The sequence below is a fragment of the Macaca mulatta genome, chromosome 14, assembly GCF_049350105.2.
Source record: "Macaca mulatta isolate MMU2019108-1 chromosome 14, T2T-MMU8v2.0, whole genome shotgun sequence".
Lineage (NCBI taxonomy): Eukaryota > Metazoa > Chordata > Mammalia > Primates > Cercopithecidae > Macaca > Macaca mulatta.
In genome coordinates this window covers 78,414,464-78,863,874 of record NC_133419.1, presented here as the reverse complement: position 1 = coordinate 78,863,874, position 449,411 = coordinate 78,414,464, and the positions used below count along the sequence as shown (strand labels likewise).

The following is a 449,411-nucleotide window of genomic DNA, read 5'->3' as shown; positions in this document are numbered from 1 at the left end:
AGGCTGAGGCAGGAGAATCACTTGAACCTGGGAGCCGATGTTACGGTGAGCAAACAACGTGCCACTGCCCTCCAGCCTGGGCGACAGAGGGAGACTCCATCTAAAAAAAGAAAAAAAAAGTAGTGCGGTCTATGAGAGTGAAAAGAGCACTGATTGGGGAGTTTGGAACCTGACAATTCTAGCACTTTGGACAAGCTGCTTACTGTATAGGAACTCAACATCATTTTCTTCAGAGTTGATATAATACGTGTGTGTGTGTGTGTGCATGCGCACACACACACACATGCATATGTTTAAAATTGAAATGCTACATAAACTTTTTAAAAACTTGTTTTAGTCTTTGTCTTCATTGAGTTACATGTATAAGGACCTATAGCAAATTGTATTCTCAGTGGAATACGCATGTATCAAGTAATTGTAAATGGGCATGCATGCCTGAATAATCAGTTTTCTAAGTCTCATTAGATGGGTTCTCCTAGATTATTTCCTAATGAAGTTTGTATGTATACTTTAACCTAATTTAAAATCAAACAGCTGAAAAGAAACAAATTCCAGAGCCTTAAGAGTTGGAAGACACCTGAGAGTTTGCAAAGTTGACCTTCTGCCTAATGCAGAGAGGTTCCGTTTACCTGGGCGCTTGGTTTTCCAGTCTCTTTTTGACAAAGAAATCAGTGTCCAACAAAACTGCTCATTCCATTTCTGAATCTAATTGCTAGCTTTTACTGAGCTAAAAATCTCAGGAAAATCTACTTCCCTGGAACTTTAATCCCTTGGGCTTAGATATCAAGTTTAGGACAGACTAAAAGGGATAATTAGGGCTTCCATAAGGCTTGCCTCAACCATAATTAGAGAGAGAAATTCATTTGTTTATTCAACAAATATTTGAGCTTCTTTTATATGCTGAGACTATGTGGTAGGTGCTATATAAACAGTTGTGAACCAAACAGAAATGACCCTGCCTTCATGGAATTAAATAATATATTTGAGAAGATATATAATAATTAAATAACTGATTTCAAAATACAGTATGTGCTGTAAAGTTACATGAAGAACAGGAAAGCATAGATATGCGTGCTAGAAAAGGCATGTCTGAAAAAGTGACATTTAACCCTAGACCTAGAAGATAAAATGCAGAAAACATTTTTAAAATATTTGCAGCATCAGCCTGTATTGATTTGGCATTCAGGTATTAGTAGATACCATATTAATTTAGTGGAACAAGGGACATTTACAGACCCAGAACCTGGAGGCACTGTAATTTCCAGGCTGTCAGGAATTATACCTCCCATGATTTTTGAGGGACCTGATAGAATTGTAATGTTAACATGACAGAGCTTAACAAAATAATAGTGATGGAAAGACTGCTGAGTTAGAGAAACCCCAGGTTGTGGACCCAGCATTACCATAAATTCAGTTGTAGAGCATTAGGCAAGTAAAATAATCTATGTGGCCTCCAGTTTTTGCATCTACAGTACTATCACATTTTGAAGTAGGTAAGCTCTGTGGATCCTTTTATCTCTTAATCTTCTGTGAACCTGTGCTGGACTTGGTCACTAATAATTGATTTAGAGTCTAACCTTTAGGCAATATGTGGTCCCCTGTTTTAGTACATATTAGGTCTCCAAAATGTGTAACTAAGTCACATCGCTGAAAGTTGAACAATAGACTTAAATGTGTTCCTATACTGCATATGTGGAAGGAGGAAAGGTCCTTCTCAAGGCATCTTGCCTTTTTGATAGCGTTTTCACCAGTGTATTTCCGAAACTTTATACATTATTTTCCTTGATAGTTTATCACACAATGAATATCTGGTTGAAGCCAAATACTTTGCCACCTATAGCAAGCCTAATAATTTGTCTTTGGCGCAATAGTTCTATTTTGCCAATAATTGAACAGAAACAAAAATTCATGTCAGACAAAGATGATGAAAATGCCAAAACTGAACTGTTGCTTGCAGGCAGCATCAGCAGGAAAATACTCAAAATGTTTACTCATCAGCTGAGAGATGAATATCTAAATTATACGTTGCAAGCAGTGTTGTATAAGTCAATGTATAATGACTAAAAATATGGATTCAATAGTTGAGTACTGTCTAAACTGTAATATCTTTTAGTGCTCAGTTTCTGAGTTAAAAGGTGATAAAAGGGTTAGTTTTTCACTTGAGTAACCAGTTTCCAATGAGGAAAAAAGTCAGATTATGTTTTCCCATGATTTACAAATGTCACCCGAAAATAACAACCCCAGCAGCCCAAGTAGAAGTATGTTCTGAAACTTAGAAATGTTTTTTCCATTATTTATTCTCATTTCAAATTTTGAGATAGGTTGAGAAAAATAGTTGCTTTCCATCTGGCTGTCCTTTTGCCTGGGGAAAGTTGTGCTGTCATGTTTTTAGGTCTGACAAGAACTTAATTGTGTGAGTGATCCATTCCAGATCTAAACATAACTCTCCAACCCTTTAACCCAACCCAGAGACTCTTTAACTGTCACAGAGTAGCAAAAGAACTGTTTGACCTTTTGTTCTTGTCAGACTGGATCTGCCAGAAGCCTCCCTCTACAATGTTATATATTCATATTCTCTATAAATTGAATGTAGACATTGAAGCATGACTGAACAGGCATTGAAGATGCACTTGGTGAGGTGGATTAACTCTACCCATCTTTAAATCCCTTGCTTCAGATAATTATAGATGAGAGATGCTTATTTGGATTGTATTGCTATTTATTCTTACGTTTATTTTAGTAGTGGTGAGGCAAGAACATAAAAATGTACAGTTGAAAGACAGATTGGCCTGGGTTGATTGATAAGTAATGTGTGGGATGTTTTGGCTTCTGATTAATATTTGTATTCAGTCTGCAATCTAAAGTATGTATAATTAAAAGAAACAGGTGAGAGTAATGTCTGATTATAATTTCTTCCCAGTTAATCTTCAGAATTAAAAAATAGTAAAAGCATTAAGAAAAGGGCAGAAAGCGGGCCAGGTACAGTTGCTCACGCCTGTAATCTCAGCACTTTGGGAGGCCAAGACAGGCAGATCACCTGAGGTCAGGAGTTCGAGACCAGCCTGACTGACACGGTGAAACCCCGTCTCTACTAAAAATAGAAAAATTAGCCAGGTGTGGCAGGCTCCTGTAATCCCAGCTCCTTGGGAGGTTGAGGCAGGAGAATCGCTGGAACCTGGGCGGAGGTTTCAGTGAGCCGAGATCGTGCCATTGCACTCCAGCCAGGGCAGCAGAGCGAGACTCCATCTCAAAAAAAAAAAAAAAAGGGCAGAAAGGAACCTTAATCACTGTATTGAAGTGATTTAGTAGGACTTTCGTAAGAAAGCATCATTTTAGGTCATGGTCAGCATCCCTCCCTGAACTTGGACATTCTGCTGTTGCCAGGATCCCTACATTGGCCTGTGATCAACTAAGGCTCCAGTTAGCTATTGTGCAGTTTGGACCCGGCATTACCGTAAATGGAGTCCAGTGAATTTCTAGCCATTATCAGCACACTGGATAGTTTCCAGGCGACCTTTATAAAGAAGCCACTGGGGGCCGGGCGCGGTGGCTCACGCCTGTAATCCCAGCACTTTGGGAGGCCGAGGCGGGCGGATCACAAGGTCAGGAGATCGAGACCACGGTGAAACCCCGTCTCTACTAAAAATACAAAAAATTAGCCGGGCGCGGTTGTGGGCGCCTGTAGTCCCAGCTACTCGGGAGGCTGAGGCAGGAGAATGGCGTGAACCCGGGAGGCGGAGCTTGCAGTGAGCCGAGATCGCGCCACTGCACTCCAGCCTGGGCAACAGAGCGAGACTCCGTCTCAAAAAAAAAAAAAAAAAAAGAAGCCACTGGGAGTTTAGGTGGTTTTTAAACTGTCATTCAGGCAACTGGTCATTGAATTAACATAACTCATGACTTCAGAAATTTTCTGCTATACCTTTACTGTTCATAATTGTTACTAATAACATGACTATTATTTGGGCATTGCTTTACAGTTCATAAACATGTTTCATGTATCTTCTTAGTTATCAAGACAATACATTGTGGACCTTGTTCCTTTGTATCTTACTGGGCATGAAATTTATTTGGTTTGTTATAAAAATGCAAAGTTCCTTTTGGGAGGCTGAGGCGGGCGGATCAGGAGATCAAGACCATCCTGGCTAACACGGTGAAACCCCGTTTCTACAAAAAATACAAAAAAAAAATTAGCCAGGCGTGGTGGTGGGCGCCTGGAGTCCCAGCTACTCAGGAGGCTGAGGCAGGAGAATGACATGAACCCAGGAGGCGGAGCTTGGGGTGAGCCGAGATCGCACCACTGCACTCCAGCCTGGGTGACAGAGCAAGACTCTATCTCAAAAACAAACAAAAAAAGTTCCTAATACTGAGAGAAAGACTACAAATAAAATTCACTGCCCTCAGCTTCTAGAGAAACCAAAAAACAAAACCTTCTAATAACCAAAGAATCTTGCGTCTTAAGCCCCAGAGTTTACTGAATTTGTCGCAAAATACACACCTTGACCTTGTTCCATCCAGGGAGAAGGAACAGGAGAATGAAGGAAGATGATACTTGATCTCAAATACATTCGAGTAAAGAGAAACACTGAAAAGGGATAAAGGATCCTAGACCCAGCAATGTACTTAAGCTTATTGTGCCTCAAATTTTTAATCAGTTTATACTCACATTTGCCACCTTCCTTTCAGGATCATCCTAGAATTGTGGATAGAAAGATAGATGAAAGAAACTTTGATAGGAATTATTAATATCTTCCTCGAAGGCACAGACCTTTGATTTTTCAAGGTAATAATCTGAAAATAGAAACTTGATGGGCTCGTGTAACAAAGGTTTTTTTTCTGCAACTAGTGCCCACGTACACAGGTGCAACTGTATGTTGCCGAACCTGAGCCATCTACAACTGTGATTCTTTGACTCATAACTTTCTCTACACACTAGCTCAACAAGAATTGCTGGTTTGCCATTTTCCTAGGAACCTAGTTTTGAAAATCTCTCCTTAAAGAAGATAATCCTTCCCCTGTCTATGATATATGAACTATTCCCCTCTGTATTTCTCCTGATTCCTAGTAATTTACCTACTGTAGCTTCACTGAGTAGGAACTCAATAGAGATATTTTATTTGGTTTTTTGTTTTTTTAATTTTTTTTGAGACAGGGTCTCAGTCTCTTGCCCAGGCTAGAGTGCAATGGCGTGATCACAGCTCACCGCAGCCTCAGCCTCCCAGGCTCAAGTGATCCTCCTGCCTCAGCCTCCCATGTAGCTGGGACCACAGGCACAAGCCACCACACCCAGCTAATTTTTGTACTTTTTGTAGAGACAGGGTTTTGCCATGTTGCCCAGACTGGTCTTGAACTGGGCTCAAGCAATCCTCCCACTTTGGCCTCTGAAAGGGCAGGGATTACAGGCATGAGCCACTATGCCTAGCCTTATTTTTTGGAGACAGGGTCTTGCTTTGTCCCTCAGGCTTAAGTGCAGTGATGGCTCAATGCACCCTCGACCTCCTGGGCTCAAGCAGTCCTCAGCCTCCCAGGTAGCTGGGATCACAGGTATGCACCACCGCACCTGCTAACTTTTTATAGAGACAGGGTCTCACTTTGTTGCCCAGGCTGGTCTTAAACTCATGGGCTCAAGTAGTCCGCTTGCCTTGGCCTCCCAAAGTGCTGGGATTACAGGTTTGAGCCACTACACCCAGCCAAAAAGTTTTTCTCTCCTCAGAGAGCTCTGCTTGTTAGAAACTTCTACCTGAGAATAAGGAAACCTGTCTCTCTGTATCATGCAAATGGAATAAAATAGAAACACAACTCTTGTTTTCCAGTACAGAAACTCTAGCTGCTCGGGTGGACTGTCTATCCTTCCCTGAAGTGCTGCACCCCTCTGTGTTGTTCATCAGGCCATGTGTCCTTATAATGGGCCTTTCTATTGGTAGATAAAAACTTCCCTCCCCTGTTCACGCAGCTGCTACCCAAGTATCCTGTGTGTGACACCAATCTTAATAGTAGAAGAACTTTCAAGTCTCCACTGCCTCCTTCCTATCTGCCTTACAGCCTGTGGTAGTTGCTGAAGAACTTTAATTACAGTGTCAGTGTTCAGGGACAGTCCCAACTCTCTTCATGTGAGGATTGCAGAAATGGGCTTGGATCATATACAGACAGCGTCATGAGGCATTACTGAAGAACAGTAAGTTCTGTCACAGAAGATGTCAACTAATATAGGCATTTTCTTTGCCATACCCCAAGAGCAGGAGCTGATTCCTGTACAGGTAGGATATAGCTGGCCAGTAATCTCTTTAAATGTAATTTCTGTCTGCCACATTTTAAATTACAGGTTTTTGCATCAGGAAACTGTTGGGTCAGATTATTTGGTGCCTTGGAAAGGGCATTAGATGCATAGTGAAAAGACCTTGGTTTAATCTGACATTCCACCCGCTAGCTGTAGAAGCTTGAGCAAGTTAATTAATCTCTGAGTCTGTATACCCATCTGCAAAATGAGGATAATGCTTATCTTATAGAGTGTTGTGAAAGCGATGAAGATTGTGTGAAAGGGTTTCATAAACTGACAAGCACTGCACAAATGTAAGGTCTCCTAAGGAAAACCTCTTCAAAATTCAAAATCTATATGAACAAAGATACTTACTCATGTTAGGTGGAATGTTTTACAGCTATTAAAAATCAAAAGAAAATGTATTGAAAAAATACAATTTAACATGGTGAATTTGCAATTACAACAGTGTAAAAGCTGTGTACATAGACTAGAATATGGAAAAAAATGAATTACAGGGCAGTGGAATTGAGTGACTTTTTCTTTAAAGCCTCTTAGGTATATTAGGTGTACTCAGTTTAGTTCAATAAACTTTTATTGAGCTCTCACTCTCCCAAGCCCCGTGCTAGATTCTATGGGTGCTGAGACAAATAGGACATACTCCCTCATCTCAGGGGCTCCCATTCTGTACAGTCTTGTCAAAGTTTACTGTGTAAATGAATCACTGGGGAGCATATTAAAAATTCACATTATCCTACTCCCACCAGAAACTACCACACCTCTCAACTTTTATCTCTTTTCCTCACTCCATTTCTCCCCAGCACTTCTCCTATGTTTGCTTCTTTCTATGCAAGTGTTAATCTCCCACTCTGGTTCTTTCTATGCCTAGTACTGTATCAACATCCAGGTGCTTCCCCTTCCTTTCTCCACCCCATCCCCCAGCCAGATATGTCAATTGTATTGAAAACAACAACTTACATCTAGTTTACTAAGTACAAACTTGTGCTGGTTAATGTTTCTCAAAAAGTAGGAGTGGGCTGTTTGTTGATCAACAATCTTTTTTTTTAATCCGATATGGAAATTTTGGTGTCAAGTTTCACTATCACTTAGTTCCTGATTGATTTTCTTCTGATGGGTTAGTAGCCCTCGACAGAAAAGTTTAAAAGTCCTCTGCTCAGGTATCTGTCTTGCTGATAGAGCTGGGGTTACCCTGCACCCTGACTCAACATTGCTTGTCTCCACATGCCTGTAAATGGACTTGGGTGGCTTTCTCAGGCTATACACCTGTCACTTCTTAGTCACCCAGAATCAAAACATTAACAGCTCTGATCACATTGTCTGAACCTATGAGGCTTTATTTCAAGAGTGGTGACACTCCAAAATGCAGCTAGAATTTCCGCATTTTCACGTGTTAGTGTTGAAATTATTTTTCAGGAAACCAAGGGTTGGACAATGGCTTCCAGACTTTCTCCTTTCGTTATGCTCCTTCAGCACTTTATGCAAATACTGGTTGTCTTATGCTGCCATTCGTCTCTGCCAGAATGTGAGCTCCACGACAGCAGGGATAAGAATGCATTCATTTTTGTATCTGCAGTGCCTTGGAGAGTGTCTGACACATACTGGGCACTCATTGAAAAACTGCCAAATGAATCATAAAGGTGACCAAAAACAGGGCGGGGGGGTATTTATGTGTCTGAAATAGCTTATGAATTTTTAAACTATCCCTTTCAGTACAAATCTGCCTGGAGCTGTTTCCTGAACACAGGACCAAAAGGCAGGAATCAAAAGTAATAATGAGTTTAGTTATCTGTCTGTTACTGAAGGTGACTTCTAGGGCATCCTCCTGGCATTGCTTCTGGAATACAGTGACTTAGACTTCTGAAGAACATCTCTATGCTGTTCATCATATCGCCAGCACCTAGCCCTGTGCCTGTGCATAGCAAATGCTCAGTAAGTATTGTTGAATGAATGTATTAAATTGAGAAGAAATTCAGAAACTAGTCCCAAACGAACTTAGTTGCTCAGATTTTCAGTTAGTGGTTTTCCCCACCTTGCTCTCTTAATCTAGACAATTTTACTGCCTCCAAATTGAAGGTAGCTATTATTTGTCATCTAATTTAACAAATGTTAACGTCTGTTCTGTGCCTATCTATGGGGTACCCAAAATTAAACCTAATCTCATACAGTTTCAGTCCCCATACAGTTGGTTCATAATTCTCAGTGCTCCCACGGTCCTTTGAACATACCTCTTACAACATTGCCCAAATACTACTGGAGATATCTGCCTATTTCTCTCCCCAGAAAGACCCTGAAATTCTGAAGAACCTAGTCTTATCTTGGTATTCCTATGCTGAACTTGAAGCAGTAGGTTCTCAAGAAAATCCCTACTGATATTTGACTAACATATACACAAATAACCATTCCCTAGTAACATGTATTTGAATAGAAATATATTTTGTATTTGAATAGAAAGAAACATATGCTTTTCTAAGTATATTCCTAATTTAAAGGGATACTAAGAAACAAGATTGGTTTTTGTGTCTATTAAACATCTTCCAAGGTGTCTACTTAGTTATTAAACCTGTCCTTTTTCTGACAATTCCCCTACCCCTGTCCTGGCCAGTGGGTCCCTAGCAGACATCCTGGGGGCCAGAGCTTCCTTTGCTGATTGGTCTAGGAGTGGACACCTGTTCGCAAATAGACCAGTTTCATTTTCTCTTGAGAAATTGGGGTTGAGGACACTAGAGAGTCTGGACTGGTTGCTTGAGCCAGGAACATATAAACTTAGGAGCCGGTGGGTAACCATGTACCCAGAGAGACAGAGAAAGCAGTCTTCAAAGAGAAAGAAATGAAGGCACAATGTTCAGAGATGAGGGAGACATACAAAATGGATGCCTGGTTTTTGCCATGTTTATTCCCTGGCTGCTACTCTTTCTGAGGCCAGATTATTCAACTTTTCCATGGGTTCCATGGGAGATAACTCACTTTCTTATCATCTCTATTTGATCTTGAGTGAGTTTGAAATGGGTATCTGCTTTGACAACTAAAAGAAGTCAAATTAATATACTGTGTGACTTACAGAAGGAATTCTCATTACTTTTGAAGTCTCATTACCTTATAATCACATCTACATATCCCAGAATATATGTCAATCAGGAATTACTTAGATGGGGAATTCCTGATAAAGTAAGATGCAGTAGGAGGGTAAGTGGCTTCTTTGCTTTTCAAATTTCTTAATAGTCTAAGTCACAAAAACAGAAAGCAAATAAATGGAGGCTTATTTACAGAGGGGATTGGACATGTCAGACCTTTTTTGGAACTACACAGTTGGATTTAAAAGATTTTGAAGAACCAACACATTTGGCAGTTTCCCAAACCATCTATTTTTGAAGATTCTGCTTTCCAGAACTGTATTAAGAATGGCCCTTGTCATGGGCTTTAGCTGTGTTTCCGACTAGCCAAAACTAAAAACTGAAAGAGACTAAATAAGTATGTGTGCATGTAGAGCAGCCCAGGCCCTGCAAGTGGACTGACCATAAACAATGATGGTCAAATCTATGAAAATAAGATAAAGATCTCGCTCTTCAGAAATAGTGCTAGATGTGTTCAGTGCTTTGTATACCACACTCTTTCAGCCCTGGTATGCCATACCGTGAATTTAGTGTTCACTTAAAATAATCATTTTGAAAACATGCGTGGAAAATACAGAGGAACTGTGAACTGCTAAAATCATTATCTGGTTCAGGAAAGTTTCAGAGGAAAATCTTGGGGCTTTTTCCTAGAATGTTATGAAAATACTAAGTTATACTGATTGCTGCCAACATATTTTCTAACTGTTCTAGGAAAAGAAAAAACAACAGTTTCCAGCTCTTACTCTTGGTTGACACTGGACCTTGGAGATGCTTGCAGGTAATTGGACTGCATCTACTTTCCTTTTTTGGTTTCCAGCTCTTACTCTTGGTTGACACTGGACCTTGGAGATGCTTGCAGGTAATTTGACTGCATCTACTTTCCTTTTTTGGTTAATTGTGTTAAATGTGCCTCATAACTTCTATTCCCAGTGAGGCTGTCATTTAGAAGGGGTGGGTGGGGGCTGAGGGGAAGCTGTTTTAATTCTGGCTTTTGTTTCAGTCACTAAATGTAATGCCACATGATTGTTGACCCAACAATAATCCAGTTAAAAAACAGTCTTCAGAGTTACTACATCATCAGAATTAACCCTGATTACATCAAATTATGTTGAAACAGACCACAGCTGTTTGCCCTGTTGAAGCAACTGCTTGAGAGCTCCTCCGGAAGATACATCTGGGTGTCACTAAGATACATTTTGGGTTTAATTTTGTTTCTCAACACAAATGTAGGAGGGAAACAAACCCTGTTCTGCTGGGGTGCTTGGTGGGAGCTGAAAATCTTGTGATTCTCCCGCAGTCAAAAGTCATCTCAATTACCAAAGAGAAGGGAACCTGAGATCTTTTGTTTCAGTTTTCTATAGGAAGGATGTAAGAGGGAGGAAATTCAAATCTGTTGAGTATTGCTCTTGCCAGCAAAAAGAAGTGGAACTGACTAGTGAGAAGGTGGTGGGATTTTCTTTGGTGGCTGTATGCAGTGGTGTCAACCCAGGAGAGTAGACTGTTCAATTGTGAAGAATTTTGCAAGACGGTTCTTAAAATATAATATCGTTAAAATTAAGTTGTAATAAAAAAATGGGAAATAAGCATTGGAAAAGATGTGGACAGATTGGAACCCACATACATTGCTGATGGGAATGTAAAATGGTGTAGCCACTGTGGAAAAAATTCAGCAGTTCCTTAAAAAGTTAAACAGTGTCACCATATGACTCAGCATTTTCACTCCTAGATAGATACCTAGATTGAAAACATATGTCCACATAAAAACTTGTACAGGAATGATCGCAACAGCATTATTCATAATAGCCAAAAAGCGGAAACAACGATAATGTTCATCAGTTGATGAATGGATAAAATGCGGCGTATAAAGAACTGTTAAGTGCTTCAACATGGATGAACCTTGAAAACATTATACAAAGCCAAAGAAGTTAGACACACGAGGTCACATATTGTATGAATATGGTTATTTGAAATGTCTAGAATTGGCAAATCCGTAGAGATGAAAAGTAGGTTAGCGGTTGCCAGAGGATGGGATTAGAGGAATGGGGAGTTAATGCTAACGGATATGGTGTTTCTTTTGGGGTAATGAAAATGTTCTGGAATTAGATAGCTGTGATGGTTGTCAAAGTTGATGAATATATTAGAAACCATGAATTATAAACTTTAACATGGTGATTTTTGTGATATGTGAATATCTTAATTAAAAAATTAAGTTATATAAACTTACAATTAAATAAGTTATATTTAAAAGAAAGGTAGTAACTACCCCAAACCCATCACTTGGCTAATTACTTTACATTTTACTATCATGTTCTTGGTATTATTTATGTCTATTGTGTCTTTATGTTGGAAATACTAAATAATGGTGTATTACTGTGTATCTCTTAACTCTGTATGCGAGGACATTCACTTGATAGCTTAAAACTGGCCATGGCTGGCAGAGTATTTATGCCACAACAGTTGGTATATACTGTAAATCAAGGCACCCACCAACACCACCAGGGAGCCAATTTAAAAATATTTGCCAGCACATCACTGGCTGTATTGTCGGACAGTCATCTTGAGTAATTCTGGTGGAATTACATAGTTAGATGAGATGAAATCCTGAGGCCTCTAGGTCTCCAACAAAACAAAGACTAGCAAGCCTGCACAGTTACTATGCAATTCATCAGGTGCAGAAGGAAATGACATTTCTGGTCATCTGTTGAATAAAGTCACTTTGAATTCAGGGGACATGGTTTTCTCCAGTTTCACTAGTGTTGCATCTGGTACAAGGGGTTGAGTGCTAAGCCCCTGCAGGATTGTCACAGTGAAGCCAGATAACAGAGTAACCACAAAGAGATTTAATTCTGTAATCCCACAAAGGAGGACGTCTAAAGAGTGTACAACAGTGTCAGAGTTTGGAAACCAAGGGTTGACAAAGTTGGCTCTCTGGAATCTGGGGGTAGCAGTTAAAAGGTTAAAGGAGTCATTGTTTTTTGAAACTATCCAAGAGTTACAGCCATCTTTTTTTTTTTTTTTTTTTTTTTTTTTTTTTTTTTTAAGAATTCGGGGAATCTTATTTTCTTACATGTTTCTGGAATTTTTCATTTTTAAAAAAATGTATTTTTAAGTTCCAGGGTACATGTGCAGGATGTGCAGGTTTGTTATATACGTAAATGTGTGCTATAGTGGTGTGCTGTACCTATCAACCCATGATCGAGGTATGAAGCTCAGCAAGCATTAGCTATTTTTCCTAATGCTCTCCCTCCCTCTCCCAACCCCCCCCCCCAACCACCCCACACAGGTCCCAGTGTGTGTTTCTGTCCCTGTGTCCTTGTGTTCTCATTGTTCAGCTCCCACTTACAAGTGAGAACATGCAGTGTTTGGTTTTCTGTTCCTGTGTTAGTTTGATGAGGATAATGCCTTCCAGCTCCATCCATGTCCCTGCAAAGGACATGATCTCGTTCCTTTTTATGGCAAGTTACAACCATTTTTAAAAGTGGAACTGCACAGGATTACCTCAACCTACTATGTTCTTCCAGCTAGGCCGTCCCTGTGGGTTTAAACACAATGTAAAGAAAGTGGATGTTAAGTGTTCTTACCACAAAAATGATAACTATATTAGGTAATACATTTGTTAGTTAGCTAGATTTAACTATCACACCGAGTATTTTATGTATTTGTATTTATATTTCAAAACATCATGTTGTACACAATAAATACATACGATGTTACCTGACAATTTTTATTAAAAAAAACTACTCCAGCTGCTTACAGGTACCTTCACAAATACTATTCTCTGGATCAGAGAGCTCTAGATATTCCAATGGTCTACAGCCCCCACCTGTCATCCTTTAAGGGTTGTTTCCTTCGTTCTCACAATGAACATTTAATGAGTATCTATTCTATGCTGGTACCATGCTGGGAAGCTCTGGGAATACAAAAATGAGGAAGGGCCAGATGTGGTAGCTCATGCCTGTAATCCCAGCACTTTGGGACACCAAGGCAGGAAGATCACTTGAGCCCAGGAGTTCGAGACCACCCTGGGCAACATAGCAAGACATTTTCTCTAAAATAATAATAATAAAAAATAAGTGAGAAAAACACATTCATGTCTTCAAGGAACTCACAGTTCCTTGACAAGGAAATACTTGCAGTACAGTGTGATAATCCAGTTTATATAGGTGCAGTGTGGATATCAAGAAAAGAGTGAACAACTTTGCTGGGGAATGGGTACAGTCAGTTTTAGGGAAAGAGGTCTTGATGTATGTTCAAGATCGAATTCAAGGTAGGAGTTCTCTCTGCAGAGCAAATAAAAGGAGCCAGCACGCAGAGTGTGGTTTGGAAGACTACAGCACTTTCTCAAGGATCTTGACAGTCTTTGTTCTTAGTAGATTATGACGACTGATTTACCAGTGTCAGCAGCAAAGTCCTGGGAGCCGAACTGCCACAGAGCCATTACCACTGATTCTGGTTATTTTCAAAGGAGAAATTGGGAAAATGGGATTGCTTAAACTTTTCTCTAAGAAAGTTTTTTTTTTCTTTTCTTTTCTTTTTTTTTTTTTTTGAGATGGAGTCTCACTCTTGTCACCCAGGCTGGGGTGCAATGGTGCAATCTCAGCTCATTGCAACCTCCATCTCCCAGGTTCCAGCAATTCTGCCTCAGCCTTCCAAGCAGCTGGGATTACAGGTGTGTGCCACCACACTCCGCTAATTTTTGTATTTTTAATAGAGCTGGGGTTTCACTATGTTGGCCAGGGTGGTCTCAAACTCCTGACCTCAAGTGATTCACTGGCCTCAGTGTCCCAAAGTGTTGGGATTGCAGGCGTGAGCCACTACACCTGGCCAAAAGTTTATTTTCAAAATGTCTCCCACTGGGTATAGTGTCAAGTAACTCTCAGACTATTAGCCACAGACAGGGAGGAAACCCAATTAGGTCTTTAACCCCACCCCAATCCCACTTCTAGATCTCATCCTCAACCAGATGCCCAGAGTTGACTTGAGTAAGTTAGAGTAATTTGACACAGGGAACCATGTGGGCCTCAAGTAACTAGGGGTTAAAGAAGCACACACCTTAATATGCCTGAGAGATGAGTGTCCTGAAAGACACCAGCTGAGGTGGCTCAGCTGGTCACACTGACCTTGGTAAGCAGCACTCAGTTCTGAAATTAACCTGTCAACTAAATTGAAGGGGAGAAAAAGCAGAAGGGCTAGCACACAAACATCCATCCCCACCCCCAGTCCAATCACTGACGTCAGGCCTGGCGTGGGTGGTATTAATCACACCAGCTTGGTGTGCAGTTGAGGACAGCTCTCCTTCCAGCCCTTCAACCCGTTTCTGGGAGCATTCCACCAGCCACGCACCTGCCACTGGCCACAAACCCTCAACTCCCAGACACGCACAGATGCAGTGATGGACGTTGCTGACAACACTCAAAGCCACAGTGCACCCTTTAGAACCCCAGGCTTTGTGGGGAGTGAGAGTAGCTAGGAGCGGGGACCAAAGTGGTACCCATGCTCTCCCAGTGTGCATTTCTCTAATCTCTGCAGTGCTCCCTCCTCATAAGATAGTCATTTCCTGAGAATTTAATGAGAATATAAGATTAATGACCCAAAGCACTCTTGGAGCCGGCCATTAACTCCCCCAGGAAATACCAGTGGTCTTTAAACAAAATTGCCTAAATTATGGGCTAGTGATGCATGTCCGCTCAGGGCTTGGGGGTGGGGGGATTGTCACCCCAACTGGTTCCGATAGATGGCGCCTATCTTCATGTAAATCATTCAAATGATTTGTTTTCCATTTTTTTCCCAGCAAAAACCAGGGAGCATTTAAGCAGACACACACAGCAGGGAGTGGAGAGGACTTAGTAAAGGCCCACACAGGAACCTTCTGTCCAAGGGCTGTTTCCAGGCCTGGCACGCCTCTCAGGCTCAAAAGACTGAGCCACTCCAGGGTGCAGCCAGGGACTTCAGCAGCAGTCTTGCTTCCTATGCAGTCCAAGATAGGCACTGGCAGCAAGAGGAACGCAGGATGGGAGTCCAGCTGAAGAGCACAGAGAAAAAGCCCCTTTCGGCCGGGCGCGGTGGCTCACGCCTGTAATCCCAGAACTTTCGGAGGCTGAGGCGGGCGGATCACGAAGTCAGGAGATCGAGACCATCCTGGCTAACATGGTGAAACCCCATCTCTACTAAAAAAAAAAAAAAAAAAATACAAAACATTAGCTGGGCGTGGTGGCGGGCGCCTATAGTCCTAGGGAGGTTGAGGCAGGAGAATGGCTTGAACCCGAGAAGCAGAGCTGGCAGTGAGCCAAGATCACGCCACTGCACTCTAGCCCGCCTTTAACCTTTGGGGAAAGATGTTCAGAGAACCCTTCCCAAAGCTGATACGTGGTGACTATTGTATTCACATTTCAAGGTCCCTCCTGCCATTGGCCAAACAAGAAACATCAAACTTTTCCATTTCTACATGAAATTGTAAATAACACCATCTTTTCCTAAACAAACAAAATAAGACCTTAAAGAATTTCTGGCAGAATATTACCTAACCCCAACTAACTCTTGCTAAACAGCCTTCCAGTCTGTGTATTGAATCATATAACTATCAAAGGATATGTAAAAGACTACTCTTCTGGGGGAAGATAGGGCATACGTCTGCCTGACTTGCATCACAAACCTCAGCTGCAGCCAAACCATGCAGATTTCTTCGACTCTGCAATCCCTGGGACTTGGCACCATGACTCAGATGTGAATGAAGTCAGGATGGGTTTATTTTGGTGGGGAGTCACCGCCTCCTGATTGATTTGGCAGACGTTAAGTATTGTATGTCTTACAGGGATTTAAGGTACTTAAAGCCAGAAGTTAAAATGGCCATCATTCTGGTGGTGGCCCTTCATATGTGACTTAAGGATCCCCAAATTGGAAGGTTAAGGGAGCTGTGGTCCCAGCCTAACAGTTCTGGCTTTACTTCCCATCCAGCAGCACAGTGGATATTGAAGAAAGTCAGTGAAATGTTAGATCCAGGAGACTGACTGCTAAAACTCCTAGGGTATCTAGAAGAGCTAAGTACGTGATAGCGGATTCGCTTTTCCAAACTGAGGAGGGTGAACTTCCCCCAACCCAATCAAGATCTGTTGGACCAAATGATGTCCAACTGCTTGAAACATCTCAGCTGCACAGAGACAGAAATGAACAAAACAGCTTTAGTCTAAGGTTGTGTGGGGCAGTGCAAGATGCTGCTTCTCCAATTCATCTGTCCACACAGCACGGTTCCCCATTGAATAAACAGGATACTATCCACTTATCAGAGAAGTTAGGGAGGACCTGCCTTTTAGTGCTGCTTGGAGAGACACTGTCAATGAGCGGGGACGTTGGGGAATTTGGACCCCAATTTCTTGTTCTTCTACACTTGACCTTGCCTTCCAATTCACTATGAAATATATTTACTAGGTTTGCTTCTTCCATTCTACAAATCATGCGAGTTTTCTATACTAAACTGTTTTCCTAGAGGCAATGTAGGAGGGACTCAGCTGGACTTTGTTTCCAGGCAATGAGAGGCTCCCAGGTTGATCCCATTAAGGCAATGCCCTCATTTTGAATAGGGGATGACTGGGACCCCTCCTCCCCCACACACCTGAATTGGAAACTTGGCTAGGCTTTGTACAAGCCCTTGCCCTTAGGCAGTCCATAAAATGGGAACAATACTGAAGACAATCCTGTAAGCCAAGAGTGCAAAGGCTCCGGCGCGTAGTAGGTCCGTCTCCTCCTCCCGCCGAGGGGCGCCAGAGTTAAGGAACTTCTTACTGGGAAGGGGTCCCTCCTTTCAGCAGGAACCTGACCCGCAGAATGGATCGGAAACGCGAGCAACCCTCGGATCCCTTCCCCGTCGACGCTCGGTGAAAAATCGATCGACGACGGAGGGCGCGCAGTCCCTTCTCCGCACGCCCGCCAGCGCCAGGGGCGCGGCCGCCTCCCCGGCCTCCGCGCCCGCAGCTTGAGGCCTCAGGAGAAAGCGAGATTCCGGGGCTCGCCGGCGGCGGTGGCTTTCTGTGTCCTGGCGGATCCCCAGCCCCGCGTCCGCGTGCGCGGCGGCCTCGGGGGCGCGGCGGGAGCGGGCGTGGCGAGCGCGCCGGCCTTCCCGCTGCAACTGCCCCCGCGGCGGCCCGGCGGAGAGTGCGGATTGCGCGCGCTCGGGGCGGGGGAGCGGGCGCGCGCGAGGCCGCCGGGCGCGCGCCGCGCCGCCTAGTCCCCGCCGGGCCGCCCGCCCCGCCCCTGGCCTCCCGCGAGCTGCGCACCGCCGGCCGCTGCCCCAGCTGCCCGAGCCCGCGCCCTAGTCCGCGCGACCCAGCGGCGGGCTCCAGGCCGGCAGCATGAGCGGCGGCGGCGGCGACGTGGTGTGCACCGGCTGGCTGAGGAAATCGCCTCCCGAGAAGAAGTTGAGGCGCTATGTGAGTGCGGGCGCGGCCGCCGAGGGGCGGGCGGGCGGGGGGCGCTCCGGGGCCTGCGGAGGGGCGGGGGGCTCCCGGAGGGGCGGCAGGCTGGGGAGCTCGGGCCCGGAGCCGCGGGGGCCGGGGGCGAGGAGCGGCCAGGGTCGTGTGGGGTACCTGCACACCTGTCACAGGTGCGCCGCCGAGGGGCGGGGCGGGGCGGGCGGCAGGTTGAGGCTGCGGCTCCTGCTCCGCCAGGCGGGCGCGGCGTCGGCGCCTCCCCAGGCGGTCTGCCCGTAAACTAAATATAGTGTCGAAGTTTGTATTGATGGCTTCTGGAGACCGAGAGAGTTGACTCTCGGGGCTGGGGCTCCGCGGCGGCCCCTAGCAGCTTCAGCTCACAGGTCCGGGAGAGGGCGGGAAAGGGGGGCGTAGGCTGTGGGCCCGCGCGGACGGCCCCACAAAGGGCGAGCGCCTCACGCCCTCTCCTTCCCTTTCTCCGCCCGCCCCTCCCGGCCGCCGGCCTCACTCCGTCCGCGGCTGCATCACCGGCAGCGTCAGCGGCATGTGCAGCCCTTGTATTAAGTGACTCATTTGTTTGTCCCCCTTCTCTCCCTTTATTCCGTTCGTCTCTCACAGGCGCCTCCCCCGACCCCGGTGTGACACTGCAGTTTGGTCCCCGTGGCTGGCCCGGGTTTGGGACCTGGCAGCTCCCGGTTGTCTGGGGTCGGGAGAGATCGAGGCTCTCGGCGCCCAGGTGTTGCCAACCCACAGTGTTTACTGACATCGCTGGAACAGCCTCTTCCCTCTAGGTGGGGAACTGGCAGTTTGGGGGAGGTGGAACGGCGTGGCGCTGAGCCGTGGAGTTCTGGCTTTTTTTTTTTTTTTTTTTTTTTAACCCCTCTCCCCAGAGGATGCCTTGCCTGGTGAGGTCAAAGTACAAGATGGTGCCAGTTACTGAGATTTTGCCGAAATGGTCCTAGGGTAGTCGCGGGAGTTTGGAAGTGGGGGTAAGGTGGCTGGAAGGTTTCAAGGTCTCTCATCTGCTCCCTCTCCTTTTCCCATGAAATGCCCTTGTTTAACGGGCTGTGGTGCCGGACTCCGGGATCACTCCCACAGCCTGGAAGGGAGCCGTTGCCTCCAGCTGCAGTGCATCAAGGGAGCTCGGAATAGACCCTGCCCTCTGTCAGCTGCACCAGTGGCTGTCCATGGGGGGAGAAGCAGAAGCCTACCAGAATTTCCTGTCTTGGCTCCCCAGATCAGAATCAAGGGACTTCTGGCCTCTGGACTGAGGAAGTGACATTCTGTTTTTCAAAGGAAGTGTTGTTGTTGCGGAGTGCAAGTGTGTGTGTCAATGAAATCAGGCTCTTACGTAGATGTTTGCTAGGAAAAAAAAAATTCTGATTTAGCACATGACTTTTGAAAGTGGACGTGGATTTATAGGAGGGATGAAGCAGTGAATTGTTCATCTCAGTTTGAAAGCTCATTTTTAGGAGTGTCTATGTAGCCAAAGTATAATTATTAAGAAATACACTTTTTTCCTCTTCAGGCTTGTATCAGTTCGTTAGGAAGGTTGAATACTTTAATTAGGATTAAGGAGCAGTGATTTACTATTAACAATTTAATAAATATTTTTAAAACTTTGTCCCAAAGAGCTTCCAAAAATTATCTTTACAAATAGATTTCCATACAAGCTAGTGGAATAGAGTGTCCACAGTAAAAAAAAAAAGAAAAAGTGACCCTTAGTTTTCAAATTTGAACACTACACTAAACCTTGAAACTTGTTTTTGAAACAATTTGCAAACAGTATGACATTGTATCTCCATTTGACTTACCGCTCCTTGAACGCTCACCCAGACTCTCTTTATGACCCATTTCTTGGGTGTTTTTGTTCCCAAACAACTTTAGTTCAAAAAAACCAGGTTTGGAGGCATTTGGGTCAAGCACCTTTTTCACTCATTTGAACGAATCTAGAATCGTGTGATGGCCTTAGCCTCTCTTTCCCATCTTCGATGCACCTTCAGCCCATCAGGTGTCAGACCTTAACAGCTTTCAGTAACAGCTTTTCTTAGGCCAGGATGTGATGTGTTCACTTACATGACTGGAAGCCTCTGCCCTTTCGAAAGTTCAGTTTCCCCCCAGTTGAAACTGCTGATCTGTGTAACCTTAAGCTTCCGGGGAACAGTATTCTTTTACGTCTACTGTTTTTGGGGGTATTAAGAATTTTTGCATCCTGTTGTAAGTTAAAACTCTGCTAGTTTGCTTATTTCAGTAGAGGCCCGAGTTCATCAGAACCAAACTTGGAAAGTATTTCCCAGCCTAATGGCTGTATATTTACCCCAAAGTAGCTGCTGCTTCTGGTATACATCATAGTCATGTTATATTGTACTGAGAAATCCTCTTTATAAGAATGCCACAAGCATATGAGATAAGGGGAAAAAGTAGTTGATGAACTAGGTTATAACTATTTAAAACGATTTTTTAAAAAACTGATTTAATTCGAAGGCTGGGCGCAGTGGTTTATGCCTGTAATCCCAGCACTTTGGGAGGCTGAGGCCGGCAGATCACTGGAGGTCAGAAATTCGAGACCAGCCTGGCCAAAACCCCGTCTCTACCATAAATACAAAAATTAGCTGGGCGTTGTGGAGGGCACCTGTAGTCCCAGTTACTCAGGAGGCTGAGACATGAGAATTGGGTGAGCCTGGGAGGCTGAGGTTGCAGCAAGCCGAGATTGCACCACTGCACTCCAGCCTGGGTGAGAGAATGAGACTCCATTTCAAAGAAAAACAAAAAACTTATTTAATTCAGAAAGACAAGGAGGTGCAGAGGGGGGAAACATCTTAGAAGAAGCAAAGGCAAATGTTTGAGCAATTAGTTTTCAGGGATTTTTTCATCAGCCTTTTCTAGTTAATTATAAGTATAAAAGATCTATCTGCTATTTGCTGAGTGCCCTGGAGAAATTACAAAAAATGACTTTGGAAAATGCTGACTATTGCCCCTGGGGCATCGTGATACGGTTGCAGTGGGAGGTTGGCAGGAGTAACAACCCTCCCATCGTGCCTCAGTGTATTTGTGTGTGTATGCGTGTGCATGCAAATGCATATACACGTACATGTATATAAATCTTAAACAGAATTTTCTTGAGGAAAAACATTTTATTAATATGACCTACACTGCATTGTAGTTTTCAATTTCACTGGGTTAAAAGATTTAGGGAATAAAATTGGCAGACTGCCCCCTAGTGGCTAACTTGAAAGTTGTGCACAAATTTTAATGAACAACTGCATTAAGGTAACAGTAATTGTTTATTTCCATTGTATTTATTAAATATACTTATTAAATCTATGTCCTAGGTACTTCAGGTGCTTGGAATAAAAATTCAGTAAATAAAAAGAAAGAACATTAATCCAGCCTTTCAGTCTTAGCAATGGCTTTGCCTTCTCCTTCACAAAGAAAATTGAAATGATGAGGGAGTAGTTATCTGTACGTACCATGAATGGCCACACTTTCAAATTTACCTATATCTGCCTAGTTCCTTTCCTTCTTGTTTCTTTCTTTTTTTTTTTTTGACAGAGGTTCGCTCTTGTTGCCTAGGCTGGAGTGCAACGGCACAGTCTGGGCTCACTGCAACCTCTGCCTCCTGGGTTTAAGCGGTTCTCCTGCCTCAGCCTCCCAAGTAGCTGGGATTATAGGCATGCGCCACCACGCCTGGCTAATTTTGTATTTTTAGTAGAGATGAGGCTTGACCACGTTGGTCAGGCTAGTCTTGAACTCCTGACCTCCGGTGATCCGCCCACCTCAGCCTCCTGAAGTGCTGGGATTAGACATGAGCCACCACGCCCAGCCTGCGTAGTTCCTTTGTGGTTTCCTTAGAGTGGATGAAGTGCGTCTTCTATCTGAGCTAATCTTGCTACTTATACTTTGAATCATATCTTCTCCTCCCTACTCAAATAATTCTTATCCTGTAACACATCTTCAATTTCTTTCCCTCTCTGTACTCTCTCCTTTTCTTCAGGGTAAACTTGTTGGTGGTTTATGCAGTCTTCCTTTCTCCCACCTTCTTCTCAGTCTGCTGCAGTGGAAACCTACTTTGTTATTTACCAGAGCTATTCTCACAAAGGCAGCAGCGATACCCAGGTCACTAAATTCAGAGGATGATTTTTTACTCCTCATTTTAATTAATCTCTTCACTGCTTGGTCATAGTTGACCACTCTTTTTTAAAACACCTTCCTCTTGTCTTGGCTGACACTATAAATGCCTGTTTTTTCTCCTTTTCTGGCTACTCTGTATCTCCTTTGCTAGACTGACCCCTTTATCCAGTCCTTAAAGGTTGAAGCTCCTGGCCAGGTGTGCTGAGAGGCTGAGGCGGGCAGATCACGAGGTTAGGAGATCGAGACCATCCTGGCTAACACGGTGAAACCCCGTCTCTACTAAAAAAAAAAAAAAAATACAAAAAATTAGCCGGTCATGGTATCAGGTACCTGTAGTCCCAGCTACTTGGGAGGCCGAGGCAGGTGAATGGCATGAACCTGGGAGGCGGAGCTTGCGGTGAACAGAGATTGCGCCACTGCACTCCAGCCTGGGTGACAGAGCTAGACTCCGTCTCAAAAACAAAAAAACAAAACAAAACAAAAAAACGGTTGAAGCTCCTTTATAGTTATAATGGCTTTGTGATTTCTGCCCTTTGGCAACCTTGTCCATTCTACTGGCTTCAGTTATCATTTGCATGGTGGTCATCAAGTTAAATTTCCATCTCAGAGTTGTGTTCTGAACTTCAGACTTACATATCCAAGTGTTAACTGGGCATCTCTATTTGAATGTTTCCCAGTCAACACAAACCACTTCCAAAACTAAACTCTTCTTTGTTCATCTCTTGACTCCACATCTGCTCAGTAAACAGTGCCACTAAGCACCCACTTGTTCAAATGAGAAACTTGGGAATCATCTTTGACTCCCTGTCACCCACTATCCCACATCTAATCTGTCACCAAAACCTGTTAGTGGTATCATCTAAATATCTTTTGTTTATACGCTTCTTCATCCCCACTGCCATGACTTTTAGGATTAATTATTTTAGTAGCCATCTGTTGAGCACTTACTTTGTACCAGGCACTATACTTAGACCATTGATCTTTTAATGTAGTAATTTAGTGTATAATAATGGAAGCGACTTGCCCAAAGTCATCTAGCTTTGTCCTGAAGCCTGGGCTTTTAAAAAAAATTAAACATTTCATTTTGAGGTAATTCTATATGCACATCTAGTTGTAAGAAATAGTAAAGATTTATGCAACCATTATCCAGTTTTCCTTAATGGCAACATCTTTCAAAACTATACTCCAATATCACAATCAGTATATTGACAATGATACAGTCAAGATACAGTACACTTCCGTTACGATAGTAGTTTGTATGTTGCCCTTCTATAATCATATTCACTACCATCCCACCTCTACCACATCCTTAATCTATGACAACCACTAATCTGTTCTCCGATGTTTCGTATGTGTTATTTAAATGGATTCATGCAGTACTTAAGATTTTGAACTTTTTTTTATTCAGCATAATTCTCTGGAGATTCATCCTCATTTCATGTATCAACAGTTACTGTTTTTTATTGCTAGGTAGTGTTTCATGGTATGGATGTACCACAGTCTGTTTATTTAACCATTCACCCATTAGTTCTCATTTACATTTCCCTTGTGGTTAATGATGCTGAACATCTTTTCATATGATTATTTGCCATCTGTATATCCTCTTTGGTCAAATGTCTTCAAGTATTTTCAGTATTTTCTATATAGGTTTTTTTTTTTTTTTTTTTTTGAGACAGAGTTTTGCTCTTGTTGCCCAGGCTGGAGTGCAATGGCATGATCTTGGCTCCCCAGGTTCAAGTGATTCTCTTTTTTGTTGTTATTTCTTTTTTGAGTTGGATTCTCGCTTTATCGCCAGGCTGGAGTGCAGTGGCACAATGTTGGCTCACTGCAACCTCCGCTTCCCAGGTTCAAGTGATTCTCCTGCCTCAGCCTCCTGAGTAGCTGGGATTACAGGCGTGCACCACCATGACCAGCTCATTTTTGTATTTTTAGTAGAGACAGGGTTTCAGGATGTTGACCAGGATGGTCTCAATCTCTTGACCTCGTGATCCGCCTGCCTTGGCCTCCCAAAGTGCTGGCGTAACAGGCGTGAGCCACTGTGCCTGACTTTCCTGGTTTTCTTTTTTCCTTTTTTTTTTTTTTTTTTTTTTTTTTGAGACGGAGTCTCACGCTGTTGCCCAGGCTGGAGTGCAGTGGTGCGATCTCGGCTCACTGCAAGCTCCGCCTCCCGGGTTCCCGCCATTCTCCTGCCTCAGCCTCCTGAGTAGCTGGGACTACAGGCGCCCGCCACCGCGCCCGGCTAATTTTTTGTATTTTTAGTAGAGACGGGGTTTCACTGTGGTCTCGATCTCCTGACCTTGTGATCCGCCCGCCTCGGCCTCCCAAAGTGCTGGGATTACAGGCTTGAGCCACCGCGCCCGGCCTTGGTTTTCTTTTTTCCTACACATTTTAAAGGTTTTGTTTTTCCTTTAAGTCCATGATCCCACTGTGAGTTAATTTTCATGTAAGATGTGAGACTTAGATTGAGGTTCTTTTATTGTTGTCATTGTTGTTGACAAAGCCATTCTTCTTCCCTTTTTCGTCTTTTCAGTTGTACATATTTGTGTGGGTCTGTTTCTGGTCTCTCTTGGTCCATTTTTCCATGTGTCTATCCCTCTGCAAGTACCACATAATCTTGCCAACTATAGCTATATTGTAAGTCTTGAAATCTGGTAGCCTGATTCCTCTACTTTATTCTTATTTTTCAAAGTGTTTTAGCTATTCTATTTTCTTTACCTTTCAATACAAATTTTAGAATAATCTTGTTTATGCAAAAAAAAAAGTCTTACTGAGGTTTTGATAGGAAGTGCATTAAGCCTGTGTACCAATTTAGAAAGAAATTACAGCTTTACTATATTAAATCTTCTAGTCCATGAATTTATTTTACATTTATTTACATTGTCTTCCTTGATTTCTTTTTTTCTTTTCTTCTCCCCGCCCGCCCCCAACCCCCCACTCCCCACCCTGACAGAGTCTTGCTGTGTCACCTGGGCTGGCGACAGTAGCACAGTCATGGCTCACTGCAGCCTCAAATTCCTGGGCTCAGGGGATCCTACTGTCTCAGCCTCCCAAGTAATTGGGACGACAGCTGCCTACCACCGTACCTGGCTAATTTTTTTTATTATTTGTAGAGACAGGGTCTTCCTATGTTGCCCAGGCTGGTCTCAAACTCCTGAGCTTAAGCAGTCCTCCCGCCTTGGCTTCCCAAAGTGCTGGGATTATAGGTGTGAACCACCATGTCTAGCCTTCTGGAAGAGATGGTGTAGAACTGGTATAATTCTTTAAACCTTTGGTAGAATTCTCCAGATTAAACCATCTGGATCTGGAAATGTCTTTGTTAGGAATTTTTTACATTTTTAATGTAATTTCCTTAATAGATACAGGGTTATTCAAATTATCTACTTCATATTGAGTGAATTATAGAAGTTTATGTTTTTCAAGAAATTGGTCCGTTTTGTCTAATTTGTCATATACATGTGAGTGGAGTTATAGTATCCTGTATTATGCTTTCAGTGTCTGCAGGGTCTGTAGTGGGTCTACTGCTTTATTTATTTTTTTAACTCTCATTCCTGCATACCAACATTGCTTCATTATTATTTTTTGTTTGTTTTTTGAGTCAGGATGTCACTCTGTCACCCGGGCTGGAGTGCAATGGCACGATCTCAGCTCACTGCAACCTCCACCTCCCAGGTTCAAGCAATTATCCTGCCTCAGCCTCCCGAGCAGCCGGGATTGCAGGCATGTGCCACAATGCCCAGCTGATTTTTATATTTTTAGTAGAGACAGGGTTTCACCATATTGGCCAGGCTGGTCTCAAACCCCTGACCTTAAGTGATCTGCCCACTTTGGCCTCCCAAAGTGCTGCAATTACGGGCATGAGCCACTGTACCCGGCCTCTGATGTTTTTTATATAGGAGTTTAAATTATTCATTTGAGACTTTTCCTCTTAATGTATTCATTTAGTGCTATAAATTTCCCCCTCAGCACTGCTTTAGCTGTGTCCCACGAATATTGTTAAGTTGCATTTTCAATTTTTATTTGCTCAGTGTTTTTTTTTTTTGTTTTTTTTTTTACTTGAGACTTTCCTCTTTGACCGTGAATTATTTACAAGTACATTGTTTGGTTTCCAAATGTTTGGAGATTTTCCCATTATTTTTCTGTTTCTGACTTTTAGTTGGAGTTCATTGTGGAAGTAGAGTAAGTTCTGTTTGATTTCAATTATTTTTAACTTGTTAAGGTTTGTTTATGGCTGAAAATGTGGTCTATCTTGCTTTAGGTTCCATGGGTACTTTGAAAAGAATGTTTATTCTGCGATTATTGGGTAAAGTATTTTATAAATGTCAATTAGATATTTGATAGTAATACATTTAATTCTATATCCTTGCTGATTTTTCTATCCAGTTCTTCTGTCGATTGTTGAGAGATAGGGGTTGAAGTTTCCAACTATAATTGTGAATATTTCCATTTCCCATTTCAGTTCTGTCAGTTTTTATTTCACATATTTTATTTTTTTATTTTTTATTTTTTGGAGATGGAGTTCTGCTGTTGTTGCCCACGCTGGAGTGCAATAGCACGATCTTGGCTCTCCGCAACCTCTGCCTCCTGGGTGCAAGCAATTCTCCTGCTTCAGCCTCCCAAGTAGTTGGGATTACAGGCATGTGCCACCACACCCGGCTAATTTTGTATTTTTAATAGAGACAGAGTTTCTACATGTTAGTCAGGCTGGTCTCGAACTCCCGACCTCAGGTGATCCGCCTGCCTCAGCCTCCCAAAGTGCTGGGATTACAGGCTTGAGCCACTGTACCCAGCAGTGTTTCACATATTTTAGAGTCTCTGGTAATTTTTTTCGCTCTGTCTACTTGTTGTCTATTATTATAGCCTATATCTGATAATACAATTATTCCTGCTTTCCTTTTATTGATATTCACATGATACATCTTTTTCCATCCATTTACTTTCAACCTACCCATATCATTGTATTTGAAGTGATTTCTTATAGGTGGCATATTGTTGGGGTGTATTAATCCGTTCCTGCACTGCTGTAAAGAACTACCTGAGACTGGGTAATTTATCAAGAAAAGAGGTTTAATTGGCTCACAGTTCCACAAGCTGTGTAGGAAGCATGGCTGGGGAGGCCTCAGGAAACTTACAATCATGGTGGGAGGTGAAGGAGAAGTAAGCACATCTTACATGGCTGGAGCAGGAGGAAGAGAGTGAGGGGAGAGGTGCTACACACTTTTAAATAACCAGATATCACAATAATTCACTATCACAAGAACAGCACCAAAGGGGAAATCCACCTCCATAATCCAATCATTTCCCATCAGGCCTCACCTCCAATATTTGGGGATTACAGTTTGACATCAGATTTGGGCAGGGACGCATACCCAAACCATATCATGGTGCATGTTTTTAATCCACTCTGCCGATTTATGTCTTAATTGGCATATTTAAATTTACATTTAATGTAATTTCTAATATGTTAGAGCTTAGTTCTGCCATTTTATTTTTTGTGTTCTGTTTTTGTTTGTATTCTTCTTGCCTTCCTGTGAGTTTGTTGAATATTTTTTAGAATTCTATTTTAATTTATATAGTGTTTTTGAGTGTCTCTCTCTATACAGCTTTTTTAGTGGTTGCTCTAGGTATTATACTGTACATACAACAATCAGTTGGTGTCTTCTTATAATCTAAATGAAGTCTGTATCATCATTTTACAAGTTTAAGTGTAGAAACCTTACCTCCCTTTATGTGCTTTTGCCGTCTTCCATGTATGATTGTCTTAAATATTTTTTCTGTATCAGACAGTGCTATAATTTTTGCTTCAATCATTAAACCTAATTTGGAAAATTCAAAAGGAGAAGGAAAGACTATTTTATTACATTTTTGTTTACTGTGTACTTTCTTTGCTGATGTTTTCAGGTTCCTCTTTTTTTCATTTCCTTTCTGTTTAGAGAACTTCCTTTAGCCATTCTTTAGGGTAGACCTGCCAGTGATAAATTATCTTTGTTTCCTTCATCTGAAAAGGTCTCATTTTCACCTTCATTCTGATGTTTTCACTGGATATTGAATTACTGAGTTGACACTTCTTTTCTTTTTTTTTTTTTTTTTTTTTTTGAGACGGAGTCTCACGCTGTTGCCCAGGCTGGAGTGCAGTGGCGCGATCTCGGCTCACTGCAAGCTCCGCCTCCCGGGTTCCCGCCATTCTCCTGCCTCAGCCTCCTGAGTAGCTGGGACTACAGGCGCCCGCCACCGCGCCCGGCTAATTTTTTGTATTTTTAGTAGAGACGGGGTTTCACTGTGGTCTCGATCTCCTGACCTTGTGATCCGCCCGCCTCGGCCTCCCAAAGTGCTGGGATTACAGGCTTGAGCCACCGCGCCCGGCCGACACTTCTTTTCTTTGAGCACCTGTAAAATATTGCATTCTTTCCTTCTGGCCTGCATAGTTTCTAATGAAAAATCCATGGTCATTCCAATTGCTTTCTGTCAGGAGGTAAAATGCCATTTCTTTCTGTCTTTTCTGTCTTTCTGTCTTCCTGTCTTCTTGTCTTTCTTTCTTTCTGTCTTTCTTTCTTTCTATCTTGCTTTCTTTCTGTCTTTCTTGACAGAGTTTCGGTCTTGTTGCCCAGGCTGGAGTGCAATGGCACGATCTGGGCTCACTGCAATGTCTGCCTCCCAGGTTCAAGCAATTCTCCTGCCTCAGCCTCCCTGGTGGCTGGGATTATAGGCGCTCGCCACCACACCCAGCTAACTTACTGTATTTTTAGTACAGACAGGGTTTCACTATGTTGGCCAGGCTGGTCTTGAACTCCTGACTTCAGGTGATGCACCCACCTCAGCCTCCCAAAGTACTAGGATTACAGGAGTGAGCCACCACGACCTGCTCCCGTCTTTTTCTCTGGATGTGTTCAATGATTTTTTTTCTCTTTAAGAATTTTGCGATGTGTCTTGGTGTGGAATTTTTTTGAGTTTATCCTGTTTGGAACTCACTAAACCTACTGAATCTGAAGGTTTATCTTCTTATTACATTTGAGAAGTTTTCACCCATTGTTTCAAGTGCTTGTTCAGTCCTACCCTCTTTCTTCTCTTTTTCCAAGAATCCAATGACACAATTGTTAGATCTTTTGTTGTGGTTCCATAGCTTCTGTAGAGTCTGGTCATTTTTTTTCAGTCTTTTTTCTCTGTGTTGTTCATATTGGGTTATTTCTACTGTCCTGTTTTCCCATTCACTGATTCTTTTTCTCTGTTCTCACTATTCTGCTGTTGAGCTCACTGATGAACTTTTTATTTTGGTTATATTTTTCAGTTCTAAAATTCCATTTGGTTTTTCTTTACATCTTCTATTTCTTTACTGAGACTTTCTGTTTCTTTTTGGAGGCTTTCCAATTTTCCATTTGTTCCAAGCATGTTTGTACCTGCATTTTTATGACAACTCCTTTAAAATACATGAAAGATAATTCTAACAGCTTTGTTACCTCAGTGTTGGCATCTGTTGATTGTCTTTTTCATTCCATTTGAGATCTTCCTCATTCTTTGTATAATGAGTGGTTTTCTGTTAAAACCTGGACAATTTGGCCAGGTGTGGTGGCTCACACCTGTAATCCTAGCACTTTGGGAGGCGAAGGCGGGCGAATCACCTGAGGTCAGGAGTTTGAGACCAGCCTGGCCAACATGGCGAAACCCCATGTCTACTGAAAATACAAAAATTAGCCGGGCATGGTGGCAGGTGCCTATAATCCCAGCTACTCGGGAGGCTGAGGCAGGAGAATTGCTTCAACCCAGGAGGCGGAGGTTGCTGTGAGCCAGGATCACGCCATTGCACTCCAGCCTGGGCAACAGAGCAAGATTCTGTCTCAAAAAAAAAAAAAAAAAGTTAAACTTGGACATTTTTGTATTATGTTGTGGTACTCTGGATCTAATGTAAACCTTGTGTTTTATCAGGATTTCTCTGACCCTGCTCCATCGTGGGAAGGGGACACTGCCTCAGTACTTCCAAGTAGAAGTTGAAGTCCAGGTTTTTCATTCCGCCTCCATTGACACTCCCGATAGGAAGGCAGTCTTCATTACTCTTGTGAATGGTTGAAGGTTCCAACTTCCCATGTGGCCAGTCTTCAGTGACTCCACAGGGATGGGTGCCTTATTACCAGTTTTGGGCTATGAATATCTCAGCTTTCTACTTGGCTATCTTTGACAGTACCCTAGCAGGTGTCACCTGGCCTCAGTGACAACCTCTGAAGGGTAGAAGTCTAGGTTCTCACTCAGTTTTTGCTGATGTGGGTGAGGGTTGGACCAGAGTTTTCTCTGCAGATGTGGCTGGAGTAGAGCAGTTATTGTTTAGCAGTTTCATCTCTTGCTAGGCTGCCCCTTTCCCAGTCCTTTGGCTAGAGAGAGCAGACTTTCGTTGGGAATTTTTTGGTCTACACGGGTTGGTGTTTCTGCCATGCTGGCTGCTTCAGCTCCAAGTCTGAGATATATGAGGCATAAAACTCATGGAATTTATCACTGTGTCATTCTTTGGGTTCCAGTGTCTCTAGCAAATCCGCCGCCGCCTTTTCACATTTTAGATTCTTCTTAAGTTTGTTTTATATATAATATCTAAGGATTTTAGTTGTACTTAGTGGTGGGAATAGGGAAAAGTATGTCTATTGCATTTACCCACTGTGTATGGTCTTGAATGTTGCTTGTACAAAAACACTTGTTACCAATAAACATCTAGTATAGTAGTGGCAATTACTAGATATTTTATTCCCATGTTACCAGAGGAGAAACTGAGCACAGAGCTTAAGTGCCACACATGGTAAGTAGCAGACCTAGGACTCCAAACCAAATCTTCTCATTAAAATCCATGTTCTTGGCTGGGCGTGGTGACTCTCGCCTGTAATCCCAGCACTTTGGGAGGCCTAGGTGGGCGGATCACGAGGTCAGGAGATCGAGACCATCCTGGCTAACACAGTGAAACCCTATCTCTACTAAAAATACAAAAAATTAGCTGGGCGTGGTGGCGGGCGCCTGTAGTTCCAGCTCCTTGGGAGGCTGAGGCAGGAGAACGGGGTGAACCCGGGAGGCAGAGCTTGCAGTGAGCCGAGATTGCGCCACTGCATTCTAGCCGGGGTGACGGAGCAAGACTGCATCTCAAAAAAAAAAAAAAAATCCGTGTTTTTTCCACATGTTTTCTGTGAAATAGGATTCTGCCTTTATTTTTTTAATTTTTACTTTTTGTGGATACATAATAGTTGTAGATATTTATGGAGGCATGAAATTTTGATACAAGCATATAATGTGTGCTTAGGAGACTCATCACCTCAAATGTTTATCATTTCTTTTTGTTAGGAACATTCCAATTCCACTCTTGTTATTTTGAAATATACAATAAATTATTGTTAGCTATACTTGCTCTATCTTGCTACCAAATACTAGATCTTAGTTCTTCTAACTGTATTTTTATACCCATTAACCATCCCTTCTTTATACTTCTCTTCCCACTGCCCTTTCCAGTATCTGATAATCATTATTGTTTCTCTATCTCCATGAGTTCAGTTTTTTAGCTTCCACGTATGATTAAGAACATGCAGTGTTTAAATTTCTGTTCCTGGCTTATTTTGCTTAACATAATGTCTCTAGTACCATCCATGTTGTCACAAATGGTAGGATTTCATTCTTTTGCATGGCCGAATAGTATTCCATTGTTATTTGTTGTTTTCAAGACAAGGTCTTGCTCTATCACCCAGAAGTGTAGTGGTACAGTCTTGGCTCACTGCAGCCTCAACCTCACAGGCTCGAGTGATCCTGTCACCTCATCCTCCTGAGTAGCTGGGACTACAGACATGCAGCACTCGGCCTGGCTAATTTTTTGTTTTATTTTTTGCAGAGGTGAGGGCTCACTATGTTGCCCAGGCTCATCTCGAACTCCTGAACTCAAGTGACCTTCCTGCCTTGGCCTCCTAAAGTGCTGGGATTAAAGGCATGAGCCACTGTGCCCAGCCCTGAATAGTATTTCATTGTGTGTATGTACCACATTTTCTTTATGCATTCATCGATTGATGGACACTTAGATTGATTCTGCATCTTGGCTACTGTAATAAGCATGGGAGTGCAGATATCTCTTCAATACATTGATTTCCTTTTTTTTGGATATATAGCCAGCAGTGGGATTGCTAGATCATAGGGTAGTTCTATTTTTAGTTTTTTGAAGAACTACCATACTGTTCTCCATGGGGGCTGTACTAATTTACATTCCCACCAACAATGTATGAGGGCTTCCCTTTCTCCACATCCTTGCCAGCATCTGTTATCACTTGTCTTTTTTTTTGTACATACTTAGCATATTTTACAAAAAAAAGAGAACTGTGAATGCCAGCATATATGACTTTGAGCTCCTTGTATATTCTAGTTATTAATCCCTTGTCAGATGAGTAGTTCGCACATATTTTCTCGCATTCTGTGAGTTGTTTCTTCACTTTGTTTATTGTTTCCTTTGCTGTGCCAAAGCTTTTAAGCTTGATGGGATCCCTTTTGTCCGTTTTTGCTTTGGTTGCTTGTGCTTTTGAGGTCTTCTTCAAGAAATCTTTGCCCAGACCAATGTCCTGGAGCATTTCCTAAATATTTTCTACTAATAGTTTTATAGTTTCAGGTCTCATATTTAAGTCCTTAATCCATTTTGATTTCATTTTTAAATAGTGAGAAAGATAGGGGTCTGGTTTCATTCTTCTGCATATGGATATCAAGTTTTCCTAGAACATTTATTGAAGAAACTGCCCTTTTTCCAGTGTGTGTTCTTGGCACTTTTGTCAAAGATGACTTCTGCCCTACTTTAGCATAGCTAGATCTAATCTTCTGTTTACTATAGTCCATTTGCAAAAAGGTAGCCATTTACAAATGTTTAAATGACGAGGTGATTTTAAACTTACATAGTACTGTCATAATTATCCTGCAGTTTAACTCTTTAAAATTCAAGCGTTTATTAATTTTCTTCTTAAGCTATAGGGTAACCCTAGCAGTTTTTAAACATTTACACTTGGTAAATACGTTTAAGTGATTCGCTATCCTTGATTAGTGTCTTAGTCCATTCAGGCTGCTATAACAAAATAGCCTTAACTGGGTGGTTTATAAGCAACAAACATTTACTTATAAAAGCTCTGGAGGCTGGCAAGTCCAAGATCAAGGCACTGACACATTCAGCTTCTGGTGATTGCCCACTTCCTCATAGCCAATGTCTTCCATTGTGTCCTCACATGGTTGAAGAGGGAAAGAAGCTCCTCTGGGGTTTCTTTTATAATGTCTCTAATCCCATTAATGAGTACTCTGCCCTCATGACCTAATAACCTCCCAAAGGACCCACCGCCTAATACTGTCACTTTAGGGATTAGGATTCCAACATATTAATTGGGGTGGTGGGGTGGGCTGGGGCATTGTGAGGCATAAGCATGCAGTTCCTTGCAATAAGATGGTTCTTTAAATTTTATACAAAGTTACTTTTAAAAGTTTACTCATGGCCAGGTGTGGTGGCTCATGCCTGTAATCCCAGCACTTGAGGAGACCGAGGTGGGCAGGTCACCTGAGGTCAGGAGTTTGAGACCAGCCTGGCCAACATGGTGAAACCCCATCTCTACCAAAAATACAAAAATTAGCTGGGCGTGGTGGCATGTGCCTGTGATCCCAGCTACTTGGGAGGCTGAGGCAGGAGAATTGCTTGAAACTGGGAGGCGGAGGTTGCAGTGAGCTTGGAGCTTGTGCCACTGCACTCCAGCCTGGGTGACAAGAGTGAAACTCCGTCTCAAAAAAAAAAAAAAAAAAATTAAACAGAAATGAAAATGTATTAAGTATAATTTAGTTCAGTAATTTATCAAACAATTAGTATGTGCCAAGTGCCCAAGTTCTGGGACTGCAAGGAAAAAAAAGCAAAGGCTTCCTTACTTCTAGGCCCTGACTAGATAGAAGTAAGCCAAGAGAAGGCTTTTCAGGTGGAGGGACCACTAAGAGTGTAGACAAGGTGGCAAGGACATACACAGTGTGTGCAAGGACACTAAAAACAGTTTGGTGTTGCTGGATTATCAGCAGGATGATTGGAATAGAGAGGGCTTTGAAGCTGGAGAGGTAAGAGAGAATACCTGGGCTGGTAAGAATGGGGGAGGGGAAGGTCTTCAGAAACTAGAGTCCATTCAAGATTTGTTTGTAGACCATCCTAGGCAGCCAGGGCAGTATTCCAACAGATTATTTGAGTATTAAAATAAATACTCTATTTGGATCAGATAACCAGATGGAAATTCCTTTTAGTAGGTTTCTGTCGTGGTCCTAATCACTGGATTATTTCTTTGATTGTGTTCACAGCATTAAGGAGACTGTTCTAACCGGTTCAAGGCTAGTCTCCTGAGCTTTTTTATCGTTCACATTGGATCAGAACTTCTCATTTGGAAGCAACTCAAGTGTCCATCAACAGATAAATGGATAAGCAAAATATGATGTGTGTGTGTTCATATATATACACACATATACATATCACATATGTGCTATCTGGTATACATATATATACACATACATATACACACACACACACTGGAATACTGTTCAACCTTAGGAAGAAAACTTTAATACATGGGCATACTTCAACATAGATGAACCTTGATGACATTATGCTAAATAAAATGAGCCAGTCACAAAAGGACAAATACTGTATGATTCTACTTATATGAGGTACTAGAGTAGTCAAATTCGTTGAGACAGAAAGTTTAATGCTAGTTGCCAGGGGCTAGAAGTAGGGGATGATGAGCGGCTATTGTTTAATGAGTACAGAGTTTCAGTTTTGCAAGATAATGGGTTCTGGACATTGGTGGTAATGGTGGCAACAGCAATGTGAATGTACTTAATGCCAACTGAGCTGTACACTTAAAAATGATTAAGATGATAAATTTTGTAATCTGTACATTTTATGACAGTTTTTTTTTAAACCTCACTTGGTAAAGGTTAGTAATTGGTCTTGCTAATATTTCTAACCCAAGAGAAAATACAGGATGGAATCTCCACAGCCATGAATAATTATGGAATATTCTCTTAGTGACATGTAAGGACCTGAGGCAATGAAGTTGCACAGAGCTGGAAAACATGCCTGCTGCTTCACTTAATGAAACAACCTTTTTTTTTTTTGAGACAGAGTCTCACTCTGTCACTCAGGCTGGAGTGCAGTGGCACAGTCTTGGCTCACTGCAGTCTCTGCCTCCTACGCTTAAGCAATTCTTGTGCCTTAGCCTCCAGAGAAGCTGGGATTACAGGCTGCACCACCATGCCTGGCTAATTTTTTTGTATTTTCAATAGAGATGGGGTTTTGCTCTGTTGACCACTCTGGTCTCGAACTCCTGGCCTCAAGTGATCTACCTGCCTCAGCCTCCCAAAGTGCTGGGATTACACACATGAGCCACTGCACCTGGCCTTAATGAAACAACTTTGATGTTGCTTTTTATCTCTAGCTAGAAAGGGACAATGGGATATGGTAATTTCAAGCTTGTAAGAAATGCTGAGAAATACAGGTTCCTGAGCAGGCTGTTGTCTACATCCAAATTAATTTTGACAGGTGTTTATAGAACATATACTGTATCCTTTCCCTTCCCAATGTAATAAATCAGTACTCAGCCCTGACTTCAAGGCATTTGCAGACTAGAAAGACTAGAAGTCTACATGTGAAACAGAATGATGCCCTTTTATGGAGTTATCCGGGCACCAAGTTGCGTGAAGGCAAGTGCTCTTGGTGTAGAAGTTGGAGGGGCTTCCTGGAATAGGAGGTGGACGTGTGAGTTGGACTCAAGAGATAAGGGCCTAGGAAGGAATATGGCGTTCAAAATGAGAAAGAGGTGGTGCACGTGGGGTGTGGGGCCAGTAAAATTCCATTCAGAGTGGAGGAATCTGTAGCAGAAAACAGGAAGCGTTTTGAACGTTGAGAACTGGGGGAAATATTTTACAATTCCCAGTAAATGCCTTAGATGGTAGGATGACATTTACTGATAAAGAGCATCACTAACTCAGTGAGTCTTTCCCTCTCAGATGGCAACTCCTTCAGTGTGAAATGTCAGTGTATTTTGACAATGTTTATGTTCAGAAGACCTCTCAGTGTTTCAAAGGCCTTAGGGTCATTAAGCAAATGACTTAAAAGAATTAATTCACTGAGGCCACTTCTTTGTCTTTAAAAGTAGACTAATGCTTCTTACTTCATTGGGTTTGCAGGTTTATGAGAATAACTTGTGAAAAAAATATTAGCACAGTGTCTAGTCCAGAGTATTAAGTGTTGGGGGAGGTAGCATAGGGATGATGTTGACTTATATTTATTAACCCATTCATAGGAACTCTGAACATGAGCGTGGGTGTCTTCACATCCGTTTCAAATTTGGACCATACCTGGAGTGTACAATGTCAGAACATAACTGAAATTCTCAAACTGGGTAGCACATCAAATTTTAGGGAGTTAATTTTTCCTGAAAGGAACATCTCAAGGGTCTGCCAGGCTCATGGAAGGGAAATTAAACCACACAGGGATTTGTCTGAAGCTATGACTTTGGCTAGTCCCTGGGAAACAGGTGTTTGCTGGGGGATGTAAAGATCAGTATGTGAGATCCTGGGGCCAATGTTTGAGAATGGTTTAAAACACAAAAACTTCTCAGTAAGTGGTAACCCTTCAAAGCTCAGCTCAGATTGCCTACCCTGCAGGATCCTCCAAAGTGAGCCGCCTTCTGGGCTTGCTTCCATGACACTTTTTTCATCTCTACTTCACCATTCTCACGTTGATCTATCAGTCTCCCTTTGCTAGATTAGGAACCCTTTACTTGAGACTGTAAGCAGCTTGGTGCAGGCTTGATGCCGCTCGTCAGGCAGCAGCTATCATTAAGGTACTTTCAAAAGTCACTGATCTTCTTTACAACTAATTACCCCTCTACCCATTTTCGTGCTGGCTGCTGCTTCTTTATTTACTTGTTCTCAGAGTAGTGAGTGAGTTCCTTAGGATCTTTCAGAGTGGTCAGTTAGTGTATTTTTTAGTATTATCATAAGCTCATATGTTTAAACATATTCCATGCATTTGAATCTAACTGTTAGAGTTGTTATCCTTATTGAAAGTCAGATTGTCCTATCAGGAGCCTCTTCAAGTTGATTTCTGGATCCCTTTGACATGACCCTACTAATCTTTGATAATTTATTTGCTCTCTGGTATGACAAGATGTTCCAAGTTTATTTTGTACATTTTCTGACCCAGACCTGGAATTAGCTAGCCATTTCCTCAGAGTCCTGGTTTCTTTTAGTGAAAGTGATGTGCCAAAATCCATGATGGGCACTAAGGGTGCTAATTGCTATTGCTGTTATTTTGGCCACACACTTATATTTTACATGGTTATAACCAACATCAGTTATCACTTTGTATTTTTTTATTGTAACTATCATTGTGAATATTTTCACTTATATCTACATAGTATTTTTTCCAATTTTTAATTATGAAAAATTTCAGTCATACACAAAAGTAAAGAAAATGGCAGAAAGAATATTGATGCACACAATTTCAAATCTTATCAAGGTTTCATCACATTTCATCTATCCATTTTTCTGTTTCTTTGCTGGAATATTTAAAACAAATACTAGACATGTACATAAGTCTTATAAATATCACGTAAGTGAATGTACCACACCTGTGTGCATTCCCCGAGTTAAACATTTGTTACTTCCAGTTATTCACTGTCATATACAGTGCAGGCCTGTCGTGTCATACAGGTGGCATGTCTGAGAGTTTCACCCATGTTCATGAGTCATAACATTTAGGTGTCATTAACTATTACCACAGTTCATTTGGAAGATTTTCTCAGGCAGACAGTGTATGTTTCCTTAATGTGCATTGGAAGAACATACCAATTGGAGTTCTGCTGGCTTGCAAGAGTAGGGGAAAGTGCTAAGTTTTACATATAGTATCATGAGGATTGTTGAAATGAGTTTGTTGCTTTGATCTTTTCATATAATCTCTTAGAGGAAAACATTGAGTATAGGCCAGGGGTGTGTTTGGGGGGGGGTGGTGTGTGTGTGTGTGTGTGTGTGTGTGTGTGTGTGTGTGTATAGCTATTCACAGGCATGACCATAGCACAGTACAGCCTCAAACTCCTGGGCTCAAGTGCTCCTCTCACTTAGCCTCCTGAATAGCTGGGACTATAGGTGCACCACTGTGCCTGGATTTACTTTTTTGGATACCAACAGAAACTACAACTTATTGAGGCTAAAACCTGTTAGAGGTCCACTTGAAGATACTGTCGTTAACAGGTAGTAAGTATCTACGGTGTACATCCTATTCCCCTCAAAGTTTATAGTCTTGTTGGGGAAGCAGCTTGAATTATAATGCCGGGCAGTACATATTACAAAAATGACAAAGACCAGTGCCATAGTAGTCCAGAAGAGATTGGTCTAGTGTGGTCAGTGAGGTAAGTGTTATAAGACCTATGTTTAGATTTTACTTGTGGATACTCTGCCATTTCACCTCTCTGCACTCATTTCCTCATACATTCTTAGGACTAATTTCACCTGCCACCTTGTGGCAGCCATTCTTGTACCATCCGCCTCATCAGAATGAATTATGAAGCTCCCTCCTGCAGCTCACCTGTGTCACTGTCAGGCCTCAGTTCCACTCAGTAACTGTTGGTTTACACTGTGCTTCCCCTAAAATGGTAGTTTTTCGAGTACACCATGCCCTTTGTTCATGTTCTTGTAACCTTGGTACCTAAAGCACAGTAAGTTATTGGTTCATTAGTGCTTTATATGCTTTTAAGTTTTGAACAAATATTACTCAGAATTGGTTATATTGCCTTGGCGAAAAAAGAGTTTGAACTGGAATTGAATTGAGAATGTGATTTAGTTTGGGTTTTTTTTTGTTTGTTTGTTTAGCAACAGGTTTTGGAAACTTTCATAGGGTATGCTATTAAAAATGGAATTTTTTTGTTAATACTTGTTTTATTCACAATAAAGTAATTATAAACACACATCACAAAAAATAAACAACAGTATTAATAAAGAGCACTTGTAATACTCCTGTCAAGCCTAAACATTAATATTTTAGAGTATTTCCTAGTCTCTTTTTCCTGTATTTATATGTGCTATGTATATTTTACGAAATGAGGGTGAGGCTGTTTCACTCTTTGTATGCTTTAAGCTAATATATTGAAAATATTTCCCTGGCCGGGCGCAGTGGCTCACGTCTGTAATCCCAGCACTTGGGGAGGCTGAAGTGGGTGGATCACCTGAGGTCAGGAGTTCAAGACCAGCCTGACCAACCCAGAGAAACCCCGTCTCTACTAAAAATACAAAATTAGCCCGGCACAGTGGCACATGCCTGTAATCCCAGCTACTCAGGAGGCTGAGGCAGAAGAATCGCTTGAACCTGGGAGGCGGAGGTTGTGGTGAGCCAGGATCGTGCCTTTACACTCCAGCCTGGGCAACAAGAGTAAAACTCTGCCTTAAAAAAAAAAAAAGAAAGAAAAAATATTACCGTGTGTCACAAAATAGGTTGAAACCTACAACATAGGTTTTAATGACCACAGAGCTTCTCAAGCATGTGTAATAAGGACACTGTAAACCAATATTTTTACTGGTTCTTGATGTTGAATTAAATTATTTTAATTGTTACTTTACCAAAATTTGTATCAACAAAAACTGAGGTGTAAACTTGTTCTTTTTTTTTTTTTTTTTTTTTTTTTTGAGACGGAGTCTTGCTCTGTCGCCCGGGCTGGAGTGCAGTGGCCGGATCTCAGCTCACTGCAAGCTCCGCCTCCCGGGTTTACGCCATTCTCCTGCCTCAGCCTCCCAAGTAACTGGGACTACAGGCGCCCGCCATCTCGCCCGGCTAGTTTTTGTATTTTTTAGTAGAGACGGGGTTTCACCGTGTTCGCCAGGATGGTCTCGATCTTCTGACCTCGTGATCCACCCGTCTCGGCCTCCCAAAGTGCTGGGATTACAGGCTTGAGCCACCGCGCCCGGCCAAACTTGTTCTTATAGCTCTCTCACAATTATAGATCAAAACAAATTTACAAATGCAAAACTTCAGAATCCATATAATTCACATTAACAACAGTAGATATTTTGCTGAAACTAAATTGGTGATTCAGATGTGAATATGGCACTTCTTTGACCCCTGTCTGTCCTGTGTCCCATACTTTTTTCCTACCACATTTCTTTGTTTGAACTACAGTGAAACTTTGTGTAGCAAGCTATTGTCTTTTAATTGGTATGACCACATTATTTATAAGCTGTCACCTCTGTCCTTTCTGATTAGCCATTAGTATATGAAAATTAACTTATTAATTGATATCTGTAAGATTTTAAATGCAAATGCTGGCAATCAAGGAATAGCATTCACCTGCAAGATGATCATTCAGATAGTCGAGAGTATGCTTATATTTTTTAAGATCATGCTTGAGATGAAAACTCAAGTTTGAAAAAAGAAGTGTGTACTGGCTTTGCAGATCCCTGAGGATATGTTGGATGCTATTTTGAAAAATCCTCATGTAATCATAAAAAGCATGAGCTCTGAGGTTAGTCCTGGATTGGGATCCAAACTAAACCTCCCATATGCTTTGTGGGTGTGGGTAAGTTTCTTAATCTTTCTGAGCTTTAATCTCCTACTCTGTAAAATAGAGATAATGACAGCCTTAGCCTGTTAATTGAATAGTTTTAGCTTAGAGGGGTGTGAACATGAACGATTTTGTTTTTCTCCAGTCAGAACTCCCAACTGCTCTGTCCAAATCTCCCTTCTCCTCTCAAGGACAGATGATACCTTAGGCAGAGTTCACAACCTCCTGGTCACACTGGGTTACTGAAAGTTGACCATTTGAAAAGTTCAGTATATCTAATTGAAAGGTTTACTTACTCCTGTTACTCTAACCAGGATTGTGGCTATTGGGATATGAAGTGGGAAAAGGTAGACTTGGTTTATTTTCGAGATGGAGTCTTGCTGTTGACCAGGCTGGAGTGCAGTGGCATGATCTCAGCTCACTGCAACCTCTGCTTCCTGGGTTCAAGTGATTCCCCTGCCTCAGCCTCCTGTGTAGCTGTGATTACAGGCATGTGCTGCCACACACAGCTAATTTTTGTACTTTCAGTAGAGACAGGGTTTCACCATGTTGGCCAGAATGGTCTCGAACTTCTGACCTCAGGTGATCCGCCCACCTCGGCCCCCCAAAGTGCTGGGATTATAGGCATGAGCCACTGCGTGAGGCCTGGTTTATTTTTTCTACTCCTGCATTCTTCACCTTGGAGAGTGTAGAGGTGGGAGGAGATACAGTCTCTCTCTGATATTTCTTCCTTGGCCCTTCTGGTCTCCATTTGTTCCAGTGCCCAGTTGCCCAGTGTATAAGATGAGCAGGAAGGCGAGGGACAAGGATACGTGTCTTTTAACTGGCTGCTCTTGGGTCCTCCTAGATGGCATTTACGGGTTGCCTATCTAGCCCTGTCTGTGGGTCCACTCCCCATTGTTGTGAGTTCTTTGGAGGGTGGGCTTCCTCACTGTGTGATCTCCAGACCTGGAGAAGAAACTGGTATTTAGTTCTTTTCATCTCTTTCAGGACATCCTCACTCTCCCCTGGTACCACCTGGCCGGGGTCCACTTGATTATTGGGCAGCCCTTTTGGGTGGGGAACTGGCAAGCGAGCTTAAGACCAGCAATTTCTATGGACTGCATGACCCAGGGAAGACATATCTGTGCCAAACAGTGGGGTAACAGCAGTGCTGCTCCTTCTTGCTCAGTTTCTTCTTCCTCTGTCCAGATTGGTGCAGGCCAAATCTGAAAGTTGACTGCCTGATCAGATATTCACAAGACATTATACTTTTTAAAAGTTTTTGTCCCAAACCTTTTCTTTTTTCTTTTTTGGTACCCCTAGTCTCTGTAACTGATAATCTTGGAGCCCACCATGGGGTAGGGAGAGGACCACCCCAAAATACAGCACGTTATACTAGGTCGAGGATTCCAAGATTTCCCCTTATCTCTGCTCTTCTTTTGTGGACTGTGGAGGGAGAGGGACAGTGCAGGAGCACAAGGTTGGGGTAGAAGATGTCATAGTATAGCTTCTTTGTTTTTTGGTGTGTTTTTTCAGATGGAGTCTTGCTCTGTCACCCAGGCTGGAGTGCAGTGGCGCGATCTCAGCTCAATGCAACATCCGCCTCCTGGGTACAAGTGTCTCCTGCCTCAGCCTCCCAGTAGCTGGGACTAGCGGTGTGTACCACCACATCCAGCTAATTTTTATACTTTTAGTAGAGATGGGGTTTCACCATGTTGGCCAGGATGGTCTCGATCTCTTGACCTCATGATCTGCCCACCTCGGCCTCCCAAAGTGCTGGGATTACAGGCGTGAGCCACCACACCCGGCCCATAGTATGGCTTGTTAATAAATCCTTTAATTAGCCTGGCACCAGTTATTGACTGCTGTCTTTACCTTGTGGGGAAGTCATCTGCTGTCTTTACCTTGTGAGGAACTCATCTCCTCTCTGTCTTTAGTTGTGAGTTCTATTTACCAATTGTGGGGCAACTGAAAAAGTCTCATTTAGCATTCTCTTACATAACTACCTTATGGATTTCTGTGATATTAAATATGATAATGCCAGGCACGTTTTAAACACTCTATAAATAAATGGTAACTGTTAAAATTATTGCACTGCCAAATTTATTTGATTCTTCTGTTCTTGGATATTTTAGTCCTTTACTATTTTCCGCTATTTTATAATAGATAGGCTGTGATGATCTTTAGAGCAAAGAGTTTTCTCCTTAGGATGAATTTATACAAAGGAGGGTCTGATTCAAGGGGTATAGTTATTTGTAAGGCTTTTGATGCATCATACCAAATTGGCTCTCAGGAAGGATAGTTTTGGCTTCTCTGATTATTCCTTGATGTTAGACATTTTAATTTTTTTAATACTTGGTAATTTGAGAGGTGAAAAAAGTTCCTTGTTTTGATCTGGATTTCTTTGATTGCTACTGAGTTTGAATATATTTTCATGTATTATTGGCTCATATTTTAAATGACTTGCTTGTTCAAATGCAAGGTGCTTTTTGATACACTTTATTTGTGTAATGGGGAAAACTGTGTGACTTCAGGCATTATAATAAGGGAACTTGTAATAACTAGAGCGGGGAATCTCCACCAGTAGGGAGGGAAAAGATTGACCTGACCTGATGTTCCTGTTAACTCAGCAGCTCCCTTTTGAGACCTTTGCAGTTGTGATTCCATAGATTTCCCCCAGGCAGCCTTTTGATCTTTATTCAGTTTCAAGGCCTGCCTCAAATGTCACATGCTTTGTGATACTTCCTGATATCCTCCTGAAGGAGATTTATCTTCCCTCAACATCCTGGCTCTGTGCAGCTCCTATGACGTTGCAGCGTGACTGTGTTTTTAGTCTCTTCTCTTAATTATGGGACTTCTCAAGGACAGTCATCTTTCTTTTCCAACCTGGTGTTGGCACATAGGTACCAAAGAAAGAGATAAGATGGTGGAAAGTGTTGCAAGAAAGTAGAATAGGGTGATTAATTCCTCTTGGAGTGGGGCAGTGTCAGAGGCTGCAGAGAAAATTATAATTGAGCTGGGGTGTGAAGAATGAACAGGAGTTCATCTACAGATGGAAAAGTAACATTTCACATAATGAGAACAGTTTAAAGACTTAAAGATATGAGCTCATGAATGTTAAGGAAAGGTGTATGGATGGAGAGGGTTGAAGAACAGGGTTCAAGTGGGTCTCTCTGTTCTCCCCAGTACTCCCATCTTCATTACCTTTGCCCACCGTGGTCTGTGCTTTGTTCAGAATATCTTCTCTCTCTCCTGCCTCCTTAGACTCTATCGGTCATTCCACGAAGTTACTGAATACCTATTATGTACCATGCATCAACAGAAAGAGGCAAAAATGGGTTCATGGACAACTCAGAATGGCATCATAGGAATGTTAGCCCCATCCTGAAAAGCCAGACAGAGTAGTGCCTTACCCATATTCCTTTTCGACTGCACTGATTGTTCCTAACAGCTGAAACATTTTCTATTATAGCATCTGTAGATAAAATAGATAACAATCAAAAGAGTTACAATTTATTTAGTCCACTGTGATTGAGATAATGGTTTCTTTCAAACTAGGCTTAGACAAAGAAAATACAGTTTTCTTGTTTTTTTTGAGATGGAGCCTCGCGCTGTTGCCCAGGCTATGGTGCAGTGGCACAATCTCGGCTCAATGCAACCTCTGTCTCCTGGGTTCAAGCAATTCTCCTACCTCAGTCTCCTGAGTAGCTAGAATTACAGGTGCATGCCTCTACGTCCAGCTAATTTTTTGTATTTTTAGTAGGGATGGGGTTTCACTGTGTTAGCCAGGCTGGTCTCACACTCCTGACTTCGTGATCTGCCTACCTCGGTGCTCCCAAAGTGCTGGAATTACAGGCATAAGCTACTGCACCCAACCAGTTTTCATATTTTCTATAGCTGTCTGCTTCTCTGTCAGTTCCCATCTTTGTTCCAGTTTCTTTTGCTTCACGATACATCTTCAGTCATGATAAAGCATGCCCAAAACTTAATGGCATAAGTTAACCATTTTATTTTACTCACTGATTCTGTGGGTCAGGAATTCAGAGAGGGCATGGCAGGAACTTGTTTCTGCTCCCCAATATCTGGGGCTCCAACTGGGAAGGATTGAATGGCTCAGAATGACTTGACTGCTAGGAACTGGAATCCTCTGAAAGCATCACTTACATACCTATCACCAGGGCTGAGATGACTCAGGCTCTGCTGAGCTGCAGTTGTTGATGAGAGCACCTACGAGTGGCCTTTACATGCAGCCCAGGCTTCCTCTCATGGCAGTCTCTAAGCAATCAGACTGCTTACATGGTGCTCAAGGGCTCCAAGAGTGAATGTCGTAGTGGCCAAGATGAAAATGTCATGGCCTTTTTTAGTGACCTAGCCTTAGAAGTCACATAGTGTTACTTTGGCCATACTTTATTGATTGAAGGGAGACACAAGTCCTCTCAGATTCATGGAAAGGGAACATAGACTCCCAACCTCTTGGTAGATAGTGTCAAAGAATTTGTGGTCATTTTAATTTTTATTTATTTTTAAATTTAGAGACAGGGTCTCACTGTCACCCAGGCTGTTGTGCAGTGGTTTGATCTTGGCTCATTGCAACTTCAACCTCCTGGGCTCAAGCGATCCTCCCACCTCAGCCTCCTGGACAGCTGGGACCACAGGTGCATGGCACCACATCCAGCTAATTTTTCGTAGAGATGGTGTTGCACCATTTTGCCCAGGCTGGCCATTTTTTAAAACTGCCACAATAATATTTATTTTTCAGGATAAAATCTCCTTTGAATCTTTTCAAAGGTCAACTTCCTAATCAGGACTCTTTGAGTAAATACTTCCTCTTTCTGAGTACTGCCCACTTCCCTATTTCTGCTGAAAATCTTACTTGGTCAAGGCAGGGATTTCATCTGCATTATTGATCTCCAGATCCTCATCAATCTAGAACAGTGTCTGGCAAACCATTGATGTTTCATACATATAACTGACTATGTAATGCTTACTATGTATTTGTGTGAGAGAGAAGAGGATATCTACATTGGTATCTGTGTGGAATTTTCTACTTCAGTGTCTAATTTCTGATGTATTCCTGAGTCACCTATTGAGACTCATTCTGTCTTTTGGAGTGATGTGCACAAACCCATTACTGGAGGAGATTGTGGTATTGGACATCTGTCTCAAAGTCTCTATACACTGAGAACTCTTCGTTCCAACCATAGGCCTCTATTGGTCCACCAGTCTCTTAGCTATATATATATATATAGAGAGAGAGAGAGAGAGCAAAAAAAAAATATATATATATATATATATTATATATTGGGATATATATATATATATATATATATATATTTTTTTTTTTTTTTTTTTTGAGACGGAATCTCGCTCTGTCACCCAGGCTCAGCGGTGCGATCTTGACTCGCTGTAACCTCCGCCTCCCTAGTTCAAGTGATTCTTGTGCATCAGCCTCCTGAGTAGCTGGGATTACAGGCACCTGCCACCACACCCAGCTAGTTTTTATTTTCTTTTTTGTAGATATGGGATCTCACTATGTTTCTCAGGCTGATCTCAAACTCCTGGCCTCAAGTGATCCTCCTCCCTCGGCTTCCCAAAGGAAAAAGTCTTTTTATGAGACTGTTTAAGGCCTCTGTGTAAGTTGGGCTTGACCTAGTGAGAAATCACTTGTTTACAGCTTGCTGTTGTGGGCTATAAAGCAATAGCCTCACCAAGCCTAGTTTTGTTTATTTCAAACCCTTTGTAAACCAAGGGAACAGATGCAAGGTATCTCATTTTCATGAACTTCCATATCAAGGTTTTCTATTAACTGAATTTGTGATTGGTAAGCTTTGAGCCAGTGACTACTATTCTCTTTTGTTACTGCGCGTGACGTGTGTGGTGTTAACATAAACTGTACCCTAAAGCTGCCTGGTCCTGAACTACTGAATTTATGTGGTGGTAGATACAAAAAGATCTATATTATGCGGAAAAGAACAAAGTATTATCTTACCCATGTACAACATTATTATGCAACAAATGCCTAAAATTCCTGCTGTGTGCAAGAACTTCAGCTAGGCATTGTGAGGGATAAAGGTATAACAAAGTGTGATACTGAACTGATGATATTGGTAACCTGTGGGGATTTGACTGGCAGGGATGGTAAAAGGGGCTTCAACTTTATGGTGTCTCAATTCTGTTTTTAAAATAACAGCTTTGTTGAGATATAATTCACATACCATAAAAGTCACCATTTAGAAGTGTACATATGCAGTGTTTTCAGTGTATTTATGCCATCACCACTATTTTCAGAACATTCTCACCTGAAAAGAAAACCACGGCCAGGCCCGGTGGCTCACGCCTGGAATCCACACTTTGGGAAGCCGAGGCGGGTGGATCACCTGAGGTCAGGAGTTCGAGACCAGTCTGACCAACATGGAGAAACCCTGTCTCTATTAAAAATACAAAAAATTAGCCGGGCATGGTGGCACATGGTTGTAATCCCAGCTACTTGGGAGGCTGAGGCCAAAGAATCACTTGAACCCCAGAGGCGGAGGTTGCAGTGAGCCGAGATTGCGCCATTGCACTCCAGCCTGGGCGACGAGAGCAAAACGCTGTCTCAAAAAAAAAAAAAAAAGAAAACCACATGCTTCTCTCTGTCATTCTCTAAAAGAAAAGGTAGAGAAGAACATGGAGTTGTTCTTCATGTCAATCTCAGATGTTTCCCCCAAAGTAAAATGTCATTTTCCCTGTTCTGATCTCAGAACATGTTGATTGAGACTCTATCTTGGCACTTAACACATTCTGCCAAGAAACTAGAAGCATGAATACCTCTCTTCTGCTAGCTTAGGAGGACCTTGGGAGCAAAGACTAGGTCTTGTGCTAATTTTACCACCTGTTGAGTAAATACTTAATATGTACTCATTAAATATCAGTTTGAATTCTGTTGACAGACTCTTTAGGTAGATTTCTAGAAGAAACATCTTTTCTGACCAACACATCCCTAGTTCATTTCTCTGTTAGGTGGAATTTCTCATTCTTCTATTTCTATCCAAAGAAGTATGATTTAAGGCAAGGTAAGAGTTAACTTTCTTTCTTGCTCTTGCTCTCAGTCTCTGTCTCTCTCCCTTTAACAAAACAAAAGTAAGCAGAACTGATGGTGGGAATAGAATCATTGCATTTGCTTATTTTGAAGTTTGTTCTCTAAGGATACCCATAGCTCTGAGGGCAGTAGTTGGCAGAGAACATTTGGATAAAGATAAGAGAAATTATGTTCTGGGAATATATTGTGTACCCCATCTATAAACAATATGATGCCAGGCACAGTGGCTCACACCTGTAATCCCAGCTTTTCGGGAGGCTGAGGCAGGAGGATCACTTGAGCCCACGAGTTTGAGATCAGCCTAAACAACAAAGCAAGACGCTATCTCTACAAAAAATTCTTAAAAATAGCTGGATGTGGTGGCACATCCCTGTAATCCCAGCTACTCAGGAGGCTGAGGTAGGAGGATTGCCCAAGCCCAGGAAGTTAAGGCTGCAGTGACCTGTGATCATGCCACTGCACTCCACCCTAGACAACAGAGCAAGACCCTGTCTCAAAAAAAAAACAATGTGGAGGCCAGGCACAGTGGCTCACGCTTGTGATCTTAGCACTTTGGGAAGCTGAGGCAACTGGATCTCTTGAAGTCAGGACTTCAGGACCAGTCTGGCCAACAAGGCAAAAAACCCCATCTCTACTAAAAAATAGAACAATTAGCTGGGTGTGGTGGTGCATGCCTGTAGTCCCAGCTACTTGAAAGACTTAGGCACCATAATCGCTTGAACCCAGGAAACAAGAGATTGGAGGGAGTCAAGATCGTGCCACTGCACTCCAGCCTGGACTCTGTCGCAAAAAAAAAAAAAAAAAATGCGGAGTCATAATTTATTATGCATATTATGTACATATTGAGCACTTACTATATATAGTGTCCTGTGCATTTCTTATGTATTAGTTAACCTTCACTTTTATTTTCTCCATTTTTGTGGATAAGAAACTAAGGAACAGGGTATTTAGGAAAATGGCAAAAGATGTTTCCATTAGAAAGTGAAAGAACCACATTTTGACCCCAAGCAATCTTCCTCTAGTGCCTGGTTGGTGTCTCTATATAAAATAAACTGAATTTGAATCCTGGCTCTACTGTTTAATAGGAATGTAGCTTTGGATAAGTCATCTAATCTCTCTGAGCCTCACTTTCTACATGGGGTAGTTGGCAGATTGTGAGTAAAGCTCCTTATTCCATTGTGATTCCCTTCTGTCATTTATTTGTGGATTTTTCTTGCTAACTCTATACAGTCTGACAGTAGCAGGATATGTGAGTGATGGCAGATTTCAACTATTTGGTTATGTAATGATTAAGCAATTCTACACATCCTTTTCTTTTTTTTTTTTAATTAATTTATTTATTATTATTATACTTTAAGTTGTAGGGTACATGTGCATAACGTGCAGGTTTGTTACATATGTATACTTGTGCCATGTTGCTGCTACACATCCTTTTCGATTGTGTTAACAACTTTGCTTTCTCAACCCACTGAGAGACCACTGTTACTGTGAACTTAATTCTGACCCAGTGGTAAAGATTTTGTTAATACAACTTGATGAGAACTTGATAACGTGATGGTCAATTTAGTTTGTTAGCAGTAAAGAGCAAGAATATTGTATCCCAGACTTTAGAAATGCATATTTCAGAAAGTGTATCTGAAAACCTAGACCAATGCTAGTACATCGAGAGAAGATGACAGCCCAAAGGATCATGTGGGAAGCATGCCAGATAAGGAGTAGTTGGAGCCTCAGAGGTCATACAGTGTGAGGAAAAGAAGAGTTTTAAAAAGAAAGAAAAGAAAAAGAAGATAGTCCATTGCAGTGGCTCGCACAGAATCTAAAGTAGGAGGACTGCTTGAGCCCAGCAGCTCTAGGCTACGGTGAGCTATGATCTAGCCACTGTACTCCAGTCTGGGCGACAAAGTGAGACCCCACCTCGTTCGTTCATTCATTCATTCATTCATTCATTCATTATTTTGGTAACAAAGTTTTGTTTAATGTCTAAATCTAACATGAAATGTGATTTTCATTTAAAAGTACAATTTTATGAAATAAATACATAGAAGGCTTGGCCAACATTTATAAACCAGGATCTGACATAGATGTAAATCCATGCCTTCCAACTTCCCTTGACATCACATTGTCTTTTCATAAGAGACAGTCACTTTGGCCAGTAGGGAAGAGAGGAAAACCAATAACATGAGTAAACAATTTCCATCTGACCTGGCCCTGACTGAGGTCATTACTCTAAGCCACACGCCTTACTTTGCTCTGACACTTCAGGATGTTCCCTCCTGGTATTAGCTGTGCACCAACACTAAGAGGTCACAGGGCTCTCCTTGCCATTCTCAATAAATCAGTTTTGCAAAACCTCCAGGCCTTCTTGCAGAGTATTCAGGCATGTAGGGTTGTAGCTGATCAGCCATAAAGACAGGCTTTCCTTTAGGCCCTGCAGCAGTGTGGCACCAGTTTGAAAGCCTCTATCCAGTGCACATAATGAAAGTCAGAAAAAGACCTTCACTACTTATGTGTACTTTCTACAAAGAAATAGATACCTGGATGAGGGCCAAGACTGCCTCCTTCATCATTTCATTTTGTGTATCTGTGTTGACAGAGTCAGCAAGAGAAGAGATATCAAGTGCTCACAAGGTCCCTAGGTCTGTCCTTTTAGCCAGACCTTCCCTTGCTACTTGTAATTCCTTGACAGAAGACATTGTGGTAGTGAGTACTTACGAAAGAAGCAACTAGAATGGGGCACTTCTCCCAGGGCAAACACTGAATCCTCTTTCTGTTATAAAGTTCCCTGAGTCCTGGACTTGGTTGTTCACATAGATAGAATGATAGCTATTGAAACTGTCCCTAACTTAGTAATTCTCTCTGAACTCCCTAGAGAGGGCGCAGGTACTCTTATTTTCCATCTCTCCTGATAAAAAATAAAGAATGAATCTAAGAGTCTTGACCATCATATATCTGTCAAGCACTGCCTGGGGATGGGGAAGCTTCAAATAACCAGATACATACATATAGATAGATAGGTAAAGATGTCTCATAGCTACACTTCCATTTTTTTTTATTAATAAAATACTAATTATGTATCAGTCTTGTGCTAGGCACTGAAGATTCAATGCTGAATAAGACAGGTTAGATAACTTTTTGTTAAGCATAACATGTACCCCTCCCAAATGTTCTATTGATGACAGATTCCTGTCATTGGGTGCCTCATAATTTTGTATTCTTTCATCATATCTAAGGTTAAACTCTACATGGTAACTTTCCTCAGTTTGGAGACATTGGACATGCTTCCCATCTTCTGTGGAGTTTCTGGTGTCTAAGAAGGCTCAACTGCCTCCCAAAGTTTCTCCTGCATATGCTACAAGTATGAGGCTGCTCACCTGTGTGAGTTCTCTGGTGTTTAATAAGCTGGGATTTGTGAATGAATCTTTTCCCACATTCATGACATTTAAAGGGCTTCTCTCATGTGTGAATTCTTTGTGTGTGTAGATTTGTGTCATAACTAAAGCTCATGGGCTATGACATCATTCTTTGTTCCACCAGGTTCTCTGCAAGCGTTCCACTAGGACCAGAACCTTTTTGACATGCTGTGGATGATGCTTCTGCACCCACTTCTGGGTCCCTTGGGCAGAATGGTCAGGAACTGCTCTAGTACCAGCATTTCCAAGATCTGCTTTTTTGGGTAGATCTCTGGCCTCAGCCACTGATGGCATAATTTCTAGCCTCAAGCAGTTCAGTTGCTTCCTGATAACAGAAGCTCCAGAAGTGCCTGCGAGCACTCTCAGGACCAAGAATCTCTATTTGTGTGCTGTATTTCTTACTCTGACTGGAGTTCTCTTTCACAGACCTATTAATCTCCCACATAACCCCCATATGGGAGTTCAAGCATGCATCTACCTTCAGCTCTCTCGTTATCATTTACTCTAGGAAGAGTTTTACTCCTGTGTGTGACGTGGACACCCACCTGGTGTCACCTTCGAGGTGCGTCAGGTTTGGTACAAAATCAATGAATAGATCTTCCCAAGAACAAACACTTCAGTCAGCTCTGCCTTCCCTGGAGGCTATGCCTCTGTTGCCACACCTCCCTGCTGCTCTGGGCAACGAAGCTGTCCGCTCCTGCATCACTGAAAAGTGATGTCAGGAGAGCCCGTGATACTAGCGAGTAAAGCTCCAAGATTTTGGGAGCCTGGGAAGGGACCTTGGAAGATCATCCCCCCCCATTCAATCCCTCCACCTCCCAGAGACCTTACCCTGACTCACTACTCCTGGGACGAGGTCTGTGGCCATTCATTCATTTAATTAATTGAGACAGGGTCTGGCACTGTTGCCCAGGCTGGAGTGCAGTGGCATGATCTCAGCTCACTGCAACCTCTGCCTCCTGGGCTGAAGCCAGCCTCCCACCTCAGCCTCCTGAGTAGCCAGCATTACAAGTGCACACCACCACACCTGGCTAATTTTTTTTTTTTTTTTTTTTTTTTTTGGAGAGACAGGGTTTTGCCACATTGCCCAGGCTGGTCTTAAACTCCTGGGCTCAAGTGATTTGCCCACCTCGTCTCCCAAAGTATTAGGATTACACACATGAGCCACCACACCCAGCTGAGACGCCACTTCTTAAAAAAAAGATAAAAGGAAAAAGGCGTTGTAGCTATGCCATTCCTTGTGTTTCAGTGTTTGAATTAATGAATTTTTTATCTTATGCCAGCTTTTCGTGGAAATGGTAGTATTCCCTACTTGCCAGTCATGACTTACAGCCTTTTCTGGAAGATTATTTCATTTTTGTTTTTTCTTTTTTGAGGTGGAGTTTTGCTCTTGTTGCCCAGGTTGGAGTGCAATGGCACAATCTCAGCTCACTGCAACCTCCACCTCCCAGGTTCAAGCAATTCTTCTGCCTCAGCCTCCAGAGTAGCTGGGATTACAGGCATGTGCCACCACGCCCAGCTAATTTTGTATTTTTGGTAGAGACAAGGTTTTGCCATGTTGGTCAGGCTCGTCTCAAACTCCTGACCTCAGGTGATCCACCCGCCTCAGCCTCCCAAAGTGCCAGGATTACAGGCGCGAGCCACTGCACCTGGCTGGAAGACTATTTCTAAAGTCAGACAAAGGATACACTCAATGTGTTTTCTGAGAAACGTTAGTCTAGGGAATCTGAGAGGCCAGAAACCTTTACCATGAGTAAAAGAATCATGGCTCATAACCTCTAGTTTTCATCTCATACTGTTGATTTTTAATAGAGTTCCTTGTTTTAGTAACAAATAAAATAAATGTTTTCTGCTCTCAAATCTACAGGGACTTTATTAAAATTGGAGGAACAATATTTGACAGTCTTTTGAACGTTTAGAAAAATAGGGTTTATTGTGGCTAAGTCTAAAGGGTCTCGTGATTACAACTGACTGAAAAGGAAGGAATCCTTTTCTTTCCATGCATGATGACTTAATTTTATGTAAAGTACTATTCAATACCAATACACTGCTGTTCTTGGAGGGTCTATTAGGCATTAAAGTGTAAGTATCCCTATTGTTATTTACACTAGGAAAAAAAGCATACCTCAGGTCTTTGAGAATCCAGGAAAGCTTTGTTTTAGAATATTGCCCCAGCAGAAGGGAGCTAAGGAAATGTAGGCTTTTACTGAGTGCCTACAGGATGTCTCTCACTGGGGATGTAAATGAGACAGTCCTTGGCCTTCAGGAGCCAGGTGTAGAAGGAAATCAATCAATGGTAACTGAGAGCCACTGAGATGCTGCAATTCCAACATAAACAAAGTGCCATGAGAGCACAGAGGAGGGTACAGCTAATTGATTGCGAACGTTCAGAGAAGGCGTCAGGGTTTCGTTCCATCAACCAGGTCTGGAGGGATCAGTAAAACTTGGACTAGAAGAAGAGAACAAAGGTCTTTTAGCCAAAGGGAACAGCTTGTGAAACTTGTTCCTGACACACTGGAATGATGAGATGGAGCTGATATGTGAGAAGTGGTGGGATTAGCACGGCCAGGTTATGAAGATTCTCATATGTTAAGAAGTTAGAGCTATTATTCTTTAAGCAGCAGGAAACTGCAAAGTTAAGTGTGTAGGTTTTAATGGCCTACCTCACACATGTGATAGAGCCACCTCTGGTTCTCTGATTAAATAATTTGAGAAACAATCCATACTATATTTCTTTTTCATGATGACTCTATAGGTACATAATACATTGGAGGCTCTGAAATGATAAACTCATTTAACTTGCTTAACACAGGGTCGAATGTGCTCAGACATGGAACCTTTTTTGTCTCTTTACCTGTTAGTTTTTAGTAACATGTTTAAGACATCTGATACAGGCAAAGGAGGAAGAGGGAGAAACAGGCTTCTAGGGAGATAAAAGAAGAACCTTTCTCATCAATCTATCAGTATTTGGCTGTAGGAGGTGGGAGGAGGAAGAGCCATTTCTTAAATCTAAAGACAGCTCTGTTCTGGGAGTGAGGAAGTCTAAGTTCTTATTCTGCCTTTGCTGTTAAAATAAGCTGTGTGCCCTTGGCCAGTTCACTACTTTTTTGAGACTCATTTCTCAAGACACAGATAATACTGCTTGAGCACAGGTTAGTTGGATTCTGTGTTAAGGGCTTTTTATGTATTAGCTCATTAAATCCTCAAATCAAACCTAAAGTTAGATTCCCATTTTAAAGATTAGAAAACTGAGGAATTGAGAGATTAAAGAAGCTATTCAAGACCACCTTCTAGTAAATGGAGCTGCTGAGATGGATGGGAGATGGGACATTTTCAGTGGAAGAAACAAAGGCACAGAAGTGAAAAGGAGCAGGTAATCTTCAAGGAACGATGTGTATAATTTGGTATCATCAACCTTAAATAGTGAGATTCAGAAAATATGATTAAGTAGAGTCTATTTGAGTGCAAAGCTTGAGTATGGCCACCTGGGAGACACTGATTCCAAATGAATGGGGTCAGAGTTTCAAACTAGAGAAGATAAGGTTTCACTTATATAGGCAGAGACACAGAAATTTTAACAGAATTACAACATTTCCCATACAAGACCAGTGCATACATTACAGTGATTTGACTGGTTACAGATTCCTACATTCCAAGGAAGATTACTCCATGAGGAGGGACAACATTCTGAGATGGTCTTATCTCTGGTGCCATTTGGTCTTAATTACGGGGTGGGGAGGTTGGGAGTGGGGAATGGGGGCAGAAGTTGCAGCTGCATGACATGTGACTCAGGCTGCATAGCCACATTCCTCCCAAGGCTCCGAATAATTTAAAGTTCCAACAGCTTTCAGTTTGAATTGTTTAACTTCACAGTATGCAGTGGACTTGGAAGTGTGATAGGAGACAAGAGTGGAAAATGTAGGTTTAGGCCATGTTATAGAGGACTTTGAATGCTGTGTTTTATCTGCATTTTATTCTGCAGCTATTAGGGAGTCTTTATCATCCAAATTTTCAAATGAGGCCTTAGAAATGTTCTCATTCCTGTAATCCCAGCACTGTGGGAGGCCGAGGCAGGCAGATCACGAGGTCAAGAGATCGAGACCATCTTGGCCAATATGGTGAAACCCCGACTCTACTGAAAATACAAAAATTAGCTGGGCATGGTCCACACACCTGTAGTCCCAGCTACTTGGGAGGCTGAGGCAGGAGAAGTTGAACCCAGGAGGCGGAGGTTGCAGTGAGCAGAGATCACGCCACTGCACTCCAGCCAGGCGACGGAGCGAGACTTTGTCTCAAAAAAAAAAAAAAAGTTCTCATTCAATGTCATTCACAATTATTTTGTATTCCACTAAGCAGAGGGATAAATGCCTTATTGAAAGAGTGCTTACAGACTTATGCGGACATATGTGCGGACATATATTTATCGTCCATCACTCTCTTGCATACACAAAAAAGAAAAGTATAAATGAAACATCGGTAAACAATTTTTAAAACTACTTAATAATCCTAGCTTTGAATCACTTTTTAATTCATTGTCCATATTTGCCTACATAATAACTGCCCTGCATGCCATTAAGAGTATTGATGGTGCAACGTTTCTTAAAAATGATTCAACATTGTCTTCAAATTTTTATTTCAAGTCACTGACACGTATTTTGCAAGTTTCAACTTTGGCACTTTCTTGGTCTTACTAGAAGATCTTAGCAAAAAGTCTCACAACTATTGAAATTCATGTTTCTCCCTAAAATGGCCCTTGATTTATTTGTTCAGGGTTGTATTTGTCCAGTCACAATGCCAGACATGACAACCAAGTACACCCTTGTGCAGGCAATGACAACTGTGTCCTGACTGCAGCTTAACTGTAAGACACTATCAACAGTAGGAAACATTCTGATTTTGATGTTAAAAAGAACTGAATTTGAATTAATGAAATACAGTAGCTTGTTGAAAATCATAGGATGGTGAAGGTATCAGGACCCATTTGCTCACTGTTGTCAGTCCAGCCAGTAGGAAATCTATCTGGTCCGTCAACTGTGTGAGAAAACCCTTTCCTAAAGAGAAGCTTTACCTTTTTTATTTCCCTGTTATTTTGAATTTACATTTACTAAGGAGGAAACCAAGGCAAGAAAGACAGCCAAGGACATTTTAATTGACTCGAGATACTCACTTTTAATCAAGTCTTTTGTGTTCTGGAAAGTGCCTTGAGATCTTTTAATAATCTTGCCAAATCAGCATTTCAATTTGGTACTCAGGATGAGTGATTAGAAGTCATCGACACACCAGCTAGCTTCTCTGTGGAGAATAGCTGAAGCCTCTGGAGAACCACAGTCTTAAATTAGTCTGAAGAAGTGTGAGATCACAACAGGAAGTAATGTGAACAGGAGGAGTTATTGATCAGATGGTTCAGAGAGCTGGATGATCTTAATAATTTGATCATTCCAATTTTCCTTGTATATAATGAACACTTATTGCTTCTCTTAAATTCATCTCTTTTCTCCTTCCTTGCAACACCTTAATTTCTGTTCAGACATCTGTGTGATTCTGGGGAGGCTGGCTCCGTCTATCCTATGCTTCAGGTTTGGCTAGTTAGCACATTCCATTCCCTCAGCCACCATGATTATTTTGGATTAGGCATGTGATCTAAGCAGGTATAGTCTGAATGTATTCTAGTTGGTATGGTAAGTGGATATAAGGCCTCTATTCTGCCATATGGTTTGGTTAAATATAAGAAGTGTCTATCGGGCACAGTGGCTCATGGTTGTAATCCCAACTACTTGGGAGATGGAGGCAGGAGGATTGCTTGAGGCCGGGAGTTCAAGACAAGCCTGAGCATCATAGTAAGACCCCTGTTTCAAAGAAACAAAACAAAAGAACAAAAAGAAAAAAGTGACTATGAATCCTGTACTCTGATCCTAGGCTTACAAAGAGGTTCACACCATCACAGATAATGCAATCAGGGTGAGGGGAGAAAGAGAACCAATGCCTTCACATCAGGATTGCTGTGAGAATTGAATGGGATCTTGACTGAAAAGCACCTTGCAGAAAAGTCTGACAGAAAATATAAATTCATGTTGTAAGGACTTTTGGAATTGCTACTGACAAAAGCCAACTCAAGTAAATTTAAGCAAGAAATAGAAATGTAATGGTATGATAATAAGGAAACTCAGAAAATTGAATGTTTTCTAGATACCAGGTGACCTTGGGTACACAATCATGTTTCAGTGGCCCAAGGGCGCTCATTGTAACTCATACTGCTTGTTTGTGTTTGACTTTCTTTTCTCCTGTAGGCAAGCTGTCTGTAGGTGATAAGAAAGGAGATCACTGGCAACCCTCAGTCCTCTCATCTCTGTAACTCAAAAGGCAAGGTCCTCACTTTTAGAACTCCAAATTTAAAATCCTGGGGAAGGATACTGACAGTTGGGGTCATAATTCTACCCTTGGACTAAGCCACTATGGCCAGGGGATTGGAAACTACAGTAGTCAGGCTAGAGCTACCTGTGCCTTACCCGACACTCACATGGTAGGTGTGGAGAGGGATGAGTGACAGCTTCACTCGGAATCATGTTTACATCTCATGAAAAGCAGTTTCCACCATGAGAAAGGGAAACAGTGCTGGATAGTAAAACAAGTATCTAGTTATTCAGTACTTTTTGTCTGAAGCAGATTCATCCTCCTTATCTCTGGCGGGGTGGAGGGAAAATAGGAAAGTAGGAGAGAGAGTGAAGTGTAAATTGTATTGTGTACTTAACTATATAGTAAGTAAACTTTACAGGTATGAGCCCATTGCATCTCATTTAATCTTTACTACAATACCATGTAATAGATAATATTCCCACGTCACCTAGAAACAAGCTCAAGCTAAGAAACTAGCCCAGAACCATAAAACCTAAATGTTTTATGAGTCAGGAGCTAAAGCTGAGTTCACTTGTCTCCAAAGCATATTAAGCTTTTCTGCTGCTACCACGTTCTTCAAAATAAAGTGAGTTAAACTTATGTGGTCAACATGCCGGTCCCCTGTACCCCCTGCTACCTACTCAATGTTTGTGTCCCCCAAAAACCATATATTGAAATTCTAATCCCCAGTGTGATAGAATTTGGAGATGGGGCATTTGGGAAAATTAAGTCATGAGAGTAGAGCCCTCATGATGGGATTAGTGTCTTTATAAGAAGTGAACACACACAAGAGAACTTGCATCCACTTGCCTTTCTGCCCTGTGAGGACACAGCAAGAAGGCAGCCGTCTGTAAACCTGGAAAAGGGCCATCACCAGACACTGGACCTGCTAGTTCCTTTATCCTGGACTTCCCAGCCTCCAGAACTGTGAGAAATATCTGTGTATTAGGCTGTTCTTACAGTGCTAGAAATAAATACCTGAGACTGGATAATTTAAAATGAAAATAGATTTAATTGGTTTACAGTTCTGCAGGCTTTACCAGAAGCATGGTGCTGGCATCTGCTCAGCTTCTGGTGAAGCCTCAGGGAGCTTTCAATCATGGCAGGAGATGAAGGGGGAACAGGCACATCACATAGTGAAAGCAGGAGCAAGCATGAGAGAGTCAGGGTGGCAGTAAGTGCCACACACTTTTAAATGACCAGCTCTCACAAGACTCACAGCACCAAGCCATGAGGGATCCACTCCCATGATCCAAACACCTCTCACCAAGCCCCACCTCCCATACTGCAGATTACAATTCAAAGTGAGATTTGGGCAGGGATAAATATCCCGATTATCAGTCTGTTGTTTAAGTCACCTAGTCTATGGTAATTTGTTATAGCAGCCCAGGCTGATTAAGACACTTCCCTAGTCAGTCTCGGTGCCCCCCTCCAACTCTCCCTCATCATGAGCCTAGATTAGAACTTGAAACCTAGGTTGTCCAGACTTACATGGTTATTCTTGCCTTATCCTACAGTAAACAAAGGATGTATTCCCCATCTTTTAATCAGAACAGAATGTGTGAAAACATTTTCAAGTTTCGCATATACTGAACCACAACCTTTTACTTAAAAGATGAAAAAGCTGTAGCAAGAGCTGGCTGGTCTGTATTTGAATCCCATTACTTACTAACTAGATGAGTATTCTGTGTCTCAATTTTTTCATCCTTAAAGTGAGGCTAATGATGGAACCTATCTCATGAGGCTTGTTGTGAAGATTGAGTGAGTTAATATATAAAGTGCTTAGAACAGTATCTGGTACACAGCAAGTACTGTCTCAGTGCTAGCTCTTTATTAGAAGTATTGTTATTTATCATTAATGGACTCTTCTTCTTAATGCCAAAACAGGCAGACTTTGCTTAAGGAATCTTCATTTTGCTGCTTGAGTTCACATCTGGGATGTAAGTACTTAGCTCTCAAAAAGAGCTGACTACAATCTAAGGCAGAAATAAACTATTTGTAGTCCAGGAAGTTCTAAGGAAGAAACAGTCTGCCTGCCTATCTGGTCCTGTTCATACACATATGATTAGCATTTCCCCCATATTTCCCCTCTAATTATACTTACGTTCTGATCTTTTGCACATGCAAGTTTAAATAAACTTCCCTCTGTTAGACTATGGGAAACAGTTAAATCTGGAATGCACAGAGCTGCTGTATCGAAAGTACTGCAGGTGATTTGGCAGAAGGGTGATATAAGGAGTAGGATGGTCTGAGCACATCTGGCAGGCACCAGAAGCCAATGGAGAGTCTGTGTATGAAGCTTCTGAATGAAATGGAATATAGTTTCCTCTGTGAGGAGCTAGAACAACATAGACCCCAAGGAAAATCTGAAGAGCACTCTGTAACTCATTAATCAGTGAGTCAAAGAGGGAAATGGAAGGCTATATCACTGACTATGTAAGCTTTACAAGTTTTGAGGTGGCCGGGCCCTTTCTCTGCCTCTCTCTAGTTCAGCTCAGATTACTACCTGATTCTAGAATGGGATCTGAAACTCAGTTGTAATGGGTAAATCTCAAGATGTATCCATTTACCTCTATATCAGTGGGCATATTGGGAATTATACCTCTAGATTGCTGATCTGTTTATGTATCTGTCTCTAATTTTACCATGTATTTGCTATACCAATAAATGCCTTTTTAATGTTAAACATTTTAAAACAATTATTTCCACCATATCTTTGCCACTGAAAAGACATTTTATATCAGAAAGAGCCTTAGATTTTTCAAACTGTGTATGGTTCAAAAACTACTTTAATTAAGCTGTGCCCAGACTTAAAAAATATATATATATATATACACAAACAAAAAAACCCCATTTCAAAATGAAAGTGAGTAGCTGTGGCCTTTGATTTTTAAAAATCTCACAAGATAGACTGAGACTATTTTGTAGTAGTAATAGTAGTAGTTTCATTCAAATACCCAGATATTAGCAGGGCATAGTGGCATGTATCTGTAGTCCCAGCTAGTTGGGAGGCTGAGGCAGAAGGATTGCTTGAGCCCAGGAGTTCTAGGCTGCAGTGAGCTATGATTGTGCAATTGCACTCCAGTGTGGGTGAAAGAGCAAGACCCTGCCTCTAAAGAAAATACAAAATAAACCAAATACGCAAAGATTGCAAAGTGTGCAGTTTGTGGTCTTCCCTTTGTTACCAGTGTACCTGTGTATGAAATAGAATTTTCATTACATGCTACAATTAAAATAATATTTCCATAGACTTGAGGCTGTTCTTGATTTGAAGATCCAATTTAGCAACTGCATTCTGGCATTTGTTCCCCTCCCTACCCATCCACCTTGTTTTATGCATAGAATAAACCCATAACATGTTCTTTCTTAGTTCTTAGTTTCCTGGTGTGTCTAACCACCCATTAGAGAGAATAATGGGTCTTTCTTTTATATTTCTGTAATACTGTGTGCCATTATATTACTTACTAAATTGTATTTTAATTTAATGTATATAATTTCTGTCCAACTCCAATAAAATATCAAACCCTTAAAGATAGGGATATTATTCATCTTTGTGTTTTTAGCATTCAGCATAATGCCCAGCATATAATAGGCATCTGCAAATTTTTGAATCATTATACGTTAAGAAATGGATGATTAGTAAGGTGTAACAACTTCACGAACTTGTCTAGTCAGTAGCAGCACTGGCACTAGGAAGAGACCCCAGGACTTCAGGTCTCCCCACAGGTGACTCCCAAGTCTTTCCATTATTGTAGGTGTTTGTTGACATGAACAATAAGGTCCTACATAGACATAGTTTTATAATGAGTTCAGAAATGGCTCAACAAAAGTGAAACCTGTGATGAATACCAGATTATTTATATTGTAGACCTTGGTCTTAGTAATTTTGTTTTTCTTCGAGGGTTGATGACAGGTCATGAGATTGGAGAGACACTCATAGTAGTCAACTGTATGGAGAATATTGAGGAAATGTGTTTTCGGATTACAAAACTAAATTGAGATCAACTTGGACTTTTTCAGTCAAGCTGTTAGAATGTGTGTCTAAAGTTGGCCTGCTTATCGTGTTATAATATTGGTTCCGTCAGACCCTCTGATTTGTCAAATCCTTGCCAAAAATGGGTCCTATAGAAGGCAACCTGGGATTAGAATGCTTTTAAATGTAAAGTCTCAGATTTCCAGGATAAACGATCTTCAGGTAGCAGAACTAATTCCTTTAACAAGCATTTGTTGATTCCAACTGTGTGTCAGATACTGTGCTAGCCTGGAGCAACAAAGAAGGATAAAAAGAACCTTGTTTTAGAGGAGCTATTAAGTCAGATTCTCTCCCCAGATTGAACAGCTACACAAAGAGGTGATTTCTGTTAGAGGGGTTGGGGTGATCACCTAACAACAAAAGAGCTGGGAACCAAGAAGGTTTGGTCAATAATAACAATGACTACATTAATCCAGTATCAAGCCAGGTTCTGTTCCAAGCAATGTACATATATTACTTAAGTATTTGTTTACATTTGCAGAAGTTTTCATTGTCCCGGGCCCATTCAGTGTGTTATTTTTATCTCTACGTTTAGAAACTTTGACCTTTTTTGTTTTGTGGCTTGTCTCTTATTTGATTTAAAAAGTCATTATGTGGCTGGGCATGATGGCTCACTCCTGTAATCACAGCACTTTGGGAGGCTAAGGTGGGCGGAGCACCTGAGGTTGGGAGTACAAGACCACCCTGACCAACATGGAGAAACCCCATCTCTGCTAAAATACAAAATTACCCAGGCGTGGTGGTGCATGCCTGTAATCCCAGCTAGTCGGGAGGCTGAGGCAGGAGAATAACTTTAACCTGGAGGCGGAGGTTGCAGTGAATTGAGATTCTGCCATTGCACTTCAGCCTGGGCAACAAAAGTGAAACTCCGTCTCAAAAAAATAAATAAAAAAAAAGTCATTATAATCACCTAGTTGCTTTATATCTGACTCTATATATAATGTATATAACAGATAAGAGTTGTTAACATGTACTATTATTTGTCAAAAGAGAAATACAAGTTACTCATATTAGTATTCACAGTCTTCCCTTTAGTTTCTGACTAACTCAGTATATCTACCGAGATTGCCTTGGTACTATCTGCCCCTCAGGTAGTCTGCTTGCCCAGTGGTAAGTCTTTCTAGGGTGGAAGGATTCTTTCTTACTGGGTCTTCTTCCAGGACTCTACTTCTTTCTAGTAGGCTGAATGGAGTGAAAATGTAAAAATAGGGAAGACACACTGAATCTTCTTAATAAAGAATTTTTAAGATAAAGGGGAAAGGGGAGAATGCAAATTTGAAACTGGTTTTGAAGGTTGGGAGTAGGGTAGGTTGGTGCGTGAGAGACCCTTGAGCAGCTATAGTATATGAGAGAACTGATTAGGAGATAAAAAGTGTGTTATGATTTTGATTTCTTTTCGTATCCATTGAGAAAAGCATGTAAAGACTGGAATTACTCTTTTTTCACTTTTGATTGTTGGACTGTCTTTCTACCCAGGACACTTGGATTTCTGGGGTTTATTCAGGTTATACACACCATGCCTCTCTACTTTAACTGGCTTTTTGTTCGTTTCCTTGCTTAGCACTTTTTCTGCAAGCAGCTGATAAATTAGGAATTCTTAAATTCTTGTAAAGGGTTTTTCCTGAAAGATAAGTTTTTTTAGAGAAGTAGAATGGGCCTAGAGAATAATACCAACCTTAGATATCCACTGTGGAACCTCCAGGGGCTGGTCAAATGTATTTGGCACACTTACTCTTTACCATGTCATCAACCAAGACTTGGATATCTTTCTTATTTACTGCCTTTGTTGTTGGAGCTACAATCCACATCTGTTCCAGAGGTCATGGAAACTCTTCATCTCTCAGCATTTCCAGTGGGTATTCTTGGCAGGTTTAAAGCAGAGTCAGGAGGGTGAGAGCTCAGAGAGAGAGGCTAAGGTGAAAGCACTTTATAAACTTATAGAGGATGATATTTTGTACAAAGCCTGGCACAGAGCAGACATTCAGTAAAAATGCATTGAATTAAAAGGAAAAAAAGCAGATACCTTTTACTCACAGTAGAAATCTCTTCTGCTTCCCCTACCTTGGTCAGGATAAGAGTGCCTTGTGACATAGATTAACACCATATGAGTAATAGTTTATATTATTTAATCTCATTTCTTAAAATAGCCCTACAAAAGATAGTATGATTTTGATTTTATGTTTATGGGAATGAAAGTTTTAGCGGGTCTGTGTCACTTGCCCAAATATTACCCTTGTAATAAGAGGTGGAACTGGGATTGGAATGCAAATCTGTCTAGCTTCAAAACCTTTGATTTTTTTTTTTTTCTACCTTTCTGGCCGGTACAGCTGTCAGACTATGTTAGAAGTCTCACGGGTCCTTCAAGTGACTTTACTAATGGTCTTATGAAAAGCTGTCTCCCCTGAGAATTGGTGTTTGAAGTTCTTGGTTCATTTGGCAAACGTGTACTTAGCCCCAGCTATAAGCATGAGCTGTACTAGACAGCAAAGGTGGACACCAAAGAAATAATCCCATCCTCATGGAGCTGCCAGTGTAGCGAGTGATCATAAATATAAATAATGTTGGGCAGAATGATGTTAGCAGTATAATGTGAGGTTGTCCTGCAGGAGCACGGAGGAGGGATTGAATGAGGGAAGGAAAAGAATCAGCCCCTCTTATGTAAGAGGCAGCACCATGTCTGCCAGAGCCTAACATCTCTTTTAGCCACCTTAGCTCATTTAATCTTCGCTATAACCATATAGTATCCTGATTATACAGATCAGCAACCTACTTGGCGTTTCACAACAAGGAACAGATGGATAGGATTTTCAATCTCAGAACTGTCTGGCTCCAAGTCCCTGCCCTTTTCATTAGACCACTGAGTATAGACTGAGTACAGGTTTTTCCTAATGTATGTTTTTTTAAATACATGATACTTAAAGTTCCATTCTGTATACAAGGGTATGTGTTGTGTGAGATTCAGTGTGTCTGTCGAGATTCCCTTCTTATATCTGTGCCTCAGTCAGTCTGCTTGCTCAGTGGTGAGTCTTCAGATGTTGCTGCTTTTGCCGTGTTTTCTAACAGTGCTGGCCGTCTCGTCTTCCCTCTGTGAGGGCGGGGATCTGGTTTGGTCTCTGTTATGTCCATTGTGGAGAGAACTACAGCAACTCCTGTGCCTAAGCCCCATTTGGCCAGACCCTGGCCTCTCCTACCACTTTCAGGTTCAAACGTGGAGTAGTTCTTCCCCAGTGACTGTCCAGAGTGGCTGGGTAAACACAGCCTGGAAGTGGGGAGTGAGGGCTGTTAACATCGCTTACCCGTGCAGTTGGAAGCTGGAGAAGGGAAGGGACCAGCAGATAAATTGCTTCCTGTCTGCCTTTCTCCTCCATTTACCGCTTAAACACACACACACACACACACACACACAATATTAGTAGTTCCGTACAACCCATCCTGTAACCTGTAACCCATCCTGTAACCTGTAACAGTTGTCTGTGTTTTCATGTTAAGCTGTAGCCAGTTTGTTGATGCATATAGCCTTGATTTCCTTTCCCTCCTATCCTTTCCTACCAATCTTTCCTCGCTCTCTGCTCTGAGATTGCAACACATGATAAACAGGTAGGCTTTGTCCCAGACTGTTTTCTAGAACCTGGGTACAGTAGTAGTCAATAAAAAACATCTTTCCCTTCCCAGACCCTTGCCCTGTTTACCCTGCTTTATACCTTGTTATTTTTCACTTAGCATAAATCAGGTAATATTTGAATACTTATGTGTCGACACTGTTCTACATCCTTATGGTTAATGTGCACCAAAGTCCTGTGAGATAAAATAAACCATGGGTGTAGTTCCATATTTGCATATATAGGTCAATTGTATTTTCTTTTTTAAAGGAAAGATTATTGCTTTTGTTAAAATAGTACATGTTCGTTATAAATCAAGAAAAGCTAAAACAAAAAACAAACAAACAAACAAAAAACCCCACGCCAGATGCCATCATCTGGTAATAACCTTTAGGTGAATAACATTCTGGGAGCTCTCATGAACCTCAACTTTTCTCAGTATCTTTATAGTAGTGTCCGAGTATACTACTGTAATTTAACCATAATCTAACCAGTTGATAAGCAGTTACAGTATTTTATTTACTTAAAAAATGTGCTGAAATGACCATCCTTATAAATGCCTTTGGGTTTTTTTAATTTGCTGGTATATAAGATATATTTCTCCCCCTGAAAATTTTTATTCAGATATTACCTTGTGACCAACGCGCATGTTTTGCCGATGAAAGACTCTGGGCCAAAGCAAAACTAATAACAAGATAATCTGCCCTTGGGCGACTCCTCTAATGAGAAAGAATGGGAACACAAAACACTACATAAGGGATCCAAGTTTCACATCCCAGATTTTGGTAACGAAAAGAAACCGTAGGCCACACAGCTGATCAGAGGTACATTTGAGCTATTCCATTACATTTTAGATTTTAATTTTGCTGCAGTAAGTCATGGCTCAAATATAGTAGAGTCGCTGATTTATCATTAAGTTTATATACACTGTAAACTAACCCCATTAAAAGGCAACAGCACCATATTTTGAAGACAAGGTGACCAAGTTTCTAATGTAATAATTGCCAGTGATTAATACAGTCAACTGGTGACCAGCAGGGATGATAAATTTTCCAGGCATTGAGAATGACTTATCTGACTTTTTTTTTTTTTCTTTTTTGAGACAAGGTCGGTCTCACTCTGTCACCCAGGCTGGAGTGCAGTGGCACAATCATTGTTCACTGCAGCCTTGACCTCCTGGGCTCAAGTGATCCTCCCACCTCAGCCTCCTGAGTAGCTGGGACTACAGGCGCGTGCTACCATGCACATAAATATAAATTTAATTAATAAATTTATTAATTTTAAACAAATTAAAAATTTTAAAATTAATTTTTAAAAAGTTTTTTAAAATTTTGTTTGTAGAGATGGGGTCTCACTGTGTTTCCCAGGCTGGTTTCAAACTCCTAGCCTCAAGCAATTCTCCCACCTTAGCCTCCCAAAGTGCTGGGATTATAGGCATAAGCCACCATGCCTGGCCTTATCTGACTTTTAAGATGCTTTTCCAAGGTCTGAAGTTGAAGACTTAAACCTATACAGTTTATTTTTGCTGTCTTGTCTTTTTTTTTCAGTTTGTTAACATGCTGTGTAGTTCTGTTATAAACGTATGTAGTGAAAGACCAACTTTTATTAGGGTTAATTGTTCCTTTCCTCATGTGGTAGGCGCTAATATTTAGTGAAATTCTTCTTAAAATATGCTTTGTTTCTATTTTTATTAAAACATTTGTATTGTGACCATGTAGTAATTTGTATATATTTATTTGTAGCTTGCTTTTCAGTCATCAGTACTGTATTTCAGTGACTTCTGGACAAATGTGATTTAACTATAGGAAATTTTTTGTCCAGGATAATTTGCATAAAGTCCCTGACTTCAGAATTTCAGGTGACAGAAGTTTACTGTATTTCTAAATAGCAAGCCTATTATAGAGTAGATCAGAATTAATCATATTCATGAACAGTATTAATCTGTTGAATAATCAAACCATCAAGGTAGCTGCATTGGTCGAGTTGCTGTTTATGGACTTTCTGGTTGAACAGAATGGTCTTGCCATTCTTAGCAAAGAAATACCTCAGCATGTGGCAACATGGATGTGGCCAGTAAGTGCTGTGAGAAGTGAGCAAAGAATAGAAAATTAAGCACTGACGTATTCTGAGATGTTTTCTGAAGGAGCTCAGGCTAAATGCCCTCACCTCCTTGATACTGGCTGAAAGGCTGGATCTTGTGCCTCCAGCCCAGTAGCACTTGGTTTATAATGCTATATGAAGTGACTGCATCTCTAAGCCAAAAATCATGATACGTGTTCTAAGACAGGTTATAGACTGGTATCTTTGGCCTGAATTCCATCTATAAAGTGTTTTGCTTGACCTGTGGTGTTTTAAACACTTTTAATTAGTCGTAGATTGTTAAAAGCTGAGATCTCTTACATAAAATCCGTAAAATGTCCAGCTTCAAGATCTGGGAACACTGGGCCCAAATTTCTGCTTTTCAGCAATTAGCTGGAACTGGGTGGTAGCTGTCCACTTAAGCCAAAGCATTTGCTTTCCAGTCTGCTGTATCACACACATGTATGCGTGCACGCACACACCAGTCACTCATGTATGTACCTACGTGACCGTTTACACTTCCAGACCATATGCCCTTCGAAGGCAGGATTTTTGTCTATTTTGTTCATTGCTTTTTTCTCATGAGCAGAATGTTGTCTGGCACAAAGTAGGTTAAAGGATATTGCTAGATGGAGGAGGAATGTATTTGTGACTCTTGGTCCAAGTTTATGGGGGAAAAGAGGACAGAATTTTTCAACTTGGAGCTTCTCCAGATATTTGAACTTTGTTCCCCTTTACCCCTGAGATACTGTATGGCTCAGGAATATACCTTAGTATCATAATTTTGTATATGATTGATCTCCCTTGCTAAATGGTAAATTCATTGGGTTCAGGGACCTGTCTTATATTGTTTTGCATCCTTAAGAATACCTTGCACATAATAAAAGCTTAAATACTCCTTGAATGGTTAGCAGATTTTTAAAATTTCTCATGTAACTTTGTGAATAAAGATGGGGAGATTCTAATGCTGGAGGATCATTTGAGAAGCAACCATTTGAGTTGCTTCTTCACTATATTTTCTCCATAGCCCTATCCCCAATTATATTCCCCATCTAGACTATGATGGGGAATAGAATTTAATTGGGGATAGGGCTATGGAGAAAATATAGTGAATATAGAAGGCTTTTTATAATCCTTAACCCCTGCTCTTTGGTAGCAGTGTTAATTAACCCCCCTTCCTCACTTTGTACATATTCTATTTTAGTACTCATCCTTTTTTTTTTTTTTTGAGATGGAGTCTTGCTCTGTCGCCCAGGCTGTAGTACAGTGGTGTGATCTCAGCTTACTGCAACCTCCACCTCCTGGGTTCAAGCAATTCTCCTGCCTCAGTCTCCCAAGTAGCTGGGACTACAAGCATGCGCCACGGTACCTGGCTAATTTTTGTATTTTTAGTAGAGACGGAAATCTAATTTTGCCATGTTGGCCACGCTGGCCTTGAACTCCTGACCTCAGGTGATCCACCTGCCTCGGCCTCCCAAAGTGCTGGGATTACAGGCATGAGCCACCGTGCCCAGCCTATTTTAGTACTCATCAACATAAATTTAGTACTGTTTATGTTAAAGAGCTTGTCTCCTACAGTGGACTGTGATTTCCACATCATTAAGAACTCTGTATGTTTTTTGTGCATCTAACAGCTAATACTTATAATGTTTGTGTGCCAACTCTGTATAAACACTATTCTAGGAACTCAGTAAATGTTTGCATTGAATTGAGTTTGTGTTAGGAGTTGTATTAAAGCTTTACACCCCCTTATAGTTTATAAAACATTTGTATATTCATTGTCTTACTTGATTTTGAAATCAACTGAGTGAGTGCTGCAAATGAGAAAAATCAAAGCCCAGAGAAAACTAACTGGTCCAGAATTACACAGCAGTTAATGGCTGAACATCCAGGCTGAACTTTGCCAGTTAGTGGCTGAATATTCACGAAATTCTGATGCCTCCATAGAGCCGGATAAAATTATGGAGGACTTGTCATTCTTGGCTGCGGAATTTGGACCTGTGTATTGAAACAAGAAGAGAAAGGGAAGTGTTTCTTAAGTTATTTTTGGATGAAGGCTTTTTGCAATGCAAGGCTTCATCCCCTCAAGTTCAACAATAGCATTCCTTGGGGGAGTGAGAAGATGATGAATGGTCATCAGTTTGCTTGCCTCACCCAGATTCCATTCCTACCTCCCAGAATTTTCCCTGTTCCCACCCAGCTCCACAGTAACAATCAATCCCAATCAGTGAGTGTACTTCATTTTTTGGATCAAGGAATACCCCTCCCTTTTCTGTCTTCCTCCTTAGGGCTTTGGATAGGAGCCCTTTAAATGATGTTGACTAAAGAACAGGAGGCCAGCCCCTGCATACCGGGAATGCCAGTGGCTTTGTTAGTTGAGGAGGGCACTGCTTAGCACTGCCCTCTAAATCGCAGAGCAGGTGGAGGAAATCTAATTAGCATTTAGTAAGCCAGTGCCCTGGGGAGTTTCTGATAAAGAAAAGGTCAGTGCAAATGGAGAAGGAACACTGATAGGGAGACTTCATTTTCCTAGTGGGAACTTTCTGAAATGGACTGGGAATCAGGTGAGCTGGATTCTAATGCCTGCCCTACCAGTGGCTTTTTAATCACGGTTAAGTCCCTCTGCTTATCTGAGGTTTCATTTTTCTTGTCTATGTCTAGTCCGTTACCAGACTCCTTTTCCTACACAAATATTTGTTTCATAAAAGTGGAAGGGACCTCAGATCATTAAGTTGCTATCACCTGGGGGTGACGGGTGCACTAAATCTCAGAAATCACCCCTGAAGATTTTATTCATGTAACCAAATAATACCTGTTCCCCAAAACCCTATTGAAATTTAAAAAAAAAATATGACTGCAGTCATTCCCACCCTTGTATTTCAAGCATAGCGTTGCCAACTACTTGCAAAATACTATATAGACATATATATATATATATATATTTTTTTTTTTTTAAAGATGCTATTACCTGGGAAGCTTTTCCCAACATTACATGTGTCCAAATCTTACTCTGTATCTACTGAATCTTCTGATATCAGTAGATATGTAGTAAATATGTATAGTTTGGGAAAAATTTCTCAGGAAATTTTGATAAAATCCCTGGTTTATGCTTTTTTGAAGAACTTAACCACACATAGCAAACTCGAGGCCTATCACAGTGTTTGCTATTGTAGTTGCTCAGTAATATGTTTGGATAGGAATTTTGCGGGGCCTATTAAGTGAGAAGCTAGAGGTGGAATAACCATTGCAAGCAGTGAGCATTTTACAAAATGGGGATTGAGATATATTAGTAGGTAATGAAATCAATGGTAACGAGTTGCTACCAGCATTTTAAAAGTAAAATAGAATACAAAAAGTAGCATGTATTGTGTCCAGTTAAGGATATTTATTGAAACTTTTAAGTTCGTTGTATTTATAGATACTGTGCTACAATTTAAAAGACATTTCTTACTGAATTTTGGTTAAAAACCTTTGACCTAGACAGGAATCTGTAGTGGAATAAAGACGGTTCTAAGGGTAAGGAGTGTAGAGTTGCAATGTGGGAGCCACATGTGGTGGTTCATGCCTATAATCTCAGCACTATGGGAGGCTAAGTCGGGAGAATAGCTTGAGGCCAGGAATTCCAGAAGCAGTGTGGAAAGGACACTAGGGAATGTAGGTTCTAGTCTTTACCCAAGCTCTTTGACTTTGAGCAAATCACAGTTTTCTCCTGGACCTTATATTCTTTTTTCTCATTGCCCTTAGTACCCTCTGCCTGACTTCAACCCCACATCTGCTTGGCAAGAATTAACTTAAATATCTCTTCTTAACACCTGTCTGATTCTGGCATACAGTAAGTGCTTATAAATATATGTTAAATGGGTGAGAACCTTTCCCTTAGGTCTGTAGGTACTTTCACTGGGCTCGTATATCTACCACTCCATTTAAAACTCATTTATAGCTTTTTAAGAAAATGTATTTCTAAGCCAGGCACAGTGCCTCATGCCTACGTTTCCAGCACTTTGGGAGGCTGAGGCAGGTGGATTGCTTGAGCTTGGGAATTTGAGACCAGTCTAGGCAACATGGCAAAACTCCATCTCTGCAAAAAATACAAAAATTAGCAAGTCATAGTGGTGCGTGCCTATAGTCCCAACTACTTGGGAGGCTGAAGTGGGAGGATCGCCTAAGCCCAGGAGGTGAGCTGACTGCAGTGAGCTGTGTGTGTCCCCCTGCACTTCAGCCTTAGCAACAAAGTGAGACCCTGTCTCAAAAAAAAAAAAAAAAAAAGAAAAGAAAATATATTTCTATTTATCTTTTACTAGGTTGTGGTCCCCTGGAAAGCAGACATTTTTATTCATCTGTGTATTCTCAGTACTTAACACAGTACCTGGTATGTAATAGGTGCTTCATAGTGTTGGAGAGAATACATATTTTTAAGAGGCGTATGTAGTAGATGACTCATAAAACATTTATTGAGCACCTACTATATACCAGGCAATGTGGTAGGTATGGGAAGAGATACAAATGTGTGTAAGAGAACAACATCTTCCCTTGAGGAATTTAGAGATTAATTGAAGCATAAGCACACCGAATTGCTGGCAAAACCATTAGGGTTAGTGTCTAGCTATGTGGTTGCTTGTGCAGCTCATGTGTAACTTCTCATTTCTGTATTTGAATACTGGTCACCAGAACCAGACAGGACGAATGTCTTTCCATTCTGATTTTCTTAGGAATTAAGTAAGAAATTGTGTATCTGATATGGTTATCTAGTTCCAAGGAAGGTTAACTTGAGTTGGCAAAAGGAGCCTCACCTTTTTTATGTTTGTTACTGGGAGGTTGTTTAAAAATCTCCCATTATGTAATGGACTTGTCACTTTCTATTTGTAGTAATGTCAATTCTTGCTTTATATATTTTGAGGCCATATTACTAGGTACACATACTTTTTAGAAGTACATGACTTCCTGGGCCTTTGAACCTCCTGTCTTTGTGAAGTGACTGACCCTCTTTGCCTTTTTACCTTAATATCTTTTTTTGCTTGATAGTCATAGAGCTACAGCAGCATTCTTTGAGTAATGTATATACTTTATGTAATTTTTTCCATCCTTTGATTTCAACCTACCTGTGCTCTTATATTTTAGGTGTATCTTTAAAAAACAGTATGTAGATAGATTATGTTTTTGTTTAGTCTGACAAATCTTTCTTTTAACTTGGGAATTTAGTTAATTCACATTTATTGTGGTTAATACAGTGAGACAGTCTTTATCTTTTAAATGGTGAATTACATTGATTTACATTTATTGTGATTATGGAAATGTTTTGATTTGTTGCAACCATGTAGTGTTGTACCTTATATTATACTGAAATTTTCTGTTCTTTTTTTTAAATCGTACCTTTTGGATGGAGCATTTTGTTTCCTTTTTCTAATTTTCTTTTTATCCCTCTGCTTATTTGGAAGTTACACTCTACTTCATTACAAGTTACTCTAGGTATTTTATTATGCATACTTATTAAAATGTTTAAATTTAATAGATAATACATGCACATGACTTAAACACTAAATATTTGAAAAGTATACTGTGAGAAGTCTCCTCTCTATCCTTCTGCCTCCATCTGCTCAGTTCTAATACCCCAGTGTATTTATCTTTATAATATATGTTGGCCTATTAACATATTAGATATATGTTAGAATATATCTAATACAAATTACAAATATGCATACACATATATATTAACTCCTCCATTTACACAAATAAAGGACAACTTTCTCTATACCTTCTTTTTTTACTTCATAGTATCTCTTGATGCTCTTTCCATGTTGATACATGAAGAGTTTTCTTCCCCATGCCTTTTTTAAAAGCAGCTGAGTGGTATTACATCAATTGGTGAAGGCATAACTAAGTCTTTATTGATGAGCATTTACATTGTTTTCAATATTATTCTTTTAAATAGTTCCCAAAATGCACATATATCATTGTGCACATGTTAGTTTATCTCTAGGATAACTTTCTGGCATTGCCTGGTTAAAGGATGTATACTCTTACACTTTTGATAGATTATATGTAATTTTGCCACATTGCCCTCCAGAGGATTTGTAACTATTTACACGCCTGCCTATTTTTCTACAGTCTTGCCGAGATGATTACCAAAGTTCTGTATGTTTGCCAATCTAATAAAAGTAACATTTCAGTGTATTTTAATTTATATTCCTTTTGTAAGTCAACATTGGTCTTTTCACATGTTTAAAAATCATTTAGAATTGTTTTTCTGTGAACAATCTGTTCATATTCTTTGCTCAGTTTTCTGCAGGGTTCATGGTCTTACTGATTTGTAGGAGTTCTCTATGTAAGACATTAGCCCTTTGTAATAGGAATTGTGAATTTTAGCGGAATATTTATGACTTCTAACCCAAGTTACCATTTTTTTCCTTGCTTTGCCCATAGGGGTGTGGCAGGGGTGTGTCTGTGTTGCCATGCAGGGTTTGAAAATAGTTTTCGTTTTTAGATTTACAGGTTTCTGTGTAGTCACTATAACAATCATTGTTATGGTTTCTGGATTTTAGGTAATAGACTTTCCCACTTACAGGTTATAAAAGAAATGTGCTATGTTTCATAATTTCATTTTATATTACATTTAAATCTCTGATCCAGTTGGAATTTTTCCTGATCTATGCTTAGAGGTACAGGTTCAACTTTGTTTCAGCTTTATTTCTAACAGTGTCATTAACTCCCATGGATTTGAGGTACTACGTCTATCATAATCTAAGCATTTTATGCATTAGTAACCATTTGTGAACTCATTAAGTATTAAATTCCATTGGTTTGTCTGTATATATACATATAAAATATATATAGCAATACGCTTTGTTTTGATTAATGAGGTGTGTTTTACCATATGGTTGTAATAGTGTCCTCTGCTGTTCTTGTTTATGAACTTTACAATTATGAACTTCACATTATATTCTCTTAAGACAAATATGGTGTTTTTTTGTTTGTTTTTTTTTTTGTTTTTCTTTGAGATGGAGTTCCACTCTGTTGCCCAGGGTAGAGTGCAGAGACGAGATCTTGGCTCACTGCAACTGCTGCCTCCTAAGTTAAAGTGATTCTCCAGCCTCAGCCTCCCGAGTAGCTGGGATTACAGGCACATGCCACCACCCCCAGCTAATTTTTGTATTTTTAGTAGAGACAGGGTTTCGCCATGTTGGCCAAGTTGGTCTCAAACTCCTGACCTCAGGCGATCCACCTGCCTCAGCCTCCCAAAGTGCTGGGATTACAGACATGAGCCACCACATCTGACCAAAAATATGGTGTTTTTACTGAGTTTATGTTAAATTAATAAATTCACTTAGGGAGAATTGAGCTCTTTCTCAGCACATATATTTTAATTTTTTAATTTGGCCTAAAGTACAGCAATATATTTACTCTCTGTATTAGTTTCTTTTTTCTTTCCTCCTCCTCCTCCTCCTCCTTCTTCTCTTTTTTTTTTTGTAGAAACAGGGCTTCGTCATGTTGCCCAGGCTGGTCTCGAACTCCTGGGTTCAAGCAGTCTGCCAGCCTCGGCCTCCCAAAATGCTAGGATCACAGGCATGAGCTATCACGCCAGGCCTGTAGTAGTTTCTTGTAGAGTTGCTGTAACAAATGACCACAAATTTGTTGGCTTAAGACAATAGAAATTTATTTTCTCACAGTTCAGGAGGCCAGAAGTCCAAACTTAGGTGTTACAGCACTGTGTTCCTTCTGAAAGCACTGGGGAAAATCTTTTGCCTCTTTTGGCTTCCAGTGGCTCCAGATGTTCCTTGGTTCATGGTTGCATCACTCCAGTCTCTGCCCATGGTCACACTGTCTCTTCCTTCTCTCTCTTCTGTCCTTCTATCTGTTCTCCCTCTATCTCTGTCTTATATGGATACATATGATTACATTTAGAGTTTCCCTGAATTCTCCAAGAGAAGTGCTGCCTATGAATATTACCTTATATGACCAAAGGGTCTGAGACCCTGAACTTAATCACATCTTATGCCATATGAGGTAATATTCACAGGTTGCAGGGATTAGGACATGGGCATATCTTTTGGGGAGCGACCATTCAATGCACTACACCCTTCTTCCAAATAATATAAGAATCTTACTTAGCATACCTAAACTTGAATCACTCCTCCTAACTTATGTTATTGTTGGCCAGTGTTTTCTATCTTGTTTATTTATACCCACATAAAGTAATATTCTTGTTTTACACTGGAAGTGTTCACATTTCCCACATATTTATCAATATCTGTGCTCATCTTTGTTTTCTTTTATGTCAGACCTTCCATCTGGGATTATTTTTCTTCCTAAAGTCTATCCTTTAGAATTGCCTTTAGTGAGAGTCTGTCTGTGGCAATCTGTTTTTTTGTCTGAAAATATCTTTATTTTGCATTCATTGAGTTTCAATGGCTATTGACTTCTGCATTGAAAGTTAGTTTTTGGCCGGGCGCGGTGGCTCAAGCCTGTAATCCCAGCACTTTGGGAGGCCGAGGCGGGTGGATCACGAGGTCAGGAGATCGAGACTATCCTGGCTAACATGGTGAAACCCCGTCTCTACTAAAAATACAGAAAACTAGCCGGGCGTGGTGGCGGGCACCTGTAGTCCCAGCTACTCGGGAGGCTGAGGCAGGAGAATGGCGTGAACCCGGGAGGCGGAGCTTGCAGTGAGCCGAGATCACGCCACTGCACTCCAGCCTGGGAGACACAGCGAGACTCTGTCTCAAAAAAAAAAAAAAAAAAAGGAAGTTAGTTTTTCTTAGCACACTGAAAAATTATTCTGTGATCTTCTAGATTTCACTGTTGCTGTCGAGGAGTTAGCTGATAGTCTAATTGCCATTCTTCTGCAGGTGATCTCTTGTTTCTCTTTTAATGTCTTCTTTTTTGTCTTTGGTGTTCTTCAGTTTCATTACAATATGTGGTTTCTGTTTATCCTGCTTGACGTTTGCTGAGCTTACTGGATATGCGGTTTGGTATTCTTTCAATGGTTCTGAAAACATATCAGCCAAAGGCATAGAATAATACTCCATCCTCTCCTATTTAATTATTGAACTTCAGTTACAAGATTAGATATGTGTTAGACCCTCTTACTCTATCATCCATGTCTCTTAAACTATCATTTTTCATATATTTAGTTCTGGGTCACATTCTATGGAATTTCTTTGGATTGCTCTACTAGTTGACTAACTCTTTAGCTCTATCTAATCTGCTGTTTAACTTGACTATTGACTTTTTCATTTCAATTATAATTTTCATTTTTGGACATTCAGTTTAGTTTGTTTTCAGAAGTATTTAGTTCTTTTTTATACTCTCATTTGCTAATTTTTTCAAGCTTCTCTTCTAAATCATAAAAATTTTATATTCTGTCTCTAATTCCAATGTGTGAAGTCTTTGAAGATATGATTCTGTCATCAGTTTTTCCTGGCTGTCATTCATTATGTTATGGCTTATTTCCATGTATGTGTTTGTTTTACTTTTAAGAGCAATATTCCGTAGGACTTTACCTTTGGAAGCTATTTGAGGCCTAGGTTAAACTTTTGTTCTACCAAAATGGATTAGAGGCTACTGCCTCCAGTAGCCTCAGGACATTATTAATCCTGGACTGCTTTTACATCTTCACTTGAAGCATCATGAATTTGGTCACAAACTTGCATTAGAGCCAGATTTTGGTTACAGACTTTTAGGAGAGACATTACTTCTTTTCTAGTGGTCAAGACAGGTCAGTTTTTTTATGGTCCCTTTTAGTGTGCAGATGTATTGCCCACACTTGAAACAGTCATCACAATTGTCACTAGTGTTTGTTACATAAATAACCTCAGGGCAAAAAATGGTTTTGGTATTCTCTTTCTTTCCAGGATTTCTGCTTTCACTTATTTTTTTTTATTGTGGTGAAACATATATAACATCAAAATTATTTTTAAGTGAACAATTCAGTGGCATTAAATACATTCACATTGTTGCACGACCATCACCACCATCCATCTCCAGAACTTCTCATCTTACAAAATAAACTGTGTACCCATTAAACAGTAACTCCCTATTACCCGCTACTCACCCACCCCCAATCCCTGGCAACCATTGTTCTACACACTTTTGTCCTTATGAATTTGACTCTAGGTATCTTATATAAGTGGGATCATCACTATTTGTCCTTTTGTGACCAGCTTATTCCACTTAGCATAAGTCTTCAAAGTTCATCCATATTGTAACATTTCAGAATGCCATTCCTTTTAAGGCTAAAATCATATTCCATTGTATGTATATACCACATTTTTTTAATCCACTCATTGTCAGTGAATATTCAGGTTGCTTCCACCTGCTTTCATTTAACTTTTGTTCTCTATAGATTCCTTACTTCTTGACAGCATGACTCATTTTCAAAATTAATATTTAAGAATATTTTATTTAGCTTTTAAATTGTTTTTTTTTGGGAGTGTCATTCATAGTATCTAGGTTAACTTAATTGCTCAAAACCAAAGTCTTATACCTACTTTAGGCGGACCAGAAGACAACTAAAAAGAACATAATTTGACTTTCTTTTGGGATGCTAAAAAGGGAAGATTCTGAGATGTGAAACACTTAGTATGTAGTTTTGCATGTTTTGATTCTTGAGGTCTGCTATAGGTAATATTTTTTTCCTTGTATGTGAGAAAACCTTTAGAATACTGTAAGAAAATATAAATATTTCTGTCTTGCAGGATTTGTCATTGTTACCATGTTATTAGTGCTAACATCTCACCCTCAAGTGCCCCAATATCCAGTAGTAGCATTTGAAACTTGTACAGAGATATCAAAATCATAAACTGCTTGAGCTGAAGGGGTCTAATTTCTAAACATCATCCCCTCCACCATTGTGTGTTTTTTTTATTTTTGAGTCGAAGTCTCGCTCTTTGACTCAGGCTGGAGTGCAGTGACATGATCTTGGCTTACTGCAACCACTGCTTCCCAGGTTCCAGTGATTCTCTTGCCTCAGCCTCCCAAGTAGCTGGGATTACAGGCACACACCACCACACCCAGCTAATTTTTGTATTTTTAGTAGGGACGGGCTTTCACCGTGTTGGCCAGGCTGGTCTTGAACTCCTGACCTCAAGTGATCCACCTGCCTCGGCCTTGCAAAGTGTTGGGATTACGAGCGTGAGCCACGAGCCAGCACACCCAGCCACTGTGTCTTAAAGATGAGTTGGCTAGGGTTAAGTGACTGACCCAGCCAGGGTCCTATAAGGAGTTTGTGACAGCAAGAACGTCAGTTGCCTCATTTTAATCTCAGTATACTTGGTACTTCTGTGTACTTTCTGTCTCTGAGAAGACCTGAGACAGGGTCTTTCTCTGTTGCCCAGGCTGAAGAGCGGTGGCGTGATCATAGCTCACTACAGCCTCGGACTCCTGGGCTCAAGTGATGTTACTGTACAGGCATGAGCCATCATGCCCAGCCTGAGCTTGGTCTTTTGAAGAGTTGGTGTGAATGTTGATGAAGATGACCTGACACTGATATATGGGTCAGAGTAGAGGCAAGAATTCTCTTCTAGTTAACTGGTGAAGATCAAATAGAGTTGGCCTTCCAAATACTACTTCACTCCTGTCTCTCCTGTTCATGGAATCTTTTTTGATAACAGAATGTTAGAGTTGGGTGGGAGAGCTCTTGTGATCATTCATGCCAATCTCAAATTGCCCACTGGGACATTTTGGGATCCCGGGCCCAGAAACTTTGCTGTTCTTTATAGATGAGGAAACTGAAATCTAAAAGATGCAAATATGGTTTCCCTCAAGTCACATAAAGTGATTTTAGCAAAGCCAGAACTGCACCCACATCTCCTAATGCCTATTCCAGTGGAGCATCTCTGTTACACTAATGCATTAACTTCACTCCTGGTCTTTGACTAAGCTGCACTCTGTGGTCTCTGTCTTAAGACTATGAAATGTCATAAAGGTGGTTTGCCTTTGAAAATAAGCCAGAACCTAGAGAGTTAATAGAAATTGAACAGTGAAAGGGGAGTCCTTTTCTTCTCTCCTCAACTGGGGAGCCGCCAGGCTGTTTCACTTGCACGGCATGTGTTCCATTATGGCATAATGATGTAATTACCAGTAATGCTGCTGCTGCTTGAGTAGTGGTGGAGAGGCAGCATTAAGGAAAAGAGTAGCCCAGTTCTCTCCTAAGAGCCATTTCAGCCCACTTCAGTCTATTAGATTGAAGATGCTGGAAGGCGAATGGCTTCAGCACAGGAAAAGGTCAGATCTAAAAGCTTTTCTGGGCTTGGTATTTATTGTTGCTTTTTTGACCTTCAGAAAAGTCCCCTGTGTGTTTGTCCTTGATTCTTGCCTTTCCCATTAATGCTGAAAGCTGTATTGCTGTCCAGACCAGGTCTTTGGCACAGATGATTTCCTATGTGGTGTTATTTGAGAAAGCCTAGCCCCCACTCCAGATGACAAGTCGTATTGTCATTCATGCCACCATTGTGGTGTCAAAAGCCTTTTTAACTCTTGAATATTTTAGTTTTCAGCAATTCTGGACATATATATTATATATATGACATATATATGTCATATATATGATACAATACATATGATATGAGACAGTACAGTACATGTGATATGATCTGTACTAATATCACATATGTATATTCTTTCACAAACTTGCCTAGACCTAAATAATTTATGAATTAATACTTTAAAACACAGAGAAGTAAGCAATAAGACTGAGTGCCTTGAGCAAACCTTTCTATGAATCTCTTTCAAAACATACAGCCTGCCACCTGATGATTATGAGGAGGTGATCATGGTCTCTGGAACACAGTAGATACTTCCAAAAGTGTTCCTTTGTTAGAGGGTAGCCATCATTCTTTCAGTAATATCAAGCACCTGCTGGGCCCATGGCACAGGTTATAGGAAGACGGCAAGTTTTCCTTATTTCAGTGGTTCTCAAAGTGCCATCCCTGGACCAACAGCACCAACACCACGTAAGATCCCGTTAGAAATGCAAATTGTCAGGCCCCCAAGCCAGAGCTGCTGAATCACAAATTCTAGGCTGGGAGCCTTCAGTCTGTGTTTCACCAAGCTTTCCAGTGATTCTGATGCACATTGAAGTTTGAGAACCACTTCTTTATTTTGTAGTTTAGTACCAGGAACTATTTGGCAATATAAGATACCTTATGTTTATCTAGAGTTGCACTGTCCAATACAGTAGTCATTAGCCATAGGCAGTTATTTAACTTTTAATAAATTAAAACCAAGTAAAATTAAAAATTCAGTTTCTGAGTTGTACTAGTCACAAGTGCTCAGTAGACATATGTTGCTAGTAGAAACCATTCTGGACAGCACAGATGTAAACATTTCTGTTATCACAGGAAGTTCTATTGAATAATGCTGGGCTCAAAGCAGTGGTCCTCAGATTTTGTCATGAATCGTATCATTAGTCTGTAAAATATACATTGTTGGGCCCCGTCCCCAGAGTTTCTTCCAGTGTTTCTTTTTTTTTCGAGACAAAGTCTCACTCTTTGACCCAGGCTGGAGTGCAAGGGTAGGATCTCGGCTCACTGCAACCTCTGCTTTCTGGGTTCAGGTGATTCTCCTGCCTCAGCCTCCCGAGTAGCTGGGATTACAGGCACACACCACCATGCCAGCTAATTTTTGTATTTTTAGTACAGATGAGGTTTCACCATGTTGGCCAGGCTGGTCTGCAACTCCTGATCTCAAGTGATCCACCCACCTCAGCCTCCCAAAGTGCTGGGGTTACAGATGCACGCCACCACTCCTGGCTCCCATTCCCAGAGTTTCTGATTCAGTAGATCTGGGGTAGGGCTGGAGAAGCTACACTTGTAACACGCTTCTAGATGATGCTCATGCTGCTGGTACGGGGACCACTTTTTGAGAACTACTGGTCTTGAATAAGGATTCTTGATCTGAAATATGTGAACCTTCAAAAATTATAGGCAAAATACTCTATGTACCCATATAATAGAGGTTGCAGGATATAGGACTCATAGTTTTAATCTGATTCTCAAGTGGGTCAGCAGGTCAGGAGAACTTTTAGCTGCAGTTAACAGAAAATCTGACTAATAGTGACTTAAATCATAAGGACTTTGATATTCATTTAGCAAAGCAATAGGCCGGAAGTTTCAGCATTCTTTCAGCGGCTCAAGTATGTCACCAGGAAAATCAGGCACTTTCCCTCCCCAGAAAACCCCTTATGTTTTTTTGGCCAGGACTAGGTCACATGCCCACCTCTAGATCATTCCCAGCAATGAGGAATGGGATTTGTATAATTGATTTTGATTCAGCCCTTGGGGTAAAGGGAGGGGATTTACCTTCCCTGATACCATCAGATCTCACCAGTTCTCTGAACAAAGTATGAATTCTGTAACAAGGGTGAAGGGAGAAATGGCTATTTGGTCTCTCAGTGAGTGACCTAAAAAGTGTTAAGAGTATCTGGTCTGCATCCTTTCAGCTTATCACATGCTTTCAACTTGCTAGGCAGTCAGGGCACAGACACGCTGAGCTGTGAAGCTCTGCTGAGCTCTGTCCTCTCGTGCCTTATGACGGGTTTTGTGAAGCCATCCTGCATGTAACGGGGATGACATGGCATGAGATTTAAGAGCCTGATCCAGGCTTCTGGGAGTCAGCATCAAGTCAGCCTTGAAACTAGTCCCTGTCTGACTTTGGCCCCCAATTGTTTTGTGTGTGTGTGTGTGTGTGTGTGTTTGCTTGTTTGTTTGAGATGGAATCTCGGTCGTGTTGCCCAGGCTGGAGTGCAATGGCGTGATCTCGGCTTACTGTAACCTCTGCCTCCCGGATTCAAGCAATTCTCCTGCCTCAGCCTCCCAAGTATCTGGGATTACAGGCACCCACCACCACGCCCAGCTAATATTTTGTATTTTTATTAGAGACAGGGTTTCACCATGTTGCCCAGGCTGGTCTTGAACTCCTGACCTCAAGTGATCCCTCCACTTCGGCCTCCCAAAGTGCTGGTATTACAGGCGTGAGCCACTGTGCCTGACCTGGCCCCCAAATTCTTTTTAGAATTGGTTCCTTTTGGTCAAGACTCCCATTATTGTTTTCTCTCACCAGTCTCCTTGGAATTAGAGTCCTGGTCCTGGATTTGGGGACCAAACACTTGGAATTCTGCTGCCAGACTTCCAGTTCCCTATCTACTTACCCAGCTCCCTGCTGGTCTCCTCCCAGCAGTATGCTTTAGATGCTTGGCTTTAAGTAGGGAGATCGTGTCTAAAAATGTACAGCGTGAGACTCTTTCACATAGAAATGGTAAACGAAGCACTGGGAGTTAATGATATTATTGAAGGAAAAGATGTGAGAACCAAAGCTCATACCACCCCTCTACTGAATCAAATGAAGGGCATGGTCATTTGTGTGTTCATCTGTACTCTCCACAGGTACCATGAATCCCAGGCTGAGAATCAACAAAGACCTTTTAGTGTTCCCTGTGGCCCTGGGAATCCAGAGAGTTGCTTGATGAAAGGGATGACAGCAGCTCAGCTGGCAGAGCTCTCTGCCTGCATCCCCTGCCCCCAGAGCAGTTCTGCTTTTACTTCTATGTTATGCTTCTATACAGAATCTTGTATATAGAAATAAATAATTCCACTTCTTAAAAAAAAAAAAGGCCACTGGGTAAAGGATGCCAAAGGCCCCTTCTAACACTAAGAATGGGCTTGAGAGCTGGAATACAGGTACTAGGCTATGACATGTGAAACAGAAGTGTAGTCCTGTCCTATTTTAGGAGAAGGAACTCTGACTCCCTTGTTCTCCACGTGGTTTTGAGCTGACAGTTGCCTCAGTCAACAGCTGGATACAGTACCCAATTGTTTGCAGCAAAAGTTCTGCGAGTCTATTTCCTCTAAAAAGCTTCTTCCACGACTTCCTTCCCCCATCCTCCCAGGACAGAAGTGGACACAAGGGGGAATGTTTCAGTTCCCCTGCCGGGTTGTGTGTCTTCCTCTCATACCACTGTTCAGAATGTCTAGGGAATTTTTATTTTCCAAAGTTGCTTACCAGAAACAACTTGGCAGAGCATAGTTTGGGGAGGAGGCTTTAGTTCAATGAGCACAAAAGCACATGTTCCTGTGGTGAATTCTTAACGTGTGTGAAGGGGAAGCAAAGGAGCTTTAGTAAAATTGCAGTTCAGGCTAAGTCAGGAATGGAAATGAGGAACAACCAGAAAACATCACAGTTTGTTTTAGAGCATTTAGTCCCTGACTCTCAATAACACACACTCAGGCTTATGGCTGAATTTTAGTTTATCCTTGTATATACTTTTTAGAAGTTTTTATTTGGTATCATAATTTATAGTGAAACAATGAAAAGTCGCTTGGCTTTATAAGATTTCAGAAAGTGAAACTTGGTTTCTGAAGAATAAACAGGCAACACAGCAGTCCTCAAAGAGGAAGTACATGAGAAACTGAGGGTTTAGGGAGATTATATTTGGTTAGAAACGCTGGGCCTTTGTTAAAAGTTGAAAAACCTGATCACTCCAGTCTTTGGAAGTTCTGAGGGAGAGCATGTCTTGCCAGAGTCTCACAGATGATTAGAGTTAATCCCGGCACCCAGGCCTCTTTACTGTCCCTCCGCAGTGTGGGTTCCCCTCCTGAGCTACCCCCTAGAGCCTAGTTTCCCAGGGTTTCTCTCTGTGGTCTGTTTTTGCAGCTCAAGCCATGTTCTCCTTGATCTGTTGGCCAGGCTTCAGGGGAGATGGACTACAGCTGGTCTGAAATAGGAAGACGGTAAATTTACTTAAACTTTCAGCATGACCCATTTGCCTAACTTTTTCCAATGTGATGAATGAAAATATAGACAACAGAATGTTTCACAAGACAGACAACTCAAAGAGAATAAGAATGAGGAAGTGTGCAATTTGTTTTTACCTTTAAAAAGAAACATATTACAGAGCTTCTGGATTTTCTTTACTTTTTTTCTTTTTTTCTTTTTTCTTTTTTTTTACCTCTGTCATCTGTGATCCATTCGCCTGTTCAGCCAAGCTATTTTGGCATTTTTACTCTGGGAAACCAGTGGGTGGGTGAATGTGGAGGAGCCAAAAGTTAACAAAATACCAGCAAATGCTGGAGCCAAGTGAGAGGATTCTCCTCGGCTCCAAAGCAGAGGTGTACCCCACCTCCCACTCTCCCAAGCTGCTTTGAAAAAGGCTGCTAAAACTCCCCTATTAAAAAAAAATTAAAAAGAAAAAAATCTCCGCTACTTGAGAGGATTTCTCAGTCCTGATGAAGGAAATCTCTAGCAACTCTTCTTGTCCCTAGGCTATCAGGGCTTTTCTTTTCTGAGGATTCCCTAAGCACTGTAGGGAATAATAGCATTGGAAGGTAAGTTTATCTGGTCCGATGCCAGCATACATTGTTGAATCCACATCTACTGTTTACTATCTGGGTGACTTTCAATGAGTTCTTTAAACTTTCTGAGCCTGTTTTCTCATCTGTAATAGAGATGATAGTGCCTACTTCATCAAAAGTGTTGGAATTAAGTAAGATGATTTGTAACTTAGTGCCAAACACCTCATTAATAATCAAGAAATGTTTTTTGCAATACCACTCATTTTCTCACCAACTTCTGTACAGCTTCCTGTTTTCCCAGTGATCGTGAGATGGGAGGTAGTCGCTTGCTAACTTGATTCCAGTGGCAGCGGGAGTGGCAAAGGAAATTACTTTTTTTCCTTATCAACTTCAAAGGATAATTAACACACAGTAAATTATATCTGTGTACATTTAATGAGTCTGATAGGTGTCTATCCGTACTCATGAAACAAGCACTACAATGAAGATGTAGAACACTGGCATAATCCCCAAAACATTCCTCTTGCACCTTTGCAGTCTGTCCCTTTCTTTGCCCCTAGCCCCAGGCAAGCACTCCTCTGTTCTTTGTCACTCTAAATTAGTTTGCATTTTATAGGAGTACAGTATGTACACTTTTTGTGTGGCTTATTTCACTCAGCATAGTGATTTCTGGATGTGTCCATGTTGTTGCATGTATCCGTATTTTTGCTGAGTAGTATTCCATTGTGTGGATATACCACCTATCGATATTGGGTTCTTTCTTGTTTCTGGCTATTTTAAATAAAGCTGATATGAACATTCACTTGCAAATCTTTCTGCGGAGCACACATTTTCATTTCTCCCAGGTATACCCAGAAGTTGAATGGCTCAGTCATATGGTAGATACGTGTTAAACTTTTTGAGAAACTTCCAAACTGTATTGTTTTACTTTCGTTATCAACAGTGTCTGTGATTTCCAGTTGCTTCACAACCTCAGAAGTACTTAGTGTGATCAGCTTTTTAAATTTTAGTTATTCTAATGGGTTTATATGTTATAGTATTAATTTTGGTTTTCATTTGTTTCTCTGATGTCTAGTGATGTTGAGCACCATGTGCTAATTGGCATTTTGTATACTATCTTCTTTTGTGTAGTATCTGTTCGAATCTTTTGCCCATTTAAAAACTTGTGTCATTTATCTTCTTACTGAGTTGTATAAGTTCCTTTTATGATCTGGCTACCAGTTCTTTGTAAGATAGAAATGTATTAAACATTTCTTTCAATCTGTGAAAACATGTGAATACAGTTGATCCTTGAACAAAATGGGCTTGAACTGCATGGGTCTGTTTATACTTGGATTCTTTTCAGTAAAAGTGACACTGAGTGGGCTTGCCTTTGCTGCCTCCCCGTCTACCTCCTCTACCTCTTCTGCTTCTGTCACTGCTGAGACAGCAAGTCTAACCCCTTCTTTTCCTCCTTCTCCTCAGCCTACTCAATGTCAAGATGAAGACAAAGACCTTTGTGACGATCCACTTCCACTTAATACTAAATACATTTAAATCTTCCTTATGATTTTCTTTTCTCTATCTTTACTGTAAAAATGCAATACATAATATGTATAACATACCAAGTATGTGTTATTCCACTGTTCATAGTAGTTAAGTTTCAGGGGAGTCAAAAGTTGTACATGGATTTTGACTGCGTTGGAGGGAGCCATGCCCCTAACCCCCATGTTGTTCACGGTTCAACTGAATGTTCTCCCAGTTTGTGGCATGCCCTTTCCTTCTCTTAATTGTATCATTTGAGGAACAAAAGCTTTGAATTTTGATGAAGCTTAGTTTTCAGTTTTTCTTTTATGATTTATGCTTTTTGTTTACTTAAAGGTCACAAAGATTTTTCTCCTATGTTTTCTTGTAGGAGTTGTTTTAATTTAGGTCTATAATCCAGTTCAAGTTAATGTTTGTATATGGTGTGAAGCAAGGGCTAATATGGGAATTATCTTTTAAGTAAGTGTCTATTATGTATCAGGAACTTTATTTCTCAAGACATGAATGTTCTAAGATAATTATCCTCATTTTAATGGTGAAGAAAACAAGTCTCAGAAGTACTAACTTGCTCAAATCTTACAACCAAGGCTCAAGTCCGTGATTGCCCAACTCCAAAGCCCATATTCTTTCTACCTTATTATGTTGGCACTGTTTTCAACATCAATTTGGATCCATATGAAAACGCCCAGCTGTACCTTATGAGGAGGATGTAAAAATATGAGATGGTACTTGACACTCTGAAGACATTCGGATCTCCAAACCCAACCTTATGACATTGGCCACAGCAAGGGTGCTGGGAACTAGAACCAGGGGTTCCATGTCAAGCCATTTGCTTAGGTCTGTATCTCAAAAGCTATAAATACAACTTTCTTGGTACCCTCTTGATAAGGAGCCTTATATTGAACTCTTTTTCTCTTTTATAGCTGGTCCATCAGAAAGATGAAGTTAAGTACTTGGCCACACAGACAGTTAATCCTTAGAGCACCCAGCTGGATGGCTCAGTCCCACTGTGTTTGGTTTGAGTTTTTATTTTTGGAAAACAAATAGTGAGTCAGTCTCCTTTCTCTCCCTTTCTCTGCCTCACCACTCCTTCTGGATTCTTTTAGATGCTGTGGTCAAACTAGGTAAACAGTATTTTTCTTAAAATTTTCCTTGAGCCGTGACAGAATCATGCGAGAGGTCCCCTGGCTCTGATACTTAATGCCCCTCTCTAAAAAGAAAGGTCTATTGGAGGCTATTCACTTTTGTCATCTTGAAAGAGTCTCTGAGTCTTAGCTAGCAGGAATATTTTGTTTCTTTTCCAAAAAAAAAAAAAAAAAAAAAAAGGGAAGGGATGCAAAGAGAGGTATGGATGTCCATACCTCTCTGTTCTTGCTTCTCGTTAATGTAGACTTGGTAAATTCTCCTCTTACCTTCTCTTCTCAGGCAGCATGATGTAGGGGGAAGAGTATGGAGCTTTAAAGTGAGAAGTACCTACATTTGAATCCCAGCTCCAGTATTTACATAGCTAGCAAATCACCCAATCTCTATGAAGTTCAATTTCCTATTCTGTAAAATGGGAATAACAAGTACTTTATGGGTTTGTTACACAGTGTCTGGCATATGTGTGTGCTTATATTATTTCCTTCTGTTCTCTTTTATTTATATCTCTTTCTGAAGAGTAAGGGTGTGAGATACTCACTCATAAAAAGTCTGAATAAGAGGGTGTTGGAGGCTTATAAAGGGTATTTTTTGAGTACGGAGCCCTATTTAAGGTGCCTTAACAGTTTTATTGCTTTCACTTTGGCTAATCCGGGCATTCTGATTTCAAAGCCCAGCCATGAAGAGTGAAGAATTATAGTCATTCTTCCTGTTATTTTTAAATGTATTTTTAAATTTTTTACGGCTGTCAATTTGATTGTCCTGAGTCTCTGTAAGCAAACTCTACTCTCTGTGATGCAATTATTTGCTAGTGAGAAATTTATCTTATGGGCAACAGTGCGATTTAGGAAAGGAGTGGAGGAGAAAAGACAGTTTATCTGTCTAATACAGAGAGGATCAAATATAAATTGGTGGGAGAGAGTGGGAAACTCTGATAACAAATTTGGGAGAGTTATACCTCTGTCTTGGGAAACAGAGCCCTGAGAAACACCAATCTGTGTGTCAGCTGGTAGGATGAGAACAGTCGGTGTCTTCCACTATCTTCTAGTTACCGGGCCTTCCAGTTGGCATCATTTTCCTCTGTTCCATGAGAAGTTCCTTTCCATTTCAGTCTGGGGTGCTGGCCTCTGCCTCCTTTTTGCCTACTAAAAATTCTGTGGACTCTCAAATTACCATTTTCAAACTTGTACATTCTTCGAGATGCAGCTCAAGGCGTAGTTCTTCCAAGAAGCCTCTCCCTTGACTATTCTGCACAGTTTAATGGTGCCGAGGCCACCCTAAATTATTCAGGTAGCCTTGAGAATCTGAACCTGTGAATATTTAATGAATTACAGAATGTGTGTGTTGAGGAATAGGAGTTAGTTACAGAGAGATAGATCAGAATTAGTACCAACAAGAAGCGCTTCTACCTGACTCTTTACTTGTACCACTTTTGTCTTCTCAACTAAATTCCTAAACCTTTGCAGGATTGCCTTTCTAAAGCCAGGTGACTATGTAACTCTAACAGATAAATACAGCTCTAGTTTCATCTGTTTGCCTAGTGTTCGTATTCTCTCTACAATTTTGGGTACAATTTTTTGTTTTTGAGACAGGATTTCACTCCCATTGCCCAGGCTGGAGTCAATGCTGTGATCTTGGCTCACTGCAACCTCCGCCTCCTGAGCTCAAGGAATCCTCCTACCTCAGCTTCCGAGTAGTTGGGACTGTAGGCGCATGCCACCATGCCTAGCTAATTTTTGTATGTTTAGTAGAGATGGGGTTTTACCATGTTTCCCAGGCTGGTCTTGAACTCCTAAGCTCAAGTGATTCACCCGCCTCCCTCCCTCCCTCCTGTGCCAGGATTACAGGCATGTGCCACAGCACCTAGCCTGGGTACAGTTTATTTCACTTAATGTTGTAAGCTTAAAAATGCTTATTATAAAGTTTATTATAAACTTTGAGGATAATTTAATGGCTGCAGTGTGATTCATTAAACCATTTTTGTGCCACCAAGACATTGGACCCTGTGTCCTAGTTTTTAAAAAAAGATATTGTTGAATCATTAAAGCCTTTAGGCAGACTTGTCTTATGCAGTTTATCAATTATACCTAAAATTCTGTTTTTCCCTCCATAACTATATACAGAATATTTTGACTGTCCAACAAGTAAGATGAAGGAATTAATTTTTTTCCTCCTTAAAGTGTTCATTGTATGAATGAATAACATTTACAATTAGATCTATGAAATGTCTTAGGTTTTGTTTGTGATTGACTCTAAGAATTAAAAAACAATAAATACTCTTTGTAACACTATAGTCATGTAAATATTCACAGCATAGCTGAGTTTCATAATTTGACCCATAGGACAGAAATAAGGTTTGATGATATTAAGCCTGCAATATTTAAAAGAGAATATTCCAAACATCAAGATCAAATAGGTTCTCTTTCTGTCACTTGCCACATTTTCTTTCCTTTGCATTTATACCTTGTCTTTGCTTTTTGTTTACTTTGGAATTTTTAATTGCTTTTTTTTATCTTAATTGGAGATGTTTTTCCTGATTGAAGAAAAAAAGCATCTGCCTTTACCTTATGACTAAGATTGCTTAGCTTCTTAATCATACTATTTGTTATAGGAAAATGACTTTCATCTTGATACATTTTTCTCTAAGTCCTCAGAGTTCCTGTTCTAATTTCAAGGCCTGCGTTGAAATCCTGAATTAAATCTTTCTCGCATGCCATGTCATCCTATTTCTTAAAACCCTTTTTAATTTTGCTGTAAATCATCCCTGGTAATTTGTTCAGAAAGAGTACACAGGAGTTAAACTTTCTAACTCCTTGCATATCTAAAATGTTTTGCTCAGCTGTTCTATAGACAGTCCTTCAACTCACACTTTGATTTCTGCTCCTTTTCCTGCTGTTACTCTCCTTATTGTCTAATTCTGTGCTCTTCAGTATGGTAGCTTCTGGCTACCCAGTCTGTTGAGTACTTGAAATCTGGCTTATCTGAAGTGAGATGTGCTGCAAGTATCAAATACACACTAGATTTTAAAGACTTCGTACAAAAGTAAGCAAAAATATACGTAGTATTTTTACATTGATTATATATTGAAATGATAATATTTTAGATATATTAGGCTAAAATACATGAAAATTAATTTCACCTGTTTCTTTTTACATTTTAAATGTGGCTACTATAAATTTTTAAATCACGTATATGCCTCACGCTACATTTGTATTTGACAGTGTTGCTGTAATTCCCAAGAAGCAGCAGTGGCTGCCGCATACAGCCTTTCCCCATGTTCCTGAACCTGGCTTCTTTGGGTGGGTTATGATACATCAGCATTGTAGTATGTCTATAATGATGTACATTTACCAATATAATCCCATCTATTTCCATCTTTTGAAAATAGTTAAGAATGTCTAGTCTGTCTTTTTGCCCTTATTCCTCTCTCCATCTCCCTCCCCTCCTTCTCTCTCCCTCTCTCTCCCTCTTCCTCCTCCTCTCTCCCTCTTCCTCCCTCTCTCTCCCTCTTCCTCCCTCTCTCTCCCTCTTCCTCCCTCCCTGTCTCTCCCTTCCTCCCTCTTTCTCCCTTCCTGCCTCCCTCCCCTCCCTCCCTCCCTCTCTCCTTACCCCCTTCCCTCTCTCCCCACCCCCTTCCCTCTCTCCCTCCCCTAATTACATTATTCCTTCTTGTGCTACATTGACACTTCTTTGGGGTTTGGGAGGAAAACGAATTTTCAGTCTATCAACAGGGAAGCAGTAGATTTTACTCATCTCATCACTGTTTTTAACAACAGTACGATGGTTATCGTCATGTGTAAGTCAGTCTACATCTCTAGATATTTTCTTATGGTGGGTTTCTAGAAATAGATAAACTGTTCAGATTATGAATTTCTTAAGATTCTTGATATATTGACAAGTTGATTCCTCAAAAAAGTAACTAATTTATATTCTCAGTGGATTATTCAATAAAAGGTGGGAGCAATTACTCAAGGGTACCTACATTCACATCTGAACCCCTTATGTGGGTCTTTTATCTTAGCTTCTGTGGAAAATTTGGCCTCTTTTCTGAATCACTAAACTTTTCTGAGCCTCTTTTATTTGTAAAACTGGTATAATCGTACCCTGAAGTAATGTATGGAAAAGCTCATTGAAAGTGGTATTTTATTATTTCATCAAGTGCTTAAGAGCCTCCTACTTGTACTAAATACATGTTCTGTACTAGGAACTATGGAGGATGTCTAAATGATGTGAACTTTGGCCTCAAAACCAATTTACAAAAAAGAAGCTACCACACAAGTCTTTTTGTGATATCTAACAAGAAGTGCAGGCTGGGCGCAGTGGCCCACGCCTGTAATCCCAGCACTTTGGGAGGCCGAGGCCGGTGGATCACGAGGTCAGGAGATCGAGACCATCCTGGCTAACACAGTAAAACCCTGTCTCTACTAAAAATACAAAAATTAGCTGGGCGTGGTGGTGGGCGCCTGTAGTCCCAACTACTCCAGAGGCTGAGGCAGGAGAATGGCATGAACCCGGGAGGTGGAGCTTGCAGTGAGCCGAGATGTGCCACTGCACTCCAGCCTGGGTGACAGAGCGAGACTCTATCTCAAAAAAAAAAAGTGCAAAGTCTTGAAGGGGTTTAGAGGAGAGAGGGTTTGTATTGTGTTTTAAAGATCAAGGACAACAGCCTAGAGGAGGTGGCATTTAAGGTAAACCTTGAAGGAGGAGTTTAATTTCAACAGAGAGTAAGGCTGGGAGTAATGAGATGTGAGAATGATCTTGAGAAGAGGCACAGAGGGTAGGTTCAGGGCAGATCCATTGATAGCATTCACTAGAGTGTAAGCAAAAGGTGAGGAAAACTGAAATTGTAGGTTGAAATTTTTATTTCTGCGAGTATACTTACTTGCATGTGCACAGAAGGTGGTGATCCCTATATTTATTTCTGCTATGCGTCAATAGTGGAGGTGGAGATAAATAATTTCATTGTTTTGGCTCTGGCCAGAATTCATCAGGCACGGTTTGTTGTCCATGGGGAGGGGAGCACAACACACACTGACCTTTGTCTCCCTTCCACACAGGCTGATGGAGATTCTGAGGCATTTTTAAACATTGCACTTAGCCATTCAGATGATAACTTGGATCAGAAATTTTGAGAAGTGATGGGATGTAGAAGATCCCTGAAGAGAGGAGTAACTGAGACAAAGGATAGGCTAGCAATAGAGAGACACATGAGAGAATTAGACCTTTGGTAACATCTTGAAAAGGTGAGTTTTGTGAAACAAAGAGTATGGCGGGCAAGTACCTAGCAGGTTCTGAATATTTGTTCTTTAGGAGTCACCATTTAAACAAGACCCCAAGAGTGACATTAGGTGTAACCAAAGTGAAATTGTTGACTATTTGATGAGATTCATGAGCATGGGCATTAAATGATATCTTTTAAGAAACCATTGGCAGTCCTGGAGCTGATGACCCTAGTGCAGGATCATTATGGTTGCTTCTTTCATCATCTCCATTTGATGACATATTTGAATGAACTTAAACTATACCTAAGCCTTAATCCCAGGGTCTGCTAGTGACTCAGCTCAGCACATCTAAAGGCAATGATTATTCAAGGGGACTACATTGGTATCTCCTGTCACACCAACATTTAGTATGCTATACTGATTCCCTAAATATATCTCCTTGTCATTCTCCAATTTTTACCATTTACCAATATTATCCCCTTTCTTATTTCTCTATTCACAGGCTCTTAAGTAATGCCTAGAGCACAGCAATTGCTCAATAAAAGTGTATTGAAGAAATGACACATAATAGGCATTTAATAAATGTTGAATGAATAAATGAATATATCCAATAAAAGCAAATGCTTCCTTTATTGGATGAGAGATGTAAAACCATAGACTCAAGAATAAAGTGATGGGGTACGGGGTAAAGTAAGATAGTAGATATAATCAGGAGCTTCTAACTGAGCTGGAGTCACCTTTAATGCCAGGTACATGAACTTGACTTCATTTTATAGGCATCAAGAAAGAGCATCTTTGAATGTTGCTGAAGATGAAAAATATCTTGGGCATGGTAGTAGGGAGATGGGAGGGAGGTTTACTGTTCCTTAAATGAGCCTTGTCCCTTCCTGCTTCCATGCGGCTGCTCACCATTGTGATGAGGAAAGAGATGATTTTGAGCCAGATCTGGGTTTGAGACCTAGATTTACCTTGGGCAAATTTCTTAAACTGGTTAAAGGCTTTGAGAGATACACCCTTTCCTAGGGTCATCTGTTGTGAGGTTGTGAGGTATAGATGAGAATTTATGTGTAAATACTTAGCATGGTATCTGTCACATGGTAAATACTTTATTTTCTTCCTTTCCTGGGGAGTTTCCTTTTCTCTCTTCCCCCAGTCTTACTAAACTCCTGCCCATCTTTTTTTTTTTTTTTTTTTTTTTTTTTTTTTTTTTGCCTCTTCTCATGACCAGTGTAGCTTTTCCAGGGTTCCCAGATGAGACAGATATAGGCTTTCCCTTTGTTCATCTTCATTTGTGGAATTTTAGACTTTTGAAGAAAGATTTCAAAGTGATAGGAGGAATGGCACAGGAAAGGGTAGAAATCTGAATAAAATAATACTATATTTGGGAGCAGCAAAATAAGGGTCCGTGAGAGGCTGTATGCACAGGGTGAATAAAGGCATCTTGTTACTTAGGGCAACATCGTTGATTCTCAGCCCATCTTTGTTCATCCCAGGAGGCCATAGAGGAAGACTGTCTTGCCAGTTCCTAGAATTAGCCACAAAAAAGCGGCTACTCACTCCTCTTTATTCAGTGAGAGCTAGCTACCAATCTCCCAGATAGCCCTGAGCTTTTAGAATCTGATGGTATGTTTTGATTAGGATTAGGGCAGTCATTCTACAGACTTTTTCTAAGGAGACCGAACTTGGTAAGCAGAATAGAAAACATCCAGAATGACATCAGTCTGGTAAGCTTTGATGGAAACAACCAAAGATGGTCAACACAACTGCTTGTTCTTTTATTTACCATTTCACACCTGGTGCAGTCAGGAAGCTACATTTAAAAAACAATTTTCTCTTTAAAAAGAAAAACAACCCATAGTCAAAAAAGCACTTATTCGCTATAAAGCTGGAAGGATTCATTCATTGGAGCTGATTGTTCACATTTGTAGAATTTAGAATTTTGTGGATGGAAGGGAGCCTTAGAGTTGAATAAGGTCTTCAAAAGAAAACAAAAGGCTCTTGCTTTCTGTATGAACAGAGTTTATTTACAAGACAGTTTTTCGTGATCTATGAGGGATGATTTCAGACAATTAGCTAATTGGTTGAGGCAGGTGACCTATCAGCTCTGCAGAGGGGATGTTTGCTCTTAGGGATCTATATAAAGAACATATCTTACACTTTCCATGACAGTCAAAAGCAGCCCCATTAATCCTCCTATGTAATGGCCAGTCATAACCACAGAACAGATGAGGAGTGCATTTCATGAGAACCTTAACAGCTGCCAACAGTTGATCACTGCCACCATCAGCTCAGTGTTGTGTGGGGCTTTGAAGTATTTCTGAATGATCTTCCAATTTGCTGTATCGTAGGGCATAAGCAGCTCTCCAGATACAGTCTGCTGTTTATTTTTTAAGTGTTATCTGATGCTTAGTCTGTTGAAATGACCCTTGTCTATTGTATAAAAAACAGGGGCAGGACTGACTTGTGACCATCTTGAAACCCCAAATGGGTGCAAAAAAAGAAAAGAGAACAGGGAAAGTTTCGCTAGGCAAATGTTACATTTTTCTGGATTTCAAATATGAAAGAAATTCACAATGAAAGAAGAGGGTCATAGATTTGTCTTGAAAGGAATCAGGGCCGGGCATGGTGGCTCATGCCTATAATCTCAGCACTTTGGGAGGCTGAGGCAGGTGGATCACTTGAGGACGGGAGTTCAAGACCAGCCTGGCCAACATGGCAAATCCCCACCTCTACTAAAAATACAAAAAAAGTAGCTGGGTTTGGTGACACGTGCCTATAATCCCAGCTACTCGGGAGGCTGATGCACAAAAATTGCTTGAATTTGGGAGGTGGAGGTTGTGTAGTGAGCTGAGATCATGCCACTGCACTCCAGCCTGGGCAACAGAGTAAGACTCTGTCTCAAAAAGTTAAGGGGGGTACAGGGAATCAGAAGAAGATGACCAATATGTGTGAATCAGTAAATTCAATCTCGTTGCCCTCAGTCTAAAACCCAGTGATATTTGGAGTCATTGTTTTTGGAACGTATTATTAAGGTGTACCCAGAATGTGAAGTTTAATGAGGAAAACGGCTATAACAATCATGGGATGACTGGTCCTTCAAACCAGAACAACCACACTACTGGTCATTAAGAGACCTGGTTTTTGTGACACTGTGTGTAGCCTTGTTAGTGTATTGGTTAAGGTCAGGGCTTTGGGTCTGTCAGAAATGGGATTAAATTCTGTTTTTGTCACCTACCTACTTTATAACCTTGGCTACGTACATGGTAAGCATTTATCTCAGGGATATTTTCAGTTTATGTAAGAGAAAGTGCATAGTGTGTTAAATAGTGCATTTTTCTCACATTACAAGAAGTTTAGAATAAGCAGTTGCTGCCTTTGATGTAGACAGTGTTGCAATCAAGGATGCTTCTTCTGTTTTCCCAGCCAGCCATATAGTGTGTTGGCTTTCAGCCTCATGGTAGCAAGAGAATCAAAAGCTTTCCCAGGAACCTCCAAAAGATTTCTACTTATGTCTTATTATTCAGAACTGTGACATGTGTATACCTCCAATTACTAGGAAAGTAAACATTCTGTTTGCCTAGACTCTCTAAGGACAAACAAGGAAAAGGGATTGTGAATAGGCATTATGTTATCCAGCCAACAGTGCAGTGTCTGGCATTGAATTGAATTGAACATTGAACATTCAGTGCTACTATGATGGTGATGGTAACAGATAACTCACTTCGTCCTGCTCTCCTGAAGAGTCAGGTAATATGATATTTAACATTTTGTAGTTTATGGAGAACTTTTATAAGATGTGTGATGGTGGTTATTGTTTTTATGTGTTTGGAAGTTCCTTGCTGACTGAGCCAAAGAAAGAAGATCAACTAGGAAGGATAGTGTAGTCCAGGCCTTCATACTGACCTGGCCTGGCCTCAGGTCTTTTGCTTATAAAGCCTTCTCAAACCACTCTGAACTACAGCAGTTGCTCATCCCTCTAAACTCCTAATATTACTTCTGACTTAATGCTGTATTTGTGCTGCTTTATATTTTAAAAATGTACATGGCTTCTTAGCTAAGTTTGGAACTCCTTAATTACAGGATCTACATAGAATGTGCCTTACGGAATATAGAGAGGAACTCATTTGTGGTTCATTTATTGACAAAACATTTTCTACTTCTCACCATTAGCTGCACTTGAGATAGGGTAGGGATGGGGAGTGATTACAATGATGCTTTCTTCTTCTATGAGGGAAGACTTTTATTTTCTTTGCCTAATACTCTACCATTCTTTCTCCCAACTTCCACCTTCTTTCTCTTTTCCCCGCCTCTAAGAGAACAATGTGGGTTGTCAGGGGATAAAATACATAATTCCATTCTTCTATTACTTTCCAGCCTCTCCTTAACTAAATCTTGTCTGTGACTTCACTGTGGGGAATTCTGCCTTACTTCCTAGTAGGGCAAAAACTTCTGACCCCTCCCTGCCATTTCTGAGACTACAGCAAAAAGGAGACCCTTGCAAAGTAGCTTCTGGTACCTTTTGCATATTGCCTTTTGCACTATCCTTATTTCTTTTTGGACATTTGATTTAAAAGGCAAATAGTACTACATGAGGAAATCAAACCCACTAACCAAAATCTACACTGAGAAGCAAATGATTATCTGATCTTTTGCTGAGACCAAATGCTAAAAATGTGTTGAGATCTTGGAACCCAAAGGTATTAGATGAACACTGAGCAAGGAGCATTTAATAACAAGGCTAGTTGCTAGTTGCCCAGTCCAAGGTTCTTTGAATGTTGTTCCCTGTTAGTGCTAGCACTACAGTCTTCAGAAGTCCACAGTGAAAGGTAGATGCCAGAGTACTCACAGCCAGATTTCTGAGCAGATGAATGCAATGGCTTTTCTTCTCTTTACTGTGATATTTTAGAAATAGAAATGACTAGATGCTAACATATTTTAGTTCAATATATATCACTTTTAAGTCATTAATCCAATTCTTTTGTTTATTTTGTTTCTAATTGCACAGATACCAAGAATTTCCTAACATTTTTCTCATACCCTTTGGCCACTTAATGTTTCCATGCTTTTTATTCCTGTTCATTTTTCACTGTTTGATGATGGTTATAGTTTAAATATAGAAAAAACAATGTCAGCTGTGGCACCTGTATTTCCAGGGTCTAAAATAAACTTAATGTGTAGACATCCATAGACAAACACAAAATTCTAACTATTACCTGTTTATCATACAAAGCACTCTACCAAGGTTTTAGAGATTTAAGGTGCCAGTTAATTATCCTTCCTCCCAGGAAGTCAAGTTATCCTTGTCTGCTAATGATATGAACTTAATATTTGGAAAAACCTGAAGACTTCACCAAAAAAAAAAACCCAACTGTTACAACTGATAAATTCAATAAAGTTGCAGGATACAAAATCAGCATACAAAAATCAGTAGCATTTCTATATGTCAGCAGTGAACAATCTGGGAAATAATTTTTTTTTTTTTTTTTTTTTTTGTGAGAGATGGAGTCTTGCTCAGTTGCTCAGGCTGCAGTACAGTGGCATGATCGTGGCTCACTGCAACCTCCACCTCCCATGTTCAAACAATTCTCCTGCCTCAGCCTACTCAGTAGCTGAGACTACAGGCGTGCATCACGATGCCCAGCTAATTTTTGTATTTTTAGTAGACACAGGATTTCACCATGTTGGCCAGGCTGGTATTGAACTCCTGGCTTCCAGTGATCCACCCACCTCCTAAAGTACTGGAATTACAGGCGTGAGCCATCACGCCCAACCCAGAAAATAAATTTTTAAAAAGTAATCCCATTTACAGTAGCCACAAATAAAATTAAATGCCTAGGAATTAATTTAACCAAAAAAGTGAAAGATCTCTATAATGAAAACTGTAAGACACTGATGAAAGAAACTAAAGAGGGCACCAGAAAATAGAAAGATATTCCATGCTCATGGATTGGAAGAATTAATATTGTTAAAATGTCCATACTACCCAAATCTACAGATTCAGTGCATTCCCTGTCACAATACCAATGACATTCTTCACAGAAATAGAACAATCCTGAAATTTATATGGAACCACAAAAGATCCAGAATAACCAAAGCTATCCTAAGCAGAAAGAACAAAACTTGAGGAATCACATTACCTGACTTCAAATTATACTACAGAGCTATAGTAACCAGAACAGCATGGCACTGGCATAAAAACAGACACGTAGACCAATGGAATAGAATAGAGAACCCAGAAACAAATTCACATACCTACAGTGAACTCATTTTCAACAAAGCTGCCAAGAACACACACTGGAGGAAAGACAGTTTCTTCAATAAATGGTGCTGGGAAAACTGGATATCTGTATGCAGAAGAATGAAACTAGATACCTATCTTACACCACATACAAAAATCAAATCAAAATGAATTAAAGACTTAGGTCTAAAACCTCTAACTATGAAACTCCTACAAGAACTGATTGGGGAAAATCTCCAGGACATTAGTCTAGAAAAAAATGTAATAACTCCACAAGCACAGACAACCAAAGCAAAAATGGACAAATGGAATCACATCAAGTTAAAAAGCTTCTGCACAGCAAAGGAGACAGTTCTTAAAATGAAGAGACAACCCACAAAATGGGAGAAAACATTTGCAGACTGCCCATCTGACAAGAGATTAATAACCAGAATATATAAGGAGTTCAAACAACTCTACAGGAAAAAAAATTTAATCTGATTTTTAAATGGCAAAAGAGTTGAATAGACGTTTCTTAAAGGAAGACATACAAATGGCAGACAGGCATATGAAAAGGTACTCAACATCATTGATCATCAGAGATAGATAATCAAAACTACAATGGGATATGTCACCCCAACTAAAATGGCTTTTATCCAAAAGACAGGCAACAGTAAATGCTGGCAAGGATGTAGAGGAAAGGAAACCCTCTTACACTATTGGTGGGAACGTAAATTAGTACAACCACTGTGGAGAACAGTTTGGAGGTTCCTCAAAAAACTAAAAATAGAGCTACCATGTGATCCAGCAATCCCGCTGCTGGGTATTTACCCCAAAGAAGGGAAATCAGTATTTTACACAGAGATATCTGCACTCCCATGTTTGTTGCAGCACTGTTCACAATAGCCAAGGCTTGGAAACAATCTAAGTGTCTATCAACAGTTGAATGGGTAAAGAAAATATGGTACTTTATACACAATGGAGTACTCTTCAGCCATAAAAAGAATGAGATCCTCTCATTTGCAACAATATGGATGGTACTGGAGATCATTATGTTAAGTGAAATAAGTCAGGCACAGACAGATAGACATTGCATGTTCTCACTTATTTGTGGGATCTGAAAGTCAAAACAATTGAACTAGTGGAGAATAGACAGTAGAAGGATGGTTACCAGAGGCTGGGAAGGGGAGTGAGGGGTGGGAAGAGAGGTGGGGATGATTAAAGGGTACCAAAAATAAAATAGAAAGAATGAATAATACCCACTATTTAACTGCACAATAGGGTGACTATAGTCAATAATAATTTATTTGTACATTTTGAAATAACTGAAAGAATATAATCGGATTATTTGTAGCACAAAGGATAAATGCTTAAGGGGATGGATACCTTATTCTCCATGATGTGATTATTACACATTGCATGCTTGTGTCAAAACATCTCATGTATACCTACTTTGTACTCACAAAAATTTAAAAAGTTACAAAATTATAACCATCAAAAAAATTATTATTATTCATCCCTTCTGTTGTAGAAAATAGAAAGGAACCGAAAGGAGGTGAACTTATCAGCTTAACTCATGACAGCTCAAGAGGTTCTCAGATACAGTCTGGAGATGCCAGTCTAGGAGTACTTTGTACAATAAGAGAAATATGAATCACCAAGCAATATATAGAATAAGACAAGAGAAAACTGAGGATGAAATCCCAGGGATCATAGACCTTAAACGGATCCTTATGAGAACTAAAAAAGAGGATAGAAATGCAGGAAATTGTGGTGTCAGGTAATCTAAAGGATTTAGGAGAGGAGCCTTCAGGTGTCTCAAATGCTGCCAAGAAATCAGTGAAGATAAGAGCAGCAACAAGTATCTATGGGATTTTATAACAAAAAGTTTTAGATCACCCGTGGTGAAAAACTTGCTGTTCTCCCTACCCAGTCTCCCTAGACTAATCACACAGGACCACCTACATTTTGTTTTTCAGTCTGCCTTCACATCTGGCTCCCACTGTGTATAAAAATATGCCACTGGACATGGGGTGGTGGCTCACACCTGTAATCCCAGCACTTTGGGAGGCCGAGGTGGAAAGATCTCTTGAGGCTAGGAGTTTGAAACCAGCCTGGGTAAAATAGTGAGACCCCCCCCACCTCTCTAAAAAAATTTTTAAAAATTAGCTGGGTGTGGTAGTGCATTCCTATAGTCCTAGCTCTCGGGATGCTAAGGCAGGAAGATTGCTTAAGCTCAGGATTCGAGCCTGGAGTGAGCCATGATCACACCACTGCACTCCAGCCTGAGTGACAGAGTGAGACTTTTTCTCTAAAAATAAAAAATAAAAAAGTCACCGAAAGATCTTTGGCCTCAAAATATTCATTATAATCCTAGAAGAAGGACTTATCAGTATGTATATGATTGGAAGATGTTTAGTGATAAGATTTTCTTTTGTAATTGGAGCCCACTATTTCCAGTGTTAAGACTGCAAATCACTAGATCGAGAGTATACTGATGGTGCCACATGTCCCAGTCAGGCTCTAAAACAAAGCCCAGCATTATCCTCCTGTCATTTGAAGAACAATCTTTCCCATTAAATTATAGGAGATTCTTGATCTGCTCTAGGGGATGCACCAATGTTGGGGCTCAATAAATATTTGGCAAAATTGGGCTCTGCAGGTATAGACAAGGCAAAGGGGAAGGTTCTTAAACAAAAACAAAAACTGTGTCTTCAAATTTCTGCTCAGACCCTAGGGCATGACTCCATGTGCCTGCTTCTGCCTCTAAGCACCTAGAAAGGTTCTTTCTCAAAGTCAATAAACAACACTTCTTAATAGTTACTTGTTGGTCTCCTAAATGTTACTTTTTAGTTTCCCTACTGTTCAAGCCAGAACTATGATTTGCCATTACTCACATGTGCCTTCAAGTGTAAATAAATTTCCTGCATCCCATTGCTACCTCTTCCTGCATCCCATTAGACTCTTACTTAAGTTGTGAGGTTTATTTTTTGATAACCAAAATTCACTTAAACATAGGATGTCATTTGTACTACTGATCCGTTTCTCTCATCATTTGAGTCAGGATATGTATGTAGGGCACTGGGGCTTTTATCTTCTTTTTGTGCTATCATAACTCGTATACATAGAAAGCCCAGACACAGTGAGGACTTGATCAATATTGAACTGAAATTTAAATCATACCAGGTACCCTATAAGCTTTTCCCCCGGGCAAATAAAGCCAGTGTTAAGTTGATCTGCCTAGGTTGGTGGGCAGGGAAAGTCCCAAGCCTGGTGGCTTCCTCAGTCACTTCTTTAAAAACCAGGGGCCTCACCACTGGCTTCCAATAGCCTGTGTATTTTTAGTTCTCCTTTTCATGTAAGTTTCCCGTTAACTGCTTGCAGGAAATCTTTTCTTGGACATAATCTGCCCATTTCCTGAAGTCTTCCTCCCGCATTGTGTCAGTTTGGGGATGAATCAAGTCAGCAGTTTTGGAGAGGGTTTGTTCTCTTCCCTGCCACAGGCTCCCCACTTTGTGAAATACCAGAAAGCTGCCTTTCTTGTCTTTTTCTAGAGGCAAAGGGAGGAGGGGCAAGCCCTTGGTGTGTGTCAGCCTCTTGGGCTGCCCAGCACAAATGTCCTTTTGTGTGTGGAGGGGGCATGTGTGTGTTTTTTCCCCTTCCCAATGGACACTTTCATTTACGAGGTCCGGATGGTGTCCTCTGGGCTATAAACAATGGCATAGGAGATAAAGAGCTGCCTTACTGACCAGGCTGTGATGGCAGCCGCTGGTTTTCCATCTCTGTCTCTGTTTTCCAATCCCCATGGTCTGTTGTGAGTTTGGTCTGATCTGAGCCAGCCTAGGACCTCTGTAATCCCTTTCTAGGCCCAGAGCAGCGTGGGCACTGTTCCTCTTATCCTGAGGACTTCAAGCTTACAGAAAGAGGTTTTCTGTAGTAAGGATAGCAATTCCTCATGTTTGTACAGTGTGTTTAAACACATTAGGTCTTTTGAAGAACTGAAATTCTGGATTTGTTATCCCTTAAGAATGGAGGATTTGGTGCTGGGCACGGTGGCTCACACCTGTAATACCAGCACTTTGGGAGGCCAAGGCAGATGGATCAGGAGGTCAGGAGATCGAGATCATCCTGGCCAACATGGTAAAACCCCGTCTCTACTAAAAATACAAAAATTAGCTGGCTGTGGTGGTGCACACCTGTAGTCCCAGCTACTGGGGAGGCTGAGGCAGGGGAATCGCTTGAACCTGGGAGGCAGAGACTGCAGTGAGCCTAGATGGCGCCACTGCACTCAGCCAGGCAACAGAGCGAGACTCAGTCCCAAAAAAAAAAAAAGAATGGAGAATTTGGATCAAAAGAGTTGGAGTGCTGGTCCTACTATTTATTTATTTATTTATTTTATTTTTATTTATTTTTTGAGACAGCGTCTCATTCTGTCACCCAGGCAGGAGTGCAGTGGCGCAATTTTGGCCCACTGCAACATCCACTTCCTGGGTTCATGCAGTCTCCTGCCTCAGCCTCCCAAGTAGTTGGGATTACAGGTGCCCACCACCATGCCCTGCTAATTTTTGTATTTTTTAGAAGAGACAGGGTTTCACCATGTTGGCCAGGCTGGTCTTGAACTCCTGACCTCAAATGATCTGCTGACCTCAGTCTCCCAAAGTACTGGGATTACAGCCATGAGCCATTGCACCCAGCCTGGTTCTACTATTAATAACTGTGAGACCTCAGGCAAATTCTAGAACTAATAACTTTATACTTCATAGGGTGTTCCACAGTTCAGTTGAGAAAATACGTTAAAGTGCCTGCCATATGGAAAGCATCCAAATGTTAACCAAAAAACGAGGGGGTGGGAAGAGGAAATGTACAATGAAATAATATAAATGAATATGCTGTGCGTAAGATGCTAAGTATATAGTCACTATTTGGTTTTAGAGGTCTAAGAGTAAGCCTTTTCTCTCCCGATAAATCTACCCCTTCACCTGGATTCTCATTCTGACCATCACTTCCTTCTCTGTCATCTATCACTATGGGCCCTTCTTTCACATGTTAACATGAGTCTCCTATCTCAAAGCAAACCACTATTTCTTGATTCCAGCCCTTAGCCCAGAGCTTGGCCCAAAGTAAGGTTCAACATTTTCTTGAATGGGTACTTGTGAGAAACTCCAAAATGCAAAGCCCTTCTTTCCTGTCCCCAAGGACCTGCTGTTTGTCACTCAAACTTCTTTATTTTTATACCCAGGGGTCACTGTGAGAAATGGAAATCACTTGAGATACTTTAAACAGGAAGGAATTTAATGCAAGGAATTAGATGCTTACCAAACGGTAGGAAGAACTAGAGCTGCATGTTCTAGTCAAGAACTACATAGATGACTTCCTAGGACACCACTGGTGATCCATTTACCCCACACCCACACCCCATAGCTGTGGTCTCGGGTATGGGAGGTCAGGCTTGAGAAGCTACTAATGCACCTGCCCCATGGCACGCAGGAGGCTGGAGAATACCTCAGCTGCATAAAACCATCAAATGTCTATATCCTTGTTTGCCAGTAGAAACAAGAAACAGCCAAAAGAGAACAGGAAAATGGTCTTTGCCTCATTTCCACCTTACCAGTCTTACATGAATGCAAGTAATTGGCAGATTACCTGCAAGCAAATTTGGTAAAGGTGATTTTTAGTTTTCCAGATTTTCTAACTAGAAGGGGAGTGGAATCGATGTTGAGTGGGCCAACCTATTGTACATATCAACCAACTTCGTCTAGAAAGTATTTCAGGAAGCAGTATGGCGAGATAAAAGCTAGATGAGAAAATCCAAACAGATCTCTCTGCTTCTAGATATTATAACACCTTCCAAGTATAAAGCTGCTTCCATAAAATCATGCCTTTCTATGGGAAATCTTCACATTTCCCTGTGGCCTCTAAAATGGTCTAGTTGCCCCAGCAGCCAGCTCACCTTGTACTTGTTGAGTACCTAGGATATTCTCAACAAATGCTAGAGTGAGTGTCTACTGTATGTGTCAGTTACTGTGAACACATCAAAAAAGAAAGACAAGGCCCTGCCTTCAAGGAGTTAATGATGGTCTAGTAGGGGGATGCAGAGATGAAAATAGTTACAAAGTGATATTATAAATGCTGAAAGAAAGATATTCACAGAAACACAGATGAGAGATACATAAATCGTACTGGGGGACAAAATGAGGATGAATATGAAAGGGCCATCTGTACTCATGTAAAAAGTTAAGTGTAAGGGATTTTTAATTACTATAAAGCACCTACAAGGCTGGCCTTAAACACTCTCTACTCTCTTTCTCCTAGCCACGCAACCCAGACACAAAACCCCAAAAATGTTCTTTAGTTTTGCTAACATTTTTAAATGAAAAATTTCAAACATACAGCAAGATTGAAAGAATTTTACAATTAACACCTATGTATCAACCATCTAGATTCTGTCATTAGTATTTTACTATGCTTGCTGTATCACATACCTATTCATCTATCCGTTCCTTTGACCACCCATTGTGTATATTATTTTTTATAGCATTTAAAGTGAATTGCAGACATTAGCACATTTCTCCCTAAATATTTTAGCATGCATTTCATTCTCTAGAGTTCCACATTTGTTGAGTATTTTTCTTTGAGGTAAAAATGTACATGAAGTGAAATGTCAATCTTAAGTGTTCTTTGAGATTTGACAAAAATGTAACTAAAGCTCCTATCAGACTATATAAAACATTACCATCGTTCCAGAAAGTTTCCTCATTCCCCTTTCCAAACAATTCTCACCCCACCGCCACCCTCCAGAAGGAACAATCATTCTGATTTTTTTCTACCATGGATTAGTTTTGCCTGTTTTAGCATCTCATAGAAACAGAATCATACAGTATGTACTCTTTTGTGTAAGGCTTCTTTCATTTGGTATAATACTTTTTGAGATCCGTCCATGTTGTTGAATGTATTTATAGACCATTCCTTTTTATTGCTGAGTAGTATTCCATTGCATGAATGTACCACTTTGTTTATGCATTCTCCTTCAGATGGATGCCTGTGCCATTTCCAGCTTTTGATTATTATGAGTAAATCTACTTTAAGCCTGTAATGTCATTTTTTATAGACTTTTTTTCAGTTTTAGAGTTACAGAAAAACTGAGAAGATGGTACAGAGTTCCTATATATCCCATACCCAGCTTTCCCTATTATTAATGTCTTACACATAATGTCTTTTTTTAAAGCCGCCTTCGGCTTAGTGTTTTTAGTAGCTGCTTAATGGACTGCTGATTGGGAAGACTACAAATGCAATGCTACCAGTAAATGCCCTGCAACAGGAAATTGTTTGTCATCCCATTGAGATTATTGACCCAGGATTTATTTTATCAAACAATGTGGACCCAAGAGTGCCTAGTGGTTGGTGGATATATCCGTTTCTCGGAATCTTGCTCAGGGAAGGGTTCAAAGTCAGGTCCTTGTGTCTGCAGGTGAGGGTGATAGGGCTTTGTCCTCATCTGCACAAGCAAATGATCAGCCCACCACGACTTTCTCACTTTTCCACTTCTAGGCCTTCCTCCCACCCTCAACAAATTCTCAACTAGTTTGTAAGATGTTTTGCTAAAGCACAGCTTATTATTTTTTTTTCTTTTTTTTTTTTTTCCGAGATGGAGTCTCGCTCTGTCGCCCAGGCTGGGGTGCAGTGGCAGGATCTCAGCTCACTGCAAGTTCCACCTCCCAGGTTTATGCCATTCTCCTGCCTCCGCCTCCCGAGTATCTGGGACTACAGACGCCTGCCACCTCGCCCGGCTAGTTTTTTTTTTTTTTTTTTTTTTTGTATTTTTTAGTAGAGAGGGGGTTTCACCGTGTTAGCCAGGATGGTCTCTATCTCCTGACCTTGTGATCCACCTGTCTCGGCCTCCCAAAGTGCTGGGATTACAGGCTTGAGCCACCGCGCCCGGCCAGCACAGCTTATTATAATATTTATGCTGTACTTGCCAGTTTATAGAGGTCTTTAACATCCACTTCTTCAATTCAATCTAGTAAGGTATTATATCCATCTTCTAGAGAAAAAACTAAAATTCAAAGAAATTTAATGATTTATCCAAAGTGACACTGCTAGTTATTAAGAGTTTAGGATATAAACCCAGCTCTGTCTTGCCCTTAAATCCTGATTTTTAAAAAATGTATTATTCTCAAAATTTGGGGGGCTCACCATTGTTTTTCAAGGCAAAGTTCAAACTATTTAGTACACCATTTAAGTCCCACTGTGATTGGGACTCAACCTACCTTTTCATTCTCATATTTTCCTGGGTCCCTGTAGGCTCTAGAAACACTCAATGGTATATTGTTTCCCAACACTTCATGAATATTGCTACCTCTATGCACTTTAATAATGGCTTCCCCATTATGTTCTGAATATTTTCTTTCTTCCATGCTTCATATCTTGGCCCCAGAATCTGTTTCTGGGAATATTGTTCCTCCTATAAGGCTCATCGTAGATATTGTTATTTTCATATGAAGCATCTCTTGATCACTTTCCTTCTCCCGCAACCATTCCCAGCTTGAGGTCCTTGGTTACCTATTCTGTTTATTGATTAGACTTTGAATGCCCAGCAGACCCCATTTCATATTAAGATGCAACGAAAATTAAAACATGATTGTTTGTCATTCTTATAGACTATTAGTGAATCAGACATGTACAGAAGTGATGATAATATGACATGAGGATTAAAATTGACTCAGATACCGATTTATTGAGTTCCCACTGTATACCCACCACAGATGCTCAGTACATATTTGTAGAATCATGTTGAATAATAGACATGATGCATTTGGGCTAAATAGGAATGATCTTGAGTACAGACAAAGAATGGTGGCTTACTTACTGTGGTTAAAGAGCATAAGCGGGATCTTTGCTCAAATAAATCTCTATCCAGTTTCTTCTTAGCCTTCATCCCATCACTCCATCACCACTTTCTGGCTTTCCTACTTCTAGGACTTCTTCTTACCTCCAGTAAATCCTCAACAAGGTTTTAAGATTTTTTTCCCAAAGCATAGCTTATGGGGAAATTTTACTGGGTCAGAACTGTGTCTGCTTTGTATATATTTGAGGGTAGCAAACTGAGTTAGTTCTGAGATGACTTAAAAATTCTCTACAATAGAATTTCATGTATTCAAGAAAAGTTAATAAGGTCCTATTCTGTGCTGAGAGCTCAAAGAGCAACAAACTGTTATCCTTGACCTCATGAAGCTCATAGCAGAATGCAGGCACCACATACAAATTCATGTAAGCAACATGACTCTTTTTTTGGAAAAAGGACAGAAATAATTTGAAGTAACAATTTCTTGTTCCTATACAAAGGCCGTTCAGAGTGCTTTCATGACCAAAGTTTCAGTTATTTTCTCTTCATTTAGAAAAAAATTGTCCAAATTTGATTCAGTAGGGTTTACTGTTATCCTATTGACCTGTGACCACTATATGTTGTTTCATTTTATAAAGAAATCCAAATAAATGCAAAAATGAAGTCCCCTTAAAAGTTTATCCATGTGACCTTAAGTAATGTTTGCATTTGAGTGGTGTTTGTATTTTATAGCCCTCCTCTGGCATCAAGTTGTGATATTTTAAATGAGACATTTATGTCAAAATAAGGGTATAAGGCTTTTTCTATCACACAAGGTTGGAAGCATCTTTCATAAAAAGTAATGAAGTTCTTTAGATATGGATATAGAATAAGCTTCAAGATATAAGTGGAATAAAGTGAAATGCATTTAATATACTATGATGCTTTACTATATGTATTAAAAAAGGGAAGACATTATACATATTCACTGTTGTAGCCATAAAATATGTGTGAAATGAAACACAAGATAAGAATGATTGTCTCTACAAAGCAGAACAGGATGGCTGGAGTTAGGGTAGGGAAAGACTTACTATTTGCTATTTTATGCCTCAATTCTTGAGCCATATTGTTAAAAAATAGAGTGTTTAAAAAGAAATGAACAAAAATGGTTTGGGGATAGCTCACTACTGAAAGTTCATAGGAATAGACTATTGTGAATTTTCTTTTTTATTCATGGCATTGCTAATGGCATATTTTCTAGAGAAACCACCTTTGAAGTATAATCTGTATATCTTGTGATTTAACTACTGACAGTGTAGTGGTTGTCAGGATGTTGCTAAGTCATGTAAGATCTTTGAAAGCCCACACTTTAGGTGGGAGTAGTTGCTGTGGTCAGGAAAAAGGCACATCAGAACACAGATAGAGTTCTTAGAAATCTAGCATCATAAACCCCCAGGGCTGAAAGAACCAGAGTTCATTCTAGTCCACCTCTCTGTGTGTTCGTATGTCCTCTCCAACATTCTTACTTAGGGATCTTCATCATTCCAGTGTTGTTCAATATTATTAATAGAGCCTCAGCAACATGGTTTCTGTGCTGTCTGGAATGATCAGTGGACTAGGACTCAAATTACTTGGTTCCTAGTCTCAGCTCTGCCACTAATTAATTCTGTGGCTTCAGGCAAATCACTTTGCCTCTCTGGGTCTGTTTTTTCATGACTAAAATTAGAGCATTGGACTGTCAGGGATGGTTAAGCACATGGCATGGCCACTGTTGCTTCCCCTCCCCACCTGTAATAGACATTACTTCTTAGTTTTGGCAGGTTCTTTATGATGGATAACTGCAAACAAAGTCTCAGAATCCTTCTCAACACAGCCTTCCAGGCAACTAAAATCAATAGATAGAACTTGGATGGGACTTGACAAACAAGATAAAAGTTATTTACTTCCATCTCTAAGGTTCTCAAGTAGCAATGTGCAGGTACATATTTAATGACAAGTTCTCAGCAAAAAAAAAATAAGATGCCCTAGTTTGCATAGTTTGCCAATTTCCATGGTGTAAATATTCACACCACGACTGATTTCAGACTACCATTGCAAAGTAAATTGGGTTGCAAAGTTCCTAAAAGTTTAACAGTCAGCTTTCATAGCTGATAGAAGTTGTCTCTGGCCCATCACTGTAAAATTAATGACTTTAGATTAACTGGCCATAACTGTAAGTGAATGTGAAAATCACCATCTTCCTTTGGGAGTTTTATCCAGAGGCATAATTCTTACCTTGTACGGTCTTTTGGATTTTGGAAATACTTGGTTGTCATCAGACCTTGGTGAAGTTGTTTACTTCCCTGAACTTCAGTTACACTATCTGGAAAATGGGAATAAGGATTCCTACTTCAGAAGATTATAGTGAATAACGAGAGACTATGTATAAAGCACTTAGCATGGCTTCTAGCATATGGATTGATATTCCCCTTCCCTTACCAGTGTGGTAGATTATGTTAGATTGTATCTTTATCTTTCCCAGACTCATGAAAGACTAGCCATTGCTTTCCCTCTAGCACCTTTGTTTTTCCATTATACTCCCTTGGCCATTCCATTTTCCTCTGCTCTAATGTACTTAATCTTCTGTCTGAGTGGAATATAAATATTTAATCTTACCTATTCTGAATGTTTTATTTATCATCTATCCAGGAACATTTGTGAGTAGAGACCAGCCCTGTGTAAGTCTCCTGAACTATCCATCATCACAGCATCATAAGTAAATAAGTGCTAATAAGTCCCCACTCTTGGGATCAAACTTAAGTCAAGGATGATGCTGAAGGGAGCTTGTCTTACATGAGAACCAGAGGAGGCTGCTAAAGATCACCCAGAATATGATATGATACTTGTAGAACTGTGTCTCCTACTGTGTACTCGTGGACAGTGACCTCACAGCAAGCAGAAAGAATTTCACATTTTAAGAAGATGCCTCTTTAAAAAAAAAAATAATAATCAGAGGGGGTCGGGCATGGTGGATCATACCTGTTATCCCAGCACTTTGGGAGGCCAAGGTGGGCAGATCACCTGAGGTCAGTAGTTTGAGACCAGCCTGGCCCACATGGCAAAACCCCATCTCTACTGAAAATACAGTAATTAGCCAGACATGGTGGCAGGCACCTGTAGTCCCAGCTACTCAGGAGGCTGAGGGAGGAGAATTGCTTGAACCCGGGAAGCGGAGGTTGCAGTGAGCCGACATGGCGCCAGTGCACTCCAGCCTGGGCGACAGAGTCAGGCTTTGTCTCAAAAAACAAAAATTCAGGGGGTATACGTGTAGGGTTGTTCCATGGATATACTGCAAGATGCTGAAGTGTAGGCTTCTATTGATCCTGTTATCCAAATAGTGAACATAGTACCCAATAGGTAATTTCTCAACCCTTACCCCCCTCCTCCCTCCCCCGACCTTTTTGGAGTCCTCAGTATCTACTGTTCCTGTCTTTATGTCTGTGTATATCCAATATTTAGTTCCCACTTGTAAGTGAGAACATGTGGTATTTGGTTTTGTTTCCTTTTTTTGTTTTGGAGTGGGGTGATGGAGCCTCGCTCTGTCGCCTAGGCTAGAATACAGTGGCATGATCTCGGCTCACTGCAGCCTCTGCCTCCTGGGTTCAAGCAACTCTCTTGCCTCAGCCTCTCAAGTAGCTGGGATTACAGGCGCACGCCACCACGCCTGGCTGATTTTTTGTATTTTAGTAGACACGGGGTTTCACCATGTTGGCCAGGCTGGTCTTGAACTCCTGACCTCAGGTGATCCACCCATCTCAGTCTCCCAGAGTGCTGAGATTACAGACATGAGCCACCGCATCAGGCCTGATTTTCTGTTTCTGCATTAATTCACTTAGAATAATGATCTCCAGCTGCATACGTGCTGCTGCAAAGGATGTGATTCCATACTTTTTATGGCTGTGTAGTATTCCAAGGTGTATATGTACCATATTTTAAATCCAGCCCACCATTGATGGGCACCTAAGTTGATTCCATGTCTTTGCTGTTGTAAATAGTGCTGCAGTAAACATGAGAGTTCATATGTCTTCCTGGTAGAACAATTTATTTTCCTTTGGATATAGACTCAGTAATGGGATTGCTGAGTTGAATGGTAGTTCTATTTTTAGTCTTTGCAAAGTCTCCAAACTGCTTTCCACAGTGGCTGAAGTAATTTACATTCCCATCAACAGTGTATAAGGATTTCCTTTGCTCCACAGCCTCCCCAGCATCTGTTTTTTTTTTGTTTGTCTGTTTTGTTTTGTTTACTTTTCAATACAGCCATTCTCAGTGGTGTGAGATGGTCTCTCATTGTGGTTTTGAGTTGCATTTCTCTGATGATTAGTGATGTTTGTGCATTTAAAAATGTTTGTTGGCCCATTGTATGTCATCTTTTGAGAAATGTCTGTTCATGTCCTTTGCCCACTTTATAATGGTATTATTTGTTTTTTAATTGAATTATTTAAGTTCTTATATAAAGATTCTTGGTATTAGTCCTTTGTCAGATGCATAGTTTACAAATATTTTCTCTCATTCTGTAGGTTGTCTGTTTACTCTCATGACAGTTTCTTTTGCTGCGTGCAAGCTCTTCAGTTTAATTAGGTCCCACTTGTCAATTTTTGCTTGTGTTGTAATTGCTTTAGAGGACTTAGTCATAAATTCCTTGACAAGGCTGATGTCTAGAAGGGTATTTTCTATTTTATTCTAGGATTTTTATAGTTTGAGATCTTACTTTTTTTTTTTTTTTATTTTTTTGAGACAGAATCTCCCTCTGTCACCCAGGCTGCAGTGCAGCGGCATGATCTTGGGTCACTGCAACCTCCGCCTCCTGGGTTCAAGTGATTCTCCTGCCTCAGCCTCCTGAGTAGCTGGGATTACAGGCGTGCGCCACCACGCCCGGCTGATTTTTGTATTTTTAGTAGAGACAGGGTTTCACCGTGTTGGTCAGGCTGGTCTGAAACTCTTGATCTCAGGTGACCCGCCCACCTCGGCCTCACAGAGTGCTGGGAATACAGGTGTGAGCCACTGTGCCCAGCTGAGATCTTGCATTTAAGTCTTTAATCTATCTTGAGTTAATAAGTGTGTATCATATGTAGGAGTCTAGTTTTATTCTTCTGCATATATTTAGCCAGTTTTCCCAGCAACATTTATTGAAGAGTCTTATCCCCATTCCTTTTTTTTTTTTTTTTAAACTTTGTCAAATATCAGTTTGTTGTAGGTGTGTGGCTTTATTTCTGGGTTCTCTATTCTGTTCCATTGGTCTGTGTGTCTGTTTTTGTAACAATACCATGGCTGTTTGGTTACTATAGCCTTGAAGTATAGTTTGAAAGTTGAGTAATGTAATGCCTCCATCTCTGAAGAACATGTCAATTTTTAAATGCAAGTGGAGTACTTTTCAAAAGTTTTCCGAAAACTGAATTTTTGTTAAATCATACATGTAGTCTTCTCCCTCCTCTAGTATAATGTTTATAAAATGAGAGATATTAGAGGAAATGCAGTGTGATCTGTGCTGCATCTCTTAATTACAGGAACCATTTATCCAGTTACTGAACACATACTGCACTCCACACTTCTGTGGGCTAGGAGTAAAAAGACATGAGCCATTTTTCCTGCTTGCAAGGAACTTAAAATCTATAGTAAAGAGGTAATTCAGCCAAAAAGTATAACATAAAGTGATAAGTTCCAGCAGTAATACAGGTAAGCAGGAGGCAGAGCAGGCCATAGATATGGGTAGTTTCTGTCAGCCAGAGATGAATGGAAGATAGTGGGAAAGCATCCTGGAAGCTTGTGGAAAACCTCTGTTCCCCCTGTTTCCTCTCTCACAGCTCATAGTACTGTGCTAAGGTTAATAAGTCCTTGGTACAGGGGTGCTCATATCCACCCTCACTGCTTCAGTTACCTTTCCTATATGCTATGACATCCAAATTTACATCTCCAATCCATGCATGAACTTTTCAGACCAAATCCTTGGCCTACAGCTCAGCTCCACAAGGATGCCTTGAAGACCCTCCAATTCTAAATGTTTAAAATTGAACTCAGTATCATATGCCCTTTAGTAGATCTCCGGGAAACCTACCTCAGTAGACATCATAGTTGGCTCAAGCTAGAGACCTGTAAGTCATTCTTCACTCTGTCTCAACCCCCACATTCCAGCAGTGACTAACAAGTTGATCTGTTAAATATCTCTTTTGCATTACCTTCTCTCTCTCTCCATTGCTCAACATAATTTAAGCCATAATTTCTTACTGGGACTATAATATCTCCCAGTTGAGACTGGGCGCAGTGGCTCATGCCTATAACCCCAGCACTTTGGGAGGCCATGGCAGGTGGATCACTTGAGCCTAGGAGTTTGAGATAGATCAGCCTGGGCAACATGACAAAACCCCATCTCTACCCAAAAAAAAAAAAAAAAAAAAAAAAAGCAAAATTAGCCAGGTGTGGTGGTGCACACCTGTAATCATAGCTACTTTGGAGGCTGCAGTGAGCTGTCATAGTACCACTGCACTTCAGCCTGGGTGACAGAGTGAGACCTTCTCTCAAAGGAAAAAAATCTCCCAGTTAATATACCTGACACGAGGCTTGCTCTTCTCAAGCTTTTCATACAGCAGCGAGAGTGATCTTTCTGGAACATAAATCCAGCCATCGCACTCCTCTTTTCTGTTGTCCTTAGGATGATGTCCAAATTCCTTATCTTCTTCCCACATTGAACAAGGATAAGACCCTCTTCCTTGCTATTAATTCTCATGGTACACCATATTTTCCTTGATCATAATATTGATCATGCTTTATCATAATTACCTGTTTCTTAGCTGGGCATGATGGCACATGCCTGTAGTCCCAGCTGCTGGGAGGCTGAAGGAAGAAGATTGCTTGAGTCAAAGAGCTCAAATCCTGCCTGAGCAACATAGTGAGACCCCTTGTCTCTAGAAAAAAAGAAAATAAGAAAATAAAATTGTTTTTCAAAATTATCTGTTTCTTCTCGGCTGGGCCCAGTGGCTCATGCCTGTAATCCCAGCACTTTGGGAGGCCAAGCGGGGGCGGATCAATTGAGGCCAGGAGTTCAAGACCAGCCTGGCCAACGTGGCGAAACCCCATCTCCACAAAAATACAAAAATTAGCCGGTGCGATGGTGTGTACCTGTAATCCCAGCTACTCAGTAGGCTGAGGCAGGAGAATTGCTTGAACCCAGGAGGTAGAGGTTGCAGTGAGCTGAGATCACACCACTGCACTCCAGCACTCCATCCTAGGTGACAGAGCAACACTCAGTCTCAAAAAAAAAAAAAAAAAAGTTTCTTTATATCTCGGCCAGATACTTGGCTCTGAGATCATGAACCATGTCTGTTTTGTTTACTGCTATACCCTCACCCAGTAGCACAGTGCCTGGTATACAGTAGAATACTAAATGTATAAGTTAATTTTTTATTTTAAGTGCACTTTAATAATATTATATCCCATAAAATGAAAAGGCCTCAAATGTGGCTCTCTGCTAAGTGTGGTTAGTCATATAGTGAGTTATTTTTATAGCAGATCTTGTTTAGATTGTGAACATGGGTGAGCGATTCCAATTTCTGTCATATTTGGTTCTATCAAGAGCTATAGAGATGAACATTACCAAAACTAAGGGTAAGTTAGAGAGGAAAACATGGGAGAAAAAAACCCTAAAGAACAGAAACTTTACCACTTTTTTCCCCAACTAGTACTGCAATATGTATCTTCATACATACATCTTTTTCTTTCCTTTGAATTGTTACCTTAAAGTCAGATGCCAGAAATGAGAATTATTGGGCACAAAGGAATGAACATTTTAAGGCATTTGAAATACTGCCAATTATTTTCCAAATATATAATACCAACAAATAGTTCAGAGCAACGTACAAGGGTGTCTGTTTTATCACACTACTGAGAAGTGTCATGAAAATCTTTTAGCTGGCTTAATGGAGGAAAAAATGGTTCTTCACCACTGCTTTTAGTTAAGGTTTGGTCTTTTTCATCTGATTATGCAGCTCCTTCTGAGGATGCATCCAAATGCTCACAGACTTGTTCAGAGGCTGAGAGGCCTCCAACCTCAGCAGCCTCTGGGGCACAGCATCTCTGTTGTGCAGCGGCAGGGAGGGGCAGCGATGGAGGGAAAACATAACACAGACCACACCATTGTTAGGGGATGAGGTCGCTGGGATAATGCTGTGAGAAGGGATGAAAAGAACGATTCTCCATTCTTGATTGTTGTGATTTCCAGGGATGAGCCAACAGCTCCAGCGCGGGAAGGGATGGGTCTTTACTGCATCCAGATGCTCCTTTTTCCAGTGCTGCCTCCCATTATTTCTGGTGAGAAGGGGTGGAGGATAGCATAGCAGCTGAAACAGATTAACTTTTATGCCAGTTTCCTCCCTTTGAGTGATTGCCCTGGACCTGGGGACATTCAGAATTCGTCAGAAACTGTTTAGAAATAAGAATGTGGTTCAAGGTCCCTGGTGTGCAACAGCCAACCTTCTGGAGTTTGCGTACCATTCCTGCCTTTATCTATGGGAGCTGCTTGAGGCAAAGGGGTCTTTCTTTCCTCTCCTTCCCTGCTGCCACTGCCGTTGTTCAGGCCCTCGTCCTGTTTTGTCTGGGCTTCCTGTTTCCCTTGATCTGTCCTCATCTATGTTGTTGCCAAAGTGATATTTCTTTCCTTTTTTTTTTTCTTCTTTTTTTTTTTTTTTTGAGACGGAGTCTCACTCTGTCGCCCAGTCTGGAGTGCAGTGGCGCGATCTCGGCTCACTGCAAGCTCCGCCCCCCGGGTTCACGCCATTCTCCTGCCTCAGCCCCCCGAGTAGCTGGGACTACAGGCGCCCGCCACCACGCCCGGCTAATTTTTTTTTTTTTTTGTATTTTTTTGTATTTTTAGTAGAGACGGGGTTTCACCGTGGTCTCGATCTCCTGACCTCGTGATCCGCCCACCTCGGCCTCCCAAAGTGCTAGGATTACAGGCGTGAGCCACCGTGCCCAGCAATATTTCTCCTATATATATATATGTGTGTGTGTGTGTGTGTGTGTGTATATATATATATATATTTTTTTGTTGTTGTTGTTGTTTTTGTTTTTTTGAGACGTAGTCTCACTCTGTCGCCCAGGCTGGAGTGCAGTGGCGTGATCTCGGCTCACTGCAACCTCCGCCTCCTGGGTTCAAGCGATTCTCCTGCCTCAGCCTCCTGAGTTGCTGGGACTACAGGCACACGCCACCACACCTGGGTAATTTTTGTAATTTTTTAGTAGAGACAAGGTTTCACCACATTGGCCAGGCTAGTCTCGATCTCCTGACCTTGTGATGCACCTGCCTCGGCTTCCCAAAATGCTGGGATTACAGGCATGAGCCACTGTGCCCGGCCTATTTATTTATTTATTTTTATTATACTTTAAGTTCTAGGGTACACGTGCACAACATGCAGGCTTGTTACATATGTATACATGTGCTATGTTGGTGTGCTGCACCCATTAACTTGTCATTTACATTAGGTATATCTCCTAATGCTATCCCTCCCCCCTCCCCCCTCCCCCCTCCCCCCACCTACGACAGGCCCCAGTGTGTCGTGTTCCCCTTCCTGTGTCCAAGTGTTCTCATTGTTCAATTCCCACCCATGAGTGAGAACATGTGGTGTTTGGTTTTCTGTCCTTGTGATAGTTTGCTGAGAATGATGGTTTCCAGCTACATCCATGTCCCTACAAAGGACATGAACTCATCATTTTTTATGGCTGCATAGTATTCCATGGTGTATATGTTCCACATTTTCTTAATCCAGTCTATCATTGGTGGAACCTTGGGTAGGGCTGGTTCCAAGTCTTTGCTATTGTGTATTGTGCCACAATAAACATACGTGTGCATGTGTCTTTATAGCAGCATGATTTATAATCCTTTGAGTATATACCCAGTAATGGGATGACTGGGCCAAATGGTGTTTCTAGTTCTAGATCCTTGAGGAATCGCCACACTGTCTTCCACAATGGTTGAACTAGTTTACAGTCCCACCAACCGTGTAAAAGTGTTCCTATTTCTCCACATCCTCTCCAGCACCTGTTTTTTCCTGACTTTTTAATGATCACCATTCTAACTGGTGTGGCTGGTATCTCATTGTGGTTTTGATTTGCATTTCTCTGATGGCCAGCGATGATGAGCATTCTTTCATGTGTCTGTTGGCTGCATAAATGTCTTCTTTTGAGAAGTGTCTGTTCGTATCCTTTGCCCACTTTTTGATGGGGTTGTTTTTGTCTTGTAAATTTGTTTGAGTTCTTTGTAGGTTCTGGGTATTAGCCCTTTGTCAGATGAGTAGATTGCAAAAATGTTCCCCCATTCTGTAGGTTGCCTGTTCACTCTGATGGTAGTTTCTTTTGTTGTGCAGAAGCTCTTTAGTTTAATGAGATCCCATTTGTCAATTTTGGCTTTTGTTGCCATTGCTTGCCAAAGTGATATTTCTACCATGCACACTGGATCCTATCCCTCGCCAGTTAAAACTATCAGTGGTCCCCCACTGCCTTCAAGATAAAGTCTAAGCTCCTTTTCACAGCTTTTTTTTTTTTTTTTTTTTTTTGGCATTTAGCAATCAGACCCCAAAATGTCTTTCCTGACTGGCTCCCACCACTTCTCTGGACTGTTCTGGGACCCTGACTAGTGCATGCACTCTGTAAGGTGCTTCTGCTGATAGCCCTTCTGCCTCTTTTCCACCACATTCACTCCTAATTCCTCACCTCCCTCCTCAAAAAGAAGTCCCCCTCAATTATCACCTCTGTGATGGATTTTCCCTGGATTTTCTCTGGTAGGTAATCCGTTCTATTCCAGTAACCCTCTAGTAGCACCTATATACAAGATTGTGATTTCTATTATTATTTTCACCTAAATCAGGAATTATCTTCCTTTTGTATATTCATATTTGTGGATCCCCAGCCCTTAGTACAATATTTGACATATAATAAATGCTCCAGAATATCTTTTTCTTCCTTCCTGCCAGCCTATTTATTTTACCTTCAATGTGTTCTTAGTTTTATAGTTAAAAGGAAATGTAATGTAGTTTAATCTTATTCTTTTTCTTCTTTCTTAATGGTTGACAAAACCAAAGCCCAGAGAAGAAAAGAATTTGCCCTGGGATGCTCAGCCAGATAAAATGGCAGGGCTGGTTAGGGCTGATCTCCTTAGGTAACTTAAAAAGAACCTTGAAACAAAGGATTGCATCAGGAGGAAAAGAAGGAGCAAAGATTCATTGCCAAATTCTTTGCTGAATGCTTAATATATGTTACCTTTTAAAAAATTATTTCTTCTTTTGATTGTGATAAAATACACATAACATAGAGTTTACCATCATAATCTTTTTTTGTTTGTTTTTTGTTTGTTTGTTTGTTTGAGACAGACTCTCGCACTGTTGCCAGGCTGGAGTGCAACCTGGCTGGAGTGGTGCGATCTCAGCTCACTGCAACCTCCGCCTCTCAGGTTCAAGTGATTCTCCTGCCTCAGCCTCCCGAGTGGCTGGGACTACAGGTGCCTGCCATCACACCCAGCTAATTTTTGTATTTTTAGTAGAGACGGGGTATCACCATGTTGGCCAGGATGGTCTCAATCTCTTGACCTCATGATCTGTCCGCCTCGGCTCCCAAAGTGCTAGGATTGCAGGCGTGAGCCACCGCGCCTGGCCCATCGTAATCACTTTTAAGTGTATACTTCAGTGGCATTAAATGCATTCATACTATTGTGCAGCCATTACCACCATCCATCTCCAAAACTCCTTTCAGCTTCCCAAACTGAAACTCTATACCCATTAGACATTGATGCCCTATTTCTCCAGTCCCCAATAACCACTGTTCTACTTTTTGTCTTTCTGAATTTGGCTACTTTAGGTTTGCCAAGTAAGTTTGTCATATAAGTAGAATCATATGGTATTTTCTAACTGCTTATTTCACTTAGCTTAATGCCCTTAAGGTTCATCCCTGCTGTAGCATGTGTCAGAATTTCCTTCCTTTTTAAAGCTGAGTAATATTCCATTGTATGCGTATACTGTGTTTTGTATCTCCATTCATCCATCAGTGACATGCGGGTAGCTTCCATCTTTTAGCTATTCTGACTAATGCTGCAATGAACATAGGTGTAAAAATAATCTGTTTGCATCCCTGCTTTCAGGTTTTTGGGGTCTATGTCAAAAGTAGAATTACTGGATCATATGGTAATTCTACTTTCAATTTTTTGAGGAATTGCCATACTCCCTTCTATAGCAGCTGCACCATTTTATATCCCCACCAACATTGCACAAGGGTTCCAGTCTCTCCACATTCTCACCAGCACTTATTTCTATTTTTTATAGTAGCCATATTAATAGGTGCAAGGTAGTATTTCATTGTCTTGATTTGCATTTCCCTAATGATTAGTTATGTGAGTATCTTTTCATGTGCTTCTTGGCCATTTTGTATCCCTTCTTTGGAGAGATGTCTATTCAAGTATTTTGTCCCTTTTTAATTAGGTTTGTTTTTGTTGTTATTGTAGTTCTTTATATATTCTAGTTATTAACCCCTTATAATCCTGTACTAGTCAGTATTCTCCAGAGGGACAGAACTAATAGAATATATGTATATATGAAAGGGAGTTTATTTGGGAGAATTGGCACACACAGTTATAATGCGAAGTCCCACAATAGGCCATCTGGAAGCTGGGAAGGAGAGAAGCCAGTAGTGGCTCGTTTGGGCTGAAAGCCTCAAAACCAGGGAAAACAACAGAGCAGACTTTAAGTCAGTCCCAAAGGCACGACACCCACTCCCCGGCCCCCCATGCAAGTCTCAGTGTGTAAAGGCCGAAGAACCTGGAGTCTGATGTCCAAGGGCAGGAGGAGTGGGAGGAAGCATCCAGTATGGCAGGGCAAGGGGGAATGGGGAGAAGGAAGCCAGAAGCTTCAGCAAGCAAGCTTGTTCCACCTTCTTCCGCCTGCTTTCTTCTGGCCATGGTGACACGCAATTGTACGGTGCCCAACCATATTGAGGGTGAATCTTCCTCTCTCAGTACACTGACTCAAATGTCAATCTCCTCTGGCAACACCTTCAAAGACACACCCAGAAACAATACTTCACCAGCCATGGAAGCATCCTTCGGTCCAATCAAGTTGACACCTAATATTAACCATCACAAATCCTTTACCAGATATATGATTTGCAAATATTTTCTTCCATTCAGTGGATTGTGTTTTCACTTGGTTGACTGTGTCCTTTGCTCACTAAAGTTTTAAATTTTGATGTGATCCAATTTATCTGTTTTTTCTTTTGCTACCTGTACCTTTGGTGTCACATCCAAGAAAACACTGTCAAATCCAGTGTCATGAAACATTTCTTCTATGTTTTCTTCCGAGAGGTTTGTCATTTTCACTCATATTTAGGTCTTTGGTCCATTTTGAGTTAATTTTTGTATATGGTATAAGGGTCTAGCTGTTTTTTTTGTTTTTTGGTTTTTTTTTTGCATGTGGATATCTAGTTTTCCCAGCACCATTTGCTGAAAAGTTCTGTTATTTTGTGTGTGTGTGTGTGTGATAATCCTAGGATGTGTTATAATTACCTTATAGATGAGAAAACAGAAAGTGAAATATTCCTGAGGATCCCCTAAAAGCAGGCTCCTTGCTATCCTTGGCAGTTCAAAAACATTAAAAAGGGGGGAAAAGCCATTTTGAAATAATGCGAGAAGAAGAGAGGAATAGACTGAGAGGAAAAGCAAAACAAAACAAGATTTGGATAGACAGCCAGCCATGAGCAGAACTTTGAAGTATGTTTATAATTCACTCAGAGACCTCCTCCCCCTGCCCTTTTACTCTCCTTTCTTCTCTTACTCTCTCAATTAGCTCCTTCAGTTTGCTGTCCCTTTTGAAACTCTTTGAAAGCTTTTCTACAGACTGTGTCCAGCCTGTTTTCTGAGCTTTATCTGCTGTCTCTCCCTCCCTGCCACTGTGAAGCTGTAATGGAGCCATGTTAGTTCTCACTGCTCCCATAGCAAGCCCTGCCTTTACAGACCACGGTCATTTTATTCACTTTACCTTTAGTGTGCTACAGTCTTTCTCCAAGGCCTCTTGACGGTGGTTGCACCTATTCACCTCTGCGTCCCAGGAGCATTGTGGCACAGAGGTGGCTGTTCTGTAAATGTGTCAAAAAGATGACTAAACAGACAGTTTTTGTTCCTTTGCATAACCATTCCACATATGCAATATAGTCTTACTTTCGGGGATATAAAGTAAGCATGTGACCTGGTCTCTGTCCACCAGTGATTGCAATCTAGCTGGGAGAAAGCAAGATACTTTTTATATACACTTGACACTTTAATATTCTGTATAACATCTTATCCTTATAACTTTCAGTGAATGACAGGGAAGACTTGTTTTATCTCCATTTTCTTATTAAGATACTAAAGCACAGCAAAGTTGGGGTTTGGCTGAAATCACGTAACTAGCAGGAGATCAAGATGGAACTTAAACCTAGGGTACTGACTTAAGGCAAGATGCTTAACCACTTTAAGCTACTCAGTTTGTTCATCTACAAAATGAGGATAATAGCATCTACTTCCTAAGTGGTTGTGAGTATTAAAAATGAGATCATGTGAGTGAAGAATTTTGACATGTCATATGGGGTGTAGTACAAGCTACTATTACTTGTCTGTCTATATGGTGTTTTTGTCACTGTTATAACACACTTTCAGTGTATTGCTTTGGAAAAGAGGCTTGCAAGTACCATCACAATGGTTTCTCCCTGGTCTTTTGGGAGTATTAATGGCCACTCCTGTTTTACATGCGAGTCCTATGTCAAGCACCTCATGTGATGCCTGCCTGACTCAGGGCTCAATGAATGGTTCCTTTACTTCCCCTCCTGGCTTTGTGCTTTTGTGGTTGAATTGCGTAGAACTTGACACTCCCACATCCAGAGGCTAACTAGCTGAATAAACCAGCTAGAACTAGAACTTCGAATTCTGCCATGTTTTTCAGACTGTGGCTTCTTTTCCATTACTCTTTCTGCAGTCTTTCATGTGCTCTCTTCACATTTTTTTGGTAGGTGGATTTAAGTTGGTAGGATCACTGAGGCATAGTAGAAGCTAATCTGTACTGATACCTTATTTTCAATTTGTAGAGGCCCCAGGGCACTTGTGTGATAAATGGTGCTATGTAAATTAAAATGCAGCTAAGGGTCTGTTCAGTGTTTCTTAAATTAAGTTTATTATGTGCGGTAATTTGCACCTAGAGGCTTTTGTTGTTATTTGTTGTAGTGACTATGGCAGTAATGAGCCCGCTCCCAGAAAAGCTTGGCACATGCCCCATAGACAGTTTATTTGCATTTGGCTGGACTCCATGGTATACCCTGAACAAATGAGTCAGCCTATTGGAGGGGTGGGGAAACTGAATCATAGGGAGGCTGTGGGTCTTGCACATGATCCCCAGTGATCCTGAGGTGGGGGAATACCAGAGTTCTGTGTCCTGTTCCTAGCTGGATTATTCCTTAGCCTCAGGATTTGGGAGCATCAAGCCCCATGCAGTTCACCCTTAAAAGCACAAAGCTAGGAGGGGAAGTAAAGGAACCATTCATTGAACCCTGAGTCAGGCATCATATGAGGTGCTTGACACAGGACTCATATGTAAAACAGGAGTGGCTATTAATATTCTCAACAGTCTAGGATTCAGATTCAGTTTTTGCTTTATTGTGGTAGGTAACGCTGTTTATCTGGCAGCTGCATTGATCCAAACCATGTGAAGAACTGAAAAAAAAGTGCTGGGAAAAAAAAGGTTTAGAGTGATCCCAAATAATACACTAAGGCTTCTACACATCAGATTCTCATGACAACCTTATGAACAGAGCAGACGACACCTTCTTCCTGAATCTTAGAGAGGCCAAGGAACTTGCCTGAGATGAGGTGATCATACAATAAACAGCAGACCAAGGACTGATAGATCACTACTCAAAGATTCTCTAAGAGTTAACATGCAACAGTATATCATATTTTATATCACACACACACATAAACACATATTTTTTAGTTCCTGTGTCTACCACCCTTGAAGGGAGTTGAGGACACCAGATCTGAGAAGTTTCAGTACTTTTCTATTTGAGACATGTGAGGCAGGTCTTGGTGAGCAAAAAGAGCCCAGAGGACAGAGTCATAAGTCCTTGCTTTGCCTATTTATGACTTTATATCTAAATTAAGTTACTTAACCACTTCACACTCCCAGTTTCTTCATCTTTAAAATAGGATAATAGGCCAGATGCAGTGACTCATGCCTGTAATCCCAGCACTTTGGGAGGCCAAGGCAGGTGGATCGCCTGAAGTCAGGAGTTCATGACCAGTCTGGTCAACATGTTGAAACCCTGTCTCTACTAAAAATACAAAAAAAAATTAGCTGGGCATTGTGACAGGCACCTGTAATCCCAGCTACTTGGGAGGCTGAGGCAGGGGAATTACTTGAACCAGGGAGGTGGAGGTTGCACTGAGCTGAGATCGCGCCACTGCCCTCCAGCCTGGGTGGCAGAGAGAGACTCTGTCTCAAAAAATAAAATAAAATAAAATAAAATAAAATAAAATAAAATAAAATAAAATGGGATAATAATAGTAACAACACACGGGATAGTTGTAAGGATGGAATGAGCTCATATATGTAAAGTGCTTAGAAGAGTGCCTGGCCCAAAGTAACTTTGTTTTTGTTGTGGTGGTGGTAAAGACCACACAGCTTGGAGAAACCCCAGAATCTCCCTCTTGCTTCCCTCCTACTTTCTTATTGAAGAACTGTAGGGAAATAAACTTTTTTTTTTTTTTTTAACGCCACAGGTCATGCTGGCTCAGAGTTTACAGTAAACACCAGGAACATTCAATTGGTTGTGCCCTCAGTTCAGGGCATCTTATGTAATGTTCTGCCCTATGGCATATACCTAGAAAAAGGGCTATTTTCAAGCCTAGACATGGGAGGAAGGTTGATATTCTTCGTAATTTGCAGCAAGGCATGAAGCTGATGTCTATCACTAGAGCCAGCCCTGGACAGCATTGTTCGTTAGGTAAAATTGTCAGTAGAACTCTGCTATGCCTCTTTCCTGTGACTCCCACCCCATCTCAGGGACTTAGGGCTCTGGCCTCTGCATGACCTGGTGGGATTGAGCTTCAGTAGGCACCTCTTCTTGCCCACAGCCTCACACCTCACACCTCACACCTCACACCTCACACCTGCCACCTGACTACCACCTCACTCCAAGTCCAGTTGTCTCAGGCTTTCTAGGTGTCTTGCTACTCTGGTAAACTAATTGTATCTTAGGTATTCATGGAAAGAATTAATGAATAAACAAATGTATTGAGGCAATTTAAAAGCAATATAATAAGAAGTACCAAACACCACTGAGGCTTTTGTTGTTATGTTGTAGTGGCTCAATGAAAACTTATTGAATAATTTATTACTTTTGGTGTAATGCATTTACTATCCTAACCGTATGTTTGAAGCCCAGTTCAAATGCCCATCCTTTGTTGAACTGTTCTTGTATCAAATACAAATTCTCCCTTTTCTGTAACAGAACTTTATAGGAAAGTTTATGTATATAATATTCTTTAGGGAAAGAAAAAAATAAACAACCTTTAACTTCTGTTACCTTACTTGATTCTTGCAACCACCTGGTCAGAATGATCATCTTCATTTTATAATTGAAACTGAGGCTTATGTATATGGAAGAGCTCATGTTTACACAGTTCTTAAGTAATGAAGCTGACCCCAAAACTTACTTTCAGGTATATAAAATGTACCTAGTAAGTGTTCAATAAATATGGGGGGAAGAAAAAACTTACTTTCATGTAGTAAATTATTTTTACCTCAGTACGTTATATAGGCAGATGTATATTTTATGAAGTTGTGCCCATATTTTAACTTCCCCACTAGAACACAAGCCCTTTTGATCTGAGGACGGCCCCATCTTGTTGCCTGTGCTTCCCAGAGCTTCACACATAAATGTTTGAAAGTAAATTGCTAATTTTAACAGGGTTCTTCAGTGGCAGAATTTCGTACAAAATCGTTGTAGAGAAAGAAAAAAGCTTTAGTAGGGAGACAAATCAAACTTTTTTCCCTGTATAAAGAGCTCCCTAATGGGCCGTCTTATTTTTTTAGAAAGAACTGTAAGACATACGCACAAGGGTACTCTTTCCGATGGGTGATACGAGGCTCAGGGTTTGTGGCACTGAACTTGGCTCTTTCCCACACCTGAAGCTGCAGCTGTAACACACAGCAGAGACTCGAGGACGGTGGCGCTGGAACACGACCAGGCCTGGGCTGCGGTTCGCCTTGGCAAACTGAGATTCATCACTATTAATATCTGAGTTTCCATTAATAACCCTTTTCACTGTGAGCTCATTTAAATTTTCTGTTCTCTAAGCTATTTTTAACCACACAATCTTGGGCCTGGGCCTGGTTCCCGCTTACAGATCATAACTTTCATTTTGGTTTTTGTACTTGCAGAAATAATAGGAATTCTGCCCACCGCCCTCTGCACCCCCCACCCCGCCTCCTGTTTCTGAGAGGATTGTATTGGAATTGTAGGTGGGGCAATTCTTTGTTATGCAAGACTTTATCCTATGCACGGTTTGAGGTTAATATACCTGTCCTCTGCTCTCTAATGCCTGTAAGGCTTTCCAATCATTGTGACAACTTACCGCACCACTGCCACCACCACCACACACATACACACACGCATACACACTTCTAACCCTCCCCAAAGTGAACAGTATTGGTACTGATTGAAAGCCACTACAACCAGACACCTATCTCTGCCACCCTTGATCTCTCTGTTGACTTGAGTCCCTATCCAAGGTACAACTAGGAAACAGGATGTTACTCTCTATGTCCTAAGAAAAGCAGCTTTTCTGTTTCCCCAGAGCTCTCCACTTTGTGAAATAGAGAAACAAATTAAGATCTTGGGGATTGGGCTGCTGAGACCAGTTGAATATCATTGTTGCTCTGTCAAGACAGGTTTTTTTAAAAAAAAATTAGCCAGGCATGGTGGCATGTACCTGTAGTCTCAGCTATTCAGGGGGCTGAGGTAGGAGGATCCCCTGAACCCTGGGGAGGTTGAGGTTGCAGTGAGCTGTGATCGTGCCACCATACTCTAGCCTGCGTGACAGACCGACACCCTGTCTCAGTTTAAAACAACAGCAACAACAACAACAAAAAAGGCAGGGGGCAGGGTTTAACCACAAGATTTTATTCTCTTAAAATTACATGAAAGCTGGGGAAGGGGACAGGGACTGGGGAAAGGCTATTAGTTAGTATGGAATGTCTTTTTGGGTGATGAAAATATTCTGGAATTAAATACTGGTGATGGTTGTACAACCTTGCAAGTATACTAAAAGCTACTGAGTTGTACACCATAAAGGGTAGATTGTATTGCATGTGAATCATATCTCAATTTTTTTTAATTGCTTGAGTCTGCTACTCTTAATATATCCTTACCTGTCATCTGATCTCCCAAGCTTGAAACTTTAAAAATCTGGCAGCTACTTTTGACTCTTCTCTTTGCCGCAGTTTTTATTTCTAGTGGGTCACTAAGACCTAACTCCTAAGTAATTCTCAAATTGCTTTTTTTTCTGTCCCCACTCCAAATGACCTTACTCAGGCTCTCCCTTGCCTGCACTATCGTGACTAGCTGTTAATTTCTCTTCCTGTCTCTAGACTTCTCCCACCCTCAGCATTTTTCCAGGATGTTTCCAACTATATCTTCAACTTTTTATTGTGAAATGGAATACACATACACAAATTATATAAAATATATACTGTACTATAAAGTACCCATATAACTACCACTCAGGTCAAAAAATTGCCAGCACCCCAGAACTCCCTGAATGTTTCCTTCTAATCATATTCTTCTTACTCCACTCCATCCCCTCTTCCAAGTATCATGACTGCTGTGGTAATCATGCCCATGCTTTTGTTTGTAGTTTTACCATAAGTTAAGTATGTGTATTCTCAAGAAATATTGTTTTGTTTATTTTTGAACTTTAGATAAATGAAATCGCATTTTTATTCTTGCTTCCTTCTCTCAACTTTATGTTTGTAAAATTCACTCATGTTGTTGTATATAGCCTGGTTGTATTTTCTTAAAACCTTGATCTGATCCTGTTTCTTCCAATCACATAGATGCTAAGTTCAAACTCCTTGATAATGGCAACATTCAAGGTCCTCAGGATCCTGTCTTGTAACCTGCCTCTCCATCTTCATTTGCAGCGAACTCTCTTCCCACATCCTTTCCCATAATCACATCAAAGATGCCCTGTCTTTCTTTGAGTAGGGGTCTTGCTCTGTCACCCAGCCTGGAGTGCAGTGTCGCAGTCACGGTTCACTGCAAGCTCAACCTCCCGTATGCCCTCTCTTTCTGTGCCTCCTGTGCTTAAAATCTAGACTGTCTTTCTACTCTTTAATCCTAGCATATTTTTGACTCCCTCCTCAAAGTAGAATAGTCTCATTTCCGTAATTATTTATACTCTGTCTCCCTGTTTAACACTTATAATACGTCTTGTATTGTAAGTGTTATAGGCCCATGCATCTGGAGTTCCAATATCTGAAGGCCCCAGAATCTGGACTTCCAGTGTCCAAGGGCAGAGAAACATGGGTGTCTCAGCTTCAGAAAAGAGAACGCTTTCCCTCTGCCTTTTTGTTCTTTCCAGGCTCTCAACAAATTGGATGGTGCTCACCCACATTGGATGAGAATGGATCTTCCTTACTCAGTCCACTGATTCAAATGTCAGTCTCTCCCAGAAACACCCTCAAAGACACACCCAGAAATAATGCTTTACCAGCTATCTGGATATCCCGTAACCCAGTCAAATTGGCACCTAAAATTAACCTTTACACTGTTATATTCTTACTTCTTTTGTATTAAAAAAATAGCTTTTATACACTTTATTCCATTGAATATCATTAACTCCTATGTTTGCAGGTTCAATTAGTTATAAACTTAAAATGTTAAAACTTGGACAGCGGGAGCCCCTTTAAATCGTATCTTTTGACTCAACATCTCTCTATTTCTCTCTAAAATTTTTTGTAGAGATGGGATCTCACCATCTTTCCCATGCTGGTCTCAAACTCCTGGACTCAAGGGATCCTCCTACATTGGCCTCCCAAAGTGCTGGGATTACAGGTGTGAGCCACCATGCCTGGCCAAGTCCTTAACATTTTTTTTTCTGTTATTTATTTTTTCCTTTATTTTCCCCATCACAAATTTCATACACAATTGTGTGATATATATATATTTTAAAGCAACCTTGCTTTTATTACTGAACAACAATAATCAGGCTTACCTTATTTTTTTTTTTTTTTTTTAACTTTACAACATGGAATCAACCCCTTTCCAAAAGTTTTGATTCCTTTGGTAGAGATAATGCAAAGGACCCACTGCTAGGACTCTGGGTGCACATGAAAGGTTGTAGTGTTCATAAGCACTGTTGCTGTCATGGGCTACTCTTACTGACTGAGTAGAAAAGTTAATTTTTTCAAGGTTATGAGTTCACGTAAGGGTGCTGTATCTAACTTTTCTTGGAGTGCATGGTTTTATTGACCATTAATACTGTCTCCTACATAAATATTGGAAAGTATTTTTAATTACTTGCTATGGTCACTTGCATTGAATTATGCCCAAATACAGGCCTGGTGAGAGATACATGTTCAAAACAATTAGAAGATAAAAGTTGATATTTATACATAACACATTTTGTAAAATGTATACACCTTACTTTATCTCTTTCTCTCTCTGACTATGTGAGATGGATGGAATTTGGTCTATTTTACAAACAAGGAAACTAAGGCACACAACAGAGGTTAAGTGACTCATTAGGGTCACACAGCTAATAAGTAAAGGCTGGAATTTTAACCTGTATTTTCAGAATCTAAATCCTGTTTATTTTCCAATGTCTGTACATCCTTTCAGTCTCTGCCTTCAAGAAGCTTACAAACACTTGTATACCTGAAATAACGTAAATAACATTCATGATGAAGCTTGTAGCTTTATAAACCAAGGATTGCTTCCAAATGAAATCTCTACTTACAATCCTTTCAGAGAAAACTTCTGATCTGAATGACGATAGCTTAAGAAAGCATATAGGGGCCGGGCGTGGTGGCTCACACCTGTAATCCCAGCACTTTGGGAGGCCAAGGCGGGCAGATTGCCTGAGCTCAGGAGTTCGTGACCAACCTAGGCAACATGGTGAAACCTTGTCTCTACTAAAAATATAAAAAATTAGCTGGGCATGGCGGCGTGCGCCTATAGTCCCAGCTATTTGGGAGGCTGAGGCAGGAGAATTGCTTGAACCTGGGAAGCGGAGGTTGCAGTGAGCCGAGATCACGCCACTGCACTCCAGCCTGGCCGGCAGAGTGAGATTCCATCTCAAAAAATAAATAAATAAATAAAAATTAAAAAGTATATAGAGCCTAGATTTGGTTGGGATGGATTTATATTAGTAAATCAGGTTATATTCTAGTTTATTGAAAGCCCATGTTCATTTAGGGTACAGTAAAGTTCTAACAAAGATAAAGTATTAAATGTCTACGTATAGGGCAGGCATAGTAAATGGGTATAGATGTTTTAATGTAGGGGTTTACATTCTAGGCAATAAACTGCTGGGCTTGATTCTGTATTTTTGACTGCTACAGTGTAAAAAATATTTTTGCTCAGAGAAGGATTAAGGACAGAAATGGTTTGTTTCAATCTTAGAATTTTATTTAGAATTTCACTAGGGTTGTGCATGGGCAATACTTGCCTTTTCCTCTAGGAAGCCATAGCTCAGTTGGAATCTGCAAATTTTTGCTCTGAGGTTTCTTGGGAGAAACTGAGACCTTGGGAATGCATCCCGGACTCCAGAGAGCCCTATGCCTCAGAGTCAGGGTGTCTCAAGATGAGAAAGTACCTAAAAACTGTGTTTGAACTCTGATATTTATTTAGCTGCATTTTCCACTCAGACACAGGTAAAGAAGAGTGCCAGAAATAAAAAGACCAGGGGTTTTTCACTTCTTAAGATGAAAAGGTTTTGGTGCTTTTTTCCCAGAAGTGCTCATCACTTACCTCCACACAAAGAGGCAACCCTGAACCTGCTAAGTGGCCACACCAGATTATAAAGTTATAAAGAAGGCTGGCTGCAAGGCACCTGGAGCCTCCCTGTGCCACCTCCCCTCTGTGGAGCTCTCTCTTGCCCTGCCTAAACATTCAGGATTCATTCCTGTCTAAAGCCCTGATCTCCATTCTGTATCAGTTTTATACCTTAAAGTAAATCTAAATTGTGTAGAACACTGCTGGGAAATTTTTGCAGTTTTAGACACAAGACTCATTTTAGAATAAAAGGCTTTGGGTCCTATCTTTAAAAAAATTAAAAAAGACTAGACTTGAGTTTTTGTCCCAACTCTGCCACAGACTTCCGTGTATGAGTTTAGTAAGATACTACCATTTTCTTAACCACTGTTCCTTGATCTGTAAAATGATTATGATAATCCCTTTCTTTCCCTATTCATAAGGCAATTTTAAAAGTATAAAAAGGGATTTATATTCTGAGGTCTCATCAGTACTGAGTCCTTAGTTGGCGTTCAGCTCAGCTCAGTTCCAGTACTATCTCTGGAAGGGAAGGAGAGGCACTGTGCCTGTCCTTCCAGAGAGGAGGCTTCTGGGCATTTGAGTGGAATCTTGAAGGATTAACAGGATTTTCACAGGGAATATCACATTAAAGCAGTTTGCTTTGCCCGGAATGTAGGATGTTTTGAGGCTGAGAATAGGCATGGAGGGAGAGAAGGTTGAAGACAATTTCAGGTAGCAGTTTGGAACCAAATGAAAGAAGGACCTTGAATGCTATCCTGAGTAGTTTAGACTGTAGAACAGTACTTTTCAACCTTTTTCATATTACATTATACAAAGAAAACAATATTTTTAATGTCAGGCTGCAGGTAGCTATTGGCAAGGGGTAACTGGCCCAGGGACTACAGCTTCTCTGAGGGCTGCAGGAATTAAAAACTTTTAATAACTTGGCACTTTATCACTGGTCAAGAAGCACTGCTAGGCAACAAGGAGCCTGGTTAAGAAAATTCAGGAAAAATATTTCTTCTTTGTCTCTCCAGGGTCCAAGATGGTAATGTGACTTCTACTCTAGATTCTTGCCTTGGGAGCCTGGCCCTTGCTGAAATCGAGTACACCAAAAATGGGTCAGCCTATCACTACAGTTCCTATACCATTAAAAGGTTAATAGGAGATTAGCAATTGCCAGGGGGTGAAAGAAGGGGAAGTTGGAGATTTACTAATGGGTATGGGATTGCTTTTTGGGGTGATGAAAATATTCTGGAATTAGATAATGGTGATGTTTGCATAACCTTGTGAATATACAAAAAAACCCTAAATTGTATACTTTAAAAGGGTGAATATTATGGAATATAAATTTTATCTCATTAAAAAATAAAAGCGTAATAGAATGTTATGAACAACTTTACCTCAATAAATTTGATAAATGAAATTCTATGAAAGACACATATCAAAACTGACACAAGAAGAAAGTAAAAATCTGAACAGCCCTATACCTGTTAAAATAATTTAATTATAATTTTAAATATATAATTTAAATGTAATTCATAGGCATCATTTATCAACCCTTCCCCCAACTTTGCCCTGGTTTTCACTAAATCTTTGCTTAATTCAGTGCTTTGGATATAACTGAGATCAGTTCTTTCAAGGACATGAGAATGAGGTCTTTCAAGAGAATACCTTTTGTTTCTCCAACATGCAGAGGATTGGCAACAGCTCATCTGTTGCTTTGCCAACGGGAGAGGTAAGAAACCTCCAGGCCTGGATGACTTCTTCAATAGATTCAGTCAAACAGTAAAGGAAACATAATCCCTAGATTGATCTGTAGATTCAGTGAAACCCCAGTCAAAATCCCACAACTTCTCCTTTTTGGGTAAAAATTGACAAACTGATTCTAAAATCTGTATGGAAATGCAAAGGACCAAGAATAACCAAAACAACTTTGAAAAAGAGCAAAGTTAGAGAACTTGCACTACCTGATTTCAAGACTTATTATAAAACTGCAGTAATTGAGACAGCATGATACTGACATAATTATATCTAAAAAAAATGAGATCATTTAAACACAGGAAGTCTAGAAATAGGCCTACATGTATTTGATCAATTGGTTTTTAACAAAAATGCAAAGGTGGCTGGGCACGGTGGCTCACACCTGTAATCCCAGCACTTTGGGAGGCCAAGGTGGGCGGATCACGAGGTCAGGAGATCAAGACCATCGTGGCTAACACGGTGAAACCCTGTCTCTACTAAAAATACAAAAAATTAGCCGGGCGTGGTGGCAGGCGCCTATAGTCCCAGCTACTCAGGAGGCTGAGGTAGGAGAATGGTGTGAACCCCGGGCGGTGGAGCTTGCAGTGAGTGGAGATCATGCTATTGCACTCCAGCCTGGGTTACAGAGCAAGACTCTGTCTCAAAAAAAACAAAGATAATTTGATAATAAAAGGATATTTCTTTTCAACAAATGCTGCTAGAACAGCTGGATATCCATGTGTAAAAAAATTGAACATGACCCTTTTCTCATACTCTATACAAACATGGATCATAGACAGATATCAAAGCTAAAATTGTAAAACATCTATAAGAAAAGCAAAAAATCTTTTTGACCTTGGAGTAGGCAAAGATTTCCTAGATAAGACACAAAAAAAGCCTGAACCATTTTTTTGAAAAAATGTTTTATTTCCACAGGCTTTTGGGAGCAGGTGGTATTTGGTTACATGAGTAAGTTATTTAGTGGTGATTTGTGAGATTTTGGTGCACCTATCACCCGAGCAGTATACATTGAACCCGATTTGTGGTCTTCTATCTATCACCCTCCTCTCACCCTTTCCCGAGCCCCAAAATTCATTGCATCATTCTTTTGCCTTTGCATCCTCATACCTTAGCTCCCATTTATGAATGAGAACATACCATGTTTGGTTTTCTATTCCTGAGTTACTTCACTTAGAATAATAATCTTCAGTCCCACCCAGATTGCTGTGAATGCCATTAATTCATTCCTTTTTATGGTTGAGTAGTATTCCATCATATATCTATCTATCTATATAGATACGTTAGATATAGATATAGCTATAGATATAGATATAGATATCTCACAGTTTCTTTATCCACTCATTGATTGATAGGTATTTGGGCTGGTTCCACATTTTTGCAATTGCAAATTGTGCTGCTATAAGCATGCGTGTGCAAGTGTCTTTTTTGTATAATGGCTTCTTTTCCTTTGGGTAGATACCCAGTAGTGGGATTTCTGGATCAAATGGTAGTTCTACTTTTAGTTCTTAAAGGAATCTTCACACTGTTTTCCATAGTGGTTGTACTAGTTTACATTCCCACCAGCTGTGTGGAAGTTTTCCAATTTCACTGCATCCATGCCAACATTTGTTTTTGTTTTTGTTTTTGTTTTTTAAATGGCCATTCTTCCAGGAGTAAGGTGGTATCACAATGTGGTTTTGATTTGCATTTGCCTGATCATTAGTGATGTTGAGCATTTTTTCATATATCTGTTAGCCATTTGCATATCTTCGTTTTGAGAATTGTCTGTTAAGTGTCCTTAGCTCACTTTTTGATGAGATTGTTTTTTGCTTGCTAATTTGCTTGAGTTCATTGTAGATTGTGGATATTAGTCCTTTGTCAGATGTATGGACTGTGAAGATTTTCTCCCACTCTGTGGCCTATTTACTCTGCTGACTGTTCCTTTTACCATGCAAAAGCTCTTTAGTTTAATTAAGTCCCAGCTATTTATCTTTGTTTTTATTACATTTGCTTTAGGGTTCTTGGTCATGAAATCTTTGCCTAAGCCAATGTCTAGAAGGGTTTTTCTTCTGTTATCTTAATAGAATTTTTATAGTTTCAGGTCTTAGATTTAAGTCCTTGATCTGTCTTGGATTGATTTTTATATAAGGTGAGAGATGAGGATCCAGTTTTATTCTCCTACATGTGGCTTGCCAGTTATCCCAGCACTGTTTGTTAAATAGGGTGTCCTTTTCCCATTTTGTTTTTGTTTGCTTTGTTGAAGATCAGTTGGCTGTAAATATTTGGGTTTATTTTTAGGTTCTCTATTGTGTTCCATTGGTCTATGTGTCTGTTTTTTACCAGTAGCATGCTGTTTAATGACTATAGCATTATAGTATAGTTTGAAATCAGGGAATGTGATGCCTCCAGATTTGTTCTTTGCTTAGTCTTGCTTTCATTATGTGGCTAAATGGATCAAAAAAGCCTGAGCCATTTTAAAAATTGATGTTGGACTCATCAAACTGAGAAAACATTTGTTCTTTAAAAGACACCACTAAAGACTGGGTATGGTGGCTCACGCCTGTAATCCCAACACTTTGGGAGGCCAAGGTGGGCAGATCACCTGAGGTAAGGAGTTCAAGACCTGCCTAGCCAACATGGTAAAACCACGTCTTAAAAAAAAAATACAAACATTAGCCGGGCATGGTGGCGGGTTCCTGTAATCTCAGCTACTTGGGAGGCTGAAGTGGGAGAATCGCTTGAACTTGGGAGGCAGAGGTTGCAGTGAGCCCAGATCATGCCATTGCACTCCAGCCTGGGCGATAGTGCAAGACTCCGTCTCAAAAACAAACAAACAACAAAAAAAAAAAACCACACAAGATACCACTAAGAAAATGAATATGTATAATTATTATTTGTCAATTAAAAGTAATAATTTAAATTCCAAAAAGGGAAAGGCAAGCCCCAGACTGGGAGAAAATGCCCTCCCTTGCTCCCATTATGTGTTTTTGTGTGTGTGTGTGTGTGTGTGTGTGTGTGTCTTTGTCTGACATCTGCATCCAGAATATGTAAAGGACTTATAACTCAATAGTACCCCCCAAATTAATTTTAAAATGGCAAAAGAATTGAACAGACCTATCACAAAAAAAGATAAATGACAACTAAACACATGGAAAGTTGCTCACTGTCATAGTCATCAGAGAAATGGAAATTAAAACCACAGCGAGGCCGGGTGCGGTGGCTCACACCTGTAATCCCAGCACTTTGGGAGGCCAAAGCAGGTGGATTACTTGAGGTCAGGAGTTGGAGACCAGCCTGGGCAACATGGTGAAACTCCATCTCTACTAAAAATACAAAAATTAGCCGGGCATGGTGGCGGGACCTATAGTCCCAGCTACTTCGGAGGTTGAGGCTAGAGAATTGCTTGAACCTGGGAGACAGGTTGCAGTGACCCGAGATCATGCCACCGCATTCCAGCCTGGGCAACAGAGTGAGACTCTGTCTCAAAAACAAAAACAAAAACAAAAAATAACCACACACACAGTGAGATATCATTACGCACCCCCTACAATCGTCATAATGACCAAGTCTTGTGAAGGAATTAGAATTCTCATACATTGTTGATAGGACTGCAAAAATAGTACAACCATTTTAGAAAACAATGTGGTAGTTTTTTTAAATAAAATTAAACATAAACTTACTGTGTGACCCATTCATTCCACTCCTAGGTATTTAACCAGGAGAAAAGAAAACCTACACTCACAAAAAAGACTTGTACAATAATGTTCATAGCTATTTTTTTCATAATTGCTCCAAGCTGGAAACAACCTTATGATCCCTCAATAGGTGAACGGATAAATAATGGTACCTCCATCATACACTACTCAGCAATTTTTTAAAACTACTGATACATACAGAAATATGAGTCAGTAATTACAACTTCATGTTGTGCATAAAAAGCCAGGCACAAAAGAATATGTACTGCATGATTCTATTTTCTGTGATGTTCTAGAAAAGATAATTTAATCTATAGTAATCGCAGATCAGTGTTTGCCTGGCACCAGGATAGGAAGTGAAGATTCACGTGGAAAGGGCACAAGGTAACTCTTTGGGGTCGTAGAAATGTTGTGTCTTGATTGAGGTGGTGGTTAGATGGTAAATATATTTATAAAATTCAGCCATCTGAACTGTTAAGATGGATGCATTTTGTGTTATCTAAATTATATCTATGTAATGATAATTTTTGTTAACAAGGAAATAGAAGAAAAAAAAGGATCAGCCCAGGGTCATTCTTCTAATTCTGTATACTGAATTCTTACAAATTAAACAAAAGCCTTTCCAATGGCTCCTAGAGAGGCTAAGGAAGTCTCTGTATGGGAATGTTTTCCAGCTATATATACAATACTCCAAGCAGCTGGACTGATGTAAGTTGGGGCTCCCAGGAGCAAGATAGGCCATTTACTTGATCCCCTGAATTAATCTTTGGAATAAGGTTCTGTTTCTTCTGTCATCCTTTAATGATTTCCCTGCGTTTTTGTAGAATACTGTGACCAGGGAGGAGAAGCCAAGTTCCTGAAGCGCCCCATTATCTGTTCATTCTGTACCTTGGAAGTAGCTTTTCATGATACTGTATTTGTTCATGACCAGCAAATTCCACTGTGTACTGGACTCCAGATGGCTAGTCCACATGGGGAAAGCTCTCCAGAAAGCACCGGATTTTGTGCCCATGTTCATGTGTATTCACAGTTTGGGCACCTTTGGAAGAGTCAGTCTAGTACAGTCCAGAAGCTCTGCCTGACATTTTCAACCCTCTGTCTTTTCCTGTGATCTTAAAATGTCAGAAATTGAAGTGATGGTGGAGAACAATAAAGTCAACACTTGCACATTATAGATGAGGAAACGACCCAGAGCAGGAAAGTGTTGATTTTCCCCTATAAGTTCACATTTCAGAGACAGAGCTGGAATCACAACCTGAATATCTAAACTCCTGATACATTTATTCCTCTAGTACAGCTCACTAAGTCAAGGCTACATCCTGCCAATCATCATTAACAATTTAGTGCATTGTTTCTCAAAATAGGGTCCTTGAACAGTCTGTAGTAGAGTCATTTGAGGTTTGTATGCCTGAACTCTACTCCAGACCTACTAATCTGAATCCCTGTTGAGACTGGGGCCTGGGATTCTCCATTGTGAATAGATGTCTTGGTGATTCTGATGCACATTACAGTTTGAATACCCCTGTTGAAGACAGTAGTGAGCTAATTTAAAGCAAAGAAGTAGAACAATCAGATGCATATTTAAGAAAATATGGAACCAGGTCTTTGGAGGGCCTGCAGTACTGAGAAGCCTTTGTCCTAGAGGAACGGAAACAGTTTATATTCCTGGGCATCATTTGTCTATTCTTCCCCCAACTTTGTGCTGGTTTTCCCTGGTAACCTTTGCTTAATTCAGTGCTTTAAATATAACTGAGATCAGACCATTCAAGGACATGAAAGTAAGGTCCCTCAGGGTAATGACCTTTCTTTCTCCAATATGCAAAGGGTTGGCAACAGCTCATTTGTTGCTTTGTCAACGGGAGAGGTAATTCCCCTAATGGATTTCGAGTCCTCTGTAGAAAGGTTGACCTGGTCTTTGGGGAATGAATCTCACAGAATTCGGTCTGTGTAATTACTGATACAGGGCTCTTTGGTTTCCCAGATGTGACCCTGTCTCTCTCATACACATCAAATTCGTCTTGTCCCTTTGTCTTTGATGTGGTAGAGGCAGAGAATGGATAGAATGCACCATAATAGGCTTGTCAGAGAGATGTGACTATAATTCTCTTCTCCATCATAATGAGTCATAATACAACCCACCCACTTGCTCAAGCTGGAAATCTTGAAGTCTTTATTCTTCCTTCTCCGGTATCTCCCATATTCTGTCCATCATCAAGGTTAGTCATTTCAGCCTCTGAAATATATCTTGGTTGCATATGCCCTCTTGAATGTATATACCTTTTGCCACTGCCCTGGTCCATATCACCATCATTTCTTGAGCAGTAGTCTATCTGGGCTCACTACTCATACTCTTGCCCTACTTCAATGCAATTATTATAGGCCAGAATGATCTTTTAGAATTTTCAATATGGGAAAATTTAAAGCCCACTGATCTCATGTTCTGTTTACTTAAAAATATAGAATTATGTGGATTAAAATGTGAAAGTTCCCTGTATCCTTTCTCTTATATACCCATTCCCCTCTACAAGGAGCCATTGGTAGCAATTTGAAATGCTTTTCTAAGCATTTGTAAAATGTGTGTATGTGCATATGCTATATATATATACTTTATGTGGTTGTATGCATGTTTGTGTACATAAATATATGATAATATAAATAATATGTCAATAATATGAATAGTATCATAATACGTCGTTCTCATGCTCATTTGCCAATATATTGATTTATTAATCATGCCCCTATTGAGGGATTTTATTTAAGATAAAATCTAAACTTCAATCTACCCCTGCCTTTTTCTTGTTCTACTTTCCCCTTTGTTTACTGTGTTCCAGCCATGACCTCCTGTCAGGTCCTCCCATAACCCAAGCTCACTTCCTCCTCAGGGCCTTTACCTATGCTGTTGCCCCTGCCTGAGCTACTCCCCTGGGTACACGACAGTAGTTTCCATATGATGGACTGCTATGTTCTGGGTCCTTCAAAACACACTCTCTCACACCCAGTATTGCTTATGAACTGAATAAGTGTTTTCCGTGAATTTGTACTTTCCCCCCCCAAAATATGGGTATTCTGATTAATGGAATAATTAATGAATTCATTGTAGCTTTTTGTTCATTAACAAATACTTAAAAATATGTTGTTTTCTGGAGGAATTCTTAGATTATTTTATAATATTTTAAAATATGTTATTATAATATTTGACTTACCTTCAATAATTTTCTCTCCACAGTTTTTCACCCTCCCCTCATAAACGTCACCAAACTCACCTTTATTATTTTAGTACACCAAACTTTTTCATATACAGTGAATCTTCATATTCACACATTCTAGATTCTGTACTGACTAAAATTTACTTATAACCCCAAAATCAATACTCACCATGTATGGTCTGAATGTTTGTGTCCCTCCAAACTGCATATGTTGAAATCTTATCCCTAATGTGTTGGTATTAGGAGGTGGGGCCTTTGGGAGGTGATTAGGTGGGCCATGAGGGCAGAGCCCTCATGAAGGGGATTTGTGCCCTTACAAAAGCAGCTTGAGGGCTTCTGTTGTCCCCTCCACCATCTCACCAGACACCAAATCTGCTGGTGCCTTGATGCTGGACTTCCCAACCTCCGGCACTGTGGACTGTAAATTTCATGTTTATAGATAACAGTCTGAGGTATTTTGTTTTGCCAGCCTGAACAGACCAAACAGCATGCTTTAGCTGTTAATCTCAGACATTCACACGGACAGGGCAGTGAAAACATCTGAGTCTCCTGACGTGCACATTCCTAGCTGAGGTGGCACAAGGCAGTGTTCTGTGTACTTATTTCACCTCTCATCCTGTAAACAAGTGTCTTTGTCATGTATCGGGTACCATGTTTTTTGCATTTTTGTGCTTTTTGTTGGTGATTTCACTGTTTAAAATGATCCCCAAGCATAGTGCTGAAGTTCTGTCTAGTGTTTCTAAACACAAGAAGGCTGTAACGTGCCTTACTGAGAAAATACATGTATTAGATAAGCTTTGTTCAGGGAGAATTGAAGTGTTGTTAGCCATGAGTTCAGTCTTACTGAATCAACAAACGTTAAATAAGGTGTCCTTAAACAGAAACAGACATAAAACGAGGTTATGTATTGACCGATTGATAAAATTGTGACCAGAGGCTAACAGGAACCTAATCTGGTATTTTTCCCCTAGAGCAGGGGTTCCCAGCCCCCTGGGCTGAGGACCCTTACCATTCTGGCCTGTTAGGAACTGGGCCTCAAAACAGGAAGTGAGCAGCTGGTGAGTGAGCATTACTGTCTAAGCTCCACCTCCCGTCAGATCAGCGGTGGCATTAGATTCTCATAGAAGAGCAAAGTCTGTTGTGGACTGCACATGCAAGGGACCTAGGTTGCACACTCCTTATGAGAATCTAATGCCTGATGATCTGAAGTAGAACAGTTTCATCCCAAAACCATCCCTACCCCTGTCCATGGAAAAATTGTCTTCCACAAAACCAGCCCCTGGTGCCAAAAAGGTTGGGGATCACTGCCCCAGAGGAATGATTCGCCATTAACTAATACAGTGTTTGTGCTGACTTTACAGACCATAACTACCAGAAGTAACAAGAGTCACCTATACTCATTCTCTTTTCCTGAAAGTTCTCCCTCCAGCAGTTTTTCTTCACCCAGCAAAACTCTTCACATCCTTCAATACCCAATCTAAGTGCCACCTGTACTGTAAAACTTCTGTGACTCCTCAAGGCAAACGGAGTAGTCCTCTCTGCCAAGCATCCACTATTCATGTGGGTGCTGAGAACACCTACATGAACTGTGCTGAGAACCTCTGTTCATACCATTGTAAGAGCACTGACCATGTACTGAGTTACCTATGGACTGTACTTGTCTGCCCTTTCCATAAGTCATGAGATCCTGAAGGACCTGGCATTACTAGATTTCATAAATATTGACTGAATGATTGGAATGAGGAAGGGAGAGTTTATGTAGGTGAGAGTAAATGCTAATGGAAAAGACATTGAAAGTGAAGGAAAAAGAAAGTAGATTGAATAATGAATATGATCAGGGCTCTTGTGAAGGACCCCTGAGTTACTCTGGGGGTGGCAAACTGGTTCTAAGTCTCAGTATGGTTACAGCCTATATTGATCAGTGACCTAAGCTTCCTTATGTGAGAAAAGAGTTTATTGACCCAGAAAGTCTAGGGGGAAAATCTGGCCTCAGCCTCAGGTTAAGACTCACATTTCATCAGTATCCATGTTTTAACCTACTTGCAGGCTCTCGCTCTCTCTTGCTCTCACACGTGCTCTTTCTCTTAGAGTCACTCTCGCTCTCTCTGGGTTGGCTGTTCTTAGGCAACAAATAGTGGTTCCTGCAACTTCAGGGACATATTGTCACAACCCTTTGTCCAGTAACAGAGCCAGTTTGAGTAACACAAAACAAAGGTCCTGGAGTTGAATCTTAATGACTCTGAGCTGGCTTGGAACATATGCTTGTTGCTAAACCGATCGCAGTGGCATGTAGGATGAAATGGTGCAAATTGACTTAATCTAGATTACCATGATCTACTCCTTGAAGCCTATAGTTGGAGTCAGCTTTATATAAAGGACTCTAGGTGATCTTTTGTGTTTATGGTGTCTATGAACCATCTTACCTGGAATAGAGATTGAGAGGTTTTTCCCCCCCAAAACAGAAGCAAATAAACATTATTTTGTTCCTTTAGTATAACTTTCATTGAAGAGTTATATAGTGCTTTGGAAGTATCAAGTCCTATGCTAAATAAATGCTGGAGATACAAAAGCCCCTGACCTCAGAATGTCATAGTCTTGGGGTAAGAAAAAATTCATTCCATGTCCTAGGAGCAAATAAGTTCCTTTGGAGTCCAAGGGAAACTATATTACTCAGATGAATGAGTCCAGAACAAATATAGTTAACTATGCTCCTCTCTCCTAGGGGATTTGCATTTGAGGAGTGGAAATGACTTTGAACTAGGAGCTGAGGCCTAGGTTCTAGTTGTGTTATTGCCATCTGCCATCACCAATTAACTATAAACTTGAATTCATAAACTCTGTGGCCAGTGTTTCTCAAAGTGTAGTGAGCAATTCATCTGCAGTAGCTTCACCTCGGGTTCTCTATGGGTCAGGACCCACAGAATAAGAAGATCTGGGGGCTGTGCTCTCTGTAAGTTGTTTAATGTCTATGAACTTCTTTTTCCTCGTATATTAAGAGGATCGTATTTACCTTGCAGCATTGGTTTAAGGATTAAATGTGATAATGAGTAGAAAGCACATGGCAGGTAGCCAGAGCTCAGCAAATGCCCTTTTAAAAATTTCCTCAGAGAGTATGAAGTCTCGATGGTCCAAAGTAGTCGAAGGATTCCTAGAAGAAGGATAGCAAAAAGGCTTTCCTCACTCAGGAAGTGTGCCTCCAAAAATGTGTGACTGTTACATGACCCCAACTATACTCTTGTAATGTTTGCTGGTAACTATTATGGGACACAAGACTGGCATAGTAGCTTCGTGTTGAAATATATTAGGATATACTTGTACATCATATGCTCACAAGTGAGATCAGATTCTCCTTTATCTTTGCGTGTGTTTGAGCTAGAACTCAACCACATCACCACCTGGGAGTTGACAGTTGAAAATATTTCTAAACCTCCAGAATCTTCTATCTTCTGCCCTGACTTTGGTATGCCAAAGATAACAGAACTCTTCTTTGATGACTAAGGACTTCTCAGGGTCTCAAATAATCTTTTCTGATACCAAATCTCACGTGCCTTGTGGCTAAAGTTGAAGAAGGGGCAAGACATTACTTGGAAGAGGCTTTTGCGAAACTCCTAGAAATAGGCGTGTCCTTTTAACTTCCCTCTTTCTGAAGAGGGTAAAACCAAAAACTGCCAATAAACCTAGAGAATCCTGTCAAGTGAGGTTTATGGTTAATCTGAATCTAACTGAGGTTACTTGGTGATATCAATAATTTAAACCTATTAGTCAGGTAGATTAAGAACATAATACTTGTATCTTCAAAAAGCTCTTTGCCTTATTTTTTTTTAATTCAGTAACATAGTCTCTCTCTCTGTCTCTCTCTCTCTCTGTCTTTCTGTCTCTCTCTCTCTCTCTCTCTCTCACACACACACACACACACACACACACACACACACACACCCCTACACATCTCTTAGTGAAGCTCCCAGGTGGTGATGTGGTTATTCAGAAGAACACATCCCTCTGTTCCAAGAATCTGCGTAATCTGATTAAATGAGGTGTTACCATATCATGTTTTCTTAGTTAAAAAATACATAAGGGGCTGGGTGCAGTGGCTCATCTGTAATTCCAGCACTTTGGGAGGCTGAGGTGGGAGGAATTACTTGAGCCTATGAATTTGACATTAGCCTAGCCAACATAGTGAGACCCCATCTCCAAAAAAAAATTCGCTGGATGTGGTGGTGCATCCTGTGATCACAGCTAAATGGGAGGCTGAGGCAGGAGGATTGCTTGAGCCCAGGAAGTCGAGGCTACAGTGAGCCGTGTTTGTGCCACTGCACTCTAGTCTGGGCAACAGAGGGAGACCCTGTTGCAAAAAAAAAAAAAGAAAAAAAAAAAGTAAGTCTGTCACGGTAGGTAAGAAGAGACCTTAGTTAGTCTCTTGTCCATCTGTTGATCTACCCCCACCCTTTTTTTTTTTTTTTGGCGGGGAACACAGTCTCGCTCTGTCGCCCAGGCCGGAGTGCAGTGGCGCGATCTACAAGCTCTGCCTCCCAGGTTCACGCCATTCTCCTGCTTCAGCCTCCCGAGTAGCTGGGACTACAGGCGCCACAATGCCTGGCTAATTTTTTTTTTTTTTTTGTATTTTTAGTAGAGACGGAGTTTCATCATGTTAGCCAGGATGGTCTCGATCTCCTGACCTCGTGATCCGCCCACCTTGGCCTCCCAAAGTGCTGGGATTACAGGTGTGAGCCACCACGCCCAGCCTTGATCTACTCTTGGAGCCCTTCTACTGTCACACTCCCAAACCCTCCCACCCTTTGTTTAGGCCAGAAGTCAACAAACAAATCCTGCCCACCACTTCTTTTTCTAAGCAGTTTTATTGGAACACAGCCATGCCTGTTTGCTTATGAATTGTGTATGGTTGCTGTCATGCCACTATAGAACTGAGTAGTTATGACAGAGAAAATATGACCTGTAAAGCCCAATATATTTACTAATGTCCTTAACAAAGTTTGCTGATCCCCCACCTTGCCTCTTTCTTCAAAATCTCCAATGTTGAGTATTCTCCAGTTTCCAAGAGACCACTTTGGACCACTCACTTAGAAAGTTCTTACTTTCTAAAAAAAAAAGCAAAATCTGGTTTTCTGTAGACTGCTCCTGCTGGTACTTGTTCAGCTTGAGTATGTTGAGTCACTAAATATAAATCAAATTGCTCTTCCACATATCGGCAGCCCTTTATATCTTAGAACACTGGGCTCATGACTCCAGGCAGAATCTTGCAGTATCCTGGTGTGATAAAATTTCACATGCCTTCATTGTCACCAGAATGGAACATAATACTCTTGCAAAGCTAAATTGTGGCCCACCTAGGTTTTCTAGGCACCATGAGCAACAAGAAGAAGTCTCAGCCTCATTCTACATGCTTGAAGACCTTGAGATCTAACCCAAAGAACAGAGACAGGTTCATGTGACATGTACTGTCTGCTCAACAGCTAGGAGTGATGCAACTTCCAGGTCACATGTACCCACACTTTGTGTCTGTGGTCTTGATGGTTGTGAAATGGTTTGTTTTCTGACAGAAGGAAAACAGTCACTTCTGTTTCATCAGAGATGGGAGTGGCATACCGTTGATACTAGACACAAATTCTTTTTTCCAACTTTCTTGACAGTAGACCCTATCCATATACTTCTTTAAGCCCATTGTTAAGCAAAGTGACTTTCATTGTCTTTTCTTTTGTCTTCATTATTACTACCCTAATTTAGATTGCCATCTTCTCTCACCATTGCAGACTATCGCAACAGCTTCTTAATCATTTTCTTGTCTCTTATTTTTTTATTTTTCTGGTTTGTCTTCTTCACTCTGCCAGATAAGAGCACAGCATTGGTTAACGTTTCTCTGCTAATCCGTACTCTTCAGTGGCTCCCTGTTACAAATAAAGGAAAGATGAAACTTATTAGGGTGGCATTCAAGGCTTTTCAGGACCTCCAAACTCTTCCTTTCCTCCCTCTTTTCAACATTGAGAAGACTGTCCCATATTCTCTGAACCTGTCTTATCTGTTCCCATGCCCAGGCCTTGGTCATACTGTGTGCTATATAAAAAAAAAGAAAAAAAAAAAAAGTCCTGTTCTCCTTCCTTTCCAAAACCATGTATCAAACTCTACCTTCCTCATTGTGTTCATTGCTCCTTCTCTTTCGTGCATGCTTGCTTTCTCTCATGTTCTCATGCTCTTGCTCTCTCTTACCCTGAAAGTTTGATTCCCAGCTTCAGTGGTCTACTAGCATATTATGTCTCTTTTTATGGTGCCTACAAAAAAATCTTCTTGTTTTAGGGATATATATTAATGTCTTCCTGAAACTTTGTAAATATTGTTTAAGTTACTTCAAAGGAGTATTTTTGGGCCTTGCCTCTTTCCTTTATCTGTCAAAGAATTCAGCACATTTTGTGTTTGTTTTTACTGAATTCTATACAAGGAGTTTGTTGATTTCTCATGAGATGTACCCTGGATCCCAAAGATTTTCACCTTTTTTTCTAAATGTTTTATAGTTTTACATTTTACATTTAAGTCCATGATTCATTCTGAGTTAGTTTTTTTATAAGATGCAAGAGTTAGATTGAGGTCTTTTCTCCCCTATGGATGCCTGATTGCTTCGGCACGATTTCTTGAAAAGGCCTTTTCTTTTCTTATGTTAATATTTTTAGTAGAGACAGGGTTTTGCTGTGTTGGCCAGGCCGATCTCGAACTCCTGGCCTCAAGTGATCCACCTGCCTTGGCCTCCCAAGGTGCTGGGATTACAGGCATGAACCACGACAACTGGCTGTTTTCTTCATTGAATTGCTTTTACACCTTTGTCAAAAATCAGTTGGGCATATTGTGAGGGTCTGTTTCTGGATTTTCTGTTCTAATCCATTGTTCTTCACTTTATCTTAGCCAAACGGCCAATAATTGATCTATTCCATTTTTCTGTGTCTGTCTCTTCACCAATGCTACACAGTCTTGATTATTGTAGCTATATAATAAATCTTAAAATCTGGCAGACTGATTCTTCTCATTTTATTATTTTTCAGAATTATTTTAGCTATTGTGCTTCCTTTGCCTTTTCATAAACATTTTAGAGCAATCTTACATACATCTACAGACATTCTTGCTGGGATTTTGATGGGAATTGTGTTAAATCTGTGTGTCAGTTTGGGGAGATATACCACGTTGAGTTGTGCAATCCATGAATATGGTATGTCTCTCCATTTATTTAAGTCTCCTTTGATTTCTTTCATTAGCTTTGTATAGCTTTCAGCATACATGCCCTGCACAGGGTTTTTTTAGATTTACACCTTTTCAATTTTTAAGAACCATTATAAATGGCGTCGTATTTTTATTTTATATGCCCACATATTCATTGCTAGTTAGAAGTAAATTGATTTTTGTATCATTATCTTGTATCCTGTGACCTTGCTGAACTCACTTATTAGTCCTGAGAGTTTTGTTGTGGGGTTTTTTTGTAGATTTTTTGCTTTTTTTCTTCTTCTTTTCTTTTTTCTTTTTCTTTTTCTTTTTCTTTCTTTCTTTCTTTTTTTTTTTTTGAGATGCAGTCTTACTCTGTCGCCCCCAGGCTGGAGTGCAGTGGCACCATCTCAGCTCACTGTCACCTCCTCCTCCTGGGCTCAAGCAGTTGTCCTGCTTCAGCCTCCCTAGTAGCTGGGATTACATAGGCGCCCGCCACCACACCCAGCTAATTTTTGTATTTTAGTAGAGATGGGATTTCACCGTGTGGGCCAGGCTGGTCTTGAACTCCTGACCTCAAGCAATCCACCCGCCTTGGCCTCCTAAATAGGATTACAGGCGTAAGCCACCACGCCCAGCCACGATTTTTCTGTATAATCATGTCCTCTGCAAACAGGGACCATTTTTTTTTCTTCCTTTCCAATTGGTATACCTTTTATATATGTTTTTTGCTTTATCACCTTGACTAGAAATTCCAGCAATATGTTGAATAAGAGTGATAACAGTGGCTGGGCACGGTGGCTCACACCTGTGATCCCAGCACTTTGGGAGGCCAAGGCGGGTGGATCACTTGAGGCCAAGAGTTCAAGACCAACCTGGCCAACATGGTGAAACCCCATCTCTAATAAAAATACAAAAATTAGCCAGGTGTGGCAGTGCACATCTGTAATCCCAGCTACTCGGGAGTCTGAGGCGCAAGAATCACTTGAACCCGGGAAGTGGAGCTTGCAGTAAGCCAAGATTGTGCCACTGCACTCAAAAAAAAAAAAAAAAAAAAGTGATAAGAGCAAACGTCCTTGATCTTAGGAAAGAGGATTCAGTCTCTCAAATCTAAGTATAGGTCAGGTGTGGTGGCTCACACTTGTAATCCCAGCACTTTGGGAGGCCAAGGCAGGAAGATTACTTGAACCTAGGAGTTTGAGAACAGCCTGGGAAAAATAGTGAGACCCCTGTCTCCATAAAAATTTAGAAATTAGCGAGGCATAGTGGCATGCACCTGTGATCTTAGCCACTCAGAAGGCTGAGGTGGGAGATGCACTTGAGCCCAGGAGGTTGAGGCTGCAGTGAGCCATGTTCATGCCACTGCATTCCAGCCTGGGTGACAGTGAGACCCTGCCTCAACAACCAACCAAAAACAACTAAGTATAACATTTGATATTGGTCTTTTGTTGATGCTCTTTATCAAGTTGAAGAAGTTCCCCTCTATTCCTATTTTTCTGAGAGTTTTTATCAAGAATGAGTTTAATTTTATCAAATATTTTTTGCATTGAATGATATGATCATGCAACTTTTCTTCTTTAGCCTATTAATATGGTAGATGACTGATTTCAAATACGGAATCAGCCTTACCTCCTTGGAATAAATTCTATTTGGTCATGCATTTTTATAGATTGCTGAATTCTGTTTGTATTTTATGTGTAAGTCCATAATCCATTTTGAGTTAATTTTTGTATGAGGTTTTATATAGACATTAGAACGGTCCCGAAAAAGCTTTCTCTTTTTTTTTTTTTGGGATGGAGTCTGGCTCTGTTGCCCAGGCTGGAGTGCAGTGGCACGATCTCGGCTCACTGCAAGCTCCGCCTCCCGGGTTTACGCCATTCTCCTGCCTCAGCCTCCCGAGTAGCTGGGACTACAAGGCGCCCGCCTCCACGCCCGGCTAATTTTTTGTATTTTTAGTAGAGACCGGGTTTCACAGTGTTAGCCAGGATGGTCTCAATCTCCTGACCTCGTGATCCGCCCACCTCGGCCTCCCAAAGTGCTGGGATTACAGGCATGAGCCACCGCGCCCGGCAAAGCTTTCTCTTTAATAGCATATTCAGGACTCATGTCTCATATTCTCCTTGCATTATGTGTCAGTAATCCAACAGCAATCTTTCATTTTTGTATCTTGGGATACTTTTCAGGTGAAGCTCCCAGACCCCTTTATAAATATTTATTACATGGGTACTGCACTTATCAGAATGAAGGGAAACAAGGTACCAAAGAACTCACACCATAGAGAATCTTTTTTTTTTTTTTTTTTTTTTTTTTGAGACGGAGTCTCGCTCTGTCACCCGGGCTGGAGTGCAGTGGCCGGATCTCGGCTCACTGCAAGCTCCGCCTCCCGGGTTCACGCCATTCTCCTGCCTCAGCCTCCCGTGTAGCTGGGACTACAGGCGCCTGCCACCACGCCCGGCTAGTTTTTTGTATTTTTTAGTAGAGAGGGGGTTTCACCGTGTTAGCCAGGATGGTCTCGATCTCCTGACCTCGTGATCCACCCGTCTCGGCCTCCCAAAGTGCTGGGATTACAGGCTTGAGCCACCGCGCCCGGCCAGAGAATCTATTACACATCTTTATCTTATTCTTTTTTCTGCAATCCTCTTGCTGTCCTTCTTTTCTACTTCCTACTGTGAAAGCTTACATATATTTTGTTTTATTAATTTGAATAAATTAACATATTCATGGCATTAAAAAAATCAGATCTTCTCTGAGCTCCCATATGTGTTAAGCACTCTGCCATGTAGTTTTTGGCCACGTTGGACCTTAACCTCAGGATGCTCAGAACTTAAAGGGGAGAAAGAAATATAAGCATTGGAAATGCCAAAGCAGGGAGTAGAAATGTCAAACCCGGGGGAAGAAATGCCAATGTGGGGTAAGCACAGGTTAGTAAGGGAACACAAGCAGAAGCCCCAGCTCTACCTGGGGGAGTCAATAAAGGCCTTCCAGGAGAAGGGACATTTGTGCTGGCACTGAGAGAACATAGAAATTCTCCAGATGGATTAGGTAAGGTGAAAGCCTTGCTAGGCAGAAGCCATAGCTTGTGCAAACACATAAAGTCATGAAATTACCTGACTTACTATTTGGAGAATAATAGGTAATTTTTAGTGCTCCTGTAAATTCTGTAAGACCAGGAATTCATGCTGTATCCTCAGCATTAGAATAATGCCTAGAGCATAGTAAGCACTGAATAAATATTTGTCGGATATAAGGAAACAAAGGAGGGAAAGAGCGATGGAGGAAGGAAACATAATTGAGGTGAGAGAGGTAAGAAAGGTTTGGCAATAAAAAATTTTGTTCATGACCTAGTTGGGAAGAGACAAGTATGAAAACACTCCTAATTGTTGTAAAAACTGACGTGCCTTGAAAAGTACATAAAAAACATTATGAAGGTTCCGAGGAAGTAGAGGTCCACTTTAGATGAATGGATCAGGGAAGTTGTACTTGGTTCTGACTTGTTTGGCTTTTTAAAAACACATGGCGGTGCCCCATGCCATGGCTCATGCCTGTAATCCCAGCACTTTGGGAGGCTGAGGTGAGCAAATCAATTAAGGTTAGGAGTTTAAGACCAGCCTGACCAACATGGTAAAACCACGTCTCTACTAAAAATACAAAATTAGCTGGGCATAGTGACACATTCCTGTAATCCCATCTACTCAAGAGAGGCGGAGGCAGGAGAATTACCTGAACCTAGGGGGCGGAGGTTACAGTGAGCTGAGATGACGACACTGCACACCAGCCTAGGCACTCTAAAAATATATATAAATAAATAAATTAAAATGTGGAATTGGAGAGAAAGTGTTGTGGTGGAAGAGGGATCTGTGAATTTGGGACTAGACTAGACAGCCTTGCTGACTGTGTCATAAATACATCAGTATTTTGTAGGCAGCCATTTATCAGCCTACACCACTTCCTTGGAAGCAAAACCTGACAGTCTCTGATGTTATCTGTAGCAAACATGGTTTTCTTATGCATGAGGGTGTCCGTGTTTGTTTGCGCTTGCACCTGCACACCAGAGATTTGGGGACAGCTCTTTCCGCAGAGACAAGACTAAAGGGGACACATCAACTGAAACACCAGCTGAACTATAAACAGATCTTTTAAAAATGCCCTTGGTGCCCATACGCTACGTGTCTATGTGTGCACCTGCAGCACACAGAAGTACACACATAATTCTGAAAGCAGTGACCTGGCCAAGATTTTAAATGACTATAAATAAATAGTACTTATTTTTATTTTTCTCCGTTCCATCCTATCTGGCTATACCTCAATTTCCATTTCAATATAAGGCTTATTGGGCACCAGTTATGTCTCCTTTGACCTGCTAGATACTATAAGGATTTCATGTCAGAAAATGATTCATTACTCTCTCTCTCTATATACACACACACACACACACACACACACACACACACACATATATATATATATAAGATTACTAGCTGTGTGCCAGACAATATTCTAAATACCAAGGATGCATCATGGAATAAAAAGAACCAATCCTTGTCCTGGTGGAGTTTACTTTCTGGGAGCTGGGTGCGGAGAAGTCATAAAAATTGGTATCTTTTAGGGTTATACATGCTTTGTGAGACCAGTAAAGCAGGGTAAGGGGGAAAGAGAGTGGGAGCACTGGGGACCAGGAATAGCCTGTCCAATAACGTGACATTTGAATAAGGACTTGAAAAAAAGAATAAGCGAAGGAAATATCTGGGGGAGGAGTGTTCCAGGGCCAGGAAACAACTAAAGACCATAAGGCAGGAGCGTGCCTGACAGTGTGTAAGGCCACATGGCCAGAGCAGAATAGGCAAGGCAGAGGGCAGCAGGAGCTGAGGCCAGGGGTGGGATGAGGCTCAGTCCCATCAGGCCTGTGGGCCATTGTGGGGACTTTGGCTTTACTCTGAGTGAGATGAACAGCCATTGCAGATTGTGAGCGGAGAAGTGGCATGTTCTGATTTACTTCCTGCTTTCTGATTTTGCGGTGGAGGATAGACTGCAGGATGAAAAGGTGGAAGCAGGAAAACTTACAAAATGGTGGACTAGACCAGGCGAGCAACAGTGGAGGTGAGGAGAAGCAAGCTCATCATTGATATATTCTGAACTCTCTGAACTGACAGGATTTGCTGATGGGTTAGATGTAGAGTATGCAAGGAGTCAACTATGATATCTAGATTTTTGGTCTGACAGCTGGAAGGCCGAAGGTGCAGGTAACTGAGATAGGAGAGAGTGCAGGAAGAGCAGATCTGGGAGATGTCAGGACGTCAGTTTTGAACACATTAATTTTGAGATGCCTACTAGTGAGGAGTTGGATATACAGCTCTAGGGCTAGAGATATAAATTTGGGAATCACAGCAGTTTGATGGTTTTTTAAAGCTGTGAAACTGAATAAAATGACCTAGAGAGTGGGTGTAGGAAAAAAAAAAAATCTCAGAACTGAGCATTGGGGCATTCTAATGTTTAGAGGTCAGGGAGATGAAGAGGAACCAGCACTGGAGACTGAAAAAGAGAGGCCCGGTAGATAGGAGAGTTGAGAGTGCGTGCTGAAGCCAGGTGAAGAAAGTGTTTCAAGGAGAATGGAATAATAAACTGTTGTCAGATGTTGGAGAGAGATCAAGAGAGATCAGGTTAAGGCCCATGAGTTGATTTATCAGCACTGAAGTCTTTGACACCTTTGATGAGCTGTTTCAATGGTGCAATTGGGGTGGTGGTGGGGTGGGGGATAGCCTGATTAGAGTGCCTTCAAATAGGATGAGAGGAAACAATGATTAGTAGTATAGAATACTCTTTGAAGTATAACTATAAAGAGAAGTAGAAAAACTGGGCCATAGTTGGTGAAGAATTGTGGGATAAAGTCAAGCTTTTAATTTTTTCTTCTGAGATAGGAAAAGTTGTCTTGATGGGAATCATGCTAGTCAGGAGGAAAAATGCAACGATTCTGAAGAAGGGGAGAATTGTTGAAGTGATGTCTTTGTGCACAAGTGGAAGATGGTTGGCCTTGATTGGAAGGACTGTTTATGTTCCCTAGTGTGTTACTAGGCTACAGGTGCAGGCAGGATGGTAAATGTAGTCATGGAACATGTGTAAATTTTCTTTTGATTGTTTATGTTTTCTCATGAAATAAGATATAAAAGAGTGGAGGCATTGGAGGTTTAAAGAGAGAAGCTAAGAGATTGTTGCCAAAGAACAGGAGAAAGTCATTGACTAGGTAAATATAGTAGGATTGTTGGGCAACATGAGGGGCCACTTGAAGTAAAGGTGAGACCAGTCAGCATGGTCATATGATTTTCTCCATCTATGTACAGCCAAGTGGAAACAGAGTTGGCAGAGCATTAGACTTAGCTGGGGTTTGCTGGGTAAATAAGAGGAATGGAGAAAGAAGCAAGGGAATGATTATGATAATTGATTGCAGAAACAGAGTTGGATAAGGAAAGAAATGAGGACAGGGATGAAAGGTGAGAGTGAAAAGATGGTAGAATTAACAGAGTGTAGATCCCATGGGGTCTAAAGAATTGTGATAATCAAATTCTTGACATTTGTAGTGCTTCAGGGTGTATACAAAGTGCTTTGGGCTCATTTGCATAATAACCCTATGAGGTAGGTAGGGCAGGTGGTGGTGGTGGTGATAGTGATTTTCATTATATAGATGAGGCAGGATTCAAAGAGGTAAATGACTTAATCAAAAATCACACAGTGCCAGCGTGCACAGTGTCTCACACCTGTAATCCCAGCACTTTGGGAGGCTGAGGCAGGTGGATCACCTGAGGTCAGGAGTTTGAGACTAGCCTGGCCAACATGGTGAAGCCCTGTCTCTACTAAAAATACAGAAATTAGCTAGGTGTGGTGTTGGGCACCTGTAATCTCAGCTACTTGGTAGACTGAGGCAGGAGAATCGCTTGAACCCGGGAGGCAGAGGTTGCAGTAAGCCAAGATCATGCCATTGCACTCCAGCCTGGGTGACAGAGTGAAACTCCATCTCAAAAAAAAAAAAAAAAAAAATTCACACAGCAAGTCAGTGGTAAAGCATAGACCGAACCCAGGTCTCTGTTATATGTAGTCTTTGTGTGATGTCTGCTTACAGATTACTCAGTCTTGCTGAAGAAATGGAATGTAGAAGACAACTTGAGAGAATATGTAATCACCTGTTCAGTTCTATGGTGTGGAATGGTATAAGGAGTTTACTCATTCAGTAATACATATTGAAAGCTTAGTAGGTACAAGTCATTATCATAAGGACTAAGGAAACACCAGTGAACAAGACAGGAAAAAAAAAGTCCTGAGGTTACATGTTTTAGAGCAGTTTGTCTGTGATTCTTCTAAGGCATCATGTTTTGGTTAAAAGCAGGTTGTACTAAAAAGTTAGACAACTTGTTTTTCTGCTACTTACTGTGTATAACATTGTTACTTCAGCTCACCCTGCCTTAGTGGGGGTTCCCATGGATAACCTGATTATGGCTTTGCAAGTTCTCCCTTACCTAAAAATGCTATGAGTTTGGATCTGTATTCTAGCCTAAAGAAATAGTTGCTCTGAAGTGTCATCATCTAACTTCCTGATCTAAACAGTGGAAATGCCACATCTTACTTTATAGTGATAAGACCCTGTTTACATAGTGAGATGCTGCACAAACATGCATTCCAAAATAATCCTCCAGTTTTGAAACCTGGGAATTCTGAAAAGGGGACAGGTCACGTGGCACCTGCAGGTCCCACAGCCCCCATCTTTAACCTACGATATCTGAGAACCTATTAAAAGCTTTAAGGTCATCCAGGTGCGGTGGCTCACGTCTGTAATCCCAGCACTTTTGGGAGGCCGAGGCAGGCAGATCACCTGAGGTCAGGAGTTGAAGACCCGCCTGATGAATGTGGAGAAACCCTGTCTCAACTAAAAACACAAAATTAGTCAGGCATGGTTGCACATACCTGCAATCCTAGCTACTCGGGAGGCTGAGGCAGGAGAATCGCTTGAACACTGGAGGTGGAGGCTGCAGTGAGCCAAGATCATGCCATTGCCCTCCAGCGTGGGCAACGAGAGTGAAACTCCGTCTCAAAAAAAAAAAAATGCTTTAAGGTCAGGCACAGTGGTTCATACTTATAATCCAAGCGCTTTAGGAGGCTGAGTTGGGAGGATCTCTTGAGACCAGGAATTTGAGACCAGCCTAGGCAACAGAGCAAGACCTTGCCTCTACAAAAAAATTTTTTAATTAGCTGGGCGTGGTGGTGTGCGTTTGTAGTCCCAGCCACCCGGGAAGCTGAGGTGGGAGGATTGCTTGAGCCCAGGAGTTCAAGATTACAATGAGCTTTGATGGTGCCACTGCACTCCAGCCTGGGCAACAGGGCAAGACCTGTCTCTGAAAGAAAAAAGCTTTGAAATAACTAATGACTTCTTTCCCCTCTTCTTACTCCTTCCTGAATTGATTTAGGCCTGGAAGAAACGCTGGTTTATCCTACGGAGTGGCCGGATGAGCGGTGACCCAGATGTTCTGGAATACTACAAGAACGATCACTCCAAGAAGCCTCTGCGGATCATCAACCTGAACTTCTGTGAGCAGGTGGATGCAGGCCTGACCTTTAACAAGAAGGAGCTGCAGGATAGTTTTGTGTTTGACGTCAAGACCAGCGAGCGCACCTTTTACCTGGTGGCTGAGACAGAAGAGGACATGAATAAGTGGGTCCAGAGCATCTGCCAGATCTGTGGCTTCAATCAGGCTGAGGAGAGCACAGGTATGAGAACACACACAGATCTTTCTCACAGGGAGTTGAGGCGAGTCCCTTGGATTCCTGGAGCATTGACAGCAGGCTCTAGCTAAGGTTTCCTGTTGGAAGAGGGTTCATAGATAAAGAGTAAAGAGTGAAGGGGTTGGCCAAATATTAGAGGGACACCTGGCCCTAATTATGCTCTAACAGGAAAGCAAAAAAAAGTGTTAGGGTTGTGATAAAGCTAAAGGTATTTGTGGTGTTTCCTCAGGTGCCTCAACACCACTGCCATTCCTCATCCCTCCCGCTTTCTCTCTTCCCTGTGCTGTCCAGCACTCTGTGTCCCATTACCTGTCACCCATCCCATAGGGAAGGTCTCAGCTTGGTCCCTCCTCTGCTTCACCTCTGTCTGTCCTAGCCCATTTCAGGCCATCCTGCACAGTCACACTTGACCCTTGTTTGTGTGGGTTCTTTGTGATGATTATTGATGATCCAGTGTTCATTTATTTTCACTTGGGAGGGACAGATAAAAGGAGGAAACAGTCATTTATGTTTGGGTTTTGATAATCTTCACAAAAGAGTAGCTCACCTTTTTGAAATTAGTGTTAAATTGTAGAAATGCTCCTTAACATTTGTTTAGGCTCATCTCAAACTCTGTGGGATGGTTAAAGAGCAGAGTTTTTTCTGGGGTGGTAGAATTGACCCAGCAATTCTACTCCTAGGCATATTGCCAAAACATGTTCACACAAAAATGTGCACAAGAATGTTCACAGCAGTATTACTCATAATAGCCAAAAAGTGAAAACAACCCAAATATCCATCAATAAATCAAATATGGTATATACATATAACTAAGCCACAAAATGGTATGAAGTACTGAAAACATGTTAAGTGAAAGAAGACAGAGCAAACCATCTTTTTTTTATTCCATTTATATGAAGGTTCAGAGTAGGCAAATCCACAGAGACAGAAAATACATTGGTGGTGACAGAGAGTGACGGTATGAGAAGCAACTGCTCATGAGTATGGGGTTTCTTTTTGGAGTGGTAAAAATGTTCTGGAATTAGATAGTGATAGTTGTACACTTTCATGAGTATACTAAAAACCACTGTATTTTACACTTTAAAATGCTGAAATTTATGGCATGTAAATTATGTCTCATTCTTTAAAAAAAGTTCCTCAGGTGATTCTGAGGACCAGCCAGGTTAGGGAGCCCCTAGACATAGGACCAGCTTCGTGGAGATATGAACTGTAGCGTCACAAAGAGCCCCATCCTTAGAAGGCCTTGCACTTGGTTTAACACTCCACTATTACTATCTTGAAGTTCTTGATAGTTTTTTTAACAGGAAGTTCTGCGTTTTCATTTTACACTGGGCTCTGCAAATTATGTAGCCAGACGTTCCTGAACGAGATGTCCTAACCTAGGAATTCTGTGATTTTTATCTTCCTTGGGGAAGGATAATCAGCCCCTATTTATTGAGTTCTTTAGTATAATCTTCTTGCTTCCTGAGTGGAATTTCCTGTTTTCCCCAAATCTTTGTCATTTTATAGGTTTCATGGAGATTTTTTTTCCCTTTATTTTATTCCTGATGAAGAGCAATGCATGTTCAGTGAAAAAAAAGTCAGGGAGGGAAAGGGGCCACAGCCGGGGCAACATAGCGAGACTAGAGTTCTGTGACACAATCATGGTTCGCTGTAACATTTTTATTTCGATAAAAAATAAAAATTACCTGGGCGCGGTAGCATGCCTGTAATCCCAGCTACTAGGGAAGCTGAGGTGGGAGGATTGGTTGATGCCAGGAATTCAAGGTTGCAGTGAGCTGTGATCACGCCACTGCACTCCAGCCTGGATGACAGTACGAGACCCTGTGTCCAAAAAAAAAAACAAAAAAAGTTGGGGGTGAGGAATAAGAAATGAATTAAAAGGCCGGGGAGCTGGGCATGGTGGTTCCCGCCTGTAATCCCAGCACTTTGGGAGGCTGAGGCAGGCGGATCACCCGAGGCCTGGAATTCAAGACCAGCCTGACCAATATGGTGAAACCCCGTCTCTACTAAAAATACAAAAATTAGGCTGTGATGGTGTGCGCCTGTATTCCCAGCTACTCAGGAGGCAGAAGCAAGAAAATTGCTTGAGCTCAGGAGGCAGAGGTTGCAGAAAGCCGAGATCATGCCACTGCACTCCAGCCTGGGTAACAGAGGGAAACCCTGTCTCAAGAAAAAAAAAAAAAAAAAAAAAAAATGAGGCTGGGCACAGTTGCTCAGGCCTGTAATCCCAACAGTTTGGGAGGCCAAGGTGGGTGGATCACTTAAGATCAGGAGTTCAAGACCAGCCTGGCCAACATGGTGAAACCCCATCTCTACTAAAAATAGAAAAATTAACCAGGCGTGGTAGTGAGTGCCTGTAATCCCAGCTACTAGGGAAGCTGAGGCAGGAGAATCGCTTAAACCCGGGAGGTGGAGGTTGCAGTGAACTGAGACCATGCCATTGCACTCCAGTCTGGGCAACATGAGCGAAACTCCATCTCAAAAAAAAAAAAAAAAAGGGCAGGGGAAAAAAACTCCACAAAACCACCAGTCTCAAAGCTTTCATAAATGTTAGCAGTGGCAAATCTATCTGGGTCTGCAGCAACCTCAGTTCTTGCCTCCTCAGAGGAAAGAATTCAGCCAAAGGGCATAAGGCAGAGTGAGAGACTGAGGCATGTTTTAGAAGAGGGGTGAAAGTTTATTAAAAAGTGTTAGAGCGGGAACAAAAGGAAGTAAATAACACTTGGAAGAGGGCCAAGCGGGCAACTTGAGAGACTTCAGTGCTCTGTTTGACCTTTGATCTGGAGTTTTAGACATTGGCATGCTTCCGGGGGGTTGTGTCTCTTCTCCCCTGATTCTTCCCTTGGAGAGGGCTATTTGCATGTGCAGTGGCCTGCCACACTTTGGAGGAGCTGCATGCACAGTGTCTTTACTAAAGCTGTACACGTGCCCACTTGAGGTGTTCTTTTACCAGTCAAGTGTTCCTAGAGGAAGTCCAAATACCAGTTAAACTCTACCATTTTGCCTTATAGTGTGCGTGCTTGAGCCCACTTGCCTATCTCCTAGATCTTATCAGAAAGCTGCTGATCACCAGTTTCAGGTGCTTTCTATCTATTGGGAGACCCCTCTTTCCCCAGCATCAGCTGCAACCAGTTGTTATTTTAGAGAGTTTAACCGCCTGACTCTCACCTGCTGGTTGTCTGACATTCCTGATGGGAAGTGGGTGGGAGCCTCTCTTGCCCTGCCCGTGTCTGCCTAGCTGCCTACTCTAACCATGTGAGAAATGAGTCCAAGAAGTACCTCAGCTTTTTAAGAAATAGGTATGATGAGGGGAAAATAATAACCAAAAAGCAAATGGCTTTTAATTGAATTATTTTCTTGTGGGATTAGAGGTGTTCTCATCAAGAAAATAATATTCTTGAGATGTGGCAAAAATTACTCGGTGCAGATATCTTTCTTAAAAATCACATATTTAAAAGATATTGTCTGAATCCTTTTACTGCATAGGACTTCAGTACAATGAAAATGTGGGAACTATATTATCTGGGCTTGCTTTCTTTGGTAGCAAGGTTCATTTGTTCATTCACACATTATTCATTCAGCAAACCTTATGGGGCATTTATTTTATGCAAGTTCCTGTCATAACCAATGAGGCTACAAAGATGAACAGTAGAGTCTCAGTGCTCAGACATCATAGCCTAGAGGAGGGGACAGGCATGCAACCAGATAGTCACAGAGTCATGCTGTAACAGGAATCACCAAGATTAGTGACACATATACAACCAGCTTAGGCCTCCCTAAGGAGAAGAGTATTAGAGGGTGACAAATAATTGAGTATTTTGTCAATAGCCTTATTAAATAATGTATTTCCTGGCCGGGTGCAGTGACTCACTTCTATAATCACAGTACTTTGGGAGGCCGAGGCGGGCAGATCACGAGGTCAGGAGATTGAGACCATCCTGGCTAACACGGTGAAACCCGTCTCTACTAAAAATACAAAAAATTAGCCAGGCGTGGTGGTGGGCACCTGCAGTCCCAGCTACTTGGGAGGCTGAGAGAGGAGAATGGCATGAACCCAGAAGGCAGAGCTTGCAGTGAGTCAAGATAGTGCTACTGCACTCTAGCCTGGGCGACAGAGCGAGACTCCATCTCCAAAAAAAAAAAAAATATATGTATATGTTTCCTAGCCTGTAATCCCAGCTACTTTGGAGGCTAAGAGGAGAAGATTACTTGAGTCCAGGAGTTCAAGACTGCACTGAGCTATATTTTTTTAAGAGGCAGGGTCTTGTGAGCCCTGTCACCCAGGCTGGGGTACAGTGGCATAATCACAGCTCACTGCAGCCTCAAACTCCTGGGCTCAAGCAATGTTCCCACATCAGCCTCCCAAGTAGCTGGGACTATAGGCATGCACTACTGCACGTGGCTAGGAAATATATTATTTTCTTCTTTTGATTTTTGGAGATGGAATCTTGCTCTGTCGCCCAGGCTGGGGTGCAGTGGCACGATCTCGGCTTACTGCAACCTGCACCTCCCAGGTTCAAGCAATTCTCCTGCCTCAGCCTCCCCAGTAGCTGGGATTACAGGCATGCACCACTACACCTGGCTAATTTTTGTATTTTTAATAGAGACAGCGTTTCACCCTGTTGTCCAGGCTGGTCTCAAGCTCCTGACCTCAAGTGATCCACCTACCTCGGCCTCCCAAAGTGCTGGGATTACAGGTGTGAGCCATCACGCCCGGCCAGAAATATATTCAGATAGATAGATATCTGTGTGTGTGTATTTTTATATATATATATACACACACACACAAATATGTATATACACATACGCATGTATATATTTTCTTAAGCCTTTTTTAAGGAATTATTAAATGTCTCGTGTTTTAATTTATCAGAGCAAGAATATCGTCTGTGATAGAGGTTATTTGTGAGATCCTTCTGTTGAAAACAATTGGCTTTTCTTCTGTCTCAGAGGAGAATCTGGTTATGTTTTAATTTTGTGGCTCTCTTAAACTGGATTATATCTGTAAAACCTTCAGGTAAAAAATTAAAACTTAATTATTCATTCAGGTTTTTTTTGGTTTTTTTTTTGCTTTTTTTTTTGACTGAGAGTTGGGATCTGAGGAGAAACAGAAAGTTAACATTTGACTACTTTCTTTTGCGTAGTAGCCTATTTCATTTAATCACTTTATCACCTTTATTTCAGTTTTTCAAATGATGAAATTGAGTACTTTTTCTTCCCTGCCCAGCACTTTTATAACTCCCCAGGGCTAAAGATCTTCTTCTTCTACCCACCCCGCATCCTTGGCTGGGTTCAGAAGGGCTACCCAACTCTTATCAGCCCCAGAAACTCTTCCTTAATGCAACACTGCTTTCCTTTTACTGGGGCCTGTTGAGAACAATCCAGTCACCTGAGTCTTCATGTCAGTACCTGCCTTAGGTGAAAAGCACCTGACCCTTGGTGATCACAAAAAGAAATTATCGCAGCTGTGTATTGACCATCTATTCTGTGAAAATTGAGACTTTACATAAATTCCCACTAAAAAGTCACAGTAAGCCTTTCAAACAGCAACGATTTGACCCAAGGTCACACAGCTAGAAGATGGGAAAGTTGGGATTCTAGTCTAACCCAGACCTGACGTTGCATTATAATATGCTGTCTTTTTGTCCCTGTTCTTCTGGAATATAAGCATCTGCCAGAAACAGGCCTGGATATTTTTGCTCCTTTGGACACTATGCATTGTACTGGAAGCACCCACCAGGGGTCCCTATGGTAGGCTGAGGTTCTCCCTCCTTACTAACCCATATTGCCAAAGTCCTTGGTCTGGAATATTCCTAATTTAGTAATTTCAAGAGCTTTAATCTAGTCATCAGGCTCTATTGGTTAGTCTGTATGCTGGGGACAAGGGTGTCTGAGTTCAAATCACTACTCTGTGATTACATGAGCAGGTCACTCAATAAAGTCTCAGCTTCCTTTTGTAAAATAGGGATAACATACTTTCTGTTCTCACCCCATGCTTCTGCTTCTCCATGGATGCATCCAGACAGACCGAGAACCCACTGGCAGAACCTCAAGTTGCACATTTCCCAAAGGACTGTTCACATTGTTTTCTGTGTAGGGGTATCCCCTGGAGTTGTTCAAGCCAGTGTTCCTGCCCCTGGTTTGCTCCTGTAGGGGCTTCATCATATGCGGAGCCTCTTTCAAGCAGATACTCCCTCTTTTCCTTTCTTTCCTTCCTTCCATCTGTTCATCTGTCCCTTCGTCTGTCTGTCTGTCTGTCTGTCTCTCTCATTTGTCTGTCTGTTTGTGCCCAGGCTGGAGTGCAGTGGCACAATCATGACCTCCCAGGCTCAAGTGATCCTCCTTCCTCAGCCTCCGAGTAACTGGGACTACAGTTGTGCACCATCACACCCAGCTAAATTTCTTAATTTTTGTAGAGACAGGGTCTCACTATATTGCCCAGTGTATTAGTCCATTTTCATACTGCTGATAAAGACATACCTGAAACTGGGCAATTTACAAAAGAAAAAAAAAAAAGAAGTTTAATGGACCTACAGTTCCACATGGCTGGGGAGGCCTCACAATCATGGCAGAAGGTAAGGAGGAGCAAGCTATGTCTTACATGGATGACAGCAGGTCAAGAGAGAGCTCATGCAGGGGAACTCCTCTTTTTAAAACCATCAGATATCATGAGAACAACCTGGGAAAGACCTGCCCCATGATTCAGTTACCTCCCACCAGGTCCTTCCAACAACATGTGAGAATTCAAGATGAGATTTGGGTGGGGACACAGCCAAACCATGTCATTCCGCCCCTGCCCCCTCTCAAATCTCATGTCCTCACATTTTAAAACCAATCATGCCTTCCAAACAGTCCCCCAAAGTCTTCACTCATCCAAGACAAGGCCTTCCACTTATGAGCCTGTAAAATCAAAAGCAAGTTAGTTATTTCCTAGGTACAATGGGGATACAAGCATTGGGTAAATACAGCCGTTCTAAATGGGAGAAATTGGCCAAAACAAAGGGGCTACAGGCCCCATGCAAGTCCAAAATCCAGTGGGGCAGTCAAATCTTAAAGCTCCAAAATGATCTCCTTTGAATCCCTGTTTCACATTCAGGTCACACTGATGCAAGAGGTGGGCTCCCACGGCCTTGGGCAGCTCCACCCCTATAGCTTTGCAGGGTATAGCCTCCCTTTGGGCTGATATCATGGGCTAGCATTGAATGTCTGCAGCTTTTCCAGGCACACAGTGTAAGCTGTCAGTGGATCTACCGTTCTGGGGTCTGGAGGATGGTGGCCCTTCTCTCACAGCTCCACTAGATGGTGCCCCAGAAGGGACTCTGTGTGGGGGCTCCAACCCCACATTTCCCTTCTGCACTGCCCTAGCAGAGGTTTTCCATGAGGACACCATGCCTGCAACAAACTTCTGCCTGGGCATCCAGACTTCCATACATCCTCTGAAATCTAGGCAGAGTTTCCTAAACCTCAATTGCTGACTTCTGTGCACCTGCAGGCTCAACATCGTGTGGAAGCTGCCAAGGCTTGGGGCTTCCACCCTCTGAAGCAACAGCCCAAGCTGTACCTTGGCCCCTTTTAGTCATGGCTAGAGCAGCTGGGACACAGGGCACCAAGTCCCTAGGCTGTGCACAGCAGAGGGACCCTGGGCCCAGCCCACAAAACCGTTTTTTCCTCCCAGGCCTCTGGGCCTGTAATGGGAAGCGCTGCCGTGAAGACCTCTGACATGGCCTGGAGACGTTTTCCCCATTGTCTTGGGGAATAACATTCATCTCCTCCTTACTTATGCAAATTTCTGCAGCCAGCTTAAGTTTCTCCTCAGAAAATGGGATTTTCTTTTCTATTACATTGTCAGACTGCAGATTTTCCAAACTTTTATGTTCTGCTTCCCTTATAAAAATGAATGCCTTTAACAGCACACAAGTCACCTCTTAAATGCTTTGCTGCTTAGAAATTTCTTCCACCAGATACCCTGAATCATCTCTCTCAGGTTCAGAGTTCCACAAATCTCTAGGGCAGGGGCAAAATGCTGTCAGCCTCTTTGCTAAAATATAACAAGAGTCACCTTTGCTCCAGTTTCCAACAAGTTCCTCATCTCCATCTCAGACCACCTCAGCCTGGACTTTATTGTCTATGTTGCAGTGATCATTTTTGTCAAAGCCATTCACAAGTCTCTAGGAAGTTCCAAACTTTCCCACATTTTCGTGTCTTCTTCTGAGCCCCCCAATCTGTTCCAACCCCTACCTATTACCCAGTTCCAGTCACTTCCATATTTTCGGGTACCTTTTCAGCAGCGTCCCACTGTACTGGTACCAATTTTCTGTAATAGTCCATTTTCACACTGCTGATTATACCCAAGACTGGGCAATTTCCAAAAAAAAAAAAAAAAAAAAAAAAAAACAGACTTAATGGACTTAGAATTCCATGTGGCTGGGGAGGCCTCACAATGATGGCAGAAGGCAAGAAGGAGCAAATCATGTCTTACATGGATGGCAGCAGGCCAAGAGAGAGAGCTTGTGCAGGGGAACTCCTCTTTTTAAAACCATCAGATATCAAGAGACTTATTCACTATCATGAGAAAAGCACAGGAAAGACCTGCCTCCATGATTCAATTACCTCCCACTGGATCCTTCCCACAACACATGGGAATTCAAGATGAGATTTGGGTGGGGACACAGCCAAACCATATCACCCAGGCTTGTCTTGAACTCCTGGGCTCAAGTGATCCACCTGCCTTGGCCTCCCAAAGTGCTGGGATTACAAGTATGAACCACTGTGCCCAACTACTTTTTTTTTTTTAAAGAGTTGTGATAGGACTCATATAAAAACTTAATGTGTTTACTTTCAGCTAGAAGAGGTTTGTGGCAGATGGAGACTGTTTTTTCATCCTTCTTGCCACCTCCAGATTCTTATTTCTACTGCCACCTTCCAGTCTTCACATATTCCAACCAAAAATGTCTAGGATAAAACCTGCAGGCTCAAGACCAGACCAGGAGTGAAAGTGAGTTTAAAAACGACATAAGGTTGGAGGAAACACTCTCTTGATAGAGAACTCGTTTCAAAAGGAAACCAGGAATGATGTGCTAGAAGGAAAAGCAGTTGCAGGAACACGTATCAAGATTCTGTATCATATATGTGGGATTTATTTTTGCTTATTTTGTGTGTGTGTGTGCACCAACGAAAAAACCTCACCTGCCTTTTGGAATCAAAATAGCTGTCAGTCCTCAGAGTAAGGAAGCAGAGAGCTGCTCTGAGCTGTGTTTACAAGCAAGCAGATCCAAGTCCTCACATTTGTGGCTCAGTCGTGGGCAGCTATCCCTGACCAGATGTACCACACACAAAAAGCCGTCTCTCAGTAGAGAGCTTCGATGAATTATTCATGTGCTCAGGAGTCATTCCCTGTTAGGAAAGCCATCACCCCTTTTGAATCCTCAAAGCTGAGGACTTCTGTTTTCCTTTTATCCCCTCCCTCCTCCATGTATTCAGTAGCTATTCTAGGGCCTGCACAGCCACTATCACAGGGATGCCAAAAGACAGCTAGTTGCACTTGAGTCTCAACCTTGCTACTTATTTACCTTATTGATGTTGAATAAATAACTTTCCCTCTTGGAGGTTTTATCATCTGTAAATTGGAGATGATGCTCCTCACAGCGTTGTTGGGAAGTTGCATAGGTAAAGCTTGGAGAACGTACAGGTACACATTGTGAACAGCAGCTGCTCACTTCATTTTTTGCTTGTAGTAGTCGTAGCAGTAGTAGTGATGATTTTTGTGTCTGTAGGACAAGATGAACAGAATATAATTTAAATATTCGGTGTTTTTACAGAACTTTATAGTTACACAACACTTATGCAGTCTCATTTAAGCATGAGGAAACAAAGTGAGATAGGTAGGGGCTGATAATATCATTCCTATCGCACGAGCAAGGAAACTAAGACTTAAAGACACTAAGTGATGATGCCAGAAAGCAGAGTGGCAGGGCCCCGAATCCAAGGCTTTTGACTCCCGTCTATGGCTGTGTCCTCTGACTCCTCACTTTTACCAACCCATTGTCACAGAGCTGTTTACCATGGCTGCTTCTAAGTCACAAAACGGCCAGCAAGAAGGAAGAGGAGCAAGAGGTTTATAAATCAGTGAGAACTGACTATTCTTTTTTTTTTTTTTTTGAGACGGAGTCTTGCTCTGTTGCCCAGACTGGAATGCAGTGGGGTGATCTCAGCTCACTGCAACCTCCACCTCCCACGTTCAAGTGATTCTCCTGCCTCAGCCTCCCAAGTAGCTGGGATTACAGGCACACGGTGCTGTGCCTGGCTAATTTTTGTATTTTTAGTAGAGACAGGGTTTCACCATGTTGGCCAGGATGATATTGATCTCCTGACCTTGTGATCCACCCGCCTAGGCCTCCCAAAGTGCTCAGTGCTGTCTGTACATTGATATTAACCTCCGATAGCTAAACTAGCAAGATAACATGATCCTTCTTAGAGGAACCTACAAACTATTGTGAGTTACAGCTCATGCAGTTTAGCTCACTAGAGCCCCATTTTGTAACTCTTGGAGATTTTGAAATAAGGCCAGAGCCTCCACTGTATCTTCTCTACTATTTTAGTTTTTTACCTTCTCAAACTCCTTGGCAGGAATTTCACAGTAGTCACATGTCTAATCTTAAGGAATAAAGAATTCCCAAAGTTCTGACCAACTCTTCTGTGTCTCTTCCCCACCTTTTCTCTACTAAAATTTTAGTGAGACTGCCCCCTTTAAATATTTTGTAAATATTTAAACTTCTAGTAATCCTTAAGTTTCCCAGGTAAGTCAACACTAGAATTATTTTAAGTCCTGGGTCCCACCTGGGGTCAAACGATACCCATGGGAATGCTTTTGGGGAAGTCTTCAGCATCCAGTGGAGGAATGTTACTGGGGTCTTCAAACAGCTCTTTCCAGAGAGAATGACTGGTGCCTTAAAAGTCAGGACCTCTTATTCCAGCTGGATTTCTTACAGCAGGGAGAAGTGTGGTAGAGCCAAGTAGTCCATTCAGATTCATTCTGATGACCTTGGTCCTTCCCCCACCATGAAAAGAGAGAGAGAGTGCCCAGGAGAAACCTTGATCAGAGACCTCCCGCTTTCCGTCTTCTCATCCCTGGGAGTGCCTTTTCCTCCCTCATTCCCTCCCCGACCTTTTGGGTTTTGTTTTATTAACTGAAATCAGACCAACTCCTCTGGGGAACCCTTGCTGGAAGCCAAAAGCAAATGTGGGCGGTAATACGCATCTTCTCCCCAGGCTGAGACTCCTCTCTTAAGGAAGAAAGAACAGAGTGGAGACTGACCCAGGCTCCAGCCCAGAGGCGGAGGCTGCTGTCTGAATCACCCACCCTTTTTTTCCACTGAGACAATGAGGAAAATAAATATCCAGACCAGTTTCCAGCCAGATCTGAAATCCTCATTCGAAAGAAAGAAAGAAAGAGAGAGAGAGAGAAAGGGAAAGAAATAAGGTTATTTTAAATAACCCTGAAATATCGGGCCTTCCTCCTCGATCTCTTGCTTGTCATTTTTTGTTTACAGCTGGTTCTAGTCATCCACAGAACAGGCCATGAGTTCAGACATGAGCTCCATAAAATCCTCACAAATATTTCTGTGTTATCCTAGAACAAACTTCAACCTTGACCAACTTCAGGGAAGTCTAAATCCTCTGGAGGAGGAAAAGGAGACAGGGAGAAACCTGACCCTGTTCTCTTCATTCTGTCTTCATCCTTATTTCTGCCTTTTTTTTTTTTTTTTAATACCAGACACACCCCCTCACCACCCCATCCAGCCAGCATAGACAGTCTAGTGTTACCTGCCAAAACCCAGAGAACATCTCTTCCCAACTCCACTGTGCCAGAAGCTTTGAATGGCTCCCAAACATCTCATAAGATCCCCTCTACTTTTTTGGTTCTTGGAGTGCTTCTGATTATCCCTAGTAAATGATTGTTGAATTGGTCCCTGACTGGATTCCAAAGCCCAGGCTAACTCTCATATTGGGCTAGAAGTAGATTAGAACTTTGTATTTAGTGGTAAGGTCACCTTGGACCTCTGAAGATCTCGATTACGATTAAACATCTATTTACGTGTAGCTCTACAAAGGATTCTGAACTCTACAAAATCAGTAGATACGGTCTTCTCTCTCTAGGATCTGTGCTGGGAATCAGAGTCCTAGTTTTAAATTTCAGCTTTGTTATGATTTATCTCAGTTTCTTCAACAGTAAACTGGAGTGATTTCCAAACCTTTTTTAAAGCATTGCTTTTTAACCAAATCTCACATGAAACAGAATAATTTATGAAACAATTGAGAGGGAGCCACTTTAAATATAGCAGAGGAGAGGGTCAAGTGATGCAAGCTGGACTCAACTGCCCACCCCTCTTTCTCTCCACCGGTTGCCTGGGAAGGCTGGTGCACAATGTGAAGATACTGGTCTGCAGCAGATTTTTCAAAATGGGGACCTACAGGGCTGAGCTGCAGAAATTTTCATTAGTCCACAAAAATATGAAAAACACGAGGAAGATATAATCAATTTTCATAAAACTAAATGTAGTCAGATTTTAAGACTTCCCTTTATTCAGAGATTCTCTTTGTGCATGTATGTTAAAGTATTCTCATGTGTATGAAGTGACAGTCATAGTAAATGATAGTTTTCCATATTTGACATTATTAAAAATTGGCAGCCCCATGTGTCCATTTCTAAAAGTGCACAAGTGCATAAAGAGGTAATGTTTTCACCTGTCCACAAAATGGAAGAGTCTGGGAAGTAGTGATCTAGAGGTGATATGTGTGTCAGGACTACCTGGTTGCCAACTTCTGCTTCTGTACTCATTGCCAGGGGCCTCTGAACTCTACCATTAAGTCCAGGCCTCCTGCATCCCAGCATAAAGCCAGTGCTGTGGAATCTTTTTTCCTCAGCCCTGCTCTTGTGTGCTAGCTAGGGTTAGCCCTGGGATCTTGGCTAATTTTCCAGTGTCCCAATCTTTGCCCTGATAACCTGCCTGTAGTCTCAGATTCCACCCAGGAGTGGACCCTGTCCTGCTTTTATGTAACCCCCTCTCATAGACCAGTCTTACCACACCTCAGTCCAGTGGCTGGAGCCTGCCTGCTGACTGGAAGGCTTCTGGGTTGCATGTGGTCTCTCTGCTTGTATTTCTGAAGAAAATCTGCTTCTCTTTTCCCAGAACATGCTTCCTCCTCCTCTTGGATTCTACTGCCCACGTTTCTAGTGATGCCTCAGTTTCTGTTTCTTCAGTGCCCTTACCACTGAGAACCTGCTTTTGCCGGTTCCTGTTCTAGGGACAAGGGTTAGAGAAGAGCATAAGATGTGGACCTGCTTTCAGTGACTCCTGAGCCTTGTTATGTTCTCCAGTTTTTGTTCTCTCGGCCAAACCAGCCTTGGAACTCTTCTTAGTGGCTCTCTCTGCCTTCTCTATGTCTGCTTCTAAGAGGTTCTGGCCTTCTCAGTTTTCAGCAAGATTTACCTGCTTTTAACTGAACCATGCCTGACTCCGTGCCAAGATATAACTACCAGATAAAAAATTTGGGGTTAATCTCAAGTGTGAAAGTACATAATTTTTTAATTCTGAATTTAGTTTCAACATCAAGCCCCCATCTGGCCAGTGATAGAAATGTAAGTTTTAATCAACTCAGGGTAATCCTGGTCAATACGAGATTTTCTCAGTAAATTCAAGTTTGTCTTCTTTTGTCCCTGGGCTGCTATTTTAAATGCCCCAAGGTCTAGAGAACTGGAGACAGTTTATTGAGGCTGGAGCACAGTTTGGGGTTGGGGGAGGAGATGCATGGGAGATAAGAGTAAGGATGCATCTTATTCCTCTTTAGATCACCGCATTAGTAGCCACAGAGTAGCTGCCCAGTAAATATCCACATGATTGTTTTTTTTTTTTTTTTTTTGAGACGGAGTCTTGCTCTGTTACCCAGGCTGGAGTGCAGTGGTGTGATCTCGGCTCACTGCAGCCTCCACCTCTCAGGTTCAAGTGATCCTCCCACCTCAGCCTCTCAATTAGCTGGGATTACAAGCATGAGCCACCACACCTGGCAAATTTTTTTATTTTTAGTAGAGATGGGGTTTCACCATGTTGGTCAAGCTGGTCTCAAACCCCTGACCTTAGGTTATCCACCTGCTGCAGCCTCCCAAAATGCTGAGATTACAGGCATGAGCCACCATGCCTGGCTGAATGTTTTAGTTAGTGTTTGGTTATAACTTTGTAAATAGTTACAAAAAATTCTTTTGAAAAATTCTGACTTATTTCCAGACATTTTTATTTTAAGAAATTCACTGTTGGGGAGAACGGAGAGCTTTAAAAACATTCTCATCTTACTCTTAGGTGAAAAAGTCTGAGATACCTGAAATTCTGTATAATTCTGAAACATATAACATGTACTTTAACATGGTATTAAAGTACAATGGAAAAACAAAAAAATGAAGAAGAGCTCAAAAGAGATGATATACTAACCAGGCTGAAAAGATAGAGCATGCTGAAGACCTGAAGTTTATTTTATACATCTACCATTTGTTTATTGTTTGCTTTTATTTGCTACCTCCTCGGCCCTTTTATGGATGAGGTCAGTGAACAAAATTCTTCATGGCTAGTGAATCATATTAGCAAGAACGCTCAGCCAAGACAGAAGGGAATAGATTTCATAGAATGAGAAACTTCTAGAATATGAGATCGCGAAGGGTCCTTAGAGGGCGGTTAGTTCCAAACTGCTCAAATGACAGAGTGTCTAGAGGTGAAGAGAGGGAAACTAATTTTTTCAAGATCATGCAGCTGACTGGCCAGGCTAGAATTAAAACTTAAGTTTCCTGACTTTTAGTATTTTAAATGATGTTGATGGTTATGGTTATGATCATATAAAAATCATTTTATGATTTATAGAGTGGTTTTATATATACATATATATATACATACACACACACACACACATATATGTGTGTATATATATGGTATAGAAGACCAGTTTAGTACATAGGGTCTTAGAATCACATGAATATGAACCCACAACATTAATGACTTTAGTCTTAACGTGGTCTTGGGTAAGTTAATTTACTTTTCTGAGCTTCAACTTCTGCTTCAGTAAAATAGAAACAAGACATTCTTCACAAGATTATTATGAAGATTAAGAATCCACTTAAAGCATATAGCATAGTGTTTGGTATACAATAAGTACATATTAAATGTCTGTTGAATCTGTGACTAATAACTTGTTGCTGCCTTCTCTATGATCTTCACAACAGCCCTTTGGAGACTTCCATCATGTTACTTTTATGTCCTTAAAACTAAAATATCCTAAATAACCCCTATCTCTGTTTTGCCCAAACTCAAAAAAACCTTTTTGCTATGTGTGATTAAAATGTTTATCAAATAATAGATCTTGCTGAATTTCCTGATTTGAAGGGCATTACACTTGTCATTGTGGTACTCAAAAACAAAGGTGTCTTGTCCGGACGCAGTGGCTCACGCCTATAATCCCACCACTTTGGAAGGCCAAGGGAGATAAACCATCTGAGGGTCAGGAGTTGGAGACCTGCCTGGCAAACATGGCGAAACCCCAACTCTACTAAAAAAAAATACAAAAATTAGGTGGGCATGGTGGCATGTGCCTATAGTCCCAGCTACTCAGGAGGCTGTGGCAGGAAAATCACTTGAACCCGGGAGGCAGAGGCTGCAGTGAGCTGCAATCGTGCCACTGCACTCCAGCCTGGGCAAAAAGAGTAAGACTCTGTCTCAAAAAAAAAAAAAAAAAAATTTAATTCCTTTCACAATGACATCAAAAAATAAAATACTTAGGAATCAATTTAACAAAAACCATCCTAGATCTCTATACATAAAACAGCAAAACATTACTGGGATAAATTAAAGAAGACCCAGAATATGGAAAGAGATCGTGTTATGGAGAAGACTCAGTATTGTTTATGTCAGTTCTCCCCAAATTAATCAATAGATTCAGTCCAATCTCTGTCATAATCCCAGCAGGCTTGTTTGTATTGACATAAAAGGAAATTAGAAAGTACTATATAATATATGAAAACAGTACTATTTATCAAAATAGCATGTCAATAATGATTCAGACCTTTTTCAGTCATAATGTTGGACTTTTTAGAGAACTTTATGGAACTATGTTAGATTGGTAAATAAAAGCTTTTCTCATTTTCCTTACAGTAGAAAAATATACCCCGAACTTATATTTATTGCTCCCCCAATGAGATGTTTTACTAAAAAAAAAAAAAAAAAACGTTGACAGGAGACTGACATCCTTTTCCAGGTGACTGGGCACTCAGTCACTGATAAGAAAATCACTTGATCTTTCTGGACTGTAGGTTTTCTGTCAGTAAAGTGTTAATATTAAGCTAAATGATCCCTTGAGTTATTTCCAGACCTGTGCTTCTGTGATATGGAAAAAGAATAAATGGTTAAGAATCAGAAAGAACAAGCTGGTGATTTAAGCTTGTTAGTACAAGTTTACCATATTAGACTCTTGATTTTTTTTTCTTTTTTTTTTCTTTTTTTTTTTTTTTGAGAAAGAGTCTTGCTCTGTCACCCAAGTGGGAGTGCAGTGGCGCGATCTCGGCTCACTGCAACTTCTGCCTCCCGGGTTCAAGCAATTCTCCTGCCTCAGCCGCCTGAGTAGCTGGGACTACAGGCATGTGCCACCACACCAGGCTAATTTTTGGTATTTTTAGTAGAGACGGGATTTCACCAGGATTGTCTTTATCTCCTGACCTCGTGATCTGCCCGCCTTGGCCTCCCAAAGTGTTGGGATTACAGGCGTGAACTACCGTGCCCGGCCAGACTCTTGAATCTTTACATTCTTTATGCTGACCAACAACTAGGACATTGTTTGTGCCTAAGGTATGCTATAATAAAAAGGAATATGATTTCTTACAATAATACTAATGGGCTCTTCAAACTAACTTATCTTGTCATTTCTTCTCTTGGTTATTTCAAAGCATACATTTGGGATTCATTGGTTTCAGTTTTAGCTTAAATCTATCTCCTTAGTGATGAACTTAAATTAGATGGTAATACTTTGAAGGAGGACATGTTTATGCAAACCAGAGTGAGAACTTTTAGTCTAGGGGCCAGCAAACTTTCTTTGTAAACAGCCAGATAGTAAATACTTCAGACTGCCATCTGTACTTTGTAGCAACTACTCAGCTTTGCTGTTGTAGTATATTTGCAGCCATAAACAATTATATAAATGAGTAGGTGTAGCTGTGTTCCAGTAAAACCACAGAAACAGACCAGATGTGATGTATGGGCTGTAGTTTGCTGACCCCTGTTCTAGTGTAATAATATGCCTTGGCAGGCCTGCTCAAATAATGTACTCAGTATGCAGGCCCACTCAGTACATATAGTCTTAGTATTTTGGCCTTCCAAATGGCGTTAAAAAGAAACTCTCCCTTTGGACCCCAATTTTTAAAACCTAGAGATGGCGAGGCAACAAGACACAAGTCCGGAAGATGAGTAGGGAAACTACAGATGTGAAACCAGGAGATTATTAGGACCCCCAGGACTGGAGGCAGGGGTTGAGAAAGAGCTGCCAGCTACAAGCTGGGTCCTGCGAGGCTCTGTACCTGAAGTCCTCTACTCACCATATGAAAGGCAGCTGACCCCATTTTTGCACCCTCTGTGACAGACCCTGCCTCTGGTCAAACCCTGAAGGTCTGGGAACACAGAGTTCAAGATCTTTTCCCTCACCAGGTTACCTCCCACAGTGCAGTGCTGAGGACCAACTACCAGTTGTGGAACATCTATGTGCAGGGACTATGACATTTCCTATTCCCTAGAACAGTTCTACAGGTAGCTGTTTCATACATTTTACAAATTAGAACTCTTGGATTCAGGTACCATCCCTAGGTTTCACAACTCGTAAGCTGAGATTCGGACTCTGACGTGCATGTTCCTTTCTCAGTAGCACACTGCCTCTCCTGAAGCTGAAGTTCCCCTTCAGAGAATTCTGTAGATCTCATAATTCCCTCGGCAAAGCTGGAGCTCTTTGAATCCCAGCCTAGCCATCCACACTAGGTCAGTTTAAGGTGCAATCTTGTGATTATTGCTGCTGATCACGATTCTTGATAAGCATCCACAACTGATATGTCTGACACTTCTGTTTTCCACCAATTGCCAGTTGTCTCAGAGTCACCGTGAAAGGAGGGGAATGCTTATCTCTTATAAAGTTGGTTAGCTTCAAAATACAGTGATGTATTTTGGATATTTCTGTGGAAAGGTTACAAGGGTCTAATGCATCAGTAACATGAACTTAAGGTACCCATTCGATGGATTGATTCCTGTGAGAAAACTAATGGGTTCCCAAAGTTCCTTGGGGGAAGGCTGAAGTGCTCCTCGGAATATAAATTTGTTCTTCCTGACTACATATAAGTTCGTAGAGCATAGGCCACCCTTTGGCACTGGCCTGCAGCTCAGTAGTGCCTCCAGTACCTGCTCCTGACCCTAAGTAAATGACAAGAGTGCTTCATTTCAAATATGAATGAATCCTTGAGGGGACCAACTAACCAACCCAAGCCCCACACGAAGGAACAGGAGAAGGGTCTGCCACAACTGAGGGGTACGATAGATGTAAACAAAGCTTGTAACCTGACCTCTTTCAAATGAACAGGACAGTGCATGGCTAAATATCGACTTGCTGTCCCCAAACAGAAATACACACAACCCAGAAAACCTCATTAAGTGATGACAATTTCTTGTACCCTAAAGAACTGTTTACATTTGGATTCTATTTGGTCATTCATTCTTCTAACCCAGGGAGGAAGGATTCCAACAGAACTTGCTGCTCTAGTGTGTTGATTGAAGACCTGCTTGTTCTGGTTCTGGTTTTGTTTTTGTTGAGACAGGGTCTCACTCTGTCGCCCAGGCTGGAGTGCAGTGGTGTGGTCACAGCTCACTATAACCTCAATCTCCTGGGCTGAAGTGATCTTCCCACCTCAGCTCCCCAACCCCCCAATCTGGGACTGCAGGCATCTGCCACAGTGCCCAGCTAATTTATATGTATGTATATACATACACACACACACACACACACACACACACATATATATATAGAGAGAGAGAGAGAAACAGGGTCTTCCCATGTTGCCCAAGCTGGTCTTGAACACCTGAGCTCAAGTGATCCTCCTGCCTTTGCCTCCCAAAAGGCTGGGACCTCCTTATTCTAATTGCAACATTTTCTAGGCATAGGACATTGTGCTAAACAGCATCAGAGAAAAAGAGATGGTCTGGATCCTGGCTTCTAACAGTTTATAGTCTCACTTTATATGACAGATTTGTGAATTCCCAATTAGAATAAATGGCAAAATTACATACTACAAAAGATTTAGAAAGCATAGACTGGGCGTGGTGGCTCATACCTGTAATCCCAGCACTTTGGGAGGCTGAGGCGGACAGTTCGCCTGAGGTCAGAAGTTCAAGACTAGCCTGGCCAACATGGTGAAACCCCGTCTCTACTAAAAATACAAAAATTAGCCGGGTGTGGTGGCAGGTGCCTGTAATCCCAGCTACTAGGGAAGCTGAGGCAGGAAATTGCTTGAACCCAGAAGGCAGAGGTTTCAGTGAGCCAAGATCATGCCATTGCAGTCCAGCCTAGGAGACAAGAGCAAGGCTCCATCCCCAAAAAAAAAAAAAAGATTTAGAAGGCATGATTAATTCTAACTAGAGGCCTTTTGGGAGGCAAGGCATTTCCATCTCTAAAATGAGATGCCCTGAGCCAAAGAAGGTTGTAAAAGGACGTGTGACCAGGGACTGTGCTGTGCCACTAAGCTACAGTCACTTGCTGTCTTTCCTCTTTGTCTTTCACAGAATCAATTTCTGCTAATATATACTGTGAGATCGTATGCATCAAGGTCAGGATGTTCTGACTTGGCTCTCCCTAGCAGAGATGGTGTTCTTTCTCAGAGTCTTCCCTTGGCAGGGGGATGGGGAATCATAGGCCCAGAAAGGTCTCATGGGATCTCATGTTACTGCCTGTCTCTATCTCTTCTTTTTTCTTCCTCCGCTTTATAGTTTTTATAAACATTAGGAAACTTATATTTCTGAATGTGGGGATCTATTTATACTAGTGTTTAGTACTTTGATCCACAAATGTTTACTTACCTTGCAAATAATGAGTGATATTATAAACTCAAAACAAATAACAGGTCTGGTCAGCCAGTGTCCTGGTGATCAGATCTCACAGCTTGATTGCTCCTGCCCCCAGGCCCACATTACAGAGAGTACATCTTCATTCATAGCGATATATCTTGTAGTTCAGGGGAAGGGCTCTTGGACTAAGATCTGAATTCTGATTCCAGAGTCGACTTCTGACCTTCTGTGTGGCCTTGGACAAGTCTTATTTCTCTGGGCCACAGTTTCTCAAACTGTAGATGAAAGATTTGAGAGGTGGGAGGAGGGTGATAAATTAGAGACTGGACTCTGGGGATCCTTCCAATTGCTATATTATGTGAGTTACTGTGTAAAGTGGAGCCATTTTATGTTTGGCCTGGAATTTTTGAATTTCCTCTGGCATAAATTATGATATATGCCAAAGGACTTTGAGACTTAATCCTTCTTAAATAATTTCAGGTTTATGATTAAAAGTGACCTGGAGCTTTGGATCTAGTCTTGCCCTCAGCAAGACTGTTTTTAGGATTCTTCATTTCTTCCTTGTTTTTCAATGAGCTTTCTACAGGGACCACACAATCCTTAGAATCCTATCAAATACTGTTTTCAAAATTCTTTGGTCATCCTCTCTGCATTAGAACTTTTAGAATTTTACCACCATTCCACTTCTAGTAATAAATAATGGGACAAGTGTCAGGCCAACAGCCATTTATTGAGTGTTTAATAATTATTTACCTATATTTCATATCATCAAATCCTCAAAAGAACCCTGTTGAGTAGGTGTTCTCTCTTGCATTTGACAGTGTGGGAAATGAGGTACAAAGAGATTAAAAGTTTTGCTCAAGACCCTGTAATAAGATAGTTTCAGACTAAATATCACATGTTCTCACTTATAAGTGGGAGCTAAATGATGAGAACACATGGACACAAGTCAGGGAACAACAGGCACAGGGGCCTACCAGAGGGTAGAGGGTAGGAGGAGGGAGAGGAGCAGAAAAAATAACTATTGGGTACTAGGCTTAGTACCTGGGTGATTAAATCTGTACATCAAACCCCCCACGACACAAGTTTACCTTCATAACAAACCTACACATGTACCTCTGAACCTAAAAGTTTAAAAAGAAAAAATGCCAATGAAAACATCATAAACTTATGAAAATCAAAAAGGGTACCCTGTATATGGAATTATAACATTGATTCATATATTGTATGTGCTATTTAAAGTTTATACATTCAGGCCAGACACGGTGGTGCACGCCTATAGTTCCAGCACTTTGGGAGGCCAAAGTGGGAGAATTACCTAAGCCCAGGAGGTCGAGGCTGCAGTGAGCCATAATTGTGCCACTCCACTACAACCTGGACAACAGAGCGAGACCTTGTCTCAAAAAAAAAAATTAAAAATTAAAAAAAATTATATATTTAACTCTAACAGGCTTTTAAAGAAAACCTTCAAGTACATGTTTCTCATTGAGGGAAAAAAAATAAAATAGTTTCAGAACCTGTGTTTGGGAAGTCCACATCAGGGTTATTTTTGTTACACCTTGTTCCTTTGGAGCCATAGATTATGTGAAGGGCCAGTGAGAACATGGATGCTTATCAATTTGCAATTTTGATGATCCAAAGAAAGGTTTTTGGAAGCATTTGCTCTTTCATTTGTCACTCAAAGCCTGCTTTGCCCTTTTTAAAGTACACCCTAACACTTCTGTCTCTGCCCCAGAATTAAGAACCAGAGATTGTTAAAACCAAACCAGTGGATCCTAATCGAAATCTCTGTAAATATGACTCGTGAGGTCAGAGGTGTGACCTGCTCTCTGCATTTACATTTCCCAGAGATAACTTTGATGTGTATCCCTGATCTAATCCAACCTCTTCCTGTTGTAAATAGAGACAGCGAGGCTTGGGAAGATGAAATGGTATGCCCAGATTCACTCAACCAGTAGGCGGGAGAGCTAGGCCTGGACCCCCATCCTCATATTTCACTTTCTTTCCCTAGTACTATTCACCTCATAGGGCTCTTGTGGGAGTTCTTCCTCTACACAGGTGAAAAGAATTGGCTTTGGAGACTGTGAGATCTGATTCAGATCTAGGCTATGCCACTTTCTGGCTGTGTGACCCCAGAGTTTGCTATTGATGTCTCTGAGCCTCTTTTTCTTCATCCAAAAAAAAAAAATAGAGGTAATAATATGTACCTCACAGGGTAGACTAGAGGCACACAGTAGGTGCTTAGTAAATGGCAGCTGTGATTACCATAGTCACTGTTGTCCTTTTGGTTCTCATTAATTCCCCATATACCATCTATATGGAGTATAATTGTGACTGAAACAGTGACACTTACCTTCCAAGCATCCATCATGGCTTGGAAAGCAGCTCGTACCTCTTTGGCCAATCTCAAGGTCTCAGCCAGCTCCATGTGTACTCCAGGAATAGGAGCAATAAGAGTGGCTAAGTACTATGCTAACTGCTTTATTTAAAATGATCTCTATTCCTCACAGCAGTCCTACAGAGTACTTACCCCTATTGAACAAGTGAGAATTAAAAAGGCTTATTAACTTATCCAAGGCTACAGAGCTAGGAGTTAGCAGAGCCAGACTTTGAATCCAGCTCCAACACGGATTTTGGTCTACCACTTTATGGGTTCTGAGATCCACTGAGGCTTGAGGGTGGGGATAAATTTTTTGAGGAGAAGGGATAAAGATGAAAAGGGCATTGAGATAAGGGAACTAGTCATTATTTGGCCAGTCATCTTTTCCAGAAACTCCCGCCAACCACCCCTTTCCTGCTCATGTTATCACTAGCCAGTCGATGGCTGGGCTGGCCTGGGCTGGGCTCCTCGGCTGAAATCTTTCAGAGCTTTCCTGTTCTAGAGTTTTGCAAGAAGGTGGGAGGAGTGTTTGTATGCTGGGCAGGCTTCCCAGGGGTGATTGTGGAAAGGAAGGGGAGTGATTCTGTAGGGCCCTAAAAAGAAGCCAGGAAGAAGGAAAAAAAAAAAAAAAACTGTTTAAAAGAAAATAGATTGACTCAGGCATTTGTGGGCATTATCTTTAGTCTAGACTTGGAGATAGAAGCTCAGGCCAGGAGTCTAGAAACCTCCATTTTCTTCTTGTGTCTTGGGTCATTAGGAAGGTCAGTTACACAGCAAGAAGTACCAGAAACACCCCAGCCACACATTGTTTAATATCTTCCTTTATTTTCACCACTCTTTTCTTCTCTCAAGGGGTACCCAGGCAATAAAAACAAATCCTATTAACACCTTATGCATGTGCATTGATTTGCTTCCAAACCCTTTTCTCATTCACCTCCTAAAACAACCCAGTGAGACAGATAGGTAGGCTAGGGATTATCCTCCAATACTTGATAGTTATGAATTAAAGTTCAGTGACCACACATGATCTCACAGCTAGTTTATGGCAGAGCTGGAACTGGATTCCTGGTCTCCTGACTTCTGTCCTGTGCATGAGGTTCACTCACTCAAGGTAAAATTTCAACCCACTTAGATCTATTCTCACTCCCCCATGCCTGCCCTCAGGTAACCACTAACCTATTTCCCATCCCTGCAGATTTGCCTCTTCTAGATATTTCACATAAATGAAATCATTTCTAGAATCACTCCCCTTCCTTTCCACAATCACCGCTAGGAAGCCTGCCCAGCATACAAACACTCCTCCCACCTTCTTACAAAACTCTAGATCTGTGGTCTTTTATGATTGGCTTCTTTCACTTAGCGTAATATTTTGAAGGTTCATCAAGATAACCTATATCAGCATTTTTTATTTCTATGGCTAAATAATATTCCATTATGTGGATATATCACATTTTGTTTATCCATTCGTCAGAACATTTTGGTTGTTTCCATTTTTTGGCTCTCATGAATAATACTGATATGGACATTCATGTACAAGTTTTTGGTGTGTGTGTTTTAATTCAATCCTTTCAACAACCCTCTATGATAAACAGCAGGGCAAGTAATCCTAGATAGTAACAGTCCCTTTTTACAGATGAAGCAACTGAGGCTAAGTGATTTGCTCCAGGTCAAATAGCAAGCAGATCTGCCTTTAGGCAGATCTAGGAACAGAGCCAAGTCTCTACACTATTAGCCTAATACATTTTTTTCTGTTACATGTAGCACACCATGTTGCTTTTGTTCTGTGAAATGTTTGAAAGTATATTTGAAAACTGTAATTATAGGAAATGACCCTGAGGGGTGATGGAGCCATGCATCATAGCAGTACCAGGCCTAGGAATCAGCCTTGTCCAGAATGGACACGTAGAATGTACTCCACTTACCAACAGCAAGCCATCTGAAGGGAGCAGCTTTCAGTGAGCGAAACAAAACAGCACTAAACCCAAGTTTGCTGAAGCTCTTGCCTCCAATTGATGAGGAAAGTGAGGTAGCACCTCCCTGGAACCTCATCTGTTGGGACATGGGCAGCTCATCAGAATTGGGGGTTGGAACCATGGAGGAAGAAGTAGCAGGGGTACTTGGCCTTCAGGGTCCAAAATGGGAAAATCTTATTCCAGAAAAGTTGTCTCTGAATTTAGCTTTGTAATTATTTTTCCTGAGATAAGCAAGAAAACCTTGTTTGAAGTTTTAGGTTTTATGGTATGTATTGGTTTCCTAGGACCGCCATGACAAATTACCACAAGCTGGGTAGACTAAAACAACAAAAATGTATTTTCGCACAGTTCTAGAGGCTAGATATCCAAAATTAAGGCATTGGTGGTATTGGTTCCTTCTGGGTGCTCTAAGAAGAGTCTGTTTCTACCTTTCCGTTAGTTCCTGGTGGCTGCCAGCAGTCCTTGGCATTCCTTGGCTTGTAGATGCATCATTTCAATCTCTACCTTGACCCATACATCACATGGTATTCTACCTGTGTGTTTCTCTGTCTCTGTGTCTCTTTTAGAAGGATACCAGTTCATTGGATGAGGGCCCACCCTAATCCAGTATGACCTCCCCTTAACTATGTCTACAGAGATGCTATTTTCAAGTAAGATCACATTCTGAAATACCAGGTAGACATGACTTTTGGAAGGACACTAGTCAACCTAGTATAAACACTAAGAAATAATCACATAAATTTAGGCAGAGATCTTTTTAAAGTTGCAAGCAGAAGTGGGATTTTGGCAAGTTTTAGTGCCAAAACAGCTTTGAAAGAATTTTTCTACAGCTACATACTTTTTTTTCTTTTGAGACAAGGTGTCACTCTGTCATCTTGGCTGAAATGCAGTGGCGCGATCATAGCCCACTGCAGCCTCAATCTCTTGGGTTCAAGCAGTCTTCCCACCTCAGCCTCCTGAGTAGCTAGGCCTACAGGCACAGACCACCATGCCCAGTTAATTTTTTAATTTTTGATAGAGACGGCTCTCACTAGGTTTCCCAAGCTGGTCTCAAACTCCTAACCTCAAGCAACCTTCCTGTCTCAGCCTCCCAAAGCGTTGGGATTATAAGCATGAGCTATTGCACCCGGCCAAGCTGTCGATCATTAGATGGAGCTGGCTGGTTTCGTTGACATGGCTTTGTGCTGGAATAGAAATCCAAGTTTCTGTTGGATGAAGGCGCAATTCATCCTAATCCCTACTTCATATTATTAACAAACCTTTAAAACCTCTCTGATTTTTACCACAAGAGACATGCATATTTGGATTTTTGTGCCAGGAAAAAGTCTTTTATTTTTTCAGTATGATCAGTCAACAAATATGTATTGAATACATACCATGGCTGGGGCTGTTCTAGGCCCTGGGGGTACATAAGTGACTAGAAGGTGTTCCAGTCAAGATTTTCTAGACCTTGTGCGTATTTCATTCTTTTCATCCTTATAGCTGCCCTGTGTTGGTTTGTAAATAAGGAGACTGAGACTCTCAGAGGTGAAGTGACTTCCCCAAGTATGCAGCTGAACAGACGGAGTCACAGATATGGCTCCACAGGCTGAGCTCAAGGCAGGGGCTGCAGAGGTGAGGATGGGTCACTCCTCTTTTATTTATACTCACAGCCAAAGCATTCAACATAGGGGGCATGAAGGATGCATTTGATGACAAGGCAGAATAAGTAGGTTGTGTCAATGGCCTTTCTTGTAATACTGAGGAAACTCAACTTTATTCTGAAGGCAGTGAGGAGTCAGTGAATGTTACTGAGGAATAAGGATTTCTTATGTTCTGTACTTTCTTTGATCAACACGTATTTATTGAATTGTATCACACACTGGGCTTAATGATGAGGATAAAACCATTTCAGAATCTCTGCCATCACTGTGTTTACAGCCTGATGTACAAAGTGATGAGAGAAAGGTTGATATTTTCCTGTAATTTTATTTGAAACACAGGGAAGCACCGGTAAGAAAGAAGGTTGAAGAAAGAAACAGGAAAGTGGCTTTAGAAAAAGAGGCTGAGTGCAGGGCTTTATACCTGTAATCCTAGTCCTCTGGAAGGCCGAGGCGGGAGGATTGGTTAAGGCCAGAAGTTCAAGACTAGTTTGGGCAACATAGTGAGACCCTGTCTCTACAAAAAAATTTTTTTAATTGGCCTGGCATGGTGGCACATGCCTGTAGTCCTGGCTATTTGGAAGGCTAAGGCGGGAAGATTGCTTGAGCCCAGGAGTTCGAGGTTATAGTGAGCTATGATTGTACCATGGCACTCCAGCCTGAGCAACAGAGTGAGACCATGTCTCTAAAAAAGAGAGAGCTTTGGCTGGGTGTGGTGGCTCACGCTTGTAATCCCAGCACTTTAGGAGGCTGAGGCAGTGGAGATCGAGACCATCCTGGCCAACATGGTGAAACCTCATCTCTACTAAAAATACAAAAATTAGCTGGGCGTCGTGGCACATGCCTGTAGTCGCAGCTACTCGGGAGGCTGAGGCCGGCGTATCACTTGAACCCAGGAAGCAGAGGTTGTGGTGAGCCAAGATCGCACCACTGCATTCCAATCTGGATGACAGAGTGAGACTCCATCTCAAAAAAAAAAAAGAAAAGAAAAAAAAGGAAAAAAAGAAAGATATTTGTAAGTCTTCTGAGGTATAACAGAAGAGTTTTTAAGTGGGACAGTGACATAATGACATGACATGCTTGCTGAGAAATGGAAGAGTCATAGATAATGCCTGGACTTCTGGCTTGGAGAACTGATTGGCTGGTGATGAGGGACCTCACTGAGACAGGGAACATGAGTGATGAAGAGGTCAATTTAAATTGTTGAGTTTGGCCCACTTGTGGGACGTCTGAATGGAGGTGCTCAGCAGGTGAAGGGATATACAGCAGGGAGTGCCGGAGAGAGAACTAAGATAGAGATGAAGATTTGGGAGTTGTCAGCACATAGGTGGTAACTGAAGCTGTGGCAGTGGACAGGATTACCCCTGGAGAGTCTCCAGCGGGAGAGAGAGAGGCTATAGGAAGCTCTACAGTGGAGCCCTAAGGAATGCCTCCACTGAAGGGGCAGGTGAAGGAAGAGGAGTCCAACGAAACAACAGAGAATACAGAATCTCACCAGAGGCTTGGTTTTTGCAGGTTCCCTGTGTTTTCTTAGGCAGTAGCTTGTATTCTTTCCATGGCCCTGTGGCTACTCTGTCCCATATTGTAAAACCTCTCTCCTCCACTATTAGAGAGTTCATCTTGCAAATATAATGGAGTAATGAGCCATCGATTCTGTTAACAAATGTCCAGTTTACTACAAGACCTGTAATGGGAGTTCATTTTGGAGGTCAGTACAGCTGTCAGTGGAACAGTTTTTCCCCAGAGGCCCATCAGCTTTTTCTGTTGTACACTGGCAGAAGGTGTCCTGCCCAGCACCAGAAATGCCTGGAGAGTAATTAATACTGTAGAGCATTAATGAGCTGGTGATCCTGCCTAGGGCCATGAGAAGGGTATAGCCTGAGGTAGGTCAGATGACAGGGAGTAGAAGGTCAACTGTGTCCCCTCTGACATGAGTTGAATAACCCTAGAAAATCACCATCACCATCACCAAAATGTTAACCCACCAACTATCATGCTGCCTAAAATTACATCTTTAAACTTTTATTTCTCTTGAACAAGAAGTTTCACTAGTGGAATTTTTTAATGCTGAATGAACGTGTTGTGTTTGTTTGGTCTGCAGACATGAACTAAGAACCTGCTATGTACCTTGCCTTTATTAGGTAAATGCTGGGACTATAATGGTAACAACATCACAGTCACTGTTCTCAAAGCCATGGGTTAGACAAGGAAGCATAGTGACCGTGGATATAATGGGAGCATGGGCCAAGTGCTGTTGGCACGCAGAAGAAGATCCAACTCCAGGAAGGTTTCGGAGAGAATATGATATCCGCGTAGGATAAAAAGTCTACATATGAATTTGCCAGTAGAGTAGAGGTGAAATCCAAGCGGAAGGAACAGCAGAGGCCAAAACAAAGAATCATAAAAGAGGCTGGTGTGTTCAGGGATTGATGATGCTTCCATATGCCTTGTTTATGGGTGGAGAAAAGCGGGAAGTAGGTCAGACTGTCAAAAGCCTTGTTATGTTATGCTAAGGAATTTGGACTAAGCATAGAGAGCCAGCCGAATGAATAATGCCCTTGGCTTGGGGTGTAGCACTATAAGTTATTATCCTTCCTTAATACTCTGTTGTGTTTCTAACACAACAGAGGAGAGTTTAAGATAAGAGGGAAAAAGACGAATAGAGAGGGAGTGGTGGGCAGTGGGGAATGTAACTGTCCTTGGAGGTCTCAGGAGGCCAGGCAGGAGCAGCTGGGGTCCAGTATTGACAGCTCCAAATGCATTTGTGCTTTTATCATTAATGCAGTAAGGCACAGTCCAGAGCCTCAATTAATGAGTCTTCAGTAAGCAAAGCCTCATTTAACAAAGCCAGCCTTAGCTTTTTTTTTTTTCTTGTTAATTAGATGTTTAAATTTCTTTTTTTTTTTTTTTAATTTCGGCTTGTTTTTCAGACGCCAGGGTACATATGCAAGTGTGTTATATGGGTATATTGTCTAATGCTGAGGTTTGGCCTTCTGTTCATCCTATCACCCAAATAGTGAGCATTGTACCCCATAGGTAGTTTTTCAATCCTTGTCCCCCTTCTCCCTCCCTGTTAACGTAATCCCCGGTGTCTAGTGTTTGCATCTTTATGTCCATGTGCACCCTGTGTTTAGCTTCAACTTACAAGCAAGAACATTAGGGTATTTGCTTTTCTGTTTCTGCATTAATTCACTTGGGATAATGATGTCCAAGTGGATAATGATGTTGCTGCAAAAGACATGATTTCATCCTTTGACGACAGCAGGAGCCACCAAAGAGTGGGAAGGTGGTAGTACACATTGCTCTAGAGGCAGACCTTGCCTGAGGGTCAGGGTCACACTCCTAGACCACAGGTAGCCGTACTTCCTGGAAGTGGGGCAGATATGGCCCAAATTGTGATAGGAAGTCACCTCCAGGCTACCCCAGAAGCAGTACAGAGGTACAGAGGATCTCTTCTTCAACCAAGATGGCCAGGAGGGCAGCAAGGGGCAGGTTTGTGAGAGGGAGAGAATGCTACTGCTGGATTATTGCCTCTGCTCTTACTCTTTTTTTCTTCCTCTGACAACTCACTTTGGGATAAGGATACATTTCCTTCTTTTTTCATTCACAGAGCTATTTCTCCTTTTTACAGACACCCTGAGAAACGTTTCCTCAGCTGGTCATGGCCCCCGCTCTTCTCCAGCTGAGCTCAGCAGCTCTAGCCAGCACCTTCTCCGAGAGCGCAAGTCCTCAGCCCCATCACACTCCAGCCAGCCAACTCTGTTCACGTTTGAACCCCCTGTGTCAAACCACATGCAGCCCGCCTTGTCCACCAGTGCACCTCAGGAGTATCTCTACTTGCACCAGTGCATAAGCCGAAGAGCAGAAAATGCAAGGTAGGAGGCTGCCACAGCCATTAGGTGGGTTAGTGACTGCTCACAGGGCCTAGTACTTTTCAGTCCCTAGTTTTTTAATTTTAAAGACAAGCAAAACATTATATCGTTTCAGGTAAACAAACACATCTATGACAAAACATAATTTTTTGCTTCTGTAGCCTTCATATTTTATTGGCATCATCTGTGTTGCTACACAGTGATTACTGGGTTCCAGAGAAACCTCCCATTATCAAAAATAATGCTATAAAAAATGTTGTTTGATTTGGAGGCAGGGGTGAAAGCATTAGGGGACAGAGTTTCCGAATTGCAAAAAAAACAGTAAATTTACTTGTTGGCCTTAAAAGTATAGCTATAAAACCATAACATTGTTGAACAAATCCATACCTTGCTTTTGCTCTAGAACTGCACTATTCTGTATGGTAGCTACTACCTGCATATGTCTACATAAATTCAAATTAATTAAAATGAAATAAAATGTAAAATTCAGTTCCTCAATTGTACTAGCCACATTTCAAGTCCTCAGTAGCCACATATGTCTAGGGGCTACTGTACCAGACAGCACAGATATAGAAAAATTTCCATCCTAACAAAGTTATAGAGCAATGGCTCCCTGCTCTAGGATAATGGTCTTTTGTTTTTCTGACATCATCAGCTCTTTCACAGGTGCAGAACCTATACATATATTTATTATGTTTTATTCCCATTGTTAGGGTAAGCAAAAGTGCAGAGCCGATAGGCTTTGCCAGACCTAATTCCCAATTGCTACCATAGCCAGCAGATTACAAATCACATTTTAATTAACTTACAAGATCTAATTCATGATTCATGTTATGACAATTAAGGCAAATGGAGAAATGGCTGTACTAATGTATTACTTGATTTTGTCCTTGAGAATATTTTCATACATATCTCATTTGAACCAATCAACACACTGAGACATAGCCAGTGTACAAAATTTATCTCCATTTTATAGATGAAGAAACCGAGACTCACAACTAATAAATAGCAGAGGTTGGGTTAGAACCCAGGTCTTCTTGTTCCTGGTCCTGTACTCTTTTCTCTACACTATGCTACCCTACTTTTGTTTTTCTGAGTCATCTGCTGTCACACAGAAGAGGCCCCAAAACTCATTCTTAAGGCTGCCTCAGATACCCATTTTCATGAAGCAACATGGTTGATTTGTTTGTGAACTTTCACTAGTTCAACTTCCATCAACTTATACATGAAGAGCTGAGTCCTAAAAAGATAGAGTGAGTTAATCAAGGTCACTGAACTCTAGTTAGTGGCATAACTGTAAATAATAGTACCTGATTCTCCTGAATCACTGACCAGAGATAGGCAGTGTGGTATAATGGAAAGCATGTTCAGGCTTTGGAGTCAGTCGGATATGGGTTCAAAATCAGGTTTTTCCACTTTCTTTGTGATCTTAGGCCAATTGTTTAACCTAATTAACCCTCAATATTGTTATCTTCACAATGGAAATAACTAATTCAAAGGCTTACTAATGAGTGTAAAATGATAAAACATACATAAAATAGTACTATAGAGTAAATACATTTTACCTGTTCTTCTTATGCCCCATCCTCTTCTACTACATATATAACTGCCTGGGAGCAGAGAATGTGAGGTCTTAAAATCATAGTTGTAGTGAAAGGCAAAGTACTTCGCTGTAGTGAAACATGCTTATGAAATACCTGAAGACTTTGTTGAAATACTCTGATTCAGTAAGCCTGGCCTATGTCCTGGGATCCTGCCTTTCTGATAAACTCCAGATGATACCAGTGCAGCTTGTCTACAGCTCACCCTTTAAGTAGAAGGATTTATATAGTATTAACAATTGCCACTACCATCACTCCAGTGATCCTGCTGACGCATCAGAGAAAAAACATAAAAACATCTCTGCTTGAATTAGCCATTAGGGCTAATCTTTGCCCCGCCACCTCCTCTGTGAAATCTCTATTAATCTTCTTACCTGGATGGAATTCACTTTTTCTGTGAATCGCCACAGCAGCTTTTTATTCTCTCTCTCACAGCATTTGGAACGTTCTGCCTTGTAGTGTGGATTTTTATATTAATACATTATTATTTGAAGATGGAGCTCACAGTAGGTGCATAATAAATATTTGAACAAATCTATGTTGTAGAGGGATAACCTAGTAGAAGAGATAGAACTTTCTGCAGCTGAGGAAGTCACAGTGTTGTAGGCCTTTGACCAAGCCATGTTCTTCTCTGTCGTGGTTTTCACTTGTGTGGATGAGGGAATGATAGGGTAATGAGCAGGATCTCAGGGAGATTTTTGGAGAAAATAACTTCGAATAATGTTTGCAGAATTCCAACTGAAGGGTAGGAAGGAAGCTTTCTTAAATCCAGAAAGACTATATATTTTCTTGTAGTAGTGGAGTAGCTTGCATCATGCTGAACCCACTGTAATAATTATAAACTCTGGACAAAATATTAAAAAATAACTTTTAAGGCCCCGAAGAGCAATTTAAAAAGGCAGAAACTGCAAGAGATCTGACTCTTGAAAGAAGTGAAATTCAGTTTACAGGGCTTTTCCTATGATGTTCCAATAACATATCATCCAGAATATTCAGTATACAATGAGAAAATGCCAGATATATGAAAAACTGTATACATTAACCCATAGTTAAGAGAACTCGATATCTAGAAAGAGATCAAAATAAACCCAGCTTTTGGACCCAGCCTACAAGACTTTAAAATAACTACGTTAATTTTTTAATCTATGGGGGTAATGAATGGATATAATAGGTGAAGAGATGGTGGATTTTAGGATGGATATAGAAACTGAAAAAGAATTGGGGAGTTCCAGTTCCACTATGGTGGCAGAAGCCACCACAGGCTTTCCTTCCCACTGATTACAACTAAAAACTCTGGACAAAATCTAAAGTACAATGCCCAAAGACTGAAAAATGAATGAAAGGAGACAGATTGTAAAGGGGAGAAAAACTTGTAGAAGTGACTACACAGAGGTAAACTTTTTGTCTTTCGTGGATTTGCCTCCAGGTTGGGCCCCATCACAAAGTAGCACAGTGGAACAAATGTCTAAAATGTCATAAAAACCCCATCTTTCTGAGTAGGGGAACCAGAAGAGGGGCCCCATTGGGGCTGGAAGGAGCAAGTATTCCAGAATGAAGAGAGCTGGAGAAGGGATCTTCTAACTCTGGGAATGAAACTACGTGAGTCTTAGGATTACCTTGGGCTACACGTGTGGGACCCAATCGAGTGCAACAAAGTCTATGTGAACTGAATGAAGATTTGAACTACCATACACAGGAGGAGAGACAGAACTTGCGGTCTGAACCTAACCAGGTTGATTTCCTATAAAAATACCACTTCTCGGCCGGGTGCAGTGGCTCACGCCTATAATTCTAGCACTTTGGGAGGCCGAGGCAGGCAGATCACCTGAGGTCAGGAGTTTGAGATCAGCATGGCCAACATGGTGAAACCCCATCTCTACCAAAAATACAGAAGTTAGCTGGGCATGGTGGTGGGCCCCTGTAATCCCAGCTACTCAGGAGGCTGAGGCAGGAGAATTGCTTGAACCCAGGAGGTGGAGGTTGCAGTGGACCGAGATCGTGCCACTGCACTCCAGCCTGGGTGACAGAGTGACACCCTGTCTCAAAACAAACAAAAAAATCACTTCTCCATGGGATTATAACAGAACCCAGCATCTACACAACATAATGTTCATAGCATTCAGGGATCTGTAATCCACAATGTCTCTGCGTATTGAAAACCAGAAAAATATAACCCATTCTCATTGGAAGTCACAGGTACGAACCTCAAAATAACCCAGATGTTGGAATTTTCAGACACAGATTTCAAAGCTCCTATTAAAACAACATTCCATGTAATAAAGGAAAACATACTTGAAACTAATGGAAAGAAAAAACCCTCTGCTGCCGGGCATGGTGGCTCACACCTGTAATCCCAGCACTTTGGGAGGCCGAGGCGGGTGAATCATCTGAGCTCAGGAGATCGAGACCATCCTGGCTAACACGGTGAAACCCCGTCTCTACTAAAAATACAAAAAAATTAGCCAGGCGTGGTGGTGGGTGCCTGTAATCCCAGTTACTCAGGAGTCTGAGGCAGGAGAATCGCTTGAACCTGAGAGGCGGAGGTTGCAGCAAGCTGAGATCGCGCCATTGCACTCCAGCCTGGGCGAGAAGAGCAAAACTCCGTCTCAAAAAAAAAAAAAGAAAAGAAAAAAAAACCCTCTGCCAACCAAGGAGTCCGTATTCCGCAAAAGTATCCTTCAGGAATGTAAACAAAATTAAGACATTCTCTCAGATAAAGGAAAAATAAGAGCATTTCCAAGAGATCTCCTTTTAAAAACTGATAAGAAATTTCCTCAGGCTGAAGCAAGATGGTACTAGATGGAAACCTGAATCTTCAGGAATGAGGGAAGAGCAATAGAAATAGTAAATACTTGCATAACTATGAAAGATTATTTTTCCCTTTTAACTTCTTTAAAATATGTATAAGTGTTAAAAGCAAAACTCAAACAATGTCTAGTGAGGTTTTCCCCTGGTTTTCTTACTCTTTAGTATGAAGAGCTCCCTTTGCCATTTCTTGCCATGTGAGTGGCCTGGTGAGAAATTTTTCCAGGTTTCATTTATCTGGAAATTTCTTAATTTCACCTTCAGTTTTGAGAGAGATTTTGCTAGGTATAGAATTCCAGAATGACAGTTCTGTTTTCTTTCAGCATTTAAAGGATACCATTCTAGTCTTCTGACCTTCATTGTTTCTGATGAGAGATCAGCAGTTATTTTAATTTTTATTCTTCTGTATTTTCCTTCCTCTGAATGATTTTTTCTTTGAAAAAAATTGTAGTAAATACATAACATAAATATATCATCTTAACCATTTTTAAATGCACAGTTCAGTAAAGTACATTCATATTGTTATATAATCAATCTCCAGAAATCTTTTTATCTTACAAAACTGAAATTCTAACCATTCAACAACTCCCCATTTCCTCTTCCCTCAGGCCCTGAAAACCACCATTCTACTTTCTGTCTCTGTGAGTCTGACTTCTCTAGATGCCTTATATACATGGAATCATACTACATTTTCTTTATCCATTTATCTGTTGATGACCACTTAGGTTGATTCCATTATCTTGGCTATTGTGACTCCTGATGCAATAAACATAGGGATGCAAATAGCTCTTCAACATACTTACTTCCTTTCCTTCAGATATATATACCCAGTAATGGGATTGCTGGATCATAAGGTAGTTCTATTGTTAGTTTTTGGAGGAACTTTCATACTGTTTTCCATAATGAGTGTACTAATTTACATTCCCACCAACAGTGTGTAAGAGTTCCCTTTTCTCCACATCCTCACCAGCATCTGTTATTTTTCTTCTTGAAAATAGCCATCCCAACTGGGGTGAGATAATATCTCATTGTGGTTTTGATTTGCATTTCCCTGGTGATTAGTGATGGCGAACTTTTTTTTTTTTTTTAATATACATGTTGGCTGGTTTTCTGTCTTAGTTTGAAAGATATCTATTTTCAGCTAATTTGCCTCAACGGGATTATTTGTTTTTTTGCCGTTGAGTTGTTTGAGTTCCTTGTATATGCTGGATATCAACCTTCCATCAGATGAATAGCTTGCAGAATGGCTTTCTCCCATTCAGTAGGTTGTCTCTTCACTCTGTCGATTGTTTCCCTTTGCTGTGCAGAAGATTTTTAGTTTAATATAGCCCCATTTGTCTTTTTTTTTTCTTTTGAGACAGAATCTCCCTCTGTCGTCCAGGCTGGAGTACAATGGCGCGATCTCGGCTTACTGCAACCTCTGCCTCCCAGGGTGAAGTGATTCTCCTGGCTCAGCCTTTCGAGCAGCTGGGACCACAGTCATGTGCCACCATGCCTGGCCAATTTTTGTATTTTTAATAGAGACAGGATTTTACAACGTTGGCCAGGCTGGTCTCGAACTCCTGATCTCAAGGAATCTGCCCATCTTGGCCTCCTAAAGTGCTGGGATTACAGATATGAGCCACCACATCCAGCCATTTGTCTATGTTTAGTTTTTGATTGTGCTTTTGAGGTCTTAGCTGGGCCCTTTTTTGTTTTTGCTTTTGACAGGAGATTGTTTTTGCAAATTCCATCTCATTACTCATAATTAGTCTGTTCAGATTTTCTATTTCTTTTTGGTTCAATCTTGGTAAGCTGTGTTTGTCCAGGAGTTTATCCATTTCTGTTAGGATTTCTAATTTGTTGGTGTATAGTTCATAATCATCTTTTTTTTTTTTTTTTTTTTTCTGAGACGGTGTCTTGCTCTGTCTCCTAGGCTGGAGTACAGTGGTGCGATCTCGGCTTACTGCAACCTCTGCCTCCCGGGTTCAAGTGATTCTCCTGCCTCAGCCTCCCGAGTAGCTGGGACTACAGGCACGTGCCACCACGCCCGGCTAAATTTTTTTGTATTTTTAGTATAGATGGGGCTTCACCATGTTAGCCAGGATGGTCTCAATCTCCTGACCTCATGATCCGCCCGCCTCGGCCTTCCAAAGTGCTGGGATTACAGGCCTGAGCCACTGTGCCTGGCCCATAATCATCTTTAATGATCCTTTGCATTTCTGTGCTATTAGTTATGATGTCTCCTTTTTCTTTTTTATTTTATTCATTTACTTCTTTATTTTGAGACGGAGTCTCGCTGTGTCACCCAGGCTGGTGTGCAACTGCATGATTTTGGCTCACTACAACCTCTGCCTCCTGGGTTCAAGTGATTCTAATACCTCAGCCTCCCAGGTGGTTGGGACTACAGGCGCCCACCACCACTCCCGGCAAATTTTTCTGTTTTTGGTGGAGACAAAGTTTTGCCATGTTGGCCAGGCTGCTCTCTAACTCCTGACCTCAAGGAATCCACTTGCCAAAGCCTCCGAAAGTGCTGAGATTACAGGCGTGAGTCACCATGCCCAGCGTTTTGGTGGTTTTTTTTTTTTTTGGGAGGGGACAGAGTCTCACTCTATCCCCCACACTGGAGAGTGCAGTGGTGCGATTTCAGCTCACTGCAACCTCCGCCTCTTAGGTTCAAGCAATTTTCATGCCTCAGCCACCTGAGTAGCTGGGATTACAGGCGTGTGCCACCACACCCACTAATATTTATATTTTTAGTAGAGACGGAGTTTCACCATGTTGGCCAGGCTGGTCTAAACTCCTGATCTCAAGTGATCTGCCCGCCTCAGCCTCCCAAAGTACTGGGATTACAGGTATGAGCCATGGCACCCAGCCTCATTTTTTATTTATTTGGATCTTTTCCCTTTTTTTCTTGGTTAGTCTAGCTACTGGTTTGATTTTGTTTATTCTTTGAAAAAATTAACTGCATTTGGTTGATCTTTTGTATTTTTTGTCTCAATTTTATTTCTACTCTGATCTTTTTTCCCCCTTTTACTAATTTTGGGTTTGGTTCTTGTTTTTCTGTTTCCTTGAAATGCATCATTAGGGTGTTTATTTGAAAATTTTCTACTTTTTTAATATTAGCATTTATTGCCATAAACTTCTCTATTAATACTGCTTTTGCTGTATTCCATAGATTTTGGTATTTATCCGTTTCTGTTGTGTTTCTATTTTCATTTGTTTCCAGGCATTTCTAAATTTCATTCTTTTTTAAAATTTTTATATTTTATTTAATTTTTTTTTTTGAGACGGAGTCTCGGTCACCCAGGCTAGAGTGCAGTGGTGCAATCTCGGCTCACTGCAAGCTCTGCCTCCTAGGTTCATGCCATTCTCCTGCCTCAGCCTCCCGAGTAGCTGGGACTACAGGCGCCTGCCACCACACCTGGCTAATTTTTTGTATATTTAGTAGAGACGGCATTTCACCATGTTAGCCAGGATGGTCTTGATCTCCTGACCTCGTGATCCCCCCACCTCAGCCTCCCAGAGTGCTGGGGTTACAGGTGTGAGCCACCGCGCCTGGCTCTAAATTTCATTCTTAATTTTTTCATTGACCCATTGTATCATTCAGGAACATGTTATTTAATTTTCCATGTATTTGTACAATTTTGAAAGTTCCTCTTGTTATTGGTTTCTAGTTTTATTCCATTGTGGTTAGAAAAGGTGCTTGATGTAATATCAATTATTTTAAAATCTCTTGGCCTAACATGAGGTCAGTCCTATAGAATGTCACATGTGCTAATGAGAAGAATTACACTTTGCAGCTGTTGGATGAAATGTTCTGTTAGGTCCATTTGGTCTAAAGTGCACTTTAAATCTAGTTGATTTTCTGTCTAGGTGATCTGTCCATGCTGAGAGCGAGGTGTTGAAGTCTCCAACTATGATTATATTAGAGTCTATCTCTCCCGGTAGATCTTAGTGGTGTTCCATAAGTCTTGCAGGTTTTCTTCACTCTTTTCATTCATATTCCCTTTTTCCCTTCTGGCTGGGTAATTTCAAACTACCTATCTTCAAGTTCAGATATTCTTTCTTCTAATTGATCAGGTTTGCTGTTGAAGCTCTCTATTGTGTTCTTTATTTCATTCATTGAATTCTTCAGCTGCAAGAGTTCTGGTTTTGTGTTTTTTTTTTTTCTTTGTTGAATTTTTTATTCATATTGTGAATTCTTTTTCCTGATTTCTTTGAATTGTGTGTATTTTCTTGTACCTCACTGAGTTGTCTTAAGGTCATTATTTTGAATTCCCTTTCTGTAATTTGTTGATCTCCTTTTCATTGGGCTCTGTTACTAGCCAGGATTACTAGCCACAGAGTTGCTTTGGTGCTTTTTTGGTGTTATAGTTCCTTCATTTTTTGTGTTTCTTGTGTCTTCATGTTAAGTGTCCATGCTTCTGGTGGAAAGATCACCTCTTCCAGACTTTCTAGAGTGGATTTCTTAAAGACTTTCACCTGCAGTTGGGTTTTAGTGTTCCAGTTGAGAAGGATGTGATGACTGTGTTTCCACATAGGTGCAATGGTATAGTCTCCATGCAGCTTCTTTGCCTATGTTCAACATCAACAATAACTGCGTGCCTCAGTGGCCTAGACTGTAGAAGTTTGTACAGCAGCAGTGGTAGCATAAGTTGCTAATGTCCTTAGCATCAAGGACTTTTCGGGTCTTTCTGTTCTCATTTTCCCCACAATGAGGAGACTTAGCCAGGGGGATCCCTTTTGGTGTCAGGTCTGGCATGGCCTACAAGTAGCTGCAGCAGTGCTGGGTTCTAGGTACTGGTGCTTAGAACTTATGTAGGGTTGGGTTTCTAAGCTCAGAGTCTCATGAACCTGTTGTGGCGGCTGGGTCTTGGGGTGCCAAGGTTGGATGTGGACTGCCCACTGGGCCAGGATCTATGACTCTGTTGAACCCTCTAGCAGCTCAGGCTCAGGGGCCAGCTGTAATTCTACCCCTGGTAGGCAGAGCACAGCACTGGCCTCACCCTGGGCAAGAAGGGATGTTCTGGAGGTTTAGTTTCAGGGAGCAGGGTACAACTAGAATTTGGGAATCTGAGTCAATAAGGCTCAGTGGCACTTGGGTCCCAGGGGATGATACACCATGTAGCAGTGACTCTGGACCCTCGTTAGGCTTAGCAAATACCCGGGAATGGCACAGTCTTTTGGGCTATAGAGGGGCAGGGAACAGCACAGCAATTACACTACTCCCCAGGGAGAGGAGTATCTCAACAGCTCAGACTCTAGGGGACTAGTATAGCTCCAGGAAAGCAAGGCACTAGAGTTGTTTGGCCTGTAGGGCAGGGTGTGTCAGCTCAGACACTGCTGTCTTTCCCTGAGACACAGGGTCCTATATCAGCTCAGCCTTGGAATGCACCACCTCTCAGCTCAGCTAGGGCACCCATTCCCCAGGGGACAACGTGCTACTTCAGCTCAGGCCCGGGAGGGTATGACTGTTCTGAGTAGACCAGGCATCCTTTCCCTGGAATGCAGGGTACCATATCGTTTTAGGTACTGGGGTACCTGACTCTAAGGAGCCAGCGCACTGTTTCATAGGATGCAGCCACTGGCTTCAGCTTAGGCACTGTGGAGGTATGACTGTTCTGAGCAGCCAAGATACTCTTTTCCTAGAAGAGCGTGTACTGCTTCAGCTCTGGCCCAAGGGAGCGGGGAGAGGGGTAGGTGGATTAGCTTTACTTCTGCTTGACCCCACTGGGAAGGGTGTAACAGCTGCTCATAGCTCAGCTTTGGAATGTTGGGCCACTGGGCTAGCAATGGCTCAGCCATAGCTTAGCCTCAGGAATGAAAGGGAGCCATGGATACTCACCCCTGAAGCAAGACACACTCCAGCCATACTTCCAATTCCAAGATGGCATAGCACAGTAGCCACACGGAACACAGCTATGTGGACCCTATGCAACTCCCTTCACTGGACTTAGTGCCTACGAGGACTTCCAGGGACTCCAGTGGTGAGGTCTGAGATGTCCAAGGTGTTGATGGCAGTTGCCATGATCCTCTTGCCTACCTTCTCACCAAAAGAAGTTTGTCCTGGTTCCAAGCTGATCTTCAATGGAGTGGTAAAGGCCTAGTGTGTTTCCTTCGGTTCTCCATGTGACCATCCCAAGTTTCTGTGCTCATCGAATTGCTGTTACTCCTCTCATGCATTCTAGGGCTCTCCGTCTGTTATTTTTACTAAAATGTAATTGTTCAGGAGGCCAGGTGTGGTGGCTCATGCCTGTAATCCCAGTACTTTGGGAGGCCGAGGCAGGTGGATCACGATGTCAGGAGTTCGAGACCAGCCTGACCAACATGGTGAAACCCTGTCTCTACTAAAAATACAAAATTTAGCAGGGCATGGTGGCATGCGCCTGTAATCCCAGCTACTCAGGAGGCTGAGGCAGGAGAATCGCTTAAACCCGGGAAGTGGAGGTTGCAGTGAACTGAGATCGCGCCATTGTACTCCAGCCTGGGCGACAGAGCAAGACTCTCTCTCAAAAAAATAATTTAATTTAATTTAATTTTAAAATGTAGTTGTTTATTCATTGATCTGTCTTTGTGAGGGGGACAAGCAGTAGGGGTTTCTTGTTGGCCATTTTGCTAGCATCACTTCCTTTTGTTTTTTTTCTTAATAGAAATGGGTGCAATGTGGTATCTCATCGTGGTTTTGATTTGCAGTTCCCTAATGATTAGTGGCGTTGAGCAACTTTTCATGTGTGTGTTGGCTATTTGTGTATCGTCTTTGAATAAATGTATATTCCAAGTCTTGTCCATTTTTTAATCAAGTTGATTGTTGTTGTTGAGTTGTTGGAGTTCTTTACCTGTTCTGGATATTAAACCCTTACCAGATATATGACTTGCAAATGTTTCTCCCATAGATGGACTTTTTACTCTGCTGATGTGTTCTTTGAAACACAGGTATTTTAATTCTCATGTTCAATTTATGCATTTTTACTTTTGTTGCCTGTGCTTTTGGTGTCATATTCAGGAAATCACTGTCAAATCCAATGTTATGAAGCTTTTCTTCTGTGTTTTCTTCTAAGAGATTTATAGTTGTAGCTCTTACATTTAGGTCTTTGATCCATTTTGAGTTAGTTTTTGTATCTGTTTTAAGGTAAAGGTCCAAACACTTTGTTCTTGTGGGTTGACTTAGTTTTCTAGTTCTATGTGTTGCTATTTTTTCAATCTAGCAAACTTTGCACCAGTATTTCTTTGACTTTTTTTTTTTTTTTTAAGAGACAGGGTCTCACTCTGGCACCTAGGCTGGAGTACATAGCTCACTGGAGCCTCAAACTCCTGGGCTTGAGATCTTCCTGCCTCAGCCTCCCAAGTAGCTGAGACTACAGGCGTATGCCACCATACTTGATTAATTTTTTGTAGAGATATGGTCTCACTATGTTGTCCAGGCTGGTCCCAAACTCCTGGCCTCAAGCAGTCCTCCCACATCAGCCTCCCAAAGTGCTGGGATGAGCCACCACACCTGGCCTCTTCAAATCTTTTTCTGCCACATTTTCTTTTTTTTTTTTCCCCCCTCAACTTTTAAGTTGCAGGGTACATGTGCAGGATGTGCAGGTTTGTTACATAGGTAAACACGTGCCATGGTAGTTTACTGCACAGATCAACCAATCACCTAGGTATTAAGCCCAGCATGTATTAGCTATTCTTCCTGATGTTCTCCCTCCCTCTGCCCACCTAACAGGCCCCAGTTTGTATTATCCACCCACCCCCAGGTGTCCATGTATTCTCATTGTTCAGCTCCCACTTATAAGTGAGAACATGCAGTGCTTGGTTTTCTGTTCCTGTGTTAGTTTGCTGAGGATAACAGCTTCCAGCTCCATCCATGTCCCTGCAAAGGACATGATCTCGTTCCTTTTTATGGCTGCGTAGTATTCCATGGTGTATATGTACCACACTTTCTTGATCCAGTCTATCACTGATGGGCATTCCTTCTGAGACTTCAGTTATTCATATGCTAGACCACTTGATACTGACCCAACAATCACTTACATTCTCTTTTTTTCCCAATCTTTTTCTGTCTCTGCTCAGGTAAGATGATTTTTAAACTGATTTTTCAATTTTACATTTCCCCACCCTTTTTTTTCCCCACAAGTTTTTAGGAAGAAATTGAAGTACAGTCGTTGGCATTTATATAAAGTTTCTTCATGCCCCTTTGTAATCCATCCTTCCCTTACCTCATTCCTAGAGAACCAGTAACAGTCTTTCCATCACTACAGATTAATTTGCATTTTCTAGAATTTTACATAGATGGAATCATATTGTATGTACTAGTTTTCCTGACTTCTTTCATTCTGCAAAATGCTTTTGGGATTCATCCATGTTTTTCCATGTGTTATTAGTTGTTCCTTTTTATTGCTCAGTAGTACAGTGTATCTTTATATCACAATTCACTTTTCCATTCACATGATGATAAGCATTTAGATTGTTTCCAGTTTTGGCTGTTACAAATTAAGACCCATTTGTTCTTAAACAGTAATGAGCAAATCTTTGGAGGAACATTTGTTTTTATTTCTCTTAAGCAAATACCTAGAAAACTATGCCCAGATGGTTTTACTGGTAAATTCTACCAAGCATTCAAAGATAACACAAATGTTACCCATAGTCATTCAGAAAACATAGAAGGAGGGGATTCTTTCACAGCTCATTTTATGAGACCAGCGTAACCCTACTATTGAAATCTGGCAAAGATGACAGGAAATAAAATTAGAGAGCAATATCTCCCATGAATAATAAATAGAAATGCTCTTTAAAAACAAAGGATTAGCAGTCAAATCCAACTAAATACGTATGTGTGTATATCTATATGTGTCTGTTAGGGACAATATATGTATATTAGGGAATATGCATGTATGTATACATTAGGGGTAAGACATCGTGACAAAGTAGTGTTTATCCCACGAGTGTAAGGTTGGTTTGACTTCAAAAAAAACCAACCAGTGTAATTCATTACATTAAGAGAATGAAGGAGAAAAATAATATAATCATAACCTCGATAGATGCAGAGGAAGCATTTGACAACTCAATACTTCATTGAAAAAAAAAAGTATTTCTTAGCAAACTATGAATCGAGGAGAACTTCTTTAAATTGATAAAGGACTTCTAAGGAACCCTATAGCTAAGATCATGCATAATGGAGAAATATTGAACATAATGCCCTAAGACTGAAAACAAGGAGAAAGTACCTGTTCTTACCACTTCTATGTAACATTGTACTGGAGATCCTAGTCAGTTCCATGGAGGAAGAAAAAGAAGTAAGAGTCCTGGTGTGGTGGCTCATGCCTGTAATCCCAACACTTTGGATGCTGAGGCAGGTGGATAACTGGAGCTCAAGAGTTCAAGACCAGCCTGAGCAACATGGCGAAAACCTGTCTCTATTTTAACAACAACAAAAAAAATTTTTAAGTGAATTTAGCAAGGTCACAAGATAAAAAGGTTTTTTTGGAAAAAATAAGTTTTACAGTATGCAGCAAACAATTGGGGAAATGAAACAATTTTAATTATTTATAGAATGGTACCAGAAAACGTGGAATACTTGGGAATAAATTTAACAACAAACATGCAAGACCTCTTCAGTGAAAACTATCAAATGTTGCTGATAGAAATTAAAGACCTAAATCTGGAGAGTGATGTACAGTAGTTATGAACTAGAAAATCCAATATTATTTAGATGACAGTTTTTCTCAGATTGTTCTGTAGGTTCAACACAATCCAAATAAAAATCCCAGTCTCGGGTATGTCTTTATCAGCAGCATGAAAACGGATTAATACAGTAAATTGGTACCAGTAGAGTGAGGCATTGTTGAAAAGGTATCGAAAATGTGGAGGCGACTTTGGAACTGGGTAACAGGCAGAGGTTGGAACAGTTAGGAGGGCTCATAAGAAGAGAGGAAAATGTGGGAAAGTCTGGAACTTCCTAGAGACTTGTTGAATGGCTTTGACCAAAAGCCTGATAGTGATATGGACAATAAGGTCCAGGCTAAGGTGGTCTCAGATGGAGATGAGGAACTTGTTGGGAATTGGAGCAAAGGTTACTCTTGTTGTTTTAGCAAAGAGACTGGCGGCATGTTGCCCCTGCCCTAGAGATTTGTGGAACTTTGAACTTGAGAGAGATGATTTAGGGTTTCTTGTGGAAGAAATTTTTAAGCAGCAAAGCATTCAAGAGGTGACTTGGATACTGTTAAAGGCATTCAATTTTATAAGGGAAGCACAGCATAAATGTTCGGAAAATTTGCCACCTGATGATGTGATAGAAAAGAAACACCCAGCTGGGCGCGGTGGCTCACGCCTGTAATCCCAGCACTTTGGGAGGCCGAGGTGGGCGGATCACAAGGTCAGGAGATCGAGACCATCCTGGCTAACACGGTGAAACCCCGTCTCTACTAAAAATACAAAAAATTAGCCGGGCGTGGTGGTGGGTGCCTGTAGTCCCAGCTACTCGGGAGGCTGAGGCAGGAGAATGGCATGAACCTGGGAGGCGGAGCTTGCAGTGAGCCGAGATCGAGCCACTGCACTCTAGTCTAGGCGACAGAGTGAGACTCCGTCTCAAAAAGAAAAGAAAAATCCATTTTCTGGGGAGAAAAGCCGGCTGCAGAAATTTGCATAAGTAGCAAGGAGCCTAATGTTAATCTCCAAGACCATGGGGAAAATGTCTGCAGGACATGTCAGAGACCTTCATGGCAGCCCCTTCCAGAGGCAGGGGAGGAAAAGTCTGTTGCTCTGTCTCCCAGGCTGGAATGCAGTGGCATGATCTCGGCTCACTGCAACCTCCGCCTTCCGAGTTCAAGCAGTTCTCCTGCCTCAGCCTCTTGAGTAGCTGGGATTAAGGCGCGTGCCACCACCACTCTCGGCTAATTTTTGCATTTTTTGTAGAGATGGGGTTTCACCATGTTGGCCAAGCAACCAAAGAAATTTTTAAAAGAACAACAGTAAAGTCAGGATTTATACTACTTGATTTCAAGACTTACTGTCAAACTGTAGTAAGAGATACAAGATAATGTTGTATTGGTGAAAGGATAAAAACCTATAGATCACTAGAAGAAATTAGCAAGTCCAGGAGAGAGATATATATAAATACATTTATGTGTATAAATATTTGAAATGCATATATAAGTATTTTAAATATATAAATATATAAAGAATTATTAAAAATATATAATATATAGGTGCCAATGGAGAAAGGAAAAACCTTTTCTGCAAATGATGCTGAAACAGCTTGACATTCATATAGGAATAATAAAAAAAGAACAGCAACCCTTACTTCATATCACACCACTCACCCAAAAATTAAAATGTGTCAGAGACATAAATGTAAAATCCAATACTACAAAACTTCTAGGCTGGGCGCAGTAGCTCACGCCTGTAATCCCAGCACTTTGGAAGACTAAGAAGGGCAGATTGCTTGAACTCAGGAGTTGAAAACCAGCCTGCCTAACATGGCAAAACCCAGTTTCTACAGAAAATACAAAAAGTAGCTGGGCGTGGTCGCGTGTGCCTGCATTCCCAGCTACTGGGCAGGCTGTGGTGGGAGGATCACTTGAGCCTGGCGGAGATCAAGACTGCAGGGAGCCAAGATCATTCCATTGCACTCCAGCCTGAGTGACAGAATAAGACCCTGTATTTAAATAAAAAGAAAAGAAAAGAAACTTCTAGAAGAAAGTATCTCCATGATCTTGAGGTAAGCAAAGATTTTTATATAGGACACAAAAAGCAAGAATCATAAAAGAAAAAAATGATAAAGTAGTCTTTATCAAAATTAAAACTTGTTCTTCAAGAGGCCTCTTTAAGAAAACAAAATGGGCTGGGCGTGGTGGCCCACACCTGTAATCCCAGCACTTTGGGAGGCCGAGGCAGGCAGATCACTTGAGGCCAGGAGTTCGAGATCAGCCTGGCCAACGTGATGAAGCACCATGCTAAACCTCTGTTAAAAATACAAAAATTAGGCATGGATGTGCTCACGTATAGTCCCAGCTACTGGAGAGGCTAAGGCACGAGAATTGCTTGAACCCAGGAGGTGGAGGTTGCAGTGAGCCAAGATCACACCACTGCACTCTAGCTTGGGCAACAGATGAGCAAGACTCCATCTCAAAAATAAAAAATAAAATAAAAAAAAGACAAGTCACAAAATGTGAGAAAATATTCAACACGCATATGTAACAAAGGATTTGTTTCTGGTCCATATAAAGAACTTTTACAACTCAATAAGAAGAGAACAATCCAATTTTTTTTTAGTGGGCAAAATATTTGAACAGATACTTCACCACAAAAAGATACAGAAATGTCCAATAACCACATGAATAAATGTTCAGTGATCTGGGAAATGCAAATTAAAATCTCCGTGAGATTCTGCTTTACCTCTGCTGGAAGGGCTAAAATAAAAATGGCTAACAGGCCAGACACAGTGGCTTATGCCTGTAATCCCAGCACTTTGGGAGGCCAAGGCAGGCAGATTGCTTCACCTCACAAGTTTGAGACTAGCCCGGGCAACATGGTGAAACCCCGTCTCTACCAAAAACAATCCAAAAAAAAATTAGCCAGGCATGGTGGTGCATGCCTGTAGCTCCAGCTACTCAGAAGCCTGAGGTGGGAGGATGGCTTGAACCCAGGATGCGCAGGTTGCAGTGAGCTGAGATCACACCACTGCACTCCGGCCTGGGCAATAGAGCCAGACCTTGTCTCAAAAAAAAAAAAAAAAGGTTAACAGTGCCTGCCAAGTATTGGTAAGTATATGAAGAGGCTTTAATCCTGGGTTTTCTCTAACATTCACATTATATACTAGGTGCTCTGGAAAAAAGAAATGATGCTTTAAAGTTTACAAAGCACTTTTACATTGCGTACCTCATATGATCTACAAAGTAATCCTATAAGGTTATTTTTGAGTAGGGAGTATAAAGTGAATTGGCCCATTCATCCCTGCATAGCATAGACTAGACATAATTATGTCTGATTGGATTACTGACGCTACTAATACCAGTCTTCTATCTCTTTTTTCATTTATGTGGGAACCTGATTCTAAAGATACAGTAAATTAAGCACCTTAGAAATAAAACTGTGAATTATGTATTTATCATCACTTTTACTGCAATAATAGCCACTAGTTTTCCTTCAAGTACTAGATAATATGTATTCCTGCTAAAATAACTTCAGTTCTCAAAATGCAGGTCTTCCACTGAGCTAAAATAAGTAACTACTCAGAATAATATCTATTGCCAATTGAAAGAGTTTTGAACTGGCAGAGTCAAGACAAATAAGAGTTCTTTTTCTCTTTGAAGACAAATTGGTTTCACTGGACTTATTTTTGTCCTCCAGCCTTTGGGGCCTCATTCCGGATTCTAGCCAGTGTCTGTCGTCTTATTTCAAGAAGGCTATTAAACCTGTAACAGATTGATGTGAGTCACATGCCCTGAAAAGCCATAATTCTGGTGAGGGTTATGGGGAGTGAAATTTCATTGATGAGATTCCAGAAGCAATGATCCTGCAGCAGTACTCTATAGAAAGATGGTGGGTAAATGGTAAAATTAGAAATGTCAATCGAGAGCTTACCCATCATTAATCTTTTCCAAGTCTTCCCTAACTCATCCACCAGAGGCTTTGATTGACCAAAGGCAAAATATACAACTTTTCATTCACATACACAGCTTTACTCTGTAACCAGAGAGCCCTGTCAAAATTGGCTCAGAACTGCAGCCAGAAGGGTTTGAGATACAAAGATCACCTCATCACAAAGATATGTGACACAGAGTTTTCTGAGTTTTCTTCTTTCACAGGAAGAATCCATTTGGAATGGGTCAAATGCAAGAGGATAGTTCAAATGACCTCTTAAACAATGGCCAGTGACAGTTACAGAACTCTAAATGGTGGTTAATCTACTTACAAGCATTTTATATTAAGTTACCCTTAAATGGGAACATACTCATTGAAAATCAAAAGTCCTTTATCATTAGGGCTATTGAAATCCAGTGGGATAGAAAAAAGTAAAATCATCATATAGTTTGGTATATAAAATTATATGAAAATGTGTGGAAAAACAAGTACAAAATGAAGTGGCTAGAAAAACTAGAAAACCATTTTTAAAAGCCAAGGGAAGGCCAGGCGCAGTGGCTCATGTCTGTAATCCCAACACTTTGGGAGGCCGAGGCGGGCGCACCACGAAGTCAGGAGTTCGAGACCAGCCTGGCCGATATGGTGAAACCCCGTCTCTACTAAAAATACAAACATTAGCCAGGTGCAGTGGCATGCTTTTGTAATCACAGCTACTCGGGAGGCTGAGGCAGGAGAATTGCTTGAACCCGGGAGGCAGAGGTGGCAGTGAGCCAAGATTGCACCACTGCACTCCAGCCTGGGAGACAGAGTGAGACTCCATCACCAAAAAAAAAAAAGCCAAGGGAGAGACTGTGTGATGCTGTGTGATGACAGTAGCCTCTCTAGCCTCCGGAGGAGCCATTGGCCAGGAATGGAAAGGAAAGGCACTTGGCACAGCTGACTCGAGGGAATATCTTCTCTCAAATTTCTTCTTGCCTCCGGGGAGCTCCCCTACATACTTGTGTTTGAGTATCTTCCTGCACCAACTCTGCCATTTACTGTTTTCCTCATCTGATAATGTGAAAAGAAAGAGGTGTGTCTCAGAACTGTTAGGATGATTTAAAATGAGATCACATGCGATATGTATGGCATAGGATCTTGCCTATTTTATAAGGCTCCTGTAAGCCCAGCCCTGGAAGGGAAGCCTCTCTCCAAATCCACCACGTCCGGGTGGATTATCCATCCCACAAAAGCAACTCAGGTCATCACAGTGACATAGGCCTCAGTTAAGGTTTACAGGAAAATACTAAAGGCCACAGGACTGCTGAGTATTTGGAATTCCCCATCTGGATTATTGCCCAAAGGGAGCACACTGTAGCATGGTTTGCGCAGCGGGGGCGCCCAGAGACCTGGGTGCTGGAACAAATTCCCTACCCTCTGAGTATGTAACTTTGGGCAAGAGTCCCTTGTTCAACTCCTCTTACTTGGTTACTGAGGTAATAATCAGTCTCCCTCAACATGTGTCACTATTATCTATCATATGCCTGGCACTATGCCAGGGTACAGGATATGGCCCTCTGCCTTCTAGGAGCATATGGTCTGGTAGAAGTGGAAAGACACAGACCTGAATAACTGACATAAGGCAGAATAAGGTGAGTGTTGTGATGGAAGCACAGAGTGCTGTGGGTAGCACAGAGGAAGGAATGATTACCGTAAAAAGGAGAATTAGGGACCCCGTAATACCTTTGTAGAGTGAAAAGGCTTCTTGTGGACTTTGTGTAAAATGTTGATGTATCAAGGAAGCATTCCACAGGGAGGTGAGTAATGTGAGAACAGGACTGAAGTTTAGACTACACAGGACATGTTTAGGGATGAGTGAGTAGTTCTGTGAGTGAGACGGGACGATGCTGGGGTAGAAGGAAGTTGGAACATAAGCTAGTGGGTTCTACAGAGGAAGGGTTTTGATCTGCTGATCAGAAGGTTTGGGCCAAGCCCAGGAAAAGGGGTGGCAGCCCCATACTTTTGTTTATTCATTTGCTTACTTACAACAGACATTTATTCATTATTTATATTGCAACAAGCATTAAGCTGGGTGCTAAGGAGAGAAAAAAGAGTAAGACACAGTTTCTTTCTTCAAGGAAATCACAGTCTGTTGGCAGAGATAAGTAGTAATGGTGCCTAATATAGGCAACACTTGCTCCCTGCTCCAAGAACAAAGTTAAGCAAGTGATTAAGTTAAGCAATGCTTAGAGGTAGAGGATGTAAGAATGGCCTTGAAAGATGTGTCCTCTGAGATGATTTTGAAGGATAAATGGAATAGGAGCTTGCCAGATTGAGGTAAGAAGTCTTCCAGACACAGCCCAACAACACAACAAAGCCCAATGCTTGACTGACTGGGGCACACAGGGGACACTGCAAAGTTAGGTTTGGATTCTAGAGTGGAAAAGGGAACTAAAGAGAAAAGATTGGTGAGATGAGTTGGGATAAACCTTGGAGTTTGGGCTTAATCCTGAAGCACTGAGGCAGTATTGAAAATGTTTACACTGGGAAGTCAGGAAAGTAAATAGTAGTAGGATGGAAGGATCAGAGAGGCCCTGGGCAGAAATCATAATGTGGGTGACTCCCAGGTTTCTGGCTTAAGTAGCTGGTGCCATTCCCAAAATAAGAGAGTCAGGAGGAGAAGTAAGAGTTCCAGAGGAAGATGATGAGTTCGTTCTTGACTATGTTGAAGGTTATTGCAGGGTACCTGTGATGCTCTTGCAACCCCATTGCCACCTTGAAATCCTTCAGAGGCTCCCTATTCCCTTCAGTCCTGGCCTGCATTGTCTTCTTTCAGCCCTGCCTTCTAATGTGCTTGCTGCAGCCTGAATAGCTTCAAGTTCCTAGAACTTGCCAGGTTGTGTTCTACATCTTTGAGCTTTCAACTAGAACACCATTTCCCTTCTCCTGCCTTCTGCCTGGCCAGTTGTGGCTCATCCTTCCAGACTCACTCAAGATAATAACATCTCTGAAGGAGGCTTCCCTGACGTTGTCTACCACCACCCCACCAAGGGCTGATACCAACTGTCAACAGCTACATACTCACCCCTACTTGACTAATGATTTGCATCCATGTCACCTCCTCCACTACTGTGACATTCCCTGACCACCCCTCACTGGGCAGGTGGCATCTCTGTATCCCTCTTGCCTGGCCCAGATGGAACTTAGGACATCAGTAAATGTAAAATGAACAAATCCAGATGGGCGCATCCAACAGAGAGTTGGAAATTCCAAAAAAAAAAAAGCAAAATGAAAGGCACCAAAAAAATGCATACAACATTAACACCTTATGTCTACCATTAGCTCCCCCCGCCACCCCGTCCTCTCCTCCGAACACTACGTTATCTGAAGGCTAGATGTTCAATCATCCGAGCCCCTGGCTGTTGGCCTGGTTATGTGTGTGGAATGGAACAGAAAGGGAGGAGGAGTGCAGAGGCCCAGGGAGGAGCATCAGTGAAGGTTTGGAGACTGACCTGGAACTCCTAGCCATCATGGGTACAGTTTACATGAGAGGAAGCTTGGCTTACACACCTGTTTCCTCTTTCTGAGCTCTGGCCTGTATTTTCTAACACCATCTGGTGGCCACATCTGTAAATAACAAACTCCTCAGGAGCTGAGAGAGCTTCTGTAAGGCGAAAGGTCCAGGGATTGGCCTCAGAGGGCTATGTATTACAGCCCCCACAAGCTTATATGCATTTGAGATTTGCCTTTTCTGATGAGACACTTCAAGAGCTTTTGACCAGAATCTTAAAAACTCTTACAGCCTCCAAAAGGCTGAGAATCACTGCTACAAAGGATTGATTCTTTTTTTCCCCAAGTGAAATCCTATGAAGAATCATCATATAAAAGCTAAAGAAGCAGACCTAAATCCCTGCTTGCTCAGAACCTCACCCTCCAATTTCCCAAAGCACCTACAGAGAACATAGAATCTAGTTTGAAAACCACTCTTGTGAAGCGAAGGGCTTTTGCAGCGCATCAGGGCCAGATGGGCCCTTAGAAATCATTGTGACGAACTAGGTCACACCTGAGAGAGGAGGCACAGCACATATCGGTAGCAGTACTGGAACCTAACACAAGTCTCCCCTCTTGTTTCTCATCTCTTTTTACTGCTTGCCTTATTGCCCAAAACCTAAATTTAAAAATGTACTAATCAAAACTTTTTCTATCCTGAATATGGTTCCCAAACAGGAAACCATTCTTCCTATAGATTTCTAGATCTCTGGAAAGAGATCTTTCCCCTCAAAATGCCTCTCAACCAACCATAAATAATTGTAGAAAATAAATCTATAGCTTACGTTTGAATAGTTTGTTGTTTGTGTTGGGGGGTGTGTTTTTTTGAGACAGGGTCTCACTCAGTTTACTAGACTGGAATGCAGTGGTGTGATCATAGCTCACTCTAACTTCGAACTGCTGGGTTCAAGCAATCCTCCTGCCTTAGCCCCCTCAGGAGCTAGGACGACAGGTGTGCAGCACCCTGCCCAGCTAGTTTGTTTTTTTGTTTGTTTGTTCGTTTGGTACCAATGGAGTCTTATTATGTTCCCATGCTGGTCTTGAACTCCTGGCCTCAAGTGAACCTCCCACCTCAGCCTCCCAAAGTGCAGGGATTACAGGCATGAGCCACTGCACCTGACCCAAATAATTCTTTGTAACTTACAACATCAATACCCATGGGCTAGTTTCACAGTGGCAGAATAGACTCGGAGAGATGAAATGACTTGTTTGCTGTTTCCTGTCATCAACTTAAAGGTTCTTTCCACTGTCTCACAACATTTGTATTTGAATGTGCATATTCTGTGGTACTTAAAACAATGAACAGATAGGCAGTCCAACTGGCTTATTGATACCTGGTCAGGGAGTGGGGGTTATAACCCCCGCTAATAACTGCCATTTGGAGATGGGGGACAGATGAAGTCTAACATTGTTTAAACATTCATGTACTAGAGTCTAATATCTAAACAACCTTCAAAATATGCTTTTAGTCACTGTTTTACAGATGCCTAAACCTATAGTCCTAGCTCCTGAGAAAGTGCTTTGCTTCAAGGTCACACAGCTAGTAATTGGCAAATTGTAGGTAAACCTCAGGTTAGCCTGACTCCTCATCCTGTGTTTTGCCCACATCAGTTAACTTCATGGGGCTTTGAATATCCCAGCCTGTCTCCTTGGGGGCAGTCCTTGGCTTGTCTCACCCTCCTGCCCCTTCCCTTCTTTCTCTTTTAGGAGTGCCAGCTTCTCTCAGGGCACCAGAGCCTCTTTTCTCATGAGAAGTGACACGGCTGTACAAAAACTTGCCCAGGGCAATGGACACTGTGTCAACGGGGTCAGTGGTCAAGTCCATGGCTTCTATAGCCTTCCCAAGCCGAGCCGGCACAATACAGAATTCAGAGACAGTACCTACGACCTCCCCCGCAGCCTGGCCTCCCATGGCCACACCAAGGGCAGCCTCACAGGCTCCGAGACAGATAATGAGGATGTGTACACCTTTAAGACACCCAGCAACACCCTGTGCCGGGAGTTTGGGGACCTCCTGGTAGACAATATGGATGTTCCGGCCACCCCACTCTCAGCCTACCAGATCCCTAGGACATTCACTCTGGACAAAAACCATAATGCCATGACAGTGGCCACTCCTGGGGACTCAGCTATAGCTCCCCCACCCCGCCCCCCCAAGCCAAGTCAGGCAGAAACACCTCGATGGGGTAGTCCTCAGCAGAGACCTCCAATCAGTGAAAATAGCAGATCTGTCGCTGCCACCATTCCCAGACGCAACACCCTCCCTGCAATGGACAACAGCCGACTTCACCGAGGTCAGTATAAGCCCTAGCTGAGACTCAGAGGGAGGAGGAGGTAACACAGGGGTTCTCAATAGTTTGGTAGTCTTTGGTCATCTGTGGCCGAGGGGAACTTATGAACCACCTAGGTCACTGATACTCACAAATGTAGGTGTCTTCTACCCAGATCACTTACCAGTTGGGTCATCCAGCACAGGAGGCTGTTAGCAGTTGTATAACAGAGCTAGTCCTGGAGAAGTTAATATTCTAATGGAGAATAGGACATTCTTGACTAACCACAGTATAACATTATGGGTTTAGAAGTCCAAATCATTATATTTTTTCATTTATAAATCAAAGATCTAAAAAATAAATTTAGAAGATCAGTCCAAACTAGAGTGAAACCTGTGTGGACTAACAGACTGTTAAAGCAAAATGAGATCTTAAGAATATTTTCTGAATCATACTTGAATCTCTTTGGTTGAAGTCAAAATTTTTTTTGAAGTACCTAAATTCTATTGTTACTTGTTTTCCACTGAGAGTATTCCAACTCTGCATATAACCTCCTCTGTATGATGAAAAAATAGAACAATATTAATTCCTTTCATTTTGCATCTTGCTTTATAGCTCGCAAAAGCCTTTTCTTGTCCATCCTGTTGTTTAAGCCAGGCAGAGAGGTTGGTGGGACAAAACCTCCTTGTCTCCATCTCACATGAGGCCAATGACAGTTAAGAGACTTAAACAGAGTTGCAGAGTCATTGTGCCAGAGATGAGACTCAGACCCTAGAGTCCCAGCTCCTGGTTTAGACTTCTTTGCCGCCTTTCAATCCATCAACAACTTGAGCAGTCGTACTGTGCTTTGGAACTGAGATGATAAAGACATACATAAAACATGTTCCTGCCCTTCAGAGCTTACATCTCATTGGGAAAATAAAACCAACACATATAAATCAGGACAAGTATTGTTACTGTGGTATTCAGAGAAGTGATGGCTGGGGTGAGTGGGACAGGTGAGTGCTATAGGAGTCAAAGGAGAGGTGCATAGATGAGGGTAGAGTAGTCAAGGATGGCTTCTCTGCAGATGCTAACATTGGAGCTACATCTAGAAGCCCAGGAGGATTTTTGAACTGAGGAGTGATGTGTTCGAAGAAATTCCTTATCATTTGGGGTTGAGAGTGGTATCTTCTGGAGTATCAGTAAGACCTTGAACCACACTGGTGAGGGTATGGGGAAGTGTCAACACATGAATCAACCATGAGTACATACGGATCCTCCTTCCTCTGTCAGCTTCTTCCTGTGAGACCTACGAGTACCCACAGCGTGGTGGAGAGAGTGCAGGCCGGTCTGCTGAATCCATGAGTGATGGAGTCGGCTCTTTACTGGTGAGTGTGGGTTAACCAGGGGTCCTCAGGCAGGCCTGGTTAGGTAAAAGGCCACACCTTATGGAACTAAAAGCACAACCCCAAAAAAGTGATGGCATCTCCATCTTAAGACCCTGCCCAAGTTCTTGTCTCAGTTCAGAACCCTGCGTTGAGTCTTTGGACAAGTAAGATACAAGTATTCTAGTCCGGAAGAAATGTATGTGCTAAGGTAGACTGGATTACAAGGTTCACCAACCTTATAGGTAAGCAGAGGGTCTAGAATGCAATAGACCCAGGCTGCACGGTGGGGGATCTTCTAAGGCAACAACCTTACCCACATGGCCTCACATATAGGAGGGAGGCTGCAGTGTGAGACTCCAGGCAAGGGTAGTACTCACAGTCATGCTAAGTGGCAGAATTATGGCTTGAGAGCAGGATCCCAGGCTGCCCTCTGGAAGATGCTAACACAGTTCTCCAACGTGTCAGGCAAGAAAACCAAGGCCTGGCTTCAGGCCCACTGGAAAGACAGTGAAATCAGGTAACCAAGGCAGAAGCAGCTTAGTTGTATGTCAGGGCACGTAGAACAAGAGTTAGAAGAAGGCTATAGCTTAGGGTGCTGTATTGCACAACTCTGTAGAAGCTCCAACTGCAGCTTGGTGGTCCCCTAGGTGCCTGGAGTGAGCCCCAGGTACTTAGGAACCTGGACTGGGGAAACACAACTGGCCCCAGACCTCACCTTTCAGAGCCAGGACTCCTAATATGCTCCTTGTTCTGATCCAGGGCCCGAGATGCTGACCTGCCAATGGTGAGTCTGGACTTGAGGTGGAGGGCAGGTCCTGAACCAAACCTACAGTCTATGGACTATGCTACCCACGGTGTTGGTCAGGCATCCAGAAAGCCAAGTGGACCCAGTCACCAAGAATATTTTATACTCTAGATTTATCAAAAATTATTGGTGGATGCCAAAGGATCATGAAGGCTTGAAGGGGCCCACAGACCTCATATATTCTTGTCTCCCACTCTGCTTCCTTTTATTTTTTATTTTTTGAAACAGAATCTCGCTCTGTCACCCAGGCTGGAGTGCAGTGGTGTGATCTTGGCTCACTACAACCTCAGCCTCCCAGCTTCAAGCGATTCTCGTGTCTCAGCCTCCTGAGTGGCTGGGATTACAAGCATATGTCACCACGCCCAGCTAATGCTTTGTATTTTTAGTAGAGAGGAAGTTTCGCCTTGTTGGCCAAGCTGGTTTCGAACTCCTCACCTCAAGTGATCCAACTGCCTTAACCTCCCACTACTCTGCTTTCTTATTTGGTCTCCCCAGGGTCTCCCTTACAGCTTCAAAGTGTAGCTAACCCAGTCATGACTTGTCTTGCCTAGTTTACAAAGTCTTACCTACTTCCTGTTTCTTCTTGCTAGTAACAGCTGTATTTCTTTCACTGTTCCTCTCCCTAGCCAGGGAAAATGACTGTGGGCCGATCAGACAGCACCAATTCTGAAGACAACTATGTGCCCATGAACCCAGGTTCTTCCACCCTGTTGGCCATGGAACGAGCAGGTGATAATTCCCAGAGCGTCTACATCCCAATGAGCCCAGGGGCCCATCACTTTGACTCACTTGGCTACCCATCAACAACCCTTCCTATGCACCGAGGCCCCAGCAGAGGAAGTGAGATCCAGCCACCCCCTGTCAACCGCAACCTCAAACCTGATCGGAAAGGTAAGTCCATTCTTTCCCCTGTCCCATCTCTGGACAATAGCTAGGGACTCTTTCCATTTGCTTAGGGGTCATGTGGATCCTTGGGATGTGTGACTTTGGGCAAATCATGTAAATTCTGAGTCTCAGTTTTCTTATCTGTGAAATGAAGATGGTAATTCCTACCTTCCAGGTTTGCTGTGAAGGAGAGCATCTAGGATAGTACTTTGGTACACAGCAGGCATTCAGTAAAGTCAGGTTTGTGCTCCCTGCATGTAGACCAGGCAAGTTACCAGTCTGCTGTGATCTCAAACTCTCCTGATCTTGGATTAGTGGCAAGGATTCAAAGGGAGGAGTAGGATAGCTGGGCAGAGATAGCCCCCTGTGGGTCTGACCAACAGGGAATTCAAATCTTAGCATGTGAAACTGAAGCCCTCAGGCCCTTGTGGCATCTACCTTCCTCCACTGTGGCTTGCACAGACCTGGCCAGGAGCAGCAGAGAGTAGTCACAGTGACCATCTCCACTTCAAATATGGTCTCTTGGCTGGGTGCCATGGCTCATGCCTGTAACCCCAACACTTTGGGAGGCTGAGGCGAGTGGATCACCTGAGGTCAGGAGTTTGAGACCAGCCTGGCCAAAACAGTGAAACTCCGTCTCTACTAAAAATGCAAAAATTAGCCAAGCGTGGTGGCAGGCTCCTGTAGTCCCAGCTACTAGGGAGGCTGAGGCAGGAGGATCAGTTGAACCCAGGAGGCAGAGGTTGCAGTGAGCTGAGATTGCACCACTGCACTGCAGCCTGAGCAACACAGCGAGACCCTGTCTCAAAGAAAATATATGTAAATATATATGTATATATAAATATATATTAATATCTGTATTATATATAAATATATCTTTATATATAGTCTCTTATTTTTAAATGAAGTCATAAATCGAGGGAGAAGAATCTGTTGTCAAACCCTGTGTCCTCATTTTTGATTCTGAAAATATAATTACCGTAGATACAGCAGAAAGAATATTTAATTTGGAGTCTGAAGACATGACTTCAAGGCCCATCAATATGGGCAAAGATTATATAACCTCGCTGAGCATCAGTTTCCCTGTGTGAAACTGGAATGACTTTGCAGGCCTTTATAAACATGCTCATGTGTTATATATAAGTTGTGTATGTGTAGCATTATTACTGGCTGATTACCAGACTTTCTTTTCCTGCTCCAGCAAAGCCAACACCACTTGACCTGAGAAACAACACTGTCATCGATGAACTCCCCTTCAAGTCACCTATCACCAAGTCTTGGTCTAGGGCCAGGTGAGTGCCTATGTGTGGGGGTGGGAGCTTGGAGTCAGCCCATTAGAGAAGATGAGTGAAATGGTAGCTGGCCTGTGGGCCAGGACAGCTGGATTCTGATGCTAACGCTATCATTAGCTGATCATGTCTCTTGATCTCTTGTGGCTTGGTTTCCTCAGCTATAAAAGAGAATAATTATACTTGCCCTATATCAGATCTTAATCTGATGGAGTGTGCAGCTCTAATGGCTGAGGTCTGGGTGTGTGAGGGTCAGGGCTCAGCTGTAGGCTAGAAACAGGGCAGCAGCCACGCTGCTTCCCCAGTGTTGATTCTTCCTTCCCACAACAGCCACACCTTCAACTCCAGCTCCTCCCAGTACTGCCGCCCCATCTCCACCCAGAGCATCACCAGCACAGACTCAGGAGACAGCGAAGAGAACTACGTCCCTATGGTGAGTCCTTCGGGCTTCGCTGGAATGACTCCTATCAAAGTCCCCTGGGACCCACCGCTCAGTTCCCCACTTCCCAGCTTAGCTAATTCACCTCTGCCCAGGGACTCCTTGTATTATTCATGATTTAGTCTCCTGCTACAAACCCTTCTTGAGCACCTATTTATCAAGCAGTAGGAGTTGTCATCAGATGTAAGGAAGACATGAGACCTGTCCCAACGAAGTCATGGTCTTCAAGGGCAGGGGCCTGCCTCTCTCATGACAGTGACACAGGTGGCAGGATCTGTGTGCCCTTGGATAGTCAGTGCTGGAGGTATCTCCTCAGCGGTGAGAGGCATACATGCACATAACTCACTTTGGTGAGGCCGTAATAGAGCTATCAGCACAGGCAGAGGAGGATATTTCTTCCCTGAGATTTCCATTAAGGGCATAACTGCCCAGCACCTGGTAGTCACTGTGCATAGACAGTGAAAGAATGAATTACCAACCAATAAAGCAGCCAACAAACAGAACACAGGACTATCACCTTCTCATTAGAATAAGACTTCAGGAAAGTCCTAGAGGAGGTGGTGCTTTGCTACAGCAGGAGTCTGGATGGACAGGATCCCAGAGTGTGTCATCTGAAGAAATGCGGGCTTTGTGCAGCCTGGAGATAAAGCCTGTTCAGATCTTGGAGGAGCTAGGTGGGGGAGCAAGCTGCTTTGGGGTGACTACCCCACTCCAGGCCACAGGTGGGAGTTTCAGAGGGGCTGATTTGGTGCAACAGAAGAAAACTTTCCAATGCATAAAGGAAATGTGCTCCCTTCTTAAGCGCCAGCAAGCAAAGGCTGGGTGTCTCAGGAGAGCCCCTGTTGATGAGACTTGGCCTGATGTGCTATAAAGGAGACAGTGTGGCACAGGGGTTAGCACAGGTTTGGAAGTCAGAAAATAGACCTGATTCCCATCACTCAGCAGCTGTGCAACTACAGGCAAAGTCACTTCTCTGAAAGTAAAGTGAACCACAGTTTCATATTTGTTTTAAACAATATCAACAGTAATCATACCTACATTACAGGATTGTCATGAGGACTAAAATGAGAACATGAAAAGTCCTTAGCATGATGCATGAGTCAGAGTAGGGCTCAGGGAACCAGTGTTCTTACTCCCAGAGGTATTTTTCTGGGTGGTGGGTTAGTCTGTTCTCTACACTCACGGATTTTTCCTCCTCGTGACAGCAAAACCCAGTGTCTGCATCTCCCGTTCCCAGTGGCACCAACAGTCCTGCCCCTAAGAAGAGCACCGGCAGCGTCGATTATCTGGCCCTGGACTTCCAGCCGAGCTCCCCAAGCCCCCACCGCAAGGTGCCTGGAGTAGAGGTTGGGGGGACAGTAAGAGCTCTCAGGGCCCCAGAGGCAGAGATCATGGAGGTCAGGGTGCCTTCAACACTGAACAGCAGCACTCAGCCTCCCTCCTGCTCCAGTACCTAGCTTTTATGATGCATCTTTAGTCAGAGCTTTCACCTAGGTCTAAAGACTCCTATTCCTGCTCTCAGAGCACAGTACCCTCAAAGAACCTCATCAGTCAGCCCACCCCCCGTGTTGTAGAGATGGGCAAATGAGTGCATAGAGATCTGATTGTGCTAAACAAAGTGAATCAGCAACAGATCCAGGAATGAGGATACTGCCTCCTGGTCCTGGGCTCTTAGGTGTGTCCCAGAGCCCTGCCGTCAATACATCAGCCTTCACAAGGGACTTCCAGGCCTGGGAAAGCCTCCCCAGGAGGTACCCTTAGCTAAGCAGTCTAGACAGCAGGGTGCAGAGCTGTGCCTCAGCATGGTTCCCCTTCACAGGGTGGCGGTGAGCACAGCACGTAAAGTCCTGTGGCTGGTGCTTGTTTACACCCAGCAAAGTCCTTCCCCTGGATGAGCAACCTGACAGAGATGGGTGGAGGCAGAGATGAAGGCCTGGACCCATCCACCAGGGCCAAGGAAGGGCCTGGGTCGTCCCAGGAGCCGGGAAGTAAGAAGGGCTGGCAGGGGCTGCCGCATCCTGCAGGAGGGATAATGAGTTTGGAGTCTGAGCTTTAAAGCCCACATTCAGAAAGAGAAGCCAGGCTCCTGAGGCTGGTCAGTGGCAGGCAGAGGCCATGCTCTTCTCCCCTTCAGACAGCTCAGGAAGATCCCACGCCCATCTTCTTCCTCCCCACCTAACTGGTAACTCACAGCTACTCCCTCTTTCCCACTCTGTCCCCTCAGCCATCTACTTCATCTGTCACTTCTGATGAGAAGGTGGACTATGTTCAGGTGGACAAGGAGAAGACCCAGGCCCTGCAGAACACCATGCAGGAGTGGACAGACGTGCGGCAGTCCTCGGAGCCTTCCAAGGGTGCCAAGCTGTGACGAGAGGGCCACCGCAGAGCCCAGGGAGGGGCCAGGAGGCAGCGTCTCCAGAGCTGGCCCTTCACATCTCCCCTACCCCTCTCCCCTCTCCCATTATTCCTTCCATTCACCTCCTCTCTACTCTGCCAGTCTCAGCCTTCAAAGCACTTGACATCAGGGACCCTGAACCCTTCCCCTGGGAGGTGAGGGCCTGATCAAGGCACCTTCTCTGCCCACTCGGGGCCCAGCTGTGATTTTTATCAGTAATGGCCATGCCTCCACCCACCTTAGTTAGGAGCTATTGCCAAAAAGCATCCTTCAGCCTTTTCCTGTCCTTTAGACCTGACTATCTACCAGATGTTTGGAGGGAAGGGCTGGGGCTCTGAGCCAGATTCCACACCTCACGTTCAGTCACAGCCCTCAGCTATCTTCCCTCCGGCCACTGGGCTACCTCTCCTTCAGTCCCAGAAGACAAGTCTCACCGACCCAGGGAGTCAAGGACCAGCAGACCAAAGTGGATAATGGACTTTTTCATTCCTGTTTTTCTTGGCAGGAGAGAAGCAAGGCCACTAAAAGAGGAGATGGTGGAGAAGGAGGCCCAGCAGTGGTCTTGAGGGGTAAAGGACTTAGATGCCCAGATGCAGAGGGAAAGCTGACATCTGCAGGGACCCCCACTTTCAGGCTAAGGCCATGGCAGGACAGCTGCTGTGGGGTGCACAGGCGGAGGATGAAGGACAAAAGGAAGGGAAAACTGATGATGGCCAACCTAGAGAAGCAAGGAGCAGGGCTTGGAGCTCAGGTGGTAGAGATGACAAGGACACTGTGGGGTCTGGGTCCCCACTCTAGGCCCAAGGGCAGTCCTCTTCCCCAACCCCCTCAAAGGCCTCCCGCCAGCCTCACCTTGAAAGCATCACACAGGGGAAGACTTGAACCAAGCTGGGCGACCAAGCACGTGGGCAGGAACACATGGTAAAGGCGTGGGGAATATGGGAGGGAGTGTGGTATGGATGGGTGTGATTCAGGGAATGAGGGGAACCCGGGGACAGGCACAGGCTGGGCAGAGGCGCAGAGCAGGGCAGGGGACTCTGCAGTGGGGTGGGGCAGCGAGTTTCTATGTAGTGAGCAGTGCAGTGGAAGTTGGGTGCAGAGGTAGCAGACAGATGTGAAGCAGGGGTGAAGGCCATGTAGCAAGTGGGGAAATATATCCAAAGGGCCTGGGCGTGGGGGAGTGCCCAAGGCAATGCTTGGGGGTACAGGGTGGAGCAGAAAGTGAAGGAGTGACACGTTGTGCAAGAGTGGTGTGCATGGTGGTGTGACATGAGCACCGTTCCTAGGATGGAGGGACAGCAGGTCAGCCAGGACAAGGAGAAAGCAGGGAAGAATGATGCCTAGAGGACCACATCAGATGTGGCTGACAGCTTGTGCCCATGGGCTGTGGCGTATGTCAGATCGCAGGGTAGGAACGAGTTTGGCCTGGTGCCGGCCCTGGGTTTCCTCATCTCATCCGTCCTCTGTTGCTCTCTAGCATTCCAGGAGCCATGTTGGACTCTCCTCCCCGGGCTTGAAAGGCTATCAGATTAACAGGGATGGGGTGTAGGGCATCATCCAAAGTTCCTTCTCTTAAGCCTAGGGTGGGGGATCTGAATTTTTTTATGTTGACAGTTCTTGACTAAATTTTCAAGAGTTTCAGAAGCAACAGGACAGACTAGATGTTTCATTCTACCCTGGGATGAACAGACGTTCTTCTTCCCAAAGAGTGACTTCCTGCCATGTTCGATGGGGGCAGCTACTCCCTTCTGCCCCCACTCCCCTTTCAGCTCCCATGAGCATGCATACTTCACCAGACCAATGGCCTAGCCATTCTCTAAGTCCCATCCTGGAAGAAGTTATTTCCTCAAGAGTTGCACCTCTCCTCCTAGCATTAGTTTAGATCAACTCAAGGAGCATTTATTAATGGCTGCTGTGTCCAGTCTCTGGGGTTAAGCACCAACCACACAAGAATCAATCAGACCTTGTCCCTGAACTTGAGATAGTCACAATCAGAAAAAGGACAAGGACACAAGACAGTGGTGATGGCCATCAGAGAGAGACTTTAAATGCTGATGGAGGGCAGAGGAAGTAAAGACTTAGGGAGGTTGGTGTCAGAGGCAGGAGTGGGGTCACAATCAGGGAAGGTGGATTCTAGGAAAAGGGGATGCCTGAGGTAGGCCTTAGAAGGGGATGAGTGAGATTTTTACAGAGGAGGAGGGCAGGGCTTGGGTCCAGTGGAGGAAGGAGGAAGGAGAGACTTGGAAAGCCTTGTGTCTTGGGAACAAAAGGCCTTTGAGCATATGGGTCCAGCCACTCAGAAGCGCCGGGGCCATGCCTTGGTGTTCCAACAAGTGAATGGTAGCAGTGGCAGCGCCTACACTGGGCAGAGTTGGCAGGGTGCTGATTCACTCTGCCCAGCCCTGAATGTGTGCCTTTAAGGCCCTCCGCAAGGGGCCCCATACAACAGAGCTTTTCACTGGTGCCTTCCCTGTACCCGCAGCAGCCACAAGTGGGCCCCAGACTATTGCAGCCTCCCATAAACATGTGAGCATGTTCTGAGTGTGCCATGATGTGAGTGGACCTTGGCTGGAATCTTCAGAGCACGACTGAGGTGTTCAAATCGAATCTCCCAGGAGGCCGCCTTCCAGCTCCTGATTCCGGTAACTACCAAAATCCCTCGGGTGCAAGTGTAGGGGTAGAGATGGAAGGATGAGAGGCAAAATTGGCCTTTTGAAAGCAAAGCTCTGGCTCACAAGCCCCAAACTACCACCCGTGTCTAGCATATCCCTGCCCTCCACTCACTACCTCCCCCAACAAAGGAGTCAACTCAGTTGAAAAAACTGGTTCTTTGGCCTATCCATGGGTCAAAGTCCACCTCTCCTGGGGGCCTGGCGAGGACTGAGACCCTGGAAGTGGGGGGATACCTTCCCACCCAGCGCTACTTCACACAAGTCCCCTGCCTGGGGCTCTCCAAGGAGCCTTCTTCACCCACTTCCAGCTCCACTTCTGCAAGGCTGAGTGAGAACAATCAAATAGGGAGATGGTGTCTACTTAGGTCCTTGGTCTGCCTGTCTGTGGAATGGGAGGTTGGATTAGATGCGCTGAGGTCCCATCCACAGCTGGTGCTCAGCTGCTTGAAGAGGAGACTCCCTCTGTAACTTCTTTCTGGGGGATCTGGATGGTCAGGGGTGGGCAGCACCTAGCCCCAGTCCCCTCCTAGCTTGACTTTGGTAACTTCTACATTGGAAACCATTAAAGTATGCCCCATTCCTAGGACAAAAGCACAACCATTCTGAATTTACTAGAGCATGGGCTCAGCTCATCTCCACTCTGGCCCCTTCTGCCATGGGACATCTTGGCCCAGAACCCCCACCCCATTTCCAGAGCTCTTCCTTCCCCATCTGGGCCTTCATAAAATGCAGGGGAAGTAAGGCTGGCCTCAGGAGCTCTAAAGCCCTTCCATAGGGGTCTTCTTTCTGGGACTTGCCCGAGTGCTCTTTGGGGCCTGGGACCACAAGGGGCTGCCTACTGAGGGGGGGGGGTCCCCCAGAGATCCAGGCTATCGTGTGATTTCCGGTGGTATGTGTTGTGTATTTGTTGGCTACTTGTGTCTTGAAATCTAGAATTATTTCGTGCAGAATTGTCACTATTTGTCAGGAAGAGAAAATGGGCTAGTGGAAGCCCAGTCTTGAGTTCTTGTCTTGTTACCATTTAAAATTGACATTTAATTTTCAAATCACTGTTGGTGCCTAATCACTTAAGTTATTAATTTATTCTGTTGTATTCTGTTTTTTTTAAAAAAAAAAAATTGTAACATATTTATCCGGTGGGTGGGGCAGGAGTGTGTTCAAGTGGGTCATGTTTTTGCTGTGGTGACACATGGTACAGGCCTGGAGCTTGCAGGTCCCTTTCTACTGTGGTGTTGGAGCAGGACAATAAAGTCCACTAGAAATGCACCCTGGAACTAGCTGCTGTGTCCATCTTGTCTTGAGGGGCTTGGCATTGGAACCCGTTCTCACTCCAGTCTATTCCATTTTTATTGGGTATTTTACTTGGCTATGAATAAGAACGAATGCTCTCTACCTCAGTCTGTTGTAAAGTGGAAATTATATACTAGCATTTGCCAATCCATCTTTCTTAGGCGTCTAGAGATGGGTTCTGGGCGTGTCTGTCTACTACTTTCACAGGTCACTTAGGTGTGACATGGGGCCCAAACTCCATGCCTCCATCACAGCCCCGGGGAAGGAGCTAGGTACAGGCTTGAGAGCTGCCTCCCAGGTGAGTCCTCTCCATGGGCATCACCCCGCCCTCAATAAGTAAGGTAAGTCAGTTCACACCTTTACTTACACCACACTTCAGTAGAGGGCTTTCAGCTCCCTGTGGCATCTCACATGTCACCGGGGGCGGGGGAGGCAGGCTGACTCCTCACCTTGCCACCCATCAGCCTCTCCAGCCCCCGTGAGAAAAATCCAGCGGCTATCACAGCCCCTGAGACCAAGGAAGAACGATCTCTTGCTAGGCTTCAGAGAACCTAGTTTTATTTATTTAAGAACATGGGTGTCTTCTCTTCGGTTAGAAGGGGCTACAGCAGTGTCCGGGCACTTCACCCAACCTGCAGGTGGCTGCTCTCACAGCTACAAAGGCCAACTGATCAGAGGAGCCCACTACCTTCCTCAGAAGAGACCACACTTCACGAGGAACATGGAACACCTCTGCAGTAAAATAAGGACTCTACCTTAACCAGGAGAGGGGGATGCAAGTGGAGGCTTCTCAGGCACTGAGGCAGGCTGGGGTGGAGGGGATGTGGGGGCAAAGGCCTCCTGCTATGAGGAACTAGGCCCACCACCATGCAGTGGTGCTTGGTCAGGGGGCAGTTCTCGGTCTCTGATCCAGGGCCCTGCTGCTTCCCACCTGATCTTCTCAGAAAGGTACAGACAGTGCAGGTACCCCCATAAGAGAAATAAGAAGACAGCCAGAGGTACCACTGCCCCCTTCTTTGTGCAAGGCTTGGATCCTGCTGTGCTTTATACTGTAGAGCAGTCAGAAGGAAAATAGTACTTGATGTCAAAACATTAGAGCTGAGGTTCAGCCCTGTTTCCTGAACATCAGCTCTTCCAGCATGGGGAGCCTGCTGGGGAGGGAGGGGGAGGCAAAGACCCGCGTGTGCCCATCTCAGCTGCTTCAAGTTAACCAGGACACTTGGGTGTAAAATCTTAATGGGACTGATCCCCTGTGAGAGGGACTTAGGTCTCACTTCCGTATCTGAGAGTCTCTGTGTATCCTTCATCAGGCTGAGGACTAAGGTGCCATGAGCTGTACCATCAGGCCTACTACAGGACTGAGCCTGCCTCCACAGCCTCCTTCAGGCCCCACCTGGCTCCTGGAGGGAAGGGGTTGGGTTGGCAGCAGGTTCACATCAGAAGACCAGTCTGTGGAAGTCACCACCATTACCACCTGCAGGATTGCAGCCCCCTGGAGAGCCTTCATCCTCATCCTTGTCTTCATCAAAGCCCCTCCCCCAGTGCGGAGATGTGGGGAGTGCAGAGATGTAGGCCGCCCTGCTCCGGGCCTCCTTCTCCTGCTCCTGGGAACACAGATGAGAAGAAACTTAGCATTCCCACCCTGAAGCCAGAGTCTACCCAGCACACCTTTAAGTGTCATCTCTGGGTCCCCAGGGACTGGACACAGAGGAAGGAATCAGGGCTCCTAGAGACATTGCAGCTCAGTGGTAGGATGCCTGGGGTGGTCACATCACACCACATGGGAACCTGTCTACAGGCCTCGTGATCACGAGGAATGGGCTCTGCCTATGAGAAAACGCATCCTCCTGCCGCCATGAGGTCAGCCTCATGGAGAACCTATCACCACCCTGCCTTCATCCGGACAGCATGGCAGAAGCTGTCCCGGAGAACCCGCCTCAGGCCCCTCACTGGGCCGCTGCCAGTAAAATAGCACATAGGAGGCCCACGTGGGTAGCATGACACACACACACACACACACACACACACACACACCCTCCCAGAAGCATCCTCTTCCCCCTCAGACTCAACTGGTCCCTGTGTTCCTCCTTCAGCACACTTATTAAACAACTGCATTAATAACATGATTCTATATCTAGAAAACCTCATCTCAGACCAGGAGCTTCTTAAGCTGTTAAGCAACTTCAGCAAATCTCAGGATACAAAAACCACTGTGCAAAAATTGCTAGCATTCCTATACACCACCACCAAGCAGGGAGCCAAATCATGAACAAACTCCCATTCACAACTGCTACAGAGAGAATAAAATACCTAGGAATACAACTAACAAGGGAAGTGAAGGAAGGACACACATGGAACAACAGTCCATGCTCATAGATAGGAAGACTCAATAGCATGAAAATGGCCATAGGGCCCAATGTAACAGATTCAATGCTATTCCCATTAAACTACCATTCACGTGCACAGAATTAGAAAATATTTAAAAATTCATATGGAGCCAAAAAGCCCATATAGCCAAGACCATCCTAAGCAAAAAGAACAAAACCAGAGGCCTCATGGGCCTCATGCCTACCTGACTTCAAACTATACAAGGCTACAGTAAGCAAAACAGCATAGTACTGGTACAGAAATAGACACACAGACCAATGGAACAGAATACAGAACTCAGAAATAAGACTCCACACCTACAACCATCTTCAACAAACCTGACAAAAGCAAGCAATGGATAAAAGATTCCCTATTTAATAAATGGTGCTGGAAGAACTGGCTAGCCATAGGCAGAATACTGAAACTCGACCCCCTCCCTTACACCTTATACAAAAAAGTCACTCAAGATGGATTAAAGACTTAAATGTAAAACCCAAAACTATTAAACCCCTAGAAGAAAATCTAGGCAATACCATTCAGGGTATAGGCCAAGATTTAATGATGAAAACACCAAAAGCAATTGCAACAAAAGCAAAAATATGACAAATGGGATCTAATTAAACTAAAGAGCTTATACAGAGCACAAGAAACTATCATCAGAGTAAACAGACAACCTACAGAATGAGAGAAAATTTTTGCAAATTACCCATCTGACATAAGTCCGATGTCCAGAGTCTACAAGGAACTTAAATGTCCAAAAAAAAAAAAACCCCATTAAAAAGTGGGCAAAGGATATGATGAACAAACACTTCTCAAAAGACATTCATGTGGCCAACAAACATATGAAAGAAAAACTCCACATCACTGACCATTAGAGAAATGCAAATCAACACCACAATGAGATACCATCTCAAGTAAGCCAGAATAGTGATTATTAAAAAGTCAGGAAACAGATGCTGGTGAGGTTGCAGAGAAATAGGAATGCCTTTACACTGTTGGTGGGAGTGTAAATTAATTCAGCTATCATGGAAGACAGTGTGGCCAATTCCTCAAAGACCTAGAGGCAGAAGTACCATTTGACCCAGCAATCCCATTACTGGGTATACACCCAAAGGAATATAAGTCATTCTAATATAAAGATACATGAACATGTATGTTCACTGCAGCACATTTCACAATAGTAAAGACATGGAATCAACCCAAATGCCCATCAGTGATAGACTGGATAAAGACAATGTGGCACATACACACCATGGAATACTGTGCAGCCATAAAAAGGAATGAGATCACATCCTTTGCAGGGACATGGATGGAGCTGGAAGCCCTTATCCTCAGCAAATTAACACAGGAACAGAAAACCAAATACCGCATGCTCTTGTAAGTGGGAGCTGAACAATGAGAAGACATGGACACCTGCTGGGGGTAGGAGGGGAACACCACCCACGAGGGCCTGCTGGGGGTGGCGGGGGAGGGAGGGGTTCAGGAAGAATAGCTAACAGATACAGGGCTTAATACTTAGGTGATGGGTTGATCTGTGCATCTAACCACCATGGCACACCTTTAAGTAACAAATCTGCACATTCTGCACATGTACCCTGGGACTTAAAGAAAAAATAAACCTGTGTCATTCATTATTCAGTGTCTGTTCTTTGAAGTAAGGGGTTAGGTCTGTCTGGGCCACCAGTATATGCCCAGCACTGAGCAATGGATGAATGGGATTTTTAAAAAAAGACTTAAAGGGGAAATGACTTATCTAAGCCAGTAATGGGACTGAACTCCCTCCACCAGATCAGATCAGAGGCCCCACGGCTCAGCTCACCTGTAGGTAAAGAATGTTGTCTTTGGAAATGGCTTCCATCAAGTCCTTGTGAAGGGTGGGCTCTGTCCGGACTCTAGAAGAGCCCGACTCAGCCTCGGGCCCTTCCCTGGGCCGCTGCCGGTAAAAGAGCACATAGGCTGTGTCCTTGGGGAAGAAGGAGGTGACGTTGCTGACAGATTCGAAGGAAGAGAAGGACACCCGAGTGTCATTGAACAGGTACCACTGGTTCTCGGGCTCTGGCCTATCGGCAGTTCCCAGAGAAGGGGCAGGGCGGGCAGCGCCCTCACGGGCATAGCAGTAGTAGTGACCACTCTCCGAAGACACTCCAGAGTGTACCACAACGCTGCAGAGGTCATAGGCCTGGCCCCGGCCACCAGCCAGTGGTAGGCGGAGCAGCAGGGGGATGGAGATGTCATCCAGGATCTTGCGGCGCCGCATGGTGCGCAGGTCAAAGGAGAAGCGCAGCAGTGTGAGGATGAGGTAGCGCGGCCCTTGGCTCAGCTCCACCACCTTCTCGGCATCCTGCAAGGAGGCACACGACTCGCAGTAGTAGCGGTTTTCTGCTGTCAGCTTCTCGGGGGACAGGAAGTAGTTGACCAGGTCCAGGACAGAGCGGGAGCCCTCAGAGCCACACATCTGTTCCCCAGAGGGGATGGTAGCATCCAGGTGGCTCCCTGCTCCCAGGCTGTCTTCTTCCTTTTCCTGCTCAGCCTCCTTTTCTGTCTCCTTCTCCACCTTCTCTTCCACCTCCTCCTCTTCCTCCCTCTCTTCCTCCCCTCTGGTGCTTTCCTCCTCCTCCTCACCCGCTTCTTCCTTCTCCGTTCCCTCCTCCTTCCCTTCTTCATCCCTCTCTACCTTTTCCTCCTGACTGCTCTGCCCACCAGCTTCCTTGGAGTCCAGGCCTTCAATGTCCAGGCTGGTGGGAGGGGTGTCCCCTGTGATGCAGTGTTTCCTTTGCCTCCGAGGACCCACCCTGCCTGGCCCCTGTGCACTGGCTGTTGGGAGCAACTCCTGGGCTGTGATGTCTCCTGTAGGGCGCATCACAGAGCCCAGGCGGCGGCGGCGACAGCGCTCAGGAGGAGGAAAGGCGAGAGAGAGGTCCGTGAAGGCCTCCTCCCGGGAGGAGACGTTGAGGCAGCAGAGACAGCAGATTCGAGTCACTATCTTGCCTCCAAACATTTTCTCCACAGAGGTTGAACTTGGGGCCGGCGGCTCCTCGGGCAGGGAGGGCGAGCTGGACTGCTTGAGTTTCTGGCAGATCCTTGTGCCTGTTTTCTCCTCTTCGTGCAGCCTGGGGCAGGAAGCAGAGTCTCTATATGTACATGTGGGTCCCCTTCCAGGGCACTCAGCTTATCCATGCCCATCTATCTTCCCCAACAGCCACACACACGTACCAAACACTCATACATCCACATACGTGCTCACACAGCACGCTTGCTAGACTCACCCACACACCCTACATAAAGACTTGCTGGAGCTATGTAACGTGCTTCCATAGCAGTGACAAAGATGCACGGCCCAGTGTGCAGATGTACACGATGACCTCCCAGAGGTCACTTCCGTTCAGCATCTACCAAATCTCCCTCACACTCAGTCCCTGCCCTTCCAGCACACCCCTTCTCCAAGCCCTCCACATGTTCGAGGCAGCACACTTATTCCCCGGAAGCTGCAACACAGCTCAGAGGTACTGGGCTTGCCCCCAGGGACCTTCTAGACCTGGAGCCTTCGCGTGGCCCTGGCCCCCTTACCGATCCAGCAGGTACTTCAGATACTCCGAGCAGTCCTGCTGGGTGCCAGGGCTGAACCAGGGCGTCCAGGATGCAGAAAGGAAGTTCTCTGGGGAAATGGCAGGCCGCTAGGACAGGGCAGGTGAAAGGCAGGGTCAGGAGCAGGAGGCCACTCACCAGCCAGCTCTGCACAGGTTAGGCCTGACGGTCTACCTCATACCCTCGGCCTCAAACTTCCCAGCCTCCTCCATGAAGTCCTCCCCACTTTCTATTGTCCCCGACCCATCCCAGCCCACATATGTCCATGCCTCTGAGCAGGGCATGGGGATCACAGAGATGAACGAGCCTCCAGGAATCTGCTCTCCCTGCCTCCGCTCACTGCCATTCTCTCCGGTCAAGATGAGTCCCAGATACAGCACCGCCTCTTCCATGTGGTCTTCCCAACCCTCCCTCACTGACCTTTCCCTTCCCTCCATGAGCCAGGGAGGGATTACTCATCTCTGTGCCCCCACACAGAGCTTTGTATAATCCCTGGCCAAGGGCTTTGGGCTCCATGAGGGCAGAGATGGTGTTTGTTCTGTTCACCTCTGTACTCTCAACAGCTCTCAGGCTGCCTGGCCATGTGGGTACTCAAAAATGACAGCAGAATGAAGCAACATGCTGTGGTGTGACTGTGTCCTCCAAAAAGCATGTGTTGGAAACATAGTCCCCAGAGAAGCAGTGTTGAGAGGCGGGACCTTCAAGAGGGGAGGAGGTCCTGAGCACTGTGCCCTCATGAATGTATTAATTCCCTATCACAGGCCATCTGCTTTCCCCAGTGGTGCACACTGAGACAGGAGCAGGTTCCTGATAAAAGGATGGGTTCACCCCGCTCTCCCTTCTCATGCATGCTCTCACACCATGATGCCTTCCACCACATTGTAATGCAGCAAGAAGGCCCTCACCAGACACAGCCCCTCGATCTTGGGCCTCCCAGCTTCCAAAACTGAGAAATAAATTTCTTCATAAATCGCCAAGTCTCAAGTATTTGGTTATAGCAGCATAAGATGGACTATGGCAACACCATAATGCGATGGACTGAATTGCTGAAGGGGGAAGATTGGGCAGCACAACACGGGACAGGGCTCAAGGGGGCCCTCCTCCTGCCCCAAGGGGGCACTAAATTAGCTCCATATGCCAGGCCCGCTGGGGGCTCAGCTACTGACATGGGAGATGACAGCCAGATGCAGGCAGGTCCTGGGGAAGGGAAAGGTGTCCGTGTCAGGGCCTGACCAGAGCTGCCTCTCCACCCGGTTCTGACTCCCCCTACACTCACCTGGCTGTGCTCTAGGAAGCCAAAGAGCCACTGCAGCTTGGTCATCAGCGGCTGTGAGTTGTTCTCAGTCAAGCGGAGCACACAGTGTCTGAAGCTTCAAAACAAAGCAGGGGCACTCAAGGTAAGCCGTGGGCCCCCAAGGAGTCTCTAGTCATACATGTCACAGGCAGCCCAGAGCCTCCAGGCCAAAGGCAGAACAGATATTTCTACCCCAGGATGGAGCCAGAGGCCAGGGACTGGGGAGGAAGAGCAGGTGAACAACTCAGGCTGGGGTATCTGAGGTCAGGAACACAACAATAGACATGTTTTGGACAATGAAGGGTACAAAGGTGACCCTTGTAGCCCCTTCCAGTTCTGAGACCTCATAACTTCAGGACTCAAAGATTCAAATGTCCTAAGGTCCTGTGGTTCCAGGGTTCTAGGGCTGGGACATGCCACAGGATCTGCGCCAATATCATCCCAGCCGCAGCAGCCCCTCGCACTCCCTTCTTAGCTGCTTCCCTGGGGAAAGACATTTATCCACCTCCAGAGCAGCAGGCCCTGCTCTGACCTGGGCCCTCCAATTGACTCCTACAGCTCCTGTAAGGGCCCTGGCCCCTGCCCCTAGAGCCACCTCAAGCTGTTCCCCTGCCTTCCAATGAGGGAGACAGAGGTCAATGTGAGGAATATGCTGAAAGAAGAGGACCCTGTAGGGATGGGTGGACTGGCTCCTAGTGGGAAGGGTCTGATCCTATAGGAGACAGCTCCCCTCCCTACACGAACATTCTCTGGAACAAGCCAATTCCCAGGCTGCAGCTTATTTCTTGATCTCACAAGCAGCTCCGGGCATATTGCCCATGCACTCTCCAAACTCAGCCCGCTGCACGGAAGCGCCCTAGGCAAAGTGTGGGCCACCTGGCTGGTCTCAGTCCAAGGTAAGGTCAGAAGTTGAGTGAGCACTTAGGAACATACGTAGCATTTTAGCATCACAACGACCATACAAGCATGTGACCGTTTTTCTAGTAAGTCATTTTGTTATATTTTACCAAAGTAATATTCTGCAGCAGACTGGAATTTAGAAAAGAAAAACAAAACTAGTCCTTCACCAGGCATTTTGAGAAGAATGTGCAGCAGCCTTGGAGATTAGCTCCAATCTCCTCCCACTGAACTGACACTCAGAGAGAAGAAACTGACTTGAGGACATATGATAAGCCAGAATCAAAGCTTATTTTCACTGAATCAAAGCTGAAACTTTGATCTTTTAAGTAAGCCATAGGTAGATAGGTGGCCATAGACTATAAAGATTGTGTTGGTTTCATTTTAAAAGAGAGATGTCTAATACCAGGATGGGTGGGAGTTCTACTCTGGAAGACTGAATCCACCCCCATGGACTCCAGGAGAAGAGTCAGTGATGTCAGCCAGTCCAGAGCAGACCCCCTTCCCAGTGCTGCCCAGCCCCTGAAGCCCCTTCTTCAGTTCCCATTCAGTCCTGACCTACTGCCTTGGCAATGGCCTGAGGCTCTCAGTCCCCAAAGACCTCAGGGAATCATGCCCGCAATGCAAGCAAGGCCCACCCTCTCCAACCCCCGCCCCCCACACCTTTCCACCTGTCATCAGGGAGCCCAGAGGAGAGAAGCAAGGGCAGACAGGGAATTCCAAAGCAGCACCTACTCAGATGCCATGAACAAGGCCTGAAGGATGCTGTTGACGTAGCACGTGTTGCCCAGGTTGATGAGACCAATCTTGCCCGTGTCTGACTTGGCCATGAGCCGGGGATAGAAGCCTGCCAACTCGCTCTTCTGCGAAGTCCAGGCATCCTGCCCTAGCAGCTGCTTGATGCGGTCCTCATTGGGAACGTGGAGGTCCTGAGGAGGGAATAAGCAGGCAGGCAGGATGGTAGGCACCAGGGTCAGCTCAAAAAAATATCACCTCTTCTGGGAGGCCTTCTCAGATACAGCCAACCCCGTGACCTCCCAGGCACACCCCCCCCACCCCACAGATGTTCTGGGGTGTGTGTGAACAGTCCCCTGCTTCCAAACCCCTTCAGTTGACATATGGGCTGCCTCCATGGTCTTTCAGGTCATGACTGCCTTAAGGTGGCATAATTCCCATTTTATAGATGGAAAAAATGAAGATTCAGACAGAAAATAATAGTCCAGGATGACTGTAAGTGAAGAATACGCATGTTCTTAAAAGAGCTCAGGCAATGCCAACCCTGGCCCACAGGCCAAACCCAGTGATGTCAGGATGCCAATGCCAGCCCTGACTCCGGTCCGCACTAGCTGTCTGGTGGTGGTGAGGCTCTCTGATTCAGTTTCCTCATCTGTCAAGTGAGGATACGCCTACCTTGTGTCAGTTTGGCATCCTACATTTTCATGGTGCGGGCACACAATGATGTGCCCATTTCCACCTTTTACTTTTAGATTTGCGGAATCAGCTTTCAAGAGAAGAGTCACCTCCCCACAACTTGACCCCACAGTCAGGACAGTGGGCACATCCCTGGGGTCTGAGATATGCGTCTTGGTCCTCAGCATGCTTCCCACTCATTATCTGTGTCACATCAAACAGCTGCACCTAAGAATACCACCGAGCACTAGTTCTAATGATGCTAGAGGTATCTTCCAAAGAGCAACATCAAGCACCACGTCCTGCTACTTAGATTTCAGCAACATTCCTAACGGTTCCTCTAGCCCTGATCTTATTTCCAGATCCTGGCCACAAGACCTTAGATTTGTCCAAGGCTCCACAGAGCTTCAAAACAGCTCGGCATCCAAAGCCCTCGTCTTCCTAGTGCACATCCTGTGGCTCCCACAAAAGGTCTTGCCCACCCAGTGGGGTTTAACACTTTTGCTCATTCACCTCCCAAGATAATTTATTGGATAATTTATCAGAGCAGTCACTTCTCACAGATGATTAAAAACACACACACACACCAAGGAGATGCCAGTGGGGAGACAGATAAGATACAGGCTCAGTATCTTCTTCGTCCCTTCCTTTTTGTTTTCATGATGCCCTATCTAATGCCCTACTTGTCTGCCCCCCTACCCCACAACATGAACAAATGGAGGCAAAAAGGCAGGCAGAACCCCACACATCTGTGCACAAACAGAGAAGATGCAAAAATATCCATGCTAGGAACAAAATCAAATGCCATTATTCCCAAAGAAGGTAACTTTATACTCAAGAAAATAAAAACTTCAAAATCACTTAAGAACCTAATAATGTTACTAGAAACTGACATGTGATGGCTCCCTTGGCAAGTACCACAGCTCCCAGAGAAACTGCCATAACCTGATACATCTGCCTAAGTCAGAGAACTTTCCAGAGCTTATTTACAAAGGTATATGTACAAAAGGATGTACTCATAGAACCCATGCAAAATAATTTTATAAGCAGTAGAATCCTATAATTTGCTGCCTCGCCTCTCAAACTGGCTCGTACGAAGGAGTGTTCAAAGCCACAGAACAAATGTGAAGCCATCTTTTCTAACATTCAAAGCAAAACATGGAATATTAAAACATGTTTATAATTACAACATATATACTTGAGTCTTTGAGAGAAAGTGAGGTTGTAGAGAAACTCAGAGCTCATGTCAGACTGCTTTGGGTGAGTTCCCCTCTCTGACATCAAGTGCTTGGATGGAAACGTTCGAGAAGCCCAGATCTAGCCGAGTGGCTCAACCTAGTTTTCAAGGCACTGCTCTGCTGGTTTTTCTCATCTCCCTTCCCCTCACACATTACCACCAAACTAACCTCACACGTTCCCACTTCCATGCCTCTCCCTCCGATGCATCCACAGTGTCCTTTTCTAGTCCCCATCCAGCAAGATCAAACTCCTGTATCCCCTCTCTATGAAGCTTTCCAGGATCTTCTCAAGGCACAGGGTCCTTGAGAAGGGCTGTATCTGTATCATCTTACAAAGCCTAACTCCCTGCCCCTACTGGTACAGGTATGTGCAGACTCCCCTCGTCCCCTGGATCAGACAATCTATGAGCCCCTGTTGTGCAAAGCCTGCATCTCACTCATCATGGATTTTCCTCAGTGCCCGGGGCAGGGTCCCTCCTCTCTGCCTGCACTTTCATTACAGCATTCTCCACACTACCGTCCTGCTCGAACAATATCCCACTCATTCGCTCACAGACATCTACTAGGCACAAAGATCAAAAGCACAGGGTTCCTGCCCACAGCAGCTCACAATCTAGCAGGAAACAGACCCAGCCACAGCATCTCCAAGCTTTCCTCCTACCTCCCTTTCCAGGTAGAAACCCTTGGGTAACACACCTGACACAGCAAGGTCCGCTTATCCACCTCCACTGTCGGGGCTCATGGCCGATCGTGGCAGCCCCTTCCACTGGAGATCAGCTTTGATTATCAAAAGTTCTTTCTCGTGTCTAGTTTGAAAAACTGAGATCTAAGTAAATAGCAGAAGTTTTGTTTATTGCATCTACCAACTGTCATTCATGCAGGATTGTTCCTTTGTGTGTTTTGTAATTTTTGGACTACAAACTAATTTTCAGTAGAACTTTACCTTTATGGCTTGATTTATGTCTTTCTACCAGGTTACCCGTGGGTACTACAAGTTTATGACTACTTTTAACGTGGGGAAGGGCCACAACCCCCAAAATGATATTAATTTGAACCCCTAAATCCACGAGAGAAGGCCACTGATTACATTTTTCTCCTAATCCAGAGCCCAGAACAAGCCAGAAAAGTTCCCCTGATGTCTATTTAAAACCACGTGCATATTTTGCCCCAGACCATTCTTTTGCTAATGGTAAAACCTTTCTTGGGTCCTGGCTTTTAGTGGGCTTCTTAGTGCTAACTCCCTACTGGGGATAGGCCCTAAGTCTCACCTCCTGTCCCTACCAACTCAAGCCCTTTTGTGACTGAGATTGGCCATCTCACCCACACGCTTGCCTCACCCCAGAGGAAGAGCCTCGTTTCTCACCTACCACTCTGGAATTCAGTTCTCTCTTCCTTTTTGGCCCCTGGGGACTCCCCCTTACTTTCTTGCAAGTTCAGCTATGTACTTAAAGTGATGTTGGTTATATTTTAACAAGCATTTCTAGCTGTTTTGTAGCAGGACACTTTTCAGGTTATCTCGTCTGCTGTGCTGCAGATGTGAAAGTCAAATCAAAGGTTCTGCAAGGGCCACTTACCTAGACCCCTTCGCCCCGCCCAACCTGCCTTCTCTATCAGGCAATGGGGAAGGGCTCTGCCGTCCAGACTCCAGCTACATGTCTCACTACCTCCGTGACTTTGCACAAGTCACCAAACCTGCAAGTCTCCCTTTCCTCATCTATGAGATTGAAATGAACCATATCTTCTTTGTAGGTTTCTTGCGAGCATCAGAAGACATAACATACAGGAAAACACTGTCAAGTGTAGCAGTAGCCACAGATGTCAGTCATTGTCAGATCCTAGCAACCTGTCAAGCCCAGCTTAATGAGGCCTCATCTGTCTTCTGTAACTGGAGATCTTTCCTTCCTCTGGTTTCTGGCTGCTCTCAAGCCAAACCTTGTAGACATTTTCAAAAGCTGCTCCGACCAGAGTTTCTTGTATCCAAGTCTGTCACCCTCACTAGGCTGCGATCCCCTCAATGGAGGAGACTCCGTTTGCTTCACGCCCGTGCCCCCAGTTCCCAGCCTGGGCTTGGTGCAGAGCAGGACATCAGTAAAGTCATGTGAACAATTGTAAATTATCCCTGGTCTGGAGTGCTCACAGTCTGGCAAGGGAGGCAGACAGTGACAACATGTGACAGCAGGATGTACCAAGACTGTGGGAGCCCAGCGAGGCCCGAGTCCAGCCTGGTGGAGGGCAGCGGAGTACTGCCAGTGATCAGGGAAGGCATCCTGAGGGAAGTAACACTAGAACAGAGACTTACAAGGTAAGTAGGAGCTGTCCAGGCAGAGCAGAGAAAGAGAAAGTGTTTTAATGTCCACACTACAGTGACAGAGAAGGGTTTACGGTTAGAGAGCACCGTGCGTGCAAAAGCTCAGAGCAGCCATAAGGCAGCCCGGGCACTTGGGGAACGTGAGTGGCTCAGTGTGCTTGAGGCACATGAGGGACCTGGGGAGGTGACGGGGACTGCCACCAAGCTGTGGTATGGCCCACAGGAAGGCCCACACTGGCACCTTTGTCAGAGTGGGGCGAGGCCCAAGTAGGGGACCGTCACTCACCTTGATGGCCTCCATGACAGGCTCATACAGATCTGGGAAGCCCGGGAACCGGAACACCATGCAGTGGACCAGCTCTGACAGCTGCTCCAGGCAGCTGGTCCCCGAGTTCGAGTCCTCCTTGACCAGAGAGGCCACCATGCGGGGGATGTGAGGGAGGAGCTGTGGGAGCAGAGCTGGGTCAGGCTCAGCACCAACCCGCCCACCGGAGACACGGGGCTGTGGTCCCTGCTGACAGCACGCAGCACTCTCTGAGGTAGGGAGGCTTGCCCACCTGACCACTGTCCCCTGACCCAGATGGGGCTCTCAACTCTGCAGGCAGGCGACTCCTTTTCCCAGACATATGATCTAAGACACCCTGCCTCAGTTTCTTCATCTGCAAAATAGGATGACTACTCCTCTCCCCACAGCCAAAGGGAGGCCAGAGCCCACGCCTCAGCTGTTCGGCCTCAGCCAAGTGACCTGCACCAAGAGCCCAGGGGCAGCAGGCAGGGCCCTTACCAGGTGGAAGGCTTCGTGGGAGTGCTGGAAGGTCAGGAGCATGTACTTGAGCACGGACAGGGCAGCTCCCCGGACGATGGGGTACAGCAGCTTAGAGAAAACCTAGAAGAGAGGCCTTGGTCAGGAGTCCCCAGGCCCGAGCTGCCGAGGCCAAGTGCAATCACAGGCCTGAGAGGGGGCTCAGAGACACCCGAGTTCAAACCCACGCAGAGGGATAAACACTGAGGTGCTCACAGACCCAGATGGACAGACAGATGGCAAGATGGACAGCAAGATAGATTTCTGAGGAATGCATGGACAGACCAAAAGTCAGACACACATACTTGGATGAGCAGTCAGGGAAACTAATGGGGAGAATCTGAGGCCCAGAGAGGGGCAGTGAATCGCCCAGGTCACACAGCGAGCTTGGTGGGGAGGCCCGATGCTCTGCCCTCCGAGACCTGCACCGCCCCTGGCAAGAGCCTAGTGCAAAAGGCTGTAAGTCTGGGCTAGGACGGGGCACCAACCTTCTCAATTTTGGTGAGCGAAACCTCGATCAAGATGCTGAACTTCTTAACAGCAGCCAGGCCCTTCAGCAGTGCAATGATCCACTTGTCAATGTTCTTCCCCAGGGGCCAGGACACCCAGTCAATCATCCTGGTGAGGGGAGTGACAGTGACACAGGGACGAGGGACACTCAAAATGCTGGGGTGAGGACAGCCCAGGGGCCAGCCGTAATGTCCTGCATTCCCACATTGACTCACGCCTGGAAAGGGCAGCCCCGGGGACTGTGGGCTGAACCACACACGGCTGGGAAAAGCATGAGCTCAGCATAGCCACCTGCCAGACACTGAGGCCCCCAGCCCATCAGGAAGGGAGCCAGGCCCTCTCGGCACCCCAAGCCTCGCCCCTCCACGCTGGTTGCAGTGCCAGAACAAGGCTTTCAGCTGCTTCTGCCTGGAAGGGCAGTGCTCCTGGGCCAGAAGCTCTGGTTTCCAGAAGCAAGCTCTTGCTGTGTGACCCAGAGCAAGCCACTTCCCTGCTCTGGGCCTCAGTTTCTTCCTCTGTAAAATGGGGATAATACCTCCCTCAGAGGGTTCTTGTATGGATTAAAGGAGATAACAGCAGCTAACACTTAGGTCGTATTCACCATTGAGCAGGACATTCCATCAGTTTTACATGTATCAGCCCCTCTGGACCCCACAACACAGCCTGCCTGTGCGGGCTGAGCGCACAGCTACCATGCTGTCAGAGCTCAGGAAAACAGCCTAGACTCAGCGGACTGTGCTAGAGAGAGACAGAACCGTGACAGCAAAGTCACAACAATGATGATAACGGCGGCTCCCACAGCACAGTTCTAGGCACATTACGTGTATTCTCTTGTTTTACTCAGTTTAATCCTCACAACAACCCTAGATGATGGGTTTGGTTATACTCCATTTTACAGTTGAGGAAACTCAAACAGAGAGGTTGAGTAACTTGTCCAAAGTCACACAGGCAAGAAGTGGTAGAGGCGGGATTTGACCTCTAGCAACTTACCTTGAGAGCCCACACTCTTACCCACTAAAGGCAAGGAATCCAGGAAGGCCCTACGGAGACGGTGGATCTGCACACGGGATGGAAAGAATGGCAGAGGGAGGCATGCCAGGTGGACGGGGTCTGCATAGGCAAAGGCCTGCAGGGAGGAGGGGAGGCGGCATATTCTGGGACAACTGGACAGGCAGGTGCGTCTAGATCACAGGGAGGAGGACGTTCAGATGAGGTGGGGGATATGCAAGGACTCTGTGAGCGGAACAGCACCCAAACTCTGCTTCTCATGTCTGCCCCACTCAGAAAGCACCTCATGAAGCACTCTCAACTTCTTACCCAACCCCAAGGACGCCTGACAGCTTCTTATGCCACCACCCACTTCTGCTTTTACAGAGGGGGAAACTGAGGCTGAAAGCTCATTGGCATGTCCAGGGTCACACTGCTGGTACCTGGCCTGACAGCATCATCACCAGGCCAGGCTCTCTGTATTCCCCACATCCAGCCCCAGGCAAGGCATAGAGCAGGGCTCAAGAAAGGATGGATGATGGAACATGCATGAGGCCCTGGGCCCTCTGACTCCAAATCTAGCCCAGTGTCCCACCCAGGAGAAGGGGCTTCTGAGAGGAAGAGAGGGAGGGGCCCCAGCCCTGACCATGGCTCAGCCTCAGCGTCCCACCTGCTGATGGCAGTCAGCATCTGCGAGTCCGTCACACTGTCATCATTGCTGAGGTTCCGGACAACACCATCCATGAGCTCCAATGGGAGGTGCTGGACCACGCTGGCCAAGGCGCTAGATGGTGGCTCCTCCTCTGGAACAGGGGACAGGGCTGAGCTCAGCAGGGAGGCAGGCCTCCTCCCTTCCCCCAGCACACCATGCCCTGCAGCAGCCAACGAACCAGGCTGGGCCTCTGCGAAGAGCACAGCAGAGGCCACCTCCTCTCCTATAGCAAGCAAAGTCTCTGGTTCCACCTAAACTCACTCAACAAACCTTCACTAGCACAGCCTTGAGGCTATTCCTGTGCTGGGCACAGACAAGCACTGATCAACAGTGGGTGTAAGGGCAAGGCCTTTAGAAGGGGAAACGCTGGGGCTAGAGAAGGTGGGAGGGCTGTGTGGACTGGAGAAAGGAGATACTCCAAGTGGAGCCGCACAGAGCCCTAGATGGGAAAGAGCATTTCCTTCTCGAAGTCTACTGTCCTCAGTTCTTCACCCAGCCAGGTGCATTCCCTTCCCTTCCCCTGGAGAGCCTCATCATCAGGGAAGGCACACATCTGCTTTCACTCACTTGCACTGTAGTCTAAGTTCCACGGTTGTCAACGGAGGATCAAGATTTTACGTTTCCGAGTCTGCACAGCAGACTCCATCACCTCTCCGGACCCTCACCTCTGCCTGCCCAGGGAACCTTGCCCCTGCTGCCAGGTGCCACCAATCTGTCAATTCCTGGCTCTAAAGTGATAGCTTCTATCAAACTCACCTAACCCGAAGGCCATAATGACGCCCGCTCCCCCGCCCCAAATCCTGTGGTTTGCTCAACTTCCTGTTCCTCCCTCTAGCCAGACTGACCCGTGTCCTTCTCACACCAGCGTGCTCCTCCCTACATTTCCAACACCTACTGCGGGAGAGGACCCACAGCAAGTGTTCTAGATAGTTGTGCCACCTACATGAAGACAGGCTGCAGTCCTCCACCTGAGCATTCGCCCGTGGCACACTCGGGCCACATGGGCGCCCGCATGCAGAGATCCGCACGTACAGCCACCTGCCCAAGCGCCCACCCAGGACCTCGACGTGCCCGCGCTCCTGCCCCGGCCGCACACGCACCTGTGCAGGAGATGACCGCGAACAGCTCTTTGAGGCAGGGAAGGATGGCGGCGGGCTGTGCGCGCCACAGCTGCGCCAGGAGCCCGCTCACCTGCTGGGCCTGCTCCAGGAACTCCACGGCGCCCTCCTCGCCCTCGGCTGGGCAGCGGAAGCGGCCGAGGCAACGCACCAGTTGCTGACAGAAGAGTAGGCGGTGGGGGCCGTCGGGCACACAGCGCGGGTGGCGCGCCAGCAGCCGTGCCACCTGCGCGCAGGCCGCGGGCCCCGGGCGCTCGCACACGGTGCGCAGCACCTCTCGCCGCAGCAGCGCGAACACCTCGTCGGCCGCGGGCCCCTCGGGCAGCAGCTGCAGACCCAGCTGCACGCAGGCGAGCGCGCGGGGGCCTGGGGGGCCGGCGCCACCCTGCAGCAGGCGCAGCACGCGGCGCGCGCTGAAGAACTCTGCGAAGACGTCGGGGTGGTGGCGGCCGGCCACGTGCAGCAGCTGGCAGCCCACGCGGCGCGGTAGCTCCTCGGCGCCGCCCACATAGAGGCGCGCGCCCAGCGCCAGCAGCGCCAGGCACTGCTCACGCTCCAGAGGCTGCCGCGCCGCCTCCAGCACGCGCCGAACCAGCCCCTGCTTCACGCTGACCGGGTATGACGACGTCACCACCGCCTCCAAGATCTTGTCCATGGCGCCCGCGCTGCGGAGGACAGGGAGCAAGGTCACAGCCCGACAACCGCGGGGCTCAAGAGTTCCCGGTGCAGTCCCCAAGTGCTGAGACTTAGGGCAAGCAACTCAAACTTTCTGGGCCTCAGGTTTCTCATCTGTGAAATGGGGCAAGGACGTCATTTCACTGCAAGCTATCCTGATGAAGTAAAGCACAACACTTGGCACATAATAAACGCCAGGGGCCTGCGTGATGGCTCACACCTGTAATCCCAGCACTGTGGGAGGCCCAGGCAGCAGAATCCCTTGAGCCCAGGAGTTCAAGACCAGCCTAAGCAACAGCGAGGCCCGTCTCTACAAAAAATACAAACTACCCAGGAGTGGTGACGCACACATGTAATCCCAGCTACTCTGGAGGCTGAAGTGGGAGGCTCACTTCGGCCTGGGAGTTCAAGGCTGCAGCGAGTGGCGATCATCCCACTGCACTTCAGCCTAAGCAACAGAGGCCCTGTCTCAAAATAAATTAACCCCAGGGACTTGAAGATATGGTTGCTAAGCACCTTTAATCGCACAAAGTTACGTGAGCCCCCTCCCCATCCTTACCCCTTTGCCCCTCTCTCCCCAGGCCTCCCTGGTGACCCTGTCCACTCTCAGGGCAGGTAGGAGCGGGATCTAGAAGCTGCTGTCCAGAGTCTCAGCCAAGTCATGCCCACCGGGGAGATGAGATGGGGCGGACACAAAAAAATCACACCTCTGTGGAGAAAGGGCAAGAGGCCCTAAGGGAGAACAGACAGAGGTCCCAGAATCCCTCGCACTCCTCCTTTCTGCCTCAACTCCCTGCTCCCTCCCCAGTGCCCTACCCCTCGGCTAGACTCCACTTCATGCGTGTGCTGCACCTTCTGCCTGACACGTCCTTATCTCCTGAGCCCCCCACGACCACCATGCTGTCACACAACCAAGCAAGCGTCTTTTCCTTCAAAGCCTATCTAAAGCACCTGTCCTCAGTGAGAACAGCCCTGGTCCTCCAGGCGGGAATCCATCCCCCTCCCTTGATTCCTACAATCACCTGTGGCCTCTTCCATTACAGCTGGAATCAGTTAGTACTGGCGTGGTGTGGGTCCCAGTCCCCTCCACCAAAGCGGAGCATCTCGTCTCCGCGCTCCAGCCCTGCACACCTAGGGCTCTGCCTGCCTCAGCCCACACCAGCCTGCCACCCTTGGCTCACCGTGTGCCCTCTGTCCCTGGGCCTTTGTGGATGCTCTTCCCTCCCCCTGCAGACCTCAGCTGAAAGTCACTTCGTCAAGGAAGCCTTGCCTGATCTCCCTGCCTGGGTCAATCTCTCTTATTAAAAATTAGAACATCTTGTCCTTCTCCTTGGTAGTACTTGTCATGATTTCTTGATTGGGGTCAGCCTCCCCTCCAACGCTGTATAAGGTTCCTGAGGGCAGCTTCAGGTTTTGTTCACCACAGTATCCCCAGCACCTAGCACAGTGCACAGCACACATGCATTTGCTGGATGAGCAAAAAATGCAGGGTGCAGTGTGAGTTATCTCTACCTTACTCCTCTGAGCCATAACAGCCTTCCTTCTGCCCTTCTCCATCTGGCCTGTTTCCTGAAGCCTTTGTCCCATACCAATCCACTTTGAGCCCTCTCATGCAGGTTCACATGAGCACAGCTTGCTCTCTTAACATCTAACACTTAATGCCTCTCCTGGAGGGCAGAACCATTTCTTTGCTTCGATGTATAACCCCAATCTAGGCAGGACCTGATATAAGACTCAGCATATAGTAGGTGTTTAAACTTATGGGCTCAGTAAAAACTACTCTTATGCCTGAGAACTGGAGCTAGAGTGTGGACAAGCCTTAAATTTCCTGGATAATAAACTGAAAAGTTTTATTCAGAATCACAGATATTCTGGAACCCTAACTATGTACTAGGCCCAGTGAGCTCCCTGCTCTGTTCTAGTTCTCAGCTGTGACCTAACCTCCATTGCTGCACGTGTTAGGATGCAAAGGGCCCATTTGTTTAAATATCTGTCTCTCTTACCAGGCTGTGAGCTCCACCAGAAAAGGACCAGGGCTTATTAGTCTTGGCTAGCATCTCTCATGCCAAGAGTGTGTGCCTCTGAAGAGTTCGCTGTTGGTTAGAGGTTGTAGCCATGGCAGAGATCAGTGGTTCCCAAATCCTGGCCTGGATGCCTCAGAAGCACCTGGGCACCTGCTACAAGTTCAGATGCAGCCGGGCGTGGTGGCTCACGCCTGTAGTCCCAGCACTTTGGGAGGCCAAGGCAGGCAGATCACTTGAGCCCAGGAGTTCAACACCAGCTAGGGGTGGTGGCGAGCCCAGGAGGTCAAAGCTGAAGTAAGGCAAGATCGTGCCACTGCACTCCAGCCTAAGCGACAGAGTGAGACCGTGTCTCAAAAAAAAAAAAAGAAAAAAAAAAAAGTTTAGGGTCCGTCCTAAGCTTCCTGAATGAGGAAATGAGGGAAATGATGTGTTCAATTCTGTTGTTTTGTTTTGACTCTTTGAATGCGGCTCATCTGGGATACATTCTGGTTCCCATAAAGGTTACCTAGGCTCTCTGAGCTGGGCACAAGGAGGTTCTCAGAAAATGTCAACTCCTGTTGCTTTAGAAGCAAAGTCCTTGCCTTGAAGGAGCTTCCAGTCTGATGGGGGAGGCAGAAATGTTTGTAAGGGTGCCCCTGCAAGGCATAATCTGAAAAGGCCTATAAAGTATCTTTAAAAACTGGTCTCCCAGCTGGGCAGAGTGGCTCATACCTGTAATCTTAGCACTCTGGGAGGCCGAGGTGGGCGGATGGCTTGAGCTCAGGAGGTTGAGACCAGCCTCGGCAACGTGGCAAAACCCCGTCTCTACCCAAAAAAAAAAAAAAAAAAAAATTACATCAATTAGCCAGGCACAGTGTCTCACACCTGCAGTCCCAGCTAGTTGGGGCTGAGATAGGAGGATCACTTGAACTTGGGAGGTGAAGGCTGCAGTGAGCTGAGATCACGCCACTGCACTCCAGCCTGGATGACAAAGTGAGTTCCTGTTTCAAAAGAAAAAAAAAAAAAAAAGAAAATTTTTTTAACTCTCCCGTCAGCCCTGGTCCCCTTTCTAGACAGTGCCTGTGACAAGGCAGTTGCTGTGGCCAACCTCTCTCACACACACAGTCCATCCTCCCAGACCCCTGGGATGGCTAGTGGATTTCATATGCTTTCAACCCAGGATGCCAAGAAATCCTGGCACTCAGGCAGCCAAGAAGAAACCCTAATCCATGAGGCACTGGCATCATGTGTGAAGCAAGAGGGCACAGGGGCAGGCAGAAATGGAGTTCTGGGGACAGGGAAGACTCTGGTAGTAGAAAGAGTACCAGAAAGAGTGGAAAGAATATCAGACTAGGAATGAGGAGTCCTACATTCTAGCCCTGACTCACTGTGTGACCCTCAGTAATCATATCCATGAGCCTCTCTTCTGTAAAATGGGGACAAATGATATTAGACTGAACCACATAAAACTGAATGATCAAATGTTGGCAATTTCATGTTGTTCTACCTAATACCACATAAGGCTGGCAGCTGACAGTTCAAATAGAGCTGCTCCATGAGAGCTCTGATCTCCAAGGCCAGCCAGCAGCCTCTGCTCAGTCTGTAGCCTGGCCACAGCACGCAAGCCCTGCCCACCTGCCCCAACTCCCACGCAGGCAGTCTGAGGACAGCTGTCACCATGGTCACCAGCAAACCCACTCAATATCTTGGATGCACTCACACAAAAGGGTTTTAGAGGCTTGCACCTCACCTGGCCCCATCAGGCCAGGGAAGGCAGGACAAGGCCAGCTATCCCACTGGCAGGAATGGGGAAAGTGAGGCTCAGAGAGGTAGAGGAACATGGCCTTGGCAAGGCAGGATTAGAACCTGCACTCTGCCTCCCTCAGGAGGGCTGGATTAGCCTGCTAAGCCCCAGGTAGGGAGATGGCCTGTCCATGCTGGCTCTGACTCAAGAGACAGCTGCCCCGCACCAACCACAGCAGCAAACAGCAGCCGTATCATCCCCCAGGAGAGCCTGCATGAAAAGCATAAGACACAGGTTTTCTGCTTCAAAGTCATCAGGTGACCTTGGGCGAGTCCCTGCCCAGCTTCTTAGCCTTCTCATCTGGAAAATGGGGACTATTCCAAGCCTGCCATTCACAGGGTTGAGACAAGGTATAAAAAAGATGAGGGCCGGGCAGTCATGAGTCTATTTTTGGGCCACCTGGCACTGACGGGAGACACAGACACTGTCAGGGAAAGGAGACAAGGAGACACGCACTGCTGATCCCGCTGATTCTCCAAGGCACTTCCTCCATCAGCCCTCGCTGCCGCCTCGGTGTTCCCAGCCCCACACAGGATCAGTCCCTTGACTTCTTGCCTGGACTAGTGCAGTGGCCTCCTAACCCATCTCCCAATCCCCTCCCTCAATCCAACCTCCAACAGAGGCATGTGTCCTGGAGAACAGAGTCCAGGCTTCGAGTCTAGCCCAGCCACCATGGAGGTAGGTGTTCTTTCACCTCTGATCCTTGGAATGCCCAAATAGAAGGGGACTACCTGCCCACCCCTTAGCCTTTCCCAGCCAGCGCTGCTGCTCCTCCCAAGCCCTTGCCTCATACCCCTCGCCCTACCGGCATGACAGCCTGAGGGGGGTCCCAGCAACACCAGCACACACCACAGCACGCAGTGAGCACTCAGGAAAATCCCAATCCCTCCGCCAAAAGGCCCAGATCCCTTCACCTGTTCCTCTCAGATGACCCTCAGCGTCTCTGCTGATTGTTGACTGATCTCTGCTCCTGCATAGTGAAGCCTGACTTATCTCCATCACCCCAAAGCACCCAGTGTGTGTGTGTGTGTGTGTGTGTGTGTGTACACAACTCCAATGCTCAGCCCCAATGCCACGCCCTGGGCCCCCGCTCAGGCTTCATCATCCCTCCTCGGTCTCTCCAACCCACCATGCAGCATCATCAGATGGAGTTTATTACACGGTAAGCACCATTCCGCCCATGCCCCTGCTCAGAACTCTCAACACTATCCAGCCCCTTGGACCCAGAATAAGGTCCAAACTCCTGAGCCGGACATGCAAGCCCTTTCTGTGACACTCAGCTGATGTGGGGCACGGATGGAGGTGAACTCAAGCGACATTGTTCAGTGGAGACTCTGCAGACATTGGGGCAGGGGGCTTTTTCCTGACTGCTACTTTGCACAATGTCCTCTCTACTGAAAAAGGGCCTCTCCCTCTTCTCTCCTGAAAAATTCTGACTCACCCTTCAATGCCCAGGTCACATGCCCTCTCCTCTGGGAAGCCTTTCTTTTTCCCTCCACAATTCAAGTGTCTAAAGTTCTGGCCTCCAAGGCCCTCTTAGCTATCCTCATCCCTCTGCAGTGTAACTGGAATCCACGTCTGTCTCCCACCACGCTGGGACCTCCCTTGGCAGAGGTCCAATCCCTGTCTCTGAGCCCAGTGCCCAGTGTAGAACCAAGGACTGAGGTGTCAGTGAAGGTGCATCAAGCGACTCATGTGAGACATGTGACAGCAAGATGAGAGAAAACCAAGGATGTGACCAGAAAAGTACCTTCCAGAAACTGGCCTAAACTTTGGTCCAGTCACCGCCCCCTCCTTTGCCCAGACCTGGTCTTGCATATCAAAAACCCTGAAAATCTTAAACATCAGCCAAGAAAGCCCCTACAGAGGTCACTGGACTGGACTGAGGCTTTAGCCATTCTAGAAATCATTCAAACCACCAAAGCAAAAGAAAAAGCACAAAATAAAAAAAACAAAAACCAAAAAAAAAAAAAAAAATCTGTTCCTGGTTAGCCTTCAGGTCAAAAGCTCACGGTATCTCCTAGGACCTGAAAAGAAGGCTTCATGGCGTTACTCCACCTCTCCCTGCTCCAGGTCAGAGCAGCCCCTCCCAGCCCCTGCTCAGCACCTAAGAGCTGAGGAGCTCATTTTCTCCCCTCTCTGACCCTCGCGGCCAGCCTCCCTCCTTTGACTCCCCTGGGAGCCAGAGCTGCCTGGGGGTACCAGGCTGCCCCTCCCGACACTAGGTGGTGCCCTCCATCTCTGGCCCCTCAGGTGTCTGAATGGCAGCATCTCTCTAGGTATTTTTTAACTGAACTTCTACCCAAGGCAACCCTGGGAAGAAGTGCTTCACCCTACTCTGGGAGGCCCATGTCTGGGCCACCAAACTGTCTCCTGGAAAAAAAAGAAAAAGAAAAAAGGGTTTCACTGGTAAAAAGCAACTGCTCTTCCTTAAAGGATAAGGAGGAGAGACAAGGGAAGAAAGCAGGAACAGCTCTTCCTCCTCAGGAACCCACCACACACACCTATCCCTGCGGGGCCACCCCTCACAAACCTGTGAGGGCCGCACTCCACCCCAAGCTTTCTGGAAGAAGTGCACCAAACTGACACATCAGGGTCTCGGGTTTGCAAGGGCCAGAGCCGTAAGCGGGGCTGGGGGAGGGTATCCCAGGGCCCAGCATGCTGAGAATAGGAAAAACCCATTCCAAACAATGGTGGCCTCGGGCCCCCCAGTTTGTGCCCCAGCTCGGCCACCTGCCTCCCTCCAGCGCACCCCCGCCCAGCCCACGCTTGAGCTGGAGGGCCCCACGAAAAGCCAGCGAGCGAATGGACTGGGTCCTGGGTGCGAATGTCCTCTTACCTGAAAGGGGAGGGAGCAGGATCACTTCGACATACAATAGGAGAAGGAGGGGGTTAATGCCCAGAGAGGAGTAGCTACTCGCCCAAGGTCACACAGTGAGGCCCAGGATGCACCCACATCTCCCGAATCCCAGCCCTGGGCTCGCAAGTCCAGGGTTCTCGAAACGCCTGTGTGCAGACACCGCCCCCCAAAGCCAGACACACGCCCCCAACCCCCTTACCTCCCGGACCCGGGTGGGCCCTGCCGCAGAGCCGGCTGCTGGGCGGGGCGCTCCGGCCGGGCAGGACAGGGCTGGGCCCGGCTAGGTCAGGGCTGGTCCTCTGCTCCCCCCAGGGTGGGGACGCCCTCAGCCAGGTCCCAGATGGAAGAGATGCTGCTTCCACTGCAAAATCCAGTCTTCCCACCCTGCCTGGCACAAGGCTCTATGCACCCAGGGAGTCCGACTGTGCGGCGCGGCCCCGGGGCTGCGGGACGAAGCGTGGGGAGGGGCGAGGTGCTGTAAATGGGGCGGAGCCGGAGCGAGGGCCACCCCGCGAGCTGCCACTCTGACCGCGTCCCCTTTAAGGCCAGCCAGCCGGACACCGGCGGGGACGAGGCGGGGCGCAGAGCAACTCGCAGCAATGCCTCCTGGGAGATGGAGTTCGCTCTCGACGCAACGAGCTGCGAAGAGCCCAGAGAGAACTACCAGTCCCGGAAGGCGGCGCGCGGACCCCGGACCGCCACGCCCCTGGGCTGGGCTCCGACCCTCCGCCCTCCTCGCAAAGCTGCGCTGGTCGCTTGCGGAGGGGAGGCTGCAGAGCGAGGGCAGGAGGTGGGTGCGGCGCGGCCGGGGTCGCGGGGCTCGGGGACTACCGGCGAGGGTACATGGGCCCACTGGGCACCTGTCTTACCATGAGACTAATCTATCCCAGCCTCGCCATTCCCATCTGTGAAATGGGGATGGCAGTGCCTGTGGCTGCGGGGGAGGGGGCGCGTTTCGGCGCGAGGTGAGCCGAAGGGGGCAGAGCTCTTAGAGGGGTGGGGCTGGTGGGAGGAGCTAGGGCGGATGGTGATAGTCGGAAAAGCCCGGATAATGAGGGTCGGGACTGTGGGAGTAGTCCTTGGTGGGTGGGACAAGGAGGGGCGGGGTATCTGGGTCGGGGTGGGGCACTTGTCAGGTTGGAGTCGGGGCTCTAGAACTGGGGAGTGGGTGCGGAAAAAGCCGACGAGGCCAGCCTGGGTGGGACTGGTGAAGGAAGGGCAGAGACACAGATGACAGGGAACTCGCCCCGGTCTGGAGAGCCCTGGGCCGGCAGCGCTGTGGCGGCGTGTGCAAAAGCCTGTGATGCATAGAACACCTCCCTTTACTGACTGGAAATAGAGTCCATCCCCGAGCTCAGTGCGGCACACCCGTGATCTCCTTGACCTCTTACGCCCTGGAAAGTAGAGGCGTCACCATAGCAGTTGACAGGTGAGGAATGTGAGACTCAGAAGGGACTTGCCTAAAACCACTCAGGACTCCTTACTTCAAATACCTTGCTTTTTTCCCTGCACTCGGGGAGGCAGGGGTTTAGCTTGGCATGGCAGGCAGGAAAGAAAGAAAAGTTTTGATGCCCTGACCTTCGCAAAAAATTTTCTGGCAGGACCAGTCCCCCCAACCCTTCCGAATGGCAGCCTGTAAGGCAGCCCTCGTATGGTACTGTGAGGATGAAATGAGATGGATTTGAAAGCACAGTGTTTATAACTTACTGTTTGGAGGAGACGGTAGGAAGAGAGCAGTTTGAAATGGGGTGCTGGTGCCTGAGGAAAAGCACAAGTTGAAGCGTGAGAGTGAGCTGAGAAGGTGAAGGAAAGTTCTGGAAGGGGTTAGGGGATGGTAGTGGTGGTTGGAGGTCTACGCCAGGTGAAAGAATACCTTGCCGTGCCAGATTCTGTGGTGTCCTTCTTCCAGCCCACCTCTCTCTCCTCCTGCCTTTTGCGCAACTCATTCTGGGGTCCCTGTGTCTAAAGCACCTTTTCTCTCCCTACCTATGGGTTGTGATGGTAATAGAGCAGCCTATGGGCTTCTTAGAGATATGGACTGGGCAAGACAATTATAGATGCAGCTGTCTGATGTGGGGTGATCAGGAAGGGGAGGTGAAGAAAGGGTAGTCGTCCTGAGGGCTTCAAGGCAGAGTCCTTTCCCCGGTGGGGTAAGGTGGGGAAGTCTCCGACTTACTGGAAGACACAGTAGTCACTCTGAGCATTGTCTTTCTTGAAATTTACCCAGCCACTTGCTATCCATTCCCTTACGTAGTGGAAACTCTTGCATTTACTCCCAAGTAATCACCTCGGCCTTGTCACATGCCTTTAGATTTCAGATTGAAAATTCAAGAGAGCATTTCAAAATTAGAAAGTTTTAAAAATCCAGGTGGGGAAAATGGATCTGACTAAACAGGAGAGAAATTTCTTCCTCTTTCCCTATTCTGCATGCTTCTGTGGATATAGAAAGGGGCACCCCCAGCCCCAGCAGGGGAGCCAGGCATCCATTTACTTAAGTAAAGTTGGCAGTGGTAAGGGGTTAGAATAAAATTCTCCGCAGATGCAGAGAAGGAATGAATTCCAGCTGAGAGACCTGGCCGACGCATGGGATTTGTCTTCAAGGTCCAGGCAGAGGGGATGGCAGATGCCAAATTGCAGAAGTTGAAGAGGGCCTGGTATGGTTGGTCTGTAAAGTAGGTATGTAATAGTATCTACTTCATCTGTGAGACTGAAAGAGATTAACATGTATAAAGTACCTAGCACGGTAATAACTGCTCAATAAATGTTAGCCATTATTATTACTGTTGTAGTGTTTGTTATTGTTACAATCATCATCTGCCCAGGAACGTGCCTAGGGCTGCACAGCTAGTAAGGGGCAGGGGATGATTCAAATACAAACCCAAGTAATGCCGAATACCTTGCATGGTCTGCGCCTACCCCACACAGCCTCTCCAGTTCTATTTTTTCTTTTCTTTTTTTTTTTTTTCTTTTGAGACAGGGTCTTGCTCTATTGCCCAAGCTGGAGTGCACTGGCGTGATCTCGGCTCACTGCAGCCTGACCTCCCAGGCTCAAGCAATCTAACTTTTTTTTTCTCTGTAGAAACGAGGTCTCATTATGGTGTCCAGGGTGGTCTCTCAAACTCCAGAACTCAAACGATCCTCCCACCTGGGCCTTCCAAGTGCTGGGATTACAGGCATGAGCCACTGCGCCTGGCCTCTCTCCAGTTCTTTCTGCCCATCCTTGACATTTCTGAGGCCCGGAGTGGCCTTTGTCAACATTCACAGTGAGTCATGACAGGAGTTTCTTTCCTGCTGGGGTACAGAGATTCTGGGTTCATGACGAGGCAGGAAAAACAAGGCCTGAACAGCCATCTTCTCCCAGGCAGAATCACAGCACAGAAGATAGGCAGGCCTGGCCGGGCACAGTGGCTCACACCTGTAATCCCAGCACTTTGGGAGGCCGAGGTGGGTGGATCACTTGAGGTCAGGAGCTTGAGATCAGCCTGGCCAACATGGTGAAACCCTGTCTCTACTAAAAATACAAGAATTAGACAGGCATGTGGCACGCTTCTGTAATCCCAGCTATTCAGGAGGCTGAGGCAGAAGAATCGCTTGAACCTGGGAGGTGGAGGTCACAGTGAGCCGAGATCATGCCACTGAACTCCAGCCTGGGTGACAGAGTGAAACTCCGTCTCAAAAAAAAAAAAAAAAAAAAAAAATGGCCTAGTGGTGTGGTTTCTGTGGGTAGTGGGTCTATCCAGACTGCCCACCCGGACTTAGATTCTAACTCCTCCGCCACTTAGCCCTGGTTGGCATCCTCACCCTTCAAAATTCAGCAACACTCGGGAAGGAAAATTATGAACTTTTCACACTTCTAAGTAGTAGTAGTAAATCTGTAACTTATTAAGTCTGGCTATTTATTGGGGTCTGGCACTGTGACTGTAACTTTACATCTATTGGCCCTATGAAGGATGTATTCTTCTCCCTTCTTTTAAAATACAAATATTTTTAAAATTTTCAAGCTTACATTAAAGCTTAAAGTACAACCCTTAACCTAGATACGCCAATTCACAATTTGCCAATTGTGCTTTTACACAAACACACACTTTTTGGGCCATGTTTAAAAGTAAGTTACAGACATGTTTATTGACGTTTGACCCCTAAATTCTTCAACATGTATCCCTGATAAGGACATTCTACTACATAACCATAATACATTATGCATTATAAGCAAGAAGTCAGTATTACCCAATGTAATAGTTATTAAAAATTTTCTGCCAGGTGCAATGGGTCATGCCTGTAACCCCAGCACTTTGGGAGGCCAAGGCGGACAGATTGCTTGAGCCCAGGAGTTCAAGACCAGCCTGGGCAACATAGTGAAACCCCATCTCTACAAAAACTACAAAATTTAGCAGGATGTGGTAGCATGCACCTGTAGTCCCAGCTACTTGGGAAGATCACCTGAGCCTGGGGATGTCAAGGCTGCAATGAACCATGATTGCACCACTGCACTCCAGCCTGGGCGACGGAGTAAGACCCGGTCTCAAAAAAGAAAAAAAATTATAATTGCCCAAAAATACCGTATATAGTTTCTGGTTTTTAAAATCAGATCCAGTCAAGATGTACATATTGCATTTTATTATATCTCTTTTATCAACTCATTTAATCTAAATAGAGCCCCTTGGCACGGTGGCTTATGTCTGTAATCCCAACATTTTGGGAGGCCAAGATGGGCGGATCACTTGAGGTCAGGAGTTTGAGACCAGCCTGGCCAACATGGTGAAACCCCATCTCAACTAAAAATACAAAAATTAGCCGGACATGGTGGTGCGTGCCTATACTCCCAGCTACTCAGGAGGCTGAGGCAGGAGATGCTTGTACCCGGGAGATGGAGGTTGCAGTGAGCCGAGATTGTGCCACTGCACTCCAGCCTGGGCAACAGAGTGTGACTGTATCTCAAATAAGTAAATAAATAAATAGAGCTTCTCCACCTATTTAAATATGTTTGATTGGTTTATCAATGATTAGATTTGGGTTAGATTTGAGTTTTTGGCAATATGTGTACTTACTGCATGTCAGGAGAATATGATGTCAGGGTCTTAGTATCCATGAATGCTACATTTGATTATTAGGTAAGATCATGGCAACCTGATCTCTCTATCGTAAGGGTACATTTTTCTCTCTTACAATTAATAAGTAATCTGTGAAGTGATTCTCTGAGTCTGTTATAATTATGTGTTCCTGATAACCTTTCACACCACATCCCTGGATCATCCTTGCTTGAATAGCAACACTGAGGGTTGCAAATTGGTAATTTTCTAATTCTACCATTCCTTCTGTGTTTATTAGCTAGTATTCTTTTTTATAGAATAAATTTTCCCTGTCTCTATCTTTCTCACTCCCTTCTTCTCACCCTCTCTTTGGGGAATAACATTATGGACTTCTGTTTTTTGTTTGTTTGTTTGTTTTTGAGACAGGGTCTCACTCTGTTGCCCAGGCTGGAGTGCAGTGGTGCGATCTTGGCTCACTGCAACCTCCACTTCCCAGGTTCAAGCGATTCTCCTGCCTCAGTCTCCCAAGTAGCTGGCATAACAGGCACGCGTCACCCCGCCCAGCTATTTTTTTGTGTTTTTAGTAGAGATGAGGTTTTGCCATGTTAGCCAGGCTGGTCTTCCAACTCCTGACGTCAGGTGATCCGCCTGCCTCGGCCTCCCAAAGTGCTGAGATTACAGGCATAAGCTACCGCACCCATCCTGGACTCTTTGTTTTGTTTGTTTGTTTGTTTGTTTGTTTTTAAATCATTGGTTTATATGAACTCACCTTGAACTTTTCCTGTAAAAGTTCAGGAATCATCAGTTTCTCCAGGAAGCCCTGGTTTCTTTTAAAAGAGATGATGACATTCAGAAACAAAGATCCAGGGCTAGGTGTGTTTATTGCTACTGGGTGTCATTTCTAGGCTCTCTGAGTGAGCACAGCTAGGAAATGATGGATAGGTGATTGACTGATAGATGATAGATGGACAATTTTCATTACTCAGTACGTTTATTGTTACAACAGCTAGTCCCCACCGACAGGATTGCATGGTAAGTCATTTCACTATGGAAGTAATGCTGATTATGGAAGTAATGCTGATTATGGAAGTGGACAGTAATGTAGGAAAAAAGGAAACTGCACAGAAATGAGCCTTTGCCTACTCCAGGTCGCCATGAGTATACAGGCTGTTGGCTAGGCCCTCTGTGGCTGGGTTCAGCTTCCTGCCGAAGACCTCTAAAGGACTGGTTCTCTGAAGGGTGTCCAAACCAGAACTTCCCAGACGCCATGACTCTGAGATCAAGAATGCACATGAAGCCCTGGGCAAGGGATTCACACTCTTTGGGTCTGCTTTAGGTTGTCTTTGAAATAAAGACAATGTGATCAGTCCTGCCTGGGTCCCAGAGTTGTAAGGATCAATATATTTATCAATAGGTTTATTTTTAAACATTGCTAGTTGTGTCTCTTCACATTTGTTACCAAATTCCTTCTCTTCTCATTGTTTTAAAACCACGGAGTGAAATGTCATTGCTTTATAATCTGGTTTTAATACATTGTGCTAAGATGTGTTATTCAAATATTCTTTCAGGTTATCAGTCATCAGTGCTTCCAGATTAAAATTTTAATTATTTAAATCTTTTTTGAAAAATACTATTGAGATTTGGATTAGGACAACATAACAACTATAATTAATTGGGGGGTGGGCGGGCTTTGGAATAAGGCCTGGCTGTGTCACCCAAACCAGAGTGCAGTGGCACAATCTTGGCTCACTGCAACCTCCACCTACTGGGACAAAATCAATTATTAAAATAGAAGAAGTTCCTATAGCTATTATCACTAGGGAAATTACAGTGTTTTTAACCCTGGCCAACAGCTGGGGACAAATCTAAAATGTATATTGCTTATTATATCACAGTATCCCACAACCCCTCCCCCGAGTGCGAGGCGGTGACTATGCAGACGTGAGACATGCAGTTGCTCTCAGCCCACAAACTAGGCAGTGGTTCCCAAAAAAAATAGTTTTGTCACCCACAGGATGAAGATACCATGATCCAGTTCATGGACACCCAACTGAAACAAAAGGTTCACAACAATATATAATTGGTCACAGCCCACTTAACTGTATTGATGTCGTGACTTGCCAGTAGGTCACAACCTTCATTTTTTTCCTGTTTATGGAGGTAAAACTTACGTATGGTAAAATTTACCAAATTTACCCCCTTTTTGTTTTTTTTTTTTTTTTTAATTGAGACACAGGTCTCACTATGTTTTCCAGGCTGGTCTTGAACTCCTGGGCTCAAGTGACCCTCCTGCCTTGGCCTCTCAAAGTACTGGGATTATAGGCATGAACCACCACAGCTGGCCAAAATTCACCCTTTTAGATGTGTACAGTTACATGAATTTTGACAGCCTTTATAAAGACATTTGACCACCACCACATCATATTACTTTGGTGCCAACCTAATAGAATATTCCCATCACTCCAAAATATGCCTTGTGTTTCTTTGTAGCCAGTCTTTTCTCTCCAACCCAGCCCCGGGAATTCGCTTAATCTGATTTCTGTCTTTATAGTTTTGCCTTTGCCAGAATGTTATACAAATAGAATCATGCACCATGTAACCTTCTGAGGCTGACTTCTTTCACTTGATGTAATGCTTTTGAAATTCAGGTATGTGGTAATGTCTTTTAGTAGTTCCTATATATTGCTGAGTCATATTCTATTGTATGGATGTACTACAATTTGTTTATCTGTTTACATTTTAGTTGTTTCTGAGTTTGGGCAGTTATGAATAAGCTGCCATAAACATTCACATATGAGTCTTTGCATGGACATATGTCTCCATTTCTATGGCTGAAATATCTAGGAGCAGAGTCATTGCGTCATGGGATAATCGTATGCTGTATTAGTCCATTCTCAGACTGCTAATAATGACATACCCGAGACTGGGTAATTTATAAAGGAAAGAGGTTTAATTGATTCACAGTTCCACAGGACTAGGAAGGCCTCAGGAAACTTAAAATAATGGCAGAAGGGGAAGCAAACATGTCCTTCTTCACATGGCAGCAGCAAGGAGAAGTGCCAAGCAAAGGGGAAACCCCTTATAAAACCATCAGATCTCTTAAGAACTCACTCGCTATCACAAGAACAGCATGAGGAAAACCACCCCAATGATTCAATCATCTCCACCTAGTCCTGCTCTTGACACATGGGGATTATTACAATTCAAGGTGAGATTTGGGTGGGGACACAGCCAAACCATACCATGTGCCAAATTATTTTCAACAGTGGTTACCATTTGCCAGCAGTGTATGAGGTTTCCATTGTTCTGTGTACTCACCTTCATTTGGCATTGTCAGTTTTCATATGAGCCACTGTAATAGGTATATAGTAGCATGTAATTGTGGTTTCAATTTTCATACTGTAATGACTAATGATATTGACCATCTTTTCATGTGATTGTCGTCATCTACATATCTTCTTTGCTGGAGTATTTGTTAGATCTTTTGTCTGGTTGTTTTTTTTTTTTTAAGTAGAGATAGGGTTTCGCCATGTTGGCCAGGCTGTTCTTGAACTCCTGGCCACAAGTGATCTGCCCGCCTCAGCCTCCCAAAGTGCTGGGATTACAGGCATGAGCCACTGCACCCAGCTTTGTCAGTTTTTTAATTGGGTTATTTTCTTACTGAGTTACTGAGTTTTGAGAGTTCTTTATATATTCTGGTTGACAATCCTTTATCAGATAGGTGTTTTGCAAATATTTTCTCCGTGTCTTATTCTTTCATTTCCTTAACAGTGTCTTTTGAAGAGCAGACGTTTTTTATTTGGATGAAGTCTAGTTTATTGATGTTTTTAATGGTTTGTTCCTTTTAGGTCCTATCCAAGAAATCTTCGCCTAATCCACAGTTGCAAAGATTTTCTCCTAGAAGTTGTGTAGTTTTAAATTTTATATTTAGGTCTATGATCTGTTTTGAGTTTATTTTTCATATATGGCATAAGAGATGGACCAAGGTTCTTTTTTCCCCATATGGATGTCCACTGATCTGCATTTTGATAGAGCCAGGGAAGAGGGCTATGTGCAAAGCAGATCACTGCAGATGGAACGGTGAGTGCTGCCAGAGGGGGTTGTGCAGGGCACCAGGAAGCCCTGAGAGGAGAGCTGTTAACCTGCTGGAGATTGGGGACAGCCATACAGAGGTGATGACTCATAGGCTGGGCCTGAAAGGTAGACAGCAGAGAGAAGGTAGACAAGGGTGGTCTAGGGACAGCAAAGGCAGAGCAGGTGACAGCATGAAGGAGACTGACTCAGTGGTGTCCGGAGTGTGTGGAGGAGGTCAGGGTTAGACATGAGAGGGGAAGAGGAAGGTGGTTTGGGCAGGGCCGGTGCTTCAGGGAGGTCTGCAGACCAGAAAGGAAGGTAGACAGAAGGCAGAGAGCCGAGTGAGGATGTAGGGGTGAAGGGGGCAGGGATGAGGCCTGAGCTCTGGGAGTAGCTATAGGGATGGGTTCAAGGAGACAGTCAAGACAACCTGTAGGGCTGGAGTTGGGGCTGCCTCCCTCAGGCAGTTGGGTGGCTGAGAAGAGTTCACAGCAGAGTTAGGGGCAGAGGAATGCACAGGTGAGGCTTCTGGTACCTGTGTTACTGGTGGAGGGTCTTGACTATGAGTTGTCCAGGTCCTTGGCATTTTGAACAAAGTAGCAGAGGGGCTGGACGTGGTAACCCCCACACTTTGGGAGGCCTAGATCGGCGGATCAGTTGAGGTCAGTCCAAGACCACCCTGGCCAACATAGTGAAATCTGTCTCTACTAAAAAAAATAATAAAAAGAGTAGCAGGGGAATGAAATGGAGGAACGAAGCAGCGAAAGCAGGAATTAAAGTGAGAAAGCACTCCACAGGGTAGGAGTGCCGGAGCAAGGAACTCAAAGGCCCAGTTACAAAGTTCTCTGGGCTTTAAGTACCCCATTTGAGGTTCTTACCAGCTACCCCTTATCTGGACGAAGGATTTAGTCTGTGGCTAATTAAAGGCTGAAGTGAATGGGCACCCTATGCAGATAGAGGGATGGTCCCAATCTAAGGCCCCCTCCCTTTCCATCTGAGACATGGTGGAGTGGGAGGGTTGCTGGGAGAGAAGCGTTTTGATCGTTTGTCACCCAGCTGGGGAGATGGGGTTTTTCCTCTTGGTTCAGCTTTAGGAATTTGGTGTTAATTGGCCTTAGGGTCCCTGCCCCCAGACCCAGGGTTTTCCTTTTGATCCAGCTTTGGGAAGTCAGCAGAATTGGCCTCAGATTTTTTGCCCCCAGACCTTGGTGTTTTCTCTTTCATGAAGTTAGCACAAATTGGCCCGGTTCCGTGTCTCCAGACCCTGTTCTCGTGCCTCGCTTGCAGAATATCCAGGTGGAGGTGGCCAGGAGGCAGCTGGGAAGCTATGGGGGGCTGAGGCTCAGCGGTGTTAGTTCCCACTACCTGACTGCAAACCTCCGCCGACTCATGAAGCTCCCCTTGTGTCGTGTCATTGTGCCTTTTGTAGCAGGGCCGTAGATTTGTGATGATGGACACTGTGGCCTTGTGACTAGAAAATAGGGGCTTAGACCAGGCACGATGGCTCACGCCTATAATCCTAACACTTGGGGAGGCCAAGGCAGACAGATCACGAGGTCAAGAGATCGAAACCATCCTGGCCAACACGGTGAAATCCCATCTCTACTAAAAATACAAAAATAAATTAGCCAGGTGTGGTGGTATGTGCCTGTAATCGCAGCTACTTGGGAGGCTGAGGCAGGAGTATCGCTTGAATTCTGGGAGGCAGAGGTTGTAGTGAGCTGAGATCGCACCACTGCACTGTAGCCTGGTGCCAGCGAGACTCTGTCTAAAAAAAAAAAAAAAAAAGAAGGGCTTGGAGGACTGAGCTCTGTGACTCAATAGGTAAGGGGAGATTACCACAGAGAGCTTCCTATACTCGGAGCAGGAGACCTGCCTGCTAGCCAGCGTCTGCCCTGACTGCCTGTACAACTGTGCTGCTCTCCCCAGACAAATGACTGGGAGCCATGACATCATCGGGGGCACAGGAAAGCAGGTGCTCTGCTGCTTTTGCAAGCAGAGAAATAGGAGTTTGGGCACCTATCCAGGGGTCCCAGGGAATGCCCTGTTGCTCCTGACCTCCCCTGCCTGTAATGCTCTGAGCACTTCAGCACTAACGCATGGAAGAGATAAGGGTCTGTGGACCATGGAACTGTCCATGTCCTCTCTGACACCTGCTCCTTTTCCTGCCATGGAGTTGAACCACTTCACAGAGCCTGGGCCTGAAACCCAGTGTTGGGAGGGGGGTGTTTGTTTTCGAGGAGAAAGAGAGACTGAAACTAGAACATGCACATTTCTATCCAGAAAGAATAAAAAGAGGGCAACAGGGAAGAAGATTCTGGACTAAGTAAAGGGGACCCACTCCTGGGTCCAGCTCCTGCCTGGGCCCTCTGGAGACAGAATTGGCCAGATTCAGCCCTGAGTCACAGCACCCTCCCCAGTTGCTGCCTGGCAGTCAGTCTCCACAGCAGCAGCCACGCCCCCAGTGGCGGCTCGCCCACACCTCTGTGGGACCTCCCCACCGTCTCACAGCCCATCTGCTCCAGGCTTCTACTGACAATTTTGTATTTCACATGGGCTCATTTCTCCTCAAACACTCCAGATGGGGAATGCCTTTCTACAATATCAAAGTGCCCTGTTAGACTGGGGAGGACTCATGAGGAGACATACCCCTGTCCCCGCCAGAGAGTCGAGCATGGCAGCCGAATATCTCACACTGGCATGGCCCCCATCCTCTGGAGAAAGGAGGCCTCAGTGAAGTCGGCCTCTTCAGGAGGCAGAAATGTTGAGAAGTTCTTGCCACCCCTGCTGGGTAACTTTGGGGAGGTGCCTCCTCAAACCTCTGTTTCTCCATCTAGACAGTAAGCATGCTTGGCAGGATGGGTTTTTGTTTATTTGTTTTTTGAGACCAGGTCTCACTCTGTCTCCCAGGCTGGAGTACTGTGGCGTAATCACGGCTCACTGCAGCCTCGACCTCCCAGACTCAAGCGATCCTCCCACCTTAGCCTCCCAAGTAGCTAGGACTACAGGTACTCGCCACCACACCCTGCTTTGTTGTTGTTGTTGTTGTTGTTGTTGTAGAGACAGGGTTTCGCCATGTTGGCCAGACTGGTCTCAAACTCCTGAGCTCGCCTCGGCCTCCCAAAGTGCTGGGATTACAGGTGTGAGCCACTGTGTCTGCCAGCCAGATAGTTTTTGATGGACCAAGGTTCATTCCCAATGGTCTCCCACATCTTCTACCTGTCTTGTCACTGTGCCTTCATTCTCTCTTGTCTCCTCTACCAGCACAGGCTCTTCTGGGGGTAATCCTGGGGCCAGTTCCTGTTGGCATCCCTACCTGCCATGTAGGGGAAGGATGACCGAGTCTGTCCACAGGCTGGCTCTGGGGATGGTATAGTGTTGGAAGCTGCAACTGAGATCTCCTGTTTTCTAGAACATGTGGTGAAGGAGATGCGCCAGCCATAGATGCTGACAGCTGGGAGATCGGGGGGCTTTGTTAAGGAGTGGCTAGGTTACCTCCAGGAGGGTGCTCTGACAGAGTCCTGCATTTGCACTGACCTTGCAGCCAGTTTCAGAGAAGCTTGGGGTGTTATGACAGCAAAGGACAGGCCACCAGGAGCCAAGAGCATTTTCATGGCAAGGCAAGTCAGCATGGGAGCAGTGAAAGTCTAGAAAGGATTGTCATTTGCAGTCCGAACAGCTGAATGACCTACTGTGGGCCTTGAAGATAGATGGAAATGACACTAATCATGGCCATTCGTTGTCAAATCTTTGAGAGAAAAATAATTAAATTCAGCAGTGTCATTGGTACAGAAGGAGGAGCACTGAGCCTGGATGCATAAATCTCAGACCATTTGTTGAGTACTTAGAACATACCGATCTTTGGCTAGTAAGCATTTACACATTTTTCTTTTATATAAAGGAAACTGAGTTTGAATCCTGGCGAGGCTCTTCGCCTTTCTGAGCTTGAGGAATGAATCCTGGCACAGTTTTCCTCATCTGCACGACAGGGATGGATGATTATATTGTCTATGTCAAAAGATAATACAACTTTTCTTTTTTTGAGACAGAGTTTCACTCTTGTTGCCCAGCCTGGAGTGCAATGGCGCAGTCTCAGCTCACTGCAGCCTCCACCCCCTGAGTTCAAACGATTCTCCTGCCTCAGCCTCCTGAACAGCTGGGATTACAGGTGCCTGCCACCATGCCCAGCTAATTTTTGTATTTTTAGTAGAGATGGGGTTTCACCATATTGGTCAGTCTGATCTTGAACTCCTTACCTCAGGTGATCCACCCACCTCAGCCTCCCTAAGTGCTGGGATTACAGGCGTGAGCCACCGTGCCCAGCTGATAGAACTATTATGCAAGCAAATATATGTATAAACACGTAGCATAGCTTTCAGTCCAGGCACGTTTTCCTTTCTTTCTTTAGACCAGTGGTTCTCTATTCTAACTGAACATTTAGAATCACTAAGGGAACTCTTTCAAAAAACCAGTGCTGGGGCAGTATTCCAGACCAATTAGAACAGAACATCGGCAGGGGGACCCAGGCTTTAGGGGTCCTTTCCTTTCTTTTCCTGTTTCCTTTTCCCTTTCTCCTTTCTCCCTAGTGAAGCTAATGTACTTTGCACAGTGTTAACAATTATCACCCATTCATCAGGTATTAATTCATTTCAATCCCAAGGGCATAGGCTTGATGTACAATAAGGAGTTAAGGACTGTGAGTTCTCAGATGAGGTTTGGTTATAGTCATTTCTCACTTGTCACCCTCTCCAGGGCCACTTCCAGCAACCCAGTCTCCTGCCATGTCCGACCCCATCACGCTGAACGTCGGGGGGAAGCTCTATACAACCTCATTGGCAACCCTGACCAGCTTCCCTGACTCCATGCTAGGTGCCATGTTCAGCGGGAAGATGCCCACCAAGAGGGACAGCCAGGGCAACTGCTTCATTGACCGTGACGGCAAAGTGTTCCGCTATATCCTCAACTTTCTGCGGACCTCCCACCTTGACCTGCCCGAGGACTTCCAGGAGATGGGCCTGCTCCGCAGGGAGGCCGACTTCTACCAGGTGCAGCCCCTGATTGAGGCCCTGCAGGAGAAAGAAGTGGAGCTCTCCAAGGCCGAGAAGAATGCTATGCTCAACATCACACTGAACCAGCACGTGCAGACGGTCCACTTCACTGTGCGCGAGGCGCCCCAGATCTACAGCCTCTCCTCCTCCAGCATGGAGGTCTTCAACGCCAACATCTTCAGCACCTCCTGCCTCTTCCTCAAACTCCTTGGCTCTAAGCTTTACTACTGCTCCAATGGCAATCTCTCGTCCATCACCAGCCACTTGCAGGACCCCAACCACCTGACTCTGGACTGGGTGGCCAATGTGGAGGGCCTGCCAGAGGAGGAGTACACCAAGCAGAACCTCAAGAGGCTCTGGGTGGTGCCTGCCAACAAGCAGATTAACAGCTTCCAGGTCTTCGTGGAGGAGGTACTGAAAATCGCTCTGAGCGATGGCTTCTGCATCGATTCTTCTCACCCACACGCTCTGGATTTTATGAACAATAAGATTATTCGATTAATACGGTACAGGTAAAAGGACCCCAACAGCATTGGAGACGGGGAGTCCCAAGAAGCTCATGTCAGCCAGGTCTTGGAGGGCATCTCGCCAGTGATGCAAGGCAGGGGACTGTACTAATCTGTATTAATTGTGTAGCAGGACTTGATTCCCCCCATGATGAAGTCCACCTTTTGGAATCCATTGTCCTCTGAACAGAACCACCTTTTTTCTTGCCATTTTGAGCTGCAGATGGGCTATTGTGACAAGTGAAGAGTCAGCTGATGTGTACTAAAGGAGGCCACAGGAGGATTTTCCAGCCGGGACAAAGGAGTGGCGGCTTTCTCCTGGGCTCCACCCATCTGTACCACTAGCCAGTGTCGCGTTTATCCATCTGTAAGAAGGCCCTGCTGGAGAGGATGGGATGAGAACAAGAGGCTACCTCTAGTTAACCACGACATAAAGTCCCCAGCAGTTCCTGTCACACCTGCTCCTCCCTCCCTAGGGTGCATCGATAATTGTGAATGTTTGCCCAGGGGTGACCGTGTTTGGCTGGCTTGGAATGCCATGCATTCTCAGAGCCCTGTTAGTGTCCCTTCCTGGGGGACAGAGATGAGGTGTGGCAGGGTCTAGAGGAATGAGTGTCCAGGCAGAGTTCAGAAGGTAGGAATGTGCCTCTTGATGGGGCTGAATCAAGGGATTCCTGGCTTCAGAAAGGGTCTGCTATCTCTGCAAAGATGTGCAAGAGTCTGGAGCCAGTGTAATGAAAGGCGCTTCCAAATCCAGTCTGTCGCCTGACTTTTGTCATTGTTTTCCCAAAAATTTGAGGTATCATTGAAACAGGTCATTTTAAACAAATATATTATGGATTCTCAGGGTTAGAAATAATTCGATGATTATTTCTCCCTCCCCCACCCCTAGAACACCCCAGCACATCTGAGGATGAGCGCCTCTCCCTGGGCACCAGCAAGTGATCACCTTGGCCTGCTTGCATACCTCAGCTCATAGGTAGTGCGCCATCCCCAAGGCAGCTCCTGCCGTGGTTGGACGGTGCTGACTGTTAGAAAGTTCTTCCCTATATTGAGCCAAAATCTGTTCTGCCACTTGCTGGATCTTGGTGGCAGACCTTCGCTTTCACCCAGTTACATATCTTTGCTTTCAAAATAGTCACCTTGAGAGGCCAGAAATTTTTCTGAAAACATTATTACTCAGAATTCAGATTCCCCTCTGGGATCTGTCTTCAGAATCAAAGTTAGCTCTTTTCTATCCCCTGTAAGTCGTCCCCTTTTGTTATAGCTTCATCTCGTTTGTGACCCCCATTTCACCCACCTTCCTCACAAGCTATGGCTCCATATGCCTTTTGACCATTTTCTGTTGGAAGAGGAAGATTCGCGGCCCCTGAGGAGATCCGGAAGAAAGAGACAGGGTCTCCGAGCGTGCTGTGCAGCAAGGAGCCCAGGAGTGGTGTGGACCATAATAGTGCCCTTAGGGTAAATGTGTGGCCCCTAAGACCCTGCCCTCAGGAAGGCGGCCTTCCCCTGCAGTCCTGTGTCCTACCCCTGGGTCTCCGTGGGGTGCCATCCAGGGCAAGCAACCCAAGCACTGCTTCCCACCGGGTGATGAGCTGTGCAGGCCTCCAAACTGCACGTCATGATTCATCCCTAAAGTGAGCTTGGCCTTGAGAGTCCCAGGGTCCTCCCCCCGGGCAGGGGTCCTCAGACAAAGCCAAGGAAGCCTGGTGACACAGGCACCCATGGGAGGTGGGCCCAGAAAGGGGCTTCCCGTAGATAAGCCCTGTGAGTAGGGAGCTTGTACACTGGGCCATGGGCAGAGCCAGCTCCCTTGAGCAGTAAAGGCCCTTTCCCCCCTAAATGGGACCCAGGAGTCTCTCTGACAGCTTTTCTGCCAGGTGCAGTGGCTCATGCCTGTAATCCCAACACTGGGAGGCTGAGGCGGGAAGATCACCTGAGGTCTAGGAGTTCAAGACCAGCCTGGCCAACATGGTGAAACTCCACCTCTGCTAAAAATACAAAAATTAGCTGGGCATGGTGGCAGGCGCCTATAACCCCAGCTATTTGGGAGGCTGATGCAGGAGAATCTCTTGAACCCAGATAGCAGAGGTTGCAGTGAGCTGAGAGTGTGCCATTGCACTCCAGCCTGGACGGCAGAGTGAGACTCCATCCCAAAAACAAACAGCTGTCCCAGGCCAAGAGTACTTGGGAAAGCCCTTCATGGAGAACCCAGTTCAGACCAAGTAGCAAAAGCTGTGGTCACAACAAAACAATGTGAGGAAGAAATCTTACAAATCACCACTGCCCTTTTTCCTTTTCCATAAAACTGTCCATCTTTTCGGTGCTCCCTAATCCAAGCAGCTTGACTTTAGAGAAATTGCAGAAGCAGTGAAGCCTCTAACATGCTGTGTGACTTTATGTAAGTCACTCACCTCACTGAGCCACCTCCATTTCTTCATCTGTGAAATGGGCATAACAGTAATACATAACCCTACCTACCTCACAGGGCTGTTGTGAGGATCAAATGAAATAATGTACATGAGAATACAGTATAAATGATAAAGGACTGTTATTCTTTTGTGTCTGCTTACAACGGGGAAAAACACTGGTCTTGAGTCACAGTGACGTGGGTTTGAATCCAGAGCTCCAAGGCTCTGTAACCTTGGACAAGTCACTGAACGTCTCTGATTTGTTTCCTCATCAGGCAACAACCCCTTCCAGGGTTATGCAATTTAAACGAGCTGGTGTCTGTGAAAATTCCGAGCTAGGCCTGGCACCCAGGAGCTCAGTGCTCTTGCAGGAGGTAGTCAGGGTGGACTCTTGGCGGGGGCTAGGAGTTCCAGGAGAGTAGTTTAACAAGCCCTTACAGAGCACTTGCTGTGTCGGTCCTGAGGACGGGAACAGCCACGAATAAGCTCAGCTAAGTTCAGCCTGGAGAAAGTTTAGAGCTTCACACAGCGTGCTGTGGGAACTCAGGGAAAGGGCTCAGTTCTCAGAAGGAGGCTTGTGGATGGCCAAGGTGGGCCTCTGAGGGTAGGTCAGCCTTAACAGAATAAGCAAGAGAGCGCCATGGGCACAGGGAACAGCAGGAGCAGAGCTGGCAGCCAGGCAGGGAGGGCAAGCAAGGGCGGGTGTGCATTCACACCGCCGCTGCACTAGGGGCGGGAGGGGGCACGCAGTGCAATCTCATTGACCGCATCCAGGTTAGGTGAGCTCGGCCTTCTGCTTGGCAAAAATGTGAGAAAGATGGAGAACAAATGTGCAGCAGTGATGGCAGCACCATCGGTGGACGGGTGAGTCTGAGTGCGAATTGTGAGCAGGGATGTGCTTCTTGTGAGCCCCTCACTGTCCTGGGTGAGACCCTGTGGCGATCTCACCTGGACTCAGTTTACCCTTTTATGCTGCCAAGGGCTCCATCCCAGCAGAAGGAGCAACGCCGGGAACACAACACTTGTCAGCTCTCAGTTCCTGCCCTAGGTGTGGTCCCATGCATGCCAAGGGACAGTTAGAATGGGTGCCTCAGGGAACCCTAAGCACCCACTGGTGTGACTACTTCATGAGGACCACCACCAAACGGGCCCTGCGTGCTTGAAGGCCAGCAGCAGGCACCACTCCGTGACCTCGTGCCCTTAGCACCTCCAAAAGCCCTCCACCCTCTTAAGAAGGGCCTAGCCTCATGACCCTGGTCTGCCTTTGGGCCAGAGCTCCCAGTGCAGGGGTGGCCAAGGTCCCCACTTGCCCACACCTCAGAATGTACAGCCTGGGACGCAGCCACTCTGTTTTGTAAACTGCAGCCTAAATCACACAGCATTTGTCTAACCACCCGTTTATTCACTCCAAATTTCCAGCTTCCTTTTACAAATTACTCTTAAAACAGTCTGACTGGGAGGCCGAAGCAGGCAGATCACGAGGTCAAGAGATCAAGACCATCCTAGCCAACATGGTGAAACCCCATCTCTACCAAAAATACAAAAATTAGCCAGGCGTGGTGGCAGGCGCCTGTAATCTCAGCTACTTGGGAGGCTGAGACGGGAGAATAGCTTGAACCCGGAAGGTGGAGGTTGCGGTCAGCCCAGATCGCACCACTGCCCTCCAGCCTAGCAACAGAGTGAGACTTCATCTCAAAAAAACAAACAACAACAACAAAATCATCAGGCTAGGTGTAATCACCTGTAATCCCAGTTGTTTACAGATCAGACCTGTAATCCCGGCACTTTGGGAGGCCAGGGTAGGCGGATCACTTGAGGTCAGGAGTTCGAGACCAGCCTAATGAACATAGTGAAACCCTGTCTCTACTAAAAATACAAAAATAGGCCAAGCATGGTGGTGCATGCCTGTAATCCCAGCTACTTGGGAGGCTGAGGCACAAGAATTGCTTTAACCCAGGAAGCGGAGATTGCAGTGAATCGAGATCACACCACTGCACTCCAGCCTGGGCCACAAAGCAAGAATGTCTAAAAATAAAAATAAAAAAACATCAGTCTGTCATTAGTAGGGGCTTAGCCAAGGTCAGTCCTGGGCCAGTTTCTTGGCCCAAGAAATTTCAGCCCATCCCCTTCCTGAATTGCAGTCTCTCCACACTGACCGCCTACATCTGCCTGTGTCCCAGGGGACTCTGGGCTGATGGGGGTGGGTGGCTGGCTGGGAAACGAGGCCTGTGATCAGCTCTGGGAGCAAAACAACCTTGATAACAGGCCCATCAAAGGGAGGGACGGGACTCTGGCAGCTCCGTCTGCCCAGACAGCCTGGTGACCTCAGTCTGCTTCAGAACCTTCGGGACAGTGTGGCACCAACCGAGCTGTGGAAACAGTCCGGTGACACACTCACCCCAGTCTGAGGCACAGAGACCAATGGGGGCTCACTAAGCAACTCATGGCACCCAGGACCCCACCTGACACAAAGGACAGCAAAACAAGCTTTGAGGCAGGGCTGCCTGGCTCTGAAGCTCATGAAGAAGTGCACGCTCAGCCTGCTCTATCTGACCCTCTCCACTTGTTTTCCTGGTCCCGTTTCCTGCCAAATTCCCTGCCACTCCCACCGTCCCACCACCAAAACACAGGGCACAACCTTTGTCAACATTTCCAGGTTAGTTGGCAGCCCCAGAGTGTTGCAGCCCATTCACTTCCTTACGCCAAGTCCCTCTCCAAAGCCTGGGTTCCCCTTTACCAAAGAGTTGGGCAAAGGCCTTGTTGAGCCACATTTGAAATCCCTAGAGATCCTGCCAGCTAAAGAGCAAAGGTTAATGTGTTATGATATGGGTACCCCTCCCCAGCCCTAATCAGTTCACTTTATACATCCTATGTTGGATTTGTTTACTCGACACCTTTTTGCTTGACACCTTGTATTAAGTTGCCAAGTGCCTTCACATCCACAGTTTCCTTTCACGGAACCACAGGATATGTCTTGCCATCCCACACTTGTCTGGGCCTCCCTTTACCACTCTGTCTTCACAGCTCATCCTTCAACACTGTGTAAGCCCTGCCTCCTTAACTCTACCCAGTAGAGTCAGTCCCAGCCCAGGCTGTGCCATCCTATACCTGGTGAGGACTTTCATCATCACACGGCACTTGTTCACAGCTAGTGCTGCACTGGTAAACAAAGCCCTGATCTACAGTATGATAGTATGGGCCAATTTCATCTAAATATCATCACCATCGTCAGTTTCAAATAAATACCGTCGGCCAGGTGCAGTGGCTCACACCTGTAATCCCAGCACTTTGGGAGGCCAAGGCGGGCGGATCACCTGAGGTTGGGAGTTCAAGACCAGCCTGACCAACATGGAGAAACCCTGTCTCTACTTTAAAAAAAAAAAAAAAAAAAAAAAAAAGCCAGGTGTGGTGGTGCATGCCTGTAATCCCAGCTACTTGGGAGGCTGAGGCAGGAGAATCACTTGAACCTGGGAGGTGGAGGTTGCAGTGAGTCAAGATCATGCCATTGAACTCCAACCTGGGCAACAAGAGTGATACTCTGTCTCAAAAAATAAATAAATAAAATAAAATAAATACTGTCACCACTGTCAGTTTCAAGCCACTAATGGGATGTCACCACCAACCTGGAAGACAGACACAGAAGCGGCTCTGGAGAGCAGCTAGGATGAGCAGCTCCAGCCCCCCACCATCTTTCTGGCTGATCCACATGCTGGTAAGGGCAGGGGCTCTGTCATGCCAGACTAGGGACTGGCCCCTAGCATCTTCTTCTGCCCCTTCATTCTGTGACACTAACCTGTGAACATAATGCTTACAGATGGAGTGGTCCTGTGATTTCTGTATTTTCCAGTGTGAACTGCTGGACTATATAAGCACTGCTGGGCATAAAATGACCAGCAAAGTGGAGTCACTCAGTGGCATGTCACACCACTGACATGCCCACGAGTGTAGATGGAAAGCTTTTGTGGGGGGAGGCTCACTATCCTGAAACATGATGCTTACCACCTCCTTAGAAGACAAGCCAGGTTAGACAAACCGAACCACCCTGCCCCCAAACCCCAGCCCCACCATTCCTGAGCAGAGACAGGCTCTCCATGACCGCCCCATGTCCTGACCTAAGACAGTATAGAGAAGACAAGAGACTAGGTCACCAAGACCCCCTGAGCCTCACATGTCCAGGCATATTCCCTCCGCTGCCTTCTTGTATCCCTTAACGAGCTGACCCACATCACATAGCAAAGGGGGACCCCTCTCCTAAGTTAGCTGACCAGGCTGAATTTGTAACCATAAAAATAAGAAACTAACCATTTACCTCTTCGAGTGCTGTCTCCCAAGGTTACTAAAAGCAGGCCTCTGGCATTCCTGACAAGAACCAGACCAGGTGCAGTTGGCTGAAGACAAGATGGACTCCAGCATTGACCTTTCACCAAGTTTTCCTCATTATAATCATACCGTAATACTAAAAATCACACCCAGGGCTGGAGATTTAACGCGCTAATGAGACATATGCATGAGAAACACGTGGTCAAACTGCACAGGTGCTAAAAGTTCCCCATCTCTACATGCCTACATGCCACTCCTTTTTTTCTTGCCTCAGCTACCTTAAAATGACAAGAGCCAAGTCCTTCCAGGAGCTAGCACCAGGATCCCTTTCCCGTACAATGCTCCCGTGTGTTGCTCCAGCTGCAAGCCTATGAAACCTTGCCTGAGTAAAACTTTTGTTTTGGCCTGGTGTTTTTTGTTGTTGTTGTTGTTGTTGTTGTTTTGAGACAGAGTCTTGCTCTGTCGCCCGGCTGGACTGTAGTGGTATGATCTCAACTCATTGCAACCTCCACCTCCAGGGTTCAGGCGATTCTCCTGCCTCAGCCTCCAGAGTAGTTGGGACTACAGTCGCGTGCCATCACACCCGGCTAATTTTTATATTTTTAGTAGCGACAGGGTTTCACCATGTTAGCTAAGCTGGTCTCAAACTCCTGACTTCAGGTGATCCATCCGCCTTGGCCTCCCAAAGTGCTGGTATTACAGGCGTGAGCCACCGCGCCCAGTAGGTATTAATTTCTATTTACGCGAGAGCCAAAAACTAGAGCTCCAAGCTGGGCTAACAAAGTCACTCCCGCTGCTTGGAGTGCCCCACTGATACAGGAGTTAAAAAGAAATCACTTAGGCAGACAGTAAGGGTATGGGAGTCCTTGGTGAGGCTTTTCTTTGTAATGAAAAGTAGCCCAAAATCATTTTCTACCAAATAGCAGCCTGTAAAATCATGCTGCAGACATAGACAAACAATCTGGGAGCTTGCACAGCTCAGTGTGGGCAGGAACTAGGGACTAGACACGTTCAAGGCAGCAACTCCATCATCCCGTCTCTGCCAGTCATGTGTATGGTAAGGAGCAGACAAGATGGCACCGGCCAAGGAGAGTTCATTTGCTTCATAAGATTAGGGTGGGGCAACCAGCCTTCCTCGCCACACCTGATCAAAACAATCTGCGAGCCCTACATAAATCAGACACTGCCTCCTCCAGCTGGACTATAAAGTCTGGTGTATCCACCAACAGCCAGTCTTTTCCACTCAGAGACCCCTCTCTCTATATAGAAAGAGCTGTTTCTCTTTCTCTTCTCTTCCGCTTATTAAAACTCTGCTCCTAAACTCCTCACGTGTGCCCGTGTCCTAAATTTTCCTGGCGTGAGAAGACAAACCCCAGGGTATATACCCGAGACAACGTAGCCCCTTCACCACCCTCTTCTCTCCAATGACCCACACCCTGTCCATCCACAGTGGTCACCCTTCCCACCTGCCCTCTCCCTAGCCCTTCACCCTGGGGTCTTCCAGTGCCCACAGGTTGGCATCTCCCTGGGTCCGAGAAACAGAGCTCATCATCACATGTTCTGTTTACAGACTGAGTGCTTGTGTCCCTATGATATCCCTGAATTGAAACCTAACCCCCAATGTGATGATATTTGGAGGGATAGGATTTGAGAGGTAGTTAGGTCATGAGAGTGGAACCCTCATGAATGGGATTTGTTCCTACAAAAGGGACCCCAGGGCTGGGCACGGTGGTGCACACCTGTAATCCCAGCACTTTGGGAGGCCGAGGTGGGTGGATCACCTGAGGTCAGGAGTTTGAGACCAGCCTAACATGGTGAAACCCCATCTGTACTAAATACAAAAAAAAAAAAAAATTAGCTGAGCATGGTGGCGTATGCCTGTAATCCCAACTACTCGGGAGGCTGAGGCAGGAGAATCACTTGAATCAGGGAGGTGGAGGTTGCAGTGAGCCGAGATCGTGCCACTGCACTCCAGCCTGGGCAACAGAGTGAGAATCTGTCTCAAAAAAAAAAACCCCACTCACGCCTGTAATCCCACCTCTTAGGGAAGCCAAGTTGGGCGGATCACCTGAGGTTGGGAGTTCCAGACCAGCCTGACCAACATGGAGAAACCCCATCTCTACTAAAAATACAAAATTAGCCAGGTGTGGTGGCGCACACCTGTAATCCCAGCTACTCAGAAGGCTGAGGCAGGATAATCGCTTGAACCCAGGAGGCAGAGGTTGGAGTGAGCCAAGGTCACACCATTGCACTCTAGCCTGGGCAACAAGAGTGAAAGTCCGTCTCAAAAAAAAAGGAGCCCCAGAGGGTTCCCTTTCCCTTTCTACCCCATGAGGACACAGGGAAGACAGACAGCTATGTATGAGGCAGGAAACAAGGTTTCACCAGACATCAAATCTGCCTGTCCCTGATCTTGGACTTGGACTTCCCAGCCTCCACAACTGTGAGAAATACATTTCTGCTACCCAGTTTATGGCATTTTGTTATAGCAGCCTGAATGGACCAAGACATTCAAAAATACTGTTAAGCACCTGCCATGTGCCAGGCCCAGGGCAAGGCTCTGGGAAATCAAATACAAATCCCGAACATTCCTCCCCTGGGAACTCTGGTGGGGGTGAGGAGCAGATAAACAAATTCCAATATGGTGGTCAGTGCTAAGTGGGAAGTCCGCTCCAGGCAGACTGGACCACAGAGATAGGATGGCCAGCTTTAGCAACAGTGCCTCAATGGACACAGCTCTTTACAGTTTACAAAGCACTTTACTTCCTTTTCTTCATTTCATCCTCCTAACAGGGCTCTGAGAGAAGATGCACAGGAGGTATTTTTTTTCATAGATGAGAAACTAGGGTTCATGGAGGTGGTCACATTAGGTGTAAGTATAGTGCCTGGCACATGGTAGGCCTTGGCTGATATTAAATTGAATTAAGTATCATTTAATTCAAGTTAAATGACCTGGTTGAGGCAAGAACCCAGCCTGAATCCTCCCTTGGGATTATTTCCACTCAACTGTGAGGTCAAGGACAGAACCAGGCTTCCCAGTGCCAAGACTCTGACCCAGGCTTTCCACTGTTGCACCAGGCGACCCTGAGCAAATCACTTCACTGTCCTCAGCCTGAGATCTTCCTCGGCAAAATGCGCAAGGTATTGTTGGGCTCTACCAGCTAGAAATCTCTTCTAGCCAGAGCTGAAAGGAAGCATCATCCTCCTATCCGGGGAGATATGCAAACAGAGACCAAAAAATCCCTTGATGGGGCTGCCGTGGAGGCTTCAGACTAAGGACTGGTCCCCAGCATCTTCTCCCACCCCTTCATCCTGTGACACGAACCTGTGAACATAATGCTCACTGATGGAGCAGTCCCTTGATTTCTGTATTTTCTAGTGTGAACTGCTGGACTGTATTAAGAGCTGCTGGGCACAAAATGACCAGGCAAAGTGGAGTCACTCAGATGGCATGTCACACCAATGACATGCCCATGAGTGTAGATGGAAAGCTTTTGTGAGGGGGAGGCTCACTCCCCTAAAACATGGTGCTCCCCACCTCCTTAGAAGACAAGCCAGGTTAGACAAGCTGAGCTACCCTGCACCCCACCCCTGGCCCCACCATTCCTGAGCAGAGAGAGGCTCTTCCTTACTTGGTTGCTAAGCGAGGGGGATGTTGTAGAAGCCGGTCAGAATGTGACATTCACAGGCTAATTTTTGGCATAGAATCTGAGAATGCTGTGCTAGAAGGAAACTTCTGACCAACCATCCAAGGTGAAGAGGAAAGAGAACTGGCTTTGGGTCAGGCAGAGCAGGTCCAAACCCTGGCCCTGCCTTGGTAAGCAGCATCATCTTTCTCAGTCTCCCTGACTGCATCCCTGAACCTGGAATAAAAATGCCTGTGTTACCCATCACATATGGTGATGATGAGGATTAAAGGAGACACAGCATGGAAAATGCCTGGCTGCCTCCTCTCTGCTCTCTTCACTCCTTGCTCTCCACACTGAACAGAGCTCTCCTGGAGCTGGGCCTACATCTCACCCTGTATACCCCCAGCCTTCAGCATACCACCTGGAAGGGGAGGCCCCCAGTTCACATTTGTTGGATGAGTAACTGAACTCCACTGCTTTACCCAAGAGGAAACAGGTCCAGGGAGCCAGAGGGACATGGCCCAGTCCACAGCCAGGGAGGGAAAAGCCAAAACCGAACCCTGGGACCCCTGACTCCAAGCCCTCTCTCTCACACACACCATCTTGTGCATGCAACGTTTGGCAAAGCCCTCTTAGCACTTTTATTTACTTATTGAGACAGGGTCTCATTCTGTCTCCTCCTTCTCCTCCTCCTCCTCCTCCTCCTCCTCCTCCTCCTCCTCCTCCTCCTCCTCCTCCCCCCCTCCTTCTTCTCCTCCTCCTCCTCCGTCGTCTTCTCCTTCTCCTTCTCCTTCTCCTTCTTCTTCTTCTTCTTCTTTTTGTAGAGATGAGGTTTCACCATATTGCCCAGGCTGGTCTTGAACTGCTGAGCTCCAGTGATCCACCCACCTTGGAGGGATTACGGGCATAAGCCACCGTGCCTGGCCCCTCTTTGCACTTTGGAGCCTTTCTTCTTTCAACTTCCTGGTTGGTGAGTAGCAGCTTTAGAGCAAGAACCCAGGTCTGTCAGATGCCCAAGTGATGGGCTCATTTTACAAGGCCCACCAAAAAGCTCAAGTGGGGCCTATGCAGCTTTTGGGATCTGTTTCCCAGCCATGGATTTAGCCAGTTTTCCAAGTGAGGAGCCTCGATTGGGATGATGCTTCACCATTCCACTTCCCTGTGTGGACGCTGATACTGGATAGCAGCCAGCATCTGAGGCCCCAGGCACATCGCCTGCCCGCCCCTCCACCTCGGTGGATCCTCACTGCCAAAAACTAAGAAACAGAATCTACTGTCTTTCATCAATTCTAAGACACAACACGTATTTTTTTCAAATTTCAGCATCTCTGAGATCAGGGTGAGACTTAACAATTGATGGTGTCTTACAATTACAATTTATAGTATTTATTCTTATGTGGTATTAATAGAACATAAAACAAACTTGTGTCTTGAAATTGTCTGGGATGAAATGCAGTCCAGTATTGGCCAGCTGGGCAGTGTCACTGCAGGTCTGTTCACTGTTCCCCCTAGGCTACTTAGACTCCAGAAGTTTATTTCCTTCTGAGCTCACTGTCCCTTATTTCACCAATAGCAAAAATAGAACCACAAAGCCAGCCATCTGCAAGCCGAGGAGAGAGGCCCTCACTAGACACCAATCCTGCCAACACCTTGATCTCACACTCCTAGCCTCCAGAACTATGTGAAATAGATTTCTGCTGTTTGAGCCACCCAGGCTGTGGCGCTTTGTTACAGCAGCCCTAGCAAACTAATCCAGTGAGGAAGCTGAGGCACAGAGAGGTAGAACAGTGAGGAAGGGGCTAAGGGGGATTTTGCACCCAGGCTGTTGGCTCCATAGCCCGTGCTCCAAACCATGACCCCCACCACAGAGGAGGCGTCACGGCTCCAGCCCAAAGCAGTGCCACTGCTCAAGGGCACTCCCGCTTCCCAGCACCCGGGTAGGCCTGCCCACCCTAGATGGATTCCTGGCTGCTCCTCTGCCTCAAATTTCTCCAGCTGAGTATGGACTACAAAACCAGGATGGGCCTGGGATAGAGGAGAAGATGGACCACGATGGTGGGGCAGAGAAAACACACACACACGTGCACACACACACACACACACACATATAGCCCTTGTATCCAGGGTTCTTGGCTCCTACAGCACTGCTCTTTCTGCCTCTTCACATTACCTTTCTGCCTCTTTCACTAAGGCAACCCCATAGTCTGATGCTCAGCCCTGGTATGAATCTTGCCATTAAAAATCCGGTGCTGGGTTACAACTACCACTGGCCAGGCACCATCAGGATCGTTGTGTGTATCATCTCATTTAATCTTGACAACAATCTGAGAGGTCACAATCATAACGGTCATTGACAAGTGAAGATACTGAAGCCTAAATGGATTAAATGGTCCAGGGAGTGAAGCCAGAATGTGGCAGAGCTAATATTTGAAACCAAGTCTGTCTCATGCAGAGGCCCAGAGCTACCAAGTTGCACAGCTCCAGGGGCTCCATTCAAACAAAATAATAGCATACGATATGACTGGTGCTCCCAGGAGCTGTGCAGCCCCCAGCCCTGCAAAATTCCTCTTCTCCCAACCTCCTACTGTTCCTAATCTAGGGATGTAGAAGCTAGTTCCTGAGTCTCCATGGGGAAGGCACTGTTCGGCCCTGGGGGCCTAAGCCTATCCTTTTAGGTGGCATCACCTACTAGGGAAGATGGGCAAGTAAACAATTTCAACATAGACCAGGTTGTGTTAGAGGGGCAAAGGTAAAAGGGGTGAGAGAGCTGAGAGAACCAGGGACCACACTGAGGGGAAACGGGATGATCAGAGATACCTTGCCAAGGAGAACACCCTTATGATGGATAAGTAAAAGTTTCCTAGGTAGACAAGGTAAGGAAGGTCATTCCAGCCACAAAGGACATTATGAACAAGTAATCATCACTGGCCAGGTGTGGTGGCTCATGCCTGTAATCCCAGCATTTTGGGAGGTAGAGGCAGGAGGATCCCTTGAGCTTAGGAGTTTGAGATCAGCCTGGGTGACAGAGGGAGAACTCATCTCTACAAAAAATTTAAAAATTATCCAAGCATGGTGGTGCACGCCTGTGGTCCCAGCTACACAGGTGAGGTGGGAGGATAGTTTGGGCCCAGGAGGCTGAGGTGGGAATGAGCCGTGATTGTGCCACTGCACTCCAGCCTGGGTGATAGAGCGAGACCCTGTTAAAAAGAAAGAAAAAGAAAAAAAAGGGCCAGGCACAGTGGCTCAAGCCTGTAATCCCAGCACTTTGGAAGGCCAATGCAGGTGGATCACCTGAGGTCAGGAGTTCGAGACCAGCCTGGCCAACATGGTAAAACCCCATCTCTACTAAAAATACAAAAATTAGCCAGGTGTGGTGGTACACGCCTGTAATCCCAGCTACTCGGGAGGCTGAGGCAGGAGAGTAGCTTGAACCCAGGAGGTGGAGGTTGCAGTGAGCTGAGACTTCACCACTGCACTCGAAAGAAAGAAAGAAAGAAAGAAAGAAAGAAAGAAAGAAAGAAAGAAAGAAAGAAAGAAAGAAAGAAAGAAAGAAAGAAAGAAAGAAAGAAAGAAAGAAAGAAAGAAAGAAGGAAGGAAGGAAGGAAGGAAGGAAGGAAGGAAGGAAGGAAGGAAGGAAGGAAGGAAGGAAGGAAGGAAGGAAGGAAGGAAAGAAAGAAAGAAAGAAAGAAAGAAAGAAAGAAAGAAAGAAAGAAAGAAAGAAAAGAAAGGGAAAATAAAAAAAAAAAGAAAATTCAGACAAACCAGAAAAGACTTCCTCTCCAAAGGCCCCACCATTTTAAGCAAAAGGGAGGAGGACCCACTTGGTGAATTCTGTCCAGCTTCACTCAGTGCCCTGCTGGCTAGCAGCCCCAGCTTGAGTGTGGAGTGTTTTGTTCTGCTGTTTTGAGGACTGGGTCAGTAAAACACATCTCAGGATTGTTTGTCTGTTTTTCCCTGTTGCCTCATGACTTCAGACAAGACGAGCCAAAATTCACTCTCCCACCAGCACTCTCAAAGAAGTCCTCTTTGGGATGAAATAAATGTAAGACAGAATTAAGAAAGGCTCAAAGATGCATGAAGCCTTTTCCAAACGTTCCACACACAGTTGGGATGATGTGAGAGAGAGCAGGGCTGGGTGTCAGGAGCCCAGGAGTCTGGCCTCAGCTCTTTCTGTCACTGGCTGTGATGTGGACAGGTCCCTCTGCCTCTCTGGATTTGTTTCCTTGTGTGTGAAGCAGTGGAGTCAATTACTCATTCAACTCATTCATGTTTGTTGAAAACACGAATGAAAGACATTCCACAGACAAAGCACTGTGCTGAGGGCTGGGGATACTGAGCCGTGAGTCAGGGTCCTGTTTCAGATGACCTCCCCATCCAGGACTGGGAGCAACTTGTAAGGGGAACAAAGTGGAGACAGGGACAACCTCCTTCCCCTGGTTGGAGAAGCAGGTGGGGTCAGGGATGCAGTATCTGGACTGGGCTTCAAAGGGCAAGTAGAGTTTGCTAGGGCCAGAAGTTGAGGAAGGGCACTGCAGCAGAGCAGAGGCTCAGCGACTTGAAAGAGCAAAGCCACTCTGCAACAGAGGCAGCAGAGAGGAGTGGCTGGGAATGGTTCAGGGTCCAGGCAGACCATCTGGCTTCAAGTCCTTGACCTATCAGGAAGTTATTTCACCTTTCTGGGTCAATTTTCTCACCAGACCAATGAAGATAATAATAATACTTAACTGATAGGGTTCTGTGAGGATTCAGTGAATTAATGCACATAAAGTGCTAGAACAATGACTGGTACACACTCAGTGAATGATGATGATCAATATTACCATTATTCTTTTGTTTGTTTTGTTTTTGTTTTTTGAGAGAGAGTCTCACTCTGTTGCCCAGGCTGGAGTGCAGTGGTGCGATCTTGGCTCACTGCAACCTCCACCTCCTGGGTTCAAGCTATTCTCCTGCCTCAGCCTTCCAAGTAGCTGGGACTACAGGCATGCACCACCACACCTGGCTAATTTTTGTATTTTTAGTAGAGACGGGGTTTCACCATATTGGCCAGGTTGGTCTTGAACTCCTGGCCTCAAGTGATCCGCCCACCTCGGCCTCCCAAAGTGCTGAGATTACAGGCATGAGCTACCACACCCAGCCCAATATTACCATTATTCTATGTAGTTAGTCTGTGCTAGAGACTAGCTGGAGTCTAGGCTAAGAGAATGGCTAAAAAAAAGTACTGAACCCAGATTATGAAGAGTTTTGTATGTTATATTGATTCAATCCCATCACTGTCTATCTGGCCCTGGGGATAACGGTGCTAAATTGGAGCCATACCCTGCCTCTAAGTAACAGCCCCAGAGTAGGGATGCCAGGCCTTGCTGAAGGAGGGAGGCAGCTGAGGTGGAATAGAGTGGAGCAAACCCATGCAGGCATGTGCCCTTCATCATCATGCAGAACTTTAACAGTAAAGACGTCTGCCCTGATGGAGCCTACATTCAAATGTGGATGGAGGCTGGGCATGGTGGCTCACACCTGTAATCCCAGAACTTTGGGAGGCTGAGACAGGAGGATATGGGGATGAATTTGGACCCCAGATGTCATTGTAGATGCCATTTAAGTAAGGACTGACATGTTCTGCAGTGGAATTATCCCCTACCTATACCCACCCTCCTCTGCAGTGGTCTACTGCTGAGACCCCAGCATGCCTCCTGGTTAGGCCAGGAGAGACACCAGAAGAGAACCTTTGCACAGGAACTTCATCCCTTTAATCAGTCTAATTACCAAATCTTCCAAATTCTTCAAGGTCTAGTGCAGATGGCCTCTCCTTAGTCCCCACTCCTGATATCCTATTGTTTATTAATAACAATATAGGCCAGGTGTGGTGGCTCACACCTGTAATCTTAGTACTTTGAGAGGCCAAGGTCGGCGGATCGCTTGAGCTCAGGAGTTCAAGACCAGCCTGGCCAACATGGCGAAACCTCATCTCTACTAAAAACACAAAAAATTTGCTGCGCATGCTAGCGCACACGTATAGTCCCAGCTACTTGGAAGGTTGAGACTGGAGAATCACTTAAACCCAGGAGGATTCAAGCCTAGATAGTGCCACTGCACTCCAACGTGGGTGACAGAGGGAGACTCTGTCTCAAAAAAAAAATTAATATTAATAATTTATTACAACCTTACAAAAAGCCAGTTGCCATGCTAAATTATTTACAAACATAATTATTCAGTTGAATCTTCACAATGACCTTCTGAGAGAGGTGTTATTATCTTCATTCTATAGATGAAAAAACTGAGGCTGAGAGTGGTGAAGCAATGTGTCCAAGGTCAGAGAGCTGGTAAGTGACCGAGTCAGGATTTGAGCCCACGTGTAGCCACTAACCACTGCCCTGCACTATCTCACCGAAGTGAGCATTTGCTTCTTGGAACTCCCTTGATTCTTTGCCTGGACTCTCTCAGGGTGGGATGATTTTCCAGATCTACTCTGGCTCTGACAGCCTAGGGTTGTGGGATCATCAGAGGGTGTGGTGATGGGACCAAGGGCCTTCTTGGTGGCTCTCTAAGCAGCAGCGCCAGGGCTTCTGGTGCTGGGTTCTTTTCTAAAAGCACATCCTCCCCCACTCAGCCCTTTGTGCAGGATGCATCGTTAGCATTCCTGGACCATGCTTCTGAATATTGATTGTTTGCAGGAGCAAGTCAGCAATTTGTGGTTTCCCGGCAATGGCTCTGTGTTCTATTATAGAACTTGACTTGTTTGCATTTCCATCATCTGGCTGGGCACAGGCCCGGGTCTGGCCTACCCTTTTGCCTGGTGACCTGGAGCTATTCTGATTGAGTCCTGTAGAGAGGTCATCTGCCCCAACTCCTCAGAGTTGGGACCACAGGACGGGGCATAAGGCCTAGCTCTGCCATCAGAAAGATCAGACTCAAACAAAATACAGCTCTTGCCAAGGAAAAAATCATGCTTATTTTTTTCAAATGCCCATTTTGGCATTTTAAAGGAAAACAAGTAGGTTTAAATCCAAGGTGGCAGTGTTGATAAGGGCATGGGGAAACAGCACTCTCGTATACTATTGGTTGGGTATAAACTAATGCAATCTCTTTGAAAGATAAATTGGCACTATATATTGACATTTTAAATGTGCAGACCCTTTAATGCAGTACTTCCAGTTCTAGAAATTTATCTCTTCTTACACATTATGCAAACATGTATGTATGTACAAAGATGTTTACCCTTGTATTATTTATAATAGCAAAAAAGTAACCTAAATTACCATCAGTTGAGAACTTATTAAATAAGTAAATTAGTATTTAATGACACAATGGAATATTTTGCAGCCATTTTTTTTACTCTAAGAGACAGAGTCTCGCTCTGTCGCCCAGGCTGGAGTGCAGTGGCGTGATCTTAGCTCACTACAACCTCCACCTCCTGGGTTCAAGCAATTCTCCTGCCTCAGCCTCCCAAGTGAGTGGAACTACAGACACATGCCGCCACACCTGGCTAATTTTTTTTTTGTATTTTAGTAGAGATGGGATTTCACTGTGCTGCCCAGACTGGTCTCGAACTCCTGAGCTCAGGCAATCTGCCTGCCTTGGCCTCCCAAAGTGCCAGAATTACAGGTGTGAGCCACCACGCCCAGCCCTTTGCAGCTATTTTTTAAAAGAAGTAGATTTGTACATGCTGACATGGAACATTCTCCAAGACATACCATTAAAATTTAAAAAGCAAGGTGCAAGGGGACAAAAGGCTGAGTGTGATTAGGCATTGAGCGTGCATGCATATAGAACAAAATTCTGGAAAAATAATCACAAACTATTAGCAATGATTACTTTTGAGAGAAAGACCTAGAGTAACACAGACTAACTCTTCATTGACTGCCGGTTTGAACTGTTTCCCCACCCGCCATGTGCTTATATTACAAAGTATCCAGGTTGGAAAAATATATTCTTATTCAAACCAAACCCTGCTCTTCCAAAGTGTTGTAAAGGCCTCCCCACCGATTCCTATAGACTGAGAGCTAAGACCTATTAAGCCCTGTTGCTCTGCTTCATGGAAAGTTCTGCTACCTTATGTGCATTTTCATATAGGAGGTAAGGATCAGTATCTTGATTTTATAGCTGAGGAAACAAACTTGAAGAAATTAAGTGAAGGTTAGTTTAGTTTAGTTTTTTGATTGTTTGTTTTTGAGACAGGGTTTCACTCTGTCACCCAGGCTGGAGTGCAGTGGCGCTACCTTGGCTCACTGCAACTCAAGAGCCAGGGCTAAAGCTTCCTGGGTAGCTGGGATTACAGGCTCCCACCACCGCACCTGGCTAGTTTTTAAAATGTTTTGTAGTGACAGGGTTTCACCATGTTGCTCAGGTTGGTCTCCAATTCCTGGACTCAAGCAATCCACTTGTCTTGGCCTCCAAAAGTGCTGGAATTACAGGCGTGAGCCACCAAGCCTGGCTGTGAAGTTTAGTTTTATGTGCCTACATGGCTAGGATATAGTACCCACTTCATTAATCAAACACGAATCTAGGTGTTGCTGTGAAGCTATTTTGTAGATGTGGTTAACATGTACAGTCAGTTGACTTTTGAATAAAAGAGACTATCTTCAATAATCTTGGTGTGCCTCATCCAGTCAGTGTAAAGGCCTAAAAAGCAAACTGAAGTCTTCCTTGGGGAAGAAACTTACTGTGGATTGCTGCTTCCACTCCTGCCTGAGTGTCCAGCCTGCTGGCCTGCCTTGCAGATTTTTAACTTGCCAAGCCAGCCCCAACGAGCACAAAAGCCCATTCCTTGCAATAAATAAGTAAATATATCCATATATAGTACCAGTTATTTTTCTCAGGTAGAATCCTGACTGACACATTTCCTGAGGTCACAGGGTGAACAAATTTTAAGAGACAGAGTCTCTTTCTGTCGCCCAGGCTGCTGGCCTGGCCTGCTGGCCTGCCCTGCAGATTTTTGAATAAATTACACCAGTGGGGTTTGAATCTAAGGCCATCTGGCTTCAGAGGACTGGTCTCCCTACCAGATGCCAGAGTGAGCCTGATAAAACACACCTCCCCCCAAGTGAATCCCTTCATCGAATCCAACACCTGCAGCAGAAAGTAAAAATTCCCAGCATGACTGTATTTTTTAAATCTCTTTTAGTTGCTCCATCCTAAAAATGTGACCTTTCTGAGATGGAGCAGGGATCCCCTTTTTTAGGGGCCTGCAGACTACTCCAGGCATGGAAATAAACTCCTGAGTTCCTTCAAGAGAAATTCTAAGCACCTAGCTAGCCCTGGGCAGTAAATAAGTAACTTGTTAAAGTGTGCAGATTGTTTGAGCCCAGGATTTGGCTTCCCAAAGTGCTGGGATTACAGGTGTGAGCCACCATGCCTGGCCTAATATTATTATTAATTGGCCAACACTACCACCTAGAATTTCTTACTAGCTGGCTTTTTTTCCCCCATCTGTTGCTTGGCTACATATATCTCCCCTCTCCCTCTTCTCTTTCTCCTTCCAAATCATAAAAGGTTACAGCCTGCTGGTGGCCATTCTGACAGGCTGGGAAGCATAGGCTCCAGTTAGAAGCCAGAAACAGGCTTTCTCTCCTTCCAAATCATACCTGGGGACTCAGCTTTTCTGGAAAACATAGTAATAGAAACATTTACCCAGCACTTACTCAGTGCATTGTCCTAAATTCTTTCCATGAATGAACTCTTAATTTTCAAAACAATCTTATGAGGTAGATGTAAATATTATACCCACTTTATAGACAGGGAAAATTGCAGTTTCAGAGAGACATAACAACTTACCTAAGGTCACATTCTGGGAATTGGTAGAGTTGGGATTTGAGCCCAGGTTTGTGAGATTCCCTAGCCTATTCTAACCATAGGAATATGGCATTGCATCGTAGTAAATTTGTGCTCTCTAGCATCAGACTGTGTTCACATGCTGGACTCGCAGCTGTGACTTACTACTGCCTTGCCTACCTAAGTGGCTCCTGAAAATACTTGGCCTTTCCATTGGAGGAGGAGACAAATGTGGGCAGTAGTGTTTTTAAAAAGAGTTTCCCCAATACCCAACATAGAACCTGCCGCAGAGCAGATGCCTCATAAACATTGGCTCAAAAAATGAAGATATTCAAGACACTATTGTAGGCACTGTGTCGGTTACAAAGGCAGTTGATTGATTGATTGTCGCTGCCTTCAAGAATTTGCAGACACGGAGAAGCTGATGCATATCATTTAATCCTCACAAAAACCCTATGTGATAAGAACTGTCACCCCCATTTTTATTTATTTATTTATTTTCTGAGATGGAGTCTTGCTCTTTTGCCCAGGCTGGAGTGAAGTGGCGCAATCTCAGCTCACTGCAACCTCCCCATCCCGGGTTCAAGTGATTCTCCTGCCTCAGCCTCCTGAGAAGCTGGGACTACAGGTGGCTGCCACCACGCCTGGCTAATGTTTGTATTTTTAATGGAGACAAAGTTTCGCATTGTTGGCCAGGATGAGTCTTGAACTCCTCACCTCAGATGATCCACACACCTCAGCCTCCAAAAGTGCCGGAATTACAGGTGTGAGGCATGCGGTGCCCCATTTTTAGATGATGAATTTGAATGATGAAAGCCAAGTGGTAAAATGACTTCTAGCCCAAGTGCATTTCACATTGGTTCTATGCATTCACGGACCCACCCTGTGGCCAGTTTCTGGAAGTAGAGATCGGCAGATATATATTTAGCAGATATTAGAATTCTTGTGTTGTTTTACTGACCTGAGGAGTAAGTCTTTTTTTTTTTTTTTTTTTTTTTTGGGACAAGAGTCTTGCTCTGTCACCCAGGCTGGAGTACAATGGCTTGATCCCAGCTCACTGTAACCTCTGCCTCCCGGGTTCAAGCCATTCTCCTGCCTCAGCCTCCTGAGTAGCTAGAATTACAGGCATGCCACCACCACACACAGCTAATTTTTGTAGTCTCTAATTTGAGTAGACATGGGGTTTCACCATGTTGGCCAGGCTGGTCTCGAACTGCTGACCTCAAGTGATCCGCCCACCTTGGCCTCCCAAAGTGCTGGAATTACAGGTGTGAGCCACTGCGCCCAGCCGAGTAAGAGTCTGTAGTAGAAAGGGCCAAGTGGAAGCCCTTGAAGTTACCCAGACACTTCACTGACCCCATCAGTAGAAACAATATTGCATCCCGCAAAGAACTGCAGAGATTAACACCATCAGAACAGACTTAGAGGATGCAAGCCTGTTTATGCCCATTTTATCTCTATTCAGATCACCTCTATGGCTTCTGCAGTAAAACAGACCCTGGCAGATGATGGTGGAATGTTCTGGAAAGGCTCAGTTAAGCATCAGCTCAGGAACAAATCCAGTGGTAATGATGAACAGACTATTTGTAGTAACCATGATCATATCAAGGGTAAGGCAATCATAAGGACTTCAGGGACAGTCCCACCACCAAGCAAGAAATCCAGGCCAGCCAAAGTGCCGGATGAGAATAAGAGAAATCTAGATTGAGTGGTAGAAAAAGCAGATAATGAATATCAATTACATCTTTGGGATCAACTGCAGCAGCAAGTATTATAATTTGTTTCACTAATATGCTTGGATTATTAAGTGTTTGCAGAGAATGCAGCCAGCTGCCACACCGAAGACGACCGTATGACAAATTAAACTTAGACAAGGGCATAAGTGGGCTTGAATGGTGCAAGGGTTGGACTATGTCAAACACCTCTTGTGTCCCACTTCAAATCTTGTCAGTCTCACCTCTTATTCCAGCCATTGTGCAGCAATGACCACCTTCATGAAGATGTAACCTGAAAATGCCCAGCCTCAGGCCCGTCTCATGCCTTTCATTTCCTGCCTTCTAGTCTCTTTGAGCTGCCACGTGTGATGTCTGTGGGAGTCCACTTAGCACTCATTTACAGGAAACATAAACGTTCCCTAAGGCCAGTCTTGACCAATGGGAGAGGGAAGCTGATGGATAACCTTTTCTCCCTGTCTTCCCCTGAGCAAGACAGTCCTTAAATGCATTTTATGTGGTTTCTCAGAAGGTCTCTCATGCTTGAGTAATCAGTTGTCCTTAGTAGTAGTTAATATCTTATCCTTATATTTGTGCTCCCTATTTCATTCTCTGCAAGCATAGCTCCTGCTTCCTGAGATCACCACAGCAAATTAAACTACTCACACAAAAGCCTTTATCTCAGGCCCTGCTTTGGGGAGAATATAGGCTAAGACAAATGCTTTAAGGCCATAAACAGAATTGAGAGGAAATTTTAGACTTCTGCCTTCAGGGACTGGGGGTTGGAGTCAAAAGTTCTCCTCTATTGTGCATCAAGGTTAAATAAACAATGCTGTTGGTCATAAAATGTCATCCACATTTTCTTCCTATGAAATAGGGTCACTTGATGATAATCAGCAGTCCCTTTGCTCTTAGAACATTTTGCTTTCATCCTTCTCCTGGCTGATATTAATGGTCTATATAAAATTTATATTGATATGATCTGATGCCAATAAAGAGGGATTCAGGCTGGGCACAGTAGCTCATGACTGTAATCTCAGCACTTTGGGAGGCCGAGGCAGGCAGATTGCTTGAGCCCAGGAGTTTGAGACCAGCCTGGGCAACATGGTGAAACCTCAATTCTACAAAAAATACAAAAACTAGCCAGGTGTGGAGGTGCACCTATAGTCCTAGCTACTCCGGAGGCTGAGGTGGGAGGATGATTTAAGCCTGTGAGGTCAAGGCTGCAGTGAGCTGTGCCCCCTGCACTTTGGCCTGGGCAACAGAGATTCTGTCTTCCCGACCCTCCCCCCTCCGCAAAAAAAAGAGAGAGAGTGGGATTCAAATACCAAGGTACACCTCAATAAAGTCTAGATTCCTCTGGGCTTCTGATCAGTGCACCACAAAATTCTGAACACTCATGAAGACAAGATAGGAGGCTGGGTGCAGTGGCTCAGGCCTGTAATCCTAGCACTTTGGGACACCGAGGGGGGCAGATCACTTGAGGTCAGGAGTTCCAGACCAGCCTGAGCAACACAGTGAAACCCTGTCTCTACTAAAAATGCAAAAATTAGCCAGGTGTGAGGGCGGGAGCCTGTAATCCTAGCTACTTGGGAGACTGAGGCAGGAGAATCGCTTGGGCCCGGAAGTGAGCAGAGATCATGCCACTGTACTCCAGCCTGGGAGACAGAGCAAGACTCCATCTCAAAAAAAAAAAAAAAAAAGAAAAAGACAAAATAGGGCCGGGCGCGGTGGCTCAAGCCTGTAATCCCAGCACTTTGGGAGGCCGAGACGGGCGGATCACGAGTTCAGGAGATCGAGACCATCCTGGCTAACACGGTGAAACCCCGTCTCTACTAAAATACAAAAAAAATTAGCCGGGCGAGGTGGCGGGCGCCTGTACTCCCAGCTACTCGGGAGGCTGAGGCAGGAGAATGTCGTGAACCCGGGAGGCGGGGCTTGCAGTGAGCTGAGATCCGGCCATTGCACTCCAGCCTGGGCAACAGAGCTAGACTCCGTCTCAAAAAAAAAAAAAAAAAAAAAATAGGAGACTCCACAGCAAACACTTCCAAGTCATGGGCAAAGGTCTGGAGGCTAAATAGGTGAAGAGATTTTTTTCTTTTCCTTATTTAGTCTCTCCTCAGAACACAAATTGGGAGCTTGAAGAAAGAAATATTGTAATGGTTACAGATGCAGATGCTGGCATCCGATGGGCTGGGTTGAATCCTGGCTGCATCACTCACCAGCAGTGAGTATCCGAGTGAGTTCCTTAACTCTCCAGTGCTTTATTTCCTCATAATGTTTACATAAATGAGATGACTTATGTATCACACTTCACCCAGTGTTTGGTATCTAGTAAGTGTATGCTATTAATAATAATTGAATCATTGTTACTATTCATATCCTAGTTCACATGGAGCTTGGCAACAATGAAATCTAAGGTTCTGTGAGTCATACCTGGTTTTTTTTTTTTTTTTTTTTGCCATCCTTTAAGTTACCTCAGAACCCCTAAAAGCAAAGATTACTGAAATGTGTGTCCTGGCCCCACCCCAATAACAAAATATAGGAAAGAAGCTGTGGGACACCCTTTGGCACTCAAATTAAGATCTTAGTTTTCCAGCCTGGCCAACATGGTGAAACCCTGTCTCTATTAAAAATACAAAAATTTGGCCGGGCGCGGTGGCTCACGCCTGTAATCCCAGCACTTGAGGAGGCCGAGGTGGGCGGATCAGGAGGTCAGGAGATCCAGACCATCCTGGCTAACACGGTGAAACCCCGTCTCTACTAAAACTACAAAAAATTAGCCAGGCATGGTGGCAGGTGCCTGTAGTCCCAGCTACTTGGGAGGCTGAGGCAGGAGAATGGCGTGAACTCGGGAGGCGGAACTTGCAGTGAGCCGAGATGGAGCCACTGCACTCCAGCCTGGGAGACAGCGAGACTCCATCGCAAAAAAAAAAAAAAAAAAAAAAAAAATTCAAAAATTAGCAGAGTGTGGTAGCGCGCACCTGTAGTCCCAGCTGCTTGGGAGGCTGAGGCGGGAGAATCACCTGAACCTGGGAGGCAGAGGTTGATGTAAGCCAAGATCGCGCCACTGCACTCCAGCCCGGTTGACAGAGCGAGACTCTGTCTCGAGTAGGCGCGGGGTAGGGGGAAGAATTATCTTAGTTGTGCCGCGTGTGGTGGCTCACACCTATAATCCCAGCACTTTGGGAGGCCGAGGCAGGCAGATCACTTGAGGTCAGGAGTTCAAGACCAGCCTGGCCAACAGGGTGAAACCTCGTCTCTACTAAAACCACAAAAAATTAGCTGGGTGTGGTGGTGCGCACCTGTAATCCAGCTACTCGGGAGGCTGAGGCAGGAGAATCACTTGAACCGACGAGGCGGAAAGTTACAGTGAGCAACGATCAAGCCACTGAACTCCAGCCTGGGCTACAGAGCGACATTCTGTCTCAAAAAAAAACCAAAAAACAAAAAAAAGAGATCTTAGATGTTGGCTAGGCACACTGGCTTACACTTGTAATCCCAGCACTTTGGGAGGCCAAGGAGGAAGCATTGCTTGAGGCTGGGAGTTCAAGACTAGCCTGTGCAACATGACAAGACCCATCTCTATAACAAAAATTGAAAAATTAGCCAGGTGTGGTGTCACGTACTTGTGGTCCCAGCTACTTAGGAGACTGAGGTGGGAGGATAACCTGAGCCCAGGAGTTTGAGGCTGCAGTGAGCTATAATCACACCACTGCACATACATACATACATACATACTTACATTAGTTGTTGATACAGAGGCTTAGTGATACCAATGAGCTAGGAACGAATGAAAACTGATCAGTCAGTTCTTGGAAATCCTGGCCTCTGAGGACTCATGGTAGATAGCTCCAGCTGAAGGCCTCAGTGAAAAAGCAGTTATGACCAAAGCCTTGCTAAGAATACTACACGCGGAGCCAAGATCACGCCACTGCACTCCAGCCTGGGCGACAGAGTGAGACCCTGTCTTAAAAAAAAAAACAAATACTACATGAGGTTTCTACTTCCTTCAGAAAGCCTATACACAGTTTCGGAAAATTTCAGACACAATAAACCTGGTTAAGGAAGCGGGTGTCCATATGCACGCAAGTGAATGCAGGTACACGCATTCACACACACAAACACACTCCTGCGTGAGGGCCCGGCATAGGAAAAGATTGATGGGATTTCATTTGTAAATTGGATGGAGGGAGAATGAAACAGCTTATTCAATGTGCAGTTTTACTAGGCATTAAAGGATGGTGAGGAATGCAATGGTGTGGCTGAACAAGAATCATGAGCTAGAACAATTCCAGGTGGGCCCTCTGCTTTGAAAGCACTTCTTAACCAGGCAGGTGGGTTTTAATAAGAAGCTACCCCAGGTCCCCAGCATGAAGCATCAGGTGGCAAGCAGGTGGGGATTAGAATGAGGTGTGGTTGGCAGGACAAAAAGGAATAACAAGAAACCTCCTTCTTATTTTTCAGCTGAGGTACAGAGAGGAAAAGTGACCTGCCCATGGTTACATGCAAGTGAGAGGCAGAACTGGGACTAGAATTAGGACTAGAACTTCCGTCAGCTTCTTTCTTTTGCAGAACAAAGATCCCTGGGAACCATCAGGTCAATTAATATTAACTGATTCTTTTTTTTTTTTTTTTTTTTTTTTGAGACAAAGTTTCGCTCTTGTTGCCCAGGCTGGAGTGCAATGGCATGATCTCAGCTCACTACAACCTCTGCCTCCCAGGTTCAAGTGATTCTCCTGCCTCAGCCTGCCAAGTAACTGGGATTACAGGCACCCGCCACCATGCCCGGTGTATTTTTTGTATTTTTAGTAGAGTCGGGGTTTCACCATGTTGGCCAGACTGGTCTCAAACTCCTGACCTCAGGTGATCCGCCTGCCTCGGCCTCCCAAAGTGCTGGGATTATAGGTGTGAGCCACCATGCCTAGCTGATTCATTATTTTATTCAGTATTTTTAAATCAATCGTTCTCATTTATCACAAATTCATGTATTCAACAAATGTTACTGAAGGCCCACTATATCCCAAGCTCTGTGCCGGGATCTGGGACTACAAACTCAGACCAGACCTGATTCAGACCCATAGGTGAGGCATACTCTGTTATAGACTGAATGTTTGAGCCCCCTACCCCAATTGATATGTTGAAATCTTAACCTCCAATGTGATGGTATAGGGAGGTGGGGGCTTGTCGAAAGTAATTAGGTTATGAGGGTGGAGTCCTCAAGAGTAGAATTAGTGCCCTTATAAAAGAGAGCCCACCTGGCTGGGCACAGTGGCTCACACCTGTAATCTCAGCACTTTGGGAGGCTGAGGCAGGTGGATTGCTTGAAGTCAGGGGTTCAAGACCAGCCTGACCAACATGGTGAAACTCCATCTCTACTAAAAATACAAAAATTACCCAGGCATTGTGGCGGGCACCTGTAATCCCAGCTACTTGGGAGGCTAAAGCAGGAGAATCACTTGAACCCTGGAGGCAGAGGCTGCAGTGAGCTGAGATTGTGCCATTGCATTCCAGCCTGGGTGACACAGCGAGACTGTCTCAAAAATAAATAAGTAAATAAAAATGAAAGAGAGTCCAGAGAGCTCTCTCACTCTCTTTCCACCATGTGAGGATACAAGAAGTTGGCAGTCTGCAACCTGGAAGACAGCCCTCACCAGACCCTCTTCCTGGACCTGGATCTCAGACTTCCAGCCTCCAGAACTGTGAGGATTAAATGTCTGTTTGTTGTTTACAAATCACCCAGTCTGTGGTACTTTGGTATAGCAGCCTGAACTAAGACATGCTTATAAACATACAAGATGACTGGAAAATTATTATCCTGTTGGTCTAAGAACTCCTCTTGGGAAAGGAATTGTCTTGTTTGGAATAACACCTTCATAAGGTCTTGGGTAGAAGGAGAGGCCAAGAACAGAAAGTGCCCTGGAACTACTCTACATGAGAAAAGCTTTTGAAGAGGTTTGTTGCTTCAGAAAATGAGGGAAGACCGGAGAAATGGGGAGACTGGAACTGCACCAGGAAAGGGCAACAGGGGGACACCACATGACCAAAGAGTCAAAGAGGACTGGGGAGGGCCAGCCTGATGCCTAGAGATTTAAAGGATTTGCTGGGTGTGCTGTGCTCTTCAGTAGTCTCTGTACTCATAAATACTGTGTATGAGCAGGTTTTGCCTGGAAAGCAGTGAAGGAGCTGAATCTCCCATTTGTGTTATAAGGTAAGAACACAGGCCACAACTGAGGAAGTAGGAAGTCCAGGAGAAGAGGTGATGTGAAAACGTATGCCTCTGAGACTCTGCAGAAATACAAGGGAAAGCCTAGGCTTCCACAGGCTGTCAAATTGAGACTAAATGGTTGGGCAAAGTCAGTTTTATTTAGATTTGAAGAACCTTGGAGGGCTTAGCTGTCACTGGGGTTACAATTGTAAATTCTGAAAAGAAACCCGCACAAAATGCTTTGGGAAAATTTCATAGATCATTTGAACTGGGTCATGCAGGATTTGTCATAGGATAGGAGGAGCGTGTCATACAATAAACGAAAAGGGCATTTGGAGCCGGGGGCGGTGGCTCAAGTGCTGTAATCCCAGCACTTTGGGAGGCCGAGGCGCGTGGATTATGTGACAAGGAACGGAGGGCTTCTGTTGGCCTTGGAAGTCGATACTACAGCTCCAGTGGAGCCTTCAGTTGACTACAGCCCCTGATGTCATCTTGACTGCAACCTCAAGAGACACCCTGAGCCAGAACCACCCAGTTAAGCCACTCTAATTCCTGACCACAGAAACTCTGAAATAATAAATGTTTCTAGGTTGCTAAGTTTTGTTATGCAGCAATAAATAGCTAGGATGGCATATAAATGCAATACTACTCATTTTTAATTTTAAACTTGGAACTGGACTGTTTCTTTCTCTTTTTTCCTTTTTTGAGACAGGGTCTCACTCTCTTGCCAAGGCTGGAATGCAGTGGCACATGATCACAGCTCACTACAGCCTCTATCTCCCAGGCTTAAACAATCCCCCCACCTCAGCCTCCCCAGTAGCTGGAACTACAGGCATGCACCATCATGCCTGGCTAATTTTTAAATTTTATTTTTATTTTTAGTAGAGACAAGTTTTTGCTATGTTGGCCAGACTGGTGTCATACTCCTGAGCTCAAGTGATCTTCCCACCTCAGCCTCCCAAAATGCTGGGATTACAGGCATGAGCCACCATACCTGGCCCATTTCTTTCTGAGTTTAATTACCCTCCAAGTGACATTATAAACAATCACCCCAAAGTCTAAAAACATATAACTTATTCAACTAATTATAATCTTGAAGACCTATAAAACTGACATCGGCCCCTTTCTGCAGTTTCTCCCCATGTCTCAAATATACTCATTGCAGAAAAGGGCCAATGTCAGTTTTATAGGGGTCTTCAAGCTGAAAAATCTGAGCAGATTGTTGAAGTGTTTCATAAACCTTCTGACCTGGCCTCTTTTCTTTGTATGAAATCAGTCCATTCTACTCCAGTTCCTGGCCATTGCTGGTAACTAGAAAGCTTTCCTGATCACAAGTTTCTCTGAAAGGGAGAGTGTCCAGATTTTGATGATCTCACAATCTGCTGCCGCTCTGTGGGTTCTGATTGCCTAGAGACTTGTTTTCATTCTTAATTCTTTTTTTTTTTTTTTTTTGAGATGGAGTTTTGCTTTCACCCAGGCTGGAGTCCAGTGGCACGATCTTGGCTCACTGCAACCTCTGCCTTCTGGTTTCAAGCAATTCTCCTGTCTCAGCCTCCCAAGTAGCTGGGATTACAGGTGCCCGCCACCACGTCTGGCTAATTTTTGTATTTTTAGTAGAGAGGGGATTTTGCCATGTTGGCCAGGCTGGTCTCGAACTCTTGACCTTGTGATCCACCCGCCTCAGCCTCCCAAAGTGCTAGGATTACAGGTGTGAGCTACCGCATGCAGCCAATTCTTTTATTTTTTAAAGCTGAACCAAAGAAGCATGGTGGCACATGACATGCCTGTAGTCCCAGCTACTGGGGATAAGCAGAGACTCAAGTAGGAGAAACTGGGTTGGAATCCTGTTTTAGACATTCATGCCATTCAACAAATATAGAGCATATCTGTTGTGTCAGCTGCTATGTGGGTTGCTGCTATTACAATAATGAATAAAACAGAAAAGGTCCCTGTCCTCATGGAGTGACTAACTAGTGAGATAATTAGATAATCACACACATAGTATAAAATTGCATCCAGCTGGCAGGTGCCCAGGGTAGGATAAGGGGAGGTTGGAGAAGGTTGTCTTGGGGAAGCAGTGCTTGCTATAAGAGCTAAAGGATGAAGAGCTAACTAGCCTAAAGGGAGAAGGAAGAACATGACAGAGGGAAGGTCATGTATAAAGGGCAGTGACAGGAGGGAACATGGCATGTACCAAAGGCTGAAAGCAGGTCATTGTGCCTAGAGTGGCAAAGGTGGGTGAAGAGGAATGCATGAATGTGAGAGACAACTAGGAGGTTAAATAGACAGGACCTGGCAAGAGCAGTGAGAAATGCTTTTGCTGGAAGAAGAGGCAACCTGACCAACTGTGGCTTAAACACCTAAGGGTGGTGTGGGCATGTGTGAACCTAACCCAATAGTACCTTAGTTTTTTTTTTGGACAAAGATAGAAATTGACCCTTCTGGTCTTAAAGCTGGAAAGTTATATTTATCTGAGTTCCTTCCTCAGGAAATGACCTTCAGGTCTCTCAAAAAAAAAGTATCAAAGAACTGAAACTCACCAGATCACAGCATCCAGACAATGAGATGCCAGGCCCCTCATTCATCATGATTGCTTCCTTATTCCTCCCTAGTTCCTTTTTTTAAAAAATACATTATTACATTTCTTTGCTGCTATATAAACCTAGTTTTAGTCAGTCAGGGACCCAAGTTTGAGATTTATCTCCCATGTTTTTCTGCAGCACCTGATTAAAGCCTTATTCCTTGGCAATAATCATCTCAGTGATTGGCTTTCTGTGAAGCAAGCAACAGGAACTAGATCGGAACCCCTGGTGTTTTGGTAACACGTGTGTGTGTGTGTGTGTTCTCACATAGTAAGTCTGGAGGTAGAGGGATTTGTTTATTAGCTCAATGATGTCAGGGTCAGCATGAGGCAGTTTTTCCTTACAGCTGAGTCTAGCTTTATGCCTCATGTTCAAGTCTAAAGCAGAAAGAATGAGAAAAGGGGTACAATTCATGACAACTGTCTCTACCATTTTTTGTTAGAACTCAGAAAATTCACTAGAAATGAAGTTAGGGAAAAAACCTCAGAAAAATAAGATTCCTGTTTATTGTTGGATAATGTTGTTTCACACATATATCAAACAGGTTGAAAAAATAAGACTTGTTGTTTTTGCATTTATTTATTTTTGAGACAGAGTCTTACTCTGTCACCCAGGCTGCAGTGCAATGATCTCTGCTCAATGCAACCTCCGCCTCCTGAGTTCAAGCAATTCTCATGCCTCAGCCTCCCATGTAGCTGGGATTACAGGCACCCGCCACCAGGCCTGGCTAATTTTTGTATTTTCAGTAGAAATGGGTTTTCACCATGTTGGCTAGGCTGGTCTCAAACCCCTGACCTCAGGTGATTCACCTGCCTAGGCCTACCAAAGTGCTGGGATCACAGCATGAGCCACCATGCTTGGCCTGTTTTTGCTTTTTTTGAGACAGTCTCACTCTGTCGCCCAGGCTGGAGTGCAGTGGTGTCATCTCAGCTCACTGCAACCTCTGCCTCCCAGGTTCCAGCAATTCTCCTGCCTCAGCCTCCTGAGTAGCTGGGACTACAGGCACATACCACCAAGCCTGGCTAATTTTTGTATATTTAGTAGAGTAGGGTTTCACCATGTTGGCCAGGCTGGTCTTGAACTCCTGACCTCAGGTGATGCACCCGCCTGAGCCTCTCAAAGTGCTGGGCTTACAGCCATGAACCACCTCACCCGATCTATTTTTGCATTTGTTTATGCGTTTGTTTGTTTTTCTTCCTCCTTTGAGATTCTAATGAACATGATCACACTACAAGTAAGGTCAGAAGTTGGGTGAAGAACACTCTGAAAGCTGTTTTGGTCATCCAAGATTGTTAAAAATGCCTGACCTCTAAAAATATGTACAAAGATATAAAGTAGAAACAAAAAATATAGACCAATTTTTCTTTTAAAAAATGCTTTTGGCTGGGTGTGGTGGCTCACGCTTGTAATCCCAGCACTTTGGGAAGGCCAAGGCAGGTGGATCACGAGGTCAGGAGTTCAAGACCAGCCTGGCCAACATGGTGAAACCCCATCTCTCCTAAAAATACAAAAATTAGCTGAGTGTAGTGGCATGCGCCTGTAACCCCAGCTACTTGGGAGGCTGAGGCAGAGAATTGCTTAAACCCAGGAGGCAGAGGCTGCAGAGAGCCGAGATTGTGCCACTACACTCCAGGCAATAGAGTGAGACTCCATCTCCAAGAAAAAAAAAATGCTTTGAATAAAAAATGCAAGGCCTTGGAAGTTTGGGTTCTTTTTTCCTCTCCTGTTGCAGATTCACATTACAGTTTTGGATGGGTGGTAGAAAGTGCATGTCACCTTCGGTGGCACTGTCTGCAGTGGGTGGGCCTCTCTACTGGTAGGTGACCACCTTTAGATACTGAGACAGCAAGTATGAGTAGCCTTCTTTTACCTTCTTTTAACTTTTCCTTTTTTGCTGTCTGGTCATCCTCATTGGTATTCTGCTTCTCGGTGTCAAGATCATCTTCATCATCATCTTCAGCTGCCCATTTGACCGTAGCTATTACAGGAAAGTAATCGATTGTAAGGATGGAAGGAGGTTGGAGTGATGTGAGGAAGGGGCCAAGGAATACAGGCAACTTCTAAAAGCTGAAAAAGGCAAGAAAAACCATCTCCCTGCAGAGCCTCTGGAAGCAGCCAATCCAAATGACACCTTGACTTTAGCCCAGTGAGACTGATTTTAAATTTCTGGTTTACAGAACTGTAAGAGAATAAATTTGTGTTGTTTTAAGCTACTAAGTTTATGGTAATTTGTTACAGCAGAAATAGAAAATTAATGCAAAGTGCCTTTAAAACATCTAAGTAGCTGGGCATGGTGGCACACAACTGTAATCCCAATACTTTGGGAGGCTAAGGCAGGAATATCACTTGAGCCCAGGAGTTTGAGACCAGCAAGGACAACATAGGGAGATCCCATCTCTACACACACACACACACACACACACACACACGTTGCCACATCCCTGTGGTCCCAGTTACTCAAGAGGCTGAGGTGGGGAGGACTGCTTGAGCCCAGGAGGTCAAGGTGGCAATGATCTGTGTTTGCACTATTGCCCTCCAACCTGGGCCACAAAATGAGACCCTGTCTCTCAAAAACAAAACGAAAACATCTACGTGAGGTCAGGTAGTCAACTGGAGATCAGGGTCTGGAAGTGAGAGGAGTGCTGAGCTATAAATCTGTGCATCATATTCACATGGGTGGCGGTTGAAGCTGTGGGAGGGCATAAACTCATATTAGGGAGGTGACACTGTCACCGACTTGCTATGCATCTTTCAGCAAGATAATTAACTGATCTGACACATTATTGAGCATTTATTCTGTCCTGGAATCATATCAAGCAATTTATATGCATCCTTATTTAATCCTCACAACCACTTTATGAGGCTGAAACTTTTTTTTGAGACGGAGTTTCGCTCTGGTCTCCCAGGCTGGAGTGCAATGGCGCGATCTCAGCTCACTGCAACCTCCGCCTCCCACGTTCAAGTGATTCTCTAGCTTCAGCCTCCAGAGTAAGTGGAATTACAGGCGCCCGCCACCATGCTTGACTAATTTTTTTAAAAATTTTTAATTAAGTGTTGGCCAGGCTGATCTCAAACTCCTGAACTCAGGTGATTCGCCCGCCTCGGCCTCCCAGTGTTGGGATTACAGGCGTGAGCACCGCGTCCGGCCAGAAACCATTTTTATCTCCTATTTTCAAAAAAAAAATAATAAAAGAAAAAAAGAAACTGAGGTTTAGATAATTTGTCCAAGATCACACAGTAAAATAATGAGACAAGTCTAATTCCATTGCATGTGCCTCAGTCTTTTCGCAATCTGCGACTTTATTGGGCCTACTGAATCAGAATCTGAATTTTAACATGAACCGTAGGTTATCTGTACAGTAAGCGTTAGGACTAGCCTCCACCCTGCTTCCAGAATGGGTTCCGCTCAAGGAGGAGCTGAGCCAAGAGCCTCGCTCAGAGTTCTAAAAACAATGTTTCTCACCTCTGTATCTTTGCACATGCCATTCTCTAGCTGGATTTAATACTCCGGTGCAGGCATCCAGGTTGGGAGCCCCCGCAGTTCTCTCATGGTACTTTTATCTACTGTAACTCTAGGGCAACAATCCTGACTTCTCCACTAGTGCATGCACGTCTCTAGCGTTGTTTTTTTTTTCCTCACCTAAGTATCCCCAATACTACACAGTGATGACTCAGAGCAAACGACCACTCTTTCTATGCAAGTATGAACTAGCCGATAAAACTTAAAACTGGCTACAAAGGCCAGGGCAGAAGCCCTTCCTGCCCGGGGGGAAACGCGGCTGTAAAGAAAAAGTGGCCGGGAGGTTTAAATCGCTGACTGCAGTCCTCGGACTGGCTGCGCGGCTCGCCGCATGCGCGCAGCTCGCGGGCTCCGCTTCAGTGGGCCTTCTCCGCATGCGCGGGATCCCGGATGTGGATCAAGTTGGTAGGAAGCGTGCGGTGCCGCAGCAATGGCGGCGTTCACAATTGCCGCGGGGACTGGCAATTGGTTTTCGGCTTTGGCGCTCGGGGTGACTCTCCTCAAATGCCTTCTCATCCCCACCTAGTAAGGGACTCCCACGGCCAGGGGCTGGGCGGGGAGGCCCCGCGGTCGGTCAGGGCGGGAGAGAGAGGTGTGGATATCCCTAGTTATAAAGAGAAGGAACTTAAGGTCGTGTTTGTCGGTACCCTGCTTTTGCTAAGCTTTCCGTTTCGTCGTTTGTTACTTGACTTAGCCTCAGCTGGCTAGGTTCAGACCTGGCGCTGTCGGATTTGGAACAAGTCACTTTAATGTTTCTGAACCTCAGGGTCCTTATCCTTAATATGCATTTAAGAACCTTTCGAACAGCCATTCAGCCACTATTAACAGGTGCCTGAGGTGCCAGGTACCCTTCTAACTCCCGAGAGGTGCGGTGGTGAGCAAGACATTACTGGTCCTTGCTCTCGAAGTTGGTGGGTGGAACTAGACAAACAGGAACGTTTCAGATTGTGATAAAGGAAATAGAGGGTTACTAAGTGGCTGGGCGCTACTCCTTTAGAAGGTGATGTTTGAGTTGAAATTCAAAAAATGAAAAAAGAATAAGTGATGTGGAAAGCAGTTCAGGCATAGTAAAGAGTAAGTTCAATGGCCCTGTGGCAGGAAAGAAGTCAGAGCATTTTAGGAACACAAAGTGCCTCTTGTGGCTGCAGAGCATTGAAGAAGAGGAGTGGCACAGGATGGGGTGCACAGGGGACAGATAACACAGGGTTTCGAAGACCACAGTTAGACTGCTGTGTAAAAAATGGATGTAGGGCCAAGACTGAAAGCGTGGAAACCAAGAAGCAACCATCAAATGGTGGTGTGTATACAGTAGGTACTCAATATTTATTAATATTAGCTTCCACCCTGCCTCCATCCTTCCTCTTTTTTCTTTTTCTCCCTCATCCCTTTTCTCCTTTCCCTCCCACTTCCTAGTTTAGGGTTTGTTTTATTGGTATCCTTTGATTCAGGCTCTTGGTGATTTCTTGTTGAGTATGGGAGAGTCGTATGTATAGAATGTAAGTCTATACTGATGTGTATATGTAATCATATAAGTGGAATGTGTATGTAGATTCAGTAAAATGATTAACTGTAGGTCTGTGCATTAAGAAGATATTTCTTGCTTTAGTTGCCTCGGGCTAGAAATGTATCCTCAGAGTTGTTTTTTTTTTTGTTTCTTTGTTATTATTTTGTTTTTGAGACAGGCTTGCCCCACCTTGTCACCGAGACTGGAGTGCAGTGGTACGATCTCAGCTTACTGCAACCCCTGCCTCCCGGGTTCAAATGATTCTCCTGCCTCAGCCTCCTGAGTACCTGGGATTACAGGCGTGCACCACCGCGCCAGGCTAATTTTTGTATTTTTAGTGGAGATGGGTTTCACGATGATGGCCGGGAGCTGGTCTCAAACTCCTGACCTCAAGTGGTCCACACCTGCCTTGGCCTCCCATAATGTTGGGATTACAGGCGTGAGCCACCATGCCTGGCCAGGGTTGTTATTTTGAATACTGCTCTTGGTCCAGGTTAAGAATGTATATAGCACTCACTTTGGCAGCACATGTACAGGAATACCTCATTTTTTGCACTTTGCTTTATTGCACTTCACAGATACTGCATTTTCATTTTTTTTAAACAAATTGAAGGCTGTGGTAACTCTCCATTGAGCAACTCTATCAACGCCATTTTTCTAACATCATGTGCTCATTTTGTGTCTGTGTTACATTTTGGTAAATCTTGAAATATTTCACACTTTTTCATTACTATTATATTTGTTACGATGATCTGTAATCAGTGATCTTTGATATTACTATTCTGATTGCTTTGGGGCAACACTATGGTGAATTTAATAAATGCTGTGTGTTCCGACTGCTCTACCAACCAGCTGTTCCACCATCTCTCTCCCTATCCTCAGGCCTCCCTATTGACTGAGATACAATAATAAAATTAGGCCAATTAATAGCCCTACAGAGGCCTCTAAGTTTTCAAGTGAGAGGAAGAGTCACATATCTGTGACTTTAAATCAAAAGCTCGAAATGATTGAGCTTGATGAGGAAGGCATCCTGAAAGCCAAGACAGGCTGAAAGGTAGGCCCATTGTGCCAAACAGCCAAGTTGTGAGTGCAGAGGAAAAGTTCTTGAAGGAAACTAAAAGTGCTACTCCAGTGAATACACAAGTGATAAGAAAGTAAAACAACCTTGATGATATGGAGAACATTTTAGTGGTCTGGATAGATCAAACCAGCCATAACATTCTCTTAACCAAAACCTTATCCACATCAAGGCCCTAACGCTTCAATTCTTTGAAGCCTAAGAGAAGTGAGGAAGTTGCAGAAGAAAATTTGGAAGCTACCAGAGGTGGGTTCATGAGGTTTAAGAAAAGAAGCCATCAACCAGGCACGGTGGCTCGTGCCTGTAATCCTAGCACTTTGGGAGGCCAAGATGGGTGGATCACCAGAGGACCAACATGGAGAAACCCCGTCTCTACTAAAAATACAAAATTAGCCGGGCATGGTGGAGCATGCCTGTAATCCCAGCTACTTGGGAGGCTGAGGCAGGAGAATCACTTGAACCTGGAGGTTGCAGTGAGCTGAGATCGCGCTATTGCACTCCAGCCTGGACAACAAGAGCGAAACTCCATCTCAAAAAAAAAAAAAAGAGAAAGAAAAGAGGCTGGGCGCGGTGTCTCAAGCCTGTAATCCCAGCACTTTGGGAGGCCAAGATGGGCGGATCACGAGGTCAGGAGATCGAGACCATCCTGGCTAACACAGTGAAACCCCGTCTCTACTAAAAAATACAAAAAACTAGCCGGGCGAGGTGGCGGGCGCCTGTAGTCCCAGCTACTCGGGAGGCTGAGGCAGGAGAATGGCGTAAATCCGGGAGGCGGAGCTTGCAGTGAGCCGAGATCCGGCCACTGCACTCCAGCCTGGGCAACAGAGCGAGACTCCGCCTCAAAAAAAAAAAAAAAAGAAAGAAAAGAAGCCATCTCCATAATAAAGTACAAGGTGAAGCAGCAAGTGTTGATGTAGAAGCTGCAGTAAGTTTTCTAGATCTAGCTAAGATCACTGATTAAGGTGGCTACACTAAACAATAGATTTTCAAGGTAGAAGAAACAGACTTACATTGGAAGATGCCATCTAGGACATCTAGTTGAAACCAGTTGTCATTTACTGTTCTGAAAATCCGATGGCCCTTAAGACTTATGCTAAATCTACTCTGCCTATGCTCTATAAATGGAACAACAAAGCCCTGGATGGCAGCACATCTATTTACAGCATGATTTACTGAATAAGCCCACTGTTGAGACCTACTGCTCAGAAACCAATTTATTTTTTATTTTTTATTTTTTTTTTCTAGAGACAAGGTCTTGCTCTTATCTCCCAGGGTGAAGTACAGTGGCACCATCATGGCTCACTGCAGCGTTAATCTCCTGCGCTTGAGCAATCTTCCTGCCTCAGCCTCCCGAATAGCTGGGACGAAGACAGATGCCACCATGCCCAGCTAATTTTTTTTCTCTCTCTATTATCTGTCTGTCATCTATCTATCTATGTGTATGTGTTTTGGTTTGGTTTGTTTGTTGTTGTTGTTTTTCTTTTTGGTAGAGACAAGGTTTCACTGTGTTGCCGGGCTGATCTCGAATTCCTGGGCTCAAGTGAGCCCTTCCAAAGTGCTGGGATTACAGACCTGAGCCACCTCGTTGGTCAATATTTTTCCTTTTTCTTTTCTTTTTTGAGGCAGGATTTCACTTTGTCAGGCTGGAGTGCACTGGTGTGATCTCAGCTCACTGCTGCCTCTACCTCCTGGGCTCAAACAATCCTCCCATCTCAGCTTCCCAAGTAATTTGAACTACACATGCACACCACTATGCCAACCTAACTTTTTGTATTTTTTGCAGAGATGGGGCTTCACCAGGTTGCCCAGGCTGGTCTCAAATTCCTGACTTCAAGTGATGCACCTGTCTTGGCCTCCCAAAGTGCTAGGATTACAGACATGAGCCACCATACCCAGCCATTATTTTTCTTTCTTTTTTTTTTCTTTTTTGAGATGGAGTTTCGCTCTGTCTCCCACACTGGAGTGTAGTGGCACAATCTCAGCTCACTGCACCCTCAGCTTCCCGGGTTCAAGCAATTCTCCTGCCTCAGCCACCCAAGTAGCTGGGGTTACAGGTGCACACCATCATGCCCTGCTAATTTTTATATTTTTAGTAGAGATGGGGTTTTGCCATGTTGGCCAGGCTGGTCTTGAACTCCTGGCCTCACGTGATCTGCTCTCTTTGACCTCCCAGAGTGCTGGGATTACAGGCATGAGCACCATGCCCGGCCTTTTTTTTTTTAATTTATTTTTGGAGAGATGGGGTCACTGCGTTGCCCAGGCCAGCCTGGAATTCCTAGGCTTAAGCAATCCTCCTACCTTTGCTTCCCAAAGTTCTGGGATTACAGACATGAGCCACTGTGCCCAGCCTTAATGTTGTTTTCATGCCTGCTGATGTAATATCTATTCTGCAGCCAGTTGACTAGTTGCTTTTTTTTTTTTTTTTGAAACAGGGTCTCACTCTGCCACTCAGGCTGGAGTGCAGTGGCATGATCTCAGCTCACTGCAACCTCCACCTTTCGGGCTCAAGCAATCATCCTACCTCAGCCTACCAAGTAGCTGGGACTTAAGGTGTGTGCTACCATACCCTGCTAATTTTTGTATTTTTAGTAGAGATGGGTTTTCACAATGTTGCCCAGGCTGTTCTTGAACTCCTGTGCTCAAGCGATCTGCCTGCCATGGCCTCCTAAAGTACTGGGATTATAGACATGAGCCACCATGCCCAATCAGTGTTGACTTTTAAGTCTTGTTATTTAAGAAATACATTTCATGGCCGGGTGTGGTGGCTCAAGCCTGTAATCCCAGCACTTTGGGAGGCCGAGATGGGTGGATCACGAGGTCAGGAGATCGAGACCATCCTGGCTAACCCGGTGAAACCCCGTCTCTACTAAAAAATACAAAAAACTAGCCGGGCGAGGCGGCAGATGCCTGTAGTCCCAGCTACTAGGGAGGCTGAAGCAGGAGAATGGCGTGAACCCGGGGAGGCGGAGCTTGCAGTGAGCTGAGATCCGGCCACTGCACTCCAGCCTGGGCGTCTGAGCGAGACTCCGTCTCAAAAAAAAAAAAAAAAATACATTTCATAAGGCTATATCTGCCATAGATAGTGATTCCCCTGATGGATCTGGGCAAAGTAAATTGAAACCTGGAAAGGATACACCATTCTAGATGCCATTAAGAACATTCATGATTCATGGGAGCAGGTCAAGATATCAACATTAACAAGAGTTTGGAAGAATTAGATTCCAACTCCAGTGGATGACTTTGAGGGGTTCACGACTTCAGTGGAAGCAGTAACTGCAAATGTCATGGAAATAGCAAGAGAACTAGAAGTGGAGCCTGAGCATGTGATTGAATGGCTGCATGATATCTCATGATAACTTGAGTGGATGAGGAGTTGCTTCTCATGAATGAGCAGAGAAAGTGGTTTCTTTTGAGATGCACTGTGCTAATGAAGATGCTGTGAATATTGTTGAAATGACAACAAAGGATTTAGAATATTATATAAACTTAATCAGTGGCAGGGTTTGAGAAGAAGGATTGACTCCAATTTTGAAAGTTTTACTGTGGGTTAAATGCTATCAAACAGCATTGCATACTAGAGGAATCTTTTGTGAAAGGAAGAGCCCATCAACGTGGCAAGCTTCACTGTTGTTTTAAGAAATTGCCACAGTCTTGCCAGGCTCATGTCTGTAATCCCAGCATTTGGGGAGACCGAGGCGGGCAGGTCACCTGAGGTCAGGAGTTCAAGACCAGCCTGGCCAACATGGTGAAATCCCATCTCTACTAAATATACAAAAATTAGCCAGGTGTGGTGGTAGGCACCTGTAATCCCAGCCACTCAGGAGACTGAGGCAGGAGAATCACTTGAACCCAGGAGGCAGAGGTTACAGTGAGCCGAGATCATGCCGTTGCACTCCAGCCTGGGTGACAAGAGTGAGACTCCGTCTCAAAAAAAAAAAAAAAAAAAACTGTTTGCCACAGTCACCCCAGTCTTTAGCACCCATAACCCTGATCAATCAACACCCATCAACATTGAGGCAAAACTCTCAACCATGAAAAGATTAGGACTTGCCGAAGGTGCAGATGATCATTAGCTTTGTTTTAGCAATAAAGTATTTTAAAATGAAAGTGTACACTGTCTTTTTAGACATAATAATATTGCACACTTTATAGTATAGTGTAAACATAACCTTTTTTTTTTTTTTTTTTTGAGACGGAGTCTTGCTCTGTCGCCCAGGCTGGAGTGCAGTGGCATGATCTCAGCTCACTGCAAGCTCCGCCTCCCGGGTTCATGCCATTCTCCTGCCTCAGCCTCCCGAGTAGCTGGGACTACAGGCGCCCGCCACCTCGCCCGGCTAGTTTTTTTTGTATTTTTAGTAGAGATGGGGTTTCACTGTGTTAGCCAGGATGGTCTCGGTCTCCTGACCTTGTGATCCGCCTGCCTCGGCCTCCCAAAGTGCTGGGATTACAGGCATGAGCCACCGTGCTGACCAGTGTAAACATAACTTTCACATGCTGTGGGAAATCAAAAAATTCATGTGACTCACTTTATTGCAATATTCACTTCATTATGGTGATCTAAACCCACAACATCTCTAAGGTATGCCTGCACTAAAATTGAATGATACGGGAAGCTTAGCATGGTCCACGTACAAGGATAGCATGCAAATTTATGAAACACTTAATATATTTAAAAAAGAATGTTTTTAATTGTAGTTAATGCTCTGCTTCTCAAATCGGAAACTGCTGGGATGTGAGAGGGAAGCTATAGGGTAAATGCAGATATGTTCAACAAAACATTTGCTAACTGCTTTATTATGTACCAGGTATTGTTGCTAGGCTAGAAGGGAGGACAAAATAGATATGATCCCTGGCCCTGTGAAGTGTGTAGTTTAGTAAGTATAACAGAACCAGAAACAAATCAATGCAAATATATAGTTACATAACCACAATTTGGATTAAGTATTAGGAAGAAGAGGCTGGGCATGGTGACTCATGCCTGTAATCCCAGCACTTTGGGAGGCCGAGGCGGGCGGATCATGAGGTCAGGAGATCGAGACCATCCTGGCTAACACGGTGAAACCCCATCTCTACTAAAAATACAAAAAATTAGCCAGGTGTGGTGGTGGACGTGTGTAGTCCCAGTTACTCGGGAGGCTGAGACAGGAGACTGGTGTGAACCTGGGAGGAAGAAGAAGGACAACAGGATCCTATTGGGACCAAGAAGGAAGATATACTTTTGATTAGGTGTCAGAGAATGTCTCTGAGGAACTGACTTAATTGGAGGCCTAAAGTATGAATGAGAGGGCCATCCATGCAGAGTATGTGGTGTGTGCACATGTGTAGAACTTACCTGAAAGAGCACACTGTATAAATATAGGCCCTGTGGTGTGAAAGTATTGGCCTATTTGGGCAACTGTGATAAGGCCAGTGTAGTTGGCATGGAATAAGCAACAGAGACAGAAACATGCACAGTGAAATTGGAAAGATAGGTACCAAATCATGCCGGATCTTATAAAGCCAGGTTGCAAAATTTAGATTTTGATTGTATAAACTCAGTGGAAATGATTTGCATTTATAAAATATTTTTTGGCTGCCATATAAATGATTGGAGGAGGCAGGAGAGTCACGAAGGCTAGGTACCCTTTGAGAAAGTCTACATGAGAGAAGATGCTGACTTGAATTGGAGTGGTGGCATTAGAGATAGAAATGAACAAATTAAAGATTTATTTTGCCTTGAGGTTAGGAAGGATTTGCAGAGAAAACAACAACTAACTTTGGAAGTATTTGGTGGTTTAAGAGCCATAGCTAGGGAGTCAGACTGCCCTGGTTAGAATCTGGCTCTGCTACATACTGGCTACATGACAGGGCAAGCTGCTTCTCTAAGCCACTGGTGAAATGGTAAGAGTTAAAGAACCTACCTCAAATGGAGTGTTGCAGGCAGAGGGAAAAGGTGAATGTAGAGTAAGACAAAAACAAGTGAGAGGATAGTGAGAAATGGGCTGAAAAGGTGAATAAGCGAGATCCAAAAAGATCTTTTAGGCTATGTTAAGTACTTTAGATTTTATCCGGAGGGCAGAGGTCAATTAAAAGGGAAATATGACATTCGTGATTTAGAAATACTATTTTGACTGCAGTGTGAAAGCTAGATTAATGAAGGGCCTGAGTGAAGATGGGGAGTTCAATTTAAGAAGCTATCATAGGACAAGTAAGAGATGGTAGGTTTTTGTTTGTTTTAATTTTTAGAGACAGGGCTGGGTGCAGTGGCTCACACCTGTAATCCCAGCACTTTGGAAGGCCAAGGCAGGCAGATTGCTTGAGCTCAGGAGTTTGAGACCAGCGTGGGCAACATAGTGAAACCCCGTGTCTACAAAAAAAATACAAAGAATTAGCTGGAGATGGTGGTCAAAAATTTTAGAGACAGGGTCTAACTCTGTTGCTCAGGCTAGAGTATAGTGGCACGATCATAGCTCACTGCAGCCTCAAATTCCTGGACTCAAGCCGTCCTCTGGCTTCAGCCTCCTGAGTAGCAGGGACTACAGGTGCACACCACCATACCAGCTAATCATTAAGTTTTTTGTAGAGATGGGGATCTCATTATGTTGCCCAGGCTGGTCTTGAACTTCCAACCTCAAGCTATCCTCCCACCATGGCTTCCCAAAATACTGGGATTATAGGCATGAACCACTGTACTCAGCTGATGGTAGATTTTTTTTAATGCAATTTAAAAAATAGTTGTTTGCTATTTATCATTATGTCTCTAGTCTTAGTTTTGCTTTTTTTTTTTCAAGTGTCATTTCAGCAATTAAGATTACTTTTACAGATGAATGCAGTGGCTCACACCTGTAATCCCAGCACTCCAACAAAAGTGAAGCTCTAACAGTTTTGAATAGGAAACAACAAAATAACTAAAGTAACCAAAAAAGAGACTGAAAAAAATCTATATAGTACAACTATATAGGAAAAGAAAGTGTTCCCAAACCTACTCAAATTTTGTAAGTGCTACTCCAAAGAGAGTAAAAACGACATATCTATAAAACAAGAACAGATGCTATGAAACAGGAATTATCAGAGAAACTGTAGTTAATAGCAAATGTTATTGCCAAAATTAAGGACAAATTGAGTAAATCTTTCAAAAATATGAGAGAAAAGATAAAAATTATAAGTTCAATCTAGGGTATCTAGCATCCGTCTAAAGTTTCAGAAAAAAAACAGGGGAGGAGATGAGCAAATAATAAATTTCCCAGAGCTAAAGGCACTACATACTCAGCATAATTAATGAAAAAAGACCCTCACAAAGACATTAATCACTAGACATTTCATACTGCTATGGATGAAAAGGAGAAAAAGGAAACTTCCAGAGATGAAGGGAAAACCATAAAGGAAAGAGACTTAACCAACATCAGCATTTTATACTAAAAACCAATGGAATAAGCTTCCAAAGATCAGTGGAAGCAAATTTCAACCTAGAATTCCATACAAAATCCAGTATAAAATATCAGAAGTGCAAATCATAAATGTACAGCTCACTGAATTTTTGCAAAGTGAATACATCTGTAAATAGCAGACAGATCAATGAGCAGAATATTATCCCTCGTGTGTCTTTCTAGCCACTCCCTGCAACCCCACCCCGCCAAGGGTATTGATATTCTCACCTTTTTTTCTTTTTGAGACCGGGCCTTGCTCTGTCTCCCATGGCTCCAAACTTGGCTCACTGTAGCCTCAGCCTCTTGGGCTCGAGCAGTCCTCCCACCTCAGCCTCTTGAGTAGCTGGGACTACAGGGGTGTGCTGCCTTGCCTCGCTAATTTTTAAATTTTTTGTAGATATGGGGTCTCACCGTGTTACCAGGCTGGTCTCGAACTCCTGAGCTCAAGTGATCCACCCGCCTTGGCCTCCCAAAGTATTGGGATTACAGGTGTGAGCCATCATGCCTGGCCTCTGATGTTGACTTTTAACTGCATAGGTTAAATTTTGCCTGTTTTTGAATTTTTGTTTGGGTTTTTTTGTTTGTTTTTGAATTTTATACAAATGTAATCATACAACCTGTTCTCTTGGGTCTGGCTTTCACTCAACATTAAGTTTGTGCGTTGTTGTGTAATTATAGTTTTTTCATTCTTATCACTAGATATCACTGGTTCTCAAACTTTTTAGTCAGAATCACTTCTTAGAAATAATTGAGGGTCATAAAGAGCTATATGTTTATGTGGGCTGTATAATAGATAATTACCATTTTACAAATTAAAACAAATTGTTCAAGCACAAGAATATACAAGCAGAAATGTCACTGGCCATCAGAGTGATGACATCATATTATGTAGCCTCTAGAACATCACTGTATACTTGTGAGAGAATGAGTGAAGGTAGGACAAATTACATCTGAATATTATTATGAAAATAGTACATATTTCAAACTCCCTGAAAGGGTCTCCCTGCGAATTCCTGAATCACATTTTGAGAACTGCTGCCCTACAGTATTCCATTGTGTGAAAACACCACAATTTATTTAGCCATTCTGCTGTTTGTGGACATTTGAATTATCTCCACTTTTTGCCTGTTGCAAATAGTTTTACTTTGAACATTCCTTTTTTTTCTTTTCTTTTTTTTGAGACAGAATCTCGCTCTGTCGCTCAGGCTGGAGTACAGTGGCGCAATCTAAGCTCACTGCAAGCTCCCCTCCCGGCTTCACACCATTCTCCTGCCTCAGCCTCCCAAGTAGCTGGACTACACGCGCCCGCCACCACGCCCGGCTAATTTTTGTATTTTTAGTAGAGACAGGGTTTCACCGTGTTAGCCAGGATGGTCTCGATCTCCTGACCTCATGATCCGCCCGCCTCGACCTGCCAAAGTGCTGGGATTATAGGCGTGAGCCACTGCGCCCAGCCCCGTTTTGCACATTCTTATGATATGTGTCTTTTAATGAACATACTATGCATTTCTGTTGGGTATACATACTTAGACTTGGGATTGATGGGTCATCAGTTCAGTTTTGAGTGGAGATTTTGAAAAATCTGTAGGAAATGCAAGTGAGATTATTAACAGGAAATTGGAGGTGTCTGTCTCTACAACTTAGGAAAGAAGCCAATGTTGCATGTTGAAATTTGGGAGTAGGCCAGGCCTGGTGGCTCCTGCCTGTAATCCCAGCACTTTGGGAGGCTGAGGCTGGCTGATCACGAGGTCAGGAGATGGAGATCGCCAACATGGTGAAACCCCATCTCTACTAAAATACAAAAAAAAAAAAAATTAGCCAGGCGTGGTGCACTGTGCCTGTAGTCCCAGCTACTCGGGAGGCTGAGGCAGGGGAGTCGCTTGAACCCGGGAGATGGAGGTTGCAGTGAGCTAAGATCACGCTACTGTACTGCAGCCTGGCAACAGAGCGAGACTTGGTCTCAAAAAAAAAAAAAAAATTTGGGAGTCATCATAATACAATTGACAATGGAACCAGAAAGTTTGCATAAGATTGTCCAGAGCAGAATAAGTTGCGTAAAAAGGGGACCAAGAACTGAACCTAGGGGAATATCAGCATGTCCCTGGTGAATATAGGAAGGGAAAACCATGATTGAGACAGAAGGGGTTGGCTGGAGGTAGGAGAAAGTTGTCATTGTGGAAAGGTTATGTAAAACATTGGAAAGTGTAAATTGGGCTTTGCTGTGGAACTCATTGTTGACTTTGGTGAGTGGATATTCAGCAAGAACGTATTGAACCTGTCCATGTGTCAGGTGCTGTTCTAAATGTGGAGGGGCGGTACGGCAGTGGTCAAAAAGGAAAACATTTTTACTGAAGATGGGTGATCCTTAGATCTATATAGTGACGGGCAGAGGGAGAATTTGGAGACATGGGAAAGTCAAGGCAAGGATCTTTTCCCACCTTCTCTGTCAGATGAACTCCTACTCAAACTTACGTGTTAGTATACAGGTAATGAATTTTGTTAGAGTTATATGTGAGCAAGAGGAAGTCACTTCTGAGCAAAGGCCTGAGGGCCACCTGTAAGAAAAAGTTTGGGCCAAACGAGGGGCAGTGGCTCACACCTGTAATCCCAGCACTTTGGGAGACTGAGGCAGGTGGATCACCTGAGGTCAGGAGTTTGAGACCAGCCTGGCCAACATGACGAAACCCCATCTCTACTAAAAATTAGCCAGGATTGGTGGTACACACCTGTAGTCTCAGCTTCTTGGGGGGCTGAGACAGGAGACTCACGTGAACCCAGGAGGTGGCGGTTGCAGTGAGCTGAGACGGGCCCACTACACTCCAACCTGGGCGACAGAAGGAGACTCTGTTTCAAAAAAGAAAAAGAAAAAGTCTGGGCTTCTTGTCAGCCCTTTAGATAGTTCTGAAATCCGCCGGGCGCGGTGGCTCACGCCTGTAATCCCAGCACTTTGGGAGGCCGAGGCGGGCGGATCACAAGGTCAGGAGATCGAGAGCACAGTGAAACCCCGTCTCTACTAAAAATACAAAAAATTAGCCGGGCGCGGTTGTGGGCGCCTGTAGTCCCAGCTACTCGGGAGGCTGAGGCAGGAGAATGGCGTGAACCCGGGAGGCGGAGCTTGCAGTGAGCCGAGATCGCGCCACTGCACTCCAGCCTGGGCAACAGAGCGAGACTCCGTCTCAAAAAAAAAAAAAAAAAAAAAAGATAGTTCTGAAATCCTTTTCACTGACTTGTAGATTGCTCAACAACTTTCCAGAAGATCTGACCTCCAGATAAGTGAAGTTAAGGATTACATAATGTCTATTTGTGTCTCTATAGGACAGTGAACTGTGACTGCTTAGGGAATGTCAGTCCATTTAAAAGCATAGCTATGGGAATTAGAAATGGATAAATATTGCAAAATCTCATTTTATTCATCTAATTGTTTTGAGTAGCCATTCCACAGATTTTGAAGTACACCGCAACTGGCTTGCTATCACTCACAGTTTGCCAATATCACAGTGGTATTATGAGGTAAGTTTTAATTTTCACTTTTTTTTAAAGATTCATATATAAACTAGGTAATTATTACTGATATTAAAAATGTTTTCTGACTGCGTGCGGTGGCTCACACTTGTAATCCCAGCACTTTGGGAGGCCGAGGTGGGTGGATCATGAGGTCAGGAGATCGAGACCAGCTGGCCAACACAGTGAAACCCCGTCTCTACTAAAAATACAAAAATTAGCTGGGCATGGTGGTGGGTTCCTGTAATCCCAGCTACTCAGGAGGCTGAGGCAGGAGAATCGCTTGAACCTGGGAGGCGGAGGTTGCAGTGAGCCGAAATCACGCCACTGCACTCCAGCATGGGTGACAAGAGTTAGATTCCGTCTCAAAAAAAAAGTTTTTTCTGCAACCATAGATCTAATTAATCTTTATAAAAATTGTGATCTCAGTTCTGTCCTCTTGCACTACTAGGGAATCCCCTTACTTCAAAATTAGTTTCCCAGTCTATACATTGGGAGGTATAGTATCTACCACACTTTTTGAAAGAGCAATGGACTGGGAAAGAGGAAGAATTGGATTCTTAGGCCTGGTGCTGCCACTATCTAGTTACATAGAGAAAAGATACTTCATGTCTCTAGGCCTTAGTGTCTCATCTGGCACATGAGGATTTGGAGTGAATTATTTCTAAGATCCTGTCTGTTGCTAATGTTTTGTGATTTTATGAGGAAAGGAATAATCAAATGTGATATGTAGACATCAGGTAATATACAAACCATTCTCTCATATTGTTTATAAAAACACCACCTGTATTTTTATTTCTTTTTCTTTTCCTTTTTTTTCTTTTCTTTTTTTTTGAGACAGAGTCTCGCTCTGTCACCCAGGCTGGAGTACAGTGGCACAATCTCAGCTCACTGCAACCTCCGCCTCCCGGGTTCAAGCGATTCTCCTGCCTCGGCCTCCCAAGTAACTGGGATTACAGGCACCCGCCACCATGCCCCAGCTAATTTTTATATTTTTAGTAGAGATGGGGTTTCACCATGTTGGCCAGGCTGGTCTCGAACTCCAGACCTCAGGTGAGCCACCCACCTTGGCCTCCCAAAGTGCTGGGATTACAGGCGTGAGCCACTGCACCCAGCTTGTATTTTTGTTTCTGGTACAAATTACTAAACTGTGTGTAATACTTTATGAAAAAGAGATATCACTTCAGAAATTTCTTGATCAAAAGCAGTACTCTGCTGACAGGGAGTTGGTTTTTTTGTTTGTTTGTTTTCTTTTGAGATGAAGTCTCACTCTCACCCAGGCCGGAGTGAAATGGCACGATCTCAGCTCACTGTGACCTCTGCCTCCTGGGTTCAAGCGATTCTCCTGCCTTAGCCTCCTGAGTAGCTGGGATTACAGGCACCCACGACCACACCCAGCTATTTTTTTTTTTTTTTTTGTATTTTTAGTAGAGACAGGGTTTCACCGTGTTGGTTAAGCTGGTTTTGAACTTCTGACCTCAGGTGATCCACCTGCCTCTGCCTTCTGAAGTGCTGAGATTACAGGTGTGAGCCACTGTGCCCGGCCCAGGGAGTTTTTTTTAAGGCAAATTTTGTGTGAGTTTTCTGTGAGTTTCAATACCATATATATAGTATTTTATATGTACATATAAAATGGAATACCATAACCCATGAGGTAGATCCTACTATCCTTGTTGTATAGGTGTGAAAATTGAGACTCAGGCCGGGCGCAGTGGCTCACTCCTGTAATCCCAGCACTTAGGGAGGCCAAGGCAGGCGGATCATGAAGTCAGGAGATTGAGACCATCCTGGCTAACATGGTGAAGCCCTGTCTCTACTAAAAATACAAAAAGTTGGCTGAGCATAGTGGCGGGTGCCTGTTTTCCCAGCTACTCTGGAGGCTGAGGCAGAGAATGGCTCGAACCCGCGAGGTGGAGCTTGCAGTGAGCCAAGATCGTGCCACTGCACTCCAGCCTGGGCAACAGAGCAAGACTCTGTCTCAAAAAAAAAAAAAAAAAGAAAAAGAAAACTGAGACTTACATAGATCTAATAAAATATATGATTCTAAAGCTTGTATATTTTCATATGATTTCTGTTTTCATTTACTTGTTAGCAACTGTTCATTTAACTAATGGTTATTTGATCCCAAACAACATGTCAGGCACTTAGTAAATGCTGAAGATACAAAACGAAAAGGATAGTTTCTATTCTCCAGGATCATATAACTTAGTGAAACAAAATATAATAGCATTTGTGTACCATTTTGTTGTTTATAAATATGTTTTATATGTATTATCTCATTTAATCTTCATAATACCTCATTTTACAAATAGGGAAATTGTGTCTCTAAGGCAGAATTTGAAACTAAGTTAGTGAATTATTTGTTATTTAGATGAGTAGAACTATGTCATAACCAAGTTTATCAACTCCAGGTTTCAAATTAATTTCCTTTAAGTATAGTTGACGCTATTTAAGGAAATTGAAGACCATGTTAAATAATTTAGAAGACAGGTTTTAGTGTTCTGTTCAGTCTTACATAGGAATTGTTCTGTTAATTTAGGGCACATTTTAAGTGCAACTGCATTTCACTGTGGGTTTTTTTTTTTTTTTTTAAATTAGAGACAGGGTTTCACCATGTTGCCCAGACTGGTCTTGAACTCCTGGACTCAAGCGATCCACCTGCCTAGTCCTCCCAAAGTGCTGGGATTACAGGCATGAGCTACCACGCCCAGCCTCATTGTGCTGTTTTAAAGACCACAGAATGAAAAATTTTAAATCTTTGCACCATCCTTGTTTATTCAGTTACTTAGGATACGTTTGGTCTTCTTTTTTTTATCACAGGCAACTTCAGAGTGGACATTGGATTACCCCCCTTTCTTTGCATGGTTTGAGTATATCCTGTCACATGTCGCCAAATATTTTGATCAAGAGATGCTGAATGTTCGTAATTTGAATTACTCCAGCTCAAGGACCTTACTTTTCCAGAGATTTTCCGTCATCTTTATGGATGTACTCTTTGTGTATGCTGTCCATGAGTAAGTCTGGAGCATGTCATTTTGTATGGAAGATATTGAAGAAATATTACAGTGTTAAGTAGTATTAACTTATTCCTGATTTAGGAGGAGCAAAGTTTATATGATAGCAAATGCTAGAACAATGAAAAATTGTATTGTGCTTTAAACTACATGTTTAAATCTCTCTAGCTGAATCTTGTGGAATAAATGGGGATAAGGTGGAGTTACAAGGCAGAGGAAGAACAAGAGATTATGAATGTTGTGAAAAGAAGTAGTCCCAAGTATAGTCCTAGGGCCATTTCTCCCACCCAGAATAGCTCCATATGTTTTTCTTTGCTTCCTTGCAGCAGGCCCCCAGAGGCTTCCGTCACCTACCCTATCTTGGGGGATGCACATGGTACATGCACGGTAGCGCACACATATGCATTGTGCTAACCACCAAAGCCTGCTTTTACTGAGCTTTCATTCTAGTAAACTCAAGAAATTTCACTGAGTGCTTTTAGTTGTTTCCGTATGCTTTCCTTCATGAAGACTCTTCATTATTTTAAATTATGCTTATGTTTTAAATTTTTGTTTTATAACTTTTACTTATAAGTTAATTTTAAGTATTGAATACACATATATAGAATGTCTTGCACAGTGACTTCCAAGTACTAAGTTTCAGTTTCAGTTAATGTCAGTTTCCATTCTTTCCTAATTTTTTTTTTTTCCCAAGATGGAATCTTGCTCTGTCACCCAGGCTGGAGTGCTGTGGCACGATCTCAGCCCACTATAAAACTCCACCTTCTGAGTTCAAGCAATTCTCTTGCCTCAGCCTCCTGAGTAGCTGGGATTACAGGTGCACACCACCATGGCAGGCTAATTTTTGTATTTTTAGTAGAGACAGGGTTTCACCATGTTAGCCAGGCAGATCTTGAACTCCTGACCTCGTGATCCACCCACCTCGGCCTCCCAAAGTGCTGGGATTACAGGCGTGAGCCGCTGTGCCGGCCTCATTCTTTCCTAACTCTTAAGCTTGCTGATGTGATTGTGACAGAACAGTGACTAGTGTTCATTTAATGACCCTTGTCATAAATGGATCGTTTCTGTTTGTGAGGCCCTCTACACTGAACCCTTGCCCCAGTCAGTAAAGAGTCCCTTGGGAATGTCTTAACCCTTGCACATTCTCATTGAATAATCCCGTTTGAAACCCTTCCTTTCAATCTGTTTATGACCTGGCAAGAGTTGAAAGGGAAAGTAATTTTTAGTATACTCTTTTTAACTCAAAATGTTTGAATTCAGGCTTCCAGGGAAAGAGTATACCAGCACAAAGGGAGAGGAAATAGAATTCATTTCCATCTGCAAAGTAGAGGGAATAGTTAAAAAGATTGTTGAAAAGCCGGGCATAGTGGCTCATGCCTGTAACCCCAGCACTTTGGGAGGCCAAGGCTAGTGTACTGCTTGAGCTCAGGAGTTTGAGACCAGCCTGGGTACCATGGTGAAACCCTGCCTCTACTAAAAATACAAAAATTAGCCAGCTCTGGTTGCCGAGGACTGTTGTTCCAGCTACTTGGGAGGCTGAGGCAGAGGATCTCTTGAACCTGAGAGGTCAAGGCTGCGGTGAGCTGTGATTACGCCACTGCACTCCATCCTGGGCAACAGGCTGAGACCCTGTCTCAAAAAAAAAAAAAAAAAAAAAAAAAAAAATTGAAATCTGTGTGTCAGTTCCCAGAACCAAGCATGATATACAGATTATTAACTTACTGAATTTTCTCAATGACCCTGTAAGTTTATTGCCTCTTCATGAGGGAACTAAGGCTCCATAGGGGAAAAGGAGGATACCTTTGCTAGTCCCCCTTTAATTGCATCTATTATTTGTTTTAGATTTATAATGTTAGAATTTGCCACTATTCAAATGTAACACATTTTAAATATCGTCCATTGTAAAAACTTTGGAAAAGCACACACACGCAAAGTAAAAATGATTCATACTCCCCCACCTGTACTAACCACTATTAACATTTTGGTGTATGTTAGTTTAGTCTCTTTTCTGTGTTCGAATATAATTTTCATAAAACAAAAAAAGGATTTTACTGTTTTGTCACCTGCTGCTGTTGTCACTTAGTAATATATCTCAACATTTAAATGTCATGCATTTTTACATAAGGGTTTTTAAATTATCATTTGGACCGTCAGGAGCTGCACATTTGCAGTTCTGTTCTTAATTTGGCTGGTATTATGTGATACATAATTTAGAGTGCTAAATCAGCCTGGTCTGCAGTTTCTACTCTTAAGGACTGAAATAATGTATGCTCTCTCAGTTTTCAAAATCCCTACTTTGGGGTTTACGTGACTTTTTATTTTTAATTTTATTAAATGAAGACTTTGTTTTAGATCAGCATAGCTTAGAAAAAGACATGGAATAGGCCCTGAGGTCCTTGTTTGTGCTACCCCCCTTTTTTTTTTTCTAGTGACAAGGTCTTACTATGTCGCCCAGGCTGGCCTCAGACTCCCAAGCTCAAATGGTTCTCTCACTTCATCTTCCTGAGTAGCCAGGCACCTGCCACCCTGCTCAGCTTGCTGTGACCTTTTTAAGAAATCAAGAATGGCATGGACTCTGGGATGCCAGGGCAGGAGGATCGCTTGAGCCCCGGAGTTTGAGATCAGCCTGGGCAACATAGTGATACCCTATCCCTTCTAAAAAAAGAAAAAGAAAAATTGGAAAAAAAAAAAAAAAAAAAAAGAATGGCACGTAGTTTGTCAGGAATGACTAATGTATCATAGTTTACTCTGCAGAAGTGATGTTCCAGTGAAGAGCAAAGTTGTTTCTGTTTCTTTCCTAATGTTTCAATGTAGGTGCTGTAAATGCATTGATGGAAAAAAAGTGGGTAAAGAACTTACAGAAAAGCCAAAATTTATTCTATCGGTATTACTTATGTGGAACTTCGGGTTATTAATTGTGGATCGTATCCTTGATATTCTATGTACTATTCCCTTACTTATTCTGATATATACTAATATAAGATTAATGTTTTCGTAATAATGATTGGAGATGTGAGCTGCTTCTGAAAATGGGTGTGGGGTGGGTTAGTAGGCTCACTTAACTGGGTGGTCTCTGCCCAACTTCACTGGACTCTGAGGTTAGAGTATTTCATTTCTGAAAAATTAGTGGGATATGTGAGAACCAGCTAAATCATCAATAAAACAATGTACTGAGATTGTGAACTATTTTTATATTAATGTGATATATATATTCAATAGTTTTATAACACGTTATTCCAAATACCTTTAATTGGAAAAGGCATATCACAGTGTGCGTGTGGGAATGGTCAGGCATTCGTGCTTTTCTACCATCTTGGCTTACCACATATTAAAAGGCAAAGTTTTTAAATTCAAGGCTTCTGAATGAAATTAAAATCCTCGTAATGGACGCTAATAGTTGCAATTTTCATAAAGGTAGCCTGGTGTGGAGGAAAGCACCCAGACTCTGGTTTCAGTGTAACCTGAACTCAAATCTTAGTTGCCATCAGCAGCTTTAGGACCATGAGTGGATGACTGTCTCTGAGGCTTAATCTCTTAATCTCTAAAGTATCTCTAAAGAGGATAATTCTAAATACCTCACAGGTTCATTGTGAGGCTTAATACATAAGATTGTATATGTCCTATAAACAATGCAATGCTGCATGCAGGTGGCTTTACTAGCAGTTAGGTACCTTCCTTTCTCATCCCTAATTCTAAAAAACAAATAAAAAACTTCTTGCCTCTTAGCTGTGGGTCCTTTAAGGTAGAAAAGGTAGGAAAAACCTGGGAAAGTTTTGTTTTTCTTCTCAAACATAAATTTCTTTTTAAATGAAAAAAATATATATATTTTAAATCATCATCTAGTCTAAGATGTCATTGAACATTAAGTTTCTTTCCTTTTTTTTTTTTTTTCCTGAGACAGTCTTGCTCTGTTACCCAGACTGGAGTGCAGTGGCACAATCTCAGCTCACTGCAATGTCCGCCTCCTGGGTTCAAGTGATTCTTGTGCTTCAGCCTCCCAAGTAGCTGGGACTACAGTTGTGTGCCACAACATCTAAGTGTTGTATTTTTGTTAGAGATGGGGGTTTGCCATGTTATCCAGGCTGGTCTTGAACGCTTGGTCTCACGTGATCTACCCATGTCAGCCTCCCAAAGTGCTGGGATTGCAGGTGTGAGCCACCATGCCCCCACATATAAGTTTCAACTAAAGATTTGACTATGGTGTTTGCTTTGGCAAAATGGGAATGATACAGAGATTAGCAAAACTAAAAATATGTATTTAGGCCTGGTGCAGTGGCTCACGTCTGTAATACCAACACTTTGGGAGGCCAAGGTGGGGGGATCACAAGGTCAGGAGTTCGAGACCAGCCTGGCCAACATAGTGAAACCCCGTCTCTACTAAAAACACAAAAAAATTAGCCAGGTGTGGTGGTGTGCGCCTGTAGTCCCAGCTACTCAGGAGGCTGAGGCAAGAGAATCGCTTGAACCCAGGAGGAGGCAGAGACTGCAGTGAGCCAAGACTGCGCCATCGCACTCCAGCCTGGGTGACAGTGAGACTCCATCTCAAAAAAAAAAAAAAAAGTATTTAAAAAAAGATTTGACTCTGTTTATAGAAAACGTATTTATGAGCAGTCCACATTAGTAGTAGTATTTTTTGTCTTTAATTTTGCTGTTAAAGCATTTGGAATTTCTATACTCCATCAGCTGGTATAGTTCATTATGAATTTGATATCCTCTGTTGTCTTTCCTTGACCTAAGTCCAGATATTCATTTTCAGTACAATGGCTTTTTATTTGGATTAATGCTACTCTCCATTGCACGATTATTTCAGGTAAACATAATTGTTAAATTAGATTTTTTTGCTTTTAGGTAAGTTTTTAGATTGTAAAAGGAACAGTGTAGTGGGTGATGGGTAAATTTATTTGACTGTTTTGAGTTGCCAAGTGCTATAGACACTTTTATTGGGTATTTCTCACAAATTCCATCTTCACTTTTGACTGTGATTTTCTTCATTTAACAGATGAGAAAATTGTACTCCAAAAACTTATTAGCATGTGGCAGGCCTGAATTAAATTGAGTTTTTGTTTGTGTTTTGAGACAGTCCCACTTTGTCACCCAGACTGGAGTACAGTGCGCAATCTTAGCTCACTGCAACCTCTGTCTCTTGGGTTCAAGCCTCATGAGTAGCTGAGATTACAGGTGCACACTACCACACCTGGATAATTTTTGTATTTTTAGGAAAGACAGGGTCTCGCCATGTTGGCTCGAACTGCTGACCACAAGTGATCCTCCTGCCTTGGCCTCCCATAGTGCTGGGATTACAGGCGTGAGCCCCTGGGCCTGCCCTAAATTACATTTTCTTTCTTTTCTTTTTTTGTTTGTTTGTTTGTTTGTTTTTTAGACTGAGTCTCGCTCTATCGCCCAGGCTGGAGTGCGGTGGCGCGATCTCGGGTCACTGCAACCTCTGCCTCCCAGGTTCAAGTGATTCTTGTTCCTCAGCCTCCCAAGTAGCTGGGATTACAGGCACCCACCACCATGCCCGGCTAATTTTTGTATTTTTAGTAGAGATGGGATTTTACCATGTTGACCAGGCTGGTCTCAAACTCCTGACCTCAAGTAATCTGCCCGCCTCAGCCTCCCAAAGTGCTGGGATTGCAGGCATGAGCCACCACGCCCGGCCCCTAAATTACATTTTCTTTGTCTGGTTGGGATAATTTATGTATGAATGAAATCTCTAGCAGCAGTCTTTACAATATAATAACTATGATGGTGGTACTTTACTATCAGCAGCATTAAGATTAATGTAATAGAAGGGGATTTGGAATCAGAAGAACTGTGTGTAATCCTGACTAATGTTAATGAGCTATGCAACTCAGGGCTTACTCGAATACATGGCTACTTAAGATTACATACATTCCATATATCTTTTTTTTTTTTCCCCCAACGTCTCGCTCTGTCACCCCAGGCTGGAGGGCAGTGGCGCTATCATGGCTCACTGCCTCCTCAGACTCCTGGGCTCAAGCAATCCTCTCACCTCAGCCTCTTGAGTAGCTAGAACTACAGGTGCACGCCACCATATATGGCTAATTTTTTTTTTTTTTTTTTTTTTTGGTAGAGAAGGGGGTTTCACTATCCAGGCTGGTCTTAAACTGCTGACCACAAGTGATCCTCCCACTCTGGCCTCCCAAAATGCTGGGATTACAGATAGGTCTTGAACTCCTGGCCTTGAACAATCCTCCTACCTCTGCTTCCTGAGTCTCTGGGATTACAGATGTGTGCCACCACACCTGGCTTACATATATCTTATTGAGTAAACTTTAGAACCATTCTGTGAAGTTATTGGAATTATTATTCCTCCTATAGAGGAGGAAATCAGAAATTCAGATTTCGGGGCCATCCTTTTGTACATGGAATCAAAGTCTTTGGGAATGGGGCTTAAGAATCTCTAAGGAATTTTGATACACCATCAGGCTTGGGAACCATTAACTGAAGGCAAGTTATTTAACCCTCCTAGCCTCATTTTCTCCATAAAATGAAATTTACCGCTACATTCTTAGTTGTAAAATGGGGCTACTTACCTCACAGGGACATTGGAAAGATCAAATTTGATAATCTAAAGTTCTTTGTCAACTATAAATGTCTGGATAAACTTTTCTCTTTTAACCATAAAAAGCCACATAGTAATTAGAATATAATTGCTATTCAGTGAATATTTGTTGGATGCTTGTTGAACAAATAAAATTTGACTATGGAATCAGCTAGACCTTACCCAGATCTTAAATAAGTTATAAAATTGAAGAGAGACCTGGAAGCATTCCCACTCTTTTTTGTTATTAGTCCTAAAGCTACCTATTCTAGACCGTACCTGATGAGAGAAGGAACCTGGCCTTTCATGGTCCCTGTAGCAGTTTCCCCTACAGAACATCAGGACTGTTATCTCATTTAATCCTTCCAAAATTCCTGTGAGGTGGGTAGATTTCAGACTTCTTCTTTTTTTTTTTGGAGACAGTGTCATGCTGTGTCACCCAGGCGAGAGAATGCAGTGGTGCAGTCACAGCACACTGTAACCTCAACCTCCTGAGCTCAAACAGTCATCCTGCCTCAACCTCCAGTTAGCTGGGACCACAGGTGCACACCACCACACCAGGCTAATTTTTGTCTTTTTCAGTAGAGATGGGGTTTCGCCATTTTGCTCAGGCTGGTCTTGAACTTCTGGGCTCAAGCAGTCTGCGCATCTCAGCCTACCAAAATGCTGGGATTTATAGGCGTCAGCCACCGCACCCAGCCAAAGTCTTACTATAACTTCTTAGTTTTGTTTTTGTTTGTTTTGTTTTGTTCTTTTTTTTTTTTTTTTTGGGAGACAGAGTCTTGCATTGTCACCCAGGCTGGAGTGCAGTGGCCGTGATCTCAGCTCACTGCAACCTCCACCTCATGCAATTCTCCTGTCTCAGCCTCCTGAGTAGCTGGGATTACAGGCGCCCCACCACCACGCCTGGCTAATTTTTTGTATTTTTAGTAGAGACAGGGTTTCACTATGTTGGCCAGGCTGGTCTCGAACTCCTGACCTCAAGTGATCCACCCGCCTCGACCTCCCAAAGTGCTGGGATTACAGGCGTGAGCCACTGTGCCTGGCCTTTGTTTGTTCTTTTTCCATCACAATACCTTTAGTTTTCCTAAGTAGTGTTAGGATCAAGTGCCTTCAGCCTGATAGTGCTGGTGCCTTCAGCCTGATAGTGCTATATAAGTTACCTAATCTACAATATAAAATTTAATTGATATTTTTGGTAGCATAGCATCATATATATTTGTTCATGTTCTCATTCCCAGCCTTCTTTGGAAATCAACTTCAGCTATTCTGAAACTGTGAGGGGTGAAGGTAATTTAATTCTCTGGGTTCTAATTCCTAAGTGAGAATTTGCAGTCTGTTATTACTGATGACATGTAGGATATGATCTCAGCATAAGGCTTAGTACTTGATAAATCTTTGTTGGAATAATGAATTTATGAACACACTATGCTCAGTATAAAAGCTAGCTGGGCTGGCGCAGTGGCTCATGCCTATAATCCCAGCACTTTGGGAGGCTGAGACTGGTGGATCACTTGAGGTCAGGAGTTCGAGACCAGCCTGGCCAACATGGTGAAACCCCGTCTCTACTAAAAATACACAAAAATTAGCCAGGCATGGTGGTAGCACCTGTAATCCCAGCTTCTTGGGAGGCTGAGGCAGGAGAATTACTTGAACCCGGGAAGTGGAGGTTGCAGTAAGATGAGACCGCACCATTGCACTCCAGCCTGGGCAACAAGAACAAAACTCCGTCTCAAAAGCTAGCTGGAATCACTTGCCTATGTTTTCCTTATATTGGTTATAGAATATTTACCTTGGGCCAGGCATGGCGGTTCACTCCTGTAATCTCAGCACTTTGGGAGGCCAAGGCGGAAGGATCACTTGAGGCCAGGGTTTGAGACCAGCCTAGGCAACAAAATGAGATCCCGTCTCTACAGAAAATGAAAAAATTAGCCAGGTGTGCTGGTGTGTACCTGTGGTCCCAGCTACACAGGAGGCTGAGGCAGGAGGATCTCTTGACCCCAGGAGGTCAAGGCTGAAGTAAACCAAGATCAGGCTGTTATATTCCAGCCTGGATGACAGTGAGAAGAAAAAAAAATTTTTTTTTTTTTAAGACACAGTCTTGCTCTGTTGCCCAGGCTGGAACGCAGTGGCAAGATCATGGCTCACTGTAGTCTCAACCTGGGTTCTAGCAGTGCTCCCACCTCAGCCTCCCAAGTAGCAGGGACTACAGAGCATGCCACCATGCCTAGCTAATATTTATATTTTTTTGTAGAGACAGAGTCTCACCTGTATTGCCCAGGCTGTTCTCAACTCCTGACCTCAAGTGAGCCTCCTGCCTTGGCCTCCCAAAATGCTGGGATTCCAGGTGTGACTTTAAAACATCTTATTATAGAACATTTAAATCATACAAAAGTAGAGAAAATAGTACAATGATCTACACACACACGGATTATTTTAAAACACATCCCAGATACTGTATTTGTATTTCAGAATACATCTTTAAAAGTAGGTATTTGGCTGGGTGCAGTGGCTCATGCCTGTAATTCCAGCACTTTGGGAGGCTGAGGTGGGTGGATCACCTGAGGTCAGGAGTTTGAGACCAGCCTGGCCAACATGGTGAAACCCTGCCTCTACTAAAAAATACAAAAATTAGCCGGGTGTGTTGGCACACACCTGTAGTCTCAGCTACTCAGGAGGCTGAGACAGGAGAATTGCTCAAACCGAGGAGGCGGAGGCTGCAGTGAGTCAGGATTGTGCCACTGCACTTCAGCCTGGGCAAGACAGAGTGAGGCTCCATCTCAAAAATAAAAATAAAAGTAGGTATTGTTTATTTGTATTATTTATTTATTCATTTTGGAGACAGGGCCTCACTCTGTCACCCAAGTTGGAGTGCAATGGCGTCATCATGGCTCACTGCAGCCTCTGCCTCCTGGGCTGAAGCAGATTCTCTTACCTCAGCCTCCAGAATAGCTGGTGCTACAGGTGTAAGCCATCGCGCCTAGCTAATTTTTTTTTTTTTTTGTAGAGACAGGGCCTCCCTATTTTGTCCAGGCTGGTCTTGAACTCCGGGGGTCAAGCAATCCTTCCTCCTCGGCTTACCAAAGTGCTGGGATTACAGGTGTGAGCCACCACACTCAGCCTAATTTTAGTTTTTTTAATAACCTTTTTGTAGAATAATTTTAGCGTTCCAGAAAAGTTGTAGAAATAGTACAGAGAGTTCCTATATACCCCTCACCCATTTTCCCCCATTACCACCTTACATAGCCATGGTACATTCATCAAGACTAAGAAAGCAATATTGGTGCATTTGAATTTCACCCATTTTTCCTTTAATGTTGTTTTTCTGTTCCAGGATTCAATCCAGGATACCACATTATTGCATTTCATTTATCCTGAATTTTAAAGTGATATTTCCCTTTTAAATCTCCTAGAAAAGGCATATGGAAGGAGCATTTTTCTTTGCTGTTCTCCTACATTTCAAGCACATCTACCTCTATGTAGCACCAGCTTATGGTGTATATCTGCTGCGATCCTACTGTTTCACTGCAAATAAACCAGGCAAGTTTTGGTGATAATAGCAAAAACATTTTTGATTTTTTCCTTACTGTGTTGACTTGGTGGCTTGCTTGATAAGAAGGTTTTATGGAGCACAGCAGATACCTCAGCGGCTGATCCCGTAAGCCCTTTACCCACTCTCGCTTTTCTGTGCTCTTGCCACATCATGAATAGATTGGTGTACTATTGTGGGATACTTCTAGTTTTAGCACATGATATAGGTTGTGGTTAATGTTCCTTTCCATCTTCCTGGTTACTGATAATGTTCCTTTTCTGTAGATGGGTCTGTTCGATGGAACAGCTTCAGCTTTGTTCGTGTTATTTCCCTGGGACTGGTTGTTTTCCTAGTTTCTGCTCTTTCATTGGGTCCTTTCCTAGCCTTGGTAAGCCTTTTTTTTTTTTTCTATTAATACATGTTCTTTGTAGAAAACATAATAAAGCCAGGAATATATAAAATAAGTAAAAGCTACTTTTTTCTTAGTCTTCCTACCCAACTTGACTCCCCAAAGATGGGGTATTATTCCTTTTTTTTTTTTAAAGGTGGAGTCTCGCTGTATTGCCCAGGCTGGAATGCAGTGGCGTGATCTCGGCTCACTGCAACCTCCACCTCCTGGATTCAGGCGATTCTCCTGTCTCCTGAATAGCTGGGATTACAGGCGCCCCACCACCACGCCTGGCTACTTTTTGTATTTTTAGTAGAGACAGGGTTTCACCGTGTTTGTCAGACTGGTCTCGAACTCCTGACCTCAGGTGATCCACCCACCTCAGCCTCCCAAAGTGCTGGGATTACAGGTGTGAGCCACCGCTCCTGGCCCAATAGGATAGTATTCTTTCAGACATTTTTGTGCACATTCAAATATGTCTATATGTATACATGTATATGTTTATACGTTACACATACACAAACACAGAATTGATCTTCATTATTTGTATATTCTGTCCTTGTAAGTTTACCTACTTGATAAAATGTATTTGTAACAAAATCAATAATTTTGTAGTCTTACATGGACAGCAAACATTCTAAAGTGCATAGAATTTAACAGATGTTCAGATATTTTCTTTTTTCCTCTTCTTCCCTGCCCTGAAATCAACTAATTAATTTTAATTCTTACTAAAACTGAAATGCATCACATCTTTCGTAGTCTTCCCAGCTCTCCCCTTCACCCTAGTAGACATGGATAAGCTGCAGTCTGTGTTTTGCTTTGTAGCTTGTAAATTCTTCCATTATTATACTTATAATAGTACGGACTGGTATTCAAAGTATTTTTGTGTATATTGTCCCACTGGAGAGTGGACAAAGTGAGACCAAAAAAGGTTCTGTGAACTTACATTGTGGTGAGCATACAACCACTTACTTGAAGGAATAGAGACTAGAACCCAGACCCCATAACATTCTACACACTATACCATAAAGAGTTCCCTAGTTCTCTTTTTGAATTTGAAAAAGATTGATGACTGTTTAATCAGTTTCATTTCTCTTTTCAACAGAATCAGCTGCCTCAAGTCTTTTCCCGGCTCTTTCCTTTCAAGAGGGGCCTCTGTCATGCATACTGGGCTCCAAACTTCTGGGCTTTGTACAATGCTTTGGACAAAGTGCTGTCTGTCATCGGTATGGTAGCGAGCATTCTTAACTCAGACTCTGAATATTGAAAGGACTAGGCACATGGAGAAATGGAAGAACCTTTGTGTTTTGAATGTGGCCGAATTGTTTGTTCTCCAGTCCTGCATTTCAGCCTTCAGGATGAACAGGGGGAGCAGTTCTTGGGACTGAGGCTTTAGTGCAATAAACAGACTATTTTTCTTATAAAAGCTCCTTGTGGTAATGAGGTTACTGATCCTTTCCTGTGGAAACAGTAAAATATTTAGACACTTTATAAAGGTAATTTTTGCCTTAATTAAAAAATTATTTGGCAGCAGCAGTTAACCCTACTTTTTTTCCCCCCTTCTCACCATTCCTATTCAAACCCCTACTTATTTTTAGAGACTGGGTCTCACTGTGTCAGCCAGGCTGGAGTGCAGTGGTGTTGAGATCATAGCGCACTGCAGCCTTAAATTCCTGGGCTCCAACAATCCTCTTGACTCAGCCCCCTGAGTTGCTGGGACCACAGGTGCATACCACCACACCTGGCTGATTTTTAAATTTTTGTTTTTTAGAGATGAGGGTCTCACTGTGTTGCCCGGAGTGGGATCAAACTTTTAGTCTCAAGTGATCCTCCCACCTTGGCTTCCCAAAGTGCTGGGATTACCAGCACAAGCCACCATGCCCAGCCGACTCCACTTTTAAACCTAAACATATAAGAAACAAGAAAGAAGAATATGTAAGTTGTGACTCTGGGTATTAAACCAATAAGGAAAATAACCCTGCATTTTAACATGAGATGAGAAGAAATGAAAAACCCAGGCTATGCTGTTTAAAATTTGGGTTATAATGAAAAATAAGTTATGCTTTGAGATGGTTCTACTAAAAATAACTCACTCTGGGTAACACAGTCTTTCATTTGTGAATACAACCTAGCTTGGTGGGAAAATGGCATGATCAAGAGTGGTGGTCAGCAAACTTTTTCTGTAACTGGCCAGATAATATTTTGAGCTGTGCAGGCCACACCCAGTGCATGTGTATATGTGTGTCTGTGTCTGTATTTCTGTATGCACACATTTGTTTAAAACCTTATAAAAGTAAAAACCATTCATAGCTTCAGTGCTGTGCAAAAACTGGGCACAGGCTAGATTCGGCCCTTGGACTCCAGATCTGGAATCTGATGACTTGGTTTGGAGGCTCACCTGCATAAATTGCTATCGCAATGTGTGGCATTGACAAGTCATTTGCTTCCTTTCATCTTACTTTCCTCACTGTATGAAAGGGATGCTAGTACTTTACCTGTTCCCATACGGTGTGTTGTGAGGAACAGAAGCAAAATTTAAAAAGTACTAGATTATCAGCAGCAGGGACTTTGGAGCCAGACAAACCTGAGTTCAGTTTTACCACCTATTAGGTGTGTGACTTTGGGCAGGTTACTCCATCTCTGTACCTCACGGGGCTAAAAGTAGTAAGTGCAGAGCCCTGGGCACATGATAGACACTGCATGCATGGTGGCCACTCTTACTGTTTTTGATAAGTACTTGGAGGAAATCATACACTGTGTATGTGATGACCTTACATTGTGTCACCATGTTGCTCACTGTGAATCTAGCTTTGATGTACATGGCATTCTTACAGAGTAATTCCTAACATTTATATTTCAAAAACAGCTTTAGACAGCCAGCACAGTTTGAGGTACAAAGGTCAGTTGCCTTGTCTGAGTCTGGAAGCTATACTGTACCTCACTTGTGTGTCTGTCTCTTTGAAGATGTTTTACTTGGAAAGTCAGTGTCAGAGTTAGACAACTTTGTTTTAGGGAGATAGTTACTAGCTGTAAGAGAGAATCAGCAGGCCAAAGGGGAAAGGGGAAGAGGTTAGTAAGTAGAAAATATTTTGGTAGTCTACATCTTTCCCACATTGCACTCATTTTGACTGGCATTTGACAGGGCCCTATAGGGACTCAGACTGTCCCTGTCTGTCCTATTATCCGGAGCTTGTTGAGGCTTGTATTGTCATTCTCTGAATTGATTTATTTAATAACCAAGTATTTATTGAGCTCCTATGTACTGGGGATAGAAATAACTCATCATCATTCCTGCCTTCAAGGAATACAGTATAGTAGAGGAAATAAGCACATAAATAAGTGCAGTGCCTTGTGGTGAACACTGCTAGAGTGAGCTCGCTCGGCTGGGCACGTTGGCTCAGGCCTATAATTCTAGCACTTTGGGAGGCAGAGGTGGGCGGATCACCTGAAGTCAGGAGTTCGAGACCAGTCTGGCCAACATGGTGACACCCCGTCTCTACTAAAAATACAAAAATTAGCCAGGCATGGTGGCACATGCCTGTAATCCCAGTTACTGGGGAGGCTGAGGCAGGAGAATCACTGGAACCTGGAATGTGGGAGGCAGAGGCTGCAGTGAGCCTAGATGGTGCCACTGCTTTCCAGCCTCTGTCTCTGGGTGACAGAGTGAGACTCCAGCTCAAAAAAAAAAAAAAAACAAAAAAGTAAGCTCACAAGAAAATCGGTTCTGCTTATTGATTTAGGAGCTTTCTCAGGTGATTGAATTAGAAGTTCATTTGGCAAAGGGAGTTGCCTAAGCAGAGGGATACAGGTGTTAAGAGTGGTATATTGAGGACCCACAGTTATTTCATTGTGGCCAAGCTGCATTTAACAAAGTAGAGATGAGATTGGACAGGTGGGAAGGGGCAACAAGACCATGGAAGACACTGGATACTATGTTTAGGAATACAGGGTTTCTCCTATAGGAGACGAAGGATTCAAAGTTCCTTCATGACATGCTCAGATTGTTCTAGAAGCTTGCTTTCAGAGGTGAGAGCAGATTACCATTTGTTCCACCTGCTGGCAAGTTTCCTATAAGCTGCTCAAATTCCCTGTTCCAATGCAAAGAGCTGCTTTATATATTACAATATTGAGACCAGAGGCATTTTGGGTAGAATAGTATAGGGCTAAATTCATGAAAGCTTAGCTTTGAAGCATCAATAAGATTTAGTAGCTTACTTTTTTTCCTCAAGGAATTACTTGTTAATATATGGTATCTCGCTGATAAAGATAAAAATAAAACAAAATGTCTGTTTAATAGGTTTGAAATTGAAATTTCTTGATCCCAACAATATTCCCAAGGCCTCAATGACAAGTGGTTTGGTTCAGCAGTTTCAACACACAGTCCTTCCCTCAGTGACTCCCTTGACAACCCTCATCTGCACACTGATTGCCATATTGGTAAGAACTCAACAGATGGTACTCATTTCTTAAGTTTTCTCTGCTTTCCTTTTGTCTGGCTGATTAAATTTCAACTTTCAAGCTCTTCCAACTGTAGGATAAATTTCATGCCTGTAATCCTTCTGCAGATTGAAGCATTTCCTAGCAATTCTTAGAGTAACTTTGAACACCATAAGGAAGGATTACCAGTAAAGCCTCTGTGAGAGATTCTTGCCAGTGGCTGTTAGACCATCTGTTCACCCTGGGGGAAGGGAAAAAGAAAAGCCCAGGGAGAAAGAGGCATGGATCATGCTGCGAAGAAAAGAAGGAAATGTTTGTGGCAGGGACATCCAGATTTGGTTTGTTTTTCTCATCCTTAGCTAAATTATCAAAATTCCAAATGTATCTGGACAGTGTGGATGTTTTGTCTTGATGGTGATAATGAGTTGAGAGAGTCGACAATGGCTTTTTGAACCTAAGATGAGTCTAATATGAGTGGAAGATGCTCTTAGAGGCCTTATTCTAAGTACTTGAGAAATTTTCGTTTCTAAAATTTCATTAGTGATTACAGTGACTTCAATTTCATGGTATAATTTTAGTAGAATTCAATATAAACAACTCAATCGTTTCGATAATTACACTCATCTTTAATTTTGGTTTCTGAATGTTTCAAACCTGCTAGCAACCACCTGACTCCACTTAATTACATGGCAGTACAGGTATGTAGATAATTAAGCTCTGTTGGCCTGTTTGTTCACAGATTTTAATTGAGGTAAAACGTTTTTCCTAAAATTTCAGCCTTATGAAGTACATATAGTTTCTATGGCCTTCCAGTCCATAAAACTAGATATTTGTTAATATGGTAAATCTAATTTATTGGCTCAAAAGTATCTATGGACTTCTGTAGTTTGACCTATTAGGTTCATTAATAAGTGAACTATTAGTAAACTATGAAGATATAGTAAGTTGTTAGACGGTATATCACAGAACCTAATTATTAATCTTGATAGTATAATTAATTTTTTTTTTTTTTTTTTGAGACAGAGTCTTACTCTGTCGTCCAGGCTGGAGTGCAGTGGTGATTCTCCTGCCTCAGCCTCCCGAGTAGCTGGGATTACAGGCGCCTGCTACCACACTCAACTAATGTTTTTGCAGTTTTTTTGTTTTTGTTTTTGTTTTTTGAGACGGAGTCTTGCTCTCTCGCCAGGCTGGAGTGTAGTGGCGCGATCTCAGCTCACTGCAACCCCCACCTCCCGGGTTCAAGCGATTCCCCTGCCTCAGCCTTCTGACTAGCTGGAACTATAGGTGCACGTCACCACACCCGGCTAATTTTTTTTTTTATTTTAGTAGAGACAGGGTTTCACCATGTTGGCCAAGATGGTCTCGATCTCCTGACCTCGTGATCCACCCACCTCGGCCTCCCAAAGTTCTGGGATTACAGGTGTGAGCCACCACACCCGGCCTTTTTTGTAGTTTTTAGTAGAGACGGGGTTTCACCATCTTGGCCAGGCTGGTCTTGAACTCCTGACCTCGTGATCCACTCACCTCAGCCTCCCAAAGTTCTAGGATTACAGGCATGAGCCACCACGCCTGGCCAATTTTTTTTTTTGAGACGGAGTCTTGCTCTGTCACCTAGGCTGAAGTGCAGTGGTACAATTTCAGCTCACTGCAACCTCTGCCTCCCGGGTTCAAGAGATTCTCTTGCCTCAGCCTCCAGAGTACCAGGGAATACAGGTATGTGCCACCATACCCAGCTAATTTTTTTTTTGTATTTTTAGTAGAGATGAGTTTCACTCGTTGGTCAGGCTGTTCTTGAACTCCTAACCTCAAGTGATCTGCCTGCCTTGGCCTCCCAAAGTGCTGGGATTATAGGCATGAGCCACCATGCCTAGCCAGTAGAATTAATTTTAATGAGTTAACGATATACATCAAGGCCAGGTGTGGTGGCTCAAACCTGTAATCCCAGCACTTTGGGAGGCCAAGGCGGGCAGATCACGAGGTCAGGATTTCAAGACCAGCCTGGCCAACATGGTAAAACCCTGTCTCTATTAAAAATACAAAAATTAGCTGGGCGTGGTGGCATGCACCTGTAATCCCAGCTACTCAGGAGGCTGAGGCAGGAAAATCACTTGAACCCAGGAGGCAGAGTTTGCAGTGAGCTGAGATCGTGCCACTGCACTCCAGCCTGGGCGACAGAGCGAGACTCCATCTCAAAAAAAAAAAAAAAAAATATATATATATATATATATATATATATATACACACACACACACGTCAAATGCCAATTTTTTCTGAGTTGTTGCCTTTATGTTAACTTTTGTTAGACTGTGCACAAAGTGATCAATGATTTGGTTTCATGAAGAATTGTCTAAGATCTGCTGTCTCTCAGAGATGATGCAAATTGTATTCACCTGAACTCTGTTTCTGTAAAGTCTATTTCAAATGATACTGAAGTTTATCTTTGCCTGTTGTTTCTAGCCCTCTATTTTCTGTCTTTGGTTTAAACCCCAAGGGCCCAGAGGCTTTCTCCGATGTCTAACTCTTTGTGCCTTGAGCTCCTTTATGTTTGGTTGGCATGTTCATGAAAAAGCCATACTTCTAGCAATTCTCCCAATGAGGTAAGCAGATAGCTCAGCCAGTGAGCATTTCGGCATATTTCACAATGTTCCTATTTTCTATTTGCTCTGTCCCTTCTGGTCATGTTCACCAGGATAGGCAAAAACAAAGATGTATAGGAACAGATTTCCTTCTACTAGGACAGGACAGGGATGCTTAACTTGGGATTCTTGGACCCATGAAGGTAGGCAAAAATGCATGTACTATTTCTGTTTCTGCCTTTTTGGAAAGAAGCACTGTAGTGATTAAGTACCATGAAAGCCGGCTTTTAGATCTGATCATTGAGGGGCAGTATGTTATAGAAAAAGCCTGGGCTGGCCCGGCGCGGTAGCTCACGCCTCCAAAGCTCAGCACTTTAGGAGGCCGAGGTGGGCATATCATGAGGTCAGGAGATCGAGACCATCCTGGCTAACATGGTGAAACCTCGTCTTTACTAAAAATACAAAAACTTAGCCGGGCGTGGTGACACATGCCTGTAGTCCTAGCTACTAGAGAGGCTGAGGCAGGAGAATCACTTGAACCCGGGAGGAGGAGGTTGCAGTGAGCTGAGATTGCACCACTGCATTCCAGTCTGGGTGACCGAGTGAGACTCCGTCTCAAAAATGAAAAAAAGAAAAAGCTTGGGCTTTGGCGTCATCCCGTCTGAAAATAAGGTTCCATGGTTCCTTGTTAAGTGTTGTTAGTCGAAGTAAGGATTTAGTCTCTTCTGGAATAATACCTGATACTGTACTACATTTCAGATTTTCCAGAACTGTTTTTGTTTTGCATTCTTTCTTTTGAGCCTCACAGTAATCTTTAAGATAAAGGGCCAGGCATGGTGGCTTACATCTGCAATCCCAGTATTTTGGGAGGCTGAAGTGGTGGGTCACTTGATGCCAGGAGTTTGAGATCAGCCTGGCCAACATGGCAAAACCCCATCTCTACTAAAAATACAAAAATTAGCCAGGCATGGTGGTGTATGCCTGTAATCCCAGCTACTTGGGAGGCTGAGGCATGAAGATCCTTTGAACCTGGGAGGCAAAGGTTGCAGTGAGCCAAGATGGCGCCATTGCACTCCACCCTGGGGCAATAGAGCGAGACCTGTCTCAAAAAAAAAAAAAAAAGAAGATAAAATAAATGGGTATTATTCCCTTTTTTTTTCTTTTTTTTCTTTTTGGTAGAGACAGGGTCTTGCCATGTTGCCTAGGCTGGTCTCAAACTACTGGGCTCAAGCAGTCTTCTACCTCAGCCTCCCAAAGTGCTGGGATTGCAGGCGTGAGCCACCAAAACAGGCTTATTCTCTGTCTTAACATCTGAAGAATCTAGGGCTCAAAATGTCTGTGACTTATCCAAAGTCACACAGGTCGCAAGAATTAGTTAGGACCTGAATCTTATGATGTTGAGTCTATGATCTTTTCACTATGCCATGCTAAAAAAAACCATTTTAAATGTAATAGTGTCCAATTTAGGCATAGTTGAAACCCAATAGATAGATAAATGGTAATAATAGCCTTTTTCTTGATATTTTTCTTAAATCTTGAGAAATCATTTAAGCTCTGAAAGTACATTAAGCAAATTTGTCAGGCCAGTATATGGCTTGTCTGGGTTCATTTAGTAGCTTGGAGTTTCCAAATTAAAAAGTAAAGCAAAAACTTTTAATGTCTTTAGTCTGAATTCACACCGAACACCAGCAGGTCAAGGGCATTGTCCAACAGATGAGCTATAGGGTTGGAAATGAAACTCCAAGTCCTGTTTCCCTGACTGCCACCACTAGGCAGCTCCCAATCCCACAACATTCCCATCTTTGGAGAAGGCGATTACTCAGGGAAGCAAGATTCTTTTTTTTTTTTTGGAGACAGAGTCTCGCTCTGTCACCCAGGCTGGAGTGCAATGGCATGATCTCGGCTCACTGCAATCTCTGCCTCCCAGGTTCAAGCGGGATTGAACTACTCAGCCTCCTGAGTAGCTGGGATTACAAGCGCCCACCACTATGCCCAGCTAATTTTTGTATTTTAAGCAGAGACGGGTTTTCACCATGTTGGCCAGGCTGGTCTTGAACTCCTGACCTCAGTTGATCCTCCTGCCTTGGTCTCCCAAAGTGCTGGGATTAGAGGCATGAGCCATTGTGCCCAGCCAGAAGCAAGATTCTTTTATGATACCCCTGATTCAGTTTGATACATACTATTGATTGCTTAAAGTTTCCTACTAGAAAATTAATATTCTCAACTAAATTGAACTTGTGGCAAAATCATCATGTTCTTTTATGCCTAAGCCAGTTCTAATGTAATAAGAGATGCAGTTTATTTAAGCTATTTGCAAGTGTAATATCAGTTGTTGTTTTAAGAAATTATTTTTATTTTTAGCCTTTTGTCTGTGCAAAAAGCAGGAGATGCTTCGATTTTTCTGATTCTGACCACAACAGGACATTATTCCCTCTTTCCTCTGCTTTTCACTGCACCAGGTAAACAGCTTCTTTTGAGAAAGATATATTTGACTATCACACCCTTTTCATCGAGGCCTAAAGATTAATACATCTGATTTAAACAACCCTAAAATCTCTTGGAAGGAGAGAGATCATTCATCTTCTTAAATAAAACCTCCAATTTCCCCTAATTCTCAGCATCTCTGGATGTCACAAAAATGTAAAATTAAACTTAAAAAACATTATTAGCATTATATAGCTGTGTCAGTGTGCTTATATTACTTTCAGCATCCTGAGTCTTTCTCTCATCAGCTCAATTATCTTTTTTTTTTCTGTTCTTTTAACAGAACTTCCCATTAAAATCTTACTCATGTTACTATTCACCATATATAGTATTTCGTCACTGAAGACTTTATTCAGGTAATCCAAAAAAAAAGTTTAAAATTATACTTACTGTTGTGAAATGTTTACACCTAAATGGTCAGATAAGCTTTTTAAATTTTATTTTTAAGTTATAACAGTAATATGACAACATTACAAAAAACATTGGTAAATAGAGGGAGAAATCACTCAATCCCATCACTCAGGCGAGACAACATAGTTTGTGTCTTTGGGGGATTATTTGAGGAAGACTACTTAAAATAAAATCTTATATGAAAACTCAAAAACTGAATGTAAAATATGCTTTATGAATAAATCTATTAAATACAGATGCATATGGAAAAAACCAGAAGTTACTATGGTTTTTTTGTTTGTTTGTTTTTTTGAGATGGAGTTTCACTCTTGTTGCCCAGGCTGGAGTGCAATGGCGTGATCTCAGCTCACCACACCCTCCGCCTACTGGGTTCAAGCAATTCTCCTGCCTCTGCCTCCCGAGTTACTGGGATTACAGGCATGCGCCACCATGCCCAGCTAATTTTTGTTTGTTTGTTTGTTTTTGGAGACGGAGTTTCATTCTTGTCGCCTAGGCTGGAGTGCAATGTCGCGATCTCCACTCACTGCAACTTCTACCTCCTTGGTTTAAGCGATTCTCCAGCCTCAGCCTCCTGAGTAGCTGAGATTATAGGCATGCGCCACCAACATGACCGGCTAATGTTTTGTATTTTTAGTAGAGATGGGGTTTCATCATGTTGGCCAGGCTGCTCTCGAGCTCCTGACGTGAGGTGATCTACCCACCTCGGCCTCCCAAAGCGCTGGGATTACAGGCGTGAGCTGCCGTGCCCGGCTAATTTTGTATTTTTAGTAGAGATGGGGTTTCTCTATGTTGGTCAGGCTGGTCTTGAACTCCCAACCTCAGGTGATCCATCCACCTCGGCCTCCCGAAGGTCTGGAATGACAGGCATGAGCCACTGCGCCTGACTGTGTGCAAATTTTTACTACAGAATTATAGGTGGAAACTTTTTCTTTTCTAAACCGTATGTAATGTTAACTATAATTTTTTTTTTGAGACAGAGTTTCACTGTTATTGCCCAGGCTGGATTGCAATGGCATGATCTTCTGCCTCAACCTCCCAAGTAGCTGGGATTACAGGCCTGTGCCACCCTGGTCGGCTAATTTTTGTATTTTTAGTAGAGATGGGGTTTCTCCATGTTGGCCAGATTGGTCTAGAACTTTTGACTCTGGCCTTGGCTATAATAATTGACAACAAGACAGTGCAGATGGGGAAGCTTTAGCTAGGAAATGTTTGCTAAACCAGGATGACTCATCTAAAATCAGACTTTTCTATCCTTTTTCCTTCAGAAAAGAAAAACCTCTTTTTAATTGGATGGAAACTTTCTACCTGCTCGGCCTGGGGCCTCTGGAAGTCTGCTGTGAATTTGTATTCCCTTTCACCTCCTGGAAGGTGAAGTACCCCTTCCTCCCTTTGTTACTAACCTCAGTGTATTGTGCAGTAGGCATCACATATGCTTGGTTCAAACTGTATGTTTCAGTATTGATTGACCCTCCTGTTGGCAAGACAAAGAAACAATGAATAAAGGAACTGCTTGGATGTGTGCCAAGCAATTATTTCATGGGAAATTAACCAGAACTTGAAGAAAGTTGCCAGTGGCATCAGCCATTGGTAGAACTGTTTAGAGCACCATTCTTCCTCACTTATTCTTGCCCAGCCTAGCAACCTGATTGTCACCATGGTGAGAAGCCACTAGCCCTCCATAAGCACTGAAACACATCTGAAAAAAAATCTCGCCTTTCCCTGTTAAAATTGTCTGAGATCATTCAGACTGCTGTGCTTGCTCAAGCCAAATGGGGAGTCTGATTAACTGCATAATTACTTGTAGCCTATGCTAACCATTGTGAGGATATAAAGCATAATTAGAATCCTGTGCTAAGGAAATATAAATGAAATGCCATTTTGTATGCACAAAAAAACTTCTGGATTGTTACCAGCTGCTACATTTTCTTCTTGACATGTACACAGGCAGATGGTGTACTGTCCCCATTCTGTACACCTTGTTCCAGATTTTTTTTCTTTGAAATTATACAGTGACAATACTCACAAAGCCAAGGGGAGTAGTTAAGGTACTGGTTTGGCCAGGCAGCAGAAACTACAAACCACAGCTACTTTACATTGATTTAAAGATATCTCGTGCAGCTCATTTATTCTAACAGCAAGCACTGCAGTTTTTATAAGGTGGCCACTTAAACCTTTCATCATGTGCAGGAGCTGAAGTGGTTTTTGCAGTCTGGTTCTTATCCTTTCCCTTCCTTAAGAGTACTTCATAAACGCTTTTTATCTAGGACCCCAATTTGCGTAATATCTGCCACACATTCAAATTCAGCCAACATTTATCTAGCCAACAGTAGGAACTTTCACCATGTTATTTTATTTCTATTTTATTTTTCAGCCCTCAGGCAGAATTCATACATTTTATTTACCCATTCTCCGCTAAGATCAGAGAGACTCCAAGGTCAATGGCATTCTGAGATGGAATCCAGCTATTCCATCTCTTCCGTCTACTCCATTTTCTAAGACTTCTTTTGGGTCTGTTATTGCAGAGACAAAGATGGGGATCTTACCAAAGGGGGAGGGAAGTGTAGCCCCTCTAACCTATTTTGCTTCCCACAGTCTCTTCTCCACCCTGTGTTCCAGCTGGCCTAACAGCTTCAAACTCCCCATGTGCCATGCTGTCTTGTACCTCTCTGTTCCCTTTCGTTCATGCTGCTTCCTCTCCTCTCTGCTGACTTTTCTACCCTGTCATCTGATTATATGAACCTCTTCAAGATTAGCTTAACTGCTGCCATGTCTATGAATATAAAGGCAGAATGGTGTAGTGATTAAGAGTAGGGGCCTTAAAGTCATATGGCCTGGTTGTAAATCTTGCCTCTATCATTTTTTTTAATCTGTAGGCAGGTTATTTAACCATCTTTTATCTGAATGTTCTCATCTCTAAAATGATTACATAAAAGATTTAGAACACTGCCTGATTCATTTTAAGTGCTCAGTCAATAGCATTGCTATTTATGTGAATCTTTTCCTATCCCTCTACCTTCTTCCCTCCCTCCCAAGAATTGAGTTGCTCCCACTGTGCCAGGAGTCTGCTGATACCATTAACTGCTGTAATACTGTATTATGCTTGTTTACCTTTTTTCCCCAGGAGACTAGCAGTTTGAGAGCAGAAGACCACACTTGTCTTCATAGCCCCAGTTTTTAGCACAGTTAAATGAATGAATGAAGCACACCAAACAAGCCATGATTAAAACCTAAATATTTTACTAGTACAAGCGTAACACAAAGGACCAGCATAGTTCCTCACATCTTTGCTGTTGTCCAAGCCAAAAAAAAAAAAAGTAGAAGATGAATTTGGATGCATTTCAACATGACCAAATTTACTTTGTTGGTTGTTATTGTGAAAGTGATGTGATGTCAGAATGGGAAGAGCTCATCTACTGTAGAGATTTCCAGAATGTTCTGTAGAGCACTGGAGGTTCTTCAGTGTTGCCTCAGAGGCCCTGGGCTCTGTGCATAGTAAATCGCTTTGATCTCTTTCATATATTCACGTGGCTTCATATACATTTTCATTTGACTTCAAAGTCCAAATATAGTCTTAAAACAGTTCAGCTGAGCACAGTGACCCACACTTGTAATCCCAGCACTTTGGGAGCCTGAGGCAGGCGGATCACTTGAGCCCAGGAGTTCAAGACTGGCCTGGGCAACATAGTGAGACCCTTTGAATATAAAAAATCAAAAAATTAGCCAAGTGTGGTGGCACATGCTGTAGTCCCAGCTACTCAGGAGACTGAGGTGGGAGGATCACTTGAGTCCTGGAAGTCGAGGCTACATGAGCTGTGATCACACCACTGTATTCCAGCCTGGGGAAGTAAGCAAGACCCTGTCTCCAAAAAAAAAAAAAAAAAAAATTTCAATGTCTTGTATTACCAGGAGGGAAATGGCTCCAGACTGAAGAATACCTTGTTGGTACCAACACAGACTAGAATCTAGACTTCTTGTCTACAGCCCAGGATTCTTTTATTCTTTTCCAAGCACTATACTTTGTAATCATATTTTAAAACTTTACAGAGATATGGGTGGTTTTCAACAAATTCCTAAATTTCAGCAGTCAATAAAGGAACTGCTGGTGGCGTCTGGTGGCTCATAGCACTTTGGGATACCAAGGCAGGAGGATCACTGGAGTCCAGGAGTTCAAGACCAGCCTGGGCGACATAGTGAGACCGATCTCTACAAAAATAAAAATTAGCCAGGCGTGGTGGCCTGTGCCTGTAGTCTCAGCTACTCAGGACGCTGAAGTGGGAGAATCACTTGAGCCCAGGCAGTTGAGGCTGCAGTGAGCCATGATCCTGCCAATGCACTCCAGCCTGGGTGACAGAGCGAGACCCCATCTTAAAAAAAAAAAAGGAAATGCTGTTTCAAAATATTTTGAAATCTGGAATTAAGCAAAATTTAAGAACAAGATAATGTTATCAAAATGTAAACAAATAAGATACATAACTCATTTCTTACCTACTACTTAATGTATATGCAATGTGCCACAATTTAAGAAGATAAAAGAATAGGTGGTAGGACTTTGTGTTCTTGATCACTGTATCTTTCCTCAGGTGGAGGCATAGAGCCAGAACTGGGCAGGAACTATTGGGAGGATGTGCTGTCTTTCTAGCCCAACTCTGGTATAGTGTTTCTTGTTAATGACTTCCACCCTGAAACTTTGTGAAGGAAGCACTCAGTATCAGAATTGCCCCCTAGGTATAGCCCATGTGGCTTCTGTTTGCAGTTAATAGGAAAGAAAACATGCCAATAAAATAATGACCTTTGAAAAAGATGTGTTTATTTTTGATTAAAATGTCAATTTTGTGCACATATTTGATTTTAATTGCATCATGAGTCATCTGTTAAAAAGAGTTCGAACATTTGTTTTTAGATATATTTCTCTTTAAGATGTAATTACACTTATAGCATGCTGTTGGTTTTTTAAAAAATCCATCTATCCCTTTGTTTGTTCTCCAAAGAAATTGGCTACTGTGCTAATGGCAGCTGAGATTGGAACAATCATATAAACCTTAAAAGCTTGAAGCAGTATAGCCATTCATTTCTCACAATGAAGTCCCATATTCAGCATCTCCATTTTATACAAAGGTCAATAAAGGTACTAATTTTTTTTTCAAACTATGGAGTCAGAAACAAAAACAATATACGTCGGGTGTGGTGGCTCACGCCTGTAATCCCAGCACTTTGGGAGGCTGAGGCGGGTGGATCACTTGAGATCAGGACCTTGAGACCAGCCTGGCCACTTGGTGAAACTCTGTCTCTACTAAAAACACAAAAATTAGCCAGGTGAGGTAGTGGGTACCTGTAATCCCAGCTACACAGGAGGCTGAGGCAGGAGAATTGCTTCAACCCGGAAGGCAGAGGTTGGAGTGAACTGAGATTGCACCACTGCACTCCAGCCTGGGTGACAGAGCTAGACTCTGTCTTTAAAAAGAAAAACAACAAAAATATTTGTACTGATAAAGTGACTATGAAAGGGACAACACTCGGTATACCTCTGTACAATACTCTCAAAAGAGACTTTATAAGAATTTCAGAGTCCTAGAAAGGCTTTCAGAAGAACATTCCACATATTTATTATTATTATTATTATTATTATTGTTTGAAGATGGAGTCTCACTCTGCAGCCCAGGCTGGAGTGCAGTGGCACAATCTCGGCTCACTGCAACCTCTGCCTCCTGGGTTCAAGCCTCAGCCTCCTGAGTAGCCGCCACGCCCAACTAATTTTTTGTATTTTAGTAGAGATGGGGTTTCACCATGTTGCCCAAGCTGGTCTCGAACTCCTGAGCTCAGGCAATCCACCTGCCTCGGCCCCCCAAACTGCTGGGATTACAGGCATGAGTCACCACACCTGGCCAGATTTATTAATTTTTTTAGTGATTTTCTGAAAAAGATAGTTGATTAAAGCAGGATGGGAGTGCTCACCTCTCAAAGCATCCCCTCCCATATGTGCAGCTGTTTGTTAGGGCATTTTTAATGACGAATTAATATTTTTCCTTCTCTGACTTTGTCCTATTGGTTTCTGGAGCAGGACATACTGGGGGTCTACTCATATTTAAATAACAGCCCTTCAAGTGATACAGAAGGTAAACCCCATACTGTTATGTGCCAAGTACAGTACTAGACATTACATCTCTTAATCCCTACTAAAACTGCAAATGAAATCCATTATCACTTCACAAAAATATTTAATGAATTTTTATTGAGTGTTATGCATTGTGCTTAATGCTGGAGATCAAAAAGTGGACAAGAAAACCATATTGCTGTCCACAAGGAATTTATATTCTAGTGGCTCGAGGGTCCTAAGAGCAAAGAAGAGTGGAGAAATTGAAGTTGGAGAAGTAGGCAGCGCCCAAATCATGTGGGAATTTGATTTTAAGTCAAATGGGAACAAATGGGTTTCAGATTTTCTGAGTTATACTTTCATGTAGATGGAGCAAAATTCATGAGGTCCCCAGCTACCCAGTTCCCCTACCAAGAGGCAACCATTGTTACCAATTTTCTAATGTATCATTCCAGAGATGCCAGAGATATTCAATGCATAGACAAGTATTTTTATGTACATAAATAAAAACATTATACACACTTTTGACCTCACATTTTTTATTCTTTATTTTTTGACAGGGTCCTGCTTTGTTGCCCAGGCTGGTGTGCAGTGGTGCAGTCTCGGTTCACTGCAGCCTCCACCTCACCCTCCCAAGTAGCTGGGATTACAGGAGGCATGACCAGGACCAGATAATTTTTGTATTTTTTGTAGAGATGGGCTTTCACCATTTTGCCCAGGCTAGTCTTGAGCTCCTGGCTCAAGCAGTCCACCCCTCCTCAGCCTCCCCAAGTGCTGGGATTACAGGTGTGAGCCACTGTGCCCGCTGACCTCACTTGTGTGTGTGTGTGTGTGTGTGTGTGTGTGTGTGCATGCTTAGTATGGAGTTTATTCTATTATCAGTACATACAGAACTGCATCATTCTTTTAAGAGCTACATATTATCTGTATTAGTTATCTATTGCTGTGTAACAACATAGTGGCTGAAAAAAACACATTTACTGTCTCACAGTTTCTGTAAGTCAGGAGTCTAGGCACAGCTTATCTAGGTCCTCTGCTTCAGGATCTCTCACAAGGCTGCAATCAAGGTGCCACCCAGAGTTGTGGTCTCATCCCAAGGTTTGACTGAGAAAAGATCTGTTTCCATGTTCACATGGTTATTGGCAGAATTCAATTCTCTATGGGTTATAGGACTGAGGGCCTCAGTTTCTTGTTGGCTTTTGGGTGGAAACCAACCCTCAATTCCTTGCCAATTGACCCTCTCCCTGGGGTAGTCAAAACATGGCAGCTAGCTTCATCAAAGACATCAAGGAAGGAAATTGGCTATCAAGATAGCTGTCATGATCTTGGCCAGGCGCAGTGACTAACGCCTATAATCCCAGCAATTTGGGAGACTGAGGCAGATGGATCCCTTGAGCTCATGAGTTTGAGACCAGCATGGGCAACATGGCAAAACACTGTTGCTACAGAATATACAAAAATTAGCCGGTCATGATAGTCCCAGCTACTCAGGAGGTTGAGGTGAGATGATGACTTGAAACTGGGAGGCGGAGGTTACAGTAAGCCAACATTGCACCACTGCACTCCAGCCTCGGCAATAGAGCCAGACCTTGTCTCAAAAAATAATAATAATATGTCATGATCTTGTGTAATATAATCATGAAAGTGACATCCTGTCACCTTTGCCACGTTGTGTTAGAAGAAGTTACATGTCCAACCCACACCTAATGGGAGGGGATTACTAGCATGAGTTCCAGGAAGCAGAGATAATTGGGACCATCTTAGAGTCTGTTCATTACAGTGTCTATTGTATAGATGGACCAGAATTTATTTAACAAGATTTCTCTTAATGGACATTTAAGTTGTTTAAATTTTTGACAGTATGAATAACACTGCAATCAATATCAGTATTCCATTCTGCATGTGTGCTAGGACTGCACATGTTGAATTAAATTTCTAGAACTAGAATTTCTCTTTTTTTTTTCACTCTCAGAATATGCTTAATAGAACTAGAATTTCTATGTTGAAGGCTATGCTCAGTTGTACTTTCGATAAATGTTGCCAAATTGGTGATAGAAGTTGCATCAGTTTATGTTTCACAGGTGGTGTATAAGGATGCCTATTCACACATTCGCCAACTTACTGTGTCATCAAGTTTTGCCAGTGACGTCTGTTATCTTCATTTGTATTTCTCTTATGAGAGAGGTTAGAAACTTCTTATATGTTTAAGAGCTATTTGTATTTTATTGATTGATTGAGACGGAGTCTTACTCCTCAAGTGGCACGATCTCAGCACACTGCAACCTCCACATCCCAGATTTTTCAAAAGATTCTCCTGCCTCAGCCACCTGAGTAGCTGGAACTACAGGCGTGCGCCATCATGCCCGGCTACTTTTTGTATTTTTAGTAGAGACAGGGTTCCACCATGTTGGCTAGGCTGGTCTTGAACTCTTGACCTCTGGTGATCCACCTGCCTTGGCCTCCCAAAGTGCTGGGATTACAGGCATGAGCTACCACACCTGGCCTATTTTCATTATTTTTAAAATATAAATGGTTTACTAGATTGCCGAGGTTGGTCTTGAACTCCTGGGCTCAAACGATCCTTTCACCTCACCTCCCAAAGTGCTGGGATTACAGGTGTGAGCCACTGTGCTCAGCTTAGCCATTTGTGTTTTCTCTTCTAAAAACTGTGTTGATATTCTTTGCCACCTTTTTTTTTTTTTTTTTTTTTTTTGAGATGGAATCTCGCTCTGTCAGCCACGCTGGAGTGCAGTGGTGCGGTCTCGGCTCACTGCAACCTCCACCTTCCAGGTTCAAGCAATTCTTCTGCCTCAGCTTCCCAAGTTGCTTGGATTACAGGCACAAGTCCTCACGCCCAGCTAATTTTTATATTTTTAGTAGAGACAGAGTTTCACCATGTTGGCCAGGTTGGTTCTGAACTCCTGACCTGAAGTGATCCACCTGCCTTGTCCTCCCAAAGTGCTGGGGTTACAAGCGTGAGCCACCAGGCCAGCCAGAAATAATTTTTAAAGACACAGTATAAACCATAAAGAATAAGATTGGGGCCGGGCGCGGTGGCTCATGCCTGTAATCCCAGCACTTTGGGAGGTGGAGGCAGGTGGATCACGAGGTCAGGAGATCGAGACCATCCTGGCTAACATGGTGAAACCCCATCTCTACTAAAACTGCAAAAAATTAGCTGGGCGTGGTGGTGGGCACCTGTAGTCCCAGCTACTAGGGAGGCTGAGGCAGGAGAATGGCGTGAACCCAGGAGGCGGAGCTTGCAGTGAGCCGAGATTGCGCCACTGCACTCCAGCCTGGGCGACTGAGCGAGACTCTGTCTCAAAAAAAAAAAAAAAGAGTAAAATTGGCTGGGCATGGTGGCTGATTCCTGTAATCCCAGCACTTTGGGAGACTGAGGCGGTTGAATTGCTTGAGCCCAGGAGTTTGAGACCAGCCTAGGCAACATGGTGAAATCCCATCTCTACAAAAAAAATTAAAACATTTTTTAAAAATGGGTAAAAGATGAACAACGAATTCATTCATGGAAGAGGAAACTAGAAGAATCAATAAATATGAAAATATATTCAGCTTCACTAATAATAAAGGAAAAGCAAAACCATAATGAAGTAACATTTCTACTAGAAGACTGGCAAAAATTAAAGTTTGGCAATGGCAACAGACAACAGGCAAAGGTTGCCAAGGATATGGGGAAACCCAACAGAATCAAGTGGAAAACCATTGGAACTAATAGGAAAGTGTAGCAAAATTGCCGAATACAAGAGCAGCATTCTAATTAAGCAATTAGAAAAGGTAATAGAATATAAAGATATTTGCAACAGTAACAAAAACTATAAATACCTAGAGACATACTAATTAAAATGTTCAAGAATTTTGTAGAGAAAATGCTAATGTTTTATTGAGGAATATAAAAGGAAATTTGAATAAATGCATAAATACATACCATGTTCATAGATCAGAAGACTCAGCATTTTAAATGTATCAGTTCTTTCCATAGGAGTCTATAAATTTAATGAAATTCTAATCAATACCCTAATGAGATTTTTCAAATAACTTGACGAGGTGATTTTAAAATCATAAGGAAGTCTAAAGATGTACAAATAGTAATAATAATAATTGCTAACATTTATTAGCTTTGAAAAAAAGTAGATGATACACCCTATCAGATATTAAAGAACACTTCAACACTATGGTTATTAGATTGTATGCTATGGGTATAGTAATTGGTAAAAAGAACTGTGGAACAAAATAGATTTCAGAAGTAGACCATGGCATTTGTGAGAACGTGATATGTATTAAAGGAGGCATTAAATACTAGTGGGGAAAAGATGGACTTTAATAATAAATGATGTTGGGCCAGTTTTCATGTGTAATATTCCTCACACTCAACACAAAAACAAAAATTTGAATGGACTAAACATGGAAAGGTAAAACTTGGGAAGAAAATATCTGAGCATATCTTTATGATCTTAGAAAAAACAAAGCTTCTTAATAATATTAAAAACATAGACAACAAAGAAGAAATTGATACATTTTATTAAAACAATAGTTTACACTTTATGACAACCACCCCAGACTCCATAAATAACATTCAAATGCAAGCAGAATAGTTGGAAAAGCTATCTGCCATATATTTAACAAAAGGTTAGCATCAGAGTATATATATAAGGCCAGCACAGCGGCTCACACCTGTAATCCCAACGCTTTGGGAGGCCGAGGTGAAAGGATCGCTTGAGCCTAGGCGCTCAAGACCAGTCTGGACAACATAGTGAGGCCCCATCTCTACAAAAAATTTTAAAAATTAGCCAGCTGAAGGCCAGGCATGGTGGCTCACGCCTGTAATCCCAGCACTTTGGGAGTCTGAGGCAGGAGAATGGCATGAACCCGGGAGGCGGATCTTGCAGTGAGCCGAGATCACACCACTGCACTCCAGCCTGGGCGACAAAGTGAGACTCTGTCTCAAAAAAAAACAAAAAAGTTAGGCAGCTGGGGTGGTGTAGGCCTGTAGCCCCAGCTACTTAGGAGGCTGAGGTAGGAGGATCTCTTGAGCCCAGGAGGTTGAGGCTGCAGTGAGCCACGATCATGCCACTGGACTCCAGTCTGCGCCAAAGAGTAAGACTGACTCAGAGAAAAAAAAAAAGGCCAGGTGTGGTGACTCATGCCTGTAATCCTAGTACTTTGGCAGGCTGAGGGGTGGATCACTGTAGGAGTTCAGTCAGGGTGGCAGGAAAAGTTGTAAGAAAAAGTTATAGGGAAAGACGCAAACCTTCTTGGAAGGCCGGGAGGTTTTCCCAAAGCTTTGGAAGGTAATTATGGCTGAAGGCAGTCAAATTCTCTTATCTGGAGCCTGAGAGCAAAGGGCAGATAACAAGGGAATGTAAAGAAACTTACCTAGATAAATTTGTTTACTCCTATCTCCAGAAACCAACCTTTGATCATTTGAGCACAGGACTGCTCTCTACTTGGGGGGTCAACAATGTTTATTACCCACAAATTGTATTTGCTCCAACCCTTTGTCATTAAATATGTACTAAATAAGCATGAGCAGGGCCAGCTTATTGGGACTGCACTCTCTCAGCGGCTGCTGCACTCTCTCGTCAGTGGTGCTGAGCCATGAGGTACCCTAGCTGTGCTGTCAGGCAAAATACCTGTGTCAGTGTACTTCTTTCATCCGTGGCTCAGCCAGAGTCTGCGGGACAGACTCAGCATATCACCAGGTCAGGAGATCGAGACCATCATCGCTAACACAGAGAAAACCCGCTTCTACTAAAATTACAAAAAAATTAGCCGGGTGTAGTCGCACGCACCTGTAGTCCCAGCTACTTGGGAGGCTGAGGCAGGAGAATCGCTTGAACCGGGAGGTGGAGGTTGCAGTGAGCCAAGATCACACCACTGCACTCCAGCCTGGACAACAGAGCAGGACTCCATCTCAAAAAGAAAAAGAAAGATGGTATGGTACTGGTATACACACATAGATAAACCATTGTGTATATGGCCAAATGATCTTCATCAAGAGTGCCAAGACCACACATGGGGGAAAGGATAGTCTTTGTTGGGAAAACTGAATATCCACATGCAAAAGATGAAGTTGGAACCTTACCGTATACCCCATACAAAAATTAACTCAAAATGTTCAGGCGTGGTGGCTCATGCCTGTAATCCCAGCACTTTGGGAGGCCAAGGTGGGTGCATCACCTGAGGTCAGGAGTTCGTGACCAGCCTGGCCAACATGGTGAAAGAAACCCTGTCTCTATTAAAAATACAAAAATTAATCAGGCATGGTGGCAAGCACCTGTAATCTCAGCTACTTGGGAGGCTGAGGCAGGAGAATTGCTTGAACCCAGGAGGTGGAGGTTGCAGTGAACCGAGATTGTACCACTGCACTCCAGCCTGGGTGACAGAGTAAGACCCCGTCTCAAAAAAAAGAAAAGAAAAAAAAAAAACTCAAAATGGATTAAAGTCCTAACTATAAGGATCTAAAACTCCTAGAAGAAAATATAACTTCAGGCCAGGCGTGGTGGCTCATGCCTGTAATCCCAGCATTTTGGGAGGCCGAGGCAGGTGGATCACTTGAGGCCAGGAGTTTGAGACCAACCTGGCCAACATGGCAAAACCCTGTCTCTACTAAAAATACAAAAAAATTAACTGATGCGATCTCTCATGCCTATAATCGCACCTACTTGGGAAGCTGAGGTGAGAGAATCACTTGAACCCGGGAGGCAGATGTTGTAGTCAGCCAAGATTGTGCCATTGCACTCCAGCCTGGGCAACAGCGAGACCCTGTCTCAAAAAGAAAAAAAAAAAAGAAAAGAAAACATAGTTTCAGAACACTGGATTTTGCAATGATTTCTTGAATATGACACCAAAAATATACGCAACAAAAGCAACACTAGACAAATGGGAGTACATCAAACTTTTTTTTTTTTTTTTTTTTTTGAGATGGAGTCTTGCTCTGTTGCCCAGGTTGGAGTGCAATGGCATGATCACGGCTCACTGCAACCTCTGCCTCCTGGGTTCAAGTGATTCTCCTGCCTCAACCTCCTGAGTAGCTGGGATTACAGGCGCCCACCACCATGCCTGGCTAATTTTTTGTATTTTAGTAGAGACGGTGTTTCACCGCGTTGCCCAGGCTGGTCCCGACCTCCTGAGCTCAGGCAATCCACCTCCCTCAGCCTCCCAAAGTGCTAGAAGCGTGAGCCACCGTGCCTGGCCGGGAATACATCAAACTTTAAAACTGTACATCAAAGGAAACACAGTGAAAATGCAGCTTACAGAATGGAAGAAAATATTTGCACATCATATATCTGGGCTGAGCGTGGTGGCTCACACCTGTAATCCCAGCACTTTGGGAAGCCAAGGCAGGTGGATCACTTGAGTTCAGGAGTTCGAGACCAGTCTGAACAACACGGCAAACCCCATCTCTACAAAAAAATACAAAAATTAGCCTAGTGTGGTGGCATGTGCCTGTTGTCCCAGCTACTTGGGTAACTGAGGGTGAGAGGATTGCTTGAGCCTGGGAGGTGGAGGTTGCAGTGAGTTGTGATTGTGCCACTGCACTCCAGCTGGGGCAACAGAGCCATACCTTGTCTCAAAGAGGGAAAAAAAAAATTATATATATATGGGGTTAATATCCAGAATACATAAGGAACTTCCAGAACTCTACAACAGTAACAAAAACAATCCAGTTTAATAATGGACAAAATAACTCGAATAGACAATTTTCCAAAGAAGACATACAAATAACCAGCAAGCATGTAAAAAGATGCTCAAAAAAACTAATTGTAAGAGAAATGCAAACCGAAACCACAATAAGATATCACCTCACACCTATTAGGATGGCAGTTATCAAAAGAACAAAAAAAAAAACATTGGTGAGGACATGGAGAAATTGGAATCTTTATATACTGCTAGTAGGAATTTAAAATAGTGAAGCTGGGCCGGGTGTGGTGGCTCATGCCTGTAATCCCAGCACTTTGGGAGGCCACAGCAGGCAGATCACAAGGTCAGGAGTTTGAGACCAGCTTGACCAACATGGTGAAACCCCCTCTCTACTAAAAATACAAAACTTAGCTGAGCATGGTGGCATGCGTCTGTAATCCTAGCTACTCGGGAGGCTGAGGCAGGAGAATCGCTTGAACCCGGGAGGCGGAGGTTGCAGTGAGCCGAGATCATGCCACTGCACTCCATCCTGGGTGACAGAGCAAGACTCCATCTCAAATAAATAAATTAATTAATTAAATAAAACGGTGCAGCTATTATGGAGAATAGTATGGAGGTTCCTCAAAAAATTAAAAATAGAATTACAGTATGATCCAGCAATCCCACTTCCGTGTATGTAACCAAAAGGATTCAAAGCAAGATCTTGAAGAGACATTGGAACTTATGTTCATTCCAGCATTATTCACAATAGCCAAGAGGTGAAAGAATCCAAATGTCCGTAAAAAATGAATAGATAAAGAAAATGTGGTATATACATAAAGTGGAATATTATGCAGCCGTAAAAGGGAAGGAATTCCTGTCACAAGCTACAATCTGGATGAACCTTGAGGACATTAAGGTAAGTGAAATAAGCCAGTCACAAGAGGAAAAAGACTGTATGATTCTACTTATGTGAGGTATCTAAAATAGTCAGAATCATAGAAACAAAATGAAAAGGACTGGTGGTTGCCAAGGACTAGGGGAGAGGAAAGGCTGAATTAGTGTTTAACGAGTATAAAGTTTCAGTTCTTCAAGATAAAAAGTTCTAGAGATCTGTTGTACAACAATGTGAATATGGCCCGGCGTGGTGGCTCACACCTGTAATCCCAGCACTTTAGGAGGCCGAGGAGAACAGATCACAAGGTCAGGAGATTGAGACCATCCTGGCTAACATGGTGAAACCCTGTACTGAAAATACAAAAAGTTAGCCGGGAATGGTGGCAGGCACCTGTAGTCCCAGCTACTCAGGAGGCTGAGGCAGGAGGATGGCGTGAACCCAGGAGGCGGAGCTTGCAGTGAGCTGAGATAGCGCTGCTGCACTCTAGCCCTGGCTACAGAGCAATAGTCTGTCTCAATAAATAAATAAATAAACAAATATTTAAAAATTGAATATACTTAACACTACCAAACTCTAAGGTAGGTTTGTTTTGTTTTGTTTTGTTGTTTGTTTTTCTGAGACAGTCTTGCTCTGTCGGCCAGGCTGGAGTGCAGTGGCATTAATCTCAGCTCACTGCAACCTCTGCCTCCCAGGCTCAAATGATCCTCCCACCTCAGCCTCCTGAGTAGCTGGGACTACAGGTGCACACCACTATGCCCAGCTAATTCCTTTGTATTTTTTTGGTAGAGACGGGGTTTCGTCATGTTGCCCAAGCTTGTCTCAAAATCCTTGGCTAAAGTGATCCTCTTCCCTCAGCCTCCCAAAGCGCTGGGATTACAGGCATGAGCTACTGTGCCCAGCCCCAAACTATATGCTTAAACATAGCTCAGATGGTAAATTTAATGTTCTGGTTTTTTACCACAATAAAAAGGTAATACTTTAATTTATCTAAAAATTATTATTGCATATATCATAAATCCAAAATTGTATAAAATGTATATGCATAAATAATAAAATATATATCCCTATACCCACCACGTAGCTTCACAATTGAATATCATTAATACCTTAGAGGTCTTATGCCTCTTCCTTTCCAGAGGTAACTATCCTGAACATTTGCCTTTAATTTTTCTGTTACTTTTCTTTAGGGTTTTATCACTAACATGTGTCTCTAAAAATATATTTTTGCCTAATATTGAATTCTGTATCAATGGAATCATAGTATGTTCTCTTGTAACTTGTCTCTTTTTCTTAAAGTTATGTTTTTAAGATTCATTGGCCAGACGTGGTGGGCACACCTCTAGACCCAGCTACTTGGGAGGTCGAGGTGGGAGGATTACCCAAGCCAGAGGAGATGGAGGCTGCAGTGAGCTGAGATTGCACTACTGCACTGCAACCTGGTGACATAGTGAGACCCTGTCTTAAAAAAAAAAAAAAATTTTTTTTGGCCGGGTGCAGTGGCTCACACCACCGCACTTTGGAAGGCTGAGGCAGGCAGATCACCTGAGGTTGGGAGTTCGAGACCAGCCTGACCAACATGGAGAAACCCTGTCTCTACTAAAATACAAAATCAGCCAGGCGTGGTGGTGCATGCCTGTAATCCCAGCTACTCCCAAGTACACCCAGCTACTTGGGAGGCTGAGGCAGGAGAATCGCTTGTACCCAGGAGGTAGAGATTGTGGTGAGCCGAGATCACACCATTGCACTCTAGCCTAGGCAACAAGAACGAAACTCTGTCTCAAAAAAAACAAAACAAGCAGCCGGGCACAGTGGCAGACGCCTGTAATCCCAGCACTTTGGGAGGCCGAGGAGGGCAGATCACAAGGTCAGGAGATGGAGACCATCCTGGCCAACACAGTGAAACCCCGTCTCTACTAAAAATACAAAAACAAAATTAGCTGGGTGTGGTGGTGGGCACCAGCTACTCAGAAGGCTGAGGCGGGAGATTGGCATGAACCCGAGGTGGAGCTTGCAGTGAGCTGATATCGCGCCACTGGACTCCAGCCTGGGCGACAGAGTGAGACTCCATCTTAAAAAAAAAAAAAATCCATGAAGCTAAACAAAAAAGGGCCGGATGCAGTAGCCCACGCCTGTAATCCCAGCACTTTGGGAAGCCAAGGTGGGCATATCATTTGAGGTCAGAAGTTCGAGACCAGTCTGGCCAACAGGGTGAAACTCCATCTTTATTAAAAATACAAAAATGAGCAGGGCATGGTGGCACACACCTGTAATCCCAGCTACTGGGGAGTCTGAGGCAGGAGAATTGCTTGAACCAGGGAGGCAGAGTTGCAGTTAACTGAGATCGCGCCACTGCACTCTAGCCTGGGCAACAGAGTGAACCTCTGTCTCATAAAAAAACAGACAAACAAAAAACAGGCCCAGAAGATTGTGGGGGGTTATGTGTAGGGGAGCAGTGGGCTAGGCTTCTGTTATGGATCCACTTACTCTGAGTTAGATTTTTTTTTATAGAAGCTGAGCCTTGGCTGGGCGCGGTGGCTCAAGCCTGTAATCCCAGCACTTTGGGAGGCCGAGACGGGCGGATCACGAGGTCAGGAGGTCGAGACCATCCTGGCTAACACGGTGAAACCCCGTCTCTACTAAAAAATACAAAAAACTAGCCGGGCGAGGTGGCGGGCGCTTGTAGTCCCAGCTATTCGGGAGGCTGAGGCAGGAGAATGGCGTAAACCCGGGGGGCGGAGCTTGCAGTGAGCTGAGATCCAGCCACTGCACTCCAGCCTGGGCAAAAGAGCGAGACTCCGTCTCAAAAAAAAAAAAAAAAAAGAAGCTGAGCCTTTGAATATCCAATGAATACACAAGTATTTCATCATGTTTTAAGAAAATCTGTAAACTTCATTTTAAGTGTTTGCCTAGTAGTTTATCTGGTATTCAGAATTTACATATTGCTTCTGAGGAACATTTTTGGTTGTTTTTATTCTTTTGATAACATTTTAAAAGAAACGTGGTTAAAAAAACAAACAAAAATTTGTGCAAAAAAGGTTTTTCATCCTATACTATTTTCAGAGGATAAGATTCCTAGATGTGTAATTATTGAGTTAAAGGGTGTGAACTTTTGAAACATTTGCTGCCTTTGAGGAAAGTTCTAATATACACTCCAGAAAAATCCTAATTTGGGCTGGGCAAGGTGGCTCACACCTGTAATCCCAGCACTTTGGGAGGCCAAGGCAGGAGGATCCCTTAAGCCCAGGAGCTCCAGACCGACCTGGGCAATATAGCAAGACCTTGTCTCTACAAAAAATTTAAAACCTAGCTGGCATGATCGCACCACTGCACTCCAGTCTGTGTGACAAATGAGACCCTGACTTGAGGGAAAAAAAAGCAAAATTCTAACTTGAAATATTGTCAGGTAGTGTTTTTTTCTGTAGAGATAAAAGGTTCATGCTTTATGTAATGACTCTTAGCTGGTATTTAAGTCTTCCACTCAGGAAATCACTATCTTTGATGCATATACCTTTGCATAAACCTCTGGTTTAATCAGCCTCGTTTGGATAAAATGTTGATTCTACTAATGAACGGACATGACAGGAAGACATTTTAGCTCAACATCAGGAACGGCTTTCTAAAGGGAACTGTTCAATCTGCAGTATTAGAGGTGGGTGAGCAGATGTCACGCGTGTCCGTGTTAAGAGACCACCAACAGGCTTTGTGTGAACAAACGGCTGTTTATTCACTGCGTGCAAGTGGGCTGAGTCTGAAAAGAGAGTCAGCAAAGGGAAATAGGGAAGGGGTTGCTTTATAGGAGTTGGGTAGGTAATGAAAAATTACAGTAAAAGGTGATTATCTATTGTTAGCAGAGGAGGGGGTCACAAGATACATGGTGGGGAGATCATAAGACTCATTGTCCAGAAGAAGAATGTCACAAGGTCGATTGATCAGTTAAGGTAGGGCAGGGACAAGTCACAGTGGTGGAATGGTGGAATGCTGGTTAATCCGTTAAGGCAGGAACTGGCTGTTTTACTTCTTTTGTGGTTTTTCAGCTGCCCCAGACTTCTTGGCTCCTGCAGGCCGTCTGGACACATATGTGCAAGTCACAGGGGTTACAATGGCTGAGCTTCGGCTCAGAAGCCTGACATTCATGTCTTTTTATTTATAAAATATAAAGTTATAAGAAAAGATAAAGAAAATAAAATATTTTACTGGGGATTATTGGGACAGGGGCGATGTTTTTCAGGGCTGCTTCAGGCATGACTTAGGGGCTGCATGAACACCTAAAGAAAATTTAATTTTATAGTGAGTTGGTCTAGAAAGTTTTTGGGTACAATTTTGTGTGGCTAACAAGGCATCAGTTAGCATATTTTTGAGCTTGGAATTGTCCTAATAGAATAAATTATCTAAAAATAGCAATTAAGCATAATAGCTTTAAGGTAGGTGGCAGTGAGTTTTTAGGCCAAGGTAGGAATAATGTTTTATATACCAAGGTCTTTTGTCCCCATTTTCCATCATGGACAAATAGGATCCCCTGGCATCGAGCCAAAAGTCTATTATATTACCTTTTTCCCAAAGGTGTGAGTGGTGTTTTGAATGGAAGAGTTCAATAGTCCTTATTGCAGACCTTATACAGGAAAAATAATAAGTACAATAGTCCCTGTCTCCTGAAATAAGTTGGGACTGGCCAAGAGAGAAATGTCCAAGGGCTTCTAACAACCAATGACAGACCATGTGTTGTCCTGGATGTTGACCTGAGTGCCAGATATGTGGAACTGGTTCTGTATATGCATATTGCTGGTCATTTCTATAACAGTAGGCCTGAGGATACCGTGAGCATGGATTTGACAGTGTTTTAGATTTTTAATTCAGAGGTCTTTGATTTTGGAGGTGGGGAAAATTTTGGAGGACAAGGCCTGAAGTAAGTTGTTTTTATAGACAGCAGGTCCTAAGAGATTATGGTTTAGAGGAACGGGTGAAGCAGGCCTGGAAGTATGTTTAGACAGCCGTTTGGAGGGGGCGCTGCATGGAAGGTTGGGCTTGTCCAGATGTTGCCAGGAGTTCATCATTGGCTTAGTCCTAAAGGTGAGAAGGAGTATAATAGGATGAGGAATAGAAGTTTAGGCTATGGGGAGATTTTGGGGCACAAGATAGTACCATGGGGTTGTTAGAAGCAGCAACTGCCATGTGGAATGACTGGTGACAGCCTGGATGCGGTTTTGTATGAATTGAGAGGCTAAACGAAAGACAAAAGGCCTGAATAAGAGAAGGAGAAAAACAGGTACCAGGGGACTAAGAATAGGGAGGAGCCAAGACACCCGGTTAGAAAGTGCCCAGGTAGATCCAGCATAATTATTTGCCTGGCTGGTGAGTGTTTGGGTCCTATCTTTAAGCTTTTTTATGTCGTCATATACCAGGCTGGATCAATTTAAATAAAAACAACACTCTTCATTTAAAAATATGCAGAGTCCTCCTTTTTCAGCAGTGAGTGGTCAAGGCCTCGGTGATTTTGGAGGACAACTGTGGCTAAGGAATCGACCTGCTCCCAAAGGACTGATAAAGTTTGTGATAGATCTGTAATGCTAGCAGGAAAGTCATTAGAAAGACTATGGAAGGTTGTGACAGAAGTTGAAATGCCAGGTGGATCACAGAGATACAGTCATGGGGGTCAGGTGTAGTATCAGGAATAATGTGGGTGGCTGGATTGAAGTCTGGGCCAGGAACAATGGTAATTGTGGGAGACTCAACAAAGAGTGAGTATAGCTGAAGGAGCTGGGGGAGGGGGCAGAGAGTGTATGTATCAGGTGTGAGGAAGAAAATAGATTTTGAAAGTTATGAGAACTGTAGAGAGTGAGTTGAGCATAGTTTGTGATTTTAAGGGCCTCTAAAAGTATTAGAGCAGTGGCAGGTGCCACACACAAACAAGAGGGTCAGCATAAACAGTAACGTCAAGTTCTGACAAAAAGGCTACAGGGTGCAGTCCCAGTCCTTGTGTAAGAATTCCGACCATACAGCCCTGCACTTCGGCTGTGTATAATGAAAAGTATTGGGATGAGTCAGGGAGAGCTAGTGTGGGAGCAGTTTCTAGAGCTGTTTTCAAGGAACGGAAAGAGGAGTGGGGAAAGGATTTAGGATCTATGGGGTCAGCTAGGTTTCCCTTTGTGAGTTTATATAATGGTTTCAAGAATAAATGTTGAAGGAGTGGGAGGGTGTCTTGTTGAGAAGATTTAAAGGAGAGGCTACAAAGTAGAAAGTCATCAATATATTGAATAAGGTGAGAAGCAGAGGGGTGGAAAGAAAGTAAATCATGAGAAAGAGCTTGGCTGAAAGAATGAGGGCTGTCCCTGAAGCCTCGTGGCCGTACAGCCCAGGTAAGTCGCTGGGACTGATGGGTATCAGGGTCAGTCTAGGTAAAAGCAAAGAGAGGCTGGGACAAGGGGTGCAGGGGAATAGTGAAAAAAAGCATCTTTAAGATCAAGAACAGAATACTGAGTTGTGGAGGAAGGTACTGAGGACAAAAGAGTGTATGGGTTGGGCACCACAGAGTGGATAGGCAAAACAATTTGGTTGATAAGGCACAGATCCTGAACTAACCTGTAAGACTTGTCCGGTTTTTGGACAGGTAAAATGGGGGAATGTTAAGAAGAGTTTGGAGGCTTTAGAAGCCCATACTGTAGCAGATGAGAGATAATAGGCTTTAATCCCCTCAAAGCCTGTTGTGGGATGGGACACTGGTGCTGAGCGGGGTAAGGGTGATTAGGTTTTAATGGGATAGTAATGGGTGTGTGATCGGTTGCTAAGGAGGGAGTAGAGATATCCCATACTTGTGGGTTAAGGTTGGGGGATACAAGAGGAAGACGTGAAGGAGGCTTTGGGTTGGGAAGAAGGGTGGCGATGAGATGTGGCTCATCCAGGAATAGTCAGGGTGGCGGATAATTTTGTTAAAACATCTCAACCTAATAAGGGAACTGGGCAGGTGGGGATAACTAAAAAGGAGTGCTTATTAGCCAGGCGAGGAGGCGGGTGCCTGTAGTCTCAGCTACTTGGGAGGCTGAGGTGGGAGAATGGCATGAACCTCGGAGGCAGAGCTTGCAGTGAACCAAGATCATGCCACTGCACTCCAGCCTGGGTGACAGAGTGAGACTCCGTCTCAAAAAAAAAAAAAAAAGTCCAAGTTGGCACCAAATTTGGAGAGTTTTAAGAGGTTTAGAAGCCTGGCCATCAATACCCACCATGGTTATGGGGGAAAGGGAAACAAGTCCTTGAAAATAAGGTAATGTGGAGTGGGGACAGACTTACCCTCCACTGTGAGAGTTACCCGAAGCTCGGCATCCATGATGGTCCAGGAGGCTTCCAAGGTGATCGGGCAACGTCAGTCTTCAGCTGCTAAGCTTAGCAGGTCTGATAAGGAGTCAGTCAGAGACCCTTGGGCCAGAGCTTTAGGGGCTCTGGGAGTGGCTGCCAGGTGAGCTGGGTAGTCTGATTTCCAGTGGGTCCCTGCTCAGATGGGACATGACTTGGGAGGAATCCTGGGCTGCAGGCATTCCTTGGCCCACTGGCCAGATTTCTGGCACTTGAAGCAAGATCCTGAGGGAGGAGGTCCTGTAGGAATGCCTGACCACTGCAGTTTAGGCGTTTTGAAGTTCTTGTGTGCTGGAGGTGTGGCTGGATTTTGTCTCACAGCAGAGGCAAATAACTCAGAAATGTGTTGCTGCTTGGCTGTCTGTTCTCTATTACTGTACACATTGAAGGCGAGGTTGATTAATTCCTGTTGTGGGGTTTGAGGGCCAGATTCAAATTTTTGAAGCCTTTTTCTAATGTCAGGAGCTGACCGGGTGATAAAAAGCATATTAAGAATAAGACAGCCTTCTGGCCCTTCAAGGTCTAGGGCTGTAAAGCGTCTAAGGGTTGCCGCCAAACAGGCCATGAACTGGGCTGGGTTTTTGTCTTTACCTTGGGTAGTTTCTTTAAGTTTGTCATAAATAACAGATTTGTATGCTGTCTTCTTAAGCCCTTCAACTAGGCAGGAAATCATGTAATGTCACCTAGCTATAACTGAGGAACCTGCCTGATAGTGCCATTGGGGATCTTCTTGGGGAACCACTCTAATGCCTTCCTGGAGGCCTGGCTCATGATGCCGGCGGGTGTCTGTGTGGGACTGGGCTAGAGAAAAAACTCTTTCCCTTTCATCTGGGGAGAGGGTAGAAATTAGAATGACACTTAAGTCACTCCAGGTTAAATTGTAAGACTGGATTAAATACTGGAATTCATGTATATATTTGGTGGGGGTCTGACGAGAAGGAGCCTAAGTGTTGATTAATTTGGGAAAGGTCTGATAGAGAAAATTGAACATGCACTCTGACGATGCCCTCAGCTCCAGCCACCTCTTGAAGAGGAAATTATTGGGCAGATGGGGGAGTATTTGCCGCAGAACAAAACTGTAAGCCTGACCGGATGTGGGGAGGGGAGATGACAGAAGGGTTGTAGGGTGGGGAAGTGGAGGCTGAGGAAGAGTTGGAGCCTGATTCAGCCTGGCAGGGAGCGACCTGAGGAGGAGCAGTCTGGGGAGGAGGGGAGAAGTCAGATGGGTCGGTAGAAAAGGAATATTCAAAAGACTCACCGGTGCTTGGGATTGGGACTGAAGGGACAGGTGGGAGGGAAAGAAGGAAGATTTGTGATGAGTCGCACTGGGAACAGAGATTAGGGAGGGAATGAAGTGTGAAAAATGCCTGGATGTAGGGCACCTCAGACCATTTGCCCATTTTATGACAAAAATTATCTAGATCTTGTAGGATAGAGAAATCAAAAGTGCTCTTTTCTGGCCATTTAGAGCCATTATCAAGTTTGTATTGGGGCCAAGCGGTGTTGCAGAAGAAAATAAGATGCTTAGGTTTTAGGTCAGGTGAGAGTTGAAGAGGTTTTAAGTTTTTAAGAACACAGGCTAAGGGGGAAGAAGAAGGAATGGAGGGCAGAAGGTTGCCCATAGTAAAAAGGTAAGTTTAAAGAAAAGAGATAGAGACATGGGGGGAGGGGGTGCGGTACTTGCCACCCAGGGGAAGTGGTACTTGCCACCAAGGTGGAAGATCAAGGCAGGCATCCCCGCAGTGATAGAACACCTCTGAAATGTGGGTGAATAATCAGGCAGGCATTCCTGCAGTGATTAAACACAAGGGAAGACTGTCTTCCAGAGTCCATGAGCAGCGCCGAAGTTTTGGGTCCACAGATAAAACGTGTCTCCTCTGTCTCTACCAGAAAGGGAACCGAAATTAAGGGAAAGGAGAGATTGAAGGGTGGCACCGAAATTGAAAGGAGAAAGACGTTGAGGGATAGCGAGAGAGGTTGGAGAAGAGAGTAGAAAGAGGTCACTTACCAGATTTAAAATTGATGAGATGGCCGGGCGCGGTGGCTCAAGCCTGTAATCCCAGCACTTTGGGAGGCCGAGATGGGTGGATCATGAGGTCAGGAGATCGAGACCATCCTGGTAACACGGTGAAACCCCGTCTCTACTAAAAAATACAAAAAAACTAGCCGGGTGAGTTGGCGGGCGCCTGTAGTCCCAGCTACTCGGGAGGCTGAGGCAGGAGAATGGCGTAAACCCGGGAGGCGGAGCTTGCAGTGAGCTGAGATCTGGCCACTGCACTCCAGCCCGGGTGACAGAGCGAGACTCCGTCTCAAAAAAAAAAATAAATAAAATAAAATAAAATAAAATTGATGAGATGTTCCTTGGGCTGATCTGAGGACTTGAGGTAGTAGGCGGATCCTCCTCACAGAGCAAAAAGTGGGAGGACAGGGGATTGATCTCCCAAGGGAGGTCCCCGGATCCAAGTCACAGCACCAAATGTCAAGTGCATCCATGTGAAGAGACCACCAACAGGCTTTGTGGGAGCAACAAGGTTGTTTATTCACTTGGGTGCAAGTGGGCTGAGTCCAAAAAGAGAATCAATGAAGAGAGATGGGGAAGGGGTTGCTTTGTAGGATTTGGGTAGGTAAAGGAAAATTACAGTAAAAGGAGGTTATCTACTGTTAGCAGAGGAGGGGGTCACAAGGTACATGGTGGGGAAATCGTAAGACTTATTATCCAGAAGAAGAATGTCACAATGACTATTGATCAGTTAAGGTAGGGCAGGGACAAGTCACAATGGTGGAATGGTGTAATGTTGGTTAATCAGTTAAGGCTGGAACTGGCTGTTTTACTTCTTTTGTGGGTTTTTGGCTGCCCCAGACTTCTTGGCTCCTGCAGGCCATCTGAACGCATATGTGCAAATCACAGGGGTTACAATGGCTGAGCTTCGTTCGGCTCAGAGGCCTGACAGCAGAGACTGGAAAATTGCTTAACAGAATTGTAAATTCCTTCTTTCATTTCTCAAACCTCTTTTTTTTTTTTTTTTTTTTGAGATGGAGTATTGCTCTGTTGCCCAGGCTGGAGTGCAGTGGCTGATCTCGGCTCACTGCAAGCTCCGCCTCCCGGGTTCACACCATTCTCCTGCCTCAGCCTCCCGAGTAGCTGGGACTACAGGCATCTGCCACCACGCCCAGCTAATTTTTTGTATTTTTCATAAAGATGGGGTTTCACCATGTTGGCCAAGCTGGTCTTGAACTCCTGACCTTCAGGTGATCCACCAGCCTCCACCTTCCAAAGTGATGGGATTACAGGCCTGAGTGACGGCACCTGGCCTCATTACTCAAACCTTTAGGGAACACCTCCTCACTCAGCCATGTGCAAGGACGTGAAGACCCAGAGGTGAAACATTTTAGGGTGCTGCCTCCAAATCTGAATTTCAAGAAAAGACTACAACGATCCAGTCCTGGGCTTCTCTAAATTCTTTTGTTGCTGACCAGACCTTAATTTTAGCCTCTGGAGGATGTGTCTATGCGAATGAACGCCTGAAAACTCAGAAAACGAAAACTAGCTTTTATGGAATTTCAAGTAATTACGTTGTTCAAAACTATGCATCATGCTCATTTGTGGGCATTGGATGAAAAGATAAATCTTTCCAGAAAGGGCAGGGGAGGGAGAGGCAATTCTGGGTGCGGAAGTTGGCAGAAAAGAAAATCAGTGTCTCCTAGACTTTGCCCAGTTTGGCTCGTTTGGGGTACTCCTCCACCAAGCGTTACCAGGCCCGTGAAACCCACTCCCACCAGAGAATTAGCGCGGGCGGACGAGCGAATTGACACCTAGCAGTCCGGAACTTTGCGTGCGGGGTTCCGGCAGCAGCACGCAACGGGAAGCTTTTGGGCGCTGCACCGCACTGCGCCGTGGCCTTGAGTCCGGCGCGCAGAGGAGGAGGAGAAAGCTGACTCCTTAGTCCCGGGTAGTGGTCGTGGTGGTTTTCTTTGTAGTTCGTGGTCTGAGACCAGGCCTCGAGTGGGAACGGCGTCACCATGGTCCCACGGCGGAACCCAGAGCCCTTACGGTTTCTGCCGGATGAGTCCCGGAGCCTGCCCCCGCCCAAGCTGACCGACCCGCGGCTTCTCTACGTCGGCTTCTTGGGATACTGCGCTGGCCTGGTTGATAACTTCATCCACCGGAGGCCGATCCGGTCGGCTGGTGAGTGCTGCGCGGTCGGGATCGGCTGGGAGGAGAGGGGGTCGCAGGGCTGCAGACCTGCCCCGCCGTAGGCCCTCCTGAGGTGCTCTGTTTTTCCGTGCCTTGTTGCCTAGCTGACCCCAGCTCGCCTTCCCGGGCAGTCCGCGCCCCGTTAGCTCTTTAGAATCGAGCAGAGCCAGTGTGTCATTTGGCACTTGAAGAAATTGAGGTGCAGTGAAGCCCGAACTGAGTCTGTGAAGGACCCGGGACTACTCTTCTCAGTTCGTGTTGTACTGTGTGCACAAATGAGCCGTGACTCCATGCCACGCGCTACTCACACTATGGGCATTATTGATAGCATGTAGGCCTTAAAACACTTTATTAGGGATGTATTATTCACAACGAGGAAACCGAGCCTAACAGGTTAACAGCAGCTTGCCCAAGGTCATATGGCTATTACGTAGCAGAGCTTTTTTTTTTTTTTTTTTTGACCTCTGAATGGATATGGGACACCGGTGCTTCTCAAACTTAATGTGCATACGAATAGCATAGGTGTCTTGTTAAAATCGGATTCTAGACTGGGCGCGGTGGCTCACACCTGTAATCCCAGCGCCTTGGGAGGCCGTGGCGGGCGGATCGCTTGAGCTCAGGAACTGTATACCAGTCTTGGCAACAGGGCGAAAGCCGGTCTCTACAAAAAACTAAAAAAGTTAGCCGGGCGTGGTGGTGCACGCCTGTGGTCCCAGGCTGAGGGAGGCTGAGGCAGGAGGGTCGTTTGAGCCTGGAAGGCAGAGGTTGCAGTAACCCGAGATTGCTCCATTGCACCCCAGCCTGGGCAACAAAGTGAGACCCTGTCTCAAAAAAAAAAAAATTGCGGATTCTGATTCATGAGGTCTGGGGAGGAACTTGATGTTACCAACAAGTGCTCAAATACTGCTGCTGCTGGTCTGAGGACCACAGTTTGAATAGGAGGCTTTGAACCAGTGTGCTGTAATCCCATCAGAGACACTGACTATTCTGATAATAACCACCACAGTAGCTTTGCTAAGCTCTATGGATTTCCAGAGGGAAAAGAGGAGAGGAACTTTGGAAGAGGGGCCTTTGAAGTTAACTTTGATTATCGGGCAGGACTGAGAGACAGACAGCTTTCTAGGCCCATGGGGCTAGTGGGAGCCAATGAGGGCAAGGACCTCTGAATGGAAGGTGTTTAATGATTGAGTGAGTGTTCAGGTTTAGGGTGATAAAACTACAAGGGAGATTTTAGCAGAGCTTGGCAATTTATTTTCTAGCCAACCAGGAACTTTGTAAGCTTTTGAGAGCTGCAGGGGTGCAGTGATGAGCTCTGTATTTTAAAAAGTCATCTTTGTCAGCAATGTGAGGCGTTGATTGGAACCAAGAAGCACAATCAGGAAAAAAGCTCAGGCAATGGTTCAGGCAATTAGGAGTCACCACACTTGTACATCTTTTGCCTTCTTACAGCCGTATGTCATGCCTGAAGGTCAGCTCCCAGCCATCAAATCCCAGCATTTCCAGTGCTCAAACAGTATTGAAATCCTATCTCCCTTGGACATGACTCCTCACTTCAGAAAGGAGTGATCTTTGTCCATTTATGCCTCTGAGGACTCGAGGCTTTCCCTTTTCATCACCACTTCACACTTGCCCAAGACTGTCACTTGGTGTAATGAAAAGAGCTCCACTTTGGAACTAAACAGACTTGCTCACCAGGCACAGGCACAGTGGTTCACACCTGTAATCTCAGCACTTTGGGAGACCAAGGCAGGAAGATCTCTTGAGGCCAGGAGTTCAAGACCAGCCTGGGCAACATAGTGAGACCCTGTCTCTACAAAAAATATAAGAAATTAGCTAGGCATGGTGATGTGCACTTGTAGTCCCAGATACTCAGGAAGCTAAGGGAGGAGAATCACTTGAGCCCAGGAAGTTGAGGCTGCAGCAAGCCGTGATTGCACCACTGCACTACAGTCTGGGCAACAAAGTTGAGACCTTGTCTCCAATAAATAAATAAATAAACAGACTTGCTCTACTGCTTTCCAGCTGTGTCAGTTTGGGCAAGTTACATGGTCAGGTCGATCAGAGCCAAAGTTTCCTCATCTATAAAATAAGAATAATTAATTTTTGCATATTTGTTGTGAGAATTGAGTGAGATTCTATAGGTAAAATGTCTGACATGTAAAAGGTGCTGGACAGAGTTCCCTTCCTTAGCTCTTGTTATGCAAACAGTTTACCATACATTTGTAATTTGTTCATTTACTGAACCCCCCCTTTTTTTTTTGAGACAGGATCTCACTTGTCACCCAGGGTAGAGGGCAGTGGTGCAATCATGGGTCACTGCAGCCTCGACCTCTGGGCTCAGGCGATCCTCCTATCTTAGCCTTCTGAGTAGCTGGGACTACAGGTGCATACCACCAGGCCTGGCCAATTTTTAAATTTTTTGTAGAGATGGGGTCTTGACATCTTGGCCAGTCTGGTCTCGAACTTCTGGCCTCAAGTGATCCTGCCACCTCGGCCTCCCAGAGTGCTGGGGTTATAGGTGTGAGCTACTGTGCCTGGCCTTACTGAACTGTTTCTCTGTTATGTGCCCTATGGAGCTCCTAGTGAAATCAGGGAGACAAACAAACAGTCTGTTGCTGATCTTGGTATGATAGATACATGTTTTGATAGAGGTGGGTGAGCAGAAAGCACTTTAGGAGCACAAAGGAGATACAGATGGGAGGGAGAATGCTGTAGAGGAAGTAAAGGTTGACTGAAATGTGACATATGCACCACTTAATCTCATTGTTGTTAGTTTAGCAGTTTGTGCCTTTCTGGGAGACAGAAGAGTACAGCAGTTAAGAGCATATGCTTTGGGGTTTGACACCACCTCCACCCCACTAGTCATTTGATTCTGGGGAAGTTCCCTATCTCAGGACTACATGAGATAATGAATATAAACTGTGTAGCCCAGGAGTAGGGATCAGACTTCCTGAGCTCCCAGAGCTTCCCTAAATTGCTTTGGAAGATTTAGATCCTAGGACTTTATTGAAATGGTTGTCCTCAGCAGCATTTACTGAATGCATATTGTGTTTATCTAGGTCAGTGTCTGATATCTATAGTAGGTGTTCAATAAGTATTGAGTGAGGCCAGGTGTTGTGGCTCATGCCTGTAATCCCAGTACTTCGGGAGGCTGAGGCAGGTGGATCACCTGAGGTCAAGAGTTCAAGACCAGCCTGACCAATATGGTGAAACCCCAAAGTTAGCCAGGCGTGTTGGCACATGCCAGTGATCCCAGCTACTCGGGAGGCTGAGGCTGGAGAATTGCTTGAACCTGGGAGGCGGAGATTGCAGTGAGCCGAGATTGCGCCATTGCACTCCAGCCTGGGCGACAGACTGAGACTCTGTCTTTAAAAAAAAAAAAAAAAGGTAGTATTGAGTGAATAACTATATAACTATATGTAGATTACAAGGAATATAAAACATGGTCCCAATCCTCCAAAGGTTTACAGACCAGATGGCCATATCCATTCAAAAGACAAATTGTGGTACAAGTTTGTGCATATAGGGTGAAGGTGTGTATCACATAAATGTTGTTTCTAAGAGAGTTGGAGGTGTAGTGAAAGAGATATGGTAGATTTTCAAAGCCCTGGAGAGTACCTGGCATTCTGTGAGTAATGGGATATTCTGGCTGGACACTGTGGCTCACACCTGTAATCCCAACACTTTGGAAGGCTGAGATGGGAGGATTGCTTGGTTTCAAGACCAGCCTGGGCAACATAGGAAAACTTTGTCTCTACAAAAGAAATTTTTTTAAGCTATCTGGACATGGTGGCATGCACCTGTGATCCCAGCTACTTGGGAGGCTGAAGTAAGAGGATCACTGGAGCCTGGGAGGTTGAGGCTGCAGTGAGTGTGATCATGCCTCTGTATTCCAGCCTAAGTGACAGAGCAAGATTCTGTCTCATAATAATGAATATGTCTCATAATAATGAATTTCTATCAATGAAATAAAATTGTGTAGCTCTTTTTCAAATTAGCAGGAAATGTTAAGAAGAATTTTTTAAGAATAAGACTTTAAAAATAAGTTGTACATATTTTGGGGGTACCTGTGATATTTTGATACATGCATACAATGTGTAATGTTGAAACTGGGGCAAACGGGCCATCCATCACCCCAAACATTCACCCCTTCTTTATGTTGGGAACATTCAAATTCCTCTCCTCCAGCAATTTCGAACTATACTACAAATTATTGTTAACTGTAGTCACCCTACTGTACTATCAATAAATAGAATTTTTTTATAAGTTTTTCTCATCATCTGTTTTTTTAAACTTAACCTTCTTGCTGGTTACCACTTAATGTGCCCTAAATTTAGAGGTAGTTGGTATTCTAAGTATAGCCCACAGAATTAAATATTTATTGATCTCTAGTTTAATATATCAGTAATTTATGATGTTCTGCAAAGAGCACAATAGCTGCTGGGGTTAGACTCACCGAGTAAAGAATGGGAAGATGATTGTAGACGGGGTGTGCAGGTAGTGAGAGGTAGACCACTCAGAGAGAATGAGGAGAGAGGTTAGGAAAACGGGGCCTTGGGAAGAGGCCAGGCCATGCCTTTAGGGCTGGGGTGCTGACATCATCATCTCAAACACTTATGGAGTTTTTCTGTGAGGAACATGGGTCAGCGTAGAGAGAGTCTGGTTCTGTGTGTCTCTGCAGTCCAGTGGCACATGGGAGAACATGCACTCTTTGGTTTGCTATATGGCGGGTAGCCCATTAGGGAAAGCAGTGGCTGTTTGGGGTAAGAGAGAGTGTTCTGCCCAGTTCTAGAACATAGGAATATTTTTCATTTTTATTGTTTTATACATTTTCCAAAATACTTTTACATGCATATGTCTTGTTTTATATGCTGCTACTATGAGAAAGATAGGATAGGCCTTTTTTTTTTTTTTTTTTTTTTTTTTTGAGACAGTCTCATTCTGTCGCCCAGGCCAGAGTTCAGTGGTGCCATCTTGGCTCACTGCATTCTGCACCTCCCAGGTTCAAGCGATTCTCCAGCCTCAGCCTCCTGAGTAGCTGGTACTACAGGTGTGCGCTACCACGCCCGGCTAATTTTTGTATTTTTTTTTGTTTTTTTTTTTTTTTTTGAGACGGAGTCTTGCTCTGTCACCCAGGCTGGAGTGCAGTGGCCGGATCTCAGCTCACTGCAAGCTCCTCCTCCCGGGTTCACGCCATTCTCCTGCCTCAGCCTCCCGAGTAGCTGGGACTACAGGCACCCGCCACTTCGCCCGGCTAGTTTTTTGTATTTTTAGTAGAGACGGGGTTTCACCTATGTTAACCAGGATGGTCTCGATCTCCTGACCTCGTGATCCGCCCGTCTCGGCCTCCCAAAGTGCTGGGATTACAGGCTTGAGCCACCGCGCCTGGCCTAATTTTTGTATTTTTAGTAGAGATGGGGTTTCACTGTGTTGGCCAGTCTGGTCTTGAACTCCTGACCTCAGGTGATCCACCCACCTCGGCCTCCCAAAGTGCTGGGATTACAGGTGTGAGCCACCACGCCCAGCCAGGGTAGGTCTTGTCTGTGTTTTAGAGGTAGTAAATTGAATTACCCAAGGCTGTTCATTCATTTATTAAATAAATATTAAGTGCTATATGCTAAAATATACATTACATGTAATATTTTAGATTCGCTAACCTTTAAAGAAGTGATAATGTGGGCTGAGTGGGGTGGCTCATTCCTGTAATCCCAACAGTTTGGGAGGCTGAGGCAGGGGGATCGCTTGAGCCCAGGAGTTCAAGACCAGTCTGGGAAACATAGCAAGACCCCTTTTAAAAAAAATGGGCATGGTGGTTCACGCTTTTGGTCCCAGCTACTTGGGAAGCTGAGGTGAGAGGATTGCTTGAGCCTAGGAGGTTGAGGCTGCAGTAAGGTGTGACTGTGCCACTGCACTCCAGCCTGGGCAACAGAGCTAGACCTTGTCAAGGATCAAGGCTGTTTGTTCAGAGTACCTTTTTTTGTTTTTTGTTTTTTGAGACAGAGCCTCACTCTGTCCCCCAGGCTGGAGTGCAGTGGTGCGATCTCGGCTCACTGCAACCTCTGCCTCCCGGGTTCTAACGATTCTCCTGCCTCAGCCACCTGAGTAGTTGGGATTACAGGCGCCTACCACCCCGTCTGGCTGATTTTTGTATTTTTAGTAGAGACAGGGTTTCACCATGTGAACTGGTCTTGAACTCCTGACCTCAGGCGATCCACCTGCCTCAGCCTCCCAAAGTGTTGGGATTACAGGCATGAGCCACTGAGCCCAGCGCTTTTTTTATTTTTATTTTTTAAATAAATGCCATAACAGGCTGGGCACTTTGTCGACCAGGCTGGAGTGCGGTGGCGCAATCTCAGCTCACTGCAACCTCTGCCTCCCAGGTTCCAATGATTCTCCTGCCTCAGCCTCCCAAGTAGCTGGGACTACAGGCACCCACCACCACCCCTAGCCAAATTTTGTATTTTTAATAGAGACAGGGTTTCACCATGTTGGCCAGGCTGGTCTCGAACTCCTGACCTCAGGTGATCCACCCGTCTCGGCCTCCCAAAGTGCTGGGATTACAGGTGTGAGCCACTGCGTCCAGCCAAAAATGTAACTTTTAATACATATTGACTAATTTTTGCTTTCTTTGGGATTTGTCATTTGAATTTCAGGTTTGCATCGCCACCTTCTATATATTACGGCCTTTTATTTTGTTGGATATTATCTTGTAAAACGTGAAGACTACACGTATGCTGTGAGGGACCGTGAAATGTTTGGATATATGAAATTACATCCAGAGGATTTTCCTGAAAAAGGTATTTCAAGTTAATTTTAGAGAATCTGTGTTTACTGTATTATTATTTTCCCTGGTTAATCTTATCCATGTCTATGGCTTTAGGTACCTTCTAAATTCTGTTGACTCCCACATCTTAGTCTATAGACCAAAATTCTCTTGAATTAATATATCCAGTTTTTGCCTGACTACCTCTGTCTCCTTTGGACAGCAAACAAAACTCATGTCCCCTCTGCCTTCCCAAACCACCTGCTCCTCTGTGTCCTGCTTCAGGGAATGGCACTAGTGTCCACCTGGACACTCAAGCCAGAAGCCTGAGAATTATCAAGTCTTTCTCTTTCACTTCCCATTAATCATCAAGTCTTATCAGTTCTACTTCCTAAATATTTCTCAACTTTGAACTCTCCTCTCCCTGCTTCAGGCCTTGATAATCTCTTGCTCGGACTGTTGCACTTGCCTGTTAACTCACCACTTGCTTTGGTCTTATTTCCAGTGACAGCAAATCTGATCACATCTGTTTAAAATAGTTTTCCGGCTGGGCGCAGTGGCTCACGCCTGTAATCCTAGCACTTTGGGAGGCCGAGGGGGGTGGATCACCTGCGGTCAGGAACTTGAGACCAGCCTGGCCAACATGGCGAAACCCCGTCTCTACTAGAAATACAAAAAGTAGCCGGCCATGATGGCGCGTGCCTGTAATCTCAGCTACTTGGGAAGCTGAGGCAGGAGAATTGCTTGAACCCAGGAGGCGGAGGTTTCAGTGAGCCAAGATCGCTCCATTGCACTCCAGCCTGGGCGTCACAGCGAGACTCTGTCTCAAAAAATAAAATAAAATAAAAATAAAATAAGTCATCCATTGCCCAGTGGATAAAATCCAGACTCCTTAGGATGGCTCATTTCCTCCAGCTTAGCTAATTGCGTGTCCTCTGGTAGAAACACTTTACCCACATTCTTATCTACCGTATGATATACACGTCTGTGTTCTTCATGGATTGTAGCTTTGTCTTTGTTTCCCAGCGTCTCGCATAGAGCCTACACATAGCAGGCACTAATGCATAATAGTGGATATGAATCATATGGAACACTTCCTCATTCCTCATCACTCATCATTTGCCTGGTGAAATGCTTTGTCCTGAGCCTGCCCTATATTGCTTTATACATGTTGTACCTTCTTCCTGCTATGTTATTCTTCCTCTTGCCCCTGTTTCCACCCCATCCACCTAGCAAATTTCTGCTTTCATTATCTCAGTGAAGCTTTCACCGAGCTGCAGTCAGGCGTTCCCTCAGTGTGCTCTATATCTATTCTGCTATGAATCTATTAATAGTTGTAATATAACTTTTCTCACCTGTGTTTTACACACATACACACAACACATGTGCACATATATGAGTCTCTGTAGGCTGGGAGTTTAACTTACTAGGACAGTTTTTTTTTTTTTTTTTTTTGTCTCCCCAGGGGTTTGGCACACATGACCTTATTAAATGTGTAAATGAATGAGTATAGAAAAAATTTGAACTTGTAAACATATAAATAGATTTTCCCCAGTCTCAGCAACATAGTGAGACCTCATCTCCACAGAAAATTTAAAAATTAGCTGGGTGTGGCGGCACATGCGTATAGTCCCAGCTACTTGGGAGGCTGAGGCAGGAGGATTACTTGAGCCTGGGAGGTCAAGGTGCTGTGAGCTGTGATCACACCACTGCATTCCAGCCTAGGTGACAGAGTGAGATCCTGTCTCAAAAAAAAAAAAAAAAAAGATTTTCCTGTTAATGTAAATGTGTGATATAAAACATTTAAATTTCATTAGACTGATCTCTAAGATCTTATTTAGCTCTAAAATTTTATTACTCTTTAATTTTCCCACAGCCTTCAGTCACATATATATTTATGGTGGATCAGAAAGATACAGCTTCTTTTTTTGCCAAAGAAGAGCTTAAAGACTAGCACAAAGCATGAATAGTGGATGTATCAGGAATGCATAATACTCAGAACCATTAAATGTTAGAGCTGGAAGTCATCTTGGCTATATTGATTACTAGGAGTGACGCCCAGTGACTGAGCAGTCTTCAGTCCCAGACCTCTGGCTCTTTGCTTAGACATAGTTCCATGAGTTCACTGTGTCTGCAGGAGTGTGTATAGCTGCAGGGCTCATTCTGTTTCTGAGCTGCAGATTACTGGCAGTTGTGCCAAGAGCCTCATGCACGGACAGTGGGAGCCCGGAGAGCTTGACCACATTGGCTGCTGGCCTCTCCTGGCTGACCTGTGCCCTTCTGTGTTTATTTCTTCCTTCACCTCTTCAGTCAGGTTATTCCTGGCAGCACCTTGTCCCTCTTGGCAGCCATTTGGTTGTCATCACAGATTCCTCCAAAATTATTCTTCATTCAATGAAAGAAAATCCTTCAGTGATTACCAAGCCATAGTCGTGGACAAGAAAATAGGGAAATTCTTAGGGGTTTGTCTTAGTCCATTTGGCCTACTATAACAAAATGCCTTAAACTGGGTAATTAAAAAAATTTTTTTTTAACTTGGTTTTTCTTACCACCTGTATAATTGCAGAATAGACTGGGTAATATATAAATAACAGAAATTTATTGCTTGCAGTTCTGGAGGCTGGGAAGTCCAAGATCAGGGTACCAGCACAGTTGGTGTCTGCTAAGGGCCCACTCTGTGCTTCATAGATGATGCCATCTTGCTGTGTCCTCACATGGTAGAAGAGGCAAACAAGGTCCCCTAAGCCGATCCCACTCATGAGGACAGAGCCTTTGTGACCTAATCACCTCCCAAAGTCCTAACCTCGTAATATCATCATCTTGGGGGTTACATTTCAACTTACGAACTTCGGGGGGGGCATGAACATTCAGACCACATCAGGATTTCAATCAGTAAGATTACTGAGTGTTAATTTTCCTTTAGGAAATACAATTTTTAAAACATATTTTTAAAATAAATCTTTTATGATCTTTCCTTTTATAGAGAAGAAAACATATGCTGAAATTTTTGAAAAATTCCATCCAATACGTTAAAGTCTTCAAAATACATGCTCCAGTTTCACTGATACCTGCTGTTTCTGAATTTGATGGAACATGTTTCTAATGACAGTTGAAGCTTATGCTTATCTGTGTGTTGACACCTTGTAATTAAAATAGTTACCATGAATATTCTGACTCTTTTTATTGTTGTAAGAAAAATAATTCATCAGAGAATGGTCAGTTTCCATTCACTCATCTGAAAGATTTTAAAATGAGGTTCAATTCTAGTTTAGAGTTAGCAGACTACAGCCTATGGGCCAAATCTGGCCCACTGCCAATAAAGTCTTATTGGAACACAGCCATGTTCATTTGTTTACATGTTGTTTGTGGTGACTGCCATGCTACAAGAGCAGAATTGAGTAGTTGCGATAGAGACCTATGGCCTGCAAAGCCTAATTAATATGTGGCCCTTTCAGAAAAGGTTTGCCTGTCCCATCCTAGTGCAAAGTGAATTTAGAGTGAGCCAGATTATGGAGGATTCTGTGACTCTTGCCAAATAGTTTTGACTTCATCCTGTAGGTATTTAAATTATACAGTCAGGTTTGTATTTCTGAGCTCTGTCTATAATGATATAGAAGGTGGTTTAGAAGGAGGAGACTCCAGACAAGGAAAACAGAAGTCTTACGCTGCAAAGGTGTCTTTGCTCTTCGGTGGATTATCCTGGAGAAAGTGGACTCAGGAGCTAATACTGTCTACAGTGGAGCTTGGTGCAGTTAGAAGCAAAAGACTGTACCTAACTGGAATGAGGTTACTTTTTATGGCTTATCAAATGCTTGTCCTGGCCTGATGCTGTGGCTCGTGGCTAGAATCCGAGCACTTTGAGAGGCTGAGGCAGGGTAGATTGCTTGAGCCCAGGAGTTTGAGACCAACCTGGGCAACATGGCAAAACACTGTCTCTACATAAAATACAAAAATTAGCCGGGCATGGTGGCACGTGCCTGTAGTCTCCGCTACTCATGAGGCTGAAATGGGAGGATCTTTTGAGCCCTGGAGTTCGAGGATGCAGTTAACTGTGATTGTGTCACAGTTAACTGCAGCCTGGGTGACAAAGGAGACCCTGTCAAAAAAAAAAAAAAGTTGGCCGGGCGCGGTGGCTCACGCCTGTAATCCCAGCACTTTGGGAGGCCGAGACGGGCGGATCACGAGGTCAGGAGATCGAGACCATCCTGGCTAACACAGTGAAACCCCGTCTCTACTAAAAAACAAAAAACTAGCCGGGCGAGGTGGCGGGCGCCTGTAGTCCCAGCTACTCGGGAGGCTGAGGCAGGAGAATGGCGTAAACCCGGGAGGCGGAGCTTGCAGTGAGCTGAGATCTGGCCACTGCACTCCAGCCTGGGCGACAGAGCGAGACTCCGTCTCAAAAAAAAAAAAAAAAAAAGGTACTTGTCTCAAAAGTTTTTGTTTCCTAGCTTAGAATTTATAATCAGATTAGGTTTGGGAGATAAAGTATATGTGATTTTTTTTTTTTTTTTTTTTTTTTTTTTTGAGACAGTCTTGCTCTGTCATCAGGCTGGAGTGCAGTGGTGCGATCTCAGCTCACTGCAACCTCCACCTCCTGGGTTCAAGCAATTCTCCTGCCTTAGCCTCCTGAGTAGCTGGGACTACAGGTGCATGCCACCATGCCCAGTTGATTTTTGTATTTTCAGTAGAGACAGGATTTCACCATGTTGACCAGGATGGTCTCGATCTCTTGACCTTGTGATCCACCTGCCTCGGCCTCCCAAAGTGCTGGGATTACAGGCGTGAGCCACCACGCCTGGCCTATATGTGATTTCAAATTAGGTAGCCTTATAAATATAAGCAGATGGTTTCTGGGCAAAATCAAATGAATTCCGTCTTTATTTTCTTGAGTACCACTTGTAAAAACTGAAATTAGGTTGGAGAAAGTGCTTTAGAAATAATAAAGATGTACAAATACAAGGTTTTGGTTTTTTTAATTACTTCTGCAATAAATACGTTTATAGTTCACTTGTTGTTGGCCTCATCAGTGGTCGCCAAGTGAAAGAGGGTGAACCACTCATCCCAAGAGACTCTGTCTGCTACCTCTTAGCTCTGGAGGGTAAAAAGCAAGGACCAGAGCAAATACATAGGAGAGAGAGGGAGAAAAAAATATCAGGCTATTTTAATAGCCCTCACATGCCAAGTGCTTTTGATTCATCGTGTTTAGTTTTCAACAGCTTGTGAGGTACATAATATTATCCCCATTTTATAGATGAGGGAATTTAGGCTCCAATGGGTTAAATAACTTGCATAAATACACACACTGAATGACTGCCATGAGGAGGGATGTGAATTTTGGTCACATGCCAACACCTACGCTCTTCCCACCATACCACACAGGACAAGTAACTGTCTAGTCCCTCCTGGTCACCTCCCCAAGCTGGTAAGAGGAGCGAGGGGAGCAGTAAACAATAGCAACAGACATTCTAAAGGTGAGCCAGTGACTGGAATCCAGGAATTGGTGCTCAGGAGTTAGAGAAGCATCCGGGAGAAGTGAGCCGCCTTCACTTCTGGCTGCAGGTCTAGGCCTTTCTGCTCTCATCATTGGCTGGTGAACTGCTCCGCCTGCCTCATCAGAGTCTGCCTTTTATCATGTGAAGGGACCTGTGGAGTGAAGAAGTTTTTAAAAGGCCAAGTGAGTATCAATTTAAACAACTAAAATACTGTCACATGCCCATTGAAGCAGGAATTAAAATGAAAAAACTCAATGCTGATGTTGCTGATGGAAAACTGGCAGTGCCTCAGCATTGTAAGGAGAATCCTAGGTTGTCAGAGCAGGAATAACTCATTTGATTTCTCTGCTATATTTTACTAACAGGGAAACTAAGATGCAGAAAGGTAAGATAAGTTGTCTAGGGCCAGGCTTGGTGACTCACGCCTGTAATCCCAGCACTTTGGGAGGCCAAGGTGGGTGGATCACTTGAGGTCACGAATTCGAGACCAGTCTGGCCAACATGGTGAAACCTCATCTCTACTAAAAGTACAAAAATTAGCCGGGCGTGGTGGCGTGAGCCTGTAATCCCAGTTCCTCGGGAGGTTGAGGCAGGAGACTTGCTTGAATCTGGGAGGCAGAGGTTGTAGTGAGCCAAGATCGCACCACCGCACTCCAGCCTGGACAACAAGAGCAAGACTCCATCTCAAAAAAAAAAAAAAAAAAAAAAAAAAAAAAAAAAAAAAAAAGGGAGGTTGGGCACGGTGGCTCACGCCTGTAATCCCAGCATTTTGGGAAGCCGAGTGGGGAGGATCACAAGGTCAGGAGATTGAGACCATCTTGGCCAACATGATGAAACCCCATCTCTACTAAAAATACAAAAAATTAGCTGGGCATGGTGGCACGTGCCTATAGTCCCAACTACTTGAGAGATTGAGGCAGGAGAATTGCTTGAACCCGGGAGGTGGAGGTTCCAGTGAGCCGAGATCGCGCCACTGCACTCCAGCCTGGCGATGGAGTGAGACTCCATCTCAAAAATAAAAGTTGTCTAGGATAATACAGAAGTCAATGGAAGAGCCAGAACAAGAGCCCAGATTTTTAACTGTTGCTATACCATATTGCCTCTGAATGAAAATCAGGTTAGGGTGTGTTGAAATGTTATGGTGTAGAGTTGCTGCTCTGGCCTTTGAAGCTATTTGGTGAGTCAGAGTGTGGTTTCTACCCATTCTGCCATGCCCAGTTCCCACTTTGAGCCCACTCTGCAAAAGTCTAAGGCTCTAAGGAACACCACTGTAGAGGAAAATAATTAGACTAATTAGGCCAGGGTTCATATCTTGGCTCTGTCATTTACTGAGTAATGTTGGACTCATTTTACTTCTCAGGCCTCTGGTTTTTTCATCTGCAAAAGGGAATGATAGGCTGGGCGCGGTGGCTCATGCCTGCAATCCCAGCACTTTGGGAGGCCGAGGCAGGTGGATCACAAGGCCAGGAGTTCGAGACCAGCCTGGCCAACATGGTGAAACCCTGTCTCTACTAAAGATAAAAAAAAAATTAGCCGGGTGTGGTGGCACACGCCTGTAATCCCAGCTACTTGGGAGGCTGAGGAAAATCTCTTGAACCTGGGAGGCAGAGGTGGCAGTGAGCTAGGATGGCACCATTACACTCCAACCTGGATGACGGGGTGAGACTCCATCTCAAAAAAAAAAAAAAGGGAATGATAATTCCATTAGATAATGGATATGCAAAGTGATCTTAAAATTATTCAAATGCCAGTCATTAGTTTTACTACCACTGTTACTGTTCAGTGAAGAAGCTGAAACCCAGAGAAATGAAGTAGCTTGCCCAAGGCCCCACAGCTCATTAGTGATAGAATCAGAATGTGAACCCAGAGCTGTTGACACAGCCCAGTCTAATTCAAGAACCTCTGTGAGGCAACTCGGGGAGCCTCCAGGGGAGAGGGAAGAAGGGCTGAGGTTGACAGTTTGGGTTTGAAATGGGAGAAGGAAAAATGGCTGAGAAAATGCCTGGAGCAGAGATCTCCATAGGCTCTGTGTTTGGGGGTCTGCATTTATTCCCCATAATTACAGAGCAGCCTTCACACAGATTATGAAGATAACACAATATGGCAGACAGTGGGTATGAGGAAAGAACACTCAGCTCAAAGTTGAGGCCGGTCTTACTTTTGTCTCTTTACTGTGTGACTTTGGTGAGTCACTTCACCTCTCTGACTTCAATTCCCTTACTAGTAAAGTGGGGATGAGAATCTTTTCCTGCATAGCTGCATCAGATGGTTTTGAGATTGCAATGGACACGGATGTTGTTTACAACTAATGAGACCAGTTGGTGGGAGCAGGGCTGGCAGGTGGCACAGAATCAAAACTGGCAGCTACTGTGGTCCAATTTCTATTAATACTAGTCTTGATCCATGAGTGAACTAGTGATGACCACGCTAGGGACCCTTCCCACCTCCTACCCTCTGCCACCACCTGCTTGTCTAGCTTGCTGCTCATCCACACTCACCACCCCAGCCCCTCTGCATAGACATGTAGGCTCAGACTGGAACACATAATCACATGTACATACAACAGGGCTTCCCAACAGGCATGTCTGTACACTCCGGTTTGCCTGGAATGGATTAGAGTGCCATGACAGTGGTCCCTCAGCTTCCCGTTTGGTGGGTTCCAACCTGGGATGGTCAGAGTACCCCCAGCCTGTTGTAGGAGTACTGCAAGCAGACTCACCTATGTATCCCTGTGTGCCATATAATTTTCCATGTTCTGTGACTTGAAAAAATGTGGGAAACACTGTCACACACACGGAATTCACAATGTTCACTTAAGTCAATATGCATGCCTTAGGTAAGTTTCTTTCTTTCTTTCTTTCTTTTTCTTTTCTTTCTTTCCTTCCTTCTTTCCTTCTTTCTTTCCTTCTTTCTTTCCCTCTCTCTCTCTCTCTCTCTCTCTCTCTTTCTTTCTTTCGTTTTTTGAGACGGAGTCTCCCTCTGTCGCCCAGGCTGGAGTGCAGTGGCACAATCTCGACTGACTGCAAACTCCGCCTCCCGGGTTCACGCCATTCTCCTACCTCAGCCTCCAGAGTAGCTGGGACTACAGGTGCCTGCCACCACGCCCAGTTAATTTTTGTATTTTTAGTAGAGACGGGGTTTCACCACATTGGCCAGGCTGGTCTCGAACTCCTGACCTCAGGCAATCCACCCGCCTTGGCCTCCCAAAGTGCTGGGATTTGGCGTGAGCCACCGCGCCCGGCCCCTCTTTAATCAAATTCTTAACAAAGTCAATGATGAGAACACACTCATTCAATTCACACATTTACAAGTATTCACATACAAAAAAATGCACACGTGCACAAACATATGTATGTGCATATGAGATATGCCCTTACAGGCCACTTTTCCTTCTATTTCCATATCACTTCATTGCAGTTGCCAATTTGAGGTCAGAAGGATAGTAACGCAGGCCTAGTCTTAGGCCCTCCTAGGTTGTGGTCCCAATACCCTGACGCAAGAGTGGCACTGTCTGAGAGCCAGGCTGTTCCTCTCCCACTGGGTTGCACCACTGCCCCCTCTCCTCTCCTGGAATGTCCCTTGGTAGACTCTGACACCCACCAGCATGGCCACCATTACCTTCCCTAGTGTCCAAGGTCTACCAAACTTGTCCCGTCATTTCCTGGTATTTCCTTGTCACCTCTTGGGCTTTCTTGGTGAGGTGTATAAGGATGTGATGGAGGCTGGAGAAGTGCAGGTGGAACTGGGCTTCCAGTTCCAGCTCTTCTGAGGCACTCTCGTCCTCGACTTCCTCTGTCTCTGCGGTTCCATTCTTAGCCTCCTCAGCTTCGCCGCCTGCCACCTTGGCCTGCCACTCCTCCCTCGGCAGCAGCCCATGTTCCACATCCACACAGATGGCCTTGAGCATGGTGAAGTAGGTGTAGAGATCAGGGGCCTCAGCCTGGGCCTGGCCCTCATGCCCACTCAGCTGCACGTCCCGCAGAAGGCTGGGGATCATCACCACCTGCTCCATGTTGTGCACCTCGGCCGAATACTGGTCCATGACGGTCAGCAGGCAGTTCTTGGGGTAACGCTTGGTTAGCACCTGCATGGTTGCTTCCTCTGACACACTGAACCCAGCAGACTGCCCCGCACTATTTCTAGGCTCTCGGCAGATTGACAGGATGCCAATGCTCAGCTGTTGGGTCAACATAGCCCTGTTTTGGGCCAATCCCAGGGCTCAGGCTCCAGCATCTGTATCAGGTGATCCATCTGCCCAGAGACAGGTCTGCCAGCCTTCTGCGTGTCATCCCAGCTCTGCATGACTGCCCCAGCAAGAACCCGACACTTCGTCTGTCAGCTTGCTGAGCCAGTTGGAAGGAAGCTTTTCCCTTTGGCAACTCGTACAGTGGACCTCAGGGCAATAAATAATTCTTTCAGGTCACTGGAGACCAAGCTGTCTCTTTGCTGCTTAGGGCAGCCTTCCAATGCACAGTTCACTCCTTCAGCCCAGCGTGACTGCATTGTGAAATGGAGAGGATTTGAAGTGAAACAGCTTGATGTGGGGCAAGGAATATTGAGGTTGGAGTCAGAAACCCAGTTCTGCAATTTCCTAGCTGAGATTTTTTTGTTTTTTGCTGGCTAATATTTATTGAGCACCTACTGCACATCAGGGTCTGCACTGAGCTTTCTTGTGAGTGATCTCATTTAATCTTCACCACAACCCTCATAAATGTTTTATTTATTTAATTTTTGTAGAGATGGGGTCTTGCTATGTTGCCCAGTCTGGTTTTGAACTCCTGGGATCAAGCAATCCTCCCACCTCAGCCTCCCAAAGTGCTGGAATTGCAGGTATGAACCACCAGTATTCCTGTTTTGCCAATGAGGAAATTTAGGTGAAGACAGCTAAAGTAACTTGCTCAAGGTTCCACTGGGACTGGGATTCCAGCCCAGGACCACCTCTACCCACCTCCAGGCAGTGCTCTGGACTGACATGAGGTTACATAGTCATACAAGTTAACCAGATCCATATCCTCTATAAATTTGAGGTGGTGTTGTGCGAATTGAATAAGACAAACCCATAAAAATGCTTTGTATCAGTCCAGACAAGTGGCTGGGATCAAAAGAGGAAAAAAATGCTTTGTAAACCACAAAGCCCAATCCTCAGATGTATTATCTATGCAGATTCTAGATTATTGCTAAGGCTTCTCCCAAATCTAACCAGTCATTCCACAAGCTACAGTGCTTCCACTTTATTATTGACCTTTCCTTGGACCAGCAGTCTTGGAAGATAATAATCTTCTGCATGGTCATATTGTCATAGTTTACAAACTGCATTTGCTATATATTTTTTTATTAGATATTTAAGAAAATGAAGGCCTGGGGAAAGGCCCAAAACTGCACAACAAGTTAGTGGCAGAGTCAAGTGGAGAATAAGACCTGAGTTCTGGCTCAGGTACCTGCCCCCTCCACTGCCTCCGGTGAAATCTGCTGAATGGTGATACCTCCCACGCCTGCAGAAGAGGAGAGAGGAGGAGGGAGCACAGGAGGGGATGTGGGGCTGAACAGGGCCTCAGTGTTGTCTCGCCTAAGCCACCCTCACCTCCACCCTAGGGCAGGAGCCCTCTCTGCACCCTCCCAACTGACGATCATTCACTCCTCTGCTTCCTCCCACTACAGCCAGAGCTGTGAAGAAGCTTATCTTTAGATTGAACAAAATTCCACCTCCCAGCCCGGCATGGTGGCTCATGCCTGTAATCCCAGTAATTTGGAAGGTTGAGGCAGGAGGATCATTTGAGCCCAGTAGTTTGAGACCAGCGTGAACAACATATGAGACCCTATCTCTACAAAAAATTAATTTAAAAAAATTAGCTGGGTGTGATGGCACATATCTGAGGTCTCAGCTACTCAAGTGGCTGAGGTGGGAGGTGGGAGGATTGCTTGAACCCGGGAGGTTAAGGCTGCAGTGAACTGTGATGGCGCCACTGCACTCTGGCCTGGGTGACAGATCAAGATCCTATCTCAAAAAAAAAAAAAAAAAAGAAAAAGAAAAAATATTCTACTTCCCCATAACCCCTCCGCCTTAAATTGTAATATTTACCCCACCCAGAGTTACTGGCCTTAACTACGCTTATGTTGGCACAGCAGAGTGGTGTGCAAAGTCCCATCCTTTAACTCAGTTCCCACAGGGGCCCTGAGACAGAAAAACATAAGTATCATGAGATAAAACTGAGACAAAACTGAGCCTCAGAAAAGGAGAGATACTTGCCCAAGGTCTCATAGCTCGGACCTGACAGGAATAGGCGTGCCCTAGCTCCGTGAGACCTGAGAGGAAAGCAGTGATCATCCCTCTCGTCAAGTCCCCTTGGCAGGCTGGCTGCGCATAGCCACAGGTGACCTGAAGTCACCCTGTGTTGACAGTTGGCCTTGCTTCTCCAGGGCAGAACAAGCAGCCAAATCCAGGCCTGGGCCTGCTGCAGAGGGCAAAGCTTCCACCTTAATCCTCTGTGTACTGCAAGCGGTGGAGGGAAACAGAGAGCACCAGCCTCCCTGAGCCTCGGCTTCCTCATATGTTGTAATAATGATAAGGTCAAACATTAACTGAGGACATATTATTCTAAGCTAAGTGATATATGCAAAGTTCTTTTTTTTTTTTAACCTCGAGCGTTTTTTTTTTTTTTTTGAGACAGGGTGTTACTCTGTCGCTCAGGCTGGAGTACAGTGGCATGATCTTGGCTCACTGCAACCTCCACCTCCTGGGTTCAAGCGATTCTCCTGCCTCAGCCTCCCAAATAGCTGGGGCTACAGGTGCCCTCTACCATGCCTGGATAATTTTTGTATTTTTAGTGGAGATGGGGTTTCACCATGATGGCCAGTGCTGGGATTACAGGTGCGAGCCACCGCGCCTGGCAATATACAAAGTTCTTAGAGCAGAACTCAATCCTCCCCACAATTGTACGTGGTAGGTAGACCCCATTTACAGATGAGGAAACTGAGGCCTGAGACCGTAAAGCAATAAGCCAAGGAACCCACATTATTCATTCGTTGGCAAAGAGGAGTTGGAATGTGTCCTGACTCTTCCCCACAGGTGTGATGGGGTGAGAGATGATGTTTGTGAAATGCCTAGGAGACTGTGGGACTCAATAAGCAGACACTGGGTCAGGTGCAGTGACTCACACCTGTAATCCTAGCACTTTAGGAGGCCGAGGCAGGTGGATCACCTGAGGTCAGGAGTTCGAGACCAGCTGGCCAACATAGTGAAACCCCATGTCTACTAAAAATACAAAAAATTAGCCAGGCATGGTGGTGGGTGCCTGTAATCCCAACTACTCGGGAGGCTGAGGCAGGAGAATTGCTTGAGCCCGGGAGGTGGAGGTTGCAGTGAACCTAGATCACACTGCTGCACTCCAGCCTGGGCAACAGAGCAAGATTCTGTCTCAACAACAACAACAAAAAATTAAAATAAAAAAATAAAATAAGCAGGCACTGCCTTCTTTCTAGCTGATTTTGCCTTCCGACTCTGCGCCCTGCATCCCTCATTTATTTCTCCATGCCTGGACTTGCCACTCTACATTTCATCACTGCAAATGCTCAGTAAATATTGGCTGAATGATGACCATTAGATTTACTACTGTTTTTTTTGTTTGTTTGTTTTTTGTTTTTTTTGCTTTTTTGTTTTGTTTTGTTTTTTGTTTTTGAGGCAGGGTCTGGCTCTGTCACCCAGGCTGGAGTGCAGTGGCATGATTATGGCTCACTGCAGTCTCCACTTTTGGGCCCACGCAATCCTCCCACTTCAACCTCCCAGGTAACTGCAACCACAAATAGCCACCACATCTGGCTAGTTTTTTTTTTTTTTTTTTTTTGAGATGGAGTCTTGCCTGTCACCCAGGCTGGAGTATAGTGGTGTGATCTCGGCTCACCACAACCTCCACCTCCTGGGTTCAGGCAGTTCTCCTGCCTCAGCCTCCTGAGTAGCTGGGATTACAGGCGAACGCCACCATACCCAGCTAATTTTTGTATTTTTAGTAGAGATGGTGTTTCACCATATTGGTCAGGCTGGTCTTGAACTCCTGACCTTGTGATCCACCTGCCTCGGCCTCCCAAAGTGCTGGGATTACAGGCATGAGCCACCATACCCAGCCTAGTTGTTTAAAAATTATTATTATTGCAGAGACAGGGTCTCCCTACGTTGCCCAGGCTGGTCTCAAACTCCTGAGTTCAAACCATCCTCCCACCTTGGCCTCCTGAAGTGCATTCCAGTGGATTACAGGCCTGAGCCTTTGCACTCAGCCTAGATTCACTTCTTAGTACATTCTAGAGTCTTTGTTTATAATGTCCAGTCACCTCAAAAAGCAGGTTCCCAGGCCGGACGTGGTAGCTCACGCCTGTAATCCCAGCATTTTGGGAGGCTGAGGTGGGTGGATCACTAGAGATCAGGAGTTCAAGACCAGCCTGGCCAACATGATGAAACCCCGTCTCCACTAAAAATACAAAAAAATTAGCCAGGCATGGTGGCACATGCCCGTAGTCCCAGCTACTCGGGAGGCTGAGGCAGGAGAATCGCTTGAACACGGGCAGCGGAGGTGGCAGTGAGCAGAGATCAAGCCACTGTACTCCAGCCTAGGTGACACAGCAAGGCTCTGTTTCAAAAACCAAAAGAAAAGGAAAGAAAGAAAAATAGTTACCCTGGCTTGGAGGGAGGCAGCAGTGAGGCCTCTGGGACGGCAAGGGACCCATGTGGCCACTGCCACATGTGGCCACCCAGGAGTTGTGTATAATGACAGGTGCTCAAAAATACTTCACAGGCCTGACTATAAGGTGAGGTTCTTTTCTGGAATTATTACTTAGAAAAGAAAAGATTGTGCCATACACACATCCTGACAATATTCATTATACAGGATGCTTTTCCTCTACTTTACTATAAGCAAGACGTAACAATCTAACATTACCTCAACCAGTCAGCAGAATGAAGAATTTGCATTAAAACTGTTTCCTAACCTACAAATGGAAAAAAGTAATTTTTCTAAATTAATGTATTAGGTTAAATAATGTAACCTGGCCAGGCATGGTGGCTCATGCCTGTAAGCCCAGCACTTTGGGAGGCCAAGGCAGGTGGATTGTTTGAGCCTAGGAGATTGTTGAGACCAACGTGGGCAACATGGCAAAACCCCATCTCTACAAAAAATTAAAAAAAAAAAAAATAGCCAGGTGTGGTGGCAAGCGCCTGTGGTCTCAGCTACCTGGGAGGCTGAGGTGGGAGGATCACTTGGGCCCAGAAGGTGGAGTCTGCAGTGAGCCATGATCATGCCACTGTACTCGCACTCCAGCCTAGGTGACAGAGGGAGACCCTGGTTCAAACATAAAAAAATTTTTTTGATTTTTTTTTTTTTTTGAGACAGAATCTTGGCTCACTGTAACCTCCACCTCCCGGGTTCAAGCGATTCTTCTGCCTCAGCCTCCCAAGTAACTGAGATTATAGGCATGCGCCACCATACCTGGCTAATTTTTGTATTTTTAGTAGAGATGGGGTTTCACCATGTTGGCCAGCTGGTCTCGAACTCCTGACCTCAGGTGATCCGCCCGCCTGGGTCTCCCAAAGTGCTGGATTACAGGCATGAGCCACTGCGCCCAGCCTGATTAATTCATTTTTAGCCCTGTAACACTTTTTGTTTTTTTCTAACTTTATTGGGGGAAAAATTTGTTGAATTTGCTCTCCTCAAGAAACTGGGGTTTCCACTTTGGAGGCCAACGTGGGAAGATCACTTGAGGCCAGGAGTTTGAGACCAGCCTGGGCAACACAGCAAGACCCTATCTCTATTTAAAAAGAAGGTGGGGGCTTCACTGGTATTCAAACATCCAGGATTGGTGAGCAGTGGGCACAGTCAAAGACCACAAGGCTGGAGACTGTAACTGGGTTCTGGTGCTGCCTCCAGGCCACTTGCAAGCTGGCTCCCTGAGCTCCAGCATCCACGCTGTCAAGTGAGGAGTTTGGAGATTTCTGCACGAAGGCTCTTCCAGCCCCAGTTGTATAACTCCTGTATGCAGGTCCAGGTCCCTACGGGCATTACTCTCTGCCTTAGTTCTTGCATTTTGAACTTAGCCTCAGGGTCACCAACTCAGAACTGGAAAACATGATGTTCCATGCGTGGACAGGGCTGGGAGCACTGACTCTGGTGTGGTGGGCAGGCCAGGGTACCCCAAGAGTAGCTGCCTCCTGCTTCTTTTGCCCAGTGGTGTGGAGCAGACCTGGGCCCCCTGGGACTCACTGACCCCATCTAGATAGCCAAGAGGGCGACCTTTGTTAATTCCTCTCCAGCTCAGACTTTGGGAAACTCCTGAGCGCAGCGTCCTTGTGCCTTTCTGTGTTATTCTGCGTGTGTGTGTGGTTTTTGTTTGTTTTGTTTCGTTTTGTTTTTGAGACAGAGTCTCACTGTGTCACCTGGGCTGGAGTGCAGTGGTGTGATCTCGGCTCACTGCAAGCTCCGCCTCCTGGGTTCAAGTGATTCTGTCTCAGCCTCCCGAGTAGCTGCAATTACGGTACCCACCACCACACGTGGCCTTTTGTTTGTTTGTTTGTTTTGAGACGGAGTCTCACTCTGTTGCCCAGGCTGGAGTGCAGTGGCGTGATCTCGGCTCACTGCAAGCTCCGCCTCCCGGGTTCACGCCATTATCCTGCCTCAGCCTCTGGAGCAACTGGGACTACAGGTGCCTGCCACCACGCCCGGCTAACTTTTTGTGTTTTTTTTTAGTAGAGACAGTGTTTCACCGAGCTAGCCAGGATGGTCTCAATCTCCTGACCTCGTGATCTGACCGCCTCGGCCTCCCAAAGTGTTGAGATTACAGGTGTCAGCCACTACGCCTGGCCATTTTTTTTTTTTCCTCGCTCTGTTGCCCAGGTTGGAGTGCAGTGTTGTGATCTCGGCTCACTGCAACTCCATCTCCCAGGTTCAAGTGATTCTCCTACCTCACCCTCCCGAGTAGCTGGGATTACAGGCGTGCACCACCATGCCCAGCTAATTTTTGTATTTTCAGTAGAGACAGGGTCTCACCATGTTGGGCAGGCTGGTCTTGAACTCCTCACCTCAAATGATCCACCTGCCTTGGCCTCCTAAAGTGCTGGGATTACAGGCGTGAGCCACCATGCCCAGCCTTAATTTTTATATTTTTAGTAGACACAGGGTTTCACCATGTTGCAGGCTGGTCTCAAATTCCTGGCCTCAAGTGATCTGCCTGCTTCAGTTTCCTAAAGTGCTAGGATTATAGGCATGAGCCACTGTGCCTGGCTATGTGTGTATTTTAACCCCTTTTAAGGCAAGTCTATTGCCAGACATGTTCTTGGGCTTGAACTGGAGGGAATGACAGAAAGGAAGGGAGAACATGAGTGTGTTGGTGGAAAAGGTAGAGAGTGAATGAATTAGTATAATAATTGGGTGAAAAAAGGAGCTGTGTGAGTGACTGAGTGCAGAGCACATGAGGAGGCCTCCCTCCGTCATTCCCTCCCTCCCAGCAGGCTATGCACCCAGGCTGCCTCCATGTCTCCCTGGCAGACAGAAGGCCCAGATAAAATGCTGCTAGCCACGTGTCAGATTAGAAGACAGACAGAGTGTTCTAAGGGGACAGACATAGATGCAGGCAAGTTCTAGGAGTAGAGGGAGGCAGGAGGCAGAAAGGGGGAGACATAGGGTCTCTTTAAGAGATACAGTGAGACAGTGGTTCCACAGGGACTCAGTTCTTCCTGCTCAAAAATGCCACATCCAAGGGTTGACAGGTTATCTGGTCCACTCAAGCCATTGCAGATAGAAAATTCCAGCAAAGGGTCTGGGTGCAGTGGCTTATGCCTGTAATCCCAGCACTTTGGGAAGCCAAGGCAGGTAGATCACTTGAGGCCAGAAATTCAAGACCAGCCTGGCCAACATGGTGAAACCTCCTCTCTACTAAAAATATAAAAATTAGGCTGAGGCGGGTGGATCACCTAAGGTCAGGAGTTCGAGACCAGCCTGGTCAACATGGTGAAACCCCGTCTCTACTAAAAACACAAAAAATTAGCCGGTTGTGGTGGCAGGCGCCTGTAATCCCAGCTATTTGGGATGCTGAGGCAGGAGAATCGCTTGAACCTAGGAGGCAGTGGTTGCAGTGAGCTGAGATGGCACCACTGCACTCCAGCCTGAGTGACAGAGCAAGACCCTGTCTCAGAGAAAAAAAAAAAAAAAGAAATAAAATAAAATAAAATTCCAGCAAAGAAGGGAAGGGAAGTAGCAGAAGGGAACTAGCCTGGACTAGACCTCAGGCTTCATTCAGTTTCTTAAGTCTTCCCTCCTGTCCTCTTGCAGGGAAACTGAGGCTGAATGAGGTGCTTACTGGAACGGGCTTGGCAGCGTTGCCTATGGCCTCCCCGCAGAGTATCTAGATGATCCAGATGCCCCAAGCTGGGCAAACTGAACTGGCCGCAGATGGACTGGGGTCAAGGCTCTCAAGGGACAGGCCAGGAACAGTGTGTGAATGTGGTGCAAGGGGCAAGATGAATAAGTGGTGCCTGAGGCCGCCAGATCCTAAGTAACCCTGACTGGGCTTGACCGCAGGAAGCTACAGAATGAATTCGGCCAAGGTTGGGGAAAGCTTAATTGATTGTTAACATTTTTTTGAGATGGAGTCTTCCTCTGTTGCACAGGCTGGAGTGCAGTGGTGTGATCTCAGCTCACTGCAACCTCCGCCACCTGGGTTCAAGAGATTCTCCCACCTCAGCCTCCCAAGTAGCTGGGACTACAGGCACCGACCGCCACGCCTGGCTAATTTTTTGTATGTTTTGTAGACGTAAGGTTTCACCATGTTGCCCAGCCTGGTCTTGAACTCCCGAGCTCAAGTGATTCTCCTGCCTGGGAGACAATTTCATAACTATAGCCAATAAAATATCTTTTTTTTTTTTTTTTGAGATAGAGTCTCACTCTGTTGCCCAGTCTGGAGTGCAGTGGTGCCATCTTGGCTCACTGCAACCTCCACCTCCTGGGTTCAAGCGATTCTCATGCCTCAGCCTCCCTAGTAGCTGAGATTACAGGCGTTCACCACCATGCTCAGCTAGATTTTGTGTTTTTAGTAGAGATGGGGTTTTGCCAGATTGGCCAGGCTGGTCTCAAACTCTTGACCTCAGGTGATCTGCCCACCTTGGCCTCCCAAAGCTGGGATTACAGGCATGAGCCACTGTGCCTGGCCTAAAAAAATGATTTTTATATATACACACATCACCTGATATCTATGGGCTTCAGGCTGTTTTTCTTTGCCTTGTCACACCAGTCTGCAACGACTGGGGTCAAGCATCAGGAGCTGGCCAGGTGCTGTGGCTCACACCTGTAATCTCACACTTTGGGAGGCTGAGGCAGGAGGACTGCTTGAGCCCAGGAGTTTGAGACCAGCCTGGGCAACATAGTGAGACCTTGTCTCTTAAAAAAAATTAATTTTATATATATGTATGTATTATATATATAAAATACGCATACATAATTTATACATAATTTATATATAATATATAAGCTATATTATACATATATAATATACATATAAGCTATATTATACATATATAATATGTATATTTAAAGATTTTTAAAGAATCAGGGGCTGGCTGGGTGCAGTGGTGCACGCCTATAATCCAAGTACTTTGGGAGACTGAGGCAGGAGGACTGCTTAAGCCCAGGAGTTTGAGACCAGCTTGATCTCCTTTCTACAAAAAATAAACATAATTAGCCGGGTGTGGTGGCACATGCCTATAATTTGGGAGGCTGAAGTGGGAGGATCACTTGAGTCCAGGAGGTTGAGGCTGCTGTGAGCTATGATTGCGCCACTGCACTCGGCCTGGGCGACAGTGTGAGATTTTGTATCTTAAGAAAAAAAAAGAACAAGCCGGGTGCGGTGGCTCATGCCTGTCATCCCAGCACTTTAGGAGGCTGAGGCGGGCAGATCACCTGAGGTCAGGAGTTCGAGACCAGCCTGGTCAACATGGTGAAACCCCATCTCTACTAAAGGTACAAAAAAAAAAAAAATTTGCTGGGCATGGTGGTGGACGCCTGTAATCCCAGCTACTTGGGAGGCTAAGGCAAGAGAATCACTTGAACCCGGTAGAGGTTACAATGAGCTGAGATTGCGCCACTGCACTCCAGCCTGGGCGACAGAGCAAGACTCCATCTCAAAAAAAATAGAAGAAGAAGAAAAGAAGACAACACATCTTACTACTCACTGTTACCTGCAGACCAGCCTCATCCATCAGGTTACCCCAGAGCTCATCAGGAATGCAGATTCTCAGGCCCCAGCCAGGACCTACTGAATTGGAAACTGCATTTCAACAAAATCCTCTGAAGATGCCCAATTCCAAACATCGTTATTATGCCCAGGAAGAAGAAACAGCTGTGCTAAGACCTGAATGTTCTCAGCTTTTGGAAGATCTGTTATCCAGGTAGAGGGAAGAACAAGTGCTACTGATCACAAAATATTCTCCTTAAAGATACAACTGGCCACCACAGTGGCTCACACCTGTATTCCTAGCACTTTGGGAGGCTGAGGCGGGCAGATCACTTGAGGCCAGGTGTTCAAGACCAGCCTGGCCAACATGGTGAGACCCCGCCTCTACTAAAAATCCAAAAATTAGCCTGGCATGGTGGCACGCACCTGTAATCCCAGCTACTTGGGAGGCTGAGGCAGAAGAATTACTTGAACAGGGGAGGCAGAGGTTGCAGTGAGCTGAGATCGCACTGCTGAATTCCAGCTTGGGCAACAGAGTGAGACTCTGTCTCAAAGAAAACAAAAACAAAAACACAACTAGCCAGCACAGTGGCTCACACCTGTAACCTCAGCAGTTTAGGAGGTCAAGGCAGGAGGATTGCTTGAGCCCAGGAGTTTGAGACCAGCCTAGACAACATAGTGAGACTTTGCCTCTACAAAAAAAAAAAAAATTTAAACCGGGTGCAGTGTCTCATGCCTGTAATCCCAACACTTTGAGAGGCTGAGGCGGGTGGATCACTTGAGTCCAGGAGTTCAAGACCAGCCTGCGCAACATGATGAAACCCTGTCTCTATAAAAAATACAAAAATTAACTGGGGGTGGTGGTGCATGCCTGTAGTCCCAGCTACTTTGGAAGCTAAAGTAGGAGGATGGCTTGAGCCTGGGAAGTGGAGGCTGCAGTGAGCTGAGATCGCACTGCTGCACTCCAGGTTGGGCGACAGAGCAAGACCTTGTCTCAAATAATAATAATAATAAAATAAAAAGGAGCCAGGCATGGTGGCACTCATCTGTAGTCTCAGCTACCCAGGAACCTGAGGTGGGAGGATTGCTTGAGCCCAGGAGGTTGAGGCTGCAGTGAGTCATGATTTTGCCACTGCACTCCAGCCTGGGTGACAGAGTGAGACTTTGTCTCAAAAAAATAAATTAAATAAATAAATAAAAGGACACAACTAACTTGGACATGATATTAAACAAGTGAGTCTGTCTCCTATCTGGAAAGTGCAGGATCTTCCAAGCTAAAAAACACAATTCCTCTGAATGGAGGGTTTTGAGGCATCATGAGCCAAACAATCAGCTAAGGAAAGCTATTTATTTGAGGAAGTGGTGGGGCCCCTTCTCTGGAGTCCTTAAATCATGCTAAGAGGCCCAGACCTTTCCTGCTTACTCTGGAAAACGGGTATCCCTGCTGTTCAGAGAATCTGCTGCGAACTCTACTGTTACAAAGGCACCTTGTGAAGGGCTGACCAGGGTGGACTAGGACATAGCAGGTCTCCCCGTCCAGCCCCACTCCCAACTTCCTCCCTGTCACACCCCTCCCCCAGTTCTGGGAAAACACAGCCCTTCCTCTAGCTGATGCAACTAGCCCTGGGGCCAACCTAAGGCCTTCTAGGTTTGCTGAGAGGTAGAAAGAGGGGCGATGTCAACAAAGCACCCCCTCATCAGCTAATCTCAAATGTCTGGGTTGTCAGAGCTCCAAGACTCCATAGTAATCCAGCAACCCAACCCCTACAATTCACCAATGAGGAAACTGAGACTCCAACTTATATTTCCAGTCATGCTTTGTTCCTTCCCCTGGGAGGACTTCTTCCTGGCCTTCCCATTCTTCTTTCTCTCTCTCTCTCTCTGTCTGTCTCTTTCTCTCTCTCTCTCTCTCATCTGGGAGCCCCTGGAGGCAAGAACAAGGTCTTTTTTTATTTTGAGAGACAGGGGTCTTGCTATGTTGCCTGGGTTGGTCTTGAACTCGGTCTCAAGCAATCCTCCAGCCTCGGCCTCCTAAAGTGCTAGGACTACAGGAGAGAGCCACCGTGCCCAGTCTAAGAACCAAGCCTTGAGTCTTCAGTTTGACTACTATACCCAAGGAGCTTAGCAAAGTGTCCTCAGTTTGCTGACTGAAAGGATGAATGAATGAAGACTGTGGAGTCTGTCTACCCACGGTGTGCTTCTCTCCTGCCTCCATTTTCTCAACCGACACATTTTTGCTGAGTTTTCCCCAAGGAAGTGCTGGCCACAGAGGGCGCTCAGCAGGGAGGCTGCCAATGTCAACCCCTGGACTCCAGCAAGCTCAGCTGCCTCCTTCTGCCATGGCCAGGTCGTGACAGAGGAGCTCCGGAGTCTCCCTCCCTCGGGCCACCTCTTGGTCTGCCTACAGGGTGGGCCCCCTGTCTGGGACCCAGGCCAGAGTCTAGGAAGTGTTTGAGGACCCAGTCCCCAGTCTGCACAGGTGCTGCGAGGGGGCTTTGCTAGAGAAGGAGGAGACATGCGTCAAGATCTACGAGTTCATCTGCAAAACTCAGCCAGTGAACGCCATTCTTCCCAGCCTTGTGAGGTTCCAGCTCTCAAGCCACCTGCTGCTATCCTTCGGGGGCGTCATCCCCTTTTCCCCTTTCCAGCCAGGTTCACAGTGACATGCTCCGGTTCTGGCTTCTCCATGATGCCTCCCTTCGTAACCAATCCTTCTGCAGTACAAAAAGAACCCCCCATCCATCTCTTACTCAAACACCTTCCATGACTCTGTTACAGTAGGGTGGCTGGTCAGACATGAGCAGGGCAGGAGAGGCCCCCATCTCTCAACCAGGAAGGTCAGGTGACCATCAGGTGAGGGTCAGGTGGTTGTTAAGCTGTTTCGCTAAAATAATAATTGGTTGCATCTGGCATCAGGGACAGGCAGTCTCCCAGTAGATAGGAAAAACCTGAAACTAGTGATAAGCTCTCAGGAACTGGGCAAGTGGGCCCCCACATTTATATTAAGAGGCAAAATGGTGGAGTTTAACTGGTAAATGACCTCCTAGGGACATTTGACTGGTAAGGGAAGAATGCCTTGAGTGAGCAGTGTACAACTCCAGGACACACACTGCGCAGCTCCCCTCCTAAGCGCTAGCAGGCCTCTGCGCATGCGGATAGCCAGCCCCAAGGGAAGAACAGGGGGAGAAGGGACACAAGACCCCGGAAGTTTGCCAATGTATAAAACCAAAAGTCAAAAGGTCAAACAGTGCACCTGGCTTGGCTTTCAACTCATTGGCTTGGCCCTCTTCCAAGTGTACTTTTTTTTGAGATGGAATTTTGCTCTGTCACCCAGTCTGGAGTACAGTGGCACGATCTCAGCTCACTGCAACCTCTGCCTCCTTGGTTCTGGCGATTCTCCTGCCTCAGCCTCCCGAGTAGGTGGGATTACAGGCACATGCCACCACACCCGATTGATTTTTGTGTTTTTAGTAGAGACTGGGTTTCACTATGCTGGCCAGGTTGGTCTTGAACTCCTGACCTCACGTGATCTACCTGCTTTGGCCTCCCAAAGTGCTGGGATTACAGGCGTGAGCCACCACACTCAGCCCCTAGTGTACTTTCCTTCCTTTCCTGCTCTAAAGCTTTTAATAAACTTTCACTCCTGCTCTAAGACTTGCCTCTGTTTCTCCTTCTGCCTTATGTGCCTCAGTTGAATTCTTTCTACTGAGGAGGCAAGAACTGAGGTTGCTGCAGACCCATACAGATTTGCCGCCAGTGACACTCCTTGTGTCAATTTTGTATTGCTGCTGTAACAAATGAACACAAACATAGGGGCTTAAAGCAACGGACACTTATTACCTTACAATCCTGGAGGTCAGAAGTCCAACATGGGTCTCACCTGCGTAAAATCAAGGGGTCAGCAGGGCTGCCCTCCTTTCTGGAGGCTCTGGGGGAGAATTCGTTCCTTGTCTTTTCTGGCTTCTAGAGGCTGCCTGCCCTCTTGGGCTTGTAATTCTTTCCTCTGTGTTTAAAGCCAGGAACACCTTTTCATGCCGCCTCTCTCTGGTTCTCCCTCTTCGAGTTACATTGGGCACTGCTGGATAATTCAGGATGATCTTTCCATCTTAAGGTGAGCTGATTAGCAATCTTAACTCCATCTGCCCCCTTAATTTCTCTTTGCCATGTAACCTAACATTTACAGGTTCCAGGAATTAGGAAGGGGACATCTTTGGGGGCCATTAGTGTGCCTACCACACTCATTCCTTTCAATTTTGTTTTTACATGCCATGGTATTTTCTTCTTTCTTTTTTGAGATGAAGTCTCGTGATGTTGCCCAGGCTGGTCTCGAGCGCCAAGGCTCAAACCATCCTCCCGCCTCAGCTTCCTCATTAGCTGGGACTACAGGCACCTGCCAGTTCGCTCTGGTGCCCTGTATTTTTGTTTTGTTTTTATGTTATTTTATTATTTTACTTTTTTGTTTGCTTTTGGTTTTGAGATGGAATCTCACTCTGTCGCCCAGGCTGGAGTGCAGTGGCGCAATCTCAGCTCACTGCAACCTCTGCCTCCCGGGTTCAAGTGGTTCTCCTGACTCAGCCTCCTGAGTAGCTGAGATTACAGGCATGAGCCATCACGCCCAGCTTATTTTTGTATTTTTAGTAGAGACAGGGGTTCACACGTTGGCCAGGCTGGTCTGGAACTCCTGATCTCAGGTGATCCACCCGTCTCGGCCTCCTAGTGTTGGGATTATAGGTGTGAGCCACTGTGCCTGGCCTGTTTTGTTTTGTTTTGTTTTTTGTTTTTTGTTTTTGTTTTTTTGAGACAGAGTCTTGCTCTGTCGCCCAGGCTGGGGTGCAGTGGCCGGATCTGAGCTCACTGCAAGCTCCGCCTCCCGGGTTTAGACCATTCTCCTGCCTCAGCCTCCCGAGTAGCTGGGACTACAGGCGCCCGCCTCCTCGCCCGGCTAGTTTTTTGTATTTTTTAGTAGAGACGGGGTTTCACCGTGTTAGCCAGGATGGTCTCGATCTCCTGACCTCGTGATCCTCCCGTCTCAGCCTCCCAAAGTGCTGGGATTACAGGCTTGAGCCACCGCGCCCGGCCTGTTTTGTTTTTTTGAGTCAAGATCTCACTCTGTTACCCAGGCTGGAGTACAGTGGCGTAATCACGGCTCGCTGTAGCCTCAACCTCCCAGGCTCAAAGGATTCTCCCACCTCAGCCTTCCAAGTAGCTGGGACTACAGGCATGTGCCACCACATCCAGCTAATTTTTGTATTTCTTGAGAGACAAGAAGTATAAGTTTCATCACATTGGCCAGGCTGGTCTTGAACTCCTGGCCTCAAGTGATCCCCCTATCTCGGCCTCCATAAGTGCTAGGATTACACCCGTGAGCCACCGTGCCTGGCCAGGATATAGCATATTTAATAAAATACATACCTATTAAAATGTTTCTGGCTGGGTATGGTGGGCTGTAATCCTAGCACTTTGGGAGGCCAAGGTGGGAGGATTGCTTGAGGCCACGAGTCTGACGCCAGCATGGGCGACATAGTGAGGGGCCTCATCTCTATTAAAAATATTTTTGCAACCTGGGTAGCATGATGAGACTCCATCTCTACAAAAAATGTAAACGTTAACTGGGTGTGGTGGCATGCGCCTATGGTCCCAGCTACTCAGGAGGCTGAGGCAGGAGGATTGCTTGTGCCCAGGAGGTCAAGGTTGCAGTGAGCCGTGATTGTGCCACAGCACTCCGGCATGGGCTACAGAGCAATGCCCTGTCTCAAAAAACTCCCCAAAATTATGATTTCATGTATCTATATATTCTTTATACATACATAGGTAGTAAACACAAACTTACGTAGGGATGAAAAACCAAATTGAAGGAGCCATCTGGGTGGAGGGAGGGGAAAAAGGGAAGTGTACATGAGTACTTTATATTCATTAGGTCTTATTTCCCAAGCTTAGTAATGGCCACATGAATATTTATATATTCATCATCTAATATTTTTGAATAGATTAAGTACTCATAACAACAGAAAAGGAAAAGTGAGAAATGTTTTCTAGGAAGAAATGCAAGCCTGAGCAAAAGTTCAGAGGCATGAAATAGCAAGATACCTACATACATATATACTGATGATTCTCCAGCATGCCCGCACTCTCTCCCAAACTCCACCATAACTTCCAAATCTTCGCTCCCCTCTTCCTAACCTCGCCCGCTTAAGTCCAGCCTCAGCCCCCGCGCTGACATTTTCGACAGATCAGCCCCTTTCCCCTTTAGGTAGGCTCTCCTCTCATTGCAAGGTGCGCCTCTTATCGTGGTGGCTCAGTCCATGCATGTATGCCTGTCCCGAAAGAACTGCAGACTCCGGGAAGACTGGACCCCCAGCCCCAGGCTCAGGGCTCCGGTTCAGGCGGGGCGCCCGCCGTCGCGGCTCCGGCCAGCAGAGGGCGCCGCCGGGCAGGCCCAGGCCTGGAGTTGAGGGGACCCTGGCCTCCTGCCAGCGCGCTCAGACTCCGCCCGGGGGAAAGGGGGAAACACGCGAGCTTCTCGGCTCACAATTGTCAAATCCTCTCGTCTTTCCAAGACACCCTCACCACATAGGCAGCGTCAATGTTCTGTAGCTGGTTTACTAAAGGGGCTTGACTTAGCAGGGAAAAGCACTGAGCTGATCTCTTTATTTCCTGCTCCTGCCCTTGCGAACTGATTCTGTGGACTCCTTTTTTTTTGCTGTTTCTGGGTGAAATCTCGGCAGATCGCTCGCTTTTCTCAGAGTCCTCCCCCGTTTACTGTTAGGTAATTACAGCTTGTGTCTAAGTGCAGGCCCGTGTTCTGGCAAACGCCCCCTCCTGAGGCTGCCTCTAACTGGGACACCTGCTGACCAGGGAGAGGGCTGGCACCCGGCTCTTCTGCTCCTCCTGCCCCTCCGCGGACTGCCTTGGACTCTTCTGGGATCGGGTGGGGGAGAAGCGGTAGGGGCAGCAAGGTCTAAGGAGGACCTGAGTACTCCTTACCTGAGTACTCTGGTACTCAGTACTCAGTACTCAGGTACTGGGAGTACTGAGTACTCCCAATGCCCTCACTTGTCCCTTGGGAGCACGTTGATGGGCACTATGAAAACTCTCACATCTCTCCTCAGTAGCACCCTTATAAAGAGGGGCTGTCTCCCCCAGGGCTGCTTATGAAACTGCCTTTGCAAAAATTTTAACGGTAAGAAAATTAGGGCCGCAAAAGACATCTGATCTAACCAACCCTCATCTTGCCTTTAACCTCCAAATTGCCTTTGGTCAATCCTGGGTTTAGGCCAAGCTAACTTTGGGAGACATTTAGTTTACAGTTTAAATGATATCTGCCCTTCTCCAAAACTCAACTGCCTTTGTAAAGCTAATGAAAGACCATCAGGTCAGGAGAATATTGAGCCTGAGTTCTGCTAAGGTGCCGACCTAAATGATTGCCAGCCACTATTCCAGAGGCAGAGGGAAGATAGGCAACTTCCCCAATTACTATTACTCCTGCAGATAACATCGCTATTGTAGAATCTAAAATTGGTACTTTGGGAGACCAAGGCAGGCAATTGCTTGAGCTCAGGAGTTCGAGACCAGTCTGGGCAACATGGCAAACCTTGTCTCTACAAAAAAAAAAAAAATCAAAAAATTAGCCAGGCATGGTGGCATGTGCTGGTGGTCCCAGCCACTTGAGGGCAGAGGCAAGAGGATCGCTTGAGCCTGGGAGGTCAAGTCTGCAGTAAACTGTGTTTGTGCCCTTGCCCTTTCAGCCTGGGTGACAAAGTGAGACCCTGTCTCAAGAAAAGATCTCAGGAGTTAGGTGAGTGGGCTTGAGCATTCACACCTACGAGGCAAAATGGCAGAGCTGAATTTGTGTGTGACCTTCCTCTAGGAACACTTGACTGGTAAGAGAAAAATGCCTGAAGTAAGCATGTGCAAACTTCAGTAAACACACTACACATGCGGGCCCCTCCCAAGTGCTGGCAGGCCACTGAGCATGTGGACAGCCTGCACCAAGGAAATATCAAGGGAGGGGAGGTGCAAAACCCCGGAAACATGCCAAGGTATAAAGCCTCAGGTCCAATGTCAAACCGGACACAGATCTCTCAAGCCACCTGCTTGGTCCTTTTCCAAGTGTACTTTCCTTCCTTTTGTTCCTGCTCTAAAACTTTTTAATAAACTTTCACTCCTGCTCTAAAACTTGCCTCAGTCTATCCCTCTGCCTTATGCCTCTCTGACTAATTCTTTCCTCTGAGGAGGCAAGAATGGAGGTTACTACAGACCCGTACAGATTCACTACTGCTAACAATCTGAGTAATAATTCTGTCTCGTGTGTGGCATGGCTGGCCTTGTGGCAATTAAACTATATCTCTATTACAATGCTGCGTGGTCTCAGTGAATTGGTTTTGTCTGTGCCGTGGGTGGAAGAACCTACTGGGGGTTACACTCACTTACTGCCCCTCAGCTACTGCATCGCTCTTCACACCTGCAATCTCATTCTGCCGGAGTCCCCCTACCCCTAGATGGAAGCTTTCTTCCACCAGGTCCTTTTCAGGAAGATTCTTCTGTGGGGTCCACATGTGGGTCACAGGAAGCACGCAGCTGGCAGTACAGCCCCTGCCTACCAGCCCCTCCATGTCCTGCTAGGTGCCAGGCAGATTCCAGACCCCAGAGCCTCCACCTCCAAGACTCCCCAGATAGTTCTCCTAAAGCCTTGCTCACCCGGTTAGAGGTGAGGGAGAGCAGCCCCCTCTACGCCCTGTTTTGGGGTGTGGGCTGGGGAACAGGCTGAGGGAGCACATTGACAACTCTGTCCAGGGAATTTCCCCTCCAGCTTCTGGGGATGTCACCTCTCTTTGTGGTCAGGAAGTAGGTAAGGAGGTGGGTTTTAACCCTGTTCTCCCTTCCGGGGAATCCTAAGTGGGTGGTCCAGCCTCACTTTAGGATCAGCAACTCTGGCCTTGTTTCTGCCTTTGGGGTCTCCGCTGAAATTCTGAGGCTACTGGAAAATCTTCGTTTACATCGTATTCGTTTCCAGACTTTGCCTGAGAGCTCTTCAGGGTGTCTGTCACCTCGAGCCAGAAGAGACCTCCTCAGAGGATCCACCCAAGACAAAGCTGCTCATCTGTCACCTGAGTGAAACTTCCGTCTCTGTCAGCCACGTGTGGGCTGCACCACTCTGCCCCACCTTCCACCAGAAGAATCCTGTCCCCACTTCTCCACTTGGCCAACACCTTTTGGTCTTAGAAGACCCGAGTCAAAATGTCACCTGCTCCAGGAGGCCTTGCCTGGCACCCCAAGAGCTGGTTCAGGGGGCCCTCCACTGTGCTTCTGCCACCCCTGTCATAAAGAGTTCTGTTGGCATTCCCTCTGTCTCAATATATCCCCTCACTTGATTCTGAGCTCTTTTCAAGCCAAGGATGGTATTTGTTTTATTGAGTATGTTTAACTGTTTCATATGAAAAGCGCACACGGGCTGGGTGCAGTGGCTCAAACCTGTAATCCCAGCACTACTAATCTACTTTTCGTTTCTCTGAATACCTCATTCTTTTTTAGTGATGACAGTTATTCCATAGCAAGAGACATCATCATTTTATCTAACCATTCTAATGAATGGATATTGAGTATATTCCAATTTTCTGGATAATACAAACAACATTGCAACAAATATCTTACTACATAATACACATGAGAGTATTTTGGTAGAAGAAAATGCCAGGGGTGGGGCTGCTGGAACATAGGGTGTATGCATTTAAAAGTGTAACAGAGGCCAGGCGTGGTGGCTCACTCCTGTAATCCCAGCACTTTGAGATGCCAAGATGGATGGATCACTTGAGGCCAGGAGTTCGAGATATGCCTGGCCAACACAGGGAAACCCCATCACTATTAAAAATAGAAAAATTATCTGGGCATGGTGGCACACACTTATAATCCCAGCTACTCGGGAGGCTGAGGCATGAGAATTGCTTGAACCTGGGAGGCGGAGGTTGCAGTGAGCTGAGAACGTGCCACTGCACTCCAGCCTGGGCAACAGAGCGAGACTCTGTCTCAAAAAAATAATAAATAATAAGAGTGTAACAGGGCCAGGAGCCATGGCTCAAGCCAGTGATCCCAGCACTTTGGGAGGCCGAGGCAGGAGGATTGCCTGAGCCCAGGAGTTCAAGACCAGCCTGGGCAAGATGACAAGACTTCATCTCTACAAAAAAGTTTAAAATTAGCTGGCATGGTGGTGCTCAACTATAGTCCAAGCTACTTGGGAGGCTGAGACAGATCATTTGAGCCCAGGCTGCTGGGACCTACGATCATGTCACTGCACTCTAGTCTGGGTGACAGTGTGAGACCCTGTCTCAAAAAAAAAAAAAAGAAAGAAAAGAAAAAGAAAAAAGAAAAAATCCCAGGACTTTGGGAGAACAAAGCAGGAGGATTCCTTGAGTCCAGGAGTTTGAGACCAACCTGTGCAACAGAATGAGACCCTCATCTCTCCAAAAAAAAAAAAAAAAAATTAGCCAGGGATGGTGGTGCATGCCTGTAGTCCCAGAGGCTGAGGTAGGAGGATCGCTTGAGGCCAGGAGTTGGAGTCTGCAGTCAGCTATGATTACACCACTGCACTCCAGCCTGAGCGACAGAGCAAGACCTTGTCTAAAAAAAAAATACATAAAAATAAATAAAAGTGTAACAGATATTTATGGGCCTGTGATCACAATCACCTTTAAAATGATTATTGATCCCTATTTTAGATATTCTGGTTTAATAGTGATGAATTGGGGCCCAGGAATCTGGATTTTTAAAACATTCTTACCTGATCATTGTGATGTGAGACCACACAATGAGAAACATGATTGCAGTTTCTTCCTGCCCGCCGAACAAACAAAAGCGACCCACCAAGACCATGGCATTGCAGTAAAAAAAGGGTTTAATTGACACTGACACAGGAGCTAGAAAGAAATGATTTAGGCAGATAGTGAGGGTAAGAGAGTCTTTGGTAAGGCTTTCTTTTAATAAAAAGCAGCCCCCGAATAACTTCTTGTCTAACAAAAAGCAGGCTGCAAAATCAAGCTGCACGCATAGATAAGCAAGCTAAAAGCTTGCATAGGTAAATGCTGGCAGCTGTGCCAATAGAAAAGGGATGCCTGGAAGCCAGGTATATTCAACGTGGAGGTTCCCTCTTCCCCCCTCTTTTTTTTTTTTTTTTTCTGAGACAGAGTCTTGCTCTGTTGCCGAGGCTGGAATACAGTTGCCCAATCCTGGCTCACTGCAACCTTTGCCTCCTGGGTTCAAGTGGTCCTCAGCCTCCTGAGGAACGGGGACTACATGCATGCGCCACCATGCCCAGCAAATTTTTGTGTTTTTAGCAGAGATGGGGTTTCACCATGTTGGCCAGGCTGGTCTTGAACTCCTGGCCTCAAGTAATCTGCCCGCCTCAGCCTCCCAAAATGCTGGGATTACAGGTCTGAGCCACTTCCCTTTTCTTTGTCATCCACGTGTGCAGTAAAGAAGCAGGCAACATGGCACCAGCCAGGTAGGGAAATCATTTGCACAATAAAAAATTAGGGTGGGGTGGTCAGCTTCTTCGCAAACTATATGAATGGCACACTGGGTCTGACCAATCTCTTGGGCCCTATGTAAATCAGATACCACCTCCTCAAGCTCATGTAGAAAACGCCGTGCATTTCACCACAGAACCAGGAGACCCACTCGGGAGCCTTTCTCTCTGCAGGAGAGAGAACTTTTTCCTTTCCCTTGCCTATTAAACTTCTCTCTTAAACTCACTCCTTGTGTGAGTCGGTGTCCTTGATTTCTTTGGCATGAGGCAATGAACCTTAGGTATTTACCCCAGACAATCACGCTGCTTCAACACAGAGGTGGCCATGCCATGTGGGAGACGGAGTTATTACTCAAATCAATCTTGTCCAAAGCACGTAAGTTAGGGATTTTTCTTTTCTCTTTTTTTTTTTTTTTTAATTATACTTTAAGTTCTAGGGTACATGTGCACAACATGCAGGTTTGTTACATATGTATACATGTGCCATGTTGATGTGCTGCACCCATTAACTCACATTTACATTAGGTATATCTCCTAACGCTATCCCTCCCCCCACCCCCTCCCCTCAATAGGACCTGGTGTGTGATGCTCCCCTTCCTGTATCCAAGTGATCTCATTGTTCAATTCCCACCTATGAGTGAGGACCTGCGGTATTTGGTTTTCTGTTCTTGCAATAGTTTGCTGAGAATGATGGTTTCCAGCCGCATCCATGTCCCTACAAAGGACACAAATTCATCCTTTTTTATGGCTGCATAGTATTCCATGGTGTGTATGTGCCACATTTTCTTAATCCAGTCTGTCACTGATGGACATTTGGGTTGATTCCAAGTCTTTGCTATTGTGAATAGTGCTGCAGTAAACATACATGTGCATGTGTCTTTATAGCAGCATGACTTATATCCTTTGGGTATATCCCCAGTAATGGGATGGCTGGGTCGAATGGTATTTCTAGTTCTAGATCCTTGAGGAATCGCCAGACTGTTTTCCACAATGGTTGAACTAGTTTACAGTCCCACCAACAGTGTAAAAGTGTTCCTATTTCTCCACATCCTCTCCATCACCTGTTGTTTCCTGATTTTTTAATCATTACCATTCTAATTGGTGTGAGATAGTATCTCATTGTGGTTTTGATTGGCATTTATCTGATGGCGAGTGATGATGAGCATTTTTTCATGTGTCTGTTGGCTATATGAATGTCTTCTTTTGAGAAGTGTCTGTTCATATCCTTTGCCCTCTTTTTGATGGGGTTGTTTGTTTTTTTCTTGTAAATTTGATTGAGTTCTTTATAAGTTCTGTATATTAGCCCTTTTTTTTTTTTGTTAAGATAGTCTCGCTCTGTTGCCTAGGCTGGAGTGTAGCGGCAGGATTTTGGCTCACTGAAACCTCTGCCTCCCAGGTTCAAGCAATTCTCATGCTTCAGGCTCCTGAGTAGCTGGGACTATAGACATCTGCCACCACGCCTGGCTAATTTTTGTATTTTTCATAGAGATGGATTTTCACCATGTTGACCAGGCTGGTCTTGGCCTCCCAAAGTGCTGGGATTCCAGGTGTGAGCCACCATGCCCAACTCCAGGTTAGGGGTTTTTCAAAGGTAGTTTGGTGGGCAGAAGGATAAGATGGGGGCGTGCTGATTGGTTGAGTTGGAGATTAAATCATAGGGAATCAAAGCTGTTCTCTTGCGCTGAGTCAGTTCCTGTGTGGGGGCAAAACCTGGAAAGACATCTCGAAAGGTCAATCTTTCTTTCTTTCTTTTTTTTTTTTTTTGAGACAGAGTCTCACTCTGCCACCCAGGCTGGAGTGCAGTGGCGAGATCTCGGTTCACTGTAAGCTCTGCCTCCCGGGTTCACACGATTCTCCTGCCTCAGCCTCCTGAGTAGCTGGGACTACAGGCGCCCACCACCACGCCCGGCTAACTTTTTGTATTTTTAGTAGAGACGGGGTGTCACTGTGTTAGCCAGGATGGTCTTGATCTCCTGACCTCGTGATCTGCCCGCCTCGGCCTCCCAAAGTGCTAGGATTACAGGCATAAGCTGCTGCGCCCAGCCAATCTTTCTTTCTTCTTTTGTTTTTTTGAGACAGAGTCTCACTCTGTCACCCAGGCTGGAGTGCAGTGGCACGATCTTGGCTCACTGCAACCTCCACTTCCCAGGCTCAAGAGATTCTTCTGCCTCAGCCTCCCAAATAGATGGGATTACAGGCATGTGCCACCACATCCGGCTAATTTTTGTGTTTTTTGGTAGAGATGAGGTTTCACCATGTTGGTGAGGCTGGTCTTGAACTCCTGGTCTCAAGTGATCTGCCTGCCTCAGTCTCTCAAAGTGCTGGGATTACAGGTGTGAGCCACCACACTCGGCCACGTCAACCTTTCTTTGGCTCTACAATAGTGATGTCTTTCTGCAAGTGTAATTGGGGAAGTTGCAAATCTTATGATCTCTGCAATAAAGGCTGGTAATTATTTAGAATTCAAGCCCCTCTCATCCTCCTAACTTGGTGGCCTCTTATTAGTTTTACAAGAACAGTTTAGTTTCGGGGAAAGGCTATTATCTTTTTTGAGACAGAGTCTCGGTCTGTCACCCAGGCTGGAGTGCAATGGTGCGATCTTGGCTCACTGCAACCTCTGCTTCCCAGGTTCAAGTGATTCTCCCACCTCAGCCTCCCAGGTAGGTGGGATTACAGGCGCCTGCCACTATGCCCAGCTAATTTTTTAGTTTTAGTAGAGATGGGGTTTCACCACGTTGACAAGGCTGGTCTGGAATTCCTGACCTCAGGTGATCCACCCTGCTTGGCCTCCCAAAATGCTAGGATTACAGGCATGAGCCACAGTGCCCAGCCATTATCATTTAAACTATGAACTAAATTCCTCCCAAAGTTAGCTTGGCACATGCCCAGGAATGAGCAAAGACAGTCAACCTGTGATGCTGGAAGCAAGATGGAGTCAGCCATGTCAGATTCCTCTCACTGTGATAATTTTGCGAAGATGGTTTCATGCAGACTGGGTCTGCTATGTTCTTGGGTCTCCAGCATCCAGCCCTGAGCCCGCCCACACACAGTAGGTTTGCTTCCTGTAGCAACATCATAAACTCCAGTGCCCCTACCTACATCCTGCTGCCACCGTGCTAATGCCGCCCTGGTAAGTCATCAGGCCCAGTGTGCTGGCCCCTGGGGTGATAGAGCCTCTACTGGAAGCTTGACAGACTGTGTGTCTCCCAATCCTTGAAGCCCAGAGTGCCTGGGTCACCCTGGTTTACCAGGCAGCTCCCACTTCGGAGATCTGTTAGCTTTGTCCTTTGTGGGAGGCAAAATCACCTTCCATTCAAATTAAGTCCTAGTGGCCAGACGTGGTGGCTCACGCCTATAATCCCAGCACCTTGGGAGGCCGAGGCGGGTGGGTCACCTGAGGTCAGGAGTTAGAGACCAGCTTGGCCAACATGGTGAAACCCCATTTCTACTAAAAATATAAAAATCAGCCAGGAGTGGTGATGCGCACCTGTAATCCTAGCTACTCGGGAGGCTGAGGTGGAAGAATTGCTCGAACCCGGGAGGCAGAGGTTGCAGTGAGCTGAGATCGCGCCATTGCACTCCAGCCTGGGTGACAAGAGTGAAATTCTGTCTGAAAAATAAATAAATAAATAAAAATGAAAAATCAAGGCCTAGCAAGGAGTATGTTAGCTGCCTTCTCTCCCTGGGGAAGGGATGACTCACAGAACAGGAGTGGTGAATGGAGGACAGACATCCACTGAAGAGACAGAGAAAAGACACAGAAATGAGGCTAGATTCCAGGAGGAGAAAATTAAAAGGTGCAGAAAAAAGGCAAAAGAGGAAGAAAACAGCAGAGAGACACACAAAGAGAAAAGAGCCAGAGAGAAAGAGGAGCAGAGTTAAAGAGAGAAGAGACACAGGAAGAAGTGGAGGGAGAAAGAGGAAACAGAAAGGAAAGAAAGAAAGAAGAAAGAAAGAGAAAATAGGGAAGAGAGAAGAAGGAGAAGACAGGAGAAAGGAAAAAGAACATGGAGCAGGAAGTGAGTTTCTGAGGGTACTTTGAATCAGCCAGATAAAATCCCCGTGCTTCAGATTCCAGGAAGACACGGGAAACAGGGGCAACCTTGGCTTGGTTCTCAGCTCCTGGCCAGCAGCCAGCTCTGGTTTCAGCCGTTGCCCGCAGCCCCGGAATTCTGTTGGTGGTCAGACTCTGAACATGGGGCAAAAACATAAGTAGGGCAGCCACACCCTGTGTGCCTGGATGGTGGGCACAGCTTTCTTAGTAATGTGGAAACACGGAATAAGAGCTCAAAAAAGTGCCTACTCTTTGCACAGTGCCTTAGCTGTCAAGGATGCTCACTGCAGCGCTGTTACAGTAGAGGAAGAGAGGAAAAATACAGAAGGAAGGAGAGAAGAAATAAAATGTGGCTTAGTAGATTTATGATACATTCATACAACACAATGCTATGTCGCCATTTTAAAAAGTGGTACAGAAGAGCCCTTCATATGGGGGAAATCTTCAGGATACCAGACGAAAAAAATGAGTAATTTTTTTTTTTTTGAGACAGGGTCTCACTCTGTCTCCCAGACCGGCTCACTGCAGCCTCAACCACCCATGCTCAAGTGATCCTCCCACTTCAGTCTCCTGATCACCTGGGGCTAGAGGTACGCATCAACATGCCTAGCTTTTTTTTTTTTTTTGTAGAGACAAGGTTTCACCATGTTTCCCCAGGCTCACACATGTTTAAATAAATCTTTTTTTTTTTTTTTTTTTTGTGAGACAGAGTCTTTCTCTGTCACCCAGGCTGGAGTACAGTGGCGAGATCATGGCTCACTGCAGCCTCAACTACTGGGGCTCAAGCAATCCCCCCACCTCAGCCCCCTGAGTAGCTGGGATTACAGGAGCACATCACCACACTTGGCTAATTTTTTTTTTTTTTTTTTTGTATATTTTTTAGAGATGGGATCTCTCCACATCGTCCAGGCTGGTCTTGAACTCCTGGGCTCAAGCGATCTGCCTGCCTCGGCCCCTCAAAGTACTGGGATTACAGGCATGAGCCGCCGCACCTGGCCTGGTTAAATAAATATTTTAAATGGCATGATTCAAGGTTTGTTAGTGGATATTTATGTAGTAGGGGTGGCACCAACCCTGTCCTAGTTCAAGGTCCTCTTGAAATTCAGTTCAGCCCAACCCTGTGGTCAGAGACAGCTGTTTTTTTTTTTGTTTTGTTTTGTTTTTGTAATCTAAAGTCCAGACCCTACTCCTTCCCTCTTGGCCCCATACTCTCCCTTCTGGGGAAATTCCCATGAGTTTTAGGCAGAGTGCCAATTCCTGGCCCTTGCTCCCACTACAGAATCCCTTGCAAGAGATGGGATTCTTCTGCTAGCAGCCCCCGGTACATCCAGGCCTGACCGTGACCACAGCAGCAGTGGCCATCCAGTTCTACAGTGTGGCTCTAGTTAGGCTCCTGGCCTGGGCCCTCTGAGTGCCTGGTCTCCGTCCTTTGTGAACACTGATAGTCTTCTAAGAAATTCTCTTTCTGTTTCAGGGGGTGACATTGGCCCCTGTTAATTGTCCCCAGGATCCCTGTCTGACACCCCTGCTGTATTCGCTGTGGGAAGTTCTGCTACCACCACCCACTAGTTATGCAGGTCGCCCCCTTCTCTTGGAGGTGTTCAGGCTGTGTGAGACGGTGGAGAAGCTGTTCACTTGGGGTAACCAGCTGGGGCCTACGCGCTTGGGCTGGGGAACCAGTGAGTGGGGAACCGGATGGGGTGCGGTTAATTCCTTTCCAGGAACCCAAGGAGGACAAGCTGGGAGAGGTCCTGAGTCCAGGCCATGGAAGATGCCCTTCTGAGTGACAGTGGACAGTTGGTAAACAATAGTTGTTTGCACATGGTCCTGGGCACCAGAAAATTGGCCCTGCAGGCCAGAGGCCATCAGTATGGCCTGAGAAAGAGGTTTGGGGTAAGAATAGGGAAAGGATCCGAGAACCTTTCACTCGAACTGGATCATGGAGAGGTCTATGGGGCTCCAAGAGATGTCTCAGAGAAGGTGGGAGGAGCTGTCCACCAGGAGCAGGACACCCGAGGTCCCAAGACTTGGGATGCTGCTCATGTTGGCTACTTTGTTCTGTCCTGTCTTTGCTGGCCAATTTTCAGTCAGAAACCCTTAGATGGGAAGGACCTCTGGATATGTTTGGGGAAGTAGTGAGAAAGGATGGTGTGGTGGGCCAGGGTGCCTTAATCCATGCTGGTCTGGTGGGGAAGCCTGGGGCAAGAGTCAGGTAGCACAGATATATATAAATTTTTTTTTGGTCAACTTTTTATTGAAATGTAACTTACACACAGAGGAACACACCTAAGTTAATATTCACAAAGCGAGCACACATGTGAAACCAGCACCTAGTTCACAAAAAAGAACTTTATTTGGCATCCCAGAAGCCTCCCATTAGGGAGGCAATGATTTTATTTATTTATTTATTTTTGAAACAGAGTCTCGCTCTTGTTGCCCAGGCTGGAGTGCAATGGTGCAATCTTGGCTCATTGCAACCTCTGCCTCCTGGGTTCAAGCGATTCTCGTGCCTCAGCCTCCCGAGCAGCTGGGATTACAGGCATGTGCCACCACGCCCGGCTAATTTTTGTATTTTTAGTAGAGACGGGGTTTCACCATGTTAGCCAGGCTGGCTGGAGGCAATGATTTTAAAGTGGAACATGGGCAGAGTCTGAGAGCAAAGGGAGGAGGAAGGAAAAGGTCCTCCCATGTGTCAGCCTGGGTTGAGTATAGTTCTGGAGGCTCAGCAGGAGGCACCTTCTTTATTGGCATCAGCTGGTGAACTGGCCTACTCGCAGGGCTCAGGGGTGCACCAGTCCCTGGTGCTCAGGGCCTTGGAGTTGGCCCTTGGTAGCTTGGAGAGCAAGTTATCAGCCATAAGTAGCCCTGCAAAGAGAGGCCAGGAACAGTGTTTGTGGAGGTCACAGAATGGGTGGAGCTGGGCCTAGAGCCTGAGGGCAAACAGGGAAGAGGATGTGTCCTGGCTGGGCTGGGAGGGTGTGTGCCCATGAGGTCTGGGAGTAGCCAGCCCCGGGGGAGTGGTTGCAGCAGACACTATTTGCTCCCCAGTTTCTGTTTGTCCAGGAATGATTCACATGAGTTTTACGGATTGGCCCCTCTGCCTCTCACCCTGTGGTGGACACCTGAGTAGAGGACAGAGGGCACCATGGAACGAGCACAGCTGTGGCATCAGAGGGACCTGGTTTTGAACCCTGGCTCGTGGCTCTGTGACTTTGGGAAAGTCATATTCTTTCTTTGGCCTTGGTTTCCTCATTAGCAAAATGGGACAACAGCAGGTACTTCCTAAGACAAACTGTGTAAAACGCCTGGCGTTGGGCAGGCACTTAATAAATGTCTGTTCCTTTCCTTTGCCATGTTTTCACGTAGCAGCGATTTATCCGGGGCCTAGCATGTAGCAGCCACGTGTGCTCAGCACCGGGATCACAGTGGTGAACAAAACCACAGATATGGAGACTGGCTGCTCTCATGGAGCTTGGGACAGGCATTCAGTAAACAAAGGCATGTCCTGAAGGAAAAGTAGTGTCTTACTAAAAAGAATCAGTGACAGCCTTCAAATAGAGTGGTCACAGAAGGCCTCTCAGGAAAGGTAACATTTAAGCGGAGATCTAAAGTATGAGAATGAGCCAGGCATTTGGGAAAGCAGTGCCCGGAGGAGGCTAAAGGACACAGGCTTTAGAGCCAGATATGTATGGGTTTCGAATCCTGCTTCCTCTATTTATTTAGCTGTGGGACTTTAGGAGAGTGTCTTCACCTCTCTGGGCCTTGGTTTTATCTTTTGTGAAATGTGGCTAAAAATATATACTTTATAGAATTGTGAGGATGAAACTCAATCGTGCATATAAAGTGCCCTGCATGGAGTCTGGCACATGGTGAGCACCTGTGAAAATCAGCCCCTTCTTGTCCCAGTTTGAGATTGTCAAGTGAACAGCACAGACACAATGCATGCACATGTGTGCACACACACACTCACACTCAAAAACACTTATAGATATACTGGCATTCAGTAAACAAAGGCATGTCCTGGGTATTTCAGGAGACTTTCATAAAGGGACTTTTTTTTTTTTTGAGACAATATCATTCTGTCATACAGTTTTTTTTTTGTTGTTGTTGTTTGTTTGTTTGTTTTTGAGACAGAGTCTCATTCTGTCATGCAGCCTGGAGTGCAGTGGTGTGATCTCTGCTCAATGCAACCTCCTCCTCCTGGGTTCAAGCGATTCTTCTGCCTCAGCTTCCCAAGTAGCTGGGATTACAGGCACCCACCACCACACCCAGCTAATTTTTGTATTTTAGTAGAGACGGGGTTTTACCATGTTGGCCAGGCTGGTCTCGAACTCCTGACCTCAAGTGATCTGTCTGCCTTGGCCTCCCAAAGTGCTGGGCTTACAGGCGTGAGCCACCGTGCTCAGCCATAAAGGGACTTTTTGTTTTCGTTTTTTTTTGTTTTTGTCTTTTGTTTTTTTTGAGATGGAGTCTTGCTCTGTCACCCAGGCTGGAGTGTGGTGGCGCGATCTCAGCTCACTGCAACCTCTGCCTTCCGCATTCAAAGGATTCTTCTGCCTCAGTCTCCCAAGTAGTTGGGATTACAGGTGCGCACCACAATGGCCAGCTGATTTTTGGTATTTTTAGTAGAGACAGGGTTTCACCATGATGGCTGAGCTGGTTTCGAACTCCTGACCTCAAGTGATCCACCCACCACGGCCTCCCAAAGTGCTCCCAGGCGTGAGCCACCGTGCCTGGCCCATAAAGGGACTCTTTACAACGAGTCCCTTTGGCAGGGTTTGGGGAAAGCAACAAGTGATAGTGCAGACCCTCAGGGTTAGTAACAGGGTGAGGAAGGGGGCAGTTAGCACAACTTGAGATGATAGCTGTGTGGAGAGGGTCCCTGACATGGGCTGGGACCTTCAGAAGAGGGATGCAGCCAATATACAGGAGCTCGACAGGGAGAGGGCCTGGGAAGAAATATTCTGGCTTCTGCCTCCTCTTGCCTCTGATCTCCTGCTAAGCTCCCATTGGCCAAACTCAGTTGGAAGCCGGGGTGCATGGGAGCCTGTGGATGCACCACATAAGGATCAGCCTCCCAGAGTAGAAAAGGCTGGAGTGGATCTGGAGAGACAAATAGAAGAGATACAGCATGCTCTCCACTCCCACTGGCCTCTTTAGAATGCCAGAAGTGACGGATACACCCATTGTAAAGTGGTTTAAGTCAAAAAGGAAAACCCTCGGTCACTTAACTGAACACTCCAGGGGTAGGGCCTTAGGCAGAGCTGCATCAGTGTTCAGGTTCTCATCAACTCTTAGTTCTATTTTCCTTTGCAGCTTAACTTCAAGTTCAGGCTACATATGGTAGCAAGATGGTGGCAGTAGAGAGTAAAGAAGGGGGTGGCCCCCGAAGGAAAGCTGTGGTTCTTTACAAAGGACAGTGAGTAAAAGCAGGGTGGAAAGTTACACGTGTTCACTACAGTTTACCTCGGAGTGCTCATGGCCCATAAACTCAGGCAACAGGGATTGAGACCACTGAGGCTGTGGTGAGCAGGTCCCCTGCTTGGCTAGAGTCTGTTTGGGGATGACTCAGACTGTCTTGAAAACACATGGGCTGTCTGTTTCCACCTCCGCACTGAAGGGACCTGAAAGATTACGTAGCCCAGCAAAAAGATGAGATTTGTACAAGACCATGTAGTTAATGTCAAGGTGAGGACTTGAACCCAGGTCACACAAGCTGTCCTCTATACATGACTTTAAAAAAAAAAAAAAAAGAAAGAAGGAAACACCCATACAGAGTGTTTGGGTGAAAAACAGAGGGAGGGGAGAGGCGGGGAGAGAGAGAGAGAGAGAGAGAGAGAGAAAGAAAAATTAAGACAGTATAAAATAAGAAACAATGGAAAGTAATTTTCCTCCAGGCACAGTGGCTCACGCCTGTAATTCCAGCATTTTGGAAGGCCAAGGCAGGAGAATTGCTTGAACCCAGGAGTTCAGCCCGGGCAACATAGGAAATCCCCGTCTCTACAAAAAATTTTAAAACTAGCCAGTCATGGTATTGTGCACCTGTAGTTCCTGCTACTCAGGAGGCTGAGGTCGGGGGATCTCTTGAGTCCAGGAGGTTGAGGCTGTGGTGAACCGTGATTGTGGCACCCCTGCACTCCAGACTGGGTGACAGAGTGCGACCCTTTTTGCTGGGCTACGTAATCTTTCAGGTCCCTTCAGTGCGGAGGTGGAAACAGACAGCCCATGTGTTTTCAAGACAGTCTGAGTCATCCCCAAACAGACTCTAGAGCAAGACCCTGTTTCAGAAACAAAAAAGTAATTTTTGTCCCATGGCGTATTCCTGGTCCTCTTTCCAGAGGTAATGACGGCTAAGTCTCCTTTATAACCTTCCAGAAATTACCAATGCAAATGCAATGGTGTGCATATATATATTATATATAATGTGTATATATATATACACACTTAACTATTATTGTCTTTGTTATCTTTCTTTTTTTTTTTTTTTTTGAGATGGAGTCTTACTCTGTCACCCAGGCTGGAGTGCAGTGGTGTGATCTCGGCTCACTGCAACCTCTGCCTCCAGTTCGAGCAATCCTTGTGCCTCAGCCTCCCAAGTAGCTGGGATTACAGGCATGTGCCACAACGCCTGGCAAATTTGTTTTAGTTTTTTCCATTTTTGAGAAGGAGTCTTGCTCTGTTGCCCAGGCTAGAGTACAGTGGTGTGATCTCAGCTCACTGCAACCTCTGCCTCTCGGGTTCAAGTGATTCTCCTGCCTCAGCCTCCTGAGTAGCTGGGACTACAGGTACCTGCCACCATGCCCGGCTAATTTTTGTATTTTTAGTAGAGACAGGGTTTCACCATGTTGGCCAGGTTGGTCTCGAACTCCTGACCTAAAGTGATCCACCCACCTCGGCCTCCCAAAGCACTGGGATTACAGGTGTGAGCCATTGTGCTCTTTGTTATCTTGGTGACCTTCCTATATTAGCCACAGAGATTCAACTCATTTTTGATAATAGAAGAGTGTTCTACTATATGGATATATTCTTATTTAACCAGTCCCCAAATGATAGACATTTAGGCTGCTCCTGGTCTTTTGCTTTTGCAAACAATGGTGCAGTGAACATTCTTGTGCATGTAGTGTCTTTGCACATGTGTGCTCTAGAGGCTAATCCTAAGAATGGAAATGGTACCTCATGCCTTTCAAGGGCTTATGCTGACACCACTTACGCTAGAAAGAACAAAGATTGATAGTGTTAGAAGGGATCTTAACCATATCAAGCCTAACTGTTCCCTCCTCATTTTGCAGATGAGGAAACCGAGGCCCCAGGTCTGACAGCAGCCTAGTGGTAGATTTGAAGTAGACTATGGTTGGGCATCATGGGATAGGCCTATAATCCGAGCACTTTGGAAGCCCAAAGTGGGAGGATGATTTGAACTCAGGAGTTTGAGACCAGCCTGGGCAACATAGTGAGACCCCCAGCTCTATAAAAAATTAAAAAATTAGCTGGGCATGGTGCTGTATCTGTTGGGGGTGGCATGGTTGAACCTGGGAGGTTGAGACTGCATTAAGCCATCTTTGCACCACTGTACTCCAGACTGGGTGACAAATTGAGATCCTGTCTCAAAAAAAAAAAAAAAAAAAAGAAGTAGACCACTTTATTTTCTCCCAGAGAAGATGTGGAGGAAAGAGGGCAAAGCTGGGAGCAGGGCAGTGCTGGCCTTGTGTCCTGGTCTGGAAGGGCAGGGTGTGGACAACAGAGCAGTTCCTGGAGCCTGACTGCCTGAATTTGAATCCTGGTTTAGCAAAATAGGCTTTCTAAGCTTCAATTTCATCACCTGGAAAATGGGGGTGATTTTAATCTTCCTTTAGTCTTCCTTATAGGGTTGTTGTGAAGATTAAATGAGATAATGCCTGTGAAACAAAGGTTACCTTTTATTACCATTCCCTAGCCTAGGCATCTTGACTCCTGCACCTTGCAAGAGGCATTTTTGGGGTTAAAAGGCCCATGAGCTGGTGAACTAGGGGCATGCCTGGTTTCCAGCCATGCTCTCTGTTCTTCCAGTCAAGGCTGAAACTGAACAGGTTCTAACCTTATGCAGAAGCTCTGGCTGCCTGCTCCCTCCGGAAAGGAGCTTGCTGGGGCTGGGACCCAATCAAGTGGAGTGGTTTGAAGGCAACCCAGCCGTACTTCCTCCCAGCCATACTTCCTCCCTGTGCCTGCCTATGCCTGGCACTGATGGTACAGGGCCTCCCAGATTCCTCCCAGAAACAGTCGGGGCATCACAACTCCCATTTTTGAACTAAGGAATATGAGGCTCCCAGAGTTCAGGGGGCTTGCTTCTAAATAAAGAATTCCCTGGGTGGGGTGGGGGACTTCCCAAAGGGAAAGGAGGACACATTGGTTCACCATTATCTGTGATCCACTATTACCTATGGGCTCTTTAGCATATCTGTCCATATCTATAGCTTCTTCTGCTTTCTTCTCAGAGCACTGCTCACACTGTGAAACCAGATATTCGTTTCTGTGGTTATTCAATTACAGCTGAGAATGGGCCCCATGAGGTCAGCTCTTGTCCCCTGGTTCACTGCTCTTTCCCCAGTGCCTGGTGCCATGATTGACGCATAGTAGGCAAATATGTGTTCCTCCTCTCTAAAAAGGGATTACAGGCTGGGTGCAGTGGCTCACGCCCATAATCCCAGCCCTTTGGGAGGCCGAGGTGGGCAGATCACTAGAGATCAGGAGTTTGAGACCAGCTTGACCAACATGGTGAAACCCCATCTCTACTGAAAAAAAAAAATACAAAAATTAGCCTGGCATGATGGCTGGTGCCTGTAATCCCAGCTACTCGAGAGGCTGAGGCAGGAGAATTGCTTGAACCCTGGAGGCGAAGGTTGCAGTGAGCCAAGATCACACCACTGCACTCCAACCTGGGCAACAGAGCAAGACCCTGTCTCAAAAAAATAAAAATAAATAAATAAAATTTTTAAAAATAAACAAATAAATAAAAAGAGATTGCAGGCATGGTGGCTCATACCTGTAATCTCAGTACTTTGGGAGGCTGAGGTGGAAGGATTGCTTGAGCCCAGGGGTTTGAGACCAGCCTGGGCAACATAGTGAGACATCATCTCTACAAAAAAGTAAAAAAATTTAGCTGAGCATTAGCTACAATCCCAGCTACTTGGGAGGCTGAGGCAGGAGGGTTGTTTGAGTCCAGGATGTCAAGTCTGCAGTGAGCTGTGTTAGTGACGCTGCACTCCAGCCTAGAGTCTGGGTGACAGAGTGAGATTCTGTCTCAAAAAAAAAAAAAAAAAAAAAAGCATTACTTACTATCAGCATTATTCTGAAGTCAATGGGATAAAGCTCTCCAAAGTGCCTGGCACAGTCAGGTCAACCTGATGTAGTCCTGGACCATTCTCTACAGACTTCGATATTTCTCAAGCAGGTATGGAACAGAGGGAGGGGAAGAGGATCCTTGTGGGTTGGCAGGGGTCTCCCTCTCTGCAGACTCACAAAGGGAACCTTGTATGGGAGCGGGTGGACAGGATGCCTCGTGGCACAGCTGAGCCCCAGACTGCCAAGCCTGGGCTGGGCTAGGCTGGGCACTCTGCCACAAGCAGCCTTCTGAGGACCCTTTCATCTGAGTCCCAGCTGCCATTTGGCTGGCTGGCCTGAAGCCCAGCCGCCTGGAGGGGAGAGGGGCTGGCCGGGTTGTCTCCGGAAGAACAGAGGGGAATGAGTGAGGGGAGGGCAGAAGGAAGCAGTGCTTGCTCTTGGAGTCAGGCCAAAGGGAAACAAGATCCAATGATAGACAATAGCAAGGGGCTGTTTGAATTCTTTTGTTGCCCTAGTATCAAGCAAGACAGGATCACAGAGACCATCTCAGAAAATACACAAACCCCCACCATATTATAGGTGGAGAACGAGGCCCAGAGAGGGGCAGGGACTTGTCTAAGGCGATACTGCAAACTGGTGGCAGAGCCAAAACTAGAGCCCTGCTCTCTTCTCTCCTGGCCAGACTGACTCTGAAAGAGGTGCTTCATCTCTGGGAGCCTTGGGGTCCTCAAACAGAAAATGGAGGTGCTAATGCCTATTTTGAACTGCCAGGGTCAAATGTGCTAATGTAGCTGGAAAACTGAGTTTTTTTTCCTACTTTGCATTGGTGGCAAAGAAAGAACATGCAATTGGAAAAAAAAAAAAAAAAGCAAGCAGATTTTATATTCCTGTCCAGGAATAGAGACAGAGAGAGCTCTTGCTCTAAAGAAATTTTCTCACTGAAGGGCCGGGCACGGTGGCTCACACCTGTAATCCCAGGACTTTGGGAGGCCGAGGCGGGTGGATCACGAGGTCAGGAGATCGAGACTATCCTGGCTAACACGGTGAAAGCCCGTCTCTACTAAAAAATAGAAAAAAAAATTAACCGGGTGTGGTGGTGGGCACCTGTGGTCCCAGCTACTTGGGAGGCTGAGGCAGGAGAATGATGTGAACCCGGGAGGCGGAGCTACCAGGGAGCCAAGATCTCGCCACTGTACTCCAGCCTGGGCGACAGAGCGAGACTCTGACTCAAAAAGAAAAAAAGAAAAGAAAAGAAAAGAAATTTTCTCACTGAACTGTGGAAAACTGGGGAGTTTTAAAGAGTTAGAGGTGGGGCAAAGAAGTATGTAAACACATTCAGGGAGGAACTCCAGATGCACAGGTGCACATCATAAACATGCCTTTTCATACATATGGTCAGAAAATGGTGGTGATTTTCTTCTCTGGATGGAGATTTTAGCATGATAATGATATGTTGATGATCTACAGGTAACAAGGGGTCACTGGTTCTGATTAGCACAGGGCTTATCTTCCTCTGGTAATTGGTGCAGGGTCCTGAAGCTCCTGCGGCCTCCTGGGCTATCTGGAGTTTTTGTTTGTTTGTTTGTTTGTTTGTTTTTATGAGACAGAGTCTTGCTCTGTTGCCCAGGCTGGAGTGTAGTGGTGCCATCTCGGCTCACTGTAGCCTCACACTTCTAGGTTGAAGAGATTCTCCTGCCTCAGCCTCCCAAGAAGCTGGGACCACAGGCATAAGTCACTATACTCAGCTAATTTTTGTATTTTTTATAGACACAGAGTTTCACCATATTGCCTAGGCTGGTCTCAAACTCCTGGACTCAAGAGATCCTCCCGCCTCAGCCTCCAAAGTGCTGGGATTACAGATGTCCGCCACCTTGCCCGGCTCTTGAAGTTAAGCAAGGCCACTTATAGATAAAGAGACTAGAAAACGCTGGGTGCAGTTGCTCACGCCTATAACCCCAGTACTTTGGGAAACTTTTAGTTCAAGTGACTTTAATCTTTGGGAAATAAAAACAGTTTTTTTTTTTTTTTTTTTTTGAGACGGAGTCTCACGCTGTTGCCCAGGCTGGAGTGCAGTGGCGCGATCTCGGCTCACTGCAAGCTCCGCCTCCCGGGTTCCCGCCATTCTCCTGCCTCAGCCTCCTGAGTAGCTGGGACTACAGGCGCCCGCCACCGCGCCCGGCTAATTTTTTGTATTTTTAGTAGAGACGGGGTTTCACTGTGGTCTCGATCTCCTGACCTTGTGATCCGCCCGCCTCGGCCTCCCAAAGTGCTGGGATTACAGGCTTGAGCCACCGCGCCCGGCAATAAAAACAGTTTTAATGATAATTGGTAAAATACAAATGTCTTCAAAATGTAAATATGTGATCTAAATTATGCGGGTCAGATACTAGGTTTGCTAAATGTTTTAAGATTGTAAACTGCTTCTTTAGCCTTTGAGAACTGCTTGACTTGACTGCTTTACAATTTGGTAAGGCCTGGGGACATATGGAATTAACCACACCCCTAACTTTTGGATACTACAGAGGGCCCCTGGAGCATCCAAAAAGAGAGGTAACCAGGATTATTTGACATGTTTAGTTACATGCGATTGCCAAAATCAAAATAATGTTTAACCTGCTTCCAACTATATTTTAGTGAATAATATTAATACATGTTCCAAATTGTATAGGATTTCTAAAACTCTCTCTGAGTATGTGCTATCAATCATAATTAAGGTTATTATGTTGTGTTTTTTTTTTTTTTTTTTTTTCAAGACAGAATTTTGCTCTTGTTGCCCAGGCTGGAGTGCAATGGCGTGATCTTGGCTCACCACAACTTCCATCTCCCGGGTTCAAGTGATTCTCCTGCCTCAGCCTCCCAAGTAGCTGGGATTACAGGTATCCGCCACCATACCCAGCTAATTTTGTATTTTAAGTAGAGATGGGGTTTCTCCATGTTGGTCAGGCTAGTCTGGAACTCTCGACCTCAGGTGATTGCCTGCCTCTGCCTCCCAAAGTGCTGGGATTACAGGCATGAACCACCACACCCCGCCTGTGTTAAGTTACTGTAGGCCATGGAAATAACCAAATTTCTTTTTCAATCATGTTTTTTACTATAACTACCCTGGATATTTTGCCATTCACAGACAATTGTTGTCTTGCTTTGATTCTTTTCAAAAGATGGTTTATAATCAGCTATAGAACTTTGATAGGTGCTCTTAAATGCAGGTTTCTGATATCTTTGGAGATGTGACATTGGAATAAAGGAAAAATGTACAGGACTCATGAAGAGCTGAAATGTTAGTGAATATCAAGCAGAACAACTGTTAACAGAATGAACTGAAGTAATAGAAAACTGAAGTAATCTTTTAAACTTTTTGCTTAAAACATTGCTGGTCCTTGTTTTGTTTTTCAGAGTCAAGGAAACTTATTTTGAGCTATTTACAACCTTTAAAAATTGAGTAAGGTATACTCCTATGAACAAACTTAGGAACATATTTGTCTCTCTCTGCCTGGTTTCTCTAGAATTTGGAAACTATTTGTGAATATTCTTTACTTATGGCAATGTGGTTTTTTGCATCAGTCCAATAAGAATGCATTTTCTTTTGCAACAGGACACATTGGAGAAACTGATTGATATACCAAGACTTTGACTGGAAGGGTGTGCTTCACTTTGAGGAATCAAGCTCGACTTGCAGAGCCAATAAAAGCCCCTTGGGAAAACTGGCCTCATACCTTGTCTACACAGTTCCCATACAGGGTTTCTAACCTGTGGTGAGTAAAGAATGTCACTTTCTTTTTTTTTTTTTTTTTTTTTTTTTTTTGAGACGAGGTCTCACTTTGTCTCCCAGGCTAGAGTGCAGTGGCACAGTCTTGGCTCACTGCAACCTCTGTCTCCTGGATTCAAGCAATTACCTGCCTCAACCTCCCAAGTAGCTGAGTTTACAGGCACTCGCCACCATGCCCGGCTAATTTTTTGTATTTTTAGTAGAGATGGGGTTTCACCATCTTGGCTAGGCTGGTCTTGAACTCCTGACCTTGTGATCCACCTGCCTTGGCCTCCCAAAGTGCTGGGATTACAGGCATGAGCCACCGCACCTGGCCCAAAAATGTCACTTTCTAACACAACCAAGAGCCCCACGTTCTTTGGACCTCAAGAAGGGAGGAATTTACCCAACTCATAGGTATTTGAGGGTACAAACCCATGGCTGGGCTCAGCTTTAAAAAGTCTTGTCTGAGATTCCTTGTGGAACTGAGTTCCATCAAAACCTATTTAAAAATCCTAGTAAAAATAAGTATTCTGGCTGAACTTTATGCAAATAATCAGGCCAACCATAAGACTAAAGTTTATTTTGCAAAAAACTCAGTCCTATCATGATCTGTTTTTGACAAAAGTGAGAACTGGAGAGAGAAAAATTAAGTTTCAAAACTTATCATACACTTGACATTACATTCCAGTTTCATTAATTGTTTTTAAGTTTTTGCCTACATTTTAAATTAACCCTGCGTATTCCTGTGAACCAACCAGTGACTTCTGGGTAAAAACAGAAAATCTGGATCAATATACTAGTTCTGGGGAATTACCCTGCAAATACTGTCAGGTGATAAGAGTAAATAGGGTGCCCATAACTGGGAGGTTTCTTTGTTTGGTAAAATAAGACCAAGGGAGCTAACCAAAGCCAAGCCCCATGCACCCAAATCTTAGCAGGCATAACTATAGTCACTAGTTTTCTCGGCGTGTCAGCAACTTCAGGATTTCTAAGCTGTCCTTACCCCTTGTTTCGTTTTTATACATGTCTCTTTTTTTTTTTTGAAACGGAGTCTTGCTCTGTTGCTCAGGCTGGAGTGCAGTGGCGTGATCTCGGCTCACTGCAACCTCTGCCTCCCAGGTTCAAGCGATTCTCACACCTAAGCCTCCCCAGTAGCTAGGATTACAAGTGTGCACCACCATGCCCAACTAATTTTTGTTTTTTTAGTAGAGATGGGTTTTCACCATGTTGGTCAGGCTGGTCTCAGACTCCTGATCTGAAGTGATCTGCCCACCTTGGCCTCCCAAAGTGCTGGGATTATAGGTGTGAGCCACTGCGTTTTTATGAATGTCTTTTAATAACCCGGTTTGTCTCTTCTCACCTCCCAGGATCAAGTGATCCTTCTACCTTACCCTCCTGAGTAGCTGGGACTACACATGTGTGCCACCATACCCAGTTAATTTTTATATTTTCTGTAGAGATGGGTTTTGCCATGTTTCCCAGGCTGGTCTCAAACTCCTGGGCTCAACTGATCTGTCGACCTCAGTCTTTCAAAGTGCTGCGATCACAGGTGTGAGTCACCACGCCTGGCTCCACGTTACAATATGCTTGTCATGTCCCCTTAGGATGCTATATATATATATATATATATATATATATATATATTTTTTTTTTTTTTTTGAGATGGACACTCGCTCTATTGCCAAAGCTGGAACGCAGTGGTGTGATCTGGGCTCACCGCAACCTCCGCCTCCTGGGTTCAAGCAATTCTCCTGCCTCAGCCTCCCGAGTAGCTGGGACTATAGGCACACGCCACCTTGTCCAGCTAATTTTGTATTTTTGGTAGATACAGGGTTTCACTATGTTGGCCAAGCTGGTCTCGAACTCTTGACCTCATGATACACCCACCTCAGCCTCCCAAAGTGCTGAGATTACAGGCATGAGCCACTGTGCCTGGCCCCTTAGGATGCTCTTGACTGTGACAGTTTCTCAGATTTTTCCTCTTTTGGGTGACTTTGATAGTTTTGAGGAGTACTGGTCAGTTATATTATAGGATGTTCCTCTATTGAAATTTCTCTGATGCTTTTCTCAAGATTGAACTGAGGTTATGAGTTTTGGGGAGGAAGATCATTTTCCTCACATCACATCAAGGGTATATACTCAGTACTATAAACAAAAAATAAAATTCTTAGCCCCCCAACCATCTGAAAGGACCCCTCTTCCCCACCAAAGGCATTCCAAAGTTAACCTGAAAAACTAGTTCAGGCCATGACTGGAAGGGGGTCAGACATGCCTCATTATGCCCTTCCCCCTTTTGGAATTCGGCACAGCTGACCAGTATTACCATCAAAACAGAGACCTTAAGTCTGTCAGTCTGTCAGTCATGCACAAAGTCTGTCAGCCTTTAAGTCTGATAAGAAATATTTGCAATCTATTCTCTCTGAAGCCTGCTACCTGGAGGCTTCATCTGTATGATAAAACCTTGGTCAGGCAGGGCGCGGTGGCTCAAGCCTGTAATCCCAGCACTTTGGGAGGCCGAGAGCGGCGGATCACAAGGTCAGGAGATCGAGACCATCCTGGCTAACACGATGAAACCCCGTCTCTACTAAAAAATACAAAAAACTAGCCAGGTGACATGGTGGGCGCCTATAGTCCCAGCTACTCAGGAGGCTGAGGCAGGAGAATGGCGTGAACCTTGGAGGTGGAGCTTGCAGTGAGCTGAGATCCGGCCACTGCACTCCATCCTGGGCGACAGAGCAAGACTCTTGTCTCAAAAAAAAAAAAAAACAAAAAACCTTGGTCTACACCACCCTTTATAGTAACCCAGGCATCCCTTTCTATTGATCTCAGGTCTTTAGATAATAACCCACTGACAAGCAGAAAATCCTTGCTTTTTAATTTTCATCTTTTAAAAATAGAGATGGGGTCTGGCTGGGCATGGTGGCTCACGCCTGTAATCCTAGCACCTTGGGAGGCCAAGGCAGGCAGATCATGAGGTCAGGAGATCGAGACCATCCTGGTCAATATGGTGAAACTCCATTTCTACTAAAAATACAAACATGAGCTGGTTGTGGTGGTACATGCCTGTAATCCCAGCTACTTGGGAGGCTGAGGCAGGAGAATTGCTTGAACCTGGGAGGCGGAGATTGCAGTGAGCCAAGATTGCACCACAGTACTTCAGCCTGGTGACGGAGCCAGATTCCGCCTCAAAAAAAATCCAAAAAGATACCAGGTCTTGCTATGCTGCCCAGGTTGGTCCCCAACTCCTGGGCTCAAGCTATATGTCTACCTTAGCTTCCCAAAGTGCTGTGATTATATGCATGAGTTTCCACACCTGCCCACCAATCAGAAAATCATTGAATCTTCTCATGACCTGGAAGCCCCACATCCCCTTCCAGCTGTCCAGTCTTTTTGGACCTAACCAATGCATATCATACATGTATTAATTGGTATCTTCATTTTTATTACATGTTAATTAATTATCTTTTTTTTTTTTTTTTTTTTTGAGACAGAATCTCGCTCTGTTGCCCAGGCTAGAGTGCAGTGGTATAATCTCAGCTCACTGCAACCTCCACCTCCCAGGATCAAGCAATTCTCCTGCCTCAGCCTCCTGAGTAGCTGGGACTACAGGCACATACCACCACGCCAGCTAATTTTTTGTCCTATTAGTAGAGTTGGGGTTTGACCATGTTCGCCAGGTTAGTGCCGAACTCCTGACCTCAAATGATCTGCCCACGTTGGCCTCTCAAAGTGCTGGGATTACAGGTGTGAGCCACTACACCTGGCCTTATTTATTTATTTATAATCTCTAGTCCAACAGAGATACCTCCCAGGCTCAAGAGATCCTCTTACCTCAGCCTCCCAAGTAGCTGAGACTACAGGCACATGCCACCGTGCCTGACTAAGTTTTGTACTTTTTGTAGACATAGGGTGTCACCATGTTGCCCAGGCCGGACTTGAACTCCTGGGGTCAAGTGATCCTCCCATCTTGGCCTCCCGGATCCTCTCCCTTGGGATTACAGACTGAGCCATTGATGCCTAGCCAATTGATGTCTTTTCTTTTTTCTCTCTTTTTTATTTTTTTATTTTGGGATGGAGTCTTACTCTGTCTCCCAGGCTGGAGTGCAATGGTGCGATCTCAGCTCACTGCAACATCTGCCTCCCAGATTCAAGTGATTTTCCTGCCTCAGCCTCCTGAGTAGCTGGGGTTACAGGCACACACCACCATGCCTGGCTAATTTTTACATTTTTAGTAGAGATGGGGTTTCACCATGTTGGCCAGGCTGGTCTCAAATTCCTGACTTCAAATGATCCACCTGCCTTGGCCTCCCAAAGTGGTGAGATTACAGGCATGAGCCACCATGCACGGCCCTAATGTCTTATGTCTGCTTGAATACATAAAACCAAGTTGTAGCCTGACCACCTTGGGTACATGACCTGAGGACATCCTGAGGTTGTATTGTGGGCATGTTCTTAACCTTGGCAAAATAAACTTCTAAATTGGTTGAACTTGTCTCAGATACTTTTTGGTTTACAGCAAGCACGCACTGTCGTCATGATCAATAACTGTTGGCACTGACTTTGGTCACCTGGCTAGAGTAGTATTGATCAGTTTCCCCAATGTAAAGTTTCTTCTCTTTTTCCTCCTTCCCATATTGTACTCGTTGGAAGAAGTCACAATGCATAACCCACACTTAAGGAGTGGGAAATTATGCTCCCTCTCCTTTAGAGTTATATTTTAACTCTAGGAAAACAACCCCACAAAACAGATACCTAACTCTTTTCACCATTGGGCATGCTTTGTACTCCAAGCAGCTGCCTTGGGCTGGCTAAATAGTCTACACTGGCCACTGTTAAAGTAAATTAAAATGGAGATCAGGCCTGAAGAATCCCTGGCCAGACAATGCTAGTTAGGCCTTATAAAGGAACTCAGACTTGCTTGATTTGCAAACATAAGCAAAACTTAACTTGGGTCATTGTGATGGTTAATACTGAGTGTCAACTTGATTGGATTGAAGGACACAAAGTATTGATCCTGGGTGTGTCTGTGAGGGTGTTCCCAAAGGAGATTAACATTTGAGTCAGAGGGCTGGGAAAGGCCGACCCACCTTTAATCTGGGTGGGCACAATCTAATCAGCTGCCAGTGTGGCTAGAATATAAACAGGCAGAAAAATGTGAAAAGAGAGACTGGCCTAGCCTCCCAGCCTACATCTTTTTCCCTTGCTGGATGCTTCCTTCCCTCGAACATCAGACTCCAAGTTCTTCACTTTTGGAATTCGGACTGGCTCTCCTTGCTTCTTAGCCTGCCAATGGCCTGTTGTGGGACCTTGGGTTCGTGTGAGTTAATACTTAATAAACTCCCCTTTATATATATATACACATATATGTGTGTGTGTGTGTGTGTATATATACACATATATGTATATATATATAAAGCAGAGTTTAAAAAGTAATGGAATATATGTATACACACATATATGTATGTGTGTGTGTATGTGTATATATATATACCATTAGTTTTTTTGTTTTTTTGTTTTTTTTGAGATGGGATTACATTCTTGTTGCCCAGGCTGGAGTGCAATGGCTTGATCTGGGCTTACTGCAACCTCCACCACCTAGGTTCAAGTGATTCTTCTGCCTTAGCCTCCCAAGTAGCTGGGATTAAAGGTGCCCACCACCACGCCCAGCTAATTTTTTGCATTTTGTAGACATGGGGTTTCACCATGTTGGTCAGGCTAGTCTTGAACTCCTAACCTCAGGTGATCCACCTGCCTTGGCCTCCCAAAGTGCTGAGATTACAGGTGTGGGCCACCGTGCCCAGCCCCATTCCATTAGTTCTGTCCCTCTAAAGAACCCTGACTAATACAGTCATTTCTGGTAAATCCTAATGTTAGACAGAAACAAAACTTAACATTAGCCAATCACAAGCAACCAACTAACATATAATTAAGTAACTAGGGACTTTTCAACAAAGGAAACCAAAAAAGGTGATTTCATAACTGTAACCAATGAAATATATGTGTGTGTGTGTGTGTGTGTGTGTGTGTATATATATATATAAATATATATATATATATATATATATATATATATTTTTTTTTTTTTTCCCCCTGAGAGGGAATCTTACTTTGTTGCCCAGGCTGGAGTTCAGTGGTGCAATCTTTGATCACTGCAAGCTCTGCCTCCCATGTTCCAGCAATTCTCCTGGTTCAGAGTCCCAAGTATCTGGGATTACAGGCACGCACCACCACACCCAGCTAATTTTTGTATTTTTAGTAGAGACGAGGTTTCACCATTTTGGTCAGGCTGGTCTCGAACTTCTGACCTCAAATGATCTGTCTGCCTTGGCCTCCCAAAGTGCTAGAATTACAGGCGTGAGCCACCGTGCCTGTCCCCAGTAAAATATCTTGTTTCCACATTCTCCCCATAAATATTTGCCTCTGATGCATTGTCATGGGAACATTCAACCTTTTTCCATCTGGTGTTTCCCAATTCAAGAATTGCCTGTTATCCAAGTACACTCTTAAAAAAGTTTTGTTGAGCCTCAGATTTTACATTTTAACACCACCCTACCTCCTAGGGTGCTGGTTTTCTGATCTGTAAAATGGTGTTGACGATATTTCACTCCCTAGGACTGTAGGGAATAGAAAGTCTCTAGCTGTCGATGTCAGTCAATGTCAACTCCCTCTGCCTCCCCCATTTCACTCCTGGGAACTCTGAGGCCCAGAGAGGGGCATTAACTAGTGTCAACTTTATTTTTTATTTTATTTTATTTTTTTTGGAGACGGAGTCTCGCTCTGTCGCCCAGGCTGGAGTGCAGTGGCCGGATCTCAGCTCACTGCAAGCTCCGCCTCCCGGGTCTACGCCATTCTCCTGCCTCAGCCTCCCGAGTAGCTGGGACTACAGGCGCCCGCCACCTCGCCCGGCTAGTTTTTTGTATTTTTTAGTAGAGACGGGGTTTCACTGTGTTAGCCAGGATGGTCTCGATCTCCTGACCTCGTGATCCACCCGTCTCGGCCTCCCAAAGTGCTGGGATTACAGGCTTGAGCCACCGCGCCCGGCCAGTGTCAACTTTAATAACGGGATTCAGGCAATACGTTTAAATAATTTATTTAAGCGTAAAGTTTGAGAATGGCCAAGCGGGGGACACAGGCTCCAATAAGCTGGGTTCAGTGCTCTTGAGTAGAGTGGTTTGAGGGTCATTCATTTATATAAGCAAGGTCTGGGGAATAATAAGCAATAATAATAATAAGAAGAAGAAGCAAGGTCTGGGGAAGCTTAACAGAATTTTAATATTTTCCATATTAGTTAAGTGTATAGTTACAGCAATTTAATTGATTCTAGGCAGTGTTTCTGTTTGAGAATGGTACATTTAACATTCCACATTAAGATGTAATATTCAAACGGTCTTTTATCTCAGTCATGGGGTCTTTCATCTCAGGTGCCATCTGATCTAAGCCGCAAAAGAAAATATAGGAAGAGGCAAGGTGCTGTGGCTCAGGCCTGTAATCCCACCACTTTGGGAGGCTGAGGTAGGAGGATCACTTGAGCCCGGGAGGTTGAGGCTGCAGTGAGCCTGATCTGCCACTGCACTTCAGCCTGGGCGACAGAGTGAGACCCTGTCTCTGGGGAAAAAAAAAAAAAAAAAAAGAAAGAAAAGGAAGGAAATTAATCTATATCAAAAGGTCAGTACTTAAAGGGTCTGCTCCATTTCTCAGTCTCCAAAGTCAGCCCTCCTCAGGGTCTAACAACTTTTAAAAGCCCTAAATAGACAGACTGTTCATTTCCTTCTGCACTTGGCCAGGTCTCACTAAAAGCCACGCCTGGCCCAGCCCCGTCCCGCCTTGAGCCTCGGTGTCCCCACCTAGGGGCGGGCAGCCAGGGGCACTTCCGCTGGCCCAAGTGATCTGCATGTGGCAGGGCTGCGCAGTGGAGCGGCCAGCGGGCAGGATGACGAGCCAGACCCCTCTGCCCCAGTCCCCCCGGCCCGGGCGGCTGACGGTAAGTGCGAGGCTAGCTGAGTCCCCGCGCCTCTGCCCTCCCTTCCAGTTTCTCCCGCCCGTCCGTCGCAGCCGGCCGAGCCCCCTACTTCTGGCGCACTGTCTCCCTGCACCTCGGGCTGGTCGCTCTCTTCTGTCTTTGCTATCCCTCCTGCTCCGATGGCTCTCCTTTTGCGCCTCGGTGTCCCTTTCTGGTTTGGCTCTGTCCAGCCTCTCCTTTTTGCCCTTTTGCTTCCTCCCTCTGCATTCGGTCTTTAGTTCCACTCCCTTCTCTCTTCCCCCGGGCTTGTCCTAGTCCAGGGCTTCTCCTCTGCTCCTCCTTCTCCCCTGCTCCCCGTGGGAGAAGCCCATCCAACCAGCTTGGACAGAGGATCTTTCCCTCACCCGCAGCCCTCTCCAACCTGCCCCTGCCCCTGCCCTCTGGCTGGGACCCGAATCCCTCTGCTTGCTTGCCTGCCTGGTCCCCGGGCTTGGGTGAGGGGAGTTGGGGAGGAGGATGGGGAAAAGGCTGGCTGCACTCTAGAAGCAGAACACTCGGGTTCTCTCCTGCACTGAGAATCATCCTGAAGACCTGGAGGAAGGGAAAGCAGATCCAGCAGCAGGTCAGCGTGGCTCTCTCTAATAGGGCCATGGTCACGTCATTGCTGTTGGCTATTGACAAAGTCACATGCCTAGTGCCAGGATCACCCTAGGTGCTCAATAAATGCCTGCATGAATTACTGGGGAAGTGTAACGCACTGTGCATGATGCCAGGTAGGGCAAGATTGGCCTTGAACAGAACACTAGATGCTCCTGTAAATCAGAGGATATTCCCCTCCCTTAGGAGCCTCACAGCCTTCTTGTTTGTTTGTTTGTTTGTTTTTGTTAAAATAGAGACGGGGTCTTGCCATGTTGGTGAGACCCAGGCTGGTCTTGAACTCCTGGTTGAAACCCCAGACTGGACTCAAACTCTTAGGCTCAGGCAATCCTCCTACCTCAGTCTCCCAAAGTGCTGGGATTACATGCGTGAAACACAGCACTTGGCCAGGAACCTTGCAATCAATGAACAAACAGGGAATTATAAGGGAAGAACTGCCAGGCCAGTGGAAGTATAGTAGTGTAGGACTTTCTGGGACCACAATGAGACAACCCACCCCGAAGGACTCCCAGAGGAATTCATCTGAAGGATGAGTAGGGTCAGAGAAAGGAGTGTGGATGGCAAGTGAGTGAGCTTCTGGAGGTGAGGGGGCCTGGCTTGCTCCGGATTGGAGGGGTGGGGAGCAACCGGCGGTTCTGGTAGCTGATTGCGAGGGGTGAAGTAGCAGCCCAGTTGCAAAGGGCCTCTAAACCTTGTTATGGAGTCTGGAGTTTATCTGGAAGGGAATGAAAATTTGCTCAAGTGTTTAATGCAGGGAGTGATAGGATCAGATTTGTACTTCAGAAAAGGTACTCTCAGCCAGGCGTGGTAGCTCATGCCTGTAGTCCCAGCACTTTGGGAGGCAGAGCGGGTGGATCACCTAGCTCCGGAGTTTGAGACCAGCCTGGCCAACATGGCGAAACCCTGTCTCTATAAAAAATACAGAAATTAGCTGGACATAGTGGCACACGCTTGTAGTCCCAGCCACTCTGGAGGCTGATACAGGAGAATCGCTTCAGCCTCGGAGGTGGAGGTTGCAGTGAGCCGAGATTGTACCACTGCACTCCAGCCTGGGCAAGAGTGAGACCTTGTCTCAAAACAAAAAACAAACAAAAACAAAAAACAAAAAGAAGCTTAGGAACAGGGCTGAGGTCTTGTTTGATAAAGAAATGGAGCTGAAGATGTCCGCACAGGAAACTTTTTTTCTTTGAGACAGGGTCTCCCTCTGTCACCCAGGCTGGAGTGCAGTGGCGCAGTCTTGGCTCACTGCAACCTCTGTCTTCCGGGCTCAAGCAATTATCCTGCCTCAGCCTCCCAAGTAGCTGGGATTACAGGTGTGCGCCACCAGGGCCCAGCTAATTTTTTGTATTTTTAGTAGAGATGGGGTTTTGCCATGTTGGCCATGCTGCTCTTGAACTCCTGGCCTCAAGTGATCCTCCCACCTGGGCCTCCCAAAGTGTTGGGATTATAGGCGTGAGCCACTGCACCCAGCCTATTTTTTGAAGCATCTGGAAATTAGCTTCAGAAAGGACATCGGATGTGATTGGATCTGTTAGACTTTCAGAGCTGGGGGAGCTTAGAGTTCTCTTGGTCCATTTTACCTTCCTGTTTCACAGATAACTAAGCTTAGGCCCAGAGAAGGAAAGCAAAGGGCCCTGGGCACATATCTAAGTATTGGCAGTAGTGGGGCAGGATGTTGGGAAGGATGGGAGTGAGGCACCCATATTGTGTTGGAGTCATGCTGATACAGGTTTCATCTCAGCTCCAACTTCATCACATCCTAGCTGTGTGACTTCTCTCTGAACTTTCCTTGCCTGTAATATGGGGATATTAGGAGGGCCTGGGAGCTTTCAGCAGTGTAGGAGTAATGAGAACATATTGGTCCATTCAAGGGGTAAAGTCTGCAAGTTGGCATTTAACTGGGTGCTTTACAGAGGTGACCTCAGGGTTAACCAAACAGTCCTGCCAAGGGGCCTTGAGGTTTTTGGGAGAAAGAGTCAGAGGTTCTGGGCTTATTTTTCTCAGCTCTATTGTTTGGCTGCTGTCAAGATGCATCCTCTCCTCTGCCTTCTCCCTTCCAGTAAGCAGAACTGTCCCCTGGTAGGAGATGTTGTCATGGCAATCAGATTTCTCCAGCAGTTCAGTTGCCTTTGTCTCTCTCTTTTTTTTTTTTTTTTTTTTTGAGACAGCCTCGCTTTGTCGCTCAGGCTGGAGTGCAGTGGCCGGATCTCGGCTCACTGCAAGCTCCACCTCCCGAGTTTACGCCATTCTCCTGCCTCAGCTTCCCTAGTAGCTGGGACTACAGGCGCCCGCCACCTTGCCCGGCTATAGTTTTTTTGTATTTTTTAGTAGAGACGGGGTTTCACCGTGTTAGCCAGGATGGTCTCGATCTCCTGACATCGTGATCCGCCGGTCTCGGCCTCCCAAAGTGCTGGGATTACAGGCTTGAGCCACCGCGCCCGGCCTGCCTTTGGCTCTCTTAACTCCAGTACTTTAATCTTAGAAGGAGAGCCCACAGACCAGTTGAGAATGAGGACACACCTAAATCAGACTGAGTGACATTCCTGAGCCCTGTCCCCATCTCCACTCTTGTGGTAAAATCTTCAGGTTGGAAATCCAGCCTTCCCTCTAACACCACGCATCTATTCCGCGGCAGCAGTCGTCACATCCCTTAGGAAACCTTCTCTGACAGCCTCCGATACACATCCACAAAAAGACCTGACCCCTCCTACCTTTGAGTCTTCCCTCTCAGCACCTACGTGCTTAAGCCATCTGTTTCCCTCTCCCCTGTGAGTTCCTTGAAAGCAGGGACTGTGTCCTGTTCTGTTTGGCACAAGGTTTGCATGTAATAGGCCCAACATACATTTTGTTGAATGAATGAGTCACTAAAGGAATGAAGAGTGAAGGTATTGGAAGACTGAAGGTAATTTATGTAATGACTAAGAGCTCCAGCTTGAAGTAAAATGGACCTGAATTCAAATTTTGACATCATCACTTAATAGCCAGTCTCAGGCAACTTTCTTCATCTCTTTAAGCCTTAGTTTCTTCTTCTGTAAAATGGAGATTTAATATTTTCTTCATGGAAGTGTTGTGAGGGCTGAATTAGATAATCCATTTAAAGCACTACACAGAGTTACTAGACTGTCTGTTTCCATATCCCTCTTCCCACCAACCTTCCCACTAGGCATACATTTTGTTGAATGAATGAGTCACTAAGGGAATGAAGAGTGAAGGTATTGGAAGACTGAAGGTAATTCATTTATGTAATCACTAAGAGCTCAAGCTTGGAGTAAAACGGACCTGAGTTCAAATTCTGACATCATCACTTAATAACCAGTCTTAGTGCTCAGCCCAGGGTCTGGCACAGAGAGGTGGCCTCTAAAAGTTCTGTTGAACAACTAAACTTAACTTGCATTTGCACTGCACTTCACAGTTCATGACGCAGTTTTACACCCACAATATGTAGAGTTACTGGCCTTTTCATTACCAAGAATATTCCTGTTATTATTGGAGTCCCATGGGACCGTATTTGGAAAAACATTCATCAAACAAATTCTATTTATGCTGGGCGTGGTGGCTTGCACCTGTAATCCCACAAGCTTGGGAGGCTCAGGCAGGAGGAAGCCTTGAAGCCAGGAGTTCAAGACCAGCCTGGGCAACACAGTAAGACCCATCTCTAAAAAAAATTTTTTTTAAGTAGCCAGATACAGTGTTGAATGTCCTGTAGTCCCATTTACTTGGGAGGCTGAGGCAGGAGGATGACCTGAGCCCAAGTTCAAGGCTGCAGTAAGTTATGATCATGCCACTGCACCTGCAGCCTCGGCAACAACAGAGCAAGATCCCATCTGTTAAAAAAAATTCAATTTTCTGGCCAGGCACTATGGCTAACGCCTGTAACCCCAACACTTTGGGAGGCCGAGGTGGGCAGATTGGGGTCAGGAGTTTGAGACCAGCCTGGCCTACATGGTGAAACCCAGTCTCTACTAAAAATACAAAAATTAGCCTGGCTTGGTCGTGCACTGTACATCTGTAATCCCAGCTACAGGGTGGCCATCCCAGCTCCCAGGCTGAGGCACGAGAATTGCTTGAGCCTGGGAGGCTGAGGTTGTAGTGAGCCAAGATCACATCACTGTACTCTAGACTGGGCGACAGAGTGAGACTCTGTTTCAAAAAAAAAAAAAGAAAGAAAAAAAGAAAAAATCCCATTTTTAAATCAATCAAGGTCATGCCAACTGTTAACCAGAACTTCTGATCTACGTGAAATAAGAATTTTTGTCCCCAACTCCCAGCACAGGATGTGGATACATAGTAAATACCCAAGAAATGCTTCCCAAATGAACACATGTATGGTTTCTTTCGTCTTTCTGAAATGTTGGAAGTGTCCCTCCTCCCTTACCCCTGGCTTTTATTATATCTTAGATCAGAGCTGAGCATCCCAGGTTGGGAACTCTTGACTTCGTAACAACTCCATGTCCCCATTTTACTTCCTATTTTTTTTTTGGAGTTGGACTCTCATTCTGTCGCCCAGGCTGGAGTGCAGTGGCACGATCTCAGCTCATTGTAACCTCTGCCTCCTGGGTTCAAGTGATTCTCCTGCCTCAGCCTCCCGAGCAGTTGGGACTGTAGGCGTGTGCTACCATGCCCGGCTAATTACTGTATTTTTAGTAGAGATGGGGTTTCACCATGTTAGCCAGGCTGGTTTTGAACTCCTGGTCTCAAGTGATCCACTCACCTTGGTCTCCCAAAGTACTGGGATTATAGGCGTGAGGCATCATGCCTGGCCTTTAAAAAAATTTTTTCCCCTTAAACCTATTTAAAAAAAATAGAGATGGAGTCTTGCTATGTTGCCCAGGCTGGTTTCCAACTCCTGGCCACAAGTGATCGTCCTGCCATGGCCTCCCAAAGTGTTGGGATTACAGGCATGAGCCACCATGCCCAGCCAATATCCCCATTTTATAGATGAGGAGACTGAGGCCTTAAGAGGGAAAAAGGCTTGCCGAAGGCCACAGACTTTGGAAGTATCATTGCTGAGACTTCCTTCCATGGCAGCCTCTTCCCATAACATTCTTCTGCTTTTGTAAGACAGAGTCCAGAGTCTTACAATATTACAATATGTATTGACAGAGTCTTACTCTGTCACCCAGGCTGGAGGGCAGTGGGGTGATCTTGGCTCACTGCAGCCTCCCCCTCCCAGGTTCAGGTGATTCTCGTGTCTCAGCCTCCCGAGCAGCTGGGATTACAGGCACGTGCCACCACACCTGGCTAATTTTTGTATTTTTAGTAAAGACAGGGTTTCACCAAGTCGGCCAGGCTTGTCTCGAACTCCTGACCTCAGATGATCTGCCTGCCTCAGCCTCCCAAAGTGCTGGGATTACAGGCGTGTGCTACCGTGCCTGGCCTCCTCCCATAACATTCTATGACCTAAAATTAAGATGCTTGAATGGGTATTCTTTTTTCAAACAGAAACCTTTCTTCCTCCTTAAAATGCCCACCCTTGGCCGGGCACTGTGGGAGGCTGAGGCAGGCGGATCGTGTGAGGTCAGGAGTTTGAGAACGGCCTAGCAAACATGGCAAAACCTCGTCTTTACTAAAAATACAAAACTTAGTCAGGCATGATGGCGGGCGCCTGTAGTCCCAGCTACTAGGGAGGCTGAGGCAGAAGAGTTGCTTTAATCGAGGTGGAAGTTGCAGTGAGCCGAGATTGTGCCTCTGCACTCCAGCCTGGGCGACAGAGCGAGACTCTGTCTCAAAAAAAAAAAAAAGAAAAAAAAAAAAAAAAGCCACCCCCTGGAGCAACACAGTATCAATACAACCCTCTTTAGTAAGATGGGCCTTTCACTAGCCGAAGCCAAACATTATGGCTCCCCTAAGTTTTTAATCCAGTTATTCTTTGGATAAAAATAAGTCATGAGCTCAGGGGAGACGGCGTGTTGGTTTACTCTGCCTCTTGTGCCTCCAGATGTCTACGGTTGTGGAGCTGAACGTGGGGGGTGAGTTCCACACGACCACCCTGGGTACCCTGAGGAAATTTCCGGGCTCAAAGTTGGCAGAGATGTTCTCTAGCTCAGCCAAGGCCTCCATGGATGCAGAGGGCCGCTTCTTCATCGACCGCCCCAGCACCTATTTCAGACCCATCCTGGACTACCTGCGCACTGGGCAAGTGCCCACACAGCACATCCCTGAAGTGTACCGTGAGGCTCAGTTCTATGAAATCAAGCCTTTAGTCAAGCTGCTGGAGGACATGCCGCAGATCTTTGGTGAGCAGGTGTCTCGGAAGCAGTTTCTCCTGCAAGTGCCGGGCTATGGCGAGAACCTGGAGCTCATGGTGCGCCTGGCGCGTGCAGAGGCCATAACAGCGCGGAAGTCCAGCGTGCTTGTGTGCCTGGTGGAAACGGAGGAGCAGGATGCATATTATTCAGAGGTCCTGTGTTTTCTGCAGGATAAGAAGATGTTCAAGTCCGTTGTCAAGTTTGGGCCCTGGAAGGCAGTCCTAGACAACAGTGACCTCATGCACTGCCTGGAGATGGACATTAAGGCCCAGGGGTACAAGGTATTCTCCAAGTTCTACCTGACGTACCCCACCAAAAGAAACGAATTCCATTTTAACATTTATTCATTCACCTTCACCTGGTGGTGATCCTCAGGAGCAGAGACCGTTACGAGTTCTGGCATGGCTTATGAAATTAAAAGTTGCCATCAATGCCATTTCCCTTTAATTTCACAAATATCAGGCAATTTCCAGGGTTGGTCTAGAGCCTTGCCCCTAAATATTGATCTCCCATTTAAGGACTTTCCACTCTATTGCAACTGACACCACTATATTTGCCTAGCAACTTGCAGCTGCTTCCTCTTCAAAGCCTCATGTATCTTTAAGAATGTTTCAACAATGCGTTGGCAAGAGATGTGGGATGACAACAGGAACATACAAGATACTGTGAATCTAGATGTTCTGACCTAAAGATGTAGTCTACCTAGCCCCAGCTTGTGGTCCAATCCATCTGTCTCTGGCATGTGCCCTCATGTAGCAGGTGCTTTGCTGATCCCCTTTGTGAGATGCTGTGGGTGCTAAAACCTCAGAGCTGTCCTCTTCTCTAGAGTGGAGGTTTTCAAAGTGCATCATCAGCATTACCTGTGAACTTGCTGGAAATACAAATTCTCAGACCCCACCCCAGACCTACCGAATCAGAATTTCCAGGGGTTGGCACAGCATTCTGATTTACCAAACCCTCCAATTGATTTTGATGTATTCTAATTTTGAGACCATCTCTAGAAAAGAATTGCTACCTCTTGTATGGAGGTACAAAAGACTGACCTCTTACATCGAGGAACTTCCTTTCCCAGAGCTCCTCATGGAATCAGGCTGAAGTCAGTCTTCTTCTGAGAGCACATTCTTACTTAATTTTTTTTTTTTTCCTGTTCTACGCTGCTTCCCTCACTCCCCTTCTCCTAAGAGCACTCCATCAATAAACCACTTGCATGAGAGTCTCAGTTTTGGTTCTGCTTCTCAGCCTAATACAGGACTCATCCTCTAAAGGAGGATACATGTCGACGTTCATTCTTCTCCAAGTCCAGGTCTGAGATAGATGACCCCCTTCCCTGTGTAGTAGCTTGATCAGCTATTGTGGGTTGTCTGGAACTTTCTTGGGACATAGGGTTTCTTTCTTGGGACCAAAGGGTTTCTTGGGATACAGGACTTCCAGTATAAAAACTTGGAAGTCTCATCGGGTGCAGCGGCTCATAGCCTATAATCCCAGCACTTTGGGAGGCTGAGGTGGGTGGAGAACTTGAGGTCAGGGGTTCAAGACCAGCCTGGCCAACATTGTGAAACCCTAATCTGTATTAGTCTGTTTTCACACTGCTGATAAAGACATACCTGAGACTGGGCAATTTACAGAAGAAAGAGTTTTAATGGACTTACAGTTCCACATGGCTGGGGAAGCCTCACAATCATGGTGGAAATGTATATCTCACATGGCAACAGACAAGAGAGAGCAAGTGCAGGGAAACTCCCCTTTTTAAAACCATCAGCTCGCCGGGCGCGGTGGCTCAAGCCTGTAATCCTAGCACTTTGGGAGGCCGAGACGGGCGGATCACGAGGTCAGGAGATCGAGACCATCCTGGCTAACACGGTGAAACCCCGTCTCTACTAAAAATACAAGAAAATTAGCCGGGCGAGGTGGCAGGCGCCTGTAGTCCCAGCTACTCGGGAGGCTGAGGCAGGAGAATGGCGTGAACCCGGGGGGGCGGAGCTTGCAGTGAGCTGAGATCGCGCCACTGCACTCCAGCCTGGGGCACAGAGCAAGACTCCGTCTCAAAAAAAAAAAATAAATAAAATAAATAAATAAATAAAACCATCAGCTCTCATGAGACTTACTCACTATCACGAGAACAACACAGGAAAGACCTGCCTCCATGATTCAGTTACCTCCCACAAGGTCCCTCCCACAACATGTGGGAATTCAAGATGAGATCTGGGTGGGGACACAGCCAAACCATATCACTGTCTCTACTAAAAAAAAAAGTTAGCCAGTCATGGTGGCACATGCCTGTAGTCCCAGCTACTCGGAGGCTGAGGCATGAGAATCGCTTGAACCTGGGAGGCAAACGTTGCAGTGAGCCAAGGTCTCGCCACTGCACTCCAGCCTAGGTGACACAGGGAGACCCTGTCTCAATAAATAAATAAATAAATAAATAAAACCAACTTGGAAGTCCCAGGCAAGCTAGAATGAGTACTGCCTACCCAATTCTCTCTCACTTTGTTTATTTTTCCTTTGGGACACCTTTCTGTGGTGACAGATCTGGAAGTGACCTCTATTCAAGAGAGACCATGTGTACCTATAAGAACCTGGCTTTGCCCCCTAATGGGATAACCACCGTCTCCATCCAGACCTTTCACAAACCACTGAATTTTTCCCCTTATGATACCTTCCCCTCCTGCAGTGTCATGTATATTTCAATCAATGTCCAGAAGCTTTTCTTTTGGGTTAGAATCTGACTCCTTGAGGATATTTTCAGTTTTCTGTTCCTTGCCATTTCTTCAAAAGCCTGAGCAGCTGTCTCTAATACTTAGAACCGACAGCGGTAATTCATCCCATCCCTTTGAGAGCTCCAGGTTTGGGGCTGTTGGGTTGCTCCTATGCCCAAGTATTTTAAACATATTGTCCCTTGCCCTTGAGAAAAAAGGCCTAGTCTCCATGGTACGAGAACTTTCTAGGCCAGGCATGGTGGCTCACACCTGTAATCCTAGCACTTTGGGAGGCTGAGGCAGGAGGATTGATTGAGCCCAGGAATTCAAGACCAGCCTGGGCAACATAGTGAGACTCTGTCCCTATTTTTAAATTTTAAAATTAAAAAAATAAAAGAACTTTCTGGCTCCTCCTATTGCTAGAATCTCTCTGAGTCTCAAGTGATAATAAAAAAGTCTCTTCCAACTCTGGTAAAACCACATACCTGTTCTCCCTGAGAACTTTACCAATCCCTTTATAGTTGTCCAGGTTGTATAAGGCAGTATGAAGAGCAATGGTTCTCAACTTTGGCTGCACAGTAATTAGAATCACCTGGGATGAGTTAAAACACTCCAATATAGGGCATACCCTGACAACACCTGAAACAAATCAGAATCTCTAGAGGTGGGGCCCAGGAAAGAATATTTTTTAAAGCTCCTTCAGATGATTTCATTGTGCAGTTAAGGCTGACAACTGCTGCAGAGTCTCATTAACTTCAGGCCAATAACAGTTCACGGGTCGACCCAAACCAGGGGTGACCACTCCTCTTCATTGGTATGGACCCCATTCTACTTACCAACTTGTTCTAATCTATGGTGCGTATGAGGGCCAGGGCTACGTTTCTCACTGGCCTCACTTCAGTCTTGCATTGGTGCAGATATACATGATTACATGAGTTTTAATAATCTCAGATGGGGAATGTGCAGTGGCTCATGCCTATAATCCCAGCACTTTGGGAGGCCGAGGCAGGTGGATCACTTGAGGTCAGGAAATCAAGACCCACCTGGCCAACATGGTGAAACTAAATTTCTACTAAAATACTCTACTAAAAATACAAAAAATTAGCCAGGTGTGGTGGTACACGCCTGTAATCCCAGTTACTTGGGAGGTTGAGGCAGGATAATCACTTGAACCCAGGAGACAGAGGTTGCAGTGAGCTGAGATCATCCCACTGCACTCCAGCCTGGGCCACAGAGTGACACTTTGTTTCGGAAAAAAAAAAAAATCTCGGATGGGACTCCAAGAGGGATTTCATCTGCTTATGAGTACAGGTGTTCATATGTTAATTCCCCAAATAACTTTTCCCAAACTTTTTATTTGGAAAGTTTTCATATATACAGAAAAGGTAAAAGAGTGGTATATTGAATTTTTTTCTTTTTTGAGACAGGGTCTCACTGTGTCACCCAGGCTGGAGTGCAATGGCACCATCTCAGCTCACTGCAACCTCCGCCTCTTGGGTTGAAGTGATTCTCCTGCCTTGGCCTCCCAGATAGGTGGAACTACAAGTATGTGCCACCACGCCGGGCTAATTTTTTAATTTTTAGTAAAGATGGGGTTTCACCATGTAGGCCAGTCTGGTCTCGAACTCCTGACCTTAGGTGATCTGCCCACCTTGGCCTCTCAGAGTCCTACGATTACAGGCATGAGCCGCCGCACCTGGCCCATAGTAAACTTTGTACCTAGCTCCACCAGTTACTACTATTTTGACACATTTATGTGATCTGTTTCTCTATACACATGCATATATACACGTATAATCGTTTGCAGAACAATTTGAAGATAAGTTGCAGACATTAACATCCCTCCACCTAAATACTTCAGTTTACAGCTCCTAAGAATAACACATGATTATCATTATTTCTTTTTTTCCCTTTCCTTTCCTTTCTCCTTCCTTCCTTCCTTCCTTCCTTCCTTCCTTCCTTCCTTCCTTCCTTCCTTCCTTCCTTCCTCCCTCCCTCCCTCCCTCCCTCCCTCTCTCTCTCTCTCTCTTTCTTGTCAGGGTCTTACTCTGTCACCCAGGCTGGAGTGCAGTGGGACAATCACAGCTCACTCGAGCTTCGACCTCCTGAGCTCAAGCAATCCTCCCACCTCAGCCTCCACAGTAGCTGGGACTACAGGTGTGTACCACCATGCGTAGCTGATTTTTAAAATTTTTTGTAGAGGTGGAGTCTCCTTATGTTGCCCATGGTGGTCTCCAACTCCTGGGCTCAAGTGAGCCTCCCACCTCGGCCTTCCAGTGTTAGGATGACAGGTGTGAGCCACCACACTCAGCCCACATTATCACTTCTTTAAAAATTAATAAATCTAGGCTGGGCATGGTGGCTCACACCTGTAATCCCAGCACTTTGGGAGGCCGAGGCAGGTGGATCACTTGAGGTCAGGAGTTTGAGACTAGCCTTGCCAATATAGTGAAACCCCGTCTCTACTAAAAATACAAAAATTAGCCAGGCATGGTGCTGTGTGCCTGTAGTTCCCTCTACTCGGGAGACTGAGGCAGGAGAATTGCTTGAACCTGGGAGGTGGAGGTTGCAGTGAGCTGAAATCGTGCCATTGCACTCCAACCTGGACAACAGAGAGAGACTCTGTCTCAAAAAAAGAAAAAAAAATTAACAAATCTAAAATATTACATGTAATGTATTATCTATTCTGACAATTGTTCAACAAATGTATTTTATGGTATTTTTTTAAAAATCCAATAAAAGTTCATGCATTACACTTGATTGTTAGGTTTTCTTCAGTTCAGAAATTCTCACCTTGGCCACATTTTAGAATCAGTCGGTCAGGTAGCCTTAAGAAATATGGGCTCCATCCCTAGAGATCGTAATTTAACTGTTTTGGGTGTGGTCTGACCATTGGGTTTTAAAAATCTTCCTCAGGCATTTCTAAAATTCATCAAAATTTGAGAAAAACAGCTTTAGTCTCTTTTAGTCTACAACAGTTTCCCTTTTTTACTTTGACAATGATCCAAACTTACGTGATGCACTAAGTCCTTATCTACTTGGCCTAAGAACTTTGACTTCCCTCTCCATCCAAGTCTTTTTCAGCTGCTTCTGGGAGTCCTTGGGATTGGTGGTGGTGCACTTGTAGTGTGAATCATTCCTTGTTCCAGCCTTTTTTTTTTTTTTTTTAAATCATTACCTTGCTCCAGGCTAATCAGCACCACTTGGCCCATTGTTCAAATTGCTGTGTTTCCTGGATCATGATTTTCCTAGGGTCTATGTAGAACTACCATCAATGGACCTTACTGGTGAGATTTATTACTTTGGTCTGAGCATGGACACACCATGCTAATGCCAGGGATAATATGCATCAACATTTAGCTAAAGGCTTGGGGATTGTATATAGAAAAGTTCCCAACTTGCTACTCTATGTGATTGCTCCGAGCACAAGACCTTTGGTATGTCCTAAAGGGGTCCCATATTGAGCAAGTAGTGTTACAACTACTTCCAGGCTTACCAAAAAGCTGCCTCCTTCACCAGCTCCAGGGTTGCCTCCACACCTGGCGACATGAATGCCTCCCAGAGTGGCTGTAGGCTGCTTCACTGCTCAATGATAGAATTGCATAGCCCTCTCCCACATTGACTTTGGGCTAGGTGATGTGACTTGTTTGCCAGTGGGACATCAACAAATATGACACAAGCCAAGGCTTCATAAACATTTGTGCATGGGGCTTGCTCTCTTGGAATGCTTCCACTGCCATAAAAGAAAACCAGGCAATTCCACCAGAGAGGTGATGAGAAGGGGAATAGAGGAGGCCATCAAGCCCTAAATGAGCTACCAGATGACCCAGCTGAGTGAGTGACCCCAGGACTGCTCAGTGGAGACCTGCCCAAATTGTAGAATCATAAGTAAATAATGATGTTTTAAACCTCTCTGCTCTATTGATGATTGTAGTTTGAAACAGAAAAATGAAAAATAAATACGTAAAACTCCTCTGTGTTTTGGAGTGGTGTGTCATTCACTAATAGAAAATGGATACACTTCATTTTAAGGGACTTCCTCAGAAGTCCCAGCCAATGACATCTGTTTACATTTTGTTGGTTAGAATTGTGACATATGGCCACACCTCTACAGAGTATGCAAGAGAGACCGGAAAATGTAATTGCTTTTTTTTGTGTGTGTGTGTGTGTGTGTGTGTGTGCTGGGCACAACACCATCTCCAGACAGTTGTCTTCTTTAAGAGAGAAGGAGAAAGTGAATATTGGAGATGTAACCAGCAAGCTCTGCCATACCTATACAGAGGTTCAAATCAGCTGTTTTGCTTTTTTAAGTAGCTTACTTTTTGTGTGTGTGTGTGTGTCAGGATCTTACTCTGTCACCCCGGCTGTAGTGCAGTGGCATGCTCTTGGCTCACTGCAACCTCTGCCTCCTGGACTCAGGTGATCCTCCCACTTCAGCCTCCCAAGTGACTGCGACTACAGGTGTGTACCCAGCTAATTTTCCTATTTTTAGTAGAAACGGGGTTTTGTCATGTTGCCTAGGCTGGTCTTGACCTCCTGGGCTCAAGCGATCTGCCACGTCAGCCTCCCAAAGTGCTGGGATTATAGGCATGAGCCACTGTGCTCAGCCAAGAGACAGACATTTGAAGAAAGCTTGTAATGTTAAAATTAGGAACAAACAAATTGTCAGGCATGGTGGCACATGCCTGTGGTCCCAGCTACTGGGAAGCCTGAGCCACGAGGATTGCTTGAGCCCAGGAGGTGGAGGTTGCAGTGAGCTGAGATTACGCCACTGCACTCCAGCTTGGGTGACAGAGTGAGATCCTGTCTCAAAAATAAATAAATAAATAAATTAAATTAAATTAAAAGAAGAAGAAGAAACAAACAAAAATAACAGAATGTTTCTTGGAGGAAAGAGAATATGGAGAGCAGAACTTCGAAGCAACTGTGATAAATATCCCTAGAGATGCCTCTTTTTGGACAAAATGGAGTAACAGGCACTGGATTTACCCTTCTACCTGAAACAACGCAAAACTGGACAAAATATGTGAAACAATGGATCTCGACATATTGTACATTAGGCAACTAAGGACAAGGAACTCAGAGACAGGGAGCAAATGAGATAGGTCCCATGATTACCCCAGCTTGCTGACTGCAGAAGATATTCAGGGCCTGGTGCAGAGAGGGGAACCCAGGCAGAGACTGGGAGTTACCTTGAATTGAGGAGAATGATCTGGGAATCCCAGGAAGCCAAACAACAAGAGTTTCAAGGCAGAGTATCAGAGAGGAGAGGACTCCACAGAGAGAAGACTCTGGAGACCTGCCTGAGGTCCCTCTTGAGTATTCAGTGCCGTACTCATCAGTGAACATATGTGAGGAAACCACCCAAGGCTGGGTAGAGAAAAGATTAGTGGGAACAGTGTCCAGAGATCAGGACCAGGAAAAGTGTATATTCCCAATAGCCAGAGAGAAAGACCTTACGACTCACAAGGCCTCAGTTAGAGTAAAAAGGTCTTGCATTCGTATTGGAGAAAATTTACCCTAAATTAAATACTGTTCTGGTTTTACTTAAAGCTTAAAAGCAAGCAGGGCCGGGCGTGGTGACTCATACCTGTAATCCCAGCACTTTGGGAGGCTGAGGTGGGCAGATCATTTGAGGTCAGGAGTCTGAGACCAGCCTGGCCAACATAGTGAAACACCATCTCTACTAAAAATACAAAAAATTAGCCAGGAGTGGTGGCGCATTCCTGTAACCTCAGTTACCTGGCAGGCAGTGAAATAATCAAACTTTTCAAGTTACTTAACCATGCCTATAAAAAAACACTGAGGAGTTTGTCTAGGACTATAATGCTTGCAAAAAAGTGGAAAAATACAGCCCACAGGAGGAAAAGAATCAATCAGTAGAAACTGATCCAGAAATTATGATAATAGATGATAAACAAAACCAGAGATGGTAGAAATAGTAGGCAAAGACTTAAAACAGTGGTTATAACCATATTGTATGTGTTAAAGAAGCTAGCAGAAAGATTGAACATATGGAACAAGGACATGGAGATATTTTTAAAAGACCTGGCAAGGCATGGTGGCTCATGCCTGTAATCCCAGAGCTTTGGGAGGCCTAGGTGGGCAGATCACTTGAGTTCAAATTCACTATTATTATGTTGCCTGGGCGACAGAATAAGACCCTGGCTCTACAAAAAAAAATTTAAATTAGCCAGGCATGGTGGTACTGGCCTGTAGTCCCAGCTACTCGGGGGACTGAGGTGGGAGGATGGCTTGAGCCCAGAAGGTTGAGGCTGCAGTGAGCTGTGATCACACCACTGTACTCCAGCCTATGCAACAAAGTGAGACATCGTCTCAAAAAAAAAAAAAAAAAAAAAAAGAAAAGAAAAAGGGCCAGATATAGTGGCTCACGCCTGTAATCCCAGCACTTTGGGAGGCCAAGGCGGGTGGATCACTTGAGGCCAGGAGTTTGAGACCAGCCTGGGCAACATGGAGAAGAAACCCTGTCTTTACTAAAAAATACAAAAAAAAATTAGCTGGGTGTGGTGTCGGGCACCTGTAATCCCAGCTACTCAGGAAGCTAAGGCAGGAGAATCACTTGAACCTGGGAGGCAGAGATTGCAGTGAGATGAGATTGCACCACTGCACTCCAACCTGGGCAACAAAGTGAGACTCACTCTCAAAAATAAATAAATAAATAAATGAAATGGAATAAAAAGTACTTGTGGCAGCACCTGGGACATAGAAAAAGCTCAATCAACATTGGATATTAGTACAGGCATACCTCACAGATACTGTGAGTTCAGTTTTAGACCATCACAATAAAGGGTATATCACAATAAAGTAAGGCACATGAAGTTTTTGGTTTCTTATTGCCTACAAAAGTTATGTTTACACTATACTGTAGTCACTGAGGCTGAAGTATAGTGGCTTGGGGTTCATGGCTCACTGCAGCCTCAACCTCCTGGGCTCAGGTGATTCTTCCACCTCAGCACCCCCAGTAGCTGGGACTACAGATGCAAGCCACCATGCCCAGCTAGTTTTTTGATTTTTGGAGAGATGAGGTCTCATTATGATGCCCAGGCTGGTCTTGAGCTCCTGGGTTCAAGCAACCTTCCCGCCTTGGCCTCCCAAAGTGTTGGGATTACAGGCCACTGGACCCAGCCTACACTATAATCTATTAAGTGCACAGTGGCATTGTGTCTAAAAAACAATGCATGTACCTTAATTTAAGAATACTTCATTGCTAAAAATGCTAACTATCATCTGAACCTTCACTGAGTCATAATCTTCTTGCTGGTGGAGGGTCTTGCCTCCATGTCGATGGCTACTGAGTGATCAGGATGGTGGTTGCTGAAGGTTGGAGTGACTGTGGCAATTTCGTAAAATAAAGCAACGGAGAAGTTTGCCACATCAATCGATTCTTCCTTTCTTTCTTTCATTTTTACATATTTTTTGAGACAGGGTCTTGCCCTGTTGCTCAGGCTGGAGTACAGTGGTGCAATCATGGCTCACTGCAGCCTCAACCTCCTGGGCTCAAGTCATCCTCCCACTTCAACCTCCTGAGTAGCTGGGACCACAGGTGTCTGTCACCACACCCAACTAATTTTTAAAATTTTGTAGAGACAGAGTCCTGCCTTGTTTGCCAGACTGGTCTCCAACTCCTGGGCTCAAGTAGACCTCCCACCTTGGCTTCCCAAAATGTTGGGATTATAGGCATGAGCCACCGCATCCGGCCAATCATTTCCAACTTTTGATTTAAAATAGGAGATGTGGGACTCTTCCTTTGTTTATTTTTATTTTTTTGGAGATGGGGCTCTGCTCTGTTGCCCAGGCTGTAGTGCAATGGTGCAATCTCAGCTTACTATAGCCTCAACTTCTTGGGCTCACGTGATCCTCCCACCTCAATCTCCCAAGTAGCTGGGACCACAGGCATGTGCCACCATGCCCAGCTAATTTTATTTTTTGTCTCACTATGTTGCCCAGGCTGGTCCAAACTCCTGAACTCAAGCAATCCTTCAGTCTTAGCCTCCCAAAGTGCTGATATTACAGGTGCAAGCCATCATGCCTGGCCTGGGACTCTTCCTTTCACTTGAGCACTTAGAGGCCATTATGTAGGGCTATTAACTGTTCAATATTATTTTGTGTCAAGGAATTTCAATATTGTTGTATCTCAAGGAATAGGGAGGCCTGAAGAGAGGGAGGGAGACAGGGCATTGCCAGTTAGTGGGACAGTCAGAACACACACGTTTATTTATTGCGTTTTCTGTCTTATATGGATGCTGTTTGTGGTGGCCCCAAATAATTAGAATAGTGACATCAAAAATCACTGATCACTGATCACCATAACAGATATAAAGTCTTGATTTTATGTATAGAAAAGTTGAAATATTGTGAAAATTACCAAAATGTGACACAGACTTCGAGTGAGCACATGTTACTGGAACAATGGCCCCTATAGACTTCCTCAACACACGGTTGCCACAAACTTTCCATTTATCAAATAGGCAATATCTGTGAAGCACAATAAAGCAAATGCAATAAAATGAGGTGTGTCCACATTGTTACTGTTCTATGGCGATGTCAACAAAGTGTGGCATAATTGAAGGAACACTGGAATTCGACCATAGACCTTACTTTGCTTTTTTTGAGACGGAGTCTCGCTCTGTCACTCAGGCTGGAGTGCAGTGGCATGATCTCGGCTCACTGCAACCTCCTCCTCTCAAACTCAAGTGATTCTCATGCCTCAGCCTCCCGAGTAGCTGGGATTACAGGCACCTGCCACCACGCCCGGCTAATATTTTTATGTATTTTTAGTAGAGATAGGGTTTCACCATGTTCGCCAGGCTGGTCTCGAACTCCTGACCTCAGGTGATCCGCCTGCCTCGGCCTCCCAAAGTGCTGGGATTACAGGTGTGAGCCACTGTGACCGTCCGAGACCTTACTTTGAATGGCAGCTCATCAATTACAGTGTTCTTAAGCAAGAAACTCTGGGGGAGTTCTTTAAAGGGGATCTGCTCCACAAGGTTGTGAGAGTGCAGTGGGTTGAATGGTGGTCCCCCAAATGCTATGTCCACCTCATAATCCCCAGAATCTATAGATGTTACCTTATTTGGAAAAAGAGTTTTTGTGGATGTAATTAAGTTAAAGATTTGAAGATGAGGAGATTCTTCTGTATTATCTGGATGGATCCTAAATCCAGTGACAATCTTTCCTTATAAATCCTTATAAGAGGCACACAGAAGAGAAGATAATGTAAAGGAGGGGTGATACGACCATAAGCGGCCAGGTGCAGTGGCTCACACCTGTATCTGAACACTTTGGGAGGCTGAGGGGGAGGATCACTTGCATCTAGGAATTCGAGACTAGCGTAAGCAACACAGCGAGATCCCATCTCTACTAATAAATAGCCAGGCGTGGTGGCACACAACTGTAGTCCCAGCTACTCGGGAGGCTGAGGTGGGAGGATTGCATTAGCCTGGAAGTTCGAGGCTGCGGTGAGCCATGATCACACCACTGCACTCAGCCTGGGTGACAGAGTGAGATCCTGCCTCAAAAAATTAAAAAATTAAATAAATAAAAATGACCACAAGCTCAGGAATGCTGTGGCAGCAGCCAGAAGCCATAAGAGGCAAGGAACAGATTCTCTCCTACAGCCTCCAGAGAGAGGACAGTTCTGCCAATAACTTAATTTTGCAATTCTAGCCTCCAGAACTGTGAGAGAATAAATGTTTGCTGTTTTAAGCTACCAAGTTTGTGGTTGGCAGCCTCAGGAAACTAATACAGAGAGTAAAATCAAGTAATGTATTTAAAAATATCCAGCACATTTTAGGGCTCTGATATTGCCGAGTCAAAATTTCAAGCCTAAAAGCAATGTAGGGCAAGGGCAAGGCCAAGGTCACGGTGTCTCTTACAGACTCTCCTGAGAAGTAGTAGGGCTGTACATCCTTCACATCTTTAAACAGAGAGAGCAGCCACTACTTCCATCATTTTGTAGAGCAAATGTTTAACCTGAAGCCACATGAGATGGATCATAGCATACATAAAGTTCCCTTGTGACTGTTTGGAATTTCTTTTTCGATTCTTCATTTTACTATGAGGTCCAAAGGTTTAGTTTTCTGTTTTTCGATGTTGTCATGATCCATAGCTACTTGAGAGATTTACTTTGACAGTTACCTATCTTTCTTGTCAGACTTAAAATATTTTTCGACTTGACATCAGAGACAACTGTTTAAGTATTTACGGTATTGTTAACTTTTGAGGTTTAAGGAATTAATACGTAGGGAGTTTCAATCACAAAATTGTTCAGAACAGTCATTTTCAAAGAACATTACAACTCAGGAATCACGTCTGTTTGTAAATGTTTTTCTTGTTTTCAAGGTTGGTCTATGGTTTCCTTTCTTGGTTTTTTTTTTTTTTTTGAGATGGAGTCTGGCTCTGTGGCCCAGGCTGGAGTGCAGTGGCCGGATCTCAGCTCACTGCAAGCTCCACCTCCCGGGTTTATGCGATTCTCCTGCCTCAGCCTCCCGAGTAGCTGGGACTAAAGGCGCCCGCCACCTCGCCTGGCTAGTTTTTTTTTTTTGTATTTTTTTAGTAGAGACGAGGTTTCACCGGGTTAGCCAGGATGGTCTCGATCTCCTGACCTCGTGATCCGCCCGTCTCAGCCTCCCAAAGTGCTGGGATTACAGGCATGAGCCACTGTGCCCGGCCACCTTTCTTGGTTTTAATATGGCTGACAATTTAGGGTGGACATTCTTGAATGTCTACTTAATCTTCTTCATGAAGAAACTCAACATTATCAAGAGCCTGGGGAAAAGAGTTCATACTTTGATCAGTAATTAACCTATGATATTAGATTCCAAGGCAGTATTTAAGAGATTCAGATATTTTTGTCACCCGCATTTTCACTGGAGACATCCTCCTCCTTAAGATCTAAACAGGTTTGCTTAACATCTCAATTTCATGAGTTACGGAAAGGTAATGTCCTCCCTAAGGTTTCTGCACATTCCTGGAGTGCTTGTGTTCTCATGGTCTGTTCTGGTCTTCCACTTCTGCTCCTCATCTGGGTGTCTTATACCCATTGTTACTGTTCTACACAATGCTCACCAGATTTAACACACAGGTCTTTAATTTTTTTTTTTTTTATAAATGCCACTTCCATTACCTATTTGTGCACACAGCTGACGGTGGAAAATATAGGCAATTAAGGGGAGAGGATTTATAATACAGAACCACAATTCCCAGTTGAGTATTGGACATATTTATTCTTAACAGTGTGCCAGTCATCCCACCACTGGGGACTTCTTACTAGTAGATTGTATTTGTTAACTATTCTCTCTTCTTTCCATTTTCTTGCCATGCTCCACTGTGGGTGGGGCTATCCCTCCCTTCTCCACTAACTTACGCCAGCCAGTGGAATATGTGTGGAAATGACAGTGTGCCAGTTCCAAATCAAGGCTTTAGAAACATGACAATTCTCCACGAGCCCTCTCATGTTCCTTCTATTTGCAAAGAGAAGACCATGCTCCAGTTTAGCTACCTCCTTTGTTGCTTGGTTCTAGATTGCATGCATGTTCTTAAGGTATGACCCTCCTTCTAAGCAACTTCCAAACTATTTTATTAAACAAAGGCAATTCCAATATCTCCTCAACTCTCAATTCATAATACAGTTAAGATGACATACTATTGACCAGGCACTGTGGCTCACACCTGTAATCCCAGCACTTTATGAGGCCAAGACAGGTGGATCTCTTGAGGTCAGAAGTTCATTTGACCAGCCTGGCCAACATGATGAAACCCTGTCTCTACTAAAAATACAAAAATTAGCCGGGCATGGTGATGCACACCTGTAATTCCAGTTACTTGTTGGACTGAGGCAGGAGAATTCCATGAACCCAGGAGGTGGAGGTTGCAGTGAGCCAAGATTGCACCATTCCACTCCATCCTGGGCGACAGAGCAAGACTCCATCTCAAAAAACAAAACAAAATGAAACAAAAAACAAAACATATTTTTATCTCACGATAGCAAAACTTTTGGAAATAAGTAGTATTTTTTCTTTTAATACCCTATTCTGAGAAGCAACAAATAGTTTTAAGTAATTATATTATGTCTGAATAATGTAATGTTATACTGCTATTAAAATTACATTTATGGATGGCTTAAAATTAAGGTGAGGAGAATGCTCATTTAATTCAATGTAATTTAATTAAATATTTGCTCCAAAAAGGATTTAAGGTAGAGGGACTTACAAGACTGTACAAAAAAGAAATATCCAAAAAGATATAAATTATAAGTACATGGCCAGGCACGGTGGCTAATGCCTATAATCCCAGCACTTTGGGAGGTCAAGGCGGGTGGATCACCTGAGGTCAGGGGTTTGTGACCAGCCTGGCCAACATGGTGAAACCCCATCTCTACTAAAAATACAAAATTAGCCAGGCATGGTGGCAGGTGCCTGTAATCCCAGCTACTTGGGAGGCTAAGGCAGAATAACTTGAACCCGGGAGGTGGAGGTTGCAGTGAGCAGAGATCACACCATTGCCTGCCAGCCTGAGAGAGTGAAGCTCCAACTCAAAAAAAAAAAAAAAAAAAAAAAAAAAAGCCAGGCGCGGTGGTTCATGCCTGTAATCCCAGCACTTTGGGAGGCCGAGGCAGGCGGATCACAAGGTCAGGAGATCGAGACTATCCTGGCTAACATGGTGAAACCCTGTCTCTACTAAAAATGCAAAAAATTAGCCAGGCGTGGCGACGGGTGCCTGTAGTCCCAGCTACTTGGGAGGCTGAGGCAGGAGAAGGGCGTGAACCTGGGAGGTGGAGCTTGCAGTGAGCTGAGATCGCGCCACTGCACTCCAGCCTGGGCGACTGAGCGAGACTCCGTCTCAAAAAAAAAAAAAAAGAAAAGAAAAGAAAAGAAAACTATATATATAGAGATATATTAGGCACGTGGCTCACACCTGTAATCCTAGCACTTTGGGAGGCTGAGGCGGGAGGATCACTTGAGGACAGGAGTTCAAAACCAACCTTTTAGTGAGACCCTGCCTCTGCAAAAAACAAATAAATAAATAAATAAAACAATTAACCAGGTGTGGTGGCACAAGCCTGCTGTCCTAGCTTTTCAGGATGCTGAGGTGGGAGGATCACTTGAGCCTGGAAGGTTAAGACTGCAGCAAGCCATGATCGTGTCACTGCACTCCAGCCTGGGTGACAGAGCGAGACACTGTCTCATATACACAAAAATTACAAGTACATAAATTATAAGAACATTGTTGGTTGCCTACTCATTAATACCATCTCCTCCCTTCCTCCTTCCTAACAGAAAGGACAAAATAGCAGGCCAGGCGCGATGGCTCACGACTGTAATCCCAGCATTTTGGGAGGCCGAGGCAGGTGGATCACCTGAAGTCAGGAGTTCGAGACCAACCTGGCCAATATGGTGAAATCTTGTCTCTACTAAAAATACAAACATTAGCCAGGTGTGGTGGCAGGCACCTGTAATCCCAGCTACTCAGGAGGCTGAGGCAGGAGAATTGCTTGAACTCGGGAGGCGGAGGTTGCAGTGAGCCGAGATCGCACCATTGCACTCCAGCCTGGGTGACAAGGGCAAGAATCTGTTTCAAACAACAACAACAACAACAAAAACCCAAAATAGCAATGATAGTAATCATGTTCAAAAGGCAATCTCTGTTTCATTTGTATGAATATCTGAGACTTCTTAGATCTGTTGAGACTAACCAAAGAAAATTACAGAGTCACAAGAGAAAATCTTAAAACCATATGCTAAACGTAACTGTCATCATAATCCAAAGGAAAAATACAAAGAAAGGTGACAACCTTTGTAGATTACCCTCATGAAGGTACCCTAGTTCATAGCACTGCATCAGGTTTTCAGTTCTACATTTTCTCTTAGGGTACCTTTTGTGTGTGTGTGTGTGTGTGTGTGTGTGTGTTGTTGTTGTTGTTGTTGTTTGTTTTTAATTCTCTACTTATTCCCTCATCTTCCCCTGCATTCCCCCAACCACCACTCATTATCTGCTCTTTTCTGCTGTGCTTAGTGTCCTGGGAGGCTGATTGTTAGGTCCTTAAGTACTGCATGCCCAGGGCCCATTCCTGGTTGGGCCAGAGACTTGGCAAGTTCAAGAGTGAAAGATGGGTAAAATCCTGGGAAGAAGATGGGCCTAAGAAAGATGGGAAGAAAGCTGGGGAAACTGGTATAGGTGAAAATGTGAATGTCCTTGTGAATGCCCACCAGAGGGCACCCATTCTAGAAGAGGGTCTCAAAAATCAAGGGCATAATGATCCAACCTTTCAATGTCAGCCAGTCTCTTTCGCCAGCTCCTCAGTGCTTGCTCGATGGAGACAGGAACAAAGTGGCCATAATGGCAGGGATAGAGGCTATTCATGTGCTGTACAGTATAGACTTCCTCCCCGTAAAGCTAACCTAGCCACTGACGTATGTCCAATCTGCCAACAGTAGAGAGAGACCAACACTGAGCCCCCGATATGGTATTATTCTCAGAGGGTACCATGCACTTCTTGGTGGGAGGTTTATTGCACTGCAAATCAATTAAGAAACTGTTGGGGAAAATTCTGGTGTTTCTGAGCAAATGGCATCAAAAGCTTTGTTTGAGGATGTTTGCAAAGCTGCTTAGGAGCAGGGAACAGATTTACTTATATTCCAGGGTAATAAAGCTAATATGGTCCTCAAATCCTGGAAACATTTCAGAGTGATAAAAAAAAATGTCCCCCATGGGTTGGAAGGCAGATTTCTTTCCTGACCAGTATAATAAAGTCTCTCTCCAGAGGGCAAGTTTCTCAGCAGTCTTCTTTTAAGAATGGGAGGTTCCTAAGCTCAGTGTTTTCAGCTGTTACAGATCTATTGTGTGCATGGACATTCACCTGTATAACTGCCATGATGTTTGTTTGGCAAGAACTGAAACAAATTTGGAGTTCATGCCACCTGCTATGCTGTGAATAATCAACTGCCTAAATCATCTGGGCTTGTTGTCTCCTTACCAGATGAAGCCATGAAGTGTGGCAAGTTAACTTAGCGCTTAGGGAGTGCCTGACTGTGTGACAATTTCCTACCACCAAATGTAATGACTTAAGACTACAGCCATTAATTATTTCTCACAGGTTGGGCAGTTCTGGTCTCAGCTGGAATAACGCATACATCTGTAGTCAGCTGGTGGATTAGCTGGGGTGGAGCTGGTCTCAGATGGCTTCAGGTGGGTCAACTTGCCTGTGTTCCATGTGGTCACTCACTCTTCAGCAGGCCAGGTTGGATTTGCTGTCATGGCAATGGTGGGGCTCCAAAATCAAACAAAAGGTCTGGGAAATCGCATGTGGGTGGGCCTTGAGGCTTAGACTCAAAATTAGCACACTGTCACTTCTAGCACATTGTATTGGCCTGTCACAAGGCCAGCACAAATTCAAAGGGTGATAATATAGATTTCATCTCTTAATAAAAGCACCTTCAAAGCCACATTTCAAGGGGTATACATACTGAGAGGGGGAGATTTGGGGCTGTTTTTGCAATCATTCAGCTACATACTAGATCCTTTCCATCATGGAAGGAGCAGTGATTTGTCCTCACAGGAATAGATTCGTATTCCAAATTCAGATTTGACTTCCCTACCGGCAATATTGCTGCCAGCTCCATCATCTACGGATGCCTAATTCATTATCATAGTATTCCACACGTTGCTTCTGATTAAGGAGCTTATTTTATGCTGAGAAAATTATAGTGAAGAAACTCCTTGGTCTTGCCAGGAACCCTATCACTCAGATGTAGGTGCTATAATAAAGCAGCATAACCTTTTGGAGATTCAGTTATAGTGCTAATCAAGAGCCAACACATTGTGAGTTTGGGCTGCTGTTTATGGTATATGCCTTATACCAACAGCTAAAATATAGTACTGCTTCTCCCACAGTTAGAACATTGGTCTGGGTATCAAAAGGTGGAGGTAGGAGCAGTTTCTCTCTCTTTTACACCTAATAATTCATTTATGAATTCTTGGGCTCAGTAGGTTTGGAATACTTAGTCCCCAAGGGAGAAACAGTTGCCCTAGAGAACACAGTCATTGTTCATTACATTAGACATGTAATGAGACTGTCCCCAGACCACTGGGGCTCTTGTTGCTGAACCAATAGGCAGAGAAGAAGTTACTAAATTGGGCTGCTGTTATGCAAGAGACAGAGAAGACTGAAGCTTCCTAGATTCATTCACAGGGGAACCTTGACATATTCTCATAAGTAATAATAAAAGTCAAAGGAAAATGGTATCAATACAATAAAGACAGTTTTTCAAGTCAACATTGAAGAATGTGTGTTCTTGTTTCTATACCAGTCTGGTTCATTGAGAAGTTGGCTATACTAACTTCTCAAATTTATTTATTTATAATTTTAAAAAATTATATAGCCAGGCATGGTGGCTCACGCCTGTAATCCCAGCACTTTGGGAGGCCGAGGTGGGCAGATCACTTGAAGTCAGGAGTTTGAGACCAGCCTCGGCAACATGGTGAGACCCTATCTCTACTAAAAATGCAAAAAGATTAGCTCGGTGTGGTGGTGCATGCCTGTAATCTCAGCTACTCATGAGGCTGAGGCAGGAGAATCGCTTGAACCTGGGAGGTCGAGGCTGCAGTGAGCCATGATCGTGCCCCTGCACTGCAGCTTGGGTGACAGTGCTAAACTCCATATAATTTTGTTTTCTTTTAATATAGAGACAAGGTCTCTTTCTGTTGCACTGGCTGGTCTGGAACTCCTGAGCTCAAGTGATCCTCCCACCTACCACTTCCCAAAGTACTGGGATTACAGGTGTGAGGCACGGTGCCTGGCCTCAACTTTATTTTTATTGCTTCTTCCTGTTCCTTGCACGCACTTTACTTTCAACATGAACTGAAGTTCCTTTGGTTTTTGGAATGCACCAAACTCCTTCCTAAAGCCATGCATTTATTTATTTATTTATTTATTATTTTGAGACGGGGTCTCATTCTGTCACCCAGGCTGGAGTGCAGTGGTGCGATCTCAGCTACTGCAACCTCTGCCCAGCGGGCTCAAGCAAACTTCCTACCTCAGCCTCCCAAGTAGCTGGCACTACAGGCATACGCCATCACACCCAGCTAATTTTTTGTTTTTTTGGTAGAGATGGGTTTTCACCATGTTGCCCAGGCTGTCTCCAACTCCTGAGCTCAAGCTATCCCTTTACCTTGGTCTTCCAAAGTGCTGGGATTACAGGTGTGAGCCACCACACCTAGCCACCATGTATTTAATAACAACGATAATACTCGTATCATTGATACTATGATGCACATTTAATGTCTCTAAAATCAGGAGACGTTGGCCAGTTGCTCCTATGTAGATTGAGTCGTAGAAGTTCATAGTGTCATCGCTTCAACTGAGCTCTGTGCAATTTTGGTACTACATGTGTTATTTTAAATTACTATTTAATATATCTCCAAATAGATTATCCTAAAATTTGTCATTAAAAAGTTTTTATGTGCACAGAAAGACATGGAAACAGCAGTGTGATGTAAGATACAAATCTATGTCTAAATAAGTTTAAAAGAGCTGTTTCTGTAAGCATACATAACAAATCCAAGCAATTAGAAACCATTGTTTTTAATTTCAGCATTTCTTTTCTCAACATAAATAAAATATTGATTTTATAATTGCTGGCAGCTTAGATTTGATAGAATATAATAATGGTAATAATAGCAGCTAAGCTTTATCAAAGGTATTGTTTGCTAAATGTTTTTCATTTCCCTTGACATATTTGTATATCTTATCTCGGCGGTCTGGGATGCCTTTGTTTCTGGAAAAACTCATTCTTTTAAAGCCTCATTAGAAATAGTCTCCTTTTTTTTTTTTTTCTTTTATTTGAGACAGTCTTGTTCTGTTGCCCAGGCTGGAGTACCGTGGCCCGAACTCGGCGCACTGCAGCCGCTGCCTCCTGGGTTCAAGCGATTCTCCTGCCTCAGCCTCCCGAGTAGCTAGGATTACAGGCACCCACCCCGACGCCTGGCTAGTTTTTGTATTTTTAGGAGAGACGGGGTTTCACCATGTTGGCCAGGCTGGTCTCGAACTCCCGACCTCAGGTAATCTGCCCGCCTCGGCCTCCCAAAGTGCTGGAATTACAGGGGTGAGCCACCGCGCCCAGGCTTTTTTCTTTTTCTTTTTCTTTTTCTTTTTTTTTTTTGAGACAGGGTCTCACTTCGTTGCCCAGGCTGGAGTGCAGTGGCTCGATGTCGGCACACTGCAACCTCCACATCCCAGGCCCAAGCGATTTTCCCACCTCAGCCTCCGGAGTAGCTGGGACTTCGGGCATGGGACACCGTCATGCCCTGCTAAATTTTGTATTTTTTTAGTAGATTTCGCCATGTTGCCCGGGCTGGTCTCAAAACTTCTGAGCTAGGTGATCCGCCCGCGTTGGCCTCCCGAAGTGCTGGGATTACAGGCGTGAGCCACCACACCCAGTTTCCTCTAATTTTAGGAAAGCCTTCCCTAAGGCACTCTAAGGAAATTAGGTCTGTTTGAACTACATTCATTCCCGTTACCCAGCACATTTCAGTTGCACTGTCACCATCAGTTTGGGTGTCTGTCTTCTCAGACTGTAGGACCTTGAGGATAAATACTATCTTTTGTTTATTTTTGGGTCCTCTGTATCAACCTATCCACCTCAGCCTCCTGCTTTTTTTTTTTTTTTTTTTAACTATCCCTCTCTTTCTTTCCTTCTCCTTCCCTCCTTCCCTCCCTCCTTCCTTCCTTCCTTCCTTCCTTCCTTCCTTCCTTCCCTTTTTCTTTCTCTCTCGCTCTCTCTTTCTTCTCTCTCTCTCTTTCTTCTCTCTCTCTCTCTTTCTTTCTTGATACGGAGTCTCGCTTTGTTGCCCAGGCTGGAGTGCAGTGGCGTGATCTCGGCTCACTGCAACCTCCACCTCCCAGGTTCAAGTGATTCTCCTGCCTCAACCTCCCAAGAGTCTGGGATTACAGGTGTGTGCCACCATGCCCTGGTTAATTTTTATATTTTTAGTAGAGATGGGTTTCACCATGTTGGCCAGGCAGGTCTCGAACTTCTGACCTCAAGTGATCCACCCGCTTCGGCCTCCCAAAGTGTTGGCATTACAGGCATGAGCCACCGTGCCTGGCCCACATTAATTCTTTTGAAAGACCAAAACAATGAACAGCTAATTTCATGTAGGTTGTAAAACTTGACCTTGGATTTACTGACACTAACATGTGCACTACACCTTACAGTCTATAAAATGTTCCTGCATTATTTCACTCCACCGTCACATCTTTGTCAGGTTATTATAAATGCATTTGTAGTTGAGCCATTTGCTTAAGAACCAGAACTGTCGTCTGTAGCTTCGTTGCTTTATCCTTGGTCTCAGATGTCTTTCTACTGTACTATAGCTATCAGAGCAGGGACTGATGCCTCAAAGGATGGCAGCTTTTGCAAAATTGGAATAAGGGAGTATGGAAAGGCACCCCAAAACAGGAGAGGGGTGGCGCACAGCTTGAACAAAGGCAGTGCTCAGGAAACCTATAAGCCACATCGTGTACAGAAAAGGATGATGGGAATGTCAGCTGTGCCTCTTTAAATCCTTTTACTAGTCAAACCCCTTACAGGGCTCCGGGTTTTGCCTCTAGCTCTGGATCGCCCCGCCTCTGCCCTTTAACCTATACTTCCTCCCTCCCTTCGCGCGCACCGCGCAAGTCTCTTAGCCACTCCAAGGCCACCAGCCAGCCTCCCAAAGCTCCCATTGGGTTGCCCACCCTTTCAATCTCGGCTCCTCCCACCAGAGGCCACGCCTCCCACAAGCGGCGCTCTTGTTTGCGTTCTTCCGGCGCAGGAGGCTTAGGCCGCCAAATCAGGCCGTGCAGTGGCGGTGCAGTCGAGCAACAGGAAGCGGTCGCTCTTTCCCCAAACCCCACTGCCTTGTGGGATCTCGGCAAGTCATCCACCCACCCCCGCGCCTAGACAAGTTTTCCGGATCCGTCCACCCCCCCTCCTCCCTCCTAGTGTACGGAAGCTGAGAGGGCCCGCAGGCAGGCATGGCGGCGCACCTTAAGAAGCGGGTTTATGAGGAATTCACGAAAGTGGTTCAGGTAAGCTCTGGCGGGAAAGATCCAGAACCGATCCGGACCAGGGTAGATTATCCAAAACCCATGCACTTTGCCAGAACAGAACAGGCTCCATACGCCCGTGTTAAGTGCAGACTTGTTGATAATCTCTAATATTGCACGTTAGTGGGCGTGTTAGTTTGCAGCCGCTGTTGTCATTAATATGTGAAGTCTGACAGAATTTTAAAAAAATTATTAGGAGAGACAGTGTTTTTTAATTTGTGAAACTGTCTTATCCGTTATCTCATTTTATTCTCTCACACAACTTTGCTACATCGCGTTATATTAGCATCCTCGTTTTCCACATGTGGACATTGAGCCTTCCGGGGAGGTACGAGGATTCACCAGTTAGCAGCAGA

The 449,411-nt window shown here is 44.2% G+C and overlaps 8 protein-coding genes, 14 long non-coding RNA genes and 1 other non-coding gene across 95 annotated transcripts in view; 14 read left to right on the top strand and 9 right to left on the bottom strand.

Moving 5' to 3' along the window:
- The first annotated feature begins 5,968 nt into the window (after positions 1-5,968).
- On the top strand, positions 5,969-15,866 carry LOC106993404 (uncharacterized). Its single transcript, XR_013404220.1, has 4 exons — positions 5,969-6,254; positions 8,077-8,203; positions 10,096-10,162; positions 15,176-15,866. It is a non-coding gene; the product is annotated as an uncharacterized LOC106993404 (long non-coding RNA).
- A 1,750-nt stretch (positions 15,867-17,616) lies between these two features.
- On the top strand, positions 17,617-219,825 carry GAB2 (GRB2 associated binding protein 2). 3 transcript variants are annotated; one of them, XR_013404218.1, is made up of 11 exons: positions 17,617-17,807; positions 154,637-154,937; positions 184,706-184,949; positions 208,142-208,728; positions 209,980-210,074; positions 211,506-211,770; positions 212,966-213,056; positions 213,384-213,486; positions 214,698-214,823; positions 215,717-216,808; positions 218,370-219,825. XR_013404218.1 is itself a non-coding variant. In XM_015115335.3 (10 exons), the coding sequence occupies exons 1-10, from the start codon at positions 17,730-17,732 to the stop codon at positions 215,858-215,860; spliced, it is 2,034 nt and encodes a 677-aa protein (XP_014970821.1). In that variant the 5' UTR covers positions 17,617-17,729; the 3' UTR covers positions 215,861-219,825. The 3 variants fall into 3 exon arrangements, 2 of the variants coding, with proteins under 2 accessions (XP_014970821.1, XP_077820142.1); XM_015115335.3 differs by having other exon boundaries at positions 215,717-219,825; XM_077964016.1 differs by lacking the exon at positions 17,617-17,807 and adding an exon at positions 95,915-95,981 and having other exon boundaries at positions 215,717-219,825.
- LOC144334429 (uncharacterized) lies at positions 45,808-55,421 on the top strand. The gene is made up of 2 exons (XR_013404232.1): positions 45,808-45,930; positions 52,445-55,421. It is a non-coding gene; the product is annotated as an uncharacterized LOC144334429 (long non-coding RNA).
- On the bottom strand, positions 47,072-51,866 carry LOC144334423 (uncharacterized). Its single transcript, XR_013404226.1, has 3 exons — positions 48,980-51,866; positions 48,227-48,860; positions 47,072-47,786 (listed from the first exon to the last, which is right to left on the bottom strand). It is a non-coding gene; the product is annotated as an uncharacterized LOC144334423 (long non-coding RNA).
- On the top strand, positions 74,519-82,669 carry LOC144334425 (uncharacterized). The gene is made up of 2 exons (XR_013404228.1): positions 74,519-74,587; positions 81,853-82,669. It is a non-coding gene; the product is annotated as an uncharacterized LOC144334425 (long non-coding RNA).
- On the bottom strand, positions 138,602-143,363 carry LOC144334430 (uncharacterized). The gene is made up of 2 exons (XR_013404233.1): positions 142,897-143,363; positions 138,602-142,857 (listed from the first exon to the last, which is right to left on the bottom strand). It is a non-coding gene; the product is annotated as an uncharacterized LOC144334430 (long non-coding RNA).
- Positions 157,390-161,024, top strand: LOC144334421 (uncharacterized). Its single transcript, XR_013404224.1, has 2 exons — positions 157,390-157,484; positions 159,586-161,024. It is a non-coding gene; the product is annotated as an uncharacterized LOC144334421 (long non-coding RNA).
- On the top strand, positions 189,103-201,894 carry LOC144334428 (uncharacterized). Its single transcript, XR_013404231.1, has 3 exons — positions 189,103-191,246; positions 199,820-200,105; positions 201,391-201,894. It is a non-coding gene; the product is annotated as an uncharacterized LOC144334428 (long non-coding RNA).
- On the bottom strand, positions 195,290-206,192 carry LOC144334427 (uncharacterized). Its single transcript, XR_013404230.1, has 2 exons — positions 203,697-206,192; positions 195,290-195,506 (listed from the first exon to the last, which is right to left on the bottom strand). It is a non-coding gene; the product is annotated as an uncharacterized LOC144334427 (long non-coding RNA).
- Positions 219,826-220,385: 560 nt separating the features above from the next.
- USP35 (ubiquitin specific peptidase 35) lies at positions 220,386-244,893 on the bottom strand. 8 transcript variants are annotated; one of them, XM_077964010.1, is made up of 12 exons: positions 244,619-244,893; positions 239,756-240,756; positions 237,060-237,742; positions 235,918-236,050; positions 234,239-234,368; positions 233,733-233,834; positions 233,235-233,393; positions 228,728-228,921; positions 227,078-227,171; positions 225,784-225,890; positions 224,036-225,326; positions 220,386-221,453 (listed from the first exon to the last, which is right to left on the bottom strand). In XM_077964010.1, exons 3-12 carry the CDS (start codon positions 237,730-237,732, stop codon positions 221,286-221,288), a joined length of 3,051 nt encoding a protein of 1,016 aa, XP_077820136.1. In that variant the 5' UTR covers positions 237,733-237,742; positions 239,756-240,756; positions 244,619-244,893; the 3' UTR covers positions 220,386-221,285. The 8 variants fall into 8 exon arrangements, with proteins under 8 accessions (XP_077820136.1, XP_077820141.1, XP_077820140.1 ...); XM_077964015.1 differs by having other exon boundaries at positions 240,488-240,756; XM_077964014.1 differs by having other exon boundaries at positions 240,488-240,580.
- Positions 244,894-245,030: 137 nt separating this feature from the next.
- On the top strand, positions 245,031-261,623 carry KCTD21 (potassium channel tetramerization domain containing 21). Of its 13 annotated transcripts, XM_077964100.1 has the most exons (6): positions 245,148-245,209; positions 246,959-247,095; positions 252,001-252,097; positions 252,193-252,657; positions 256,434-256,531; positions 258,276-261,623. In XM_077964100.1, the coding sequence occupies exon 6, from the start codon at positions 258,305-258,307 to the stop codon at positions 259,085-259,087; it is 783 nt and encodes a 260-aa protein (XP_077820226.1). In that variant the 5' UTR covers positions 245,148-245,209; positions 246,959-247,095; positions 252,001-252,097; positions 252,193-252,657; positions 256,434-256,531; positions 258,276-258,304; the 3' UTR covers positions 259,088-261,623. The 13 variants fall into 13 exon arrangements, with proteins under 13 accessions (XP_077820218.1, XP_077820219.1, XP_014970816.1 ...); XM_077964098.1 differs by lacking the exon at positions 252,001-252,097 and having other exon boundaries at positions 252,422-252,657; XM_077964097.1 differs by lacking the exon at positions 252,001-252,097 and having other exon boundaries at positions 252,414-252,657.
- Positions 261,624-288,534: 26,911 nt separating this feature from the next.
- Positions 288,535-293,566, bottom strand: LOC114672365 (uncharacterized). Its single transcript, XR_003722706.2, has 3 exons — positions 293,171-293,566; positions 291,331-291,685; positions 288,535-288,632 (listed from the first exon to the last, which is right to left on the bottom strand). It is a non-coding gene; the product is annotated as an uncharacterized LOC114672365 (long non-coding RNA).
- A 61-nt stretch (positions 293,567-293,627) lies between these two features.
- Positions 293,628-333,645, top strand: ALG8 (ALG8 alpha-1,3-glucosyltransferase). 45 transcript variants are annotated; one of them, XM_077964046.1, is made up of 15 exons: positions 293,628-293,752; positions 297,055-297,197; positions 298,262-298,359; positions 306,647-306,725; positions 309,537-309,730; positions 312,545-312,654; positions 314,473-314,540; positions 319,709-319,835; positions 320,112-320,215; positions 321,321-321,441; positions 324,513-324,652; positions 327,110-327,249; positions 329,590-329,687; positions 329,996-330,068; positions 331,389-331,638. In XM_077964046.1, exons 2-15 carry the CDS (start codon positions 297,183-297,185, stop codon positions 331,618-331,620), a joined length of 1,599 nt encoding a protein of 532 aa, XP_077820172.1. In that variant the 5' UTR covers positions 293,628-293,752; positions 297,055-297,182; the 3' UTR covers positions 331,621-331,638. The 45 variants fall into 45 exon arrangements, with proteins under 45 accessions (XP_077820172.1, XP_077820145.1, XP_077820173.1 ...); XM_077964019.1 differs by having other exon boundaries at positions 298,242-298,359; XM_077964047.1 differs by having other exon boundaries at positions 297,055-297,248.
- On the bottom strand, positions 298,219-308,030 carry LOC144334420 (uncharacterized). The gene is made up of 3 exons (XR_013404223.1): positions 307,823-308,030; positions 306,282-306,805; positions 298,219-298,336 (listed from the first exon to the last, which is right to left on the bottom strand). It is a non-coding gene; the product is annotated as an uncharacterized LOC144334420 (long non-coding RNA).
- Positions 300,378-300,480, top strand: LOC114672497 (U6 spliceosomal RNA). The gene has a single exon (XR_003722906.1). It is a non-coding gene; the product is annotated as a U6 spliceosomal RNA (small nuclear RNA).
- LOC144334418 (uncharacterized) lies at positions 302,565-306,084 on the top strand. Its single transcript, XR_013404221.1, has 2 exons — positions 302,565-304,431; positions 305,122-306,084. It is a non-coding gene; the product is annotated as an uncharacterized LOC144334418 (long non-coding RNA).
- On the bottom strand, positions 315,796-323,920 carry LOC144334422 (uncharacterized). Its single transcript, XR_013404225.1, has 3 exons — positions 323,754-323,920; positions 317,299-317,903; positions 315,796-316,950 (listed from the first exon to the last, which is right to left on the bottom strand). It is a non-coding gene; the product is annotated as an uncharacterized LOC144334422 (long non-coding RNA).
- Positions 333,646-355,980: 22,335 nt separating the features above from the next.
- NDUFC2 (NADH:ubiquinone oxidoreductase subunit C2) lies at positions 355,981-366,582 on the top strand. 3 transcript variants are annotated; one of them, XM_077960291.1, is made up of 3 exons: positions 355,981-356,280; positions 363,012-363,086; positions 366,036-366,218. In XM_077960291.1, exons 1-3 carry the CDS (start codon positions 356,115-356,117, stop codon positions 366,083-366,085), a joined length of 291 nt encoding a protein of 96 aa, XP_077816417.1. In that variant the 5' UTR covers positions 355,981-356,114; the 3' UTR covers positions 366,086-366,218.
- A 1,426-nt stretch (positions 366,583-368,008) lies between these two features.
- Positions 368,009-372,770, bottom strand: THRSP (thyroid hormone responsive). The gene is made up of 2 exons (XM_015115275.3): positions 372,163-372,770; positions 368,009-368,695 (listed from the first exon to the last, which is right to left on the bottom strand). The coding sequence occupies exon 1, from the start codon at positions 372,734-372,736 to the stop codon at positions 372,182-372,184; it is 555 nt and encodes a 184-aa protein (XP_014970761.3). The 5' UTR covers positions 372,737-372,770; the 3' UTR covers positions 368,009-368,695; positions 372,163-372,181.
- On the bottom strand, positions 370,205-374,761 carry LOC144334417 (uncharacterized). The gene is made up of 2 exons (XR_013404217.1): positions 374,431-374,761; positions 370,205-371,603 (listed from the first exon to the last, which is right to left on the bottom strand). It is a non-coding gene; the product is annotated as an uncharacterized LOC144334417 (long non-coding RNA).
- A 12,876-nt stretch (positions 374,762-387,637) lies between these two features.
- Positions 387,638-394,493, top strand: LOC144334416 (uncharacterized). The gene is made up of 2 exons (XR_013404216.1): positions 387,638-392,096; positions 392,765-394,493. It is a non-coding gene; the product is annotated as an uncharacterized LOC144334416 (long non-coding RNA).
- Positions 394,494-409,894: 15,401 nt separating this feature from the next.
- Positions 409,895-427,465, top strand: KCTD14 (potassium channel tetramerization domain containing 14). The gene is made up of 4 exons (XM_077964007.1): positions 409,895-410,515; positions 411,232-411,391; positions 419,172-419,368; positions 425,943-427,465. The coding sequence occupies exons 3-4, from the start codon at positions 419,279-419,281 to the stop codon at positions 426,618-426,620; spliced, it is 768 nt and encodes a 255-aa protein (XP_077820133.1). The 5' UTR covers positions 409,895-410,515; positions 411,232-411,391; positions 419,172-419,278; the 3' UTR covers positions 426,621-427,465.
- A 21,494-nt stretch (positions 427,466-448,959) lies between these two features.
- The window catches only part of INTS4 (integrator complex subunit 4), a 111,085-nt gene continuing 110,633 nt past the window's right edge, over positions 448,960-449,411 (top strand). For all 6 annotated transcript variants that reach the window (XR_013404197.1, XM_077963963.1, XM_077963962.1 and 3 more), the window contains exon 1: positions 448,960-449,037. Coding sequence is in view for 5 of the 6 variants with exons in the window: in XM_077963963.1 (XP_077820089.1) it covers positions 448,984-449,037 (54 nt within the window). In the remaining variant the exon portion in view is untranslated. The remainder of the gene's footprint in view (positions 449,038-449,411) is intronic.

Excerpts from the sequence above, each read along its gene's own strand:
- GAB2 (XM_015115335.3), top strand. The coding sequence starts at position 17,730 with ATGAGCGGCGGCGGCGGCGACGTGGTGTGCACCGGCTGGCTGAGGAAA. Across the intron at positions 154,938-184,705 it reads TCAGGCTGAGGAGAGCACAG|ACACCCTGAGAAACGTTTCC; the intron begins GTATGAGAACAC and ends TCCTTTTTACAG. Across the intron at positions 210,075-211,505 it reads ATGGAGTCGGCTCTTTACTG|CCAGGGAAAATGACTGTGGG; the intron begins GTGAGTGTGGGT and ends TCCTCTCCCTAG.
- USP35 (XM_077964008.1), bottom strand. The coding sequence starts at position 237,732 with ATGGACAAGATCTTGGAGGCGGTGGTGACGTCGTCATACCCGGTCAGC. Across the intron at positions 236,051-237,059 it reads CGCGGTCATCTCCTGCACAG|AGGAGGAGCCACCATCTAGC; the intron begins GTGCGTGTGCGG and ends CCCCTGTTCCAG. Across the intron at positions 225,327-225,783 it reads CTGAAGTACCTGCTGGATCG|GCTGCACGAAGAGGAGAAAA; the intron begins GTAAGGGGGCCA and ends TTCCTGCCCCAG.
- KCTD21 (XM_077964094.1), top strand. Across the intron at positions 256,532-258,275 it reads CCAAGTAGCTAGGACTACAG|GGCCACTTCCAGCAACCCAG; the intron begins GTACTCGCCACC and ends CACCCTCTCCAG.
- ALG8 (XM_077964019.1), top strand. The coding sequence starts at position 297,104 with ATGGCTCACTGCAGCGTTAATCTCCTGCGCTTGAGCAATCTTCCTGCC. Across the intron at positions 312,655-314,472 it reads CGGGTTATTAATTGTGGATC|ATATTCATTTTCAGTACAAT; the intron begins GTATCCTTGATA and ends ACCTAAGTCCAG. Across the intron at positions 320,216-321,320 it reads TGGGTCCTTTCCTAGCCTTG|AATCAGCTGCCTCAAGTCTT; the intron begins GTAAGCCTTTTT and ends TCTTTTCAACAG.
- NDUFC2 (XM_077960291.1), top strand. The coding sequence starts at position 356,115 with ATGGTCCCACGGCGGAACCCAGAGCCCTTACGGTTTCTGCCGGATGAG. Across the intron at positions 356,281-363,011 it reads GAGGCCGATCCGGTCGGCTG|ACTACACGTATGCTGTGAGG; the intron begins GTGAGTGCTGCG and ends TAAAACGTGAAG. Across the intron at positions 363,087-366,035 it reads AGAGGATTTTCCTGAAAAAG|AGAAGAAAACATATGCTGAA; the intron begins GTATTTCAAGTT and ends TTCCTTTTATAG.
- THRSP (XM_015115275.3), bottom strand. The coding sequence starts at position 372,736 with ATGTTGACCCAACAGCTGAGCATTGGCATCCTGTCAATCTGCCGAGAG.
- KCTD14 (XM_077964007.1), top strand. The coding sequence starts at position 419,279 with ATGTGGCAGGGCTGCGCAGTGGAGCGGCCAGCGGGCAGGATGACGAGC. Across the intron at positions 419,369-425,942 it reads CCCGGCCCGGGCGGCTGACG|ATGTCTACGGTTGTGGAGCT; the intron begins GTAAGTGCGAGG and ends TTGTGCCTCCAG.